This window comes from Ptychodera flava, chromosome 10 (genome assembly GCF_041260155.1).
Source record: "Ptychodera flava strain L36383 chromosome 10, AS_Pfla_20210202, whole genome shotgun sequence".
NCBI lineage: Eukaryota > Metazoa > Hemichordata > Enteropneusta > Ptychoderidae > Ptychodera > Ptychodera flava.
Genome location: NC_091937.1, coordinates 41,592,869 through 42,148,782, shown reverse-complemented (window position 1 = coordinate 42,148,782; position 555,914 = coordinate 41,592,869). Strand labels below are relative to the sequence as shown.

At 37.1% G+C, this 555,914-nt stretch overlaps 22 protein-coding genes and 1 long non-coding RNA gene across 32 annotated transcripts; 11 read left to right on the top strand and 12 right to left on the bottom strand.

Annotated features, from left to right (window-relative positions):
- Positions 1 to 27,173: 27,173 nt before the first annotated feature.
- LOC139141665 (mid1-interacting protein 1A-like) lies at positions 27,174 to 27,605 on the top strand. The gene has a single exon (XM_070711251.1). It carries the CDS (start codon positions 27,174 to 27,176, stop codon positions 27,603 to 27,605), a length of 432 nt encoding a protein of 143 aa, XP_070567352.1.
- A 1,096-nt stretch (positions 27,606 to 28,701) lies between these two features.
- LOC139142839 (uncharacterized) lies at positions 28,702 to 34,170 on the bottom strand. The gene is made up of 4 exons (XR_011554482.1): positions 34,077 to 34,170; positions 30,615 to 30,723; positions 30,062 to 30,140; positions 28,702 to 29,147 (listed from the first exon to the last, which is right to left on the bottom strand). It is a non-coding gene; the product is annotated as an uncharacterized lncRNA (long non-coding RNA).
- Positions 34,171 to 42,222: 8,052 nt separating this feature from the next.
- LOC139142879 (uncharacterized) lies at positions 42,223 to 56,412 on the top strand. 3 transcript variants are annotated; one of them, XM_070713059.1, is made up of 4 exons: positions 42,223 to 42,348; positions 48,009 to 48,154; positions 48,684 to 48,754; positions 49,079 to 56,412. In XM_070713059.1, exons 3-4 carry the CDS (start codon positions 48,700 to 48,702, stop codon positions 50,680 to 50,682), a joined length of 1,659 nt encoding a protein of 552 aa, XP_070569160.1. In that variant the 5' UTR covers positions 42,223 to 42,348; positions 48,009 to 48,154; positions 48,684 to 48,699; the 3' UTR covers positions 50,683 to 56,412. The 3 variants fall into 3 exon arrangements, with proteins under 3 accessions (XP_070569160.1, XP_070569159.1, XP_070569161.1); XM_070713058.1 differs by lacking the exon at positions 42,223 to 42,348 and adding an exon at positions 45,448 to 45,608; XM_070713060.1 differs by lacking the exon at positions 42,223 to 42,348 and adding an exon at positions 47,220 to 47,696.
- Positions 56,413 to 60,341: 3,929 nt separating this feature from the next.
- On the bottom strand, positions 60,342 to 79,664 carry LOC139142837 (charged multivesicular body protein 1b-like). The gene is made up of 5 exons (XM_070713003.1): positions 79,496 to 79,664; positions 78,628 to 78,725; positions 77,388 to 77,603; positions 66,048 to 66,199; positions 60,342 to 63,149 (listed from the first exon to the last, which is right to left on the bottom strand). The coding sequence occupies exons 1-5, from the start codon at positions 79,515 to 79,517 to the stop codon at positions 63,032 to 63,034; spliced, it is 606 nt and encodes a 201-aa protein (XP_070569104.1). The 5' UTR covers positions 79,518 to 79,664; the 3' UTR covers positions 60,342 to 63,031.
- Positions 79,665 to 79,869: 205 nt separating this feature from the next.
- Positions 79,870 to 122,529, top strand: LOC139142838 (TGF-beta-activated kinase 1 and MAP3K7-binding protein 3-like). The gene is given in 8 exon segments (XM_070713005.1): positions 79,870 to 80,007; positions 102,118 to 102,247; positions 109,048 to 109,620; positions 109,622 to 110,495; positions 117,639 to 117,787; positions 118,532 to 118,628; positions 121,396 to 121,485; positions 122,154 to 122,529. Coding segments are annotated over 7 exon segments (2,091 nt in total). The 5' UTR covers positions 79,870 to 80,007; positions 102,118 to 102,151; the 3' UTR covers positions 122,366 to 122,529.
- A 20,916-nt stretch (positions 122,530 to 143,445) lies between these two features.
- On the bottom strand, positions 143,446 to 146,122 carry LOC139142836 (brefeldin A-inhibited guanine nucleotide-exchange protein 3-like). The gene is made up of 4 exons (XM_070713002.1): positions 145,836 to 146,122; positions 144,913 to 145,198; positions 144,168 to 144,396; positions 143,446 to 143,673 (listed from the first exon to the last, which is right to left on the bottom strand). The coding sequence occupies exons 1-4, from the start codon at positions 145,978 to 145,980 to the stop codon at positions 143,461 to 143,463; spliced, it is 873 nt and encodes a 290-aa protein (XP_070569103.1). The 5' UTR covers positions 145,981 to 146,122; the 3' UTR covers positions 143,446 to 143,460.
- Positions 146,123 to 146,934: 812 nt separating this feature from the next.
- LOC139141664 (brefeldin A-inhibited guanine nucleotide-exchange protein 3-like) lies at positions 146,935 to 149,466 on the bottom strand. The gene is made up of 4 exons (XM_070711250.1): positions 149,375 to 149,466; positions 148,519 to 148,816; positions 147,716 to 147,895; positions 146,935 to 147,195 (listed from the first exon to the last, which is right to left on the bottom strand). The coding sequence occupies exons 1-4, from the start codon at positions 149,464 to 149,466 to the stop codon at positions 146,935 to 146,937; spliced, it is 831 nt and encodes a 276-aa protein (XP_070567351.1).
- Positions 148,629 to 182,599, bottom strand: LOC139142833 (brefeldin A-inhibited guanine nucleotide-exchange protein 3-like). 2 transcript variants are annotated; one of them, XM_070712998.1, is made up of 19 exons: positions 182,282 to 182,599; positions 172,940 to 173,073; positions 172,223 to 172,357; positions 170,905 to 170,973; positions 169,234 to 169,353; positions 167,226 to 167,268; positions 166,505 to 166,592; positions 158,944 to 159,060; positions 158,405 to 158,726; positions 157,453 to 157,566; positions 156,614 to 156,807; positions 155,061 to 155,915; positions 153,270 to 153,460; positions 152,627 to 152,792; positions 152,064 to 152,180; positions 151,108 to 151,323; positions 150,573 to 150,810; positions 149,375 to 149,694; positions 148,629 to 148,816 (listed from the first exon to the last, which is right to left on the bottom strand). In XM_070712998.1, the coding sequence occupies exons 9-18, from the start codon at positions 158,428 to 158,430 to the stop codon at positions 149,487 to 149,489; spliced, it is 2,325 nt and encodes a 774-aa protein (XP_070569099.1). In that variant the 5' UTR covers positions 158,431 to 158,726; positions 158,944 to 159,060; positions 166,505 to 166,592; positions 167,226 to 167,268; positions 169,234 to 169,353; positions 170,905 to 170,973; positions 172,223 to 172,357; positions 172,940 to 173,073; positions 182,282 to 182,599; the 3' UTR covers positions 148,629 to 148,816; positions 149,375 to 149,486. The 2 variants fall into 2 exon arrangements, with proteins under 2 accessions (XP_070569099.1, XP_070569100.1); XM_070712999.1 differs by having other exon boundaries at positions 153,270 to 153,457.
- A 236-nt stretch (positions 182,600 to 182,835) lies between these two features.
- Positions 182,836 to 199,520, top strand: LOC139142834 (arginyl-tRNA--protein transferase 1-like). 2 transcript variants are annotated; one of them, XM_070713000.1, is made up of 9 exons: positions 182,836 to 183,308; positions 183,900 to 183,963; positions 185,388 to 185,683; positions 186,566 to 186,765; positions 188,350 to 188,478; positions 189,207 to 189,421; positions 190,009 to 190,108; positions 191,139 to 191,256; positions 195,299 to 199,520. In XM_070713000.1, exons 1-9 carry the CDS (start codon positions 183,218 to 183,220, stop codon positions 195,469 to 195,471), a joined length of 1,386 nt encoding a protein of 461 aa, XP_070569101.1. In that variant the 5' UTR covers positions 182,836 to 183,217; the 3' UTR covers positions 195,472 to 199,520. The 2 variants fall into 2 exon arrangements, with proteins under 2 accessions (XP_070569101.1, XP_070569102.1); XM_070713001.1 differs by lacking the exon at positions 188,350 to 188,478 and adding an exon at positions 188,731 to 188,859 and having other exon boundaries at positions 182,846 to 183,308.
- A 357-nt stretch (positions 199,521 to 199,877) lies between these two features.
- LOC139142872 (runt-related transcription factor 1-like) lies at positions 199,878 to 233,477 on the bottom strand. Its single transcript, XM_070713050.1, has 4 exons — positions 232,255 to 233,477; positions 230,438 to 230,542; positions 211,398 to 211,589; positions 199,878 to 203,942 (listed from the first exon to the last, which is right to left on the bottom strand). The coding sequence occupies exons 1-4, from the start codon at positions 232,640 to 232,642 to the stop codon at positions 203,092 to 203,094; spliced, it is 1,536 nt and encodes a 511-aa protein (XP_070569151.1). The 5' UTR covers positions 232,643 to 233,477; the 3' UTR covers positions 199,878 to 203,091.
- Positions 233,478 to 233,550: 73 nt separating this feature from the next.
- Positions 233,551 to 292,295, top strand: LOC139142873 (transcription initiation protein SPT3 homolog). 2 transcript variants are annotated; one of them, XM_070713051.1, is made up of 9 exons: positions 233,551 to 233,722; positions 234,563 to 234,666; positions 271,603 to 271,687; positions 277,725 to 277,914; positions 279,286 to 279,501; positions 286,181 to 286,296; positions 288,220 to 288,573; positions 289,054 to 289,179; positions 291,350 to 292,295. In XM_070713051.1, the coding sequence occupies exons 1-9, from the start codon at positions 233,642 to 233,644 to the stop codon at positions 291,392 to 291,394; spliced, it is 1,317 nt and encodes a 438-aa protein (XP_070569152.1). In that variant the 5' UTR covers positions 233,551 to 233,641; the 3' UTR covers positions 291,395 to 292,295. The 2 variants fall into 2 exon arrangements, with proteins under 2 accessions (XP_070569152.1, XP_070569153.1); XM_070713052.1 differs by lacking the exon at positions 233,551 to 233,722 and adding an exon at positions 254,828 to 254,898.
- On the bottom strand, positions 292,233 to 298,652 carry LOC139142876 (Fanconi anemia group E protein-like). Of its 2 annotated transcripts, none has more exons than XM_070713054.1 (8): positions 298,366 to 298,652; positions 296,678 to 297,361; positions 296,118 to 296,210; positions 295,326 to 295,469; positions 294,351 to 294,547; positions 293,663 to 293,735; positions 293,069 to 293,194; positions 292,233 to 292,452 (listed from the first exon to the last, which is right to left on the bottom strand). In XM_070713054.1, the coding sequence occupies exons 2-8, from the start codon at positions 296,774 to 296,776 to the stop codon at positions 292,357 to 292,359; spliced, it is 828 nt and encodes a 275-aa protein (XP_070569155.1). In that variant the 5' UTR covers positions 296,777 to 297,361; positions 298,366 to 298,652; the 3' UTR covers positions 292,233 to 292,356. The 2 variants fall into 2 exon arrangements, with proteins under 2 accessions (XP_070569155.1, XP_070569156.1); XM_070713055.1 differs by having other exon boundaries at positions 295,855 to 296,210; positions 298,366 to 298,631.
- Positions 298,653 to 299,471: 819 nt separating this feature from the next.
- Positions 299,472 to 303,568, bottom strand: LOC139142874 (dnaJ homolog subfamily B member 13-like). The gene is made up of 6 exons (XM_070713053.1): positions 303,380 to 303,568; positions 302,612 to 302,715; positions 302,142 to 302,303; positions 301,504 to 301,661; positions 300,855 to 301,159; positions 299,472 to 300,373 (listed from the first exon to the last, which is right to left on the bottom strand). Exons 1-6 carry the CDS (start codon positions 303,445 to 303,447, stop codon positions 300,223 to 300,225), a joined length of 948 nt encoding a protein of 315 aa, XP_070569154.1. The 5' UTR covers positions 303,448 to 303,568; the 3' UTR covers positions 299,472 to 300,222.
- Positions 303,569 to 303,996: 428 nt separating this feature from the next.
- On the top strand, positions 303,997 to 338,254 carry LOC139141663 (cilia- and flagella-associated protein 47-like). Its single transcript, XM_070711249.1, has 48 exons — positions 303,997 to 304,264; positions 304,809 to 304,963; positions 305,361 to 305,568; positions 305,908 to 305,954; positions 306,460 to 306,688; positions 307,162 to 307,453; positions 307,890 to 308,315; positions 308,861 to 309,083; positions 309,558 to 309,710; positions 311,157 to 311,260; positions 311,649 to 311,828; positions 312,359 to 312,462; positions 312,752 to 312,864; positions 313,041 to 313,174; positions 313,521 to 313,631; positions 314,175 to 314,305; positions 314,898 to 315,020; positions 315,481 to 315,690; positions 316,032 to 316,182; positions 316,546 to 317,121; positions 317,471 to 317,669; positions 318,100 to 318,234; positions 318,717 to 318,991; positions 319,488 to 319,731; positions 320,029 to 320,265; positions 320,733 to 320,961; positions 321,502 to 321,694; positions 322,187 to 322,284; positions 322,588 to 322,704; positions 323,419 to 323,817; positions 324,320 to 324,599; positions 325,033 to 325,290; positions 325,700 to 326,146; positions 326,865 to 327,070; positions 327,432 to 327,575; positions 327,938 to 328,056; positions 328,530 to 328,736; positions 328,980 to 329,214; positions 329,584 to 329,759; positions 330,595 to 330,814; positions 331,329 to 331,433; positions 331,855 to 332,011; positions 332,660 to 332,918; positions 333,374 to 333,645; positions 334,373 to 334,544; positions 335,941 to 336,102; positions 336,658 to 336,826; positions 337,241 to 338,254. Exons 1-48 carry the CDS (start codon positions 304,115 to 304,117, stop codon positions 337,460 to 337,462), a joined length of 9,756 nt encoding a protein of 3,251 aa, XP_070567350.1. The 5' UTR covers positions 303,997 to 304,114; the 3' UTR covers positions 337,463 to 338,254.
- Positions 338,255 to 338,595: 341 nt separating this feature from the next.
- Positions 338,596 to 349,188, bottom strand: LOC139142830 (uncharacterized). Its single transcript, XM_070712995.1, has 7 exons — positions 348,519 to 349,188; positions 347,616 to 347,644; positions 346,433 to 346,637; positions 344,897 to 345,171; positions 343,825 to 343,967; positions 342,861 to 342,955; positions 338,596 to 342,580 (listed from the first exon to the last, which is right to left on the bottom strand). The coding sequence occupies exons 1-7, from the start codon at positions 348,769 to 348,771 to the stop codon at positions 342,111 to 342,113; spliced, it is 1,470 nt and encodes a 489-aa protein (XP_070569096.1). The 5' UTR covers positions 348,772 to 349,188; the 3' UTR covers positions 338,596 to 342,110.
- Positions 349,189 to 349,414: 226 nt separating this feature from the next.
- Positions 349,415 to 368,246, top strand: LOC139142831 (spermine synthase-like). Its single transcript, XM_070712996.1, has 10 exons — positions 349,415 to 349,618; positions 351,079 to 351,205; positions 355,920 to 356,066; positions 357,761 to 357,936; positions 361,760 to 361,917; positions 362,754 to 362,840; positions 363,382 to 363,493; positions 364,705 to 364,784; positions 365,722 to 365,837; positions 366,339 to 368,246. Exons 1-10 carry the CDS (start codon positions 349,558 to 349,560, stop codon positions 366,373 to 366,375), a joined length of 1,101 nt encoding a protein of 366 aa, XP_070569097.1. The 5' UTR covers positions 349,415 to 349,557; the 3' UTR covers positions 366,376 to 368,246.
- A 5-nt stretch (positions 368,247 to 368,251) lies between these two features.
- LOC139142832 (dual specificity protein phosphatase 18-like) lies at positions 368,252 to 374,868 on the bottom strand. 2 transcript variants are annotated; one of them, XR_011554481.1, is made up of 3 exons: positions 374,408 to 374,868; positions 372,061 to 372,900; positions 368,252 to 371,808 (listed from the first exon to the last, which is right to left on the bottom strand). XR_011554481.1 is itself a non-coding variant. In XM_070712997.1 (2 exons), exon 2 carries the CDS (start codon positions 372,846 to 372,848, stop codon positions 372,306 to 372,308), a length of 543 nt encoding a protein of 180 aa, XP_070569098.1. In that variant the 5' UTR covers positions 372,849 to 372,900; positions 374,408 to 374,576; the 3' UTR covers positions 372,167 to 372,305. The 2 variants fall into 2 exon arrangements, 1 of the variants encoding a protein (XP_070569098.1); XM_070712997.1 differs by lacking the exon at positions 368,252 to 371,808 and having other exon boundaries at positions 372,167 to 372,900; positions 374,408 to 374,576.
- Positions 374,869 to 375,152: 284 nt separating this feature from the next.
- On the top strand, positions 375,153 to 383,180 carry LOC139142829 (dehydrodolichyl diphosphate synthase complex subunit nus1-like). The gene is made up of 5 exons (XM_070712994.1): positions 375,153 to 375,765; positions 377,985 to 378,113; positions 379,275 to 379,427; positions 379,887 to 379,983; positions 380,633 to 383,180. The coding sequence occupies exons 1-5, from the start codon at positions 375,486 to 375,488 to the stop codon at positions 380,721 to 380,723; spliced, it is 750 nt and encodes a 249-aa protein (XP_070569095.1). The 5' UTR covers positions 375,153 to 375,485; the 3' UTR covers positions 380,724 to 383,180.
- A 2,006-nt stretch (positions 383,181 to 385,186) lies between these two features.
- LOC139142828 (adhesion G-protein coupled receptor D1-like) lies at positions 385,187 to 395,871 on the bottom strand. The gene is made up of 12 exons (XM_070712992.1): positions 395,757 to 395,871; positions 395,271 to 395,374; positions 394,722 to 394,827; positions 393,965 to 394,118; positions 393,718 to 393,784; positions 392,920 to 392,986; positions 392,460 to 392,551; positions 391,827 to 391,956; positions 391,436 to 391,477; positions 390,768 to 390,839; positions 389,619 to 389,726; positions 385,187 to 386,364 (listed from the first exon to the last, which is right to left on the bottom strand). Exons 1-12 carry the CDS (start codon positions 395,841 to 395,843, stop codon positions 386,275 to 386,277), a joined length of 1,119 nt encoding a protein of 372 aa, XP_070569093.1. The 5' UTR covers positions 395,844 to 395,871; the 3' UTR covers positions 385,187 to 386,274.
- A 387-nt stretch (positions 395,872 to 396,258) lies between these two features.
- On the bottom strand, positions 396,259 to 402,956 carry LOC139141662 (uncharacterized). Its single transcript, XM_070711248.1, has 6 exons — positions 402,585 to 402,956; positions 401,644 to 401,679; positions 401,165 to 401,273; positions 397,229 to 397,396; positions 396,593 to 396,738; positions 396,259 to 396,327 (listed from the first exon to the last, which is right to left on the bottom strand). Exons 1-6 carry the CDS (start codon positions 402,669 to 402,671, stop codon positions 396,259 to 396,261), a joined length of 615 nt encoding a protein of 204 aa, XP_070567349.1. The 5' UTR covers positions 402,672 to 402,956.
- A 20,333-nt stretch (positions 402,957 to 423,289) lies between these two features.
- Positions 423,290 to 471,271, top strand: LOC139142825 (proteasomal ATPase-associated factor 1-like). Of its 2 annotated transcripts, none has more exons than XM_070712989.1 (11): positions 423,290 to 423,455; positions 423,604 to 423,644; positions 426,806 to 426,972; positions 428,058 to 428,147; positions 428,764 to 428,862; positions 429,355 to 429,505; positions 430,677 to 430,871; positions 431,868 to 431,959; positions 433,176 to 433,291; positions 434,150 to 434,232; positions 466,720 to 471,271. In XM_070712989.1, exons 1-11 carry the CDS (start codon positions 423,394 to 423,396, stop codon positions 466,875 to 466,877), a joined length of 1,254 nt encoding a protein of 417 aa, XP_070569090.1. In that variant the 5' UTR covers positions 423,290 to 423,393; the 3' UTR covers positions 466,878 to 471,271. The 2 variants fall into 2 exon arrangements, with proteins under 2 accessions (XP_070569090.1, XP_070569091.1); XM_070712990.1 differs by having other exon boundaries at positions 423,298 to 423,455; positions 426,806 to 426,909.
- Positions 471,272 to 474,319: 3,048 nt separating this feature from the next.
- Positions 474,320 to 490,281, top strand: LOC139142827 (nuclear receptor subfamily 0 group B member 2-like). Its single transcript, XM_070712991.1, has 3 exons — positions 474,320 to 474,462; positions 474,644 to 475,295; positions 486,586 to 490,281. The coding sequence occupies exons 2-3, from the start codon at positions 474,653 to 474,655 to the stop codon at positions 486,822 to 486,824; spliced, it is 882 nt and encodes a 293-aa protein (XP_070569092.1). The 5' UTR covers positions 474,320 to 474,462; positions 474,644 to 474,652; the 3' UTR covers positions 486,825 to 490,281.
- A 9,172-nt stretch (positions 490,282 to 499,453) lies between these two features.
- LOC139142824 (probable ATP-dependent RNA helicase DDX10) lies at positions 499,454 to 547,973 on the top strand. 2 transcript variants are annotated; one of them, XM_070712987.1, is made up of 16 exons: positions 499,454 to 499,622; positions 502,599 to 502,790; positions 503,375 to 503,533; positions 524,667 to 524,787; positions 525,704 to 525,818; positions 526,482 to 526,578; positions 527,576 to 527,680; positions 529,446 to 529,608; positions 530,116 to 530,302; positions 540,972 to 541,148; positions 543,697 to 544,096; positions 544,594 to 544,785; positions 545,147 to 545,302; positions 546,076 to 546,135; positions 546,529 to 546,704; positions 547,666 to 547,973. In XM_070712987.1, exons 1-16 carry the CDS (start codon positions 499,479 to 499,481, stop codon positions 547,793 to 547,795), a joined length of 2,574 nt encoding a protein of 857 aa, XP_070569088.1. In that variant the 5' UTR covers positions 499,454 to 499,478; the 3' UTR covers positions 547,796 to 547,973. The 2 variants fall into 2 exon arrangements, with proteins under 2 accessions (XP_070569088.1, XP_070569089.1); XM_070712988.1 differs by lacking the exon at positions 499,454 to 499,622 and adding an exon at positions 499,760 to 499,870.
- The last annotated feature ends 7,941 nt before the right edge of the window (positions 547,974 to 555,914 follow it).

Below are 555,914 nucleotides of genomic sequence, written 5' to 3'. Positions count from 1 at the left end.
CACATTTACGAAATCGAAGTCCAAAGTCAACTACGTCATTGTTAGAATAAGAGAGGTTTTCCATCACAAGGGAGCATACCACAACAAATTTGCACAGATGGCGTTGCACTGGCATTGAAAAGGGTGCATGGGAGCATGGGAACGCGGGCAGTTTCCCTCGCTATGGGTAGGAAATGCATTGAGCAAGACACACTTCCGGGTTCGCAAAAAACGAGGATCCCATTTACGGGGCGCTCAAATATAACTATTTGCTGTGATACATAGCAGAGGCGTATATGTTTGTGATGCTGAGAATAACATCAGTAAATAAATGACGGGTTTTAAAAGTTGACGTTTTTTGCGATGAAACAGACTTCTGAAGGTAGCTCGCTTGGGGAACACGTCATCCCGGCCGCTGTCCGCTTTGACCCCAATAATTCACACTGGTTTTGGTCGGCCCCAGGTACCCAAGTCACTTCGACCCCGTCACACTTTTGCCTACATGTCCACGGAGACGATTCAACATATTCCACAACAAAGCCAAGACAAAAATTGAAAATATCAATAAAATGGCTTCACAAAGGCTGAAATACACGATACTCGATGAAGTATGAAGTTTATGAAATGAAATCAAAATTGACAACACAAGTGTTTGTCTCGGGTAATACCACTTGAGGTTGAACTATTCTACAGACTGTTTTTTCCATACAGTGCAGTATTTGTCAGTGACAAATTAATCTTTGCAATACATTTTTTGCGATGAGCTGGAAATTTGATTAATATCGAGTTAATGTACATAAATATTCCGTTATTTACTGGGACACGTTTATTTTCTCGATCCGCTATCTGCGGACTACGTGCTGAAGTACATTGACTGTTCATGTCAACGATCGTTTTCTCCCTCTGCAGAGTTTCTGTATCCCGTTCAACAATGCTGTACCTCGATCACACAATAGTGACGCTATGTAGCTGTGCAGTATTGAATCATAAAATGGCCACCTCGTCTAACAGTAACACGTATTGTCGGGATTATCGTACGGAAAAAAGACTGCAAAAGTAAGACTTATGAATCTTCATCAGAATTGAACACATCATGATTGTACACGAGTATCAACCGTGAATGCACGTTGAGCTCGGCAGTTACACAAGCATGGTACGCTACATGCGAAGCCCTACGAGTATGGCGACAGTGTCCGGCTTTGGCTACGCCGGGGGCTACGCCGCCTGCCGGAGGTGGGAGGCGGCGTAGCCAAAGCCGGACACTCTCGCCATACTCGTAGGCTAGCTACATGCACTGCCGCGATGCCGATCGTATGCATTCCAAGGCCTATCCCGGATTTGTTTCACAAACAACCTCAAAGGAGAGCAAACATACTTCTATGGACAATGACGAATACGTTTCTTGGCGAAGCAAAATCAAAACAGTGCAGAAGTACATGAAGTAGGTCATGGCCTTGGACTCTGTGCACGAACCTGATTGGACACTTCAATACCTTTGACCCAAAAGTAATATTATTCATCAGCACTTCCATGCCATGAGGCTAGGTAGAGAACGTATTAGCCCTGCGTACGATGCTGTGTGTTCCGCTACAGCTAATAATAGCCCCGCTCACCACAGCCCTGCAAAGACCCGTACGTAGAGTTGGTGACTTCAAATCCATTTTTGGACTTGACGTAAAAGCCAAATTACTGCCGAAATTCAGCGTTCTTGGGCCCAAGTCGTATCCCTGCCTACCTCAGCTACTCGATCGCTTCCAAAATGCCAGTCTTTTATTCTTTTTTCGTAATAACCGTCGATGTCGGCAACTCTCTCGCTAGCCCTGCGTACGTACGCAGTGTACGCTGTGTGTTAGGAACGCACACAGGGAATGCACAGCGTACACTGCGTACGTACGCAGGGCTAGCGAGAGAGTTGCCGACATCGACGGTTATTTACGAAAAAAGAATAAAAGACTGGCATTTTTGGAAGCGATCGAGTAGCTGAGGTAGGCAGGGATATGACTTGGGCCCAAGAACGCTGAATTTCGGCAGTAATTTGGCTTTTTACGTCAAGTCCAAAAATGGATTTGAAGTCACCAACTCTACGTACGGGCCTTTGCAGGGCTGTGGTGAGCGGGGCTATTAGCTGTAGCGGAACACACAGCATCGTACGCAGGGCTAAGAACGTATGTACTCATTTCTGGCGATCGAGCAGCGAGGGAAACAATCAATTACCAAGGATAAAGCTAATTTGCTAAACGATATTTTATCTTGAATAGTGAGTTGAATGAGTAATAAAATATCATATTTTTAATGTTCAATACGAGGTGAAACACGGAGGGACCGTGGTTGAAACCAGAGCTATCCAGCTGCAGCTGTAGCCAACCTGGACAAGCACATTTCACAGCGCCTTCAAACAGTCGATTGTTTTCACTTGTCATACGCGGCGTAACAGAAAAATTAAAACTTTCATAACTTCATTAATATCCAAGCCACGCCCACCAAAACCTTTTCAGTTCTAGCCATTTGAATTCTGAAGATGTCTACCAAATTTGACTGAAATACGTTCAGCCGTTTTTGAGAAAATGGACCAACAGACAGACAGACACACAGACAGACAGACATCGCTGCGACATATGCCCACGTGTTCACACGTGGGCAAAAAAGAACATCAAGAGAGGTTCAAAAATTTAGCTGTTGTTAAAATCTTTCCGACCGCGACTCCTCCATCCGCTAGCACTCGTACACAAATACTCGCTGTGGCACATCAATGTTGTCACAGTCACTTGTGATCGGTCTATATTCCGCCCGGGGTTTATGCCCCTATAGACGTGTGTACATATGCCTGAGAAATCCCAGGCATATTCTCAGGCATATGTACACACGTCAATTGGGGCATAGACGCCGAGCGAAATAGACCGATCACAAATGACTGTGGTGTTGTTCAACAATGAGAATCTGAATATCTGTCCCCGAGGTGCGTTCTACCTTAATCTGTTCCGAAAGGAAATGACAATATTTTAATAAACTCCCCTCATTGATAGCTGATTTTTCGTAAAGAGGTTTAAGCCACATAAATATAAATTTAAAAAATGCCACCCGACCTACCCTTTTTCCTGATGGCATGTTATCGGAGACACAACATTTTTTATGCCTTCGGTTATTGACCTTTTCTCAGAGTTAACTCTGACCATATCGACCACTCCAGGTAATTTACATTAATTACGTTTAGCGAACATTACAATTGAAACCATGTCGACGGCCTGGGACCGCGAATTTTATTTGGTATTCGGGCGGAAGACTTGAAAAATATGGAGTTTTCTATTTCATATTAAACCCTTAGAACAACATGTAGTTTGAGTAACCGTAACTTGTATAAATTATCATTTTGGGTGTAATATATGACAAATGTTAAACTACATTTCAGTCGATTTTCATGGATAGAAACACAGTTGATAATAGTGTTTCTCTGCAAGAACTTGAACTCTACTGGTCACTTTCCCGCTATGGCACGAGCAGTATAAACAGTTGTTTTTTTCCCGTTCTCAGTTTATTACTGGCAGTCAAAATTATCTGCGATCATAGAACGGAAAATCACGTATTTTCAGCAGCCTTCAGCCACATTGTTTTGCAGGTAGTTGCTATGTATGTCGCACGATGATTATGCTGTTAACTGTTCGGTTTGCCGGATTGGGGGAGGGAGTCAGAACGACTCATTTGAAACACCACCATAGACGAAATGACCATTCTTTTGTACACAACACCCTTGTTGCAGCAGTTCCAGAGGAACAGCTTATCACTATCTAATAACAAAATTTATAACTCTTGAAGTTTTCTACTTCAAATGGCCATTTTAACATTATTTTTTTTCGAGAACGACATTGTTGCTTTCTAATATTTTTCCAGGGATGAGACTCTTCAAAGCCTGGCGTGCGATACGTTTCACAAATGATTTACAATGTGCATTGACAATTGCAACATACTGAAATAGGCCAGCATTTACAGTTTACATCTGGTTTGGATGAAAATACTTTGATTGAGATAGTATAGTTTACGTATCTTCTTGACTTGGCTGGCGACCCATTCCTTTCACTCCGTTCAGCGTACGACACGTTTCTCGTTCAATAAAGGTTGTACGAGAGTTGCGCAACATGGCTCTGGTGTCAACGTCCTCGAGCGGTATTTCATAGTTGTTTCTCTCATCAGAACCGTAGACTCAGCTTTTATCATTCGATTATGTGTCATTAAATACGATGCTTACCTCCTATGTAGGTAATTTGGAAGGCGTAAGTTGGAGGTGAGTAATCGAGAAATGTAATTATAGAAATTAAATTCTCTCTGAAAAAAACAACCGATGTGAGAGCTGAAGCTACGGCTCGGAGAAGTTCATTATTTTTCGACTATTATATAAAGCCGACAGGTCATAGCTCATTTCCGTCGGCGTCTCCGTAATCGATACACAAGTATCGCGATTCCGTGTTGTGTCCGACGATTAGAGAGGACCGGCAGATTACATGAAGACTACAACTTGCAACAAACTTGATGTACATGTCTGTCTGTCTGTCAGTCAGTCAGTATGTATGTATGTATGTATGTATGTATGTATGTATGTATGTATGTATGTATGTATGTATGTATGTATGTATGCATAAGTGTATTTATATGTGTGTGTGTATTGGATGTATGGATGTATGGATGGATGGATGTACGTATGTATAAATAGAGCTTGCGGTGTTGTGCCCTTAAGCAATGAACTTTACTACTCGGGAAACAAATTTCCTAAAGTTTACCGATGGTTGATAAAACTATTTTGGCCGCTCGTGAAGGCAGGACAACTTATCCACCAAAAATACATGAGAGTGAGCTACCGAACTGCAAACCAAGGAATTCAATAAGGCTGTCACACGAAAAAAATTATTTATTTCATAAATATATTTGACATTTCCTTGGCGTGTCGCAAATATCTAAAACGTTCGATATCTGGAAGTCCTGCTAAGAGGAAAAGGCCACTTTTGAAAATAATCTTTGTCTCTATATTTTCACGTCTTCTCTGTATATCCTCATTTTCAAGTTCTCTTTCAACATGATCAGAAATATTCGAGCTAACTCCCTGAAACCTCAGGACCCTTTTCTCATTTGTAAACAAGTCCCATACTTTAGGTTGCTTTGCCGAGTGTCTATTACTTCTAAGGTGATTTACACCTCATGCTGACCTATATTTCTTCTTTTCATCTTCAGAATTCAGCACCAGCTTTCAATATTTGAAAAAGGGTTACAGTCAACTCGGCACAAGTTATACTCCGCAAAAACAGTTTTTGGCTGGACATCAACCCGTGTAAAGACTCTCTTTATTGCAACCAACTTGGCGCTATACCAGTTTGGCTCAATATCAACTCGACCCACATTGCAACTCCATTGCAAACAAAAAAACTAGGCTGAATTATAATCTTCGATTCTAGTAATTAAGTAGAACCTACTAATTTTATATAAACCAATTGCTGCGCAAGTTTTTGTTTCCATGTCACGTGATTTTGTCAAGATTGTTGTTAAGGGAGGACAACTGATAGAAATAGTTTGAATTCTACTTACTTGCACACTGACATCATAGGGCAATGGTTAAGATTCCAGAGTCAATGTCCAGATATCGGAGGATGACCTCGAGATAAAGGCATGGTGTTGAGCCCTTGATCAAGACACTTACTTCTCATAGCTCCATAAGGTAATGGGATTACCTGATCCTGCTATTGGACTTTTGTCTGTTTGGTGATAGATTGCATTAAAATGGTGTTATAATAATAATAATATTTTATTGCTTGCTTGTAAATATAGGATTTACATCACATTTGTGGCAATAAAAGTGTGATACAAAAATAAGTTAAAATTTTCTTCAATAAAGATAAAGTATTACAGTATAATAATAGTAGCTAATAATAAATATAACTAGGTATTTCTTTGTTTGTATAAAGTAAAATATAATCTGCAAGTTGTTCATTAAAAGAGAACTCTTGTTTTGTTAGTAGAGAAATAAGCTGATTTTCAGTATTGTCGTTTGGGAAGTTGATTTTACTGAAAAAGTTCTTTCTTTGGACTTTGTATTTCTGACAGACTAATAAAAAGTGTGTTTCATCTTCAATACTGTTGGTGTTACACTGATTGCAGTATCTTTCAGTAATTGGGGTTTTTGGAACAGTGTGTCTTCCTTTTTCAATTGCTAGATCATGATTGCTAATGCGAAGTTTGGTGAGTAATTTTCTTTTCTCACCTTGTAACTGTGTTAAGTAGGGTTCTAATCTAAATTATGCTTTATTTTGGCATACATTCTTAGTTTACTATTTTCATCAGTGATCAATTTTTTCCAAAAGACCTCATAATTGTTTGTTAAATTGTTTTCATTAATCCAGTTATAACTTTGTGGTGTTTAAGTGATGGAGCTTTATCAAGGAGAAAGTCCATTCCATTGTCTTTAATTAAAGCACTTAAACAGTTAAACCAGGATCTATTGTTAGTGTTGTTTACCATTTGCTCCAGAAAAGCTTCTTTAGCGAGATTATAATGTGGCAGTTGTACGATATGAAGCCAGTGTTTAACAATATTAAGTTTGATCTCAAGTAGAAGTGGGAATTGTCCTAGTTCACCCCTCACAGCGGCATTACAAGCTTGTCTATTACACTGTAAAATGTTCTTACAAAATTTTTGAGGTGAGTTTTTTCAATTGCTGATTTATCCCACTTCTTGTAGTCCATGAAATCTTATCCCCAAATCTCTGAGCCATACAGTAAAACAGGTTTAATAAACATTGAATAGATGTAGGGAAAATTTTATCTTTTTGTTGTGCAATAAACCCTTTTTAAACTATACAAAGATTTGTGCTTTGCATCTGCTTTATCAGCCAAATTTGTAATTGTGTCACTAAAACTGCCATTTGATTTAATTGTCAGTCCTAAGTATGTATAGCTCTTAACAGATTTGATGCATGTACTACCATAGTTAAATATGTGTTTATCTATCAAAGGAGATTTACTAAAATTAATTGCTTGGGTTTTCTGTAAATTAACATCAAGTTATATAGAGTTTTGTTTCATTTTTTTCCGTCACAATACGTTATTTATCAATTCGCTGTTTTTGGTCGAGTCAGCGTATAATCGCGCAAATTTGGAACCTAGACTAGGTCAAGTCGGTCCGGTTTTTGATAGTTTTTTGTAGAAACTTCAACAGTCTTTAATTTTGTGCATCTATCTATTAAATTAACAAAGGGTATAATACAATCGGTTCTCGGTGGCTTACAGACCTGTGAAGGGATACACCGTTTTATATTAAGAGAGGAAGTTCAAGTAGACATTTGGTTTCATTTGACTTTGTAGGAGAGCGGACGTCCTAATTTCCAGAGTGTCACACTTTCGTTCCACCTCGTGCAGTTTAGATCTAACAATGCAATGGTTTCGTCGCGTCAGCAACTCTTGACGAGGCAACTCTGTTGGAGGAGATAGTAGCATCGTCGTAAACGACGCACCTCTTTACGGCAACAGCTCAGCGCTACCCTTGGTTTTTGCGTAGGTCAGCGGAGCGGAAATTATTGCTCTGGCTCGCGAGAATGGATAGTAGCAGAGTAATCTATACACTTGAAACTAATTGTTACATATGCAGATATGAACGTACGCCTATTTTCAAAAGGCTACTAATGGATGATTCAGCCCAAAGAAAACAGTTTTCTGATGAAAAGTGATATTTTCTACGAAATCGATATTGATCATTACAACGTAAATATGTACACTGTGGAATGGGCCAATACCACGCGTATCGCCACGTGTTTGGAATGCGTACATAACTCATAAATTGAATAATACTTCTGCAGTTAGGTCCAGGGCTTTTTATAGTTCGAAAGTATCAGTGGCTCATCAAAGGGAATTGAGTGTCGTTGCCTCAAAGATATGAGCGTCTTGACTGCGACTGAATAGCACAACGCAAGAATACCCTGTAGAGCTCATTAAGTTGCGATGACTCTGCGCACTTTGAGTCTTCTCTGAGAAGAATCCATTCAGTAACGACAAAGCGTCCACTTTCGACGACACTTTTACAGTAAGTAGTGCTATGGAATCCTGTACAGCATTGGTCAAACTGACGAGAGTTTGGTTTGGATGACCTATTTGCGGCAGTTCCTTTTACCTGTCAGCCAGGTTCGTTGAATCACGGTCCCTCAAGACGTACGTTCGCTGAGAGTTGACTATCTGTCCCCTGGAACACATCGATGTTTGGGTATGTAGGCTATGTTTTGTTTTCTGTTGAAGGGACAATGGCTGTGATAGTTGATGACGGCTTACTATTTATGAAATTTTTATAATTTCTGGTCTCGAAAACTTGTACGTTCGATATATCAGTCTCCTCAGTAAAGTTAAGATGAAATACATCGCTATGACTTTACCAACACAATATATTATGTCCACTGGGCAATGTCATCGTTGATAGATAAATTCTATAATTCTGGACCAAAAGTCAGCAGTTGTCAACAGTAACAGTTACGGCGTGCAAGGAATCAAGGGCGACGCTGCGATCAATAACGGTGAGGATAGCCCGAAATTATTGATCTGATTAAGAGAGAGGTATTCCTACTTCTTTCGAGTATAGATTTCCAAAACATATCTTTACAAAGGATTTTAACACGTACAAGAAACAGATGGGTTGTTTAGAAAGCAATTGAGATGCATAATGATATATTTTAATGAAAGGCACTGGGAGAGACTGCTAGATCAGCATTTTGTCCGTGCCTTAAGTTGTGAATTTTGTCTTGAAATGTAACAATTGAATGCAACATCTCTTTTTAAAATACATTTTTCAACACAGCTTCTTGTACCGATTAATTATAAAACATTCATATGTATATATATATAATATATATATATATATATATATATATATATATATATATATATATATAGTAGAAACTAAATTGATAAACACACGACTACATCTGAGTGTCTCTGCACAGCAAATTTTTGGGACTTGAAAAAATGACCCCTGTAGGACTTGAACCCACGTCCCCCGAATTCAGTTCGGATGCTCTACCAACTGAGCTAACGGATCAGTTCAGTTGGTTTGACGTGCGCCGTCCTGTTGGCCTTTTTTTTTTTTTTTTTTTTTTTTTTTTTAATCCACTTTATTGTCCTCAAAAAACGAAATTAATTACATTGTAATGAAAAAAATTACATCGGTATTAACATTACACAAGATCTTTCAATATTCCCCAGTATTTGTAATGAGTATCCTTTCCCATCACTTTTGCTTGGTAAGTATCCGATTTTCATACAATACTGAAAAAAGAAGTTAGCCCATCAAGTGAGGGTATTTTTCGTTTTGACCTACAATTGCAAATAAATTTTTTAATTAACAATACGCAGTAATTTAAAGCTTTCCAACAATTTTTTGATAGGTGATGTTTCGTTCTAATACCCATGAGCACGTCAAAAGGTGACAACTCAATGCTAATATTACATTTGCTCTGTAAAGCTGCCTCTATCACTTTCCAGAACTCTATGATATAGTTACATTCAAAAAATAAATGTAAGATGCTCTCCTCATACATTCCACAAAACGAGCATTTATCAGAATCAGTTATCCCTCTAATTTTCAGGTATTTATTTGTTGTAAGTATTCTACTGGTTATCCTATATTGAAGATTACGTAATGCACAATCCTGTGTAATCCGAAACGGTAAAGAGGCATAAAATTGAAAATCAAAAGCACCAAAAAGAAGTTCCCACTTTTGCTTACATTTCAAAGGTTTCAAATGCTTGTTCATGAACAGTTCAAGAATTATTTCATAACTCTTTTTACATGTGGCTTTTGACACGAAATCATTTGTTAACTGCCGTATTGACTGAGTATCGGGTTGACGTGTTATCCTCATCCAAGACTTTGGGATAGCTCGAATCAAACCATAATACTTAAGTCGGTCGGGAGCAAAATTGTATCTATTACACAAAACATCGTATGATAAAAAATCATTGTTCTCGTCTAAGAAATCTGAAAGATACATTATACTCTTCCGATACCACTCAATATAAAAAATGCTCGTGTTATTAACCCTCACAACGGGATTAAACCAAATACATTGACGTGAGGGAGGAACGAGGCTTTTCACGCTGAGGGTTTCAGCCCAACTAATTAAAACAGCATACCAAAAATTATGACAAAAAATTTCTTTCTCGCAAACTCTCTAATTTGCTCGGCGGAAAAACAAACGAGAGTGGTCGGACTAATACCTCCCCATGCTTCAAACATTTTAGACCATGTGGAATCTCTGTTTTGTACTAGTCTCTGAATCCATGACGCATGGAGAGCTTGAACAAAGGACGGAAGATGTGTCATTCTCAAACCACCCATCTTATAATCGCAACACAATCTCAACCTATTTATTTTGTCCTGCTTCGAGTTCCAAATAAAATTATGAAATATTTTCATTAAGGCAGTTAGATTAATATGAGAGACTGGAGGTAGCGATGAAAAAATGTGCACAAATTTAGATAAAGCTATAGTCTTTATAACTGTGATTTTTCCACATAAAGTCATTGGACGCCAGGACCATTTGTCTAACAAAATTGCTACTTCCTTCATTTTAGGGACAAAATTAATCAGCTCTAGACGGTCCACATCAACATTAAAATTAATACCAAGTATATTGAAATCTTTATCAATCCAAAGCAAATTTCTGTCTGGTAATAACACCTCATCGGAGTGACTTTTGGAGCCAAACCAGACCATCTTTGTTTTATCATAGTTTATACGTAGACCTGATAAACGTGCAAAGGCGTCTAATGTGTCAAATAAACATTTTAATGATTTTTGAGAGCCATCTAAAAATGAGAAAGTGTCGTCGGCGTACTGACCGAGCAAAAATTCCTTATTTCTGAGCCGAATACCTTTGATGTTATGGTTTGCTCTGATTTCATGAGCAAGAATTTCTACGCACGTAATAAACAAATAAGGGGACAGTGGGTCCCCTTGTCGGACACCGCGCTCAAGAGAGAAGAAGTGAGAAAAATTTCCGTTATTTATAACACAGCTTGAGATGTTCGCATACAAAACTTTGACCCAGTTTCGAAAAGAAGGTCCAAAATTAAATCTGAGCAAAGCATTATCAATAAATTCCCACGAAAGGGTGTCAAACGCTTTTTCGAAATCCAGAAGTGCCAGCAAACCAGGAACTTTGTCCAACTTTGCGGTTAACAATACATCAAATACTAAGCGAGTATTTTCGCCAATAAACCTCCCTTTAAGGAAGCCTTTTTGGTCTGAGTGAATAATTTTAGGCAAAATGCTTTTCATACGATTTGCTAATGCGCCTGAAGCAATTTTGTAATCTATATTGAGGAGCGTAATCGGACGCCAGTTCTTCAAAAGATACCTATTTTTATTTGGTTTCGGAATACATGTGATAATACCCCTTCTCTGTGAAATTGACATTTGACCTAAACGATAAGCAGAATTAAAGGCGCGTACTACATACTGACCTATATCTGGCCAAAATTTTTTATAAAATTCAACTGTAAAACCGTCTGTACCTGTTGGCCTTTTTTTCTTCCCCGAATGAGACCTCAGATTTACACTGGTTATTCTCTCGAATGCTTTTCTTTTCAAGTTACACACTTGTTTTTATGCATGATTTGTATTGTCGCAATATTCAGCTATAGGACAGCTAACACCTTTGAGAAATTTGAAACATATAAAGATTCAATTATCCAGTATTAGTTCCAATCGTGTTATTTATATGTGTTTGTGTGTGTGTATGTGTGTGTGTGCCCCCCCCCCCCCGACAACTGCATTGAGTCTGGACCTAAATTCACGGCGGACATTTTGTCAAAATGTAAAGTTGGTAGTTTAGTATACAATACTTCGCAAGACGTCACAATGTAAAGCTATGGACTATCACTCACTGAATACTCGGTCTGTACATCTAGTGTATTTTCTTCTATTCTAAGTGCAGTTTCTCTTCCTCAGAGTATCCAATTACTCTCCCTTTTGCCTATTCACGTTTTATATAGCATTGGTGATTGTTCAATGGAAACATTAAATCGACTTAAATGTCACTGCTGACAATAAAAAATGCTATATATACTTTTAAAGACTGTTTACAACGGGCAGGAAGTCAGCGCTTTGTGCCTGTCACTGGGTAGTTGGCAATTCTCTATACTAGTTGTTTTTTAATGAAAGACATCACGAGACGTAAATGATTCCATATTTTGATTAGTTGTGAGCACTTATAGATGAATTAGTAATGAACTTTATAATTAACCTAAAAATATGGTATCATCCATGTCTACTTTATAAAGAAATTCAAATTTCCAGCTTGGTACCGATATATTTCTGTAAATCCAAGGGCCTTACAACTGTCGAGAAGAAGCTGAAAAAGTAAGATCTGATCGCAAAAATAAATCAACATTTCAGGCTTTTGACCTGACAAGAATGTATAGGTCACACTGTGTCGTGTCCATGGTATCGTTCAAGGGTTGAAAACAAATACAAAGTTGATTGTGGCACCGCTGAGATAACATTTACTTCTACAGGTGCTCGGCCATGGGTACTTCTATATTGTGGCGACTCACAACAGCTTTCTCCTCGTTCAGTGTTTCTCGGGGTTATCGATCGCCGCGCCATGCCAATTATGACCGAAGGACTTGGCATGCTGTCTGCATGTTGCGTACATTTCTCGGGGTTATCGATCTTCGCGCATGCCAATTGTGATTGAAGGACATGACATACTCCCTGATATTGACAACGTAGAGGGCAGAGAGACCACATCAGAAAGGTGGTATCTCTCGGAGCGTAGGAGACCGGCGCCATACAGCCAATACAACAGAAAAAGTCGGCGCACGACCCGTGGGCGATAGATTATTGCAGTTTCTCGGAGCACGTTCAATGTTCATTCTCTTTTATTGGTATCAAGTAAGAGTATGCGACACTATTTCATGAAAAAAGATAGGGTTTTGGAAACGGAGTTCATCACTGTATCTTCACATGCTTTTGTCCAGCTTCGCATGCTTCCAAGAGTCACTGATGTGACCAAACGCGCTGTACAGTGACTTGACGTAAAACCGAAACGTTGGGAATAGTCGGCAGTTGGTGTTTGTCAATGCTAGGATTTTTTGAACAGTTTTACTAAAATATAAATACAAAAGTGCGGAAATGTTCATTTGTTCCAAAACATCCATTGATTTGGTTAGCTTTTACGGCCGTCAATGTCTATGATCAAGGGCACGGTTACGTGTGGTTCGATACATAGCTGCCTCCGCGTGGTATGCATGGAAAAATAGGCTATGCATACCACGCGGAGGCCGCTACGTATATCACAGGGGGAAAAATCAGTCCCCTTGGTGGGGAGGGAGGGATGACTGTGATATTTCAAATAAAGAGTTCAACTCCACACCGTCTGACTGCTTTATATATTACCGACAAGTCCTTATCTCTTCTCCAACTTGTGTACACCACTATAATTGCTCCGAAAACATTGCAAACTTGCTAATCCGCTGTCGGTATCAGCGGATTAAGTGATTGAATCAACACCACAGCCGTCACACACGTAGTAAAATACTACGTGTGTGACGTCTGTGGTGTTGACTTAATCAATTAATCCGCTGATACGGACTTGTAGTAATAAAGAAAGCAGTCAGACGGTTTGGAGTTGAACTCTTTATTTGATATATCACAGTCAAACTTAATAAAATCAAATAAGGTAAACCGTTGCACAAAAACCTCCCTCCCCACCCCAGGGGATTGATTTTTTCCCTGTGTAGGTATCGAACCACACGTAACCGTGAGCAAGGGCATAAGCTTAGAGTATCTTTCGGAAACCTCCGAAACTTTCCACGTTTGAATTAAATTTGTGATAGGCCTAATACAATCAAGTTTCGAAACTTGCAAAACACATTAATTTTGCAAAACTTGTCATTACGTCTAACATTCTAGACTATAGCCAGTAGTTGCATGGTCTACATGCCACAGCTAACATTTTCGTGAATTCGCTTGTAAACAAGATTAAGGAAAGGGGGTTTTCTTCTTATGAACAGCACATTTCAACCACCGCATTATTTATTGAATTTTTCAGCATTTTGCCACAGATCGTATAGGCCTATAATGCATGTAGAATATATGGGCAGGTCCATGATCTGCTCACCCTTTCCGTACACTTATCATAATCTCTCAGCTCGACTATCTTTGTAAGTAATGAAGTTTAGAACTTGCTCACATAGTTCCCTTCATGTGCACAAGATTGGAGCATGTTCGAGAAAACGTCACGTGTAAAACCATGTGCAATGTTTCACCGTGTGTGTGCATGACTCGACCCCTTTGGGGACACGCCATTTGAAAACACTTGGAAACACGTGCAACAGTGCTCTTCTCATCAAGGGCTTTTGTTCAAATCACGCTTGTAGCCTTGTGCCTTTTTCTTTCTGGCACTTCCATTGTAATTGGGGACTGCACAGAAATTCCGGGGTGGGGGTGGTGGTTTTGGGAATGGGTCACCAATTTTTCGAGCAAGCATTTTTAAAGGGTTAAATTTTCCCCTACAAAACTTATTTTATCCGTGTATTTCTCTCTCTTCGTATATAGTGTTCAACATTGACTTTTAGACTGTAGTAAGTTTCTTGAAAAACAATAAACTACATGTCAACTAACTTATAAATGAAGGCAAATATTACAGCTATGATTCCTTAAATTTTGAATTGCCAATTGTACTTCAAGTAGTTAAAATTATTTATTGCGAAATTTGATCTTTTTTTCATCGAATTAATTGAAAGTTTGCATATTAGAGATTATTTTTAAAGGTAAAAGGGTCAAAGGTCAAATCAGAATTTATACGTCAATTCAGATGTTATTGATACGGATTATCACAGTTTTTTTGCGCATGAAAATTGAGCAAAGTCGTTATGTTTCGTGCGTGTACACTTAATGGAGTCACTTTTCCGCACACCGTTATTTTTCAAAACACCGGCCCTCCTCCGGTGTAATTTTTGCCCAGTCCCTTACGAACGTTTTTGTTTTGTATAAAACATGCTATTTAAAGGGCAGTGTGGGTTCGTTTGAAATCACTGGGCTTCGAGGTCGGGCTCAGATGCTTTTCTCTCTCTCCTCCATCGTGTCATAATTATGTTCTTCAGCTTCAAATCATCATGTGAGTATCGGAGTTTTTGTTCTTTTAAAGGATTTTGTCAACACTGTAATGTTGTATGTACGATGACAAAGCGCAACGAATGCCAATCACTCTATAACACATTTGCTACTTTTAACAAATCACACACTTTTGAAACATGAAGATGTAAAAATGTGCCACGCGATCAGAGCGACAATAACTCTCATTGTTTAGTCATCGGACACAGTGGAAAGTTACTGTATTCTCGCATTGCATTTTGCCTATCTATATGGCGACAACAGTGCAGTGAATTACAACAGATTCCATGATAGATATCCATGGAAAACTTCGAGAGAGATCTTTTCCTACAGCCATTGATGTGTTGCGCCAATATTTCGTCACGAAGCTCCGTTTCATAGTAGTCGCCCTGGTAGAATGAAAAAAATCAAGACACGTCTGTACGTTTACTAGCAGTCGACCGTTGACGTAAGATAATCTTGGATTTGTTTTATAATTTTGACACAACTATATCCATAAAAAAGAACAGGAAAGAATTTCACGTTGCCTACTACTTTACTGAGTGAGCAGAGCTTAAGTACCCCAAACCAATAATTGCATATTTTCAATCTCCCGTATATGTAATAGCATGTGTCGTTTTACTTACATAGCATGGTTGCAATAATTCTTTCCTTCTGTTAATTTTTTATGATCTCAAAATGTTGAATTATATAACTTTCAAAACGAATACGTATGTTGTCAATCGTTCTTTCGAAGCACGCCTCTCTAACGGGTACCTTTATTTGAAAAGCAAATTTGCCTGGCTCTCTTGTATACACGACGCATATAACGACATACAGGGTGCGAGTGGGGCTTTTTCAACTGATATATACAATACAATGCTGATTTCAACACATTTCATATGGGGAGGAGAACAGCTATTGAACACGTGTAAGGCCTGTCTTTAGGGGTATAGCAAGTGTTAATATTACCCTAGGGATTGACACAAAACATCGTTATTTCCCGGGGGCACAGGCCGAATGGTTTATTTCTGTGTTAGGGATTTGACGGTAATAAAGGGCAGAAGAAGTGGTCCGGTCAGTATGTTTTTACAGCTTGCTACAGGTAGAAGCAGAACTCTATCCACTTCGGCCGTAGAATTGCCAATTTCTTCACAGAAAAAGCAGAAACATCTCCTATACACGGAAAAACACCCTTGATTTTATCTAGTCTTTGTTATATTGAAGGGCTTTTCAAATTTCTGCGCCGACGGAACGCAAAAGCTCTCTTAGGGACGGTTCAGAATTTACTTCCAGGGGGTTGGAGGATTTTCAGGGGGGGGGGCACCCATTTTCCCCAAGAAAATTTAGGGGGGGGGCTAGACAAAAATACCACAATCTTTTAGGGGGCCGAGGGAAAAAAATATCAATTCAATATTTGCCCAGAATTTCTGATCTCTACAAAAGAGAACCATAGACGCTACCTGGGTGACAGATAAACTCAACATGTTTAGTTAAACTCCTTTAGCTGCCAAATTCGGTAATATTCACAGTGGTTTGTTTTATGCATCTACTGCAGTATCTTGCTCTCCTCCCTGAAGCGTCATGAAATGTCCAGTATTTAGCATGTCAACACAAACCATACAGTGAAGAGTCAGGGTTGTTTTTGTTGAAAAGAGATCTCAGATCAAGTCCAGACTAGAATTCATTTATCAACAATAACAATGGTCATTTATGTTCACACTGGTATGTTGCTAAATACAGCATTCTATGTAGTGATAGAATAACAAACAAATGCTGATACACAGTGATGAACATTAAACAAATGCTGAAAATTACAGCAAATGTCTTTTTTAAGGTTGAGTTTACATTGTAGCTTGTAAAGCAGTTGAAAGTTGCATGATAAAGAAGTGTTAATTTATGCAAATGTATGCAAATCACCCGATTTCCTGGCTTCTTTTGCCTCCCAATTTCAAAATTTCCAAAGAATATAACCCCACTCTGGCTGGGTCAAATTTTCTGAAATTTCACATCATGTTTTTTAAATGCTATATAACAAAACGACTATCAATTGGTTTTGTTTGGCAATAAAGCTCTTACATTTTGAATAAAAGGCATTTTGAATAAGAGGCATTTTAATTTTGCTGATCATGCATTCAATTATTAGAGTGTCAGTCTTTAAACCCCTACAATTTTAAAATGAGGATGGATAATGCCAAATAAAATAGTCGTTTTTTTCTTCATATACTCTCCTTTCAAGTGAAATATTACATTTCAGAAAATTCTGTCTAGTTTTTTACTTAAATTAGTTTTTATCATTAATACCAAAATTGAGGTTTTTTACCCCAAATATACACCCACTTCATCCTTTGAGTAAACTACTGCTACCATACTAAACTTTAGAGTCTCTGCTTTTTGAAAATATATGGTATGAGGGGGTTTCCTTGTCATCTTTGATGAGAAATATTGCTTTGAAAAAAACTGTGTTGGCAACATGCAGCTCCACCTCAATTCAAAACAAAAGGACTTGCTACTCTGCCACTTCTTAAAGTAACATGGTCACGTTGGTTCTCTGGGATTTTGTCAGTGTCAGTGTCTGTGTTACTATCATATTCAGAACCAACACCATCATCATCACTCTCAATGACTCCATTGACAGAGATTTCCAATTCAGAATCACTGCTATCTGACTCTGACTCATCTGTTACATAAGTTGTTACAATATCTTTCCCTGACAGTTTTCTTAAATTGAATGAAGGTTGTGCATGTATATGTGCGGTTAGAATTTGAACTTTTTCAGCTTTCAATTTTTTTTGTTTTGGTAATTTATGTTTATCAAGGTATTCACTAATTCTTTTACGTTTAAATTTTGAAGGTTCCCACTCAAGAGCAACTTTAACCAGTCATAGTCCTCGTATTTTTTATCCTCTCTTCTTTTCTGCTCCTTTTTTCTATGTTTCATTCTCATCAATTTTACCCTTTCTAAATTTTTTTAATGTTCTACATAACTTTTTATAGTGCTTACATCTACTATAAACTTTTTTGAAAATAAATTTATGGCCGTCTCATCTTCAAGTTGCTTTTCAGCGAATAGTTTTTTAATGTCGAAAATAAAAATATTATGTATAACTGTCAAAAATATATGCTGAAAAAATTCACAAAAGGGTTGATTTTCCAATAATCCTGTATGTGCATCCAGAAGATCATGTGGCACTGCATCAATGCTATGGTGTCGGATTGTTGAAATATTGTGTACACAAGAAATTTGCTGTAGTCCAAGAAGTGATCTCAATGTGTATGAGGCTAGGAGAAATGTGGATAGGCTTACACATTGTGTATTGATGCTAATACTTTTGTGTCCCATTCATTCTAATATGTATAATCAAAGATTTCTCAGTGGCGGCTGGCAGAAAAGGCAAAAAAACAAATTAACATGCATTGTTCCGTGTCATCTGAAAACATGCGCATCATGACTATTTTAAAATTAAAGTTTGTTAAAAAAATTTGAAATATGAATGCTCTGTCAATTTTGAAAAATACTGCTGACAAAATGTGAACTTTGACTTACACAGGGTTATCTGCATTTTAATATGAACATTGGATTGTGAATGGAATGAGCAGAATAACATGTGAATTCATGTTTTGGATAAGGTGTTTTGTTCAAGAAATGTTCTAAAACATTCTTCAGCATTGTTGCTTTTAGTGGCAGCAACTTGGTTTTATGACAACCAAATTAGAAAAAAAGAGAAAATTAAAAACAAGTTGGCTTTCACCAATTTTAATTCCTAATGTTTAAAACTTTCACTTTCCAGATTTTTCTGGAAAGTGAAAGTTTTAAATCTGGAAAGTGGCAGAACAGATTATCAATGCTTTGTATCAACAACATATTTTTCTTTCTTGGGAAACTATCATCGAAGGTGTATATTCCAATATAGATGCAAATAAGAGAATTAATTTAATTGTTTTGATAGCAAAATGGTCAATTCACAAAAGTCGATGTTTAAGTCTTTGTGATGCAAATATTGAAATGTTATATAGACAAGAACTGAGAATTCGTAGTATTCTTTTCTAACGGCTGATTTTCCTTTTGCTTATGTAAAGTTTTGCTTTTTTTCTTCAAGTGTGAATTTGAATAAAGAATTTTGATTATAAAAAGACAAAAAAATGTTTAAAACTTTCACCGTGAGTCTGCAAATATTCAGCATCATCAAATGAAAATGTATGCTGAACTTGTGCATGTACATGTACATCTCACTTTCCAGAAATATCTGGATATCTGCAAATGATGTACCATTAAACTTCAAGATAGATATCACTTTGCCAATTATCTGCTCCTCTGATTTTCTGTTCACCATTTCTAACTGACATCTTTGCTTGTCTTTGTGTGCATCATATGTATCAGTGAGACATAACGAAAAAAGTATTCATATTTAGTAATTAACTTTTCTTCAGAAATTTACAACCAGATATGTTTATTGCTACCCTTTCCAAAAGTGTGCCACTTGCAGTCCCTGCAAATCATTTTTTTTATAGTCACATAACCCTGAAATGATTTGTTATATCATCGATTAAATGTCCACTACAGTTCCTGCAACTTGTTAGACTGGATATGTCTATAGTGTATAAGCATGCATGTATATATTAGGGGGGGCCATGGAAAAAAAACAGGAAAGATGAGGGGGGGGCCATGGATTTTTTCTATAATTTACTAGGGGGGGGGGGCCGTGGAAAAAAATCACCCAGAAAATAGAAAATCCTCCACCCTCCCCCTGGAAGTAAATTCTGAATCGTCCCTTAGGGCTAGCTGGATGAGCTTTAAAAAGTATCATTTTGGATGTGGTGAAAGGTGTTCGTCGCTGAAGTACCGACGTGATATGACTTTTCCCGCCCTACAGGGAGGTTGTAAATTAAATCAAGTACCAGCAGTAAACAGCAATAACTAGATAGAACGAGCCAATGAGGGACCGGACAGAAATTACAGGGAGAAAGCCGGTGTTTTGGGGGGAGGGTCGCAATTTTTGTCGCACACAGTTTCGAAGGGTCATGAAATTTAACGCATGCCTTTGGGGGTGGGTTACCATTTTTTGCGCAACTATTAAAAACCAAGGTGTTGCCAATATAGTGCTTCGTCCAAAAATATCAAATCAAAATACATGGGAGTCTATTTGGCAAAATATTAACAACAAAGCAAGCTATATCATTGTACTTTATATGTGTTTAATAATTTATGTAAATGTATTTTACCTGAAAGGGGAGGTAAAAAGTGCATATGTGTACAAGAAATTTTATTTGGATTTCATCGAAAATGTTGATTCACTATAGGGCCTACGTGTACAATGGAATTTCACCGAAACTGGGTATCTACTATACATGGGAGCCTATGAGAAAACTGTGAATATATAGTTTGTTTTTTTTTAAATACAAACCTAGCAGTATCTATGCATTTATAGACGTTTGATAGTTGACATAAAAGTAGTTGCTTGAAAAAGGGTGTTTGAAAGAGCAGATGTGAACAACAAATGTGATATTGAAATTTCACCTAAAAGTATCAATCACACCTCATAGTAGTGTAGAGGTAAAATATTAAACATTTCCCTAAAAGAAATTGCTATATCAGTGCATTTACTGGTAAATATTGCCCAATAAGGACTTATAGACTGCAATAAGTTGTTTGACAAACAATAATAGTGCTTTGAACAATTAAAAGAGAAACTATATGAAGGTAAACATTACCGCTATTGTCCCTTTTGATTTTGAATAGTCAATTGTACTCCAAGTAATTAATAGAATTATTTATTGCGAAATGTGATCTTTTCTCATCAAATTTCTTGAAACCGTGCATAAATGTGATTATTTGTAAAGGTTAAAAAGTATTTGCTAAAAGTTCAAAGGTCAAATGAGAGATTTTATGTCAGATATTATTAAGATGTCCGATATTATTGTTCCTCTAGTACCAAAATTTGCACAGTCACTTCCCAATTTTATCCTTGATTTTGAAAGAGACTGGTTGAAAGTTTGCTGAGGAAGTTTAAGCAAAAATTTTAACTCTTTCAATTTCGAGGCGCGAACAAGCCAAGGTATCATTTGCCTGTGTGCGTTGACATGATTTGAAAATATCAAACAAGGATTCCATACTATATAAACTTCAATTTCATCATTTTTTCTTTTCTAGACAACAACTGTGATTTCCTGTAGTGGTTGCACTTGTCGGTCGCTGAACGGTGCGGAGTATGAACCCAACCGCGACAGTTATCTGCAATCGGTAACTTCGTTGGTCTGCTTGTATCCACGTGACCAAAATGCTGGTATCCAAGTGACGATGCCATCGATGTAGTTTGGAAAACATTCCAGTGAAACAGTGGGACGACTTGCATCATAGAATTGTCAACATCTACACCTTATCGCCGTCTAAGAATTGCGAACATGAAGATCAGCTTTTATAACGCGAGCGGACACGCAGCCGATGCCGCGATGAATTTTACGTCCATAGTCGAAGTTCAAGCTTATTTTAACTCTACGTCATCTCCCGAGTTTTCCTCATTATATAACGCTCAAGTACTAACCATCGCTCAGCCGATACTTTTAGCTTTATTTATCGCCGTTTCAACTATCGGAAACGGTATTGTTTTTGTGTGTATTTTGAAATTTCCCGAATTGCGAAGAAGTCCGCCGTTTTTTTTCATTGCCAATCTGGCCCTGGTTGATTTGTTGACTGCCGTTCTTTGTTTACCACTGTCTCTAATAGCATCCATTCATGAGCGGTGGGTCTTTGGAGCGCTGTTCTGCAAACTTAGTTCAACCCTAAACATGGCGCTGTTCATCGAATACCTTATATCTCTCGGTCTCATTGCCGTTGATCGTTTCCTAGCAGCGGTGAAACCCTTCCTCACTCTTGGAGGCAAGGGTCTTACCAGGAAAAGAGCCGTTACAATGATTGCAATATCATGGGTTTTGTCATTGTTCGTTTCTTCTCTTGGGTGGATACCTCAGCTGAGTGTGTCAACACATTTTGATTCTATAAGACTTTCCTGCTATCCAGATTTAATTGAGAATGACATGCTGTGGTTATTGTGCAACATCACTCTGTTTGTCGCTATAACGCTCATCATATGCTGCTACACGTGTCTTGTCCTGCGTGTCTCAAAGACGAAACGTGACTTCGATGTGCAACGAAACGTTAATGTGAAAAATCAAAAGGGCTCTGGTGTCCTTTGCACGGCGGCGCTCATCCTGGTCGCTCACATAGTCACGTGGATCCCGTTCGCGATGTTTTTTGGCTGGGTCAAAGAACCGTCTCACAGAGGAGCCGCCGTAACAACATGGATACTATATGGAAGCGGGTGTGTGAACCCAATCATATATGCCTTGCGAGGTTCCAAATTGCGAAATGTGTTGGCAGGGCGTTTGCGGATTAAAAGATACCCGACAATTAAATGCCAACAATTGTTATAGATGTAGCGTTGCAGGACATCAGCAGCAATATGATCAATATGGTTGGTTTCATTTCATCGGATGCCATTTTCTGTGGAATGCCAGACTGACACGTCGATAACATCGATGCATTTGGTTAAAACACAAAAGTATATTTTATGTATGGACGATACTGTAATAGTCAGTATTGCAAAGTGAAAACTAAAGAGACTCGAGCTAAGATCCAATTTGCTGATAAAACGGTAGAGAAGGTTCTCGGAAACGAAACTGAAATTTCCCGAAATGGTTAGCAAAGAGTAGCTATCTTTATATTTTTGCAAAAACAAAAGTTCAAAAACCCTCTGCATCACCTTGTTTACTCTTTTTGCCAAGATACAACTGTGAATTTGTTAGGTGTTCAGTCCGTCATTACATGTAATTCGAATTCTGTGCTGTGAATTTCCTCATTTAGTAACTTCAATGTACGGTATGCAGTTTGTATCACATCGATCCAATATCTCAAGTTTCAAGTTGAGTTGATTTGGAGAGATAACGATGAGAGAAACTGGTATCAGTGAGGCATCTGCCAACATTACATTACTGTGATCATCTAACGGGGAGCGAGAAATTTCTGTCTCATAATTGTCCTGTAATCATTTTTGCTCTGTTCGTACGAACACGTTGAAAGAGCAGTATGGAGTACGACCGATTCCCATCGTCTCTTCCAGGGCTGTTCCAGTACTCTGGGATAGAGAAAACGGCTGATTGGCATATCGGTATTTTAGCCTTCAAATGACATTCATCGGCCAAGGTCATTGGGTCAATCAGCTCGGTCTGAAACCTAAAATATTGTATGATTTATTGGATAATAAGAGTCATATCGATCAGTTATTTTTGTCTGTATTATAATGAAAAAAAAGCATTTGTCAGGTACAACGTGGATATTGGTCTGGTCCCCGCCCCATTTCTACCGCTGGTTGCGCTTGAGCAGCGCAGCCAGCGGTAGAAATGGGGCAGGGGACCAGGCTACCTGGATATGTGAAATGTTTGTGATAACGTTACAATATCTTGTCACGTGATTTATTGAGTGTCTTCGTTCTTTATTTTGCAAATTTTTAATGACAAATATTTTTTCCATAAAAGGACACAATAGTTTTTAATATTTTTCTTATCGTACAAAACTGGTACATGGAAGTGTTTAAAATTCATCTTGACAATATCGATTTTAAACTTGATCAATGTTTTACGTTTTTATTACATGATCTGTCTACTGACCCTGTCTACTGGAAATACCCCTCTTTCGTTTTGTAATAAAGTTGTAATGGTCTCATATATTGTCCAATAAAATGGTTTTAAAACAGTCAGTATGGTGTGAAAGTTATCATCTGATTGGTCACATTTATCAGCCAATAAAATTACTTTAAAGCTGTCAATTTGGCGTGAAAGTTACCAGTTGGTTATTTTTTGACTGGTTGCGTGATGGGAGTGTTTGAAGGTTGTATGCGCTTTGGAGACAGATATTTCTACTCTCAGATTTTTACAGTACATTTCTGGTCTACCGCTTGCTTGGGGCACATTTTGCAGCTCTATCTCTCGGAGTAAGGAAAGTAGTTACCGTCATAGGTTTATGAAAATCGGCAATTTACTTTTTTCCATAGAATGAACACATGGATGGCAGCCATTTTGAATAAGAAATATTGGTAAATGTCGGGTAATTTGTTTCTTTAGTAGCAAAATTTGAGCGGTGAACCCTGATTTTCATTTTTGAGCAAGTTAGAGAATTGTTGAAGGTTCCTCCCGGAAAGTTTGAAAAAAATTTTAAGTCTTTCACTTTCGAGATGCGTACTACCTTAAAGCATAGACACTCGTTTTTCTCAAGGGTCTATGCTTAAAGCTATTGTATAGCGCTGGTCGCTAACTAAGTACATGTAGCACTGAGCATGTCTATTGTCCAAGGCTTTTGCTGCTGCCGACAAATAGTTTTGTTTTGCGCCCATGTTCAGTGAGGCCATCGTTGCAGCCCTTGACTTGTGATCTTTTAACCACGTTCGTGATTCCAGTATGATACTTTCTCTTAAAATCACTTTTTTCAATCAGATAAGTTTATTTTTGCATATGAATAACATAATTGTAGCGTCACGTGGAATTAGGTACTCTCAACGACAAGAGTACAGAAAGTGAAAAGTTAATTCATCTCTTGTGTTTCAGTCTTATTATTATCTCTTTATCATGTTTTATGGTGAGAGCGGTGACTTTTATTTATCAATTCTAAACATAGACATCGCCTAAAAGAACGATGACTAAAACTGAGATATTGTCATTTTATTTGTGATGTATTTTTTCAAAACATCAGAGGTAGAAAAGACTTTCAAGTCACATGGAAACACAAGGGTGCTGTCCTGTGAGTTATGAGTCAACTTGGACTGGGCCCATCATCAAGAGTTGCTGCTTACACACTACGACCACAGGCGAACAAGACATTAATAGTCTAAAAATATGATATTATTTTCGTAATTATTGAAAATAATAAATCATAGTTATGAAACATTGATATCACTAAAACCGAGTTAGTATTTCATCCGGGTTGAGCTTCCTTTCTGAGGATCAGCACTCGATAAAAGCGCTGTATGTGTATGAGTTGTGTATGACATAGGCGGCCGGCCCAACGGACGGCCAGGGCAGTTCCCTAGTATATTGGACACTCTGGCCGGCCGCCTGTCATATACAGCCCATACACGTACACATACAGCGTTTTATCGAGTGCTGTTCTGCAGAAAAGGAAACTCAACCCGGATGAAATACTATCTCGGTGTTAGTGATATCAATGTTTCATAATCACGATTTATTATTTTTAATAATTACGAAAATAATATCATATTTTAGACTATTAATATCTAGTTCGTCTGTGTGCGACTGAGTGCTCATAGAATTCCAGTCAGCCGTTGGTGTCGCTGTCTGCTGTCATCAAACAAGCAAAACACCTGTTGAAAAGATTTCGGTCGTTCCATCAGATCCTTCTCCCCAGGTATATTTCTAATATGATCGGGTCATATGTATATGTATATGAATCTTAAATCCCAACGAGCTAGAGGGGACTTATATAACTCATATCGGAATAATAATGAGAAAACATGCCATGCATGAGGTGTGGGAGACGAGTAGGAGAAAATAACTGCAAGGCTATGAGAGGTGTATGTAGCTAGGGCGACACGTTTGACTTCCTACAGCACAGGGGTTTCCGACAGAAAGCATCAGCCACCTACATAACACAGTACATTCATTACTTGTAAATACAGGCAGTCACGTGATACCGGAAAGCGCAACTCTAACCACAGGGTATTGCAAATAATATTCATCTGAAGTTATCCGGTAAATAAATTTCATGTATTAAACTTTTTATTCACAAGCCTTACCTGTGTCAAGTGTGTACATAATATTTCAAAGGAAACAGTCCATATCTGTTACTCTCCCTAATCCTCTCCATTAATTTGTTCTACCGATCACCAACGGCAGGGCTCATCGACCTGATCACAGTCCTGCACCGTGCCCTGGCCAAATAAATCGTTAGCTGACATGTATCGCTTGTATAATCAAAAAAAATTTACATGAAATTTATTTATCATAACTTCTGGGTGAATATTGTTTGCAATACCTTGTGCTCTAACCACATCGAACGGTGTTTCACAATTTGTCTTTCGCCACGGCTTTGTTCTAGCAAATTCCAAATTTCGCCAAGCCACTGTTTGCTCTAGCTTCTATAGTGTGCAGCTTGTATACACTCGTTTTGACGTCTGTGTAGAAAATGATATACTTATCTCCTTGCCTTAGTGAAAATCAAAATTTAGTGTTTTCACGTGCACGGCAAACGAATTCCAAATAGAGGGAAAAGTTACAAAATTTGTCGCCTTATGCCATTTTTTGCACGGTGATCCCTGATTTGTATATTTTATTATGAAAGAGAATGGTTTAAAGTATCCTTCAGGAAAATGTGAGCTAAAGTTTTAATTTTTACTTTTTGGAGGCGCATATTACCTTAAATTCTTATAAACACACTGCACATATCCACGCTGCTATTGACAGTGTTTTCATTAGTAAACTTCTCGTTGGCTTTTTTGTCAATGTTCGCTATGGTAAACCATATCTCCATTTTATGGAGAAGGCCATCTCCGTTGACCAAACGAATACCGACTTCTGAACGAACTAACGCCAAAACAATGGCCATGCAATCCGGAAAATGCTTCTCAGCAGAACATCCACTATTCATACACAATTCATACACTATTCATACACAGTCCATGAAAACATCACGTAGCAACGTGACATGCAATCCCGTGGCCGGGTAGGTTTTGCACAAGGTCTCTGCCCTCTCTTTCTACCAGCTGAAATTAAACAAATTCTGTTGACAATGCATAATCATCGGAAAGATATCCGGTCACCTTTGTTTAGAACAACTGTTTCTTTTCACCGACTCTAAATATGAGATTTCATAAATTTCAATACCACTTATGGAAACTGGTACCTGTACATCTAGCATTTTGCCTTTAAATTCTTGTCGGCGCTGTTGATCGACACACTTCGTCGAACACCTTGGTCTTAAGCGCTTGAGGTTTCCAGGGGATTGCCGGATATCACAGAAAAGTCTAGTTCCTGTTTCAACCGGGTTGTGGAACACTGTGAAGTCAGCAACCATGAACGAGACGCGACTGAACGGTTTCCCCGCGCTGAGAACGTCCTTTGTCAATAAGCTGGCCGAATTTCTCCGCGCTATTGACCACATGGACAAAGTCATCATGATGCCAAATCGTCTCTGCGATATGGACACCGACGAAAATGACAATCTTGACACCGGTACCGATGCACCGCTCGGCAGCAAGAATATCCATCACTGTTACTCCATGTTGAAGGAACTCCAGGGCCAATTGTTGCTAGGAAACAACGAAGAGGTTAGCCGCCCCGGTGAAGATGATATCGGTTTATTTGATTCTTACAAGCGACATCAACAAGGTTTCATGGATTCCATTCAACAGCTCACGGAGGCAGCCATCTTCATCACTCACAGGTACAAGAGGGAGTTCGGTGATTTTGACTCGGACATAGCACCAAAGTTGTTTGCAGTGTGAGTGAACTGATACTCCGAAGCAGAGATTGCAAACAGATTCGGAAATTCGAACAATATGAACAGTTGGTGGCAGTGACCGAAAACATGTTTGCCAAAAATATCTTTACACTCACTATTATTGTTTGTAAGTTGCCTAATGATTTAGGCCCATCAGATACAAAACTGTACCATCATTGTCGTTGATCTAGACCATAGGGACCGTGAATTAGTCAGACTGTGTTCACGTTGTACTCTCTGGTAATCTTTGAGTTTTGTTTTGTGTTGTGTTGCTTTTAGTGGGTAAAACAAGGTTACGATATCGCAAGCTAGAGACCATGAACAAAGTCGAGCTTTGCCCACGTTGTATTTTGTAGTAGTTTTTGAGTTTTGTTTTGTGTTGTTTTCTCCTTGTAAAACAAGATAACAAACTAGTCTTCATTTAGAGAACATTCATTTCGTGTAGCTATGACAGTATGCATATGTGTAGACGCGCAAAGCTTACATCTTTGAGTTGGCCTAGTCGATACCGAATCGGATACGGCAGATCTTTAAATCCACAGGTAACGCCATATGATTGAATCCCGATCATTATATCTTGAAAGGATGTCAACACTTTCTGTGGAACAAAGTGCCAAGACGTTGCAGCTTCCGCTTTTACATATTCTTTTAAAAAACTGGAAAGTTGTGAAAGTCTGGGGATACAGTCTCTGTTGATTCCACAAAAGTGTCAAATCTCAGAACTGGACGACAACGTATAAACGCATCCTCAATTTGACCCCTCTCAAAATCAACGAGTCCCTCAGCAATGAACGCTTTATGAGACAGAGAAACGTTGCATCCCCTTGTCCTTGAAGATTAACATCTCGACTATCACGAAGGATCCTCAGTTGCTATTGTGTTTGTCACTTACTTGTAAGAATCGGGTTCTATATACATCGCGTATCCTGGTAGCAACCACACTGAGCTGTAGATGCAGCTTTCTCCTACCATCCATGCTGTCACGGTCTTCCGATATTTGATTTGATTTTGAGATTCAAACACAAGTGCATACAACGATACAAAACAGTGAGTGATACGATAGCTCGTTGCTTCCGGCAAGGACAGACAGACCAAAGAACTTTCTGGTACCTTGTTTTTATTGCCACAAAAAGTATTAGGAATACAGCATCGTACTTTTTACAGTTCGAGTGGTTATTTCCAAAAACAAAAAAAAATGTACATCATGCGAGTAACACTATCGTTCTGAATATGAGTTTTGTTGAACCATAATGACAAGAAATTAATTACTTCTAAAGTATATACAATCTTCAATCTATTAAAACCATTCTTACCGCATAAAAAACCGAATATTTGCGTCGACTATAATGGCAGATCAACTGTAAATCATACAACATTTATCTAAATTACACGATTTGTAATATTGAATCGCACGCTGCATTATTAGGGTGCAGAGATGAAAGCGTTCTTTAACTTTGCCCGGCTCAGCATCAGATGTGAGGATGACTTGACCGCTAGTCTCCGTTACTCTCACTCTCTTCTTCATCATCTTCAGGTTCTTCCGTGGCTGTGATTAAAGTGAAAAAAGAAAGATTTTGAGCAATTATGTCGCTTTCAAAGGGCCGGCACTCTATGTGTTGTATATGTCAGGCAAAACACAAAATAAATCATGTTTTGATTTTCCTTTGCGTTTTTGATCGGTTTAGGAGTGTTAATACAAGAAGTATGTGTGATGAACTGACAGTGAAATCATTTTGGTTTTTATTTTTTTTTTGTTGCATGTGCTTTTTGTGTTTTTCTCTGGTATGTTCAGTATATTAAGAAACATTGACGTAACTATGAAGTGAAAGAGTCCCTTGTGTGTATCGAGCGAGTGATGATGGTTGGGTTGGTATGGAAAAAAAATCGCGAAGTGATTATATGTACCTCTGCTACGTCTGCTTTTTAGTTACAGTGAATGAGTATGTCTGTAGGCTGTTTTCAAGCAGGGATTAAGAGAGAATAGCAGGAAAGAGAAGATACTGTTTTGTGAAAAATTAAGTTATTTCACTTTGCTTTGTTCACTCAAGCTTAATGCATAATGTGCACTATGTACTTTCTGGTAGAGGGTTGTGTTAGAAAAGTAATAAGATCTTCAATATAGGATGGGAAGATTTGTCGAAAGCACAAACATTTTTACCAATTTTGCAAACTTTTACTAATATAATCTTGAATGCTTTGTTTTATATGAGTGCTCTTTAAAATAACTTTTGTCTTCACCAATCCGACCAGCGGAATCCAACCAGCAACACTGTGTCAAACTGCTCATTGCATTGAATGTATTTCCCGCTGACTGCTGAAAGTACCCTGATAGCATTTGGTTTAAGAGGACGCTGCACTACGCTGAAAAAGAGGGGCTCGTTTCAAGTTTTCAGCTATTTTCCCTTCTCAAGGGTAGTCATGACTAAAGTGGGTGCAAGGACTGTGTTATGAGTCACCAACCTTCTTCTCCACTGCGTGTATCCCTCATGTAGTGTAGAGGGCGCTGGTGCTCTCCCATCAAACTGCGCGCCAGACGGCTCTGTTGGTTTGAGTAAAATATAAATAAATTAACTCATGCCCTATTCCCGTTCATTGCCACTTGTTTGGTTTGCGCAATGGCTTTCTATCGCCTGCTTAAAATGTGTTTACTTTCAGTCTATTATTTTATATTAGTAACATTCATAGTGTAACTTCTTCAGGTAATAAAAAACATCACACCCGTGCGAGCCAGTTTTCGTACACTATATGGATGAAGAATGCATGTTGAAATTCTATGAAATTAGATTTCCCATTGGTTTTAAATCAAATTTGAAAAGACGCCATTAGCACGAACTTGTCATCAAACACTTTTCAAAGGAAAAGCTTTAATGTAATATTTTCTGACTCGGAGGGGATCACTTATAGAGGGCGCTTTTATCTTGCGATGAAATAATTATGAGTCTGTATATGACGTGTACTAGGTAACAGCACAGTGCAAAAACTCTCAAACAACAACAGAACAAAAAAGACAAACCTGTGGACGTGCTTCAGATGTCAGACTCTGACTGAGTATACAGAGAACCAATCCAATGAGCAAGAGTTTCTGTGATACCATCTTGGTAGTTTATATTTTCTCAAGTTTCCTGAAATAGAGAAAGAAAAACATTTCTTCGGTTTTGATATTAGCCGACCAAGGGCGCAAGCAGCCGAGGGTATTGCAACTGCAACAGAGAATAACATCGCGTACCGTATTTGAACCACTTTCTAACAACATGTACAGCTCTGATTAACGGCAAACAAGAATCTCATTTGAGTTCACACTTGTCAATCGAAAGTTATGTGAACGCAGGTGAGCTAACTTCAGAGACTGATGATGCGATCCCCTTTACTTAAATGTCGAATTATCTTTGCACCGGAAGTCTCTCAACCCTCTTTCACCCCCACCCTTCCCCTCCCCATCGTGTTATTGGCATACGAATGCGTCGCCTGGTACATGATCAGAAATAAAAGTCCGTTAAACAACATATATTTAGTAAACACGATTGGAACTAATTTGAGAAATTTGGATTTTCATATTTTTAAAATTTCTCAAAAGTGTTAGGTGCTCTTTGGCTGATTGTTGCAATATTACTAATTACTCATAAAAACAAGTTAAGTGCACAACTTAAAAAGAAAAGCAGATGAGCTTACATTTGCAGATCAGACAGACATTACTTCACCATCCCATTATCCCAAATTAATTCCAATCGTGTTAGTATTGTGTAAGGTCTTTAGTGTGCTACAGATTCCCATAGAGCCAGAGTAATTAAATGCTTTGTTTTGCGTCCACCAAAATTAAAAATCACGCCAGGAAAATTTGAAACACGCAAGTTTTATATTACTGCACTTGATTGTTTCCATGTTCACTGAGTAGTCGTTCAAGAATCAAAGAAGAAACTTCTTTTTCGCTTCCATAATTTCCACTATAGTATGACAGGCTGCATGCATGCAGGCATTTTAAGTAAACGAACATTTGTAGGCAGGAAAGTTAAGCGGTAAAGTCCTATTCTAGTACTCCGTTTTCTTTTTGGAGAAAACCTCATAAAACCTACGCGTGTAGGGACGCAAAATAAATCCGACCCAGGCATTTGACGCAGCTCGCGATTTAGGGACTGGTCAGTTTCTTCAGCCTGGGGGGGGCGGTGGATTCATGGGGGGGGGGGTCACCCTGTTTTTGACTTTGGTGATAGGGGGGTCACCATGTTTTTGAAATGCCCAATAGGGGGGGTCAGTGTGTTTTTGAATTTTGACACAGGCTCATCATTGCCTAAAATGCTAGTGTCAGCCACAAATTTCATCATTCAGTTGTATTTTTCGGCGCGCCCTTCGGGCGCGTAACTTTAATAATCAGTCATATTTTTCAGCACGCCCAACTTTAACATATCAAGCATACATACATCAGAGATATCTGTATGTTCAATATTTTCAGCGTGCTCTTCAAGCTCATTACTTTAATATATCAGACATTTTTCAGCATGCCCTTCGGGTGCATGACTTAAATATACAAGGCATATATATCAGAGATATCAGGATGTTCATATTTTTCGGCACGCCCTTCGGGCGCCATACTTTAATAAATCAGATATATCTTGATGTTTGCTACGTGAAAGTGTACCATTATGAAATCTGCATTTCATATGAAAAGGATGACAAATTCCTGATACTTTTCTGTTCTCTCTGTGAGAATTCAGTATGAGAAAGCAACATACACAAATATTTCACAATATATATTTGATACAGTGACTTATTTTAGAGATAGAAAAATGACAAGATATCTTTCCTTCTCATTGATGCAATTATTTTCCTTTGTTTCACAGGTTTTCTGTAGAAAGATGCTTTTTTATGAACAAAATAACAGTTAAAAAAGGCAGTTTTTGTCATTATTAGCTGTGCTTTTATGGGTTCAATGTTACAAGAAAAGGTCCTCTCAGACACTGTACACATCAGATTTGGCTAAAAAAGCTCTCTATGGCTCCTCAGGAGATTTAATTGGATGGTTGACAAGTCTTAACACCCATCAAAGTTTTTGATTCACTGCTTTTTCCTCTTTGATATTAATGATTGACATCCATTTCTGTACAACAGTTCACGACATCTGGTTAAGCAGAGAAAGTGTGAAATACATTCACAGCTTATTCAAAATACAGCTCATTCAAAATGTACAGTATTCAAATTTTAAGATTCACACTTTGAAATTCCTATCTTACAACTGACATGTCAACTATTTCATTAAAACATAGAATGACTATTTAAATTATAAATATATGTAAAATGTAAAATATAATATTTATATATATAATATATATATTATATATATATATATATATATATATATATATATATATATATATATATATATATATATATATATATATATATATATATATATAATTTATGTCCACCTTTTGTTTTACCTATGTCACTCCCCCCGGGGGGGTCACCCTGTTTTCGAAATTTGGAATAGGGGGGTCACCCTGTTTTCAAAATTTGGAATAGGGGGGGTCAGCCACTTTTTGACGTCGGCAAAAAATAATCCACCGCCCCCCCCCCCCCGGCCGAAGAAACTGACCAGTCCCTTAGCCGCAAAGTATAGACAACTCAACCAACGTAATGATTGCAAAATTTTGGCACTTTCCCTTAATTTTAATATCGGTATGATCGCAGTTGTGACTGTAAATGGCCCTTGAAAGTCATTATACGCCAGATGAATGGGATTCTCTTAGGTTGTGTGATGCCATGACAACATACATGCTGCCTCCAAAACAACATGCATCGCTTCACTGGTAACACGGCATCTCTATTTCTGGCTCCAAGCAGCGTAGCACTCATACCTCGGGAAAGGCAACAAGGTGTGCTTTTCCTTCGAAACAACCACGACTTACTCTATGCGAACTACTCTACTCCACGACTTTACTCTAACGGCCGCAGGTTTCACCTACGCTCCCACAATGCTGCCATATGCGATTGTTGAACTTTGTGGGTGGGTTTAACGATTTCTTGGTTGCAGGTACTCGAAAGCTTATTTCGGAACACATATGGACATATGTCAACATGGCCATATGGTTCATCTATTCTTACACGGTCTTCGTACTTTAAAACATGTTCAATGTTTCTCTAATTTCTAACTAAAATTGTTGGACCATAAATTTTTGAGCTCTTTGGCAAGACTTCCTGTCTACATAAATATCCGGCACTATTAGCACACTCTAAGGTTCGGGATTATTGTAAGTGTCATCTTTTAATATCATTGATGATTAAACAAGAAACGAAGACTCATATAAAAAAAATACAAATACGTCCCCATAAAGAATGGAACATGTTAAAAGCGACTATTTTGTGGGAAAAATACGGGCTTTCACTGCAGTATTTCCGATAATAGTACATCTACAGTTCACATTACATAACATTGCATTGCATTACATCGCCATATATTCTATACAATCAATATCATACTTACAGAGAGTCAGTCCAGTCTGCTTGATATCAGTGTACAGATTGAGGTTTCGTCGACAGATCGTCTCCTGTTTTAAAGTTTGCCTCGCCGATCTGTGTAAACACTACAAACAGTCATCCAATAGAAATTCTCATAATGTGTTGATATGCCAAAAGGAGAAAATGTTGGCAAATATGTGATAGTTGCTGGCAGAGAGGTAGAGATGTAAACATTACACAAAAATAGCTGACATGAAAATTATGGACTCGGCGTCGTCGATGACAAATTACGCAAAATTATACAAAATTCCAGCGACATCGGAATCTGAGCTTGACAGAAATGTGCTGGCCTTGTTTCATGGTGGGGAGGGGAGTAATGTCGTCATCTCGGGATTCGTCACATTTTCATTCTTTTGGAACCAACCTCTGTCGGTCAGAACCTTAACGTTTGCAAACTGAACGAACCATGAACATTCCGAAAGAGCGGGAACCAAGATAAACATTCAGCCACGATTACAGACCGTAATTATCTTATGAGCATATATTTTAAAATCCGCACTTGTTGTCCAGAAACTTTCCATATTTTGTGTATTGTAATTCATGCCTTCAAGTTTATATTCATACCTAAACGGAGAAGTTCTAGAAAACCGCTCTCGCTAAACCGCAACGTAGAGTATGGCAATGCAACAGTGACTTGAAGTAGATAAATACACAGTCCCCGTTATGGGGGACTGTGATCCGCATAAATCGAGGGCGCAATGTTTTCAATCAATGGTTTCTGGAAATGGCGTACAAGTTAATACCGCTTTAACATTGCGAAAGTACCGTGTATAAAACACAAAAGTTTGGTGATCTAGTACAGTGCAATCATACCGATATCGAATTAAAAATCACGAAATTTCTAATAGTGCCTGTGCCTGTAATATTATTAAGTCTCAAGCTTCTGAAGCAAAATGTACAATGTTGACGCTTTGAAAGTATTGAAACGCGAAAGGACAGTCTGAGAGTACACCTTATATGTAAGATAATGGAAATGTAGAGCAAAAAGTGATACCAAGTGCGTAATATATGAGAACAGATCGATGAATATCTGTTTTATACGAATTTGTAAGCCCTAACAGGAAGTGGTTCTGTTCTAAAAACAGATTTGATGTCATCGATGCCATCTGAAGTCACGTGCTGAAGAGGTATTTTATAGAATACTAGCCTACTAACACATACTGAAGGCGTTTTAGCATAACGATATAGATTATCCTCAGAAGGAAGAGAACACTTCTTTGCATTTGCGGAATAAAGTCCAAAGCATATTGAGCAGACTATAACATAACACGCTTATGATATATTCGGTGCCCTAAAAATTAAAACACGATGATGAGGTATCTCTTGAAAGTTGAAAATAACACAACCACTTTCCTTGTTTGCATGAGCAGAAGGCGAGAAGGTTACTAAACAAACTTGTTTTCCTTGTGGACGGGGGCTTTTAGACAACATTTTAAACTTGTTTTATTCAATATCTGAGACTGCGGAGCCAATTTGGATGATTCAATAAGTAAACTGTTTTACGAGCCAAAGCAGGTGCATCTTCACAAATAGCTCCAACATTCATCACATACAGTCACACGCCACTCAGCATTACCAGGCTAAGTAAAGTAAGAAGACGACGAGTCTAAATATTTGAAGCGTCGGTGATAACCCTTTGCCATCAGGACCTGTCCTTCTTTGAATTCTCATTTCGTTCGCCCAATTTGATGACTGTATCTGTTCCGTCATTAACTGTTTGCAGACGATGCCAAACTTTTCAGTCGTGTTAAAACTCTTGATGATAGCAAGCACTTACAAAAGTCTGTAGATAAACTTGTTCAGTGGTCAAAAATTTGGCGCTTAGATTTGAATGCCAGCAAATGTAAGGTACTTACCATCACCTTAAAAAAGAAACCTATTAAGTTTAATTACCATATGGATAATTGTTTGCTCGATCATGTTTCTTACATTAAGGATTTGGGTGTCATTTTTGATTCAAAACTCACTTTTGTTCATCACATTGACTCTATTGTAGGTAAAACTAATCGCATAATTGGTCTCATTAAACGCAATTTTAATTTGATCACGCAAGTTGCTGTCCTTCGACATCTGTTCATTATTATGGTGCGTCCAATTTTAGAATATAATACAGTCATTTTCAATTCAATCTCGGACAGTCAGGCAAGCCGTATTGAGTCAATTCAGAAACGTTTTCTTAGATATTTACATCATAAACAGGGATGTCACAGTGACTTTTCATCTTGGTGTAATTTTGACCATAACTTGCTCTGTAATCTTTTTAAAATTCAACCTTTGTTTTTACGTAGGAAATTATTTGATTGTGTGTTTGTGCGTAAATACCTTTTATCTTTATATGACTCTACAGATTGTACAGGTTTTTATGGCCTATGCGTACCTAGATACTCTGCTAGACATAGACCTCTATTACACATCCCTTATTGTAGAGTTTATGTTACAAAAATGGCCTGATTGGATGTACGTCACAACTTTTTAATGATCTGATTGATAAGGTTTGCGATGTCAATGTTTTTGAAGAATCTTATTCAACTTTTAAAAGACATGTTAATTTGTTTTTGTCATTGTTTGATGTTTAGGGTACTTTTTTGTTTCTTTAAATTTTAGTGTATTTTATCCTTTTCTTTATTTTCTTGTCTGTAAGTGGCTGCCTGATGGCGCTGTTGATGAGCAAATAAGATAAAATAAAAATAAAATAAAATAAAATAAAATTTAAAGGTGTTGTCACGTCTCGGTGATTTAAAAAGGTTCAATAATTTCTCGATCAAAGTGACCATACCCGTGAATTAATATGTGACACAGCAAGCGTTAGGCTTATCCTCCATCGAACAGGTGTACATAAAGAAAGGAGAGGGTCTGTTCCGGGGGTTCGTCATGAAGTGTTTGTGCTTATAATTAGGTCGACGCCTCGCCCTGCGTATTTGCCGCGAGCGTTTTGCCATTGATAAGGGCCTTAACAGAATTAACACCCGGGGGTACAATTTGGGGTCGGGTCACTATTTTTCATGCACGTGTTTGGGGAAGGCTTTTACCATTTGTGCAAGCATTTTGGGGAGGGCCATTACTTATCCTATGACGATTCTAGAATGAAATATCACACGAATGTCCAAAACATACCTCTGATCAATAGAAAACAAAACAAAACAAAACAAAACAAACAAAGAAAACCAATATTTTCTCCCAATCTTTGTTCTGACCAGTTAAAATGGTCTATTTACCTCAATTGCCAAAAAAACAACTGTGTTGGGGCATAATCCTCATAGTCAAACCGTTTAATTACATCTTCTCATGTATACACAATGTTCCGATGATACCATACTTTCTCGTTCGGTATACGAATCACTTGAAAACAAAGTGATGTTGAGATGTAACAAATATTTTTTGTATGTCAACAATTCAGCAATTTATACAAACACTTAAAAAAACAACATCACTACATGTATTGTTGTTTGTCGGTAGTATGATATAAATAGAACAATAGAATATTAGTTTAGTATCTTCTATTGTTATCACAGATGACAACATCTCTTCCACAGACATTGTCCATTTATATCAGAGGAGGGTTATCCCCCTTTGGCCTCCAATCCCCACATGACCACTGCACAGTTGCATGACCACTTTTTGTCGCAAACTGTTCCTCTTTTTTTGTCTGTTGCAAAAAGTTAATGTTGTACTTTATATACGTGGCCAGTACGTCTTAAAATTCACAAATACGCCACCAAATTACATTATTAAGTAGCTATATTTTCAAAAGTGTCTACATCAGGAAGGGGACATCCTCTCTTGACCTCCCCAACACGAGCGTCGCATGGTTGCATTGCACCACTTTGTGTCACAAACAATTATCCCTTTTGTCTGTGTTGCGGAAAAGCTTCAATAATGTCATATTGCTGTTTCGCAGTACCGTACAATTTGATACTTAATCAATAATAACAACATGTATAGAAAATAATAATTATCACTTTCATATATGTACATTAAAATGTCTGGCCATGATTTTGGGTGAATTTCAGAATTTCTTAATATGCAAAAGTTGGAGGAAGGGTCACCATTTTCCATGCATACACTCACTTTTTGAATCGCACCGGCCCCCTCCCCCATCTGTCCAAGCCCTTGCGTGTTTAAGCCTCCTCTCTACATCGCAAAGTACGGATGCTGCGTACATACAGTGAGAGTATTCAGTGTCCTACCAGGACACTTGCCTTAAAAATAGGAATATGAAAACAACTCTGGTATCTGCTCCCTCGCTTGCACAGCACCACCTTCCAGTTCTGACAAATCGACGGGTTCTAAGGAATTCTGTTGTCTTGATTCGCCACAGTTAGTGTGAAGACTGCAGTAGCGTGCCCAAGCTGATGACGCATTTGCCAAATATGTAGCCGGGTGGAGCTGAATGATTCACACGAGGGAAACAATTACTTAGTCAGTAGTATCATCTCTGAATCATCAGTTACTTGCAACAAACTGATAAAATTGACCAACACATTTTTTTCAAAATTTGTTCGATATATTGAGGCCGAGCTTTGAAGAGACAAATTGTTCTCCGATGTGAATATTTGAATTCATTGTTTGTCTTTTCACATACCGTGGTGGTTACCATCAACTTCTGAAAAAAAAAACAGGTCAAGCTCTGGAACAATGACCTTGAGCTGTCAATAGAGCCAATCACTTACCTTGCTATGATTTTTGCACTCTGAAATCACGACATAAGAATTCCTTCGAAAAAGCTATCAAATGTTTGGTATTATAAACGCAATCCGAACTAACTTCGGAAATTCCGATCACATTTCGGAATTTCCTTTTAATTTCAAATTTTCTTACCAGATATTAATGTTACTATAATACTGAATATAATTGTACCATAACTTTCCAAATAAGATATTTCACATCCCAAAAATGGCTTTTTAAAATTCATATTCACTAAAAAAATTCAGCTGAGTTTGTAGATGAACACGTTATTCAGTAAAACATTCAGTTGATTTTTTTTGGATGAAAACATTGTTCAGTAAAATTCAGCTGAATTTTCAGAAGCACACATTGTTAAATAAAAAAGATCAGCTAAATGTTTGAAAATCTTCTGAAATTTTCAGCTGAATGGAATTTTCTAACAATTTCTAAAAAATCAGCTAATTTTTTGTCTAAAAACAAGATATGCAGCTGACTTTCCAGATAATATCTAAAAATCCAGCCGATTATTCTGTTACCAAAGAAATATTCACCAGAATTTTTCAGCCGTGGAAAATCAGCTGAAAAAATCAACTGAATTTTTGACAGATTACTGTGATCTCCAGAAAATTCAGCTGAATTTTACGCTGATCACATACTTTTGAAACGGTGTGGCACAAATTCTAGGATTACACATTTAAATCTAGGGTCATATTTGTAAACCTCCTACCAACGTAGACTCATGACATTGTATGGATTCAAGTAAGAGTGGTATTATTTTTCGGACTTCGGAATTCCGAAATTAGTTTGGATTCTGCTATAATATATTAATTCATGTACAATAACTCTGCTCATATTTTCGCTGAGGACTTTTTACAAGTAACAATCCGTGTTGGAAACAAAGAAAAACATATGGAACCAATGTGTTTTTTTAGATTAGGAAACGAACAGTTTATTTGCACCACGGTCACTGCATGAAGTTACCGTGCACCAAGGGCCAAACTTAAAATGGTGTCCATTCACTTTGATATAAGGACAATTTAATCGTCGATGTGCACCAAAAGGAAAAGGTCGAACCCGATTTTCTCTTCATTCTTCGAAACCACAATCAACACAAGCTGCAGCTCAGGAAAGATTATCGATACAAATCTGATTTTTCCAGGGGCGTGTTCGACGCCCATCGTGTACTGTTGGGAGACGTAACTTACCAACCCCACAGGTGCCTGGAATGGTCTGTGTGGTATACACAGAGAGAAGGGTGTACCACAACTGTACCACACTGATAAAGGCACCCACCACCCGTAACTGCCCTCCGACCTAACTACCCTGGCAAAACCTCGAGCTACAGTACAGCAGCTAACCCACCTAGAGCTATCGTAAAACATGGGGAAATACAGGGACCGTGGAAAATAGCAATGTATTTTTGACATGCAACTTAAGACAAATAATTTCATTGGTCGTTGAGCATTTTAAGGAAAGTATGCTAAAGCTATATAAAGGAAAACATACAAAACGAACATCGATGATGTTAGTTATCCTTATTGACTTGCCAGATGTTCCTGTTTTGCAATACCAGCATCTAGTCTCCAACGGAAGTTGTTATCGGGTTTAATTGTTCCATATTGTAATATTTACACATGGAAACATAAATTGGACAGTGGCGATATCGTCATTGGTCGTCGTCATCATTATCATCATCATCATCTCATCATCATCATCATTGCAACAACAGTTGCGACAATAACAGTGGCACAACAGCAGAGGATAACAAGAATGCAGACCACATTCAGTCGACTATTAAACTGAAAGATTCTTTGCCTGAGGGCGCTTTCCGACCAATCGCTCCGTGGATTAATTCTGAGGCGTGCCTTCGGGCGTCCAGTCTTTCTATCCACCTACTATTGACCCCTTGAAATACGCATTAACATTCCAGACACATTTTCAGACTTCCCATTTGTTTACTTCGAACGGAAATGCGATGATTCGGATGTATTCTTTGCCTTTGTAACAACAAAAGAAAAGTAAAAGAGCTGGTTTACTTTGTGCTATGTCTGTGATATTTGTCTTTTTAGATTGCCCACGATGACGACAGCACAAGAGTGATGGTTGTAAAATTACACACATACCAGTAAATCTGTAATGACAGTCTCTTTGCATGGCTCACAATTGGTTATGAGATCCAGGAATTCCGTTCTAGATATGGTCAAGAGAGAGAGAGAGAGAGAGAGAGAGAGAGAGGAGAGAGAGAGAAACGCCTACCCGGCTTGAAAGGGAAACGCATTTACGAAAGCATATGCAATTTTACTTTCCCCGTATCGTATCGAGCAACTTTAGGCTCTAATTCAATATTACTCATTCCCGGGTCCCTGTTACTGTCAATTCCAGGTTGGTCCATCATATCTGTCCCTCAACTTTAAGCTTTGCGTTTGCTGCAAAATTTACCACCACTTTATTATAGCTATGGAGATGTTTTTTCGACATTTAGATGTACCGGAAACACACTTTTCTGTAATTTAGTCTCACGTGAGACATTTTGAATCTCTTTAGCCAATGATTTTAATGCGATCTTAGCTGGCCAATGATAAGTCAATTAATTTACTTCGTTACCAATCACCTTATGAGTTACATGTGTAGTTTGTAACTTCGGACTGCCAACTTTCCTTTGACAAACTCTAAAAAAAAAAAAAAAAAAAAAAATTAAGCCAGGACGCTAGCAGTAATCTTTTATAATATTGCTATTATTTATTTCTAATCTGTAAAAAAGAAAATTTTCCTTCTTTGGAAAATTGTATATTGAAACACGAAGCAGGTCAATTGGCTATTCAAACACAAAGGATTTTGTACAGTGTGCAATGAAAGTCCGCCTTGAAATTCGGTTGGCAAACACTGGACATGTCACATATGTCACCTGTGTTGACAGGTTGGACACTAGGGATTTGAACGTGACTTTGGAAGTAGAACTGTACGCTGTACGTGTCAATTGGAAGTATTAAAATATTATGAAAATTTTATCAATAAGTTAAACTATAAATATTGAAAGATTCCCGAAAGATTCTATGTCAACGGTCATGAATGAAAGGTTGAGTTGTAGGTGTGTTGGCAACTTTTTGCTTTGGTTTTTGTCCATTACATAATCTAATCATTTTAATCCGGGCAACAAAAGAATGAAGTAAAGATAAACCGGAAATATGAACTTATAAAGATAAGTTCTTGTTCTACCTCCATATTTTTTTCAAAACACGAGGCTTGAGTCCATATTTGGAAAGCTTTGCACCACAAATTCACGCGTATTTCAGTGCCACCTCTTTCAACATATCAATACAACTATTTTTTTCTATGATGCAACCTCCAGAATGTGTGGTCGGTTACTGTTTTTCAGCAAAGGGAAAGGAATAGCCAGCCTTGCTTGGCCCGCCAACGACTTCAAGTGATTTACGCCCCCTATCGATCACACACGGCGAATCTATACGAAGGAGTTTGGGTCAGACGTCCGTAGATGTCAAGGAGCTGCTGAACACATCACTTCCGAAATTGGTTAGAAGTGAATTGAAGACACCGAACAAAGATGAGGACATGTGAGTAGACCTGAGATAGATTAGAAACTGTGAAGAATGTAAGCGTGCCGTTTGATAGCGGGGCAAAGGCAGACAGGTTGCGCCTTCTGAATCTTTGCATTCAACGTGCGCGTGATTCAAAATGAATGACCAAAGTTGACATGAGATATAGGTTTGCGTAAGGGATGGACCATTAGACCTTGGGAGGGGGGGTGGTCACAATGAAATTGTGAAAATTTTTTTTTTACTATTGTAAATTTCTGAAATTTTTTTTTTCCAATTGAGATTAGCTGTGCAAATTTTTTTTTCAGAGTAAATTTTCAGATTTATAATTTTTTTTAGTTCGTCGCAAAGATGTCACAAAGATGTGGTGCCAAGCACCACAAGCGGTCACGGGGGGGGGGGGGGGAGGTCAGGAGAGGGGTGTCCCCTTGCTGCTGTTGGAGCTTTTGAAATATAGAGATTAAAATGGTGTTATTTGGTGGCACTTGGGGAGTATTTTTGCGGGGGGAGGTCAGGAGGGGGTTTCCCCCTCCTGCCGTTGGAGCTTTTGAAAAATAGAGATTAAAATGGTGTTATTTGGTGGCACTTGGGGAGTATTTTTGCGGGGGGTGGTCAGGAGGGGGTTCCCCTCCTGCCGTTTGAGCTTTTGAAAAATAGAGATTATAATGGTGTTATTTGGTGGCACTTGGGGAGTATTTTTGCGGGGGGAGGTCAGGAGGGGGGTGTCCCCCTCCTGCTGTTGGAGCTTTTGAAAAATAGAGATAAAAATGGTGTTATTTGGTGGCACTTTGGGAGCATTTTTTTCGGATAACACATCTTCCTCTGAAACATGGTCTTCTTGCTCCTCAGTAGCTTCCTATAAGTTTTGAAAATTGACTATTTTGGTTTCCTGGCTTCCCTTTCTACTGCGTGGTGAAATGCCTACATTCACCCCACCAAACATCATGCATATCTCATGATTTACAATTGATTTTGACAAGCTGAGAAGCTAAAATAAGCTAAATAATATAGTTAAAATTGCATATTGTGTTTTTAGAGCAATTGATGCACTTTTTTGATCAAAACATCTATTTCTCTGTAGCAGCATGTCCAAATTGATTGGATGTGTGTATAGATGTGGTGAAATTTCAATATTTGTCTTTTTAGGGCAATTTATGCCATTCATGGTAAAAAAATCTGTATTCTCTGAAAGGGCTTGTCCAATTTCTTTGAAATTGCTACACAAAAAACGATTATTCATGCAGATTTATTCAGTATTTGCTATCGAGAAACTTTCAAAGTTCAACCCTTTTGTGTGTTTTTGTGTTGGATTTGTTGGATAGATGGCATTCTACGTAGTGTATTGTTTAATGTTAAAACATGTGTTGCTGTTGTTTTTTGAGGCTGTTTTTTGAGAAAAAAGAATTGAAAATGCCTTTTTAAAAGCAAAATAATACATAATGACTTGATATGTTGTTTTATCATTATTGACGTGTTTCTACTTGTTCAGCCATTCTTGCATTCATCATTGCAATAAAATGCTGTGAAAAAAATGAAACTGATGTAGCCTGCATCTGTTTACCTTGATCTTAAAAGGCAATACAACTTTCTGTCTTGACAACCATACCATAGTTTCAATGTTTTACCTAGTGTACCTGCTTGGTTTGTACGCAGGAAACAAGTAGAAAACAGGCTCTATAATTTCATAATTTTCAAGTGATCAGAATACAAAAGTCCTGAAAAGCTAAGATAATCACAACTTCCAGTATAGGGATACAGTCACTCTAAATGTATAAATTACAATGAAAAATGTGCCTGGAGGATGTACTAAAAAATACAGAAAGTTGCTTTCTGTCGGTAAAATCTAAAAAAATTCAAAATTTTAAAGACTTTTGCAGATTTTTTTTTTACGCCTTTGTCTTCTGATTTATTTTTTTTTTATTTTGCAAACTAGTTTGAAGATTTTTTTTTTCCTAACTTTTTGCTCTGAAAATTTTTTTTTTCTGTTTTTGACCACCCCCCCCTCCCAAGATCTAATGGTCCGTCCCTAATGTTACGTACTACCGGAGTGGGTGAACTTCTGACCCGGCACTGGCATGCATGCTATTAGTGTCGCATTGGCGCGTGTACCAACGCAAACGATGAGTAGAACGTTTTTCTAAGATACCAAGTTGAACACCCTCTTATGATACTAGCACCTCATTTTTTCAGTTGTACTTGCCCAACTTTGGTAAATGCGCGGTTTTTCTACCAATGGCGAGGGCGCCCATTTCAAGATTTCGTCATCAAAATGAAGGACTGCCGTGCATGCCGCGGCCAGTGCTACTGAATAACCTATAGTGACCTATTGCCCGGTCATATTAAAATGAGCTGGGGGGGGAGAGGAGGAGAGACAATCTCCTCCTTGGTTCCACTGAAGTTATCACAGAAGGCGAGAAAGATCATGTCCTATCTGACGATGTATCATCATTCCCATGATGATGAATGATGGAAGACAAATAAATCAACCTAGGAAACAAAACTGAAAACTTTGACTCAAGTTGTCTCATTGCAGTGAGCCTATTCGCGCCATCTTGTTGTTGTTCTCATACTAAATCGGGCACGTACTGTGTTAGTCTTACCCTGTTCTTTTGACATGCAAAGAAAGATGTTTTGGATTAACACATCCCCAGATAGGAATAAACTCTTTCCAGCACTGAACTCGGAGTATTGTGTACATTTGCATCAGTATGTTTGATACGTTGACGTTGAAATCACATGCACAGTTGTAGGATCACTGAATTTGCATCAAATTGTTAATTTTGAATAGTATCATGGAAGAGCGTTGCTGACACCAATGACTATGCTGAAGATTCTTGTACCTCCTTGTTGTTGTGTTTTATGCATCAATGATTTTAAGAAACAATGTTTCCCATTGGTCAGCTGCAGTGATTGACAGCATATTGTGAACGGAAGAGATCACTGCAAGTAACCTTTTCTGTGCCAAAGTTCTTTGATGTTGAGACTGAAAACGTAACCCAGTTAATACGCGTCCATCGTCTGTGATGAAAACCTTATGGAACAAGTTTTACAAAACCAAATGGAACAATAGGATTGATATTACCGTCATGTGCAACTTTGAAAATTCTCATTTGTATGAATTGATCAGCTCCCAAAATTGACACGTCGTCGGTGCAGTGCATGCGGAGTGCGGTCCCTTTGAACTCCAATGATACAATGAGATCTGGCGCCATAAGTGCCATTTAATACCCAGCATGCATCTGATATTCATGGTGCACTGTCGAAGAATCACGTAGACGGTGGGTATGCATAAGTTGATACATGTGCATTTGCACCATGCATCAAAACCGTCTGCCTTTTAAGACATCCTGACGCTAAATCCAGGTTCTCTGGTTTTGTTTTGTGACCACTTCCCCAGTAGAACTAGAAGTATGAGCAGTTGCTTTCCTTTCATCCCTAAGTCTCTTTGGGATGTGTTACATACCCTGTATTTTTTGACAGTATTTCAGTGGTTTTAGATCATATACCATAATAGTGCACAATTTAGGCCAGAGAATTTTCTCTTTTGGCGATTAGTCAGTTGATTTGCATTTTATGTAAATGTATAAATTTATTGATAAATAAAACTATATGATTTTTGCATAAAAATATATTTATTGAGGAAATCAAACAGATGCTACATGTTAAGTGACTAAAGAACCACTTTGAGATGATATCGTGAGCAGGTTGATTTATATGTAATCTTTTGAAAAACTTAAATGAATATTTGTGTTTACCATGTCAATATTGTGAAAGAAATTTATTTACTTATTGTAGATTGACTGATAATATATAATGTCAGCTTGGCCATAGTAGTAATTTCTATGGATTATGTTTTCCCATGGGGAGGGACCATGGTTGTCCCTAATGCAAATATATGATGATTAACACCCCCACCCTCCACCCACGTGGTGGTTTGTTAATATCAGTTTCAGGAGATTAGTTGTCAATTTTCTTGAGCAAAGCTATTTAGCTGGAGGATAAAAACTTTTTTAAGCATATTAGTTCATTGAATAATGGTGTAATGTTAATTCACTCCAGTAATCTTTAATCCTACAATGATGATGAGAATGCTTGGTGGTGGCTAATTAAGTGTCAGAAATCTTACAGCATCATGGCGTTGTTACGCAGAAAGCCATGGCATCATGGCGTGGTACCTCACATGAAGAACAAAACCCATACCATTTATATTGGTTTCTTTACAGTAAACAGGAAGTCAACATATTTGAAAATCAGACCTGGTTCACCCAGACCGTGCTTTCAACTGCTTTGTTTTACTGGAATATTCAGGGTTTTTTTCTGAATACTAAGAAGCAGAGTCGTACTTTGATTTTCTCTTCACTGTACATTGTGTAAATTTTGATGCGTTACAACAAAGAAGGAATTTTATCAGAATGAGTGTAGACTATCAACATTTCCTAATGGCTGTTTTTGTTAGTTTATATTGTCACACATAGCTGATTACATTGTGCTTTTAGTCTGTGCTTGGCATGGACGAGTGTTAAACTATGGTTGGTTTGATCTCATGACGTGTACACGTAGCACTTGATTTTCACCGAAGGCAGACGTGAGGGCCTGGTTATTTCTCATCGTTTCCCCTCATCACGACAGTGTGATTCAACCTTGGTATCCATGGCATAGTATTCTACCAGGATCTGTCAAAGCGTAGACTAAGCTAGTGCTGTTGGCTCAATGTCATTTTGTGGTTTAAGGCATGTGAGGGACTGTTATGTCTTGTTGTTTCACAGACACCCATATGCAAAACCCAACGGTACAATTATTGACAGGGAAGTGGCTGGACCAAGGTCACGCCAATACGCTTTATGGGTCATAGTTCATGTTGCCAATCAAAGCCTTGTGTCCCCGGATGTGGTTTTGGAGATGCCAGGCTGTTGACTGTACGCAATTGTCTGCAGCTGTCGTTTTCATGAACATCTAGGGACGGACCATGTGTCTTCCGAGAAAGGGTTGGATCACAATGCCAACGTGCACAATTTTTATGTTCAAAAATTTGATGTTTTTGATTTGAATGTCATGTACACTTTTCTGAATTTCCATATTTTTTTCAGCTGGCCTTCATGTGAATACTTTATTTATTCAAACATGGCTTCATTTTTTTTGCGATTTTTCACTCTACAGATTTTTTGCTTCCGTTGTTGTCTTTTTTGACTGCCCCTCCCTCCCAAGATGTAATGGTCAACCCCTTACAAGTTTAAACCCGTATTTGGTCTGAATAGCCATACCACAGTTACTGACGCCGAGGCCAATGTGCAACAAGTGACCGACAAACAGTTCAGATTTTCGCAAGAATGGAAAGATGACGATGTTGTAATTTGGCAAGCAATACCGTATGTCTGTTTTGAAATGTTTTATCCTCAGACCAACAAGATGTGGGAGAAAGACATTTGGGAAATTTTAGAGAATTCGCCAATCCAAAATGGCCACAGTATAACCTGGATTGTTGTTCGGGGTCACGAAGGAGAAGTTGAAAATTTCCTTTTGTAAATGTGTGAACTAGAGTTTAAAAACTTTCATTGTTTTGGTATGTGTTACATTGTATTGGTATTTGGTGCAGATAGGGATCTTGTACAGTCAAAATATTAATTTTTTCAGCAAACTTTCTATTTCATAACTTTTGCGTTACTGTTTTTTTCATTCAGACATGATCCTGCCAAGTTCATCAAATTGAATGAGGCAAATCCATATATTCACCTGGCTGTATTGACTGAGTGGAAGTCTGATACAAGTAGGGAAAACTTTTGTGTCAAGGAAAAGATTCTTTGTTTCTTCTTGTTGAGATCAGCAGGTGAGAGTAATATTTATTGATATTTACTTTCTTGACAAGAATTTCAAGACTTTCATCTCAGTATTCATCTATTGCTGGATATTTTTCTTTACTTCACATACCATAGCTACGCTTCTTAAAAAAATGTCCAATCGTCAGTACAGTCAGACTTTATTCAAAGGTTAGAGTACTGTACATAGGTATACAAGTGGCAAGCCTATACCATCGTTCCCTGATGTAATTATATTGATATGTCAAAAGGAAAGTGCAGTTACATGAACAGATGCAGAATTTACTGTGTACTGCCCTTGACAACAGTAAAGTTAGAGCAACACTGAGCTCAGCGAATCTCTCAGTAAAACGCTCATTTATCTGTTGCAGATAGTGTTGTCCATTGGAACTTTAATAGATTACATGTACCTAAAATTCTCCACAAGTTACTGAGGTACGCAATAATTTGAGTTTTGCAAGGCATTGTGGGTATTCATCAGTCAAAATAATATTCCAGCCTACCATCTCATGCTGTTATCTTATGTGATTTTGCATGTAGATCTGTGCTTTATCTGATGGAAGCCATGGAAATGCGACAAGGAAAGACAGCCACTGGCACAGATACCAATGGTAGGTATTTTGGAAAATGTTGCAGTCTTCATGATGACATTGTAACTCTGTCAAAATTATGTTAACTTTTGACCAAATATCTGAATGTTTGGCTGTTGGTTAAATCTCCTGACATATATTTTAGAAATCTTTTGGCCATCAGAGACTGAAAACTCATGAAAATTTGCTTCAGAATTGATGGAGTAATATATACATGATATATTTTATGATTTTTGAACACCAATCTTACCTCCATGCACCTAAAGCAGACTTATAATCTATTGTATTTTATTACTTAGTAAACTTTCATGTCAGACAAATTGCAACTAATTCTTGTTGTTACAGAGAGTCAACTTTCTCAGGATAAAACAGGAAGTCACATGACCAATATGAGCACTCACGTCATGATTCCACGGCAACAGACTCAACGTCTACCTTCTTGCACGGAGTTGCACCAGCGTGCCATTGCATACAACCAAGTCCGATATGGGATCAGCCCTCACGACCATGCCGTAAAGTTGTCTGCCGAACCAATGTCTGCAGTGAAATGGGTTCAACCAAGTTACAGCCTACCAGTGGAGTATGTGGTGCAGCAAAAGACGGACTGGACGTTTCAGAATGGGTCAAACTTCTACAGCACTGGTTATCACCGGAATCAAACTGATATGGCCAGATGTAGTGGGATTCACAACTTACAAGAGCAATCTCATAGCAACTCAATAGAACGTTCCACTTTTGTGCCAGTATGTGATCAAAATACTCCAGTGGTCTGTAGCTCTTCAACAGCCATGCAGTCCAAGACTTTCCAATACACTGAGGAGCCAACCACTGAAGAATGCTCTCGAAAGCACCCTATTGGACCACAGACTACCAAGACGCCAGGTGTCGACACAAATAACAACCGAAAATCGTGCAAGACAGACAGACAACCTGCAAATAGACATGAGAAAGATTCTTTTGAACGCACCGCTGTTAAAGCAGACAAACGTAATCTTGATGATGATGATGATGATGGTAGTGCTATGTGGAACGTCAGAAGATCTAATGTAAGTCCATATGACAACATACAAATGTTGGCCAATATGGCTGTGCAGAGGAGTGAGGATTCAAGATATAGCAACCATGGACACAGTACAATCCATGATTCTGAAGGACTTGATACGGTGGTGTACGTGAATGGTTTAAAACAGAAGCCAAACGGTAAGACTGTTGGCTGTCTTGTGGAGAATATCATACAACAGACTGTGCAAAACGGTGGAAACACTGGGAAAAATGTCGCCAGTGAAGCTGAGGATGCTGTAGGCAATTTTCAAAGTTCAAATCCAAAAAGTGAAAAGGAAAATATCGGCAGTGACAGTTCAGTGGTTAATGAACAGGGTGTGATGAGCAATGACAAACGATGTGCATCTTCACTGACGGCAGATAAAATCATCAAGGAAAGTGAAGGCTCTGGACTATCACGCAAGGAAAGTTCAAATACTGCTGTGGTTTATAAATCTAAGTACAGAAAGTGGGACTCAAGGCGTGCAAGGAAGTGTCTCCTGCCAGATGAAAGCTTGGACAAAGCATCGGAAGAATGCAATACAAATTATGGCAACGTGTATCATGGAAAGTTACCAGATTGGAAGGAGCAAAGTGAAGGAGACTCCAGACGCGATTTAATAGAGAGATCAAACTTGGAAAAACATTTGCCTGCAAAGAAGAGAAGGATCTGCAGAACTGTTGACATTTCTAGCAACGACTATTGGATGTGTACACCAAGGGATGCAAGCAGAGACTTTTCAGACAAGTCGGCCACAGGTTCAGAATTAGAGAGCTATGAAAACAATGGTGTGGACCTTCGAAGTGATGTTGCCATCGGTGGTAACATGTCAGAATCTAGCAATACCAATGCAAGCAACTCAACACTGCCATGGAATCACGGATATGTACGTCTTGTCAGAAACTGATATACCACTCAAAGACTCAAACATATTCTGAGGACAGTGTACCAGCATTGTTCCATTCCAATACACGGAAAGATCACAGAACCCTGCAATACATACCTGCATACAAACTAGGTTATAACTCACAACAGACTTTCTTGGTCAACGACCTCAACCTGAACCCAGCATTTTGAGTTTCCCTTACCAGTATCACCCTTATCAACGATGTTGCCACAGCAACAGTCACTAGCCTCAGTGCCATACCAGCCACATTCATGGCTGTCGAGAGGTGTCCCCCACAGCGGTTACCATGGCTACCTGAACAGTTTTGCTGCTGACCATGGTCATTACAAAGATGGCTACCTTCGTGAAAGTGTGACCAATCAGTGTAAATCTGGAGAATGAAATGGACATCTTCACATGCTACAAGATTGCCAAAGTTTCCCTCAGTATACATATTAAAATTCATTCACATCATGAACACCCTTTGTTGGGTCACAGATTTAAAATCAGATATATGTTTAGTGATCACATAACTCCAGAATTTTGATATTAGCATATTTAGGTTAAATCCTTTCGTGAATATATTGACCTGATTTTTCTCATTTACTTGTGTACAGTGAACCAGTTCATATAGGTCAAAGGTCAGGCATTTATGTTTGTGTACAGTTCGTTGACCTGTATATAGGAAATCAGGTCACGTAGGTCAAAGGTCAAGCCCTTAATGTTTGTCTTCCTATAATTGCTGACACCAAACAATCTCAACGTAAGTAAATACATGAGGTTTGCCTATTTTGACATTTTCAAGTAAAACTAGATTTTTGCGCCTGCGATTGAGTACTCCAGGACACGTGTTTTAGCATTTCATACACAGAGTAATGTGTTAAGCTTAGTGAGTTGTTGTCAACAGGTTCTATTTTCAAGTTAGACGAAATCATGAAAAGCAAAATTGGAAGTTGTGATGATGTTGATCATGTTAGTGTTACAGTAAAGGTGATGTATGATGTACATGTAATTACTGATAAGACTACCTCCATAATCATTCATCCAAGATTAATTTTCCTGTAAAACACAGAGAGTACAATAACTATCCAAATTTGAAAATCAAACTCGTGAGGGGATATTTTCTCTTGCTTGGATATTTGCATAAGTCATTGCAAAAACTCATAAAAACTGATGCATGATATCTCCACACTATTTGATTACACCTTATGATTCTTTTTGATTGTGTGAAAGTACATAACTTCACATGATTATCCTAAATCTGTCCAATCACAAACCATTTACTTGAAAAGATCATGTTAAATCTGTCCAATCACAAATTAGTTCTCTTGAAATAGATAATGCTAAATCTGTCCAATCACAAATTAGTTTACTTGAAATAGATCATGCTAAATCTGTCCAATCACAAAATAGTTTACTTGAAATAGATAATGCTAAATCTGTCCAATCACAAATTATTTTACTTGAAATCAATCATGCTAAATTAGTCCAATCACACAAATTAGTTTTCTTGAAACAGATCATGCAAAATTAGTCCAATCACACAATTTTATTTGAAAGAGACCATACTAAATTTGTCCAATCACAAACTGGTTTACTTGAACCATTTTACTTGAAATAGACCAAGCTTAATTTGTCCAATCACAATCATTTTAGTTATAGTAGATCATGCTTAATTAGTCAAATCACAAAAAATCAATGTGACTTTGTTCAAATAGAAACATTTTACTCGCAGTAGATCACGTTAAATTTGTCCAATTGCAAATGGTATCATTTGAGAACAATCATAACTTTGTCCAATCGAAAAGCATTTTATGTGAAATAGATCAAGCTATATTTGTCCAATCACAAACATTGTTACTTAAAGGATTATTATTCTAAGTCTATCAATCTCAAATTTACTTTACTATGAGTATGACCTGATGGCAGTCACAAATATTTAGTGCAGGTTTTTGGCAAAGAAAATACTGTACATGTGACATTGTTGCAAAACTTAGGTCAGTGAGAAGACTGATTGTATGAGAGATTAAAGAAGGGGAGTGATTTTATTTCAGTTGGTCAAACTAACTGTGAGAGTGATGGTTACTTTGCCATGTTGGATCAGTGACTTTGCTTTTCAGTCAATGATCCGTATTCCACAGGGTATAACTTTCATCTCCATGGTAACAAACAGCAGCAGTTTATTGGCAATCATTTGGTGGTGCTGAAAACGTAATCATTTCAATTTCTTGAACTGGAATCAGCGTTTGCATCTTTAAAGGGCTATTTACTTTAACCAAGGACAAGCGATTTCATTCTGTTTGTGTGGTGGTGTTGGTATCTACACAAAGTCTACATCATCCTGCAAGGCAAATCATGCGTAGTGCATCAATCTTTTATCAAACAAGGATGCTGGTGAAATCATGTCACCAGTCTGAGTGAGAGAAATGGGATGTACCATTGGCTTGCTTCGCATGATCATAATCATAATTGGCCAATAACAATCATGATTGATGATCAACCAATCATCCACCAGGCCATGATTGGTGTATGTACAGTATGGTGGTCACTGACTGAATGTCTTCCAGAGAACGATTACAAATTTTTCTTCATTCCGTAAGACTTTTTAGAGAAATTTATTTACAATGAAAATAGTCATGATATCATCTTCAGTTTTCAAATGAGGATCATTATCTTCAGAGTGCAAAGCTTCTCACCTAGGGTTGCTGTCACATTCAAAAACACCCACCTTTGGATCTTGTCGCTGTCAGATCATAGACAGAATAGGGGGATCATAGACAGTAGAGGGGGTCCCCCCTCTACTGTCTATGGTCAGATTAACAAATGTCTGTGTTTTGTGGTTCCTTTTACATTTACATAGATATAAATGAGATTATACTTAAGATAGACTAATTGTTTTGTTTAATCCTATACAGTGCACTCTTTGTTCTTATCTGCATCAGCTAAGACTCTCTCTCCATACTGAAGTTCATTTTGAATTTCAAAAGAGGACGTCAAGAACTCTCTTTATATTTTCAGTGTCAATTTGCAACACTTTGGTTTTTGGTTTTACAATCTCAATGTGCTGACAGGCTTGTTTTTCTGAAAGTTGCAATGACTCCAAAGAGACTAAAAACTTATGAAGAGTGTATGCTACGAAGAATTAAACAGTTCTTTTTTTTGAAGTAGTATTTGAATTACAGTAGTATTTTTGAGTTTTTCAAATGTTGAACTTTTGAACTTTGAAAATTTTATGTTACTGTATTGGATCTTGTATTAACGTTGTATGTTAGGTCTTTAGTTCAAAACAAAACTAAGAGCCCCAGAAGGTTCTTACTCGTCAATCAGTAAATCTTTATAGATGTCTGAACCTGATTCTCATGTCATGTGAGATCATAAAAAATGGTCTGATGAAAATCCCTCAGAGTCTGTTTGTTTTGCTGTGTAATCAAATATGGCTGCTGGTCAGCAATTTGTGTAATATTCTTCAGTTGAAATGAATTGGATATACCAAGATCTGATTGCCTCATCTGCATAAAGCAGGAGGATTGAAGGGATTTGACTGACCAAATTTCACTGACAAACAGGCAACCATTTATCATGATTTTCTCCCAATGTACGTAACTGTAGTCTGGGATCATCGGGACAAATTGCCTTTAAAACCTGAGCATGAGTAAGACATTAGTGGATTCAAAATGCTATCAGCTTGTACCTCATATTACAGAATAATTGTAACTCACTGCCAGTTTTTCAGCTACTCAAATGAACCTTAACTATATATGTTTGGACCAATTTGTTTCAGAGAATAGCCATACACAGTGTATGGTTGGTGCTTGTCATTGCAACTGAAAACACTAGGTCAAGTCTTCATAATGGAAATAGTTTGATTTTCTTAGGGGGTCTCCCCATAGCTTTGTGAGGCTACTAGACCCTCTAGGATTATATTGATTTGTAAAATTTTTCAGTGTACACCCTGTATTCTTCAGTTTTGCTAATGCCACTCATTGATAATACAACACAATGGAGTTTTCTTAGGGGGTCCTCCCACAGCTTTGTAAGCAACTGGACCTTCTAGGATAATATGGATTTGTAAAATTGTTCAGTATAAACCCATTATTCTTCAGTTTTGTGAATACAACTCATAATAGTGTGACACAATTGAGTTTTCTTAGGGGGTTTTCCAATAGCTCTTTGAAGCTACTGGGCCCTCTAGGATTATATTGATTTGTAAAACTATTCAGTATAGATCCAGTCTTTAGTTTTGCTAAGAACACATTGATGGTGTGACACAATTGAGTATTCTTAGAGGGTCCTCCCATAGCTCTGTGAAGCTACTTGACCCCCTAGGATTATATTGATTGGAAATTTGTTCAATGTAGTAGTTTTCAGTCTTGCTGTCATATCTTTTTCTACCTTTATATTAGTTACAGACAGCATAAATTCAGTGTTAAATTGTACTGCACACAGTATTCTTAGTCTTGCAATTTTAAGTGAGAAATGTTTTAACATATTTCAAAGTTATCACAAGAATAGGGCATTATGACATCCTAGGAATTAGGGCATTATAAATTATTACACAATAGCATCGACTTCTTTCATGTTATGTTATAAAGGTCAGTTACTTTCAAAATAGTTTCCAAACCAACAATACCGAGTAAATAGATTGGTACTGTGTTGTATTGCCAAATCTTGATGTACACAAGTTTTCAGCTTTTCTACCGTAGAATTGTCATGCCTAACCAAGATTTAGCATGATAACAAAGTCTTCAGAACTTGTGATGGAAAGGACAACCGTCATCCAAGTATACCATACATTCTTTTAGTTCTCAGTTACTTTAAAGGGGCAATAGCCATAACTTTTCATGATATTTTCAGTGTATTTGTTATTGAAAACAAATAGATAGTGTTTATTCTTTTCCCTTTAGTAAATTGCAATACCAAGCATTAGCCATACTGGCACAACATGTGTAATGCAATATAGTGTGTCATTGTTGACAAACGAATTCTAGTCCAGAATTAAATTTACTTTTTCAACAATAAGATTGGCATAACACACTATTTTGGACATGATTGGCCGGCAGAACAAGAAACTGCATTTTTATAAACAAAGTACAAATACTAGAAAGTAGATCAAAAGTTACAGCGAATGGAGCTTTAACCCTTTCTCCTCCATGGTTTTGCCCAAACCCATTGTTATCAGTGGTGAGTGTGGACCTGTTCACCAGGAAGTAGGGGTGAGTAGGTTAAGACTGAAACATTTGTATCACAGTTTTGTCAGCCTAACTATCTTTGTTCCTCACATAGTAAAGCAAAGCAAACGTTTAGCAATTTCAGAACTGCCAGATACATGATTTTACAAAGCAGTATTTTGAAGAATGCATGTTTTGTAGTTATAGAGGTTTACTGTTACTTAGACAATTCATAAGTTAAAAGTAGATGGTAGTTATTTTTACTTTCATTTTCATGTTTTATATCTTATAGGCCTACTTACTGATTCTAGGAGACTTTTAAATTATTGTGTAGTGTTTATTATTGTTTTTTTTTACGACTTGCATCTGAAAACTTTAGGTTTACCTGCCTGTAAACTGAACAAAAAATGCAAAAAGTTTCGTTTTCATGTTTTGTAAAAGATATTTTATCTCATAGAAGTCTATATTTTAAAGTTTTTTTGGCATTTTGATCGTTTTGTGAAGATTGTTTCAGAAGAAAAGTGTTGTATTTTGCCAGTGCTTGTACTCATGATGACGCTGACAATAAAAGATGTTAGTTTTAGATCATCTTTGAAGTGCAGGCTTTATCAAGGTTAAGTTAACAATACATCAGTTCTCCTGATACACAGTTACCATAGGACACTAGCTATTGTTTTTTATAACAGTTTCATTATTTTGTTCCACAGAACATGCTGATGTTTTCATTTTACTTCCCAAAGTGTGTTGAAACACAAATATCCTTGCAAGCACAGTACATTATGAATATTATTACATGCTTCGTATATCGAACATCACACTCTCCTTAGGATTCAACGATAACTAATTGATAACATCACGGGCCGCATACAATCATAATTTGACTGCAAGTGAACAGGAACTATTTTCAGTTTTACAACTTCGGGATTTAAAAAGTGATCAAATTTTAGGAAATACTGTTTTTACGACATTATGCATAAAGATTTTGATAAACTGCGTAACAGTGATTTCAATATATCAATGCGCCGTTTGATGATGAAAATGGTTCTGGTTTTTCAACAGATTCTTGTCTAACATGGAAGTAAATTAAATGATCGTCATTTGTATGTAAAGTGAAAAATTTGGTGTGAAAACTAAAGTAAGAAAGGCATGTAATAAAAAACCACCCAAAGAAAGGACAATATACCCTTGAGGCAAGAGACCATTTGCCTTCATTATAACGGGCCGGCAAATCATCACCTACCCTCAGGCACATAGTCCCATGTTTGGGCTAATATGTAATACGCAATGCTTGTAATGATATACAAACTGAAGTCTAGGCTACAATTCAGTATGACTGTCATCGATAATAACATCAGACATAGCACAAAGTGCTGTGTTGACCAGCTTAATCATGGACAGTCTATGGTTGAACATGTGGCATGGTCACATGATTTTGGAAGTTGACAAGAAATTTTGTTTTATAAGTGTCCCAGTGATTTGGAAGCTGTTATCCAATTGGTTGACAGAATCTTACCCTTATAATTTAATAATACAAATAGACTCCCTAAGTTGCTGTGAATAGTGGCAAATCGACCAATCATATGTAACCTTTCAAACACGCTGCAAAACTGTTGGACAATACATCAAAGGTAATAGCTGGCGTTAAACTGTCCACACAGGCACCCATCATGAACAGACTTTTCAAGCCCAAAGTGAACAAATTGAATAAAATTTTAGCTTTCTATTGACAATACCTTCTACTATAGACACGTGGCATTTCCAAGGGTGTCTGTAGTACACAGGTTTCACTTTAATTTGAAATGACTGAAATCCCGCGCAGTGAACTGTTGACCAATGTACAGCCTTTCTACAAAGTCGCTAGCCATGCAGGGAGACCACAGCGTGATGTGGCCTAGATTGTGTAATTGTAGAGACCAAGGTGGGATTACAGTGAAGTGCTCACGTCCATTCATACCACAACGAGTGACCGCAGTAGGGTGCAGTCAAAATTGAATGTTGATGCTGAAACTGCTGTGAAGTGTCAACACATGCTCCACTGGGATTATATGGAGCGCTGTGTAAATAGGGAACCAGCCCCTTGAAGTGTAGTACTGCAATTCTGACCTATGAATGGACCCATTAAAGCTGACTGGATTTCCTGCTCTAGTCCTGGTGTTTTTCAATCAAAAACTACCGTCCATGTTTTAATTAAAACCCTTCTGTGTTTTCCAGGGTGCAGGTTGATTCATATACACAGTACAGGAGATGGATCGGCATGTGCAACTCTAAAGGGGTATGCACAGCTAATTTACATTAAACAGCGATCAACAGGTTTTACTGATAACGTACATGTCTTGCATCAAACTTGTCAAAACGTATTACTTCAAAATACATGCAAAATCGTTTTTTTTTTCAATATGTGCATTTCAGATTGTGAGTAACCAAAAATAAGTATTTTAGTTTTACCATGAAAGACCATTCATACAAAGAAATATTACTTCTTGAAAATGGACAAATATGCTGAAAAATTGGATATAAGCATGAACAATTTGAATGTAACAGTTTTTTCTTTTGGTGTTCACAGATTTAATGAAGTGATAGGTTGCATCTGGAGCCTTGTGGCACCAGTTGTGTTTTCACCATCCACTGAAAAAACACTGAGCCTGTAACGTACTATGGTTTAAACGAAAGGTTTAAACTGCTTTTTCACCATACATTCAATCCCTTTTGTTCGTTCAGTGGTCGTTTCTAAAAAGCTATATTACAGAAGAAGTGCTCAGTAATGCGAATAGAAGGAAATCTCTCTAGTAACGGTATATCAGTTCAAATTGTCAACATTTTCTTTTCTGAAAAGTTTTAAGAATTCAGACAGGAAACTTGTTTTTGTAACAATTACAGATGCATGGTATGCATCCCTTGATACTGAAGCCAGTTGGATTGTTGCATTGTTGAAAAGGGTTAATTTGCATATCACATTCCACATTCTGCGGTCAGGAAGTTGCATTCAAATTGTAATTGCAACTTCATTCAGGGAAAGCTATTTCTTGTAAACAAAACATGCCAACAGGAACAGTAAGAGCGTTGCTTAATTTGCCGCTGTAAGGACTTTTCTGGAGTCTACTGGCTGATAATTGTGTTTTAAGGTAGTATGTGCCTCGAAAGTGAAAGACTTGAACTTTCGCTCAAACTTTCCGCATGGAATCTTTCAACCATTCTCTTTCAAATTCAAGAATAAATATTGCACGTCACCGTGCAAGCGTTAGTACTAGAGAAACAAATTACCCAAGATTTACTGATATTTGAAATTCAAAATGGCCGCCATGCATCCCTGTGTTAACTCTATGGAAAAAAAATTTTGATTTTCAAAAAACTACTAGGGTAAAAAGTTTTCTTACACCAAGAGTTTTAAAATGAGCCTGCGCAAGTGATAGATCAGAAAAAAATTTAAAAGTTTGAGTCCAAATATCTGTCCCTGAGGTGTGTTCTACCTTAATAAACACTATAACAATTAAGGTGGTAATAAGTAACTTATAGACAAAGTGAGCGACCGCCAAAGCCAGTACAAATAAAAGATTCATGGCCAAGGAAAGAGAAGCGCTAAATGTACGCAAGAGATGGGGACCAAATGAAATCATGATCTTTACAAACAAGAGCTAGATCAGAGACAACGACAGCGGATGACTAGGCCAGCCTCATAACTGCCAGTTTACATCTTGCAAAGCTGATCACTAGTGTTCGTAAGAGTTTCAGTCGTAAAGCATCCGTGACATCATGGCGTAGGAAAAACTCAACATTATTTGCTATCCAAGTCCTGGCTCTAGAGGGAGCTATTTGTGAAGCAGTTTAGCTTCCAACAACAAAGTGACACAAAAATTATTACATTACATTACTTATCTACATCAAAGAGAAGCTCATTCAGGTAAGAAATAGTTTGGAATTGCTTCTGTTTGGTTATTTCAAATTACTGTATTAAAAGCACATGTAGATAAAAAACCATGAGTTGCTGAATAACGGAGTAATTACTTTTCAGAAGTTAGCGGTTTGCATTTGGAGTCCAGATATCATTATGCTAACTTGGTAATGACCATATACTAGTAGGGCTGGTTGACAAGAACCACAAACAACCAGCCAATAATGGATTAAAAGTATGCAGAAATTGCAGCTAAAGGCTTCTTGCTTTATATTTTTTGCAAGAAAGGTTATTGTTTGTATGAATTTTGATAATAATCATTGCCCAATACCGTTGAGTATGGCCAACAGGTGATAAAAACACTCCCAGAATTATTACATCGTAACAACTGCGGTGCTGTAACCTGGAACACACTCTGTAGTAACCCATGTCACCCATTTCCCTACATATAGAACCATCCTCTCTACAGAAAGCAATGGAACGTTCCAAAGTTGAAGGATAAAAGGATTGAGAAAGAAGTTGGGCATGACTTTTACGAAAGAGTGGAAGAACTTTGCTATTACTGACTGAAATTTTATATCCAGTAACAAAATTTATTTAGTCATTTATGAATGATTTCATAGTAACTTTATTGATTTATTTTGTTGACGTGTTTCGTAAACCTCTAAAACTAATCAACAGACATGGATTATAAAACTGGAGTTGTACATTTTTTTAATGACATTACCAGTCTTCATAAAATGACAGAACTTCTCAAAAAAGCAGATTAATATTACAACATCTAAACATTTACATGGTCCACTATATCTGTGATTTGTCTGCATCAAAACACTGGCATTCAGCAAATTCATTGGCTACACTGTATTTACAAAAAGTGATGAAATGTAGAAATAATATTACAAATCAATATCCCTACAGATATCTAGCACTGACGCAATATTCCATCTCAATTTTCTTGATATCAGTCTGCAAACACACATGCATGTTTCTGTTTCTCAAAATGGTACATTTAAGCTTCGTCAAAATGAGAAAATATACAGAGTGATTTATTCAGAGAAAATTCCTGCAAGAAATTATGTTTCTCACACCTGTTAAATACATATCTTAAATAGCCTGGCTACTATATTACCGGTATATGTGTGGACAGCAAGCAGTGACGTGGCTTGTAACTCCTGACATTTGCTACATCTGTACATAACAATCTTGCTTGTCATGTTCCATGAAGCACTTTTAGCTTTACTTAAGAACTAAGGAATATACAGTATCAAGTTGTCTTGCTCCTAACATAATCAGGTCATAAAAGAAAATTACACATCATTTAGCATCTTGTGGCATCTTTGTACGGTACTGGTTGCGCACACATAGTCCATGAAAAGCCACACTTTCATTGCTTACCAAAAGCATAAAAAATTTATGGAATTCTGCATATATTTTGACCTACCCTGCATTTTTCATAGTTCATATGAAAACTGCACACACTGTTACTGTTGAAAATCAAAAAAAAAATGAAGAGAAAATATTTTTTATTTATACAGAAATAAAACACTACTAAATCTAGGTGCCTTCAATACATTAATCTTAAAAATTCAAACATACGCATATGATTTGACTTTGCAAAAATGCAAGTGAGGTTTTGATGTACATTTTTACTTAACAGATTGCTGACAAAACTGAATATGTTGCAAGAATTTATCAAAATCTAAACAGTCCCTTTTAGTAATTGTGTAGGTACGTGCATGTAAGCACAGTCGTATTTTACATGCAATTTTTCCCAGCAGATAAAAATTGGGAGTCAAAACAAACATTAATTCAGCCTATCAGGAAACAGCATTAAAGGGACATAAGCTGTAACTTGTGGCAAGTTTTTCAGTATTCTGCTTCTGTATATCAACTACAGTGTCTGACCCTAATCCATTTGTCATGCTGAAATTTCGAGGGTTTTTTGTCAACTCAGCTTTTATGTGTGTAGTGATCATTGTTTATTGTTAACAAACGAATTCTAGTCCGGACTTGAATACAATTTTCAACAATAACAATGTAGATTATACTCATATAGGTTGTGTTGATATGCTAAATACTTGGCATTAAATTACTACAGTTTAAGGATTCAATGCAGAAAGTGTAGGGGAACTACAAAACAAAAGTTCTGAAAAAATAGCCAAAAGATACAGCTTATGGAGCTTTAACCCTTTACCTGCAAAGTTCATATTTGACCATCATGTCAAGTTGGTTAAAACTAGTGAAGCACAATATGTCCAATATGGTGCATTTTCACAAAGACTTGAAGACTTGGCAGATGGAGAAGTGATACTGTCTGGCAGGTAAAGGGTTCAACTAAAGATGACATCAAAAAAAAAAATGATTCATATACACATATTCTGTAAAAGATTCATTATGAATGTGCATAAATACAAAAATGATACATTTCAGAATTACTTTGTGATTCAGACTATCAGAAATGGAGGCCAGTTTCTTGCAACTTTGATAAAGCTAGTCTGCGATTTTAAACAGGTGCTGGTTATGGTACTGTATAAGGTTTTTATCAAAGCATCTACAAACAATTGTTAGTATTCCATTTACTACATCAATCAACGTACACATACAGAGAGCAGCACGTGTGACAACACTGTAAATATCATGTCCATTCCCACACCTTTCAATGTTTAACATGGCCCTCGAGAATTTTATCCACATCGAAACTATTGCACCATGGGAATGAATTCAGAGAACTACTGACCTGGTAAACAGTATTGAGGCATAACCTTTCCTATGGATCACTGAGACATGGCTTAGATTCTGTCCACTCACTGAGATCCATCCAGTATTTAGAACAATCGAATGGGAGTTATTATTAACTTTGTATGAAAAATCTTCACCCATTTTCAGGGTGGCCTATCATCAGGTGTACATGCATGATATGTGACTGCCAAGTCACATGACTGACACATTTGCATACAGGCTCAAGCAGTGAGCAGTGCAATGGCATTGTATTGTTGAAGCATCCTCTGTGACACAGAGACAGGATAAATTATATTGCATGAGGGACCAAAAGAAAATATGTCTTGGAAAATCACAAAGCGATTGCTGGGATACGTAAATACGAAAACTATAAGTTGTCAAATGCTATATCTGCCAAGAAAGCGAAACTGATTTTTGTGAACAGAAAATCTATGCATGTATACCTGACAATGGAATCCCCTTAAACTACTTCTTGTCCTATCGCTTTTCTGTTTAAACCTCCCCGGCCCAAGTAACTTAGAAATGTTACATATTCAGTAGAATATGGATGAAAATGATCAATAAATAAATGGGGTTACATCTGTCTAAGTTTGGCAAGACGCTGTGAAAGTTCATCTTGTTCACTTGATACAGAACTTGCTTGACCGATAGTTGCTGTTCCTCCTTGAGGTAGTTCCATGTTCAACTCCAATCTGCAAGGAACACAGAAAATACCGTCAATGACGCTGTACCTTCTCTAATGTGTGGCCAGGTCAGGCAATTGGTTTTTGGCATGGAGTTATTGGTAAATAGTTGATGATGTAGGGGCATGAGGTGAGATATGGACCCAAAGAACCCAAAAGATGATTAAATACATCAATCAAAAAAATTCTAAGCTACAATATAAACTGCCTAAAGATAGTTCATGTGGAAAAAAGTTAAATAATTCAGAAATAAGAATTAACAGTCCAAAATAGTAATGATGCACTTCCCTACTGACCTGAGTGCATGTGAAATACACAACCTGGCATCTGTAAATTAAATGTATACCAAGTGATCATTTTAAGTCACTTTTAATTGTTTTTAAGGGATATTCCAAAGAGTCCTGTGGAAATGATGAAAACGCTTATCTGGTCTTGTGTTTGTAAAACCTCATGGCTGATAATTGTCATAGTATTCAAAAGAAATTGAAAGTGAAGAAATTACTGTTTTTAATAGGCATATTTTCCTTGAAATACATGACCGTGTAAAGAATATATGCTAAAAGTGTTTAAGAGTAAATTTCTTTTCAAAAAATAATTTAATCTGTGACCAAAGGATTATTCTTTGAGTTTACAGATTCAAACATTGCAATTTGTTCAATCATCTTGTGCAGTGCAAAATTTATAAAATGACTGAAAAATAAAAAAAATTGGCAGAATTACAGTCTTTGTGATGTAAAATCATGGGTTGACATCACGATAATTGTTAATCTGTTCGAAGTACTTTCTATAATTTAAAAAAATAAAGTTCATACAGAAACGGTAACATATATTGTCAGCAATGTAGTGTTAATTTTGACTTTACATCAAAATATGCCTTTGCTGGATACCAAATATGTAGGCGAAATATTAAAATCAGCCGTGTTCAGCAAAATCCACACAACAGCATTGATCCTTTTCTAATTTGATTTGATTTGCTTATGTTATCCTTGTATGACAGTCAGTACAATATGGAACTTGAACACAACACAGTGAATAAGTATGCTGTAAATGAAATGGTGTGGCTGCATCCACATGCAGCATAAGAGTGCCTTTGTCTCTCACCCCTCATTTCCAGCCTGTCCCATCCCTGAAAAAATAGTTTGGTCTTATATTTATAATGTTAATAATTCTGTATTTGTTAAAATGTACGCATCTCAAAAACTTTTGATCATAAACATTTTCATTGCTTTTTATAGCTGACCAGTCAGTTAACCTGTTTATTTTGAATATTTGCGCATTTTTTCTCAGTATTTGACATTTTCAGAATAGCTTCTTATTCATTATGTCATTTTCTAAAAGTTAAATGCTCCTTTGTGTGGTCAAGCTTTCCACAAGCATCAAATGTTGTACTTCATATAGGAAGGTCTGCCTCTAGAGGGCGGGCATCATGAATAGTGTTTGTTAGTTATTTCCTCCACATAAACTTCTGATTGTACTGTAAACATTGAACATGGCCGACGTCCGATTTTCCTGTCTAAAACTTTCACTCATTTTCGTTCATATGACTCTGAAACTCAAGGAAACGATTGGGAAGAAAGAGTTATCTTGAAATATTGAGGTACTCGCCGATATTTTGCAAAGTTAAATGAGAAAAAATGCAAGGAAAATGCCGACAGGCTTACACAATGACCGTTTTCAGACTCAGAGGCATATGATCATCTGCAGATTATGCAACAGGCCCATATCACGTGAGGCCATGAGGGGATATCCACGCAACTCAGTACCAAACACTAGCGCACACAGGGTGAGCAAACACAAAGTGAGTACCCCTAACGTCAGCTCAGTAGTCTGTAATAGATCGTAGTCAACTAAGAACCTTGGAGAAAGGCTTACATGTAACACTGTGGCTATGCTGCTAAGTCCCTTTTAATTTTGTCACAGCTCAAAATCGTTCTCTACACCTCAACCTGAACCATGACACCCCCACCAGTTTATGATATGACCCATCACAATGGCATATAACGTCAACGGATCTTGACAGACGGAAGTATTGACAGACGGAAGTAGTTGACACCAGCATACTGGTTTTCAACTCTAATACCTTCTCTGTCTATAAATAGACACGAGAAGGTAAAAAAATCATCACATAACATTGGTGCTATTTACTAGTCAAGTTTCTTTTCACAACTTTACACAGCCTCATAATGGGCAGCATGTAAAACAGAACCATCATGCTTATGTATTTTGGACTGGTCTTCGTATATTGTAATTTTAAGGTATACTGTCACCTGTTCCAATTTTGCCACAGTTACCATTGAAAGAGAAAATCTAACCAATCACAGATTTTAAGCGGGTGGCCGCTTTTTAAAAACAGCGCCCTCACTCGGGCATTTTGAATCCCAAGGAACGCCCCTTTGACCATATATGGGCATATTTAGATACAGGTGACTGTATACCTTTAATCATATCTCATAAAAGAATAATCTGACTGTATCAGATTTTCTCCTGCTCACTTAAAAGTTGAGGTCAAAGGTCATATGGCATCCAATAACATTCACTGTTATTGGACTCTGTGTCCACTGATATTGATACTGAAACTAACTGCACGATGAAACTCCATTGGTCATGGATATAGGTCTATAATGGTACATTCAAATAATGATATTCATAAATTTTATATCATGAACTCTCATTACGGATGGTATGCGATAGAAATGGTAAAACAACCACTTGTACATCAGGTTTTCTCGTGACCCCTTGCATGACCTTACATCCTGGTATTTGGTTGGTATGTACTTCCCCTGTCAAGAAAAAATTGCACTTGTACTGATGCTAACCCTAAGCTGCATGTAAGGTCATGTTGGGATTGTGTGACTATTAAACCTATTGCACTTTGTTTCATCTGTCATGTGATGTGACATCACTCACCCAGCTTCATCTGCGACTTCTTGCATTAGACCATCCACACTTTGCTGTGGTACTGTCAGTGTTGTGGTTGCACTCATTGTGTTTTCCATGTATGCTGATTGTACATCTAAATCTTCAAACTGGCGTTCAAACTTGTCCATCAATGCTGACACCTGAATTGACAAAGCAATGAAAGTGGATTAGGTAACAGAAAAGCCCATTGTCCTCAAATTTATGTACTGAAAAAATGTCCTTTTGTGGTTTGTGTTATATGCATGACACTGCTTATTATTCATAAAATGTCAGAATAGAAATATTTCTCTCTATTAAATTTTTTGCCTTCTGTGAAATGTTTTACAGACTGTCTCCACTGAGCTATGATTGGTTGAGCAAATATTAATATTCATGAGATATGTATACAAGCGACCTAGCTGCCGATATAGCTCCGCTGTGTTTATGTAGAGAATAACTATTTTTGACACATGTTGATGAAGAAGGTGGAAATCTTTGATAGCTCAATGCAGTGGCCAGAAAAAAGTGGCTAAAATAGCTGCAAAAATACACAATTGAAGATTTCATCATACTTTGAATATATCACATCGGATCATCCCTAAGAACATGTCAACCAAAGCTATCTGATGAGTAGTTTTTTGAGAATAAATTTTTCTGACCAAAAATGGCAACAATTGCCCCCCCCCCAAAAAAATGCAGATTTCATCATAATTTCAAAAGATCAAATTTAGTTAAATTATAGAAACCTGTATACCAAATTTCAAAGCTGTTAGACCAGTACTTTTTGAGAAACATATGTTTTGACCAAAAATAGCTAAAATTGCCCAAAAAATTCAAAACTGCAGATTTCATCTTAAATATCATTTAGTTCATCTATAGAAACCTGTATACCAAATTTCAAAGCTATCAGAGGAGTACTTTTGAGAAATACTTTTTTTGACCAAAATGGCTAAAGTTGCCCCAAAAATACAAAATTACAGATTTCATCAGAAATTCAATATATTACTTAGCTCATCTGTAGAAACCTGTATACCAAATTTCAAAGCTTTCAGACCAGTACTTTTTGGAGAACACATTTTTTGACCAAAAATGGCAAAAATTGCCCAAAATTACAAAATTGCAGATTTCATCATAATTTCAATAAATATCATTAAGGTGATCTGTAGGAACGTGTATACAAAATTGCAAAGCTATCAGATGAGTAGTTTTGGAAATACACATTTTTTGACCAAAAATGGCAAAAATTGCCCCAAAAATAAAAAATTACAGATTTCATCAGAAATTCAATATATATTACTGAGTCATCTATAGAAACCTGTATACCGAATTTCAAAACTATCAGACCAGTACTTTTTGAGAAATACATTTTTTGACCAAAAATGACCAAAATTGCCTTAAAAATGCAAATTTGCATATTTCTGCATAATCTGACACAGATCATCCCTAGGGACATATGTAACAAATATCAAAGCTATCTAACTGGTAGTTTTGAAGAAGAAGATTTTTAAAGATTTTTTTACCAAAAACAACAAAAATTGCCTTAAAAATACAAGTATGCAAATTTCACCACGACTTGAACAAATCTGACTGAAGTCACCCTAAGTAAACTGCATATCAAGTTTCAAAGCAATCGGACAAGCGGTTTCAGAGAAGAAGATTTTTTTACCAAAAACACCAAAAAATGCCCCAAAAATACAAATATGCAAATTTCACCACGATTTGAACAAACTGAAGTGAGGTTACCCCAAGTGAAGTGCATGTACAATTTCAAAGCAATTGGACTTGCAGTTTCAGAGGAGAAGGCAATTGTTGACGGACGACGATGGACGACGACGGACGACGACGATGACGACGACGGAAAATCAACCTATTTGATAAGCTCCGCGTCGCTGACAGCGGAGCTAAAAAGGGGTAAACTCAATGACCCAGGTGTCCCATCACACGGCAGATCAAGTGCAGCACCTCTGCCCACCCGGCCCTGCTGGTACATGGTACCATGAGTCGCTCATGCATCATCCTTGCACAGTATATCATATGAGGCCCCATCTAATGGGCCCTTGTGACCACTCCTCAACAATATCAGAAAATAGCGTCAATGACACTGTAGCTCCCATCCTGGACTATTTAGTGTTTCTTCTCTGGTCAGATATTTGAACATGTGTGAAAGGGATAAAGTGCATGAAGTGAAAATACTTAATGAAATGTACTGGAGACAGTGAAATATGTTTAATGTAATTATTCAGAATATAAAATGGAAAAATACAGAATTAGATATATCGAATACTGTGATAATGACATAGTCCCCACTTGTAATAGGAGTATTAGTCTTGATGGGGCAGGAAAATGTGGTCATTAAGAAGTATCACTGGAGTGTATATGTTCAGATCTATGGGCACATAGGTCTATGTCGTTGTTCCCAATTTGAAACACATGAGGCATGTCTAAGTTATGGTTCTAAATCGGGAAAAAAGATCAGACCTCTAGCAGTATTGGCCAGCCAAGAAATACATATGCGCATTATAAATGAGGTACAAGATGTGACATCTTAAGGTCTAATATCCTATCAAAATTGGAGGGTATAGAACTTGTGGTTACTGAAATATGCATATATGTATAATCAAGGTCAAAGGTCATCGAGGTCAAATGACATTTTGAAAAAAAAAATTATATTGCTAATTAATCCCTATATGCCAAAAAATCAGATCTCTGGCTCTATTCGCTTGCCCAGAATTAGATGTGTACATAATTAATGAGGTAAAGCGTTGTGTGTCATAAGATCTCCCATCCTACTGAATTCAAAGGACATAGCACTTGTGGTTACTTATTATTGACATTGTTATGTAGGTCATTTCCCCCACACTCATCATGACCTGAGTTCAATTAGTCTAGAACATTCCCAAGGTCACTGCCCTTGATGACCTCACAACCTTGAATTCAATTAGTCATGTTTGGAATGTTCTGGAAAGTTGATTAGTTGTGTAAGGGAGATAATTTTAGAACAGTAATTAGCATGTCAATAAAAGTTCTAGATTGTTCTTACATGCCTTTATAAAAGGGACGTGCACAGCTTCCAGTCAGACTTTTGGGATCGTGTCTCTTGTGTGTTACTAAACTCCAGCAGTAGTCATTCTCAAGACTTTTCAAGACCTTCACTGTCAACGCTGGATTTATACTGTGGACTTTGTGCAGCTTCAAGCCTGCAAGCCAAAGGACTGTTCATTCATCCACTGACTGTTACAACTCTGAGACTGGAGCTTTGCCGTCCCAGCTGAGATAAGTAGTCTGTACACTTTTAAAGCTTGTACTCTATCCCTGACTTAGCAATTAGTTTTATTTTCGTAATAAATTTTGTTTAAACGTTAACTGCTGAGTTCACCCTTTTGTTCGTTTTCTCTGCACGTAACAAATTGGGGGCTCGTCCGGGATACGAATATTTTGAGCCGTTTGACAACATTTTGCCTGCCTTTTTAAAAACTACAGTATTCTGTGAACTCAGCGAAATTTAATCATGGCGGAATTTAAACCAGAGGAAATGGATGACCTTGATCAGGACACATTTGATTCCCTCAGAAAAGACGACCTCATAGCACTGGCCAATTTCCTTAAAGTAGAAGTCAAAAGATCTATGCGCAAGAGGGAAATACAGTACCGTATTGCCAAACATCTAGTTGATTTAGGCCAATTTGAGGAATCCACCCTGAAAGATTATGAGCCCGAGTCTACCTCTGAACTCAGAAAATTAGAATTAGAATTGCAGACAAATTTGGAGATCAAGAAACTAGAATTACAAATGGAAAAAGAGAGACAGGCATTAGAAAAAGAAAAAAAATACAAATGCAATTAGAAATGGAAGAAAGACAGAGAGAGAAAGATAGGCAGGAAAGATTAGAAATGAAACGTTTGGAGCTTGGACAGTCAGGAAAATTCTTCCCTTCAGACAAGTTTGACATCACTAAGCATTTCAGGTTAGTTCCCCCTTTCCAAGAAAAGGATGTTGATAAATATTTCCTTCATTTTGAGAAAATTGCTCAGAGTCTGAGTGGCCTAAGGAGTCCTGGTCTATGCTTTTGCAGAGTGCTTTGGTGGGTAAAGCCAGAGAAATTTACATTCAGTTGTCAGTAGAGCAGGCTTCAGATTATGATTCTGTGAAGGAATTAATTCTCAAGGGTTATGAGTTGGTGCCTGAAGCTTACCGTCAGAAATTTAGGGATTGTGAGAAGGTAAAAGATCAAACTTACGTTGAATTTGCTCGAACAAAAGAACAACTGTTTGATCGTTGGTGTTCTTCGGAAAAGGTCAGTCAGAATTATGACAAATTACGACAACTTGTTTTGATTGAGGAATTTAAAAGGTGCATCCGGAGTGACATCAAGACGTTTATCAATGAACAAAAGGCAGATACATTAGAGGTTGCTGCACGTTTGGCCGATGATTATTCATTGACCCACAAATCTTCATTTCTCAGCAAACCATCCCAGTCCTTTTCCTACAGAAACAATGCAGGTAAATTTAACTCCTCCTTTTCATCCAAGAATTTTTCAAAGGACAGTAGAAAATCAAATGACAACAGTTCACAGAGTTCAAGTAACACTCCCACATCATCAGATCCCAAGTCTCAATCTCCTTCTGACAAACAGTTTGGTACACTTTCTTGTAATTATTGTAAGAAAGACGGCCATTTAATGTCAGATTGTTTCAAATTGAAAAGAAAACGTGAAGGTCAAAGTGGTCAAAGTGGATCTAAGCCAACCGGCTTTATTTCTTCATCAACTCAATTAGAGTCTAATAATGTGTGCAACACATTTTCTGAGGTTAAACCCCTCTTATCCCCAATTAATGAGGTCAAGGTCAATTCTTCTCAAGATAGCATTATGGGTATTTTCGCCCTGGCAAACACTTATTCACGATGGTTTTGTATAACTTTCTTGTGATCTATCTTCTGCTTCCCAATCAAAATTTTAAGAGATACCGGGGCTTCCCAGTCTCTTTTGTTGGCATATACCCTGCCTTTTCTGAAAAGTCATTTTTAGGTTCTAAAGTTCTTATTAAGGGGGTAGATTGTAATGACTACATTCATGTTCCTCTCCATAACGTCTAGTCTATTTGTATTCGAACTTGGTTTCTGGACCCATGACTTTAGGTATTAAGCCTTTTTTGCCTTTTGAAGGGATTCACCTTCCTCTTGGAAACGACCCTGCTGGGGACAAGGTTATTACAAATCAACTTGTGACTGATAATCCTATTTAGATCAGGATCCAGAGCCAATTGAACAAGAGATACCCGATTTATTTCCTTCATGTGCCATTACTCGAGCCATGTCAAAGAAAACTTCCGAGAATCAAAATACTCTCAAAAATAATGTCACAGATGTTGACTTAAATGACACCTTTCTCAGTCAGGTGTTTGACACGGATCATTCCGTTATCCCTCGTGGATTTGAAACTTCCAGTAAAACTTCTGCTGACCAAAGTCAGACATTTTCTAGATCAAATCTCATTGCAGAACAACACAAAGACCCAGATATTTTGTCTTTGTTTGACAGGGTAGATGATGAAGGTAAAACTTCAGATAGCTCTGTTTCCTATTATACAAAGTCTGGTATTCTCATGCGTAAATGGAGACCTCCAGATGTTTTGGTTGATGACGATTGGGCTATAAAACATCAAATTGTGGTTCCAAAGCCCTACCGTGCTGAAATATTGCGCCTGGCCCATGAAACCCCCTGGGCTGGTCACTTAGGAGTCAGGAAAACTTATCATAAAATTCTCAGTCACTTTTATTGGCCTAATCTCAGGCAGGATGTAGCACATTTCTGTAAAACTTGTCACACATGTCAAATGGTAGGAAAGCCGAATCAGACCATTCCAAAGGCCCCTTTACAGCCAATTCCTGCATTTCAAGAACCATTTAGTAGGATACTAATAGACTGTGTTGGGCCCCTACCAAAAACAAGATCAGGAAATGAGTACATGTTGACAATTATGTGTACATCAACCCGGTTCCCAGAAGCCATACCACTGAGAAACATAAAGACAAAGACTATAGTGAGAGCTTTAGTCAAATTTTTCACTTTATTTGGCCTCCCTAAATGTGTCCAGTCCGATCAAGGCTCCAACTTTATGTCTGGTATTTTTCAACAAGTAATGGATCAGCTAGGCATTAAACAGTATAGGTCATCCGCCTATCATCCAGAAAGTCAGGGTGCTCTTGAGCGATTTCATCAAACTTTGAAAAACATGATTAGGACCTACTGTTTTGACACAGAGAAGCAGTGGGATGAAGGAATTCATTTTCTGCTCTTTGCTGTTAGAGAGTCAATTCAAGAGTCTCTTGGTTTTAGCCATTTGAGCTTGTATTGGACATACAGTCCGTGGCCCACTTAAGCTCGTTAAAGAGAAATTCCTATCTGACGACGATGATTGTCTGAATATTTTGCAATATGTGTCAGATTTTCGTACGAAACTCTCTAAAGCATGTGAATTAGCCAGAGAAAATCTTGAGTCATCTCAGCAGTCAATGAAAACCAGATATGATAAAAGCACCTCAAAACGGAAGTTTGAACCAGGTCAAAAAGTTCTTGTTCTACTTCCAATTCCTGGCAAACCACTCCATGCTCGTTACTTTGGGCCATATCTAATCGATAAGAAATGAGTGATTTAAATTACATCATAATAACACCTGACAGGCGAAAACAAAAACAGCTATGTCACATAAATATGCTTAAGCCATATTTGGATAGGGATAATCCTACTATAACTCAGCCTGTCAGTGCAGTCAGTTCAAACCATTATGAAGATAGTGATACTGAAACTGACTTAAGTGAAAATACTCTAAACTCAAAGCTGGGCTCGGTCAAGCTTCAGAACTCAGAAATCCTGGAGAAGCTGGAGTCTACAAAGTTGGCACACCTCCAGCCAGAACAACAACAACAGGTGAAAGAACTGCTCCACGAATATAAACACCTGTTTCAAGATGTTCCAACGAGGACAAACGTCATCTATCACGACGTTGATGTTGGGGACAGTAAGCCTGTAAAACAACATCCATACAGACTGAATCCAACAAAAGCGAAATATCTCCAGGAAGAAGTCAAATACCTGCTGGACAATGACTTTATTGAACCCAGTAAAAGTAACTGGAGTTCGCCGTGCATACTTGTTCCCAAATCAGATCACAGTTATCGTATGTGCACGGACTTTAGGAAGGTCAACACTTTAACAAAGACAGACACTTTCCCAATCCCGAGGATTGATGACTGCATCGACCGAGTGGGAAAAGCCAAGTATGTGACAAAATTTGACCTACTGAAGGGATTTTGGCAAGTCCCTCTGACGGATCGTGCTCGTGAAATATCCGCCTTTGTTACACCAGACGGATTGTTCCAGTACAAGGTGATGCCATTCGGAATGAAGAACTCTCCGGCAACGTTCCAACGGATGATCAACGACGTCATATCCGGGCTAGACGGGTGTGCAGCTTACGTTGACGATGTAGTCCTGTATAGTGACACCTGGGAGGAACACATCAAGCTCATGCGGAAGTTCTTTGAGAGACTGAGCAAAGCAATGTTGACTGTCAACCTTGCCAAATCTGAGTTTGGTTGGGCTAGGGTAACTTACCTCGGACATACTGTAGGACAGGGTGAGGTAAAACCTGTTGATGCCAAAATCAGTGCCATTTCAAGTTTTCCCATACCAAACTGCAAACGACAACTGATGCGCTTTCTCGGTATGGCTGGTTACTACAGAAAATTCTGTCCAAATTTCTCCACAATTACTGAGCCTTTGACTAACTTACTTAAAAAGAAAGTAAAGTTTGTTTGGTCAGAGCAATGCCAACAGGCATTTGATACACTTAAAGCCATACTGCAAAGTGCTCCAGTGTTGTCTGCACCAGATTTCACTTTGCCATTCAAATTAGCTGTGGATGCTAGTGATACGGCTGCTGGTGCTGTTTTATTGCAAGAGGATAGTCATGGGGTAGATCATCCTGTTTGCTATTTTTCACGCAAATTTAACAAATCCCAGAGAAACTACTCTACAATTGAAAAAGAGTGTTTATCTTGATATTAGCTTTACAGCATTTTGAAGTTTATGTTACTTCTTCAAATCAGCCAATAGTGGTTTATATTGATCACAACCCTCTTGTTTTTCTGCAGAAATTTAAAGGCAAAAATCAGAGATTGCTAAGATGGAGTTTAATGTTACAGGAGTTTAATCTTGACATTAGACATATCAAAGGCAGAGACAATTTAATTGCAGACTGTCTCTCTCGTATTTAGAAATTATTGTTGTTCACTTTCAAGAAATTTTATTGTTGTTCACTTTCAAGAAATTTTACTTTAGAGTAAAACAAAATTTGAGTACTTAAATCCTTTTCAAGATTACATTTGTAAAAGAAAAATTTTTCTTTGAAAAATTTTCTTTTTTTGAAGAGGGGGTGTGTTATGTAGGTCATTCCCCCCCCACACTCATCATGACCTGAGTTCAATTAGTCTAGAACATTCTCAAGGTCACTGCCCTTGATGACCTCACAACCTTGAATTCAATTAGTCATGTTTGGAATGTTCTGGAAAGTTGATTAGTTGTGTAAGGGAGATAATTTTAGAACAGTAATTAGCATGTCAATAAAAGTTCTAGATTGTTCTTACATGCCTTTATAAAGGGACGTGCACAGCTTCCAGTCAGACTTTTGGATCGTGTCTCTTGTGTGTTACTAAACTCCAGCAGTAGTCATTCTCAAGACTTTTCAAGACCTTCACTGCCAACGCTGGATTTATACTGTGGACTTTGTGCAGCTTCAAGCCTGCAAGCCAAAGGACTGTTCATTCATCCAACTGACTGTTACAACTCTGAGACTGGAGCTTGCCGTCCCAGCTGAGATAAGTAGTCTGTACACTTTTAAGCTTGTACTCTATCCCTGACTTAGCAATTAGTTTTATTTTCGTAATAAATTTTGTTTAAACGTTAACTGCTGAGTTCACCCTTTTGTTCGTTTTCTCTGCACGTAACAACATTAAACATATATTTTAGGTAGAAGGTCATCGAGGTCACATGACATTTGGTCAAAAAATTTCTGTCCTATAGTTATCCCTATATACCAAAAATCAGACATCCAGCTCTATTGGCTCGCTCAGAATGAGATATGCGCATAATTATTGAGGTACAGTATGTGGCGTCATAAGGTGTCCCATCATACCAAACATGAAGGGTGTAGCACTTGGTGGTTACCGAGTTATGGAAAAATATGTATATTTACGGTCAAAGGTCACCGAGGTCACTTGACATTTTGTCAAAAAAATTGTTTTGCTAAGTTATCCCTATATACCAAAAATCAGACCTCTAGCTCTATTGGCTCGCTCAAAATTAGATATGCGCATAATTAATGAGGTACAATATGTGGCGTCATAAGGTGTCCCATCATACCATACATGAAGGCTGTACCACTTGTGGTTACTGAGTTATGGACAAATATGTATATTTGAGGTCAAAGGTCACCAAGGTCACGTGACATTTTGTCAAAAAAATTGTTTTGCTAAGTTATCCCTATATACCAAAAATCAGACCTCTAGCTCTATTGGCTCGCTCAAAATTAAATATGCACATAATTAATGAGGTACAATATGTGGCGTCATAAGGTGTCCCATCATACCATACATGAAGGCTGTAGCACATGTGGTTACTGAGTTATGGACAAATATGTATATTTGAGGTCAAAGGTCACCGAGGTCACGTGACATTTTGTCAAAAAAATTGTATTGCTAAGTTATCCCTATATACCAAAAATCAGACCTCTAGCTCTATTGGCTCGCTCAAAATTAGATATGTGCATAATTAATGAGGTACAATATGTGGCGTCATAAGCTGTCCCATCATACCATACATGAAGGCTGTAGCACTTGTGGTTACTGAGTTATGGACAAATATGTATATTTGAGGTCAAAGGTCACCGAGGTCACGTGACATTTTGTCAAAAAAATTGTTTTGCTAAGTTATCCTTATATACCAAAAATCAGACCTCTAGCTCTATTGGCTCGCTCAAAATTAGATATGTGCATAATTAATGAGGTACAATATGTGGCGTCATAAGCTGTCCCATCATACCATATATGAAGGGTGGTAGCACTTGTGGTTACTGAGTTATGTACAAATATGTATATTTGAGATCAAAGGTCATCAAGGTCACATGACATTTTGTCAAAATATCCGAGATATCTGCGTGAACGGATGGACACACGGATGGACGAACAGACGGACATGACCCAATCTATAAGCTCACTGGACTTCATCCGTGGGGACTAAAAATTGTGTCACTGCATCCTTTTTGCAATATGAATATGATGAGAAACTAAATTTTTATTTTTCGTGGCCTTATACATGGCAGTCTATGGAGATCTGCCTTATACATGGGAGTCTATGGACTTGTAAACTAAAAATATGCAAATTTCACCACGATTTGCCCAAATTTGGGAAAGGTCACTCCTATGCACTTCCATACCAAGTTTCAAATCAATCGGACTTGTGGTTTCAGAGCAGGAGATTTTTGACCAAAAATGGGAGAAAATTACAAAAAAAATCATGAAAAATAGCAAGTCCAAGATACTGACCCAAGATGTGCACAATCATTTCATGTCAGCCCAAAGTACTTACATGCTAATTTTTCATGTAATCTGCTCAGTGGTTATTGAGTTTTTCAATTTTGACTGTTTTTACATTTTTTCACTTAATTTGCATATTTTTGGCAATGACAACTTCATTTGAACAAAATCTCATCTACAGCCCATCATCCATGTACACACCAAATATCAAGATGAAATGTACAGCGGTTTTGGAGTTTTTGATGTTGACGGACAGACATACAGACATACAGACATACAGACATACAGACATACAGACACACAGACATACAGACATACAGACATACATACATACAGACATTTCCCTAGCCTATAAGAATAGCTTCCATTGCCATATATACATATGGCTATGTGGAGCTAACAAAACATCACTGCACAGTGGAGATTCGGAATTGGCGATACAAATTTTTTTTGTATTCCATGTATACTATGTTAATGTAAAAACTTGGTATATTCTTATCATTTTGAAGAATATTTTCTCTACCTGGTTAACTTTTGAGAGACAGAAAGTTTCAGATGCAGGATTTCAAGTGTCATGTGATCAAACCCTCATTGGCGAATCAGTAGCGTGGACATGTCAGTGACTCTATCTGGAACTCAGTCTCTCACTCCATTCACTTATTCAACGATCCAACAACCACACAGAAACAGGGAGTAAACTGACCCTGCTGCAAAGAACACAGGCGTTTTATCACATGACAAAACAGCTTTACCTTTTCTAAGTTCATCGACCTCATAGCTGAATCCATTGATTTAACAACACCAGCCATGGATGAGGTGACTTTCTTCATAGTGACTGCTGATTGGACTCTGGAGGCCGTTGCATCCACTCTGGCACTCATTCTCAGAAAGTTCAACGCTTGATTTTTCTGTCTTATGGAGTTCTCTGCATGAATCTTGGCACCTTCCATATTGCCCTTTTGAATAGCCTGGAAACAAGGCAAAGTTTACATGGAAATTTTCAAATCATATGTGTTGTAAGCTGATATATGCAGAGCCTTGTGAAACTAAAATCCCATATGGCACCGTATTTGAAGACCAAGATTTCCATCATTTTGTTTATCAATGTAACGCCAGTTTCATATGTATTCATTTCATATTTTATGTAGCTGCCAAGCAATAAAGAAATCAAAAAGGCTGTAGATCCTGATTATAATAAAGAGAAAATAGAACTGACGATCACATGAACATCACAGTTTATATACCCATTGGATATTGCCTTGGCAGAGGTTTGGACTGTGTAGTTGAAGATGACATGAAGGGGATAGCAGGAATTCTTGGTTGAAGGTAGGTATAAAGGACGCTGGCATGGGAAATTCTATGATAGCACTGTGGAGGGTGTGAGTCATGTGTCATTTTTTGATGCTTCAATGCACTGGAAAACAGTCATATAAGTAAATTTCAAGTTGCAAGTGGTAGCGATTCTCATCAGCGTCAATATACTAAAAGCCACTTAAATTCAAGGACTTTCAAGAGGTTTTTGCGATCAAATAATGCCAAGCATGTTTCAGGTGTCATTTTTGCAAGACATCATTTCATATATCATTTTACACTTCATCTTTATGATATCATAACTGCTTATTGTGTGATTTTCAAAAATCATGAGTGGCTATAAATTTTCAAGGACTTTCAAGGATTAAATATCATTTCCCAAGACTTTTAAATGACCTTCCTGGAGGCTTTAAAATTCAAGCAGTCTACAGACCCACCCTGTCTCATTGTACATTTTAAGAATTGTAATATATTAAGGACTAAAAGGTAGTGATACTATGACATTATGACTTTGTTTAATAATCATGAAATGTAATGGAATTTTTGTAAGAAAATAGGCTGTGAACATCATATGATGGTGAAGCCAAGATGATACACTGTTAATAAGTTTAACTGAAACATATGGAAAGAGCATCAACATCCATGGTTGATTGAACTATGAAAAAATAATTCTGTGCTTACCTTTTTGAGCTTCAATTTTTCAGCCTTTTCTTCTTTTTCACATTTCTTACTTTGCCTCGCTAAATCCTTGGCAGCAAATTTTAAATTAAAGAGGTGTTCTAAGAGATGTGTTAAGGTAATCTCTCATCAGAATATACACTTTTTTATTGTACATTTGACTGTTCGATGATTTGGTATGCAGTTACCTCACCTATTCACTAATCTATATCATATTGTTTTATTCTGCAGTGAATTGAAATTTTTTCCAATATTTTCTGATTCTGAAAGACATGATTAACAAAAACAATCTGTACACCCAACTAAGACAAACACTGCTGATTAACAAGGTTGATAGATGCTGAAATCCATTACTCTACTCCCTGCTGCAGTAAAACCACATTAAAAATTTGGGCAGACAAATTGTCACTGGAGACAACATGTAGTATGTTCTTACAGTAACAGTGAAACTATCGTTAAAACTACTACTTTGAAAAGTTTTCTGATCTAGATTATCTAGTAGACGGGACAATACTTGAATTTATGATAAACTTTCTGATAGGAAAGTTACAGCAGAACTGCATGTATAGGCAATACAACCACAGTGAAAGTGAATGTGTATTGTTCGCCTAGAACTTGGACACAAGTTAACGGCTGAACTGTTAGAAAAGGTACTATATGGAAGAGACGTTGAGTGTTAATATTTCCTGAGCGAGTCAAAATCACTAGATTTTCTAAAAGAACAATTCAAGCACATCTTATTGAGTCTCTAGAGGTGGGATCACTCATATACAAACTGAATATAGGAACCTGCACTTCCTGTACAGTACTGCGTAAGTCTGTCAAGACAACACTGTGAAAAAACAGCTGTATGTAACAAGCAAAAGGATACTTTCCATCGTAGCCGTAGACATTTTCGCGACAGAAAACTGGAGGTACGTACAGAACCCGACAACAACAATACTTGAAGTAACTGGGAGGTGATAAACAGGTGATGATGAATCAGGCCAGCAATGATGGGTGTATGACCCCAATATTTATTTTTACCCTGTGAGGTTTGTGAGCACAGAAATCGATGACGTCACCGGTGTCGGTTTACACAAAATCTTTCATAAATTTTTGTTTCCGCAAAAAAGGATAATGTCACTGTTTTTAAAATTATTTGATCAGTTGCCTGAGAGTTTTAGTCGTTAATTTAAAGGATTCTGAAGCAGGGAGAGACACAAAACGGGAACTGTCACATGATTTTTAAGTGCGCATGCTCACAAGTTGTCGGCCATGTCTCGACTTCCTGCGGTCCAGTTCTAATAAAATTACAGACGGTTATATGCAAAATACTCCAGGTTTTCCAACGAGATAATAATATTACAAGACTTTCGCGATGCCCGCTTTGTAGCTAAGAAGGTAATTATATGTTTTAATCACTTCAGTTGTCATCACATTGTTGCAATGGAGTCTTGTCCCTGGAATCATGACGAAATCTTTACACCGCGTACCGTCCTTGGTCAGGCGGAGTTGAAAAGTTTAAAGTGTTCGTCCAACTGCGGTATTGTTCCCAATACTTACGTAGTTATATGATCACAAAAGCTTAATGACTAGAAAGAAGACGTCGATTCGTAACTGAAGAGATGTTTTACACAGCGCGATTCTTTGTTGGATTATTTGTTAATTTCCAAACGTACTACATACATACCGTCAAGTGATTGGCTAAATAGTGGGTTGGGCCACTATTTACATGTGGCCCAGTGATAGTATGTCACGAGAAGCAAAAATTTTATTGTACCTTTTCTCAAGAGACTCTTGAGAATTTAAAAAAAAAATCTTACACTTTTTTATATCTATATGAAAAACACCGCTGCTGTACCCATCCCGGAAGGCACTGTTCGTAGCATGCACGTTTTCAAAAAAAGTTACCTCATGACTTTAAGCTTGGTGTTATTCAGTGAACACTACGTGTGATCGTCGAAGCGAAGTCTAGACTCTAGTACATGATCAGTGGATTCAATTGTAAGTCCTAGATCTAATGTGCCGTATGATCATGTTTAGAACTCTAAAGGGTGAGTGTCACTTTTGAGATAACAGCTGTCAGAGTCACTTGGAAAAATTCAGAGTGATAATTTTTGTATGTTTGAGTTCCATATTTGGTATGATTGCTGTGATGTAACACATTGTGAGTTCGTCACCCCTTAGGCTGTACATGTCAAAATGTGCCATATCCTTCAGATCAACAATTTTATGTGTATACCTCTTGATGAGAAAATAGGAAGTACAGATACCTTTTCAAGGACCTCTTGTGTAATACAAAGGGTAGCCATTTTCCAAAAGGTTGACTGGGTGTAAAAAAATGATCAATTTGAGCCAGTGACATCCTTTGGTCCTTCATCCCCATAACTTTGTTTATGCATCCAAACATCCTATTGAAAATACAGTTAGGATCATCTGATGGGCCAAACAGGGGTGAAAGGATTAAAATGTGAATCAATCACCAACAAGCATTTCAGAAATAATTTAGGTCATGATATTTCAGAGGTCATTTTTGCCCTCATTTGGTTTTATCTTTGCAGAATATGGCCAGCCATTGATTTACTGTTGTGGTGTAGCAGTTTACTTACAATAGGGAAGGGTGTGCATTTTATGATTGGTTTCTACCACTAAAGTGAAATGGAAACAAGTCACATTTTCCTCTGCTTGGTTTCATTTCAGTCTTCTGATTCCGGACATGCAATTTTTGTGTAGATTTTGATTGCATAATTGCAAAATCACAGGGAGACACTCTGAATTTCCCTGATTTTAATGTGAAGAATGTAAAGCAAGAGTTTGAGGACACAGGAAACCATTAATAGTATGCTGAAAGTCCTGGAGATCAGGATGTGTTGGCAGTGTCAGTGACCCGGGCCCCCAATACAGTCTTTGAGTTTGTCTTTCACTCACAACAAATAAGGACATGCCTATTTCAAGAACAGGTACAACTGAACAATGGTTTTCATAAAACCCAGCAGATTAGTTAATTAATACATTCTAGAAACAGAAGGTGAACGGAAATCTAGGCTTTTTATAGCATACTGACTTTTGTAGGCACTGTCTCTGGCACAATGTGCTCTCTTCCATAAAATATTCTTACACATGTCTCCTCTGAGAAATCTATGAATGTGTTGAAATTCTATACATTAACTCTATACTGTTGCCTATGTTGAAAACAATTGTGTCACATCAAGAGAAAGTTATACGCCAGTGATGTTTCGTACCAGGTTATCAGCAAAAGGTGTGTTATATGTTAACAGATGACCACCATGTTTGACTACTTGTTCAACATTTTCAGAGGTTAAACGGAAGGGGGTGCTGTTTTCCATGTTTGAAACAAAATGGGAATTCCATGATTTGAGCTATGATCTACTGTGTGAACCCTGACCCCTGATAATGCGTGACATGTGGAGATTTACAGCCAAATAGGGTTAATGACTTGTAGATACATCCTTGTGTAGAGCATGTAGAATCAGGGTACAGAGTTTATAAGGAAGCCGTTGTGTTGGAAAGGCAGCAATTGACAAAGTGTTCATGTACAAGGTGGCAGATGACTATGACTATCTTGACCAGTGTAGTTCATGGTTTGATGTCCTTCATTTAACTTCTCATTTTATCACAATGATTTTCAATTCTGCACAGGTAGGATTCATTTATTCTCATATTATGACAATTTTTTAATCACGAAAAAGCTATACAAAAGTGTATTCATACATAATGCTACTACTAGATTGCAGGGGTGAGCATATACGCTGGCCAAACGTCTAACACCATGAATTTGCTGAAATTTGCCATTTTGGTTGTCCTGAAGACCAGTCAATGCTTTTGAAGGTTTATCACTGTACGGTAAAAGGCCAGAGGACCACCTAATGAATCTCAACACTGATTAATTGCCCATCACAAACTATCTTGATTTAGCCACATCTTAGATTAGGTGAATTTGTCAACATGACTTTTGAGTTAGCTTGGCAAATAATAGAAACATCTCTGTATAATTCTTTGGAAAGTTAATTTTTTAAGATAAATTTGTTTTGCTTGTTTGATCAAGATGACAGGGATAACAGAATTAAATGCCTTATTTACACTTCATCCTGATTGTTGTAAGGTCAGGTTGGGTGAAACCAGTAAAGCATAACGTATCCTATATTTCATCTTTATCAGATGGAACAATTAGATAAAGCCTGCAGAAAGCGCACATCAACATAGTTCTTGCTTGCTAGACTAGCTAAAAAATACGTAAGTATCTTGAATTTGAATGATTTGTCCATGAAAGTAGTGTATGTCACAGCCGTGTTTGTCAGACTGATATTCCAGGTACCTTGATTTTTATGTCAATTTTGAATAATGCAACCTGATAAGCAATAATCAACGCACTGAATCAAACAGGATGTAAAGTAGTTTACATGCACGATTCATTTTCAACTTGTTTCTAAGGATATCCAGCAACAACCGTTCAGAAATTCAGGCATAGTCAGTGCATGGTAAATTGTGTGAAAACGGTGTATAGAGAATATAGATAATAATGGAAAGTTTGACTGACAATGAAATATCATACGATACCGCTACTTCAAATATAAATGATTGCCCTATTTAGTTGGATTGCATTGACATAGCTCAGGTGTGGTTCTGGTATCAGTGGTTCAGGTTGCGATTTGATTTCAGGAAATTGCAGAAGATTATACTAAATGTTCTATGTACAATCCCTGACAATTTTGATAAAACAATAATTGGCTTCCAAGGCAAGACTGAAGACTACTTGGCTCCTGAGAAAATTTAATTTTATCATAATGTCAGTGTGTTGTATTGGCAAAGCTGAACAACACAGGGTACATACTGAACAGTTTTACAAATCTGTGTAATGCTAGAGGGTCCATTGCTTCACAAAGCTATAGCAGGCCCCCCTAGGAAAATTCAATTGTGTCACAATGTCAATGTGTTGTATTGGCAAAGCTGAAGAACACTGGGTCCATACTGAACAGTTTTGCAAATCAGCTTAATGCTAGGGGGTACTTTTGCCTCACAAATCTATGGGAAGCTCCCTAAGAAATCGCTACTGTTTTCGTAATAGAGACTTACCCAGTGTTTTTCAGGTGTGCCACATCCATTCATTATTTCATGATGCATGGAACTTGAATGTTCTAGCACATTTTCTTGTGATGAATTCATGGAACTCAAATGTCCTAACATGTTTTGTATTCGGGACAGATGACCTTATTATTCTCATCGGCACCAACTCTGGTTATATAAACAATTGTCACCAAACATTGAATATATTTTGTCTACAGCTTTGCAAATAGTCATGGCTGTGGTGTTTTTCCAAGAACTGAATAAAATTCACTGTTAAGTGGTGACAGAACCATAATATATGAGCTGATTCAATAACAAGCTAGAATGCCTGTCACATTTTATGATTTATTTGGGTCTTCTAAAAGCCTGTTTATTCTTCAGAGAAATTTATTAACATGTAGAAATACCTAATTGCCATGTCCACTTCATATGTACTGACATGAGTCGAAGTGATCTCAGAAAATGTGTTCACTGATTGCAGTGATGTGAAAGATTGTACAGTAATTATCTAAAAGTGTTTACCAACCAATATTTAAAAAGAAGTTTTATTACTCCAGTGTTACCTTTGTCAAAAGGGAACAATTTATTACTTGTATCATGGTTGTTTGAATCTTCATAATCCTCTCAGAAGCATCTTCTTGCTATACTGCATTGTTTGCAATTCCAATTGTACATTTGGAAAGGGCCTCCTTTGAAACTGTGAAGAGTTACGATAGGACTGATGCAGTACATTGTACACATTGATTTGTCCCTGTACAATTTGTTGAGCATATACTGTGCAATTGACTGCATTCATTCCTGGCCCACTTTGTAAAAAAGGATGCCTTAAAACGTTTGCACAAATTGTCCTGTGTTGATTTACTGCAATTGTTATAGAACAGGAACATAGAGAGTAATTCATTGATTTATTAACCCTTTTCCTGCCGAGCGCCCCTGTCCGTTATCCTGCCAAGTCGGTCAAAACCGGCCCCCTTTTCCGTGTCTACAGAAGATAGGCTCTCCTGCACGCTTTCCTGCCAGGCATTTGGCGGGAAAATACCGCATTTTCGGGGTACGATTACCGACCATATACGTGTTAGACTTCAAAAATTTTGCATGCCCGTATAGAGGGGCAACCGCTGATGAGGTTGTGTCCAGAAAATGACGAGGTCACGGGCGTTGTTTGCCCCGGGGGACGTGCACTTTTATGCCCTTTTCTAGCTTACTTTCGCGGAAGTAAAGCTCGTTCGCCGGCACGCACGGCCACACCGGGGAAACGTCACCTCTCTCGTGGGTTAGTAGAAGACCCAGGGGTTAGTGCTATGGGTGCGGCAGCACCCTCAAACCTGTCCTGTTTCCCTGGGTTGTGTCACTTGGCCACGTACTTTGAACGACTTGGAAGAGTCGCACATTGCAGTCTGCTTTGACGTAGTGTCAACGACATAGTTCCGCCATTGAAGGAAGGCGTGTACGTAGTTTGGCCAGTTCAGTGAACACTTAGCTCGTTAGTGTTACCGTTTCCTAACACGTTAGTTGTGCAGTTGTTACTAAGGTGCAGTTTTGTACCACCTTAGCTCTGGACAGTGCAACTGCTCTATGCACTAACCCCAACGACAGATGGTTGGTACAACGTCTACGTCGCACGAGCACAGCCTCCGTTGGGCTGTGCCCCTCCCACGTGATACAACGCACGTTCATCCATTACTATAGCGTCCTTACGGATCTGCCAAAAACGAAAGTGGGGGGTAAAAACAAAACAAACGAAAATATGCGATCCATAGATAGTATTTATTCGGGAATAATTTACATTATGCCGAACAATAAATCTCGGAGTCTGTCTCGACGTCCGAGTGCATGGTCCGTGTTTCAAAAATTACAATCGGGGTGGCAGATCCGTGTTTCAAAAATTATAATAGGGGGAATTGTACAAAATAATCCGTCTAAACAAAAACAAACGAAAATATGCGATCCATAGATAGTATTTTATTCGGGAATAATTTACATTATGCCGAATAATAAATCTCAGAGTCTGTCTCGACGTCCGAGTGCATGGTCCGTGTTACAAAGATTACAATCGGGGGATTGTACAAAATAATCCGTGTTTCAATTTACAATCAGCGGGATCGTAAAGCACAAACAAACGGCACAACCGTGCTCAAAATGTGATCATGGTCCGTGTTAAGAATACAGTCAAGCCACTGTTAGGCGAAGCTGTCCCTGTCCGTTATTTACGTCGGGTTCTCTTGCTGATGGGTGTCGTCGGGGCTGTGTGAGTAGAGGTCTGCACGCCAATGCTCCTCTTACCTCGTAGCATCATGCGATGATGAAAAGCCGCAAAACACTCGCCCTCGTGAAGATGAACCCCGCACAGACTACATCCTTTGGACGTCTCAGACAGTCGTCCGCTCGCAGTGGTCTTACCCTCTCTGCTACATACTTTACAGCATTTCTGCCGCCCCTCCAAACGGCTGACAACGTGCATCGGCTGATTTTGGGATTGATGTACGAGGCAAGAGAAACAGTGGCCTCGACCTCTCTCACACTGGGCTGCGATCTGCCACAATAACCGCCAATGAGTTGTTTCCCGACACGCAGATGAAACATCTTATGGGTCAGCTTACTATCAGGGTGTACATGCTTGAAGCATATATATGCATTTACCAGGGCAACATCAATCAGGTAACATGCCAGATATGTCCACCATCTGTGGTTCTTGCGCCCAGTGTGAAAGTACTTGCGCTTCTGGTTGGCTCGGTCGACGCCTCCCATGTACCGGCGATAATTATACAGCGACAGAGGCACTTGTCGCCGCTCGTCTCCCTCCCCCACTGGCACGCACTCCAAGGGTGGATAGACCGTATTCAAGATCAGCACCTGAGCGTTACTATCCTGATAAGCAGTGATGTTAAGACGAGAGTCCGTTCTGGTCGTGGCTTTCATATCCCCAACAGACAGAGGAAGGCGCTTCCTCTTACCCGGCGGAATTAATTGAGGGGGCATGGTGCGACGATTACGGCGGTTAAAACTCCCGACCATGTAGATCCCGGTCTCCATCAGCTCTCTAGCAGTAACGACCGTGCTAAACAGGCTATCACAGATAGGCTGTGATTATATCCACAGAATGGCTGGACCAGCTCCATCGTAATTCTTTTCACCACACCTCGCTCCTGCCGTCTCCCATCAGTCCGATCCCGATATTTCACACCTAGGTACGGTGCAAAGTTAGCTATGTATGCAGTGGTGGAGTCGCACAGCTGCCATATCTTGAAACCGTCTCGATCAGGCTTATGCGGTAATCTCTGCTTAAATTTAGAACGGCCCTTAAATCGCACCATGCCCTCGTCGATGGAGATCTCTCTACCCATCTTATAATTATTTACGCACCGGTCAACTATGGGCTCCATCCATGGATTGATTTATACAGGGGATCCTCCTGACACCGACGTCGGCGGCGTGCCTCATCAGGATCACGACGTGGATCGTTCTCTGGGTCTGCCAGATGAAAGTATCGCATAAGCTGCTGAAAGCGACTGCGGGTAATCACAGTAGAAATACCCTGGTTTCTCAGAAAGGGATCGCTAGACCAATAATCCTCCACTGATGATTTACGGTCGATACCCATACAGACTAAGACGCCAATGAACGCCTGCACCTCTCGGTAGTCAGCGTTACGCCAGTATTTATCTATTTCCTAGCGATATGTCGCTGGTGGAATTTGGCGTATTTATTAGTCTCGTCCTTGGCCAATCTGATCAGTGTAGCTGGAATAAACTTAAAAAAGTAATCGAGCTCACGGGCGTGGCTGGGCAAGGTGAAAGTCGGTCCTCTCTCATGGTCAAAATGGTCTCCTCAAATATATTAGCATCGGTAGTCTCCGACATACGCCAGACAGGAGGGGTGTCGTCCTCCGCCAACACAGCAGCAACGTCATCATCGTCGTCAGAGCTTGCCTCACCTACGTACTGCCTGTCATAAAAGTCATCGTCCTCTGCCGCATCCTCGTCAACCTCCGAGTCGGACTCAGCGGTGATATCACCGTCGTCTGGGCGTCTGGGCCTGAACTCGCCCGTAGCGGCATCAAGGATCATATCTGGCTCAAAATCAGGTGGGCTATCCTGATAACGAACCCTCCGCACTATCTTTTCGGCGGGGACATCGCAGCACACGAAACTATGGCAGGAGCGGGCTCGGCAGCCTCTGCTGATGACGAGGACTCAAGCTCTTTCGCACTGGGCACAGGAACCTCTCCTGACGCAGGATGAGGGCTCATAGTAGCAACAGGTGGTGTCTCTCCCGGAGCAGCCGGGGGAGAACCAATGGCATCAGCCGTCTCATTACTCACTGTCTCACTAGCAGCAGCAGACGTGTCTGTGCAGGTGAAGTATCTCCCACAAGAGCAGATGTAGTCTCTGCAGGTGAAGTAGTCTCTCCCGGAGCAGCCGGGTGAGAACCACTGGCAACCGGTGACCCGTCATCATCCTCATCGGCAGAACGATCGGTCTTACGTTTACGCTTACCACTGGGTTTTTCAGCCGGAGATGGCTTCGCCTTACGGGAGCGTTTCTTGCCCGACTTCTTAGAACGTTTACTAGGGACATCACAACGATCGCTACCACTACCGCCCGGAGACTCTGCATCTTTGAGCTTCAGTCGTCTGCTCGCCTTCAGAAAACTTTTGCGGTCCGTCAAGCTCATGTCTGGAACAGTGTCGACAGACTAGCAGGTCCCTCCCTTTTAAAGCCACAGGGAAACAAAGCCCTGGACATGATTGGACGCAGGGGTGTTAATATATGCAACCACCTGTTATTATAATGGACCTACGGCAATCAGTCCACCAACCGGCGCTGACATTCCTACCCGTCATGTAAATTGCCTGTCCGCACCATTTGATATGCTAATAATACTCATTTGCGATGCAAATCCCTCGAGCACTTAGCATAACATAGTCAATGTCATTAGCATCTCAACTTGACATTCCGTCCAGCTGGGTACGTGGCATGCGCACCTGCCACCCAAGGACGTTGGCCCAAGCCCATGTTTAGTACGGGTGGGAAACCCGTATCTTTAACCTCATGTCCCTTCTAAGTACGCCTGCGCAGGGCGTATTGTCATCCAAGTCGGTGACAAGCCAACCCGACAGATTGCTCATTAAGCAGTAATGGACTGGCCGTCTCGTTCTTGTACGGCAACGAACAGTGCTTCAGCGGCTTGTTTAGGTCATAACCGTCGCCTGCCGAGCGGCTTACCCAACTAAGGCGGTCAAAGATGAAGGATGCCAAAATTGTCAACGGCTGTCTCGGCCTCGTCCGTTGGGCAAACATGGCTCCTTCAAATAACGTGGCCAGCACGTCTACGTCATCAGCGGTGATGACGACCCGTCATTGACGCCCGAGTGCGTAAAACTCGGAATATACCGACAGGTACCTCTACCTGAGTCGGTCATACTACGGTATAAACCAAACACAGGTCTGCCAACTCCCGTTAGACTCGGCCGTTAGCCGAACTTCACAGGGACAACATAGGCGTAACAAGTCGGTGAACAACGGTTCACGCACCTAACCGCAGCCGCCAAGTCGGTGAACAATGGTATCAAATTTTGAGGCCATGTTCCTGAATGGCAAGGCTGAGGCGGTGTGTTTCGTTGCACGGCTTGAACGTCTAGAGCCAAGTGCAGCCGACAACGTCCGACATCTGAGTGGGTAGTCTTTTCGAGAAGGTAACAAGTCGGTTAAAAGCGGTGGTTACCCTTCACAAATGTCGCTCAAGTCCGTTCGGATCAGTTCCATGTCAGGGACTAATCAAGCCGAGTCCGTCAAATCCGTCCGCACTTCCCGTCAATCAGGACCAAGTCCGTGATTTTCGTCTCGCACCATTGGCAAAAAATTGCACCGCCAGCTGAGGCGGTCTTAGGCGGTTGCCTTCGAGAAAGCCGAGTCCGTCAAATCCGTCCGCACTTCCCGTCAATCAGGACCAAGTCCGTGATTTTCGTCTCGCACCATTGGCAAAAATTGCACCGCCAGCTGAGGCGGTCTTAGGCGGTTGCCTTACAGATTAGCGTTGCCGAGACGGTCAATTTCGGCCGCAATCTATGTAGTGCCTCAGAGCCAAGTTAACCCAAACTCCGCTAGAATACGTCAACGTGCTAACCTGCCAAGTACGCTACTCGTCCCCCAAAAAAAACCAGTCCCCCACCGGGGTGGGGGACTGGCTGAGTAGCTTCCGCACCTTTCCCTGTCGTTGGACTCTCTGTGAACCCATTTCGAGAGCAAACGCCGTTCTTCGCCCAAAACCTGTCCTCGAACGACCCCTAGCGCGAGCAAGGGTTTGCTACACGTAGTTCCGTCGACTAGGCAGGAAAGGGGGTACCAAAAGTAGCCCGATTTCCACCGCCTTGGCAGGATAACGGCCGTGGCTGCTTCAGATTCTAGCTACACCGAATTTCAAGCGGATTTTCACCGACTTGGCAGGAAAAGGGTTAATAATTATTCAATTTTTCGTCATTGAGAATTTCTTCAATACACTTCACCCTTTTTCAGCTGTATTTTCATAACACAAGGTCATATTTGGATGTTAATCATTAACTTTTAATGATCTGTATGCAGTATATTGTAGCAATATACCAGTATACTAATCGTTAGGTGTGTTCTCGAAAGAGTAAGAGCTCTCCAAAATCACTGAGGTTAAGTAATATACATGTACACACTTTGCTGTCTTGGATAACTCTCAAGCACAAAATAAATCATTTCATTCAGTTGTGTAATTCTTGGAATTTCAATACTCATTCGACTATGACACATTGCTCTTCTGATAGACATGACTTGAAGTTTGATATATTGCTGTTCTTCGTTTTGGATTGTAATATTTGGCTCTGCAACTTACCATGTGTTCATTCAATAATTACCGCACAACCCTTTTTTTTCCCACAAAGATCTCAAAATTTGAACTGCTTTCATTTTATGAATTGGTACATGTATGTTGTGTATAGTTATATTTCAGATATCCATACTTCCTTTCGCATGCCAGTATGAGTATGTACCGTACAGGCTTATACAATCAAAATCATACTACTAGTAAATTCAATTTGGCACTTGTATTTTAATAGTCGTATGGTTTGGTTGAAGTCATTCAAATTCAGTGTAAATCAGTGTACAAAATCAAGTTCATGTATGTTTACTGGGTTATTGAAATGTTAAGTGTGCTCACATACGGTTTATGGAACATGCTTTGCTTCACCAGTTTGTGGCTAACTTGACCTGATAGTGACCATTGAATCTAGCAGCAAGTGGGCTGATCCAAGACCTGTTCCCATGTAGATATGTCAGCAGTCAAGCTGCTGTATGTACTACACGTGTGTATGGATCTGTCTGTAACTTTTGATAGTCTTATGATCTTTGTTCAATTTTCTTACTCTCTCATGTAAGCATGTTGAATACAAAGTGATAGCCTGACCAACACAGTGCATCGTTTGCGAATACAGTGTCATTGTTTACAATAATATAAATGAAAACTAGTCCAGATTCACAAGTAAGGTTTGTAAGTTCAGTAATCAACAACAACATAAACACATTACACAAAGACATTGCGCACATACATGTACTGTACAGGCTGTGTTGACATATTTGTGCTTTACACATTCACATACATAACTGGTATTTGGTATATTCGTTGAGTTAATACGGGTGACCAAAAGAAATTTGAATTTTAATCAAGAGTTCAGATATCTGCTAGTTCACCCTTTGAGCGCCAAAGTCAATTTTTATTGCCTTTATAAAATGTACCCCAGTCAATTTTTTCAGATTTTTGCCAAAATTTGGATTAAAATTGTAGCCAATGAAATGTGATATCCAATTTGGTCCAAATTATTTAAAACTTTACAGAAAATTCATGAAAACTGGTAAATGTTGCACTAAAATTTTGGTGAGAAAAATTACAGCACTCAAAGGGTTAAAAGGCCCAGTGGTCAGGATTCACTAGTTTGCTATGGTGGCTATGGTGGCCATGGCTATAGTGTGGAAGCATTTCACCTTCAGCTCCTGTGGATGTCACTGGTCTACAGTGTCTGACTCTCTGGACAGTGTGTAACCTCCTAGGGATCACTATTGCATCGGGCCTATTGCATCAGGAGTACAGCTTTTTCATTGTTCATCACACTATAGCTCCCATAGCCATATGTATATATGGCAATGGAAGCTATTCTTATAGGCTAGGAAAATGTCTGTATGTATGTATGTCTGTATGTCTGTATGTCTGTACGTCTGTATGTCTGTATGTCTGTATGTCTGTATGTCTGTATGTCTGTCCGTCAACATCAAAAACTCCAAAACCGCTGTACATTTCATCTTGATATTTGGTGTGTACATGGATAATGGGCTGTAGATGAGTTTTGTTCAAATGAAGTTGTCATTGCCAAAAATATGCAAATTAAGTGAAAAAATGTAAAAACAGTCAAAATTGAAAAAACTCAATAACCACTGAGCAGATTACATGAAAAATTAGCATGTAAGTACTTTGGGCTGACATGAAATGATTGTGCGCATCTTGGGTCAGTATCTTGGACTTGCTATTTTTCATGAATTTTTTTGTAATTTTCTCCCATTTTTGGTCAAAAAATCTCCTGCTCTGAAACCACAAATCCGATTGATTTGAAACTTGGTATGGAAGTGCATAGGAGTGACCTTTCCCAAATTTGGGCAAATCGTGGTGAAATTTGCATATTTTTAGTTGACACGTCCATAGACTCCCATGTATAAGGCAGATCTCCATAGACTCCCATGTATAAGGCCACAAAAAATAAAAATTTAGTTTCTCATCGTATTCATATTGCAAAAAGGATGCAGTGACACAATTTTTAGTCCCCACGGATGAAGTCCAGTGAGCTTATAGATTGGGTCATGTCCGTCTGTTCGTCCATCCGTGAGTCCATCCGTTCACGCAGATATCTCGGATATTTTGACAAAATGTCATGTGACCTTGATGACCTTTGATCTCAAATATGCATATTTGTCCATAACTCAGTAACCACAAGTGCTACCACCCTTCATATATGGTATGATGGGACAGCTTATGACGCCACAAATTGTACCTCATCAATTATGCACATATCTAATTTTGAGCGAGCCAATAGAGCTAGAGGTCTGATTTTTGGTATATAGGGATAACTTAGCAAAACAATTTTTTTGACAAAATGTCATGTGACCTCGGTGACCTTTGACCTCAAATATACATATTTGTCCATAACTCGGTAACCACAAGTGTACAGCCTTCATGTATGGTATGATGGGACACCTTATGACGCCACATATTGTACCTCATTAATTATGTGCATATCTAATTTTGAGCGAGCCAATAGAGCTAGAGGTCTGATTTTTGGTATATAGGGATAACTTAGCAAAACAATTTTTTTGACAAAATGTCACGTGACCTCAGTGACCTTTGACCTCAAATATACATATTTGTCCATAACTCAGTAACCACAAGTGCTACAGCCTTCATGTATGGTATGATGGGACACCTTATGACGCCACATATTGTACCTCATTACTTATGCGCATATCTAATTTTGAGCGAGCCAATAGAGCTAGAGGTCTGATTTTTGGTATATAGGGATAACTTAGCAATACAATTTTTTTGACAAAATGTCACGTGACCTCGGTGACCTTTGACCTCAAATATACATATTTGTCCATAACTCAGTAACCACAAGTGCTACTCCCTTCATGTTTGGTATGATGGGACAGCTTATGACGCCACATATTGTACCTCATTAATTATGCACATATCTAATTTTGAGCGAGCCAATAGAGCTAGAGGTCTGATTTTTGGTATATAGGGATAACTTAGCAAAACAATTTTTTTGACAAAATGTCACGTGACCTCGGTGACCTTTGACCTCAAATATACATATTTTCCATAACTCGGTAACCACAAGTGCTACACCCTTCATGTTTGGTATGATTGGACACCTTATGACGCCACATACTGTACCTCAATAATTATGTGCATATCTCATTCTGAGCGAGCCAATAGAGCTGGATGTCTGATTTTTGGTATATAGGGATAACTATAGGAGAGAAATTTTTTGACCAAATGTCATGTGATCTCGATGACCTTTTACCTAAAATATATGTTTATGTCAATAAATAAGTAACCACAAGTGCTATGTCCTTTGTATTTAGTAGGATGGGAGACCTTATGACAACACACGCTTTACCTCATTAATTATGTACACATCTAATTCTGGGCAAGCGAATAGAGCTGGAGATCTGATTTTTTGGCATATAGGGATTAATTAGCAATATAATTTTTTTTTTCAAAATGTCATGTGACCTCGATGACCTTTGACCTTGATTATACATATATATGCATATTTCAGTAACCACAAGTTCTATACCCTCCAATTTTGATAGGATATTAGACCTTAAGATGTCACATCTTGTACCTCATTTATAATGCGCATATGTATTTCTTGGCTGGCCAATACTGCTAGAGGTCTGATCTTTTTTCCCGATTTAGAACCATAACTTAGACATGCCTCATGTGTTTCAAATTGGAACAACGACATAGACCTATGTGCCCATAGATCTGAACATATACACTCCAGTGATACTTCTTAATGACCACATTTTCCTGCCCCATCAAGACTAATACTCCTATTACAAGTGGGGACTATGTCATTGTAAATGACTTGTTGAGTTAATGGTTGTATCACAGTATTCGATATATCTAATTCTGTATTTTTTCCATTTTATATTCTGAATAATTACATTAACATATTTCACTGTCTCCAGTACATTTCATATAAGTATTTTCACTTCATGCACTTTATCCCTTTCACACATGTTCAAATATCTGACCAGAGAACAAAAACTAAATAGTCCAGGATGGGAGCTACAGTGTCATTGACGCTATTTTTGTACACATGCCACTTCCTCAAGTGGTTGTATGGAGATATGTTTAATCTAGGTTGAAGCTGTCAGTTTGACCTCAATAGTTCAAAGGTCATTAGATATTATGAGTGTTCCTTTACAATTCTTATAAGAATCTTGTCAGTTTAGTTTTTCAGTACATTTAATAATTACTGTTTTAATGTTTGTCCTAATAAAAAGTCTGATTTCAATAGTAAGTTTTGTGCACAAAGTTTACATGTTACATTTTGTAAAAATTGTCATGAGAATGACAACGAACACGTGAACACGTTTAACCCCTTTAAGTTGTGCAAATGGCCCCTCCACGATTTTACTGCTTGTAGCAGTATGTTACAGTTATTTGTGAATTTTTATGTAATTATTATGATAATTTTGGACCAAATGGACATAACCTTTCATTAGCAATAGTTAATGATAGGAATGTTGGGGAAAATCTGAAAAAAAATTGTCTTTATCTAAAAAAATATTTTGCGTCATATTCTTAAAGGTAGCAAAAGTGGACTTTGGCATTTGAAAGGTTAATAACTGTAGAGCACATATGGATTATTTTTCTGTCTAATACCAACATCATTATCTGATTGTAATATATTGAAAGAGTTACAAATAAATTGTAGATTTACAAATTTCTGGCAAATTAGGGTTTGGTATCAACTTTATTGTAACATGCTTAGAAGTTGTGTAAAGCCTGTACAGACAAACTCAAAAGTTTCGTTACAAATTTACAGTGCTGTTTTGTTCCAATCAAATGGTTTGTGTAGGCACACATCAAGCGGTTTGTTTATTAACATTTTGGTAATCATATTTCCTTGTTGTCACCAGTTTAGGTTGATAAAGATTACATGTTTTTCAAAGCCACTTGAAATATTTGCCGCATCGCAGCCACACAAGCATTGCCATTTTGTACTCTCACTTCTCAGAGCTGTAATCATTAACATGGTACTTGTAAACTACACTGCAATTGTATACGGTTTCCTTGTTACTGTCAACACCATGTAGTCAGTACCATTTCTCTGTGACAGTTGTCCTATTTTGTAAAAGAATTCACACTGTGTAACTGCAGAATTAATGATCTTTCTTTAATTACATGTTACTTCCGAGGCATACGATTAGAAATATCCAGTGTACTGTGTTGTGTACCTTCATTTTATGAAAATGATCATTGCATGGTTATACTACTTCCAGCTCTATGTCACTGTATGTTTTCTTTCTTGGTCACATGCTAAATATTTCGTAGGCATGCAGACTTGCATGTGGCTGGTGTCAATTTTTGTATGCAGTCTGTGTGACCCTGGTATGAAGATCTTATAACCCTTTCACCAGCATGGTTTGTCCCAAACCCATTGTTATCAACAGTGAGTGTGGACTTGTTAGTCCCCACGGACACCGTCCGGGGGGACTTATAGGTTTGGTCATGTCCGTGCGTGCGTCCGTGCGTGCGTGCGTCCGTCCGTCCGTGCGTCCGTCCGTTCACGCAGATATCTCAGAGATGCAAGGAGCGATTTCATTCAAACTTGGTACAAGGATTACTTCATATGTCATACAGATGCACGTCGATTTGTTTTGTGATATGATCCAATATGGCCGCCAGGCGGCCATTTTATTACGATATTTTCATGTACAGAGCCATAACTCAGACATGTTTCAACCGATTTTATTCAAAGTTGGTACAAGGACATTGACCAGTGTCATAGATATGCATGTCGATTTGTTTTGTGATACGATCCAATATGGCCGCCAGGCGGCCATTTTATTACAATTTTTTCATGTACAGAGCCATAACTCAGACATGTTTCAACCAATTTTATTCAAAGTTGGTACAAGGACATTGACCAATGTCATAGATATGCAAGTGTATTTGTTTTGTGATACGATCCAATATGGCCGCCTGGCGGCCATTTTATTACAATTTTTTCATGTACAGAGCCATAACTCAGACATGTTTCAACCAATTTTATTCAAAGTTGGTACAAGGACATTGACCAATGTCATAGATATGCAAGTCTATTTGTTTGTGATACGATCCAATATGGCCGCCTGGCGGCCATTTTATTACAATTTTTTCATGTACAGAGCCATAACTCTGACATGTTTCAACCGATTTTATTCAAAGTTGGTACAAGGACATTGACCAATGTCATAGATATGCAAGTCTATTTGTTTTGTGATACGATCCAATATGGCCGCCTGGCGGCCATTTTATTACGATTTTTTCATGTACAGAGCCATACCTCTGACATGTTTCAACCGATTTTATTCAAAGTTGGTACAAGGACATTGACCAATGTCATAGATATGCATGTCAATTTGTTTTGTGATACGATCCAATATGGCCGCCAGGCGGCCATTTTATTACGATTTTTTCATGTACAGAGCCATAACTCAGACATGTTTCAACCAATTTTATTCAAAGTTGGTACAAGGACATTGACCAATGTCATAGATATGCACGTCGATTTTTTTTGTGATACAATTCAATATGGCCGCCTGGTGGCCATTTTATTACAATTTTTTCATGTATAGAGCCATAACTCAGGCATATCTCAACCGATTTTATTCAAAGTTGGTACAAGGACATTGACCAATGTCATAGATATGCATGTCAATTTGTTTTGTGATACGATCCAATATGGCCGCCAGGCGGCCATTTTATTACAATTTTTTCATGTACAGAGCCATAACTCAGACATGTTTCAACCAATTTTATTCAAAGTTGGTACAAGGACATTGACCAATGTCATAGATATGCAAGTGTATTTGTTTGTGATACGATCCAATATGGCCGCCTGGCGGTCATTTTATTACAATTTTTTCATGTATAGAGCCAAAACTCAGGCATATCTCAACCGATTTTATTCCAAGTTGGTACAAGGACATTGACCTATGTCATACATATGTACGTCTATTTGTTTTGTGATACGATCCAATATGGCCGCTAGGCAGCCATTTTATTACGATGTTTTCATGTACAGAGCCGTAATACTCAGACATGTATCAAGCGAATTTATTCAAAGTTGGTACAAGGAGATTGACTACTGTCATACATATGCATGTCAATTTGTTATGTGATACGATCCAATATGGCTGCCGTGCGGCCATTTTGTTACGATTTTTTCATGTACAGAGCCATAATACTCAGGCATATCTCAAACGATTTTATTCAAGTTGGTACAAGGACATTAACCTATGTCATACATATGTAGGTCTTTTTGTATGTAGGTCATTCTTGGCCATTGAGCGCTATCTGTATCAAAGTATTTTATCACAGACCTAATTAATGAAGAGGACTCTATCCTCTCTGAGGACATGTAATCAAAGTACCCATTAACAAGTGGGGACTGTGTCATCAACGATGACTTGTTAATATGATAAAATTGGTTATTCTTAATAACAATCAATAGATTTGACACCCATCAGAAAGGTCTAGTCATTGAAATATTGTAAATGTACACCTCAATCAAAACTATCAGTGCACTGTATGATAAGTGCATTTTACTCCAAACTTGTACAGAACTTGAAATTCAACACTCCTGTTTACCTGTACTCTACAGAACCATCAACTTTTAAAATGAAATGATCAATTTTCAGTGTATATTGTTTCTGTTAGAATACTACAATGAGGTATTGCCTGAACTTTAATGTTACATAGCTGTTTTATATTGATTTGATATTTCCTTGTTTGTCGAATTGTTGTTTAAAAATGAAGAGAAAATTTCAAACATCTTTCCATAAAATTAACAATATTTTTGTAATACTGACTGATGGCGTATATCAGTTCAAATATCAGTTTAAAGTAAAATTTAATAGCCAGGTACTATACTCCATGCTCTCAATGTTTTTGGTATTTCAGGGAAATCCTGAATATGGAGATTTTGATGCAGATAGTTTTTTGAAACAGAAATCTCTTTTATTATCTAATCAGATTTTTTCAAGGTACAATAGAACAATAAATTAATCATGTTTGTACAATTACTGTATTCTTTGCACTGAGACTGTTCAATAGACATCTGGCCAAGAATGCTATCTTCATTATGGACAAACGTTACAGGGTTGCTGAGCAACATATACAGCAATTGAGTAGGGAACTGTGTAAAGTTCATAAAATCGTGTACAGTCGTATCACACCAGCATTGGCATTGCAAGCTTGATATTGTGAAATTTTAACAAAAGCTTTCAGTGATAGGGTAACCAAACATGGATGCATGGAGTATCGGGAAAATTCTTTCATTGTATTGTATGTGACCAAATAGGCAAACATGCCTGAATTGGTTTCAGCTTGCAACGTCGCATATCATTGATATTCCTCAGCTTCACAAAAAGTACTGAAAACACAATGCTACTACTGACAAAAATTAGTTATGCACATATTTTAAGTAATCTGCATATGAATAGAAACAATAAAGTTCAGAAGGTCAATGGACGCAAAGACAGTGACCAAGAACGTGCATATTGTTTCGGTAAAACAACATGAATTATCACAAATGGGAATTTAGAGATCCAGGGAATATATTCCTACTCTCAGAGGTAAATGAACAATCCAAGGACACTTGATGAAGGCAGAATGCGGGCAGCTTTCACAGAGCCATGATTTATATGAAATACTGTAATAATTCACTTGCTTGTCAGTGGTACAAGGACAGGTCTTTGAAACCATTTGTTCCCTGCTTTACATTTATATTGTGAAACTGAACTGTGGAAGTCATCACTGTGCATTTACTTGATGAGTGTCTTAAAGACTGCTTTTTACGATTTCCCTGTATTTACCATGACTTCCACTGTATATGCATCGGTAAACATTTGGAGTATCGCAGCTTCAAATAATAACATGTTCACTGAAAGTAGCCTTTTTAACAGTAAATTATTGGCAATCGCATCACGTCCTCATTTTATCACCAGTAAAATTGGTGCTGATGCCGGCCAGTTGCACGACAATGCACTTAGCAAAAACAACTGTTACATTATGCTGTGCTCATATAGCTTGGTGGCTTGCATAACTTAAAAAGACTCAATCTAAGCCTGTAGAGACTTTTCAAGAAGTTACATATGCCACCCCGTGGCCGTCAAGCAGGAAAATCATTTCTGTTATCCGATGTGCTTCCATAAACACTCGTTATCATGCCACAGTTGATGAACAAAACTGATCAGCTTCTGCAGTGTAATTCCTCTTCTAGTTGACTTGATTGTCAGTCACACAGTGTTGGATTTGTGGTTACAGTCATGATGTCTGCCACTGATTTCCCCCTCGAGTTTCCATGACAAGATCAAACCCTGTACTGATGTAGAACACATCGCAGTTTCATAGCCCAGTTCACATGCAAGCCCCAGAACGTCGTATTATGCCTGCAAAATCAATAATCATTACTAGCCCTAAACTGTAACCTTGACTCTGTTGTTCAAGGACAAGGAATTCAGTCACAGGGAAAATTTGTTTTTTTTAAAGGTGCCCTTCTCAATCCCTGGTTCTCACATTAGCAAATGTGTCAACAGCCCATTAACAGTTTGTCATTATTTTGTTTTCCATTGAATATTTCATCAAGTAAATAATATTTATACTAGATAAATCTGATAATAGAGTTGAGGCTTTAAGCATACATCTCATATTCATAAGTATTCATAAGTCTGTTAATTGTGAACTGCGACTCTTTGGCAGGAAAAAAATTAAAACATTGATGGTGAGTTTTTTGTGTGAAATACTCAGAATTTGAATAAAATTAGCAGATTTTAACCAGTCTAGATAATTGAAGCTAGGACCCTGTATTTCATATTATTCTGTCTTGATTTAAGGCTACAGCTACAATCAGCACCAAGAAAAGTGAAATTAAAAAGACAGGTTTAATGGCAAAGGCGCAATATTAACTGATATCGGCACAAATATGCACACTGTATACAGAATCCTCTTCTAGTTATCATGGTGCAGAAAGTTTGTTAGTCCCCACGGACACCGTCAGGGGGGACTTATAGGTTTGGTCATGTCCGTGCGTGCGTCCGTGCGTGCGTGTGTCTGTCCGTCCGTTCACGCAGATATCTCAGAGATGCCTGGAGCGATTTCATTCAAACTTGATACAAGGATTACTTCATATGTCATACATATGCACGTTGATTTGATTTGTGATACGATCCAATATGGCCGCCAGGCGGCCATTTTATTACGATTTTTTCATGTACAGAGCCATAACTCAGACATGTTTCAACCGATTTTATTCAAAGTTGGTACAAGTACATTGACCAATGTCATAGATATGCACGCCAATTGGTTTTGTGATGCTATCCAATATGGCTGCCGTGCGGCCATTTTATTACGATTTTTTCATGTACAGAGACCTAGCTCAGACATCTTTCAACCGATTTTATTCAAAGTTGGTAAAATGACATTGACCAATGTCATAGATATGCACGTTGATTTGTTTTGTGATACGATCCAATATGGTCGCCAGGCGGCCATTTTATTACGATTTTTTCATGTACGGAGCCATTAAACTCAGACATGTTTCAAACCATTTTATTCAAAGTTGGTACAAGGACATTGACCAATGTCATAGATATGCACGTCAATTTGTTTTGTGATACTATCCAATATGGCTGCCCTGCGGCCATTTTGTTACGATTTTTTCATGTACAAAGCCATTACTCGGGCATATCTCAACTGATTTTATACAAAGTTGGTACAAGGACATTGACCTATGTCATACATATGCACGTCGATTTGTTTTCTGATACGATCCAATATGGCTGCCAGACGGCCATTTTATTACGATTTTTTCATGTACAGAGACCTAGCTCAGACATGTTTCAACCCATTTTATTCAAAGTTGGTAAAAGGACATTGACCAATGTCATAGATATGCACGTCAATTGGTTTTGTGATACGATCCAATATGGCTGCCGTGCGGCCATTTTGTTACGATTTTTTTATGTACGAAGCCACAACTCAGGCATATCTCAACCGATTTTATTCACAGTTGGTACAAGGACATTGACCTATGTCATACATATGCACGTCGATTTGTTTTGTGATACGATCCAATAAATTAAATTAATTGCCAATTTGAATTTACAAGATGAACTTTTGTTTTTAGGGTGAATGTCCAGAAGCACTGCATCGAACTTTATAAAATATGGTACAAGTGATAATCTATCAGTGTTATGATAGGATGCAAAAATGTTTTGCAACATCCTGTTGATTAATTCCTAGTTGACTCATTTAATGAACTTTAGGATGGTGGCCTACATTGGTTTTATGTTTTCATCACCATGGAACTCATTCTTGGCCATTGAGCGCATCTGTATCAAAGTATTTTTATCACAGACCTAATTATGAAGAGGACTCTATCCTCTATGAGGACTTGTAATCAAAGTACCCATTAACAAGTGGGGACTGTGTCATCAACGATGACTTGTTACTTGGAAACGGGATGAACAGGTTAATGACTCGTTTACAGGGAAATGGATAAACAAGTTAAGGATTTATCAACTCCCAACATTTTCAGTCATTCTTAGTGACCAGTGTCATATTTTCACATTACAGACACTGGTGACTGTAGCAACATATGCAGATTAAGATGGCAACAAGTGACTCGGAAACGAGGATGTTACAGACGTTGAAACATAGGTTTCCAGAAATCCCAGAGGGCATTGTAACACAAACCATTCATCAAGTAAGTTGATACCGTATATTGTATAAAGACATAAATATGATTTTATATGAATTCAGCTCATTTGATTTCATATCCTGCCATGTTGACATGATGGCATGTTAGTCTTTAGTTAATCCCTCCAACCTGTATCAGCCTACAGTTCAAGCTTCCAGCTTATGCTTCAGCCACTTATGCTGAAAATTTTGAGAGAAATTTTTTCAAAAATATTTTCTTTCATAATTTCTGTATGTGAACGCATGGTATCCTGATTACTGTTATTAATAATTTTTTAGCAGAGCTCCTCAGTAACCCAGAAGTAGTCTAGTCTTAAATTTTTAATTTCAGATGAAATCATGAATTCTGTGGTACCAGCATGACCATAAATTAAAAGCTGTGTTATGGCTCATCTATAGTAGAGTAGTAAACACCATGCAGCACTTTTACTAATGTTTCTTGGAAATAAGTCTTTTGGGAGCGTGTTTTGACAATGATAGTTACTTTTAAATTGATATATTCCCGTATTGTGACTTGAATTAATATAATATACGATGCTGACCTAAAAATAATTTGAGAATGCTTGATAAGCTACCCCAGGTACATTATGGTATTATAGTTACTGAAAATCTATATTCTGTTTCTGTGGTTAACTATTTCACCATCAGTATGTACATGTGGTATTGCCCCATTGTTAACAGTAGGAAGGTTGACCTACATAGCAAGAATTGAGGATGAACGAGATTAACTTGATATTTGTATAAACTAGGGCTTTAAGTGGCAGTAGGAGTTGAGGAGGTTAGGTGGGTGCCAGCCACATACCTGACATCAATCATGGCATGTGTGTGTGTGTGTGTGTGTGTGGCAATACTCAAATCCTACCCTGTGTAACAAACACATACCTTCAACCAAATCTTAATTTTTTAAATTCTTTCCTCTTAACATGAGTAATTTTTCAATTATACTGCTTCCTTTTGTAATAATATACTGATAAGAATATGCATTTTCTGGAAAACATATATTTTTACCTTTCTACGTATTGCACTTCAATTTTTTCTGATGATTTGACACAGAATGTCTGGCTGCATGGCTTCCTATTTTATTCCGCTATAAAGTTCAGCTGTACACATGTAATCACAGTGATTTATTGTCATTTCATAAGCATGAACAAGGACAGCTGATTATATTTGCATTCTTCGAGGATTGACTGATAAACCTGGCAAACAGAAAAGGCAGACTGCTATGACTTTAATTAGATGGATAAAATGCTTCAATTAATCAAGTACCCATTTGTCAGGGTATATTTTAAGATGGGATGATGTATTACATATAAATTATTTCATTTTCGCATAACTCAGGTTATTCTGTGCAAAGTTGTGGTTTATTTTAATCTGTTATTTTGTCACCTGATCAATACCATGTGTCTTATCATCTAGTCAAGGGAGTGAACTCTCAAACCTGTGCAACCATATCATATTTTGTACTCATACTCATAGGTTACTCCCTTCATAGGTCAAAGGTTATCTAGAGGTCATGGGTTACTGTCTTGTAGATCATAGGTTACACATCTTGAGGTCATGTGCTACTCCTATAAAAGTCATACATTATTTATCTTATAATGCGTGTGTTTTTCAGGGATTCAGATTGCATTTGATTTTACCTCCCATTTGCCATACATATATGGCAATGGGAGGTTATATGGTTGAAAAAAGTCTGTATGTGAGATGTCTGTCTGTATGTATGTATGTATGTATGTATGTATGGATGTCTGTCCGTCCAACGCAAAAACTCAAAAACCGCTGCACGTATTGAGCTGATTTTTGGTGTAGTGATGCCATATATGATGTAGATGTGCCGTTGTTAAAATGAACTTTTTAGGCCGATAGATATGCTAATGAGGTACAAAAAAAGCGAAAATGGTCAAAAATCAATAACTCAGGAACTACTCATCTGATCATTGTCATATTTGGGTTTTAGGTACCTTGGGCCCAACTCATTTAAACTTTAGATTTGATGTCAATATTTGATGCTTTCTATTTTTAATGATTTTTTTTTCTTTTTTTGGCATTTTAGTAAAAAATCTTTTCCTCTTAAACCAATGGTTGGATCGCTTTAAAATTTGGCGTGCTGGTACCTTGTGAAAACTGAAAATAGAATTCATCAAAATTATGGCACAATTTGCATATTTGTATTTTTGGGCAATTTTTGCCATATTTTGTTAAAAAAATCTTCTTTGAAACTGTGTATGCCATTACTTTCTAATTGGGTGTGCAGGTTCCTAGAAGTGACCTGAAGATGACTCTGTGAACTCAAGCTGAAATTTGCAAATTTTGTGGTACTTTTTGCCATGCTTTCAAATTTGGTACATAGGTGAAATGTATTAGGTCATTCATTCAAAGTCAAGTACTGCCTGTGTGTGAATGAGCAGATTATGATCGTGCTGTTCCAGGCTGAGGTGCTATTTATAGGAATGATGCAATGTTAGACGGTAATTGATATTTAACTGAATTTGACTTACATTGTATATAACTCTTGTACTGTGTAAACCCTATCAATTCACCCAGAAAAAAATAATTAATATGATTTTAAATAATTGAATTAATGAGGATATCAACAAAGCCAAAATAATTTTAGTGTAGAATTATTAGAATGTTCAACTTTTTTGACAGTTTATGGTGAAATGCTGACCATCTTGGAGGATTAAAACATGTAAAGGCAACTTTCCTGAATCCCAACTTTGACATATTCTGAACCGTCATTTATTGTGCTCTGTATGTTATCTAAAAGATATTGCTCAAAATAGTCAATAGAGATAGAGATAGAGAAAGTTCTAATTTCCATTTATGGTTGACTTGGTAAGGATAAAATAAAATTACTTTTTGAGGAAAAAAATAGAGTGGTCAATTAAAAGAGTGGTCAAAGTGATAGGGTTTTTATGGTAAAGCTGGACTGTAAGATTCCTCATGTACTATTTATAGCAATTATGCAATCTGTGTAAACAGTGCAATGAAAGTGTAACATGATTCCTTATCATGCTTTTGATGACCTTGAACTTCTTAAGTTGCAAACATTTGTCTCTTCAGTGTGCTTTCTCTGAGTACTTACAGTCTTAACTTATTCAACAGAACTTACTTGCAATGTTAATTTGAAAGTTAAAATGTGCTTGGTTAATAGGATGAAATACTGATAAAGATAACCAGCTGAAGATTCTTTATAACCTGACAGATATGCTGTTTTTTATGACGTAAATGTTGATAAGCAAGTCTTGTTTACTTTAATTAGAATGTAGTTAACTCTCATTTATATTATTATAAGCAGTAGTATCAAGTTGATCAAGCTAATATTGACAAGTTGGTAGGCTGTTGGAGGTTAAAAGCTGTAAAAATAAATGTATGCATGTCTATCTGTTTGTCTGTCTGTCTGTCTGTCTGTAGACCCGCGTTTTTTGGAGGGTCTATGATCTGTCTGTATGTATGTATGTATGTATGTATGTATGTTAGTTATTATGTATGTCTGTCAACATTAAAAACTCCTAAATCGCAGCACCTACCATCTTAGTATTTGGTGGACAGGTGCATCGAGGGGTGGAGATGTTTGTTGAAATAAACATGTCAAAGTCCAAAATATGCAAATGAAGGGGAAAAAAGGAAAAATCCTGCAAATTGCTAAAACCCTGTAACCACTGGTCAGATTTGGTTGGAACTTGGTATGCAGGCTCTTTATAGTGACTTAAGTTACATTTCTTCAAATTGTGGTGAAATTTTTAAAGTTGTATTTTTTGGGCGATTTTCCCGTTTTTTGTTAAAAAAATCTTTTCTGAAAGCACTCATCCCATTGCCTTGAAAACTTGTATGTATGATCCTAGGGTTGACCTTTGTCAGATTTGTTCAAATTGTGGTGAAATTTTCATATTTGTATTTTTGGGGCAATATTTTCCATTTTTTGTCAAAAATCATTTTCTCCCAAAGTATTTGTTGGATTGCTGTAAAAACATGATAGTCTTGATCCTAGGGTTGTTTTGTCAGACGTGTAAAAGTCATTATGAGATGGAGCATTTCATATTGCTGGGGTATAAGATTAATTTGGACTTGCAATGGAATTTTCTTAGTCAACCTGTTAGAATGCAATGTCATGTGTGTACTAGTAGTTAGTATCGCTGCAAAATGGGAGGACAGTGTCATTGACACTATTTTTAACAAATTTCTATAACATTTGTGACATATCACATGATTTCTTTATGTTGGAAAAATGTGCCCTCTGTATGGTAACAGCCAGTCTAAATTAATTTAGGTCAAAACTGTGTAAAGCTCAATGTCCTAAGAGTCTTCATCCTTTTTAGACCAAATGTCCCTCTCATATTCCACATCAATAGATATCTTTTGACTCACATGATTTTGTACAGAGGTGTTGCAGATGTCAAGTGATAAGGAAGTATAAAAATTACAGTTTATTAAAAAAAATTATTGATATAATATACTGATTTTACTAGCTGTGGCTTTAAAATAGCCAGACAGCCTAAGTCAATTTTCTGGACAATTTGAAGCAAAATTTTCATGCATTTAAGTCCTGTTGCAGCTAGAGAGCAAATATTAACTAAATGAAGTGTTATAGACAACTTTGCTGATGTAATTAAAGTCCTTTGCAAAATGTTTTATGGTAGTGGGTAAATTGAGGTGTTGGCCAACGATAAAATTTGACATTATATACATGTATTGCAAGCTGTATAGGCAAGTTCAACTTGCAAGTTGTATTGACAAGTTCAACGCTGAGCATTTTTACATGATTTATGGAGTACTGGTAGAAAAGGAAACTATATGGTACTTAAAAAGTTGAAACAATGGAAAATAGGTAAAGATTACTGCTAATGGGACTTTGACAAGTCTAAACGATAAAATGGCAAAATCAGTGTTTGAATATCCAACAAAGTCGTTCATCAGAAAAAATAAAATATTCATGGTCTTATTAATGAAGCCTGTCCATATGTATGAGAAGAATTATCAGCAAAGCCATTGAACAGGCCAAACGTTCACCTAGTGTATATTTGAGGCTGTCCTACATAATGTATACCCGCCAGTAGTAAAATATTTCTGAGTAGAATTTCATTGATATTAATCAGCACAGGGCCAAACTCTTATTAACAGATAACCTTGACCTTACCTTTTAATGCAATGCAAATAATTACACTTGCTTTCCTAGTGGGTTCAATGCCCTGTCCTAACACAGGGCAGAGGAAACTTGGCAGGGCAACGGCATTTTGACTCTCTGCCCAAAGGCTAGAATGAACGGGCAGAAAGTGAAAAACTTGTTTCATGAATGGGCCTGATTTTTGACAGTTTTGCCAGCGAAGTTGTCAGACACAGAAGGAAGTTTGCAGCTAAGTAAATACAACACATGCCCCAGTGGGAGCTCCCACTTTGTAGCCTGAAGCATTCACTGTGTGCTTCACTGGAGATCTCATTTCTTATTTCATTTCATTTGTCTTCGGAATCTAAATACCCTTGTATTCATTTCCACGGAATTTGTATCTCGCAATTTTGACTTTCTCTATAGGTCTTTTTATATGTAGGGGTTTGAGCGATTTATATGTATTTGTAGATTTCATAGGTTTTTTCCTTTGGTTGACTCTAAGGTACCAGTGGTAAATGTGTGGGCGGAATTAATGGTTGTTTGGTCCTGACAATAAACCTTTGACATTTTGAAACTGATAGCTCCACTGATATAAGAATGCACAGGACTACAAAACAGCATTGTGCTCAAGCACAATTGTTAGATTCTTTTTTCTTAATTTTGATGAATGGAGTATGTCTGTTATTGTAGTGGACAGAGATAAACAACAGATAAATACAGCCGTGGAACAATAGATGAGATTTTTTTACCATGGGCAGGAAGCTGCGTTCTGGGATCTATCAATTTGACATGTAGGGATATGTTTGCTAGATTGTTAAACAGAGATATCTTAAATCTCAGACCATACAATCTAGGGATTATCCAAGTGTATAGTTGTCAGACTTTTTACTTGCTTTTATACCTTGGTATACTGGATCATTGCAATATTGTGATTCGGATTTATACAAACCAGTTATTATGCAAATGCTATGCAAATGCTATGTAAATGTTATGCAAATTAAATGTCAGAGGTTTTTTGTCAGGATTAACAAAGACATAAAACAGACATGACTGCCTTCAGTCACAATCCCTCCACACATGACTGTGCTTTAATGAAGTTCTAAACTGTGGAGAGCAAAGCCTTACATTTGTAAAACACAATGTAAAATCAATTCTTCTAAGATCTTGGGAATGTTTACTTTACCATTTTAGGCTCTCATGTTTTATCTTTTATGGCATACATTATGGTTTCTGGTGTCGTCGGAGATTTGTGATAAAGAATTCCATGTTCCTGAGAAATGTTACAGAGAAGTTTCAATGATCCTAGCCTTTATATCACATATATATAATAGTATAATAATATATACATAATACATGGAATATGTACATTTATAGTAATTTATAGTATTTATATACATTTATTTGGACATTGAAAGTTTGTTCATCAAATTAAACACATGGAAAAACAGTTGAATCACAGTCATAAATTTTTAAAAAATCTATTTTCATCGAAAATAAATGTTTTAGTATTGTAACATATAATGATAAGTTAAACTAATCACTTAAGTCTTCAGAAATGGTTTCTCAAATTTGTAAAGGGTATTACTTGCAGGTGTATTGCAAAGAGTACTGGATTTTTAATAAAGTAAAACTTGTGATTTGTACGATTGTTTTGTATCAGCACTTCAACTAATTCTTTCATGGTTCTGTGCCATTTTCAGAACCCCTATGATATCGATAGATGCATCGCTGAACTGGAAAAGGAAAGTCCAAAATACATGTATGGAGAGTATCAGAGTGCAGTGACGATACCAATGTCAAACCAGATGCAAAATTTACATTTACAGGACACTCGGCCATCTTCTGCTTCAAGTACATCAAGTCAGCAAGATGAAAGACGTTTGTCAAACTCTAGTGTCAAAAGTGCGCCAGGTGTGTTGATGCATAGCATGAGTGCGCAGGAGTTTAGAGGGAGTACTGAACAGTTGGTAGAACCCCAGTCTGCTCCTGTAGTGCAGAATTACCGCCCCTTTGATCAAAGCTATCAGAACAGTCCACCACAGTACACTTCAACGTACTCGACAAACGTCTCGCAACAACAGCATACGTCGCAGTATACAAAGTCTCCAGTACACACGCCATACAACCGCAGTCCGTCTGGGAGTTTTACATCTCCGAGCAGTTCAACTGCATCTATGTCGTACTACCAACCCCCACAACATTACGTGAGCACCACGCCCACAAGAAATATTCACTATCCAGGCCATGGAACTCCTCAGAAACATTACGTTAGTTCAGGGAATGTCCACCCCTGGCCTACACCCCCCTCAACATTACACAAGTAGTAGCAATAGAACTCCAAGTCAGCCACAGTATGGCAGTCATGCACAACACTATGTGGGAGGACAACAGTACGAACAGCAACAGTATGGTGGTGCTAGCGCTGCAACGCACCAGCAGCAACAGTATGTCAGCAGCGCACACCAGCAGTACACCAGTCCTGGCGTCACGGGACATCAACAGTACGGTGGGCATACACACCAACATCACACCGGCCCTGGCATAGCTGGACCTCAACAGTACGCAAGTCCAAGCAGCGCCGGGCCCCCCCATCACCAGCAGCAGTTTACAAGTCCCGGAGCTCGTCAATATATCAACTATGCTCCAAGCAATCAATCTCAGTATTCCGGCAGCGCTGGCGGAGGAAGCCCTTCTCCACACAAGCCTTCGTACAGCGCCACCTCATTGCATTATTACAAACTCCCGCCTCAGAGTGGACCCACTCATCCGAGCAGCTCATCCAATGCCCACAACGTGACTTTTCAAATTGCATCTCCCTCTCCTACTCAACCAACTCCAGGTGGCACCTCAGACAGTAACAATAGAGTCACAAGCACGTACAGATTTACGCCAAAGCAGCCAATATCGAACTTAAACCAGATTCTAAGTGCCACTCCTACCAGGGGAGAGGAGGATATTTTGAATCGTAGCATAGATGGCACGGCAACTCCACCACCTCCAATACAACCTTTGTCGCCAGCGTCTAGCCATAGTAGCTTACTTGAGAGTCCTTTAGATGAAGCAATTTCTCAGTACCCAGGTCAACCACCACCTTCGGCACAGACAGCAGGGCTTACCAAAGAACAGGAGGACTATGCATATACACAAGGTATCAGAGTGTCTTCTTCTCTGAAATATTCAATTTCAGATAAGTCACAAATGTTGCCATCAGTAGTTGTAGAAAAATTAAGGTAGTGCACGCCTCAAAATTGAAAGACTCAAACTTTTCCCCAAACTTTCCGTAAGGAATCTTTGAACCATTCCTTTTTGAAATCAAGAATACAAATCAGGAGTCACCATGCAAAAGCTGGTGCAAGGGAAACAAATTACCTGATATTTACTGACATTTTGGATATACAATGGCTTAAATCCCGTATGTTGTCTCTGAGGAAAAATGAAATTTTTGATTTTCACAAAGATCAAACTATATTTACTCGATAAACTACAAAATGTAGCCCCCTCAAGTGATAGGCCAAACAAGTATTGTAAAAGTTTGAGAGTCCAAATTTCAGTCCATGAGGCGTATTGTACCTTAAGAAATATTGACCAAGCTCAACTGACAAAACTATTCATTATTACCTTTACTGCACTCATCCAAGTGTAAGCTTGTGCCCTAGTATAACAGCTGTTATGTATTGCCAAATTATCGGTGTATACTTGGGTGAATATAGTACAAATTTCAGCCAGAGGAAGGTGACAAACAGTACTATGAATTAGCAAAAGTAGAATTACCCTGTACTCCTTTTACTGAATTTGGAACATTATTTGAAAATGCCACAGAGATTATCAGACATTCTCCTTCACAGCAATTATTCTAGTGCTTGATCATTAATCAGCGTTTGTATTGTGTATTTCAACTCATTCAAATTTGTAGAAAACATTTGTATTCTATTTCAACAATCTAAAGATATGTACTTGGAGGGACTCTTCATTCGATGTCATAAAATTATTGGGCAAGTTTACTTGTTCCTAAGAATGTGAAAATTTTTGGCCAATGTGCAGCATTTTGGAAACTTAGCTGATTGGTAGCTGAAACTCTTTGTTCTCATTGAATTACTTCCAAACTGCCAATCAGGTACACAATAACTCTACTGTAGTTTCAGACACCATAAGTTGCTATAAATAAAAACAATCTATCCAATTAGACATCATCTTCTGAACTGCTGCACATTGCCAGAAAACAGTGTGTGCTGTCGTTGTTTTGCCAGGAAAATTCAAGAGATAATAATCTTTTTCTTGCCTGATGAATGAATGAATGAATGAATGAATGAATGAATGAATGAATTGGTTTTTGAGATTGACAAAAATCAGAAAATGTGATTAGATGCAATTTCACATAGACCTGAAAGATGCATGTCATTTGTGTTTATGTTGCAGTCTTTTGCAGAAAATTCTTAGAGTGAAAGGAAGTAGCCGTTTTCCACGTAACTGTATGTTAGTTATTCAACTAACATTGTACCGAAACAAAAGCTTTCATATTCTTGTACCTTTATTAGATTGCCAAATGTTTGATGTCTACAAAGTTGAGTGTGAGCTTGATTGGCGTAAAGGTTAATGGTGCAGATAAATGATGATAAAGAACAGTGTTACGTGCAGAGAAAACGAACAAAAGGGTGAACTCAGCAGTTAACGTTTAAACAAAATTTATTACGAAAATAAAACTAATTGCTAAGTCAGGGATAGAGTACAAGCTTTAAAAGTGTACAGACTACTTATCTCAGCTGGGACGGCAAAGCTCCAGTCTCAGAGTTGTAACAGTCAGTCGGATGAATGAACAGTCCTTTGGCTTGCAGGCTTGAAACTGCACAAAGTCCACAGTATAAATCCAGCGTTGGCAGTGAAGGTCTTGAAAGGTCTTGAGAATGACTACTGCTGGAGTTTAGTAACACACAAGAGACACGATCCCAAAAGTCTGACTGGAAGCTGTGCACGTCCCTTTTATAAAGGCATATAAGAACAATCTAGAACTTTTATGACATGCTAATTACTGTTCTAAAATTATCTCTCTTACACAACTAATCAACTTTCCAGAACATTCCAAACATGACTAATTGAATTCAAGGTTGTGAGGTCATTAAGGGCAGTGACCTTGAGAATGTTCTAGACTAATTGAACTCAGGTCATGATGAGTGTGGGGGGAAATGACCTACATAACACACCCCCTCTTCAAAAAAAAAGAAAATTTTTCAAAGAAAAATCTTTCTTTTGCAAATGTAATCTTGAAAAAGATTTAAGTACTCAAAATTTGTTTTTTTTTTTACTCTAAAGTAAAATTTCTTGAAAGTGAACAACAATAAAATTTCTTGAAAGTGAACAGCAATAAACTCTAAATACGAGAGAGACAGTCTGCAATTAAATTGTCTCTGCCTTTGATATGTCTAATGTCAAGATTAAACTCCTGTAACATTAAACTCCATCTTAGCAATCTCTGATTTTTGCCTTTAAATTTCTGCAGAAAAACAAGAGGGTTGTCATCAATATAAACCACTATTGGCTGATTTGAAGAAGTAACATAAACTTCAAAATGCTGTAAAGCTAATATCAAAGATAAACACTCTTTTTCAATTGTAGAGTAGTTTCTCTGGGATTAGTTTCTCTGGGATTTGTTAAATTTGCTAAATTTGTTAAAAATAGCAAACAGGATGATCGGTCCCATGACTATCCTCTTGCAATTTGGTATTGGAAAACTTGAAATGGCACTGAATTTGGCATAAAGTATGCATGGCAAAGTCCGGTTATTTGTATTGAGTTCTATAAAGTCATTGTTCGGCAAATACTTGGCTTCCTCCTGGAGATATTCCGCTTTCGCAGGATTCAGTCTGTCTCGATGTTGTTCCATTGAATTTACTGTCGCAGACATCTTCGTTGTGATAGATGATGTTTGTCCTTGTTGGAATGTCTGGGAACAAATGTTCATGGATTGGTTCTTTCAGCTGTTGTTGTTGTTCTGGCTGGAGGTGTGCCAACTTTGTAGACTCCAGCTTCTCCAGGATTTCTGAGTTCTGAAGCTTGACCGAGCCCAGCTTTGAGTTTAGAGTATTTTCACTCAAGTCAGTTTCAGTATCACTATCTTCATAATGGTTTGAACTGACTGCACTGACAGGCTGAGTTATAGTAGGATTATCCCTATCAAAATATGGCTTAAGCATATTTATGTGACATAGCTGTTTTTGTTTTCGCCTGTCAGGTGTTATTATGATGTAATTTAAATCACTCAATTTCTTATCAATTAGATATGGCCCAAAGTTAACGAGCATGGAGTGGTTTGCCAGGAACCGGAAGTAGAACAAGAACTTTTTGACCTGGTTCAAACTTCCGTTTTGAGGTGTTTTTATCGTATTTGGTTTTCATTGACTGCTGAGATGACTCAAGATTTTCTCTGGCTAATTCACATGCTTTAGAGAGTTTTGTACGAAAATCTGACACATATTGCAAAATATTCAGACAATCATCATCGTCTGATAGGAATTTCTCTTTAACGAGCTTAAGTGGGCCACGGACTGTATGTCCAAATACAAGCTCAAATGGGCTAAAACCAAGAGACTCTTGAATTGACTCTCTAACAGCAAAGAGCAGAAAATGAATTCCTTCATCCCACTGCTTCTCTGTGTCAAAACAGTAGGTCCTAATCATGTTTTTCAAAGTTTGATGAAATCGCTCAAGAGCACCCTGACTTTCTGGATGATAGGCGGATGACCTATACTGTTTAATGCCTAGCTGATCCATTACTTGTTGAAAAATTCCAGACATAAAGTTGGAGCCTTGATCGGACTGGACACATTTAGGGAGGCCGAATAAAGTGAAAAATTTGACTAAAGCTCTCACTATAGTCTTTGTCTTTATATTTCTCAGTGGTATGGCTTCGGGGAACCGAGTTGATGTACACATAATTGTCAACATGTACTCATTTCCTGATCTTGTTTTTGGTAGGGGCCCAACACAGTGTATTAGTATCCCACTAAATGGTTCTTGGAATGCAGGAATTGGCTGTAAAGGGGCCTTTGGAATGGTCTGATTCGGCTTTCCTACCATTTGACATGTGTGACAAGTTTTACAGAAATGTGCTACATCCTGCCTGAGATTAGGCTAATAAAAGTGACTGAGAATTTTATGATAAGTTTTCCTGACTCCTAAGTGACCAGCCCAGGGGTTTCATGGGCCAGGCGCAATATTTCAGCATGGTAGGGCTTTGGAACCACAATTTGATGTTTTATAGCCCAATCGTCATCAACCAAAACGTCTGGAGGTCTCCATTTACGCATGAGAATACCAGATTTTGTATAATAGGAAACAGAGCTATCTGAAGTTTTACCTTCATCATCTACCCTGTCAAACAAAGACAAAATATCTGGGTCTTTGTGTTGTTCTGCAATGAGATTTGATCTAGAAAATGTCTGACTTTGGTCAGCAGAAGTTTTACTGGAAGTTTCAAATCCACGAGGGATAACGGAATGATCCGTGTCAAAACCTGACTGAGAAAGGTGTCATTTAAGTCAACATCTGTGACATTATTTTTGAGAGTATTTTGATTCTCGGAAGTTTTCTTGACATGGCTCGAGTAATGGCACATGAAGGAAATAAATCGGGTATCTCTTGTTCAATTGGCTCTGGATCCTGATCTAGACTAGGATTATCAGTCACAAGTGGATTAGTAATGACCTTGTCCCCAGCAAGGTCGTTTCCGAGAAGAAGGTGAATCCCTTCAAAAGGCAAAAAAGGCCTAATACCTAAAGCCACAGGTCCAGAAACAAAGTCCGAAGACAAATAGACATTATGGAGAGGAACAGGAATGTAGTCATTACAATCTACCCCCTTAATAAGAACTTTAGAACCTGAAAATGACTTTTCAGAAAACGGCAGGGTATCTGCCAACAAAAGAGACTGGGAAGCCCCGGTATCTCTTAAAATTTTGACAGGGGTAGCGGAAGAGAAATCACTAGAAAGTGATATAAAACCATTATGAATAAATGGTTCGAAAATACCCATAATGCTATCTTGAGAAGAATTGACCTTGACCTCATTAATTGGGATAAGAGGGGTTTAACCTCAGAAAATGTGTTGCACACATTATTAGACTCTAATTGAGTTGATGAAGAAATAAAGCCGGTGGGCTTAGATCCACTTTGACCACTTTGACCTTCACGTTTTCTTTTCAATTTGAAACACTCTGACATTAAATGGCCGTCTTTCTTACAATAATTACAAGAAAGTGTACCAAACTGTTTGTCAGAAGGAGATTGAGACTTGGGATCTGATGATGTGGGAGTGTTACTTGAACTGTGTGAACTGCTGTCATTTGATTTCCTACTCTCCTTTGAGAAATTCTTGGATGAAAGGAGGAGTTAAATTTACCTGCATTGTTTCTGTATGAAAAGGACTGGGATGGTTTGCTGAGAAATGAAGATTTGTGGGTCAATGAATAATCATCGGCCAAACGTGCAGCAACCTGCAATGTATCTGCCTTTTGTTCATTGATAAATGTTTTGATGTCACTCCGAATGCACCTTTTAAATTCCTCAATCAAAACAAGTTGTCGTAATTTGTCATAATTCTGACTGACCTTTTCCGAAGAACACCAACGATCAAACAGTTGTTCTTTTGTTCGAGCAAATTCAACATAAGTTTGATCCTTCACCTTCTCACAATCCCTAAATTTCTGACGATAAGCTTCAGGCACCAACTCATAGCCCTTGAGAATTATTCCTTCACAGAATCATAATCTGAAGCCTGCTCTACTGACAACTGAATGTAAATTTCTCTGGCTTTACCCACCAAAGCACTCTGCAAAAGCATAGACCAGGACTCCTTAGGCCAATTCAGACTCTGAGCAATTTTCTCAAAATGGAGGAAATATTTATCAACATCCTTTTCTTGGAAAGGGGAACTAACCTGAAATGCTTAGTGATGTCAAAATTGTCTGAAGGGAAGAATTTTCCTGACTGTCCAAGCTCTAAACGTTTCATTTCTAACTGCAGTCGGTGTTCTGCTAATTCTCTTTCCTTTTCTTTTTCCTCTCTTTCTTTCTCCCTTTGTCTTTCTTCCATTTGTAATTCTTTTTCTTTCATTTCCAATTCCCTCTCTTTCTGTCTTTCTTCCATTTCTAATCTTTCCTGCCTATCTTTCTCTCTCTGTCTTTCTTCCATTTGTAATTGCATTTGTATTTTTTCTTTTTCTAATGCCTGTCTCTCTTTTTCCATTTGTAATTCTAGTTTCTTGATCTCCAAATTTGTCTGCATTTCTAATTCTAATTTTCTGAGTTCAGAGGTAGACTTGGGCTCATAATCTTTCAGGGTGGATTCCTCAAATTGGCCTAAATCAACTAGATGTTTGGCAATACGGTACTGTATTTCCCTCTTGCGCATAGATCTTTTAACTTCTACTTTAAGGAAATTTGCCAGTGCTATGAGGTTGTCTTTTCTGAGGGAATTAAATGTGTCCTGATCAAGGTCATCCATAAATTCGTCTGGTTTAAATTCCGCCATGATTAAATTTCGCTGAGTTCACAGTATACAGTAGTTTTGAAAAGGCAGGCAAAATGTTGTCAAACGGCTCAAAATATTCGGATCCCGGACGAGCCCCCAATTTGTTACGTGCAGAGAAAACGAACAAAAGGGTGAACTCAGCAGTTAACGTTTAAACAAAATTTATTACGAAAATAAAACTAATTGCTAAGTCAGGGATAGAGTACAAGCTTTAAAAGTGTACAGACTACTTATCTCAGCTGGGACGGCAAAGCTCCAGTCTCAGAGTTGTAACAGTCAGTCGGATGAATGAACAGTCCTTTGGCTTGCAGGCTTGAAACTGCACAAAGTCCACAGTATAAATCCAGCGTTGGCAGTGAAGGTCTTGAAAGGTCTTGAGAATGACTACTGCTGGAGTTTAGTAACACACAAGAGACACGATCCCAAAAGTCTGACTGGAAGCTGTGCACGTCCTTTTATAAAGGCATATAAGAACAATCTAGAACTTTTATTGACATGCTAATTACTGTTCTAAAATTATCTCTCTTACACAACTAATCAACTTTCCAGAACATTCCAAACATGACTAATTGAATTCAAGGTTGTGAGGTCATTAAGGGCAGTGACCTTGAGAATGTTCTAGACTAATTGAACTCAGGTTATGATGAGTGTGGGGTAAATGACCTACATAACAACAGAATTAAACTAAAAGTGTGTCATAGAATGGATATCGATCTAAATAGTATCTTTTTGCTGTTACTAATGCTTGGTGATTTCAATTTCTGTGACAGCACTCCTTCTTCATCAGCAGGCAAGATTTGAAAGGCTTCTGAGGGACTTAGATGAAGAAAAAGCTAAACTAGACAAATCAAGGCACCAAGTTGAACAAATGGAAAGAGAGTTAATAGACAGAAGAAATAGAAGCTCACAATTGCCAAATGTAAGCATTTTATTAGCTCATGTGTTCACACATGTGAGCTATTGTCGTACCAGTGCCTGTCTGTATGTCTGTCTGTGTATCTATGTGTCTCTGTCTTTCTCTCTGTCTGTCTGTCTGTCCGTCTGTCGATGCAATATCTCAAGTACGACTTATTGGATTTTAATGAAATCAAGTACATAGAACTGATTTGTTTTTCGTGGGTGTGGCATGAATAATTAATGCAAATTTGCATAAATTAGATGTTTTCAAATTGACAGTGACAGTGTCATATATTATGAAGATTTTGTTCATGCTAATTTTTCAGTGCAGGGTCAATGCAATGCCTCAGTCCAGTACGTAGAATATTGCAAAACTTTGACGAACAAGAGTGACTAACCTTACAAATTCAAGTAAACGTACAAAATAAATTGAAATTTTATGAACAATAATTGCACAACCTTTACCATAACAGTGCAGTGCTTCACCAAATGTAAAATACTCATGTAAGTCCTATTGTCAGTATCAGTGTTCTTTACATTGGCAAAGTAACTAGACATTCAAACCATTGACAGAAAATAATTTATCTAGGACCAGCTTTCTCTTTCATAATTTTGTACAATCGTATAAACTGCCAATCTGTTATTCAATTGATTGACCTGTTCTTCTTTCATAAGTTTCACATAAATGCAGTTGTTGTTTTCTTTGTGACACATTTGAAACAACACTTTACCAAATCATTTAATGATAAATTTCTATTGGTTACAGGCAGAACATATAGGTAGACTTCGAAGTAACAACCGTGGCCTGCAAACTGATATACAGATCATGTCAAGAGAGATGGAGTTCTTGAACAGTGGCCAGGGTAAGTTGCCATGCACTTTTTATCACAACTGGAAGTTGTGATATAGAGGTGGTTTCAACCGGTGTTTGATGTCGTCCATTTCCGTAAACGACAAAAAGTCAAAAACTGCTGAACAGAGTGCGTTGATATTTGATACTGATACATAGACTGGTTCCAAGGTTCCAATTCCGAAAAATGGAGCCAAACGGAGCGCCGGTTAGATAGTTTTGGGAAATTTCTAACCCCCCTTTTATCTAATTGATTTTAGGGGTCTTTCATACATGTAGTTTTGGAATGTACACCAATCCTGCATTGTGGACTGTTTTATGAGTTGTTGAACAGAAATGAGGTTTTGATGAATGTTAGAAATATGCAGGATGGCTGATTCGAAGTATAAGAGATTTCTATGGTCTTTTGGGCATCAAAAGCATTAAAAAAAAACATATTCATAGTTTAGATTCTCACTTTTGAGATGACCCTAGGCATTTGTTAAGTAAACATCCTTGAGTCAATATACAGACTTTGACATTCCAGAGATTAAGTATCCCCACAACCTCACATGTTACAGTCTTTCACTACAATGGTATGGCCCAAACCCATTGTTATCAATGGAGAGTGTGGACCTGTCTACAGGAAATTGGGGTGAACAGGTTAGACAATGACGTTACAAGTTGTAGGTTAATAGTTATCAAGGTAGCACCAGCATAGAGTCCTGAGCATCTGTCCATGTGTTCTCACAAGCAAATTACAGGGAAAAAAATTATTTGAGAAGTTTCTCTCCTTTAAATAGAAGTATATTACAATTTAAACCTGTCATGGATAGATTGCTCTCAAATGATCTGAAACACAGTTATTGCCCATTAGCAACAAATCTGTAGCAAGATTTATGTAAAGTTCATGAACTTACTCAAGGTATTAGACAAAAGATGACCATGACTTTGCAACTTTTCAACATTTATTTCATTCAGATTTCCTTAGCTTAGTGTATAATTTTGTAATCTTAATTACTGTCAACTTATCTTTACTAACTTATTCATACCTCACTATTCTTACACTACTGTTATACCCTATAACCACAAAATGTCAAGAGATGCATATATGATTGTCACTTAAACAATTTACAAATATGTCTTCTGCTTTTTCTCCATATACATATACATGTCTCTTTTCTCATAAAAATGAGCTTAAAATCGCAATGTGAAAAATAGTCTTTCAGCTATATGTTGCTCATTGACTTTGTGGTCTGTCTAATTCACAGTGAGTGTGGTTGTTGATAAATGCCGATAATACTAGGCGGTCATTATGTCCAAGCGCCATTGGCGGTATTTTTTAACATAATGACCATAGGTCATTATCACATCTGGAAGTTGTGATATAGGGTTAGCTTCAACCGGTGGTGGACAGTGTCCATTTTCCGTAAACGACAAAAAGTCAAAAACCGCTGAACAGACTGCATTGATATTTGGTAGAGTTATTCAGACTAATTCCAAGGTTCCGATTCCGAAAAATGGAGCCAAACGGAGCAGCGGTTAGATAGTTTTTGGAAATTTCTAACCCCCTTTAACTAATTGATTTTAGGGGTCTTTCATATATGTAGTTTTGGAATGTACACCAATCCTGCATTGTGGACTATTTAATGAGTTGTGGAACAGAAATGAGTTTTGATGAATGTTACAAATATGCAGGATGGCTGATTCAAAGTATCAGAGATTTTCATGCGCTTTTGGTAATAAAATTGATAAAAAACAACATATTTAATGTTTTAGATTTCTCACATTTGTTATGACCCTTAACATTACAGACTTGATGACATAACTAGCTGCTGGACCTGTTTACTGGCGCATTGATTTAAAGACAAAGATCGTTTTATTTTGTAATAAGGACGTGTGATTTCGTAAAACATAGTCTATTAGCCTGGAAATGTGATTTTTGCGAATATTGCTTACCCCACTGACAAACAGTGTGGTTTGAAAATGGCTGGAATTCGCTACTTCGGGACTTTGTTTTCTGTGTGGATTTACTGACAAACTCCAAACCCGCAGCACCTACCCATTCAGTATTTCATGTACAGGTGTACCCAGAGATAGAGTAGTTTCACAATGTGCCAGTTGTGATCAAGTGCCATTGGCGCTATTTTTGACTCTGACAGGACAAACAGTTTGCTGATCAGTGCTCCAAACCCTTTCACCACCATGGATTGGCCCAAATCTATTGTTATCAATAATGAATGTGGACCTGTTTACAGGGCAGGTTGAAAATACCAGGTTCAGTCTTCAGTATGAATACAATAAGGTTTTCTTAGGGGGCCTTGCTTGTCAGCGTGAAGTAAGTGGACCCCCTGGGATTATGTTGATTTATGAAATTGATGAGTGTGGGCCCAGTTTTCAGCAGTCTTGCTGCTCATACCTTGCATAGAGAGATTTTAACTATTTTCTTTTGTGATCAAGAATTAAAATCAGGTGTCACTTACTTGTACAATTCATCTCAAATAAATTCATTGATAATTGAAAATCAAAATTGCGACCACATTTTAGCCTCCTGTCTTTGTCCTTTCAGTCCCACAATGTATCAATGGTAGTGAGATATGCTTGAAACAAGAAAATTCTTTTTCACTTTCGTAGCAGGGCTAAATTTCAACAGTAATTTTATACCTTTTCAAAAAAATAGAGCATGTCAAACAGATGCTGTTATTTTGTTCTCTGCAGCATAAACAACATGTAGATACTCAACTTATTAGAGAAAAAATCCTAAAGATTGATCAAAATATGAATTGTCTCCTTTCTTGCAGTGCCAACTGTTGATCAAAGCAGTAGTTTCTATGGAAACATCGGCTCAACAGGTGCCCCAGGGCCAGTGCCTCCAAAACCACCAGATTATTGTAAGTAGCTAGATTTTCAAACACCAACCAGGCTAGGATATTACTTCATTCAGTCTCCTGTTTGGAGAACATTATCTGCCAGCTCTCCTGTATGGACTGCAGAAAACTCAGACGTTGTAAAATCAAAAGCCATCACAAATGATTTTCATAGTGCTGTTTGAGTTTTTGTGAAAAGTTGGCCCACTTTCCAAGACTGAAATGAAGAAGTTCCTAGGATTTGTGGTTATTCATATCCATTCCCGTATTTTTCACAAGTGGCAACAGGAAAACAAAAACTAAGAAGTTCTCATAGAATATTTACCATTCTGTTTTAATGAAAATAGTAAACATGAAAATATTGAATTTAAATTCAATATTTTAAAGGTATACAGTCACCTGTAATCTAAATATGCCCATATACGGTCAAAGGGGCGTTCCTTGGTATTCAAAATGCCAATGTGAGGGCGCTGTTTTTAAAAAGCGGCCACCCGCTTAAAATCTGTGATTGGTTAGATTTTCTCTTTCCATGGTAACTGTGACAAAATTGGAACAGGTGACAGTATACCTTTAAATGTAACTTAAGCTAATATTTAATAGCAAATACTTATTTATTATTTAAAGTATTTTACTTGTCGTTAGTATTTAACAAAAGTGTTACAAGAAATATATTTTTTTTATTTGATTTTCAGCACCAATATCGGCACCAAAACCACCACCACCACCACCGCCACCACCACCGCCACGAAGTTCTGCACACAAAGTTATCAGTGCCATAGCCACAGAGCAAGCTGGCATACTGGATTCTGATGAAGGACAGCAGTGGAGTTGTGCACACTGTACGTTTCTCAACCATCCAGCATTAGACAAATGCGAATGCTGCGAAATGCCAAGGATGATCTAGGTGCTAATTGTGACGTGGTCCGTGGACCAATAGCAGTCTTTGATACTTACATGGAATATTTCCATCACTTGCTTCTGAATTGTAAATAAACCAGTTCTTTTCTGAAAGCGCTTTTCTGATTGGTTCAATGCTTGCTGGGCTGTCCTATTTCCCTTGGGCATGCAAAACATGTATATTTTTTATGTGCAAGAAAGCGACTGTCTTGTAAGGAAATGAATTTTAGAAAAAAATGGCATTGTTTATTTGCCACTGAATAATGCCAAAAATCTTTAACTAAAGGAACCTGCATCTTGAAATAAACAAAGTGATAAGGTATTTCTGCTGAGCTTCCATAGAGGGCTATGTTATAGATGATTTATCGTAGGATTGTTTTAGCTGCTACTGTAATAGTGCTGCTTTTTGCTTTGAGCAACCCATCAGATGGACTCTCCAAGGGAAGAAATTAACTTTTTGGAAAAGTTAGTGTACAGGGAGAGGTCACAGGCATGTGAAGTGTATCTCTGACGTGCGAGCTCCGCGGGCTCCTCAAAATTTTCCACTAAAAGTACAGTTTTAGCTGCCAGAAATGTGCTGAAATCCGTCTAAGAACTCGTTTTACTAGATGAGAGTGTCGGCCACCAATATGCCTCCGCCAAAATCAAGAACACAGAAGCCAGAAAAACCACGCGGTCAACAGAAGGCGCCTACCAGTACCATAATGAACTACGTAGGTAATAGTGCAACAGCGCAATCCCCCAATCAGGCCCCTTCGGCTGATGGTAGAGATAACGAAGATCCTACAGTTTCCGATTCACAGTTCAAAGTTTTCGTCAAAGAAAAACTGATGTCTCTCGTACAAACAGGTGAGAAACAGCTAGCAGAAATGAAGGCTATGAACGAAAGGTTGAGAAAAGTCGAACAAAAGCACACTGAATTTGAAGAGGCTCTGAACCACGCAGATGAAGAAAGGGAGGAATTGCGCAATAACGGCATGGCCACAGACAAGCGTGTTACTGATCTGACTGCGCAAATTCAGAAACTTGAAACGCAACTTGTAGTACAAAAAGGAAGAGACTTTGAACTTACAGCGTTATTCACGTGGATTTAATCTGCGAATAGGCGGCATTGAGGTGACCGATAATGAGCGTTGTCTGGACCTAATTTCGGAGATTCTTGCATCGAAATTTGAAATAGACGATCCAACCACGAAGATTGAAAATGCCCATCGGGTGGCCCCCACAAATGGCGCTACTACGAGAGGCCGTCCTCCACCCCATATCATAGTAAAGTTCTTTCGACGCTCGGATCGACTGGATATTCTGCAAAGAGCCAGAAGAACCCTTGGAGACAGTAATGTGTTCATCACTCAGGACTACTGCCAAGCCGACTACAAACGCAAACGTCAGCTACGCCCAGTGATGGAGGAAGCCTTCAAGCAGGGTAAACGACCACGTTTTGTCAACGGTAAACTGTACATTAACGGTCAACTGTATCGAGAATGACGTTCTTGAATATCACGGGTTTGAACTCATCAACGTAGGCCACCACATCGTTCTATTTTACTCGTTCTTCCTGCATTAGCCCTTGTCGCCCCCCGGCTACGGGCACGATGGTTTTTTTGACATTTGAACTGTGCTATTGTTTCAGCTAAAAACTGTTTTCTATGTTCTTGGTTTCTCTCGACGAGTCCGCGGGGTGAGCTTTTGCCTTTTGACGTACATCTGCGTCTTTTCCGCCACGGTTTTCGCGAGGTTACGTGCACCATGGGATCCTTCCGGTCCCTCTTCGATTTTTTATTCTTTTGTTCCTTTTTCTTTGTTTCTTTATTGTTGAAAAACCGAGTCCACATTTCGAACCATGCTGTCAGAATTAAGAGTTTGAGTATACATCCACAATGGTTAATGCTGATATCAGCGTTCTATCTTTGAATGTTAGAGGCATGGGCCAGTTCAAAAAGCGAAAGAAAATTAGCCACTGGATTAAAAATCACGGTGCAACAATCACTATGTTGCAAGAAACTCATAGCTGTCAGAGCAATGTGAAATACTGGAACAGCCAGTTTAGAGGTAAGGTGTTCTATGCACATGGCTCTGCAAATAGCAGAGGAGTAATGACTATAATCAATAATAACAACTTTACCATTCATGACGTCATTTCAGATCCAAACGGGCGGTATCTTTTAGTTGATATAACTCTTGAAGGTAAACATTTTATGATTGTGAATTCCTACGCACCCACCGAAGAAAAACTACATGCTGCCTTTTTAAAAAGCATTTTCTGCAAAGTAAAGGAGGGCGTGTCAGACCCAGACCTCAGCTTTATTTGGGGCGGTGACCATAACTTGACACTAGACCTTGATAAAGATCGTATGGGAGGGAATCCCCGGGAATGGCGATTGTCAAAAGGACTGATGTTGCAAATTTTAGAGGCACTAGATTTGGTTGATGTGTGGCGGATTCGCAATCCAGATGCTCGTCTTTACACATGGAAGCGTCTCAATCCCGCCATCATTCAAAGTAGGATTGACTACTTTTTGATTAGCGACTCCCTTATTGATAATGTAGAGGAAGCCAGTATTCTCCCTTGTGCTCTGTCAGACCATTCAGCCATTACTGTACGCTTGAAATATGAAGATTTAGCTAGGGGTTCATCCTATTGGAAGATGAACACCAGTGTTTTAAGGGACCCAGATTATACAACAGGCCTGGAAGAAAATTTCCACACATGGGTACGAGAAGCTACACATTTTACCGACCCTAGAGGTCTGTGGGACTGGCTGAAATATTGTATCAAGAAATTTACTATTTCTTTTTGCAAAAAGAAACGTAAAGACCAGAAGAAGCGAATTTGTGAATTAGAAAAACTTTAAAGCACTTGGATGAAAAGTTGTCTAATCCATCTGATGAAGTTACTCTTCAATATGAACAAACAAAAGCAGATTTACAGCATGAATATGAACAAATCATGGAAGGTGCAATTATACGGTCCAGGGCCAACTGGCATGAATGGGGGGAGAAAAATACAAAATATTTTTTTCAACTAGAGAAACAGAATGCACAGAAATCACAGATAGACTCCGTATGCCGTGAGGATGGTTCTCTCTGCACCAAAACTAATGATGTCATGTCAGAAATCTACTCCTTCTACCAAAATTTGTACTCCTCCAGATTAGAAGCTAATGATCCGGATCTTGTTGTAACCAGTGATCTTTTTCATAACAATGATGATATCCCAAAACTGACAGAAGAACAAAGAAATTTATGCGAGGGTCCCATCACCGCAGAGGAAGCCATCTTAGCAGTCAAATCTTTCCCCAGTAACAAAACACCCGGGAACGACGGGATCCCTGCTGATTTTTATAAATCATTTTGGCCATTGGTTTCTAATTATGTTCTCAATTCTCTCAACACTGCATTTGAGGAAGGTAATCTCTCTGTCTCTCAGAAACAAGGGGTAATTGTTCTTCTTGAAAAAAAAGGGCGCGATAGAAAATTCTTGAAAAACTGGAGGCCAATCTCCCTATTAAATTCTGATTACAAAATTGGTACTACTAAATGCCTAGCGAAACGTTTAGAAAAAGTTCTCCCTTTTATTATACATGAATCCCAAACAGCTTTTGTTAAAAATAGATTTATTGGGGATGGGGTTAGATTAGCGGAAAACATCCTAGACTACACTAAAGAATTAAACCTACCGGGTGTTTTGCTTGCTATAGACTTCGAGAAGGCTTTTGACTCTGTAGAATGGCAATTCTGCTCAAAACTCTGGCTTCATTTAATTTTGGCCCATCCTTTCAACATTGGATTAAGCTCTTATATACAGACATTTCTAGCTGTGTTATGAATAGGGGTTTTAGTTCGGGTTATTTTTCTTTGGGGCGTGGAGTGAGGCAAGGTGATCCCATCTCTCCCATGTTATTTATCCTAGCGCTTGAAATTTTTCTCTGCTCTCTGCGGTCAGACCAAAATATTAAAGGTATTGAGGTAACTGGGTATGGATCCGTTAAATCCTCTGCATATGCAGATGATTTGACCTGCTTTCTGGCAGATATTACATCATGTAAGAACACTATTGCAAAGCTAAGGGCCTTCAGTACAGTTTCTGGTCTCAGAATGAACACTAGCAAAAGTGAAGCACTGTGGCTTGGGAAAAATAGATTTAGGAAAGATAAACCTCTAAACGTCAAGTGGTCAAACGCCCCTATTAAAATTTTAGGCATTTATATCTCGTATGATACTGCTCTTGCCATGGAGATGAATTTTGCAGCCCCACTTGCCAACCTTCGTGCGTCTCTTAATTTTTGGAAAATGAGGGGTCTTACTCTTTTCGGAAAATCCAAATAATAAGGTCACTGGGAATCTCACGTGTGCTTTATGTTTTAAATTTAACAGAGACCTCTAGAAAATTCCTTAAAGAAATCAACTCCCTTCTTTTCTCCTTTCTCTGGAATGGCCATGACAGAGTTGCTAGAAAGACAGTCATTGGAAGTGTTCAGGACGGAGGTCTGGGCATGCCTGACATATTTGCAATTGTAAAAGCCCAGCATGTTAACTGGTTGCGACGTTATATGGATGATTCTATAGTACAACCATGGAAATGGTTTTTTCAAAGAAAACTGGAATGTATGGGTGGCATGGAATTAATTCTGCGTTCCAATTTTGATATCAAATTTCTACCAGTACAACTTAACCCGTTTCTTACTACTTCTCTGAAAGCATGGAAATCACTGTCATCCTCGCCTGGCATGGAAACTCATTTTTTAGACCAATGCATCTGGAACAATCAGAATATTCTAGTTGCCGGGAAGAGTATTTTCTTTAGAGATTTGTATGAACTCGGCTTTAAATATATTGGCCACCTATTTGACATTAACGGTAATATTTTGAAATGGGAGCATGTAGTTCAGAAGGGTGCAACAAACCAGCATTTCTTCGGTGGTATGCACTAGTCTCTGCACTGCCAACTGCATGGAAACAGAATGTTGACATCTCAACATTTAAAGCAGGTCATGATGAAAGTATGCTGGGTATTGTATTCAAAGAACATCAAAGGAGTATTCACTATCACATTAACCAGTGTACCACAAAGCGTATTGTAGCTGGCATCGTCAAGCAATACTTTATATCTCCTCGGTCAGAAATATTTTTCATAAATACTCTTAACAGTCTTATTCATGAGTGGGAATATATTTATCTGTCTCCTCTTCAGCTAACTTTAGATACTAAACTGCGTGAATTCCAGTGGAAACTGACACATAATATTCTGGTAACAAATGTTATGCTTTATAAAATGACGCCCCCAAGAGTTCCCTCAAGTGCATGCACTTTTTGTTCAGAAAATGAGGAAACGCTTCTTCATCTGTTTTTTCACTGCAATCATGTCAACCGATTTTGGAGGTCTTTTACAGATACATTTGGAAGAGGGCTCGGTCTCCGGACCCCGCTTAATCCAGAGAGAGTTTTGCTTGGAGATTCAGAGATTCCAATGATTGTCAATTTCCTTCTTTTAGTCGCAAAGAGATATATTTACATTGTAAGATGTAATAAGGGGGAACTTAACTTTACCAACTTTATGAACTATGTTCAGCAGATACAGAGGACAGAATACTACATTGCCAACAGAAAAAACAAAGTTGATAACCACATAAAGAAATGGGGAAAGTATTTACAACTGACTGGTCCACATCCATGACTTATTTTCACTGATTCATTGACCATATTGTATTTTTAAAAGCAGCTGACAGTAATATGTAACACATTGGTAATTTTTTCATGTTGTGACTCGAATAAAAAGTTTTATAAATACAAAAAAAAAAAAAAAGTTAGTGTACAAACAGTCATTATATAGACCCACGGCCAAAAGTTGTGTACATACATAATCATATACCCATGGTCCACACAGTGCCTCATCTTCCAGATCATTTAAAATATTGAGTCATTGTAGTAAAACTCGATCAATTATTGTTGTCTTGGAGTTTCCATGTAAAATTTTTTTTTGTAAAATGTATGTTAACAACAGTCCAACTCAGTGTGCAAGGTAGTTCAACAGTGAGTCAGATGGTTTTATATCTTATTTTTAATCAAATTCCAAAAGTTTGACAAGACATAATTTTGCAAGATGAAGTAATAACGAAGCACTATAACAAGTTCCATTGACACCCGAGGAGTTCCTACAGACTTCTTTGCAACTGCTATCTCTAACTCACCTGCCAAATATTTTTAAATTAATCCGCAAATAGCTTTGTCAAAAGTAAGGCTTTAAAAGCTCAGTAACTCACTTTTGACAATTTTTTAAGGTTTTTTTTGCTTCAGTCCCTCAGTCTACTTCTCCTAGTATGTTAAAATACCCAGTACTCAGCTTGTCAACACTGACTGTGTCTGTGTGTCCTGGGTAATGTTGATGATCAAATTCAGGTTCAGACTTGAATTAAATTGTCAACAACAACAATGCACATCTCATATTGACACGCACTGTCAATCCAAGATACACAGTGTTTCAAAATGCTACGGGAAGTAGACCGAGCATCTCAAGTTTATGCATAAACTATAAATATTTCAAAAATTGTCAAAAGTTGCACTTACTGTAGCTCTAAGCAAACAGAACAGCCACCTCGTGCATTATCTACCACTATCTCTCCAGTCAAATAGCCCATACATGTACCGTAGATACAGAAGAGAGATAGCAAAAGAAAACCCAAAACAAGAAAACATTGTATTTACTCACTGAAATATTTTCATGCAGCTGGTATCTCTGCAGTCCTAGTCAATTTTTTTTAATAAAAGGGGAATTTGATGGGAGAAGAATTTTGGCACTTTTTTATTCTGTTAGAGTTGTACTGTCACTTATGTAAATGCTGGCCATCATCAAATCTTCAAGCTCTTATGAATTCAATTTTTGTGTAAGTTGTGATTTCACCCCTGTACTGTATACTTTCTGATTTTTGCTGTGTCATGTCATGTTCACTTGTCCAAATGGCATGTATCTTGTACTTTGTCTTATGATTTTTGTGTACACTTGATGTCTTTTCTGTGCAAACGTCTTTGATAGCCTATTCCTATGTTTGGAATAAAGAATAAAAATCAGGGGTCTCTCAAAATACTCAAAATTTCCTGACACTTGCGATTCAAAAATGGCCGTCGGCCCAGTGTTAACTCTTTGGGGGTAAAAGTAAATTTTAGATTTTCACAAAATAAGCTGAGGAAAACGTTATATATATTCCATAAGCTTCAAAATGAGCCCTTACCAAGTGGTAGACCAAAAGAATTTTGCAAACGTTTGCAGATCTGAATAGCTGTCCCCGACGCGCATTCTACCTTATGCCTTCAGATTTCTCAACTATGACCCTTGCTACATACATGTCCACCACTCGCGTACATTTGACAGTACAATCCTACCAAGCCCTCATATTTAACCATTCTACACTATGTCATTTTGCATGGACACCCTCAATAAAAATTCAAACAATCTGTATTTTGATACAGTTCATAATCATGTGATTTTTTTGTACTCAATTTTTCGAAATTGGAAGGGTTTATCTTCCCCAGCTCATATATTTACTTCTGCAAAACTTATTTATCTGAGCAGACAACAGACAACTATTCACAGAGGTGTCATTATTAAATAATGAATAAAAATTTTGTCAAGAAATTGTGACATTTTACGAAGTGCTTTTCCCTAACACGGTGATATTATTGTAAAGTGTTGCGTAAATTATCTTTTTAATATCACATAAGATCTGATTTATAATGTGTAACAACATATATAAGTACACCATTTCACTCTGTATTGTATCCAATGTTGTACATTCTATTAAAAGAATTGTCAGCTGTGGTGACAAAATTTTCCGTTAATCCTTTAAACATTGGCTGGGGATATCACAGGTCACCAAGAGGTCAGAGTTCAGAGGGTCACACAGGTCAGGGTTCAGAGGGTCACATAAGAGGTCAGGGTTCAAAGGGTCAATGTTCTTCGAAATTCACCTTTCATGTTGATGGGAAATATTTTTCATGGTGGAGTATTGTGCCATGTTTTGTCTGAGGTCTAATGTACTGAAGTATTCCCATAGTCAGTTCTTCCAGTTCCCTCCATCTGTGAAATAACCAACGTACCACATGATTGGTCCAATTGTAGATCATTTAGCCCCATCCATGTATCTATGTGTTAATCATACTGGGAAGTGATTATACTCTGATGTAAAACATCATCCATGACAAGTTAGATTGTTTGTCCAAGAAATAAACCATATTTTTTATGTATCTTTGTGCAGATAATTACTCTTTGGTTTGAAGTTCAAATCTCTTGAAGTTCAACCTCATAACTTTCTCTTACCCCCACTTTTGTAATCTCAGATTGTTTTAACGTAACGTTCTGATGCAAGAAATATTTTTATATCAAAGATTTTTGCCGAGTTTAATTAAAATTTTAAATTGGAAGATGTGATCTACATTTCTCATCTTTTCATAGAAGTCTTCACATTTAAATAATGCAGGCTCATCCTTCATCTAAGCTTTTCTAATCTTCCCAACTGAGTACAGCAATATGATATACAAAGTTGCCCCATTTTCATCATGTCAGCAAGCTCGATCATTCTCCTTTCCGGTGTGGTCTCCCAGTGGTGTCCTTGGTCCATACTGCCGTCATGTCAGTGCTGATTATGTCCATGGAGAGAACCCACTCCTGGTCTTTCATTGTGGAGAGTACAGTGAGAGTCACAGTGTTATTGGCACTCCTTTGTTATACTGTAGTATCATGAGAACGCTCCATGAATTATGAATGTGGTATAACATCCCATGCACTCTTTCTCCTTGGCAGAGTTAATCGTTGAAGACATAGCCCCGGAAGAAATATTTTGTTTTGACAGGCGGTGTAGACAGATTTTTACCTTCGTAGTCTTAAATACTACCATATCATCATGAATGAATAATTAGATGTCCTGATCATAGGATTGGTATTTATGATTAAGATAAAAAAAACATAAATTTATCAATTATGCATAAAATCTTTCAATCCTGTGTACCAGAACATTGATATGATTTCGTAAAGTGAACAAATTATGGTACCGGTAGTTTGATAAGTACACTGTTTCACAGTTGACTGAAATCCCAGCATATCATCGTGTCCTCTACACTGAAGGATCGATGTATCACTGACCAAAGAACGTCGTCTTTGATTCAAGAACATTTTACATATTTCATGTACCTGGTATAAAGCAGCTTCAAATAAATTTCAAGAAATTTTTTTATTGACTCAAAGAATTGAGAAATGTTGGAACTTGAGAGGAGACGTGTACTGCGGCTATTGCACAGAATGCCCACAATATTGAATAAAATTGTCTACAATTTTATTCGACATTGTGGACATATTTTTGTACCAATAAATTACACGTACTAAAGTTATATATAAAGCAAGCACTTCAACTTTCAGTCAAAATTAAAACTTGTTGAAATTTCTCGCAGTCAACCTTCATATACCAATTCAAGTAAATTGTGAATTTTATAAAGTCACAGTGGATATTTGTGAGTTTCTGACACATTGATTAGATTTTTCATCCAGACAAGTGTAAGAAAATCAAATGCTAATATCTCCATTGCATGTAGATCACATTCCAAACTGACTGGCCTTGCAAATAATGACATTTTTTATTCATAATTGATATAATTATCTTCATATTTCGCTCAGACATACCAATCCCGCCAATTATAGTGTTTTGTCACCACAGCTAAGAATTCCAACTTCTGCACAGAGAGGGAATTTAGGTGGAGGGGTCCATGCAGTACTGGGGGTAGCTGGATATTTCCCCTCTCCAAAACAATGTGTTAAATGATGCAAGGAAATCTAACAAAGATGAAGAACAAACCATTCTGTAGCAATGAGAAGATTTTCCTTTTCAAAACTAGGTAATAAACTTTTTGAGAAAATTGAAACCGAGTTGCTTCCTGAATGTCTTCGTATCATGCTGTACAACAAACACTTGAATAAGTCTGGATGGTGAATTAATTAACTCTTTGAGCGCCAAAGTCAATTTTTGTCTCTTTTAAAAATACACCCCAGTCAATGTTTTCTTCATATTTTTGGCAAAATTTGGATAAAAAAATTGTAGCCTATGAAATGTGATGTCCATTTGGTCCAGAAATATCATAAAATATACAGAAAAATTCAAAAAAAGTGGTAAAATGTTGCACTGAAATTTGGTTGGAAAAATTAAAGCTCTCAAAGGGTTAACCAACACATACAAGTTCAGTCTAACAAATGTGTGTTGGAGAGCAGTAAATGTAGAGTTGAACAACAGGTGTGTCTAATATTCCAGATATCTCAAATGTATTTAAATGTGGGCCCTGTGCATTATGCTGATATCAACAATAAAAGTTTGTTTCATCAATTACCATGGTGATGCATGGTCACTCCATCCTGTGATCATAAGGTATCACCATAAGATGTTACATTCTAAAGCAACAGTCCTTAATCCATGGTCATCACATTTGTATAGTTTGGTGGACATTGACTATTTCCATGATTTTGCTACCCAGCCCTTTGTGTTCTCCTTTGAAAGATGTGGGCAGTCAGTCAATTTGTGTAAAGATAGAACTTATAAAAAAATCTGCCTCCCAAATTGGTGCTAAGTTGAAATAAAGGTAAGTCAAAGTCTAAATTGAGGCCGCGTTCAAAAAAAATGGTGAAGGGGGGGGGGGGGCTGGAGGAATTCAGGGGGGGGGACTTGAAAATTTTTGGGGTTGTCGAGGGGGGGACTTGAAATTTTGCTCTGCCTATAGGGGGGGGGGGAACCTGAAAATATTTTGACTCCCAACATTTTGATGTCGTCCAATGGTTCTAATGTTAGTAATAATTAAACAAAATCTAGAACCGTTTTGTCACATTTTATGTCTTTAATCTCGAAAAAATCTAAAAATGTATGAATGCCATTAAATTTTCATAAAACAAGTTGGCCTTGTAATGGGGCAGGAGCTGCAACTGTTGATAATTTTTCAATATTTCTATGCAATGTATCAAACACAGTTTCTTGGTGTCTCTCTACAGCATGCTGAAAAACACAATATTCAGTTTGTCAACAAAGCCCATTTGTCTAAATATTGGTGATAATTGAATGATACAAATGCACGGTACACGTAGGCTGTGTTGGCAAGCTGAATACTGGACAGCTCAACATGCTGTAGGGAGTAGAACAAGAACGCAATTGTATAAACTGAACAAAAATATTGTCAAAATAAAAGTTAATACAACTACTGCCCTGCTACTACATACTGGCAGTGACAGTGATACACGTAGCTCCGACTCTGATGTAGTTTAAGAAGAGTTTCGGTCATAGGACACTCAATTGACAGTGAAACATACATCTACTTGTACACAAGATCCAGCCAGAGAGCAACACATAGAAGACTAGGGGACTAACAGTTACCATGGATTTTTGAATTCTGGCATATGAGAACAATCAAATATTAGAGAAAAAAGATGGGGTCACCATACTTGATCTCATACAAATGTATGATGAAAAGTCAGTTTTTCTAAAATCACTTAAAATCAATATATAAAACCATTCATTTCAAGTTCAAGCAGTGAATGAAATTTTAACATCTCATTGTACAATGACACACAAGTAAAACTTTGAACAGTAAAGACTCTAATTTAAATGGAAAAATGTCTGACTAAATGGAATCATTTATTTTTTATCAAGTTTGCCATCATTACACCCAAAATTTCTGAGATTAAAACATTAATTTCATGGAATATTTTAACCTTCCAGTATTGTCAATTTTGTAAACATAAGTGGCATCTAAGTTGTATATGTCTTGTACTTTTGAAAAAAAATGTGGTAGGTCACTGTGCTCATTTGGTTAAACGTAGCTAGGAATACACAATTTTCATACTCTCTCATGATTGTCATTTTGTGTGCTTTTCAGCTGGCGCCATTGAACTGGCCAGAGTTGGATAAACTCAAATCGGCTTAGACTGAGAAATCCAAAAAGTGCACTGATGCATTTAAAAATGAATCAATTTAAGAACTTGCCCTAGGTATATGGCTCTAGTGTTGAACATCTGTGTGCAGAATGACACATACATGTTTCTTTTTACTCTGCGTGCATTGCTAATAAATATGCGGCTATATGGTAATATGGGGGTGACTTGAAAATTTTGAGGGTATTGAGAGGGGGGGGGAACTTGAACATTTTTGAGGTATTGAGGGGGGATCTGAAAAAAAAAAAGATTTCAATCGCGATTCCTCCAGCCCCCCCTCCCCCCATCATTTTTTTGAACGTGGCCTAACCCTTTGAACCCGGATCTGACAAAAATGTCCGCATGATGTCATAGGTACCAGGGGTCAGCGTTCAAAGGGTTAAATATATATGGCTCATAAATTTTATCAGTAATATACAAACAATTGGCAGAACAGGATTACTGAAATAAAAAGCAATGCAAGGAGGGTCTGCCGTCCACCAGAAAAGGAAGAGCAATTTGAGAGTAGTGCTGGTAAAGTGACATCAGTAAACATCCTGCATTACTGATAATGTGGAGACATGTACATTTGATCTCTGTGACTTCCCCATGGTGTTCAAACAGAATATGCATCACACCATACACCCAATACAGTTACTGCACTGTGTGCTTAGAGATCTCCTATTACCAAAAGAACTACACTGACTGATTATGGTGGTTTAAGATTTCTTGCCTGCAGACTCACTACCTTCACATTACTACTTCTAATTTTTCTAGTTCCATGATGGAATATGGAATTTTATCTGTGTTGTGTATGTTGATGATGATTGAGAGTTGTAACCATGCCAACACTGAACTGCCAATCAAATCCAGCTCTGAATGGACATTTATTTACTTAGGAATTCAAGCTTCTTACGCATCATAAAATAACTTGTGCATCATCATCCAGTAGGTGATGTGTCCTGTTAAGATCCTATTTAAACTCAAAATTATGAAAATCACAGCAGTTGAACACATATTTTCTCTCAGTTGGTGAATTTTACAAACCAATATTAAAGTTCCATTAGCTGTATCTTCTGGCGATTTTTCCATTAGTTTTGATTGAAATGATCACTGGCTCATGTTGAATAGCCTGTCAAATAACAGAGAATCGCATATTATTCGGAAACATTACGTGCCCTACAACTAAATAACATGTGATTTTACAACGAAAATTTCAATTTTTGTCCGGACAGAAATACAAACTCTGTTGACACGCGGATTGCAACGTAGGCATTCTTCTGCACCTGCGCGAGCCATTTACAGCAATTTCAAAATAAATATTCATTACTTATGCCCGTTGTCCATTGTCCGAGCACGTTGCGTAGCCAGATGTCTGGCAATCCACGACGCAATGTTGTTTTGATCCCGCAATAAACGTGAACTTGTACATCTCGCGTGATCGCGGCGTCACCATATCTGCGTTCTCCCCAGCACGCTGAGCATGCCAAACGTCAACAAACGAGCTCGGAAGGGCAACACGTTTGAACAAAAAATAGCAGTTTTATGTGGCTATAACATCACTAATCATGTTTTTTTCTTTCGTAAAACAACATTTTGCAACAAATATGAGCCTCCAACATGGAATTTTTTGAGTAAAAAATGGTCAAAAGTTACAAATAATGGCCCTTTAAGATGAAACTCTCATTTTAGCTGACTAGGAAATTTCACATTTTAGCAACTTACAGAATAATCAAAATTAGATTGTGCTTTATACTCCACAGAAACAAGTAATACTGAACTGTATATAGACAACAAAGAGACACAACCAATGCAGCACATAATCTGGCAGCTTGGTGATATTTGGACCTTCAAACACATTACTAGGAAGTGACAGTAGGTTTTTGAAGGGAATGTGTAGTGTAATATTATATCCCACATGTTAATCTGTCAGGGACATAATATGGTTGATTTTGTATCTGAGTAGTTGCAATTCTGTATCAAATATAAAGTCTTAGAGAACTTTATGAGTGCTCTCCCAATATTGTCAACACCAAGAAAGGTCATGATACATTGGACCTGATGATACTTGCTGTCAGTCATAGATAAAATACCAAAATAAAAATTCTCCGTTTTATGATTTAGGAAACTGGTGTTACTGTTTGCTCTCTATAATTAATACCAGACAAGGTTGACATTCTTAAGTTTTTTCTTTTTATTGAAATGCTTAAGTTAAAGACAGAGAGATAAATACAACATCGAAGTGACGAATTAACCACATGTAGCTGCTTACTGAGAAGGTAAAGCCTGTAATATTGATGTACTGTCTTAGTACATCTGAAAAGAAAGTGTCCACACAGAATTTCACTATGTCATTGATGACCTTGACTATGAAGTTGCCTGTGTTCTTGATATAGGAAAGCAGCAAATAATTCTCTGAAAATGCTAAAGAAAGCAACATTTGTTTTTTGAATAAATAAATGGTTGTAACTATATGGCCAAGCCTCTTGTCAGGTTTTTCACACTTGAGAAGACAGGAAGCCATCTTTACTTTAAAGATATCATTAGGTAAACACATACAAGGTACTTTGTACTCATTTCTTTCTGTTCAGTCTTGTCAAGAAAAGCAATTTCATATATAAGATAATATAAACAACAGTGAAAGAGCATTTTCTTGGAGTATTTGAAACGTAGTCAATTTCAGCAGAAATTTGAAGATGGGATATGTGCTTCTTCAAGTAATCAGTAATCTAGATTGCATACTGGTTTCTAAATTCATATATTTCTGGTAAAGGGATAGTAGCTGTGATCTTTATTTTTTCATTGTTTCTCGTTTTTAATGTCGAACACACTTGGTTCTACTCCCCAAGGCATGTTGAGATACACACAGTAGTCAGCTTGTCAACTCAGCCTGTACATGTGTAGACTGGACTGTTATTGTTGACAAGTGAATTCTGGTCTCTGGACTTACATACAAATGTAGAAAATAACAATGCGTTTTACATGTACATTATATAAATGATATATTGACAAGCTAAAAAGTTGATGTTTTAAGATTCTTTGGAGAGTAGCACAGTAACTTACAACTGACATTCAAAACAAAAAAAGCGAAAAAAATCTTCAAAAGTTACAGCCTAGGCCCTTTAGGTCACTTTAAATATTGTCTGTCAAGAGGCATATTCTCAAACAAACCCATAACAACAATGTACATTGTATCTGCTTGTCTTCATGATTTGAAAAGGAAGATGAGTGACAGCTGATAAGACAAGAATGAAAGTACACAAAAAAGGTAAGTTATTATTTGATGTTGTGTTTCACATGCTTCTTGCTTTGAAACAACTTTTCATACATTTGGAAAGAAGTATACCTGGAGAAGTAAGGTGGACACGTGCTCCATATTGAATCATAGACCCTCGTTTTTCTCGAACGTCTATGATTGAAGTTACTTCAAAATGTGCTGTAACATTTCATAGGACAGCCATGAGTATAATATACTTCACTGTGTGGGGAAATGTTTCTGCAGCATGAACATTGAAATTCAAAAACGAAAAATCTCTAATACTGACATATCTTACATAATCACAACTTTGAAAAAACCCTGATGACAGAACAGTCAATGTGTTTGTGTTAATTCTCAAAGGAAACCACCAAAATATACACACACACTCAAGTTCAGACATAAAATATTCAGCAGTAACTTGGTTCCATGGAAGATGAAACTAAAGAATATAAGCTTATACACACTTCTACATCATTTGAGTCAATAAAATAAAATATCTATTGCACATAAATCTCAAAACCATTCTCACTTTTTTCTATAGAGAGAATATCTAAATGCAATAAATACAATAAAATATCTTAAGAGCCAAAAAAGTTTATACATATTTGTAAAAATAAAGTTCTACATAATGACTCTAGGTTTTTCAAAAGGATGACTTTTGCATGCAGAGACTGAAGAAATTTTTATTTTAGATTTTTATCACACATCTGTCCAATATCTATCTTGACCAATATCTGTCAAATATCTATCTTGACCAATATCTGTCAAATATCTATCTTGACCAATATCTGTCCAATATATATCTTGACCAATTTTCTGTCCAATATCTATCTTGACCAATATCTGTCAAATATCTATCTTGACCAATATCTGTCAAATATACATCTTGACCAATATCTGTCCAATATCTATCATGACCAATATCTGTTAAATATCTATCAAAACTAATATCTGTCCAATTTCTATCAAAACTGATATCTTTCAATGGAAGAATTATCAAGACAAATATGTTTGTTCAATCTCTATCATAACCAATATCTACCTCAAACAATGTCTATTGAGACCACATTCTTTGCCCTTTTACCATACTTAAAACCTGTCAAAACAAATATCTTTCTATTCATCATGGCCAACATAGCTATGAACAATATGTCTCTAATGAATATCTATCATGAGTAATATCTTTCCTGTTCAATATCTGTTTACATGCCAAAGTCGGATCTCGAACTATTTTGACAACTTTTTGTTTCTGTAGCATGCTTGGGTTTAGTTGCCAAGGTTAAACCATCTAAATCTCATATCTGTTAATCATGTTCAATATTTATCATAATCTTTTAGATTTGAAATGAATGAACGGATAAATGAACAAATGAATGAATGAATGAGAAATCTATCCACACTGCAATGGCGGCTGATATATAGTCTTGGATTTTGAACAGAACATACAGTTTTTAAAAATTCAAATTTCAAAATTCTGTCAATGCATTTCCTTCAGATGTTGTCATAATTGTATTTGACAATGTTGCAACACTACACTGTATAGCTTACCCTTGCATTAATCATAATTACATCGCACCATTTCTACATACTAAATACATTGATTGACAATCACAGATCTACAGTTATAAAGGATAGAATGTTTCTAAATTTCATTAATATAGAAACCTATAAATGCAATAACAACCTACAGTAAGTTTGATAATCTATAAAAGTTCATAATAATTTCTCTACAGAGCATGTACTATATTAATTGGCCAAACCAATCCTTACTGTACATGTTATAGTCATCAGCTTTAAACACTGATCTTTGTTCATTCCATTGATTGATATAGATTTGTAACCTGAGTGGATATGTTATACACACAGAAAGCTTATAAATGAATGTTTTGTGTCACTGTTGATAATTAGCCATGTCTTAGCCATAAATGTATTCAAAATTGTTCAATTGAAGTCAATGGTTCCAGACTGGCGTTAAACTCTGAACTCCATGCCAATCATGAAACAAACTTTGTCCCATAGACTGGTAAAAGACTGGGTTATATTCGAACAAACAATGTACCAGAACTGACGTACATCAACGTGGACAAATATCACAGATTCTGATCACGGAACAGTGAGATTTGTTATTTTCCATAACTGACAGCACATCATAGAAAAGCATTACTGGCATGAAATATTTGAATTGATATGGATTTGATTTTGAATATTTCGAATACATTTGAATTTGAATTGTTTTGAATTGAATCAACAATATCACTTGTTGTAGTTTAAGCATAGACCCTCGAGAAAAACTATGGTTTAAGGAATTAAAATCATATTTGTTACTTGAATGCTACCACTTTCTTGGTAGGAAATCATAATATACTTTTGTATAGGGTGTGGTTATTTGGTTATATATGCAAAACAGTTGTGGAATGACTGTGTACTTTTTCTCTTTCAACTTTTCATGGGAATTTTTCAAAATTCCTTAAACAAGAGCGACCTAAAAATTATGACTTTCATTCTCAAAATAACACTACCTTTAAAAGTTGATGGCCATAATTTTGTATCCTATCTTCAAGATAAATTAATAAAATGATTGACAAACAGAATAATAATCACACTCCATGATAATTTTAGAAGCAATGATTCTTAGATTCTGGATCACAGATGATGGAATTTTCAAAATGCAGAATCAAACTTTTGCTGATGATGCTCTCTGAAATGCTCAAGCTACATCTTAAAGAAGGTCATACATGTACTTGAAGAATGCAAGTTTGAAACCCTGTAGAATTCTCCCTGTATATTTTCAGCAAATAGTTTAGAATAAGTGGCAGACGATACTCTGCAAAAAGTGCCTTTACTGCAATTTTACAGAAGGTAAAAGTGAGAGAGTGAATTTATCTAAACATGAAATAGTATATTGGTCTAAAAAAATAATATGTGTTGAACAGGAAAACTTACAATGTCTTTGTGACTGCAGTATATCTAAAGAAAATAATAAAAAAAGTTCCTCTTGCATGGCATAATAAGCACTTTTCTCTCTGGTTTTCCAGTCTTTCATATGACCTTTGACCTTACAGAAACTTCACAAAATACATACATATATCATACATAATGCACACAAATGAAAACTATCTAGCTTTTTAAAGTAAGATCACCTCCTTTGGCAGTTGAATTTAGGCTAATTAAAACCTTTCACAGTACAAGGTTCATTTAAAATTAAATTTCTTTCATGAATTATTTTGATAGACTATTTTTCTCCTCTTCATTGTGAATTACCCAACCCATTCACAAAACTGAACAAAATCTGTGATATTTTTAAGTATCATGCCATTTCAGCAGTTGATATATCATAATCCTTTTAAACAATTCAAATCTACTTCATTTCACAATATACACACACTTTACACATGAATTAAATCAAATAGTTTGTTCATGGGGAGCAAAATATACAAAGTAATTTTCAAGATAATATTAGTATGTAACATCTTTTTCGCTCAAGGTAACACAGGTTTGTCATTTGTACTTTCTGCAGCAAGTTCATACTACATGCTTGACACAATCCAATGCAACATTATATATTCCATTTATTAGAAATAAAATATGTCAATATTGTAGGTCATTAGCCTACGCAGTAGTGGAGAAACTTAACATCCGTTTAGTTCTCCTCTTTTGACCCCTGGATGACCTTTGACTTCAACCTCTGAATGGGGAAACTATGGACTCAGCAAAACATAATGTACAAGAGGGTAAAAATTGATGGAAGACAGTTAGCTTCCCTTCAGATCAAAATGATTGCACTGCCGTTGGAAAAGTTACATGGAAATAAAGCACTGAACACTGTGAGAATGACACCACACACAGACTGTATGAAATACCATGATTGTATGAAAAATAGGTAAATCTTTATTTTATATCCCTTAGACTTTTGTTTCCCTATGCAAGGACCTTGGAACTCCAAGGATACCAAGAAAAATTTCCATTATGAAATAATTCCATGGATTTTAGCAACTCTATCCATATATTCCATGACAGACTGTCTGACCATTGTATCTTGAATGTGACACACTAATTGATTGACAGCTGGGAATGTTGCCGGCAGCAAACACTGGAATTGATTGTCCGGCAGTAATTGAAACAACTGTAGCATTGACAATATCATATCTGTCCATGCCTTCATGTGGGCCTCAGAGTCCTTCATTGTTGCCTTTGCTGTTGTTTGTGAATTTCCTGTTGCCGTTTCTGATCCTCTGGGTTTGTGGATTTTTGTTTTTTCATTTGCTGGAGGGCTACTTTTTGCTCTTTGAAAGTTGGTTTCTTAACAAATGTAGACCTGGAGTGATGTACTTTACGTTTCTTATATTCCTGCATCAAACTTTTGATAGTTTTATTTGTGGCAACAGAGTACAATTTGCCCTCTTCTCGACTGTTCTTTTTTTCAATTTTTCTTTCATTTTTCTTTATGTTGAAAGCTGCCTCTAACCGACTCGTGTCCTCCATTTTGATTTTGGGTGACCACTGAGCCGCTGAACCTTGACCTTTGACACCACTCATTTCCTCAGTGTCCTTGCTGACTGCTTCTCTAGTGGGGGAAAACTAAACAACCTTTGACCTTTATGCACCGAGTCGTCAGGACTCAACGGAGCAACCAACAAGAAGAGAGGTTGCTCGGCGATGCGCTCAGTATCAATAATATCATCAGTCTGTTCCAAATGCAGCTGAACATAGCAACAGCAAACATCAAAACAGATCCCCATCAACCGTTTCACAATCCACATAAACTGATCATCACTGTCGCTAGGATGGAAACTCAACTCCGTTGATAAGAGTGACAAATGATCATAACTTTCTTTCTTTCCTCTACCATGACTATCTGTACTTGTAACACTGCTGATTGAAATACTTCTGATTTTCTCCTTTTCAAGGCTTTCACATTCCTCCTTTCCAAAATCACCTGACTCATCTTTATCTCCCTGACTGTCTTCCAGTCCCTCATCTCTCTCTTTCAGTACGACTCTGTTTTTACTTTGTTCGGCTTTCAAAGTCGTCACTAAAGCCTCTTTCACTTTTCTAAGGCAAGGCTTTCATCCCTGGCGTGATGACACATCTCCAACAAAGTGTGAAGATAAAACGTAAAGCTCAGAGCTGTCTGTCTGTACAGGTTTACAGCTACGTCTAACTTAGCCACTTTCTGAAGCAGAAATTTCAAACCTGGCCTAGTGTCAAAATCACACGCTGTCTTGTAAGACTCAATAAAACAATCTAACAATAGTGAAAGGTTCTTGGCTGACAGATAAGACAGTAACCCTGCAACAGGGACTGGGAGGCGTCGATGGAACTGACGGATTCTTGACGTTGTAAGTTGGATTGCACAGCTGTGTTTGATATGATGTCTCGTTCACTGGTTGTCTTGTGTTCAGCACCATAGAGTAACACTGTACCCAAAGTCTGCATCAGAATTTGATTGGCCATCAAACCAACTACAACACTGCGGAATGGAATCCTGGGAAAAGAAGGTAAATTATGCTGCTTGCTTAGATAAACAAACAGATATTTAATCGAAAATTTCTATGAGCAATGTTTAGTTTGCTTTTACATTATCTTCTGGATGACTGAGTCAATATGGAAATGTTATTGACCTACTTGAAGACTTTACTGAATCGAATGTTTAATGAGGTCAATATACACTATTACAGGACTCCAAAGTGAACATCACAGATTAGCAAAACTGAGTTGTGAAGTCTTCAAACATGAATATTTAGTGCAACTGTTCAGTCCAGGCAATATTAGTGTTGTCTGTATGGTATGATCATTACTCTAGCAATCAGTGTTCTTCTTTTTGTAGTTAGTGAATTCTGTGGCTGAAGCAAATCTTGGAATAAACCAGAGATGAAATCTCCGTGTGTCTCTGTCATAACCACAGACCTTAAGGGTCTATGGCATAGATGGGTTGAGGTTGTAGAAGGATGTACTGTCTGAACAGCAAATGAACTATCTCTATGACTTTCTTACCTGGTTTAATAAGGTCAATATTGACTGTTGTATCAGCATCAGGAGGGTAGATAATAAATATGAATGACCTGTTGTCATCACTGTCGTCTGCTTCAATGGTTGAGAATTGAGAATCCAACAAAAACACCTAGAATATGGAAACAAAATGAAATCAAAATTGTAACTTTGATATGTAAGAAGAGCAAGGAGAGTTGTACTTGGCAGACTGTGTTCAAGCTTTGAAAATCTGATTGAGCATAAGAATATAGAGGTTTGAAATACTCTGTATCTTTGAACAATTTTTAAATGTATTTTGAAACCAAAAACAAAACAACTGTGGTAAAATGAAATTCTACTTGAATTTTAATCTGAGTTTCACAATTTGATAAGTTTACATGCACTATCATCAAATTGTGATTAAATCAATTACTTTTGATATGAAATAACTAAATTTATCATCTTCGGTTCACAAATTTCATCAACACAGTCAATTATTCCACTGAAAAGTTAGTCATGATTTCTGAAACTTTCATCAATACTTGAATAAGACATAAACCATAATATACATGTCCATATGGTCACATCATTCACTGTTCAATCCAATGTTTGGTGAATGCATCACATATAAAGGTCAAAACACACCTGCTGTGCTATTTGCCTGAGTCTTTCAGATTCCATTTCTGAACAATCCCGTCTGGCAGCCACTTTGACTTGTCCCACGTCACCGGTGAAATCATCAGAACCAGGGTGAAAACTTGTCATCAACTGCTGGATAGAAAAGAGACTGACCGATACAGCCTGCTGCATACTCTTACAAGCAATGGTCCACATGTCATCGGTGAATATTGGTCCAGTTTTCAGTAAAACATGCCTACAGAAGAAAATAACTTTGTTAAAAATATGATGTTTGAAAGACAATCTTAAAACAAATTCTTTTTCTAACTATTGCACATGTAACTGTACTTTTGTTCACCTGCACTCATCCAACTCTGCAATTGATTCACTAGTCATGTTTCATTTCTCTGAGGACTGGTTTCATTGGCTAGATAAGTTGGCCAATCAGCTTGTTTTATACAGAAACAAGAACATCCTTTTCTAAAGACTGCCTTTATTTGTTGGCATATTTAGCCAATAAACATATGTGATACATGGATATCAAAGTCCAGAAACATCCATCCCTCTGCAATCTTTTCATTGGCTGGTCAATTTATCCAATTAACTTGAATGCATGAACATGCAAGGCAACAGAACTGCATCTCTAAGCACTGCTTCCATTGGCTGATCAATTTATCCATTCAACTCACCGAATACATGAACATGCAAGGCAACAGAACTGCATCTCTAAGCACTGCTTCCATTGGCTAATCAATTTGTCCAATCAACTCACCTGATACATGAACATCCAAGTCTAGAAATAGACTCCATTGGCTGACCAATGCACTCGATTAAAAGATCAAACATCTGTTTAATCATGCGATGAACTCCAGTGATGATGATGTCATTGGTAACAAAGTAGATCACATGATCAACGACCAGCTCAGCTGATAGTCCACAAGCATGTTTGAAATTAGACAATGAGGTATCCCAGTAACTTGTGCGCGTACTTCTACGAACCCATGACAATAACATTGGTAATAGAAGATTGGTGACTGCAAATACTGCAAATTGTGGACCTGCAATATGGAGAGATAACGCATGATATTTTATTAACAATATAGCTGAAAGAACAAAGTATTGGGTACACGTATAGAATGAATTCTGTCATTGTGTTTTCATGTAAGCATTGTTTTTGTTATAACATTGACTTTCACATTCACACTTTTTAATAGCAAAGCTCTGTAATGATACTTTCATATGAAATACTCAGAAAAAGTTACTATCTTTTTGATTATGTTTTGTTTTCATTTTAGTTCAGTGAACTGTATCAGGCCCAGTCATTAGATGATTGATATTTTTCAATAATCTTTAAAACTACATGTATCAACCATTATATAACTCAAGTTATACGTGTTAGAACCACATACAATGGTCATGATCAAATGTATGATGTCTACGCTGACCACTGGTTGAGGATACTTAGGTTAGAAATAACAAAATTTGCTTCTAACTGGAACTCAGAACAATCAAATGTATGAACATGACAACTTAGCTTGTCTTTTCTGTATTGTGATCACTTTAACAGTTGTAGAAGTTAATCAGAAGCTGAAAAATATTGTACATAATTTCACTAGAAGGGCAAACATAAGTATAAAGTCATGTGACGTAAATTGATTCATGCAGGAAATTGCTTTGCATTGATGCATTTCTCACCTGGAATGGATGCAATGGATCGCAGCAGTTCAAACAAGACTTCCAGAGTTTGTGGTTGATAATTCCTGGGGCATGTAGACACTGCGCCAGTCAAACCTTCAAGAAGTAGAAACCAGACCTTGATGATGCCGGTTTCATCATCCATATCATCGATGGAAACCGTGCCAATAGGTCATCTATTGAATCTTGCGCTTTCAGTAATTTCGTACTTTGCACTCTTGATGTCACACTACTTGAGAACTCTTTGATTGGTGAATCAAGGTCAGCTGACAGCATGGCTGTGTTTAATTGGATAGACTGTGAACCATGGAACATTGGACATGCTGGCATGGTGTAGATAGAAGCTAGGATTTTATGACAGCGGTGGAGGTAGTCCAAAGCTGGAAGACACAGATCCAGGGCTTGTAATGGAAGAGATCTCTCTGATGTGGCAGTTGAGCTACCATCACTGTGTCCATCATCATCATCTTCAGTGACTAATTCACACTCTCCTGTAAAGTAAGCAAGTCAATGTTACCGGGATAGCGGACATAACATTTGATGTTTTGAATATCTACTATAATTTTTATAAATAGTCAAGAGCTAGAGCTTTTACACTATTAATAAAGACATACACAGCAGGAATCAGTGAATTATCAAAACAAATCGAGGAGCAGACATGTTATCAGCTATCACTACTATGCATGTATGAACCGGGCCTTGTTCATCAGATGAATACTGGGCAATTTATCAGTCAGTGAGAAAAGGCAAGCCTATGTCTTGATTTGATCCAACACAAGTGAGCAAAGCCATGCAGGATTTGGTAATGCTCAGATTACAATCAATGTAAGTTATGTAGCCACTCAGAGTATTTTGCTAATCAATCATACATGCATATTGACTCAATTGACAACTAGACCAGATAAATGGCAAATATAAAAGTCTGATTTTAATCCTGGATCTCAGACCACTAGATTTGCTCAACCCTGTATCAAAAGCATAAAGACAACATCAATGGAGCTGATATCCCACTTCATCTTTCCAAACACCCTTGGAATGTGATATTTACAAACACAAATTACCCTTTTTGTATCAGCGTTTCAATCAAAGAAAATAAAGTTTACTGACCTGGACCCCTGACAAACTTCAGAAGACACAGAATACAGTCAATGGCTGCATTAGCAAAGACAAAAACATTGTCTGTGTTCAAGAAGGCTTCAAAGACATCAAAGACCGGTGCAGTGTGGTGTTGAATTCTGTCGTCATCTGTAATTCGCTGTTTGTGAACTCTGACTGCTCTCAGTGCTCCAAACAGTGGCCTCCAGCCAGACTTGATGTTGCTAGCCGAGGCTTCCACCAACTCACAAATGGATGATACAATCTGAAAATCACAATGAGACACCATACACACTTTAATAATATGAAAGGATGGCTTCCAAAAACTCACAAATGGACAACACATTCTGAAAGTCACAATAAGATTTCTTTTTTTCACACTTCTGAAACAATGGCTTTTGAAATAAACAGTGTCACATACTTTTACACTGACAAAGCATTACTCTTTCCTTGAGGATCAAATTATGTCTTGGTTGAAAAGGTTTTATCTTCTCCATTATAATAATATTTCACAAGATTTTCTTTTCAAGTGAGACAAAATAATTTGGATTTGCCAGAACATTGGAACTTTTATTTCAGGAATTTATACGTCACAGGATGTAGTTGCCACTTTAAAAATGTTAGAAAAAGTAATTATTTGGAAATTGTAACTTTTTACTCCTGTATCAGTTTATCAGTAAAGATACATACCTGTGACATCACGTTCAATAAATGTTCATTTATTATTATATGGTTATTAAACCTCTCACCCTCTACAATGCCCACACTATAAATCTTTATTTTACCTGGTCTTGTACATCATCATCACACAGTTCCAGACACAGCATACTTTCAAATGGCTTGAATAACGATTCATGGAAGTTGAAATGCGGCAGTTCAGTCTTTCTGGAAAGCAATTCTGTCAGAACATCATGAATTGCAGCTACGGCTTTCTTGGACACCTGTCGTTCCTTGTGACACGCAGCCTGTCAGTTAGATCATAGAGATATGGTGTTTATTGTTGTTGTATACTAATATCAGTTACATATACTCCATGAGAATACCATACAGAAATTTGGATAATGTCATATTTGTCACAGAGATCTGAGAAGGACAAAACAGCTATGGTAAGAAATGGGATAAGAGATGGGCTCTACACAGTTACTGCACTTTAATACATACTTGCTTTCATGCAGAGTGCTTGTATAGAATTCCATGACACAATGCACTGGCATATACACACAACCACTTTTGTGTATAATTACTGGTACAACATTTTAGAACATAGAATGTGGAGGAAACTCTCTGAAATTTAAGTAATCCTACATGATAGACCAAAATCAGCAGAGATTAAATCTCTGCATGTTCAAAATTTTTTTTCATCCAATAGTTGAAGTAGAACACTAGTAGTTGTGGAAAAATTGAAAACACCAGATATACGGAACAATACAAATTGCAGTACTACATTAAATGAATATGACAATACCTCCACGTGTTGATTTGAGTCATTTAATGTTCATATGTTAGAAATAGAGAAAACAAACTCAAAGTTGTCTATAGATATAATTTTGGCCAAGGCTGATTATTAAATTGTTGTATGTATCTGTACCTCTACTAGATGCGGTGCAACAACTCCCCAGACTTGCATAACATGCAGAAGAGGTCTACCATCATCACGAACACATTTTAACATGACATCAGCAACTCTGTACAGATGAAGCGATGTCACATTGCTCAGTTTGCCCGCCGTGGAGATAGATTTGCTAGGCATTGTGGGATTGGTCATGGTAATGCTGGGAGAAGACTGGCTATTTTCAAACAGCTGTGCTTGCGATGCTCTGCATAACTGTTGTAGAAAACTGACCAGTGCTTGCAGGTTGAGATTGTTTGCTGCTTCCTCAAACAATCTGGTGGAAAGAAATGTGTAATAGTTATTACACAATGCCTTTATCGGAACACAAGGTGATCATGTGTGATTCATAATTTGGTTTTTACCTCACTAGTTTCAGTGCCATTATTACAGGTGAACTAAACAATTCAAAAACAACATCTCTTGCACATGGAAAAGAGAAATTGGCAATTTAAAAAATATTAGGACTGAATATGGATTTATTACAATAATTATGGGAACTATTTTGTGAATATTTGATTTAAATACATGCGTGTAGAGAAAATGGTATTTATCCTCCAACAGACTTCAAGACACAATCATGAACCCTTCAGTCTAACTAGTTTTTGCATGAAATTGAGGGTACAGATAGACCTTTTACATAGGATAACTGGTAAAATGGTTCAAATAAACCTTGTAATTTTAAACATATAATCAACTGATAGCTTTTGCATAGTCCAGAACTTACAGGAACATACATGGCACCTCTTAATGCCAGAGAAAATTCCCCCCATAGTTCAATCAATGGATGTATTGAGATATACCCTGACACATGCCAGAACAAACAGTAACGTACCTGTCTACATCAGAGGACAATCCATAGACAGTCTTAGCAGCGTTGGCTACACTAAGCACTCCACCCCTGGTCAGAGTCACATCAAAACCCATCTCTTCACTATTCTGTTTAATTATCTCATGGATATCCACTGCCTGCTGTATGGGTGTGGACACTGCTGTGTGTAAGGACTCATCATGTCAAGGTCATTGTTAAGGCCATCGTACACACCATGGCTGTCTGACTGTTGGTGTTCTTGAACCCTGGTGATGCTGACACTGGTCTGTGTGTTGCCACTACTGAAGTGAGAATGCTCCAGCTGTGACACATACGCACAACATCTGAAACACAATATGACATAAGATCTTTTATTTATACATCTGCCATCAAGAACAATATAACTTTGCGCATAGTAAAAAAGCTGTACGGAATGCCTGTTCTGTAATATTGATCATATCCAGGTCTCCAACACCAGACCCCACATGCAGTGCATTCTGCAGCTGCATCTGCGGGTACACTGTTGAATATTTCAACGAACCTATTGGACGATTGCCAGACTACGTCTTGTACTCTGTATAGAGTTGTTAACAGGCTATCCAGAAACTCCTACAAGATAGCGTTCCATAGTAACTGTGCCATACATTTGAAGAAAAACTGTTGCACTTGCATTAAAACGGTCAATACCTAGCCCATTTGAGGCCACAATCATGAATGTGAGATGTATAATAAGGAGGTTATTGTGAAAATATAGCAAAGGATGCACTCAGACATTAATGCCGTGCATCTTCTGAGGTATTTTTTCAAAATAACCACACATAATGAACATTTCTCACTATTGTATTATATAGATATTACATGTTTGTGTTATACAGTGTTTTTCTTTACTTAAAGATGAACCTTTGACTAAAGTGGTTACTCAAATATAAAAACCAGCTTTATATGAACAAAGACACATCTGAAAAGAAAAGAAGAATATAAACTGAAACCAACATATTCAAATGACGTACTTCATAGAGCTGTATTTTTTCATTTTCCAAAAGAGGAACCTTACCATATTTCATGATTTTGACATCATATCACTTGTGTGTTACATGTCAATGACATCATACGTCTTCATATTACATGTCCTTATATTAAATCAACTTATATGCTATGTGTACTTGACATCATACGGCTTACATTTCCCATCTCAGATATGTAGCTTGTATGTCCACCATACCTGAAGACATGTCTCCAGCTTTCAGGGGAATGACTGCCAATCTCCAGTCCCATGTTTAACAAGGCGTCCATGCTGAGCACATGTGAAGTATGTAACCTAACACCAGTCTTGTTAGCTGTGGCTATACGGCTTCTCAGTGATTGCTTCTTGGGATCAGTGGGTTGTACGGTTGGGTCGGCATACACACATGATGCATTGGCAAGCTGGGCCAACACTGTAGCACAACGATCTTGAACACCTGTTCAGTCAATGCATGCATGGAAAATATGACAAAATTTTGTTAATTTATTCATCAATGTGTTTCAAGCTACATTAGGGTGATGGTCACGAATTTACACCGATCAGACTTTCATTCAGAAAATCTTAATTCAGGCAATCGTTAAATACTGTGATGCAGAAACTAAAATATTGATTGAGAGCCATAAACAAATAAGTTTTATGATGACCTTCAATGATATGAAGGTAATGTGAGTAAACAAAATAAATGTGATGTTTACAATTTAGGTACAGTGATATACAGCAATGGATTACTCACCTAGGGTACAACTTAACCTGGCAGCTTTTCGTAGTCCATCCAAACTCATCATTATAGCATCCCTATCTCTGCTGTTTTGCTCTTTGGCACCCTCAGTTCCAAGGAGAAATGCAATGCTGCCAACTACTGTGATGTTTTTGGTTGCCAAGGGAACTGATAGAACCTCTAGAACTTGATCCCATATTGTGACCAAAGTCATCTTAGCAAACTTGATACCTGTCAAATATACACAAACATACACTCTTGGAACACTGCAGATTTGATAAATTATATTATAAATTTCTTCTTGTTCTTGAAATATTCAAATGACCAGTCAGGGCAACCATATTTGTTTCAAATTGTGATAATAAATGGAGTACAAGACAAGGCAAGCAATCAAACGCAGTATTCCAATTAAGGTAGTATACACCTTGAGAGTGAAAGACTTAAACTTTGCTGAAACTCTCCTTAATGAAACTTTCAACCATTCTCTTTCAAAATCAAGAATAAAAATCAGGGGTCGCCATGCAAATTTTGGTACTAGAGAAACACATAACCCAAGATTTACTGATATTTTAAATTCAAATTGCCGCTATCTCTGTGTTAACTCTATGGTGAAAAAATAAATTTTTGATTTTTGAAAAACTAAGCCAGTGAAAAGTTTTTTTACACCAAAAGCTTTAAAATGAACCCCCACTACTACTAGTAGTATTTCAGAAAAGATTGTAAAAGTTTGAGAGTCCGAATATCTGTCCTTGAGGCTCGTTCTCCCTTATACAATTAGCTACTAACAGACAACTGAGTACATCACATTCAAACTCAAGTGAAGTTTTATTCTTGACAATAACATTAATGATCACATACACAATCAATATACAACTTGGGCAAATTGAAGTTGTTTGGCGACCACATGAAAAATCAAAGTTCAGAATCCCCCTTTTCTAGAAAGTTAAAAATTTCATAAATATTTGTCTTACCGGCCTCCACTGCTTCTTCCTGACTTTCAATGTTTCTGGTCACTCCAAGTGCATTGTGGGAGGTGGTGCCTTGCAGCATCTGACCCCCAATATTTCTGTTGCCAAGACCATCAATATCTGCAACAGGTCATGTGAAATGATTGGAGTTGTTTTGCATCAAGATAACAACTTTTACTCACTTCTTATTTTATTACACAACAGACTGAAATTATGAGGTATATGCAATGTCAAAATGTTAGTTGTGTACAATTTTTGATATACTAAATAGCTACTGGTAACTGAATGTTACAGTTCTTGGCTATCATTCCTTGACAATATTTTTACATATATTCATTTGTACCACCTTTTCAATTTTCTCAAATGTCTGAAGCAGTTTTATGTCTCTACATATGATGGAGTTGAATTTAAAATGCAGCCACTTTGTCTATGATATTGATACATTTTACTACATAGTAGTTACATATTATATTCATTGTAGCTACACTGTATCCAATACCTGATAGCCTCTACACCAGGTATCTCATTAATATTTTGTCTGATGTGTTATAACTGCTGAATCTTACCTGTAAGTAAGGTAATCAATGCATTGTTACAATCTACTGATTTATGGCAGTATCCAGCTTCACCAAGCAGATCTCTGTCAACAACTTGATTGTATAATTCAGTCAGCCAAGTTGAAGATAAGTACACAAGAAACACACCATCATGTACTCTACGTATAAATTCATTCTGTGGACAGAAAGGCATTTTTATGATATGATGTCCTCTCTTCACAGATATCATGTTATCCTTCATGATATTCGATTCATTGCAACAGTTAACTTTTTCCATCAAAGACTAATACATTTCATTATTTAGCAAGCTAAATCAGTGACACTGATCAATGTCTTAATAAACTACCAAAAAAGTCTATGGGGTGGCTCGCAGTGGTACTATGGTGATGACCCTTGACCTGAATGTGATCAATAGGTGGTCGCCACAGCACTGCTGCGATAGCGCAGCTAAATATGCCTTTTTTCCAACCAAAACCTTGATAAATGAATATTACAGTTCTCTTCATTGGATATTTCTGTTTGTATTTTGTTCAAATCTCTGAAAGTTTCATGCATATGATTTTATAACAAGACATATTGTGATCCTGAGGTGTTTCTCAGTGTTCAAAAGATTACTTCCCATTTCAAAGTCTTGAATGAAACATGATCTCACCTCTGATATTGGTATTGTAGTAGCTTGATTGTAATGCCCTGTTTTTACAAGTTTTAAATTGAGTAGCAGAGCGGCGTAAGTAGCAACGTAAATGCCATCTGCGTTCAATATTGGCATACTCGGTTGTTTTACAGGAGAGTTTGAACTTCCATCATTCTCCATGGCAGTCTTTCTCCTCCTAGCTTCCACTGCTGTGAGTCCAAATCATAGCATACATATTAGAACACAGCAAAAAAATCAGTATGTCACGGATCTCTGAGTTAGTGTGACTGATTTATATCATTTAAACATTCTTGAACAAAATATTAAAAGTCTAAGAGATTTCCAAAAATGACAGTCTAAATGGTACCAGAAGTTAAATAGAATGTAGTAACAGATTAAGTTTATGCAAGAAATATTTAATCCATTCTACTTGATTCTCTATTTTCCAAGAGAAATGGAAGCCGTTGATGTGCCAAAGAACACCCTGATAATCTAAATAATATCTCACAAATATATCCCACCAATTATGGTATTTACGGTACACTGAAGCCAGATTACTTAACCATATGAGTTTATGGAAGGCTGAAATGAGCCACAACAGATAAATGCTAATACTGTGGAACATTATGTCAAATATTGTAATGTTATAAACTTCACCAGACTTTACATAAATATTGTCCTATTCAATGTGGTCACCTGACATCTAATGATCACCAAACCATGTGATATAGTCATCTACCATACTATACTAAATAACACCCTATGATACATTATACCAAATAACACCTTATCACTTGATACATTATACCAAATAACACCCTGATGACCATGCAGATACCTATTCCCTACACATCCTATATGAAAGTCAGTGCTGATCAAAATTATGTACTCACTCGGTGTAATGAAGAAGGAAAATAAAAAAAATAAAATGTATTGGTGTTAGAGAAATTCAGGATTTTTGAAACAATGGTATGGCTCGATACATACTTGTAAAATTATACAGCACTTTGTATGCCACTATCTACATCCAAGTCTCATGTTCATGACCTAAAATTATGTGAATTGACATACAGGCATGATTGTTGTTGGTATGTATTCACAAGTTTGGTTGAAAGCTCTCCAACAGCAAACAGTGAACAATATTCACTGAATCCTGCACTGAAATGCTACTGTCACATTTTCAAGCAAACATTTGCATTTTTCTCTCAACAAAAAGTTGAGTTTTGAATACCAACAAGCACTGATGTATCAATATATGCTGTCCTCAGCAATAATGATGTCAAGCAATTGACAAATGAAGGATACAAGAAAGACACTATGACTTACTCTGGGATGATAGGTTTGTAATGTCTGTTAATGTTGCATTTTCATAAAAACTTGAAACAGTGAGAAAGAAGACAATTTAAATGTCCATCTTCAATTATTATTCTGACCTACAGCTGTAAAATTATTCTGAACAGCCGACAAAGGATTTACTTTTTTGGCAGTTTCTTCCATTGAGAAGTCATTTGGAAGTTGATGTAAAATTCTCTATATTATGACAAGTGATGACATTGCACCAACCACAACTCATTTGCTGATAAAGTGGCATTATAAATATAGGTAAGAATAGTTTTAGAATTAAACAGCTACATATAAGTTGTCATATAAATCAACCGCAAGCTGTCTGGAATTTTTATACAATGTTAACTTTTTGAACTTGTTTCTTACATCTGAGATTACAATTTGGAAATAACAGGACTGCAAATATCCAGCACATTCAAACATCAAGAAATATGATGCCAGCTATAAAGATGACGTAATTCTTACCTGCGCAAAACCTTGCAGCAAATTTAAGAATTGATTGATCCACTTCCATGGTGTCTATCAGTGGAATTAAAGATGGTAATAAAGCTATCAGTTGATTGACAAAGTCCCTGGCTCCTTCCCTCTCAGCTTCTGCGTTCATTTTAGCAATCTTTTCCAATTCTTCCCGTCTCTGTGCTCTCTGCTTTTCCATCTCTAGTTCAGCCGTTATCTGTTTTTTCCTCATTTCTTCATCGACACTTTCTTTCTGCTCGTCCTCAACTTCACCATTTTGTTGTTTGTCCTCAGAAGATGTTTTATCTGTCTCAGATGTTTGATCTCCTTGGTTCAATTGATGACTTTCAATATCATGTCTGTCACTCAAATGAATTTCTTGTGTTCTAGAATCTTCACTTGCTTGAGTCTCATCAAAACTCTCAATAACTTTGTCCTCTAGGGGTTTGATATCACACAACTCTTTGCCAGTCACGTCCACCTGATAAGTTGCAATATTTTCACTACTTCCAGCATCTACGTTTGTTTTCCCACTTCCCTCTCCATTGACACTGGCTACTTCAACTGGTTTCACTGATTCCGCTGTGACCTCATTATCTCCTGAGGAAATTTTTCCGGCAGCATCTGTGACTGATTTTTCCATATTCTCATCATCAGAGGAATGAACAACATCCCTATCATCCGCATTGTCAACTTCATTACCAGCACCATCTTCCTCACTCTTATTGTCTTTCAATGTCACTACTTTCCCATCATCCATTGTAACATTGTCCTCTTCCTGTTCTGCTGTTTCAACAATTATTCCATTATTTACAACTTTTGTTGAGTCTTCAAGTTTTTCTGTAGGCTCAGGCTGATTTACAGCTGTAAAAACAAACATCAACAAAAAATGAGAACAATATGATTTTGGCATTTCCAGAAGTTCATAAGACAGCATTTTGGCGATACCGCTTGCTTAATATTCAGATTCACACATTTGACATGCACGAGAGTTTTGTAAACAACGACCGAACTAAATGACACAAAGATGCTTGCAAAACTGAAAATCAAAGAGCTGAAATCTATAAAAGTTGTAACTGGGCACATGTTTTAATCACATCACAATTTCTTTCATTCAGAAAGTTGAGAAGTAAGATTTTGGCAGACATGTATGCAATTTGCATTTACAGGCTTTTAATATATGTGACTTTATGCTAAAATTGGTAGGTGCAGAGTATTCAAAATTCTTTCAAACAGGCAGTAATTGTTAATAATACATGTACTAGTCTGAGATGGGAGGATTTAAGGGAGTTCACAGGGGGTATAGCCACTTCATTGATGAGGAAATTCATGCAGTTTTGCTGTATCTAATTGTTCTCTGTCATAATCAAAAGAAGACACTTCAAAAGAAATCCTCTAAACAGCCTGTATGTGACACTCTGAGTACAAAATGCTAAATTTGTAAATTAAACAGCAAAACACAACCTTTGCCATGATTTGCAGGGCAAAATATCTGGCCTAAATGAATATAGTGTAAATGCTACATGGTAAACGGACTCTTGAAAACAAAAAAAAGTAATTACCTAGAACTGGTTGTTCATCTTGTAAATTAATAGATTCAAGATGCTTGTTTATTTCCATGATATGTAAATCACTAAGCGCTTTGCCTTGACTGATGTCTTCCAATGAATCTAACAGTGCAGCAATACAGGCAACACTCGTATGACACACTGTGCTTTCATTGCTGTGTGAAGATTCCACAATGCCATCCAATAGTCTGAAGAAACAATTGATAAACCAAATCTACATCAAATTTGATAGGATCAGTCTTGAGCATTCAGAGTTGCTCATATCACATGAAAGCAAATGCACAAATGATCCTGATAAGATCCTATTCAAGACATGTGGAACAAAATGAAATTGAGGATTGCAGTATGTTCAAATTGGCTGCATGCATGTTGGAGATCATATCATGTTTATTACATCTTGATTGCTATGGCAACCATAATGTGTTATGCCAAATGCAAACAGATAAGCAGTAGTATCATTAATGATCACATCAAGTCTGGAACCATCCGATAATCTGTGACAGTGATCAATAAATGTAGCAATTGGTGACTGTGCATCAAATGATAAGTGTACCAACCATGATGGCAATAAGTGGTTCATCTCTAGATGTTTTCTAGAGAAAACGAAATAAATGCTGCCAAGGTATTGACTTTTGGCAGAAAATAGTTGTAAAGCATAACAATGATTTCAAATGTACAAATTCACCTAGTACTGTGATATCACTGTATAAAATTTTGTTATTCTTGGAACCATTTTTTATAAGTGACACACAGCATTGTCCCAAACAATGTTATTCATTTACAGAACCAATCAATATCACCACAGTATAGCAACCATTATGTGCTGTACTTACAATTTGAGAAGATCCAGGTGGGAATTTCTGCTTCCCTTCTTACTTTTCACAGATTTTGTATCGTACAGTGGTGGGCCTGCCATGTCTAACACTCTTTTGCGGATTACAAAGAACCTAAAACAAGAAACATCATTGTTATTGATGATATTTTGGTAAAGCAAATACCTATTCAAATATAAACATCAATTTGTGCCAAATTCATGATATTGACAGACCTAGGAAACGTATTTACATAGATTTACTGCCTTTTTGGCTAGCAGTCTGGTATGTATAAAGGCACAACTTGAATGAAATTCAAATAAATTCTGTTACCCTAAGGTTTCTTGAATCTGTACACAGATCTTGCTATCACTGATTCTTGAGAAATGACTGCCTGGTAGCCAGATTGGATTGTCATGCAAAACAAAGGCAAATCATAAGTTTGCCATTGGTGAATCAAACTTGCTCTTGGTATTAACAATTAGAGGCTTTATTGGGCTTATATACAGACTTTATAAATGCTACTAGATCAACCTTAAAAACCAAAAAGGTACGACAGTACTTCATCACAAATAAAATTACAAATATATTCCAAGTTGGTTGTGGCTATTTCCCTTCTTCAATAAAATAGCATGTTCTCATTTTCAAATGACAGGCCATTACACTCTTTTGTTATTTGTATAATTATTTACAGGAGCATTAGTGTATTAGCATTTTTGTTTTTGCTAAATTGACAATAGTTTTTTAATGCAATAGAGGGTTACCACCGAATAAGATTACTATTGGTAATGTAAATCTGAACACAACCATATGACAGTGACCAACACATTGAAAATAAAATTTACTACAATAGAATTTTCATAGCTGGAAATACATGAACTTATAAAATGAAATGTAATCTTCAATATGTTTGCTTTGATTTGTTTACTTCAGAGATGCTATCCTGAATATTTGATATATTTTGATAGATTACCTCTTTGACAGCCTTGAGGGCTTCATATCGGTGTTGTGGGGGAGGATAGAGCAAGAATCGATGAAACAAGGAAGCTAACACCGGCCGTAGGGATCCCACACTACCAACTAATCGTAACAACTGCACACCAATTGCGTAAATGCTCTTAGCTGCTGAATGGACAACAGTAGGTGCTGTTGCCGAGCAACCAGATCCACGTCCATGGTCTGATACACTTCTGTATGACTCGTTGTCAAGGTTACCGACATTGTGTGAAGAGGAGATGGACTTTTCACCCTTGGGGTTTCCCAAAGTAGAAATCAGGGTAGGGCACAGCTGTTGCCTATGAAAAGCAAATAATCGCAATTCAGAAATTTCAGATAAAGGAATATCTAAGTCAAATACATATTTAAAGTTTATTTTACTACTCATGCATGTTGAATGTTGTGCGTATGTTAGTAAAATCTGGTTGCAGTTTTCAAACCAGCCATGCATATCATTGTTGTTGACTTTTGAACACTGTCAAAGATGCTAATGTTACCAATTCTGACAATACTTACCAAATTACTTTGATAAAATTGTCATTGTTGCGCAGGTCTGTGGATGAACTGCTAAGGATTGACAAAATGCATTCTAAGTACAGCACCATTAACTGTTGGCTCTGCGGGCCTGTCCATCTGTACAGACAGAAATGTAAAACAGTCAAACAACCACAATCAAACCACCACAGTGACATATGCTTGTCGATAGGATCAGCAGACGATAGCTCTGAGAGTAAGTGTACAGATTAAAATAAGAAGGGCAAAGTCAATATAATCACAGCCATCAATTCAAATCACTCTACAGATGTGTCATTGCAAAGACTGACTTCATTTGAATTACAACTGTTGTTGATTTATCTCGTTGTCATACTATTTTTTTTAACTTCTAGCTGATGGTTTGTGTTTTATGAATATACTCAGAAATCAACATGCGATATTGGCAAAACCATGGTTCTTCCATGTGACCTAATTTGGTAAACTTGAAATTCAAATGGATGTGCATACAGAAATGCATATATTCACAATGCACATTTTGCTTTCATCACCTAACCATGCTTTTCTGTTTTGCCCTGTGTCTGTAGAACACAGCAGTAGTGTGTGTATATCATTTTATTCTCTACAGAAAGAATATTCCCTCGGAAGATTCTATACCTCTAGCTGTTGATGATTCAAACAGGCATCCTGATCCTAATGCAGTATTCCATTCAAAATTAACACTACTTTTTTTAGGTTTAGCTGATGGGAGTGATTACATTGATGAGACTGGTGTAATTATATATTTCTATTCAACGTAACGGAATTTATCCCATCATGCAATGTTAAAGATAGGTACAAACCGTACAACATAGTATAGCTTATAACAGAATGTATCCCATAATACTATCTGCAAGAGACATATCAATGAGTGAAAGCTGAAAAAAATATACAACCAGAAGGAAGGAATGATAACCTGCATGATGTGTTTTGCCCTGAAAGGATGAGAGCAAAAAATGAGTGTTACCATGGAAACTGTTGCCATAGATACACTAAAGAATTGTAAGAGATCCTGCAGGCAAAGTCTACAGCAGAAACTTACAGTATAGTACTCATTGTGGAAAAGAGAATTCATTCTAACTCATGCTAGATGAATGTACCATTATTGTATGAGAATTAATTGATAAAAAATCCATTTATGTCAACAGAAAATGAGTAAAATTTCCTGATCTACACTAGAGATGTACTAGGTAAAGAAGATGATGTAACAAATACAATGGGATATTTGAATAGGTCTGTCAGATAAGTGAAATTATGGGAGGGAGGGAGGGGGGAGAGAGAGAGAGAGAGAGAGAGAGAGAGAGAGAGAGAGAGAGAGAGAGAGAGAGAGAGAGAGAGAGAGAGAGAGAGGAGAGAGGGGGGGGGAGGGGGAGGGAGGGATCGAGGTGTATCTTCTGACATATTCACTATAGTCCCAGTTTCTTGCGTGTCCCAGGTGTAATTTTGTAAAATTGTACAAGTTAATAAACAGATTAAATATGTTAGACTGTCAGAAACAAAACAGCATTTTTCTTGAAATTTATCCTGAATTATTTTAGTGGGTTTTTTTTTAACACAATTTAAAATTGGCTTATTTAGACAGCTTTGGCTTACAATTGACTCCAAGAGGTGACTGATGTAAACGCTGTCACACACAATGTATAAGACAGATGCACATCTTTTCTATCATATCACAGATTGCAGAGCAGTAACCAGTTACATCATCAATATCCATATTGATCATATAGTAATCATGAAGACTCCTCATTTTGTAGTTTTTGTAAATGACAAGGACTACAAGGAGAGCTAAGGGTCGGTTGATTGGAGAAAATTCAAAACTAGAAAAAATCTTCAACAGATTGTTGTCTTAAATTAACACACATGGTTTTCTGTTTTTACTAGACAGAAATTAAAATATTTTATATTTGAACTTGACTTTATAGGCTTGTTTTGCTAAAGTTGATATTCTACAATTTCTTACACGCAGTACTGGCATCATCGCCATGTTGAAAATGCTTCCGGTAGTTTGGAAGAACAGACTTGTACTCTATCTCACCATTGAGGGCGCAGTGCTTAATTGTTCAATCTTTACTCATCAGAGCCTTAAAATAGGGTCAGTTAGATCACTAGAGACAAATGAGAGAAAGCACTGATCTACAAAAACATAAATATGGGGCATTCTACATCAAATGTATATATACTATGTAATACTACAGACTGTGAATGGAAATCAAAATATAAATGTGCAACATTTGGCAAATTCACTTCATAGGTAATGTTGTTGTTTGTAAAATATTTGAAAAAATTGGGAGAAAGAAAAACTTTGCATGAACTTTCACCAATAGCAGACCTGCAGATAATGTGTCACATGTGTGTGACAGACAATACACCGTAATGTGTATTTGTATTGTTGTATAATCATATTGTATTTGGGTTAACATAAATATGCCCCTTTTTGTAAATTAGTGAATAATATCTCTTTGCAACCAACAGCTGTTACAAGAGAGACATCTTGAAATGTATGAAATGATACTCAGTTCATATGCATAACAGCAGCTGTGTACTGTGATCAGTACACGTCTTTTGCTGTCAGGTTGAGGTGCATAACACAAGCTGTTGATTTGGGTGTTTAGTCCTGTGTGTGTCATGAATAGCCAATTTAATAAATGAGAAATCAGAGACAGATGCAGAAATAGTCTTGGATGAAAGTTATGCAGAAATAGACTTGAATGAGAGTTATAGTGTTATGTAGTAGTACACCTCAGGGACAGATGGTTGGACTCTCAATTTTTTTTAATACTGTTCTCTCTACCACTTGTTGGGGCTCATTTTAAAGCTCTTTGAGGAAGAGAACTTTTTACTATTTTAGTCGTTTTTTCCCTATAGAGTTAACACCAGGGATATGGCGGCCATTTTGAATTTCAAATGTGAGTAAATATTAGGTAATTGTTTCTCTGGTACCAAAAAAATTTGCAAGGTGACCCATGATTTTTATTCTTGATTTGTTAAGGAAATGGTAGGAGGTTTTGTTGAGGAAAGTTTGAGCAAAAGTTTAGTCTTTCACTTTCGAGGCACGCTCTATCTTAAATAGTTGTTATACAAAATGTGTTCTTTTCACGAGAGTATACTGCATCAACAACTCTTTTTCCCAAACAAAGTACACACTACAAATCTAATAGGCCATACTTTTCATCATAAATCAGATATCAATCGAATAACTAAATATTCAAAAATATTTCTGTAAAAGCTTCTTTTACCATGACAAAATGTTTAGATGTACTGTTAATGTTGACTATAAATCTAAAATGCTTGAATGCTAGAATTTTTGCAAAATTTCTTACCGAACAGACACAGTTTGGTCCTTAAAGGGAAACCTAAGTCCAGCGACATTGACCGTTTATCCCTTCCAAAATCACCCTTGAATAAAATGCAGCTCAAATTTGCAACATAATTGCACGCGCCGACGACTACGGAGCGACGAAAAGAGAAGTTGAAGTAGACGACATTTATGGAAATGAGCTCGGAATCCCATGGGCGCGAAAGGGCTCATGGGAGAAGCGTGCGTGACGTCATCGGTGATACACGAACGTGTGTGACCGCTTACCAAAGCATTGGAGTCTATGACTGCAGGAGTGCAGTTCTGCACGTTACGACTCTTTAATTCTCATCAGTAGCATAAAAAATTATTAACTGTTGTTCAGTTGAGTGCAAAAATCACTCAAGGAAGAACAAACGGAGTCAGCTTTTATCGTCGTCCCACAGAACAGCTTTTTCGAAGACAGTGGCTAAAGAAAGTCGGGCCAGTTCTAAAATCTCAAAAGATACAAAGTTATGTTCTACTTCTTTCAGGATGATTTTATAAGGGATTTCGGGACTCTGATACCGATACAAGACGGTACTACACAATGCGGTTCGTATCTTGACATGCTGAGTCAGCCTACTATCGCCGGTTTTAACCAGATAAATGTTAATATTGGCGATTTCGGGACTCTAAAATCCGAAGACGAAACTACACAAAGCGTCTCTCATCTCGACAGCCCGGATCTGCGAAATCGCTCTTATATACACGATAAATATAGGCAATTTCGTGACTATATCTGGTAATATTGATATTACAAGATACTGGAATGACTTCTTGCCTATTCTCGACCGCGGAGTGACGTCAGTAGGTGAAACGCATACGAGCGAGGTGAATGAGAGATCAGACGATACAGAAGAGAGAATGATACAGAAATTGTGTGGAAAAAAGCAGAACTAAAAGTTATGTCATTTATGTATATTGAAACTTTGAATATTTCTTTGGTGGTTGAAAAATTCAAACTTCCAACGGCGCTGACGCAAAAATGACGTAAGAATCCACAAGTACCCGGATGGCCCGCGGTCGAGAATGATGTGTCTCGATCGGCACGCCGGGTCTGAGAAATCGCCGATATTATATTTACCCAATAAATATCAATTGCACCGGACTCCTAGGCTAATATCGATATCGATACCAGACGATACTAGATTTACGTGCACTGTGTGGTGTCGGCACGCCGGGTCTGCGAAATCACGGATATTTATCCGATAAATATCGGCGACTTTGGACATTAACTCTGATACTAGACGCTACTTTGTCAAAATGTGAGTAAATATCCGATGTATATCGGAGATTTCACCACGTGCCTAACAGTTCTGACCACCTCTGTCCGACTCTTGGTTCATAGCATCCGTGGCCGATAGTCAAGAATAATGTATGTTTTACATTATTAGAATTATTCACGCACGAAATACATTTTTTACATGTAAGGATTTTTTCATTAAATTTCCACACTAACTTTCATACACTACAATCGGAACTTCGTCGAGAGGGCCGATCAGATATCACCGTGAGTTGGGGATTGCCTTGCACGAATAACATTCTTTACATGTAATACATTTTTACTTGGCGATCGAGACCTGAACAGAGGACATATCGGACATCGTCGAGAGTTTTGGCTGGTCTTGTATGAAATGCATTCTTTACAACAATATAGACGATACTTTTGTTTTAAATAGCGGGCAAATATCCATTATATCGGAGATTTCATCACTTTGTAAATCTGAGTAAGCCCGACTTCCTAAGTTCGACACCAACTTCGAAAAAAAGACGACGCTATACATTTGTCAAATTGCGAATAAATATTTTCCGATATATATTGAAGATTTCGCAACCTCAAAGATCTGGCTAAGCTCGACTTACGTATCATTCACGAACCAAAAATTAATTTTAAGCGACTGATAAAGAAAACTCTGTTTTAGAAACGTAACGCTGAAGCATCGCAGAGTCACTCAGTGTCAGGTCTCCAATCCAGTTCGGGGTCTGTACAAGCACAGTGACTCCATCCGCGAACGATGTGTGGAGATACTTTCCCATTATTACATATCTTGGTTCAAATTAGTATGGTTTGATTTCAGTGTGGGAAAAGTAATACTCGATGTCAGAAATATCGCTGTCCGAACTCTCCAGAGTCGTCTTACGAACGCGCTAAACTGTTCACTGTACTCCTCCAGCTGCAAGCTACAATCGTCTGTATCGCCGATGACGTCACGCACGCTTCTCCCATGAGCCCTTTCGCGCCCATGGGATTCAGAGCTCATTTCCATAAATGTCGTCTACTTCAACTTCTCTTTTCGTCGCGCCGTAGTCGTCAGCGCGTGCAATTATGTTGCAAATTTGAGCTGCATTTTATTCAAGGGTGATTTTGGAAGGGATAAACGGTCAATGTCGCTGGACTTAGGTTTCCCTTTAAATGAGGGAGAAATATTTATTTAAAAGAGATTTTGCATTTGAGGAGGAATGACAGGTTCAGGAAGAGAGAAGAGCTGTCAAGGATATGACATGTTTATAATTCTGTAGCAAAGTAATGTACAGCTTACTGGAAGCAAACATATCTCAATTCATTTTACACATATCGTTTACTCAATATTTTATGAAAAAGAAGTGTTGGAGATCTACTGTACTTATGTATGCATATGGATTGAACTTCACTTTGTAAAGTAAAATTTCACTGTAGTTTTCAAAATAATCATAGAGTCAAGGCAAAGTGCTAGATTAACTTATTCTGGAATTCTGAAATGTCGAATGGCCGTCACCATAGTGATGATGATGTCATACTAGATGATAACTGCATAGATACCTTTCTGATACAGTTCTAATGAAAGAATCGGATGGTAAGCGACAGAATATCTCTTCTAACTTGTCATTGTCACTGCGAAACAGAAATAACATTTGTACAAAGAGGATATCTTGTCAAGTCACAAATCTTCTAGTAAAATGTGATTTTTTCTGTTTATACTTTGGGATTTTTCTCTGAAATGCATAATCTATCATTTTTAAAACAATGTGTTTATGAATAGGTGTTGTCAAACACTAACTCCAAAACCATGTGATTTATACCAGCACATGTTGCCGCATGCAATCTCAGATCAAATTTTGGTGTTCAACCTCAAACATGCTGTACTTCAAACCAACAATGGCACCAGAATAGATTGCTATAGAGAGAATCAGTTAGTGAGTGTTAGACATGAATTGAAAGAAATGTGAAGAGATTATATGTTAGTAGAAATACCCAAAGAAAAAATGACAAATCCAGTATCGATAAAAATAGTCACCAAAGAATATAAATTTGTTGTGTTTACATAATGTTGTTATTCATATTTACACATGATTGAATGATTGATATTTTTACTCAGTAAAGCTGACATTCAACTTGAAGATATTAAATCAAATTCAGGATTTTTTCCAAAATGATCCACTTGTCATAGAGTTAAGCATGGTCTGTCTATCACAGGGACCGTGTTTTAAGTTAGCAATTCCCTAATTTGAGATGTTCACCCCTTTACCAGTAAACAGATCCACACTCACCATTGAAAACAATACGTTTGGGTGCAACCATTGCAGGTTGAAGGGTTAACAATAAACATTGCCAAAAATATTAACTGATTCAATCCTTCAATCACAGGTATTCATAAAATGCTGGCATATTTAGCATTGAAGGGATAAAATAGGTATGGTTAGACATATGCTTTGTCTCAGAAATATGGTAGTCGTATGTTTGATACTAAGCTCTGACATTTTAAAAATTTCTCTGATCATGTTTGAAAGATAGAAACCTTATCAAAAGATCACAAGGCATATGGTAAGCGATCATGACATATGGCGATTGTGTCACTTTAGTAGATTAGTACGGTAGTAAATATTGGATTCACTGCACAGGGTTTGAGAGTTTGTATCCCTATCACATTCACACACACAAGATGTGGTGAAAATTTTTTGTGTGAATATCTTTACAGCAAATTTTGCTTTGATTTTCCCTAGGGTGCCACTGAAACTTTACTTGTCTCGTTAATTACATACCAGTAAAAGTAAGAATGAAAAACTAACAGGTTGCATGCAGTGGAAACAAATTATTGGAATAAATGGTGCGTAAAAATCATTATCATTCACATGCAACTACATCTGTGAAATATGATAATTAACATAATAGCATACACATTAGCAAAATGAAATGATAATTACAATGCTGTTGATAAAAGGCTACATTACCTGTGTGAGTTTTCCAATTTCTTGCAGAAATATTCCAATATTTTGACAATATCCTCACAGAGTGTGTCAGTTGGGCTTGAACTTTGACCTAGAAAGTGACGAAATTTTCAAGTCTTATAAATAATGCTGGTTATTATGATTATGATATTGCCATTCCAAACAAGTGTCTGAAAACATGCATGTGAAAATGTTGCGTGACTGATATAATGCAAAATCAAAGGCACACTTGAAAGACACTGGGGTCAAATTTTCATGATGAAAACCATCATGTTTCTAAAGCGCCATTTGATAGCTTTATAAAGCATCTGCACCTACAAGGTTAATGTTGATTCTAAAACTTGTTCGGTGCGAGCCAAGTGCTAATGAATTTTGCTAGTCTTTAACTTTTAGGATTCAGTAATGGAATTAATTTTCCTACATAAAAACGTTCTACATTCACCAAAATCTTGAGAACATAGAAACTCAAAAGGCCATAAACTGGTGTAAAATGCAGTGTAGGACAATGTACCATTCTAAAAATCTGACTTTTCAATAATTACTGTTCTATACATACAGGGTACATTCACCAAAATCTTGTGAGTATAGAATTCCACAGGACTGGTCTTAAACTTGTGTAAAATGTGGCATAGAACACATACCAGTTGAAAAATCTGAATTTTTAATAATTACTGCCGTATTTATATGTTATAGACTGTGATTTAAGATAATCAGAACCGCTCACCATTGGTACTGAACTCGGCAACCATATCATCAGCAGCTTCATTCTGTAAATTCAATGACAATTGTTGTCACCTATTCAAAATTGTTTTATGTTGTGTAAATTTGTGTAGAGATTAAAAGCAAAACGAACAAGTAATATAGTCATTAAAACCAAAACACTTTTGTCAAATCAAGTGAACAGCTACAATTTATCCACGCAAGTATAAAATTAAAATGAGTCAATTTTGTTCTGATAAAAAAATTCAGAGAAATTTCTCTCTCATTTTACACATATTTTTATTCACAGCTATGAGTGATAAGTTTCAATTTGTAGGCATGGCATGGTGAACAGTATTTATATTCATGATGTGACGAGAGTTACAGTTTGAAGTACCATCTGGTGATATTTGCCAGTCACCAGAATAAATACACGACAAAAATAGACAATTCAAAGCTGGGCATATGAACAAAGTGTAGTGAACACTACAATTGTGATGGTTTCACAACAAAAACCTTTGGGAATCATAATCTTTGAACAATGCAGAGGAGTAAAAATCTCCTGATATATTACAAACGTAGGAAGTAGAAATATAAAACGGATATGATACTGCATTACCTTTTGGGAAACATTGAAAGAAAAGTCAAACATTTAAAGGTTGAGTGATGCAAATATTGTAGTCACAAACATCAACAAGGAAAACATAATACCAAACACAGTATACCTGTACAAGCCAATCCTGAATTAATTCCATCCACTGTTTAGTCTTCATAATTCAATTTGATATCCTAATTATTATTCACAAATGATAACACAGCTGTTCTACCAATATATTTGGAGCAGTATATTGCACTCAATACATTTTTCAATCTGGCCGAAAATTTGAGACTTATGTATGAAAATCAATAGTGCTGGATCCTTTTTTCTATAGCGTACACCTTTTATCTGGAACTGTTTTCCTGTTCACATTTAGGCAGTTTCAAAGTCTTCAAATCTATGCTCCACTTTGATCCCTGAGCTTTACTCTACATATATCTCTAATGGATGCACATGTTGCCTCTATAAATTTTAATTTATTGTAAATATACCATAATTGCTGATAAAAAACATCTCAATATTTATGCTTGAATGACACACCAGTTACAACTCCAAAAGCATATCAAATAGATGACCTATATCACGTCACAACTCAATGAATCTGTCTTTTGAGTGAATTTTCTGGACAACTCAAATTATCATCCACATAATTTAGCTTCTAAATGACTAAATCACAGTCACGCCATCATGTACAGGTATGGTAATTTATATCTAGATTTCACAAGTTTCAACACAAAGCAGTTTTGAAACATTTTCAAGGTGCAACGTCTCGTGTCATTGGTTCAATAACAGAACGGCATAATATGCCATTACCTTAAACACATCAGTTAATATGTCCCACGTGGGTACAAAGTACAGATATCATCTTTATCTATGCAGTAAGCCCTTCAGTGTCATATTACAGAGATTATTACTGGCATACCATTTTTGTGAGTCAGACCTTTATTTCGCTCTACGGACTTCAGCAAAAAAGTCAAGCAGAAGCACAAGTAGCTAATGCCGCAAAGAGGCATGAGGTATGTAGCAAGAAAGTTCTACTACAGAATAGTGTCAGTGGCACTGCAGCTCCCGAATCATGTACACATGCGTTGAAACTTAGCAAACACAGGACGGGTGAAACTTGTTTTTATGATGACAAACTGGAACAATGTAACTGTGTCAAGAAACTGACATCATTTCAAACTTAAAAACAGTCCATGGCATGTCATATAAATCAACAAGATACAATATCATATTTCATATGTAAGTTCACTATTAGCATATCACTACTTGCAGACATTTAACATCTAAAAGGCATGCATCCCATAGCTATGATCAAACTGACATTGTGGGGCAAACATTAAACACATTGAACCACCACTAGACACTACTGATCACATGACAACCACATGACACTGCAACTTGACACCACATGATGATCACCTGATGACCTTACCCTGTATTTTTGTCTGTCTCTAAGGTGAAGACTGACGGAACTCAGCATTTGAGTTAGAGTGGCTTTTACGGCGGTGTGTGTGCTAACTTGATGACTGGCTTTGAATGTACTTATGCAGATCTGTGGAAATTAAACTTTGCATATCAGAAACTAAGTACATGCATTAGTAGATAACATGCTCATCCCAGCACCAAGTCTACCAAGTAGGAGAAACCATTTTATCATATTATTCTCTCAACATTGGAGAAGATGAATGTCTCCGAGTTGAAAATTTGACAAATCTTTTCTTTTGTGATGGGACTCCATCTTACCATATTACAAAATGATTTTTCCTTCTCATAACTGACACTGCTGAGCTATTATCATATTTATATATATATATCACCACCATTTCCACATTCAAATCTTCAAAGCCAAACCTAAAATATTTGCACAAAAGTACATATCCTGGCTGGTTCTGCATTAAATTTCCCTTTCTAGCTAGTTCTAATCTAGTTTTCTCACAGTGGCTTAAATCACAGTCCCTCTATCCAGGGACTGTGCTTAAATCAATTTGAATGTGGAAAGTAGCTGTTCAGTTACCCCTTCCCCAGCAGCCCTATTACCTTGCTGGACTCAACTGAGGCATGATGGGAATTGAGCTCAGTTAGGTCCGAGGTATGTGCTTTACAGAATGTTGTAAGTGTTCCAATCAGTGTGGTCTTGACCTTATTCTTCACATGTACCTTACAGTTGCTAAATACATCCACACAAAACTGTAAATAATTATATACAAAATCATTTCTGGTAACGGTGGAATGTATACAAACATCAAAATCATAATCGTTACCAGGTAAGTTTCTAAGCTTCAAAAGCCTATACCTGAGAAAAGAATGAAGAACGTATCCCCTACACCAAAATATTGTCATGCCTTTGACAATATCTGGAATAAAAACTGATACTTACCATTCATTGTAGAGAATGATTTTTAAGTTTTCTGCCTAAATTTGTTCACACATCACATCATGAAACTGGCATTTGATATTTTTGCCGTCAATAAATTGAACGACTCTTGCAAACTTGAACGCAACACAGAAGTCCACACATTGCATCATGAAAGTTACATTTGATTTTTTTGCCGTCAATAAATTGAATGACTCTTGCAAACTTGACCACAACACAGAAGTTCACAATTTGTATCATGAAAGTTGCATTTGACTTTTTTGCAATCAATAAAATTAACAAAGCTAACTTGTAAACTTTACCAAAACAAAGCTTTAAATGACTTCATACATGACATCTTGTTTGTCGAATATCTGAAAGTTTTAGAATTCTGCACGCTAAAATAATTTCCTTGTTATCATATACACATAACACATAACTTCTTTCAAAGTTGTCTATTTGACCTTGTGAACAGGAAACAAATGTGATGACTTCATCTCAAGCCAATAAATAAAATTGATCATTAGTTGGAGAGTTTAAATGCGGAATAAAATTCTCAACGAGAAAGTACTAAAATCACTGCTAATTTTTTGAATACATGTCTGTTCGCATTTTTCTTCATAATTTCCACTTATGAGTCATTTTTCACGATGTTAGTTTTTAATAAAATACATTAAAATCTCATGATTAAAATTTTTTTATGTACTGTATACGATTTGCAGTGTCTGTTTGTTCTTTTGTGTATCTTACCTCAGAAACTCGGAGGACAGCGTTTGCATTGACCATGTATGTTTCTGAACAAGTCAGGGTCAGTAAAAACTAGTGGGAAAAATGAAAAAAAAAATGTCATTTAACACAGAATTTCTGTAAAAGATGTGACATTGCCTATTAACATCCTTTTGTTGATGAAACAACCTTGAGGCTGATTTTGAACCAGTTGCATCATCATCATCACGCTTTAATTGTAACAGCTGATTTCCTTCCACATGATGGACATAAAAATTACTATCAAACTATCAAATTGGATTGTGACAGAAATAAAAAGAATTCTTCAAACAAAAGTTTGCAATTAGTCAGGTATGGCATTGGTAACAGCTGAATAAATATGTATATTTTTGAAAATAATACACTGTTGGTTGGCCTGACATTGTAAATGCTTGTAAAGTTATATCAGTAATTAATTACTTACATTGTATGTACACAGATATGTCCTTGTAAATCCTATGTAAACACTTATGGTATATATTCTGTGTTTCCTAATTGCTATTAGCGAAAAATACTAAGATCACAGATATTCTTAGTTACATTGGCATTTCTACCTGTTTGTAGAATATTTATAGTTTACCAAAACCAAATATAATCAAAGACTCCACTTTATGTTGTAAATTAAATGAAGGAATGGAGACGTGAGAGGTCTCCTGTATGTAAAATACAAATATGACTATGATTTTACCAATAAGTAAAAAGGCAAAACATTTGTAAAATTTATTTAGGTAGGACATCTGATTATAAATGCCTTGTGGAATAAATTAAGAGTTCTGTCATCACTTCGTCAATATCTGGTGATAGTGGCTTGGTTCACATGGGGAATCTGATTGATAGTCTGAAGTCATTGCTTTCAAACAGACATATTCCATTGAATTTACTTATAAAATGGACAGATATGTGTTTGTATTGTTCTCTCATCATTTGTTGAAAATCATTCTGAACCAAATATAAACAACAAATAGAGTGAAAAAAGAAAAGGAAATTTTATTGCAAACTCGTTTCACACTTGAAGCTAGATGTCTTTCTCTACGTAAACAAAAGTTTCTTTGTACATTGAAAAATTTTATCAAACTTACACTTTAATATCAAGACAATTAATTGGTTGTATTTAACTTTCTATGAATGCCTGTACAAGACACAATATGATATTTTTTATTGTAAAATTAGAATATGGGCAATTCGTTTATATATATATACATAAATCTATAGATATGGCCTACTGGTGATAGCATCATTCCATGATAATTGTCTTCATCAATCCCTCTAATACTCTATTTTCAAATTTTTCAAAAAACATTACCTTCATAATTTCTACTTGTTGTTCATCAGGTAATGTTGGAGTCATGGAGAGAAGTTTCAAAATCTGCATCAGCATCTGGTTCTCTTCTTTTTCCTCATTGGCATCGGATTTGAATCTCTCATCAACGATCAGTTTCTGCAAGGCAGACACATCTCATGAATAACAATACATATTTTACCTATTGCGACACAATGGCAATTAATTCCAGATATGTAAAATTAGACAGAAAAAAAAAAATTAGACAGAAACGGGAGATGCTCCAGTACACACATTTGTGACCATAGCAATCTAAACTTGAGAATTAATAATTGACATGAAATTATAGCCAGAAAAAATAACATCGTGAAGTTCAAACTCATGAAAGATGCAAAATTTTGAATTTGGGATCAGGCCACACGAGTATACAAAACATTCGTAGCTAAAGCCTGTGGATATCAAATCAAGTTATTTGATATGTTTACGAGAGATGACGGTCCAAGGGGAATCATTGTCATGTACTATTGAGAAGATAATTACTGCAAATTCCAAATAACTGCCTGAGAAATTATTAGATGGCACATTTAACAGATGAGATGGATGACTGTAGGGAAAAGAAAAGATGGAAAATTGTGGATGATCATAAAACATAATCTGAAAGCCTCAATTATGGATCATTTCATCACCATAGTGCCCGGTGCGACGTGCGTCTTTTACTGAAAAACCATAAAGAGAAGTTACCTGTAATCCACCGAGGGCAAAAGTTGCTAATTTGTTGTGTTTTGACTCCAAGGCAAGTTTCAGAGGCTCCAGGCATACCTCACGCAACTGAAATGTTGGAGCCGTCTTAGCAAGGCCCTGCGCATCAAGGATGTCTGCAAAGTAAAACAATGAAAATATGAAAATAAAGTACATAGTTCCCTTTCAAGTATAGCTGATCTGCTGCTTGAAATAATTTCTTTGCAATATTCAGCAGATTGTGGCATATTCTTGAGTCTTTAATCCTTTGAGCGTCACAGTCAATTTTTGTTGCCTTTGTAATTTTTGTCAGAGTTTTGCCAAAAGTTTGGTGACAAACTGTAGACAATGAAATGTGATGTCCCTTTGATCCAAAATTATTAAAAGAATTACAGAAAAATTCTTAAAATTTAGTGAAATGTTGCACTATAATTTTGGTGGGAAGAATTACAGCATTCAAAGGGTTAATATTTTCCCACAGGATTACAGTGAACATATAATGGTAGAATGTGCCTTGGGGACAGATATTCGGACTCTCAAATTTTTACAATTCTTTTCTGATCAACTACTTGTAGGAGCTCATTTGAAAGCTCTTGGGGAAAGAAAAATTATCACCACCTTAATTTTTCAAAAACTGAAAATTTTGTTTTTCCCCATAGAGCTATAATATGGATGGCAGTCATTTTGACTTTCATATATCAGTATAAAATGTCAAGTAATTTTGTTTCTCTAGCATCAAACTTCATGATGACCCCTGATTTTCTTTCTTGATTTGGTAAGAGTATGGTTGAAAGTTTCATTCATGAAAGTTTGAGCAAAAGTTTAAGTCTTCTACTTTTGAGGCGTATACCACCTAACAAACTGGATATAGTCACTATGCATGTACGTCAGGCAAAATTTTCATGAACTTGCAAAACAAATTATCTTCCATGACTTCCATATAATTGGATAAATCATCTGTTCAAGTTATTTGCAACTGTTTTTGAACTTTGATGGCTGATCATAATTTTTTAAAGTTGTGGGATCAAATGAGGTTATCTCTACAATTTTGCTTGGTAGAGAAGCATTCAACGCATCAACAACTGTATTTTAAATTTTTCTCTCGACAACCATTCATTGTGAATCAATTTTCTGTTATCAATAGTGAGCAAACTTTTCAGCTTTCTTTTGAAAATCTAATATTTTTCTTTTTTCATTCTGTATCTAGTTCCTTAGATATCATTGACCATTTCACTGTACTGAACACTATAATCATTTTCTCAATTACTTTCTTATCTATTGTACTGATGTTGCCCACATGAATTCAAACTTGAGTATATTGAATGATACCGGTATTTCTCAGCCATAGTGCAATACTGTCAGTAATTTTGGCTATTGAATCAAATTTCCCTCACAAATTGCAAGGGTAGTTTTTATGTATTTGACCAATAAATGGCATTATTCTCTAAAATGGCAGCCATTTACGTCACAAATAGTTTCAATACTATCAGATTTATAAATATCTTGCCAGGCGCATGCAAACTGCCCTCCTACTGAGCTCATTTCCAGTTTTTAATCAGCAGTATGTCAAATTCCCTTTGGAATTCATTTCCTTTAAGGTAGCGACTCGGGTTCATTGTCACTTATTTTCAATCCTCATTTTCACAAAGAAGACGTGGTCACACACCCGACATGTGGTACTTTTTTTATCTGCTCGGTCACCGAAGAGTTCAGAAAATTTGTTAGTTTTTTAAAAACAGTGCGCATACGGCTGTTTTACTCAAAAACACGTGTTTTTTAGTTTTTTTACTCAAAAAAGTGTAAGTACAAATCTCCAATCGGCCTTGGTGATCTGTTTACGGCTATCGACGGCTGGGTATACTGGGCAAAAAACCGTGTCCCGGATTTTTGAAATTCGCTTTTGTTTTCGCACAATGCACCTTCAAAGTGTCAACTTGACGTTTTTTGCATAAATTATCGGCCTTTGTTCACGTTTGTCAGGATATCTTCACTTCCAGGCCCTTTATCGGAAATCTGAGACACGGTCTTTCAGATATATTCATTCACTGTCCACAGGTGAAAAATCAGGCTGGTCTGTCCAGGCGCCGCCGACTTATACTTATTTGAATAATGCACGCACTGCCAAAAACGGAACTGAGAAAATCGACGATTTGTGTAAACGACCTATGCGTCACACATTGTGACCAAGAAGTCCAACTCGCGCACTATTTTCTGCGAATTTTCTTACATCAGGACTAAGTTGAAATATTAAGAGTCAGTTTTGGGAATTTTGAATATGTTTAGGATTGCAGATCGTGTGAAAATAGAGAGAAATTATACACTGAACTGGCAAATGCTTAGTGCCAGCAGTGGGTGGTATGTACACAACAAACACAGAGGGGTACTTAGCGATTTAATCCATTTTTGGAACGTTTAACTAGTAGATTAACTGTATACTGTTGTCTCAACGGTTACAATCTGGTTACCAGAGTTCACAGTCAAGACGAAGACGTCGAAACTTGCGTAAAAAAGTCTATCCGATCGAGACTTATGTGCTGTCGTCGCGCGATCGCGTCGGGCATTCACTTGTTCTTGACTCAAGTTGTCTACTTCCTGTCTCGCGATCGGCAATTTATGCATGTTCTTTGTGAAAAGTGATTGTCAAGTTCATGTTAGCGCCGACACTGTGCGAACGGGACGTCACTTGCTAGTTTTCCTACCTCAAGATGAGACGAACACATGTAACTCTTGACAACATAAAATGTCTGTCGTATTTTCTTAGCTTTTGCACCGCACTGCAAACTTGTCGCCCTTCGTACGACGGGAGAGATTGACTCGTGTTATTTTTTCAAACTTTATTTTATATGTGTTCTTGTACCGATTTTATCAAACTAATAATAATCACGCCGTAGCGTAGAACAGTGCAGGCTGTCATCGACAGCGTGTTCCGAGAGACAGAGTATCGACTAGTCTACAGTGGAGTCGCTCGACTTGCGCAATACCACGCACACATAATTATTTCGGAGATTTTTACTTTTAGTCAAACTTTCGATGACTGACCTCATATAGCAAAAATTGCTAGTTTCAGCACTTCTAGAAGTTGAGCCGGGTTTGTTTTACGTTCAGTGTTGAGGTCCAGCTAGCAGCTGTGGAGTCTGCGGGTAATTGATAAGTTTAGACAACACGCACACAAGAATCATTTGAGACCCTCGCAATTCACGTTTGACGTAATTTAAGTTTTGGGTTATATTTCAAGAAAGAAAAGGCATGAAATAAAAAAAATATTTGCATTTCGTTTCGAAAAATTAGCAGATCGGTGAACTTGCTCTTGTGAATCTACATTATTAGTGTATGAACTCCTGTACTGGCTTGGGAAACTCCTTGACATAAATGTCGCGTGATGTCGGGTACGGTGTTGTTCAAGGTTTCTTAGCAGACACGAAAAGACTGCACGATAGAAAACTAGAGTTTAAAAATATAAAAGAAAACGATACTAACACCAAGCATGTACAGCAAGAGTGATAAAATTATCGCAACTAACAGAAGTTTCATCTCGCTCAGGCTAAATTTTGGACTCGGGTATGTTATCAGCATGGCCTAATATGTTCGAAAAGCAGCGTGTCAAATACTTTCATAGTTGTTGAACTGAGCACGTCTCCGTTATCGTCTGCGTCCTCGGCCAAATCTGACTCTTCACTGCATTCTTGATCGTTATTGCAGGGAGTATGAGCCAAAGTCGGACTGTTTTACATTTATATCGACCTTTGCGCACGTTGCCGTCTTTTTCAGGTCCGCTTTTGTGGACCTCGCTTGCTTTTTCGACGGTAAGGAGCGCAAGCGCCGGCTTTGGTCTGCTCGACGTGTTTGCCGTACCGATACATGCGGAGTTCAAAACGCTGAGCCTAACGTGGACTCTCCACAGTCGCTGTGCCTTGTTTTATGCGCGCCCACGATGGGCCTGCATTCGAAGGCTACGCTGTGCAGCTGTGAGCACGCGCTGCCAGACACAGCGACTGTCCGTTTTTGCAAGGGTATGAATATTCATAAGGGTAGTGACCTCAAAAGAAACACCTATCTAACTGGGCGGAAAGAATATTACACTATTAGCTAGTAGACCTATATATGCGGTATGTTTTTGTTTTTCATTTTTGATTTTATTTGGCTATGGTACTTGTCATTTTTTGTTTGATTAACGGATGTGTGGAGTTCTATAAAGTACCCGGATCAGGCAGAAATCCGACCGGTCGCTTGCAAGAACGTCCAGACCCTGGGATTCGCGTCGCGTCTCTGAAGGGCGCGCGCGTGTTCCAACAGGGAAGACAGACTGAGAACGCGAATCGCAGGGTCTCTGCCAGACTAAGCCTAACGTTGAAGCTAGCGCATGCGCACTATACCACAAAGCCTATACATAATCTCTGCGTGTTTATCAAAGATATCGTGGTCGGTAATCCGCGACCGTTAAGGCAAAAGGGAAATAATGGCACGCGGTGTAGCTGATAGTTGCCATTTTAGTAATATTTCAGGAATTTCCCGGTACGATGTGACCCAACACCTTTCCCCAAAAGAAAGACCACGTGTCAGTGGTTCGAAATTTGAAATAAAAAAAAAATTGCTAAAATTGACCTTTGAACCTGAGTCGCATCGTTAAAAGAGCACATCTTAACAGTTGGGTTTAGTGAATTCTTTTTCTAGTCTTTTACAAATTGCCTTATTTACAGCGTATGAAACACTGAATTTACACTTGGTCTGGCAAGTTTACTTCATATTTTCTTCCATATCACTTAGCTCAGTTGATACTAGTGTATATCATATTTGCAATTGGCAGGGTCTCGTAGCAAAGTGTGACATTACTGCAGAATTGTAATGTCTCTACCTATATTGATCCTGACCCCTTATTAAGAGTATACGATACCCTTTCCACAACCCAGAACATTATGGACTAGCGCTGCGTCTTTAGCTTATCACTGTCTTAACTGAATAAAGTAATAGAACAACCTTCAATAAAACTTTGTCAAGTTGATGTTGGTGTGATCGCATCAAAATGGTGTGATCACAAAACCTGCAACCTTGCAACTGTGGCAAGCAATCAACTTTTGGTTTCACCCGAATAAAATAAACTTGAGAGCTTACATTGCGAAGTAAAGTGGATCACAAGAGGTTTGAACATGTAGTACAACTGATTCAGTTCCTGATCTTTATTGGAATACATTAAAACACATACTGGTTGGAATAAGTAGACTAGTCAAAGTCTAGGGGCATCATATTTCTGCTTGTATTTGTGTTGGCATACAGAAATATGTTCAATCATCAAAAAATAGTGATTTTCATGTTCTGCCTGGTTGAGCAGGATTTTGTTGCTCGGCAATTGCACAGCAAGCCATGAAATTTGCATGTCACTTTTGTCCACAGTGACGTCTGTCTACTGTGACGTCTGCCTAGTGTGACATCACATCACGTATTAACGTCACAGTGTTGCCATCTTCCCCAGAGCAAACCGTGTGGGGTATGCACACCAAGTACATCTGAAGGTGTTGATGACTTCCTGCACCAAGCTGCTGTTACTTTGACAGGGCAAAAGGTGTTGACTCTTTTAATTCCAAGGACATGCCCACTTTCCACATTGGTTCAGAGATTTAATATTGATTTATTGCAGGCTACGACTGGAAACTGTAATGAACACACTTGTTGCAATGCAATGGACATTATTTTTAAAGTTTAGTAATAGGGCAGGGTTTCCAATAGACCCACCTATGTATCAATTAATTACCCACTTCCATTTAAACATAATCTTGGCCCATGGAATTATATTAATCATTGATATCAAAAAATAATAATTAATAATATTTTCTTATCTTTTTATTAATCTAGTTTGTGAGGTAATTTAATCTGAACATCCATATTGCAAATGGCATTGTTTGAGCGTGGGCTTTATTAAATCACTCCACATATTATTGTCAATCTATCTTTGGATAGTTGCTATATTATGCCTCAACAGATGGTCTAACCAGATGGAACTGTTATTGTTATTGAATGTCCCTGACTGAAGTTAACTAGGTAATTTTGATTATCACGGAAGAGCTTTTGGATTTATTTGATATATCACAGTAATGTATAGTTCTGTAAAAAGCCACTACTAGCATTGAAATGATCTGAAGAACCATTTATGATCATTTAATGCTTTCACCGAACTATTAGTGATCAAATTTATCAGATGAGTGTCATCACTATTTGAATAAAAATAAATTAATTACTGGAATCTCAGAACATTTATCTGCAAAGAAGAAAGTCATTATAAAAGGTTTCCATATTACTGATTTATAAAAATTACAAAGGCCTGGTACAGGTCAACACAATACATAAGGCCACTGATTCAAAAGTAGAATTGAGATCTGCAAGAAGTGAATGATAGTGGGACCTCATTGTTATATCAAGTGTTCTATGGTGTAGGTGTGAGTACATCTTTGAATTCAACACAAAAAGTTTCATGAAACCTTTCAAAAAATTGAGTATCTTTGGGTGTCATTCAATGATAACACCATTCAATATTCCTGAACCAAATTCTCTTTCTATCCTTCTGTTCAATAAAGAACTTCAAAACCATTTTGAGAGGGGGTCCTTAAATTAAAGTTGAACAATGTAACAAGATAAAATACTGAAGATAGACCCTGATACAGGTGAATACTATCTGTATAGACTTAAGAAAATGTACTGGTAGAATATCCTGTGCTAGTTTGTCAGTGCTTGCTGTTTGTACACAAATTGTTTTCCCTACAAACCAAACAAGTAAAATAGGGCATTGGAAATTGGAAAGGTTTCAACACTTTTATGCATTAATCCGTCCAAAATTTATAACAAAAGTCTTCAGTTTTGTTTTTTTTGTTTCTGGAGAGAAAACCAGCTGAGCTTTCTGTCTGTTATGGAATTTGAAACATGGTGGTCAGTTAGCACTACAATTTCAGTTGATCATTCAAGGCCCAGCTGCTGAACATTATCAAAAGTCTGGTTTCCATTGTAATTTATCCTTGTGAACTGGCCATTATGGATTTTTGAAAAAAAAACAATATATAGTATACTTTGGCTCAATCTTAATATGCAAATCAATGTCTCTTCTATATGATGATTAAATCATTTGAAAAAAAATTTATCATTATCGCCATGACAACAGATATTGATGACTGATAATGACAGTATATTTCAAAATCTCTCTGGAGGAATTATTTGATGAAAGTTTGATTAAAATTGATAATTGCTCCTGCACTGGTTATTATTCAACATGAGTTGCTTGTCAGACTTCTCTCTAAATGTATGTATGTTGTTCCTGAGTATGAATCTTCTCTGATGTCAGTATTGTAAATATCTATAGCTAGAAGTCTGAACAAATAATTAGTGCCATTTTAATTTGGTGTGAAAATGTCTAGCAGCAAAAAATAATTTGGACTTGTCATATTTATTTGGATTGTTGACAACATTGTTATCTGCTTCATAAAACATGTAATGATGATATAATGACCATAATAATGTTTAGATTAATTATTCATTCATTCATTTATTTGCTCATTTACACATCTATTGCTCTGTCATATACTGATTCTTATCACTTGGAAGTACATGATATACTATTCATGAAGACATTCTTTATGCTTTATAATCATTGGAAAATGTTCTAGTAAGTGATAGATACTGTATTACGGTATCTGAGTTTGTTTTTGTAAATAATGGTAAAAATCTCTTATTTGAACCTCAATGTTTTACTACTTTATAACAGATCTGTAATTTACGATGTTGGGTAAACTGCAGCTAGTGATTGCAATTTTTTCTCCGACTGCTCTTTAAGCTTTGAAAGAAATTATCAATGCTTAAAATTATTGAAATTATTTTACGTTATATTAAACTGCAGCTACTAGTTGCATTGCTCAGTCAGACCACTCTATCAATTTTGAAAGAAAGGTTTCCAAGTACTCTGACAACATATACTGCTGCTACATATGTACATGTAATTTTGAGTGGCTTACAGTTTGATTCCATTTGGATGCTGATCATTGGAAATCTTGTCTTTAATAATGCTGTACATGGATTTACTGATGCAAATTTGGTTCATTCAATGGACGAATTCCTGACCATAATGAAACATTTCTACTTTCTGAATGAGGTTTTCTTTCTAAAAGAATTATCACGGAAAGGATGTGGAAAATCTAGCGTAACAATGAGACTATTCCTACCACTGTGGTATTCAGTCACTCTGTTAATCAACTAAACCCCTATCAATCCAAGCTGGCACATGTTAGGAAAGAGCCTACAAGCAATTAATATGCAGCATACTATCCAGAAAGTTTTCTTGGGGGTTTATTAATTACAGTGAGGATACCTAATTTACAAAAATGATTTGAAAAATTTCCCTGTAAGCTGGGAAATTGTGAAGTATAGGCATTATCAATCGTTCAGTTTCTGTGCCAAGGTGATGGACAATAATGAACAAATGAACAGTCAGTGGAGAATTCAAATAATTAAAATGCTGATGGGTGTAGGAGTTTCTTTTGCCCAATGATTTTTTTCTTCTATTCTCATGCTTTGTACTTTTCAAACCATCCCTTAGGGTTCCCACAGTCTCCATTGATTTTTATTATTGTTGATTCATTGTCAAGAAAGCAGATCTCAGTTCTCAAACTATTACTTTGTCATGTACTGACAGAAGAAATGTATATTGCGACTGAATGATATTTTCTTTTTCAATATCCACCTCACAGTGGGGCAGGTAAGATTCTTTATAATCGTTCTTCACGTTGCCACAGAATAAAAGTTATTTTTGCAGCCCTTAATTGCACCACAAAGGGGCAAATAATATTTTTCTTGTTTCTCCTTCTACATAGGCGACTATACTAGCATACTGTTCAAGACTGAAATGCGACAGAATTGAAGTATTATAATTACGATAAGATATCTTAGCACAAGTTGGCTGATAAAATGGCACGACTGAGTTAAATTTGAACAAACTAACACTATCAGTTTTCCATACAAAAGCTATCATAATTCAAGTTGGTTGGACCTCTTCGATCGGAATTGGTATCTCACTTGTCGGCCAGAATAAAGACTTATAACCTTTGTATGTCCGACGCGTCCGTAATTATCAACACAATAGGCTTATTCCAGCAGACAATAGTGGAATAGATTTTATGTTACTGTATGTAAATCTACCAAGTATACCTGTGAAAGCGTGAATGTTGCAGATAATAATATCACACGACGTCGCTTCCCCAGAAACCCGTCAAATATTAAATGCATAGTCAGACTTGGTTATATAATTTCGCTTGTTCGACAGAAAGTGTGTACCGCTACTACCGGTATATATGCTATTATATTATGGCTTACCACATCCTCTGGTACATGCTTCCCGCAGGGCTTTATATCGGCTGCCAGTGGCGTCCTTCGCCAGCTGGGTGAAAACATCTTCCATATTTTACACCTGAAAATATATCTTCTTCACCTGTACATCATATCTGTTGAGGAGATACTGTCGAAGTCTCGTGCAGCAATTAGCTGTCGCACAACCACACTGCATACGTGGACTGGGAAATTATTATTGGTTACACTCAAATTGCACACAGGTAATGTCACCGCTGATGTCACCATGTAGCCAAACCGGATGTTACGTAGGGATGATTTACCTGGTATGCTGTACATGTGTGTTGCATTCAGGTGGCAAACTGTCTCACTAAATGTTTGGAAAAATAACTAGACTTACAAAGTGTTCCATCTTTTGTAGTTTCCCTAGGATGTCACTGGAATGATGAGGTAGAATAGAAATATGGTGAGATATGGTGAAATATGGTGATGAATTCGTTTGCCTTCGTAAAACTGTAGAGAGCGCTATCGAACGAATACCATACTTGGTTCAAAGGTCACCAAACATTGGACGTCACTGGAGTGATGGTGAACGCAGCGCAGGTACCAGGTTGAACGCAAACGAAGTGCAACGCGTCCGTGACGTACGGTATTTGGACGTGTACTAAGGTTTCTGGTACACAAGAAAAGCATCAGTACAAAATTTAAGTTGGCAACTGTCAAACAACCTTGTAATCCAATCGCACAGCAAGTGTGTACACTAGCAAGTCGATCAAAACACCAGCCGCAGGGGCCTGTCACTTTCTACTTGTTTCAGATTCATATTTGGCAGCAGTATAATAACACCTTCCATGGACAAGGGACGGCATCCAAAATAGTGCGTGTTTGAATCTACATCGGAAAAATCAGATTGCGATTCGGCTGTGTTGCTAAAGTACCGACTACTCTTCCGGGATTCCAGCAATGTCGTCGTACTCAGTTGTCGAGTATTTTGCTGAACACGAAGGCTACAGATGTGGATATTGTGGCTCCAAGGATTCCAATTATTCCCACGGTGAGCGTGTACAGTACAGCTTTAAGATGTTATCCTTCAAACTAAATAAATTTAATTTGATCAAAACTAAAAAGTGCATGTTCACAAGTATTTGTATAGTTCGCACATCTTCACAAATGCTCTGGCAGGTAAGTACAGGTATTCTATGCTATGGTTCAGTACTCCTGCCACTCCCTGGCTGCTTGTATGGGCCAGGGAGCGGCAGGGCTACCGAACCGCAGCAAAGGCATGTAAGGCATTTGGTAGAACTTTAAAGGAGCAAAAAAGTCTTGCCACAGTCCCTCTGGATAGAGGGACTGTGGTCTTGCTAACTTCATGGTGCAGGTTACGGTACTTTGTGAGTTGCATCTCTCTTTATGTATTCAAAGAGATATTCTAATGAAAGCAATATCAGGAAGTATATCAAGGAAGTATTGCTGTTTTGAACAGCATTAATTGAATGCCAATTAAATCTCATATTACATGAATGTTTATTTTATTCTTGTTTACTTTATCGCATTGTGTTGATGCAGGTTTTATGGACGGAAGGCTTTTGGTCTCCCAAATTTGTTTTGAAAATTTTGTTACTGATTTCCTTGTATTCTTATAAAGGAATGTGGGCCCATCAGCTGACGTGTCAAGATTATCAAGATTTGATCGATAGAGGCTGGAGAAGGTAACCCAGTTTATGTTATCTTGATTACCTATCAATAGTAGTAGTGATAAATTTACCCTCCAAGTATACATATAATATTTTGACATGCTTATTTTCAGGGTACCATATTATTATTATATTTAAGGATAATAGTTTTTTTCAGTTTGTTATAATATTCTAACAAAATGAAAAAATCTACTGGTGCAAAGCATTTTCAATTTCTGTGCATGAGGTACTTTTAAACAAAATGTCAGCATTTATTGAAGTCACGGATAGAAAAATTAAGACTTAAAAAGCTGAGCGATGAAAATGCCCACCAAATACAAACTCAGATTGTTTTGTTGTAATTCAAAATTACAAAGCTAATCCTTGCAGTGTATCATGTTGTATTTGCTAAAACTTTGGCTGAAATTTCAATAGTTCCTAAGTAGTGTAACATTCAAAGATTCATTGCCAAACTTTTAATAGTGCTCAAACAGCTTAGGGCTGACAATGCATGGAGAAATTGTAACAGATTTAATGGACTTGACATTCAGCAGCTGATTTGACAGGTATTTGCATAGAGTTTGTTGGCCGGTGTTAATGTTTACCCTATGCAAGGTGCAGGTACAATTGTCCTGTCATTTCAACCATGGCAACATGACTTTCTGACATTACAAAATAGGGTACCTCATATTGCCACATACCTAGATGATAAATATTTTCAGACAGGATTGTAACAGCAAATTTCACTGAAAACATTTTTTCTTGAAAAAAGTCAGAAAAAAGTCACTTGAGTGAGAGAATCCTGTTGCTTGAAAATTGCAAAATACAAAATTTCCAAAGTTGTATTCCTCAAAGCATGTTGAAATACCCACTATTAAATAACCATCGCACTGTATGTGTAAAGTGCACCGTTATTATTGCATTTTAATTCTAGTCCAGGCCAGAATTCACACGTCAGCAATAAAACTGCAGCCTAAAAATGCACAGGTTTGAGTTGACAAGCTGAATACTGTGTATCTCAACATGCTTTGATTAGAACAAGAAATTGCAGTGACATTAAAAACAAAAATACTGAAAAAATCATCAAAAATTACAACTACTAGCCTTTACCAGAAGTTTGATTGCCAAATAACTTTGTTTTCCTTGAGTAGGCTGTTAAACTTGCAAGACATCTAAACACTAGAGAAATTTTTGGAAATTCTTTGGTTCAGTCTAATAACAACATAAAATTGTTCTTGAGCCAGAGAGATCAATTAGTACCAGTAACAGACAGTAACAATTCAGTGTTCATTTGTGCTCATGATAAGCAAAGTCTTTCACTGGTTTATCTCTTTTTACTCAACTGATAATAGGATGAAAATAATTCTTTGGGTGGTGAACTCTAAAAATTTTGTCTTCAGATGGCTAGATTTCTCTGCAAAGTTTTAAAATACTGTATAAACAAATTCGTTCTTTTACAGAAGTGGCAAGTATGTATACAAACCAACAATGGACAAAATGTGTTGTCCATCGTATACAATAAAATGTGAAGCTTTGAACTTCAAGCTTTCCAAATCACAGAAGAAACTGCTTAAAAAGGTCACCAAGTACTTGACAGTTAAAGACTCTGAAATTGAGAAAACATCTCAGGCTGATGATGAGGTCGAAGGTCACACACGCCCTGCAAGAGATGAAGCTGGAGCAAGTCACGGGAGACAGGAGGGTGAGAAACAGAAGGAGGGAAAAAATGCAACATCTGGAAAAACAACAACGCCAGGTAACACTTTCCTTAACTGATAGGTTTACATGAATTTACTATGTGGTTTAAAGAAGTAGTAGTGTTCCTCCTGAACAAAGTTACAATCGCTTGACTTTCATTTTGATATTCCTGTTTCCTGTTTGAGTCAATTACTTGTAATTCTGGTGACTGAACCGTATACATATAAGTTGTTACATCTTTGTTATCACCAACTTGTCAGTTTCAGACATGTATACATTGTAATGACAGTAAATGGTAATGATGATTATTTTAGTGAAAAATTTCTGGTGTATACCAACAGATTTGTAAATACATTTTAATATCTGGTGTATACCAACAGATTTGTAAATACATTTTAATATCTGGTGTATACCAACAGATTTGTAAATACATTTTAATATCTGGTGTATACCAATAGATTATTAAATTCATTTTATTTTCTGGTGTATACCAACAGATTTGTAAATTCATTTTAATTTCTGGTGTATATCAACAAATTCGTAAATACATTTTATTTTCTTGTTTACACCAACAGATTAGTAATTATTGAAGTGTTTGACAATCAATCATATATTCCATCACTAGAATATAGCCAAACAAAATGTCCCAAAGACAGTGATGTTTTTCCCTTTAAAGTAAAGCTCTTTTGTAAATGCACTTTCTTTGACTTGGCTCTTTGCATTTATCTGATGTTTATAGCATGCACAAATACAAGAATCTTTAAAAAATGAATTTCTTCTGGTCACAGTTATATTCTGTTATTGTGAAGGGTGTCCTCACAAATGGTATGTATCTCACAAGTGTTATGTAATCAGATTAAAGCAATGAAATTGTAACAGAGAAATAAGTATGGTTCTATCGCATTTCAGAAACTAACTTTATTTTATATTTATTTTGCAGGAGCTGGTGCTGATCCTAGCAAACCCAAGTGTAAGAAAGCAAAGCTGGTGAGAATGGAAAAGAAAATGAAAAAATTAGAAACACAGTCTGAGGCACAAGCAGTTGATGGTTCCAAATCAAAACAACAGAATGCTGAAAAATCACTTGAAGATCTACTGCAACATGTTGAGCCTGGCAGCAACCCTGTACATAATTTAGAGGTAGGTTTGGTCATTGGACGTAACCTGTTCATCACTTAAGTATTGCAGTCTAGTGTAGTTACATGTACCGAGTTCTGCGGTCTAGTTAGCTAGTTCTGAAGTCAAGTTAGCCAGTCCTGCATTTTAGTCTGGTAGTCCTGAGTCTAGTTATCTGGTTCTAAAGTCTGATTTGCTTGTCCTGCAGTCTAGAATGCTACTCCTACAGTCTAGTTTGCTTGTCCTGTCGTCTAGAATGCTACTCCTACAGTCTAGTTTGCTTGTCCTGTAGTCTAGAATGCTACTCCACAGTCTAGTTTGCTTGTCCTGTAGTCTAGAATGCTACTCCTACAGTCTAGTTTGCTTGTCCTGTAGTCTAGAATGCTACTCCTACAGTCTAGTTTGCTTGTCCTGTAGTCTAGAGTGCAAGTCCTGCAGTCTAGGGTGCATGTCCTGCAGTCTAGTTTGCTTGTCCTACTGTCTAGAATGCTACTCCTACAGTCTAGTTTGCCTGTCCTACAGTCTAGAATGCTACTCCTACAGTCTAGTTTGCCTGTCCCACAGTCTAGTTTGCTTGTCCTGTAGTCTAGAGTGCAAGTCCTGCAGTCTAGTTTGCTACTCCTGCAGTCTAGTTTGCCTGTCCTACAGTCTAGAATGCTACTCCTACAGTCTAGTTTGCTTGTCCTGCAGTCTAGAGTGCAAGTCCTGCAGTCTAGTTTGCTTGTCCTACAGTCTAGTTTGCTTGTCCTGCAGTCTAGAGTGCAAGTCCTGCAGTCTAGTTTGCTTGTCCTACAGTCTAGTTTGCTTGTCCTGCAGTCTAGAGTGCAAGTCCTGTAGTCTAGAGTGCATGTCCTGCAGTCTAGTTTGCTTGTCCTACAGTCTAGTTTGCTTGTCCTACAGTCTAGTTTGCTTGTCCTGCAGTCTAGTTTGCTAGTCCTGCAGTCTAGTTTGCTTGTCCTGCAGTCTAGTTTGCTAGTCCTGCAGTCCAGTTTGCTTTTCCTGTAGTCTAGAGTGCAAGTCATGCAGTCTAGGGTGCATGTCCTGCAGTCTAGTTTGCTTGTCCTGCAGTCTAGAATGCTACTCCTGCAGTCTAGTTTGCTTGTCCTGCAGTCTAGAGTGCAAGTCCTGCAGTCTAGTTTGCTTGTCCTGCAGTCTAGTTTGCTTGTCCTGCAGTCTAGTTTGCTTGTCCTGCAGTCTAGTTTGCTTGTCCTGCAGTCTAGTTTGCTTGTCCTGCAGTCTAGTTTGCTTGTCCTGCAGTCTAGTTTGCTTGTCCTGCAGTCTAGAGTGCAAGTCCTGCAGTCTAGTTTGCTTGTCCTGCAGTCTAGAGTGCAAGTCCTGCAGTCTAGTTACCTAATTAGTGCTGCAGTCAGACCACTGGTACTGGATTTGCACATCTGTGATTGACTTCAAGTTAAACTCCTACAGACTCGAAAACATTTCCTTCAAATGGTATGCTTTGCCATACTGATATACACTTGATAAAAAATAAATATTTTTTGTCAATTTCTACTGACATATGTATAGAACAGTAATGAACTGACTTATCATGCTGTTACTGCTGATTTAATGCTTTCTCACAAACACTTAAAAGATTCTGTGTCATCTTAGGTTAAGCTTGTACGATCTTCTCCTCGAAGTGCAGAATTCCAAAGAACGTTTCAACAAGCCTATGAAGTCTATGCTAAGTACCAAACAACAATACATAAAGACCCACCCACAAAGTGTACTCAAAAACAGGTAGATCACTTCATCAAAATGCTGTGACAGAGCAGACAGAAAGCAACAGAGATCATATCAGCTTATAATTTGCATAAACTATGCATACATCTGCATAAAATTAGCATGGTTATTAATTTGCATAAACTCATCCATATGCAAGCAAGCATGGCCATTTATTTTGCTCAGTCTGCACAGTGTCTTGAATTTTGCAGTATTCATGATAATGATCTCTGTTCTTTCTCTCTTCTCCTTATATGTGAACTTTTCAAGATAAAACTAGTAAGATCCACTCCAAAAAGCCAACAATTTAAAGAGACTTTTAAAGAGTCGGCAAAACTGTTCGCCAAGTATCAAATGGCAATTCACAAGGATCCCCCAGAAGAATGTACAGTAGATCAGGTTAGTTTTCAATACAGCGAGAGAAATTTATAAAATATTCTTTGAAATATCTTGTAGTGTCCACAAAATTGTTGATATCACAGAACAAACTGCACTGCCATCCTGAGTTGGCTTATGGTAAAAGAGTCATATGTAAAATCCGTATGAAAAATATCTCTAATTCAGCTACTTTGACAGAACCATGATCTTTCCTATTGTTTGGCAGTGTCTATTCAAATTGAGGATCAACCCATACAGGGTTTATGCCTTTGGAAGTTGAGGACTGCTATCTCCCTAGAAGTTGTTGTTGTATTTCAATGACTCCTATATGTATCATGGCACATAGTAATCGTGTACATGTTTTTCAGTACACACGGTTTTTGGTGGATTCTCCCCTGGAAGAGGAAAATTCGGATGATGGCCCGGATTGTGGGTACGGATCATTCCACCAACAGTACTGGTTAGATGGTAAACTCATAGCTGTGGGGGTCGTTGACATCCTTCCCAACTGTCTGTCATCAGTGTACTTATTCTATGATCCAGATTACAATTTTCTATCACCAGGGACATATTCTGCTTTGCAGTAAGTAGTCATTGTGTTGGCTTAGATTTGTCAAATTTTCAGCCAAACAAAGATTTGCCATGTGGGAATGAGATTCCAAAGGTTTGCCCTCTGACACACAAAATCTTAGAACTTTTCAAATGACTAGATAATTATCATGACCCGTATATTGCTATCATTTTGGTGATTTGGTGGTATGCTGTGCCTAAAATTCAACACATATAGTGAAAAAAACACTGAATTATTGATTATTATAGAATTATTGATTTACAGTGAGTTACATAGCAAGAAGTACAGGATTCAGTTAATATGCTTGGACTTGACAGTGTTTACAGACATAGCGCCATAAGTACCAGGATGTAAGGTCATTCAGGGGTCGAAGGAAAATGCCAAATTTTGAAATTTTTAGATTTGTGCATCATCGTATCACATTTTATGTGAAAATTGTGCTTCTGTCAATGCAGTAGCACATACATTAGTAGAATATCATTCTACTGTGAAAGGCACACTGATGAATGTACAAGATATGGTAACTGTCAAAATTATCAACTGTAATATTTGAAGTCTCAACGATGTCATGTAACATCCAGCCACCTTTAATCTTACAGAGAGATTGGATTCACAAGAGAACTTCACCAATCAGCACCAGCTTTGCAATATTACTACATGGGTTTCTACATACACAGCTGTCCTAAAATGAAGTACAAGGTCAGTGAAGTACAGCAGTATTTCTATTTCTGTACACTTTTAATTTACTTTCCTGCCAATTTGAATACCAAACCTATAGACTTGCCAGATACCTACCACCTTATTTGACATACCTACCTTGCAATCGCTTACTTTCTACCTATTACCTGTGTATTTACATGCCACCCTATTCGACCATTTATATTATTCATATTTGACTTCCCATTTTACTTTAATACCAACAAAGTTACAAGTCCTTCATACATGTTTACTTGCAATCATCCATACTCCCCCCTAGCACAGCTCCTTTATCTTGAAACTGCTGATCTGACTGGTTGATGGTCATCATTTACAACAACTTAAGGAGTCTGAAACTAGAAAACTTGTGTAGTAGCTGATTGACTGTTTGAAAATTATTCAATGAAAAAAATGAGTGTTAGTCAACCAATTGGCTGCAAACTTGCGAGATGCTGCACATTGGCAATCACAGAGGGAACCATAACCAAATGAACCACAAGTCCATAAAGCCAACCAACCATATCAAGTCAAATAACTAGTCACACATGACCAAACAACATGGTCATATTCTATTCTCAGATAAGCAGGTCACATGTTTGTGGCTAGCCTGGCATGAAACAATCTATTTACCTACACACACTATACTGAAGTTATCACAAACACAGGGAGTTACACAACACAACTTTCCTCATACACCAAGCCTACAAAGCACATAGTTTGCCATCATTGACGTGTTTCCCTCCAGACATCTTTAGCATTTTCAGTAATGCTGGTATTGCTGTTCTTGTTGATGGGAACTCATTGTTCTTGCCTGTGAAAAAACAGAACAACAGAACAACAGAACAAGATCTGCTCATTTTTATTCCACCATTATTCAAATAATAATCTACGTTTCCATAGATAAATTGACATTTTAATGAGTTTTGTCGACATATAACTTTTGCAGTTGCCATGAATTATACATTAATAAAGATACAGTGTTTTTAGCTAATTTTTCCCCACTTTGTAATATTAATTTGTTTGTCTTTTACAGGGTAACTACCATCCGTCGTATTTACTCTGTCCAGAGGCTTACACTTGGGTACCAATCGACAAATGTCAACCAAAACTTGATGCCAGCAACTATGCAAGACTTGAAGAGACTGACAAAGGTAAATACAGTAATTTAATTTGTGCACATTGTAGAAAGAGCGATTTTAATATTCTGTAGTGCTGGAGTGTCAAATTAAAAAAAAAAGCAGACATCTTTAGCGGTAACTTTAATCTCATGCACATTCCATTAGCTGGAACTTGTGATGTATAATTACATTAAGGTAGTATGCGCCTCGAAAGTGAAAAGCTTAAACTTTTGATCAAACTTTCCTAAATGAAGCATTCAACCATTCTCTTACCAAATCAAAAATAAAAATCAGGGATCACCGTGTAAATTTGTTACGAGAAATTACCCAAGATTTCCTGATATTTGAAATTCAAAATGAACTGTATGGTGAAAAATAAAATTTTCGGTTTTCAAAAAACTAAGACAGTGAAAAGTTTCCTTACGCCAAGGGCTTTAAAATGAGCCCCCACAAGTGGTAAATCAGAACAGAATTGATAGAACTTGACCGTCTAAATATCTGTTCCCGAGGCACGTTTTGCCTTAATTTGGTTCTGTTAATGTTCTGAATGAAAATATTATGAAATATTGCGTCCATTGTCCCTTTAGAGACAGAGCAGGTAAAAGTTGTGAAACAATATTTGGCATCAGTCAGAAATATGTACGAATTAGCAAATGCTTGCTCTCACAAACAGTAGACACAAGTGTATAGTACAGTAATGTTTTATTCCCACTTATTATTCAAGTTCATTGTTCAGTCTTAAGAAGGTCTTCCAAGGCAAAAACACCAAAATTATGGACTGTAAAGAGTAGATGAGATACCAGTCTGCACGATAACCCGGCTTTTGAAGTGTGGCCGGTACCAGCGATTTGATTGGGTGTTTGTAGGGTGATTGGCATGTGTGACATTATGTTAGAAACCATTTTCTTTAATGGGTGGGTTCAATCGCTAGGGTAAAAATAAAAATTAATTTTTTTCATCATATGAAGATATTTTACAATAATTTGATATTGTTCGTAATTTATTCAATTAAAATAATTATTTTCTTGATGATTTGAAGACGTTGACAACCTCAGTATGCACGAGTTCTATGACACTTAAATTTCCCACCCTCCGCATAAATGGTTGACACTTCGACGAGAGTTGATCGCTGTCGATGCTACAACATCAAAACATTTATATAATAGAACAAGAAACTCACATGATTCTTAAAGTTACTGATCAAATTTAAAGCTAATGATGTTTCTAGAGTAGAAATAAAGATAGGTACAAACCGTACAAAAATGGCTTTGTTTGAACGAACCTACATTGAAAGGTCTAAATGTAGCGATCACATGAACATCCCGACCGGTCCAACTACCCGTCGACTGCCGTACTGTCAAGATTCGATGTTTAAAACACCAAAGAGCTGCTGTTTAGCCCCTGCTGATGTGTAGCAGCCCCGAAAGAGTACTACCACATTTATAGAAAGCTACAAAATATGCGTCTGTTTTTACTCACAATTACTGAATCCTGTCTCAAAACTGTCATCCATATAATTTCCTGACGGGCAGTGTCACTGAGTGTGTGGATACGGATACGATCATCGTTGCATGGACATACCACAGATGATCGTTGACACTCGCTGGAAAAACGACGGCTGGGACTATTATTTTGTTTGGTTTTACAGAGTGTAATGGGCACAGGTACAGAGATATCGACTGATTACAGATATTGGAAGGTAAATTGCCTGTAGGGCAGTGACGGGCAGCAGTATGACCCTTTGATCGAACGTACACTTGCAACACTGCCTGCGATCGCAGACCAGCTGTGAGATCGACAGAAATTTTAGTTGTTGGGATTTTTTCAACAAATACGGGCTACCACAAGTTTACCTCTGAATGCAGTTGTAATTAGCAACCTCTATTACATTACATTAATACAGAAAATGTGCTCATACGCCGACGAGTTATTCCGTATTGTGCAAGTTTTGTGCATTTCGAGTGGCTCGCCGGTGAAGCTATGAATGAGCACGCACGAGTGAGTAATACACGACAGCTCATTATGCATGACCTCATTATGTCTAGCCTCTAAACCAATAGGCGCAGCTTTGAGATGTCATGTGATACTATTCATGAGCATTTGTTTACAACATATGCGATTTTCCCGCCACATCATTAGCCTGTGTTTTCTTGATTATCTACGCCTATTTTACCTTATTAAGGCATAGCTGATGAGTCATACTTTGAGGGCAATAATAATCAGCTAAGCTGCATTCAAGAAAGTGGAAAGGGATTGGCTAGTACCGCGCTTCGCGCCCTTACGACTGGGATTTGACATGTGTCAATCAATGGTTTTCACTGCAAGTTCCTCGAAATCGTGTCAATCAGAGCAATTACCGACGAGGGGCAAGCCCCGATGAGTAACATGAAGTTGTATGTTGCCAGGAGCAAACCATTGCCGATTGGAGAGGTTTGCATTAGTCTGACGGTACTTAAGGTGGAACATAATCGGCTTGAAAATTTTAGGGTTTTTCATTGTTTCGCTCAAAAGTTAACTGTGCTGAGGACACATTTTAATGAACCAGAGAAACGATTAATCATTTTTAAACAATTAGTAATACCTAAAGGCCTTATTTTTCATACTAAATTGTCTACATGATTTTTAGACCAAAAATTACAAAGTTTCAAAGAGAGGTCCTGTCAACCCCATAGAAAATGTACCCTCCATTTCTTCGTGCAGTGAGGTCACCAGCCGAGCGGGCGGGACTTTAGCACCCGTTTACCGTACTGTGGAAGCTATGCAAAAAGTGACACTTGCAGCCTTTTTCAAGCAGCGTCGTGCTCAACAGCAGGATTATGCCACAAAATTGACAAAATTTTCGTATTTTGCCCTATATTCACACACGTGAATTCGCTCCATTTCTGCCAACGATCGCGTGTCTAGTGACCCAGATGACTTTATTTTACGTTTACATTGACAATGGGGTACGTTTAATCGGCATAGTTTGGCGATTGTCTCTTTAGACCAAAAATTACAAGTTTTGAAAGTTGAGTTCGTTCAAAATCAAGTAATTTTAGCTACCCAATTGAAAATTGATAAAATTATATTTTAAAATATGTATATTGCCAAAAATTTGTCGACAATATTCTTCAGACCTATAGCCGACACTTACCATCTCAAAAACAGTGAAAATATACCTTAGTTTATGAGAAAACCGCGTCTTTATTTTGGCGATATTGCTGGCTTTTGTTTACTTTCAATGACGCCACTGAAAGACGCCATTCTTGCCTATATTACCCGTCATGCAATGGTACCGAAAAGCCCGGTCGTCGTGCAGACTGTACCTTTTATAATCTCAAAATTATCACCTTTCCCTTGTGAAGATATCCAATACCATCAGTTTGTAATTACTGGTATCTCACCTTGTATGTACCTACCAGCCATATTTTCCCCAAGACAAATATTGTGACAGCTTCCCAAAGCAAACACTTTCACAATAATTCCAGAAATAGAGTTATCACAGTTTACAATAAAAAATGATACAATGTAGCAGGAAAACAATTGTCATTGCTGTTATCACAGTTGACAATAAAAGTTGATACAATGTAGCGAGATATAGATTGTCACAGTGTATCATTGAACACAATCCTATTGAAGATGAATATAGCAAAGACAGACAAAGACTACTGTGTGGTTCAGATCATCGAACAGTTTGAATGTAGGGCTTGAGTTAGTTGTAGGATGACTCAAAAGAATCAATGCAGACTGGCTGTGTTAGACCAGAGTTGAGTACAGTAACTTTAGTCAGGGCACAGGGGTGGGGGAGGGGTTTTGAGGAGGGGGAAATGTCTAGCATATTTTTGTCAAGTGATGATCCAGTATGCAGACATGTTTGTGCCAGCTTTGGTCTGAGTTGATGCCCTCACAGTTGACTTTGGGACAAATCCTCACTTTTGTCGCACTATGCAAATCATGCCAGTCAAGGCACTGATTTCAAATGATTGAGTGTGAATAGGGACCAAGTGTGTTCCCAAAAGCCAGTCCTGGTCAGGTCCTAGTTAAATTGTATGCATGTGAGCAATGTCTCAATATGGTTCTTCTGTCCCCTTCGCAGCGGATGAACCTGTTGACATCAACGAAATCATGGTGTTACATCAGCGCCAAGCTATGCCGTACATGATATACAAGGTGTTGTCAAAAAGCCGCAGTGATACAGAGGAAGTGAAAGAATATGCACAGTTTGTCGGCAAGAAGTGCGGAAGAAGTTTACTTTTGTACAGAGCATAAGTCTTATTGATTGTAAAATATTCCTGTACAGAATATTAAACTCATCATTTCCAGTAATATTTACTGAAAAGTTTCTTGGAGTGCACTTTTCTGCATAAATTACAGCACTGTAATCGTAAGGGAGTATGCACCTCAGAACTACAACTTACTCACATTTTCCCTTGGGAAATTTAAACCATTCCCTTTAGCTATCAGGGCTCGAAATTGACAACAGTGACACTAAGAAAGTTTGGTGACCTATCATTGTATGACAACCAGTTTCTTTCTCAGAGTTGCATTCCAATTTTGATAGTCGTCATGGCAATGACCACAATTTTCTCAGCAGGGCTAAAAACAGACCATGGGCTTTCTGTAGTAGGGAGGAGTTTGTGATTGATACATTTTGATCAAAATGCAATGAGAATACTTTTTCATTGGCCATCATTTTCTGTGCCTGTCATCCAAGTACATCAGTTGAGATATTGAAACTTTGTTGCAAAGTTCCATCACAAGGTCGTCTTTGTAATTTGCAAAACAAAGTCATAGTCTGGCCTTACTGTGTCCAGCTGGGTTTGACTGCATTTAGCTCGTCCAAAAGTGAAAGACCGGACATGGCACGCCAAGTACTGACTGAATTTCATGTCCCAGGCTTTGGTAGTCCATGTGGGCTACCATTTCATGGACTTTGGTAGCCCCAGGGAAAAGTTGGTAGTGGATGTGGGGTTACCGCTAATTTCGAGCCCAGACTATTAAGGATAAAAATCAAAGGGCTCTTAGCAAATTTTGGAAGAATAGAAACAAATTACCGAAAAATTTAGAAATATTTAAAATAGAATAATAAGTGACATTGCCACTGTTAATTCTATAGGGCAAAGTTCTGTATTCATTTCGTTCTATTCTAATTTTCAATATTCACATAAACAAGGTGATGAAATTTTCATTTTTTCTGTGAACTTCAAACTGTGAGTAAACACAAGTTGCAGAACAGGAACAGATTATTAAAAAAAATCGAGAGTCCAAATCTCCGTCTCTGAGGTGCATTCTACCAAAATCAACCAGCCAGGTTGTTCCACAGTCTTTTGTTATCATACATTTCTTTTTTACATGCCATGAACCAGTGGGAGTGATATTTGTAACAGACTAGACACGGTAACTGAACAAATATTCAGGACGATGTGCAAACTTGAGAAGTAGTCTTCTTGCTAGCAGAACAAAGTCCTCCAGAAAAAAGAAATTTTTCATTCATTCAATCAAGTTGTACCAAGCATTTTTCAATGTTAGAATCAGCGAAAAGATACCTGAAAGGCATAACCTTGTAACAATGTTTTTTTATGTGTGGAACACTATATTTTGTACTGTTTGTTCATACATATCATTTCTGAACATAACATATACAGATTGTGTAAGTTTTTTAAATATGTTGATTGAGACCATTAATCGGGAGTTGACCACCAATTCTTTTGTCGGGACTGGTAACTTTGCAAACCGAACAATCCGGTGAATAGAGTAGCAATGATGTAATGAGGCATTAACAGAAGATCACATGACTAGATCACATGACTAGATCACATGACTAGATGTACACATAGAGATGCAACATGAATTGTAAAGTCTTGTTTCTTCTCTGAATACCTTCAGGTGATATTGGATGGATGTCTCTTTTAATGTATGTACTTTTCAAATATTTCACATAGTTATGAATATTGGTACTAGTAGCGATCATTACTGCAAGAAAGTTGCTTGTGGCTGGTGAAGCCTCGCTCACAATCCCCCCATGGAATACCACATAAAGACTACCGGTACTGGGTCAAGAAGCTAGTATCGTCAAACCCACATACTGTGTGGAATCAAGAGGACTAGGCCATCAAACCATTTGATTTGTGTGAAAATTACTTCAAAACTGGTTGTTTGCAATGCCCACACTCCCTCCATTACATAGAGCAGGTAGTTTGGACTTCCAGATGTTTCTGTTTGGGTCTGGCTCCACTTTGCACCCTGTCCAAATGTAATTTTCATGGTATCTGGGGTCACCAAGGATCAGGGTTCAGAAGGTTAATATTGGCAGTATCAATGCAATTCTCATTTGCCTTTGTCAAATAGAGGTATTATATCTTTCACACATTTTTTCAATAATTACAAGAGCAAAGGAAAATATGAAGTTTACGTTTAAGTAAATATCAATGTGTAGATGTTAAGTGAGACGATGTAGTGATACAGTGAAATTTTTAAATAACTTTCAAATTATTGCTGTAAAAATTTTTGTTTCATGTACTTGTATATTTTCGACAAAGATGATGGGTTGTACCTGTGTTACCTATGATAATTACTGAAATGCATGTTTGATTTGTATCCATTCTCTAAAACATGGATTCACCCCTGTTGTGTTATGTAGCCAACCATTTGTAGCACTTTTGTTCCTGTTTGTGTGATACTATTGCCTCTATGCTGGACCTTAGACAACAAAGTTGTCCAAGGCTAGACTGTGAGGGCGCTTTGTCCCCTGGGATTACTGGTATCCTACAAGCATTGGTCATAGATCTACAGAAGGGAATTCAGTGATGAAGTAGTATACTTCAGTGATTAGTTCATGGAAAATTAAAAATTCGTCTTCACATAAAAATGGTTTCTTTTTCAAAAAGGAAAACAAGTATGAAATATTTTGTCTATGCAATCTGAGGCATTGTGTTACATTTGTGGCAATTCTGCAGTTCATATTGTTTGTTGTAATATTTTTGACTATGAATGTTCGATCTATACGTCATGTGATGTACCTTTCTTTGCTGTTTTGATGCAAATGTATTTTAATATGCTAATCATAGTACAATGTATTGTCAAATGGAGAGCCGTTAGCTTGAGCTTAGGATTGGATTTGTACACTTGCAGAAAATCTCCGGTTTAGTCTTTTTACTTTCTAATTTCTAAGCTTAGACTTAATTTTATTGAACTTTGCATCTGACATAATGAGTTCTACCATGATATAAGCAATATCAACAACTGTGTTTAAGATAGATTGCGCCTGGGGCACAGATACTTGAACTCTGTAACTTACACAATGCAGTTTTGGTCTATCTCTTGTGGGGGCTCATTATGTAGCTTGAAGAGCAAACAAGTTTTTGCCAGCTTATTTTTCGAAAAGCGAAAAATTATTTTGCCCTAGAAAGTTAAAGACCGGGATGGTAGCCATTTCTAATTTCAAGTGTTGATAAATATTTGGTAATTTGTTTGTATAGTACCCAAGTTTGCATGGTAAACCCTGGTTTCAATTTTTGATTTCAAAAGGGAATGATTTAAGTTTCCTTGAGGAAAAGTTTGGCAAAAGTTTAAGTCTTTTAATTTTGAGGCATGACAACCTTAAAGTGGGTGTTTCAGATCATTTGGAAATGAGTGTATATTCTGTTGTATAGTTCAAGCAGAAAACAAGTCACCAACTTCTGTGTAATGTGGCCCATCACCAAAGAAAAAACTTAATCCAATCCTCACTAAACATCGAAGTTTTCATGTTTAGGTGAGAAACAAGTACCATTAACATTCAAAGTTCTGACTCGAACAAACTTAGCATGTTGTAAACAGTGTTAAATCAGAAGATAGTTTTCCTACATTGAGATTGCCAGTACTCTAGCATGTCGTGAGATCTCTTGGTCTGTTGGAAAATTTCTGATAATGTTAGTACTGTTTGCATGACAAAAGTATGTGGTTTGCCATACTGAATTTTTTGGCAATACTCAGAATGCTGGTATGATCTTCATCATCGGTAGTGTAACTTACAAGCTGCAGGGAGTACACTTGCTGTATATCAGTTTACTGTAACATCCATATCTGTGCTCATGGAGGATAAAAGTTCTAAGCTAACGAATGTGTTTCAGTTTGTATGGCCATGCAAAACTATTGATGCATTTCATACATTCTCTGGAAAAAAGTCACCGTACTTTGGTGGATTTATTGCCATGGAAACACTTCAAGATCTGCGTTGTTTTAGTATTCTGTGAAACCATTTTGGTGTATTTATGGTGTTTGTAACTTCTAAGAGATGTAAATTATCTGGCAACACAATTAAATCATTAACTCAAGAAGTGCCTCCCAGCTTCAACTGAATTGATTGATTCCTCACGTTCTTTGACAAGCAGGCATCCATCACGTTTGGTGTTCTGCCATCCTTGTTTGCATGCCGAGATGATTTCTGCAAGATCAGTTTACAGTTTACAGAGATGCTTTGCTGCATCTCGAAAAAAATAACACTTTCTCCAAAGCTTTTCCCTTTCCTGACTTCATTGATATCAATCACAGCATCAATTTTACTTTGCCAGATTTGGTGACTAGTAACTCACAGCGCCCTCTAGTGTCGAAATTACACAACCTGATGTCAGACATTGCCAATTTTACAATTGACCGTCGAATCCATCTGAAATACAGACACTACACACAGGGTGTCACATTTACAAATATATTTTATTGCAAAAAAGACAAGACTTGACAAAGCTCTGATGAAAATCATTACGGACTTTCTTTTAACAAGTAAATCACACTACCCACGGTATATGATATATATTACAACCTTTGAGGATAAAAAGTGGATTTTTTAGCCATTTGTTGAAATGGGTAGTATAATTGACTTCTTAAAAACAATAAAAGTATAAATAGAAAACTGAATCAAAATGCTAAAAAAAAATTACGATATAGCTACTTCTACCAACTCTTGCATTGGTCCGTGCTGGGAAAAATATTGCCTCAAAAAAAGTTGGGAAATACTGAAATGTCAAAATATAGCGAGAAAGAAGGAAAAAAATGACAGAAAATAAAATTGTTGACTACAAAGATGCATGATGGGTAAGTACTTGCTTTGTACTGATAGCACAACCATCGAAATTTTTTTTCTAAAAACAGAGTCCGTTGAATTGAACCGTCAAAAGATTTCAAAGACTACGTCTACTTGAATAAAACGAGAAATGTGTGCTTTTTAAGCACAGGTAACCATGACAACAACAATGCTACAATGATCACAATCCATTGTATTGCTTTGAGCCAGTAACACACAGCTTGCAACATTCTAATATCTGGTGTACTTTTTTTTCTGATAAAAATTGTCACTCCAGTTTTTTCTTTATAAATACATAAACACACTCACTGGAACACCAAATGACCACACTTACACAATTGTTTCACCAAACTTATATAAAAATATGTTGAGAAAATAGCCATTTGTTCTGAAGCGATCAGGTATCAAACTGTCCAACAATACACATCCCATGGCTTTGTGTCTTCAGATTATCAAAAGATTTTTTTTTCCTGTTTTTGGCAACACTTCTGTCCTTTTGGCAAAAAAATAAAGTTCACAGGTTTCAAAAGTTTTGTTGAAGAATATATTTGTCATGCTTAAAAAGGACCCACAATCTAGACCCAGATGTTTGGTTTTAAAATTGTCCGTAGTTTTATCTCATTTATTTAACTAATGACATCAGTCAGAATGTCTACACCCTACTTTAATCATAAAACTTGGACAATGCTCGGCATCAGTTGATCAAATGCCACTAGACTATAAATTTTGATGTCCCAACAAGTGAATGAATGAATAAATGAATGTTACATACATTCTTTCTGTGTTTCACTTCAATAACATCAAATGTGCCACTCACTTTGAAAATCAGTTCAGAAATCCAGTACTCTGTTTAATTAGCATTTGCTAAAATTTTTGGGCGACAGGCGGGCTCTATAACTACACTTGTATGAAAGAAAATCTGGGGAAAAAAACGTCACTCTTAGAATTGACTTGACGATGGGGAAGAAAGTGTGGCGCCTTATTTACAAAGCCAAGTACCCAGGCTGGAACAATATTTGTCCCTGCTTTAAAAAAAAATACAACTAACATTGAAATTCGTTGATGAAAAAACAGTGTGATGACATTTTGCAATACTTGACGACTAAGTACTTTGTCATGGCAACTACAATTACTGTGGCAATAAGACAAGTTTACATGACGTCTACTTGACAGTGTTCTAATTACTCGCTGTATAAGTCTACTCCAACACAACAAAGTGTGCAAAAACTCTTCACTGTGTATCTCAGCTCTCTTCACAAGAAAACCAGAAAATGTTTAAAAGTCAAAATTTACGGATGGCTCGAATAAGTACTCAAATTGTCCCTAAGATGAAGTCACAGGTTGAACCTCTGATAATGTCTATGAACCTTTCCATGAAAAGAAAGAATTCGAGTTTTTAAATGTTCACCAGGTGTTTCAAAAGTAACATTTCACAGATTCTTACTATAAAAAGATAAAATTTGGCTTGTTATTGTTTGTGAAGCTCTTATTTGAAACAAAGTTTCACAGCAGAATGAAAAACACGTCTTTATCACAGAAACTGGAAAATTTGAAGGCTTCTGAATTTATCACCACTATAAATGTCATGTACAAGAGTCAAAGTGGTGGAATGTCAAAAATGAGAAGGAAAATTAACAGATGTTCAGTGAGTCATAAATTAAAAACAGTATCTTTTTAAAGACTTTATGACAATGCCATCACTAGCTGTACAGTGAAACAACATTTTTCAAAATATGCAAAATATCCTGACAAACGTTTTGGTGAGCTATTTTAATCCGGACTATCGTAACATATTTCACTGTGGAGAAAGTACGTCAAACAACACATCACATAATATTCAGCTTCCTATGACAATTTACAGACTATTGTCTAAGAATATAAAAATATTTGGTGCTTTATAGCTCAAATGAAGCTGATTATCAAACTTTAATGAACTATAACTTTCGTCTAAAGTTTTTCTATGGGATAATGCGCCCAAAAACAAGACAGCTACTGAAGTACTTATCACAGAATGTGACGAAGCAGCATTAGCTTACTAGTACAAGGTTCATAAATTCTTCATGCAATGGAGTGGCTGAACAGTAAAAAATAATCTGTGAGTTTTAATTATGAGTACTCTGTCTTGATCACATGATCTTGCCTTGACCTCTGACCCCTGTTTCAGTTACGTTCACTTAAACTTTTCAACTTCCAAACTAACAGAGGTTTTTTTAAATGAACACAATTTAGTGACTCCATTACAATTTAATTGACTGCTTTCACAAAATGCTTTCTCAAAAATTTGCTTTTTTATGAAAACCCTGATTTGGATAAATATTCCAGAGGAAAAAGAATTCTTCACAACATAATTGTCTGTGTATATGTATGTGAGCATGTGTGTGTGTGTCTGTGTGTACACACTGGCTTCCCTATCACACTCATACTTAAATTATTCAGACTGATTTTAACACCATATATAAAATATTGATAATTGCACTAAGTCAAAAATGAATACGTTCAAAAAACAGCATAAAAATTCCTCTGAAGATGAAAATATTAAAAATTCCTTCTGGGTGGAAAAACTTTCGATAAAGTTTCATTGACGAATGAAAATCAGACCAGATAAATATTTGTGAACACTCCTGTTGGTATGAATCTTGTTTTGATATTTTGTCTGAGAGTGTATTGTGTACTATGTCTACAAATTGTCATTTACGCTGAAACGGTGTAACCATAGTGCTATACTGACTTCATATACTGACAAATTTATCCACTGCAGTTGTGTTATTTTTGGACAATACATGCAGGCGTAAACGCTGAACATCTGTGCAGTTTTGTTCTTTTTTCTTTCAATATGGCCTCCATACATCACCTTTTCTTTCGTCATCTTCACCATGATATAATGCAGCGGGGTTTTGTCTGGCCACCGCCACATGACTCCCGTTGGATCTATCTGCTGTTCCATGACTGCCGTTTCTATGGTTATTGTTACTGCCGTTTGCCGACCTGACCATTGTACTAGAGGCAGTTAGAGCAGCTCTGCTGCTGGTAGTCGAGGGCAACATGGGTAAATGTGGCGTGCCTTCGTAGAATGGTGGATGTGTAGATGGAGTAGTAGAAGTACTATAAAGGTGCGCATATAACTGATATGGTGGTGAGCCCGATATATAGGGTGTTGTGGGTAATGTGACCGGGGTAGAAGGGGATGTTGGGTACACATCATGGGGAGAAGGTAATGGGATATACCGACTGCTATCAACTCCAGGTGACAGGATGGGTATAGTGGCTGTGGCGGGGAACGAAAACCGATGAGAAGTTGGTGGGTACACAAAACGAGTTTCACTGATTCGCGGGTCTGATAAGTGGGGACTTGTTAACCTCGCGTCAAGCGTCAAATGCGGTTCGGGAAACCGTGGATCCGATCTCGGATACAACGGTGTCAGCATGGTGACTTCATTGCTACTTGGGGTGTGTGCAACCATGGCAGGTCTGTCCATTGACAGTGACACCACTGTTTCTGTCACACTGGGCTGAGCTGGCACTGGTACTGGTGGCGGTGGTGGCGGCGGTGGTGGTGGCGGAGGCGGTGGTGGCGGCGGCGCTGTACTGGGCTGCTGTACGCTGTGTTGCATTGCAGGAGCAAAGAATCGTGGGTACTCATACGGCCACCCTGATAAAGACCTACTTCCTGCTGGTCCTTCTGTCAACAAAAAAAAACAGACAAAGGAAGATTATAGGGACATCTATCTGGAGAGAGAGAGTGAGCGGGAATGCAGGTTATAAATTATCCAAGGGCTGTAAAATACATCAGAGATTGCTCTCTCCTTTATTTCCTACGCTCTCTGTGATGAATGAGTTTGTGGTAAAGACAGTACTGGCATCTTAAAAAGAACACAGTGGAAACAAAGTGAATATCATCTACAGTTGTTCCTCTGTTCAGACGTATTCTAAGACAGAATACAGAGTGATATCATTGTCATAATGCATTGGTACATACATTGCAGACAAAATTTTGCAAAATAGCATCCAAAACTTGAACAGCCAGTATGTAAAATTACTCGACTTTAAATCTTCTATTTCATCTTGCCTGTGAAAGTTGATTTGCTAGACTTTAATGCAGTACATGAACAAAAGAAAGGAAACTTTAAAGCGGTGTATGCATAAGTCACGGGTCAAAGGCACGGCTTTGTGCACTGTACACAAAAGATTCCTCGTAATAATGGTATTCTCAGTGTCCACACTATAAAAAATAAAGCGGCTTTGAGTTATTTATCACAGTGTATTTTGCCTGCATTAGTTCCTTTTTCCCAAAGTTTTTTTTTGTATTCCATTTCACTTTCTAGTGGCACTGATAACAACGCATAGGCCAATCCTCATCAATGTTTTTTTTGGTAATCAGACCAAACATCTGTGGCCGGCGTTCAACATCACCAGTATCATCCTCAGCGGTCTAAATTTAACATATTAACCCTGATATTTGGTGCTTGGAACCCACACAGTCTAAACACACTCATTGACAAGTCAACTTGTGGCTCGGTTCTGTGGCAATAGCGGTTATTAATAAACACCAGCTAATTAGTTTCTATGAAAAAGCCCCCAGGCCGAGCTTAGAAAAGCGTGCCAAGATCGATTAGCATAACAATGGTTATTGTGTTTGGAAGAGTGCATCTGGTGCAGATGGGAGCGACCACACTCCCACTCTAAAGCCGGTAGAAATCTCCATAATAGGTGGAGTAAGACAGGTGTTGGGCTTTCTTCTTGCTGTTCACCCCACTGTTACACAAAAATCTCTATGGCGACCAAGAAAAATCATTATGGTCAGGACAATGGGTGACAGAGTGTTGGGAAACAAATTGGCTTCTTTCAAAATTTTTTTGTAAATGTTTTAGATCAAAGAATATGACATTTTCTGTCACTTTTGTTCCTGTACACAATTCTTACAAAAAAATTGTTGTAGCCAATGTTTGATTTGGCTGTTCGCTAAATTCTGCAGTGCTTGAGTACAATGAATACTGCGTTAGGACAGGTTCACAAACCATGCCTTTGTCGACTGTCTTTCAGCTAGTCTAACACTTGTACAGGTTGCTGTCTAATATGTTTGCTAGATTATTCAGGCTAAATTCTACACACTTATGTGCATTTATTATTGCCTTGATCATAGCTGCTCAATATGCATCCTCACATAGCCTTTGTTGGTCACTGTTAAACACTCTGAGCAAACTTTTAATATTGTTCTTCTCAAGTTTCATTGAATCACTGTTTTCCATCTAAAGTACTCCGTCTTCCCTCTCTTTGATCAGGGAATTTTGCAAATTCGCATCGACAAAACCGTTCTTCATCCCCGAAAAGCACTCCAAAGTCTCCTCTCAAATTTACTCCCATCTCATGATGCACATCACACGTCCACAAGGGATGCAATTTCCATGGCAACCACCATTACCATGGAAACCTCATCATTGATGAATGAGTTGATCTGTCTGCCTGACAGATTTAATCTTTTCTCTGTGTTGAGATGGAAAGTGCATGTGTACGCCAGTATCCCTTTGGTGTCGGGTACTGCACCAAAATGTGCAAGGGACTTCTACTTACACCTGTAAATCTGCCTGTTTTGACCACAACAATTCCAGACTGCCTCGCTATTAGTTTTTCAATCTCGGCAGATGTATGATATAACAACCATGGTTGTGTAATTCTCAATTTTTATGAGCTATGAGATGAAACCATAACACTTAAAGGATCTGCACAGTAACATCAGCCGTTGCACAGTGTTCCCTCAACATCTGCTATTCTCTGAATTCAATACAACGCAACCACCTCAACTTTTCCTTTCATCAAATCAAAACACAGTCAAAGCATTTTTGACATCCACACGACACTACGTAGTTTTCTGTACACTGGCTCACTAAGTAAAAACTTGTAGAACAAAAAATTTATGAAAATTACTACTTCTCAAGCTGAACATGGAAGACTTTTAATGAAGACTTGTAGTATTCTAACTGGAAGTATTCACATTTGTTTAGTAAATCTTTTTGTAATGTATTTCAAGAGTAACAATTTGTTTTTGAAGCTTACTGGCCTTTTTCTGATATTCACTTTTATTTATTTTAAGGCCGTACATCTTTATATCATCTGAAATGAGTAAATGTGGCATTTTACATCAGGAAAATATTACAATTAATTTTGCCAAAAAGCCCAAAAGAATAATATAAATTTCACAGAACAAGACTTTTCCACCAATTTCACGATACCTACAGAACACTATAAAAATTTTCGCACTAAATCCTAAGATATCTGATGAGGTCATTTTAGTACACAATGGAAAAATACCTGTTAATACAATGAATTTACGTGACATCACAAAACTTGTGATTTATCATGGCTACAGTTCTATTATCACGCACAGGATACACGTAAAAAAAAGGCACAATAACCTCCAAAGACTCCAGAAGAGTTGATGTTGACCGACCGTTACTTGCAAACGGGCGCTGACAGGTGTCGACAATTACCGACCAAGAGTGGAATATATATGATTTTCAATATATCTTTAATGACAATTCCACTCTGAGCAAGAAATTCATTATTTTTTCCCATGCCGGGCAAGTGAAGGAGATAAAAAAAAATGAAGTTGAGATCTGATGTGAGAGAGGAAACGTACAATTGGATCAGGTATGAAGAGCGCACCATACGAACAAGAAAATGAAGCTAATTTCAAAATTCTGAAATGTAATTGGGCTTCAACCGACTTAATTTGTATGCACATCCAGTTCTGCCAGATTTTACCACCTCTAGAAAACTGTGACACCCCTCAAAACAATAAACAATGCAGAGAATGTGGCAGCCTGTTAATCTGTGAGGGGAGATTTTTTTGGGGAAAAAAAAGAAAGTTTGCTCTGAGGTGAAATATGCAAATTACTGTCTGGTACTGCGATTATCCTTTAAGCTACTTAAGGGTGAAATCACATGAGAAAAGATAACACAAACACATGAACTTAACAAATGTTTGGCATCGTGCCAACCGTAAATCTGCATGAGCTGATAAATTGTTTTATTAGAAACAAAGGATCAAGAAACGTTGGGCTGCACAACATGAAGTGAAAAGACCTACAGCACATCAAAAAAAATAATTTGGTTTGAGAAAGAGGCGACGAGGTGACAGTATGTGGAATCGACCACACAGAGTTATTTGGCCAATGAATGCAAATGGTTAGACCACATGGCTGCAGAAACAAAGCCCACATCAACAAAATGACAAATTAATGACAATGAGATATATCACTTAAAAGGAAGCAAACGCATGGAGGTCAGCTGGAAGAAATGGCAATCGACAGAAATTGACACCAGTGGATGAGACGTGTCAGAGAACAATACCTCTTGTCATTTGAACACAGAAAAGTTACCGCCAGCCAGCGAGGAGAGGTGGAAATATTACAAAACCTAATAGAGTAGTTCTAGACAAACCTAACAATGTCATTAAAAATAGGTAGTTAGGTTTTGATTGACAGGATTACTGTTGAGCGTACAGTATGGCCTAATATCATGGTAATGTGAACACTGATTTCTATTATATTGCTGAGAATCTGTCCATCCGAACAAAACGTTGGAATTATTAGTCTTGCAAAATACACTCCTTATGCTTTTATTGAACGAAATTTAGTGATACAGTGCTGTTGCATCCTGACAGATTTTGTTTAAGTGAAGTTGGTGAGAGTGAAACGTACCATGCATATGATGGTCTGGTTGAAAACTTCTGAAACATCAAGGACACATTCTCATCAACGGTTAAGGACAAAATGTCAAATTTAATGTTGAGCAAAGAGACAATGTGGCATTTTAATTACTCTGCATGATCAAGTGCGTTTTGGTAATAACTTTCATCTTACTATAAAAAAATATCAAGCACTGCTTTGAATGAAGCCAAAAGAACAAAGTTCAAATCAACACTCCAACTTCTTTAAATTCAAACAGAATCACTCCCACAATAATGATCTATTCTCTGCCAGGAAGAATGTCCACTCCATGAATCTTTTCATTACATTTATGACTGATAATATTTTGATCATAACTTACAATCAATATTCCAGTCTACCCTTAGATTCACACAAAAATAACTCACACCTGCTATAATTCAACTTTACGAGACCAACAGAAAGTTTCCCTTTGGTTTGAATTTCAATTCTAATGAAATTTTATTGTTGACGAATATTTTGGCTTTTTCCTCAACTGTTTTATTTCTGGAACTTTGATGTTTTTAAAAGTCTGATCACTTCGGAAGATAGTGCGGCCAGTGAAAAAGATGTGTGGTAATAATAGAAGCTGGATTCAGTCTGGTTTTAATACTTATCATATTCACATTCGACTTTATATCACTTTTGTGCATATCTTGAAGTTCTACCATATTGCCATAAAAAAGTCTCTATTTTAGAACTTAGCGACAGAAATAAAGGGTAACTAATAATTTGCATGCTGGGAAGGAAATCGCAACAATTCAGTGAATTGACCAGATGTTACAGACACTCAAACTACAACAAACAACTGATGCAACTGTATGTTGCCTTTTCTCCAAACAAAAGTTATGATTTGAGTCACTCCGTAATCCAAAGAGAATAGCCAAAGAAAACAAAGGAATTGTTTGAAACATTGGTTATCGCACAATAAAACTGACAAAATGTCCAAAAATGTGGAACAAAGTGTGCAATCTGGTCAAAGTTCTTTGCATTGTTTGAAATATGCAATGATGTATTGAAAGTGATATAAAAGAATAAAAAACAGAAATTGAAAACTTTAAATGTGAACATCTGAAAAGGATAATAGTGTTAACTTTTGATAATATTCTCAATAAATTTATTCTCAGAGAAATATATTTTCTCGCTCTTCTCCCTTAAGCTGGCTGAAATGTAAAATATCAGCCTTACTGAATGATAACACATTGTGTAAAAAATGCAATATTTTGTAGACAAATGAAGTCTAGTCGGGACTAAAACCTCAACTCCTATCGATAACATTGGACACTGGACACATACAGGCTGTGCTGTGTTAAAAAGTTAACTCCGATCAGTAGACATGATTTCGGCGGTAGAACAAGAAACTGCATTTCACAAAACAGAACAAAAAATTATTGGAAATACATCAACGCTTCTGCTAATGGAGCTTTAATAGAACTTTTTTACCTGTGGATGGCTATTGTCCAGTAATTATAAAACTCGAATAGTTGGTTTGAAGTGATACCCTGATCAAACAGCATGGAGGATGCACATTGTAAAAAGTCAATCAGACAACACAAATCTGCTAAAAATACTCCAAGAGAAGGCAATATCAGCGTGTAGACATGAGCTGAATATTAAACGGCTATAACCACCGCGATAATTGCTGTAAGTTCCAATAATCTGGAAATTTTTTACTCATATGATTAATTTGAAGCTGAAACCTTGGAGACCTGGATCCAAATCTTCTTAAAAGTTCTGCATTAACACGCAGCAACGTGTGGAGAATAAACGGACCTAACAAAAGGTTGCGTCTTTCGTATCTATGAATACCTCACATGAGCAGTTTTTTTTGAGATTTGGAAACTTTCGACTCCCAGCATATCAAAAGCGACTACTATCACTCTGATACATGACTTGTATTCTCAGATTGTTCATTTCTAGATTAAATTTTGCAGCTTGTTATTGGATTATTCAAACTGATTACTGTCATTTCACAACCAGTAAAAGATCACCTTTGTAAAATATCTTGTCAGCGTTCATCAATGTTTAAACTGGTCAGTTTCGACCCACGGGACGTACTTCACCTTGCCTACTCTATACAGTGTTCATATGTGCCTGTATAGTAGTTAATACTATCGGAACTGAATGACTAAAAATGGAGATAAAACTCCAATGGTAGCACATGTGTACAGAGACTGAACGACTAAAAATGTAGACATACTTCAATGGTAGCTTACACTATAAAGGATTGAATGACTAAAAATATAGATAAACTTCAATAAAATAGGAACTGAGTGACTAAAAATGTACAATTATCTGTATTTTCATTTAAATTCTATTCATTGCACCGCTTTCTAAGTGATAGATAGATATTTTTACTCAAGAAGGTTCTCAAAAACTGTTCAAAAGTTGCCCTTCAATGTATGTCGAACTACCGGTACATGTAAATCTCATGAGATTCACTGTGAAATAGTCTACACAGGAAGATTGTGAGATTATCCCAAATGCAAGCTCCCTACAAAGAATAGTGTAGTGAAAAATGCCGACAGAATGCAGCTACACTGTAAATGCACATTCTGTTGGAATCATGAGCTACTTTTGGCAAATTTATAGTCTTTTTGAAATTTCTGTCATGGACAGCTTATAATTTCATTAAATAGATAATAACATCTGCAATGAAGATTTCATGGCATTCAAATTAATTTCTGTTTGTTTGAGATGAGTAATTCTTCACAGTTTTCAATCAAACGAACTTTGGCAAGTGAGTTCCTGTCACAAAATACTGAGTAAAACTGCTTTTTTCTCATTGCAGAGTGTAGTGGACCATGTACGATCTCGGCATATATAGATGCTGGTACACTGATTTCATACAAACTGAAATTGTGGCCGATTTCCTTTATACGCGGTAACATGACATGATTCTATGATTTTTTCATGAGTCTTAGAGTTTGCCTGTAAGCTAGAAAAGCTGTTTTGGGTCTACCTAGACATTTTTTTTATTTCATTCCAATCACACAGCGGGGAATTTTCCATATCTTAACCATAATTTACATCAGAAGGATAATTAACATTACCAATTTTCAGCGTGGGTGTATATACCTATGGGTCTGTCAAAGTATATACCCAATGTGTGTATGTACATATCTATCTATCTATGCTGGTATACGGTATATAACGCACATATGAATTTGTACATTAGTAAAACATATAGCATGGCCAATAACCTCTAAATATGACCAATAAGCTCTAAAACTGGTATGATAACAGTTTATTAGACAATTTGAGAAAATAATGTTTGATTTCATGGGGTGATCAGAGAAAATATTTTACGGATGGGATGTTGCCATGACACTTCAAAACCCAGTTCCCTTGGAAACAGGAAGACCCTTCCATCCCAAAGTTGAGCGCAGAGGCTTTACGATATTTGAATTGTAAACAGAAGGGTGACTTACCAGCCAAGTATGTTGTATGAGATAGGTAACTGCTGTGCGATGAATCGGACGCCCTGCCACAGCTGGAACTTTCTATACTCTGGCTGGCACATCTCAAATGTTCTAATTCATTCAATCTTTCCGACAGTTGTAAAGTATGATCTGCCGATGTCGCTGTGTGTATCCTACTGTCTTCGATTTTATTCTTGTGCCCTGAAAAGTACAAAAGAGCAAACGATGCTGATTATTATTGTCGCCATGATATTATTCCTCATAATCTATTGTTGAAAATTTTCAGAACACCAGTTTTTCAGAATGGAAATCTTTCTACAATTGATTTGATAATGGCTGTAAATTGATGCATCTTTGAGACAAAACCATAGCAACACTTTAAAGAAACATACAAGCTGAACAGACACTTTTCTCTTGACATATCTGCATCTACCTAAAAATTTACAAAAATGAACACAACAATAGTTGTCAACAAAAAATTTTTAAAATCTGAAAGCGGTAAAGACAGTTATGTCTAAACAACTCTACATAAGTTTTTTTTACATACTAATTATTAATTTGGCCGGCAGAAGCTGAGAATACCATTTTGACCAAAATGGCTTATACCATCTGACAATTGAAAATTTTCGTATAAATGTGTGTGTAAAAAGTGTATAAGGTAGCATCTCTTCTGATGCCATCCTCCAAAAAATGTGCCTCAAAGTTTTCAATAACCTGTAGTACTTGTATATCTGTTCTGTGAGTTTGAGAAAGGTACATAAGAGGAAAATCATTTTTCAAAAAAACTATGTTTTAGATTTTTCATAAACCACATACCAGTGATATGTGGAATTTAGGATGCTACCAAATGAATTTCTAATATTTTGGTCATGTGTACAGCTTCTCTGCATGAACTTTTCAGTTGTGCCACGAGCAGAATAGTTTGCAGTGCATATCAGATATGAGAGGCTGAGCTTGTCACATCTAGCTATGCAGCAAAGATATTGATGGCTCAATTTATTTACAAATCGAAGACATCACTGGCAAAATGTTTGTTCTGCACGGTGCACCATATCTGCTACCAAAGGTAACATTAGTGAGTGAGATTGAGAAGCTAGATAAGAAAGTTTACATTTACTCTGTATCAGAAATGATTTCACCGAATAATCGTACAATCGCAGTATTCAATATTTGGAATTCTTTCAAATCTGTACTCAAGGTTGTTGTTTGTCTGATAAATGTACACAGTGCTAAAATCCATTAAATACAACTTTTCCATATCTTGATAATGATACTTAAACTTTTTCTCTCATTTTGACATTTTTTTACCTCTTATTTTTTCGCAACATTAATATTGGTACTTTCAGCTTTCACCGTATGCTGCTTTGCAATTGTTCACTTTTGTGAAATGCGACTGTTTTTCCTCCTTGGCGTTGACGAAATCGATACTGTCACTGAAAGCTCACAGCCAAGTCAAAGATGTAAGTTATGCTACAATAGACACCAATCTCAGCTACGATTTTTGACAAGATGAATTGCCGATCATTTTCGCCCGGTGATACACATCCAAATTTCTTTGTCTACAAACTTCAACAATCAGCCTTTGTCAAACTTGTTCTTGTAAACTACAGCCTTTTTTTCCTGTGACTGTTATCTTGTGGGGTAATTGTAGTTGGTGTTAGTTGGTACGCTGTCCCGGTGAAATTACAAATAATGTATTCTAAACTGACAAGAGAATGCACATATTGATACAAAGACAACTCTGCTGTATGCTACCAACCAGTCTACTGGAAAATCACTGCACTCCCTAAGTTGGCAGTCTTGTGGAAAATCACACAGCTCCCTAGGCTGGCTGATTTTGCATTCAATCCCCAGATCTCTACTTGTGAAGAGGCAAATTCTAATCAACAACCAGACAGTATTAAAATTCAATTGAATTAAGACACAAGGTGAAACGAAGGTGAAATAAAATTGGACTTTGGGTTAAAAAGGCTAATTATCCTAATTTCTGAGAATCTGCCACTGTTTATGAATTCTCATTAACCTTTTTTATCGTCAGGGGAAACATAAAATGACACAATTTGTACATCACCTTCTTGTTATGAATTTGGCCATTATACTGTAAAAAAACTTGAGTATTTTGACTTCAAAATACATGTATAGTGCAAGGTCATGAGACTGAGCCTCATGCGATGTGTTACTTTAGAAACTGCATTTTCATGATGGGAAAGTCAACCGAATACATTGTATTATTCATTTAAGCATAAAAGCATTGCCATGAATATTTGGTCATTTCCAATTTAGGCAAACAGCTCCACGTTTCATTTAATGACAGTGGCACGGAACAATGACTATCTGAAAACAAACCCATTAATTCCAAACGTCGAACTTTCAGAGTGACTCAGAAAGAGAGAAAGTAAAATTAATGACACCCAGAGATGCCAGTCTAAACAGCAGAAGCATCAAATTTATTTTTTCCGAAGGAAAATGCATGCATACAATCAGACTTTCATGACTGCTGCCTAATATCATGGTGTTAAGTATATACCCAGTGCACGGTATGGCATAAACCTTTCTATTTTATTCAGATACTCAGTGTGTAACCTCCAGGTTTTCGCATTACCCATCTACCACATAGAGGTGATTTAACCCATTGGAAGCTCAGGATGGCTTTCATTGCGACGTAGCAATTTGTAAGACGTGCCCTTTTTTTCCATGATACTTAGCATTGCCATGATTCATGTAGGACATAAGGTTTCTTACAATTAGCGTTATAAAGACTAGCCTCATCCATTTGCTGAATTTCAAAATGGGAAAAATGCAATTTGTTTTATGAATGTTTTAAGGGGGTATTAGATATAGGCAGACAAGAGCTGTTCATCATGGGCGAGATTTGCCTCCCAGCAGTGGCTAAGCCATCACTCAAATTTCAACATAAACTTGCTATTGTCTTCCATTTTCGGGACTATTTTTTATCTGCGTGGTAGATGGAGAAAGAGAGAGAGTGTGTGTGCGTGTGTGTGCCAAGTCGGTTCTCTGGGTTTATCATCTTCTCATAGCCAGAGGACAATTACCTGGTTTCGTGATATGTCACATCTTCATCTCATGTGAGTCTCCAACTAGGAACGAGGCAATCTGCAGTTTAAAGTCGACACTATACATCTACCAGTACATTTTGTGCATGAATTGCTGGCTGTATATAATACACACACACACACACACACACACACACACACACACTCTCACACCAGCCTCTACCTTCTTTATTGATTAATACTTTTAATAAATTTAGACTTACTTTCCTCGCAGGCAAACTGTCACTTAACACTACTTTAGTCGACACATTTTTGTGCATGTCTGAGTTTTATGAGTAAAGAGTTCATATCTCTTTCCAAGGTAAGTCTTGTAATTAACCTCCATCGTATCAGTTGCCACACAGAATAGGTATTGTTTGCCATATCCTGTGACTAAGTCACCTACTCTCACCGAGGCTCTCTTCAACTATTCCTCTCACAGATTCTACCTTTCACTACTATTAATAATCATAGCGCTCTGCGTCTAGACACTACAATGCATTTTCATTTATCTGCTATTTGCATCTGTAAGCCCGTCCATTTCTCCGTACTATCTCCCTACTTCACCATTCTTCAGGGACGACATCACCAATTGTACTCTCATTGTCTTTTGCCGTTTCTTTGTTACACTGCTTCAAGTTGAATTATTCAGTCTCCTTTTCACACGGCGACTCTACCCAGAATTTCCTGCGCTTTTTTTGATTCAGCCAACCAAGTCGGTAAAGTGTTCCACGCATAATATCTCCTGACTAACTTTTCCTGAATGAATTTATTACTCAAACATTTGATCACAAAGGCGAACCATCCTAAGTGACAGATCAGGTTCTGTCCTCTTTGTGTGCAGAGTTGCCGGTAGAACTTTCAACAATTATGTGTTATTACGCTTTTCCATTTAAACTGATTTTCTACAAATCAAAAAGCCCTATGCTGCCATGCACAATGATTTCATTTGGCATGACACTGTAATATGAGCTCAACTTGACTTTCATCTTACGTCGCACTGGAGATTCTCCGCAAATTTGCTTTGGACTTTGAAATTTTATCCAAATATTTGAGCAGTAATGTCTTTGCTTAAGATGGGCAACACTGACTTGATGGCTTAGATGAATCTGAGCACATATTTGCCGTTTGTTTTGCTATAAAGAAAAACTCACATAACTTTGCACTGCACACATTACTTTACATTTCAAACAAAAAAACAGACATAAAAGAGAGTGGGAGCCATGTCAACTTTGAATGATTTGTTGAGAAATGGAAACGTTTTAGTAAAATAAATGAATGTGAATTCAGGAAAAGCTTAGAATCTGCCAACACCTGCTCTGAAACAAATAGAACAAGATATAAGTCCTGCCATTGAAATGTCTATTTCATCATTTTTCATGATCACAGTACTTTTTCAACTTCACTTTTGAAACAAGGTGTCAAAATGTTTGTTTTTATCTCGGCAAACAGACTAATATTCAATCTTTCATTCAGTAATGGCAAAAAATGCCATAAAATTATCATGTCTATTTTATGAATATTTAATATAATATCTATAGTGATTTATTAGCTATGCTGGGATGGACTCAAAGCCCCGGCTTTCTCTGATATTGTCTTCAGATTCAATAAATTGTAATTTATTTGTGTCAGTGTTATAAGTCTTGATGGCTTGCCTACAGGCTGATGAGCAACCATCAATACGAACAATAAACTATCCATTTTTTCATACTTTTTCATCGTAAAAACGAGCTCCAAAAAATTCTAAAGTGAGTAAGCAGGTGTAAAAGCATATAGTGATTGATCAAAGTGAGAATTGAACTCAAAGACCAAAACAGATTTACTTTTCTCATCTACAACTCGGCAATTTCTCTTTCAGACATTATGCCATGCCTTTCTCATTTGGTATCTGATCACAACTCCACTTCTTCGATTCACAACTCCTCAACACCACAATTTTCTCCCTCAGAAATCACTCAGGATTGCATTTGCAGACAGTTTCCAATAAAAAAACTTCGATTCAATTTCAACATCAAATATCTGTAGGCAGTTCCTTTCACGGCAAAATGGTAACATGATTAAATTCCAGAGTTCTTCCAAAGTTGTGACTGTCAATTCACATACGAGGGACAGTATTGATACGCAGTTCTGCTAGCGAGGGATCAGTGGTTACACAATGCAGAACTAATTTCCATTTTTAATGGCCGTTTGTTGAGATATCTGTTATGCTAGTGTTACTATGGTGAGTTTCTGAGGTTCTTGTGTCACACTAGGGGTCCAGTGCTGCTATAGATTCTCACAGACTGTCTTTAGGATTGGCTGCACCACAAACTGGGTCGCATTATCACGACAATTCAACCACAATAACTCGTGCAACACGCTGCAGTCTGCACCACGCTCACTTTCAAAAAGATACTTGTGCAACACACAGCACTTTGCGCTACGTTTACTTCAGAATGATTCTCTGCTTGAGAGGGTTCATTTTTATGAAAAGTTATATGGGTCTATTAAATTTGTAAAGAGCTATTGACCTGGTCAGTTCACATCATTATAAACCAGTTTCCAGTTGAAAGGGAAGATACAGAGAAGTTTTAACTGACTTTCTGAAAAATATGACAGAGCCTCAAGCTTTGGCTACAGAATTTATATCAAGCAGAACTTAAATACAAAATTGTGAAACACACGAGATTAATCTGTACAGAATACATGACGAAAAATAGACATTTTCCAAATTGGAATATACAGATGTAAAATATCATGGGACATTTGAATAATATCTAAAAATTCCAATTGCGTTTATCATAGTAATTATGCACAGCTAGAAATATTGAAAGTAGTGTCCAGTAGTGACATGCCGGTGAAATTCTTACATTCTATGCTGTATATGGTATGGCTTGAATATTTCTGTCAAACTGAAACTACGACAAAACCAAGGACCTGTAACGACCTCCTATGGAGTAGATAAGCATTCATCTACCATAGTTGATTAAAAAATACACATAGCATGATTGTCATTCCGTAGTTTACTTCGAAAAATACATCGCAAATTGTGAAGCTGAATCCAGGGCTTACATTTTGTACATAACTCTGAAACTTATTTTCACTACATTAAGTCCGTTTTTCAAATACACCCATTCCCAGCATGGAAATGTTTTATTGAAATGTACGAATCACATAATAGCATTAGCTACAAAGCCATATTAGCTTCAGTATAAACCTCCTAATTGCATATTAGCTTTGGTAATAAACCCATTGCTTACACATAAAGCTAAATTATCACCCATTTCAATGCACGCCAGCTTCATTAAACATCAGCTTAGCTTGTGAACCAATTCATTGCATAATTCCTGCCATTCTAATCCCCTTTATTGCACATAAGCTTGAGTGAAAAAATAGCCCTTTCTTGCATAATAGCCAGAGTTATAATCTCATTGTTTTTTATATTAGCATAAGATATATCCCCATTAACTGATGAGAAAATTTAGCATTTATACTAAACTCTGCAGATCGTACACACATCATGGAAACTTTCAGTTTTACAACTTTAAAACATTACCAAAATATATTTTTTGAAATAATACCATATATGATCGATGACTTTTCACTAGCTTGTACTGACATAAAAGCAGCATATATTTTATGACTGAAATACTCTAGCGCATACCACACACTATCTTTATAAGTTTACACATCTCCTGAAAATGAATCACGTCTTGGACAGTATTGAACAGCGTCTACACAAAGAGTGCAACAAGCCTAAATATTGTATGCCATTCATACAATAAATTTTCTGCAAAATCAAACGAAGAGGAATATATGGTATATAAAATACAGCCAGGACATCTCCCAGGGGAGGTTCATTCACAGCAAAATGTGTTAGATGATAGTGTATGTATTCCCATGGGAATTTTTCATATTCTTTTCCCTGCCACCTTTCTATTCCAGAGGGTTTGTTAGAAGCCAATAATTTCTTGTGGAGGTTATCGGACGGTGATGATTCCCTCTGGGGTTTACTTGAGAAAGTCAACTCACGGGGTGATTTATTTAAGGATATTCTTTTTGCAGGGGTTGTTTATCTAACGATGCATGCTATTACCAAAACAGTTCATTTTGAAAATGATTACGGACAGAGAAGATGATCAGGGCCTCATTTTGCTACTTTAAAAGAGCACTTCACCTGATGAAAATATTCTCTACTGGGATTCACTTTCGGTGTTTTGTTCATCAGATGGGTTTTATCAAAACATTATGAGTCTTGCTTGGTGTTTGTCTTCAGATGATTCTGACTGACAAAGTTGGGAAAAAAGGTGTGAATTTCATACTTTGTTTCAGTAACATTAAATATATTGTTATCCAGGATTTCATGTGGGGTTTTCTCATTGGTCTGTATTTTGGTTAAATGTCAGCGTTCTTTATTTAGACATCACTGTCTGTAGAGGTATTAATCCCTGTACACTGTTGTCAAGGAATTAATGAGAAGAATTTATTTTACAGAAGTTTTATTATTTGATGATCTTTTACCGAAGGAATTACTTGGATTGAATTTTCCGTGGCTGACTATAGATTTTACTTGAAGACATTTATTACCAAAAGATGTTCATCAAAAAAGTTTGAATTTTACAAAACCTCGCCTGCAGACGGTAATTTCAAAAACATATAATCAGTAGTTATTTCTGAGTGCATCTTCTGAAGAGCCGAAGTATTCCGCTAAATTATATTTGTAAGGATCTGCCCAGCTTTATATCTAGACTATAATTTCCACCTGATCTGGTTGGGGTCTATCCCTATACAAAAATCTGAAAATATGGAGGTGACAATTTTTTGGAACTGGAGCCGGAAAACTGCTTGTTGCTGAATGGGCTAACCATATGTCCTCATTTGCCTGGCAGTAGTTACAGAAAACTATTAGATAATATACAGATTTGAAAACAATGTGGGCAGAAAGAGGGAATGTATCAGACTGAAAGGAGAGATGTGGTATGTCTGATTGGTGGAACGCATGGCAGATTAGTAAAACTGGAGATAAAAGGGAGGTTGTGTGGATTACCGTGGTGCTTTTAGTAGCATTGTGTTGCGACCTATGTTAATCTCAGCTAGATTACAGTGTTCTAAGCTCCAATGCCAAAATGTCATCGACACATGATTCGCTAACATTCATGTTGAGCTACTTGTTCAATAGATTTGCATAAAATTGTTTCTTTTCAGTGCCCCAACATTTGTTTAAACTGGTAAAACATACAGAAAATTTTTTACGAAAAAATATAACTCATAATATTATTGAGACTAAAGTAATCTGATATTCAACTTTTGTAAAATAATTTATCATTAGAAAGTTTTGTGCAAGGAAGATTTGATAAAACCAGTAAAAGTGCTGTATTTTCGGTGAAAAACAGTTGATACCGCATTTCTACTACTTTTGAAATGTATCCCTCGGCGAAACCATTGCGTTTGACTCAATTATTCAGGCAGCATTGACAGGATCCAACAGTCTCATCTGACAACACAAAATTTGCCATCAAAAATGCAATCAATTATGTAAATCACAGACTGTAAAAACAGAGAGGCAGGCACGAGCGGAGGAAACATTAGAAGACCCCATGGATCACTAAAGTAGAAATTGATAGAAATCTTGATGTGCATTGAACGGCATCACTTCCTATGTGGAGTTAATATTACCACGGCCTGGAAATATGGTTATTTATCTCACATTATTGCTGCACAGAGCTGTTTGATTGGCTCACGGCAAACAAAGGACTGATGTCTCCGCTGTCTTTTTGATAAATTGCAATTTTTTTTATATTGATTGCAGTCTGTGATAAGTTGCCGCTGTCCTACTGACCACTGGTTAATACAACTCTGTGTATGCATCACCATTCTCTAGCCGTTTGTCAGCTCATACGATACACATCAATCACTTTGTTGCCATTTTTAACATCTTCTGCGAAAACAGACTGAAAAATAAAAATAGACTGAAAACAAACACATTTATCTGACTGATGGTGTTTTTTGTCACATGAGGACACTCGATTGGTCCAGATTTTGCATTCTACCATGGGAAGGCCTGTGTTTAAGTTACCCTGCCTGGTAAAAGTAGCATGGTTTTGCTGCATGAATGCATCAGTCACCGTTATCAATATGCTCAAGTGATCTGAACTTGAACCCTGTGCTCTGCAAGTTCAATGCAATACACTCATTGACAATAATCTCTTAAACAGTGGTTCACCATCAAAGCAGTTCTATTTTGTTTCATTTTCCTTAAAGTGACTCTACACTAAAGGAAAAATCATGCATCAGTTTTTGCAAAGGTTTTTTTTTCAAGAAATCAGCATCAAAGAGAGGCCGGCATGCATGGCTGACTTCACAAAGAATACATCTTTAATCTTTTCACCTTTACCGTCATCATTTTCTGTCTCTACTCACAGCTATGCCACTTTCCTAATTGTTTGTCCTTTGTTTGGAGATACAGGCAAAGCCGCTGTGGCCCACAATCCCCTGAAGAAATGCATAATATCAATGCTTTCATTTATTCAGTTTCTATGGTTTCTGACCGATTTTTACCAAAGGTTGAGTGAGAACCATTACCCAAAAAAATTTCCAAACATTTCTTTGTTTTCTTTCATTTCCTTTCAAGGCATGTGTATTTCTATCTGGCATTCAATGCAAAGAGTTCGACTTCCAATAAATAAAAGTCTGGTTTCTGACGTGTTGTCAAATTGCAGCCCAGGCTGAGTAATTAAAATCCTAAACTGACGTGCTGTCACAAATTTCATTGACATCATCAATTTAAAGATGTTTTCTTGATGCTCACACTCAGAGCCTAATTCACCGGCCAACTTTTACCGCACACCGACACACAATAGTGGTAATTCAAATTTTTTGCACGCATTTCTATTCAAACAAAATGCTTTATTTGTGGCATTTCTGATCATAGTTAAATCAAGGCACGGTTTCATCTTTGCTTTTGAAAATAAAGTCGAAAAGAAAAAAATGCACTTTTGAAAATCACAAGACAAAAAAGTATAAGATTGAATTCAATTTGATTCTGAACTAAAAAACAAGATTACAAGGGTTTAAAGTTTGGCAAAAGGGTTGCATCTTTGATCATAGAACTGTAAAATATATTTTTTGAATCTTCAATATTCCAGATTGTAAAGATCAAAATTATTAAAAACTAGCAATCTTGCAATTACCATAATTAAAGTAGTGATAACTAGAGCATTTGGGCAATGTGTTAATTACTATTAAAACTGGAGTAAAACAATGATTGCTACATGAGTTGTAGGAACAAAAAACTTTGAATGTGAGGGGAGCGGGTGGTAAAGCCACTACATTGATGTAAAGTGAGGTGGTTTCTCAGACCTGACATTTCCACTCAAGTCAAGAAATACCCCTGATCATATCAGGGTTCTGGCTTTTCATTAAATAGTTTAGCAGACAATAGTGTCGGTGTATCAGCACTTTTCACCTGAATACCACTCTGATACGAAAAACGGCCGGGCCAAAAAGGTCGCGATAATTCACTGTTATAACATGCTTTTAACGGCAAAGTGACTCTGATACAGTGATATACTACGCACACCATTGCTAGCATTCTGAGTGAGCATGCCCTGTTCTCGAACCACGCGCTGATTTCAAAGTGTGAATCCACGTCTGGCAATGGCCGGCGTAAGAATTAATCTTGACTGCAGCACGTGTCCAAATTTGTTGCAATTAGTACGCAATATGGATAGAAAAGTGAGCCAACATTCCCCATATTGAGTCTGATAACAGCTCACCACTCTGACACTATTCATCATCCTAGGTCTGAGTGACAACAGAGTTTGCGAGAAACCTCCATGCCACGGAGGTTTAAACAAATCAGAATGGACAGCTTCTGTGCAGCAGACAGAACTGATGGCTTGATGTCTCACGAACTAATCATTATTTTGACTTTGAAAGATAAATTCTGATAGACACTGCCATAATGATTGATTTATCATCAGACCCACTAGGGCGTTACAGTTTGACATAAAAACAATATCACTCCATTCCAAATTTAAATTATCATCTGCCTGTGGTCTTTCAGTAGGAAAGCTTACTTCTCACCCCATGAAACTCTTGGCAGTGTTTATGGTGGTTTTAATGAAACATTAGCTAGTGTTATGGATTCAATTTGCAGAGATTATCAAGTGCTAAACAGCCTGTCTGATCACATTTTACGGCTAAGCTGAAGAGTTTTTTGGGACAATTTTCTGCTACAATGTAACCTTATATTAGTCATACAGACTTTGATCACTGACGGTGCATTAAAGTAACTAGATTCAATTACTCTACAAATTTAGCCATCCATTCAAGTTCAAATCCAGACATATCAATATTTCGTGCCACACCAAACTGTTACACAAATTTAATGGTCTAACTGTTTTGATCCTTGGCTCATCAAACTTGACACTGAAACTTCACTGCATCCACTTCTGCCTTGGCCGTTGCCATGGAAATAGCAAAAGAAAAATGCTAGAGCATTGAAGCTAAAAAGGATGTTGCAATCAATTAGATCACAGCATTGCTACAGTAGATATCACAATAGGTGACGGGGCTTTGTCAGCAGTCTATTTTGTTCTCCACTTAAAGCCTGTGTCATTGCACATATAAGTGATAGCAGAAAAGCTTTGACGACGGAGCATGCAGGGGATGGCTCTTCTCTCATAGCATCCACATGGAACAAAATTACGCTTGACATGCTGTATTGAGGTTGTCGCATATTATCGAAGTAAGAGCTCGGAATTAGTCAAATACAGTAAAAGAAGTGAGCTAAATTCGTAGATGGCATACGGGGTGAGTGAGGTGAACTACTAGGTTTGATTATCATGGATTAGAGCTGTAATCTGGGCTGCGTCTCCTTTTATCGTATTACTACAGTATTAAAGCGCGGATTATAACTGGAATCTTCGCAGAGGAAAAAAAGAGGAAACATCCCACATGATGACTTCTTGGCCTTCTGTTTTGTCATAAAATGTCAGTTCTAAATAATTGAGTTGAATCCGGAGACCGGTATGCTCACACAAAGTCTCAGGCTTGTAGGATTTCCAGAACTATTGTTAAGCTGAGCCGGGATGGACTTGGGTCGCTCTGGATCATTAGTAACCTTTTCCTTCCGTTTGACAGTTCATTCCCTACTCTAACAGAGAAAGCAGTTCCCGCTTTTTAAGGAAATGAGTGTGAGTCTGTATCAGGTATCATGGAAGTTCACTGCCCATTTCTCTGGGTCAGTTCTCAAGCTTCTGCAATCTTAGAGATGCACCATAAAAGGACAAAGGCTGTAAATTTGGATAATATTACCATAATTTTTTTCAACAAATACATTTTATAGATAATATTTTAATTGTTTTGTTCTGCAAACAATTACATTTTATGGACAATACTTTCATCATTTTGTTTACAAACAAATACATTTTATTGTTTTTCTCCTTAAATTATGAGCAACAAAGTGTAAGCTTACTAAACATAATTGGTATGACAGAAATTCAGGCGATATTGGTAAGTCAAATACTCAGTATTTCAGCACGACTTTGTGATCAAAACTAAAAAATACATTTTATAGACAGAACAAAAAGATACTGGAAAATTCATCAAATGTTACACCTAATGAAGGTTTAAGTGTAAATTCTGGCAAAACTTGGAGTTGTTTTCCTGATCACAATCTTATATTTCAACAAAATTCAAATAAAATTGGTAGATACTGTCCACAGTGAAGCCCTAAGCTAGGAATATGACGACAACGTCAGACATCAAGTATGTTACCATGACAATGTAGATCAAGCGCAATTTTGCAGACACAACACACATCAAATCATTGATTGCGTCCATCTGCAACAATGTCCACTTTTTTATGTAAACTAATTGTATATAATATGTTTACAAATCGTAAACAAAAAACAAACAAGAGGTTACAATTAAGTGGGTAACTACCATCACAGTATCGCTTGCGTAATTCTAATTATAGATGCCAAAAGTTGATAAGAACTGGTAGGCAATAAAAACTACCATTCTCTTGTCTTGCAACATGCATGATTTATTGTGCGTCAGAGATGCATTTGCATATTTACTTTTGAAAAATCTTTAGGCTTTCCAAACTCTCAAACTACGTTCCATCCCTGAAAACGTGCATTGTCTTTGTTAAATTTGGTGACAATTTAAGAAAACTGATGCAAGCTGTCTGCCTTTGTCTATATTTATCGAAATTGCAAAAATATCCCTCAACTCAGATGTACTGGCTATGGGTACATGCGTCTGCACGTGGGTATCGCTAACAATGCAACTTTTTTGACTGATGTGTTCCACGGGTCCGACAAAGGCTGATCTACAACCTATTTTGTTAAAAGTGTTTTCGGCAATATGCTGTTACAAAAGAAACAAAACGACAAAAAAAACGAAACTACCATGTTTTGAGACAGCGCTTTGATCTGCACATATGCCAACAACTTCTATTACTATATCCAGCAATGTTGTACGGTTCTGTGACAGACATATACATACATATCTGGGTGTCGATCACAGGATCTCATTATCTCTAAATCTAGCATCACCGTATCACTGTCCTATCAATACATCTACCATACTGTCTCTTCCTAATCTGTAAATTTCTGTACTGAAAGATATTTTTTTTCCACAGAGCATTGGGCTTCAAAAGAAAATTACTTGTGATGGTAGAAAAATTCATCAGATCCGGATATGCTTGTAACACTTGATGAAAGATTCAACTTCTTTCATGTTTTTCCCCGATTGGCATTGCTGCATCTGTCATTCATTTTCACAAAAGCATTATCAAACTGCCAATCAGGTAAATTTTAAAGAACTATACTTAATAATTAACAAACTTATTATTTTCTATTCAACTATAATTTATAAATGTTTAATGGAGTATAATCCGTAACTCCCCATCTCTGATGACTAGTTTAATTTCAATACAAGTGTTACATACATTGCAATTGTAGATTTTTTATTCAATTTCAAATTAACTTACATACATATCTTGAATATGACATTCATGTCCCTTGAAATCGGATTTAAACATTGAATTTTACTTCCATTAACGTCAATCAAACTCTTAAACACCTATCAATCAAAGCATTTTGTCATCAACCATCATCAACCATCTATCTATCAAAACATGTTATCCGAACGTCACAACATTGATCAAAGTATTGTACAGTATTCTGGTACACTGTTACAAATCTTACACTCAAGCATGCAACCATCTTACTACTTTGATACTTTGATGTTATAACCTTTTCACCCTATTTCGCTGTACACCAGGTCCAATTTTACCATTGAAAACTCTGGGGTCGGGTTAACCCATTGGGACGAAAGGGATAATTGTTATGTTGCCCATGAAATAAGACACTAAGATGAAGGTGGATGGGGGTTTAAAATAGCCAGTTTTCTCGCTTTTTGTGGAGTGTAGGAGAGCTTGCAAAAGTATAAAACATGGTATCTGATGTACTTGAATGAAACTGGCAAGAAATAAGGTTGTGAGTACTTACAAATGGCGAAATAGCATTGGGACAATATCCGGTACTTTGGGATGAAATGGGGTGCTTGTACAAGCGGAATAGGGATGGAGTTGGACGGAATATTTGCATCAAAAGAATGGAGGATTGAGGAGGATGGAATAGAAGAGAAATAGGGTATTTTTATTGTAGAGTAAATAAAGCTTGACTAGGGGGTACTTTTGGAAGGAGTGATGGACTGACAGAGTGATGAAAGAGTTTTCACACTTTAAATTTCACTTTCAAATAAGTACCCAAAAGTACCTTTACAAGTTTTAAGAGTTCTTCATTTCATACGCTAAATAATAATTCTCTATAGAAACCTTTGCTTTACAATTGTTACCAACTAGTTTTGCACAGCTAGGGGTATTGTGTGTTGCACTCTGGGACAGTATGACATGTTGAGCAGGGAATTCTGGGATGTCGCAAGTTGACAATTAGGACAAGTACATGTAGCATAACGTTTCTTCTGTCTAATGAAAACAAAAACTTGGTGCAGCAAATATCAACTTTTGTTTGAATACTAATAACATGTTACTGCAGTACCTTGAGCCTGTATTGAGTATCTTTGTCATAATCTTGACACAAAATGCGGGCATTCAACGCTCAGTTTTGTACTTCCACATTGACTAAACCAGGCTAATCATTGGCATACAGGTGACTTAATTGACAGAAAGGAAAAAAATCAGCGTAGGAAATCAGCAGAACATACACTAATAATCTTTTTCACCGTTTCCAAACAAAACATTGCATTTCCATTCAACCACATGTTAACAACTCTCTGCAGGACGACAAAGAGCAAGAGCCATGGTGCTCTGCTCAAAGAAAAATTTGCTCTCGCCACAAATTTCCGCAACTTCCACGGCAGAGGCAGCATTGTGCTAACAAATCAAGTATACTTTGAGTCACAACATTGAAGGTTTAGACCATTTATGGAACAATAATCAATTGCATAGCGTTTTGAATTGTGCTGTATCTAGGTGCACTCTAGTCCCTGTCTTTAGAGTCCTTTTGTAGCGAGTATAACACTTCCGAACACAATGCAATATGCTTGGCTAAGAGAGAAAAACAGAAGCCAGAAACAAATTAAATATTGATAAAATGTCCAACTTTTAGAACTCTTTAATTTTGTACAGTAGCGGGCAACAATAGAGTTGCTCTACCCTACGGGCACATATTGAGTAGAGCCTGGTAGAGGTGAATGGGGTTATGCCGTAGTGTGGTGTGTGCGATGGCTGATCTTACTAGCTCACAATAACCACTAAACTTGTCACCGTGTGTACTGATGAACTTGTTTTAATGAGTTGAGTTGACATGGTGGAGAGATTTCACGAGAAGGTAGAAATGTCAGCTCCCACTTGAGAACGGTCTACCCTCACTGCCCATCTGTTAAGGTGGAAATTGTGAGGCTGCCTCCAAGCCCCTCGTAGATTGCCCCCATTGTCTGGTCTTGTCTCCCGACCAAACCACAAACCCCCAAACTAATTGACAGTGCTCACACAAAAATTCATCATTTTTAACTGTTGGCCATCTGCTTAGGTTTACAATATTAAAAACCTATTTTCTTACTTCACTGCCAAAATATAATTCACTGTTTTTTGGTGTGATGTGAAAGTTGTCTCAAGTTTTTGTCAGATTTTTGATATCTGCTGTACAGAAGCTACAGTAAAAAATCAAAACACCCTTTAAAACACACATCACACCAAAAATTTTTCAAAGATCTTCATCCAAACCCTGCATTTACTCTTTCTTTGTATTTTAGACAATTAGGATAGAAAGTTCCATATTTCACTGCAAAATTACCCTAGACGTTACCACAGTGATAAGTTAACTGAATGAAAAGACATTTACAAATGCAAAATGGAGCTGGATCCCAAAAAACCTAGGAGTATTCAAATTTGCATTTCAAATTTCAGTTGTGTGCTCAGGAGTGGGAAGCTAGACAATGCCAGTTATCATTCTGCAAAGAAAGTGAGTAAAAATGATCACCCGGGGTAGTCCTAATGGCTGTGTCTCCCTAGCTTGGCGGTTTAAAAACGCACCCGGTGATCAGGCCGGGTTGAGAGGGTTGAGAGTATGGGAGTCCAGTTTGGGTTTTGACACAGGAAAAGGGACAGCTAAGACAACACTCAGTCACACTTAGGCACATTTACAGTTCACTTAAGCATTGATTGCTGAGCTGAAGAACTCAATACCTCACATCCTCCATTGATTCACACAGCACTATTACCTACGTAACTTCCTTCCCGCTTTGAATAGCCCCTGTCTTCCTCTGTGACATCAATGTCTATACATATGTACATTGTACATGGTTGTAGGCATTGAAGCAGCCGAGCCTGGGCGTGCTAAGGGTCATGGCATACAGGTCAAATCACCAAAATGTCATCCGGATAGAGCCGTGCCGCGGCCAGCATTGACGCTTTTCAATGATTTGTAACTGCTTATCAATATCTCGCTGCACTTTCTCAAATCTATTTCGTCAGGGTATTTCCTTTCCATCAAGAAAGCTGACTCCGATTCAAAAGACCAGCCTGGATCTACTCGCGTAATTTCAAGCGAATATCACCCCCAGAATATCCAAATTTCTGGCAGCCATTATCCACATCACAAAATGTAATTTCACATGACAAATTTTCATCATGATCCCCTAAAAAGTTCTCTCAGCCAGCGAGTTTTAACGCTGATGATGATGGTTATACTAACAATTGCTTTCAGTATCTGATCCTATATCTGGATTTTAAAATGAGAAAAGAAAATGTGATTGGTATCTCCGATCAGATTAACTATTGTCAGCTTTAATCTTCAAATATTTTTATGATGAATGAGATTTCTGTTATTTCCTGTCCTGACTCCCTTAAATGAGTCACTTTTATACTTCAAGGCTGCGAAGCGAAACCTTCTGTGTTCGACTGATGTAGGAACTCCCTTCAACTCTTGGCTTGAAATCTAACCTGGCCATTGTGACCTTGTTTGACCTTTGACGCCACCATGTTAGTGTTTTTTCACACCAATTAACCACACCATGAAGTGACAAAAGTTGCCATAATTACAATAAAGAGTCTGACACCGTTACCCCTTTTGGCAATAAAAGCAACACAACAGAAATGAGATCAACCCATGAAACACTTCATTAATTGCTAATTAATTAGATGACATGTTTTTAAAACAACAATGATTAACGGTTCACGGCTCTATTGTGTGACATAATTGCAACTGGAATGTGTTTTAAAATGAGGGTTTGCTCCTTGCTAATGACATAGAGTTTTTAGTTAGTTGGTTGCGATGTCAGAGTAGGCGCTCCATGTTCTATTGAAAAAGTTCACCCTAAGGTTAACACAGTGTAGCTGAACAATGACAAAAAGGAACACAGTTTCTGCCTGGCTACCTAGATCATTTTCCCCCCAAAAAATCAGAGACACATTTTCAGAGAAAGTCACGTTATTGCAGCAAAATCTAGTCCCGTTTGATTGTTATGCTTATGCACGCCTTTGAAGGACTCAGAGCCATTAACAAAGGGGAGCCTGCACCTCATTCAGGGTTTTGGAGAGAACTGGGGGCGAGGCAAGGCAGAGGGGGATGTGTGATACATGGCAGAGTAACAATTGTGACTAAGTGATGTGAATTTGTAACATTGACTGATGAATCATCGGCTCAGGTAGCCTGTGACTACGGTAACGCTGCTTTATTTGCATCCTCATCATCCAGCCAACCATGTTTGGAATTGCATTCAAACCTCAAAAGCCAAATGCACACCAAACTGCGACCACAATCTAACTTAAACATCATACCTTTTGTTCTATACATCAGATTGCTGGCTGCAATTTTGCAGCGCACAAATAATTGTACAATATTAATGAAAGCGATGTGTTCTGAAATTGAGCTTTCATAGGAACCCACCGAAACGTCTGTTCATCTGCAATGCTTTCAAAGTGTGCAAAAACAACAAACTTTCACAGAAAATTCACAGACTGAAATTTTTTTTTGCATGTGAAATATTTTGCAGTAGATATAAATGGATCAAAAAGCTATATCAGTACTGTTCAAACCATCATTTGTAGTATGGATAAAAAGAAAAAAATATGAAAATATTGTATATTTGGCTTTGTTATATTTTTACTTTGAATGTGGAAGGCGATCCAAGTTGCCTATTGTTCAAGCCATGGGCCCTGAACTGTTTTGTGAAATTCTCGCCAGAAAGAAATCTATAAATTGAAAAAAAAAACACACACACACACACACAAAAAGGAACAAAAACTAGGTACAACTTTCCACATCCAAAGAAGTAAAAGGAGTGGAAAGATTTTTCACTAATTGTTCACACAAAAAAGATGTGAGAAAGCTGAAGAACAAAGGAGAGGAAGCAAGTGTTAGATGAATGGAAGGCTACCACAGTCTGCATACAAAGAGTGGCTGTGGTTTGCCATAACAATGATAGCATGATACAAAGACTGGCATGAGGGTTTGAGAAGAAAAAAAAGATCAAGCTTACTTCTAGGTTCTCTTGGTCCATCGACTGTTACTTTAATTGCACGGTTATACGTCGCCACTTGAGGGGGACTTGTACTCACAGTAATTGTTAGCGTTAAACTTTTACCTGCAACGTAATTAGAACAGAGACAAGGCTGGTAAATCTTGTCCTTAGCCAAGTGTGCCATTCAGTTTCGCATCGTGCCTTTTGTTGTCGGGTCGGGTAGATTAAATCCCAAAGTTCATATTGGATTTCATTTTGATTTACACAGTCAAAATATTGATTTGAACTTGGCGTGAATGTGAGTAAAGCGTTCTAATTGAATGGAGGAACACATAGGTATTGTCAGCACCGCTATCACTTGGCTGTTTGCTCTCACTGAACACTTGAGAGTATGTTATAGAACTCTGCCACACTTTGGATATTAAAACTACATACAAGTTTCAAATAGTTGATTTTCTATTAATGTGTTTCAAATGACAAATTTCACAAATCGCGAGAGAAATTCCACAAATATCATACACTGATGATGGTGTAATACTGGGTCACTGCATGCATACTTGGCATAGTTCTGTTCAGGGTGAGGAAATGGGTTGTTCAGTGGTACAGAGTTCACCAACTGTGCATTGGACCCATTTAACACCCCCAACTAGCCACCGAATCAATGGAATATTTAACATTGTTTGCAAAAGTGGTTCTGAGGTGAGAAATCTGATGCTTACTATGGGATTGAAATGCGATACGGCATATCCGTGGAAATGAATAACAGCGAACCCCTAGCACAACAACACAACATATGTGACTCAGGGGCTCGGATTTGACCAAAAAAAGAAAAAATGCACAAAATCTGGTTCTACTTCACCATTGTCCAAGATCTCAGAAAAAAAACTCTGACAGATTCGTGTTTTCTTCAAATCCGCACGTGGCTATTGTACAGATACATGGACTTGGCCACCCACACGAGATCTGAAGGTTTCAGCTCTAATTATCTGCATGGACTGCTACTGTACATTGTTACATTGTGTTTATAGGGACTCCTTGAGAATGCGTTAATTGATGGGAAGTCAATATGGTAATCACTCCACTTGTTTGGAAATACTGATACTAATGAATAAAAAAATTAACAGTTTACATTTGAGGAAGGGGAAACTATAAAGAATGACGACAGTAATGTTTTTGACCAACTTTAAAATTTTGTAACTCTGTTACAAAACTTTGAATAATTTAAACAATAGAATAAAAGTTGCTCCAATTTTGTTCTATTTCGATGGAAAAATTTGAACTGGTAAAAAGTTTAATAGAATTCCAAAAAGAGCCAGGGTGTAAATGAACGGCCACTGCAACGGAGCCCCCTTCCGATACAGCTTTGTACGCATATAGAGAATGTCTTCCCTTGTGATGTGTGTGCGGCTTGGCTTGTCAGACTTCTCACAGACGCGTCTATCTATGGTTAACCTACATCCACATCAACGCACCATAAACTAGTAGCGCGCCAGCACCACTTTGCGTAGTTCTCAATAGCCAGGCCTCGGCGGCTAAATGGAACAGCGGAGAGCGGCACGTGGCCGCAGTATTCTCAACACGTCAAAGGCAAACCTACACATCACACTAGAAATCGTAGTTGTAATTAAGCAACTGATTTGGGGCAGAAGGTTGTAGAGCCAATCGGCAACTCCGCTGAAGCCATAGGGAGGTCACCCAGACTCCAACTTCCTGCAGCTGATTGTCGATGCATTTTATCATCACTTCAAAAAAGTTCAAAATCCTGCTCATTGAGTCTGTCGAGTCATTGATTTCCTGTAATAAACACCAGAGCAAAAACTTCGTACGTTACGTACCTCTGCCTGATCGACCGACGAACCTCAAGTCGTTGAATCTCGCAACTTGATTTTTCATCACCGCTGTCGAATTTCGAAGTTCGGCACAAAAATTTTCATCGTTACCCGCTGCTATGGAGACGACAGTACCATCGTTAACTTCTCCAAGAGAAACGACTTTGAATGCGATAGGTAACGACTTATTGCACCGCCAGTGTGATGGTAACACCGAACACACAAAATTTGGGCTCTCTGTCCTTACTAGTTCACCAGGATATTCGGAAAGTGCTTCAATAAGAGTCCGTTCCCCTCGATACACAATCTTTCGATTGTGCGTATCTCCCATTTTCAATGTCAGATGAGGCTGGGATAGGGGGGAATAGCGTCGGTCCTCGGCTTTGATATGCATCTGGAATTGTGGGTTACTTCTCGTACCGCCTTGGCGTAATGACAACAAACTTAGAAACGTGCTCTAGTCGGCCAACGGTAATTTTACTGCGCAATATGTGCTGTGGAAATCTTAAGCCAACCACTCCCGTGCTTTGTCCTAACCACATGAAACAGAACCGCAGTTGGTCGGTCGCCTTGGCGGAAACCGGACTATTTTCCAAGCTTGGTCTTCCCACCAGAGACACTTCGGGTGGATGCTGAAGCTCAACGCGAAGGGGATTTGTACGACACAAGTTACTGTACCCACACTCTAAGTATCGCAATCAGACTAGTCGACTCAGTGTGTGGGGAGAGACATGGGGGTTATGAATGAAAACTATAAAGTCTTTTGGCACGGAGAAAATGACGACGAATGGGCGGGGCGACACACAAAGCAAAAGACCAATGACAACCAGTAACGCTTGTCCATCTCGACCGTCAAGAACACGTGGTTCTTGCGGTTTCCAGCTATCTTTGAAGTTCCGATAAGTAACAGCGGTAAAATAATCGATTCAGCCAGGTGAATCAGAACTAACGCAGTAGGCCAGCTATATACTCGATACGGTCACTATGATTTCTCCGGAAAATCGAATCATCGAACGGGGAAGTCTGATTTCCTCCAAAGAAAGACGATGAGTGGTTCCTGAGAGTTCGTTCACACTAGCCGTTTCTGCTAGTGACACGGAAGTTCATTGGGCTATCACAAAGACCTCTCGGCGCACCTTAAACAATAGACAATAAACAACACAAGAAACCGCACAGAATATGTATAGACGTCGTCTTCTAAGTCCCGCCTATTTGATTACTATAACAACAAATGTCAACAGGGTAATCTCCGCCTACACAAAAGTAAATCTAATTTAATATGCAGACGTCATAAGTGACTAACGTACGCGTGCGCAATGGTAAGAAAATGGCGACTACCACTGAGTGAGATAGTTTGTATTTTTGCAGTAATTTTCATTAAAGAACCCTCAAAATGACGAAACCTAAAGCAAAATCGAAGAAAGCCGAGAAGCCAAAGGAGCAGAGCGGAGGTAGTACCCCTCTTGAATCAAAGGTAATCAAAATTACGCAAGACCTTCAAAAGTCTCGACCTCGTCAGATACACAGTTCAGATACGGATTTGCACAGATGCACGATGTACTGTAGCTGGCACAGTACAATACATGCAAGTTATATATTGCAAGTAAAGCGCACGTTGATCGAATGTACGTCGTTCATACTGACACAGGGCGTAGGTGGTTACCAAATTCACTTTGTCCCACCGGAGATGTCCCTCAATTTAGCAACTCTAATTTGAAATTCGACAACTTTGTGTCCAAAACCACAATCCTTCTATCTGTCAGTAGCGATGACATTTTCGGCACTTCCGGTGAAAGCTTTGAAATACGGCGGCATGGAAACCAGCATTCATTGTGTGTATTATACAAAAGCTGCATGTTCGGGGCAAGTTGGACCGGAAATTCAAGTTTACGAAGAGTTCAATGATTTATCATTAATGAAGTCGGCTCCTTTGTTTCGGCAAAAGTTACATAATTTCCTCATTGCATACATCGCGGTTTTTTACAAATAAATAACAAGAAATGATCAATATTTCATTTTTTTTGTCTTCATCTCTCTATTCTTCATTTTGCAAGGTTATTTACTCACTTACATAAGTTAGAGAGTCAAATAAAAATTGTTTTTGTTATGAATGTACACTTTTGTATTTTGCTGCTGCTAACAGTAACTTCATCTTGGCTAATGCCCAAGGGGATGACGTAGATTAGCTACTTAATGTATGTAGATGTACGTTTTATAAAAGATTATAAGTGAGCATGGTCAAGACAGGTTAACATAGTGGATTATACTGTAATTTATGCTGTCAAAATCTCATGTTATAAATTTCCTCCGGCAGACTTCGAGTACAAATGCTGTAAGCCCTGCCAGCAGCACGCTTTCCACCTGTGCTAGCAAACCACCGTCGAAAGCCTGGTTTACCACAGATATACAACATATGATGTGAGTATAACATTAATAACCCACTCTAAAGTGATCAATTACTTTGATGGACAGCCTAGGATGACCAAAACACCCGGATGTGATGTCAATATTTGTAATTCTTTTGAATAATGGTATCCTCTGGAAATGTGCCAACTTTACTTCGGGGTGATTGAATTATTTTTGGTTGTAACTCACAAATAATGCTGTTTTTAGGCCAACTGGTGTCTGAAAAATCAAAACAGCTGACACAATTGGGATTTACATCTGCAACGTAATACTTTTGAACTAACACAGAAGTAGAATGGTAACTATAAATAGCATTGAGTCATAGTCACCCATACAATTGGTATCATTACTTAAACTCTGTTCTGACCTAGAAGTCATTCACTGCAAATTGTCAAATATGACCCAATCTTTCAAACAGACTGGTGTGACAAACTTATTTATTCCATCCCAATTTAGCTGTACTGTACACTTGCCGATTGGTTGGGTGAGGTCTTGTCCAGTGCAGAGGATTAGAGTGTAGGGTGAATGACCTGAAGTTTGACATAACTACCCAATGAATGTGGGTCTGATTCATTCATAGCTTTCATGCCACTCATAATAGAATTAAAGAGGTCTCCAAGAGTGGAAAACTTTCTAGGGTTACAAAATTTAAAATTTATGAATGTGGCTATTGATCCGCTGCTCATTGATTGCGCATCTGAAACTGGACGTAATTGAGGTTTTTGGTCGTCCTCATGAATGAACTTGGAAACAATGTTGGCACCATGCCAATTGTTGGTTTTGTAATGGAATGAAAGTATGCAGTTTAGAGTCTTTCAGTACACAATGGGTCTCTTCAGTTCCTGGACTGACTTGGTCACAAAAGTTATAAGAAATGGCTGTTTCATCTCTTGCAAGTATCATTTGGAGGTAACTTGCACCTGCTTTCCATGGCAACTCAAACTTTGCCAAAGCAAAGCAAAACAAAATCAAAGAAGTTCTATGGCTGGTCATGTCATTGTCTGAAATGGATAGAGTGTCTTTTAGAGATGGATGACTCATTTCCCTGTAAACTTGAACATGATAGCTATCTCTGTCTATTTCTACTGAACAGCAGGAACTTCACAACTGAATATTTAAGAGATACAGATAAAATGTGATCACATGCTGCTTGTACAACCATTGCAAACTTTTCTAGTAGTGTTTAACACTTGCAGTTTCAGTATCCAATGAATGTATTGCCTTTGCACCATATTTTGAAAGTTTTTAGTTTGTTGAAAGATAACATGTGAACTGACTCTTTCTAATGTCACAGCATTCTCATATTAATATAGCAAACTTTTATGACACTTTTTTTATAAAACATGTTTTTTTTTCACAAAATTGATGTAACTGTATATAATTGGCAAACATAATTATGTATATTAATCTTGTGACTTCATTTTCTTTAAAGTGAAGTCTTCATAGTGTATGAGCTTGTCATTCATAATTCACACATTGACAAAACGAAATTAATATAAACGATGCCAGGCGTGTGGTTCCCACGAAGAATTTATTCTGCATAAAGGTTTCGGTTGTACACCTGCTAATAACAGCTATTATGGAATAAGTTTATAATGAATGTTTTTTGGTGGTTTTTGTATGGGTTGATTATCTAGGTAGTATGGAGGTTGAAATGTATCAGGGGGATAATAAAAGTCTTATGGCGTCATGCATAAATTATATATCAATTTCTCTGAGTTAATATGTGGTTGCACATTAGGGACTTGCAGTAAGAATACAGCAATGCCTGCAGCTATACAACATCTGGCCTGGCCTACACCGTAGTGTCAATATGGTCATTAACTTATGAACCGTAATCTATGACAGCTTACAAAACCTCTAACGCTTTCTCCTTTTTATTTCAACAATCGCAAATGACCGAAATATAAATGAATTCCTCTCAGGTTATTGCAGTTGATGTTTTATAAGTGTGATGTCCATGTTTCTGCAGTTATTGACAATTCAAGTTGAAGTGACAATATGACTCATATTAACACCAAGGGGCACATCAGCAATGACTTGATGTATCTGCTATGCATTATATTCCTTTATTTCATTGCTCTTTATGTCTGTAAACTTGAGTTCTGCAACAGCTGCCCAGAACCTACTAAAAGAAATATATTTTGCAATTAAAGTATCACATGCTTGTTAGGCTATTTGCTCATATACTTTGATGTTAGCCAGCATGTTTATGAAATAACAGATCCCAGATAGATATAATTTATGCATGCAGAAATTGAACTTGCAGTTCAGAGGGTCAAGACTCTTCAGAAGGACAGCGATTGTATTACATAATATTTTTATTTTTTCATAAAATAATTTTTTTAATTCTTTCTAGCGTAGTTTATTGAAAAACAAGATACTAGCTTTGCCAACTTTACCAAGTATGCACAACATGGAATGTATTATTTCTAGCGATGAGGACTAAAATTCAGTTGCAAGAAATAATTTTAGAAATTACACACAAAGTTGCCAAGTTGAGAAATTGAACACTGCACACTTGGACATGAATAACAAATAGAAAAAGCAACTTTTTACATACAGAACAAACACACAGGAAAATACAACAAAAGTTACCGGTATAGAGATAGTACCATGGCTTAGGGCACCTTTTACATGAAATGGACAGGAAAATACCCCTTAAGTTAATGTTGGATTGACACAAGGCATATCTGGGTCCGTTATTCTTCGGTTGTGCCTTTTCTAACTGATGGTAAAGTTAAGGTAATATGCACCTCGAAAGTGAAAGACTTAAACTTTTGCTCAAACTTTCCTTAGTGAAACTTTCAACCATTCTCTTACCAAAGCAAGAATAAAAATCAGGGGTCACCGTGCAAACTTTGGTTCTAGACAGACAAATAACTTGTGATTTCTTGATATTTGAAATTCAAAATGGCCGCCATACCTTTATTAACTCTATAAAAAAAATAAACTTTCGATTTTCGAAAAACTAAGACAGTTAAAACTTTTCTTTCGCCAAGAGCTTCAAAACGAGCCCCCACAAGTGGTAGGTCAGAAGAAAATTGATAAAATTTGAAGGCCTGAATTTTTGTACCCGAGGTGCGTTCTACCTTAAGGGGTTTTCCAATCGAGTGTGGTCAGTCTTGCACACTTTGTAAATGATGATTCGTGGCTTCTCTCCTCCTCTACTGTGTTCAGTAGAATTTGGTCACTGTTCTGTAAGCTGAACATCTTCAACCAACGTACATTAACCCTTTTCCTGCCAGACAGCATCACTTCCCTATCTGGAAAGTCAGTAAGAAGTTGTATTGAGCCAAATCTGTATGTATTTTCACCCACTTTGTATCGTACCAGTATGTTGTACAGGTTTAGACAGTAGAAAGTCATGTTTACATTATCTGTGTTTTCAGGGGCTTTCAAATGTTCAAATGAATGTTTACCCTTTGAGTGCTGTAATTTTTCCCACCAAAAATTTTAGTGTAACATTTTTCCAATTTTTAGTAATTTTCTGTCATATATGTGATAATTTTGGACCAAGTAGACATCACATTTCATTGACTACAGTTTTTTATCAAAATTTTGGCAAAAATCTGCAAAAAATTTGACTGTTGTATATTTTATAAAGGCAACAAAAATTGACTTTGGTGCTCAAAGGGTTAAAATGCACCCATATGGACATTTTATGCCTCACTGGTTTTAGCCAACTTGACCTGATGGTGACATATGAACTTGACAGCATAAAGGGTAATCATTCCATGCTTGAAGACAAGAGAAAACAAAAAGCGTGTGTGTGTAGATAAGCAGCTGATGAAGCAGTAAAATGATTAAAAACTTCATTTGTGGCAATCAGTTCTTGTAAAGGTAAATGTTTCATGTGCCTCCCATCAAATTATCGTCTAGCCCTGATGAGAAGACAAAGCACAGGACATCATTAGTGAAGCACTGAATCATGTCTGGAAGGTGGATTAGATCAAAATTAGGACTTTTATTGCACTCATTGACAACTAATTACAACTCTGAGGTGTATAAATATTGACCACATCACCGTGCAGAGTAGCTGAGAAAAGTCCTGCCCCAGGAAAAGTGGCCAGTCTTAATTACAATGGAAACACCATTCTCTGCTTTCACATGAGTGACTGAGATATCAGATTGACTCTGTCTCTTACACAATCACTGAGCTTTGTTTCTTAATATTGATCAATCTTTGTCTATTTACATTCAGTGTTCTTTTCGTTACATTCAAAACACTTCATTTTGGCTGATTTCAGTCCAAAACCAGAATATTGTCTATCTTTTTTCCTGCCGTGTCCTCCCACTAATTAGCATTTCTACAGTTTTGATTATGTTAGAGGTAGAAAGAAAACCATTGAAAATTATAAACTAATCCACATCACGTTTTATATTCTGATTTATACAGTTATTCCTGTATTTCAGTTGCTGTTTTGCTACAGATGCTGGTTCACATTATCAAAATAATACCTGCATAAGGCTCCTAATGATATCCTGATGCATGGTCTCTGAAGATAACCATTGTTTAAAGAAGTCAAGCATAAAATAAGTCTGCCAGATGATCAGCTTTTGTCAGTGAATAATCCATGGCTTGCAGCCAAAATACGAGCGTCACACACCATAGCAATATTGGCATTATAATATTGCAATATGAAATTTTAATGTTTTTGATTCATATCTCCATACTTCGTAATTTTGTCAGGCTGATATTCATTAACCTGAACAAATATGTGTAAAAATTATATCAACATTAGAAACAGTAACATTGCATTTTTCCTAAGTATGGGAGAGTTACATAATTTATGCTGTTTGTGCACAAGAGTATTGGTACTCGTTTTTACAAAACAATCTGCTATGTTCATGTTAAACTGGGCCAAGCCTCTTTACAGTTTTAATCTGCTTGCTAATGCTACCTTCCATAATAGGTAAATAGGACGATTCCCGAGAATTATGTCGAGTTGTAATATGGTTTAACGTAGATTTAGTCTGTTTCACCACTCCATTCTACCACCAACTCTTGAGGTCTTCAAAAACGAATAGAGTTTGAGCTGCATAGTCTGTGGTTGTTATTGGACAATGCAGAAAGCAGGCTGGGTGGTCAACAAAATTTTCGTGGAAGCTAAGTCAGTATATCACTAAATTTACAAGTCCGAAATTGCAGAGTGAAAATATTTGTACAAAGTATGATCTGGTTAGTCATGTTTTTTCTTTATTCTTCCAGACTTTGCATATCTACTACTTTGCCATCAGGCAATGTGTTCTCACTTGACTACCATTATGGTCAACCCTGTGACCCAATGGTGACCTATACCAGACTTGTTCAGTACAGCAGATCGAGCCAGTATTAGATTTTCCCAGTAAAACCAGTCCATAAAGCTTAAACCCAGTAATCATCAATTTTACCCATTCAGGTGCATTTGAACATACCCCCTAAGATAGCGTTGAATTATTGTATGGCAAAGTGTGAGACTGACCCTGTTTACTTCAGTCTTGCCTTTATCAGTGAAAAACTTTTCCATCGACAAATTAATCCTGCATCTCTCATAGTGATAGTATTAGCTGAAAGTAAGTTTAATACAGTATAAAACTTACTTTTCAAGCTACTACCCTCACTTTCTGTTTGATTTCACCTGTTTCCATTCCACATTTACAAGTAACAACAACATTAGTGGCAATTTATAGCATACCAAAATTACCATTCACAGGATAGACTTCTTTTGAAGTTGAATTCATAATATTGAATAAATGAAGCCAGATGCGCAGTGCATTTCAACTTGGTAAAAATGAGGCTGAAAGTAGCTCTACTGATTTGCTGCCACTATGAAATAGGCAGATAGAAACCATAAGGTAATAACTTGAGGTATTAGGCCTATATAATTTTGATGAGATTTTCAAAATGAAGATACAGTCAGTGATGGAATATAAAATTTTTAAATTGTTGCATCGTTACTCAGTGAAAATGAGGTGTAGATTGATATGATAAGCATTATCTGTTATGACAGCATTTTTAATGTTTTGTATTAAAATTGTGGTTGCATGCTATGATATGAAATTTTGTATTGTATTAGGTCCTTGAAATTTTAAGATGTCTATTGCTGACTTTATTGGTTGTTTGATTACTTTGTTTTATATGTATCATCTCATTGAACTTGTGTATTTTATGAAGTTAACATTGCCAACTGACAAGCATACTGTTGTTACGATAAACATGATAAACTTGTTGTTTGTTATGGTCACAACATACTTGATATGTAACAACAATTGACTCAAAAACTTCATAAAGTAACTTTCATGGTTAGCTTTTCTTGTCTTCTTATGATTCAGACTTTTGTGCCCATGGTTCAAATCTCAGTCAATATTCCTAAACATTTGCTTTTAAAGGTATGGAAATCGATCCCAGGGCCTAGGAGTAGCACATGTAAAACAGTGTGTATCTTTGCGTCAGAGGCGGAATAAACTATGAGTGTATCTATTTATCCAGGAAATCTTAATCCGACTGCTATGTTTGTACGCGCATAGAGCAGTCGACGTTAGGGACACAAAAAACAATGAGGGGCCGCCAATGGAGAATCAAAAGACTTCAAATCAAAAGTCAAAAAGTATAGAAAACATATCAATATCCAAGCATTGTAAAACAGAGTTATTTTGATAAGGTCAATTTATTGTATATTATAAAAAATCTCCAGGGCACTCGGAACAGCGTAAGATTATGATTTCACTCGTTCGAATACTACACTCACACGGTAGGGTAAAAATGGGAACTCAGATCGTTATATACTGCTTCCGCCAAGCGAGTCCGCTTAGCTAAAGACGGTGAAATGACCATAATTATTATTGCTAGTCTCTGTAAATTTTGCCGACTATTCGTTAGTAGTTGTCGAATTTCTTGAGTTTGTCCGAAAACTATTCAGTGAATGACGTAAGTTTCGAGACACCTGAGTGCGAACGCCGATATCGCGATAGCAAAATCAGTTACAGACAATCGAGGAAGAACATAAGAGTCTATAAATCTGCGAATTAAATGAATCCTAAGTTACTATGAAAGTAAAAAAGGTAATGTTGTTATGTTGTTCCCTGGTTGGGAAAGAAAAGTGATTAAGATTTCAAAAGAAAACAACAAAAAAACTTCAGATAGTAAAAAAACAAGCTCAGAAAAACGTATAGAGAAGAACGACATCACGGCATCTTCAGACCTTTCATCATGAGTCTGAACGGTCAACATTTGGTGCTATAATCTATGTCAAGTGTTTCTTTTTGGTCAAATGTGACAGAGATGAATCAATCGCGATTTAGTTTTATCGCCCCTACCCGACGGGAAATAATGCAGCTCATGGGCACCTGTATAATCGTGGCGTGAACGTATCCGATGACTGTCCACTGCATGGGCCATTGACCGTGCATCGCCAGCAAACAACGGTTTTGGACAGCACGAGAGCATTTTCTTCGCAGTCTGTGAGCGGTTGAGTGATTTGGGTATGCATAGATCGGAATTGAGTTGATTTCGGCCGAAACAGTTAGTGGTTTTTCGTGCTCCGTCCAAATTGGATCCGCATGTTGCCGGTTTTGTCCATGGCAATCAACAGAGCTGTGGTGGGAGGCCGTATAACGCCGGGACGCCACGGCATCGTACACAGGGCTAGGCCACAACATACTTCCAAAAGAGATCTATCGTAAAATATCGTACTGCAGGTCAACATACACATCACCCATTCATAGGCCTACAGGTACACAGATCAACAAACAAACAGGGAGAGGCAATCTGCTTGAAACCATGAAATAGTCCATTTGTGTCTGAACTCATCTGAGACTCATGTTCAGTAACCGTTGATCAAGTATTTTGCTCAGTTGTAAGAATCGTTTATTCATTGTTGACATCGTAATCGATCCGATGTACACAACAAATGTTTGATCGTTTTGCACCTTTGCGCGTCCCCTCGTGATTGGCAGCTGTTGAATGCTTTCATCTATTGTTTGTTGGACGCTTCGAACACAGCATCGAAGCAGTTTTGGCATCAAAAATCAACTTAAAATGGAAAAAATGAGAGCATTTCGCCAACAAGGTGATGCCACAAGTATTCACAAAACGTAATATGTTGGAACAGTGCTTTAATTTACACCATGGTTGTTGAAAGCTCCAGATTTTCGGGAGCATTCGTTGACGCTGTTACCATGTGCCACTCATGTTGGATTATGAATGCCCAGGGAGATAGGGGGTATTTATAGGCTCCCCCTGCCTTTAAGGTAGAATGCGCCTCAGGGAGAGATATTCAGACTCCTAAACTTTTCCAATTCTTTTCTGATCTACCACTTGTGGGGGCTCATTTCAAGCCCTTTGTTTGAAAAGGAAAAACTTTCACCGTCTTAGTTTTTTGAAAATCAAAAATTTTATTTTTCCCCATAGAGTTAACACAGAGATGGCAGCCATTTTGAATTTCAAATATCAGTAAATCATGGGTAATTTGTTTCTCTAGTACAAAATTTTGCAGGGTGACCCCTGATTTTTATTCTTGATTTTGAAAGAGTATGGTTGAAAGTTCAAGCAAAAGTTCAAGTCTTTCACTTTCAAGGTGTATACTACCTTAAAATCAAAATGACATAAAAAATTCAGACCTGCTTCAAGGCAAATATTTTGCTTCAAAAACAAACCTTTTAAATGTATTTTGAACTATATAGTCATACACACATCCTCCAACAATTCTGAATATCCAGTGTATGGAGATGAGTTTCAGAGAGCAGCTATGGTGTGCTCTTACCAAGGATTAATATGTCATCACCAGCAGTTGCTGTTTCCTCGTCTGCCTTTCATGTTATGCAAACAAGTCCTGTTTAAGAATCCCCTTCTTGTCTCATCAGAATATTTTTCCATACAAAAAGAAATTCAGTCATGCAGACAACTTTCTACATGATATCCTACACCCAATTCTTCTCTTTTATGACTGTGCTATTGACTCTCGATTCACAATTTTATCTCTGGTGCACATTGCACATTTGCCCGCTTGATGGAGATGCAGTCATCCAATAAAAAGTTACCCTTTTTCAAAAAATACTGGGGTCGTACTGTGTTGGAAAATCCTTTCTTTGTATGAAGGGGCTCTTTCTTTATTTGAACTGTAAGTTTTATCTGGTAGTGGCTATTCTGTGCATCAGTTTAAATTTCATGTTCTGTTCAGTATTTTGTAAAAAGCATGTATGAACTCCAAATTCTCAGCCAGACAACACTAACTACGCACACTCAATGTCAGAATAACTGGAAATATCATGAAACTGAAATTTTTTTGTCAGCTTTAACGATGTGTACTGATGTGTAATTTACACAAAATGAGGATCCAGTTGAGTTAGGTCGACAACCACCAATTTTTGGACCGGTGACTTTGCCGAAGGGAGCAACGAATGCTTTGGACTTACGCCATAAATAATTTATACAAAACTACAAAGCTAGCCTGGAGGACCACTGGATTTTACTGAATACTTGCCCAGGGGACCATCAAATACAAAATTAATATGTTACTCTCTAATATCTTATGAAGCTCAGCTGAATATTGAGCAAGTCAATATATTAAAGGAATTACAACAAGAAACCGTAGATGTATACAAATCAAACTCCGGACAAAATTTCAGAAAAACTCCTGCTGTGCTCTATTCAGTATCTCATAAATTACATGACAAAAGACAAAAATGAAATTGCGAAACCACATCAAAGTAGTGCGACAGTCTTAGTAAAAACTAATCATGTGAGATTTGTAATGATCACAGGAAACCATTAATACATGATCAAAGTGAATAATAAGTTTTGAGTTATTTGCCTTGCCTTTGTGCAGCATAAGCAAGGGCATCTTTTGTATTTCTGGATCTACCAATGGATTAACATTGTAATATGCCATGATATTCTATTAGTACAAGCGTGTATTTTTGAGAAGGGATTTTTTCTGAACCCTCCGCAACAAATGTATTTCTTTGTCTAGACTCTCTCTTGAGTTTGGTATGATAACTCAAAACTTATGTAAGTTTTGAGTTCTCATACCAAAGCTATGGAGAGATTCTGGACTATGTGCCTCTTTAGCGAGATAACAGAGTTCCCATCACCATAGAGGTCAAAGGTCATTTCATGCAGTCCTCTTCAAGGAATACTCAGTGGCATGTTAAATTTGTAAGGGAAATTTCTTTGCTAATTTAAAAATTTGCATCTTCACCCCAAATGTTATCTAGAAAGTTGTTTAAAGTTTCCTTGCAGAAAATATGTGTGATCTCGGAGTATATGCTACCTTTAGACTTCAAACACTTGTCTTTGGTCCTCTTAGTACACAGTGGTAACTTTGATGTGTACTAAAAAAATCCTGTTGAAAGTGTGACACTCTCTACCCGATATCTGTGAGGTGCCTTAGTTACTTTCATTCAGTGTTAGGGTCTTTTCAGTGGACCTCTTGACTTAATCACAGCAAACAATCAGATTTTTTATGCAAGTTTGCTAAAACTTACTCTTTGATATTTTTATGTGGGCTTGCTCTTTTTAATTTTTAGCTCCGCTGTCAGAGACGCGGAGCTTATCCGATAGGCTGATTGTCCGTCGTCGTCCGTCCGTCCGTCCGTCCGTCCGTCCGTCCGTCCGTCCGTCAACAATGGTCTTCTTCTCTGAAACCGCAAGTCAGATTTCTTTGAAATTTGGGATGGAGGTTTATAGGAGTGACCTCACTCAAGTTTGTTCAAATCGTGGTGAAATTTGCATATTTGAATTTTTGGGGCATTTTTTGGTGTTTTTGGTAAAAAAATCTTCTTCATCTCTGAAACCGCTTATCCAATTGCTTTGAAATTTGATATGCAGTTTACTTTTGGTGACTTCAGTCGGATTTGTTCAAATTGTGGTGATATTTGCATATTTGTATTTTTAAGGCAATTTTTGCCATTTTTGGTAAAAAAATCTTTAAAAATCTTCTTCTTCAAAACTACCAGTCAGATAGCTTTGATATTTGGTACATATGTCCCTAGGGATGATCTATTTGAGATTTGTTCAAATTGTGCAGATATATGCAAATTTGCATTTTTAAGGCAATTTTTGCCATTTTTGGTCAAAAAATGTATTTCTCAGAAAGTACTGGTCTGATAGTTTTGAAATTTGGTATACAGGTTTCTATAGATGAACTAAGTAATATATATTGAATTTGTCTGATAGTTTTGAAATTTGATATACAGGTTTCTATAGATGAACTAAGTAATATATTGTGAATTTCTGATGAAATCTGTAATTTTGTATTTTTGGGGCAATTTTTTCCATTTTGGGGAAAAAATATGGTTTTCTCAAAATTACTCATCTGAAAGCTTTGAAATTTGGTATACAGGTTCCTACAGATGAACTTTATAATATTTATGGAAATTATGATAAAATCTGCAATTTTGTATTTTTTGGGCAATTTTTGCCATTTTTGGTCAAAAAATGTGTATTTCCAAAACTACTTATCTGATAGCTTTGAAATTTAGTATGCTGGTTCCTACAGATCACCTTAATGATATTTATTGAAATTATGATGAAATCTGCAGTTTTGTATTTTTGGGGCAATTTTTGCCATTTTTGGTCAAAAAATGTGTTTCTCAAAAAGTACTGGTCTAACAGCTTTGAAATTTGGTATACAGGTTTCTATTGATGAACTAAATTCGATCTTTTGAAATTATGATGAAATCTGCAATTTTTGTTTTGGGGGGCAATTGTTGCCATTTTTGGTCAGGAAATTTTATTCTCAAAAAACTACTCATCAGATAGCTTTGGTTGACATGGTCATAGGGATGATCCGATGTGATATATGCAAAGTATGATGACATCTTCATTTGTGTATTTTTGCAGCTATTTTAGTCACTTTTTTCTGGCCACTGCATTGAGCTTTCAAAAATTTCCACCTTCTTCATCAACATGTGTCAAAAATAGTTATTCTCTACATAAACACAGCGGAGCTATATCGGCCTCTAGGTCGTTTTAACTTTTAGTACTTTCAATTAGGGTCACAATCACTTCTGATTAAGTACACACCTGACAGCCCCTATGAAATGCTCTTTTTATATGTCATTCGGGCTATCAGATGGATTCGTAATCACAGGCAACTATGATTTGTATCGGTTTACATTTCAGAGTACTAACCTATCTTGGAGTGGCACAACTTAGTCTTTCAGCATTCTATCCATAGTGTTCAGATGAAATCATCTTTCCATGTAATGTACGAGGAATTCGATCCCCTACTTGTCTGATTGATTGATTGAATACAGTTGTCATAATCATTGACAGGTTTTATTGGTTTAATTTAATTGACGTGTATGTTCAGCGCTGTCAGCAAGGTCAAAGGTCATCAGCATGGAGAGTGAACAGACTTCTGGGCTTTATGGTTTTTCAATAGTTATTCAAAAAAGTCCAGGATTTTGCTAGAGTCAGCAGTTTGGAAATTCCTGGTGTCCTGAAAGATGACTCAATCATAAATGACTTCAGTTAATAGAGCTGTTTGCAAATGATGTCATTGTTTTCATTACTCTGCCAAAAAATAAATGATTTCCGCAAAATTGGATGACATTTTTGGAAATCACGCACACAAGAATGATGAATATAAAAATAGACAACTGTTAATGTTATGATGAACACAAGAAAAGTGGTACTTATGACTCTGACGACAAGCTGCAACAACGGCCATGTACGCAAGACTGCAAAAATTTGTTTGAATTTCTACCTGCAGTGTCAGAGCACCTATATATTAGCAACAAACCAGAAACTGCAAACGGCTCTATTTTTTGTGCTTAAAAGCAGACCTGAAGCACCGGAGGAACCAAGAAATAAAAGCAAATTAAAAAGTAATAAAATCCGTCTCTGAAAGTCACTGCTGACAACTGAAAACAGGTTCATGGAAGCCTGATTCTACAATGTATAAAACCACTCTCTGAGTTCAATGCTTTCCAAATATTGAGACTTCTCATTGTAACTCTACACAACTGTAACACCCCTTAAGCCATCAGACTCACCAGAACCTAAAGCACTCACTAGCATTCCACAAAATAACAAAATAAACATAGTAGTTTGTTCATAAGACTTTAAAAGCTGGTAAATTGTAATTACCGTTCACTTCATTTGATTGTTGTTCTCCTTGGTCCATCTAAACAATTATGCAAAGGGCAGCAAAATGTTTCATGAGTTCCCAAGTCATTATCAGTTTTCAAACCTTATCAAAAATTCATGGTTGTAACCTCAATACCATAGACAACACCAGCATTCATTCATGATTCACTCACAGAAGCCGTACAACAGAGCATTTATTAAAAGCCACACTACATAACCTCAACCCTGAGTATAACCCTATCACATTGCCATGCACTCACCAAAGCCACACTACATTACAACAGACAACAAACTTATACTATTACATGTGATGCTGAAACACAAAATAAAACCGCCATGCACCACAGAAAGCCGTACACACATTGAAGCCATACAAAACAACATTTACACACAACGTGGACAGCCACACCACAAAGTTGGTAGATACTTGCCAAAGCCACACCGCCTACCTGTCAGACCTGTGACACCACCAGCCCACTGAAGCCATGTCCACAACATTCACTGAAGCCACGTTACCAAATATGTTAACCACTCTCTAAACCACACAACATAAACACAGTTAACATAGTTTTATGCCACAGCACACAAAACACAACACATCTTCATGAAAACCACACTTTGTAATTGTCTGAGACATGCCGAAGCCACATTTTATAAAAACATGAACTGAAGCCAAGCTACTCAAGTTTGTTCTCACCACATATTATCTACTCACTTCAAATTAGCATCCATTCATGACAAATGTCAACACTTGGCCCATTTTCATTTAATAAGAAAACTGGAGTTTTCTTAGGGGGCCCTCCCATAGCCTTTTAAACACCTAGACCCATAGGACAGTAAAATTATTCAGTCCTGACACAAATTCTATTGGGACAAATATCGTTTTTGTGACTTTTGCCTGTAAGTGTTGTAGAATAAGTAAATGTATTCTGTTATAACAAGTGACAGGGTTCATCAGAAAGTCTAAGCAATAAGGGACTATTCATATTTTATAGTGGGGGTGAGGATCAAATATTTGCTGTTGGATAGTTTAAAAAAATAGGCTTCCCTGCATTCACCACTAAAATAATGACCCCAAATTCAATGATTGACTGATTTTACCAGCAGTAGGGCCATTTAACTTTAGTACTGTAATTCATGAGAAACCATTTCTTCCCAGATGAAATGAACATTCAACAACAGCTGTAACTTCCAATAATAGTTTCAGAATATTTTTCTCCAAAACAAATCTGTATTCTTGTTCTTCTTTATGTTCTTTTTGTAGCCAAATTAATTATTGTCTGAACTAAGATGAGTGTGTTGGTAGAAAATTAGACATTATACAGACAAGGCTGTGTGGTCTGTAGGAACACTTGAAATTGCAACATAGTTTTAAGAGTAGAAACTGTATTTTACAAACATAACAAAACTAGTGATAAATACATACAAAGTTACAGCTAATGGCGCTTTATAAGAAATGTCAATATGTAATGACATCACACTGTATACAGTATCCATAGATACAGATTACTGTCTCCTGTACCAAGAGATAAGATTGGTTATCAGTAATTCCCTTTTGAGTATTCTTTTGGCAAATATTGACACCTATTTGTCTCCTCCAGTGCGTAATATCCTGTTCTTGGGCTGAAGAAGGTGTAAGATATCTTTGATGAGATGATTGTATTGTTTGTTGTCCTTGTCTAGCATTTTTTCCAAAGTGAAGTTCAAATACGCCAGTAGACTGTGTTTTTTGTGTATAAAGGTTAGGTAACATTGTTAATAATTTTAACTAATGATAAAATTTCTGGTTTACCAGGTAAAACAAGTAAAAAGTGACTTATGAACCCTGGGGGCTAATGAAGAATTATTGTATAGAATTCTCTTTTTTGTTTTCTTGACTTCTCCAGTCTGTTCCAGAACTTTTTGGTTGCTTTATAGACAACTACCTGGCAATCCTTATCTAATGTTAAAAGTGATGGAATGTTTTTGTAACACTTTTTAAACATGTTATTTCAATGCTATGTGTCATTATTTGACCCTGCAATTTGGGAGGAAATAGGAAAGTCAAGTGGATGCCTCTGAATATTGTTATCCTTCTGATTAACCCTTTGAGTGCCAAAGTCAATTTTTGTCACCCTTATAAAATATACCTAAATCAATTTTTGTCAGATTTTTGCCAAAATTTTGATAAAAAACAGTGGCCAATGAAATGTTGTGTTCATTTGGTTCAAAATTATAAGAAAAATTACAGAAAAATTAATAAAAATTGGTAAAATGTTGCACTGACATTTTGGATGGGAAAAAAATACAGCACTCAGAGGGTTAAAACTTTGAATGCTGTAATTTTTTACATCTAAATTTTGGTGCAACATTTTACCAATTTATATGAATTCTTCTTTAATTGTTTGGATAATTTTGGACCAATTTAGACATTAGTTTTCATTAGCTACAGTTTTTATCAAAATTTTGGAAAAATCTGAAAAAAAAATTGTCTGGATCTCAAAAAATTGACTGCGTCACGTTCTATGAAGGGGAGAAAAATTGACTTTGGCACTGAAAGGGTTAAAACTTTTGTAGGGAGTTAACAAAAAGCCAGACATGCCACAATACTGAGCCATTTTATATCTTCTCCAGTTTTGGAATGAGTCTGAACTCTTCATCTCACTTTGTAAGATTGTTGGTGATAAACATCCTATCCTCAAAATTGAAAATTCAGTGGGGTATCAAAAATCAAACTTTTCTGAAAATGCTGTAGTATTTTAGTCAAGTTTATGTGATCTACTCATGATTGGGATATCAATGTTTACTCTTAATATTATAATAACAAGATCAAATAATGAAACAAAAATCAATGCCACTTCAAAATTTATACTGTAAGTTGCAAAATATCAGCAGTTATGCTGCAATAAATTCTGTTTCTTACATGCATAAATTTGATCAACCACAAAGAAAATTTATTTTGATCATAACTTATGGTTATTCAAGACCAGGCTGTGGAACATACTGTAGACTAGACAGTTACCGGCTATGCAGTGGCTGACCTCTTTTGTTTGTTATGATAAATTGTTGGCCTACTAAATACAGCATATTGTAGACGCAAATCGTAACATATGACAGATGGGTTTTACAGATTTATATATACCCCAGCAAAAAGCTTATGTGTAATCTTACGTAGAGTAGTTTTGTATTATCCTTTAAAAAGTGGCTTTTGTTATCATAAATTATGTCTTGTATACTTGATATGTGCGTATGACATGCTCCAAAGATACAGATATGTAGTTAGTGGCTGTGTATGTTTACTGATGGCCTTGCACCAGTCCATCTGCCCACTAAATTAGATCTTCCATTCCAAAATATTGACAAAATATTACATCTATGATATTATACTTCTTCAACATTAAAGATTTTGACTTCTTGTGACATTTCACACCCTAAATTATCTCTTTTCCACCAATTATTGGTACAACCACATAGTTTTCTTGTGCAAAGTTGGATTATTTAGAGGAAAATAAGAATGAGACAGTTATGTCAGTGATGTGCTGACCATGGTTGCATTGATACTGTTTCAAAGTCTTTGTTACAACAGCATTGCTGCAGGTCTGCCCTTGTTACATTCATGTCAGTGCCTTTTGAAACCGATCTCTTGGCATTTCCTGAATGAGTCACATGACAGTCACATGTGTACGTCAACACTGCTAGCAGGGTTAGCCGTGGATGTCTGTGGGACAATTGGATTTTCATGTGTTTTTCCTGAATTTAAGAGCTCTCAGGAAGTGTTTTGAAAGTAAAATAATCCTATCAAGAGTGTGCAATTTGTCAAAATGCTGCAAACCATGGCCTGGTTTGTTCTTACCTACTTGAGCCCGATGTAACGTGATAGCCGTAACATGTTATTAAGTATCTTGTGTTACCACAACAGCTTTGGAAATTTGAAAAGGGTAAATTGTTTTGCTCCTGTTATCATTTTTCCTTACAATTTGTCGTTTGTAATGCTTACTTCAGTTCATTACTTTTGTTTTATTAAAACTTTCTTGGTGCAGTAAAAAAGATTTTTGAATACCAGTGGAAACATTGGTTATCGGTATACTAAATGTGAGATACGTACTAATGTTGTAAAAATAAAATGATCAGTAATTACCTGCATAAATGGTACTTTTCCATCAAGGTTGATCCAGCGTAGATCAAACTCATCTCACATTTATATCATGTTATCATATATCAAATCTACTCATGAAATTACTTTTCAGTCGTCAGCCATGGAAGTTATCGAAGATAGCAGTGTTGGTTTTTTTTTCCCATTAAGGAAAAGATACAAAAATAATTGATGTTTCAACAGAGAGATTGGTTTGCTGCTTTCAGAGATGCAATATTCTCCTTCAAGAAATTACAAACGGTTAGCAGATAAGAAGATCTACAATAGCGCCAATCACAAATGATGTCATTTTTTCTCATTAATATGCATAAATAAATATTTGTCAGCATTTTCCGATAAAAATAAAACCTGCTAGTGCTACAATATACACTAAAAGTCACGCTAATTCATATGAATTTATGGCTGAGACTACAAGCTGCAAAAACAGGCATGCATGCAACAAGAAAATTTGTCTGAATTTTAGGCGTTGTCCGATGTCGCGCGCATGCAGCTTTATTTAGTAACAAACCTGAAATCGCGATCAACGCCATTGAGTTCCATGCATGTAGAGCAAGAAACACACCAGTTGTCCAGCAAGTCTAAATTTTCCAAAATGGAATTGAAACCTTTTATACCGTAATCATCTGTTCCTATACCGTAATCTTCTTTTTTAATACTCTAATCTTCTGTTCACTGACAGGTAACATTTCATGTTCCACAAAATAGCCCTGATCACATGAGATTTGCCAGGTAGGTTGTCTTCAAACCCTGTACTCAGGGTGCCGCCTGGGTAGAAAACAACTTAAAAAGAGATGATTAGGGGTCTGGTCTCTTTCCTTCCAAAGTGGATTCTTTTCCTGGCTGTTGTCTGCCGGTATTGTTACAGGAAGACCATATAGGAAAAGAAGTCAATTCCGATTCGAACTCAATTGTCAACAGCCATGCACCGTGTATTTTCACAAGTGCTTTAGAAAGACAATACACATTCACGGAGTGTCAATATTTCTCTCTTCTTTCGGGGCTGAAGTTCTATTCTCATTTGTCGATTCAATCTATCATTCATACAGTACCCCTGGATTGTTCACAATGGTCGTTTAGAGATTTATTGTAGTTATCAAGGCTCTCCTTGTATACATTACATTGTAAATACTTCCTGCCTTACCCTTACTTGGCTTCATACTTGTACTCATTCCCCCTATTCCACATACCAGCATATCCTGTCTGTCCATCAATTCTCACGTCTACCAGTGCCAATCTGAAGGACTTCCATTTACAGCACTAATCCACAGTTTGTCTCTGAACTCAAAACCCTGCATTGTTAGCATTACAACTTTTTGTCAAAATTCTTCTCAAGTTTGTTGCCCTACTGCTCAAAGTGAAAGGTTAGGTAATTCATTTTTACCTGAGATATTATCTCATCCTGAAAGTGACAGTAACATTCTTTTTACAAAAAATGCATAACAATTGCTACACCATATGCTTGATATTGTGCTGAAAGACTGATACAATAATTTTGTCCTACATGTTGTACTAAAACACAGATACAAACACTGCAGGTTCTACATTACAGCCCTTTGTCCCAGTTCATAATCAGTGGCTTAAGAAGCCCCACCAAGGACTCAGCAGGGAACCCTTTGGTGTCCTTAAGTTGAACTCTCAAGGCCACTCAGCCCAGTGACTGCGGTTTGACTGATAATCTAAGCAAGTAGCATGTGGAATTTACCATCAAACTTTATGACTTGGTAGGTCAATGAACTGACTCCAATCCCAGCATGCAGTGTGGTATGTCCTCCTTTCTTGTAATGCGATATATCTTGAATCATTTGCAACGTGATATTGGTGTACATATATACTCTACATGTGTGGTGTCGGTTTCTATCGCTACGAATTTGATATATATTCATACAGGCAGATGGACAGGGTTCATTGTCTCCCATTTTGGTATCCTGTGTTGTCTTTGATTTTTAATCAGAAAGAGCAAAATATTCAAATTTGAATCTGTGATTACTGTTTACAATGGAGTTGTGGCATCCTAAATTGTCCCTCTATTAAGTTCAAAACATTAGTTTTTGCCACCATGTGAGTTATTGATTTTGAAACTTTTAAAGTGGCGTGAAATCTGGTAGTTACTGACATCATTGTTTTCGTGCCCTTTGACATACTCACTGTTAACAGATCTATAGATGCCCCACATAGTGATATAAATTTGTTGTGAAGTCTGTTTTATAAATGAACTCCTGGTCCGAGCATACTCTGTACCTAATGCGGAGTGGAATCTCCCAGGCACATCGCCAAGATTCAACCACAACCGCCACATGGTGAACTAATTCAAAGTTGTAACACCCGTAGTGTGTAACAGATTACAATTATGGTTGTATAATTAGTTGGTTCCAACTTAAATATTCTGTTTATGTTTTTTTATAACATCAAAAGTTAATTCTTGTTTTGTTACTACCTGACCGTGTGCACAGATCAGCCTTGCTGTGAAATATCATTTTGCATTTGACGTCGAGCAAAGCAAGTACATCATGTACAGTTATATTTCTTTGTATGAAGAAATTGAAAAAATGAGGCGGTGTAAACGTCCATTATTGTTTGCATATGCTGCAGCCAAGCAGATAGATGGTTTACATAACTTTCGTGTGTTGCTGGCAATTTTAATCTAATCGGGGAAGAGAGTGATACCGGTATGTGGTATCAAGGCGTGGGGCAGCTTGTCTACTTTTTCCCTCTGATTGACCCACATTGAGATTTTACAGCACTAAACATAGTGCGTGGGCTTACAACTGACCTAACACCGGAAGAAAAGATAGTACATTTCAGTTATGCTGGTATTATTTTGTGTATTGAATGTCAATCGATAAAGATATCACACCAAAAATGGAATTATTTTAGTCAAAGCAGATTCACTTCCAGACCAAATATGTCCATGTGCCAATCCCAGGTCATTAAGTGCTCATGTTCCAACTTTCTTTTTTATGTTTCAGCCCAGTTTTATGTCCAGAAACCCAAATCTACCTGTACAACTTTATATTGCAGCCCTAAAAGACCTTTTGTTGTAAGATGCAGCTAAGTATACGACTGGTAATTTAAATCAATTTTCCACCTGGTGTCACTTTTAAAAAGCCTTTTTTGTACATATTCATTGCTTGATCATGTTTGGACATGAAAAGGCTAAATTACTAGTACACCAGTCTCCACACCCTGGATATCAGACTTCAGCTCACCAGAACATTGGGTCAGTCATGCATTCAAGCTGCAAACCAAGATATCACTAATAACTATAACTCCTATCGACAAACCTATTGAAACCCTGTTCATAATGAATGTGTCATACCAGGACAATTCATAGCCCAGTCCATGTGGTCAAGACACATACACTCTGACCAATGCGTTTGCTGTCCGATCCTAACCCACATCATAGGCACACCTTGAGAACACCAGACTCATCTTTCTTATGGCATTAAGTAGTGCTTGTCTGAGGGTGCCATTCATGATAAATACATACAAATGCACCCCTAGGGTCATGTTGAATTGTACCATACTGCAGCATGGGCCCATACATGACGTACTTGTACCTTGATCACAACTCAAGCCTGAAACCTACTATACTAGACCCCAAATCATTTTTTCCTCACAAGGAGGTAAGCACATGTACAGTGATAAGTAACTACTTTTCTTTGGTATAAATGTACTGCATTTACCAATCATCAAAGCTGCATAAATTTGCATACCTTGACCACAACCCAAATATCTAGGCCACAAAACCTCATTATCGTAACCCACATGTTCCAGATCAGAGCCCATGCAGTACCCCAGTTATTACTTACAGAAGCATCCAGCAGGGTCAGCCAATGAGCTCATTTTGAGAAATCATTACCAAGGGTGTTTTTCATACAAATATAATACTCTGACATAATCTAAAGAACTTTTAAATTTTTAGGGGAAAATAAGAGCTGTTTATAACTGTTGTCCCACTACAGTTTGAAAAATTTCCCCTGGGATCCATTAGTTTCCCACTTCTCCCTTCCCTATTTCCCCTTCACTACTACAGAAGTCCCCACTGCCATCTCTTTGCGGCATCTTGAGAATTGTCCCCTCCCATGGGCAAACTCCCCCAAAACAACCTAATCATCAACCCTGCATGCTTTTTGGATCTTTCTCAAGTTGTACACAGAGCAAGAGGATGAAACTTCCCCCTAAATGAGTAAACCTTGAAAACCTGCCTGTTACCCACCTGCTAAAACAGAAAAAATATTGTCCTCCCACCTGCCAAGAAATTGCTTAGTTTTTTGCACAAACAGCTTTGTTGGCTGCCCGTTTCTGATCAAGCCCACTGAGAATATATTATTGTTATATCTAGCTGTAAAACCAAAGCACCACAAATACCAATACCAGACTTTGTATGTCTCTAATTTGACAGATAGAGACACACAAAGTCTGGTATTGGTATTTGTGGTGCTTTGGTTTTACAGATCTAGATTAATTGTAAAGACACTAAGACTCACTGTAATTACCATTGATAATCACTCAATCTTCAAGCCACAAAACCCCATTCCAAGATCATTGCCCAAGTTCTCCAGACCAAGGCCCTGAGGGCTTTAGGTCAAACCTACCTATAATATCAGAAACATGTACATTGTGATCTTTATAACCCAATCTTCCAGGCCACAAACCCACATCCATTGATATCATCCCACACACTCTGATCAAAGCAAATCTCCCAACTCATAAAACCACAAGCAAAGATCATAAGCAATCTTCAATAGGCCTCATGCCTAGGTCATAACCAAAAACCATAGGGTCCCTCAAAGGGAACTCAGACTTAAAACCTTCAAAGCCTCTTCTCTGTATGCAGATTCTAAAACAATCATTATCCTTACAACGCAAACACTTGCTCATCACCAAACTGTTCAAGACCACAGGTGCATTGTTTGTACCATGAAGCTCCAAAAGATGACTCTTCACCCAGGCATCTTGGACTGTACCCAAAATATCCAGGTCACTCTATGTGGTCCACACATAACTCATGAATAGCCTATACATAGAAACTCTGTGGTTGACTTGTTAAAATAAGTCCAGAATTCTGACAACACAAACAGCTTGATGTTTTTAGCACCAAAGGCAGATACACAAAGTGATGGGAGAATTATCAAACCCTCGGAGCGAATCAAATTTATCAACATTTATTTATCCACTCCCAAATACATCATACAGTATGTACAGTGTTGGTCTCACAGCGATTGTAAAATGGTCACAATCTATTCACTAAATCCCGAGCCAAAATACACAATTTGTCGATGATGGAGACAGTGAAGCTTAGGGCCAAACCAAAACACTGAATTTATTCACTCACTGAAAGATGTTTGAAAAACAACTTGATGCCTGACCATATCTGATGAAACAGTTCTGCTTTGCAACAATTCAATAAAATCTGTTTTTGTCTGAGTAGCATCATATCAAAGAAATTATGACACATTCACTTTGATTGCTCACAATAAAATGAAAATCACTTTCAGAATAATCATCGGTATTTACTCTGTATCACCACGGCTCCATTTTATGATCACCTGTACCATCAAATTTCCCACGCAGGTCTGCTTAATGCACTAATAAAAATCACACAATGTGATGGTCGCAGATTTACCACAGAAATTTAAGTATATAAACTTTTCAATCAAACGTTGATGTATTTTTTTCAGCCGCTGCAATTTTAATTAAAATCATCATCATAGTAATTAAGTTGGTTTTCAATGCAGACAACCAACCATGTTTTGAAACTTGGAAATTACAGAGTAATGGGCATCGTTGCTCATAATTTTAATAAACCTCTGTAGCAACTTATACAGGTAGGAAAGAATTTCCAGTCCAGGCTTCTGACACTGCCGTGTAATTGGCTTTGCTGTTTTTTGAATGGTTGAAGATTAGTTCTTGCGCTAGAAGCAATTCTAAATATCAGATGTAAAGCAAGTTTGCATAGCAGCAGACATCACAGAAAGCAATTTCCGAATAATTGATGAGACTCTTAGGGTGTGTTTTTGCTCCTCATTCAAATGGAGATGATTTTACCGCTTCAGGTCAGCCTCTGCCTGCAGTGTTGTTCATGGCCCAGAGTTCTTTGTTTCAAATCGTGCATCTGGCGAAGTAGAATCAGTCATTTGTTGATAAAGAAACCACAGTCTCACCAATGTGAAGCTGTAATTACTGACAAATTATTTGTTTAATAGATGATTAGCAGTCAAACTGCTGCGGGTGATGTAGTGTAGAACTCAAATTGTATGTGATCGCTTCTCTGTGGTCAGACTTCACCTGTCATTCACCCTATTATAGGCACCGTGAGAACACTTTATATAATCACTGGCGAAAAAAAACCTGCTAGGTGGTTTTCCATCACGTGATAGGTGTGATAAGTGACCACTTGCCACTCTGTGGATTTCGGGCAGCGTGGTCATATCATTTGCATACCACAGACGCCAATTACCGCAGTGAAGCGTAAGTAAGATTGACCACCAGTGACCCAGCAGACTACATACTGGGATTGTCTTGCTGTATGAAATCAACAAATACTGTCCCTGTAACCATGACAAACACAAAAAGCCTGCTTAAGAATACGCATTGTTGATTGGACGGTATAAACTACCACACACCAAGTATAAAATGTGACAACATGGTCTGTGGTCAGCGCTGTCATTCAGCCAACACATTCTTGTGGTTGGACTTCCTTCCTGTTAAGGCGTCACACAATCTAAGCCTACAAAATGGCTTTATTCAAATCATACTAGTGTGTTGCTCCCAGATATATATCTGAATACAGCTCTAGTTGAAACACAAAGGATGGACTTCTAGGTTTTTTTGTCGTTTGTTTTCCTTGACGTTTGAGTTATCGATTGGACAGAGAACAGGGACTGTGGTCGTAGTTAACAAACATAGTACAGACACTTTGATTAGCAGCCAGAAGGTCTGAATTCCAGCACTACCACAGATTACCGATGACCGTGGCGCTCAAGACGTCCAATGTTTACCGTGGAAAAAGGGTGTGAGCGTGTCGAGTGAAAAGTCATCGTTCACCCAATATCAATGAGAAGCTGCAATCTCAACAATGACAACCAAAGAAATATAAACACATTTGACCAAAAGTATTTTAAATCTGAAAACCAGAGACATAGGAGCTGAAGATATTCAGCTCCTCTTTCTTTGTTAAAATGTTGAACATAAACACCAAGAGGCACCCCTTGTGAGTTTTACCCACAATGCATTGCTGCCAGTGGTGCTGGGAGTCCAATCGTCAGGTTGATTGAATGTGTATATGGAAGTCTAGTAGTTTGCAGCTGTTATATTTGGCTTGGATGAAATCATCTACAAAACATGTAGGTCACTGTGTTTTCTTGAATTGTTTCTGAGTGAAATAAGGCTTTCCAGATGCCAAAACTGCTGGACTGTTGCATAAACCATGAGAGGGAAAAAGACCCAGGGACTTCAAAAATATATTCAAAGGAAGGAATGTAAAAAATGTGTTTAAGTATAGAGTGCGCTCATCAACGGAAGCCTTCCCAGGATGCACGGCAGCATTCCGTTTCTTGTCCAAGTATCCTGATGAAATTGTAATGTAGCTATAGAAACTGACAAAGTGGTTTTGCCAAATCCAATTAGTCGTTAGGAATCAAGATATCAGGAAGAGAACACAATACCAAAAGCAAATAAAGGTTAACAGGATGACATACTGACACATTTCGTTGAAGCTAACATCGTGAGATCAGCGTTGTACCTCTAATACTGAATCAGCCTTTAATCAGGTCTGGATGGTTTTGTTTAGCAAACAATGCTCGTAACATGTTATGAACGCGATTAAATTCTCCAATTCTTTGTCAGGTGCTAAGCTTTTAAGTCCACAACGGATTCGAGACCCACATTCAAATTTTGTCAGGAATTGTCAATGCAATCCAGGTTATTGATGTAATATCAAACAGTTCACCAATTAACCATGCAATCTCATGAAGCATGTAGCCGGAGTTTAATTCAATAATGATATCGTTTCTGTGATAAAGTCAGTCTACATGGTCTGTATTAGTATTCCATTGTTCGTTCCTTCACAGGGAAAACGGAGTTTCAACACAATTGTCATGTTGTATATATTGCACCGTGAGTCACGATGATTAACTCCAATTCCATACCACAATCTCCATAAATCAAATGATGTGTTCCTGTACTGTCACTTTGTCCAGACAAAATCTACAATTGCGATCGTAAAAACAGTCACTTAGTCTTCCTGTAGATATGCTATTCTCACACCCTACGTTCGGCCACAAGTAATGAATTTTGCCACCTCAACCAGTTCATGCACATTATATTTGGGAGCCGTTATTTCTAAAGCGTGCAAAAGTACAGTGAATCAATGTATATTCTAAGGTCAGGGCATTAAAGTTCAAGTTGTACATAATTTGAAGTGAGCAGAAACATTTCTGCTACTGTCAAACATGATTTGAGAACAGGAGATGGTACAAGTTATTTGTTGGAGGTACAGAACACTGCGTCTTGGGTAAAATGACTGGTAACCCAGGTGTAATTCACAAACCTAGCACCCTGGCGGAAAGTAGTTTTGATGCTTTTATATTAATGACAAGTTCTTTGCAACTGACTGCCCAAATGTTTCCACATCTTTTTCAACTGCGATGAAAGTCTGAATTTAAAGGAAAGTTGGTAGCCCTCTGATTCTCAACTTCTGAAAGTTCATCGACATTTGAATTGACACAAAACACATACATATGGAAGATTCATTCGATGTTCCGTTCCGGGTAAATCCTACACGGCACAATGTTTCCATTGTCTTCTCCCACCCAACAGTTCATACCATAGGAAATGGAGGGGTGGAAAGGTCAAACAGGCTATACCACGTAATAAATAGGGGTGAACAGGTCAAGCAGGGTGGAGCATGAAGTAATTGAGGAGTGCATTGACAAAGTGACACATCAGTGTCTTGTGTCACTATTAGTCATGTTTGATACGTATCAAGTAAATGATGAATTGTGAGGTGTAAGATTATCAAAGCAGATATCTGAAAAAATTAAATAGCAAGGACTTTCTCAAAGGTTAAAGTGACAGGTTCTGTAATCTTTCATAATTTTTAAGTATTATTTCATATACATCATATTAAAATTCAATTAAGTATGATATCTATCACTTTAAACGATTGACTGGAGACAGATGAAATGCCTAGAAGTTAACTTTGTGTACGATTCACAGGCACTTAACATGAGTGAAAATCTATCTCATTCCCAGGGATTCGGATTCAACCTTGCAAGTCACATTCACTGAATATCAGCCCAATTTACAATTCAAAACCTGAAATGCAAATCAACATCAATGCAGCATTTTGAATAAGTACAACTTTTTACAAGTTCTCTTTGATGTGATGTGTATCCAGACTAAATACAATGTAAATACTAGTAGTGTGCTGAAATAAAAATGTCTATTTCATAAATATGAAAACTACACGTAAAATAATTTATGTTTGAACGAATTTGAATGTTTAGTATTTTTATGAAATGTCTTTGATGTATATAGTAGTCTTGAACAAGATACAGCTTGGCCAGAAGAGGATGCCAGGACAATACTTGCAACTTTTCTTGATATTTTCAATAATTTTATTTTGTTCTAGAAGACATGTATACCTACCTATTTTTTCCTATAAGTACGTTGAAATACAAAGTTGTAGGCTTGTTGACATTTACCACTGTGTATATCACTAACAAATGAATTGTAGTCTTGACTGAAATTCAGCCGTAAATAACAACACTAAATGGAAAGGACTGACGTTAAAGTCAAACATGACACATTTCAAGACATGAGCTGCATCAAATGAGAAACTGTCATAGTGATCATTTCATTAGCCTAGACTCTAAACGGAGTGTTTTGGCCGCGGAGTTCTTTTTGCCTTCGCCACATAGCCAAGACTCTATGCAGAGTATTTTAGCCTAGGATTTCTTCTTGCGAAAAGGCAAAAACTCTGAGGCCAAAACAGTCCATTTAGAGTCAGTTAAAAAAACAACATATCTCTAACTTATGATCATATTTTCATGATTTATGTCCCAGACATCAAATATGTCGCCTTCTTCCTCCTGCTAAAATATTTTTAAAAATACAGTGTATTAGCCTCGCCAACACAACGATTTATGTACAGTATGCAACATTATTGTGGTGAAATGAATTCTATACACATACAGGCCGTGTTCACAAATTGACCACAAGGTATTTCAGCAAGTTTTGAGTAGAACAAAAAAAAACTGTACAAGACATGAAAAATTATATCTCATGAACTTTATGAGGTCGAAATTTACAATATTCCAGCTACTATCCAGATTCCATAACACCATGGAATATGATACAACAGCATTATTTCCTTCATATTGTCATCCACATAGCAAATTTTAGACCGTACAGGTATAAAATTTGATGACATTGAAAAGAAAATTTCTCAACAGGTACAAGCAACGTTAAGATATCTACATTCACAGATTTTTCCATCAATTATTCATAACAGGGGTGACAATTTCTCGTCTTTCAAGGATTTTCCCCCAGCCTTAGAAACTCAACAAAATATGACAACTGATACAGAATACACCCACTGACTGCTGAAAGAAATATTGTGTTGAACAAGATGTGGGTGTATTTTTTTACTGCTGTGCACTTGAGGTGATGCTTGAGGTTATATTGTCATATATGAGGAGACTAGTATTTGCCAATGCAAGTAAATCCGTGATTTCCGCTGTCTGTTTTATTCACATCACTGTCGATTTTCAGCGCATATTGCAAATCATTGCTATAAAATATTTGTGATGTATCAAGCAAGTCTTCTCCCCTGTGAAAAGTGTTGCTTTGTGCAGGTTCCAGCTTTTAAAAATGTCCTTCGATCTCAGTCTGTTTTCTTGTTGTTGAAGAAATGTGTTCTTTGTTGCCCACCACCATGCACATGCTTACGATAGCAATAGATGTAATAACAGATATTGTAGGCGTAGTCTAGATTCTTTTCCTTTGATTCCACTACTATGCGGGTCTGGCACTTTAATCCTTTATGTGTTAAAGGCCAAAAAGTTTCTTTGACCACTTATACTTGTAGTTGCTGAGTTTACCAGGTGGTCCCAAGACTTCAAGCTTCCCTGCGAACTATCATGTCAGCCTACTTGAGATGTGATGGTCTATTGTCTTTATTTCATTCTTGTTGCTCTAATTCCGGTCAACTATTAGATAAGCCATTGTTGTCATTGTGAAGGGAGCGATCACATGACTTTGCAGAGGTGAACGACACTATCAAGGTCAGCGGAGATTGGGCAGAGTTGAAACTTGGTGCGTTGTGGAGATCAGGGGTGCTTGAAGTGGTCGGTACACAAATCAGGTCCGGTGATTTGATAAGGAAAGGAAGTTGTACACTCACTTGGCAATTCAAGTGCCCCTCGGCAGGATATACCATGCTTAAAATATGTTTTATCAAAAGTCTGTTTGTGTAATACTGACAAAGAGGAGGTTTTGTATAATTACATGCTCTCATGTAAAGTTTTCAGATGAGTTGCAGAGAAAAAGTTCCCTGTATGAGGTATTTTGCTTTGTAAATGTCAGTCCTACGAAGTGGTTTGGAGAACTCTTGGGGGTTAGACTTCCAGGGTGGGCTTGCAAATGTGGAGTCAGTGAGCTTCTATAACGGGTAGTCTTTGAAATTATGTAATCAATTGGCATGAGAGTCATCGGTGGTGAAAAACTATCTGTGTAGTGGTTTTATCGATGACCATAATAGATGTAGATGGACAGTCCCAACTGAATTGTGTACGCATTCATGTACAACGTATAAGGTCCGTTGGAAGACCTCGGTACATATATAGGTCAGTGTTACAATGTCATGGGCAAAAAGCAAGTTGTGCTTTGAAATGTCCAATGTTTTCCCCAATTACTTTATTTTGTATGAATATTAAATGAAATACCAGCGATGGTGTTTCATCTGAGGAAATTTTCTTATAAGCAACGTTGCGGAATTTTCATTATACCATTATGATATGAAACTGTTTTGTGATGTTTACTAAGTGCTACTGTGGCAAACGTAAAAGAAAATTTATTAGTTTCATTAATCCAATGTTGATTTTCAGTGTATTGTTAAATATAACAGAGGGGCATTAAAAGTGGTAATCTCATTTGATGTGATTCTTGACTATTTATTTCTTCTACAATGAATTCAGATTTAAATGTTTTAATCTCACACAGCCAAGATAATTTTGAAAACATCGGCATGTATTGAACAATAACAAAGTCGTAACTGTCAGCTTTGAGATGTATTAACCATGAAACGAGGGTCATTTATGACTCCGAGGCAGAGATGTGGTCTTGCGTTGAAATTGTTATGAAAGCTTTGTGGGAAACTAAGATAGAGCTTTTGATTTATACATAGTTAATGGTTAAAATGTGACCTTAGCCAGAAAGGTTTTGACTTAGTTGTCCTTGATAGCCGAGCTAAGGTTAGTGTCATTTATCACCCGAGGGAAAGGACCCTGATCTTGAAATATGCCGGCAAGCTAGACAGCTGAATCTGACTACGTGAATCTCGCTCAACTGAGTCAATAATAGTACCATGACAAGTCTTCAAAACAAACCTTGATATATATGCTACATGAAAACTACCCTCTGAACAGCAAGCCTATCTAGAAAATGAATATAACACATTTCATTGAGTCTGTAAGCAGTGTGAAGACTCAATCTGGGATGTTTCAATTGAGTTGCTTTACTATCAGAAGATTTATTGATGTTTGAGAGTTAGCAGAGTTAGAGTTCACAAGTGGTATACAACCTACAGTCATAGATATTAGTATAAACTTCCTGAAATGCTTCCTATTAACAAAAACTCGACCGCAAATCTAAATTGCAGTAAACTATATGTTCTCATGAAAGTTTATGGGCCAAAAAGTTAAATTTGTCGCCAGGGTAACAAGTGGTCATCCACCCAGAAGACCAGCACTTCCTGTCGGTGCACTGATAGTTTTACAATTGTGTGGTGTTCTCTTGAAGTGCCGCAGATCCTGTAGTCAAAGGCAGTCAACAAGTTTATTATATTTCAGTTGGTTAACCATGTAGAACAGGTATAGAGTACCTGCTGGCATTGTGCCTTAGCAGCCTGAGCCAGGTGTAATAGGGTTGAGTGTCGGTCAGTTGTAGGAGAAGCCGCACAAACAAAACCTAGGCCTTTGAATCTTTTTCAAAAATATGTTAGTTTGAAATGGTGAAGAAATACCTGATTCTCATTTCACTGATAAACAACTTGGTATTTTGTCTTCATTTGAATTTGTTGGAATAGAACCAGGTTCTAGAAAGTGATGGGGTTTCATAAATTTAGCTTACAACTTATGCTAATTCATTATCATCACTATTTCACTAACGTCAAATTCTTCTCCACTTCAAAATATATGTTTAATTTCTCTACATTCTTATCAGGTTTACAGAGCTCAAAGTAAACCGTACAGATATTCTAGAGCAGAAATGTATCTCCCTCTTTCCGAATTGTTTATCCTCTTCCCTGCTAATTGCTAGTCTCCATGCCTCCCACTGGTCTACCCTCAGCTAGTTTTCTTTCAATCCTTTCACACCACCCACTGTTTTGCCCACTCTTGTCCCACTCTGATCCCACTTCTAAGTTCACTGATATTGTTTTCTTGAAACAAAAGACATCGCAATTTGCAGCAGCCGGCATTTGACACTTGAACAGATCAAGAAAAGATCTCATCATTGTACTTTTTTTCACCTGATGTATCATATACATCACATTTTATGTTTATATCGGCAATATCTTCCTCTGAGTGTTTGTGACTAGGGATAATCTCCTGACAGAAAAACAAGCTCACCATTGCTCCCACGCAGCAGATTTGGATTAACAATCTCAATACTGTGCATGTTATTGCCAGTTTGGGAAATCGACTGGAAGGGGCGACATCACAAAGCTATGGAAAAAATGCCACACTTCATCAAGTTTAAAGACCACTGCAAAGTTTAAGCATCCATTTTCTATGCAGCGCAATCAATAGTACTTAAAAATACATGTGTTCACCTGAACACTGTTTTTATTCTGTAGCAAAACAATACTTGATCGTTTCGATATTTTGCAATAGTTGCATCATCTTTCAATATTACCAGTAAGTCCAAATCTATAATCTTGCCTTAAGACATAGGCTTGTAAAATGGCAGAGATACTGAGGTATTGTAGGTGTTGCCTCCTGGTTAGCCATTGTCAAGTTCTTTTCCACCATTGAGAAGGATGTCCCTATAAACAATGACAATAGTTAGCATACCAAAGTGCGAGGAATGCTTCATTTTTGCTCTATTGTCATTGCTTGACTGACACAGGTCATCGGAATTTCCAACAGCTGTAGGTATTGTCTTCCTAAGGGTAGCTATCTGTTTGTCTGCCGCAGTTTTGAAGACAAAAAACTTATGTATTGTCATCCCTCAGGCTTTCGACAATTTTGAAACCAAAGAGAAACTTGTCATATTTTTATAACCAACAGGTGTTCAGAAAAGTTTGTTCAATTTTAGCATCGGAAAGGAATTGGATAATCCCCATAGGCTGTTTTACTTCCGTTGGAATGGTAGTTCAGATCAAAGAGTCTCTGGTCAAACAGATTTAATCTTCCCCCTTTTGACCACCACTTATGGCTTTTAAACAATGTGTTGGTATTTTATTTAATTACCTTTTCCATTGTTGTGTGGTGTGGGTTTTTGCTGTGGTATTTTTAGTGTTTTTTATGCTGCAATAACTAAAACCAACTAGCTGTAGATATAAAGTAGGTATAGAACAGAAGCTCAAGTTGGTACTTAGATTTCTGTTTTGTTTTGTAGTTTACATCATCAAGTTGTCAACATCCTTTCACCTAAATCTGTCTTTCACATGATCAGTGAACTAGATAATTATTGTGGAATGCTCAACTCTATTACCGGTACACAGAAGAATTTTGTTTTCAATTTTGTGTACTACAAGGGACTTTGATAAACCAGTTCAGCAATATTTGACAAAGTTTCAATCACATACCAAAGTTCAAATCAAAAGAAATTTGCAAGATATTAACGTTTAAGACAACTTATAATTTGGTTTTTCGATGTATGTACATTTACGGAAATCACTAAAAGTGTCAATTGTAGAGAATGTTTCCACTATTTGCAAGTTTTGCAGAGTAAATGACGGTTAGATTGCAGACAATTGTGCCAGGCACTACCATCGAGATGAAGAGTTTTAATATTTCAAACTGTGTCAGGTACTTTGACGTTTTATCATTTTACCCTACTAGCCTTCAATTTACCTTTAACCTGCGACCCAGTCTCCAAAGCAAGCTAAACTTAGACTGGATATGAGCCCAGTGTGGTTTTTTGATGGATTTGTTTAGGTTTACAACTCTCCACCCATTAAATACACATGCACATTGCCGCAATCATCGTTTAAAGGCCATCACAGATTAGTGCCGGATAGAAGTGTTTGCGTACGTGAACACTCTCCGTCTCTGTTGTCATCGGGTCCCACATTTCAATCGCAAGGGTCTTGGCCACACTCTGTTTCGGTCTTTAAATTTACCGCCTCACCAGTATAAATCATTCCCGAGCTTTGTTTTCTGATGCTTGGTTATTCAATGCGGTTGGTCTTGAACTCTGACCCCAATACTAAATAACCGGGTCTTTCCACCACGGCAGTCTTTGACAAAAGATCTAACAGTGAAGATTTAGGTAGCTTTGTTCAACCAACCTTGTCATCTACAATTGTCACCCACTTCTTTCAACAAAAACCGTGCCTCTCCTCAGCTTCCGTCAATACTCACTGTGTCTTTGCGAATTGCGGCACATACCAATATTAGCATATAGGCTGTCCAGTGGTTTACAGGCAGCCAGCAATGTTTTTGTCATTTCATCCGGGCTTTTCTCTTCTTTTGTTTTGCTATTTATCTGAGGTATGTTCTTTGAGGTTGGCCAGTGAACCGCCTGGTAACCATAACAGTATAATTAACCAGCTTAACATTTAAATCACCCCAGTTTCAGCTGACTAGCTCTGAATCTGTCAAACACTCATATTTCATCCAGCCACAACTTTTGAAGTCAGTAGCAATTCTCTTTTATTTCCTCTATGAAATAAAGGTTTTACTGTTTCCACATTGTCAATCACCGTAGCAACAGGGAGTGTAATAGTTTCGTGCGATAGAAGACATCGCAGTTTCAGATGAATTTGCGAAGAAAAATGAGAACAATAGTTACCTGGCAACAAATTACTGAAAGTCTGTAAGATTTGAAGATTAAAAGTTACAAAAAGGTCAGATTATACAGGTATTTTACAGGATATAAATCAGAATATATTTGAATATTTAGGGGCAGTACCATACTTTTCTATCTTATCTATTAGTCTACATGGTAACCTTATCAATTTTCTTATTTGGTTTTCCAAAGTGTTAAATTTTCAAAGTTTGTTCACCTTTCTATCAAACCTGAAACTCACACAGTATTATAAGTGCATTACAGATAAAGCAATTATCAAATAAGTCCAAAGTGTACCTTGCATAGCTACTCCGGTTGAATCAAGTTGGATAATGTTCCGTTTATTTCCAATCAGAGCGAAATCAAAGACGAAAGGTGTACAAGTCTAGTCCATGTAGGTAATGGTTCTGTTCACAAGGAAAAGCACATTTTTTTGATTTGATGAATGGTTTTACGACGGCAATAAATTTAAGAGGATGATTATCAATCAATGTTGCATAAAAAGTAAACGTTTTTGCACATTTCAACTGTAAATACACACTTTGCACTGTTGTAATGCAACTTATTTTACAACGGTTTGACAAGTGCTTGACAAGCCATCACTCTACAGAGCATATGGAAGCTGTATGGAACGTTGCTGTTGGTTGAAGGGTAATAAATATGTGATGTGGAATTTCAACAACCTACAGTTAGAAAAAAAACATGCCATCTGCCGATAGGTGTTACTAAGAATGAAACCTGGGATTATGGTTTTAGTTTGAGGAAGGAAAAAAGAATGACATGAGAAAGGAGAGCGAGGAATGATGGATAGCAGGTGTCTTTTATGCCGGTGAAGTGCGATGAGTGATTGCAGTATAAACCGTTCAAAAAAGAAATAGTGCAAGGTACTCCCAGCCTTGAAGTGAATGGCCACTTAACAATATAAATGCAGGATAATATCACTTGTGTTATCCAAAGACATTATCTCACTTTTTTGATTTCTTACCGATACCAAAGGAATTCCTGAGATACCATTGGGCGGTTCAGGTCATATGGCCTTCATTAATATTAACCCCTGACTTATATAGACGTAAGTGTTAGTAGTACTCTCAGTGGAGGTGTGGAATTCCGCTGCTCATGGATCAATTGAAAAGTAACGACACTGCTTTCTATAGGCGTTGACGTAGAGACAGTTTGGTCCATATTTAAAATTCCAACCGTGGCTAAATGTATTCTCACTGCCTTACTGTAGGGTTAAATAGATACCGGTACGTTGCTGAAATATCAGTAGTCTGAGTGTCACACACATTCTCCTTGATTTGCCTTATTACACTTACAGACGTTTCATATAATCTAATACAGTGGCTCACTTATGCCAACTTACCATGTTGGAACTTGTATTGAATAACTGAAAATGAAAAATATCACTTTTGGTAGATTTCAGCATAACCTCAGTGACAGAGATATTTAACCATTACAAGATATGTGAAACCAAAGACCTAACAGCGCAAAAATTTTTAATCCTATAAATACCTTTGCAATGGGAGACTGAAATGTTTATCATTTGAATATTTATGGGCTGAGCAGTTTGTTTCCCAGTTGTGATATAATTCAAAATTTGGCAGGGTGAAGAGCCTGTCACAAGTCGAATTTATACAAAGGGAGGGGTAATGTCCATAGCCAAATTCCAAGTGAGGGGCTTCAAGAATGGCCAAATCTTGCCACAAGAGGGCACTCACTGTATCGGGACATCTTGTCCTGTGCAATAGTCACTCATAAAAAGAGTGCTACAAGTTGGGGGTCAGAGATTATTCATTGTTACAAATTGCTGAGGTTTTTTTCTCTGACATCATGGTAGTGTGTCATGCATAGAAATACAGTCTCAATAATTCCACTGTGATTAATTCCATCACCTTTTGTAGAGCTGTGACTCCACAGGGGTGATCCATTTCATATTGTCAGGAAGGGCCCTTGAGGAAATGCCTGGTGTAACAATTTTTTTTCCCATTTTTCCTTCCACTTCCATGTCAGCATTTTATGTAAAAAATATGAGCTAGTCAGCTTGCAGCATTTTTCAACATCATTGGATTGGGACCGATCAAAGCTGTAGCATTGGATAATGCTCAATAGCCAGTAATTCACATCGCTATTCGCATTCCACTGATATTGCAGCCAAAGAGCAACTCTCTGAATTCTTTAAAATCCATTAATAGTTCAGCTATTCAGCTATGATATTTGAAAAATTTTCCTCCATTTAAGAGTAGTATTGTGTGTCAACAGCATATCATAATGGGTAAGGGTGACTTGCTATAAAAATAGTTTAATGTGCATAACTATATCTAATATTTTCACATTATTTTAGTCCACTCATAGTATATCGAAATAGCATATGTAGTGTGTGATCTGCTGCTTCAATATTCACCATCAACAATTAGTCTTAATCAATTTGCCTTGGCAAATAATAAGAATTAATATACCCCACATATTAGAATGAGTATAATTTTACTCTTGGAGCAGCAGATGAAGTACGGTGCATTAATATACTAAAGAATCAGATGAATACTTAAATGTACCGGTAGATGAAAACGTACATACGTAACAGATATGATATGACTTGTGTGGTTGATATTTAGTCTTTACAAAGAATTGAAGCTTTTTGGAAAGCATAGGCAGACCGCTTTCGTCAAATTGATAAGATGATGTAGCTGCCTGCTGTATCATTGCATCGTATTATCAACACTAGAGAATATACATTATCATTAGAAATTCAAAGCACATGAGTTCTGATATTTTCTCAAACATACAGCTACGAGAAACACTCTCCCACAATTGTCAAATCTGTTACCTGTCGATAATGAAAAGAAATATTAAATATGAACAAACATTATTTCTGGAAATCAAATTTCAATAATTGTGACTCTTCCTCTCTTATGTGGAAATAATCCTGTTACCCCCATGAAGAGTTCAAACTTTGAAGCAGATAACAATAAAATTGGCAACTCAGAGATTTTCATATAAATTCTGTAATATCATTGAAGCTCATACTGTAAGAGCACCACTGATCATTGAAATTTAAAATTCAGTTTGCCATCAAAATTTAAACTTCTCCAAAAAACATTATTTGTGTAGATTTGGCGACATCTGTGTATTAGTTAAAGGTGAAATACAGACCATTGATATTAAAATACAATGTGTTCTAAAAGACACTGCCACATTCATACTAGTTTTCTTATTTTCCCTTAAATTAATCTTCAACTGAGGATGCAATATCCTCTCCAATCAAACATGTTTTCCAAATCATTAAAAATGTAAGTTGAGAAGAACATGGTGTACTTGAAAATACGTTTTCAAAATCATGAAACTAAAGTCTATAAATATTGTCTAAATATGGGAAACATAGAGGAATATCCAATGGTACAAATCAGAGTGGATCATGGGATATACCGGTATACAGTACTATGTGCTAGTTACCAGTACCTTTGGCTTTATTTCTAATGTACCGGTACACCTTTCTATTTCATAGGTTTGCGATGGGAGACTGTCGACGACCATTGATTGAATCAGCAACCTTGATTGAAGACATTGCCAGTCAGCAAATGACAGCACTGGTAGGTAGTTTCCATTCATTTTACTTGAAATCTGAAAATATTGATATCATAGATACTGCAGTGTGCTTAATACACTGTTGATATATGCAATGAGAAGAGATACCTCAGACGTGGCTGTTATTTTCAAGGATGAAAGTTATTGTCTTGTATTCTTCAGTAAAGTTAGCCAGATTTCACATGAACTGTTGTTATGACAGGAAAATTTACGATGGCTTTGATAGAGATTACACAGATCTGTAGAAGACTATAATCTTGACTACCAGTGACAGATCATTCTCTGAAATGCAGTTTTAGACCCAATCTGCCTTCTTCTGTAGAATTTATGTTAAATCTTCTTAGGGTTTTACATATTTTAGTAAACTAAACCAATCGTGGCAAACCTATTATATATATATATATATATATATATATATATATATATATTATATATATATATATATATATATATATATATATATATATATATATATATATATATATATATTATATATGGAGATTTGGTAATGTATATTGATATGTTAAAACAGGCATGCAGGTGTACAGGTATTAATTCTAAAGAAAAGGTGTGGCTGTGCATCTACTGTCTTGCTACCTGTATTTTGATAGTCAGCGTAAAATGTGACTATGACTGCATGAAAATGTGACTATGACTGCATGCCTCTCACATTTCAGGTTGAAGGTTCCTGGAGGACACATATTCAGTCTCACATACTTTTATGACACTGTTTTGGTCTACTACTTGTGGTAGCCATTTTAACACTTATTTAGTAAATTTTTAAATTTAAAATTTAAAAAAATGTATTTTTCCACATAGAGTTAACACAAGGATGGCAACTGCTTTGAGTAATTTATTATAGGACCAAATTTTGCACGGGAAAGGGAATGGTCCAAAGTTTCCTTCGTACAAAAAGTCTGAACAAAAGTGTAAGGTTTTCATTTTCAAGGCACATATGACCATAATCCCAGAGCTATCGGCAGTGACCATTAGTGCTGTGTGAAGTGGGTGAGTGAAAAGCAAAATCAAAGCTTTGACTGTAATTTTGACAATTTCAATTTGAAGTTTCCTCATTGACACCAATACTTTTATGTACCCTATGTATAGATGATATCTGATAGGCATATGTACTGTACACTTCTACTTTTGCTTGTCAACACATATACAATACCAGTTTGACTGCGCATACTGCCCAGTGATATTGCTGAAAAACCATCTGGACAAAGTGAATCTGTCGAGATGAGTCCAAAAATACTCTATATCTCATAACCATTTCAATATAAAATATTCTACTGATTGATTTTGACTTAAAATACCTTTTCATATTGTTTTTCAAAGCAATGCATGAAGTTTTAATGAAAATTATCAGACAAATATATGAGTTTTAGTGATCAGTACTGGAAAGATAGCATTATGGGTACTGTCCAACATCAGTGGTTTAGTGGAAACAGCTGTATTGATCAGGTAACCTTCATGAGTAAAGATAACTATCATTTAGAGGCATTATGGCTTTTTACATAAAATAATATCAATATTGAGATAGGGATGATGCATTGAAAACACCGTCATGAAATGGATATCTCTACTTGTGAGTGATATCAGTGCTGTAACACAATACCATCCATTGTAATCTCTGCTGTAGGTTTCCCTTTTGTCATTGGTCACGTTGGGTTAACCTGTAATACATCGGAGAGTGAGAATTGGCCAAGCATGATGGTTGCAGACAGAGGGGGACCATCGAAGCGTGATAGAAACAGACAGAGACAAATGCCGAATTTCTCTCGGAGCATTTAATTTGTGGTCAGGGCAGATTTATTCATCCCTCATGTATCGCATCACTTGATTGTGTAAAATTTGTCAATTCTATGGAGAGATCTTACGAAGGAAACTTAACAAGATACTATGCATATTTATCGTGTATTTGTTCTGAAGTTTGAAGACAAAAGCAGCAGTACAGCTGAGTCCACCCAGTCACATCTTTTTACTGTTCTCTGATGAATATAAAACTGGATGTGGAATGAGAACGGGGCCGTCAGGCAGGGCTTATCGGTACACAAAGGTGTGAGGTCACTAAAAGTTTAAAGAAGCACATGTTTCAAATAAAAATTTCAGTGTTTAATTTGAAGTGAAAACAAACAATGCATAATGCGAAAATCGGCGTTAAACAGCGAAAATGAAACGTAAAATATTTTTAGTTAATCCTTTCTGTTAGTGTGGCAGTGAAATTGTAATGGAAGAAGGACTTGATTTATAGGTCCCCATGGAGGAATGAATCTATGTAAGTACTTGAGATAGCCCTGGCTATCAAATCACTGTCAGGCCGTAATACTGCATCCAAGATTTTATCCCAGAATTTATGAATCCCCCATGACCCGGACGGGTTATCTGCTGATTATCATTTAAATCTGCTTTTTGGAAATTCATCACTTCTTCTAATGTGAGGTGATGCAAATGTCGTATATCAAAGAGTATTGTGTCTGCCCTAATCATACCATTGTGATTTTGGAAGTGATGTGCAGATAAAAGGTCGCAGGAATTCACTGAAATGTGCTAACATCCCGCGCTGTGAATAGACAATGCATTGTCTCTGCGTCCTGCACAGTGAATCGTCAGTGCCTTCCTCTGAATTTAGATTCTAACATCTCTCCTAATGCGATTGTATCTGCAGATCCTCAGCTGTAGAATGCGATATTCTGATGATATTGATAAGTTTGATCGCATAAAATCCTATATGATTTACTAGTCTAATCATTGTAGTATCGATAATTGTAGTTGTGATACAAAAGTCAGGAAATCTCCCAATTTTTTGTTTGATCGTACAAGATCATGCATTACAATGTTCATTTATTAAACTTTAATACCACTATTGCATACATGTATCAAGTAATTCTGCGTTGCCCAATTTTGATGTTTTATCTGAAACTCAGTATTATAAATCTAAGCGCTGGTTAACAATCAGTGACACTGTGTGATCCTGCGCTGTGCAGTTGGTTGATGATCTTGCACAGTAAAAATACACAGACAATGCAAAAACAAATGAATTTAGGCATTTTGAAATTGGATCGCTTTTTACAGGTAACGCAACTGTCTAGTCATTACAAACTTTCTATAATATTTATGTTGTTTGAGTTACGTCATGTAATTTGAAATATTTGCATGTTGATGTACTTGTCTATACAATTTGCAATCCTTTTATTCTAACCTGACCGAGAATTTGTGCTGTAGATCCAGGGTTTTATATCTAACGATACCAACACTACTACCCTTCTATTGTCATTCACGTAGCACTAGCTTTGCTTTGTCTTCCTATAGTCCCACAGAATTGACCCTGATTGGTCAGTGTCTTCATAGTACCCGTCGCGTCTGAAACCAGGTGTACACTAGATAAAGAAATGATACAACTTTTGGAGTAAGGCAGTCAAAATTGTGTTGTATTCACTTCCATTTTGTTGGTTCAGATGATAAAATCCCATACTAATATGCAAATATGGAAGTATTAAACTACCATATTAAAATCCTATACTAGTGTGCAAATATATAAAGTTCTGCCAAAATTCTGAGGTTTTGGTTGGGCAAACTATTATATCGTATAGTATGCAGTTAGTTCAGTATTTGTCAAGATAATTAAAATCCTGTAGCATCTTAATAATTGGGTCTTTGTCTAGACTATTAAATTCTACAGTATGCAGATACTTTGGTATTGGTACAGACAATTAAAATCCTGTAGTATCGTAATAATGAGGTATTGTCTAGACTATTAAATCCTATAGTATGCAAATAAATTTGGTATCGGTCTAGACAATTAAAATCCTGTAGTATCGTAATAATTAAGTATTGTGTAGACTATTAAAGCGACATAAGCTGTAACTTGTGGCAAGTTCTTCAGTATTCTGCTTCTGTATATCAGCTACTGTGTCTGACCCTAATCTGTTTGTCATGTTGAAATTTCGAGTATTCTTTTTGTCAACACAGCTTGTAGTGTAGTGATCATTGTTTATTGTTTACAAATGAATTCTAGTCCGGACTTGAATACAATTTTCAACAATAACAATGGAGATTATACTCATATAGGTTGTGTTGATATGCTAAATAACTTGGCATTAAATTACAGTTTAGGAATTCAATGCAGAAAGTGTAGGGAAACCACAAAACAAAAGTTCTGAGAAAATAGCCAAAAGATACAGCTTATGGAGCTTTAAATCCTATAGTATGCAAATAATTTGGTATTGGTCTAGACAATTAAAGTCCTGTGGTATACAGATAGTGGCAGTTTTGGTTTAGGCAGTATATACCTGGTATCTTTACCAAAGTATTAGTATTCATAATATGACAGACTGATCCAGGCACTTTTAAATCCTGGTGTATTCTGATCACACTTTATCGGTCTAGACAATCTGAAATCTTTGTATTCAGGTGTTGGTATATACTGGTCTGGGCAATTTCAGTCATTGCTACGCTGTTCACAGAGTCCAAGTGATGGGTTTGGTCTTTGCAGTGTTTGAGTCCTGTAGTATTCATAGTTGGGAAGCTCAGTCAGAGCAATCATACGATAGATCGCAGGGTTGGATTCTTTCACCCCTATTTTCCTATTCAGAGGTCCAACTCGCTATAGAAAAATATAGGACCGTTTCAAATTTGTGAGGGAAAAGGGTTGAATTTCTCTATAGAAAACAATAAGGTCTGAACTTATGAAATTTGTTTGTAAAAGGTTAAAATCATGGTGACTGATTTGCGGTTTTAGTTTAAAATTCAAAAACAAAATTCATAGTTTGATAAATATCGATTGTAGCTTACAAAATCCTGTAGTCTGCAGATATTGGTATTCGTCATTGCAATATAGTCTTCAGTGTATTATTCAGTTGACTTGGTAATTTAAAATGAAGTTGGTCAGAGTTTGGGAAACACATATATCTCATTCTAACCTGCTATTGTATTCAGATTGTGTTGGACTAGAATAGGTAATGCCAATGAAATGCTGTATTAGTCAGTCTGAGATCGTAAAGACTGTATTGTGTGAGATGAGAGCAAATTTTGTCCGCCCAGCTCCAGTAGTCGTTGCATAGATGGATGGTGAGTCTCTCAGGCAAATTTAAAATCTGCAGATGTTGAGATCTGTCATGATATCAGTTGCTATCTTACAGTTTAAAAGTGAAGACTTTGACAGCTGTGGTTTTATGTCAGTTAGGAAGCCAATTCAGAATGCTATGAACCTCTTTGTATGCAAATGTTACACTGCATGGCTGATTTGTTCTGAAATTAACCCTTTGAGTGCTCTAATTTTTCAGCGCAACATTTTACCAATTTTTACGATTTTTTCTGTAATTTTTTTAACAATTTTGGATCAAATGGACATCACATTTCATTGGCTACAGTTTTTCACCAAAATTTTGGCAAAAATCTGAAAAAATTTGACTGGGGCACATTTTATAAAGGTGACAAAAATTGACTTTGGCGCTCAAAGGGTTAAAACCCATTCACACACAAAATTCAAAGTGGTTTCTTCACTGCTTTTCATCCATACTTCTGTAGTGCACATGCATATTACAGGTGAAAATTTACTCAAAAAACTTTGATGTGTTTATGGACATAGAGCATACATATACACATGCTGTTGTCTTGTCCTGAGAATGACCCTATGATAAGGACATACCGTTACATTGTGCTGCTAGTGGACAGTAACGCAACAAAAACCTGTTGTGTAAAATCATATCATCTTTTCAATTTTTGAACAGCCTGAGGCGATACTGGCTCAATTTTTCATGTCAGTGCAGGTGCCGTTAAACACGCTATATTCCATATTCAGAGATATAATCATATCAACTTTATCTGTGCAGAAATGTGTAGTTGCTTGAGCGTGATGGCACAGTGTGATAGAGCTCCTATACAAATCTACTGAGGCTCTGAACTTCATGAAAATCAGTATTTATAGGCAAAGTGACTGTATAAAGTCTAATAAAAAATTTACAAAATGACACATAAAGCTAGCTTCAGTACTTTTTGTTATCAACACAGGTGGAGTTATCATGAATTTTTGATTTACAGTTACTGAAAGCTGCAGAAGTGACCGCAATGAGAGGAGCAAGATTCATCAGTTTGGAAGATTTTTTGTTTCTCATGAGAAGAGACAGAGACAAGTTGAAACGACTGCTGAGGTTTCTCAGTATGAAAGATCTCAAAAGTAAATTGAACAAAGCCACTGCTGCAGATGATGAAGACATGTATGCTGAAGCAGGTCAGTGAGGTCATATTTTCAGCCAGTGAGAGTAAATAGTTGACAGGGAGTGCTGTCACATGACCTGTGATCAGCCAACAGGATTGCAAAACTGTTTGTTGTGGCAGATCATGTGACACTTAAACAGTGTAATTACCCTATCAGGTTCCAGATTATCATCATCATCATCATACCAACCTATCAGAACAAAGATTTGTATCATTACTGAATTTTTAAATGGCCATCTCATTCATAATATTATCTGTTAAACCCAATCACCCCTTTCTCCCCAAAATGAAATCCAACTCTCCCCTGGTAAACAATAGGGCTGTTCCAAAATTTGGCCTTGAGAGGTTTGGATCCTCCCATCCCATTTTACTTTTAAGAAATCCAACTTTGCCAAGAAAACAATAGGCATGTACCATTGCATGGTGTTAAAAGGATATTACATATTCTACTTCAATTGCTACTTTGGAAAAAGGATGTAGACAGAGAAGAAAAGAAAAGTTTTGGAAAAAAGATGTATGGTGGATTGTAAGTGACAGTAATTTACACAGCCCTATTTCTTGGATGACATCAAACATGCAATGTACATGTAATATTGTCTTTTATCATATACCCATGCCCATATTGCTACATCCTAGTGACGTTCAACGTAAAATATCAGCCGTGATATTTCACGGTAAACGTCGAGATATGCACGATGAACGTCATCAGTTTTAGAGTTTTCCCGAACTACATTAGCAGTTTGTTGGTAAACAACATAAACAACAAAATGGCTGCCGCTCCCCGCCTGCGAAGCGATGTCGCCGACGTAAAAACTTGAAGGGCTTCGAGGAACACGGGTATTTCTGGTTGCAAAATACGGAAATATCACGTTGAGTCTTGAAATGTTTTCCCATGGTATTTTTTTGGTCAAGTTCTAGCAAACATTCTGCCGTTCGCACGGCGCCGGCACTGTGCACGGTCTCCACCGAACAGGTAGTGAGCGCGTGGCGTGACAGCGATGTCGCGCGCGCGACGACTGTTGACATGGCAACTCTAAAGGTAAACTAACAAAATGGCGTCCCCTCTCCGCGCGAGTTCCGTGCCGTACGACGACCGAAATCAGGATAGATTTAAAGCTGCAGCAGTTTTTGATCGGTTACAGTTGTAATAGCATATTGCACCTTAAAATGTTCCTTCTGTATGACGATTTTTGTATCCCGGTGTCTTTCTTCTTGGGTTTCATTGAGATATGGACGACTTGCAGCGATGTCGCGCGTAATGTTGACATCTTCGTCGTATACTTTATGAATGAAGCCTGTTCACATAAACATTCTGATATTTATGCGCAAGGCGTAATAAAGTAAAGCCTCAAAATTTAAGGTTAACTCTAATTATCAAATGCAGCTGGTGATATCAAGCCCTCGGTTTCCAAGAGAAGGAAGATTTCCTATGAATTTCTCAACACCATTGACCAAACCGGTGAACTAGTCGCACTGTTTGAGGAAGAGGACCAACTTGATGAAATTAAACAAGAGAGATTGGAAAGAGCAGAAAAACAATCCCGCAATCTGGACACCACAAGTTACCAAGAATACACAGAATCTAGACAAGTTAATTTTCGTAAGTATTCTGTATTCCATGAGCAATTAGTTCAACTGACTAAAAACTGTGGTATTCATATGAAGAATAAAGTCTCAGTATTTTCATACTGGGTTTTTTGTCAACAAAAATTGGTTGAAGAGTTCAACTGGGTGATTCTGTCATTTTTCCTACTGTACCATTCAGTGACATTCTCATCAGAATTCTATCATTAATTATGTTAAAAATAAACATTGAATCAAACTCTTTTACAAGGGTCTTGGCACTGTGCAGAAGAGAATGACAAAAATATTCCATTGCGGCCACAAATGGTATGATTTAAAACCAACATGAATCGTATGTCAAGGGCTCTGACCACAAGCTGCCTTGACAAACACAAGATCAGACAGATTTTGTCTGAATTTCTGACCACAGCAGCCAGAGTTGCACGTGAGATGCTATAAATAGTCTAAAAATGTTCAACTAATCAAACAACCACTGCTATTTATAATCTGCAACTAAAGGACATACATACACTCTTTTGGAAGACACGTCTTGTCTGGTTGTCCAAGGTATTTGACCCTTGCCCAATATTCACATATCTTTTTGCCAGTAACCGGTTATCGACCTATTACACAGTTTATATGCACCTGTGATTATGGTTTGAGTGCTTTTTTCAGTGCGTATTAAAACCATAAGAATTCATTTTAAAATTATGACACATTTTGCACATGATACGATTGAGTTTTGTAGATTTTGATTTAATGTGAAATTATTGATGATGATGAACAAATACAGCAAGGGACAGGACAGTCACTATGATAAATTTTCTATGTACATGTAGTTATTTTTGCTCAGATTGAAATGTCTGGTATTTGATTTGTGAAAGCCCATGTCCAATACATCGACTGCATGATTGCCAGTATTGTTTTTGGTGAAACATGTCCAAAAATATATGAATACAATGTAGGTCTTCATACTTCACTATTTTTCCTTCAAGATAGTATGCTCATAGAAACAGAAAGACTTCTAAACTTATGCTCAAACTTTCGACCACACTCTTACCAAATCAAGAATAAAACTGAGGGGTCACTCTGTAAATTGTGGTTCAAGGCCCCCACAAAGAGTCCTAGACCTCTTCTCAGTTTTACAGTGTGCTATGCTGCCCCCAGGGCAATGTAGGTACACTGAAACCCAGGAGAGGTCCTTGACTACCCCGCAGGCGGTATAGACCAGAAAAGCATTGTGAAAATTTGAGAGTCCACACATCTGTCCCAGAGGTACACTCTGCCTTAATCAGTGAGTGACACAGTGTGCCTGTACGATAAGTAACTCAAGAAAGGAAAAACGCAATACAACAAGAGAGCTGTTCTTGACACTTTACGGGTAGATTATTACATGCTACTGGGACATGCGTTGGTATACGGCTGATTCTAAGATTTTCTGAAATTTCCATATTGACTCAAAGAGTTCAGAAATTTTATAAGTAAGACGGTATTCCAGAGTGACACATCTGTCAAATATACTAATAGAGCCATTGCTTTCTTCAGATAGTATCCTGCTTGTTTCGGGGTCACATTCTTTTTTCCGAACAAATGGAAAAACAATGTGTTGCACAATGGGTGATATGGCCTGGTATTATCCAAGTCTTGCTTACATCTGTGTAAATTGTCACATCTGCGGAATTCTCAAAAACATTTCTGAATTCAGTCACTCCTCTGAATGAGCATTCCAATAATGTAGTGAGTGTTTTTGTGAGAATTCTTGCCAGGGGTGTGTGCCGTTGATGTGTCAGAGAGACAGTATGTTGCATTAAATTGAACCAGACTTGAATCAAAGATCCTCATGTGTACGAAGTAATGTTTTTGCTTTATCTGTAAATATAATTTGGGCAAAAACCTTCATGAGCCATAATTTGGAAACTTTTAGGTTTATCCAGACTCATATCGGTATGTTTGTAAGATTTGGCAATATCAGCTTTTTGCTTCAAATTATTCCTATAATTTCAGTCATGTGTGGTATGCATAGTTATGATTTTTTTGTTTGAGACATTTGACAATTGCTTTCATTTTACTGGGAAAATTAGTGATACACAATCCATTATGTACGTTCGACACTCCCATTAAGAGGGCAGAAAGATACCACACAATACATCAGCTTACACTGAGAATGAGACACACTGCATCTTTCAAATCCATTAGAACTGTAACCTAATTTGTTATTGGTTAAGTGATAGCTACTGTCGTGTAACCTGATCCCCTATTGGCTCATTGTTGACATCCATCATCCATTCAGGTGTCACTTCTCAGAATGTTGTCTCTAATTACCCGTGCCAGTATTGTGTATAGTTGAAAGTACAGCAAGTTGCCTTCTATAGTTACCCCATTGCATGCTATATCATATGTACTGTGCAACTCTGACTGGTATGGCTGTCAACTGATATTGTTGTTATCTCTGCAGTTGATTCAGTCCAAGAAACAGTTGTTTTCCTCTTTCATTTTCTGCCAAACAATCTTCTCAGCAATAACATCCTGGTTAGGCTCTCCATAGGATCCTTTCTAAAATTTAAGTTGATGGTCAAGACTATATATTACAATAATTGTATGTTTTGATTCCTACTCTTGCAATCTCAATATCAGAGGGCGAATTTTGCAAACGCCTGGATGCCACCTTTTTTCCCCTCTACAATTGGTAGAAACTGGGGGAAATCTAATTTTAATTTTGTAAGATTTTTAGCTCCCATATATGCATATGTATATATGCAAATGGGAGGTATTCTTATAAGGTGGAAAAATGTCGTCTGTATGTATGTATGTATGTATGTATGTATGTATGTATGTCCGTCCACGTCAAAAACTCTTAAACCGTAGCACCTGCTGTCTTAGTATTTGGTGTACAGGTGCACCTAGGGGTGAAGATGTGAATTTGTTCAAATGAACATGTCAGTGCCAAAAATATGCAAATGAGGGGAAAAAAGGAATAATCCTGCAAATGGCTAAAACTCAGTAAGGGAGCGTTCAGTTTTTACGGCCTGGGGGGGCCTGGCAAAATCTTGTCGCCGGTGTTCAAAAAATATAGACCCCCTGCATTTTTGTGTGAAAAAAGATGACCCCCCCCCTTTGTCAGACGAAAAAAATTGATGACCCCCCCCCCGGCTGAAAAATAACCAAAACCGATATGTCAAATTTACCCGCATGGTTTGGATTTGAACTCCGGTACGCGGTGCACTTTATTCGTGTAGCAGAGATGCCAGTGCACAAACTTCTCAGCCACATCCATGCAAACGTCTGTTAATTAGGACGACTGTAAGGCAATTTTTAACTTCATTTCCATAGACAACTTATGTCCATGGACATTGTATAAAGTAAACTTTATTGGAGTGGTTCGCCAAAGGCAGCCCTCCGGTTAAGAGGGTCATGGGCCATTACGTAAAGTCAACTTTATTCTAGTGGGCCACCAAAGGTGGCCAGCCAGTAAAGAGGGTCGATCATGGCTATTGCATAAAGTAGACTTAACTGGACCGGGTCGCTGAAGGCCGGCGGCCATTACCATTATTCAGTGCGTGATCCCAGGGGTCCCTCAAAAATGTTTCTAATACAAGCCGCGGCTTGAATGGGAATTTACGGTAAGATTGCCGTGGGGTATTACATAAAGTCAATTTATTGTAGTGGGCCGCCGCAGGCGGCCCGCCGGTAAAGAGGGTCGGATCATGGCCATTGCATGAAGTAAACCTAATTGGAGTGGGCCGCCAAAGGCGTCTGCCCATTAAGAGGGTCATGGGTAATACATAATGTATATTTATTGTAGTGGGCCACCGAAGGCGGCCCGCTGGTAAAGAGGGTCGATCATGGCCATGGCATAAAGTGAACTTTATTGTTGGTATTATGTTTTTGAAAATGTGGTGACCCCCCCTTTCCTACCAGTGAAAAAGCGATGACCCCCCTTTGCAGATTCCAAAATTACGATGACCCCCCCCCCCCCGATTTTGCCGGCCCCCCGGCCGTAAAAACTGAATGGTCCCTAAGCGTTGATCAGATTTGGTTGAAACTTGGTATGCAGATTTCTTTAGGTATTCTAAATTATGTGTGCAAAAATTGGGATGAAATTTGCATGTTTGTATTTTTAGGGTATTTTTTCCGTTTTTAAGTCAAAAACTCCTGTTCTCTGAAATCACTTGTCTGATTGCTATGAAACTTGATATTCATGTTCCTCAGCATGAACTCAGTCATGCTTGTACAAATTGTATTGATATTGTCATATTGTAATTTTAGGGCAATTTTTCCAATTTTTGATGTCATATTTTTTATCCAAAAACTACTGATTTGATAGCTTTGATATTTGGTATACAGGTATTTAAGATTAATCTCAATATAATGTATTGAAGGTATGTTGAAACTGGCATTTTTTTTATTTTGGGGGCAATTTTTGCCTTTTTTGGTCAAAATTTTTTTCTCCTAAAACTTCTGATCTGGTAGCTTTGATATCTAGTGTACAGGTTCCTAGGGTTTATGTTAATTAGATATATTTAAAATTAGGATGAAATCTGCAATTTTGTAATTTGGGGGCAATTTTTCTCATTTTTGGTCAAAAATTTGTTTCTCAAAATTTACCAGTCTGATTGCTTTGATATTTAGTAAACTGGTTCTTAGGGTTTTTGTTAATAAGATATATTGAAATTAAGTTGAAATCCGGAATTTTGAATTTTTGGGGCAACTTTGTGAAACTCTCAGTTTTACTGGGATATCTTTCATTCTGTATTTTTAAGATTTTTTTGGTAATTTTTTACCCACTGGAACTAAGAGAATATAATGTGGTGATTTAGTAAGCATTTGATGTGTTAAACTGTGTCTGGTGTTGAAATGCGGTAAAAAAATCCTGGCAGATTTTGAAAAAATTCCAAACAATTGCCAATAAAAAATTCAGCCAGAGGTTTGACAAAAAGAAAAGGTGGGAAAGTGGGGAAAAAAGAATGTACAATGGATCGGATAAAAAAGATAATGTACCTCATCGATCTTCCAGACACCATCCCTTATCAAATGGTCCACCCCGATGTATTTTTGCACACAATTAACCATGCAGTGTATTTTAGTTTAAGATGTCAAGTTCGGTAAGGATTTGAAAGGAATAGTCAAGTTCACCACAGTTAAACTTCTCTCTTGTGTCATCATCCTTGTGTAATTGGTTAAGTTTGTAAGTTGTTCCAGATGTGGATGCACCAGCTGTTCTGGAAGAAAACAATGTTTACTTTTCCGTGTAGGGTTTCTGAGTTGATGATTGTATGTTGAAATTTCTCCATGTATCTGGTGTATGGGCAAAGTGTAAACATTGGTTACATGTTATGTATTTCAGTCTATGTCAAATTTTGTAAATGAAAAATCAAGAACAGTTTGCTGTGTGCTTGTAAAAGATAACATATTTGTCAATACATAAACTGCCTTGCAGATTGATTGTCTTAAAGATTATCACAGAAGTAGATAAGGAAAAGAAACTAATGAAATTGCTGTAACGTATTCACTCTCAGTGCCTGTATAGGCCTATACTTAACTATTTTATCATTACATTCAGCTGTTTGTTATATCTTTATCACTCTCCATGGGCCAAGGCACACTTTGGGTCAATGTCATAACTCTGTGCCAGTCTGTGTATGTCAGTCTGTCTGTATGTATGTCCATGTTTCATACAATTGTTGACTTATTTTGATAACTATATGGGAGCGAACAGTGATGTTGTCACTGTTTTTATCTTTTCTGTTTGTCAGTGTTGTTGTTTTTACAGATTATTTTCATTTGATTTTTTTTTTTAATTATCTTTATAGAGTTCTTATTTACTATTTTTGTATGTATGTGGATGGTCAATGTGTCATCAGTGCTTGTCACCTGTGCATCCCATCCGGAGTTATGGTCAAAGGCTATGAAAATTTAAAAAAATAAAATAGAATTTATTTTCACTTTCAAATTTACTTTGTCCCCCTTACCCATAACCTTAATTCTTCCTTATTGTCAGCCAGTATGTTTCATGACAAATTTTAAGTTTTAAGATGTAAGATTTTATTCTGCAAGGATTAAACCTGCTGTGCCTGACAAAACATAGACACCTGACTTCAAGTTACGGCACATTGTTCATATTGGCATATGTTCTGCCCAAAGTTTTCCTTCAGTCATTGATATACATATATTTGACTAACATCTTAATCCAACAGTGCACTTAACTCTTTGAGTGCTGTAATTTTCCCACCAAAATTTTAGTGCAACATTTTACCAATTTTTATTAACCTTTCTGTAATTTTTTGATAATTTTGGACTAAACAGACATCACATTTTGTTGGCCACAGTTTTTTATCAAAATTTTAGCAAAAATCTAAAAAAAAATTGACATGGCTATATTTTATAAAGGCAACAAAAATTGACTGTGGCACTCAAAGGGTTATTATCACCAAAAGCTATCAAGTATGATATTTGGTTTCAGTTTAAAGATCTTTTATGGTATCTGTATTCAGAGAGAACTGTTGATTTGATTGCATGGACCTTTCATGGATAAACTAACTTCCTGAAGACGGGCAATCATTGCAAATCATTAACTCCCACCCAACACCCATTCTCCCATTGAAATTAGAGATGACAACTCCTGCTATAAGTGCCCAAATCAACAGATAATCTGCTGGTTCAATTGACAAAAACTCCCACCAACGTAATTATGTGTTTGTCTCTCAACTTCATTTCAGATAAGAAAGCCAGCAAGTTTAAAGAATGGCTGGATTGTTCACATCTAGTTGAAACCAAACCCAACCCACTGGCAATGGAAGTTCTCAGTTACTTAGCATACGAAACTGTTGCCCAGGTAATGTCTGATCGAATTGTACTCTGTGGATAATCCACTTCCCTTTACAAAAATTATAAATGTTTGTGTGGTATGCAGGTCTTTAAATTCAATTTAGCAGCAACTGTATTTCCTGTAATTTTGCTGTGCTTGTATAAAATAGTTTCCTAATCTATTCCCAAAATCATGTCACAATGTCCAGTATTTAATAAAATATAAAACAACAAGCAGGGAATAAAACCACTTTTTATGTCTTTTAAGATGGTTTGGACCCAGTGTTCAACATGTCAATTCATAACAGCCTTATGTATGTATGTGATGCCCTATGTTATTATTGACAGCTGAATTCTGGTCTAGGCTGGAACTCAGTTGTCAACCATTACATGGTACATGTATATAACATTCTCACTGAGCTGTGCTATCAAAAGCTAATGCTTTCTCTTTTAACGTACTTAAGGGATAGAGTCCATACATAAACTTACCTTTTAGAACAAAAATAATAAATTATCACAAGTTACATCTTTTGTCCCTTTAATTTCAGTACAAATGAATAACATTGATATTTTAGAAAGGAACTTTTATGTACTTTGAAGTACATGAATGAAATACCAGAAAGATTAAGGCCCAGATGTGGCACTGATGTCACTGTGGTATCATGAAAATGAGTATCTTTGATATTTAATTTGAGAAAACTTTGAAATATAGAATCTCATGTTTTCCATATGCATGTTTGAAAGATCACAGGGCAAGAGACAGGTCACTCACAATCAAGTACAAGAACTTTAAATTGTTGGTGTGTGGAGTGTTCATTGGTGATTTGTGTGTATCTTGTCAGGGTATTGACATTTTGTTCAACTACTTCAGTGACATGATCACGACATATTGGAAAATGTCAGCAAGTTGAAATGTAAAATCTGCATAATCAAGTACAATATCAATATCGTCATCTAGATGGTTGTAACACTTATGAACAGCTCTTGAGGGAGGATCAATATCTAGATAATTCTCAAGTTGCAAATCAAAGACGTATATCATTGTGAGGAAGGAGTGGTCCGATAACTGTACAGCAAGTGCTGTATTAGCTATCTGTGCCGATAATTATTATTATTAGCAGCCTATGCCATGAACCTTTCAAATCAAATCTGTGTTTCTCAGTTTCCGTCATCGCTGCAGATCTTCATGTAAACAGTCAGGTGTTTTCCAATCAAGCATGCAACTATAGAAGTGACAAGAGGAACCAGGATTAAACCTAAGCACTAATACCCACCCACCCACGCTGCTCTTTATCAGTAATGATGTGAACACAAACCCATATCAGCTGTGCCGTGTGGACATTGAGCGTGATACATACATTGTATCCTCCTCATCATTCTCACGATTTATAATGAAAGTAGAGACTTCCTCTCCCTCATACCTCCTCATGGACAAAACAGCAATGCATTCCCTACTTATTCCTGTCAATTTTTTCTTCCACATTTGAACATCGTGACAAAATCATCATTCAGCCAATTTTTCAGAGGCACTGATGCAAACACATATCCCTGCTATAAACAGTGTTACTTAATTGGCAAAGGAACAGAAAAGCCACCTTGTGCTTATACCATTCTTAGAAATCTGAAATCTTCTCAAATCTTCCTTATTTCCCCTACATCCTTGATACCAATAAAACTTTTATTGTCACTCATAGTACCTACTACAATGGCAATTTATCAGAAACACAATACTTTGATAATGCTGTACAGTGCTAGCACTTGTCATATTTTTGTAGTTAACACAGGTCAGTAATTTGTGCAATATTGCATTACTGGAGAGAGAAATGAAATCGTCAGCCACCACTCCATTGTACATTGATTTAATTGTTCCTAATCCTATTATCACAATGTACATTTTTCAAGTTTGCCAGAGTTTGAAAACAAGGAATTCTCCCATTTCTTTCCATCTTAGGTCGTTGATCTGTCACTGCTTGTACAGAGAGACATGGAAGCACAGGCCCATGATCCATTTATTCAAGCAACTCCACCAAGCTGTGTCAGCGACACAAGTCTTTACTCCCCATCCACACAAGTGAACATCAAAAGCAAACCACCCCCTGCCTTAGACTCACCAAACCATTCCCCACCGTCAACGCCGACAACACCTACAAGCAGTGTCGTCTCACCGTTCTTGTCATCCTCATCAAACCTGAACATGTCCTTCAACAGCAACTCTTCCAACGGATCACTACAGCAGTCAAACAACAGCCAGTCAAGTGTTCAACAGAATCCGGTCACCAAAGCAAAGCCAAAGAAAAGGAAAAAGGTAAGTTTTTCCAAGGACAAGGTAGGCGAGCGTGAAAACATCGGTAAATTACAAGTAAATTCCAGGCTCTGCCAGAGTAACTATTCCAGCTCAAGTACGAGGAACAGCAACCTATACTTGCCCAAGGAAACTACTCATATCCATCATTACATGCATGTTTCCGATAGCAACTACAACTCTCCCTGTTCCCTTAGTGACAGCTACCCAATTCCTACCTGAACATACATTTCCAATTCTCTCAGTGGCCATTATGCCATTCCTTGTCAATAAAATAATTTCTTAATTGTATCACTGGTACTCAATACCTACCAGGTAGTTCAAATGGCACCAATGTGGCTCCAACTATGTAGTATGAAAGTTTTATATGGATAATTTCTGATTTGTATAGGTGGTACTCAATACCTGGTTCAAATAGAACCAATGCGACTCCAACCATGTAGTATGAAAGATGGTTGTAAAGTTTGATATGATCTCTTTCAGAGTGGAGCTACATCCACATTAGAAGAGAATGCTGGTGCTGCCAGTGGGAATGCCATACAGCCATTACACATCAGAGAAGCCATGAGGAGATATTACCAGAACATTGGACCAATGGCAGCATTCAGTGTAAGTATCACTTCCCAGGGATACTGAATAATATCAACACACTCATCACCAACTAAACCCATTTAGTTAGACCTCAAACCCCATTTCAAAATGACAGTTTTGAGTGCAAAAATCCAATGGCAAATTTACAATTTGAACTTCCTCAAAAGATAGTAAGTTACTGATATAGGTTGTTTGAAGCAGGTTTGTGAATGAGAAACATCTCAAAAGAAAATCTGGACGCTGATTTAGTTTTCTGTAGATACAACTTTCCATAACCCTAGCATAAATTTCCAGAAATTTGTGCCAGATGATTGAAAAAGAGCAGACTATAAACCTGTGGATGCAATGTGTTTGTTTGTCATGCATATGCCTGTATTTGCTATCTTTGTGTCAGTGTTTGTGGTCTCTGGTTGCAATGAATGGTTCCAGTGACAACAATGGTGCCTACATGATGCTATAGCTGCAGTTTTGAGTATCAAATCTATGGTTGCGTTGAGTTTGTGAGAAAAACCCCTTGCTACATCTGGAGTTACTGACATCTTGTTACAGAATAACTAATAGTATACATTTTGCCAAGGAGTTTTGGTATTACATATGTTGCATTGATGAACGTTGGGATGTCGTATGTGGCTCTGTTGAAAGCATATGCATATACACTACTGTGGGAATTGGCTGCATGGGGAATAAACATATGAGTGCATTGTCACAGGGTATACAGTGATTTTACTCAAAGATTTGTGTACAAGTACTTGTATCTATGCAGAGATGTTCCAGAATGGAGACTAACTTAACTACAGCTGACGACAGATTACTTGGAAAATCCCTCTGCATAGAATAGTCTTGTTGATTATTAGTTCCAGAGACCAGCTCTGGAACTGTTAGTTTTTGCTCACTTTCCTTCTTTCTTTCTTTCTTTCTTTCTTTCTTTCTTTCTATCTTTCTTTCTTTCTTTCTTTCTTTCTCTATTTCCGGTTTTACTACCATAGAACATGCTATACACAAATTTTACCTCAATTACCCAGAATGCATTGCGACACGCTTATGACGTCATCGCTCAGCTCGGACGGGTTTTACGGGCATTTCTTGTTTGTTTATTTATTTATTTTTTATTTGGCATTGCTCAACTATCATATTGCGTTCAGTTATTAATAATTCTAGCTTTCTTTCGCTTTGTTTTTTGTTGCTTTTTGATTTTATTTTTCTCTAAATACTCGCCGTACGTGGCGCTATACTGTTTCGCCCGAATGCTCATGGGTTGAATGACATTAACAATGGCCGCGTATCGATCGCTTCGCTCGCACACAGAGAGAAAATTAGCCTTTCCCTAAGTTTACAAGCGCGGCTGAGCACATCGTGTACCAAGGCGAGGTGGGTGTGCTCGAAAACGATGATCAATGCAAAATTTGGACTCAAAATCAGCTGTTTTGGCGGAGAAACTGCCCGACAGCCCTGCCATGCAGAGCTAGGCATTCATAGTGAACGTACTGTCTGTCACGCACCGGCATGCGTTGGCTGCACGTAAAAGCAACTCAACTTTCCAAGATCAAACGGTCAGTATCTTGTGAAAACAGCGACATAGCAATGAAAATTTTTTAGTCTGTGCTTTTAATCAAATGAAAATGCATGTGGCTCAATTTCAACGGCCTAGGTCCGATGTTTCCTCTCGTCTGATCATCGTCGTAATTCACACGCCTCTTTACGGCAACAACTCAGCGCTACCCGTCAAGCGATTGATTTTTGCGTAGGTCAGCTGAGCGAAAATTATTGCTCTGGCTCGCGAGAATGTCGTCTGATAAACTTTCCGTGCGTTGTCGCCCCCGTATGTATCTGTTGCGTTTTTACCGTACATGTAGGCATTTGTAATCTGTGTACTGTAATTCCCCGGACTGCCTTGCTTTTAGTTGTATTATGGTGTTTACTTAGCCCTGCGCTGTGTGTTCCGCTACAGCTAATCACCCCGCTCTGTGGTGAGCGGGGCGATTAGCTGTAGCGGAACACACAGCATCGTACGCAGGGCTAGGTGTTTACTGCTATCAGCCCTGAATATTAAAATCCAAAGCACTCTTTCATTCTGCACCTATCTTTGTCACACATTGTCTTGTTTCTTCCGCTGCTCTGGTCTCTGGAACTTCGCTTTTGCTTGCAAATGCTTTCTAGTTTATATTTTATTTCTGATTTTTCTCTGTAGAAACATTCATCGGTACCATTCATCATGAGGTTTCTGGGATGCTGAGGAAGTTCTCTCTGATGTGTGAAACCATTTTCTGTGGATGATCTTTGTCTGTACATAAAACACAATTTAAAGACTGAGCTTTGCCAATTAATCTTTTTCCCTATGTGAACTACACTGGGTATGTTCTAGTTTAACCCGTTCCAATTTTACCATGAACAGGTCCAGAGTCACCGTTGGAATCAATGGGTTTGGGCCAAACTGTGGTTGTGAAAGAGTTAAACTTATAAGCTTGAGACAATCTTTGTATCTACTCTGAAACTATGGCATATTTAAGACACATTTTGAAGTACAATGTAGAGAAAAGAGTATAGAAAACAGAATGTAGTATGATGCCCATCGGAGCTTTGAAATTCTGGAACTTTTTTGTATCTTGCTTGAAAAAATGACAAAGGAGCTTTGACCAAACCAAGCCAGTGTCAGGATTAGAACCAACAGCTTTCAACAGATGAGACAGTTGTTAGCCTTCTTCCATGGATGTTATGTGAGATGATCCATAACAAATCCTTATTGTCTTTCCCTCAATGGATACTTGAAGCAACCTTGATAATTTTTGTTTTTAAGCCTTCACACCGCATCCTTCTGTGTGCATCTTGGTCTAGCCAAACATAATCTGTCCACCCCATTGTCCCACACATTCACCATTGAAATTGATGGGTTGTTTTGGGCTCAACCACAGTGATGAATGGGGTAAAACTCTAGCTTTCAAAAAACCTGGTCATGAAAGGGTTCAGACAGGATTTACACCTACGTAGATGTTTTGCCATGGTTTTAGAACAAACTTGTGAGAAAACGCCAGTTTTTATATCAATACAGATTAACACAGCAGAAAAAACCATCACTTGTATTTATGTCATTTTTATTGTAAATATAAGTAATAAAGCAGAAAATAGTCATTGTGTAAGTTTTTTGGTGTCAGTTCATTAATTTACATTTTTACGGCTTCAGAAATTTCTTCTGAAGAATCAGAGCTTCTTCAAAGCAGCGGCAGATGTTTTCTTCAAATATGTCCTGTTGACGTCCAGAATGTGTGACATTACAGTCACAAGACTTGGTGAAAACTGTCAATCAAAGAGGAAACAAAAATGACACAGAAATCCCTAGAGCCAAAGTTTCTATAGAAAATTTCACTGAAATTATCATGTTGTAAATATTATTTTATGAAATAGAAGAGGCGCAATATTACTGGCTATTTACTTCTTGCCACAAACTGAATTCTGAAATTTGACTCTTTCATCAATTTCTTGCCAGCATCTCAATGAAATGTATGTGGGTGGGTTTCACATTTCTCCAATTTTCAGCAGTGTGCGTCTTTTGCTTGTTGACATCATATGGTGCAACATTAGTGATCACGATTTTCTGACAGCCAAGGGTTAGTGAAGTACCCCGCTTTATTCAGGGACATTTTTTTTTTTCTCCTTAAAGTAGAAATGACGACGAAATGGGAGAATAAGTTGAAGGAGATGGACATTCGATACACATAGTTAATAGGACACCATAAATTTTCATGACAGTTAATAATCAAAACAGTTTCTACTCAATAAAATAAATTCACAAGCTCAAGTGCATATTTTTGTGATTGCCTGGACTATCAACAAAAATGTCTGAATTGAGAAAGTACCACCCAAAGATATGATATCTGTGTATATTCACCGAAACCACCTGAACGGAACCTACCTGTTTTCCGTATTTGTTGATTGTCGTCAGCAAGACTTTGCCAAATTTCAAACACTTCTGTTGTGATACCCCGTGATGCTCCAACAGGGACAGAAACTTTGTCAAAGTGCCTTCATCTAGATCCAGCTGTCAGTCAAAAAAAGATGAGGGATTTTTGGTAGAGGTCAAAGGTCAGTTCTGCCTTATAACAGATTGCATACTGCATACAATTATTGTCCCAACAGTGTGAAATGTGTGTATTAATTTGATTCAGGATTCTACATACACCTGTTTTCTAATCCTATTCTTATTCACTGGTGAGCCCTGTTTTCCTGTTTTGCTATGAACACCTGTTTGCAACTTTAGTCCACAACCTCCGCAAAATTTAGAAAATGAAACAAAAAATTTTCTGTTGCCCTCCTCTGAGTAGAAATGTGAAGTATGTGTGTTATTTGTCATGATAGAAAAACAGTATCTCCCGACATTCTAGTTTTAATGTTTTGACCCTGTTTCCTCCTGAATACACCCACACAACGAAATCATTTTCTCAGTGTGATGTTGAGAGGTCACACAGAAATGCTGTGGTGAAAAGCGCCCTCAGTCATCAACACCTACCTTGGTGTTCAGCAAGGTCTGGAAAAGTAGACTGGTTGACGGATTCCACTCCATGTCTATGTTGCATAGTGACCTGTAATTTGTGATGAAAATCCAATGAAATCAAGAGGCACATGCTTTTTTGAAACACAATCTACATAACAACAACAGAATATTAATCTCACAGTGATACGTGTTACGATCAAAACTAGCAAAGTGATACATGTTACAATCAAAACTAGCAATAATACCTCATTTAACTTTAACAGCTATTTGTTGGTCAATTCTTTCTTGCAAAGAGTATTTTAATAAATTGCAGAAAGTTAAAAGTGTTCAAAACGAAGTTGTTGATACAGAGCATGTGGTCTGCATAAGATATTAATTCATGACAGAAAGATAAAAACTCTTTCAGAAAAGGTATGAAATGTGAAAATGATCCACCACATGTACAGATGGTAACATCAATATTTCAGAGAAAGCTGTATGGAGACAGCTGCAATATTTGCAAGAAAATACAAACATCATTTCACTTCTGTCAAGTCATGAATATCATATTCTGCCACTTTATGATACCCTCAATATTTGATGCACTATGAAATAGACCCACATGAATGTTTAATCTGTGGCTTTTGTTTTGGTGGCTATGTAGAAGATGAATGCGTCACTACAAAGTACATGTGTGAACAATCTCTGCCTCTGAAGAAAATACCTGTATAAGTGTAGTCTCATCTCTCCACTCAAAGTCTCCCTAGTCAATCTGGAAATTACATCCACCTGAGGACTTCCCAGGTCACCGCACGCAATGGGCACAAGTACACCCTCTATGGCAGGTTTGGGAAATGATTCGCAGAATTTGATAATGGACATCAGCAGAGATCTAGATGCATTCTGTTGTAGTTGCTGCAGCTAGTAAAACAAACAGATTGCTGTAAGAAATCATTTCAATCCAATAAAATTCAAATATTCAAGGAATTCTGCAGATCTGATCTTTTCACAGAAAGATATAACTCTCAATATGTGCAGCAGAATTACAATAATTTTCTTTGATGGTTTTGTCGTAATTTTAGCCAATGGGTGAACTGTACATAGCTGACTGAGAATTGTAACAATCAACTATCAGACTGGTTAATATGAGTTTGGACAATTTTTTCACAAAACACAGTAACAGAAGATTTGGAGATGCTCTCAAACATTGAATATAATATGGGTTGTCCATGTACTGGATATGAATTGCATCTGATTGACCAAACACGGAATTAGTTCCACTACAGTCATTCAACTATCTTCAGTCACAGTGGAGCTAACCAGCTGATAAGTTCATTTTAATGACAATATAAAAGTTAATATTGAGAAAAATTTCATTGATAACTTTCAACAAATAGCACATTGTCGTAAACCACCCACCGCTTTATGGCAACAGCTTGGTGCTACTCTCAAAGAAGTTTTGTGTAGGTCTGCAGAGCGGAAATTATGCTCTGGCTTGCGAGAATGCCAAAAACATTGCTGAACAAAAGAATACTCCACAAATTTCTGCTATCTGTCGTTGACTAATTAACATGTTATAAATAGCAGGGTGCTTCCTGTGGTGTAGTGCGGATTTCAACAGGATGTGGAAATAGAGGTTATAAAAATTCCATTCAGAAGCAACTCTAACACCTTCATACTTTGACCACACACTCAGTACCTTGTCAAGGAAGCAGTGTTTAGCAATAACACAGCAGTTACTGAAACTGGGCTCTGGATTCAGATTGCAGATCACATGACAAAAATTATGAAGGAAGGTTTCTGATGAACTTGACAATTCCATTTGAGTGCATATGGACTCCACCTGTTGAGATAATGGTAAAGTCTGATTCAGAATTTGAACTTGAATGAAACACCATTGACGTAGTTTTCTTATGACTGGATGGAAGTTGTTAATTAAACATGCGACAAATGCAAATAGAAAGTTGAAAATAGTTACTGTCATTCAAGATTTTTTTCTGGTCCTCTCTGTATATTCAGAACAAGTTTTACAACCTTATTACATACATATATTTATTTCTATATTATGTATGAAACCAAACTCATCATACAATACAATGCTGACTTCAATTAGCAACAACCTTTTTGAATATTACATTCTTGTCTAATTGACTTTTTCACTGAAGTGTCCTTCATTTTCTCCTAATTGTATTCACATTCATAATAAACATAGGAAGTGATCACTTTACCTTGGACCCAAAACATGCATCAGTGACTGTTATACCAGTAGACATACATTTCAGTCAAGAAATTCCCCATGTTTATCAAAATCACATGGCTCGTATCCCACAATACCTCAGGACAAAAACAGTGACATAATGACTAAAAAAGCAAAAAACTGATGCACAATATTTGACAAGCAGTATCATCTGTAAAAAGTGCTGATTAAAGTGGGTTTTCTGGATTCAAAGATGAAATCTTCACACCTTCACCTTATTATAATTCATTTTACCTGCTGAGCTGTAGAAATAGTGAAAATTTCCATCTCTGTCAGCGTCTGTGCTTCATTTCCATCAATTGCTTCTATCAATCTGTTTAAAGCAACCTAATAAGAAATTAAATCCATCAAACCTTTAAAAAGTTTTTCTATGACAATATCATGCTTTTACTGCATAATCTGAGGTACATGAATATGCAATTATGATAATGAGTCATTAGCATGAAATTTACATATTTTAGGATAACTTTTTAATACATTATGCATAAATGAATATTAATATGCATATATAAGATTCTAGGACTGTAGAATCTTTAGAAGTAGCATCAGAATAAAGTAAACTTATTTCAGTTTTTTACCATTTCAAAACCTGCATCAGTGGGTTTGCGAAGGGCGGTAAGCAGGTAAATGTTACCAGGGTTCCCAGTCATTTTACTGGGGTTCCCCTGGGTATATCAATAGAATCAAATCGGGGACAGCAGCAATGTTACCGGGGTTCCCAAATCATTTACTGTTATTCCCCAACCTTAGCAAAAACACTGTGCATTATCAAATATTTGATGATGACATCCTACCTTAGTCTCATCATCAAGTTGATTTGTCACTATCTCAGTCTCCATGGCAACATCATCATTCACAACTGATTCATTCCTCTGGTTGGCATCTATCTCCATCTCATCTCGTATGTCAACTTCTTCATCCTCATCAGAGCTTGAACCAATGACTATGACATCATCAGTTGACGGAGGTTTGCTAACCAAACAGGGTGAAATTTTTTTGTTTTTTCAATCTCATCTTGCTTGGATACAATGTCATCTATCTGCATATCCATAGCATCTTGCTCTTCAATTTCTGTTTTCACAATCTGACTTGTAGTGGTGTTCACATTTACTTCAGTGAAAGTAGCAGTAACTTCATCCTTTTGTTTAAATTGTGACAGGTATCCTGGCAACCATTCAAATTGCTGATTTTCATTACCATGGTTACAATTGTTAATTTCTTTACATAAATTTGAAACCTTTGATGAAAATGGATATTCCTGCAGAAAATCAATGTTTGACTTTCCACTACTTCTTTTCTGAAGAACAAGTTGAAGTTGTTTGACCAGAAATTGCATCCATCCATCATGAAATGCTTGTCTTTGCAAGGCTTCTACCAAGTCTGTTAGATCTCTGCTTAGAATATTTTCTTGTTGTTGGAGAAGAAATGCCATCAAATTTCTCTGAATGTCAACAGGATAAAGGAGTAGTTCTGGTTTGCTGTAAAGTAAAAATCGCACGAATAAATCAAACCAAATCAAATCAAATCAAATCAAATCAAATCAAATCAAATCAAATCATCATCATCATCTAATCACCATTGTAATTTTCACATTCATCCTCATTGTTATTGTCATCATCATCATTCATTCAATCCCATGTCAAAGGACCTCAGTTCTAGCCATGGTTCTAGCAAAGTAACAGGTACACAACAAGTGTAGCTGCAAAATTGTAGCTCTACGGTGAGGCGGTCGGTGAGTTTTGGTTTTTGCGACCTCGCTCACCAGTAGAGCTACAATGCCGAAGGCCCTGTAGCATACAAAATAAGCGCGTCACACATGGCGCGGCATTTTCATGTAAAATCCCACATATTTACTGCATTTGGTCGTACCGATTTATCACTACTGAAGACTAAACACTATACTACACTAACCTTGTCGTTTATGGGGTTTGGTATTAGCACAGACACGTCGATCGCGTTCCATAAACATTGAGCGTGTTTCTGGGAGCCGCCATTACCGGAAGTTGGTAATGGCGGCTCAAGAAATGTTTTTGGAACGCGATCGACGTATTTGAACAAATAGCAAACCCTATACACGACAAGGTTAGTGTAGTATAGTGTTTAATCTTCAGTAGTGATAAATCAGTATGACCAAATGCAGTAAATATATGGGATTTTACATCAAAATGCCATGCCATGTGCAGCGTGCTTATTTTGTATGCTTCAGGGCCTTCGGCATTGTAGCTCTACTGGTGAGCGAGGTCGCAAAAACCAAAACTCACCGACCGCCTCACCGTAGAGCTACAATTTTGCAGCTACAGGTACACGTGTGTACTGCATGTGTTCTGGTGATTTCCTTAAATTTGCCATAAAACTGTACAAACGTGAAAATTTCTGCATATACTTTCTCTCTCGCTCTGGGTTTATGACGTCACTCTGTGTGAAAGTTAAGTGAATGATCTTTAGTGGTTTCCTGTAATTCATGGATGTGAAACACACTTACAACAGAAGCTGTTTTTCTTGACCTAAAACTGGTACTTCTTTGCAAAGTGAGATCAGAAAGTTTGTCCACGACAGATTCGATTGTTCAAGCAACCAGTACTGAGCCGATAAAATCGGTTTATCTGGTCTGCTTAGTGCTCCGATTACACCCTGCCACTCTCTCGGTAACTTTAGTATAAGATCTTCCATCTTCGATCACTCGGCTCAGATAGGTTATAGCATGGAATCCGGAGGATACTCCGACATTGTATAACCCGCCAGGTGATTACCATGCCTCGTTTTCGGTCTGAAGGGGTATCCCATACCCCCTAGCTGGAAAGTAAACTACACGATCCGGCCACAAGTACAAGCATGAGCAGGGGTAAAGTTGGTGTATTCTACACGAGTCTCCACTCATTTAGCATTTTGTCATGTATCTTGATGTAAGATAACACCATAGAAATGAGGAAAGATCGATGAAACTGAAACCCGGGGCAAAACGGGATTCCGTAAAAGTTGAGGAGCTAGGGAGTTAGAGAAAGAAGTCGCTAGAGGTCGCTGCTAGAGGAGAAGGTAGGCTTGGCTATTCATACATGTTGGCTTGTTTACTAGTTTTCGTAGCTGTAGTCACTGGCTGCAATAAGCCCCTGTGCGACAGTTGTTGCCTGAGGGTCGTCGTATTCTTGGGCAACATTATTTATTGCAGCTAACTGAAGACCTACCACTTTGTCTGAATTTGTCAGCTTGTAGAACATTGCACTATCACCTTTACCAACAGTGAAATGATAATTGCTGTATTGGGGTTATAGAGTCAAACTCAACCTTTATCTGTCATAGACCACGGTCCTTCAACAAACTGAGGGCAAAAATTTGAAGTACTTTCGATGGCAATACAGGGCATAAGCTACTTAAATTTGTGCTAATTGGACAATGAAACTCAGGCTGTTTTACTGTATAACTCTTTGAAATGGATGTTGAAAGTCTATAAAATCTATCTTAAATTTGATCTATATAACTCCATGAAAATACTGTTGCAATCTGCAGTCAAGATTTTTTCCCTGTCATATTCCATATATGTTATTAGCAAGGTGATATTACAACCACATTGAATACTCAGATAAAACCACGTTTCAACAAAAACAGACTTTATTCACAGAAAAAAATGTCACAGGTTCCCTTTTATATATAAAAAGGTTCAGTTCCTTTGCATTTAAAAATGGTATTTACACACTGGTTAATAAGAGTTATGTTTGTGCTTTTACAGTACAATTTATGTACAGTTTAATATTCTTAGAAACACAATGCAACAACATATACTTAAGATGCAGTTGTTCACCGGTATAGCTTCTATCACAAGGGTAATAGTAGAGTAGGGTCTTAAAAATGTCCAATGCAGTTTTTGAGCTATGCTGATCGATGTTGGATTAATTGCTCAGAGTGGCGCATGTCAACATGATAACCGACTTAATGGGAACGCTAGAAGCCGGAGAAGTCTACGCAATAAATAAATTCCTAGAGATCAATTTCAGGGGTCATAGAAGTTGATAATGATTTGCATAACTTGAGTAAGATCATAATGTCTTTGTGTATGTGTGACGTATCACATAAAATTGGACTTCTCGTCGTAGGGAACAATGTAAAATAATAATAGATATGGCCTTCGAGAAATATGAGATGTGAGACTCAATGATAGAGCTCTATTTCATGTATTTCTCTGTTTGTAATGTACAAATTTTTATTTCACTGGTACACTTTAGAATTACATCCATAATTTCATAAATATGACAAAAATTATGTTGCAGGTGTGTCCTTTTTTCAATTTTTTTCTTGAGATAAAATGATAAATGTTTACAAGTCCATACATGATCAGATTGCAGTTCTACAGTAGTGCTTGTTTGATCAGCTGTTTTTTCTCAGGCGTCAACTGTTTGGGGAATTCAATGTCAAACTGGATGTGTAGGTCTCCCCTCTCTGCTGGGTCCTTAGAAATTGGCATTCCTTCACCCGGCACCACTTTCCTGTATCCTGGCCTGGAAATCAAAGCAAAATCATTTCCTTATTAATGAACAGAACAAAATTGTGTGACAGGCTACTTTGTCAAGTCCAAGTTAGATTACCTGTGATAAACACTGACCCTAAATTTAACCTAAATCATTCGCTCAAATCAACCAATTATTCAGGATTGGATTCGTAATTCATACACATTATTTGATAGATTATAATTAGGTTGAATGACACAGAATACATTTAATGATTTCATGTGTTTGACTTCATTTTAGGGACTCTTGCTTGTTGAAAATACGCTTACTTACAATATTCAACTGCACTTGATTTGTTACACGAAAGTAAATACATTTAATCACATTGCCTGTATCATCAAAAGAGGGCCCATGATCAAAGAGACGTTGAAAACTCCAATAGTTCCCTATTTCATGCAGGATGAAATCAAAATGACATAAGCAGCCCTATATAGAAGAATCATCAACAATCTTAACAGAGCTGGTTACTTACATGATAATGTCATTGATGGGAATATTGAGTAATCTTCCATCTAATGTCGGTATTTCCACATTGCAACCAGTCAGTGCTTTGCCCAGTAAAACTTTGGCTGTAAATACAAGGTTATTGCCTTCTCTCTTGAACCTTGGGTGTGGCTTGTCCCTGACAATAAATACAATGTCTGCTGGGATGTTATTGGGTCCCTGATCTCCCTCCTCTGGGAATGTTATCCTTGTGCCTTCCCTCCAGCCCTTCTTGACGTGAATGGTCAAAATTTTATCACGGATACTCGATGTGTGACCATCTTCATTCATTACCTAGGTAACAGAGATGAAAGAATAAAAATTACAATTTCAAAATAAAATTCCATTTTACATACAAGGGCAAATTTCTCAGGATATTCACTACTTGTATTCGTCATTAATGCATTAGAAATAGGGGTGGTCAAATCAACAGAGAAGAAAAACTTGTAGAGACTACAGTAAGTCATCTCATAGCCAGATGACTTCCATTTGGTACATGTAGCAACCGCCCTAACTATCATTGGTTGATTCCAATTGAGTTGTACTCTCTTCATGATATCATGATATCAATTTCTATTTCCTCATTGGCTAGCCAGCTATATATCTCCAAGTGATCAACAACAGTTCTATAGACTCACTCTTCTTGAGATTTTCATCTTCTTGATGCATCCGTGGAACACCTCTTCAAGTGAGAGCACCAGGTCTCTTTCAATTGGTGGGTCCTTCTTCTTCCTGCCCCGTCCCTGAAGTCCACCAAATCCCATACTCAGATCACCGTCAATACCATCAAAGAATTCTGAACAACGATATGACATCAACAAATTGAATTACTGTCATTGTGAATCATGGTGTGGAGCTTGAATTAATGAGCTGTATTTTTGAATGTGTTTGTAGGACATATTTACATCTTTATGTAGATAGGTATGAAGACCTTTATGTTGAATGTACTTTCAGAAAGTATAAATGAGTAGCTACTATTGGCACTATAGAACTGACAGTATTAATTGTTTATTAATACTCAGTAATAGGAGGTGAGGTCGCATACAAAAAATACATATCTTAATACAAAAATTATAAGCCACCATGACAAATGAGTACATAAAAAAAGCAGGTAAAACAATAGGTCACAGTATAAATCAACGAAAATTTCCATATCTGTGAGAGTAACACTGCATTTAGTTTAGTAGATTGTTATCATTATCTACCTGATGGCGATACATACAGTGAAAGTCAGAATACCAAGTTTGGTTGAGAGTAAGAGAGCTGAATGACCTACCAGCAAATGGGTTGTCACCACCAAAGAAATCACGGAAGACTTTGTGCGAATCGCCATGGAATGTGTAACCTTCTGTCCAGGCACCAGCCTCACCACTGCCTGATGGCACACCATTCTTCAAACCCTCTTCACCAAACTGATCATAAACCGCCCTCTTCCGTGCTATAAAAAACATAAAAAAATACTCTTTTGAAAAGAAACAGATTTGATGTGCATTTTTTTCAGTTTCTGAGTCTCAACATTTTTGCAAAAGTAATGCTTGATTACCACAGGCCACCAACTTGACCAGATACTTTACCTAAACATCGCCTTGGTTTAAACAATGTTGCTACTCTGTTTGATGTACCTGTAGCATTTAGCACTATTGTGTCGGTGGAGGTTTCATACAAATTATCAGGAAGTCGGATAAAGGAAAACAAAAAATGTTCAGATAATAAGACAACCATAACAAGAACAGAAATATCACTTACGATCACTGAGGACATCATAAGCTTCAGCAATTTGTCTGAACTTCTCAGGTGCAAATGGCTCTTGATTTTTGTCCGGATGGAACTTCAATGAAAGCTTTCTGTATCTGATTAGGAAGTGAAGAGATTAGAATTTAAAAAGTTACCATTCAACGTTATCATTTGATCTTCTTGACAGTAGTGTATGAAGCTGTGTATTATGGCCTGTATATTGTCAGCATTAACACCGCTTGCCATCAAAAAGTGGTAGGATTAGCCGATCATGGTCTCCATGCAGAGTTGTTGCACACATGGATTGTTGAAGCTGGGTTTTGTGTGAGAACATGATTTGATCCATCACTAACAGCCAACCTTTGAGTATTATTTTTTTCTATGTTTGAAATCTGTAGTAGATTCTGTGTGTACTGCTGAGCACATCTGCATAACGTGTAATAGATGAATGGATGTATCAGGAATCTGAGTAGGCATAATGTTTTGGACACTACTCAGTCAAAAGATTGACTACACAAGCACCACAGCTGAGTGAAAAACCAGTTGTCGGTTGAGAACAATATTACAATATTTGCCAAATTGTCTGTTTTCAAACAAGTCATCTAAATGTGAGAGTTTTCAGTATTTTAACTAAAAGTTAAATTGTTGCTGAACTGCTTACTGATAGTATCGTCATCAGGTGTAAAGCAGGACTCAGGAGTCACTGTCTTTGGCCCCCCGTCTTTCAGTCGGAAACAAATGATTATATTTTGACTACAAGAAACAATCTCCAATACTTACTGTTTCTTTACGTCGGCGTCGGTTGCACTTCTCGTCAAACAAAGTATGGCGTAATAATCTTGCCCCATTTTGCTTTCCTACTGAAAGTAATAACGAATCCCTGCAGAATGATGTGTTCCTCTTCACGGTATCCTCACAAAATGGTTCCACTGTTTGTGTGCTTTGTTGCTAGGATTCTCCAGATCACCGCTGGGGGCGCATGCGGCAGGGTGCAATATTTTCATTTAATAGGAATGAATTTTACGATTCAATAGATAAATACCAACTATGAATATTTTTAAAGCGTTACCGTGAGAAGGTGCATGACAAAAATTTAGAAATAAAGTCGTAATCGTGGACAGGAACGTATATTTTCAGATTCGAAGGTTTCTATGTGAAATCTTTCACCTTTGACCTTTCAAGGAAAAAATAAGTTGTGTATTTTCAGTTAAAGCTAAACAAACTTTTATTGCACTTGACGTCAAATAATAGAGCTATAGATGTAGAAAATCAATAATTTCCAACTCTTAATATATTTTAAATTTGGATATAATTTTTTTACCATATAATAGATCAGAATAATAATTATGAATCTGTCAATCGGAGCTCTTAGTTACGCGATGCTTTCAGCTACTGAAAGCTTGGCAACAGACTGGCAAAACAACATGGCAGCCAGCGTACGATCGTCAACCTGATCAGAAACCACTTTGATATCGTGAACTTTTGTGAGGATTTTGTGACACTGCTAGGTTCGCCATGGAGAACGATATAGCAGGTGTCCGAATAGATCCACCAGTCGTAGAATTTGTCGATGCCGGGGCAAATGTACTCCATAGCATTGTGATTACCGTTCAAAATATTAGCAAGAGCAGCAAAGTGTTGAAGTTTCATAGGCCAACAACGAATGTAAGTATATTGTGAGTCAATCGTTCTGGCCCAGATCACTCCTCGGATCTCAGATCTTCTCACATCAAACCGCAAATATCAGCTCCTTATAATTTTTGAATTAACAATTTTGCAGCATGTTTCCAGTAACAAAATAACCGCCCTCCACTGTGCACAGTAATACAATATGACTCTATGAGGCCAGGCCGTGGGGACAGGCTGTACGTCCCTCATCATAGCGAGCTAGAAGATGGTGGAGCTAGTACGCGGTCCTCAGTGTGTCCGCAAATTGCCAAACAATTGACAATTATCCTTGCGATAGATGGGTTCAAAGAATATCGCCATCGAAGATGTTAATGTCAAAACAGGTTATTGGCACCTCAAATGCATTCACTGCACAGGGTGACAAAAAGCCTATTTACTAATGCCTTGCAAGGTGATAATACCTTCTTGGATCAAAAGCATCCAATATTAACTGATTTATCACGTTAAAACCCTTCATACCTCAATCTGCAGGATTATAGGTTTATAACGTTGTTGTGACAAATTGTTTTTTCTGTTGCAGAATTTCCGTCTAAAAGTGAGGAATCCAGACAAACCAATTGCACCAGGCTTGGAATTGAAAGCGACTATAGAATATTTCACAGATGTACCAAAAGATTGTCACGACAGAGTGATATTATTAGTTGATGATGACGTGATTGAAATTCCCCTATTTGCGTAAGTTATAAGTAACAGTGATACAAATTATTGCTAATATTTAAAATGGTTTGACTGCCAATAGTTTAGTACTGTGCATTTCAGTATACACTATACTACGTCAGAAAGTAGAAAACAGGAATCCGAAAGTTCAATTTTTGGATAGTACTTACTATAGTACTATTCCTATTAAACTATGCATCAAAGTTACTAGCATAGGAAGGAATATTCATGCATAGATTTTAATTTAATAATACAACTTTATTTATTTATTAATTAACCTTTTCAGGCCTGACTTTCTGGTAACTTACTGAAGCTATCCCTATATATATAGAGTTTAAGCCTGAAAGGGTTAATTCATTCATTCATTCATCATTTACTGATTCATTGATATATTTACTGTCATATTTATATATAGTTACTGTCCACAACCACTGTTGGAACTTGAAGGGCCAGTCGACTTCGGTGCTGTCACTGCAAACCATCGAGTATTATCCAAGGAAATATCTCTCTACAACCATGGCTCTGTGTCAGGTGACTTCAAAATCAAATATGATGGTCCACAGCCAATTGTTATTCTTCCTAACAGTGGAACTGTGCGACCAAAGACGGCACAGATTATTAAAGTAAGCTATGTTTTTACAGCAGCTATTCGGTCCCGACAATGATTTGTTGTTTTATTGTTTGGGCAATTTGCAAAGCACTGCACATCAGTGCTTGTAATTTGCAAGCTAAATTTGCTACATTCATAATATATACAAATGTATATACCAGTTGTTATTCTTAGTGCATAAACTTCCCAGCAAAATTTCTGTTGCAAATATAGTGCTTTCTATGAGTGGGAATAATCTCAGTGTTGATTTGTTGGAAACATTACTAATATCTATATGAGGTGTAGAACATTATTAGAACATGTTTATTCATTTTTGTCTGTAAATAAGAAAGAATATTCATATCATTTACAGATTGAGTTTGTCACCAAAACTCCTGGAACTTTGGCAGAAGAAGCCAAGTAAGTATACTACAATCAGAATATCACTTTTAGTTGATATTGTAATTGTCATGTGAGATGTACTGTACTTTTCTAATAAAGCATTATTCTTATGATTGTAAGAAATATTGGGAGTGCCTTGTATCAGTGGAATATCATCAGAAAGTACCGTAGTTCCTGAGTTTATTAGTCAGTAAATCCAAACATGTTTAAGTTTGAAAAAGTTAAATGTTAAGTTTGTAAGTGCAATGTTCAATGTAATACAAGTGCTCCAAGAATTAAGTTTCACTTTTGTTTAGGAAAAGATACTTAACCCATTCTTGTTACAGGATAATTTTAAATGACTTGAAAACTAAAGTGAAGTTTAGTTTTACACTTCAAGGTAGATCACAAGTGATTGGTAAAAATATTCACATGCTTTTTAACTCTTGCAGCAAACAGCTCATTTATTATTGAGAAACATAGGTAATACTCGTGCATATTTCAGGAAGAGATATTAAATAATTTGTTGCATATCTTTATGCAGGGTGAAATTAGAAGGCCAAGAACCATGCACTCTGTGCATCAAGGCAGAGGTGGTACAGAGATCCCTGGAGTTATTTTCTATAGAAACACAGCAACATTTGCACTGTGTAAAATTTGGAGAAACTTACTATGGCACAGATCGGACAGAGGGTGCAATATTGTACAACAATGGTCCTGATCCAGTTAGTTTTGTCACTATCATGCAAGTGGGAGCCATTGGAGAAGAACTGGTAAGTTCAGGTTATTCGATGATAATTTACAAGATAACAAACATTCTCCTTTTCAAATGAGTACTTTGTCTTTTATCGTATCTATCTCATTTAGTTTAGTTCTGTTAAATTCCTCAACTTACATTTGGGAAACATTTCGCCCCATCCTTTCTTCTGCTTCTAGGTTCACTAAAATCTTTCCAACCAGAGTTGGAAACAGTTGGGTTACATAAAATTGTAACAGGATGTCACCATGTGGGTGTATTGCAGCACAGTAGACGTGTGTGAATTCACAGTCTTGGATTTATTCATTATGAATCCAGGAAAATTTGTTTTTAAAACAAAATATACCATTTTACAGAGGGTTGGTAGTTTATAGTAAAAGTGGCACAATTTTAAATGGTCCTTGCTAAACCAAACAGCATCTGTGATCACCAGCTTTCCAATAGATTTTCTCCTTTGACTAAATACTGTCAAATTTCTTTGTATGACAGGGTACAGATTTATCCAAATCTACAGCAGCTATGCTGTCAACAGTTGACAAAAGCAGCACAGACACCAAGGACATGACATCGCTGTTTACTGCAATACCAAACCAAGGAGTGCTGGGACCATACCAGCAACTTCCAGTGTTTTTCCGATTCAGTCCGAGATTCAACTCCTCAAAGCAAGGCTGGAAGGGCAATGTGAACATTGCACCGAGGCAGGACTATGCTATCTTTGTCAACATTGAAATGGTTGGCAGCAACGATGGATTTGCTGATACAGAAGACAAGACTGAAAATGGTAGGTTGAAATCTCAAAGCAAAGGACTTTATCATAGCCATATCACCCCTATTTCCCTGCCAGGTACATTAGTCCATATATTCTCCATTGAAAACTATAGGCTTTGGCCAAACCATCTCATTAAAAGGGCTAAAATATTGAATTGCTAATTACTTTCTTTGTGTGTGTGTGTGTGTGTGTGTGTGTGTGTGTGTGTGTGTATTTATAACGACACTCTTGTGTATGCATGTGTGTAATTAATTTAGCTCTTGACATACAAAACTAACGATGTTTGCCACTAGAAATGTCAATAGTCTTCATTACCAACAATGTACTTCTGGGGTATGAATAGCGTACGGACACAAAGAATTGATTCAGTGCTTAGTGTAAATAATCATTCTGTATAAATATATTCTAATGATATATTCTCCAAATATGGGTATTTTCACATTTGCAGGTAATCGATGTAAAGTGGAGTTAGCTTTGACCGGCACAGCATTACCAGTCTTGATCAATGTGTCTCCTCAAAGTCAGTACGACTTTGGTGAATGTCAAATTGGAGAGCACGTCGACACACTATGCACCCTGAAAAATGAATCCACCGTGTTGCCAGTATCATTTGTGCTGCGTCCCATCGCACAGTTTGCTTCAAGTCCTCCGGTTGGCAAACTACTGCCAGGACAAACTCGAGACGTCATCTTCTCATTCAAACCCAACCAGTATGGTGGATTCAAGAAGATTCAATACCTGGACATCTTGGGACCTGTGGCAGATGATCACATTGTGACAGGAACACACCTGGCACCCATACACACCATTCACATAGCACTGAGTGGAGTAAGCAACCCACAAACAACCAAAAGACAACCCAAATTCAATCCAGGTAATTCACTCTCTTGCAAACACAAATTCTCTGTTTGTCAATGGAAGAAATCCGACCAATAAATCAATTAACGGAAAAGGGTTTATGTCGTGCCAAAATCCAAACAGTGTACCAAAGGTTTGCTCTGTGACATTTAATGGATTAAAATCACAGATAATTTTCAGTTTTTTTTCAATCAATTGTAGAATAGGCAATATTTTTATGGAAAAACTCATCAAAGAGAAGCAGCCATAAAAGTTAAACTCCTGCTATAAAAATCAGGTTTTAGTAGCAAGTTCCATCGATTACAGTCTGAAGAAGCCAGCCCAAACTATAAACCATTTAAGTCCATTTAGAAGGGTTTGTCCACCACAGAGGTTATGTAACAACAATGGCAAAGAAAAATCTTTTCGAGTGCATGTTTTAATCATTTAGTCTGTCAGTCCAAATTTTAAATTATTTGATGTTAAACAACTGTAAACACATTGATATGACAACCCATCCTGCTGGTGTAATATTTGCATTAACTCACATCCAACGTGACAATTTCTTTGATTCCATTGCAGGTATCACACCTCTAGTTGTTGGTGAGGTAGGTCAGTTTGTGGATGTGACCTTTGACCGGGCCAAGCCCTATGACCCCAGGGCTGCCACACTGAACGCTGTGGGAAGCAAAGGTATTCACGTCAGTAAATCAGCAACACAGACAAGAGATGATATGACTTTGGTGTCCTATCCAAATGATATGGCCAGAAGTGTAAGACCAAGTTATCGAAGAGAAAACTATGCGTAAGTATTCAGTCAATGGTGTAGGAGAATCTAGATATCATTAAATATGATCTGCTGTGCTTAACTATTAAAGATATAAAGTAGAAAGTTGGCCGTACACTCAGCAAAGTGCCGCACATACCATATTATGTATGTCCCATGCTAAACATCTAATACCAAACAAGTCTATCTTTCCTCAATTATACTGAAAAATCTCAGTTCTGCCCATTTATGTGTGCTTTGTTCCATTTCTCACCCATGAACCTTTTGCCCATGGAATAACCAACAACTACCCTTTGACCAACCTCTGTTCATATAGTTACACAAATGTACCTTCAATGTAACCGAGTGTCATATCAATATCTTGTACATAACCATCCTCCTGCCCTCAATTGCCACACCTATATCGCCAATGTCATCACAGTTCACTATCTTGCACAGTTCATTGCTTCAGTATTAAGACAAGTTTACGGGTCTCTTCCTTTTCTTTCGCAGTACCATCTTCACCAAGAATGAAAGGTACACCTACGTAGACCCAGACTATGCCTTCACTGATGAAGAGCTTGCAGCAAGGAAAGACCACCGTGATTATTACGTCAATTACATCAAAGATCTCAGAGAACAGAGACAAGCAAAGGAGAAGTCACTGTAAGTATTGAAAGAACAGCATATGTCATTTCCATTTTGATATTTTCACTGTGTTGATGTTTGCGGGATGCTGAGAGTTTCAACATGGTTCATAATGAAAGTATAAAATTGGGTGAAAATTAATAAACGCAGAACAAAATATTAGTGGAGTAAATACCAAAGTCACATTATCAGCACTGTCGTTCTTTAAATATGAGTCACTTCACCTGATCTCTGTTGTTGATGTTTATGTGAATAGTTGACATAATAAACATACAGGCATGATTTTGAATTTTTCAGCATTCACCAAAATAGCTATCAGAAATGCTTGATGAAAAATTTGAGTAATGTCTGAAAATTTAAGATTTGTTACAAGTGAAGCTGCTTGAGATTTGAATGATCCTGACTATTAAAGGGGAAATTTACCCTGAAAATTAATTTTGCATATTAAACTGATATGGTCATTGAAAGGCTTTCGAGTCGATTTTATTCACTTTCACTCACTGGCTAACAAACAGCGGTGTACTAAAATACCGGAAGTGACGTCGTAAACTTGGTCATTGAAGCAGTCGACGTGTGCAACTGTAAGCTTTTCCACTTACAGTGTACAGAATGGCTACAGAATAGGGGCCAAGCACTCGGTGTCGATGTTAAAGTCGAGCAGAAATAAAGTTTTCTGCGAATACCACTTTGAGAAGGACTGCTTTTACCGAAAGTTGCAAGTCCAACTACTGAACTACTAGCCTAAAAGAAAACTGCCCGGGCATATCCAGCCCCAAGTGCTTTGCCTGTACATATGGGACTGTGCGTACGCTCAGGCACTAGAAACGGAACGCTGTAGACAGGACCGCTGGTTCTAGACTTATCATGGCTACATCGAGGAGTTCTGTAACACATTAAAAATGCTCGCACTTTTAGAATTAATGTCGATCTCTTTAGAGCATTGGCATTACTTCGGTGTCGGCATGATTTCACAGCGATTGGGTTGACAATGACAGGCATGATTGATAACTTCGTCATCGGAGCTACAATGGTCACTTTCCGAACTTGAGTTGCTGTAACTTTCTGACTATGTCAGTCTTGGATCATCGATTGCTCGTTCAGGTTTGAAGTTATTACCGATTATCTTCGCCATTATGCTTTTTAGTCGAGCGCTGAGGTTTGCGTACCGCGTACGCGTACTCTACTTGGCGTAGAAGAGCTTGTTCATAAGTGACCTCGCTTTGAACCCGCTGTGACTAGCAAGTTTGATACGTCACTTCCGGTTTCCGTGCGTTCATGTTTTGGCCACTGCGCTAATACACGCAAGTGAAAGTGAATGAAACCAACGCTATTTTGTTTATTTTTCACTAAATAACGACCTGATTACCTAAGAAAGTTTGGGTAAATTTCCCTGACTTTAAATTAAGTACATGCATGTTCTTTGAATCTGTTGATGTGAAAGTTTATGTTCGTTCAATTTGACAGGGAATTCAACGAATTGAACAATGAGACAGACATTGGCCTGAAACCTGCGTCTGGATTGAAATCACCGCAACCCAAAGTGGATCAAATAAAAGAGAGAAAGAAAGGTAAGAATTTTCACAACATTTCTTCATTGAAGGTCTTTTGATAGATGCCATATGCATTCCCTCAATAATTTGAAGAAATTTTGAAAAAAATAAGATGCGAAAATATTGATATGATTATAAAGTGCAGTAACAACTGACATTGTAGCAGAGTTTTCAAAAATAATTTATATTGACGGCAAATTTGTACACAACCAAAGACGGAGAGAAATGTACAAAAGATGCCTCTCCCTGCATGGATGATAGAATGTTGATGATGTCAAATTTCTAGAATAGTTGGTTAATTTGTCCGGGTTAATTTGTCCAGCTGGAAACGGAAGACATGGATCAGTGTTTTTCATGTTAGTGCAGGTTTTTGACAAAAATCCATTCCTCTGCTCACATGAAACAGCTCCAGTGTCTGCAAATGGTCACTTCAAGATGTTGAGTACAAAGAGACTTGCTGAAGCTGAGAATGCCGCCACCAGCCGTCCTGTCAGTGACGGACTGAATGCTGTACCAATGTCCAAACAGGAAAAACATGACTGTAAAATCAGGCTGACTCCACAAGAACTTCATCAGATAACCATTGGTAAAGTTTTGTTGCATTGTTAAAATGGTTGAGATTTTAAAATTGCACCACTTGTCCATAAGGGTTTGCAAGTTAGAAACTGTACAAGATATACCAGGACTCAGTTTCAAATAGCAGATTCAAAAAACAGTGCACAAATACTTGTACAACAGAAAATTGTAACATTCATAGAACAGCTTTAACAATTGCATATGGCTGTTATTAGAGATTAATATTTATTATACTCCTTTTGTTGGTTTATACCTTATCAGTTTTCAGCTGTATCAATGTTAAATGTCATTAACAGCATCAAATGTGAATATATCTACAATCACAGTTCTTTGTAGTGCTTCATTGTTTCGATAACATAAAAACAACATGAAGAGAGAGCTTTGTAATTTTGCATTTTCCAACTATACTTCACATCTTGATGTTGAGGGCGCTGTTCAATTCGAATGTACATCAAAAAACGCTGATGCCACTCCACCTGGTATGATTTATATCTGTATATTGTATGTTTGATACTTACTTTCAATTTGTTTGATTTGTAGGTCCTCCAACCATCAACTTTGGTGAGGTGTGTTTGAAGTCAACCAGCATCAAATACATGGATATTGTCAATAACTTACGTCAGTACATCCATGTGGTAGTTGATGTAAGTTTATCCCTTATGTTATACCCACACTGTTGCATACACGTATAACATTTTTCACACACACTATTTCTGGATTCAATATTTTTTAACCTTTTAGAAAAGACAATTCTCTTCAGGATGGTATTTCCAACCTGAAATCTGTTTTGGTTGTACTGCTAGTAAATAGCAAAAGCAATAATAATTTTTTTGATGATATTAATTTTCCCAGAGACAAAAAGTCAAAGTTACTTAATTTCTATTGATGTTACTGATAACCAAGCTGTATTGTACTCTGATTTTCTTTATATAGATTGATTGCCGGGAGTTGAGACAGACAAGTCCATTGTCACAGGTCATACCACCCAATTCAAAGGCCCAGCTACCACTCATATTTGAATCCAACACAAAAGGCCGATTCCAAAGGTAAGTCATATATCATATCTCAGCTTTCTCCAGTCACAGAGTTACAGAGAATCAACTTTGTGTGTGTAAATACTGTGCTACATTTCTAGTTATTCATTTCTGATTTATCAATATAGTCATCTTCAATCTCACAGGAGTATTAAAAGCAAATGACTCCATATTTTTTTTCTATCTAGGAATGTTACATACACAGTGAATGCCTGTCACCAGGACCATGTCATTGTATTTGCTGAGGTTGTACCTGTTGCGTTGCAACTTTCATCAAATTTACTGACTCTGAAACCAACACCAGGCATGCCAGCTGAAGCAGGTATTGTATTCATTTCATTGAAACCTTCCTCCCTGCTTCCCAATAATGGTTTGTTCCAAACCCCATGATAAAAAGTAAGTTCTTATTAGACTGAATTACTGACATGGTAAAAAGTCACAATAGTTTGGTCCTATCAGTACCAATGATCTGATAAAGTCATACTGATGTACAGTTCATCTGGTTTACAAGTCTGCTGTAAAGCATGCATCTCATAAAAAAACCAGTTTATAAATGTTGATTTCGTATTGTTAAGTTACAGACAAATTTTTAAGTTTTAACATTACTGTTAGTAAGTCTGCAGTCCACATTTTGCTAACAGCATAATCCTTTTTACTTGGAATTCTAGGTTTGAGAGACGTGATAACTCTGCAAAACAAGCGTAATTATCCTGCAGACTTCACATGGCAACCAATCCTTGGTGAGAGAGGTACAGCATTCTCTATTAGACCAGCAACAGGTGAGTTTCACAGCCATGTTATGTCATCATTGCCCCGTACAGTGTGACTATTATTTTAAATTTCACAACTATCTTCAGTTTTAGAGGAGAATGACAAAATGAATTATTATTTTGTAAACATGTTTTCAAGAAACACCAATAATTGTTCCCGTATTTCAAAATGAAATATCTCAAATTGTTTTTAGCTATGGTAACTTTGACTCAGATTCTGCACAAACAAACTTTTTAGTGTTTTTTTTCATAAAATAAGAAATTAAGGACCATAATTCAAATCTTTGGATTAGAAGAGCAAATTATCTCAAATTACGAACATTTGGAATTGAAAATGGCTGTGTTATTTAACGGAAGAAAATTGTATTTTACATTTAAAAAACAAGAAGATGGAAAGTGAATTTCTCTACTGGTCTCAGAATAAAGTCGACTTACACACAAGATGTGCACTAGAAATGAATTATAAGGTTTTCTAAAGTCCAAATGTATGTATCCATTTTGACGTAATCAAAGTGTTGGAAATATTAAAAGTTTATTGTACTGAAATTGCAGGGACTGTGGATGCTTTCAAGGACTTGGAATGTGAAGTTGTCTTTCATCCATCGTACCATGCACCTGAAGATGGACAGTTTGCTCTTCAAGTACACGGTGGAAGTACTCTCAAATTAAACTGCACTGCTAATGTAAGTGATGCAGGTTTTTCTTTCATATGTATATAAGAACACAAAGCTGACCTTGAGAATGTCATTGTTTAAGAATTTGATATTGTAGTGCTTATAATAACTGTTCGTAATAGCAGTCTAATTATCAATGTCTTTATAATGCAGCAGTCAAAATAACATCCCACCCCTCCCCAACCCACCTCAAGCTTATGTAGGGGATTTGGAAATTACCAGTGTGAAATTTACCCAATGCCCCACTCACTGGGGCAAGACAATCTTGCAGTTGCCCCACATTTCCCCCATCCCACAGCCATAGGTGAAACAGACTAAGGACACTAAATGAGGTAATTGCCCAACCCCCTCTGGCTCAGTTTTATGCCATATTTCATCCAGTCCCACACATTTGCATCCCCTCAGATACTACATTGACTGCTGCATAAACTCTATTTCATCTTTTAGAAGTTCTTGCTATGATATTATCACCATACATTATAATGGTGGTGATGATGATGATGATGATAATAATAATGATAATAATAGTAATAGTAAAAATAATAATTAGACAAGAGACACATGGCACATTTAATTGGTTTTGTTTTGTATGACAACACAGCTTGGACCAACTCAAGTACAGTTTATTGAGAGAAGAATTCTATTTGGATCAGTACCACTGCATCTGACAACAACCAGGACAGCACAGCTTTACAACACAAGTCAAAACCATGCTTATTTCCAGGTCAGTCGAATAGAATATATAACAGTAACTCATATAGAGTGAGAAAGATTTCTCAATTTCTGTTGTGCTCTCTGAATAATATGGAGTGCACAAAAGAGAGTGAGTTGATGTCGTCACCATTTGATTTTCATATCTAAACAATACTCATTAACATACTCATGTAAAGTGAATTCTATTTTGTAGCACTTCATGCGTTATATACTGAACAGACACAAAAAAGTTCCGTGTTACAAACAATGATATATACAGTTGCTGATGCCGACAAATTTCTACATTAATTCATACAAAAAACACAGAATCTTGTTCAACACAATACTAGATTACAGTTATGTTAATATTCATGGGAAATATTGAAATAAATTTAATGGAAATCTATTTGTGTTACACACTACTTTTGCCACTTCATGTAACATATCATCCAACATGACAAATTCAGCTACTCGTTTTGTCTGCCATTTAGGTGATAGATTCAACTCCATTTCCTGGTCTGAGTGTCACACCTACACACGGTGTAGTTCCTGTTGGTGGTATAGCAGAGATTAAAGTACAGCTGACACCCACCGCTGTCTTGAAGTTTGATACCAGAGTGCAGATAGCCATACGTGGTTGGAAGACAATTGATCTCAGAATGGGTGGTACTGTGGAACCACCTGTTGTTGATATTGATATGGTATGTTTATTGCAAGCTTATCCAGTCTAATATACTGTCAAATTTGATGCACCTACATGAGGTATATCAAATAACCACACCATGAGATATTTCTGACGGGGAAGCTACCAGTATGTCTTGCATTTATTCCCCTACATGCATGAGTTACAACTACAAGAAAACAAAGAAGAATGGTATCATTACATCACCGTATAATACAACTTTCACATTTCTGTGCCAATGGATTCATGCAGGATATCTTTTTTACATTGCCAACTTTCCTCCACTTAACTCATGTTTGTAACAGTTTCCTGTGCTTTGCTCCACTCAGTGAAACCTATCTCTGTCTTCTATGATTACAGCCATCATTTCATCTTGGTGGTGTGTACTGTGGTTCCAAGATGATAGTGCCATTCCAACTGATCAACAAAGCCCAGACCAGAGCCAAAGTGGAGTTTGATCTCTCAAGATACACTGACTTTTCACTGAAATTTCACGGTGATGTCATGGAAGGTGAGTACATTATTTCTAAGGCATACATCCGTCTCTACTTTTCCTTGTGTTGTCTGTTACAGAAAAGTGTAGAAAATCTTGTATACCGTCAGCGGGATTGCATTTGACACATGAGGTAACTAGATCGATCCCTGCTCCATCAAACTTTTGAAACGTCCCATTTTTTCCCGTATTAAACTGAACTTGTCCGTCAGAAATTTTATTCCAGCATTGTTTACCAGACTCTTTGGTACATCATCACTGTACAACATATCATAACACCAAACAAGTGTATTGTTAAGTGACATGTGTGGTGAAGAGAAGAGAAAATGTGATTTATTGAAAATGACTGAATTTTGTACTTCATGGTTTTCTTGCTTGCAGAGAGTGAAGATTCTCAGAACCCAGGAGTTTACAAAGTCACAGTGGGTGGAGAAGACGTCATCAAATGTGAGTTGACCTTTCAACCCAGTGAGGTAGCAGCTTATGATTTCATAATTCCAGTGAGCATCAACCAGACTGACGCGCCAACGCCGAATCCCACGCCATTCCCGCCAACTCCAGCACCGTCAAGTAAAAGCATCAACCACATTATAACTCCCAGACCTGTTGCTGTTACCATAGCAACACCCAGGCGCCGCATCATCGCTACCGGTTTACGCCAGCCACTGCAGTTGTCGCATACAAAACTTGACTTCTCGCTGCCATCTGGTTTCTTTGAGATGGGAGTGCAGCAAGGGCTCTACGGGCAAAGTAAAGGTACGATGATGGTCAACAACAGTGACAAGGAACTCAAATGGAACATAGACTTCCGAGGATCAAACAAGGCACTCGAAGAAGGAGTGTTTAGATTTCTACAGTCAAATGGCAAACCATTTGCAGAAACTGAAGATGAGCTCATCGTAGGTGGATATCTGAAACCCGGTGAAACGTATGCACTTGGAATACTCTTCTGTCCAGGTAAGTACGACATGAAAAATATCAATGCAACATTTTCAGAAGAGGCATAGGTGGTTATAGTGACTGTCTGTGGTTACTGCCACAGAAACTAGCTGTAAACAATTTCTAATCAAAATGTTATCTGACATTATGCATTATTTTATCAAGAAAAAATATTGATTCTGGAAGAACTACAGATGAGTTTAGAAGATTTAATACTAATTAACAATAATTACTGATATGCATATAGATTATTGAACAAAAATTTACATATGAGATCAGATTAATGTAATACACAGACTGCAATTTTGGATTTGATGGAATACTTAAATGGTCAGTGAATAAGATTAAGTTTGTATTACATTTACAGGTGCACCAGGTTGCTATGAGACCAAAGCCACATTAATAATTAATGATGATTATAATAAACCATATCGTCATTTGCATCTCATCGGTGAACTGAAAGCACCCAACTTGAAATTTGACCCACTGGCTATCGTCTTGACACCCGTACCATTGTGTACTGAGATCTCCGAGGAATTCAGTATACATGCATCAGGATTTAGAAAGTAAGTAATCTAGCATTTATCTACCTTCAGACAAATAGTGTGCTCTAGAAGGTCAAATCTCATTGGTTGGCTGACACTGACGCAGCTGTGATCTAGCAATATGATTGACTGATAATATCTAGTGATGCAAATGGGGTCAGTCATTGAACTCACAAAAATTATATATCAAAATGTATGAATATATATTTATAAGTTTTTGATGCTTCTGAGGACTGAGATTGTTTTGAAAGAAAACGTTGATTTCAAGAAGACAATAGAACTACCAAGTGGATTGAAAAATTATGTAGTATTTCAATATCTCTTGTTATGCTGTTAAGAAGTAACTATGCCTGTGACAGCTTATTGTCAGTCAGTATCTACGTACATCTCTTCCCTTACACACTATTTGTCATATTGACCTATGTGCATTTCTCCCTGATATAATTTCCAGAGAGACAGTGATAGATGTTGACCTTCCTGACATTGAAATGGACGATGGTAGCACACTCTCTGTATTGAGTGTTACGTTCCAGAAGGACAGACCATTCAACCATGCTGTGCTGATGATGGCGATGAGGAACCATTTGTATTGAAGTGTCATGTTACATTCTCGTCACCAAAACCAGTGTCCTTCACTCATCCCATCACATTCCTGGACTCAAGTGGACACAGGTGAGTTAATCTGAATGTTACTCACTCCAAAAATTATATTGTCTTCATTTTAGGTCAAGATGTTCAGAATATACCTACACACGAATATAAATGTTGAATCAGTAAGGAAAGACCACAACTATCCTGGTGTTAAATTTTTACTTCAGTGTATAAAGAGAAAATAGGGAAGATTTAAAATTAAACAAAGGGTCAAGGGTCAAAATATAGCAAGAAATAATTGACCTCTAACCTCCCTCACTTGTCAAGTCAGTTTCCATCAGACATTTGATGTTGACCTTTGACATGAAAAAGTTTTTTTCATCATCATTAAATGTAGAGCTAAAATAGTCATGTCAGGTGATGTTGTAACTATCAGAGATGAAAACATCAACATTCTATTCTGTTCTCTGCTTTCAGTTTCTCTATTCCAGTGACAGCCACAGCAGATAACTGTCTACTGACAGCATATCCATTCATTGCAAAACACCGTGCTGATCACCAGATTGTCACAGAGCAGGGCAAAAGTGTCAAAGGTCGACGTAGTCAGTCTAAAGAAAGTCTCAACGTCGGTGAAGCAGTGATCATGCCGGTGGATTCCCCAACACGGCCGTCAACCAGGGCTAGTACCAGCTCTACAAGTAGATTTGTGTCTACCACATCAACTTATGAAGATTCATCCGCAAGTGTTACTGGTGAGTTACGTTACATGTATATTTCTCATATCAATGAAAACTCTCTAAAGTATCCATCAATCAATGGGATATAATTCTTACAAAATACTGACGCTGCTAATATTTTTAAAACACTGACACCCAAGTCATAGATTTGACATCGCTGCTGTTGTATCACATCAAAATAGAACTTGTCAATAAAGAAAGAACTTTCCTTATGTAGAGGATTTCTTGACATATCGTGTTCCCAGTTTGGTGTTTTCAGAGCTCAGCTCATGAAACACGGCATGTGTATCCGTGAGGCCCAATTAAATGTGGTGGGTACATGTATGGGTTTTTCACAAGTGCTCACCCAATGTTTGCAAATGTACAGGTCCAAGCCCTTCATTTACATATGTCCATCCACATTTCTGAACTCAAGTTCAATGCTGACAAGGAGATAAAGATATTTAAAAAAAAATCTTTTAAAATTCTTTTGTGCAATGCTTTGACATACATCTCCCCTCCCTTGTTGTAGAATCCACATATCCAAGCACACCTCGTGATGGCGCTGCCAATCACCTGGCAATGGATGCCGAAATGGAAGGTAACAGCCGGCAAGACTTGGCGTCTAGATCACTGGGCTCAGCAGCATTTCCAAATGAAGATACAGAGGAAGGATTATTCCATCAAGAAGTGCTCATGGCCGTACAGAGATGGATAACATTACAAGGCTGGCCTGGTGGTCCTAACCCAGTCACTATACCTGATGGACTCAGATCGTAAGTATATTTGTAAACATCAATGATACAGAATGAACCAGTATAAGTCAACAAAAGATTGGCCACTCCCATCACGTAACATGGGTTGAACATTTGTGGGTCATTCAAATTGGTCTGAATTCATACTGCATATTGTCAACCATACAGCAGTGTATTTGTACACACTGGCCTACAGACCCAGATATGGCAAATTCACACTATGTGAACAAAACTGTTAAATTTGCAATTTTAGCTTTACGTGAAGATCAAGTCCATTTTACTAAGACACGATGACTTCCTTGATATAATTTCCCACAGTGGAGTGACTCGGAATTCCCTGGGAGAAGCAGCGGCTGACAAACCACCACGTGGAGTTGATGCTGGCAGTGGTAGTAGTCACAAGAAAGGACTCAGCCGTACAGTCTATGATCTGGTAGCACATTTAACCGGCAAAGCTGTACCAGGAATACCTATTAACCAGCCGTTACCAGCTGATGCCACAGAGAGAGTCCTACAGTTGCATTGGCAGCACTCTACATTGCTCACGTTTTTGAGGTGAGATTTTGAAATGATCTGGAATATTCAATTTGGTGGTGATAAATTATAGTTCTTACCCTTTTCCCATGAGATTTTGGTACATGCCAATTGTTTTGAGTAGGATGTTTGGACATGCGTACAAGGAAATGGGTGAACAGGATGAAAGATCACAGAAAATCTAATCAAAAGGAGTATTCCACTGCTTAATTGTTTCATCGTAACATGATGTAAATGTTTGCTCTGTGACATTTGGACATTTTCAGGTTCAAGGTCACGATATGAAATAGCTCAGTGAAACTGAATAGCAACAGTGTAAGCACTGGTAGACAGTTGCTTTGGACTGGCATTCCCAAGTTCCTTGTGAATAGAACCAACCATATAATAGAAAACATTAGGATTCAACTAAAGTTAGGGCTATGGGGTTGTTGCTCTGTGTTTAACACTGACTCATGATATCTTTCTGTGGCTGTGTTTGTTTTTCACAGGGGTCAAGGTGCATCCGTAGCATTCATCAAACCAGAATACTTACTGGGACCCAAAGACTACAGAAGATGGGTCAAGCTACAGGAACACATCAAGTCTCAGAAGAGAGAACGGGAAAGTAGACAGAAAGCTAAAATTGAAATTGAAGTCACAGAAAGTGTGCTGGATGAAGCCTTGTTTGAATCTGTCTCCAAGAGAGCATGGACTGATTTGATTCTACAAATACTCAAGGTAGGAAAATAAAAAAGAAATTTTAGTTATTATGAAATATTTGATATTTTTCAGGCATGGAAATGTCACTGAGAAATATGGTTGTAGGACAGTTGGCCACTAAATGTTTATCCCTTGGACACTTCATATTTTATGTTATCCTTAACGTAACCCTAGACCCAACTATGTCTGGGTTGTAAATATCCATTGAGTAACAACCCTCCTAATACAGTATTGGGATTAATTTATGACATTCTGTGACAGTTAGACTCTCAGACACTCAACATTTAGCCTAACCCCAACTGGTTGGTGGGAAATAACCAGAGGGTACATCTTGATACCCAGAAACTATGTGTTCCTGACATTAAACTAACCCAACATTACTTTACAATTGTCGGAGAACATACAAGCTATAATGTGTTCTCATATCAGATGCAACCAAATTTTAGGGAGTGCAAGATACTTCCTTTGTGAGTTCCTCTGATTTGCATCTTAAAATCGATTGACATCTTTGAAAAGATTATTTTAGATGATCTAATATCTCTTTGTTTGTGTATATAGGTATTATTATTGGCCCGTATAACACCTCGACAGTTCCGCACAATGCCCAGCCCTGGTAGTGTAGCATTGCCAACTATCAACCCAAACCCAACATGTAGCAATGTATATTCAGTCGGAGAGAGAATTCTTCTGTCATGGCTGAACCATCATTATGAACAACAACGCCATGTGATCTGGAAAGACTGTGGTAAAGGTAAGAATTTCATAATCACTGCAGTGCTTGATGGGAAAAATAGTCACTCATTCTCACAAATCATTGCTTCAATATGAAAATCATGATGCGTTATCATAAAGTAATTGATCATTATTTAGAGCAGATGGTATCGACATGCCAATGATGACAATGATGATGATGATGATGATGATGATGATGATGATGATGATGATGATGATGGCGATGATGATGATGATGATGATGATGATGATGGTGACGATGATGATGATGGTGGCGATGATGATGATGATGATGATGATGATGATGATGATGATGATGATGATGATGATGATGATGATGATGATGATGATGATGATGATGATGACGATGACGATGACAGCAACGATGATTGCAAGGATGAGGATTTATTTCTGCTGTGCAAGTCATGTTAATCAGTCTTGTTTTAAAACTGAGTTGTTGCATCCTAATACAAATCCACTCAACACTTCATTGATTGTTTTCACATTACAGGAGGTGTACCACCATCTCGATGGATTGTCAACTTTGACTTTGATCTTCTAGATGGCTTAGTCCTAGCTGCTGTCCTGGCTGCCCATATACCATTCCTAGTGAGTAGCATCTATGAAGCCTATATGAAACTGTGATAAAAGCAGTTCTGTCAATATTTCTTCCCACTTCAAAGTATTTTGAATTCAAAGACCGTTCACCAATATTTTACCACCATGGTATGGCCAAATCCCAATCTTTTCTATGTAACTGTAAAATTATTATGTCATTTAATATACATAGATTTACATAGACAAGCCCCATCTTATTAAGGAGGTATTACATGTGTTTTTCAAGAACTACTACTCTCTGTTGACCATGATGTATGCTAATTCCAATCCAATACTGTTTCATATCCTCACCAGGCTAAGAGTCACCTTGATGAGATGTACACTTTTCCCAACACAGCAGAGCAGTGCTTGCACAACACTTTGAAAGTTGTCAGTGCATTCAAATGTATAGGCCTGGACTATGATATACAGGTAGGTGGTATTTACAAGTCTTGAATATGCTGGAGTCTTTCTCAAAATTCTTCACAACCTCTGAAAAGTTGCCTCATTGTATCATATCAAAACACAGAGCAAGTCACACTGGAAGGTCACAACATGATATTTCTGTCAGAGGAAAATGAGCAGCAACTTTGTTAAATTACAAATTGTACATGTACTTTAAAAATAAAGGTTATGTAAACACATTCCAAGTGAAAATTGAGTAGCTGATTACTCATTTTGTTTCAGTTTACATCAGGTAGTTAGCTTCAAACAGAAGAGAAATCTGTTTAAAAACTTTAGGTAGACTTGTCTTCAGAGTGAAAGACTAAAACTTTTGCTCCAACTTTCAGCTATACTCTTTTAAAATCAAAAACGAAAATCAGGTGTCACTGTGCAAATGTTGGTACTGGAGAAACAAATTTAACCGCAGTTGAAATTCAAAATGGCAGTCACCCCTGTGTTAACTATTTGGGGAAAATTGAATTTTCAATTTTCAAAAAAAATAAGATGGTGAAAACTTAATTATTCCTTTAGCCTCCACAAGTAATAGACCAGAAGAGTGTTGTAATATTAAAACTGAACATCCAAATGTCTGTCCCCAAGGCACATGCTACTTTAATGAAACTCAGTATAAACCATACATGATCTACCTGAGTAAATCAATGGGTAACAAAGTAACATTATTTGTTTCATTTTCATCTGCAGGCAATAGATATCACAGATCCCAACCCTGTGGCTCTTCTCTTCCTGTGTGCCCATCTTTACCAAAGACTGCCTCACTACATCCCCAAGGCATCGGTAGAATTCATCGGCACATTACATTCCTCTGTGTTGAGGCAAGTCCGGCTGACCAACCCCAGCAACAAATCACTGATCTACCACGCATCCATCTCTGGCAGAGATGCCAGGGATTTCAACCTGCCCCGCGGTGATCAGGTGACCATTTCACCAAGAGGGAAGAGTGACTTGCCCGTGGAATTCACAAGTCGTTATTTACGACCTGCCGAGGCTTACCTGGTGTTGGTCGGCAGACGTGCAGGATCTGCCACAGCGGCTACAATGGTGTTTACATTGAGAACAGCAATTGACAACATTGAACCACTGGTATGTATTTATAATTACCGTTACTGGTATGGCAGTAACTCTCCTTTCACTGCACTACTTCTGTCATTCTATTAGTTATGTAGAGGTTGGAGACTGTAAAAGCATTAGTTATTCACTTTGATTTAATTTCACCATTTTCACTGACAGTGACAGATGAGATCAGCTAAATTAAATCCAAGAGAAAATGCGTGATAAATTAGTTTCTATTATTTTACTGGCACATAAGTGAATAAATAGCCCAGTGAAAAGATTTAAAATATCAAAAATGTGAAACTAAATTGAAATGAAAGTTACTGATTTTACTTGTATACTCATATTATCGACAAATGTTAATATTTAGAAGATTTTGCTTACAATAGGAATAGACAAGTTGCCAAAACATCTATGTTATCATAGTGTACTACTATTCATTATCATGTATTATCATTCATTATCATGTATTATCATTCATTATCATGTATTATCATTCATTATAATGTATTATCACTCATTATCATTGCAGCATGTGTACAAGATAGAGAACCCATGCTATGAGTTGTACAAGGTGATGATCAATGTTAACAATCCGTTCGATGAAGCCGGAGAATTCCGGGTGGTCATGGTAGAATCCAGTTCTAACTTCCCAATGTCTGACAACAACGCTAAATCTGGATTCCTGAAATCTAAACCCACTGAAGCCAAGAAAGTCAAGTCCAAGATTGACCATGGTCAGAGGAAAGAGAGAGCACCGTCACCACCAAAGGCGGATGATGTCGCTGTCAAAATGAACACTACATTGGAAGGTAGACTACTTTGAATAAACGATAGAAGGTTATGATTGGAATGTTCCTTGGAAAGTGTGAGATGTTGGCAGTTTTGGAAGTTATCTGTTTGCATATGATAGTGCTTTTGTTTCAAACTTTCGTTGAATGATGTTGGATTTAATATTAAAATTGCCATTTATAGCAGTATTGAAAAATAAAAAAAATTGAGAGCTAGAAGTCAATTGTGCTGGGAGGTTATCGTGTTTGAAAAGAAATTTAGTGCTTCACACTCTTCACATCCGTGTTCAGTGAAATGATATTGATATCAAGTGAATAGTCAATTAAGTTTTGCTATCAATGTGATATCATTATTGTTCACATTCCCAAATTAATGATGTATTCAATTCCAAAGTCAGGGTCATTCATTAACCGTACTAATTTGAATATTCTACTTTTTGTTGTTTCACACTAGGTGACAAAGGTAACCAACTAAGTTACTTTTTCTGTTCACAATCATTGGTTCATCTGAGTCTGAATGAGTCGGCCACAGTGGAGGTTGAGTTCTTACCGTTCAATCCCGGACACAGACAGTGTTCTATCCTGCTGATCAATGAGAAGATTGGAGAGTTCCTCTACTCTATTGAAGCCATAGCTACGTTGCCCAGTCCATCCATGGTGCCATACAGACCTAGTCCCAGTAGTGTCCGCATCAGTAGTGCTGCCGCCGCAGGTATGGAACTCTTCATGAAATTTACTTTACTCTTTTGTTACATCTTTTAAAGATGTTATATTTAAGACAATGATCAATATTTGACCCCACAATTATGCACAGATTTCACAAAATTTATGAAAACGTAAAGCATTTTCTGAGAAGTTTACTGTTTTGATATACAGACTCAGTTATACAAATACCATATATGCCCATATACTCTAAGGAAGATTTTATGAAGAAAAGCACATAGGGTACTTCTTTTCTGTAGTTTTGTAGCGTTTTGACATTTCTGTGACTAAAATTAAAATCGAACTCTATTAACATTTCAACTATAGCACAATGTAGGTACATGTAGACCGTAAAGTGATTAACCTTGAACAGACAGAATTTCAATTTAATTCCATGATTGTTCTGTCACATTTTATAGGAAGTGGTCGTGGTATTTATGGAGGTGATGAGAGAATTATTTACTGGAGATGTGAAACAAACAACACTTTACAAGAGGAAATTCACATTCCAATCGCCAACAAGGCCAGAGAAAATGCCCTGGTGATCGCAGCCCAGCAAAGAATGTCCAGCAAGGAAATCGAACGCAGAAAAATAACGGGGACTCTGTCGAGCAGCTCTGTGACTGCAGCCATTGCGAAACTAGAACTTGCATCCAGCAGCAGGGAAGACATTCTGACAAAGTTCAAGTCACCAGCAACTTTGGCAAACAAAGATACCAAAAGTAAAGTGTTTGAGGTGGAATTGAGTTCCAAATTCTTCTCAGCTCCAGCCACAGTTACATTGACACTACCCAGTAAGACAAGAGTTCAGACAGTGAGAGAGGGTGGAGGTGAAATGTCAAGTCCAACTCAGAAATCATCGGCAGGTAAATAGGAAAATTGAATGTTATTGTCTTGATATAACTCCTAAATGTACTACCCTATTCTAAGTCAACTTTTGTCGCCTGTATAAAATGTAACCCACACAAATATTTTTCAGATTTTTTCCAAAATTTTGATCAAAAACTGTAGCCAATGAAAAGTGATTTCCTTTATGAAAAGTGATTTCCATCAAGTCCAAAGTTGTCAAAACGATTACAGAGAAATTCATAAAAAATTGTAAATTTACAGCACTCAAAGGATTTATCCTTGGATTCTGTTTGAAAATTCAACAATACATTCAGTAATTATGCATAGAAGATGTTAAAAATGATGTTTCATTACCCAAAATGTCACTGTGGAAACCACAGTGATCAGATGTCGTGTGATCCACATCCACCCAAGACCTGCAGGAGTGAATACTGGTTCAGAACTGATGAAATTTGTGCTGAATTTATGTTGACTGCAGATAATGTCATGCATGTAATATTGTATTTATTATCATACACACAATTACAGCCATTGAGATGAAATCATTCATATATGAAAGTTAGCATGACTGGCTAATACTGTTTGTTTCAAATCTGTCAACATAACACTTCATCCATAGATCAAAATTTATCAAGCCAGACTTCACACTGCGTGAATTTTGTCTCACAAAGATTCGTAAACTCACAGCAGCTGACTCTAACACTATCAATGTCTATATTTGTATCTCCATTCCAGGTCTTGTCTTGGAAGAAGGCGCGGTTCCATTGGCTATCAAGTTTGTACCAAAAGGATCCGGACATTACCCGTGCCGTGTGACCCTTCGAGCTCCCAATGACATCCGTGTCTATCAGATTGAGTGTACAGTCAATCCAGAGGGAACGGCTGCTGAGATTGAATTCACAGCTCCAGTACATCAATCTATTACACAGGAAATACCAATAGTAAGTGAAACACATCCGATTCCCGAATTGTAGTTGGTGAAAATTATGTAACACATGTACTAGCATGTAATGTCAATATGTGCGTTTATTTCAGAGTGCCCTTTGAATGTGACATTTCTGAAATCCATGTACTTTTCCTATACCAATACACATGATGTGTTTTTGTTGCTTTGGTATCATTTGCCAAAACTTCTCCACACTTTATTCGAATGATGTCAACTTGAACAAATCATGTTTCCTTGCAAGTCTGACAATGTTGAGCATATATATGGAATACAAGACTTACTACCAGCTTTTGTAATATCGTATTGCTTTCTATGCTGTAAACATAACCAACTTTCAACTCCTCTCTGATGTACAGGTGAACCAGACACCACATGACTGGCCGTTACAAGCAAGCATAGAAGGTTTTGGATTCCATGGACCTCCATACATACTGGCAAAAGCCATGCAGACATCATACTATCCTCTCATGTTCAGACCTTCACTGGAATCCTATTCATCAGTAAGTACAACTTCTTGCCACTTTCAGCCTGTCACCCCCACTTTAAAGTATAAAGGTCCACCCATTCATCGAGAAAGAATTGGATTGTACCTCAGACTGGTGGTGAAAGGTGTAAAATATTAGTGAAATTCACTCTAACATTTCTCTTGACATGAATTCAACAAATTTCAAAAACACATGCACATTTTACATTGTCATGTTCAATAAGGTTGGTTGTGTAATGAGCCAAACTTGGTCCTGATCTCCATTTAGTTGCTCATATCAAATTATTTATATTGAATGTTGTAAGTTTAAGCCTGAATGATTGATTATTTTTTCACAACCATATAAATTAATGTGAACTACCTGTATTTGTATTTTAGGGTAAACTGGTTCTGCATAATGTTGACAACAACACAGATCATATATTCCATCTTCAAGGCTTGGGACAGAAGCCATTGGCCCTGGATCACATCACTCTGCAATGTCAAGCCAGACAAGTGTAAGTAGGCCAGAGATAAAAATGTTGACTGATAAAATACATGTAATGTCAGGTGTGTAGGTATTCAGAATTTCAATTTGTGTCATCAGCCAAAATTATTTCATCTAGTGAATCAAACAGTTTTTTCTCCAATGATTACAGCATATAATATAGTACACTGTATTTTGTTTCATGGTAATACCTTATTGAATCCTGTATGACAAAACATCCTGTGAGATATATCTGTGTATTCTATGTCATGTCAAATCCTATATAACTTACCAGTATATGTCATCGGGTATACTTGGATCCAATCGTGTGTAAAGTTACCTGAGTTCCTGTTTCATGTTGGGCTATCTTATGCCATATTAAATCCCATATAAGTCCACCCGTTGACAAATTGACTACACAAGAAGCTGTCATGTTCTGGTCAACAAATTACCCTCCATTCTTAATGATATGCTAATCTTAAATTCAATTTTCTCTATCTACAGTGTCACTCAGACCATCAAGGTACCCAATGTAACATCCAATAAGATGGTGTACAGAGCGGTATCTGATTTGAATATTATTACTGGACCACCTGTCATGACTGTGTTGCCTGGACAAGAAGAAGACTACACCCTGATGGCATCGCCATGGAAACGAGGAACTTTCAAGGGTATTCTGTCCTTCATTGCAGGAGGCACAGCAAATTTGAAGTAAGTGGTGATGTCATCTTTATCACATGTCAACGGCTTCCCTCAACAACTGTAATTATGATCACAGGTACAAGGCATTGCATACGAATGGTATCTGTAGAAACAAAATCTACTGTAGTGATCATTATTATTGGATGAAACAATGTCATTTCCATGAAGTAGATGACAGGGTTTGACAAGTTACATAAATAATTTTTTTTGTTTCGAGGATATAATCACTTCACTGTACTATTTCTATTGCAGTGACGCTGACAGCGATGGTGAAGATGCCAGTCGACCGGAAAGCGGTCGTTCCGGCCAGTCTAACCAATCAGCTCAGTCCAATGCCAGCAAAGCCAGCACCTCATCCAAAACAAAGAAGAAATCATCCAAAGATAAAGTTGCACGCAGACAAGGGTACAGAGTTTGGTATTCTGTGGAGGTTGTCAGTCAACCACCCCCTCCTGAAAATACCCTGGAAATTACATGTGCTGCACAGGTCAGTCACTTCTAAAGTTTGATAATTTGATTACTTTCTGCATGCTGTACTTGTGTCAGTTTTGCTAACAATCAGATTCATATGTTAAAGTCACCGCAACCCTGATATTTTCATCCCATTATCCTGTATTGAGATCACACTTCATTGTATAAAATAATATGGCTGACCAAAATTTTAGCAGTGAAATTCGTAAACTTTTTGTACAGAGATCAACATGTTTTGGAACAGCCATGCTTCTTGTCACTAGTGTAACTATCCCTTTAGTTATTGTTACTTATCAGTCTGCGTACTTTTTTCCTTTCATTTTTAGAGTAATTTTAGAACATTTATAAAACTTGTGCTAAAAGTTCTTTTTTTTCTTCTATACAGTCAGCAGCAGTGATGGAAGTGAGCATATCCAACCCAACAGTCAATGATTTGACATTTGATGTCATCGTTGAAGGAGAAGGATTGAGTGGTAGTGAGAGCATGTCACTGACTCCAGCACAGAGAACCATGTATCAACTCACATATGCACCAGCTGTTGTTGGAGAATTTACTGGCAGGTATGTATGGAGTTGTCAGCTGTCGTGGAATGAGTGACATATACCGTACTGTACTAGCATAGAGAGGATACAGTTTGCTACTGACTGTGGCATACTTTATTATTGCAGGGGATTTTCAGCACTAGGAAGTCACATTGCCTTATTGTGAAAGTTGCATTTCCAGTTTTTAAAGGCAACTTCATTTTCGGAAGGAATGCTGTTCTATCTGTTTGGGTAAAACCATGTGTCATTGAAGAAGAAATAGTTTTTCATTGACAGAGAAAATTTGGTATTGAAGGGTTAAGCACATTGTCAGAGAAAAGGGAACATTTTGTCATTCAAGGCAAACACTGTCATTGATGGAGATATACAGTTCATTAAAGGCATACTGTCACCTATTCCAATTTTGCCACAGTTACCATTGAAAGAGAAAATCTAACCAATCACAGATTTTAAGCGGGTGGCCGCTTTTTAAAAACAGCGCCCTCACATGGGTATTTAGAATACCAAGGAACGCCCCTTTGACCATATATGGGCATATTTAGATTACAGGTGACTGTATACCTTTAAATGAGAAACACTTGTCAGTACAGGAAAACACTGTCATTGACAAAGAAAACTTGTGCAATGCAACAGATTTTAGTACAGGCTGAAGAAGAATAAAAGCATTCAAATGGAAACTATTCTGAAGGCTGTGATCCAGTGATATTGAAATCTGATAGCTTTTATCAGTACATGTATTATCGTAGCATTCTGTATTCAGTACCCACGGTAATATGCCAAATTTTAAATCATTTGATTTTGAAAACAGTTACTTTAGACTCACCATTTTATCACATGTCCCTTGTTTTTACAGCTTGATATTCCAGAATGAGCAAGTTGGTGAGTTTTGGTATAATCTGAAGCTGATAGCGGAGACCCCAGCCCCAGTAGTGTTACCACACATGGAGTGTGAGCTAGGCAAATGGACCAGACAGTATATAGAATTATCAAACCCTACAGAAGAAACACTGCAATTGACACCAAGCAATACCAACCCCAATAACTTCACTCTGGAAATTGACATGGACAGAAAGGTAAATCTACCAGTGTATTTCAAAACATTGTACTGTATATGTTAGATGTTGCCGTATCCCTTTCACTCAGTTGGCATGCCGTCAATGAATGTTCAATTAGATCTAAGAGCAGTGTTTTTACCACTATTTGGAAAACCTGTATAATTCCTGCACCCTTGCAAATGATTAACCCTACCACCACTATGGTTTAACCCAAACGCATTGTTATCAATGGTGAGTGTGGACCTGTTACAGGAAGTTGAGGGTGAAAAGAAAAACCCTTTGAGTGCCAAAGTCTATTTTTGTCACCTTTATAAAATATCCCACAGTCAAATTTTGTCTGGTTTTTGCCAAAATTTTGGTAAAAAAGTGTAGTTGATGAAATGTGATATCCATTTGTCCACAAAACTTACAGAAAAGTTCACAAAAATTGGTGAAATATTAAAATTTTGGTGGGTAAAATTACAGCAGTCAAAGGGTTAAGGCTTTTAGTCTTTTTTCAGCATTTAGTGAGACATTTTGTGTTCTGTTTCAGATTGTGTTGGCACCACACTCCAGCATCAACATCCCACTACAGTTTATGCCATCTTGTCTTGGACAAGGAGACCACGCTGCCAAGATTGCATTCACTTGTCCTCAGGTAAAAATGTTATTTTTCTGGACCAAATTTACAGATTTGACTAGTTATTTGATACGCTTATATGAACAGCAAAAGAATTGTCAAAGTTTATCCTGAAATTCAGAGTTGATTGTTATGGATTTTCAGATTGGCAGATACAATTTACATTGGAAAGTATAATGATACCTGATATTTGATGATACAATACACAGCATAGAGTTGTGTACAGCTGCAATATGTAAATAGCATTCTGTATATGTCAGTAATATTTGTTGCCTCACAAAGTATTAGATTAGTGTTCTGCGAAGTGCCAGCTTTGTTCACAAAGTTGTCTGTCGGTCATTTCTTGCTATGAAAAAACTTAATGGTGTACAACTCTATACTTATCATCTTCTTGTAAAGTTATCATACAAAAATTGTAAATATTTTTTCTTTGATTCAGCTTGGTGATTTGGTGTATATGTCATCTGGCAATGGTTTAACACCGCGGCCAGTGGACCCAGTCAGCATCAGTGCATCATTGGGAGCTAACACATCATTGATAATACCATTCCGTAATCCAATGGATCAGACTGTACTGGTGGATGTCATTCTCTCTGGTAAGAACTCTCTCTGCTTTGAATGTTGAGAAGCAATGTCTTTCAGTTTACTGTTTGCAGTTGCTGGCTGTATTCCCAGTGTCCTATAGCATTGCTATTGAACAGTGACTTATAGTGACAATTGCATCATATAAGATTGCTGAGTGCCAAGAACTTGAAATGGCAATGACATCCCACAGGAATCCTGTGTGGCAGAGTCTTACAATGATAATGGTGTCCTATGGGATTCTAACTGGTCGAGAACTCGTAGTAATGGAAATTGGACATTTGGACAATTAATGATGGTCATTTTGGATAAGATAACAGGGATAATTTTGAAAAAAATCCCTTGTCCATCCTATCATATTTCAGAAGTCCCATTCTAATCCTATGGATCAGATTTAAGTGCCATGATGATCTCATAGGATTCTTATGGGGATGTTTTTAAAGGCAATCTTGATAGATTCAGAGATAGGAAAACTGCTATACAATGTTTTACAATGAATCAGTTGGAACCTGTATTATTGTATCTTTTATCCAAATAATTGTCAGCTTTTGTTAAGTTTACACTGGTATAAGCCCCCAAGGCGGCTTTGCCATTGCCATGGTAATCATATGGCTCTGTTCATTGCCGTGGTAACAAGTGGAAAATCATTATTCTCATTTCAGATAACAAAGATGTCATCACTGGTGTTAATGCTGGGTTAGACAAAAACATCGTCCAATCGGATTCTGCCTTCTGTCTTCTCCTGAAGAACCCAAGCAATATTCCAGTCCCTGCCAAAACTAACATAGACATCCCCCTGACCTTTGCCCCCGACAACATGAATCTCCATGAAGCTCTGCTGATCATTTCAGTGAGGAAAGAAGATGGGAGCAGCTGGGAGTACTTGCCATCATCACAACCTGACCACCCCTGTGCTAGAAGGTGAGTCATTCCATGCAGTTTGTTGTTTGCCTCACCTAACTCTGGTAGTGACAGGTTACACCTTTGACCCCCATTTACTTTTGTAGTGGTCAAACTTTGCCATAAAGAACAATAAGACTCTACCAAAATATGGTGGTGAGAAGGTAAAAGAGGTGCAAGATAATTTACAAAAGTTAGAAGTGTATCTGCAGGAATTTCGCTATTTCTACAGATCAACTTTTAGTGGTACAATCAAGTTTAACCTGTACACCACCAATTCCCTGTAGACAGGTCCGCAATCACCATTGATAACAATCAGTTTAGACCAAACCATTTTGATGAAAGGGTAAACTCCAAATATTAACCTTTTCACCCCAATAGCCTGTATAGAGACCCATGGTTGCTATACACAATGATAAGTTTTGATCAAATTTGGTGTTGACAGAGTTAAACCACTTATGTATTTACTTTAACAGAGATACTGACAGACGAGATGCCACTGGTGGACTTAAGGATATCCGTTGGTTATATCCCATCCATGGAATTCCAGAATCCCATCCAGTATCTGATAGCAATGTTGCCGTGATAGAATGTCAAACTCGTAGTCGCATTGAGGAGAGATTGGAAGCTATATTGATGGGAGCAGTGCCTAGCTCAGCTAGTGGCTACCAGGCCATGAAGACTAGGGCATTGACTCCAAAGGACTCATCCAGGCCGAGTAGCAGTGATGGAGTTGTGGTTGGAGAAGGTGAGGACAGCAGTGTTTCCAGGAAACATCTTTCTCATTTTGAAATAATAAAAAGCTTGCTATTCTAAATTAACTTTGAAATTTACTTGTCACAATAGTCATGACAAAATGGAATTAAACATAGAGCCTTGTTAACTTTAATAATACAATTCACCAGTTCAATCTTTGAACCTTTCCGCCCATTTCCATATACAGACGTCCAAGTTTTTCAATTTAGATGACAGAGTTGTACCATAATGTTGTTCTGACAAGGTTCATTCATTAAAAAGAAAGGTTTTGAATCAGTAATTTATAGATGCCCAGTTCTTCATTCCAACAAACAATTTATCGTTAAGTATTCAATGCCCCAGCCGATTGTAAATTATCAATTCTGTTTTAACCCTTTGAGTGTCGTAATTTTTCTCACAAAATTTTAGTGCAACATTTTACCTATTTTTATGAATTTTTCTGTGATTCTTTTGAAAATTTTGGACCAAACGGACAGCAGCTTTCATAGACTCCACTTTTTGGTCAAAATTTTGAAAAATCTGAAAAAAAATGTTGACCTGCAGAAAATTGTTTGGTTTATATTTTATAAAAGCGACAAAAAATTTCTTTGGCACTCAAAGAGTTAAGTGCTGTCTTCAATGTGATTTGAAACACTTATGCTATAAATCCTGTTGGTACATTTGTACACGAGTTAGATAGCCTATTCCTTTGACTTATCATTTGCTTTCTGTCATTTCAGGCAACACCCTAGCTGAGGAATTCTCCTATGAAATTCTGTATGATGATGATGAAAGCAAAGCCACTCTAGGAAATTCCATTGCGTTGAGTTTGCTCCGTAAACAGAGAGACAAAAGTAACGGTATCATGACGTTGATCTTCAACATCGTCTTTGCTCCGTTCAAAGTTATGCAGTAAGTATCAAGTAGATGTGTACAATAGTGATAAGAGTTTCAGTTCAATTAGTTCTAAATGGGAAAAACCGTGTTGAATTTTGGTTCTTCTATGTCAAGAATCCCTATACCAGTATTTCAGTGTGCATCTTAGATGATAGATAGAATTTTTAATGTGTGTAGTTTTGTCTTCTATGGGATGTGAGTCATAGTAATGCATAATGTGATATATGATTTTCAGTTTGTACATATTTAATAGAACAACTGGTCTGGATTTCCGTTAAGGTAGTATGCGCTACAAAAGTGAAAGACTAAAACTATTGCTCAAACTTTCCTCAATGAACCTTTTAATCATATTCTTACCAAATCAAAAGTAAAAATCAGGGGTCACTGTGCAAATTTTGGTACTAGAGAAACAAATTACCTAACATTTACCAATATCTGAAATTCAAAATGGCCGCCACCCCTGTGTTAACTCTATGGTGAAAAATAAAATTTTTCGATTTTTTATACAAACAGACAGCGAAATTTTTCTTACACTGGTATGCAGGTAAGAATGGACAGTGAAATTGATCTAAATGTTGCCACACTTGTGTAATTGGTTTGTAAAGTTGTTCCAAAACTTGCCTCAGAAGTTGCACTGACTTGTTATAACTGCGGTGAAAATAAAAGAGCTTTTATGGACCCATAATAAACACACACCAGGGAGTAAGCTTACACTTTGCAGTGCACTTCACATACACACACTCATATTACATTCCTTATATACTGCTGCCTTGAGTTACATTGTATCACAGCCAAGTCAGAGTCTAGTTGTCATTAGACTCTTGTTGCCTTTGTTTGGCAAAGAAATCATGATCTACAGGAAAAGAGGTGTACATACGCCAGAAGTAGTAAGTGAGAAAGTTGTCGAAATGTACGGGGATAGAAAGTCAGGAAATCTTTACCCTACACACACAGACACTAATCAGTGTCTACTTTATTGCTTTATATCAACAATTACAGCAGAAGCCTACTGTGAAACAACACTATCATCCGTCTTTAGTTTGCCGCAACTCAACTAAAATTACTGATCATTTAGTAAATTTTGAAACAACTTTACAAACCAATTACACAAGTGTGATAACATTTAGATCAATTTCACTGTCCATTCTTATCTGCATACGATAGTAACTCCAAGAGCCTTAAAATGAGCCCCAACAAGCAGTAGATCAGAACAGTATTGAAAAAAATTGAGAGTTTTGAATATCAATTCCTGAGGCACCACCACCTTAACAATCAAGTATCTCTAAATAACAAGTGAAGAGGAGGCTGAAATAACAAGTTTTCAGTATTTTTACTAAATAAATGTCCAAACGAACATTCAGTCCATTAACTTATTCCAGCCACTGATAATTTTCACTTTTGAAATCCACAGCTATGACGTAAACCTGCGTATCACAGCAGCCACTGGTGGAGTATGGACATTCCCTGTCAGATTTGTATCCACTGAACCAATCGCCGATGATGTCATCACTATCGAGGCAGCTGGGTTGAATAAAACATCAGCTGTTGGTTTCAGATTGACAAGCCAAGCAAGGTAATGTAACACCTCATAGCTCACTCTGAACATGAAATGATAACATACAACAGCTCGTATATACTCTAACCATAGATGGTAGGAGACAGCAACAAATACCAGCAGTCTTCTTATTATCATAAACTATGCTCTTTTACCAAACTGCACTCACTGCTGCTAATAAGGCATGGTTTATCCATACTATTGCAACTAATATGACAATAACTTACCCTGTCAGCCAGTTTGAATCACAACTAAATCAAGGGTGTTCTCTTTGGCTTAGGAAAATCATACATGCATCAGCTTAAGACTGTGAAATTTCAAGTAAATCCCAAAATTACTCCAAGAATTTAGAAAATCACAAAAGATAGCAGGCATTCTATATGACATGTATTGTATGGAGGTTTTACCATATGTTAATGTACTGTGAGAGCGTAACTAGAGCTAATGTGGCACACGCTGACTTCACAAGTGAGCATTGTTTCATACTTGGCCTATCTCCCTTGTACCTGTACAGTTAGAGCAACCAGACATCCTCATGAATGCTAACTTTAACATCGTCAATTACACTTCCAGACATCCAGTGGCATTCAACGCATACTTTGTGGCAGGCAGTGATGCAGAGTTTTCAGTAAGTCCCCAGAGTGGGGAATTACTTCCCCTGGGTACAAATGGCTCATTGTTGTCAGTGTCCTTCACACCGAGAATCTACGGCAAGACATACATTGGGAAGTTGGTGGTACAGGTATGTTGACAATATGCAGCTTTTTCAATTAAAAAAGTTAACACTCACACTGTGAAGATGCACACCAGTGAACCCTTTGAAAATTTTTCCCTAGGTGTCCAATGTGTTTTCCCTGGATTCAGTTTGAGAATACGTACATATGTGGAACTTTGAAGTGAACAAGGGATAGTTATCAATTTGCTTTTCACATTCCTTTAGAATATAATGTAAAGACGAGAACACTTTGTCCCGAAAAACATTTTAGAAAACCAAACCGCACAATTGGCAAATAAAATACTTCGGTCTTATTTGAGAAAGGTAAACTTGACTTTTAAGTGTGATGTAAAGCTTGACAGATCTAAGTTACTATCACAATGACAGGCTGTGCATGTTTAATTAATATTGACCTTTGATTTCTGTATTTGTATTCACCAGACTGCCGATATGCAATGGACCTATGATGTCCAAGGCATTACGCCATCCTATACACCTCCAACCGGCCAATCAGAGAGACCCATAGCGGGTCCACATCCATTCCCCAAATACCGAAGGCGACCGGTCAATTATGTGCGAGAAAATCTCAAGTTGACAACGACGGCCATCTCATCACCGGTAAAAGGAGCACAAGTCTTAAGATCTAGACAAGTATTTACATAGATGATTGTATTTAACTCATTTGATAATATTTGACTTGTAAATAAACCTGAATCCATGGTATACTGTGATATCATGATCGAGAATTTCTATACAAAAATTGTGGGAATTGATCATACATATTTAAAAAATTGTGGATTTTATTTGAACCTTACCATACATTATTTCTTTCACTGATATTAAATTTATATTTGTGACTGCTGTATATACTACACAACAAAACTCTGAATATTGAAGATGTTCAAGTGTTCAAGGTGATTTTATATCATGATCAACGTCACCATTTTCCCAAGTTCCGTTCCATTAACATGGCCTGGCAGATTTTTTCCGAGTGCATGTGGAAGTGTACCTCAGTGATATCCTTGTAGCCAGCCAGTATAAATACTTACGTCAATTCCGTCCTGCAGTAAATTTTTATTCTTTTCCGAGTAATTTTACATGATGTAAATCAAGTTTGCCGTATATGTAAATATATTTGATTCACAATACATATATTATTTGGCACTAGGAAATCTTATATCAACAAAGATATTTGCAGACTTGTATTCTGACAAAACCAAGGACTGTGTGTTACCAGTGCAGTCATTCATATCCGCTGAGAGCTGTCTTTGTTTATTTGTAAAAAGTGTGTTGCTACTTTTTGAAGATACATTTGAGAAAAACAAATAAAACCTGTGTTCAGTCATACACACACATTTGTAATTTTTCAGCAAATGTTGGATGTTAAGTCACTGATTTGATGTTCTTAATAAAACCTTAAAACATAAATAAATTGTTTTGTCATTTCAATTATTACTTCCATTGTTTGAGAGCAATTTTCTGAAAAGTTTGAATGCTGTATGAAAACAGACCATATCTTGACGTGTGGGTACTCATCTGTGAGTGCAGCAACCCAGAATATTTCTCAGAGTATAAGGGATCGGGGAGACAGTTTTGTATGGTCACAGCTCAATGTTATGTTCAGCTGAATTCATTATTTTCATATCACATGTGTGGTTGGACTTCAATGCAAACTTTGTGACCGTTTTCAATGCTTACAACATTCCACACACAATCAGATATCCCTTGCATGCAGCCAAACATTTGCCGCCTTTACTGCATAACAATCATTCAAGATCAGTTCTCAACAAAAATACTTCCATCTTGATAGACATTTTATTTTTCAATCAAAAAAGTCTTTTTTGAACCAAATGACAATACACTATCAAGTGGCATGAAAATACCATTTTTCAAAAATAATCATTTTGCATCTGATAGCAACAGTACATGTAATCTTTCAGTGATATGGACAAGCACTTAAAAACCGATAATTTTCAAATCTTCAAAACAAAAATATACATAATATAACACAGCTATATAAAATATTCCACAGAAAATATCCTGATTTCCAATATTAATTCAAGAGTGGTGTCAGAACAGTTACTGCCCTGAACATTTGTTTCCACAGAGTTTTCACCCACCAGTTGGAACTTGAGTGTTAGGGAAAGGGTTTGGGTAAGTGTCAGGGATCAAGTATCAGAGCAGAACCATCCTAAAATCTCCATAAAACCATTACAATCCTTTTCACTCCTAAATGTGTGAAAATGTGTATGTGAATGTTATCATGCAACATCTTACAAATGCTTGTGTGAATGTTACAATTGGTTTTCCAAGTTGTTTCAAATCAGAAATTGAGGATGTTCTTTCTCAGTCACTGCATTGACACGAAAGTTGCAACTTGTACGTATAGTCACCCTATCTGCGGGTGTATCTAGTATTGTATCATTACATCCCTGCGTGTCTTCAAAGCAAGCCAGACACGCCACAAACACAAAAACATTATTTTCCAACTGACAAAATGTTACATTCTTTATGAATTGGTGTAGGGTGAACTTGAGGAAATTTCATCAAATTCATAGACTGACTCACAATATTCAGAAATCATGAAAGTTGCAGGCACACTAGCCATTCTTTTTCACTGCAATTCAATTGTAAAAACCTGAATAGAGCTTGTCTGATAATATTTCACATTTTTGTTCATTCAGACACGAAAACAACTGTAATCAAACATCGAATTTCATAATTCTCATTAACCTCATAACTTGGATTAAAAATAAGGGAATTCAACAATCACGGTATATACATTTTTTTTAAAATATTCACCTAAAATTCACTTCATTTATACATAAAAACAAAACCAATTTCACAAACTTTGTCACAGAAACTGTTGACTTGTTAAAAGTACGATATAAATATATTGGTTAAGTATTCTTTATATACATACATAAAATATATTACGATTATTTGAGCTTAATATTTCCCCAAAGAGATATGTATAAATTGCATGCACGGTAAAAAACAACATGCTCTTTTAGGTTGACAAAGAACTATGTTAAATCTCACTCCAGACTTGGTCGATGCTGGTGGAATTTCAAAGAATATGAAGTCATTTACGATAGTGTCTCAGGTATATTTTATATGTGAAAATGCTTGTCTTCCGAGCAATGATTTTAGCTTTGGCTAAATTTTCCACAGAATGGTTTGTCCAGTACACTGAAGACAAAACTGCTAGTTTTACCAAATTTCAAGTATCTCTGCTGTATTGCGTCCACCCAAGGAGGAAGGAAGGAATTTCCTACCTCCTTGTTCAACCAAACCGTACAGAAACCAACATGTGCATAGGTGGTTTTGTAAATGACTTCATCAACGACATCAACCAAGTCTAAATTTTGGTCCAAAATTGGGAGCAAATAACATGATTAACAGCCATGTATTGAAACCAAATATCGGACATCAATCATACTCTTAAATTTTCACAGAACACAATCGATGTTTTGGAAACAAAAAAAATCAAGGTCTCGCTGTAAATAACTTGTGTAATTGGCCATTAATATACTGTCTTCTATTGGACTTAAAACTGACAAATCTGAAACTACTAAAATATGCAAAGACAAAAAATTAAACATCAGAAGTTGTCCCGGGACATCACCTGAGATCTGTGGAATGTTTTATTCAGTTATATATCCACATCTTTACTAATCTGAAACATATTTCAGAAATTAATACTTGGACAGATCTTTTTTTATCACTATTTTCCTTTCTGAACAACTACACAAGTAGTCATGACAACAGCTGTGTGTCAGAAAACTCCACAGCTAAACTGGAAAGCAACCAGTGAGGTGTCGGTGGAACATTGAAGTTTCTCATGTAACCTTTCAGAAACCAAATTTGGATTCAACCCCATTGTTTTCTATGACATAGCAGGACCTCTATACATGGTTATGGGGGTGAAAGGATTAAGTGGGATCACACAGGCACTGAAGACATTTACACTTAGTCCAAAACTGACTCACAGAGCCAAAACTTGTTTGTTCAAAACATCATGTCTTGTACATTCCGTAAAGAATGTATGAAATGAACCAAAGTAAGACATGAACTGGTTTTTAAATACATGATTAGACTGCTAAAAATCCCTCATGCACATTTTGTCTGCAAAAGTTGTATTCAATGATGTGGTATTTAATAAGTGCTGCACTCGGTGGATTTTTGAATGCATGGCTGACTAACTGTGATAACAAGGTCTGAATGCAAAAAGTTGTGCCAGCACTCACGCCAAATGTTGCACCATGATTCTGAGCAAGCCACAAATCGCGCCAAAAATCAAAAGACCAATTACAGTAAAACGCGACTATTGACAGTCAAGCACGTGACAAGCAGTGATTCCAGGTTTAGGAAAAGGAATACAACCAAATTTGACCAACATACAATGTACGGTACTTTACACACCGTGGTTGAAGACTGAACTGTATTCATTATGCATATCATAATATTTCATCATTTTGAAAAACGGGAAAATACAGCTGGTTTGTGCAATGGCTAACATTGTTAAATAAACATTTCAGTACAACAGACGAACAATCAGCCTATGCTGCAGGACAATTAAACGCTGTCTTAAGGAATATCTTGGTATTCATTCATCAAGAATGACGGGCCCATATATGGATATATGCAAATTAGTGGTGACCATTAATTATGACCCATGCCTCAAATATTAGCAAAAAAATGCCAAATACGCTTTATCACAAGGTGGTTTGTCATGGGAAGATTACATTGCTTGCATGCTGAACTCAAATTTCATGCACAAATAGGAAAATACTGATTTTAATAACTTGTAGTTTTGAAATGTACATCACCAATAATAGTTAAATCCTTGCAATACAACAACACCGCAGCACAGATGTCAATTTTCACATTGATTGATTGAAAAGAAAAGTTTGTCTTTGAACAAAAGATATCTGAAATGATTTTTCCTTGTAAGTACTGACTATCACAACAACATGATAGAAAAGTAAAAGCGTTGACTTCAGTGGGATTGTATTGAAATAGAGTAGTGGGCTTTTCATGAAAAGATAATATTGTAATACCAATGTAAAAAATCTCATGATTTATCAATGCTTTGTTGGCAAAGGTTGCTACGACAGACACTGGCCTTGGAGCTGGGGAATTACTTTGAGACATGTTATGGAGGACCACTTGGCTAACTTTCAATCTACAGATCATTTTTATTGCTGGACAGAAATCTTTATGTCTGTGACAGGACCATCACAAGTAGGAATGTGTTTGAACGGTGATTCTGTTTGGAAAATCTCTCGGAATTATTTCTGTGTTTACTTCACCAATATTCCCCATCAGATTCCCCTTCACTGTCGCTAAGGGAACCAATGCTTCTTTCATCAAACCAATCGATCTGATAAAATTTACTGAGCAGTCTCTGCCGTAGCAACTCAATTTCAAAATTCAATACCGCATCTTTTGGAAGGTGCAACAAATCGACTAAATACTCAAAAGCATCTCTTTTCAGAAAAGCAACCAAGTATCTCTCGTAATAATCTCCATAATGATCATAGGATTCCTGACAAATGTACTCCTCAAGAGGAAACAAATGACAATTCAACGAATCCGTACTCCTCATGTAACACATCTGGAAGATCCTTCTGGTGCATAATTGGAGTAGAGATGTTGTAGTACCACCAAACATCAGATGAATCAACCTGGGACCTATTTTGCATAAATGGCTGCATCCTGGGAGTTCTTGCATGTAGTCTAACAACTCATTGAAGATCTTAGCTGTGCTGAAGTAACCTGAAAAATGAAAAATTGGCAACTTTGTTTACTGTACAGCAAGGGAAATGTGAGAAGGTATTGGAAGTATGAACAGGCCCTTACTGAAACTGCAGGACCAAATTTAGCTGCAGTACAGTAGCTCGAGGTTTTGCCTGGGTATTTGGGTCGGAGGGCAAATTTGCCGTCCGACCCAAATACCCAGGCAAAACCTGGAGCTACTGTACTGCAGCTAGACCAAATTATGAACAACCAAAAGACTTTATGTTAGTTTTGTAATTCTCATATCTGAACTACTTACCACGATCTACAAGGTGAGCGATGAAATGATAGTTTGGTGTCGCTGGAGACACAACTCTTGAAGACATCAGAGATACAAACAGAGGAGACACATGCCTGTTCACGAAAAAAATCAAATTCATTACAATTATCAGAACCACTGCACAAAGTTCAATGCATCATTGTCTTCACCACAGCTGCCACTGAATTAAGTGTTTAACTGCTGTCATTCAGAGTTAAAAACAAATTATTTTAGACATTTCAACTTGTATCCTGAGTCTAGCAAACCAAATGAATTATCTGAGTATCAACAATTCAATGAACGGATCTGGGCCATGCAATCATAACTAGTGAAGCCTCAATGATTTAAGTCAGGAAGCAGATAAAGTTACTACCGATACAGTTTTTGTGAATATGAATACATGAACTTTGACCTTTGTATCTGGCTACGTGATGTCGATTTCTTTTCCTTTTTCTTCTACATGTTGTAGTCAACTCACAGTAAAACCGATGTCTTCATTATTTATTGCATATTGTGGTAGAGTGCACCTCGGGGATAGATATTCGGACTCTCAAACTTTTACAATTCTTTTCTGATACACCACTTGTGGGGGCTCATTTTGAAGCTCTTGGTGTATGCAAAAACTTTAAGCTTCTTAGCTTTTCGAGATCCAAAAATTTTATTTTTCCCCGTAGAGTTCACACAGGGATGGGGGCCAAATATCAGTAAATGTTATCTAATTTGTTTTTCTCCTCGAAAGTTCCAATGAGGAATGTTACAGCAAAAATTTAGGTCTTTCACTTTTGAGGTGCATGCCACCTAAACTTTTATGAGATGGCCAACACACACATACAGTCATTCATTAACGTATTCTCTCTCTCTCTCTCTCTCTCTTCTCTCGCTCTCTCTCTCTCTCATATACAAAAACATTTATCAATACTTTTACCAACTTCATTCCTCACTTTTCTGATAATTTACAACTTACCTGCCATTCTCTGTCAGATCATTAATCCATCCAAAGATATCTGGATCAGCTCTGTGTTCAAGCAATCTCAATGCATTCTTTGTGTCCCCACGAGACATGCATTCAAAAAGAGCTGTTCTGTCCTGTTTGTTCTGGATATCTATCTATAAAAATTCAATTATAGGGACATTGGTTGAGACTTGGGAAAAACATTTTATTTTTTGTTCTGAAAAAAGATTTTTTCTTATTCATCTACTTATTAAAAGTATGTTGAAGTACAATGTATCATCTTCACAGACACAACACGTTGCGTGCAATATGAAATGTCATCAGTGATGAGTGAATTCTAATCCCGACTAGAATTCAGCTGTCAACAACAATATTGGGGGTGCACATATACAGGCTGTATTGGAAAGTTGAAGTCAGGGTGTGTGACATGACTGTGTAATAAGAATGTAGAATGTATTTTCTGGGCAGAGCAGAACAAAAATTTCAGAATTAATGCACAACAAATGTTACAGCCAATGGCGTTTTAAACTTGTTATAATATTGCAGTACATATTACAGTACATAAATCATGATTGTAGATTTGTTCCTATATATGGCATCACCTGTGACATTTGAACAAAGTATGTCAGTTCTGCTCAGGCTTGTTGACTGTTTGGCTGATGGTTAACTCGATTTTTATAGTTTTCATGAAAGCATCAGTAGTAACACTACCACTTCTATCATTCTGAAAGTCTTGTATTTTTTAACAGATTTTGCATTGTTTGTATAAGAAATAGAGCAACTGTTTCTTGAATCATCATTGGAAAGGTGTTTGGTGTGAACCCCACAGCAAAATACGAAAGACATTAGCAGACTAATATACATAGAGAACTGACAAACAAACACCAAAAGATAGCAGAGACATGAACATATATTATCACAAGAAGACTACAAACAGACATACATACAACATCAATTTATTTACGGTGAGTAAAATTCATCCTGCATTTCAATCATGAAAATTTACACTCAAAATATCTTGCAAAGTCATGGTTTATGAAGCAACGACAGATTTTGTTCCAGATAATTGAAATTGATAAAATACCTTTATTCCTGGTCTTGAGAGAAGAAAGGGAATGTGTTGATCTTTGTTTTCAAGATTATGTCCCTGCTGGTACGGATTGTCAACCATCGTCATGCCACATGGAAATGAACAACATGTCGATATCAAAGGCGTATTACCATAGCAATCCTTCGCATTGATATCGACGCTGTTATCGCATAAAATTTCAGCAATGGTCAAGTTGCAACTTTGAATCAACGTATCATGTAATGGAGTCTTGTTGTTTTCATCACGGACATTTGGGTCAGCGCCACGTCCTGTATTGAAATATACAACATGAGAGCCATTAGTGTTATGCCCCGAAGACATTTAAAGGTATGGGTGCGATACTCGTAAATTTTGTGAGTGAAAGGAAAACTCATTTACCTGACTATTGTCATGCAAATTAGTTGAGACTCCATAAGAATTTCTTAGGGAGTATAGAAGTGTAAAATTTGCATGGCGTTTTGATTTTGAGGTTAAGATGCTTGGGGAAAGCCATGTTTAGTACAGAATAAGAACTTGTCATCATATAATACCCACTGCAACACACTGGGAACACATATAGCACAGAAAGAGTTACTTTTAATTTCTCAATCACACATATAAAGGAAAATACTTTTGCTAAATACAAACAAGAAAATACAAATGGTAGTGCGAGTTCTCTGTATTTATGTATGTCTCGGTGAGACAAGTCTTAAACATGTTTGTGTAAATTTTTGAGGGTTCGCTAAATAATCCCAGTCTTGTAACCTTTTTACCCCAATGTTTTGGCCCAAATAAATTGTTATCAATGGTGAGAGGACCTGTTTATGAGGAATTGGGGAGAGGAACATTGAACAGGGTAGAGTAGATGATATGGCTCATAGTTTGCTTTGCTAGTCTTCCAAATGACTTGATCCAGTTGTGAAGGATCAACCTGCTATGGCGGGAAGAAGGTTAAATGTACCATATATGAGAGTGGATCTCCAGGGAACCACATTGTCAACTTGAATGCTATAAATGTCTATTGGCATTATGTGGATCCCTACAGACAAACAATGACCAAGTTCTTTATGAAAGGGATGTTAAAGCCAATAAAATGGTTGAACTTTGCATGATAATAACAAATTTTATGCTTGTAGCATACAGTCTATTCCATGACCCATCTGAATAATCACATATCTCCTGCTTGAGGTAACTGTCATATTTTAGTGATTCAATCACTGTTTTGTAAAATGACCTGATGTTTCCTTATCATTTAAGAGAAATTGCCAAAATTATTGCTATCAAACACGACTTAAAATTAATTATCAAGACCCATACCAGAAACTAAAACAAATACATGTATATCATAAGGTTTGTTTTCAAGGAAAAGAGACACAAAAACTTTTCTACTTAGAAGAAAGTGTCCCAAATGAAAACACAGTTTTAATATCAATATTCCAAAAACACTTGTAAGGAATATTGTCAAAACGTCAACACAAGGTCTTGTGAAATTTAAGCTTTTGAATGAGTCAAAGATTTGAATTATACATGGCTTGACCATGCACCACTTACCAAGCAACAACCAAGTCAAGTCAGCCAATTGGTCGATGACTTCCTTGATAGTTAGGACGGATTTGGGACCGTAGCCAATCACGTCGTTTGAATCAAGCACTGTGTGTCTTCCTTCTGTCTTACATCTGTCTGTGATTTCAGAGAAGAAATCTACCACCAGTTGTAAAGGTGAACGACCTGGGTTCAAAAATTCTGACCCAAATGTCTGCAAAGCAATGAAGTTCACGTCAGTATTTCATAGTAAGATCAAATGACTCATTACACCAATGTCAACAGATCAGCAAGACACTAGATTGAGATGAGGATTTATGGATGTTATTGGAAAATGAGAGTACATATAGTATTCATCTGTAATAGTATGTGTTCTGATGCAATTGATCAGCAGTGCAGGATGGGAATGCCATTGGCACAAAAATACCTTGTGTTCAAGTTATCAACACCACTTAGTGCAAGATGCTAGGTGGATTAGTATTCATTTATGCAAATTATATTAATAAGCATTGTTTTGGTATTAAAATTTTATGCTAATGATTCTTTATCATTATGAAATATTCATGTATCCTTCATTCAGCATTGTATAATCAACACAGCCTTTTTAATGCCAAATGTAAATGTTGACAAAGAGGTATCAGGGATGTAGGAAATAGCCGGCAGCCACATGTACTTCTATTTTTGCCACCAGTAACCAAAATTTCTACATCTCTGGGAATGCATGTGTTATGGTACATTAAAGGCAAATATAATAGAGTGTGTTTTGTAGCTCTTGTGCATTGTATCTTGTGGATAGAACATGCAATGCTGTTTGTTGTGGTATATGACTAGTGAGTTATAGAATGATGGTATTGTTTTGTTGGATGAAATACTGCTGCTTTCTGTTTTATATGTAAGGCATGTGTAATCAATATTGGTATATGCAACAGTGGAACACTAACTGCTGTGCTCTGCATTCTCATGTGCCAGAACTTTATTTCAATCCCATGATGCTGTGCAAAAATCTTGGGTTAATGCCTCCAGCTGCTGCAGCAAAGATGCTGATGGTATACAGCAACAATAGTATTTTGTGGCATGTGGATTGCATCCTTAGTGTCATCTGTATTGCAACATACATACAGCTTAGATAGTATTGGTGATAGTGTGTAGTGGTATATGAACATATAGCAATAATGCACTGCTGTATACTTACTTCTGGTACTCTGTGCCCTGGATCAGCACCTTCGTTGTGGAGGAAAAGACAAAAAGAGATGTTACAGCTATTTCTTCAATAATGCTATGAATACATCATCAGTCAAAATACTATGCATGAGGTGAATATAGTTCTGAAGTCATATATAAAATAAAACCAGCAGAAATAGAATTCCTTTATACTTGAGTTTAAAATATGAAGAACAAGAAGAAGCCAGTGTCATGATAATGGTCACTGCAGTGTTAATTCCCAGTGACAATATTTCCCTGACTTCATTCAAGCAGTCCCCCAGATACTGCACACCTAGCTTATTATTATTGGAGCGACTGTGACTTAATTTTCCATAAATTCCTCTAAACTTTCAAAATCTTTTGACATAATAGCAGCTGAATTGGATGTCTCTCCTCATGATAATAAGTGTTTTCAAAAAGTTGCACCTTGCTCACCAAATCTTGAAATTTTTACAATATTGTACAGTGTCACATTAAAAATAATCTCATCTAGTATTACATGTAAAATACAACATAGTTTTCAATGAGCATTGTTGTCTGATTGAAAGAAGTGATTATCCATTGAAATCTGATTTGAACTGTTAATTTATCAGTTACTGTGTGTGATTGTGAACTGTTTTATCTGTCAAAGTGATTTAATCAGAACACGGTATAATTGAAATCAGTAACTAAGGAAACGCGTTAGATGTCAAAATCTGGCATGTCGATGCCAAAAACTATTAAGATTTCCTGCCATATGGACAGTTTTCTACTCAACTGTCTCAGCATGATTGATATGAAGGATAAATCGTCCTGTTTACATTACAATTTAATTCAAGTGCATGACCTGATGGCTCATATCACTTCTCAGCTCAGGAAGGAGGTATTAAGGTTAAAACAATAAACAAATTACCTCGCTCAACAAGTAGTTTGGCGATATGCAGATTTCGAGGACAAGGCTGACCAATTTCATCAAAGCCGCACAGCACAATGTAGAGAGGCGTTCTTTGGTAGAAGCCCTCGTCAAGATGAGAGGGGACGTGCGTTTCGAGGATTGTACTCTCCGCTTCGCCAAATCTCTTGTCCTCTAAAGCTCTTGTTAGGCGAGTTTGGTTGATTCCAAAGACGACGTGGAAACCGCCATGACCACCGCCTGCTGCAGCCATTAAATGTACTTACGGGAGCAAAGATATGACGCTGGATTGTTATGAGACGATGGGCTTCCCTGCTTACCCTTCGCGAACTATGTAAACAACCTGTGGGATTCGAGAGTACGCCTGAACTAAAAATTTGCTGTTTGGAAAAAAAAACGAGGGTCAAAAGATGTATACAAGATCACGATAAGTTTAAAGCATCGTTGAGTAATGGCCTACAGTACCCACAAGAACGTGGGGTGTAAACATGGGGACGTACGGAAAGACAACTGCAGGCGGTGGGATGACAACTACGACAGGCGATATCACAGGCCGCAGGAAGTAGCCATCTTTTGTGTTGAGACAGGGTTTCCCATAGTTCCACACTATGCAAGGGTTATGTCATGCTTCACAAATAAACACAGAGGGGTGGGTAACTTTGACCAGAGTGAGTAGGGGTCAGAAGAAGAATTGGAGAAAGTGAAAATGTTTCTGCCAATAACAAGTATTTTATTTGTTTTTATTAAAGACCGTAAATTCAAATACATTAGATAAGTCGTCATATTCACAGTATCGTCACGTCAGTTACATCATTTATCTCCACGCTGTCCAGCCAATCGACAGACGGTTGCATGCCCAGAATTTTACATACACTAAGAATGGTTTGGTCCAAGTTGGCGTCATCAGCAAGAGGCAACACCGGACACCGCGCCGGCTGATGTGTGATACTAAACTGTGGTAGCACATGTAGTGGGAACGGCAACTCGTCAACAAGCATATCTACAGGCGCTTTCTGTCCCTCGCAGGAGAAACCATACAATGTCTGTATCAACATATCTGATGAATTTTCATTGCAGTGCGGAAATTTTTCACGATCCAGGTAAGTATTACCATGAGACCAGTTTGGGCTGTCATTATGACCCAGGGCACGTTGCAGATCGCTTCATCATACAATACAACGATTGCATTGCATGCAGCAGGGACATGGCACAGTGTGTAAACCCAAGTCAGAGTCCAGAGTTCTAGCATGTTTAAGTTCATAACCATAGTTTGCGTTACTAGTTACATATTTACACTACCACACTCATAAGTTTTATGTGTACCTACAGACGTTTATTCATTTTGAATGCGTCGATAGAACGTTTTGACTGCAAACGCTGCGATTATTGGATGCAGTCGCTCGTCGGTATGTGAAATCACCGAAGCGTTCTCGCGCGTATACACTGACACCGTCATAAATGTGGAAAGATGCAGTTCCGTAACCAACAGCTTTCCCCGCGATTTTGTCGGGAAACGCTGGTCGCCGCGCCGGGGAAAGTTGTGGGCAACGGAACTGACTCAAATATGTGGCAGCAGTGGAACACAGTAAAAGGAATATCAGAAGCATAACCGGGATATGACAATATTCATAAATATGTACTATTTACAGGATGATTGAGCTGGGAAGGGACTGTGATGTGAGGTGGCTACAGACTACAGCATTATATTGTACATTTTAGCTCCATTTTAATGTCTCTTATTCATTTTAATGAGATGACCGTCAAATATTTAATTTTTAGGGTTGAACTGATGTGATGGCCGGGAAAAGATATCGGGCACCCAGTTTCTCCAGATTAATGAATTAATTAATTGATTGATTCATCTTTTTCCCAATCAAGTATCATCAAGTAAATTTGTAGTACGCTCAGGATGTGTAAAATAAATGAATAAAGTGATAAATGACTTTCATCACACCAAAGATTGATTTATCAGTCAAAATATTCTAATACATCGGAAATACTATAAGCCTATGGTTTATAGAGTTACGCAGGTCAGACACAGCAATTGATGCGCAAAGCCTTAAAATGAAACCGGTTTCTTCCTCGTCCCGCTAGACTTGCCTGTTTTTCTTTTCATTCATTTGAAAAATGGAATATAAAGAAAATTTAGCAATGCAGTTCACTTGACAAAATATAATAATGTGTTGGATCTGAAAATGACCTTTTCTTTGTCATCTTTCCAAGTGCAAGAATTACCTCTACTTTCAAATATTCTCTTTAAGTTATATTGTTTCAGTGTCTAAGTTGGGTCTTGTAAACTTAAAAAGAGGTGAAATAAGTTTGCCGCAGCATCATTTTGAAAGAGAACTAGTATGAGAAACAAGTGTGTAATGCTTTGTGGCCTAGGTGCAGATATTGCTTACTGTATCAGGACTCATTCATAATATTACCATGACTGTCCTTTCTAGAGTTCTAATACCGTTTTCATATACCGGTAGTATTATTGAATTTCATCATTAATTTATTTTTCCCGTAAAAGAAGTGAACAGTTACACATTGCCTTTTTTATCTCTTCCAATAGTGAATAAAAAGACCGCAGAGCAAGATATCAACAACGCACTTCAAGAAGCTGGATTCGATGGTGAAACATTTTCTTCTGACCTCGGCGATTATGGAATGTTATTGGTGCACACAGCCAAGGACGGCAGGTAGCAAATGTTTTCATATGAAACTGTCTTCTCTTTTCAACCATGCATGCATGTCACAATTCTTAATTTCCATCTATACCAGCCCATTCTTTCTATTGATCACTGTATAGAGTGGACTTTAACAAAATGCCATGCGGGTATAGGCTGTATAATCTTTTGCACATTGGAAGACAGAATTTTAGCATAATAAAAACGTGGCAAAATGACCTTATGTTGTGAATACATTAAAGACAGTTCTGTTCATTTTGATTTATGATTCAGACCAAATGATGAATGGAAGTACTATAGTTTTAGTAATCCTCTTTGCCAAACATCAGCTGTTTAGGACAGCCGTTTGGAAGGTATAAATTAATGACCTCTGACCCTCTAAAGCTGTCACAGATTTGTGACATGTTTTGTAGACACCGAAGGAAAGGTGCAATACTTTAAAGCCCCAGTAATGCTAACTTTTGATGATAATTTCACCATTTTTTTTAATGTGAATCATAATTCCTTGTTCTTCTCCCCAAGAATGTTGATACACACAGTATCCAGCTTGTCAACTCAGCCCCTATGGTTGTAAACTGCATTGTTATTGTTGAAAACTGACTTCTGGTCCGGACTAGAATTCAAATGTAAACAATAATCATGCATTTTACAAATATAGACGCTAAGATGACAAGCTAAATAGTGGGTGTTTCAACATTCTTTGGGGAGTAGAATAAGAAGTTGCAATTGATTTATAAAATAAAAATAATGAAAAATCATTGAAAGTTAGCATTACTGGGGCTTTTATATAAATTATTTGAAAGTTTGTTTCATCATCATAGAATTTATGCATTCTTGAACTATGGAACTTTCAGTTTACCCATAAATGTATAATGGTGTGAAATGTTTGTGTTTGAATATCTCAATTAATATTGCTATATAATCATTAAGAAACTTGCTCACATGTTTCCTGATCCTGTATCTAAGTTATCTTGTTATTATTACGCCAAAAATCATAAAACAACAACGATAGATCATAATAATAACAATTTGTTTGTTTGTTTATTTATGTGCCTGTTTGCTTTGTTTGGTTTCTTATATCCATACCCTGGAAAAGTTTGTTAAAGGTTGTGTATACAAATAAATTACAGTAAAGCTTAAAAGAGGCCAGTGTAAACAAGCTTGAGAAAAACTATCAATCAAAATATGAAAAGAGATCAAAGCCAATCAGAAGAATGAATATTTTTATCAAATTAGCCAAGAATAAATTATCATAAAGAGCAAATAAAAATGAAGTAAAGAAAGTCTATTAAAAGCTAATATAAAGTTACATTAAATGTGCTGGTTTGGGAAACAAGAACTGGATGGATAGATTGTTCTACATTAAAGGGCAGGAAAGCAGGATGTGTTCCTTTTGCTTGTGAAAAATTTAAATATATGTAATACTACCCGTTAAAATGTTTTACAGGTTTATATACTTGTAGTTTTCATTTGAAACTATGGCATCCATATAGATAATACATATACACAAACACCAACACGTATTCTCAGAATCTGAATGAATTGTGTCGTTTTAGTAAAAGAGGCATATTGTCATATTCTTGAGTAGATTAACTGAAAGGGTACTGTTTTAATGGTTGAAAATCAGTTTAAAAGAAAGGTTTAAAAACAGATAATAAAATAAAATATTTATTAATGTACCATGCGTGCCAACAGTTTTAAATTGTCTCCATCAAAGTTTGATTTGATTCCATCAGCTAATGGCTTATAGATGATCTTTGTTTCATTTATGCAAGCTATATACCCTTTTGTTGCACAGGTGTTCTAACTTGCAGTATAGTTATCTCTGCTTTCAGTGTAAATATATAATAATTAATAATTAGTTCAACTCCTTAGACTGAAAGTGATCTCAGTAGTGCAGCAGATGTTGCAGTAGATTAACATAATTACTGACAATTGAACTTTCAGTTTTTGTTTGACAAAAATGTGTTTTTTTTTAAAGTGCTTGATCCAGTGTCTATTGACGTGGATCATATATTTGTTTTTCAAGTGCATTCACAGAAGTTCTGTTGTTAACCAAAGTAATCTTTGATATTTTATTATTTGGACCATTTTGCCACATGGTGTCTGCATATGCAATTACAGTTGAATAGGGAAGCAACATCTATGGTTATAAAATTTGATTCTGTGGGAAACGAGCCATTGAAAGTAATTGACAACATCCAACTCACGTCATGCAAGCCACATCAACATTCCAGATTGACTTCTCATGAAAAATAAAACAACCTGTCAGGAGACTATAAATTCTGAAAGGCGTCGTTGCATTTCCTTCCACTTTGTACTATGTGAGAGAAGTAAATTTTTATTGGAAATTGAGGAAAAAACAAGGGAATGTGTTTTGCAGATAATCGTACTTTTAACCATCACTGATTGTATGATGTTACTGTACTGTGGCACATACTGAAAAATATGACAACCATGCACTGTCCATGGAATGTGCTCTCGAAACAAATCTGTATAGGTTTATGCCTCTTGTTTCGGAAGCATCCAAGCTACTGCATACTTAGTTCAGTCCTTTGAGTACCTACAATTTATTAGATTTCAGCAGGTCATATAGGCCATAAGTCAACATTCTGATGACGTAAGTAAATGATACTGAAACATCCCTTGTTGGTAACATATTTGGAATCACAAGTTGGTCATCAGTTTGTTTGCATGCAACTCTGGGACTCACTTCTTTCTCCCATTTTCCACTACACAGGTCTAACATCAACATAGAAAACATCACTTCAGGGTTCTCCACAAGGGTGTTTTTAGGGATTGGACACCATTCTCTCTTTGGAGCAATCTATTCATTGTACAAAATAATTCATTTTAACAACAAAAATATGCAAATTGTGTATTGTTATGTAAATTGGTCACCACTCTGGTTTATTCCCAAGCTGTGGAGATCAGGATTGTACCATCATATGCCAAAAGGGTTCCAATAGAACAGGCAGCACAGCTCATCAAATGATCAAACATATAGAGGGGAATTGTATGATTTTCGTCTGTGTAACTGATTCATTTTAAATATTTCAGTTATACAGACAATAAAAGCACAATTTCCAAATGGAATGGTTTTTGCATGCTATCGTTTTTGTCAGAATCTCAGCAAGGTGTTCAGCATAATCCTGAAAACAGATCTCTGTATTACAAACTATCAATTTAAAGCTGGAAATTGCTCAATAAACAGCAACAAAAATATGTCACAACAACAGCTCTCAGTACCCCAGATTTCATTATGCCCTTTTGACATAGCTAATTTAGGCCCGCAGAGTAAGAATCTGTAGGCTGAACAGTCATATATTACTGTATAATTAAAACATCAGATCCTAGTCATTACAGTACACTCTACCATTGGAAACCTGAGATATCATTTTCTGCTTGCCAATTTGAAATTTTTTGCCTGCCACCTACAATTATGAAGAATCATTTATCACCCACCAGTTAGAAATTGAACTGTTTTCTGATGGGTCTCCAGTGAAATATGAATTTATGATTTAATATCAGTAAGTCACCTCCATTAGAAAAAAGGTTTTTAGTTCCCATGGACACCGTCCGGGGAATTTATAGGTTTGGTCATGTCCGTGCGTCTCTCCGTGCGTCCGTCGGTCCGTTCACGCAGATATCTCAGAGATGTCTGGAGTGATTTCATTCAAACTTGGTACAAGGATTACTTCATAAGTAATATGCATGTCGATATGTTTTGTCATACGATCCAATATGGCCACCATGTGGCCATTTTGTTACAATTTTTTTCTTGTACGGAGCCATAAATCAGGCACATCTTAACCGATTTTATTCAAAGTTGGTACAAGGACATTGACCTATGTCATGCATATGCGCATCGATTTGTTTTGTGATAAGATTAAGTATGGATGCATGGCGACCATTTTGTTACGATTTTTTCATGTACAGAGCCATAACTCCGGCATATTTCCATCAGTATCAATCAAAGTTGGTACAAGGACATTGACCTATATCATACATATGCACGTCAATTTGTTTCACGGCATGTAGCAGTATCATGTCAATTACTGAATTTTCGTAATTAGGCTGATATGTCAAGAAATACTGCATCAAATTTCATGAAACTTGGTACAAATGTTAAGCTCACATTGCTTTAACAGTGAAAAAGACATTTATCAGTGTCATGTTAATTAATTTGTAATTGCATAAGTAATGAACTTTCCTAATTAGGCTGATATGTCCACAAATACTGCATCAAATTTCATGAAACTTGGTACAGATGTTGATCTCATAGTGTTGTAAATACAGTTCAATGACACTTAGCGGTATCATTTAAATTAATTGCTAGTTTGCATGTACATAATGAATATTTGTTTTTAGGGTGAATGTCCAGAAGCACTGCATCAAACTTTATGAAATATGGTAATGTTTGGCAGCATACTGTCGATTAATCACTAATTGACTCATTTAATGACCTTTTGTAATTAGCATGGCGGCCTACATTGGTTTTATTTTTTCACCACCATAGAACTCATTCTTGGCAATTGAGTGCCATCTATATCGCAGTATTTTTAGCACGGACCTAATTACTGAAGAGGACTCTATCCTATCTGAGGACTTGTTATTGAAGTACCCATTAACAAGTGGGGACTGTGTCATCAACGATGACTTGTTCATGTAAGTCCAAATAATGTTCAATGTAGAATACAAATGTTATTTGTATTTTCTCTGATAGCAATGCCACGGTACGAGGCTATCCGCATGGACTCCTTACCATTGATATTCAACTGCTCAACAAGAATGCTACTGAAAAGGCAGCAGTGAATACACAAGACATTGAAACTAGAATTAAAAAATTGCTAGACTGCAAAAAAACAAAGAGGTAAGTTTGTATGAATTATTACTACAACATGGCCGTTTATTTTCTTTTAATTTAAATCTCAATTTTATGCAAACACTAACTGCCAATGGCTACTTTAATTGACTTGATAAGACTGACAAATACTGGGTTCATGATGGCCAATTTTACCATTCAACATTAGCTTAGGTGGTATGTCCCCATTGATTTCACATGAAAGGAACCCCTAGATTGGTAGATTACTACCACTGAGAAAGCTGAAACCACTGCCTTTCGGATGTGCCAAAAAATTATAAAATGGCCAAAAAATTGAATGTTTTACTTGAATTATTAGCAAGGATATCACGTATAATGAAAATAAATTTATTTTAGTACTGGTTAAAATTAACCTGTCAACTATAGCCATTTCCATTCTCTGTAGCTTTTCACACCAAATAATGATCGGTTACTGTAGGCTGTCGTGGTACTACGTAGAAGGAGAAATTGTAATTACCTGCACAGTACAAAATTTCCAAAACCAGAATCGAATAATTCCCATTAATAGTAATTGCTGTTCATGGGAAATGTTTTGTCGCTAAATTAATTATCGTATACTTTATTTTATTATTGAAGATACGGGATCAGATTCTAACCCTTTGAACTGAACCTCAATAATGATCACACACACCAGTGTTTCCATTAAAGGTGGGGGAATCGATCCCGGGGATCGAGTTTGTTCTAGTCTGTAAGAGGATTATGAAGGTGTCATAGCCGTTTGTTTTCAGTTGAAATTGTAATCTGATAAGTAAATTTCCTGGCAAGACAATCTGACGCAAGATCCATGCCTTTAAGCATTTTGCTGTACGGTGTAGTTGTTAATTACTGAGCACTTCTTACGGGTTTTTTAAATCTAATTTCCAGACTCTATTATTAGGTCATTAAGTATTCTGTAAACATTAATTTTGTAAAAAAGTCGTGGACATAATTCAGATATTAATACAAAAAATGTAAATGAATATAAATTTCATGTAAATTGTGGCATAGAATTTTAATTTCACATAAAAAATGTTAAAAATAAAAATTTCTCATTACTCTAAATTTTTTATGTTTAATATGTCATTTGATAAGGCTTGGGAAATAGACATATCATATTCTGATAAATGCGACTCACTATGCCACCCATTGTTACCTCATTCATCAAATTCACCCATACCACTTTAAAATACAATGAGGTATGTCTAGACATCTTCACCTTACAACCTCTGACAATTCAGTTTCCTGATAAAAAGGGATAGTAAATCACCATGCCGTAAAGTGAAAGGTACTAAGGTAAGTCAGTTCCTCAAGTAAAAAGGCTTAAAAACTTGAACTTGAACGGTCCTCTTGCTTTCACCATTCTCTACTAATATCATAAATAAAACTTGAAAGGGTCACCGTGCAAATTTTGTTACTAAAAAAAAAACTAATTCCCGGAATTTACAAACACTCGAAATTCAACATTGCCATCATCCCTGTGTTAACTCTATGGGTGAAAATTTAATTTAGCTTTTCAAAAAATCTAAGACGGAAATAATTTTAGTCACTCCAAGAGCTTCAAAATGAACCCTCACAAGTGGTAGACCAGAAAAGTATTATAAAAATATGAGAGTCCGAATATCTGTCCCTGAGGCACTTAAAGATTGAACACATAAAGATCTACATAATGTTAGAGTATGTGCAATTTTTATCTGCATTTTCAGGTTCCCTGCGATAGAACGGGGCAGCAGTATTGATAGATACATACCAACAACTGACAATCGCTTCATTGAATATGATTTTGATGAAACAGTCTACGAAGCAGACTCGCCTTACCAGAATATCAAGATAATGCACTCTCCACAATTTGGCAATGTCCTTATCCTTGACAATGACCCAAGTAAGTATTACTGTGCAAGATGCTAAAAGCCTTGAAAAGGGCAGTTAGGTATTCTCAGGTCAAAATTAGCCTGTTGAAAGCTATTGTCCTTATCCTTGACAATGACCCAAGTAAGTATTACTATGCAAGATGCTAAAAGCCTTGAAAAGGGCAGTTAGGTATTCTCAGGTCAAAATTAGCCTGTTGAAAGCTATTTTAATTCTGTCAGACTTGTAAAGTTTACTAAAGTGTTTGTGGCCACATTTGGATCTCATTCTATAAACTGGTACTCTGATATTACTGTAATGACTCCCTAGCTTGCTCATGATTAATGCCAAAGATGCTCTGATCTACTGAGCTTTATTCTCTTTGGTAACACCACAGGATATTGCAAGCAATGTTTGTCTAGAAGTTATGATCAATAGATGTCATGTATTTAAAAATTTTCTATTATACAAGCCTTACCTGTGTCGTTTGTTGCCAATAATTTTACCCTCGCTATCTCTGTATAGTATTTCAAAGAAAACAGTCCATATCTGTTAATTACTCTCCCTATATTCCCCTTCATAAGGCTTATCGCCCTAACTAAACAACTCTATGGCAACTTATAAGATTTTACATTAATGAAGGGGATTAGGGAGGGCAATTAACAGATATAGACTGTTTTCTTTGAAATACTATACAGAGATAGCTAGCTAAAGTAATAGGCACACACTAGACACAGGTAAGGCTTGTTCAGTTGGAAAATGTTTGATACATGAAATTTGTTGATCATAACTTCTAGATGAATATTGTTTGCAATACCTTGTGGTAATACTAATGGTGAGTATGTTGCCTTACAAATTATTCATGGATCACATGACATCAAGGAAAAACAATGTTAACTTGGAGAGGCGATCTGGCAATCTTTCAAGAACAGCTGGAATCACTCACGTCCAGGCGTGTTCCAAAAACTAGTGAGCACACGTGCCCTGCTTTGTTTGTACTCTGGAATTGCATCAGTCAGCATCAGCAACAGAATGACAAGAGTTTCAGAATGCATTAGTTCTAAATCAGAAATGGTTGAGAAACATATGATTCTAAGAGTTACGCCCAGATTACCATTGGTGTTTACTGTTTCCAAATGTGGGGATTCAGATAAGATATCTAAAATATGTTACAAACACGTGATACCACTTGAGGAATCTCCACTATACATAAAAGTACATTGCCAATTCACAGCTCAAATACATGTATCCTTGAAACTATTTTGCATTATCTTTGCTTTAATGCCATATGTTTATCAATTAAGGTAGAGTGTGCCTCGGGAACAGATATTGGGACTCTCAAACTTTTACAATTCATTTCTGATCTACCACTTGTTGGGGCTCATTTTAAAGCTCTTGGTGTAAGAAAAATTTTCACCATCTTAGTTTTACGAAAATCGAAACTTTATATTTCTTCATAGAGTTAACACAGGGATGCAGCCATTTTGAATATCAAGTATCGGTAAAACTTTGGTTATTTGTTTCTCTAGTAGAAAAATTTGCACAGTGACCCCAAATTTTTATTCTTGATTTTAAAAGAGAATGGTTGAAAGATTCCTCCAGGAAAGTTTAAACAAAATTTTAAGTCTTTCATTTTCAAGGCGCATATCACCTTAAGTCAAACCTGAGAAGCGTGTGATAAGACAAATTGTTGTAATTTCAATGCAGCCATATTATTGCATGTAGAGATAATCAACAAACTTAAATTGTGAAAGTGAGTATCAAGGGACAGTATAGGTCAAGCTTCAACTAACCTGATATAAAACAAACTCCATTGGGTAAAAAAGTCATTTATTTGATACCTGTAGACATTCAGGTTGGATGTTATCTCTTCAAATGTCGTGCTTTTACAATTCCTCTGAAAGTTGATGAAATATGAAGCCATCTGTCTCTTGAAATCAATAGATTACTCTCATTATCCTGTCATTTCCATCTAAAATTGACCGAGAAAAGGCTAATCCATATCAAATACCGCAATCCCCAAAGTAATTATTGTCTTGACTAGAAAAGTTATTTTACTTTGCCAAATCAATATTCAACTTTTAATATTGACTGTTTCAGCAACCTAACTCAGAGCAATCTATTTTTGTCATTCCATCACCAACTACGTCAGACACAGACAAATTTTCCCACAAAATTTTTTTCTGCCCTTGGTAACATATTTTATGACAGATTAACTTGTGTGAAAACACAGACTGCCAGCTCAATCCTTGGAGACAAGTACAGATCAGGCTCATTACAATGTTCCATGTTGCCGTAAGGTTAAAGTACATTGTAATAACATTTTGTGACACAGATGGTCAACGGGATTAATGAGACAAATATGAAACCAATATTATAGAATTTTGAATATTTAACTAGAACGTTGTTATCCATATTTGGCAATGTTGCAGCTTTTAAGATTAATTGGTAATGATAAACTCTTTTAATCTTTGTTAATTTTTAACAAAATACAAGCTTTCTTTGGACAGGCTGAAAATTTCATTATAGTGTCAGGTACTTGAAAGTCAAAGTTGTTCAGATAGTGTTTATAATATTATTTATTGAAAATGATGCAGTGATGTTACTCCCCAAAACAAATAAACTTTATGATTACTTTTATCATATTAAATTGATGTCAATGATTGAGGATGGATGAGGAGTTTTATGACTATTGAAGGTGATTGGAAATTTCTAGCAATTAAATTGTAATTTTCAAAAAACTTTACAATTTCAAATTACAATAATTAAGTATCAAATAATTTTCATGTGGCTTTGAATAGAAATTTTATATCATCATCTTTCTGCATAAGATGTGATTGAGCATATGTTTATTTAAAAAGTCAGTGTAACCTTACAAACGCCAGATTTCTAAACTGTATTGTAAAAATGTCAAGAATTTCCGGACATGCATGGTGTCAGTTCTATACAAATGTACTGAAAGCCTTTTCTTGTGTCAAAAGAACACTGTTCATTTTGCGTGGGTGGTATGCATGTTTGTCCTTAACGACACCCTCAGGTAAATCTTAAAACTTTGAGCTATGAGGTAATTTTGCCAACCTGAGACCTACAGAAAAAATACTGACAGTTTACACTTTTTTCAGGCAGTCTTTTTTTCCTGTGTGATTTATCTTCACTTCCTGTTTCAGTAATTCACCATTTATCAGACAACAGTGGTTTCAAAGGTACCCTGTACAATGGAAAACCATTCATCTGTCTTGTTTTTCCTACATCGTGGCAAGTTATTTGACGCTAGAAAATGTCTTTCTACTTTCAGGACACACAATCAGTTTCAAGACAAGAAATTCACTCCCTGATATAAATGAATTATCTTTGTTATCAGTGCAAGATATTCTCGTCGATGAAATATTTCACCATCTTTGTGTCTTTCTGCAGGCTATAATATGTTAAAGAGTTGCCATGACAATCTCAAAATAAAGAGCAAATAACTTTGCAATGATTATGACAGTTACCATGGAAACATGAAAATCTTTTCATCATCCTTGTAAATCTTTGACAGTCATTTCAATTTCAGTCCGTTTTGACTATTTTTTAATGCCCAGTTCTCTCTCTGTCAAATCTTGTCAGTTAAAACTTGTAAAAAACATGATTTGCCCCATATAAGGCATTTTAACCATATGATTTAAGACCCCTGAAAATCATACTTAGAGACAGGATTATCAGTGATCTATATTGTTAAGACATTCATACCCGTAAACTCTGACATTTTAACTGACTTTATCTTACAGTATATGTCACTGGGATTTTTAAGCCTTGATGTTTGTGCTGATTGTTACTGACTTGAATTGAAAAGGTTTAATTTTGTCTGTAACTTTCAGATCTGGCAGAAAGCGACCTGCCATACACCAGAGCAATTACTGGAAGCGGCAGTGAAGAATTTAAAGACAAGGAAATTCTCATCCTTGGCGGAGGTGACGGTGGAATTCTTCATGAAATTCTGAAAGAATCACCAAAGTTTGTCACCATGATTGAGATATCCTTTTGAGCAATCAGAATTGCAAGCACTTTGAAGTCTTCAATAAATGTAGTTTCCTGGGCATCTGGCTTGCATCCAGTCTGATTAAAATAGGACTATTCATATGAATTCTTGCCTTCAACTCATGCTATTGATCGAATTTCTCTCATATCAGATTCATGACAGCTTCATAGATCTATCTCTTGCCCTCTGATAAGTCACCTGCTTAATGGATAGTGAACAAGTTTGAAAAGCCAAGCACTAAGAACTTGGGACTCAGTACGAAAAGCCAGTGAATTGCATGGTTGTTCCAGGGAGTCACAAAGTCCAACCTGACCTCCTAAGTAACTGATATTTGACAATGGTCTCCTTCTGAGTCCAAATTGTTACTATGCTTTCTGCAGAAAGTTCAATCAATTGAACCCTATACAAAACAGATATTAACCCTCAGTTACACATGCCAGATTTCCCTACAGAAGAATATAATGATCCACTGTGTGTGTAATTTTTATGACATGTCCTGTCATAAGTTTGTTTGCACTGTTTGATTATGGGCATTTCATAGTAATCAGAGCAACTCAGAAAATGGTCAGCAAAGTCAGAATTACAATGACCAATACATCTGGAAAATGTAACCTGCACTTCATTTATCTGACTGTCATCAAGTCTCCAGAGTTACTGGTAACTGGGAGGACTTTTCTTTGAAAAACTGAAACTTAACCTGTCACACCAGGATCTGTAATGGTTTCCAAGATAACACACGTACGGCATTCAGTATGTAGACATCTGTTTTTTCTCATCGAAAGTCGATCCTGCTCGGAAAGATAATTTTTCCTTGACTGATGTCAGTTTACATAGACCAGCTTGTTATTGATGGTGCGGTAAAACATTTAAGAGGAATATGCTACGATTCTATGGACCAACTAGCAGGTGATAACTATTTGGTAAGTCTGCTGGTGACAGAATTTCTTCTGAGTTCTGTTAATTTTCCGCCAAAATTTTAGTGCAACATTTTACTAATTTTTATGAATTTTTCTGTTATTTTTTCAATAATTTTTGACCAAATGGACATCATATTTCATTGGTTAAACCTTTTCATCGAAATTTTGGCAAAAAACTTAAAAAAAAAATTGTCCTGGGTATACAATAAAGACAAGAAAAATTGACTTTGGCACTCAAAGGGTTAAACTTATGAAGAGTGAAATTCTTTCAATTGAATGCCTGTCTGGGCTAAATTTTAAAACTTTATGTCATCTTTTCTTCATTCATTGTGTCAGATGAAATGCAAAATCGTTGACATCTGTCAACAGCTGAACTGCAGTCCTTAATTACCTGCTGTGCATTCAAAAATCTTTATGGGATGAACTACATGCTGGTCAAAGGTCAATGAGGATACCGGCTGGTCAAGTGATGGCTGAAGGTGAAAGGTTATGGGTATTAAATGACTTCAACAAAAGTACTCATGAGAGTTTTCTTGTCTGTCAGGTGAGAGTGGAGGACTGTATACCGGCAATGGAACAGTACATCAAAGAAGGCAAACAGTTTGATTATGTTATCAATGATCTGACGGCAATCCCAATAACAACGGAACCAAGAGGTAAGCAAGGGTCATGTTAGATCTGTGATGTATCAACGGAGGGTCAAGTGCCTATACAAAGTCCTACTGTCTCTTTGTTTCAATTGCTATATATGGCTTAAAGATGAGATATTTTACGTGAAATTTCCACTATTATTGGCAACATGTACTTGATCCATAATGCAGAGTATAGGATGTGAGAATACACTCCACCAAGCTATATCACAGATAACTATTTTCAGACTTCCAAAGGTTGTCCAAGTTTCATCTCTGCACAGTGGGTGTCCTTCTCCACGGTGATATCGAAGCTAAGTGGTCGCTTCGTTCAAAGTCTTATGCAAATTTAGAAAAGAGTAAAGTCACAGTTCACTGAATTCTAATATGCAAATGTCTTTGATCAATGCTGAGCTGCAGAATATACAGCCACGCTACATGTAGGTAGCATATGATAGTGGCAATACAATGAAGTAGACTTCTATGTGCTGATATGAAACCTTTGTGATCTAAATGTAATGATATGTAATGATATTTATGCATGATATAGGAAGATTTTCATAGGCACTTTTATCTCACCCATGAAATAGTATAATTTTGAAGAAATCCTATAAAAATCTGTTAGATTAACCCTTTGAGTGCAACAGTCAATTTTTGTTGCCTTAACAAAATATAAATGAGACAATTTTTACAAGATTTCCAGGGTTCAGAGTTTCAAAAAATTTGATCAAAACCTGTAGCCTATGAAAAGTGCTACCCATTTGATCGAAAGTCATCAAAGGAATTACAGAAAAAAAAAAATAAAAAGTGGATAAATGTTGTACGAAAATTTTTATTGGAAAAATTATAGCACTCAAAGGGTTAAAATAATGGTTGTGCACTGGAAATTTAAATATTTTTGTCCTGCCTAGTTGTTACTCTTAGACTAATTTTCAACAAACTTTGTTACACTACAGTAAAGAGATTAGATTGCAGTGTTTGATTTATTTTCCAGTTGTATTGGTCCTTATCAACCCTGTCTAGACCTTTGAGTCCTTGTCAACATGTTGCATAACATAATTAGGAAAATACAGAATGATGTTACAGCAGTGTCAATAACAAAGTGTGACTATTAAGATGTGCATGGACCTGTTCACAGGGAAATTCTATGAAGTAGGTCATCTCAAAGAAGTTTATACTGTTGATCAAAGAGAAGCCAAGTCATGCGTTCACTTTCTGTTTTCATTTCTGTCATTCAGGATCAGCGTGGGATTTCCTCAGACTGATTCTAGACTTGTCCATGAAAGTCATGAAATCAACGGGCAAATACTACACACAGGTTAGTTTTTAGTCAGATTGTTTAGAGTCCTCCTCTGCAAAGACAGAATAACCCCCTCCCACTGAACCCTGTCACCCCTTCATTTGGTACAACCCTGTCATTGGTTTTCTATGGTTAGGAAGACTCTGGCAGCAGACGTGCCTTCACAGAGATAGACAAAATTTTTGTTTTCCATACAGATAAGGAAAGAGAGAAGGAAGTACATGTATCTTTATTCAGAAATGTCTGCTGAAACAGGAAGCATGTACAAGTACAGTGTTACAAATTCTCCTGTCATTAAGCAGTAAAAGAGTTCCTTGTTCCTCTAAATGTACAATTTATTTTATTGTAATTTATGAGAAAATGTGCTAGAATCTGCTCAATAGACGATGTTCCGCTGATTGCGAGATCTCGCGAGACTTTAATACATGCCCATAGAAACAGGTTTCCAGCTTAGTAATACAAGTCAAACTTTGTATGGAACTAGGAAAAGTGCAGAACTGAGCAAAGATTGCAACTTCATATATTTTATGCAGTGTTTAACGTAATTAGCGACTTGTCCTGTTTCACGCAGTTTGTCCTGTGTTGCGAGAACACGTCCACTGCGAACCACATATTCTCGCGATATCTCAGAATGTCTCGCGCGGTTCGGAACATGGTCTATTACATTGAAGATGGATAAATCCTTTCTTAAGAACCAGTACACATGAATCAAATTTTCCTCTTGACTGGTATCCATGGATAACTCAAGCAAAAAAAAAACATTCTCACGCACCAATCATCCCATGTACTGTTTGTCTCACAGGGTTTTTAGCATTTTCATCAACTTCAGTTTGTTTCAGAAAGTGGAGACAAGTAATATCAAATTTCAGGATTGCAGATCAGAGCTATGTGAATGTGATGGTGTATCTTCTTTCTTTCTTTCTTTCTTTCTTTCTTTCTTTCTTTATTTGTTCAGGGTAACGGCGCCAATTCAACACAGGCTCTAGCTATGTATGAAAATCAGCTATCCAAGCTGTCTTGTCCAGTGGACTTCTCCAAAGAAACTGTGTGTGTTCCTTCTTACCACGAATTGTATCCTTTCTGTCACAAGAGGGCGCTGTTTATTTTATTTTTTTTTGCATAGCTCATCAAAGTTTACCCCACACTATAACAATCATTCTCTCTTGAAGATATAGACACTGTTGATTGGCTTCATCTAAAAGAAAAACTAATTTATGTAAACACTTCAAATAAATTAAGTATGGTCAAAATCTGTGATTCAATGACCATGTTCTTTGTGAGTAGCTAATTGGCTTTATTCAAGCAATATATTCAGTGATACACAAACTTCACAATTGACAAATCTTGTTTATATAAACTCTGAACTCTAGATTGAAAATTCCCAGGCCCCTGGCCTTTGACTTGTTAAGTGTTAACTTTTGCAGCAAATGCGTTTTTTGCAGACATTGACAAGAATTCTGTTTCTCATACTTGTCACGGATTTTGAAACAATATATGAGACGACCTGATCTGCTTCATTTTTGCATTTTCAAATCACATATACTGCATGTTTTCCTTAATGCATATCACCAGATGGGTATTCTATAAAATCTGGAAGAAAGAAACATAGTGGAAGATGATGAAGAACGGTGGATTTTTTTTACTCTGACATGAAAGGACCTATTGAATTAACTTATTACTGTATCATTATACAGAAAACTACAAATTAATAGACAGTTTGGTGTTTTATCGCAAATTTACTCAGTGTGCAAACTGAAATTGAAGAGAATACTTTTAGGATTTTACAATTTAAACCTAAGACATGAGAGAGCATCATTCAGACAACACTGAATGCATTTTTAAACTTGACATTTAGTTAGGGGACGGAAATATAGGACACAGCTAAGATGATGTGTTGAGGGAATTACAACATATGCAAAATAGATATTGCAGTATCTTTAACCTGTTCACCCCCAATTCCCTGTAAAAAGGTCCACAATTACCATTGCTAACAATGGGTTTGGGCCAAACCATGGTAGTGAAAGGGTTAAAATGTGTGAAGCAATGAATATTCCATGTGTAAAGGTAAGAATCAACATGATATCCTCACTGACGTCCTCTTTGAATTAAACGTATTTAGATTTTTACAGACCATGTTGGTTAAGTATTGCCTTATAATTCTGCTTGAACAAGTACCTAACTAGAAAGCCAAGTGTTTCTAGCCAAATTTCAGTACACAATGTCAATGCTTGTCCTGTCAGGTTCACAGAGCTCAACCAGTGACAAAAGTTATAAAGGGTTTTTTGTTCTTCACGATGTGTAAAATAGTTGTTGGTTGTAGACTAGTATGAAATTAGATGTTTGGGTGTATCAGTAGACAGCTTCATGTCTAGTTGCAATAAGCGCTTTACCGAATAGAAATTTAAAGTGGCCTTCTCAAATCTGGTACAGGTTGATTGAAGCTAAACCACAAATTCTATTTAGACTCACACATGTTGTGTACGCACAAGTGTAACACATACTGTTGTATGTACGTAATTCGAAATATCCTGTACTATGTAGATATTTGTGATTTTACGGATAAACTTATTATAGAAGTCTGAAATAACTCATTTTGTTACACGTCCTTGTTTTCATAAATAGCTGTTGAAGATTTGTAATTTTTGTTGCCTACATGTGTGAAGTAATGGTATGTAGGTTTCTCTGGAACATATTGGATTGATCCAAAAAATTATTCGCACAAGACAAAGTACATTTCTTTTACTAAAAGCAGGGTATAGTAACACTTTTATTTGTTGTCATGGTTACATAAAATTTAACAATGCTCTTGTATCATGACAAAGTGAGCAGGATCAGGACTACATTTGCTTTTCTCATAGGATCTGTCATATCATCAGGCTGTGTTGAGGACTCACATTGCAAGTCCCCTCAAATAAAGTAGGGCGGCTTCATTGATGTTCTGCATGTTTTTGATGTATTTATTTTGCTTTTGCAGTCAGTCATATCAGTCTCTGGCTAAATTTTAAAACTGACTTTAAATAACAGAATTGAAAGAATGGAATTGATAAACTTGCTACATTAGAGAGCAGTTAGCTTTATCTTTGATTCCAACATCGAGTCCAAATGTAAATTGGGATCCTGCAGTTAGAAAACTGCAATTGTTCATCATACTGGTCATTTCAGCTTTGCATATTACAATTTCATGCAGGCAAAGGTTTCCATATGTGTTATCACAGCGATTTAAAATCAGTGTTCTCACTTCAAAATAAAACAAAAGGTAGATTTTACAATGAAGATTTTATTCAGGTTACATACTTGATGTTGTGTGTACTTCAATTACATAGCAAATTCCTATTATTGTTCATGTGATGTGTGAAACTAAAATTCCACACAATTCTAAGATGTTGAATACTTGACTCTTTATCTTTGTATTTGCTCTTTCCTAAAGTTTCTGTATATTTTGTTCAGTGTGTGTAACAAAATAAAAACTTTTTAACACCAGACACTGACTTCTCAATCCCATCTCTTTTTATTGAGTGCAATATTACTACTGTTTACAATATACTATCATGTTCATGAATTACAGTGGTGTATTCAGATGTTGAAGTACACATAAACTGGCCCGTCGCTTGGCTTTCCTCGGCAACAGCAGTTACTGGCAGTGGGCCATCGCGTTTCTCCCACAATCTGCACAACAGCCTACAACTAAAGTGACTGTCTGTTGGTGTATTCCTTCAATATACTCTGGTTTGATATTTATACGCCCTTAGGACTTGGAGCAAGTCCAAAGTACACTGTAAATGCAATGCTAACAGGAAATCACAGAAATCACCAAGTGTGCCCTCTATCGTGTAGTGGGACTGAAAACCACAAACATGACGTAATGCACATGATGTAATGCACCTCAAAAGTGAAATACTTGCGCTTTTGCTCAAACTTTCCTACATGAAACTTTCAACCATTCTTTCACCAAATCCAGAATAAATTCATGGGTCACCGTGCGAAATTTGGTGCTAGAGAAACAAATTACATGACATTTACTGATATTTGAAATTCAAAATATCCTCCATCTGTGTTATATCATTATAACTATGGGTTTGGGCAAAAATAAAATTATCAATTTACAAAATACTAAGCCAGTGAAAATTTTTTTGTGTGTTCCTGGAGCTTTAAATGAACCCACACAAGTGGTAGATCAGAAAAGAATGGTAAAAATCAGTGAGTTTAAATATCTGTCCCCAAAGCGGACACTACCTTCAAGAAATTCAATTTTTCATATTGTTTTCAGGACATCTGCATGGTTATTGAGCTAATAAGTAATTATGAAATGACTATCAATCAATAAATGATCATGTTTGAAAAACTCAGATATTTAGGGATGTAGCATAGGCAGAATGGTAAGATAAAGGAAAAATTTGGGTCTGCGGGTTATTAAAAACACACCAACTGAAAAAATATTTGAATGACTGGCAAGAAAAGACTGGAAACTGTACATTTTATGCTCCTCAAAATATTGTAATTTGTAAAGCAAAATAAATTCTTCATCTGACCATACTGTCCTATACTGTATCTAATGAATCATCCTTTTTGACAATAAACAGATACAAAAATGTCATAATAACATTATTATAAAATTATTTTTCTTTTCAACCTCTAAAATTTGGTTCAGTGTTACTGAGGGAGTTTTAAATCAAAGTCAACCTTTTCAAGCAGGTTTTGTTGTAGTCACCACATAACAAACTTTATTTTACTCTTTGGCAAACATTCCATAAATGGGCAGTAATGTTACAGTACTGGTGTTCCATAATACAAGCGGCATTTACTACAAATCACTATCTGTACTTTTTTCAAAAATTCTAAAATCTGCAGCTGCTGCATACCATCAGCTTGTTCAAATGTCCAACCATGGCTAGTTTCCATGGCGACACATGAACAGATCCTTTTCTTCATTCAACAACTTTTTATGCCCCCTGTTGCCTATGCTGTACATACAGTAGTTGTTTTGGCACTAAATGCAGATCTACCTTCATACAAACCGATACATATCAAACAAAATATGTGCTAATTACATATAATTGTTATACATTTTATAAGACTTATTGTTCTCTCATAGACAATGGCTGTAACTTTTGATAGCATTTTCATAATTTTCGTTCTAGAAAACATATGTTTTCAGACTTTTTGTTCTCGAAAATGTTTTTTCTCTCTTTTCCTAAAGTATGTTTAATACAAAGTATTGCAACCATGATGCAGTGTTTACAATATGCAATGTAACTGTTGACAAAGGGATTCCATCCAGTCTGGACTAGAATTCATATTTCAACATAAAAACTGGACTTTAAACACATACAGGCTATGGTGACATGTTCACAGGCTATGGTGACATATTCAACAATAGGCATTTCAATATAGTGTTGAGGTTAGAACAAAAAAATGCTTTACAAACATTCAAACTACTGGTAATAGAAATACATGTACAGCTAGTACAGGCGTAAATGTAAATGGGTACTTCTCTTACATTGCAGATTCACTTCTATAGCAGTAACCGTGGGACCTGATGTTGATGTGCTTTGTCTTCAAACCAAGCTACTAATTTATAGTAAATATTCATACAGTACTTTGGCCTACTGAATATTTCACATGTGGATGCTAATCAAACACTTACAAACTCCATGAACATGACACTTGTGTTTGTGTTTCTTGCTTTAAAATCTAAAATTAAATTCTTATGTTATGACCCACATTATCATTCTTAAAGTTGGCAATGTACATTTTTAACATAATTGTTGAGAAATGTTTCAGCAAGACTGAGGGATGTTACAAACCATGGTAAAATATACAATCCATGGGAAAGTATACAATCCTTTTCAAAGTCCTGGTATCTATGTGGGGGGCTCAACGCCATCACATGAAACACTTGCATTCAAGCACATTGTTTTGGCAATGATAAAAGCAACACTGCAAAGTCTAGTTTCTTGCCAATTGATGTTATTTGTCTTGGCTACATTTTTACTCCCAAGCAATGTTGGGGAAAAAAATTAGTGATATTGTAACCGGTCAAACATGGCTTGTTTAAAAATCTCATGGTTATGTAGGTTAATCAAAAGCAAATACCCTGACATTTGGGTCGTGTTAAATAGCTCCAACTCGGCTATTCCTGACCTCTGAGGATTAATTTATGGATAGAATGACCATGGAAACCAGATGCACTGAAGTAATAGGAGAGAAAACAGCTGCCATATCTAGGACATCATATGTGTGCAAGAGAAATTCTGATGGCCAGGCATTCAGTATCAATGTACAATTGGAATGCAAAATGTCTAGGCAATATTGCCTTGGTAGAAAACCATACCGGTATATGGTATAGACTTGTTTCTGAAAACCAAAGACTTTTCAGTTTAGCTATTTCTTGACTACGTTTTGAGGAAATATTATATAAAATGGATAGGAAGTTACAAGAAAATATGTATCTACAGTAACAAAATGTTATTTGACATAGACAAATATGGCACAAGAGAAATTATATCAACAGAATGCAGACATGAAAGCTAAAATTTAACTTAATATGGACGGACTGTTGACCATTGAAGAAAATATAAATGATCGTTACAAAATAACAATGTTCAACAATAAATACTTTTACATAGAAATTAAAGTCTACCTCACTTTGACATAAAAATAAATACAAAATAATTTGTGCATAAATTTAGTTTCTTTTTGAAACTTTGGGAAGACTATTACAATACGTTAAGAACACTTATAGCAGATTCTATTTGTAAATTGTAGCACCCTGTACATTGTACTACATCAAAATGAACTAAAATGACAAGGATTATTTGTTATGACCAGATATCTTAATCTGTGAGATCAACAACACAGGGTTCAGCTTGAACAGTCCACCTTGAACAGACTCATTGAGCATCAAACAGATTTACTGTGGTAAAATCATATTCTTGTGAAAATCATGTCAACAGTCCAAAACTTTTTCACAAATATTGTACAGTTTAAGTGGTATGTAATGAGGTTTTGTTGCTTGAGAATTCAGTGGGCTACAGATTTAACCCTTGTGTTGGGCAGATCGTCCATGTAGCCGACACGAACACAAAGTGACTGTTACCGGCTACCGAAAACAATGAAAATAGTAAAGAATGAGCTACAAAATCACTATCAGTTTTAAGCTGCAGGTAGAATATATCTGTCCTTTGTATAAAATACTATAAAAATAGTAGAAAGTGAACAACCAGCTGAAAGTTAGTTGAGGAGACCTTAACTGCATATCATTTGTATCTCATTGTCGGCTACATGGACTGTGTGCCTTGTGTTGGTTTGGCCAGATCCCGCTGTTTTCTATTGCAATGTTTGTTCATTTCACAGGAAAATGGGGGTCAAAGGGTTAATCCTGCCACAAAATCAGAAGAGTTCATATTTATGATCAGAGAACTCGATAACAGACAGATCACATATTTTAGTAAATTCTTAAGTGACCAGTATGATATCTTGGAGAAATTATATGAAAGAAAAAAGTTTATGACATTCCTGAAATACATCTAAAATAAAATATTACCAAACCATATTTTTGACTTGTTTCTCATACACATCAGGTATCCAGCCAACAGGTGATGGTACCATGTGAACTGTATTTCTACCGAACAGTCTGAATTCGTAGCTAATCAGTTGTTTCCAAAAACCCCAATTAGGTCGGATGACAGCCCGCCTTCCTTTCACGTACTCGTATGCTTCCCTCAAAGTCAAGCTCTCATGCTTCATGAGGTAAGCAATACACAGAGAGGCTGATCTGCTGACACCGGCAACACAGTGCACCACCGTTCTCCCACCACGGAGTTTCTCTTCCCTGATTTTATCGGCAACTCTTTCAAAATAGGGAGACAGCAACGCGTGGGGTACATCATCCACTGGTACTTGCATGGAGCGTATGTTTAACCCCGTGGGGATCTTGGTTGGCGACAGTGTGGCATTGACGACAAAGGTTATCCCCTTGATTCGTAAGTTGGTAGCACTACTGGCCGCTGCACCGCTACTGAGGTAGAGACTCTCTGTGATTGGCGATAGAGTGTGGAACACAGAGTAGGAAAACATGGCCATCGCTTGAGTTGTCAGTGTACGTGCTTGTCAACCAGTCAAACGTCAAATGTACCTGTAATAGAATAAGATCAATATGAAGTATGCCAAGAGAATCACAAAATTACCACAAATTGTGGGCAACTTGTGTCATGACTAATCCAAAACACAATACTGATAATCCAGTGATTTTTCATTTCTGACCTATCATAACAGCAACAAAATCCAATCATGAATTGAATTCAAAGGTTAGCAAGAAGAATGGGATGCCATTTGTGCAATTCTGTTTCCTTGGCTGATATTCTGATACTTTGCTAAAAGTAACTGTAGAATGTCCCTCAGGGACAGATATTCTCGCTTTCATCTTGTACAATACTTGTTTGGTCTACTACTTGTGGGGCTCATCTTGAAGCTTATCGAGTACATAGACTTCACTGCCTTGTTTTTGTGAAAATTAAAAATGTAATTTTTCTGATAGAGATATTAGCAGTCACTGTGAAGTTCAAGTGTCAGTATATATTTTCGATAATTTTTCTCCAGTGCAAATTTTGCACTATGACCCCCGATTTTCACTCTTGATTTCAAAAGGGAATGGTTTAAAATTTCTTCATGGAGGGTTTGAGAGAAAGTTTAAGTCTTTCAATGTCAAGTTCCATACCTTAAGTTATAACCTGGAATTTCTAAGACACTAGAGGTACAAGTGTATGTCCATCAACACACTTAAAAACTTTCATCAGGACAAAATACAATGGCGAATATTGTAAACAATTAGATATTCCCTTTTGGAATATGACATTCCAACCTTTCAGAAATGTGATTCAAGTTCCATACCTTAAGTTATAACCTGGAATTTCTAAGACACTAGAGGTACAAGTGTATGTCCATCAACACACTTAAAAACTTTCATCAGGACAAAATACAATGGCGAATATTGTAAACAATTAGATATTCCCTTTTGGAATATGACATTCCAACCTTTCAGAAATGTGATTCAAAATTCAAAAGTAAATGTAAAAGTGGACTGCAAAGCCTGTTTATTCTGAAACAACGACTAAAATTCTAATGTCTGTACATATAACACACGTTGATGATACTAAACTGCGGTAATCTATATAAACTTTGTAGATCAGACGATTCGACCGGGATGGACTTGGACATAGTCAACATTTTTGCAATGATACAACAAGGCGGAGTGACTCAAGTGCAAAATATTGGAGCAATATACACGGAAGATTGGTATTTAACCAGACACATTGCTAGACTGAAAGTCAGTGGGGACAATGAATTGACTGATCAATGAATTTCTTCACGCCTATTCTTTATCGTAGAACAATAGCAAAGGCAGTAACCCTGAATTTATAACATCATAACTGTCTAGGCTTACAAAAGAAATAACCCGTTATCATGACAACTGTACACAAAGTCATCTCGCTCTTCCACCATTGATAAATGCTGACAAAAAGGATATGTTTCGTTGTTCATGTTTATGAATTTAAAGAAACAGCACAAAAGTGAAACTTGGCAGCGAAATGTCAACATTCAAAAACAACATAAACAGTGAGAGGGACTGTGAAAGAACCTACCTGCTCCACGATCGACCAAGTTCAGGATATGAAATAAATTTTACCAATATAATTGAACTGTACACCACTGTCTGGCCTCTGTAGACTACAGTTACGATCAGTCGCACACTATCTGCCTTGGCACGAAATGGTACACCCTGTGCTGCGAGCGCAGTGTGTACTCCCGATGTCACTTGTCAGTGGGTAGGTGTTCGTTCCGTCTGCGCGAAATCAGTAAAGAACAGTATCGCACACAATATTCAGCTGACAATAGTTGACTGGTTTTGCGCATAAATCTGCAGTTTCTCGGAGACCTGACGGTGCAAAACAACCACAAGCAGCTGCTATAGCAACCTAACGCCTACTGATCAGCTTGCACCACGATCGTTTGTATGAACCCGTCTGAACTTTTCAGTTTTGACATGACAGGATCGCAGAGGGGAAATGCACAAAGCGCAGTCTCGATGAGGAAAAGTTAAACTAATACTTAATGATAGTATGTAATGTCATCTAAACTCTTTTTCGCAGCTAAATTCTAATACTTCATGTAAAAATGGGAACTTGATATTTTTTATAGAAATTGATTACAGAAAAGCAGCTAAATTGGCATAAAAAGCGGAGCACTTTTATATTTCTTAATCAACTGTGTCGATAGTAAAAACTCAGCCTAATTTCAACGCAGTGCCCAATGAAATGCCACCATCTGTCAGGCATGCGTATTGTACGCAAATTAGGGATGAAGAAGAAGTTTTGTGATTGGTAATTTATGTCGAAGTTTCAGCTCGCGTTTTAACCATTTAATTTCCAAATACATCTGTAACCGGCATATTGTGCATTCTCGGGATTAATTTAGGTAAAGTAGCGTTTGGTATCTCTAAATGTTGGGCTTTTATACACCCTCTTGTCTGAAGGATGGATTTGTAATTGTCCCCCATACAAGAAGTTGAAACTTGATTGACCAATCAGATAACATCTTGCATAGGTAGTCGGTACAAGAACTAGTGTCTGTTCGTCTACTGCATGAGCAAAGCGTGAACAAGCCGTTTGACGTACGAGTATGGAGTATGCAACTCAGCGAACTACTTGGCAGTGATTGGCAATGGCGTTTTATCACGGAATATTACTGTATATAGTGCACATCATTATCGCTGTTAAAGCAAGTGTCCAAGCATGGCTTTCTTCGTTCAAGACACCTTTGCAATTTCGGAGGAAAAGGACACGGACGAGATTGAAAACTGATGCTAAATCACTAAAAAAACTGCCCTTGCACGTCGGGCTTGTGATGTTGGAAGACGAACTTTCATACCAAGATGTCGCAAATATAATTGTATGGTGTATGGCAATGGGGATATCTTATATAAGTCTGTATGATACCGAAGGTAGGTAGATGGTGGCGGAAGACCTGACTTTGAGCTCCACAAAATACTCGTGCTTCGTGCTTTTGTGTGGCTTCGCTAAGCATTATCACGCTTACGATCTTGTGATTATTTGACCATTTTAGAACGGCTGCAGGTTATCATGAATAACCTTTGATCAGGTCTCATAATAATATAATGGAGACTTTGTGGACAATAGTTTTGAACCATACCCTAGCATGTCAAGGACATGGTGTACATTGAGGACAATTTACATTCTATATCGAACGTTCGGTCACTGCGTGAGATCACTTCCGCTCATTCAATCTCAGAGTACGAGTACGCCCCCTTTCACTGCTTCAGGGTACGTGATACAAACACAGGCCTTTCATGGTGAAAATACGGTGATGCAACATTGCAAAAGATAACTTCACAAGTCACCCTCTTCGGTGGATTCTTTACGTACACATTTTCACATTTAAATTTTATCAAACTTGCCTGGTGTTGGATGGTTCAATACATCCGATTTGAGGAGTATGATATCGCTCCCTCTTTTTATTCAGTTTTCAGAGGGCATTCCTCAACAGAGCACAATTTTAGTAGGTGCATTGATGTGCATCATGGCTTTACAATGTACTTTTGTGGAGGGAATAGGCGGACCATCTGTCCCATCTATGCTGGGGAAGGCAATGATGATAGGTTCCCACCTTTGCATTCTCTTCATGAGTAGGGAATTCCTGAGCAGAGTGCAATCTAGCTGCATGAATGTACATCAATGCCTTCCCCAATGTATCTTTCCCATCCATGATGGGGAAGGCTGCAGGCTATATCACTGCAGCTAAGTATAATTTAGTGAGTGGTAAAGCTGTGGAATTTTCAGAGCTTAAGAGGCTTTCAAGGTGCCATGCTGTACTCAAATTCAATAGATTCATCATTCTAGTAATTTTCATGTCCATGAACCACTAGGGAAAATCTTTCATACAATTAATTCCTTTGTAATGGTATTGATATGTGAACTAATGGGTATTATTAATTCTAAAAATGTCATGGAAACTTTACGTAATTGCACAGACAGCCTTTTTATACCCTCTGCATTTTTACTAAAAGCATTGGGAATAAGAAGAACAGCTGTAACATAATATTTGGAGGGTTTAATAACTCATAGGATGGATTTATCATGTATGTTGACAGTTCTTTCTACAAATTCACAGAGAAAATGCATATGAAGCCATAGAAGACCACTCTGTGCAAAGAATACAACTTTAACAAAACTTTCATATTCTATTATTTCAAGTTTGAACTGAGAGAAGTTTGGCTATAAGGTCATAAGGTACTGGTAATTGTAGAGTTTGGCAAAAAGGACTGAACACATGCACTTCAAGTTGAAAGATCACAGAGAAGGTTCTACTTGAGAGGTTTTTCTGTAAAAGGGGAAACTCGAAAGAGACCAATCTGTGCTGGCTGAAGTCGGTCCATATTTGAATAAAATAGCGAGATTACATGTTTTATACTGTAACATTGACTTGCAGTCCTTTACCCTAATAATTTGAATTTACATATAATGCCATACGCGAAGGTAACATTTGAGTTACCGGGGTATATTATTTAAGATAGCATCATTTTGTCAAAATTACTCTGGCATCAATCTAGTTTTGTCGAAATTGTAGACCATCCAGCTACAACGTGGATGTTTTACATGAACAGCTGTGCAAATTTTTATTAGAAATTGTCTACTGTGTGAATTAAGTCTCCAATCAACAGTGTCACTTCATTGAATTGAAAGGATACAATGCAAACCCAGCAGTAACTGTATTGAGCAATGGTCACTTTGCCTATACAGACTATCATTCCATAATGTTTTCTGAAGGTTATACTTATTTTGAGAATTTGTCATCATTTTGATGGCTGTAAATCTGCTTCAGTGTTTTGATTTTGATTCAACATTTCAAATGTAAACACCAGAGCTGACACTAATTTCCTACCTTATATGACAGTAAGGTACGCGTGAATAGCACAAGTAAATATAAATTATTTCAAATACTGCAACATTATACATTTCTGTATATATTTATCATAGAAAGATTTTCAAATCATTTTAATGAAAACTGATTTGCTTTCAAAATATCCTGTCAAAGAAATGACACAAACTTGTTCTAAGTGACATGGATGTATATTTTGCGTAGAACTACATGTTAACTTTAACCGTCAGCGAAGAGAAATAACACATGTTACTCTTATTTCAGGTATTTTTAAAAGAAATTATGTAGCATTAAATGAAGAAATTTCAAAACAGCAAGAAGAAATTCTTGGTGAAGAAGCAACAAAATATAGTTATCAAATTTATAAAAGTGGTAAAGTGTTGGGAAATAAAGGTAAGAAAGATATTTACAAAATGTTAAGATTGTGTTATCACATGCAAAACTCATGATAACTAGATGTTTATACCCCAGTATTGTACTTTGTTCAGTGAAGGAAAACGCAAGTGACGTAATGACCATGTTCCACTCGTGGTGACATGGTCATTACGTCGCAATTATTTTCCTAGGTGAAGATTAAAAATATTTTGAGAATAATATACTTATCACATGCACGAGCCAAGAATTCATTTTTTTTTTTGCTAAATAAAGTTTTCCTTGACAATTCTGCATTTAAACTTTTAAATTTTAAATTTACATAGCTGAAGTGAAAGTCTAAAGATTCGTTTGATTGAAATCTGAGCAGTTACACACACACACACACACACACACACAAACACTAAAGTTGTTAATATTGTATACAAAGTAATTTATGTTATTGTTTATAAAGCTCTGCTTTGACATCCAGCACTGTAATTCTCTGACAAGACGTGTATATTTGGGTGTGTGTTCATATATATAATCCAAATTTCACAATTTGTGACCTGTCAACCATGGCCTTTGCCCTGTCAACCGGCTTTCTTATGAATCTGTGTTTGGTACTCATAAGATATTTTGTATCTCCAAGATGAGTATGCAGACTTAATAAGGGCAAGCATGAGCTTCTAAATACATTTGTAAAGATTGGAGGAGTTTTACGATTGGTGAATTGCAACCCACACAACCACATACCGGTATGATAAGGGAGAACAGCACTTTTAGGAAATTCTTCCTGACAATAAATATTTTGATTGAATGTCTGAATAAACAACTTGATTGAGTTTATCTCAATTATTACCTTACTTGGTAGCCTAGTTTATTGTATGGGTTACAAGCACTTAAACACTAACATGGTACTGTACTTGGGCTTCTAAATTCTGATAAACACCTCAATTCTTTTAACCATATTAAAAGTATCAGGCAATTTTTGGGTATTTTGAAGTAGAACCTTGCTCTTGCAATTACAAAAAGCAAAAATACTTCATTTGAAGTGCAACAGTTGATCAGTCTTGTTTGATCATTCTTGCAAATTTAACCATAACATATATTTGATCTTTATTTCTGGTGTAACTCTATTCCATTACTGCTTATGTTTCTGCCATAGGTAATCAACAGAAAATGTTTCTGTCTCTCCACTAGCATTAAGCAGTAGAGTCCATGTGAATTTGGTATCACCACAAGATGGCAGGCATGATATTGTGACTGCAGCAAAACAATTCTGTCTAGACATTGCATCTAAAAGAAGGAATGTCAAAGATATTGAAATTTCAACTTTGGCTCACCAGCTTCAAGGTATGTTTATGTATTTGTTTATTTTCCCTTATTTAAAAAAGTACTGAACTCATGCTGTTCATTACTAAGAAGTGTTAATTCTCTTATAAATAACGGTTACTATCTTTTGAAATCATTAATAGTTACTGTCCGAACATGATACCTGTTCAGTGCATGCAGCTAGGTGATATCACTTCAAAAGTAAAAGTGTGTGTTAACAGCTTGTCAGCAATAATTATTGTTATTGCCATTTGTATAGAACGTTGTACATGTGTAAAACCACATATTTAAATGAAGTTTAGTGAAACCTATTTCAATACAGACATTTTATAGGTGCTGTACTTTGTCCCATTATAACATAAAATGTCGTATCACATTAGTCGGATACAGTACAGATAGAGTCAGTACATGTTAATCTAGTATTAGCTTTACAATGTAGAATTGATAACCAATATGAATAATCTGTTATTTCCATTACAGGGAGTCATTTTCCAGACCCAGATGTTGTATTCAAATTTGGTCAAGTAGAGAGTGTGCTAGGATTTCTGCCTTTTCAAATTAGATTATCAGAAATATTGTAAGTAACATTCTAGAATATTTTTCCAAGCAATAACATACTTTTTACCTCTCACGGTATACTGTGAATCAGGATATTTGCACATGGTCATGTTTTTGGCACTTTAGGAGACGCTCACATAGATTAATTTAAGTACAGGGATAGTAAATGTACATTATGTGCTTTTTCTCTCAGCTTTTTGTGTGACATCACCCATCAGACTGAGGGGTCAAAGGTCACTCTACACCATATAAAAATTCCGTCTAATCAAGTTACCGTTCCTTTTATCAAATTAGTTTTCATGTATTGAAGTTTGTCATCATGGTTTTACATTCTAATACATGCACCTATGTTCCCATCTCATTTAACTACATCAAACAATGTATAGCTGCTGAAAGAATGTGCTGTCAAGATACGGCAGCTCTCCTTTCAGAAAATCAAGTGCCTTTATTTCATAGCTGCTTAATGCTCCCATTGAGACAGAGTACAGTGCATATGTAAAATTATTAACATGTTTTATAATTTTGCAATTGCCACCGAGTTCAAATTGCACAATAATAAAACAACGCTGATAATTTCCCAATTCTCTGTAATTTTCACAGATCAGCAATTAATGACCTATTTCCCAACATCAGAAATTTCACAACCAACATTATCTTTTGGTTTGCAGGTCAATAGCCAGTCATCGGAACATAGATTACAACACCTTCCTTGCAAAAATGATTGCATATGCTGGAACACAGCAGCGTTATGGAAAATAATATTACCCTGTACCATTGCAATAGTCAAGGATACCCAGAGGGCGTCAATGTGTGTACCAGGCATATATGTGCAAATTATGTGTATAAAACAGAGTTGCAGTGTTTGTTTGGTCAATCAGTGTATATTCCCAGTGGAGGACTATGTCTTGGAAAATTCTGAGCATATGTGGCAGTATCTGCCCCGCCACAGCACATGTCAGGTGATAGTTCCAAAATTCATAGCATACATCAAATGATATTCACGGTTACATCATCCATACATTGCATGTATAAGGTTGTATTTACAATGAACGGGCATCCAGCAGGTGATAGGCTGTCAGACATAACATGTTATGTATTTGCATCTTCACGAAAATCTTCCCAGATTACAATTTATTTATTCCTTGATATCTCCCAAGGTACAGCAAGGTGTTCTATTATCCTGATTAACATGTATCATGTGATATCCACATCATTGAGGCAGTACAGCTATCTATCTGTTGACAACTTCAAACCAGAATAGAGGCTCATTAGTAGGAAACGTAGTTAAAAGCCATGACATTGGTATTCTTTACACAATCTCAAGGTGCTAGCTTTTCAATTAAACAGCTGAGGTGTGATGAGCTGCTGAAACACATAAGAACTTTATGCCATAAAGTATGTTTCTTGGCACCATTTTACAAGTGCTATAGCCACAAACTGATGACGTCAAATCGCCGTACACAAAACACAGACGCCTTGTAATTATGACACTATGTATTGTGTACGGCGATTTGACGTCATCAGTTTGTGGCTATACTACTTGTAAAATGGTGCCTGTTTCTTTGCTGTGTTTATATTTATTTTATAAGTCAAAGAATCAATGAGCTATCTATGGTAGCACAGGTGGAATTAAGTCTTCTGTAGATGTCATTTACTGTCTTGTGCCAAACAACAGTGTCACAAACTTTTATAATACATATATTTAGAATCAAAAGGTGGTAGGTTTCAATGAAACTGACACATGATGTATTTTGGATGTTTTCCTAAGGGTCAAGGGTCAAGGATAGAGTTGAACAGATTTCACAGGTGATCCTAGCAAGTGACTGAGCATTCTCAGATATGTAGGTTAACAGAAAGAAGTAACCATTTTTTGACAGTATTGGACTTTTTGGTTATTTTTGTTTCATGTAAAGAAAAGAAATGAAATGTCTTTTCTACAGACTGAAATGCAAGGTCATAGTTGCCAAATGTCAACTTAACCCAGCTGAGTTAGAAGATATGTCAGTATCTTAGCGCTTGCCTGTACCAGAAATCATTTCAATGAAGTGTTTTTCAATACCCTGGGTGAATGTAACCTTGGACCTCTATTTCCATGCATAAAATCTCTATAGTAAACCCCCATCTTGGGTCAATATGGCAGTAAAGAAATCCAAACATTTTTTTGACAGCAGAGTAAGATTAAATCACTTAACATATGAAACAAAAGTTACCAAAATTAAGTAGAATAACGTAGCTGTATCCTTGTAAAATATCCATTATTATGCTACCATCAACTTTCACAACATTTATTTTAGCTTGATTCAGAAATAGTTCCTTTCTTGGCCATGCTGGTCAAAGTTCAGTCGTTCACTCAAGCAACTGACTACAACCATTTCATATGTATGTCATGACCGTTGTCATACCACTGGAACATTCAAGTATTTGCCATCATTCCCAATACACATCAGTCAACTCATTCTCAGTGCTGCAGTATTGAAAGATACAAGTGTTTTTCACAGCGCCATACAACCTCAAGTAAGTTCACACTATTTGTATGTGTTATGAAAGGGCAGATCATCATCACAATGTGCAAACTTATTTTGAAAGAAAAGGCTTTCATCACAGATGCTCTTTGTTTTTGAAAGTGGACCAAATATGACAGTTCATACCATACAGCATTGACTTTTAATCTGATCATGATCTGTGAAGGTTTCCTGACCGTTCTGTGTCAGTTGTTCCTGACTTATACAGTTAAAATTTATATTTCATTGCTTTATCAGTTGTTTTCATGTACTTTGGTATCGACACAATTCTACGGATATTGTATAATTTTAGTGTGGAATAACTCTAACATGTTGTTCATTCTAATTTTATTTCTTTTGAGCTTGTTTTGTATGGCATTATCCTCACTGGACCTTAGCAGTTTATTTTATTTTTTTATTTTCAAAGTTTCTGCAAAGATTGCCTTTGTTTTGACACCTGCATACATTTCAAATGCCCATACTTTGCTTACAAGGCTCAGTATGCTTTGGCTGAAAAAACCCTCATTAATATGAATGAAAACAGATCTGTTGGTGAATAAATTCTGCCATTTTATAGAAATGATGTAGCTTGAACTTCCCTTTCTGGTTGGTCAGCCTGTTTACTTAAAAGCAATGTCAATTAGAATTGTCTGCAAAATGCAACATAAACAATAAATGTTGTGAGCATAAACAATAAACAATGCAATGAAATCCACTTCTGCCTCGACGACTCTGTCATGTTTTACAGTTTTCAACAAACGCCCTTCCAAAGTTGATGAATTTTGGTCACCACATACGGTCACACGTACGTGAGAGAAAGCAACTAGCAATTGACAGTTGTACTGACTATACAGAATGGTGCTTCAACTCTTTTTATCATAATGTGGTTCCTTTGATATTCAGTTCAACTGTGCAAAAAAAGGTAAATCTACAATGAAAAAAAAACCTGATGTCCTGTAGATCAACCTCTGGTGCCCTCTGTCTAATTTGTAAATCCCTTCCTTATCAATGGCAAATTTTATAAAAACAAAAAATGGAAATTACTCTTATTTTTAGATGTGAATGTTGAATGCTTTACATGTAAGAGTTGTGGTTCTGGTATCTGCCTGCATTATTGAAATATGTCATGAAACGTTTTGCATACACAAGGGAAGTAATGGTGATGGGTATGTACAGCTGTTGTACCAAACAATATTGTATTGACCTCAAAAACCTGTGTATGATTTCAACATACCCTATTAAAAAGGCTTATGAAAAAGCACTCTTTCAACATGTTTAGTTTTTATGTTGTAAATCTTTATTTACATAATAAGGAAATTCATCACAAGCTATAACACGTAATTGTCTGAACTTTCTGTTTGTGTGATTCAGATATTGTGTCATTGCCTGTGCTGTTGATGAAAGTATTTTCATAGTAAATGAATATCTATAATGTATGTACAAGAAAGACCGTCAGGGTTTAGAATTCAGCCAACAGTTGAAATCACAATGCAAAGCATGTAACAGTCCTGGATTAGCCTTATATAGAATATCTATTAAATATTCATGATTCTGTCACAGTGTTGTATCAGTGAGAATAGGACAGGCTCATAACAAATTTGAAAATGATAGTAAGACTGTTAAACACACAACAGAAATGTGATATCGATCAAAATAAATTTACCAAATTTGTAAAACTCTTCAATCATGGATTCATCCCTGGTGTTTCTTTTGTGACATATGCCTCTCACTACAGGACTTGAACAGCTTCTGATGCCACAAAAATTGTGATCAGGGGAATACTAAACACACATGCTGTCTACAAAACCATATTAATTGTGCCCTGACCACAGCCAAATGGCTACCTAAGTTTTAGAAACATCATGACATCTGACATTTCAGATATCTATACACGGTATGTGTCCGCAATGGTCTCTTTAAAAAAACATGGAGACAAGCTAGCTTGTATTGCTATAAAAATAACATTCTCTACTTGGTATCATACACCAAGATTACCCTACTTTCCATCCATTTCCATAATTCCAACATGGCTGACGGATGCAACCCATCTTGTATTCATCATAATTATTGTGTTTTAAACTACCACGTTACACAAAAAAGTATCATCATTAAAAATATTTTAAATAGCACATCACATATCAACCTAAATCAGTTGTCCAATGTCAAAGTTATGTACCATTGTAACCTTATTAGTAATCAGGGTGTTCATTACTTTATGATATGCAAGTTATTTTGTTAATAATTCCGTGATCCCCAACTGGTCTTTCCGATGGTATGTCAACCTAAACTCTTATCATGAACTTTCAATGCTTACATTCCTCCAAGAATATTACATGTAAAGCATCAGTGATTCCCTTCGCATTCCATCATAGATTACAATGATCATTTCCTGAAAGTGTTCCCTCTTTTGACTGTGAACTTGACACCTCTGTAAAAAGCTCTTTATTTAAACATGTAAAGAGCATTTCAATGAATGCATGCGATCTGAACACATCATGTGTTCAGATCGCATGCATGCAGGACTAGTAAACTACTGTACATAATTTATTTGACATAAAAGCTTTCAAATCAGGTCATACCATATGGATTCTATTTTTAGTGTGTACCAAAGACTGATGTTGGACCCCTGGAGGGACACACTGTAAATATTCAATTTCTGTCTCGTCTGATTATATTTTTAGTCCATTAATTTTAATTCCCTTAATTTTTTCGAAAATTGGAAATTTGAACAGATGAGATAAATACCCGTAACAGGTGATATTTGTGTAACCAGAGCTAACAGATCATCACCTCGTGTGCTGTTGGGAGTTGTAAATAAAAAGAGCTATTGGAATATAAACTACATCCTTAAATGGACCTATTTCTATTCTTAAAAATATTTTAAGGATGGATGCAAAAAACGAAGTTGAACACACTGGCAGTGTCTCCTATTTATAAATGGCCCAATGACAATTCAACGGTCCCGGTCTGGGAACACAAAATTATTTTTGCTATGACTGCACACTCTGTAGTCTATTGTGTATGCTAATGTTTTATATATATATATATATATATATATATATATATATATATATATATATATATATATATATATATATATATATATATATATATATATGTTGTGTTGACTAGCAAGCTTAGACCTCAGGACTAGCAAAGAAGACTGAGAGACTAGCAAACTTGGCAATGAAGGACTAGAAAACTACCGGTACACCAAAGGACTAGAAAAATAGACTGTAAGATGAGACTGCAGGACTAGCAAAGTAGACCACTTGATTGCTAGACTTACACAGATACTGGTCCAGGGACTACTGAATACTGTATGGATTTTTTAACTTTGATGTGTTTTATATGCTAATTTGCATTAAATATGGTTTATTTGATCTTTAATATTAAATTGATGAAGCCTCTGATGCGTTGTCAGTTTATTTGTCTGAAGATTAATTTCTAGCCTGGCATTCTCTGGTGTGAAATAAGTCTGAACAGGCAATGTACAACTGGCATCAGGTTTGTTGTCAAAGTTTGTTCTGGTAAGAGAATTTCTGTCATGTCTTGCCACCTTGCACTTTTCAATCTTTTGCCATCTGATAAACACATTTCTTCAAGTCTTTATTCTGTAAGTTTGTACTTTGTCAAGTTCTGTTCCATCGTGTCACTGAAACCGACACTCTTCCAAATTGCTGCAACTCAGCACTTCGTTCACTCTAGGCTGGGTTCCCAGAATGTCAACACTTCATCATCATGCATATGCAATGTACATGAAAATTCAAGTTTGAAATTCTCCAGTCAAAATATTGCTTGCTTGCTTGCTATTTGCCATCGACATTGTCAGGACAATTCAAGGATGTTACAAAGTTGCCGTCAACCTGGTCTTTAATGCTTGCAAAGCTTGTCAAAACCTGGAGAAAGAAGAAACAACGAAATTGGTAACTGCATGCTCACTCTGATACAATAAGTGAACATATACACAGACAAACTAAGATTAAATAATCAAAGTAACATGATAATTTTTTCGTAATTATTAAAAATATAATTATGAAATATATAAATAACTATGTTAATATTTCATCGGTGTTGAGTTTACTTTTTGTTTAGTAGTACTTGATAAAATCTATGAATGTGTATGAATTAAGTGTAACATATCGGCCAATATAAAGTAAAAGTACACATTTTATATACTTCTACTTTAAATATATTGGACATCCCAGCCTATGTTACATATTTCATACACGTTTAGTTTTATGGAGTGCTGCTACGCAGAAAGGAAGCTCAACCCTGATAAAATACTGACATGGTTTTACTGATATCAATACTTCGTAATTATAATATTAGTTTTTAATAATTATGGAAACAATATCATATTGCTCAGACTATTTACTCCTAGTTCCCCTGTACATATTATATGCGGATGTAACATTATTAGTGGTAGATATGCCATCAAATCGTCATAGTCAGCGTCAGACGTAGTACATAGTCAAGCAATACAGATTAGACTGAAAGAGGAGTTGTGTAGAGAGCGCCCTCGAGCGACAGCTTTTCCAGTCTACAATAAGGGATGGACCATTAGACCTTGGGAGGGGGGTGGTCACAATGAAATTGTGAAAATTTTTTTTACTATTGTAAATTTCTGAATTTTTTTTTTTCCAGTTGAGATTAGCTGTGCAATTTTTTTTTTCAGAGTAAATTTTCAAATTTATAATTTTTTTTCGTTCGTCGCTGTCTGAAGATAAAGAGGGCAAACGTGGTGCCAAGCACCACAAGCGGCCACGCAAGCGGTCACTGGGAAGAGGTCAGGAGAGGGGTGTCCCCCTGCTGCTGTTGGAGCTTTTGAAAATTGAGATTAAAATGGTGTTATTTGGTGGCACTTGGGGAGTATTTTTGCTGGGGGAGGTCAGGAGGGGGTGTCCCCCTCCTGCTGTTGGAGCTTTTGAAAAATTGAGATTAAAATGGTGTTATTTGGTGGCACTTGGGGAGTATTTTTGTGGGGGTGGTCAGGAGGGGGTGTCCCCTCGTGCCGTTGGAGCTTTTGAAAATAGAGATTAAAATGGTGTTATTTGGTGGCACTTGGGGAGTATTTTTGTGGGGGTGGTCAGGAGGGGGTGTCCCCCTCCTGCCGTTGGAGCTTTTGAAAAATAGAGATAAAAATGGTGTTATTTGGTGGCACTTTGGGAGCATTTTTTTCGGATTACACATCTTCCTCTGAAACATGGTCTTCTTACTCCTCAGTAGCTTCGTATAGTTTTGAAAATTGACTATTTTGGTTTCCTGGCTTCCCTTTCTACTGCGTGGTGAAATGCCTACATTCACCCACCAAACATCATGCATATCTCATGATTAACAATTGATTTTGACAAGCTGAGAAGCTAAAATAAGCTAAATAATATAGTGAAATTTGCATATTTGTGTTTTTAGAGCAATTGTTGCCCTTTTTGATCAAAACATCTATTTCTCTGTAGCAGCATGTCCAAATTGATTGGATGTGTATAGATGTGTTGAAATTTCAATATTTGTCTTTTGGGGCAATTTATGCCATTCATGGTCAAAAAATCTGTATTCTCTGAAAGGGCTTGTCCAATTTCTTTGAAATTTGCTACACAAAAACGATTAACATGCAGATTTATTCAGTATTTGCTATCGAGAAACTTTCAAAGTTCAACCCTTTATGTGTTTTTGTGTTGGGATTTGTTGGATAGATGGCATTCTATGTAGTGTATTGTTGAATGTTAAAACATGTGTTGCTGTTGTTATTTGAGGCTGTTTTTTGAGAAACAAGAATTGAAAATGCCTTTTTAAAAGCAAAATAATACATAATGACTTGATATGTTGTTTTATCATTATTGACGTGTTTCTACTTGTTCACCCATTCTTGCATTCATCATTGTAATAAAATGCTGTGAAAAAAATGAAACTGATGTGGCCTGCATCTGTTTACCTTGATCTTAAAAGGCAAATACAACTTTCTGTCTTGACAACCATACCATAGTTTCAATGTTTTACCTAGTGTACCTGCTTGGTTTGTACACAGGAAACAAGTAGAAAACAGGCTCATAATTTCATAATTTTCAAGTGATCAGAATACAAAAGTCCTGAAAAGATAAGATAATCACAACTTCCAGTATAAGGGATAAAGTCACTCTAAATGTATAAATTAAAATTAAAATGTGCCGGGAGGATGTATTAAAAATACAGAAAGTTGCTTACTGTCGGTAAAATCTAAAAAAAATTCAAAATTTAAGACTTTGCAGATTTTTTTTTACGCCTTTGTCTCTATTTATTTTTTTTTTATTTTGCAAACTTGTTTGAAGATATTTTTTTTTCTTAACTTTCTGCTCTGAAAATTTTTTTTTCTGTTTTGACCATCCCCCCTCCCAAGATCTAATGGTCCGTCCCTAAATATACTAGTATATGTGTGCGGTCTGTACAGCCAAAGCATTTGATCGATGTCTCTATAACTTAAACTGAGCCACTTCAGTCGTCGTTGCATTACGGTTATTGAAGTGTCAATCAGAGCTTTGCTCCTTGTTTGATGACGTCATCTCAATTACTCTGATGATGTCATAGAACAGAGCAACACCTTGTCATTTCAGGCAAGGCATGTGCGAACTTCGATAATATGCATTGTCATGTTGAAATTTTGCATGTAATATCAAAGGGAGCGAAGTCTCCAACGTTTTCTTGTTATTTGTTCGTTTGCCCATTTCTTTACAATACATGGAGTAAATAAATAGATGGAATAGTTGATAACAATGGCTTGTTTTCTTTGTTAGATTTTTTCAACTACATGTATCTCTTCTGTATGTTTTTATTTGCATTTTTTTGGGTGTCATTTGCTGCTCCTGTTGTCTTCAGTGACCCCTGCTTTAAAAGGGTTGTAACGAATAAATAAATAAATAAATAAATAAATAAAAATACGGCTGAAAAATTACGATGAATATGTTTGATCAAAGTAAAAGCGATTAATATCATAAATTGTAAAATAAAAGTCAGAACTGCACGCACACTCTGCCCGAACTATCTCTCCGCCAGGACAAATACATTCACCTGTACTTGTATACTGGTATACGTATGAACACATTTCATGTTTAATAATAACAAAGTGTCGTGTTCATATCATAACACTGTCATGTTATCTTAATACATAGTAAATACGTACTGGATCATCAATAATAATCCTAGGTGGTGTTGCAATGACATAATCTTCACCATCATGAGTGTAGCATGCATTTGAACTTGTGTTATGTCGATGACTCGTTGACATCCCCTGTCGAAATGAAACAAAATAAGCCCAGTGTGTTCACAAGTATTGAACAATATTAATGTTTTATGATATATATTACTTCGATCATTAGCTCTAAGACTCGTTAAACACAACACTGGTTACTATGCCAACCCTCTCATTAAGGTAACATGTGCCCCGAAATTTAAAGGCATAAACTTTCGCTCACTTTCCATATACCATGCCTTTCCAAAATTTGGAATAAAAATCAGAATGTGTCCTCGCAAAATATCGCACTGAAGAAACAAGTATTAACCGACACTTGGAATTCAAAATGACCAGCATTCCAGTCATAACTTTACGGGGGAGGCGAGGGAATTAAATTTCCGATTTTCACAAAAATATAGGCGAAAGATTTAGTTCCTCCATGAGCTTCTAAATGACTCCCCACCAGTGGTAGACCAGAGTCAGAATATCTGTCCCCGAGGCGCATTCTACCCTACAATGCAATCCTCTGCTCCATTCAACTATGGATGATTTTCAGGACTACACGTATCTTTTTTATGTGTACAATATTTCTTTAATCTCTGTCACTTTAATTTGCTTGCCGATGAAATTGATGGATTGATTATGGTAAACAATGTCTTGTTTACAGAGACTTTCCAAACATAAACATCATAAGATTAATTAAGCAATAAAGCACACCCAGCGATGGTATGTATACCACGAGATTTTGACAAGTTCACGACATAGCGAGTGCATATATAAATCGAGTGGTATACTGTCGCTGGGTGTGATTTATTGCTATTATATCATAACAGTATATTGAAATTCTCGCATAGAACGCCAAAAAAAGGATTTTGGCTCTTGCCGAGAGGTCGCGTGTGTGGCAGCCGTGGCATATCGCCAATATTACCACAGTTCTTTTCGCGTCTCGACCAATCAGATCCCTGCATTTTCGCGTTCAATATACTGGTATGATATAATGTCCCATAAAAACGTGTCTTATGATTCTTACTGTATAGCAAGTCTGATATAACCTGATCACAATCAAATCTAAGAGTAACTTTTATGATGATTTCTCACCGCTGTACTTGAAATAAATTCCATTCTTGTCATTTCACGTATGTGTTTCTTCCTTTTGATGGCATTTCGCATCTACGGAAAAGAAAACAATATCTATTTTAAACTCATTAATTCTCGATTATCAGCACATCGCTGAATATTCAAAACTCATTATTATTGAATTTTTGACTTGCGAATAATAAAGTAGCGTCAAAAGAATTTCTGATTATCGCATATTGGATGGACCGAGCTGAAATGCACTGATATGTTCCGGATTACAAATTGTATTTGCGGGTAAGAATCTCCCGCCGGCGGAATTGAAGATGCCATGTCCTCATATATAAAGTAGCCATTGTGGGGCTAAAAAAGCGAAGGATTGTTTTCTCATTCTGCAGCGTATTTTGTGTTCACCTGAAAACAATAAAATACAAAGAAATGACAATGTGCTACAAAATGGATAAGAAAAAAATTAATATTATTAACCTTAACTAATCATACTACGAAGTAAAGTGACATCATAGTTTTTCAGTGGAAGAGAAACACTTTGGAAAAGTCCTGCTCAGATTTATGGACAGAGAAGTTTTGATGGTGTTGTATTTTCATCATGAACAAATAAGATGATTCTACACATATTTCATATTTTCACCTTGGTGTTTGTGAAAGGTTTTAGTGAATATGATATACTGTACCTCTGTGTTGAGTAAAATATGAAATATGAAAATAAACAGCCCCTGCAAAGTCAAAGTGAAAAGAAATAACGATAATCATTAATGAACGTAACTTTTTAAGTCTGAAGCAACAACAAATGTTCACATCAAAGATAGTGGTTAACAAAATTAAGAAGACTCAAATGACTTAAGACGATTGAAAGACGAAATTTTCAACATATTATTTTGGTGAAACTTAAATGAATTTCTTTATTATATCTAATGACAGTAGGCTGATGAAAATAATCATTATAGTTCATTATAATTCATTATTAATCATTATAATTCAGCAGTGAAAGAAAGCAAGCGATATTTCCCATGCGTTACGGTTACATTTTGACCTTTGACCTGACGTCGAAAACACAAATTTTACCTGCAGTGAGTTGAGAATAGTGAAGAGATAGAGAAAGACGATGGTGTCATTGTTTACAGCCAAGAATCCGAGCAACCAGGTTAGTCCTAGCAGAGGCAGTAACATCAGAGTACTTCGAATGGAAGCTCGGCTGTCAATATAGAACACAAACCCATTACATATCATCAATGAGAAGTTCCATGAGAACACAACATGAACGTTATACAATGGCAAGAAACATTCACTTGGTATATGGGTTCTGCAAGAGAACTTAAATTCAATTTAATGTGGTTGTAATGTTAACTTACAAGATCTATAGCAGACTAAAGTTATTTCATTCATGCTTGTTCCCTAGTTGAGGTACTTACCGATATGACATAAACCTTTGCGTAAAGAATCGGATTTTTGGATATTCGAATTTCATAATAAATGTATTTATATTGAATATCATCTCTGTAAGTAAACATGTTATTATAAGGATGTCATATTACTTAAAACAACATCTTTGAAAATAAGATAAATGTCTATAGCCCATATCTTACTTAATCTATGATAATCACTTGTAAAGTTCCATTCTACAGTATAGTACAACACAGATTTTTTCCAAAAGAATCCGAGAGTGACTAGTGGTAAGATTTTCATCCGGTTTCTTACCTTGCACTGTCTTTGTTGTATTGATTGCCATCTCTGCCTTCAGAAGCCGTATAGACAACTTTGACGACACAAATTAAGATAAACGTATTGATCTATGAGGAGTAATCATACACAGAAAGGTCACTTTTACATTTAATTCTGTGAAATTAAATATTCTTAGTTTTTTCTAGTTTGCTTACAGAATTTACATTCATATTCGATGTGGTTGCCACAGTGTCACAAAATCCCGTCAACGGAGTCGGATTTCTACGATGGAACGTTTACTTTAAAATCAATGAATAGTGACAGACCGAATATAATATACCTTGTACTAAACAAGTATCCAATTACTGGCATTATCGGCATTTATGAGTTTTTAATCGAAAGCAATCACACACAACATTGATAAATAAGATTTCCCAAAAATTGTTCGGGAAGTTCAGAGTGCATGAAGTTTCCTCTTATTCAACAATATACCTACCAGAATAATCGTCAGAACCGGCCCAGCAAAAAACCAGATGAGACCGTTTTCGTTTGACAACCAGCAACTGCAATGGTACACCGTCAAAAGAATATATCAGAGAGATTTGTTTTGAGCTTATTAAAAAGAACTTTGCAAATATTCTCTAAGAAAGAAAGCGATAAAATTATCGCAACCATAACCAGATACAGTAGTTATTGTGGGTAAATTCATCAATGTAACATTCACGCAATGTTTTAATAATAGATTCACCATATGGTAAGAATCTCGTTTTTAAGTGCTCATGAAGCATTTATTGCTAATGTGTTAAGACCACTCTTTATCACGTGACGACCACATACTTTGATATCCGTTTATATCACAAATAGCCATAGGGCAATGAATACGCTATAAGGGAAAGTTGTAGAAGGTGGATCTATCATTGTAGCCGACCCTTTTCGCCTTCCAATTCCTGTCGAAATCGTGTTTCCTCCACACAAGAATTATTTCGTGTCTGCAAAATACCTTCCAAAAGTTGTACCTAGGGTGCAAAGATAGGTTTGCCCAATCATGGTCCCAGATAATACTACTTTGTCATATGAATGAGTACTTTTGACGTCACAGTGTACCCAAATCCACCTAGCGTACTTATGCGTCCCGCAGCTGAGCGACAAACGAGCAAAACTGGGGAATGTGTAAGTAACATAACATACCGTACTTTCCTCTATATTTACGAGTATCAAAACATAAATCTCAATTATCAGGATCAGGGTAATCGTATGTGCTTAAATATATAAATATGCATACATACACACTAACCTTTGACCTCCGCCGTAGTCTTTCCACCCGACGGCAATTGTTACACTCACAATAAGTGCTGGTAAGCCTGTTGAATAATGAAAACGATGCTTAATCATCTTTTTTGGTTAACATCGAGATTTATTTTTTCTTCATTCATCACAAAGTTGATGCTTTTCAGCGTATAACAGGCCATCATTCAAATAGCTATCAATAAATCTTTGAACCTTGTTAAATAAATAAATATGATTATGAATATGTTAATTACCCCAGCTAATAAGGTAGTAATATATCATCCAGCTAATTTCACTTCCATAAACACGGACAACTTGTCGATACAACTGTAAACCTTCTACAAGCATCCATAGGAACATGGCCGTGGCGAAATAGTGGATCACTGCAGCTGATACTTTGCACAAAATCTAATACATGTAGTAAATGGTGTATGGTGATTAATGTGTTAAATAACAGTGTTTGCGCAATAACGAAATTCGGAATTTATGATAAACCTTAAAGAAGTGCATCAGAAATTAATACAACGGATTTACAAACAAACTTCACTGACTTTGTACAGAATGTACAGATATTTAATTTTCTATCGCAAACAGAAAAATGAATTTGATACACATGAAGAAAGAAATAGGTGAATTAGTTTGCCTTTCCTTTAGAAAAAAGATTATTTTGTTCTCATATAATTATCTGTTTTGTATTACTCTTCATGCTAGGCACTTTTCAGGCAACACTGTGATAAATATAATTTGTCTCGGAAATTTTTTGAGCGTTCAGTGAGGTAGATTGGATGATCCGTCGCTCGAGGGCGCTCTCTACGTTCCCCCTCGAGCGACGGATCTTCCAGTCTATCAGTGAGGTGAACTTGTCATTTGAAAACTTTTAACTTTGTTGAACCGCAGTCCTATGAGCTGCTTATATCAATGCTATTGTCCTATTTATTTATTTTACACTATATTGAAAGTACCGTCAGCAAGTATACCTCCACGTAACGACCTTCTTCTAAAAAAACTTACTTTCTGATTTGTCATTGCGCTGCTGACTATAATGGTCAGTTGTAGAATGAACATGGCAACCAGTAAATTCTTATGAATCAGCATACGTTCAGAAACCATGGTGGACCTAAAGAAAGTGACATAATGTAAATGAGAAACTTCAGTAAAGCTTTGTTATTGTTCTTGGAAAACAAAAACGTAACAAACGCTCTTGTTAAAACATTTAAAACTCTGTATAAGGTTTCGTTCGTCAAAATAAATTACCCTTCCAGCGATAACCTTTTAACAGCCTGTAGGGCAACACAGACAAGGAATTTCTCCTTGTCTGTGATGGCAAGTAAGTCTGTAGAGGTCACCTGGTTTTAAGTTCTGAGGACCTCAAGTTTTGTCATTGTTCTACTTGTTATCAATAAAACTTGAATTCATGAAACGTTCTAACATCGATGGACAAGTATCAGCTGTGGCGACCACATATAAAAGGATTTTTTGTCTTTTTGACGACTTGACAAGCGTGTAGACAAGGGTCACACATTTGTACAGAAGTTTGAAGTGTTATTCGTTGTAAGTTACCGTAGGCAGCAATACAGGAGGAAGGCCACCATCAAAGCCACCAGAGAAATAGCGCCACCAATCTGACTTATGTAGCAGAGGATTTGACCGTGGTGCGGATCAAGCTGTCAGAAAACAATATTGTTTGAATAGTTCACTTCTGATAGGATTTAAAGTCAGAATCAAAATTAAAATCAATATTGTATGTCTCGTGAGACACTCTGTTTAAGAACTTTTAAATTTCGAAGCACTTGCTCGTTTTAAAACTCGCCCACTTTTCCGCTAAGGTGATTTCTTGTTCTTCTGTTGTCACAGATGCAATGTTTCCACCATACATACAGTGTATTTTCTTGAAACAATTCCTAATCAACTGTTGCAGCCTATATTCAGCTTTTCATAACATCGCAGTATTTATTTCAGTCATCTGCCATGTTAAATTACCGAGTATCCTTCATATTTCTGGAATTTTCCTCTTAGATGGAGGGATTTTCCACCACCTTTACCTACCTTAAAGGGTACAATCTGTAGAAGTATGGCAAAGTTGGTAGTGTGATCGCAATGACACGTGACCTGTCTGCCACTTCGACTTTCCATCCTACAACCAGTTGTTTTCCATCTCTCGTTTCTGCATACCGGGATTCAAAACCAAAATATATTTAAATAAGATTATATTTTTATCTAATTTACAAAACTTATTTATATTTATAATTTATATGATTTGTCGTCAATAATTCTTTTTTTCCCCTGGATTAATTAATGACGTTTAATCTATTCAGAAAACTTTGATATAGTAACCAGACTCGTCGAGATTTCCAGAAGTTCTCGTTATATGTAACAACAGCCTGCTGCTGAGGGTGTTGCTGTCGGCGTGTTAACATGTCCGGCAATCAGAAGATTGGTTATCACTCGTAAAATAGAAAAAATAAAATAAAAAGTATAGACTTCCGTATCTGTAAATTTATGGATGTCTACATAAACAACAGAGTTGTCCCTAGAGGAATAGCATTGCTTACATGTTATCGAAATCTAAGTATGAGCAGGCTGCTATGCGTTTCCTAGTGTCTTCTGCATCGTCGTTCTAGATGAAAGGAAAGAAAAATAAATAATGTTTTTTATTGTTGTAAGCTATAAGGCTTATTGGTTTCGTGAAAATGACATAAATCTGTGAAATTGCTGACGCGTTATCTATTTCAACGACCAATTCACGATGAATATATCTATGCGTTGCTGAAACTGGTTTGCCAACAGATATCTGCGACAACATGGTTTGCCTGGAGGGGCAGAGACGCGATGTCTGCTTACGTCATCCGGGCAGGTAGTGGTCTTTTTCGAGTGAAACTAACCTTCACAGTCAGCGAAAATGTAGCAGGGACGCTGATGACGTCATCACAGAAAGAGAGGGTCGTTGATAATACGTTGCTGCCGAGTATCTGTTTGTTTTGCCGATCACTCACCCCTCGGTACATTAATCCTATGGTTGCCATAGAAACTGAAACAAAGGGTAAGAAGCAGCATAAAGCAGTCAATATGCGCACACTCCTTCAAATTATACTTCAGTTTATTCAAATGTTTTAATGATATCTGGCAGAGGGTTATTGGAACGTCAGATTTATACGTTTTACTCTGTAGAGCCATTTTATATTAAATATATACCTCGAGATTGCTATATTTTCACGGTTTGCAGTGTCGACGCCAGGCATATTAAACAACAGTCTAACTAGGAAGACGATTTGTAACTTTGTGTAGGCGTAGCTTGCTCGAGTCTTATCGACGTCTTCTCCAGGCATACATCGATATATGTGAAACGAAATCTTGAAATCGATGTCATTAATCTCTTCCATGTATTACAGTCACAACACGGACAATTAATACTTTAGTTTGACGTAGTTTCATATTATTTTTTGCAGGCGTTTATCTAAAATGACGTTTTGATTTGTTTTCTCAATCATAACATGGATTACGTCACAAATCGTCCGTACCGTTATAGGTACAGTGATTATGATTGGTCGGTGGCATGATGAGTTCGATTGTGTCGTTTTCTGTATGAATATCATCTTCATCTTCAGCAACAGCGCCGTCAGCGGTCCTGCTTGGAAATCTCCATTTCCTGGACCAAGTATCTGGATCATGTGCTTCTATTTCAAGATCTGAAACCATTTAAATAACATCGCTATTTAAAATAGGTATGAATTTAATTGAAAAAATATGCCACAGCCAATAAAACTACACGTATCTCATTGTGAAATACCCCCTGTACGTATGATAAGGAGTAAAATTATATGGAATACCTTTTAAAGGTATGGAAATCGATCCCAGGGCCTAGGAGTGGCACATGTAAAACAGTGTGTATCTTTGCGTCAGAGGCGGAATAAATCTATTTATCCAGGAAATCTTAATCCCGACTGCTATGTTTGTACGCACATAGAGCCAGTCGACGTTAGGAACACAAAAACAACACGAGGAACAAACAGGCAGTGGTTTTGAACAAAATCAATGTACCCGGTACTTCATCGATGTCTGTAACTCAGTACATGAAAATATTCGTAGCTTGACGCACTTTGAACATAGCTCGTAACAATGGACAGTGGAAAGCCCATAGAACTACGTGTACAACTATAACAGCCACTCATGTAGTTGGCGCTCAGTGAAGATTTTTCCGATCAACAACTTTGACGGATGATGGACTGACCTTTTCTACCGCAATTGTTATCTCCCTCGATTCAGCACAAAATTTTCGTATGGACTGTTGATGCGGTGTTTACAGTGGTTACGTGGTGGTAAATCCTAGTCGTATTTACGACTGCTGCGTAAACAGTCACTGAATAAATTTTGCACGCATTTACGAGCACTGGATATAACTACCGTTTTTAATCGAAAACCGTCCGTATACGCGTATGACGGTTGTGACAAAAACAACACAAAGAATCTGGCGTACATTGTTACTGCATTACTTTGACCAAAAAATCACCCAAATGCCGAACGGTGATCATACATAACTCTGCTGCAGGCTTCTGGACTAAACGACCCCAAACCGACCGGGTCCCAGTCAACTGTGCCGGGCTCGACGTCTACTCTATCAGCGTCAACTCAAACTTTCACTCCAGAAAACTTTACCCCACAAACTGGGAATATACTAAATTTACCTTGAAAATATTTCAAACTGTGTATCGTATTGAAAAAATCTTACCTCGGCCACGGAGCAAATTAAAAAACCAACAAACCCCAACAGAAACAGTGGAATGATCATTAGTGTGCAAGGTCGCTGTATTATATGTCAGGGTGAAAAAATCCAGCTTTGAAATTTCTGGACGGTACAAACGGCGGGGCAGAATTAGACAAGATTACGACCAATGTGTTACCGCCAATGATACATAACGTACTGTTGATAGCAGGTAGTTCGGTGTCCAGTGAGAACACGATTCCGAATATTCTTATACACAACGAGTAAAAACTTATTATTCCTGCTGAGAAATACGACAGCAAATATTGCAATGTGAATTTCTTACTATCTTCCTCGCAATGGTTTTGCATCTGTGTCTATTTTATCACGGTCACCGGACCATTTCTGATGATTTTTACTAACAAAGAATCAGTTCACACTCATCGTGGAAAAACATTGCCAATACGTTCACAACTACATGAAAGATTACCGTAATCCCCGTTTCAAAGACATAGGAAATGTATAATGGGTTCATTTTGAAAAATCCCGAACTGCAGCCTCTGATTTTTCTTCTGAACAACTTCCCGACAACTTTACAATCACACTTCGGTCATCACATGACGGTTGTAACCGTGCATGTGCTGCCGCCAATGGAGAATCAAAAAGTCAAAAGTCAAAAGTATCGAAAAAATATCAATATCCAAGCAATGTAAAACAGAGTATAATTTTGATAAGGTCAATTTATTGTATATTATAAAAAATCTCCAGACCACTCGTAACAGCGTAAGATTATGATCTAACTCATTCGAATACTACACTCGCACGGGTAGGGTAAAAATATGGGAACTCAGATCGTTATATACTGTTTCCGTCAAGCGAGTCCGCTTATCTAAAGACGGCAAAAATGGTAAAAAAGACGGTAAAATGACCATAATTATTATTGCTTGTCTCTGTAAATTTTGCCGACTATTCGTTAGTAGTTGTCGAATTTCTTGAGTTTGTCGGAAAACTATTTCAGTGAATGACGTAAGTTTCAAGACACCCGAGTGCGAACGCAATATCGATATTGGGATAGCAAAATCAGTCACAGACAATCGAGGAAGAACATAAGAGTCTATTAATCTGCGATTTAATTCATCCTAGGTTACCATGAAAGTAAAAAAGGTAATGTTGTGCCCTGGTTGGGAAAGAAAAGTTGATTAAGTTTTCAAAAAAAACCGTCAGCTAATACTCGAACAATTTAGTAAAAAACTAGCTCAGAAAAACGTATAGAGAACAACGACATCACCGATCACGGCGATCTAGAGACCTTTTATCATGTTTCAGTCTGAACGGTCAACATTTGATGCTGTAATCTATGTCAAACAGTCAAGTGTCTCTTTTTGGTCAAATCCGACAGAGATGAATCAATCACGATTTAGTTTCATCGCCCCGACCCGACAGGAAATAATGTAGCTCATGGGCACCTGTATAATCGTGGCATGAACGTATCCAATGCCCGTCCACTGCATGAGCCATTGACCGTGCATCGCGAGCAAAGCAAACAACGGTTTTGGACGTCACGAGAGCATTTTTTTCGCAGTCTGTGAACGGTTGAGTGGTTTGGGTAGGCTGCATACATGTAGATCGGAATCGAGTTGATTTCGGCCGAAAACAGTTAGAAAGTAGTTTTTCGTGCTCCGTCCAAATTGGATCCGCATGTTGCCAGTTTTGTCCATGGTAATCAGCAGAGCTGTGATGGGAGGCCGTATAGGCCTAACGCCGGGAATACACGTCATCGTACGCAGGGCTAGGCCACAACATACTTCCAAAAGCTATCTATCGTAAAATATCGTACTGCAGGTCAACACACACATCACCCATTCATAGGCCTACAGGTACACATATCAACGAACAAAAAGGGAGAGGCAATCTTCTTGAAACCATGAAGTAGTCCGTTTGTGTCTGAATTCATTGAGGCACGTGTTCAGTAACCGTTGGTCAAGTTTTTTCGTTCAGTAGTAAGAATCGTTTATTCATTGTTGACATCGTAATCGATCCGATGTACACAACAAATGTTTGATCGTTTGCACCTTTGCGCGTCCCCTCGTGATTGGCAGCTGTTTGAATGCTTTCATCTATTGTTTGTTGGACGCTTCGAACACAGCATCGAAGCAGTTTTGGCATAAAAAATCAACTTAAAATGGAAAAAATGAGAGAATTTCGCCAACAGGGAGATGCCACAAGTATTCACAAAACGTAATATGTTGGAACAGTGCTTTAATTTACACCATGGTTGTTGAAAGATCCAGATTTTCGGGAGCATTCGTTGACGTTGTTACCATGTGCCACTCATGTTGGATTATGAATCCCCAGGGAGATAGGGGGTATTTATAGGCTCCCCCTGCCTTTATGTAAATATGCCTACTTTCAAGAAATGACTTTGAAAAAATGATCAAGAATATAGTTTTATTTTTGGATCTAATAAGATTTACAATAACTCAACCGATAAATAGACGATCTTTTTGGAAGAAAATGTTAACTGATACTGATACTAAATTGTGTATTTTGTTCATTAATATATCCAGCATTAGAAAATAGCGGTAAACTTTACAGGAAGGGCCTTTTTAACTTTTGCATTTTTTAAATGAATATTTGTTGTTTTGTGACGTCCGATATAGGCCAAAATTTACACCAAAGAATAATTTTCGTCAAATATACTAGTTTATCGGAAACCATAAACGGTAGTGGGAAGGCGTTCTACGTGTTAACTTACGTATGACATCTGTCGAGAGTTGAATATATTCACCGATTTTTAGCATGGATGAAATTTTCAACATGACTTGATCGATGGCATTGGGTATGTATGGAAACGATTGTGGGCGCTGTGAACAGAAGATAGAATGTTATCACATGCCAGATAGAGAAACCATTTGTAAATGTTAAATCAAGTATTCACGTCATCGTTGACAGATTTATGACAACTATCCTCACTGCCTTTTTCACCCTTGCGTCTGTCTAGATCTGTCTTTGCCTCCACATGTCTCTGTCCGTCTGTCCATCTGTCTCTGTCTCTCTCTGTCTTTGTCTTTGTCTGTCCTTCTCTCTCTCTCTCTCTCTCTCTCTCTCTCTCTGTCTGTCTGTCTGTCTCTCTCTCTCCCCTCTCTCTCTCTCTCTCTCTCTCTCTCTCTCTCTCTCTCTCTCTCTCTCTCTCTCTCTCTCTCTCTCTCTCTCTCTCTCCCATTTATTTATTACCTGTCGTAGGATGTCGGTTGATTGTTGTAGGACACTCTGTAAAGTGAAGAGAAAACATGATCGAGTTAACTTTCTTATCAGTGCATCGAATTGACTTCCTTATCAGTGCGTTTTTTCTCATTGCAATTTCATTATCATTGTATTTTTATGATCTTTGTATTTCTATTTTAAGCGGTACGGTGACATTTTATCGATGGAAATCGTTTTAGATGGATACATCATTATTGTTATTAGAAAATATATTCGTCAATTTTACCAAAATATCAGACGAATGCGTTGTAAAAGGAATTTAAGGCTCTTTATCGACACTGCTTACTTATCTTCATCACTAAAATGTTGGAAAAAGATAATAAACCAGTTCATTAAAATTTACTGACAGGTATTTCAAGACCGTCAGTGTTTGTAATTTTGTTGCTATGCATTTGCAATTCATCGTAACTAATCGCGTTATCATAATAACATCATACAAATTGATGCGCCAATAAAAGCAATACAGTAGAGCAGGAATTTTACAATTCTGAAAGAGGCCTATGTCGGTATAACAATTTCCTCCGAGTCTGATAGTGAAACTGGTTTCCACCGAACAAACAAACAAGCAAGGAAATAAATAAACAAATACATAAATGAAAAAATAAAAGCAATGCTACTATCTTCGGGCCACACAGGTTAAATTTATGGTATCTGGACAAAAACCAGGACGGCACTGAGTCAATTAACTGATTATGAGGGACTAAAATCTGATTAAAATCCGCTATCGTGTTACGGGCTTTTTTTTCTGGGTCCTCCCCTCGCTGAAAAAAGAGCGTAACACGACAGCGTGAAAGACAGATCCATCTGTACATCGGATTTTAATCAGGTTAATAAAAAATTCAACTATTAAAAAATCTAACAAAATAGTAATGAATTTAATTCAGTACAATGTATGGTTGGAAAGCACTCACGTCCGCTATTTCAAGAAGCACCTCAAAGTTACTGGATTCGTTAATAAATTGCAAATTTTCTAGCAAATACATGAACGATATTTCCATTCCAGTGCCGTTTGATGTCGTTGCTTGGAATCTCTCCCCGTTTTCAGGCGTCGCTCGAGGGTGGAGTGTGAGTAAGGCGATGAGCTGGCAGGGACCGACCGAGAGGAGCTGGTGTCGTTGTTTGATGTGGTGGAATCTGGACGGCCGGTGGTTGACGAAGTCAGAAGATATGGTGAAGCCAATTCAGAAATAGCATAAGTAGAACTGACGCTGGTTGATACGTCTGTTGTTGCAGAAGTTGTTGTGGAGTCCGTTGACCAATTTGAGTATGGCCAGACAGTCGAGCTGGTCACTGAAGCTTGAATAAAAGATATGAATAAACAGTGGAATGAGTGAGCGAGTGAGTGAATAGTGAATGAACGAATAAAATTACAAATACAGGTTTCAAAGCAGTTGATTCAATTTAAATCCTACTTTAAGATGCATTAGACTGCTTTCTCCTTATTGTAAGCATCACTTATACGTACTGTACGCAAAAAACATTGTTTCAGATTCAATCGGGTATAGAAGTTTTTCATCACTTTCATTTCCACATCGAATCACAAGCATTACAAACACTTCTAAATGTGATCCTATCGACCCAATTTGCATATGTAGGGGACTGGGAATTTCTTGACAGTAACCCCTTGACCTGACACTTGACTTGCTGAAATCTCAAACTTTACCCTAGCCCCAATTATGTCTTAGCTGCAAATAGTGCGTTTTATTTATCTCTATGAGCTTCCATCCTAAATAATAAGCACTACAAACATAACATTGACAGTCTGTAATTCTGCGTCCGCCATGTTCTAACCATCAGCACCCTCTTCGGATCAGGCCCCTATAGTCCCAGCCTGTTGGAGGGGTACGAATACGTGCCGCCCGAACGGGTCACTTTCTCACGAAAGAATCTAAACGTTGGTCGACGTCGACTTTTCATTAGAAAAATATCCTCAATATGGGTCGGTAACATCCGAAATGTCCCCAAGCTTTTATAGGAAAACCTTCACGTGCGATAGACTAACTGTAAATATTTCGGAAATTTGACGAGAATATCGCTACTGACGGGCAAATTTTGGAGACATATAATATTGGCAGATATACAGATGCTTTCAAATTGGGCGGCACTCTCAATATTGGGAGTATTCCAGGCACTACCCAGGTGTCTCAGGTACCAGAGGTATGCCTACATACGCAATGGATGTCAAGTGTGGCACAAGCAACAGATCTCTGATAAAAAATGTCCTGGGACAGTTATCGTCGAAAATTAATCCTTCGGTACCCTACCCTCACCGTACATACCTGATTCCATTTCTGTCATCTCACAAACATAAGATAACGTTTTGGTACATGATCCGCCGCGCCATTGGAAATCTTCGGATCTCTTTAGATAGGCACAGTATTCCGAGTCTGGGTAACCGTCATCCCAGTTAGTCCATATCACCGTGACGTTGTGATTATTCGGATAGTACCAACACCAAATTTCATCATGGTCAAGGTCGGCTAAACCGATCCAATAATCGTCTGGGCCAACTGCATCTATTATTCGTTCTATATAAGCTTGCTCCGACAAGTTGACAATATCCGCTAAATGGCCGCCATTTTGGAATACCTGTTGCTCACATGCTTCTTTGGCCGCGTTGAATGTGACTTTATGGCTTGTCGAAAAAAAGTAACATGCACCGTTATCGCCGTTGGAGTACATGTTTGATCCATTGCAACCTGTAATAGTGAAGTTATGATGATATGTAACGTGCGTAATATTGATGTTATGTTTTTTGAAATAGAAGATCGTTATCTCCAAATAGTATGTGTCTACAAGAGCCACAAAACCACATCCATTTTAATATTCATCCATCCATCCATCCATTACATACACATATATGTCTATACGGTCTATACGTACATACATGCATGCATGCATACATAACTTACAAACTTACATACAATAACGTACGTACATAGATAGATAGATAGATAGATAGATAGATAGATAGATAGATAGATAGATAGATAGATAGATAGATAGATAGATACTAGACAGACAGATACTATACCTACCTACCTACCTACCTACCTACCTACCTACCTACCTACCTACCTACTACCTACCTACCTACCTACCTACCTACCTACCTACATACATACATACATACATACATACATACATACATACATACATACATACATACATACATACATACATACATACATACATACATATAGCAATCTCGTCACGTGACTTGGGCACATATGGACCACTGTTTTATTTCTTAAAATTTTTTTTTCAAAGATTGATGTTCTCATACAAACTGAACATTCATACATTTACTGAATCACTATAAAGTTGCAGCCAATGTCCCTCTAAGTTTGTAGACAGTCAGTGAAGTTTACCCTCCATACAAACCACAAGAGCGTAAAGTGGAAATGCACCTGTAACTTGTGTTTGCCAGAAGATCATAAACGTTATCTTCCATGAGATCTTCTACGTCTATTAATGGTACATGTTGTGAGAGAACGGAAAGGTATCAGTTCCAAAACGTGTGCCATGAATACGAAACCTCAGAAAAAGTGGACTGTTTTAACTTATGATAATATTTCCAGTAATTTTGCAACAGAAAAGTGACTGAATACTTGAGACTGATCAATCAGGAGGACTGACTATTTTGTAAAGTCTGTTCTGGAACATCTCGTCGTCAAATGCCATAACAAACCACAGAAACGAACTGGTCATATAGTATTTATTCAACAGCGTGCCAATGAATTGTGGTCATGTAAACTTTGAAAAACAGCATTACGGCGCAGGCAAAAAATTGTTTGGTATTCATTTTATAAATCACAAACGATGCTTCCACATTCTGATTTTTATAAGATATTTATGAGGTGATATTCTCCTCTTTGTATGAACCACATTAGATCTTTTCAAAGTCTTTGAAGATATCCTGACAAAGATTGGTCGGGGATTGCGCCGGCGGGCCCTTGTATGTTCAGTGGCTCCTGATCAGAGCCCTTAGATTTAAATATATCCAATAACAGTACGCGTTTGCCAGTCTATAAATATTCTTAACCTCCGTATAGAAGATGAAAGTGAATTAAAGGTAGATCGCGCCTCAGGGACAGATATTCGGACTCTCAAATTTCTACAATTCCTTTCTGATATACCACTTGTGGGGCTCATTTTAAAGCTCTTGGAGAAAGAAAAACTTTCACCGCCGTCTTCGTTTTTCGAAAATCCAACATTTAATTTTTTCCACAGAGTTTACACAGGGCAGTTTGAATTTCAAGTATCGCAAAATGTCGGGCAATTTGTTTCGCTTGTTCCAAAGTTTGCACGCTGAACCCAATTTTTATTGTTGATTTGGTAAGAGAATGGTTGAAAGTTTCATTTAGAAAAGTTTGAGCAAAAGTTTAAGTCTTTCACTTTCGAGGCGCATACTTCCGGTATACCTTAAAGGTACATAACGTTGAGGTAAAATTTTATGACAGATATTTAAAGGTGGATTAAGATTATTTAACAAAAATTTTCAGTCTGAAGTTGAACTTTTGCAATCGACACCACCACTAACAAATCCAATAGCATGGATTGAAAATCCCTATTTCATAATGATCGCAATAAGAAGAAGTAGACAGTGAAGCAGAAGTAGACAGGGGCACTACAGTTGTTCCGAAGACAGTCGCAGTTGCTTTTTGAAATTTTATTTCGTTAATCTAGCTTCGAAAATTCTGAAGTGAGGAACTAGCCCCAGAGATGGTACCTTGGGTATTTGCCCGTTGGTTATGGTACTGGGTCCGTGTATACGATGATCGCCAGTGCAATATGATCATGATGATATGTACCAGGCACACACTGGCTACAGTTTGACAGTCGAAGCGATCAAAAATATAGTGTTGATAGTGAACTTAATTTTCTTCATGGAAGTCAGTACGCTTTTATTCGCAAACAACAACAGTTGTAAACAGTTTTGATATTATATTAACCACTCGATGAAGATGAGTGTAACGTTAGGTTCAAGTGTCGTCAAAGTACAACCCCACCACAATGATAAAATTGATGATAAATTTAAGTCTAAAAAGGGTTTTAAATAAAAAGAGCATCGATTACCAAAGTCATTAACATCACCGCCGTCATCTGAATAGTGGTGTCATCTTCCCCGATAACACCTCGGATCAGATGGAAAATGCAGACTATCATTTTAACAGACTGAAGAATAGATGCAGTTAATAAGTATCTGAATACGCATTCGAAAGTGAACCTGGATTTTATTTGGCATTGTTCGAATCTTTCTATGTCTATTCTACATCCATCTCATGTCTACCCTAGGGACGTAGTCAACTTCAGTTGGATTCGGATTGCATATGCTCTCATGTTCACGTCGGATGAGTAAGTCATGAATACGGTATTGGTGGATACAAAAACGCAAAGATTGAATTCTTTTAATAAGGCTCTATTCGACACAGCGTGGAAGCGAGTAACCATCCGTAAACTTGACCTGTAATATGGTCCTAATTACTCAACCATTTTGTTCAGATTCAGACAGAGAATCCCTACGTTCGTCTTTAGTTAAAAGCTGAAGTGAATGCTGGTGCTCTCACACGGTGTTCTCTATAATCTTGAGAAGTGCTCCTGAGGCAATTATGCAGCAACGATAACTAGCAACGACGTGATACAGCAATCACTGTGGCCAGGGAGGAATCATTCAATAGAAAAACGCTACAACATTTTCAACCTCGATTATTCAGTCTGTGGGTCGAGACACCGTCTACCCATGATGGTTGCACTGTCCCGTCGTTATCATAGTGTCGGTCCCTTGAAAAATGCCGATTAATGGTAAATTGTAAGGAACCCATTAGAGACAAGAAGCCAGGTAATAATCGTAGGACATTTTAAAAGTCCGTGCTAACACATGTATAGTTCAGTTTGAACAGATCCCTTGCTGTGATCATAAATACATACACATTTTCTTCATGCAGAGTTCATACTTGTAGGCCTAACCAACGAGAGGATAATATACAAATTTAAGACACAAGGTGAATAATCCCATGGTAACTTGATATTTGAGTCTCAAGTTCCGTGTGATGTTATCTATCTGTATGGCAAAGACCGCACGAATGACGCTTTTTGTCCTCAACTTTGTTGCGCAGGTCAAGTAGAGGTTGACCAATACTTGGATGTTTAGATCACATGCAAACGTTTGGAGATGCCAATGCGGTATGCTCAGAAAGAATGGCTTTTAATACTCGACACTGAACACTCCACGCGCCCGTTGTATGGATCTTTATTTGGCTGCTCTTCATACAGTGTAAAATAGGGACAATTGAATCTTATTTGATGAAAAAGTCGATTATGGCATACTCTTAAATCCATTTCCTACGGTTTACACCATCGATATGTCTAGTCTATGTTTCGGGGCTACAAAGTCACCCAGTTGAACCGTTATGAAATGTACAATGCACCGGCAGTGATTCCCTTTTATGTCTTAGATTCTCCACTGTTATGCGGTTTAGCGATTTTTTTCCGCATAATTTGTAAAAACAATTAGAGACACAAGGTGAATAGTCCCATGGTAACCTGGTATCGGAGTCTCAAGTTCCGTGTGATGAATTTTATGATTTTTAAATCCCCAAGTTGTCAAGGTGAAAATAGTTGTAAGTAAAATGATCCCAATGCGGCCCGTGACGTCATCAACGCGTTACCATTGAATCCTATGGAGCGCGCGCGAGGTTCGATATGTGAGGGATGTAATAAATAAAATTGTACAGACAGATAATATTTCTGGCGACTATAAAATGCAATTCTCAGGTGTAAACAGTTGCAGTAAACATGTTATGTATCTCTTACTGGTTTGACAGAACTGCAAGATGAAATTAATGCAGACTTTGTGAAAAATCATGGTAGGAAATGGTTGACACACCAGCCACAAAACACCTTCATCATCATCATCATCATCATCATCATCATCATCATCATCATCATCATCAACAACAACATCACCATCAGTGACTATTACACATAAAACATCTGTCTGATAAAAGCGTCGATGCTAATCAACAAAACGAACTATAAATCGAGACATCATATAGGTGTAGGCGGAAGTGATGAAAGAAATCATACATATATTAAAAAGATATTAAAGTGAAAGCGATAGCGATGAAATGAGGATGTACGGATCAGATCGTAGCTCATAGGAAAAGGTAAGCTGTTTGCGATTTTGTTTACTTTGTAAGTGAGCAAGATCTTGAAATTATCAAAAGAAAGTGAAAGGTATCGGAGGAGTACAGAAGGATAACACCTGTAATTTGGGAAATTATTGGACAAAATACATATCATGAAAATGTAGGAAAACACTCGTAATGAAGTTACGTCACCAAACAAATCAGTGTGTTACTGACATGTACCAATTTCAAAGTGAAACGCTGAATTGATATAACAGTTGTAGACATAGAGAAGTCCAGTAGAACAAAAAATATAATACGTTTTTACATCGCGCGATGAAAGCCTGGGACAGGTTGAATCGTTCACGCATCGACATTTCATCTCAAATGGTAAAAATTTTACTTACCTTGATCTTGGGAAAGACAATTTTGTAGAATTGTGGTTAAAAATACGACACAGAACATAGATTCTCGACGAACTCTCCAGACCATCGCGTCGGCAACAGATGTTAAATCAACGCGATGTCTTTTTGTTTAGTATTTCACCATTCTACCGGTGGCACTGTGTTGGTTTATCTGACTTACGAACAAAACTCTCTCTCTATCTCTCTGACAATACTTTTAAAACAACATCTTGAGTTTGCAGAGACGAGAACCGTTACCAAGGCGACAGTGCTTTGCTGGGGTTAAATCGTTGACGTATTTTGAGGAATGTTCCATTCTCAAAGCGGGCATTTCTCGATCAGCGAATCACTAGTCTAAAAGCATTGGGCAACCTTCTGGTTACTGTCGACAAAGCATGGCGACTTTCTGTTATCGTTTATAGCTAGACCGGTACTTGCACTTGACAGTGTTAGCAGTGTTCACCTCCTTCGTTACAAAATGTCATTCACAGATCAATGTAAACTATGAATTTCACCAGTTCTTTCAACCTTCAATGCGTTATTAATCACATACCTCTCTCTCAACACGTCCGCTCTCATAAAAAGCCATTGCAGCATAGATGTAAATGTTCAAATTTACAACTCGCATTTTGCCAATATCATTCAGTAAGGTATTGTGATCAGGATAAAACAGTAATGCATTTAATAATACCTTAGTGCAACGGTAATAGTATGAGATTAAGATACCAGTCCCGCATTGATCTGCGTATATGGCTATTGACTTTTAAATTTATAATCTATATCATCATCATGTAAAACGTCGTAGTCTATAGACAATGATGTCATAGTGCGTTGTCGTAAACGGTCACAATTCTCCAAACACGTAGGTAAGGTAGATCAGAGGCGATATTTTCTCTGTTTTACTGGATTTTTGAGTGTTTCATAGGGCATTACCATGTTGATGACGTAAAGTCGTTTTCTAACAACAATAAATATGCAAGGTGAAACGGGTGCATTATTTGCACCGATCATATACCGACAAGTCGTAGAATACAATACAAGTTTTTTCGGAAAAGAACACTATGACTGAAAACAATTTGGTAATTTTTTTAAATTTATATAGTATGCAAATATCCCTTTTTCTTGATTAAAAGCCAGTAATAAATGTTGTAACTCATTTTATTCTCAAATTCCAGTTTTATTAGATTTAAAATAGACTTCCTTCAAATGTAAGAGTAAGCTTATTTGTCACGGAATATTATCATCAAGGTCACTCCATTCATGGGCAAAGTGGAAACATTCCCTCGATTTCTGAGCTTCACCCACAATGCCACCACGCCGTCATGTATTCATGTGTTCGGCTGTGCAGCAATTCCTTGTTGGAATTGACCTTAACACTGCATGCAGCGGCCAGGTGGGCCGTTTTAGTTTCCCCCGGATTTTTGCTTTACAGCATCCGGATTTTTGCTTTACTGTATTAAACGTATAAATACATACAACTGTCAACTCAATGTAAGGTGTGACGATGATGCGACCTAACTAACAACTTCCTAGATCTATGGAACAATGCATCGGCAGATGCATTATTCGCAGTTCGAAAAAGAAATGAAAAACATCACGTGAGAACTCACACTTTCCTAATGAGTTTACTGGTGAAATTTCGTGTTAGAAAAGCTGTTCACATTCCTGTGAAATTCTTCAAGTTATCCTGATCTCGCTAGGTCTAAGAGATATCGACACAAGCTAAAAAAAGTGCAGAGACCCCAACGAAAGTCGGAAGCTATCTTTTCGAGTTGGAATTCAAAGCGTATCAGTTCCAACGTCGAAAAAGCTAAAGGGGATTGCAGCGAATGAAAGTGATGAGGTATTATAATCTTTATTTCCCATTTAATTAGCCGGCTGAAAACGATGAACTGGGTTTTTCGAAAGTTTCTGGGTTTTTTATTAATGATACGTCAACATGACGTCTGTTTCACTATGGTAACGGATCTGAAGGTTTTCAAAGACGTGGCTGGGATATTGATAAGCAATGGTGATCACTTTAATCATGACGGTAGCTCCTTCCACGAATATTGACAGAATCACGTAACAATTCAATCCGGCAAATATCCTCCGCGGTATAACCACTTTCCTGAAGCACAGTAGTCAGCGTAAGATCAACAGTAATTCACACATCTTCTTCAAAGTTTAGTTCTTTTCAAAGCAAATCGATTTTATGCAGTTAAAAATACCATTTAGTATTCATTCGGAGCTTCAGAGACGAGAATCACTTTATTGTGTGCATGAATCATCCTTCTTTATTGTTTGGAAATTGTCATTCAAATTTGATTAAATTGAACCCAGTTCACTCCTTAAAATAATGATAAAATTTGGAGTATTGGCGGTGATTTTGGTCACGTTGGACTCTTACTAGGTAATTGACGATACAGAAAACATTTGTCGAATGAGGGAAACGAATTCACCGAAATGTATGGAAAAAACGGTCGCGTCTACTTTTAAGTATTCGTCTTCGGGATTGACACGTCACCGTAAAAGCATGATTGAACGCACCGTGTGCGAAGTAAAACCTGATACTTCGAACCGACATCGAAATGACATGATGAGAACAGCTCCGTAATCAGATACTCTGTGAAAATTCAAAATAGGCGTATTGAAAAGACGGAGAGCCTTGGTATTAGGTGAATAAGCTGGATCGCTTTTCACTGTAAAGACTGTGAAACACATAAATCGTAAACAGAATCATTTTCTGGCAAAGTACTAAAGTACTCTTTCTTATAATTTGAGTAGAACCAGTTCATTTAGTAAGCGAGATGTCTACACACTGTAACCGCCATTCAGTCTGCAGTTGTACTTCCTATGCACTTGTTTTCTGAAACAAAAACTACGAAATTATTGTCAAAAGAAACTTACAGCGCTTTGTCCTAAAACCATCTCACAAACCTACCTGCTGCATGTACTGCGCAGGTCAACAGAATGACTTTCTCATCATACGGAGACCACATGTCAATAATGATTCGTCCATGTGCATCTCTGACTATTTTGCATTCAAGACATGTACATCTTTGTCTTCCTTGTTGACAATTAAACGAATACTCTTCATCATTGCTTCAATCACAAGTTCTTCCCTCGATGGCACATCCAGTGTGGAAATATCAAAAACTCATTTTCTTTATCAGTGGTTGGAGTATACTTGCTATTTCCTGATTAAATCGGAAGTGCGACGGAAGTATCAAAATGTCCAATTTCCTCCATAGATGTGGGGGAATACTCAGCCTTTCTAACATCACAAACGTCGACTGTATTCAGGTTATTGGTCTAGTTAAAGGCAAACGAAGCGGAAAACACGCACTTTCTTGAGATTTCATTTTCGGACAGCACAGAAACGATTCAAGTGCGGCATGTTTTTCACAGTATAGTTGATAAGTTTCGTCCATTAACTATTTGTAAATATTTTTATCACGCGCGAACTCCACAATACCGAGAATCTCCGGCAAACTTTATCTAGATTACTTACAAGGAAATTGATTCCAATATGGAAAGCTTTCTATGTATACGAGCACATTGTACATCGGACTGTTTTTTTTTAACAATTCAAGATATTAGCCATATAGAGATTCCCAACTTATTGTGTGTAATAGAACACTTAATAAAATATAACCATTTTGTCGACGATAAAATAAGAACACATATAGATATGGGAGGCAGACCGATAGACGGACAGACAGACGGACAGACAGACAGACAGACAGACAGAGAGTGAAGAGCGAGCGTAAAATATACACTCCTCTTTCAAGTTTTTGTAGACCTCGTTTTTCGTTTGGTGAATTCTGTTTCATTTCTTCCGGTCTTTATGGCAAATTGTTCGAAGTCTATTTCTATCGATTCCTTCTACAATTCTCTCTCAGGTTAGAGCCACTCAAGGACGCATATATTTGCTGTTCGTCAACCGATTGTATAACGGAAGACTACAGTTCTGTGAAGTAACAATGGCTTATTTGATCGTCATCTTCAGAAGAAAATCCATTACTTTTGGTTGATTGAAACCTAACAGTACGTCATGTCAAAGAGATTTCTATTTATTAACTGGAAGTCGACGATAGAGTTGCATGGATTAAAATTGTTAAAAACATGGCGATCAAACAAAATGTAAAAACCCATCACTACAATATTCTTGTAGGTCATCTATTATTTGAATGGCTGGGGAAAACTGCAATTTTCGTAGAAAATATACTTGACAGGAAATTCTGCGCCAAAGCAAGTAATCACTATAGACGAGAGGATTTTGGAGTAAAATCTGTTGCCAAAAGACGATTTCGATTGTATCCAGATAAACTTTTAATTTTCAAAAGAAAATCCAATTACGGTGTTGGCATAGATTTCTTGCCGGGCAGCAAAACAAACAAGCCGTGCTTGACGTCAGCATGTTTTCGTCTTGCGATTCTCATTTCGGATTCGACGGCCTTCATACACACGTCTGATCCGTTGGGGCAACAGCAATAAACTTTTACATTTTGCTCTACACAAGAAGTAACTGTCTTTACCTTAACACCAGAATAGGTTGAATTACAAAATATTAATTTACAAATGCAGTGCTTTACGTGCAATCTCTGATATCGCTGGCGACAAATGAATCCTATTCCGAACTGTTGTAAACAATATATAGAATTGAACATTGAACACATTGAAGCTGCATTAACGAGTTAAATGCTAGGTATTGCAGTATGATTTTGCTTTATTATCATGATGAAGGGAATCAGAAAAAAATACTTTCACGAGATGATTGGCAGTCATTTTAACTATAACCGAATACAATGCCCTATTTTGATGCCGACATATTATCTCATTGCATTGCATGTAATTTATAGCTTTAGTAAAATCTGTAAAACTCACGACATTTACTCTGAAATTTGATTATCTTAATCAAGTAAACGGTTACTGTGGTTTATCGATTTTATCACATGCTGTAAACATTTTTGATTATTTACTACCAATACTCTCTTTGGAGAGCCATATTCACGGCATATATATCCATCTATATCAGAGTTAATTGTCAGATATAATATTAGTTGTGTTGCATACATCATTTCATAAAGTACTACCCCCCTGGCATGAACTTTCTTCTTAGTTTTCTATATCATGTTGTATGAATACAGTGATGTTAACAACTAGTAAACATATGTGCATCTTGGATGTCAAAACACTCTTCAATGCGAGTAATGACGTCATCAGCTACGATGATGAAAGGCGGCCCTGCATCAAAATCGACTGAATGACAGATGAAAATATTTGACAAGGACGAATGCCCGATAGCATCGGTCATGTTGGTAGGAAGGAGACAGCAGTATCGATGACCGCATACGGGTACTGCCTCTGTCGATATTTTGCGCTCAGTTTTTTCATTAAAAAAAGACTGACAGAGAAAACAATTTTAAATAGAATGAAAGCTCAGCCCACAATGTCGTCTGAGATGCATGGAATATTGGCACACTAACTAGCACAGATGACGTGCTTTAATCGACTTTACGGCTACACAAGGGCTACACAAAAGCTACACAACAGCTACACAACGGCTACACAACGACAGGTGTTGGGCTAGATTAGCTGCTTGACAACTATTTTTTTCAATCTTCTTCCCCTTTTACAGTCGATATATATGTATTTGTCCACGTGTCTATCTGGCTTAGTTTACATTCATACATTCATTCATTCATTCATTCATTCATTCATTCATTCATTCATTCATTCATTCATTCATTCATTACTATGCTACATTAGCTTTGAAAAGGAGCTGTGAACACGATTGGAACTAATTTGGGAGAATAGGATCTTTTAATTCTTCAAATTTATCAAAAGTGTTAGGTGCCCTATAGCTGAAAGATGCAATATTACAGCTTACTAATAAAAATAAGCGAATTGCAAAAAAGTGGATGAGCTTAAATTTGCTGATTAAACCAACATTACAAAAATATCTTATTCTCCGAAATTTGTTCCAGTCGTATTCATGATGTTTTCCGTTAGTAATGGCAAAAAACCTGCAAAACTTTTTGTGTTGCGAAATACCTTTCGGAATGATGTGACGTCACAGAAGCACGCCAATTTGGATTTTAAAAATCCAGTTGTGTTTCATCCAGTCAGCATCAATGGCTGACAGTAGTATGCCTTACCTGTCTAGCATCATTGCTAGCTACAGACACTTGACTCATCGCTTCACAAAAGCCCCTGTCATGCAACAAGGAAAAATGTGTGCAAATGATGAAGCCATGAACACTCCGATACGGTGCCGCTACAAAGAGGGCTATTTAAAGGTATACAATCACCTGTAATCTAAATATGCCCATATATGGTCAAAGGGTAATTGGTCCAAGGGTAATCAAAATTGATAATAGAAATGCCCGTGTGGGGGCGCTGTTTTTAAAAAGCGGCCACCCGCTTAAAATCTGTGATTGCTTAGATTTTCTCTTTCCATGGTAACTGTGGCAAAATTGGAACAGGTGACAGTATACCTTTAAAATAGGATCCACTCTCAGCCTATAATATGTCGTCTGAGATGCATGGAAAATTGGGACACTAACTATAGCACAGATGACGTGCTTAAATCGACTTTGCAGCTACACAGGTGTTGGACTAGATTAGCTGCTAAATAACTAATTTTTAATCTTCTTCCCCTTTTATTACAGTCGACATATACTGTATTTGTCCATGTGTCTGGCTTAGTTTGTATTGGAATACAGACATTCATTCAGGCATCCATCTTCAATACAATGCTACATTAGCTTTGAAAAGGAGCCACGAACACTATTGGAACTAGAATTGGATCTTTATTTAATTGTTCAAATTTATCAAAATTAGGTGCCCTATAGCTTAAAGTTGCAATATTACAAATTAACCATAAAACCAAGTGAACTGCAGAAAAGAAAAGGAGATGAGCTTAAATTTGCTGATTAAACCAACACTACTACAATATTCTCCCACATTAGTTCCAATCGTGTTGATATATTTTCTGTCAGTATCTATGTCCCACCCTAGAAAATAATGAAACAATTTTGTCTATCGTGTTTTTTTCTTCTTCAATTTTTAAAGTTTTAAAGTAATTGCAAAGGACCTGCATAACTTTTTTGTGTTGCGAAATACCTTTCGGAATGATGTGACGTCACAGAAACACGCCAATTTGGATTTGAAAGATCTAGTTGTGTTTCATCAAGTCAGCATCAATGGCCGACAGTAGTATGCCTCACCTGTCTAGCATCATTGCTAGCTACAGACACTTGACTCGTCGCTTCACAAAAGCCCCTGTGATGCAACAAGGGATAAGGTGTGCAAGTGATGAAGAAGTGGATGCTCGGCAAGAAATTTCAACCGAAAGTTTCACACTCATAACTCCGCATCACAGCTCGCTAAGCAAGGTCGATCACTGATCAAATATGTAATTGTACTACATGATTATAGGCCTAATTGATTAGGGCCTACACGGTGACCAAAATCTCGCCCTTAAGTACAAGATAAAGCTAAGGCTGCGTTCACAAATAACGATTGGGGGGAAGGGGGCTGGAGGAATCGCGATTGAAATCGTATTTTTTTTCAAATCCCCCCTCAATACCCTAAAAAAATTTCAAATGACCCCCTCTATATGATCAAAAATTTTCAAGTCCCCCCCCCGTCAACTATCACAAGCCAACATATTTGTAAAGGATGTGCGCGCAGAAAAAAATAAACTCGTATTGCGCCGTTCCGCTCACAGGTGTTCAAGACTACCTGTTATTAGCACTTTGTAAAGTCATATTCCTAAGGCAAGTTCTTAAATTGATTAATTTTTAAATGCATAAGTGACCTTTTGGATTTATCAGTCTAAGCCAACTTGAGTTAATCCAACTCTGGCCAGGCCAATTGCTCCTGCCGAAGAGCACACAAAATGACGATCATGAGAGAGTAGGCAAATCGCCATATTGTAAAAGCTCTGCACAGTGACCCACCAAAAATTTATTTCAAAAGTACAAGACATATATGAATTAGATGCTATTCAAAATTGCCGATACTGGAAAGTTACAATATTCCATCAAATAAATGTTTCAATCTCAGAAATGTTGGGTGTAATAATGGCAAATTTTATTAAAAAATAAATAATTCCATTAAGTCACATATTCTTTCATTTAGTCTTTACTGTTCAAAGTTTTACTTTTGTATTATTTTATGACGAGAATTTGAAAATTTAGAAAACAAGCATGGTGACCCTATCTTTTTTCTTTAATATTTGATTATTCTCATATGCCAGAATTCAAAATTCCCTGGTCTTCCAACGTGTTGCTCCCTGGCCTAATATTGGGTATAAGTATTCAGTCTGTATTTTCACTGTCATGAGTGTCATTTGACCCAAACTCTTCTTCAATGACCATGTACATCAGAGTCAGAGCTATCTCTATCACTGCTCAGGTATGCAGTGACAGTGACATTGTAGTAGCAGGGCAGTATGTAAGAGTGACACTGTCCGTAGGGAGCACAGGGTACACAGGCTTGTTGTTTATTTGTGTTTGTTTGTTTGTTTGTTGTTTGTTTGTGTGTATGTTTGTGTTTGTTATTGTTATTTTTAATAAAATAACAGCGAAAAGCTGTTTTGTTAATATTTGTCAATAAAGAGCAGTTTATTTGTTTATTTGTTTGTTTATTTATTTATTTGTTTGTTTGTTTGTTGATAAGTATTTCCGATGGTTAGGGTTAGGGTTAGGCTTAAGTTAGGGATAGGGTTAGGGTTAGGGTTAGGGTTAGGCTTAAGTTAGGGTTAGGGTTAGGGTTAGGCTTATTCACTCCCACTATATATGGAGACTTGTCTCCATATATAGAGGGAGTGAATAAGCCTAACCCTAACCCTAACCCTAACTTAACCCTAACCCTAACCCTAACCCAAACCCTAACCCTAACTTAAGCCTAACCCTAACCATCAGAAATACGTATCAACAAACAAGCAAACAAATAAATAAATAAATAAACAAACAAATAAACAAATAAACTGCTCTTTATTGACAAATATTAACAAAATAGCTTTTCGCTGTTATTTTATTAAAAATAACAAATAAACAAACACAAACATACACACAAACAAACAAACACAAACAAACAACAAGCCCGTGTACCCTGTGTAGGGAGTAGCTGTATTAACTTTGATAATTTTGACAATAGTTTTGTTCAGTTTATACAACTGCGTTCTTGTTCTATTCCCTACAGCATGTTGAACTGTCTTCAGTATTCAGTGGGTACTCCAGCCAATCACGCCACTGGATCTAATTTCTCGCCCTTTGTTATGAAAATTAGGACCTTTTCTTTTCAAATGTAGATTTCGGGGTCAAAATCTCTGTTTGGGGATACCCAGCCAGCCATATGAAAACATAAAGCTTACTTCCTCGATGTGTTTTTTGAAATGTTAAATTTCGATTTTCGAGCCTGCATTTCATCTTGACGATATACGTATGGCAAGTCGCGAATGACACAAAGATATACGATTATGACTAGACTTGTAGAGTTTACTCGACATCGACAGTGCAAAGTGGTAGCCTATAAGTTATACAAAAACATGTCACCTGTCACGGGTGAATGAAAGACAGATCGCAATGCCGGTGTCCTTATCATGGTGAATGGACAGTTTGACAGCCCCGTTCTTCCAGTATGCGAAATTGCCGGCCTATGCAAAAAAATCTTGTGGCCGGATTCGGAATGCGGAGATCTGGTCAGTGAAACTACGACCTCAAACAAAATGTAACCCTCTCTCCTTCGTGATTGGTAATTTTTGTACGTAAAGTCGTAAACATTGTATTTCGCAACATGACCTCGTATGTTTTGAATGCTGTTCATTTACCCTGTATGACAGTGCCTGATAATTATAGTTCGCTATGGGTCATGTACAACTTTGTTTCTAATTGGGTCTCAAGTTTTTATGAGAATCGTGTTTATCGATAGTAGACGATACTAGAATGACTTGCCTTGTGTCGCGGCACGTCGGGTCTGCAAAATTACCGATATTTTACCTCAAGCTGATACGTATCGGCAATTATTTTGGACTCCAATAATCGATACCAGAATGAATTGCCTCGCGTCTCATCACGCAGATATTTATCGGCGATTTTTGGACAGTAATATCGATACTAGAATGACTACAAAGATGTTTATCTCTCATATACACATCTTGTAATTAATTAGTCAACACAACTAATTATGCTAATCCATGACTTATCAGGGATTTTATGGATTGGTCAACATTGCAAAACATAGCATGAAGATAGGATGTAAGCCCAGTAACTTTCGCCGTAGACTGAACATGAGTAATGGTGTCACTTGTATATTGTTGCATAGATTGTGAACTGAATAAGGGTTTCCAGAGGATTGGATTGTTTACATAAGCAGATTACAATGTTTAAAATATGATTTTATTAATCATAATCATAATTTATTTATAATCATAATTATAACAACAATGGTGTTTCCAGAAGGTATTTACACAAAATAGACGACATCGTTTGTAAAAAAGGCAAGATTTATTAATCTGTAACAGTCATACTTATAATTTGTCAAGATTCATAATTAATTTGTGATCATTGGAAAAATCAACACAAATAATGTCTAATTAGCCTGTGGAAACTGCGTAGTTCTGTAATGGAGAGAGAGGGCAGTTGGAACTTTACAAGTGGGGAGAGGATCTCAAGTTTACAATTTCTTCGAAATACCTAGGGATGTAATTCCATGTGGTAACATCTCTGACAAATTGTTTTTTTTTCTCGGGAGGGGGGGGGAGGGGGAGGGGATAGGCTGCTTGGCTGCACTTGAACTGCATGGTTGAAATATTGTTGGAAGCGTGACAACGCGTATCTCTTGTTTCAAATTATTTTAGCAAAATGACCCGTAGGATGTTTTGAATGATCGACAGGTATGCCTACACCTTACTACAGTGGGTGACTCCAGTTGGTCCACAGATTTGATCTGCTGCCCGCTCTCGTGGATAAACCGCAAGATCAGTGTTGCCATGGCAACCAATCAATATCATGCGCATTATGTCAGGCAATGTCAGGTAATCGCGTGTCGGTCAGTTGGACGCCATTGAAGTTTCTAAATTACACGTCGGAAAGTAATCATTCTGTCGAGACATTGTTAAAATTAAACTGCCGAAGGTTGTCGGTGAAACGTCAATAATTAAAAAATCCCTATGTGTCGCCTTACCGGATACGCGTAAGAAGAAAAAGACGATAACACACCAAATTTCTGTTTGAAAAAGGAATTCGAGATAATATATCTTTCCTGTATTGTTCGTTTGTGACCTTCTCTAATAAGCAGAGCACAAGGTACATTGTAAGCGACAGTTTAATTTTCATGCGGTGAGAATAGTTTGCGGAATCACGAATTACACAGATTTGCTCCCCAGGTGTTCCTTAAATAATTGTGTGGTTGGTCTTTTATATAACGAAGGAACAACAGTAACACTGAAGCTTGATAATCCGTGGCAAAACGCGTCCAACGCTTTTCATTTGGCCTCGCATTTAAATGTAAAAAGGGATAAAGACACCTTTTCTGTTTTACTTAAAACGTGATAAAACGCTAACTTGTCTTTAAGCCCGTTTTCGTAACGTTACTACGCATTCCGAAAAATTTGTAACAAAGTAAGGGTACCCCTCTCGCCAAACGGGGGGTCTAATTGCATCCATTCGTTTCATCGTGACTGCCAATAAAAGTACTAGACACTCGAAGCAAAGATTTTCAAGTGGCTATTTCTAGAGAAAAACAAAAAAGCGACACTTTTTTATTTTTCCTTTCAAAGCTTTTCAAATGAAAACTTCCTCTGGCAGTGTATATAGGACATTCTGCCCACTGTTCATGTACTGTATGAGATTCAGTCTCTCTCTGTTGTACGCCCAAGGTTCAATGTATCAAGCATAAAACCATTCAGTTTGCAACAATGTAGCAAACTAATTAACAAGTACAGAGTAAAGTTGCCAGACTAAACATGCTATTAAAGGTGTCTATCGTTCACTGCAGATTGCGACATTTTGCAAACAGCTTAGATCAGATCAGTTATTATGTTGGGCGGTTTTTCCCTAAAAACACAAACGCATGTGCGCCGTTTTTGCAGGCATTGTAATTTAAAAAGAAAAAAACAAGAGATTGCAGCCCGCAAAATAGCGCATCCGATATGTGAATGGAGAATCCATTGCGGCAAGCCTGCGTCTTGAGTTGAAATGTGCTGAAGTGCGGATTTCAGAATTGTCACGACCGACACGTGTGTGTGTGTGTGTGTGTGTGTGTGTGTGTGTGTGTGTGTGTGTGTGTGTGCGTGTGTGTAATATGACATGTTGAATAGTTCGGGTATAAGTGAAAAACCTGAAGAATGTGTTTACTAGTAAAACATTTGTTTTGCGTCCGCTCTTCAAAGGTACGTGTACGTTGTAAGTGGTAAACACATCCAACACATTTACAGGTTCAACAGCAATTTTCTACTGTCTAGTATGTTTTAAAGGCACTGTCCCAGTAGTGTAACTTTTGAAAATATTTCCAGTATTTTTGTTCTGTGTGTTACCTACAGTGTCTCCTACTCCCCACATGATGTTATTATGCCAAGGATTCAGCTTGTCACCACAGTCAATTATGCATTACAAGCAATATTATTGTTGACAACTAACTTTTAGTCCGGACTAAAAGTCAAATATCAACAATAACATGGCACTGTACAAGCATACATACTTTGTTGAGAACCTCTATACTTGGCACTTGGTCATGTTTTAGTGAATAGAACAAGAAATAGAAGTTGTTGAACAGGACAAAAAATAGTGAAATAATCATCAAAAGTTCAGCTACTGTGCCTTAAACCTTGTAAAAGCTAAGCAATAATGTCTTGTTTAAATAAAAACTTCACACCTTCCTCGAAAACCTTAAACAATCCTTGCAAATGGATGCGTAATAAATAATTATTCCTGGTGCCTTTCAAGTTCACCTGACTTAAAGGTAATGACCTTGGAGGCCCCCCATAATTTTAGCTCGCGCCAACTGACACTGTTGAGGTATCTTTTAAAAATGTTCTCGAACTAATCTGGAGTGCAAACGTAGAGTGTTCCTTAAGTGGTAACTTCCAGGGGTATTTTTAGACATTTCGGCAAACAACTAATTTGCTCAACGCGGCAAAAAAATACGGTACGGTTGGATAGGAAGTGGCTGGCTGTCTGACGCTGGTGGCTCGGTGTGTTATGTCTGCGTAAACAAAAGTGGCGCGATTTATACCTATTAGTGCAAGATGCGAGGTATAATGATATTCAAATATGCAGATTACATTAATGAGCATTGTTTCGGTATTAAAATTCTATGCTAATGACCCTTAATCAATGTGGAATATTCATGTACCTCGGATCTTGCATTGTATAATTTATACGGACAAATATAACAAGTTCGGCAATTAATTGTTACATTGTAGCAAACCTAAGTAATTAAATGTGCGTACAGTTCATGTACTTTGGATAGAACACGCATACTTTAACACTGAAAGAGAAAAAGATTATTTGAAAATGAAAACACAAAAACACCACATTTTCATGTTTTCTTTTCCCTAGGCATAGACACTCGAACATTTTTGTTTGGAGTGTCTAGTGCTTTAAGTACTTAACAGGCAGTCACGATGAAACGAATGGACGCAATTAGACCCCCATTTGGTGAGAGGGGTTCCCTAAATTATATTATAAATTTTTCGGAATGAGTAACAACCTAATGAAAACGGGCTTAAGACCAATTATCTTTTGATGACCTTTTAATGAAAAACATAAAAAAGTGTCTTTATTCCTTTTTACATTTGAAAACGAGATCAAAGGAAAACCGTTGGACGCGTTTTGCCACGGATTCTTGATCTTTCACGTGATAAAAAATTGGGTTATTGGTGACGACATTGAAGAACAAACATACATAGACCTAAAAGTAGGCCTATGCGAAGTTTTTCCTACTTTCCTAGGCCGATACCTGTCTCAAATCTGATCATTTTTTATTATCCTCATTCTCGTCGTCAACAAAATTACCGACCCATGTAGGTATCAGCTGACTGTGGTATTAAAATATATAATCTTCCATTAATTTCAAAATTACCCCTCAGAAAATACATCACCTTAATATCACAGACAACAACATGCAGAATGACGTATCGCTGTCGGCACGAAAATTTACAGTGTCATCATCAGAGCGCCCTCATAGTTTGAATGCCCATAAACAAGATGGCGGCGCGCATGATAGTGCAATGTGACTGGGATGAGGCGCTAAGGTTTGTATACAACTGGGCAACAAAGTTTCAGGTCATGATTCTTGAAGATGTAGAGCTTTACGCACACTACTGATTTTAATTCATGTCGTTCTGTGACCGGAAGTATTTCGAATCAACCCCAATCCACGCCTTTGTCGTCATGTTTCAGGGAATCAGAAGGCCACGCTTGGATATCATTCAACAAGATAGGTGAGTTTAATTTAATATTTTGAATTCGGTTTGATCGCCACTGTGAGTTTTATGCGGGCCGGTGATGAATTCCAGGAGAGCGATCAAACTTACATTTACAGTTACAGCAGTCTGGGTTGTCAAAGCTCTGGCTGTACATTAGCTGCAGTGCATGTGCTGTGAAGTTACATCGCTGAAAAGTCATTCATATTTCTCTGTGCGAATGTGAATATGACAATATGTAAACTTTACTAGCAAATACAAACACTGATTACTGGCATTTTTACAAAAATTGAATAAAACTTTGAATTCACGATGCATGAAGATATCAAAGAATAGAGATATCCTCGTGAGAAATTACAGTGCTTGATGCTAAAAACAGTGTTATAAATAATAGTCCATTGCACATACACACACACACACTCATATATATATATATATATATATATATATATATATATATATATATATATATATATATATATATATATATATATATACACACACACACTCATATATATATATATACACACACACTCATATATTATATATATATATACATATATATATATATATATATATATATATATATATATATATATATATATATATATATATATATATATATATATATATATATATATAATACTTGTTACTTAAGTTTCATGCATCCGGCGATCATCAGACAGACGGAATAACTGTATTTTAGGAGCAGATAATTTTACAATAATTTCTTTTCAACTGCCAAAACAATCCATAATCCATGGAAAGCAGAATGGAGAAGGCATGATAAAAGGAAAACTAGATTGTACTTGTTCACAGCAATATAAAGAGACTGAAGCTTCTGATACTTGATTTATATTTTTGAAATAATTGACTTTAGTCTTCACTGAAACCGAGACTGAGTTCATTATTGGGAACATGTTGAACAGTTCAGATTTGTCAGTATCTTGAAGTGGTTGAGAGAGGCAGGCAACAATGACAAAGGGACTAATATGGTCACAGGTGTGATTTATGACACAGCCTTTTGCAGATGGAGTCACTTATAAAATTCCCAGTTCGTGTCCGAAGTTATCAAGACAAGGATGAAAGTGTAGAATACTTTGGCGGCTTTGCCGTTGAAACATACTGAATTTGAAAATTTAAGTGATGTGCTGTAATTATTTAACTCTTGACGATGTATTATGCTACTATAGAGTGTGATTTTTTAAATTTGAACCTGATGCTTGCCATTTGATCAGCAAGACGTTGTCAGAAGGAAGTTAAAGCTCCATAAGCTATATCTTTTGGCTATTTTTTCAGAACTTATATTTTGTGGTTTCCCAACACTTTCTGTATTGAATCCCTAAACTGTAATTTAATGCCAAGTATTTAGCATATCAACACAACCTATATGAGTATAATCTACATTGTTATTGTTGAAAATTGCGTTCAAGTCCGGACTAGAATTCATTTGTAAACAATAAACAATGATCACTACACACATTCAAGCTGTGTTGACAAAAAGAATACTCAAAATTTCAGCATGACAAACCGATTAGAGTTAGACATGGTAGTTGATATACAGAAGCAGAATACTGAAAAACTTGCCACAAGTTACAGTTTATGTCCCTTTAATAATAACAGATGAAGTCCTGGAAGATTATGAAATTTTAGATGAGAAATTCAACCTGTATAAACTTGCTTTACGACTCTTATTAAACTACAAGTATTCATTCAATAAGGAAGAAAATGTCCTGATGTATACAAGTAAAATGTTGAAGATGAATCCTTTTCTTTGTATGAATATTCTTACAAATACTGACATTGTATGTTATTACCACTTTGAAAGTGAGAGATAAAAGGTATACTGTCACTTGTTCCAATTTTGCCACAGTTACCATGGAAAGAGAAAATCTAACCAATCACAGATTTTAAACGGGTGGCCACTTTTTAAAATCAGCGCCGTCACATGGTCATTTTGAATACCAAGGAACACCCTGGCCCTTTGACCATATATGGACATATTTAGATTACAGGTGACTGTATACCTTTAAGCACTGTACAATCAACTGGTCTTCTCCTCCCATCAGCCCTGGCTGATGAACAGTAGCCAGTGACCAGATAGATTTGTTGCCATTAATGATGAGAATTTACATGTGAAGGTAAACTTTGGATGCTTGATGTGGCAGTGATATTAAGATTTCAGAGGTTTGCTTGGTACTGATGAATTAATTAATTAACAAATGAAGCTGTCAGTAATGTCACCAAATCATTACTTCTGAAAACACAAACATTTAAAAAATAAAAAATAAAAAAAGAAGTAAAAATGTTGTGTTTTATGGAGTTTCTTAGACAGCCGGTGATTTTGAAGGTTGATGTAATTACGCAAACTACAAACCATCCACAAGACTAAATGACTTTCATCTGCAAGCCTCTCGGCTGAAAATGGAGTGCTCATGTTCAAAACTGTTCAGCGTACATACACCATTTGAAATATTAACCCTTTGAGCGCCAAAGTCTATTTTTGTCCCCTTTGTAAAATAAACCCCCGTCAATTTTTCTAAGATTTTTGCCAAAATTTTGAGAAAGATCTGTAGCAAGTGAAATGTGATGTCTATTTGGTCCAAAATTATCAAAAAATTACAGAAAAATTCATAAAAATTGATAAAATTTTGCACTAAAATTTTGGCGGGAGAAAATTACAGTGCTCAAAGGGTTAAAGTCAATTATACTATTTTGAAATATAGTCATATTGAAAGTACTTCTATTTTATGATTTTTTCAAAAAAACTTTATGCATCAGATTTTTGACATGCAGTGTCAAAGCTGACAAAAGTTGATTTTAATTCTGCTTTCCTGAAAAAAATGTTGCACAGGGCATCTCTACCTTTTTCAAGCACACTGTGGATAAATCTTTCTAATTTTCAGTGCTGAGCTTGGACTTCTGTACTCAGATAAAAGGGGTAGAAGGGTCTAATTTTCTCAGTGAGATAGCTTTCTATATCCAGTTTGTTTACAGATTTAAAATCAAAATGACCACCTTCAACTCCTTCATGCATGAGTCATGGTTATGTGTGTTTGGAGGACAAATGTACCATCACATATACTCTGTCCTCCTGTGTAAAATTTTGATTGTAAACATTATCTTTTCCATCGGGTGTTCTTGAACCTGATTCAGAAAGGTTATTGACCTCTTGCCAGGCCAACCCAGTGTTCAAGGAGAGCTGAAATCTCAAGGTGTCAATGCCAACAACATTCCCGTTGTGGTTGCTTCTGAGGGGTTCCGAGTGGATGCAGTGTCAGAGGTAGGTCAAAGGTCACAGCCTCAGTATGGGACTTGGACATGCAGTGAGGATGATTGCTTGAAGGTAACTCATTATTTTCTATTGTAATAGTTTTCCTTGGTTGAGAATCTATGACGGGTAAGTTTGATTCAGTCATAAAATTTAAAAAGAATGATAAAAAACAATTAGGTCTACATTTCTTAACAAAATGATGGTATTATTCGGTCAGTTTGCTGTTTGTTTACTATATTTGCTGTGTCTGTATCAATGCTAGACTGTCAGAAAAGACCAGATTTTCATGTCTGAAAATTTGTTAATGACTGCTATAGAGATGATGTCGTAGGAAATGGTGCAAAAAAACAAGACTTGTTGAAAAGCTTTCAATATTTGTGTGAGTTCTCAGAATGTCCTTGAAGTATACTGTATTCCAATGCTATACAATATCTTCAATGTCATGTACTGCTATTTACAACTGAGATTTCGTAACACTAACAATGGCAGTTCTGTAGAAATAGTGTCATACAAGTTGCCATGGTAACTGCCATGAGAAGTAACACTATGTGACGTTAGCATTAGCATTGGCTTTGAGGTTCAGGAGAATTTAAATGTGGACAGATTTGAAAGTGTAAAGTAAATTGTCATTGACAAAGCTTGGTTTTATCAGTTGTTCAGTTAAAGACCTCTCCAGCTTTTGTCGTCAGTTTCCTTGCCGTGAATGTTACAAGGTCTCTTTATAGCTGGAGCACAATACTGAAACTACTTGTAAAGGATGGCATAAAGTCTGTACTAGCTTGTGGTTGCATAGCAACTTGTGTTGTGACTAAATTCAGCCAATAACATCCATTGGAAAAATTGAAAACGTTGAAATACTGACAGTATAGTCTCTGTTATGTGTTATGAAAAATTGGATCTCTTTAGGAATATTGACAGGGCACCCTAAAAACATTCCATAATTTGCCAAGGCAGTCCTGAAGGACAAAAAATCAAATACACAGAAATTAATGTGCTTCTATCATTAAAATGTTTTGATGCATTTATTGGTACAGTTTGCTCTCTGTGTTTATTCAGTAGACATACCCATAAACAATCTATGTCATAACATCACGTTCTCTTGAAGTATCTGATATTTACTGAAATAGTTCATTGTTTGTGTTTTTATATTATCATAGAAGTCCTTGGTGGTGACTTATACAGATGAACCAATCACAGCCAAGTTTATTTCACCAGCAAAGGATTACCAAGGATTACATAACAAAAGTGTAAGACACAAAATTCTCTGATGTTTTTACCTATTTTATACCAGTAAGTGGAGATATGCATTGTAATTTTACTGAATTTCTACTCATATTTTTACTCTGACAACTCTGTGTTTATTTTTCATACTATCTTTAATTTCAAAATATCTTTCATAGTGTTTTTATTATGTTTATTTTATGTTGTCCTTGTCAAGATGGCCTAAAGGTAGCCCAATTCAGACAAACTTACTGGTACAAGAAGTTGATAAATTCAACCAACCAGAAAAAATTTGAGTGAGAAATACACAAATATGCACAAACGACAGCAAGAAAGTCACAAGGGCAAGAAACTCTTTGAAATACTGTAGTGTGCAGAATCCTTAGATGTGTCACTACAGTTTAAATTACAGAGATTGGAAGTGTTTTCAATAAAACTATGAGTAACTTCAACACTGTCGTTAGTAAATGAATTAATTCTCATCTTTCTGTTCTCAACAAACGTATTTTGAGATTATGAAAGCAACAAAGCCTATGTATAGTTAAAATGTGATGAAAGACAATAGTGCAAAATTATACATCCAAATCAGATAGAATCATGGGATGTAACATAATAATTTTGTTCCTTGAATTTGATTGGCAGATTGTCAGCGTTGATGTTTCGTCAGGCGGTGCTTTGGGAGTGTCTGCAGCTGATGATGGCAAGTTGCTGGTATGGCAAACCAGTGATGGCGCTGTTCGGGTGAGTTTTAACGTCAGCAGAGTTATCATGGCTGTGTTGAGAGATAGAGTAATGTACTGAAGGCAACGGCATTTATCCCAATACAAAGAAACTTAAACAGCCATCTCCATGGCAACTGATCATTTCGCTCTCATGTAGAGCTAACCAAGTCTTACAAACACACCCTCTACGGTACAATTTTCATTTTCAGTATTTCATATCCTTTTAACCATTGCATCTAGGTATTTGTAGCTGAGAGCCACACAAGATCATAGAATGTTTTTTGGAAAAGTGTTGCAAGATTTGCTCTGTGACAGAAATTTTCCCACATCAAAAGACGATACCATTTTGCTTTGAGCAATCCAATATTGTGATATTTGAGATGTTTGTGAAGGTTTTCCAGGTAGTATCAATATCTTTGAAATTACAAATCTATATAGTACTCATCAGGTTCAAGGAAATTGACTGAAATATCCCGTTCCTGTCTTTTTTTCCTTTCCTTTGTTTTCCCAGAGAGAGTTTAAGGGTCATGTGGGAGATGTGAACTGTTGTCAGTTTTTCCCGTCTGGAGTTGTGGTGCTAAGTGGTGGATCAGATATGCAGCTGAAGATATGGTCAGTTGAAGACGGTAGTTGTCCTGTGACACTGAGAGGTCATACGGCAGGTATGTTGCTGTGCATTAGGGGAAGGCTGCATTAACTTGCATGGTACCTGAAACCCGAGTCCTTGCCTGACCAACTCGGGTGACAAACAGAAGACTTTTAATCCTCAAGGTGTGAATGTTCCATTGTTATGTTTATCTAATCCAGCTGGTGCTATTGTAGTGCCATTGTAGGAAAGGCAGGTCTGTGAAATTGATCCTCTAGGGAAGTCGGGTATTCCCAAGTTAATGGAGCTTTCCCGTAATGGTATATATCTCTGTTGGTAGGTCATATGTGTGGGTCAAATGTCAGTAGCGTGATGTCTGGGGTCACTCTGCAAAGGTCACATCAAGGTCACACTTGTCATACTGTTGGTATGTTACCTTGTAGATTGCATTATGGGTAGGTCAATGTGGGTAGATCACACTTTTAGGGTCGGCTCTGTAGGAAGGTCACATCAAGGTCACACCTGTCAGGTCATGTTTTGAGGTCATTTTTCCACTCAAATCACATTCCATGATTGATAGGTTCACACTACTGGTAAGGTAATATGCCATAGACTTTCAACTCGCAAATCATTTGTAAACGATTGAGATTACAAAAATGACATTTGCTCAATAAAGTCCAAAATATTGTATGATTGTTTCTCATCCTTGGACTCTTACAAAACTGTTCCAACTGCTGAGGTGAAAAGAACAAGACAGGAATGCTAGCATGCAGCAAGTTGATGATGATACCGTGACAGTATACACAGATAGTGATATCTTCTGTTGTGTACAATACACTGTCAGTTTTATGTTGTTTAATTTTTTCAAGCAAGTGCAAAAAAGTCTGACGTAGCAAGTCTAGATAGATGCGCACAAGTATGAGAAACAAAGTCTTTCCTTTCTTTTGGCAGATTTTCTTTTACTGAGGTCTATTGATCACCTTTTCCCACATATATATTCATGGAAGTACTGAGTGTTTTATATCAATGCAGTTCATATCACATTCTTCATAAGAATCAAACTAAGTCATATAAAAGATGTAATCATAGCTGGGGTATCATAGTCTGTGTGCATTTAGTAACCCATTTGCATCAATGGTTTGGCCCAAAGGCATTGTTGTTAATGATGTATGTAGACCTCTTTTACAGGGAATTAGGGGTGAACAGGTTACACTATGTTTTCTATAACTTCCATTGCATTGCACTAGGTATTACAGATACAGCAATTGTAGACAAAGGTAGAAATATTGTATCATGTGCACGTGACGGCATGGCAAAACTATGGGATTGTGGACGCTCAGCATGTCTGGATACTGTAGCAAAGTGTGGCTGTCCTATCAATGGATGTAACATTGGCGTTGCCAATAATGCTGTTAACTTGGGAACACCACAGAATTCACAAAGTAAGTAATTTCTGCCTCATTGATATCAACCCCTGTCACTTGGGGGCGCCGTGGTCAAATTAAAATTTTTTGTAAGAAAACTTTACAGGAATCTAGTAGCTTCAAAAAGCTATGGGAGGGACCCCCTAAGAAAACTTCTTTATTTCACAAAATCAATATGTTGTAGTAGCAAGTCTTAACAGTGCTGGACCATCAGATCCCAGGGATCCACGTTCTTCAAAAAGCCACGGGAGGGTTGACTACCACATTGTTTTACTTTATGGCATGATAGCACTTCTTGACCAATCAATTTCAAACAATTTTTCAAAATAATTCATTGTTTTTTCAGATGAGAAAAATAATATGGTCAGGATATTTTTTCTTTATAATAGCAAGAGGTAGCAAATTAACTGAGTTTTTATGCAAGCATTTGTGTAATTTTCATGGGTTTTTAAGATCATTCATTCTCCAATGTGTCCAAAATTATAATAATAATAATAATAATAATAATATTGGGTTCTTATATAGCGCACATATCCACAAGTACATGTGATCAAGGCGCTTTTTTACAATTATTATTACCCCTGGTCACTGGACCTAATATGATACCACTCAACTCCCTGGGGAGCAAGCAACAGCTCACATGTGCAGCCAATAAGCGCAGCAGAGCTAAACACACACATTACAACCTCTGTCCTACCAGGTACCCATCACTCCTGGGTGGGGAGAAGCAATGAGGAATAAAGTGCCTTGCCCAAGGACACAACACCACAGCCATGCCGGGGCTCGAACTCGCCATCCTTTGATCGTGAGTCCACTGCTCTAGCCACTGGCCCATGATGCCTCCTGATGAAATTGGTGGAAATCCAACATTTCAGCAAAATTTTAAGACAATGACTCACTAGTTCAGTTAGGAGCAAAATATAGCCAGACATATCAATAATTTTCACTGCAAAGTGTTTAATTATTTTGTTTGTGTGGCTCCTTCAGAGACTGTAAATAAACTGTTACTTGCAGGTGAACGGGAAATTGGTACAGAAGGAAAACTGTTGTTACTTGCCAGAGAAGATGGTGTCCTTCAGGGCATAGGCTTACACAGTAGACAGTCGGTAAGATGGAGTTTTGTCAGCCCTCATATTTGTCCATGAAGATCAGTCGCTAGAGGGCGCTCCTCTTCTAGCTCCCTCTGTAGGATTTGGTGTCAGACCCCATGGAGTGGATCTTCCAGTTTGCTTTTATTGTTAACATGCCAAAGAAATGACTGGTAATTAAAGCCCCATTAGTTATATCGTTTTGCATTTTTTGGGCAATGGTTTGAAATCAAATGGAATTTTATGTAAAAATGCTGACTGAAATGTAACAATGGATTGTTTTTCAAACATTGGTGTTAAAGCCCCATTGGCTATATCTTTTTGCAATTTTTGGACAATGGTTTGAAATCAAATGGAATTTATGTAAAAGTGCCGACTGAAATGTAACAATGGATTGCTTTTCAAACTTTGGTGACAAGTGCACAACTTTGATTTTGATAACTCGGTAACTTTTGAGTTGCAACTCAAACATTGCATTGTAAATGTATGCATAAGTGCCTGAATTTAACTCACCGAATTCATCACTGAGGATTGAAAGAGTGACATTTTCAAAGACAATGTGGCTTAATAACAGGAATTTAAAACATCTTTGTAAAGATTTGATAGGATTGGTTTGGTAAGTAAAATGCAAAACGATATAGCCAACAGGACTTTAACTAACACAATGGGCAATATAAGATAAGGAGCTTCTGTGATAAGGCTGAGTAACATTGTTGGAGAATATCAGAGTGACTTATGCTGTTACCTTAGTGAATATGCTACATTGACATATATGTAAACAACAACAAAATATACAAGGTTTTGCATTTATGATATTAGCCGCATCTTTGCTTGATTGAATGAGAATGTTATCTGAGATAAGTGATCAGCTGACACCCCAATTTGGTCATTGTTGGTGTGTGTCTATTTTTACAGGACAGTGCCTTTGTGCAAAAAATAATCCCTGTCTGAGATTCTTGCAAATTTTAACAATCTATGGTTGACATTCTCAGGGGCTTTTTTATTAACAATATTGTGTCATAATTTGACTATTCAAAGTCAACAAAGTCAAAGAATTCGATGCCAATGTGCAGTGCCCCAGGAAATGAAATCTTGTAGAATATACTGTTCATGCAACTGGGGCTAACCTGCTTGTGTACAGTTTTTGCAAGCTAATTGACCAATCAGAAACAACTGTCGTGATCATTTGATGTCAGTATTGCCATTTTTATGTACCAAAGAATCCTATTGGCAGGTGTTTGAATTTAACGGTTCAGCAGCGTTCAATTGCTGTGCTTCATTGTCCTCTACTCATGTGATTGGTGGAACTCAAGATGGACATATTTACATTCTAGATATAAGGAATACAAGGTAAGGGAAAACCAATATGCTGTGTTCATGACCTCAACGTGACCTTAGATTTTATTAGTTTGGTGAAGCTTATAAACAGCTCACAAAATTCCAAATTTTGTACCAGGTTACATGCCAAAAATGCAAATTTTGTGGTTGCCAATTTTAAATAGTCAAGAATTCAGTGACAACGGTTGGAAGTGACAACGGTTGACAGTCATTTGGTATACTATCAAGTGTTAGAGTCATACCAATAAAAATACTACATTCCAGAAATCTTTTTCTTCAAATGTTTTCTTGTCGTGTGCATTTTGAAAACTTCAATGTACTGTTGAACCATTTTGTAAGTCATCAGATGGTCTTGATTAAATAATTATAATTGAAAACTTGTGGTTGCCACTTTCGTGGGTTGTATTAAAATATTTCTCAAAAAATCTGCCTACTTAGTGTTTGTGCCAAGTTAGTATTGTTAGTCTCTAAATGAAGGTAGAAAAAAACACATCAAATCTCAAAGAATGAAAACTTCAGCAGGACTAGCCAGTAAAGAATGGAAGTGAATCACATAATTCCAGAACAATGGCATATTTGATACAGTAACTGTATCCCTGTGTGTAACTTCAGCCAGGCATAGTACGGCATTGTAACACAAAGTTCAATGTCACCCAGCTGTTGATTCATTGTCAAAAATTAGAACAAGGGTCACTTTCATGAACCCTGCAAATTTTTAAATGATTCATTCCGTCCCATCCTAAATCAAAGCCAGTCAGCAAATAGCATGACCTTTTACAGACATTCTTGTGATAAAAACAAAATCACAGAAAAACAAAAGTATTTGTTCTTGAAGTAACAGAGGTCTCTGCCATGTTTTCTTTTCTTTAGCGCACCATACAGAGAGATTCAGAAGTCAAGGTCACCGGTTCTTTGTTTGTTGAGCCATAACAATAGATTTATTGCAAGTACAGGTAAGATTAGTGGGTGCAGATAACTCCCACTCCTATCTCTGAGAACCACCGTACAACAGAATCTTCTCTAACTCCTCCCACAAGTCAACTCTCTTTTCCCATTCTGACCTGTGACCTTAACATCTCTCTCATAGTTAACTTCATTTGTGGGCGGCAATCTCATGGATTACCACATTTTCAGTGTTTTTGGAAAGTTTTTAAGTCTTTACGCCTACTCTAGAACTAAATGCAAAATTTGAATAATTTATTGAAGAATACACCTTGAGAACAGTTTTTCAGACATTCAAATATTTAAAATTTTTCACTGTCTTGTTGTCAAAATCTATAATTTAATTTTTCTCCAAACACAAAGATGGTGGCCATTTTGAATATGAAATATTGGTAAATTTCACATAATTTGTTTCTCTAATACCAATATTTGCTTGGTTTGCTTACTTTGTTTTTAATTGTGAAAAATGAATGGTTTAGAACTTCCTTCGGAAAAAGTTTGAGAAAAAATTCAAAATTTTATATTTCAAAGTGCGTACGACCTTTAAGTCGAGCCAATTCAACTCTTTTCTATCGATACTGTTGGATGTGAACCAAGCACGAGTAACCAAATTATGAGTTGTTCACACATTACAACGTGTCAACACAGAACTCTAAATATTTCATCGTGGATTAACATTTTTGAATAATTAATTTGGATCCTTTATTTATATTGACTCATTGCTTTTCTGTGAAATGACATTGACTTGGCAATTAATAACAATATTTGATAACTTTCTTGCCACAACATGATTTTAGGCGACTGAATTATTGATAATTTTGACTAATAATAGCATAGGCAGTGGGAGTCTGGTATTAATTATGCATTTCAAGTAAAAATGAAGCCCACGCACTGTCCTTATTGCAAGATTGATGCATTCTCAGAACCTATCTTTAGTAATGGAATAATGAAATTTTAGCTGCCTAGCTTTTACAGAATAATATTTTTGTAAGGCCAAGTAAACAAAAAGATCATTTCTGGTCACTGTGTACGTCATTTCAGAATCTGCGCCTCATGTCTTTTTTGGGAGGATTACATACTCATCAGTACAGCTATCTTTGATATCCCTGTTTGCATGTCTAAAAATGCTAAAAAGAAAACGGAAGTATTATGCAGCCAGTGATAAAAGACAATAACTGTTGCATCAATAGTGCCAAACCAGCATTGTTAGGAATAAAAAAAAAGAAAGAAGAAGAAAAAAAAAAGAAAACCACTTTGCCGCATCACTTTTGCTGAATTTCAAGGACCAGAAACAATTTTTTTAGCCTAATATTCAATTTTCAAATGTCATTCCTTAAAGAAGTAAATTTTCATGATATTTCATTGGGATTTTCCATTTTTATCTCTGCAAACAATAAAATCATATCTTTTGTCGTACAACAATATTGTCCCACAGCTTGATGATAGAACAGCAACAGGTGTTGTGCATTTCATTCACTCAAGGAATGAATTGTTAATTCCATATTTGTAGTAGTCTGAATTCTGTTTTATATTATATTATATTAAAGCTCTATCAATACCAGTGAATTTTGCGACGTCATCCTCCAGATTATTGCGGATAATGTATCTGATTATCCAGTATTGTGGCCAAAGATGTTTCCTACATCTACAAATTCACTGGCATCGCCAAAACTATAAAATAATTGCATAATATTGGACTCAAGCAAACTTTGTACTCCATAATATACTTGGCTTTGCCTCGTACATGATGTTGTGCAGAGTTTGCTGTCGTCCATTATGGGACGGAGAGGGTATCTTTTTGCTTAAATATTTGTGAGACATTATTCTCAGACAAGAAAAGATGGCATTACAGAGAAATTGCACATTCAGTGAATTTTGACTTTCAAGGGATTCAGAAATGATGTTGTGCGGAAGCGGGACATTGATGAAGATGCTGACATTATCCAAAACCGTCATTTCCTGTACCAGATCCGTTCAGCCACACCCATTGGTGTTGCTGTATTTCTGTAGCTATCACTGGCCATACCAGACCTACCCATCCCTTCCTGTCTGCAATGTACAACACCCATTTGTAACCTGTCACTCGCAGTGCATGTTATCAGGAATCATACACTACCACTCTTTGGCTCTATCATACCCATCCATACACTTCTTTATCCATACCAGACCCATCCAGCACTACCTTATGGGTGATGTACAGCACCTCTCTATACACATGAATGCCCACTTCAAGAGTCATACATCAACCATTGGCTCTATCACACCCATTTATACACATTGGTACCCATACCAGACTCACCCATCACTACCTATTGGTGATGTACAGCACCTCTCTGTACCCAATAATGCCTACTTCAAGAGCCATACACCAGCACCCACTGGCTTTGCCATACCCATCCATACCTAGTACTAGTACCCACCAACCCATCTGTATCCTATCAATACCTGTTTAGGATCATCAATCTGTACTCACTATTTTTCAGTTCCGGAACTATCCATTTTTCACATCCAATTTTGGCACATTCCACCACACCCATCCATTGCGTACTACTCTCCCTTGCCAAGTCTAGTCTCCACACCTACATGTAAAACCACATCTGTCTTACTGTCTGGTGAATAGTGTCCCTTGTAACACCCACTCTGGTCTTTTGTTTGCGACTGTAGAGAAGTATCTATCCAAGCTACACTCATGGCAAACTGACCTACACATTCCACTACCCTGGAGTTGACACATACCCAAGAAATTTCAAGTGTTGTCTTCAAGGCACACCAACTGTAAGATTTTGTAACATGTTGACAGTATTTCTGTTTCTTGCAGTGTCTTAGTTCTAAACCATTTTGTAGGTTCAGCAATACAGATTGGATGCAGTGTGTCTCATTTGCCAGTTTGCTATCAAGAAGTTGGTTTTACTGACGTGTTCAGTGATCTAGGTACAAAGCCAGTTTTTAGTAATACCACTGCTTGTAGTTCTGCAGGCTATTTTGATAAACCAGTGTTTCAATACACATTTTGGAACAGATCAAGAAATAGAAGTTGGCTCACAGAACAAAATAAAAACAGAAATAAGTGAACAAAAGTTTTGGTCACTGTTCTTTTAGACTGTTCCATTCTTGTAATATTTGCAGCTGTGTCACCTGATGTCGGGTCCATATGGATACATAAAATCACAAAGCAATATCCATTACAATTTCTAATAATACTGGTATCCCTTCAATTGTATTTATATTGCTGTACTGTCCTGCCATGTACAGGGTTGAAATTCATACTTACTCCCAGGCTACAATGCTCCAAATGTATCAATTTTATGATTTCTATTTTTAAATGATAACTACCTGTAGTTCAGTTTGAATCTGCAATCTGTGGAAGCAAGTAATGATCCTGTAAATATCTGACACTTTTCAAGTCCATACACAAGCTTATTATTAGAATGTGTTTCTGATACATTTCATGCTCCATACAAGCGTCTTTCAGTCATAATCATACAGCTTTACTTCGGCTCTCCCTGGGACAGACATGTACATTTTAATGCAAGAGATGGCTAAAATCAAATCATACCGTTTGTAAAAACCAGCTGCTACCTAAAACTGTCATAAAGAAATCAATGACTTTTTAGCCCTGCTTCCAACAGTTGTGTCCCCCCTCTCAATTTTAGATGAAAATCTTGGTTCTGTTTTTGTGAAAGGCTGTTGATCAAAAAACTTTCAAATGTTTCGAAAAAGGATGAAATTTTTAATCGAATATCGATTAAGAGACCGTCTGTACTTTTGTAGTATGCAGGTCAATTGTGACACCGGTCAAACTGTAGATAAATCAAGACAAAGCAAGTCACGTTTTCTTTTTATCATTCATGAAGTATGGGATTCTTGACTATGTGGATATCACATGCTTATCTGTTGGCTCAGTGTTTGCATTTATCCTGCAGTCTTCTCGATGCTCACCTGAACGTGATCCACCAACTGTCCTTTTGTTAAAATTATTGAGGAAATGGCCTTCACACGAGGACACGTGACTCGCTGAGTAATAAATATCTGGCAGTCGTGCGATGTAGAGCTTGAATCTCATTGGTTCGTTCATTGTTGTTGGTTCAAAAAGTGAAAACATAGTACGTGTTGTCGTTGTATGCAGTTTTTTTTGCAAATTTTGAGATACTCTTTGTGACTTTGTTTTTGTTCATACATATTTGTCTTCGTGTGTATACTGTGTGTGTGTGTGTGTGTGTGTGTGTGTGTGTGTGTGTAGAAACTCTTGGTGACTTTTGTTTTTGTTCATACATATTTGTGTTTTCGTGCATATATTTTGTCTCTGTGTATGCTCTCTGTGTGTGTATGTATGTGTGTGTGTGTGTGCCATTTGTGATTGTATTTGTGTATTAGGTATAAACCATGATCTGTACAGGCATATTTTAGTTGTCTGTCCCTGTGGGTGTGTTATCACCTGTTCTTTGTATCTTTCTGCTATCAATCTCTGTACGTTTGTCATGATGGCATGTGTGAGCATCATTTCTGTGAATTATTATGAAACTAAATGCCTCTTTCTTTCCTTTCCAAATTGTTAAGTTTAAAAAAAGACAACTTCCTTAAAAAGGAGTATTCACCAAAAACTTGTTCATGATGTTCTAGGTAAAAGTAATGTACTTAGTGCCATTTTAACCACTGTTACTCAAAGACGTCACCTTTCAATAATCTTGTAACACAGTTCTATGAACTTTGACATTAAAAAGTTTGTCAATCGTGAGGCAAAATTTTGTTCTGTCCAAATTCAAATTTTTATAGTGACATCATAGACTTAACAAAATAAGCACTACTTTTTGAAAAAAATTATGATCATTTGTGACAAAAGGTCATTTTTTTTCTTCTAGATTTTAAGATCTATGTTTAATGGGACCGCAGAGTTAACACCTATGAGACTTTGGTTCGAAACAAGACTTTCAAATTCTTGATCTGGAAATATAGTGAGCTTCCATGAGAGGTTTTCAGTGTAAACAAAAATGCTCAAGCTGGGATAGTCATGAAATTTTATGGAAATTTTATGAGAGATGAAGAAAAAATTTGTCATGGATGACATGATCTTTGTCAACAGAAAGTGGCGTTGATATTTACAGTGCGTTAAAAAAATAGTCAAAGTTCATGTGTTGTAGCAGATAACAGCTTTTCATAGTGTAACAACTGGATGTGCCTTGCAATGTAACGACACCAAGAAAATTGAACGCTATGGGAATATAAGTGGATAACTTTATTGCTCAAGGCATAGCTTAGTGTCTTGAACAACATGAGAAGAATGTCATTTTCTCTCCAATGTGTATATCATAGTAGGATTATAATGATGATGTACACTGTAAAAAGTTAGATCATAACTTTTAGAACACAAATTATGTATCTCCTTCATTTTCCTTGCGTACCCCATAGTCTGGCATATTTTGAAAGTGACTGTATCGATCTTTCTTACATGTTTGACCCCTGAACATTCATTTTCTTAGTCAGTCTTTACTTTTTACAGTATTACTTTTGGCTTCTGTCCTGCCATGTATAAAACTACCTTTTGCAGTCCAATTAGATTCTTGATATTACTGATATCTGATATTTCTTATCAATCTGTGATAATCAAACTTGGATCGGTCAAAAATTTGATTTCAATGACAGCCACCCCATATCAATCTTTGATGTATTTCAGGTCTTCATTTCGTATGTATCCCGGTTAGGGGTTATCAATCAATGTGGACCCGGCAGCAAGTCCATTCTTCCGACAGTGTTTACGTACGTATTTTCCTTGGATAGGCAGTGACATCACTCAGAAAATTGTGGCTTTACCAAGTTGGGGGCTGAGTTTCATGTGCGTCTGCACGTATGCCCGGTTCATTTCAGGTGAATTCTTTAATCAGATGCATTTGTGTCAATGACAACATTATCGTCATTGGAGACGTGCCCCACTGCATTGTGGGATGTGGTTACAGGGTCACAGAAGGTCAAGGCATTTGTCTTATAGGTTACAGTGACATCACTGGCTGAATGTACATAGATTCATTGTAAATCAGCTGTGTGCTCTTCCGTTTTCAAGGTTGTTGGTTGATACCATTGTCATATAGGGGTGGCTGTTGTAGGCCAGACCCCTCTCACCAAAGTACTGTGGTAGAGTTTTAAGAAGACACTTGTAGGAAAACATACAACAAACTAACAGACGTTAAATCTAGGACAAGGCATGCATGGAGAGCAATGTGTTGAAGAAAACATGTTTGTCTGCAAAAAAGTTCTTTACCGCTCATTTATTTTGAACTTATTACTGGAAATTTTTAGAGTTATAAAAGGGTTTTAATCCATGTGTGTGTACTCATTAAACATTGCATTATTGTCACAGCCCTACATTTATAAAACCACTGTGATTGTCAACATCTGTCACCAACAATAAACTTTTACACAAGTTGCAATTTCAGATTTGTGTTTGGGCTTGGAATACAGGATTTATGAATGTTTTATTGACCACAGTTCATTGTCAGTTGCAATGCTGTCCTTTACAACAGTGTCAGTTGTGCTGAAGGTGATCAATCGTCATCGGTTTGTGGTGTAATTCACCAATTATATTTTATGCATAGCGTTGCAGTTACAATTATTCATGTCCTGTATTGGAGTTCATTGTCAAGTGTCTGTTGTAACACAATTCAAAGTTCAATGTGACTGATTGCATTGCACTACATCATCCATTGCATGGCATTGCTCCCAGCATGCATTGCAGTACATTATTCATTGCATGGCAGTGCTCCCAGCATGCATTGCAGTACATCCATTGCATGGTATTGCCCCCAGCATGCATTGCAGTACATCCATTGCATGGCATTTCCCCCAGCATGCATTGCAGTACATCCGTTGCATGGCATTGCCCCCAGCATGCATTGCAGTACATCCATTGCATGGCAGTGCCACCAGCCTGCATTGCAGTACATCATCCCTCGCATGGCAGTGCTCCCAGCATGCATTGCAGTACATCATCCATTGCATGACAGTGCCCCCAGCATGCATTGCACTGTTCACCAATTGTGGTACATTTCAGTTCTCTGTCTATTACACATCAATTTCAAGTGTCACTTTACACTTCCAATTTCTTTGACATCACAAATCAAAATCACTTTTTGTCGGTCTATTTTAAAACAGTGCAGTGTCCAGTATTAATTGCATTACAATTGTATATTGATAATTGATTTGCTTTGTCATCAAAATGACAAGACACTGTACTTAGTGTGTTCTGTATTGCCGTTTATCACAGTCATGTGGCTTCCAGTAGACAGTTCTCTGTTCATTGCATTGACATGGAAGATTAATTCAAAGTGACAATTAATTAGTGTCTGTTTTGTATATCACTCCTATCTGTTGTCCATGTCGTATATACTGTAGATATCGCAGTGGACTGGTTGTGATATAGCAGTTCTCTTGCTGGTAAATTTGCTTGGCAAATCACTTACCTCTGTGTTCTGTGCTGCAGTTCACTAACCAGTGCGTTCTGTGCTGCAGTTCACTTACCAGTGCGTTCTGTGCTGCAGTTCACTAACCAGTGTGTTCTGCATTGCAGTTCATTTAACAGTGTGTTCTGTGCTGCAGTTCATTTAACAGTGTGTTCTGCATTGCAATTCATCTACCCATTTGCTCTGCACTGCAATTTACCAACCATTGCGTTCAGTACTGCAGCACAGTTTACTTACCACTGTGTTGTGTGTTGTGCATTTCAGTTCACTGCCCTTTAAGCTGTTGTAGTCGTACCATCAGACCAGTAAAGGTCTCGGCTTTGCATTTTCATTTTCTGCATTCACCATCAGATTTCAATCAGAGGAGCCAACGACATTACTGTTCACATTCCAGAGTTTGCGTGTACTTTAAACACACCACAAGGTGTCAAATTCATTTAATTCCAGCTTGATTTATACTCAGAAACAAGATGTTAAGTGGTTTGCGGTTAACCACAAAAGCTGTCATTATTGTGTAGTATTTACACAGTTGATAGTCAATTGCGCTTTTTCTCAGACATTTCCACAGACCTCAATGGCAAAATGGCAACGTGTAAAGTTTTACTGTGGCTGTTATTGCCGGATATTGTATTCTATAAAACTGTCTTTTGAGCCAGGATGAGTGTATAGTTCATAACTTCTGTCGTGTACACAACAGGTACACAGACACAAGCACACACGCACACACACACAGAGCTAAAGATGCCAGTGGTACTCTTTAAAACAAAAGAATTTGTGTCCAGCAGTGTTTTATTGAGGTGTCCTCAATTCAGTGCAGATTACTCACGGCAGTCAGTATGTCTGGTCATATGCCAACTGTACTGTGTACATTACATGTACGTGTTCACCCAGTTTAAGTAAACAGATTACCCGGCCACTAGGCTGGACTGTCTGCAGTAAAGCTTTACACATCTGCTCCTGGTTGTTCCTCAATCTTTCCTAGTTCTCATCAAAATTCTCGAATTTCTCCTTTCCTCACACATTCGTATAATCATTCCAGATTGCACTACGTACCATCTAAATATCCATAAAGATCAATCTAGTATGTGTTTGTTGCCAAACTTTTTTGAAAACAAGCATTTTGGCCAATTCCATGACTGGTATGAAATTATTATCTAGCAATGAACACTTAGTGTCATAATTTATGATTTTCAAATGAGTGTGTCAGTTCATAGACAGTAGAGAAAAGCCGTACTGTCTATGGTCCATTGCACTCTCGTGGAAGTTTCTCAGTGTCATTCACCAGATGTTGATGAGCCGTGATGTTTGTTAGGTGTTATTGAGTGTGACCGTCTTGAAGGGATGGAATGAAAAAAATCTGTTGAGGATTCCGTTGTCGCCATAGCAGCCATGAAATATTAAGGAAATCAAGTGTTTGGATGTATGAATTTTTATATGGTTAATGGGATGCTGTAATGAACAAGAAATAGCATAATTTAACACAGTATTCTTTTGACTGTATGACCGCATTATTCTTATTTTTCACATTTATCATTTGTTGATTACAATTCATTTTATCATCAAGTTTTGATCAATTTTCATTTCAGAGTTCACAGTAAATTCACAATAGTATGATGCACAGCTCTAAGCCTTATGAAGATATTAATAGAATAGTAATTAATTAGTGTATCAAACGCGTGTGGATAATAATGACTTGTGCATCAATTATTAATTTATCATGAACATTTATCTCATGGTTACCCTTAGACCCACAGACTTTCTTCTGTCGATTCCCGACAGAATTTTGCCAGTCTTTCATAGAGTAATAGATTCGAGACAGAATGAATGTGCATATATTCTGATTTAGATTAAATATTACTCTAATGATGGCGATTTGCCATAGATTTGTATCTGACAGACTGGCTAATCTGGTCATGTTTTTTTTTGAGCTGTTTGTGTGATCCAGGTCACAGATTTGTCTTTTTTGCAGTTCCCTGGTCACAGCTTGGAGTTGTTGCAATGCTTGTACCGCTTTAAGGTAGTATGCACCTTGAAAGTGAAAGACTTAAACTTTTGCTCAAACTTTCCTTATGGAATCTTTCAACCATTCTCTTTCAAAATCAAGAATTAAAATCGGGGTCACCGTGCAAATTTTGGTACTAAAGAAATAAATAACCCAAGATTTACCAATATTTAAAATTCAAAATGGCCACCATCCCTGTGTTAACTTTATGGAGAAAAAAAAAATTTCGAATTTTGACAGAACTAAGCTGGTGAAAAATTTTCTTACACCAAGAGCTTTAAAATGAACCCCCAACAAGTGGTATATCAGAAAAGAATTGTAAAAGTTTCAGAGTCCAAATATCTGTCTACCTTTTTTCATCAAGGCATTTTTAAAATAGTTTTTGAGATTTAATCAGTGTATTTAAATCAATTTAGGGATATACACACACTACAAGATTATCAAATTTGTCATTCCAAGAGCACTGCATGTACGGTACATTAACATTTTCTCAAAAAATCTGTTCATACTGATGCAATATTCCAAAAAAACTTTTCATGTTGCTCAGAAAAGAATAGAGATAAAGTCAATGACCTGGCAACATGTTATCACTGACCTTGATTTTGAGATCACATTCATGAAATGTGTTCAACCGGAGGAACCCAACAGCAGAAAACCCGACTTAACAATTTTTTATCTATCATTGAAATTCACTGCCAGATATTTCATTAACCAGCAAGATGGCCTGTTTGAGTATTGATTTGATGAGAAATGCAAAGGAAAAATTTTAAAATTAACAATCTAGAAGAAACAAAACACATTTAATATTATTGTCAGTACATCCTTAAATGTCAACCGTGATATTATCCAGCCACAATTGAAATATGAACCGACTCTATCATTGGTGTCTCATATTTCAGACAGTATTACAAACATACACAAAACAATATCAATTTTCTCAAAGTCCACTACAAGTAATGAAAAACCATAATGAGAGTAGTACACATGCTAATTAGGACACAGCCATAAATGTCAAGGTCAAAACCAATGAATATTGACATTATGTACCAGCATATTATATAGGATAAGTATATTACATAATTCTTGTTATTATTGTATCTGATTCACAGTATGTGTTGTTATAAATAATCTGGATATCTGACATGATGAAATTGAATTTCATCCTTGTGTTGGTAGCAGTAAATAGCAAAGAATTATTGCTTTTAATTTTGCTGACTTTGAATTTTTTTCAAAGTATTCTGCAAAATCATCCACAAATTTTCTGCACAGTGACGTTATAGTTTGTCTCAGTAGTTGATCAATTTCTGTGCTCTCATTGTTTCATTACGCAATGAATGAATCAGTGTTTAATGTGTCTTGTCATCTGTGGTGAAAACTGAGCATTCAGTGACATAAAATTACAATAAAATTTATCAGTCCACAAAAAAGAAATTCAAAATAAATTTTGCTCCATGTCACCGATATTATTCAGGAAATTTGAGGAAAAAATATTATTTTGTCAGTAGCCTTTCTAACATATTGACTGTAGAGCTCAGGTTCTGTGGTTTTTTTTTGCGGTGGGACCAATGTTGAGAGACAGGTCAAAGGTTAAAGGTAACAGGTGAGTGAGCATTCTGCCAGTAAAAAAACTAGTACATTTTGTCCTGATTACAGAAAAAAGAGTTAGGTCATTTGGAAATATCCTATTACTATGGAGGCAGTATATGTGGATGACTCGTGAAATATTTTTAGCAATGCATCCAAATTTGTCAGAAAATTATGTAAAATTCCAGCCAAATATTTAAGTCTACCAACGTCAATTTGAATCTCTGCATTATCTTACTATGTGTTTTTTGCATGAAGGGTATATATTCAATTTAATGACTTATTAATGCAGCGTATTGACAATGAAAATGATGATGATATTGATAACAACAAGAGTAATTAAAAAATAACATATATATTAACTTTATTGTCATCCTCATTTAGGCAATAAATTTACTTAACAAAAACCCTGTTTACTGTAAAAATAATATAAGAAGTTGGTATATATCAGTCTAGTGAGAGGATTTGTATATCCATACATTGTCATCCTCATTTAGAAGATCAAAGGCAATAAATCTACTTAAACAAAAACCCTGTTTACTGTAAAAATAATATAAGAAGTTGGTATATATCAGTCTAGTGAGAGAATTTGTATATCCATACACAGATGGAGTAAAATTCATAGTAATGATGGATGATATATTTGTATTCAGTCTTTTTGTAGTGTATGGAACCCTAAGTTCTATAAGGGTTCCCCTGTTTTTTAGTGGGGTTTTCCTAGCTATATCAAAGCAAAAACCTTTATATATAACAACAATCATGTGTGCAGATAATAGATATTTTGTTGTTGTTCCCCACCTTTTACACATTTTCCCCAACTTGTGTGAAAACACTGGTTTTCCTCGTAATGTGAGGAAATTTTGTATCTTCAGTTATAAGGTGATGTTTTGCTCTTTTTGGAAGATATTGAAATCATTTGTTCTTCAACTGCCTCCCATCAGGTGGTGTTTGACAGAAACAATGTTATCATGTGGTTGTTTTCACCCCGAGGCTTTTTACTTCAATATATTTTACGCATTGAGATTATGTGTTTTCCAGTTACTCCAGAGACACTCTCAATACATTATTTATGTGTGAAAGCTTATTTGTGAGACACAGTGCAGTCTTACACAAGCTGGTTAGTCTTGTTTTTTATCACCTTTTTTGTGTGAATTATGACAGCATAAAGTGAAATGAACCCAAAATTCTAGAATTATTGCCAAAACTCTTGGCAGGCAATCGATAGCAATATCCATTATTTCATAGATTTAATTTTCCTGTATAATTCATCAAATGGTAAGAGACTTGTAGGCCATGTGCATCATTATCACCAGAATTTCTCAGCTTTGTTAGGTAGAGTCAAGATCCTAGAATGCACAGCATGCTGGGTATGTGCATGGAAAGGCATACTTGGGTACATGGTAAACTGGACAGAAGCAAATCCATCATTATTATGCAAGGCTGTCCCATCAGGCTTTGCTCTGACCAATCACTGCACAATATGTCTGATCAAAAGAAACAAGTTATACCTCTGTCTAGATGCCCACCTTCAAGGAACAAGGACTGTGGTACAATATCATGCTGGGTATACTAGTGCATGCTGGGTAACAATTTGATTTGCAATGCATGCTGGTACACTAGTTGCACTTTAATGCATCCTCGGTTGGAACACAAAACCTGTAATACTTAGAAGTTAAAAAAAAAACACAGTGTCAAATGGTTCACATATGTACTAATAATTCAGTATTTCTCTCGGGATTTTGCAAATGCCACACAAAGTCTTGTCATTTCTCAGGAAAAATGCTTTTTCTTTCCCTGGGAACAGTGTTGTGGCATGTGTTATAAATAATGATTTATGACGGCTGAGAATAGATAATCTTTCATGGCTAAGTCATTGCAAAAGAAAATAAACCATAGTAAGATAGAGGCTGTTATGTCTTAATAATGTTTACAGTCGGAACACACTGGGTTCAAGGAATCTTTGGCCTATAATTTGCCTCAAGGCACTTTCCTTAGTTTTCACCTCGTGGTGGTCCCAGTAAGCGTTACAATATGATACTTCAAAATTTGATTTGTTGCCAAGGAGCCATGGAGTCTGTTCCCCATACCTTTGAATCTTTCCACTATGATAATTTCTCTGAGATATGATGAATCGTATGATGATATGATGAATCGTATGATGATATGATGAATCGTATGATGATATGATGAATCGTATGATGATATGATGAATCGTATGATGATATGATGAATCGTATGATGATATGATGAATCGTATGATGATATGATGAATCGTATGATGATATGATGAATCGTATGATGATATGATGACGTTGAAATTTCCATGAAATTAAGAAACTTCATCAGCTCAATCATTAGGTTTTGAAATTTACAATGTAGTGATCTGGAAGATTTGAGGTAATTAAAATATATTTGAAATTTATGACATTGAAGTGACTTGTGGACAATTTTTCACAAAACTGATTCCTCAAAAAGCCCTCTCACAGTTTGTCACTTTCATTACATAATTATATTTGGATTTTAGTACCAGTCAGAAATGAGGATGCCAAAATTCGAAACTTTGACATTTTAGAGCAATGCTGGTCTTAGTTTTTCAGAAACACAGGAACTATTGAAAAGTTGTATATCTTTCATTGCATTTAGACATCAGATGGCAGTTGGATTCCATATGTATATACACATGTTGAAATTTGACTAGCAGAAGCTAACACAGTTTTCAATTAGAGGGACTAACTTTTTAGATCTGAGGGAAAGGAATGCATTTCAATATTTAGCCATTAATTGAAAATTAAAGTAGAAATGTACTACACACAAGAAAAACCAGACAAACATACAAAATTAAACGACACTGAAGCAAGACTTTCTTGAATGATTTTATTGACTTTCAAAAAAAGATAAGGAAAAATACAAAAACAAACAAAAGCAAGGAGAGATAAAGAAAGCAAAGCAGACTGAAGAAAAAAATATCAAGATAAAAATATCAATGCAAGACTGAGCAAAAAAGAGGGGAGCTGTAAAAAATTTGTAAGCCAATTTGATTATGACGTAATAGTGTGTTTGGAGTATCAGGGATAGTCTCCTACCACTGCTGTGATTGTTTTGAATGTTAACTTGAATTTAGAAACCACAAAATTTCAAACAAAGTTGAGATTCTGACATGTTAAATTTTCAAACCAGTTTTATCAGGATGTATCGTAGGTGTACAAAACAGTGTCAGTCATGAAAAACGATTCCTGACAAATTTGTGAATGTCAAGTTTTGTATTTTTGATGTAATCTTTTCTACAACATCAATATGAATAAAAACGGACAAACAAACAAACAACTATCTTTGAAAACATTACATATGTGGGTATTTGAAATGATTTGATTATTTACTGTGTGAATAGCATACAGAAAAAACAGGATTCAGTGTTTCAATGAATTGGGTCTAACCTTTAGCCTTTGCCGTGTGCTGTGTAAGCTTGGTCTGTATTCCTTCTAGGGAAAGAATATGAAATGATATTGCTTTGACAGAGAGCTGTAATCTGGAGCAATGTGGCATCAGTGAGGCAAGCTTGTCTTTTATATACTCGCTGATTATGAAATAGACCATCTTGAATTTCAGAAATTTTATATTTCTAACAATATTGTTTGCTGGAGGTGCAATGGCTACTGGTAATTAGATGAAATGTACAGATTTGGGAATATCTGATATACCAAGGATAACAAAGATGGGAATAACTACAACATTGACAATAACAATAACAATAATAACTTAGATTATTATATTCATAAATCCATTGATTTGGTCTTTATAACTACTATTGCTGGTGTCATCTCTATTTACAATGGTTTGTTTCTATTGTGTCTTGTTTTTGTGTCTGTCTTTTGTGATTTTAAGAGCAAAGTGTGAATTAAATACAGTACAACCTATGTGAATGAATCATCATCTCCCAGAGTGACATACATTCTTACAATCTGTTACGACCTTGAAGTTAGTCTCATGTCTAAATTGAGACACATTTGTCATCATGTCCACTATAAATAATCTGTTCAGTCACGAAATGTCTTGCGTTTCCGGTCTTCCAAAAACCACTGCATACATGTTCTGTTGTTAACATTCCATTGCATGGGATGGTTTCTTGACAAGTGTCTTTGAAACTACAAGCATGCCCCCTTTCCTGTTTTCAACGAAATGAAGAAAATTGACAATACAGCTGTATATGACTTCACTGACATTGGGCAATAAATATTCCTTCTGGTTCTGACAGGAATGTATAATCAAAATAAACCATACCAAAGAGAAGTAAATGAAAGTTTCATGGTGTTGATTGTAAACAATGCTTCTAGGAAAACAAACTGTATTTTTATTACTTCTGCAGAGTACATTTTTGTGTTGACAACTTTCAATTTTTTCATGCTTGTTCCGCTATCTGGCCCGCTTAATCATATAACTATTTCAGTCTGTAATTTCCAAGAAAAATCATACAGAAGTCAACAACCCTTTTCAGAAGTTTTAGTTTCATAAGACTGTGATGACAAATGCCAGTTTTTAAGCCTACATAGATGTGTGTTAAAAAGAGTTCAAATATAAGAAAGCATTGCAAAAGCACAGCGTCATATATATAGGGTTCAACAACAAATATTTCATATTTTATAAGCACAAAAATTGGCATACCAAATCCCCAGACTTTTGCAGGGTACTTCATTGTGTTTATTAATATAAAAAAAACTAAACAAGACGTTATCATTACTGTTATTGATTTAATAAATAAGTGATATATTCTATACACCATTTGAATATTGTATTTATGCTAAGGTTTTGTTTGTCAATAAGTTTTGGTATGGTTTGATATTAAATCTTTATTAAAAATTCATAACAATAAGATTCCAACAATTTAACTTGTTATAGAAATGCACAAAAATTTATTACAAAAAATTTTTCTGTGTAGGAAGCCTTAAGATCCACAAGAATTATTTTATTTTTCTGAAATGCTGAATCATTTAGTCTGGCCAAATTCTGTTTGTTGATTTGAGTCTGAAAGTACAAGGTCATTTCCTGATAGATATGACACGAGTGCGGCGTGTGCGTGCGTGTACCCTGTTGGGACAGGAAGCAGTGATATTACAGAAAAAATATGCCTGAAGTAGGACAGTTCATGCGGGTGAACGGTCTAGTGGTGTTGCGATGTGGGCCAAGGCCGTAACACCCAGGAACTCCTTCCCTGTGATTCTGTGAAATTCTAGTCAATATATGTGGCAAAACACCCCCATTAGGTAGGGCTTTTGCAATATAATGCCAAGTTTTTGACATGATTAATTGCTATTTTTTAAGACTAGCCGAGTTTGAAAATAGGCTTAAGTGGATGTGAGACTTAGGTGTGTGCTAAGCTCAGCCAGCCTGTCAAGGCCATTTCAACTGACTAAGTTGCCAGTATTATGAGGACACTGTCTGTCCTTGTTTACTCTCTACATACTAATGAAACTGCTTAACTCTGCAAAGTTCTATAGCTTGGTTTAGCATTTTATGAGTGTCTCCAATACAGTGTGAAGTTCTCCTAGCAGAACAGCTATCCAAAAAATCTTCTGAAGCCTTCTCGTGATATTTATGCAGGATGCAAACAATCCAGACTATATTTTATTCCAGGATATCTAAATTACATCCTTGAAATATTTTTGTTTTTATCTGTCCTCAAAGAAAGCAGACTGGGAAATGTCAGTTGATATGTTAGTGCAATATTTTTGAAATATGGAGGAAAAATCAAAGACTGTTATTGTGCAGAAATGAAATATAATGCTTTTGTCCTGGATACTGGATACCTTATAAAAGGCCTGTGAATTGCTTTTGTCATTGATGGTTAATATTAACTTATAACCTGTGTGTGCAAAACAATATCTGATTTGAAAGCCTTGTGTAAGGCACAACGCAGGCAATCAGACATTGCTTTCTGGCAATATTTATAAGTACAAATTATCTGGTGACTAGATTTACTGGTGTGGGTATCGTCTAATGTGCCAGAGTTCCAAGGTCATTGTCAGAGTTCCAAGGTCATTGTCATTCACCATATTTGCAGGGATGTAGAAAATTTTGGTTACAGGTGGCACAAATAAAAGTACAGGCGGTTACAAGTAGTGTATGTGCACATAAAGTTTGTGCAAAATGTCCTGATTTCTACTAAAATTATATTTTCACAGCCGGCAAATTTTAGCTGACAGCCGGTGGTTTTTGCTGGCTGCCGGCTATTTTCTACAACCCTGATTAACTTTTGGTGTGTTTCCTATTACGATATTTTCTGTTTGTTTGTGGTTCTACTTCCAAAATCTTGTTGAAAATAATGCAGTCTTGTACTTGTCAACACACCCTGTATATATGTAATCTCCAATATTGTTACAGTCTTGGCTAGAATTCATTTGTCAACAATAACAGTTGCATACCATTGTGTTGAGTTTGCAAGTCTAATACTTGTATTTCAACATATAAAGAAGAATAAGCTGAACATGTGTGTATCTTTTAGAAATAAAATTCAGGAAATGTTATCAAAAATACTGCTCTTTTCCCTTGGTACCTGCATTAAGCTGACTGTTGCTGGCTTATTGTCCAGGTGCACCCACATGTCATTCTTTAATACCAATATTACGGCCTACTAACTAAATACTAGACAGTTGCTAAGACTCTCATCAATACCCCCATGGTGTAGACTTCTAACCAGGTAGTACTCAACTTCTTATTACATCAACTGCTTTTCTTTGCTCTGAGTACAGTGTCCTGCAAAATCCAAGGTCTGTACCTTACTTATTCAATTTTACTTCCAGACACTACAGCTCATTGTCTTGAATGCTTTACTGCAAGTTGAAGCACAAGTAGCCCGCCATTTGATAGAAAACTCAAGGCCTAAGTTGACTTACTTGTAAATTTGAGTGGACATTTCACAGTATCCCTGTCTTACAGACTCTTTACTACTCTACCACTACATACTTACTACTAGAGTAACTACTATCCAAGCACCACTGTGACACGTACAGCATGTCCAGACTCTCTGTTGTGATTGGCTGATTTATGGTCACATGGTATGCATCATTTTGGTGTTGATACATGCAAAGAGCAAGTTACCAGTCAACAGTTTCTGTGACTGTTAACCAGTTAACAGTTCAGAAAACTGTTGCCTGGGTAAGTTTGAAAATGCAGTCTACCCAGATGCACTTTCAAAAACGCGTATAAGATGAAGTTGTCTGTAACCGAGACCAGTGATAGTAGCTGAGGATATTATGTATACAGTCTTCTACTCTTTGGTATGTACTGCTACTTCTGTAGAGCCAACATTATTTCAGAAGTCATTCTGGGATACTGACATGTTCAGATTATCAACTACCATGGCAGAGAAGTGTATACCTGTGACTCACTGTCTTCTAACTGATATTGCTTCTGTAATCCAATGTCATCCTACCATGGGGCATATGGCGTTATTTCTATATTTTGATTCAAGAAGTCTCCATGAAATGGACTCCTAACTACTCTTACAAGTATCATAACCCATGGCTTATTAACTTCTCATTGGTATTTAATAACTGTATTACCATGTCATTATCCTTCCAAAGACATTCTATCATACCTCCCCACAGTAGACAACTTAATACTGTAGAACTTCCACAATACTCTGTCAAATCATAGATCCTTGAGGGTCCATGGTCAAATATTGACTACTTAGCAGAACTTGGTCCTGAACTTGAGTCTTGTAACAACTTTTAACTACTCCCAGAAGCCAAAGTGCTCATTCTGTTGACCTCTAACTACTACCGGTATACCTTATTTGGCTATTTACTTCTTTCTTGTATATCCATGAATGATACTCTAATGCTACTTATCAGTACATATATTTCTAGATACAACAGATTCTTTTTCTACCTTCAAGAATTTCAGTGTCACAATAGCCGGAATGTATGTCTTATTATAGTCTCCCTATGAGATCTTGGACAACTTAAACCAATTTTCCTCACCTATTGCCTTCCAAACAGCACAGTGACTTTCACTACTGGTAGTCTCCATGACTATGACACATCTGCGATTATAAATTACTTTCCAATGCTTGAAGACAGTATGTTCTCTACCATTAATAACTACCAACTAATATTTGACACTCCTAGGTCTGTCTCCGAATCAGAATTTCAGAATGTCACAAAATCTAAACTGTCAAGATAGCCATGGTATTAATCATGTAGCAATTTACTTTATATGGCTGTGACTGTTAGCTGCAACTAGTTGCCAGGTCACATGACCACCTGTCATATCTTACCTTACTACTATTGCCAGCTACTTCTGAACTGGTACTTTCACATGTATACTGAACAGAACCAGGTACAGTGTCTTCTCATAGGAACTACCTGTACCACTGTTTAGTGACTACTGATCAATATTTGAGAATTCTCTGAACATAGTTCCAGAGGTTTAACAATTTCTACTCTTTCAATTACCTGTCCTCTCATGTTTTGGACTACTAGCCAGTACTACTAGTACTGTAGCTGCCTGTCCCATTTTACACATTTGCATACATGTAGCACTGCCATGTACTGTACCTATAGCTAGTACTTTCAGGGTAAGAGATTACCTACCAATGCTGTTACAGTAGTACTTTGAGGTATGTACTGTGCTATAGACTACATTAAAACATGATTTCAAAAAGAATAGTTTGTTGCCTATGAACCACTTGTATACACATGTATTTCAGCATATTGTAAACACTGTGCTACTGACATTACATACTACTTATAGGTATCCAAGCCATACTCAAAAAGTGACCTACCAGAAGCAATAGGTAAACTCTACCCCTTACCGGAAATAATTTGGTGATGTTGAGCTTATATCTGATGTGATTCCAGAACTGTGATAGTTCCATGATTCATGTGGAGAAATCCGTGGATTTGCATTCTCCAGGTTGCAGACAGTGTTGTCTGGTGTCGTGATGCGACCTGCATTCTCTGTCTTTCATGTCATGGTCGATGGAGCTTGAGTGGAGTGTTAGACTGATCTTGTGTAATGGTAGAGTAACTTCATTCATGCCAGCATGTACACCATCAATATGTCTGATTTGCATCATAGAGACAGGCGTCCTTTCTACTCAGCCATCCTTTCTACTCGCTGAGCTGTCTAGAAACTCCACAAAAGTTAATACTTGGGTACCCTCTGGTACATTGAACCCTAGATAACAGTTATGACATGGGAATGAAAATTTAACTTCATTGAGCATCAAGGAAAAGGTACTGACATTAATGTTTTTTTTTTCACTGATGATGTTGCCTCTATCATCAAATATCTTTTAATATTTTATTGTGCTGTGATTTCTTATTTCATCTTGAATTGCCTTCTGTATCATAGCAACTCGAGAAAATAGTGCTTGTTCAAATATTCTTCCGATAAATGTGACTGACATTGATGAAAAATCTTTGCAATGCAAAATTAAGGTTTTTCATTTTTGGCAGCATTTATTAATCCTAAAATCTTTTTTCTGCTTTTTTTTCATGTTTTGGACAGGCAGTATATGTGATTGTGAAAGGATAATCTTTAAAAAAGTCACCTTGTGAACAGTCAAACCTGGTCGTTTGTTGAATGTGAATATGAAGTTTTTGTCTAGTGTCCTCGGAGGTTGGGATGGGGTCATATTTCAGTGAAGCAGCTGGGCTTGACCGATGTTGACTCTGTGCTAATGAAGTATGCCATGCATGAATTGTCTACAATATTATATTATTTTGATGTGTGTGATATTTTGCACACTGGTGAAGTCCTTTACAATTCTATTGATGTCTGTTTTGTGAAATTATATTGTTCATGAGAGATACACTTGACTGAGCTCAAAACATTAAAGAAATTAAAAAAATTAACAAAAAATTGTGTCTGAAGTTACTTAGTGAGTAAAAATCAATCTTCAAAGTTGAGTAATGGCTTTATATATTCTGAAGCCGTGTTTTTTGTCAGGTGATTTGAGTACATATAGTGAAGTTCCAACATCAGACAGCTGCACGGTCTGCTCCAGTTGCCGCCATTTTGTTCTGCATAATGTTCCTGTACATCTGGCTCCCACTCACACTCTACCATGGAGTGCGCCATGCTCTCAGATTCTACACTGCACTGGCAGCCATCTTGTCTTTATATGTTACTGTTTCAGTACATTTCATCCTTGCATATTAAAAGAAATTCGGGAAGAGATAATTTTCTAAGCTAATAGCATATAAGAACAGCACATGTAGTTATTAGATGAATTTGTATCACACTTCAAGCACAATGAATAAGTTATGAAATGTAATCATGAAACTGACAAAAAATTTATTCATAATCAGACATTCAATTTCTTGTCATCCAAATGAAAAATGAGACTATTTCATGCAGTTTTGGTATTGCATATACTTTTTTTTACGCAAGTAGATTGTGATTTATTTTAAATAAACCTTTTCACCACAGTGGCGTGGCCCAAGCCCATCATTGTAAATGGTGATTTTTGACCTGTAAACATGTTGACCAATACAGAATTAGTATTCAATTCAATGACCCTAGTGAGCAAATTCATCAAGCTCGGAACATTTTTCAAATCTTTCTTCATCGTTTCCATTTATGTTTCTTAAGGAACAAAGTACTCTCAGGTCCGCTACATAGTTTCAGACATTGGCGTTTGTAAAATCAGGTTCGAATTGAACCAGGGCCATCAATTTCATGTGACTCCACTACATCATACATGACCAGTCACATTGTGTACTTTATATCATATATCATACTTCTTCCCATCATATTTGACCTTCAGTTGACCATATTGACCCCATTATGCCGTATTTGACCCTATCACATCATATTTTACTCCCACCAAATTGTACATGCACCATAACTTCATAAAGACATACGACCTGTGCTCATCAGCTTTTCCTCCATTTCTTTATATTCCATGCCATCATAATTTTGGCCCATCACATCATATGTAAATCCCTTCCATTTCACTCTACCACACCATGTTAAACTCTGTCAAATGTTACCCCCACTGTATGATATTTGACCTCAGAAAGTCTTACCTAATTTAGTATACCATCATATCATACTCGATCTTATCTTATCGTATTGGACTCTATCACATCATGTTTTGACCCCACTGCATCGTATTCCACCTCAAAAAGTCTTAACTAATTTAGTCATACTTGATCTCATCTTATCATATCAGACTCCATCACATCATGTTTGACCCCTCTATAGTATATTTGACCCCATCATCAAGTTCCATCATATCATATGCGACTGCATTACATCATATCGGACCCCATGGTGTTATGTTTGACCCAATCAAGCTTCACCATATCATATATTTGACTCCAGCATGATATATGTAACTCTATCACTTTACATTTCATTCTACAAGATGATATTTGATTGTATTTGAAGGTCTTTCTTATCTAAGACTGATACAAATAATGTCCATTGAATGCTGACAGTGTTTCATGGCTGCTCCAAGTATTTCTAGGCAAAGTTGCGATAAAAGTATTTATGACTTTTTGTCCATGTTCAATGCTTGTTATAAAGGGACAATACCTGTTCAATACTTATCACAATGGCTGTGACATTTGATAAAGCTTTCACTATATTTGTTCTAGAAAGCTGCTTCATGTTCTTTGTCTCCATCCTTGTCTCCTCAAAGTATCTTTAAATACACAACATTGGCTTCACAATCACAATGCATTGTTTCTTCCAATATACCATGTTATTGTTAACAATTGAAATCCAGTCTAGACTAAACTTCAGTTTTCAACACTTTAACTTTTTGACATCGCTCATACTCTGTCTGTGTTGACAAGTCAAACACTAGGCATTTCAAAAACCATTTTGTGGGCAGAAGCAGAAACAATATCGTGAAAACCAGAGCAAATGTAAAGAAAAACACGTCAAAAGTTGCAGATGATGCTGCTTTTAAATGTTAAAAAAACAAAAGCAGTCTAAAAAGCATTTTTGTTACGGGTACAGAGGATGACAAAAGTTCTGCAAGTACAGTGTGCAGCAAACACAGCCAAACATCAGCAGTCAGATCAGTGATGCAAAGAGCAATTACACGCAATGCCAGGCGTCTATCAAAACCTTGTCCTCCCCATTTTGATGCATATCTAATGATCATAAAAGTTCAAGGCACAATCGTGTCGAAGCAAGCATTATTAGATGTCTATGGCACTTTGCGGTGTTTCAGTGAGCTCAGCGTCATAAAGATTTGTGAATTTTACCTTGAAGAAAAGTACATTCCAAGCATTTCATAAAATATTCCAAGCATTTCATAAAATGGAGAACTTGTTTAAAAATGTGTTGTTGGGTGAACCTCTGCTAGCTGAATTCAAACATCATGGCCTAGCAAATTACCTTTTATATATACCAGCAATGTATACATGTATGACATAAGCTCTGAGCAGTGATGATAACAAAGGGACTAAATATCATTCATTCTGAAGAGCTGTATCTTAAAATTCCGCTGGGTTTCTTGATTCCACCTCAGGACAAAAGAGTGAAGAAATAATGTCTAGTTTTGAATAATGTACTTTTAAAGAAAGGCTCTTGCAGCAACTCCAAATGTGCCCAGGTTTGTGTGATTATTCTTCAACATAAAACTGAGCAAACGTGACACACTTACTGGTGTCAGAGTCAAGATTTTCATTTCTCCTGTCAAAACAGTCGTGATATTTTTTTCACCGACAAGGTGTATTTGTGATGATATTCACTGTTATTAGTGAAAGACATGGTTACAGAGTGCACCCAAGGCTACACGGTGTTGTCAACAATGTTACTCAGCATCCAGCCTGCCGGTGGAGTTGTGTCCTCATTGAAAAACACTGATCATCAATTACGTTTTGGATCTCATTTAGATGGTTCACACTGCAAAATATGTTCATATATTTTCAAACTGCAGTCCTTCACTGTTTTATTGCCATCCGATTTGTGCTCAACGGAGCAAAACAACATTTGAAACAGAACAGCTGGAAACACAGTAGAGTTTCTTTGTTGTGATTCAGTGTCCTTGGCTTGCCATCGCCCCATTATCACCAAGACAGTCTTGTAATCTACACTTGCAAATTAAAGAAAAAATTTGATCAAAACACATGGCAAAGCATCATGGGATACCATATCCTTTCACATCAGCTGCTTGAGTGACATAGAAGATTACAAAGAAGCCATTACAAGAAGTTGAAACCATGGAAACGAATGAATAACCTGTTACGATAAAAGTTGGATTTTTTGTGGTCTCGTATTCTATACATTAGGCTGAGAACTTTGATATTTTTTCAGAAATTAGTTTCAATAAAACCATGTACCGCACTGTAAGTTTTCCAACATGCATGCCTGTCTTCAAATGCTGTCCTTCATTGGTACATTTTTTCATTCAAGCAGAGCTAGACTAGCTCAGTGTCTGTGGTGTCGTGCGGCAGCATTACAAGGCTTATTTCTATACCACTACCCTTCCTTCAAATGCTCAGCGGTCAAGGCCTTCAGTTGTAACCTCGGCACGGTGACGTGCCCTTAAACAGGACCCGGTTTCTGGTCAATGAGTTTAAAGTCTGTCTCTTTGGAAATCTTGTTTACTTCCACAAGTAACTTGTCAAATATGAAGAGAAAAATGTTACATTAATGAAAAAATTTTGAAGAGCTTTTTCATGCTTGATTGGCTTCTTTAATAAAGTTAGAAATTTATACCATTATTTACTCTGAATCAGCAGTACAAACCTTGGTTTTTTCAATGTCAGCAGGGATGACGCATACAGTTATTGTGAATTTTTGTCATCAAAAAAAATAACCATTCAAGGCAGGATGTGCTACTGTCCAGAAACAGATTTTACAGAGTCTTAAAACCTTACTATTCACCGCTGGACGACAGCTTGTGGTAGACTTTATCTTTAAACCCACAAAGAAAAAGGTTTTGAGAAACGATGTTTACATGAAAATTGAAGTTATTTTTTCTCGTTTATGTAGGGAACAGTTGTCGTTTTTAACACCAAATGTGACAGAGTCAGAGTTTTCAACAACTTGGTTCTGAAAATTATTAAAAGAAATGCATGGTGACCACAATAATTCTCTTGTAATTGTACAAAGAATTGATTCATCCACTGTGAACTAAAGTTTATCACTTGCTGAAACTGCACTTTTAAGGTATCTTTGATATTAAACCTCAAGTACAGCAGTGATTAGTTAGCTATTTTGACAGCCATGAGATATTCATTGAGTTCTATGTGATATTCAACTTTATATTACACTGAATATTAAATAAATTAACTGAGCATAGTTTACGTAGAACCAGTTGTAGAATGGAAAAGACACATTTTGTTCTCAATCAAGCTGTGCAACGTTGTGCCTCAGTTTTGAAGGTAGAAAATGAAGTCCAAAACTGGTCTCATGTCCCAATTCCTCGTACCTGTATGCAAATGAGTGTGTACAGGCCAAAGGTCGTATTGCAATTGTCAAAGTGGTAATGAGCAATATCACCATAGCAAGGGGACAATATTACAACGTGAGAGAGGGCAATATCACCATAAAAGAGGGCAATATAGTGATACAGCAGGCAATATTACTGTATGTTGGATAGAAATGCTATTACTTGTGGTGATAGGCTGGTATTAACTCAATAGAGGGCATTATTACACCTCACTCATTCAGCGTGCACTGCCATTGGTTAAACACGACTCACGTGACATGTAAAAGAACGTGATGATGCCCTCTGCGAACGTGATGATGCCCTCTGCGAAATTGATAATGCCCTCTGCATTTGATATTACATGGATGACGTCATTTTACTTACTGCGCCTCCTTTCTGCGCACAACAAATTGTCGTTCGCTTGTACTTGCAGTTGCATTCGGCAACTATGGCTGCGAAACGTCATGCAGAGCTGTCACCGGCACAGTTAGACGATATTTTGATGCAAGTAAACAGCAAACGAACGAAAATGGCAACAAGGAATGCAATTTCTGTGTTCAGCGACTATGCAAGCAACAAATTTGGATACGCCACCGAGGAGATTGGCAAACTTTCAGCGGCAACCCTAGACTCGGCACTGACAACATTTTACGCTGAGGTCCGGACTCAGAAAGGCGAACTGTACTCGAAGAAGTCTTTAGAATCTCTTCGCTATGGCATCCAGCGGTATTTCAACGAGCCACCGAGGCGCTGTGAATATGATCTTGTTACCGGCGAAGAATTTGCTAGTAGTCGTAACATGTTCGCTGCCGTATGCAAAAATCTGAAAAACAACGGAAAAGGAAACGTCGTTCACAAGCCAGCGATTCTACCTGGGGACCTCGATAAGTTGTCGACGTACTTCCAGGGAGCGTACAACAATCCTACAGTACTGTTGCACCGAGTTTGGTTTGCAGTGATGCTTTACTTTTGTCGCCGTGGAAGAGAAGGGCAACGAGAGCTGCAAGTTGACAATTTCCAAGTAAAGACAGATGATCGTGGCGTGAAATACGTAGTCCAAGTCGGTAGCGAGGTGACAAAGAATCACCAAGTTGACGACGACGGCGTAACAGGTGGGATAATGTACGCGAATGACTCTAACCCACTTGAGTGTCCCGTGCGGGCTTTTGAGCTTTACGCATCTAAAACCAACAAAGGGTGTAACGCATTATTCCAAAGGCCTCGTAATAATTGTGTTAACAGTGACGATTGCTGGTATGAGAAAAAGCCCCTGGGAAAAAACACCTTATCTGAAATGATGTCGACAATTTCCAAAGCCGCAGAACTAAGTCAACGGTATACAAACCACAGCATTCGCGCAACATCAATCACTATCTTGAGTGAAGCGGGCTTCAACAATCGACATATTATGAGTGTCAGTCGCCACAAAAATGAAGGTAGTTTGAGTAGCTATGTCAGAGACACTTCAATAACGCAGAAAAAGGAAATGGCAGAGACCCTGGCTTCTGCAACCGCGATCACAACTTCAAATACACGCACTCCGCTGTCACCCGTAGTATCTCATCGGCAGTTGAATGATGTTGTCAGTACCAGTGCTAGTTCGGCCTGTCGCCCACAAAATGTCAATGTTGAAATGGCTAAAACAGCTGCAGCTTCACTGTTCTCGAATGCCACTATCTCAGGAGGAACTTTTAACATTATTTTCGGACAGAAACAGTAGAACTACACTGTATTATGATGCATTTTTAGCTTTGACTTCTGTGAAGATCTAGACCTGTTTCAATTTCAAGTTGCAAGTTACACATTAAATGTACATACCAGGAACAAAATGTGATTTTGTGTCTTTGCATGTTTGCTTGTTCGGTGTAATAAAAATAATAACACATGAGAGCTTGGGCAATATCACGATTTTTGCCTGCCCTCGGGCTGGTGGTCATGATCGAAATATTGATGATGCCCTCGCCTACGGCTCGGGCATCATCAATATTTCGATCATGACCACCATCCCTTGGGCAGGCAATAAATCGTGATATTGCCCTCGCTCTCATGTGTTATTATTTAAATATTACCACAAGCAAGAGGGCAATATCGCTACACATGAGAGGGCAATATCAAAATAAGTAAAGAGAGAATATCAAAGTCATAGTACCATGTCGCATCCTATGAATGTCACATAATGTTTTGTATGAGATATACAGCTGTGACTTATTGCCATCCAATTGTGTCAAATGTCATACACACTCTTGATTGCTTCAAACAGATACTAGTAGGATTTGTTGTCGAACATCATTTAGCAAAACCAACCTGGAACTACTTGTCAGTGGTCTAGCCCTGCTAATTTTTGCAACTGAGATCCTGGTAAACTACTAGATGTTGGCTTTGTTATGTTTCTTTGTGGTATAATTACACACATTTATGTCATATGTTTTTAAATGTTCATAAATAACTGAGATTAGGAGTTTTTGTTTTTCATATTTCACTTCAAATGTACCCATGTTCATCCGTTGCTTACGCTGTGACGGATCATTTTACAAATTACTATTTTCATTCACCTACAAAATCAACAAAATCAAAATATTAAATTTTTATAAAAAACTGATCTTTCTACTTTTACAGCCTTAAAATGGGATTTTGGGAATTTGGGGATTTATGTATTCTTGTAGCAAGAGACAGCTTGCCCTAAAGAAACCAGACAAGTGGTGAGTTCCCCTGCGACACATAAATTTTCCTATTTTACTCTCAATATATCATGTCACCTGACTTGTAGGGGGCCATGGAAATGTTTTGCTCATACTTGATGATGTTGTAAATTTACCTTGAATTTCCGAGCCATGATACTTATTGAAATGTTGAGTTTACAATCTTTGTATTGACCCTGAGATTCTTAGATTTGAGAAAATTTACAGATATTTGTGACTCCTTGAAAACAAGGAAGAAAATGAAATTATTGGGAAAGGGAAGGCAGAAATACCAAAAGCTGTCACTGCAGCTGGTTCAGTCTATCCTGTGGTTCACTGTGTCCTGATTGCTGAATGACTCCGTGGCCAACTGTCAAGGATTTTACTCAGAGAAGAAACAGTATTCACAAATAAAAAAAGTAAAGCTCAGTCGCAGATTTTAAAATAATAAACCAATCAGAGGTGAATGAAATTTGTTAAAAAATGCTGAAATAGAAAAACGCAAACCAGCAAATCAAATCTTGAAGCTGCTGCTCATGTCTGAACAAGATGTTTATACTTTCTCTGAAAGAATCCATTCTTGGTACATCATCAATTTTGAAACTGCTTCCAGTGAATTTGTTTAATTAAACACAACCAATCAATCAATACATTTCCAGCTTAAGTATATCACCAGGTGGACTCTCACATTTGGACCAATTAATTTCCTAGTCTTTATGCATGTAATATAGCAGCTGTTAGAATTGATCCAATTTATTATTCCAATAAATACCACACAGAGTCAGCAAACACAAAAAAGACAAATGAACATGTTGACTACACTGCCTCTTCTTGTATTAATGAATGTGATTGTGTAACAAGTATGGTCTCACTGTGGTGCCTTTTCTCAATAACTTCAGATTACTTTCTGTATATTTTTTTGGTGATTGATACATTACCAAGCCATACATCAGGTCGACCAGAATGAGATGTTGTAGAGGTGTACTATGCTATCATGGATGTTATCCAACGACAGATGGAGATGATGTGGCCGATTGTTGTCGTTCACAGAAGTAAACAAAGTTTTTTTCCCGTTCAAGGTCTTTCAAAATCCAATATAAAACAATAATCAATAAAATTTTCACTGCTATTTTGTTTGTCAAAGAATAGATACCTATACTGTCTGAGTTCTGGACAGAAGTTGTCACCAAACTCCCCGCATCATATTATTTTTATCCATAAACAGCATCTTTGCCCGAGCAAAACCGGTACAAGGCCATCCATTATATTTTCTATATTGATTCACGGCCCTGACCTAAATTGTACATTTTGCCTGTGAGCTGACTTGTCAGTAAAGCTGTCCTGGCCTTCACTATCAACACTCTGTAGATCTCTTTCAGCTTTGGCAAGTTCAAGGTGATTACCACGGTTTTCACAAGGGTTTACTGTCCTGATAACCTGCGGAATACTATACTCATACCAATGTTTTGAAAGCTTTCGGTATTTTGGAGGTATTAACCAGTTTCAAATTTCACACAGGAATTTTTAAGGTTGTGTTTTGAAAAAAATATTTTTGTTGAGAAAAACTAGAATCATTGCCCTATTTTTAGGTACAGGTAGAAAAAAGCTCAATATATGATTTTTGTTCTGAAGATTTCAGAGCAATGCTCTGGTTTCAGAGCAATGCCCTGGTTTCTGTCAATTCTTTATTGATTTTACTTTCTTGGACACTGATACTCCGTGTTTTATAGTCCACAGTATCAACAAAGACACCAATGTCCCACTTCTTTACAATCTCAAACTTCTTGTTTGTGTCTTGTATCTCTGTAATTTATGTACTCTCTTAACAGTTGTAAGACAAAACAAAGCTTGACCTGGCGAGTTCTGTCTGCCAAAGACCACATAAAAATACAGGGCAAAAGAACCTTCAGATGTGCTCAGAGCATGTGTACTCTATCTGCTTAATCATGGTAGCACAGACAAAAGAAAACTAGATTCACATTAAATTAGATGAACTCACGATCAATATCTTATTACATTTTCAAAGTCACCGTGATTTTTGTAAATATATGTGTACTGTTCATCAAAAGTGCCTTGTAATGTCTGTTGAATATGCAAAGCATTATGGGTATGTAGCATTTCTGATTACTGAGATAATTGGCAATAATTATGATGGTTTTTTCTTTGAACTACAGCATTGCCATTGCACTGGCAAATATCGGTCAATTATCAAAGTTGTTTATTTGATAGATTGATATCACATGTTTCAGTACATTAGTCAAGTCAGCATATTTCACAAAGTGGTGCTAAGCCAAAGTAATGAAGGATACAGTTAGGTTAGAATTTACCTTTAGGATGTATATCACGACACTCAAATTCTTGGAATCTCCTTCTTGCCTGCTGCTAGTGCAGACTTGTTTGTTGAATGTGCAGAATAGAAACAGCTTTCACTGTCTTGTTTTTATGAAAATTTAAATTTTTTTTTTACCTGTGAATTTAACATAGGTATAGCAGCCATATTTAATTTCAAATATTTGTAAATTTCAGGCCATTCAGGTCATCCCACACGTTACACATTAATACCTGGATCTAGATTGTGAAAGAGAATAGGGTTTACTTGATGAAAATTTGAACAAATATTTTAAAAATTGCTGGTTCAACACCTGCATTACCTTGATGGGAATGCAAAACAATTATGTACCTAAACAAAATTATAACACGATGCTGAAGGATCTGTCTCAGCACATCATTTAAGAAAATCAGCAATCTTTGATTAGCAAGCAGTCACACAGAAAAAGACTTCACAATTCATCTTGAGAGAGTGTGTTATCCGGTATAGGTAATATATGGTCCAGAAGTCAATAGTTCACACTTTGCAGCCTGTGATTTACTTGTATCCACTGGCTCCTTGAGACTTCTAATGGTTCTTTGGAGAAGCTCTGATTTGACTCGACTGCTGCTATGCTGTCTGTCTCTCCCACTTGAGAAAAATTACTGTCAGAGGATAATGTATGCTCTTCTGTTCACATTTGTCATGATAGACTGTCAAAGTAATCTCATCAGTGATATACTTGGAATCTACAGAGAACATTTTCAAAAGTGATTTCTGGAACCATTTCTTTATTATTATTATTTTATTATTTTTACTTTTTTATTGTCATTCTTATTTTTATTGTTGTTGTTATAGTCCAGGCAATTAGCATGAATATGCATAAACATTGTCTTTGTTTGCTGTTTCTTGCCTCAACTCGATTCAAGTTAACAACTAAATGACGAAACTAAACAAATACTTGAAGGAGGTAAACCACATATATCAAAATTTGTAACCCAGTACATAGAATGCGCAGCCCCTAGCCTCCGACATAGTAAAAAGTTATTGACTGCATCTATTGATAACCTGGTGTCTCAACACTCCATGGACTCAAACATTTTATGATCATTTTGGTTTTAGTGGCTTCTAGCGTAGTTCAAATGTTCAATTGCATTTAAAATGTTTTCACACACACTGAATTTATCGATATGTTCACCCTATAGTCTATACATGTTTGATGGGACTCACGCTCAAAGAGTTTAATACCTCGTTGACAAAATCACCATGGAAATAGCAGACCCACCTACAACAATACAGACGTTCAAAAAACCGGTTATTCACATTTTCTAGCCTTTTTAATGACAGTTTAAATCAGTTTGTTATTTCCTTTATTCTCACTTGCTTTGATAATGCAAGAAAGCATCACAATTAATTTCCACTTCGTAAGTATGTGTCATGTCATAAGGAAGCATTCATTTTCACAAGTAGGGTGCACACAATGCATTGTGTGCACCCTACTTGTGAAAATGAAGTTTGTATGAGCTGTAGAAAGTTGATTTAAATTTCTGCAAAGTGATTTAAACGGGAAAGTAGTGCTCAGAATAATGGTTGAAATGCAATCTGAATTTTACAGTGCATGATACAAGAAAATGTATTCAATTCATGAAAACGTGAAATGTGTGTCTGTTTGTTATTCCTCTCCTCAAACAGACAAGTAAGTGTACCGAATGGTTGTCACTCAGAAAGACAGGGAGTATATTTTTTACATCAGAAATCTACCCTGAATGATGCTGACAAGTACATGTAATTGCACACATTTATGAATTCATTTTAACTTTTCTGTACTTTTATAGCGCACCATGGCCCTGCACAGCAAAATTGTGTAACATTCCATCACAGATTAATTTTCAGGCAGTATAGTTAAGTGAGACTGGGATGACAAAAACAATTTGTACTACTTTTTGAAAATGTTTTAAAGTGGAATCCATTGTGAGACTTTAATGTTAAAGAATACAGCTGATATTGGTGTTTTCTAATGTGTTATATATTGTTTTGTTTATTTATTTTGTTTCTATTTATTTATTTATATTTTTGCTAGGTGATGGCACTTGTTACTCAGTGAACCCAGAAAATATGAACCAGACAGAAGAGTTTACTGGGCCAGATTGTGATCCGGTCTACGGACTTGCTGTACATAACGAGACACTCTACACAGCCTGTCGAGACATGCATATCAGAAAATACGCCATGAGTTGAAAGGAAGACTGGTTTGGAAAGAAGCTTGAGAAGTTGACAAATGTCATATTAAACGAGTGAACATTGAGAAGCTGTCCTTTTTGTGCTGTTGTGGTCATCATTTCATGGCGCTCTCGTGCCAAGGAGGAGTAAAGTAGACTAAGTAAAGATTAGTCTCTTAGGTGGTCCAGATAAAATCAATAACTAACTTAGGGAGGCCTACCTAGTGACTGCTTTGAGTTAGGTGGTTTTGACCAGTCATTTTGTAATAAAGTTTTCAGCTATTTAGGTGGGCTCAATGTAATACTTAGCAGGAAGTTAAGGAGTCCTTACAACAACCCTGGATGATCTTATCTGTTCCACTTGGCATCAGTTTTAATACTGTGTCCTCAGCGGACAGAGGTCAGCGTGTCAAGAGTGTAAACCGGCCATCCAAAAACTAAATATTTAAAAACCAACTGAGCAAGTGTGAAGTTTGTTGATTGTAATGGAACATATTTGCAAACGGGACAATAAAGTAACGTTGACCTTTGAATTGTTTTAGAGTTTATTTACCAAGTAGAGAATAAAGTAATATTTACTTTTGAATGACAATTTGTCGATAACTTCGCCTTTTCCATAAATTATGTTTGATATTTCAGAACAGATCAGATAAGGTAGAGTTGCAGTTGAACTGTAAATGTTATCCCCTATACCATAATTTCAAGTCTTGTGTCAAAAAGTATTCTCTTACAAAAACATGGAATAAATGTTTTAAACAGTTTCACAAGATGATCAACGGCATTTGTTTGTTGAAGTGATTGCAACTAAGTGAAAAGTGAAAGCAATGAATTTTGAATCAAATTTGTCAAAATAAACCTGAAGTTTTGTTAATTTTTGAATGGCAGTTTGAGCAAGAATATAATGACAGATTTTGTTTGATATATTTTTTTTTGCCGTAAAGTGAGCAATGTCTAAAGACTGTTGAACTCAAAACTGGCAGTCTTCCCTCTCACCACTGTACTTTGAGCATATCCTACTGTTTTGTGTGGCAAAACTAGAGTACAATGGCAGGAAACAAGGAAAGGTGAAATCCCCAGTAACTGTACATAGAATTTTTGCAGAGATTTCATTCTGTAAGCAAACTATTTCTCTAGTGTACAACCAAAGCATGGTAAAATACCCAGTATTGGGCAAAGTCCATACAGAGGATATGTAAGACCAAGGAACTCTGATTGATACTCAGAAATGAATCAAGAATTGCAAGCACTATGGCTTTCATCAAACTGAATTTATGTAGATTGTGTTAAATGACAGCTCAGTCCTGCTTTACCCATTAATCACTACATTTTAGAACAACCCTATTGTTTCCTATGGCAAAGTGGGCTTCTGTACTTTCAAACAGGGGTGAAAGGAGTAAAAGGAGACTGTACTGTAAATAACCAAACCTGTATGTATATTTCAAAAATATTAAAAAGCGACATTAATATGATATTACAACAATAAACCAGACATTTATAGTTTAGAACCTGTCAAAACTTATCCATCACTTAATCCATCCTTTAGACAGCCCTTTAGGAATTCTGGCATTTATGAAATGTATTATTTCAGGAATACTGAAAAGTGTTTCTGTACTGTGTTGTCTGGCTCAGAGGCTTTGTATCAGATGGTAATTTTTGAATCAAAGAAATATTTCAATTGTCATATCAATAACTCTCTTGATTGCAAACATTAATGTTTCAGAGAACATTTGGTATCAGTTTTTGAAAATGCTATACTGATTTTTTGATTTGAGTCATGATCTGAAATTTAAATCTACTTTTCCCGAACTGACCATCACTTTCTGTGTTACAACCAACAAGATCAATTGCAATAATGCGGTACATTTATGTATCTCAGATCAGCCATGTTGAAAGACGCATGCACATGTTGTACAGTGGTGCACCTTATAACACTCTCTACTCGAAAACAACTTAAATAATTGTTGTGAGCACATCCAGACTGATGTTTAATTTTATGAAATTATGAACAGATGCTTTAACACAGAGGATTTTCAGTTTTCCTTTTTGGTGTCAAGGGTAGACTCAAAAATTTCTCAAGATGTAATCATAGATTTGTGTTTCGAAAGTACAAAGATAGCTACCAGGGTTCAGAAATGTATTATTGATGAAATTATTCCAGATAATTCGTTCCAGGAAGTCCAAACCAACTGCTTATAATATCAAGCACCAAGTGAATTCTTTGCATAAGATGTAATAATATGCAGTAAAAAAACCCTCATGGTAAGTGTATTTAGGTCTCAGCGATGCAACGCATCTTGTTTGAAAGGCATAAGTATTCAGTACAAGTAAGCATATGAGAAAATCACTTCTTTGTCAGGTTTACAGCAAATTTTTTTTCAGGTTCTCAAAATATTTCCATTGACTTTTTCATTGTTTATCAATATGCAATAATCTGATGCAGTATAGATGATATAGAGTCCTGACAATGTCAGATCGTAACCTTGGCAACGATAACCCTGACTGTATTAGACAGTTACCCTGACCTAGAAATCACTGACAGTATAACCTTGACCTTGGTCTGTGCACCAAAAATGGTGTCACCTTGTACTTTTTAAGACCGTCAAGCTGTTGCAGGGGATGAAATAACAAGACGATATAATTCTTGAAGCAATATTTGGTAATAAGGGGCAGGAAGGACACCCATTGATATGTCTGTTGATTGAAGAAAATCTCTATCAAGCATGCAATGATTATAAAAAGTGCTACAGTACTATGAAAATGCTGCATTGACTGTTATTTATTTTATTTTTTAAATCTTCATAATTGAGTCATTTTTGAAAACGAAGTTGTAAAGTTTCGTTCAATATGTATGTATTGATAAATCTTATGTATAGATAGAATTTGATTGACATCGCTTTTGGAATAAAATAACTTCATTCAACCGACACAATGCCATATCAGACCTGAAAAATCCATCCATCTAAGAACTTTGGAGTGAAAACAAACATAATTTTCTATGATTCTCAGCTTTCTATATCCATACTAATAGTATCTGTTAAAAAGTGGACTTTACATCATATAGATATATGAGATATGGATTGGCTGACGTCCAGAGTTGCAACAGGTTACTCTTTTGTGTTCATTGGCAGTTGTCCTGATATCCTTGTGAATTTGTCAATGATTGTATAAGCAGTAAAGATATTTATTCGTGAATACATTCTGTTTTTCATCTACAGTTTTCATTTGGATGTTATCTGACGAGGTTCTTTAACGGTACATTGAACATGCAAAACTTTGTGTTAACTATTCATACCATGGATCTCAAGCTGACTATATCACAAATCTAGACAAAAGCCTATTTCTGGGTTTCTTGTGTAACAATGGTATTTCCTTGATTCCCTATTCCCAATCCCTAAATAAAGTTACTCTGCATAACTTTCAATAGCAGTTTTCTGGGGATTTTCTGCTCAATTGACATTGATCTTCAGTTACCAGTGTGTGTAGCTTAGAGCTTACGAAATGGAGTAGGGAAACTTTTGAACTCTTTCTGTGCTTAATTACCTTGGACAATCAGTTAAAGCAACTCACATTTAGGTATGAAAACTATAAACTTTCAGGCTCTGCCTGAGAGATTCCAAACTGGTTTGAGTATTTCACTTTCTGCTGTTCAGTCTCATTTATTTTACAGTTTCCTTTGGATAGTCTTATTAGGATTTGTTCAACTTATGACATCTGGGTCATTGTATTTGCCAGGATGTTTCATCTAGTTCAAAGTCTTCTACGAAGGCACTTGTCCTGTTGATGTTTGTGTACTGATTGGTAAAGGTGTTCTTATAAAGGAGAGTTCGGTGTTGTGGTCAGATGGACCAGTAGAGAAAGAGAAGAAACAAACAAACAAACGTGATAACAGGATAATAAGAAGATAAACACTAGTGGAAAGAGTTTTTCAAATTTGATGAGTCAATAATAATTCACCTTCGACCTTTTGTGAAAATGTCTCTCAGCCTGTGAAATTGAGCGTCCATGATTCAGAATGTAAATGATTTGTATCAGCTTGCAAATCTGCAGAAATTCTGATACTGCAAAATCCTAAAGTTTCATTTTAGCCAATGTTATGATTTACCTTAGTGATGGTAAAGGTAGTATTTTTGCCCCGCTTCTAGACCACAATTAGTTTATTGACCCATGCCATTCATGAACTCACCTGGTTACTGTATAACTGTTAGTTGTCAAGTTTTTTCAACCACTTCAATTCTTGACTAAAATTCCAGTTTTTTTTCAGTCACACTATTACTGATCCTCTCTGCTGATGTCAAATATTTCTTCAATACAAATTCTTCTATGTACTGTTTATACTCTGACATAAATGTCTGATTTGTGTGTTTAAGGCATTTCCGTTCTGAAATATGGAAATAAAAACTTTTGAAACCATAAGGGCACATGTTTTGTTTATCAAAGTCAGTTCCTCATAGCAGTGATCATGTCATCGTTTGTGTGTATCGAGTGTCTGCTGTATATCGAATAGGCAAAGCTTTGCTGAAGCCTGTGAAAATATACTTACCCTGTGGAGCTGCCCTGTGGCTTATAAGGTGAATATGTTACAAATATTGATAAGTCAGTGTTTTCAAAATTTTTATTCCATCCAGGTAGGAAAATAGGTGGCTTGAAAAGGCAGGAACCCTAAAGAGGGTGTTCTTTATGGATAAGAAGTTTGGTTTTGGAAAATAGCTTGCCAGAATCTCTAAATACCTCATGAAATTATTCCTTGTTTTGCTAATGAACATTTCAGACAAACTATAGTAGTATGTAGCCATATCTGTAGTTTGGTTCACACTCAAAACTTTACCAGTAGAAATTATGTTAGGCAGAGATCTTATGGCAAGTTGATATTAACTGTTACTGTGACTTAAATTCCTTGTTTTCCTTTGAAAGTTGTGTTGAGTTTAATCAGTTTGTTGGGAGATCAAGCTAATAAAAGCGCTGCTCCTTTTCACTGCAATTTCAAGCAGCTTTCTTACCCTAAAAGTGGCATATTTAAAAAATCTTCCATTCAGTTTGTATGTGGCTATCATTCATCAACTTTCAGAAAATAGGGATAGCTTTTTTATAGCGGCAAGTATAACTGAGTGAATGTGCAATTGAAGAGATGCCTAAAGGAATCTTTAACCCTTTGAGCGCCAAAGTCAATTTTGGTCACCTTTATAAAATATATCCCTGACAATTTTTTTGTGATTTTTGCTAAAATTTTGATAAAAAAGGGTAGCCAATGAAATGTAATATACATTTGGTCAAAAATTATCAAAAAAATTTCAGAAAAATTCAGAAAAGTTAGTAAAATGTTGCGCTAAAATTTTGGTGGGAAAAATTACAGCACTCAAAGGGTCAATATAGTTGCACAATATTTCGTAGGATTATCAACATACACTTTGATTTTGTTGCGTTTTTATAGAATCCTCTCACCACCCTAGGTTTCTTGAGATGTGAAAAGTAGTCCTTTTTGAAACTAGGTTTCACCTTTCTATGCTTTTACTGTTCAGAGAGTTTGAAAAGGCGATGAAATGGCGGTGACACATCTCATTCATATGTCCTCTGTCAAGAAAGACTGTACTAGAAATCAAATAAGAATGACTGTGCAGTTTGGTGGCATTGAACTTTGTAACGAAAGTCCATAGACCCAAATTGACATTCAAAACTCTAAAAAGCATAACTTTACCTATTCAGGACTGTTTTTTTAAAGAAGAGACTGATTTCGAAATATTTAGTTTCAAATTTTCACAACTGTCTGTTCGTGCCATCTTCGAGTGAATGATAATCGTCACTGATGTTTTGGAGTCATTGCACCACAGTTCAATCTTTGTTCAACCAGTGCGCATGTCATTGTCTTCACTTGACATCGCGCCTGGTGTCGGCAATCACCGGGAAAATATGGAAAGCTCACAGTATAAGCGAACACCTCCGCAATTCTCAAAAGTTTAAGCCGTGCCAGATCTCAACGAAAAAGTTACCAGCCACTGTTTACCTTGACCAGTACTCTCAAAACGATTAGATTTTCGCTCCTTTACAGATTTTGATTGTTTTTGGCTTTACAGTCACACGTCTCAATGTTTTAATTGTTTTCACGGGCCATTGTTACGATTCGTTGCACTTCTGAAGATTAGGCGAGTTTTCCGCCATGAAACCTTTTTTGTTGTTGATTTTTGCAACAGTTTTCAAATCGGTCAACGTATTCAGAAGTATCACATACCGCCCTACAAAAGGAACCATAAAAAGTTTCCGTTCCTCTATAAATTGCATACCCTAGACACTACATTGGTAATCACGGTCATGTTTTGACATGCTCATTATGTGGAACATTTTCTTCGCATTTCTTAAAAATTGCGAAAATTAACAATAAACAGAATAAAACAAACACCGAAGTTCTGCGAATCTTAATTATATTATTTGATACTGACAGTATGTCGCGGTTGGGGTAAGGGTTTTATGTCACTTCTATATATTGCATGAACAAATATTTGAGTTTCGAATTCCTGGTCGATTTCTAGTCCCTAAATTTATTTTCATCCTGTATTTATGTTTAACCTCATATGTGAAAAACACAGGCTATTTCCGTCACCCTCAACTTTTGATGACGCTATTACATGCAAATTAGTTTCGAGTCAATGTGGGCATGCGCCGAGACTCAAGGACCTTCATTCACTAATATTATCTCACTACTCGTGCAATTCACTTTCCCGGGCACTGCACGGCTCTTTGAATTTTTATGTCTTCTAGCCAATCAGCATTTCTGTAGGATTATTAGCATAAAATATCGACCAATGGAAATAACAGCTAATTTTAGAATGCACTGACTGAACTTTTCACCTGTGAGGAAGTATGTCGCTGTCATCATCATAGCCGGGTAACGTCCATGTGATCGTCCTGAACAGGCTGCGATACGTATTGCACAGCCTGCGGTTATCGGTAACAGAGCACTGAAGCCGGCCGGAGTAGTTTTGCAGTTCCAGAGAGCTTACAGGTGAAATACCATCCATTTCTTGCGTACAAATCGATCCAGATTTTGCCGTGCAGGGGAAGGGCAGACACGAGGTAAATTTTAACTTCTCTGTTCGATTGACTGTCGGATCACGTTTAGTATTTTTTCCGTCGAGTCTGAATTTCTGTACGTGGTTCACGCTGACCAGCGTTTTGGGGGTACAGCAGTAACATTGCAATTTCGAGAGGAAAAAAAGCGTTTGTAAACCGGCGACGGCAGTGAAGGAACGAAATTTATTGCAAATACTACAGTTAAAGCGGCAAAGGGCTGTTTTCCTAAGTTTTCCTGTGAATTTGCCAGTTGTTAAAAAATTTGAGACCCAGTGCTTGTGCGTTCTTGCCACAATGACGTCCATGTAAACAAATAACGGAATGGTCTCTGTGTTTGTGGCGTGAGTCAGCAGCCGACGCTCGACTCAAGGCCACATACTACCGCACTATGTTGTTGGTTTCGATCCACGCCACGGCCAACAACTAGAGGAAGTCTGGCTAGCGGGGCGTTCGCGTTCGTATCAGAGTGGTGCTTCATTTGGCGGACACACAACGCCGTAGCAGTAGCACGCGTGCTCACGGTCCATCGGCTCAGGACACAAGTACGTCCGTTTATCAATGGTTTAACCATCAGCATTCTTCAGAAACCGCAAATTGAATGGGATACCACATAGGTCCGCACAGCGGTTTTGATACATTCTTCAGTAGGATTGTATTACTTGACCAAAGCTAATTTCAGGCGTGCGTGTTTAACTTGAGCAATTTGTCTCTTTTCTTGAATAGAATTGTGTGATGGATGAACAAGGAGACCAGTGCTGTTGCCCCAACAACGAGAAAAAACCTGAACACAGTATACTCTACAGCCTGCTTGCAAATCCGACATCCTCGGTAACCATGGAAACAAATAGCATCATCCCAGCAGCTGAAAATCCATCCTCTCGAAGTGGATTGCAATACAGTTATTTCTCTCATAACCATAATCACCACCACCACCATCATCATCATCACCATCACCACCACCATCGCCACTGTCATCGTCATCATCACCAACCAGCTGCCCAGGTGTCGGTGAAACCACCGGACATCCTCCAGCAACAAGAGGCCGCCCAACTTCTCCTAAAGTCAATGGACTTCATCAAAAATCTTCCCGCTTTCTGGGACTTGAAAAGAGAGGATCGCCTGCCACTGTTCCTCAACAGTTGGTCTGAATTGCTCATCATTAAGATGGCACAACACAAATTTCAATTTGATACAGAAGAACAAACTCTAGAACCCTCTCAGGATTCTGTGACTGGAAAGTTTCACGTTTCCCAACAAGGTATTCCAATGTTGTCAGATGTAAAGAAGATAAAGAACTTTATACGAAGATGTCAGTTGTTGCAGCTTGATGATAAAGAATACGCTTACGTTCAAGCAATCATATATCTAAACCCAGGTGAGTAATCTTTCAATTAATTTGTTGGGTGTATATTGCATATCATACACCCAGCTGTGTGTTCATGTGAGTGACTAATTATCATAAAAATAGATCATTTGCATATTTTTATTGTTTTGCCAAACAATCTGTTTGTTTTTGTCATTAGCATATAAATAGATTGTCACAAATACAAAGAGGGTACTGACCCTTTAGCTTCCACTGTTGAAGCCAAGTTACTTATGTAATAGTACCAGTATTGTTAATTTTATTTGCCTTTTGTTTTACTTTTGCTGTGTGGGTTACTCGTGGACGTAAAGTTACCTCCATGGGTGAACCAAATGAGCACCATGGCAGTATTAGTTTGTGATTTTTGTGATATAGGTACCCACAATTATCAAACTAATTTCCTGGTAATAGAACATGTTGTATCAAAGCTGTTGGTTGGACCTCTTTAGTAGAGGACTCTGTATGTCAACATTAAAATATAACTTTCCTGGTACACTTCTGCTGTTCACAAGGTATTTCTTTGTCGTTTGGAACTGCTTCCATATTTTATTAAATGTCAAACAGTTGTCATGGTATCCTTTGTTGCCGATGACGTCAGGTTAACTTTGTACTACCATATAAGGAATGTTTGACCTCCTTGTAGGGGTCAATCAAAAAAAAAAGCCAATAGTGCAGGCTCATGTACTATTGGCACCTAAAAGATTAAACTCTGGAAAAACTGTATGTTTTTAACCGTTTGCTTCCTGAAACCCATCCACAAACTCTTGATATTATTTGTCCATTTCACACTTCCCGCCTAAAAATCCCCAAAGGAAAAGTATCTGTGAAATCAGACCCTTGCAATAATTAAAATCTATCGCTAATAATTTTGAAAATTGATTTTTCAAATTTGCTGGTATCAACTAGATATTTTTGTGTTCTGGAAAAGTTATTGAAGCGTTTAGGTCTTTGACCAAAATGTCTCTCACAAGAAATAAGGAATTGATATATCTTGGAGGCTTTGATAACAATTAAGATACAAAGAAATGTTGAAAAGTTGAGCTTCTCAGTGTAGAAGTCATTATATTTAAGTTATGATATAAAGATTTTTGCATGTATTTTCATTAATTTGTCACAAAATTATCACTTTTTGAAAATTGGAATGTTTAAAAATACAACATCAAGATTTAATAATTAATTTTCAAGGTAAGCAAATTTTTATGAATTCATACAACTTCTCATTTCAATGCAACCGCTTTGCAGTGAGGAATTTAGTAGGAAAATATCCAACAGAGGTAGCCCATGTCAGTGTGACTGGCCACCCCTTTGCTAAAATGATGAGCTCCATGTCTGCTGCATAAATACCTGGCTGCCTTCCACAAAGTATAAAAGACGGATTCAAGGCCGTTTGGTAGTGTTCAGAAAATGAGGACAGTTCGCACCACTTCCCTGCGTAACCCTAACGTCACCGCCACTCCTTTACTCTGTGGCCATGATTCTTCTGTATTTGTATGCATAAAACGGATGTTGTATAGACATTACACCACTATTTGCTGTTTCCTGGTCGCATCTGTGTTCGCCATAGCCAAAAGAAGTTCTGGTCTCACCAGGTCATTGTGACCTTGACATTGACCTTGTGTTGAAAACCCGGTGTGTGAAGTTCAAGTTCTTACACTGAACAGGAAAGTGACAGAGGGAAAATGATAGGGAAACGAGCAATTGTTGAGGGCGAGGATTTTTCCATTCTGTTTAAGGACGTTGCGGATTTATGTGAGGCCAAGGTCATTAAAGTGCAGCGCTCACCGTAAAAAAAAGTCAAACCATAGAAACGTAATATGTCATCCAGAGCTATCCAATCATAACCTTCCACTTATCAGTCGCTCTCAAATGTGTCAGACATCATTTATTTATTTTGTTCATGATGACCGATTTCTGTAGGGGAACCTAGTTTTACATCTGAATAATATTTGGGTGTGCGAAAACACATTTTTTTTTGGTAAAAATAGCTCTGTTGTAAAATGGCTAGCTATTGGAATGATGATTGATTACCAAGACGACGGCCCAGCCACCACTCACATATAGAGTTGAGTTTAGAGGTTCAAGGAAAAGAACATTAGCATAGTCTACCCCATTGACTGGTACGGTCACCGTGACGTCGGTCACCATGACGTCATCACAATTATTCAGATTTCGGGCCCGTCCGGTCTTCATGCCCTATGTAAAATATAGGTTTGTCCTTCTGAAAAAAATTTACACGATATAAATTAATGTGATAAAGCATCATCAAAAAGTACAGGTATAGGAGTTGTTGAAATTTTCTATTGGTGTTGTTCGAGCATTTTCGGAAAATCTTTAAAATGAGCAGAGCGCAAAGGAATAATGTAAAATTGGCTTGGACTGATGAGGATCGGTTGGAACAAAAGAGATAACATTCTTGTTGAACAGAAAATAGATAAAAATTCATACTCCTTCCATAGTTCAGAGAAGATTCCCAGGGACCTAGCCATCAACAAATCTCAAGTGGCAAATTTCCACCAGATTTTCCTCTCCATCAAAAGCAATACTTTGGTGTTTGATCGCCTGCATCAGTTGAAAGCCTTTATACTTCCCCAGACTGATTAATGTGGTCGTTGAGATTATCATACTCGGAATGTGAATGTCTGCAAAGAGCAAGGGCTTGTAACAGTGTGAAGGGCATGTAGAACTTGAAGGTTTCTACAAGGGCATACAGTCGCTCTGATTTATTCTGATAATGAACTTAGTGATAATGTCTTACCAGCATTTAACCAGTAAAAAGGGTCTGTCTCTATGTTATTGAAGTATTTTATTGTGCTGCTCTTTATTAAATGTAAAAGTTTAATTTTCTGACGTATCTGTGATCTTGCCCTTGACATAACTGTTCACGGCAGTTCATTGAACAGCAATGAGTGTCACTGTGCAAGGTGACCCTAACCTGGCATGGCCTTTCCGACGGTGAATGAGTGTGCGGTATGATAAACCTGGATGATAGATCGCAGTATTGCTGGTAATCAAAACAACATAGATATCATAGTTGGACCGTGTACTCACACATCCTGCTTTGAAGGATAAGAAGGAACGTTTCTTGTCGAAAAGTGATGTACCGTTATTCTTTCTAGTTTCGACATGTTATAAATAGCTTTAGCTTTCCCTGTCAATTCACATATGTACAATCAATTATCCAGTTGTTATTATTATTAAGCATATTGACTTGGTGTTTAATATTCGAAATTTGATTGAACTTCTAATTTAATTTGGCTGCATAAAGTTAATAATGACATGTCAAAAAAAACAAAATCAACTTACCAATTAACTATGAATAGCTTGGTGTCTGAAGAATTTAATGTCTGATAAAATTTGAAGTACCAGCAAATATTATTTACTTTTTGGCCACTTAACAAGACCAGTATTGCAGTTCATTATGTTTTGTGGAACCGCAGTCCAGGCGGTGGATGGACTTTGGTTAAACTGACCACTGAAAAACTGTTGATTGATGAAACTGACCACTGGACTTTAACTTGTCAGTTAAATTTGGCCAAATAATTTTGGTCTTTCAATTAATTGTGATACCTCCTTTGGATAATTTGAATCCATTAATGAATCTGACAGTCACTGATGCCTTTTAGTTGGTAGATGGAACAACCAAATGCTTGTTGACCATCGGTGTGAAATTTATTTATGAAAGTGACCACTTATCTATTACTGGTTCCTGTAACTGACCACTTAACAAGTAATGCAGTTTGGCCAATGTAAATGACCAGTGGATAATGGTCAGTCTGTTGTCAATAAAATGACCATAGATGTGCTTCTTGTGGTCAGAGTGTAACCATTTAAATGCTGCTGGTCAGTGAAAGTGACCAGCGGTCAATGGAATTTGGCCAAATGACAGAAAAATGGCTGTGTTGATCATCTGTTGGTCAGCAAATTTCACTGGTCTTTAGGAATTACAATTTGTTCATGAATAAGTAATGAGCAATCCTAGATTAAGGGAGTGCCATTGGAGGAATCTTGTGGGTTGACTCCAAACCGCTTTCTTGCGATCATAAATTTGCATCTCAGGATGTGAAAACATGAAGAGCGTTTCCTACTTCAGATCTAAGAGTGACTTGACAGAGGTAAAGTGGTATGTTGTGTGAAGATATTAACAGCAACACCAACCATCCAATGTGCTAACAGCCAAAACCAATCCAGAATGGTTGGGTTGATGGCACCAACTGACTAGTGGACCAAAGCTTACCAGATGGATTGATGGCTGACAGGTTGATACCTTGGCCAAAAGATTGAGTCAGTGCTGTGATTAACCAATGGGTTGATAGAGCCACAAGGTACACCAGATGGATTAACATCCACCGACAGCCAATGGTGTGATGAGAAATACAAAAAGACTGAGTACTGTCCAAAAGCAGAGATACTGAAATACTGCAAAATTTTGATGGTTATCCAACCTGACAAGACATAGTGAACAAGTGAATCTAAAAACCACTTCAATCAATATAGATAAATAAGGCAAGATGGTACTTGTCAGCAGAATATATGGCAGGTCAAACTTTGGGTGTGTCGTTGCTGTAGATTTACGAAATGAAATGTATCCGAGATTTTTAACATGGTTGATACAACAGATTTATTGGACCACATTTCCCATAGAGGGACAAGGTTTACATATATCCTGTGTGAAGTTCATTTCTTGCCAGTAACAATTCTCGTTATCCCCAATGGTACAGTAATTGTTTTTTCCTAGATATATAAAACCAAAAACAAGAAATTATCTGGTAACATGCAGTCCATTGCAGAGTAATTATGGGAAGAGGAATGAGAAAAATAATTTTGCAATTAATCAGTTTGACTTCCCTACAGCGTCATTACATCAGCAAATCAATTACTCCTCTTTCGATATATTATATCACTGAAATATTTCATCGGCAGGTCTTAGTAATATTACTTACATTGAAGATATCCATATGAAGATATCATATATATATATATATATATATATATATATATATATATATATATATATATATATATATATATATATATATATATATATATTGTATTTATACATATATTGTGTGTATATATATATATATTATATATATATATATATATATATATATATATATATATATATATGTGCACAATATTATTCAAGTATTTGAGGGAAAATGATAAGGTTTTGCAATAATTTGATGAAAAACTATGGCACAGAAATTTATGATGAACACTTTCTTTTGTTCACATATATTGTACTAGTCTTGCCGTCACCACAAGATGGATTCAAAATGCCGATAAAGCAGTCAGTGTACATAAAATAGTAGTAGCCGTCCGGTGAACCAGGTTTGTACGACCCAGTTACTATGGCGATGTCTGTGCATAATTGTAGACAGTCATGGTACAGCCGTCTATAGTCTCAGAGGTATCGCCATACCAACCAGCTACTCAGTCTGCCTTCTTAATTAGCGCAGACATTTTCGGACTATGGTCAGGTTTGATGTGGTGTATCACTTTGACTGTCTGTCGCCTGACATGGCAAGCAAACGGGGACACCACCTGCACATGGACTATTTGTAGAGTGGCCCTTTTAAATAGTACAGGCAATATCTTGTATGCATTTGATTGACAGCTTCACTGGGCCAAGTTGTCAAGGCCAGTCCTAGAGACAAAAGCTATATTACAAGAATGCACCTTTGTACTCTTTTTGAAAACTAATATTGCCACGGTAACTATTCTGAAATGCATTCGGTAGATACAACACCACATTTTTACTTTCCCAAATTCTTATCAAGAAGGGGACGTGATTGATCATCATTTTTGTTTTGTACTTTATTGTTCTGTTTTGGTTGACTTGCCCCTGCAAAACATACCTTGATATACCTGTCTGTAAAATGGTCTTGGCCATTTTTTCAAGGTCACCGCAGTTCAGATTCAGGTCACACGACTGGCCTTTCCTCTCAAACTAAAATATGTGCATGATTCACAGTTGGATTTTTTTTAAAAGTTGAGATTTGAGTGTTAGGTTTTTAGAATGGCCACAAACTTGATTTCTAACACGTTGCTCTTAACCTTACCCTGAATTTTTTTCAGTCAGGCCTGATACAGTGGCAAACAAAAGCTGAGAAACAAAAGAAATGAACAAAGGAAGAAAAAGAAATGTAGTTTTTGATTATTTCATCATTGTACATATCAAACGCAGTTTTTAAATGCCAGGTTTGATGATCATTTTCCGCAATACCTTGGTGGTATTCAATCATGATTTTTTTCTGTGACGTTAAAAACGACAGCATGCCCATAATTCCTTTAGTGTATTTAGCTTGCACGGGATTTGTGATAGGATTTAATTTCTAATTTTAACAATATTAATCAATGTAGTCAATCCTTGTGAAATATGCTGAAACTTATTCAATTTAATGCCGCTCAGCTGTTGTGTGTCCATGGACTCGTCATTATGAGCTAGAGAGACGGAGAAAAAAAAAATTGGGATATTGTGTCAGGGTGACGCATGCGTTGTCGGTCGCCCAGTAGGTCGTTGGGTTCAAGGAAACATTGGAGCTGCTTTGGATAAACACCAAAGTGGGGCAAGTGGGCTGGACTAGTTAACACCGTGTACCTCTCAAGGACAAAATTCAGAATCCTTCCTTCCCAGATGTGCTGTTGTGTGCCAGGCAAAGTTCTAAACATTGAGTAGCTGGATATAAAAATTTAAAACCAATCAGTCTGGATGCTCAGTTATTCTTCCCAGCATGGGACTGTAGACTGTGTTTCTAAATATGTGTTAAGTGTCTGTCAACTAGAAAGGCATTTACATTCCATGAAATGAATATAGAGTCCCAGTGTAGTAACTGGATACCTCGGTGTAATATCTCACTGTCATAAACAGAAATAGTCTCCCAAGAAATGAATGAACTGTAGGTAATTTTACAGTCTATCAGTCATGATAAATCTAAACGTTCATAAAAAAATGTGGTATGTCTTATTATCGTAAACCTTGATGACCAAAACTTTGCCGTGAGTATACGAATCAAAAGTCAAGGAACATATTTTATTTCACCTTTTCCTCTGTTTTCAAATCTGAAATTTTGGTTGAGTGCATTCTGAGAGTTTTCAAATCAGAGCAAGTATATAATCTGATGTTTCAATGGAAATTAAAAAAATTAATGTTTTAAAAATTTTATATCAGTAGTCATGAAAATTTACTTATTGCTCCACCTTATGCTGTATTCTAAAATGAAAATGACTGAATACAAAAATTTATTGAAATGGTTGTTTATTCACAAAAGTTTTTAATGTTTTTGTTCCCTCACAGGTACCAATTTCTAAACATTATCAAAATAGTCAACATTGCTTTACTTTTCAATCCTAAAGGGGGAATTTTTTTCAGATTCATCCTGGAGCCAAAATGTCCCATTTTCAGGCGAAAAGTAAAGATGTGTCCACCTTTATTAACAAAGGTACATAAGCAGACAATAGTCTACAAGAGTGGGATGGCCCAATACCTGAGATCAAAAGTTTTCCCTTGAAAGCAAATTATTTAGTCTGAATGAGACTATTTGCATCTTGGTTGTTGGTATTTTATTGCAATTTCCACTGTATGGGGCAATGCCGGATAATATTGGAGAGATGCTGTATTTTGATAACTCAACCAAAAAGTTGATTATTTTCCATGAGTTGTTCACAGGTGTCAATGCGAAAACATGAAATTCATTGTGATGTTGGCTCACAAAGGCAAGTTGTGAATCAGTGAGATGGGCGCCCTCATGTGGCAACATTTTCAGTTGCACCTTTCTGTTTATCAAATGAAGGATTCATAATATGGCATGGCCATGTAACTTCTAAACTTGCACATTACCCAGATATACCCTCTACATGTAGGGGATGCAATGTTTTTCAAGACAAAAATGTACTTTATATCTCTACTAGCACATTAAACTTGAATATTTATGCATCTTGCCGTAAAACAAGTCCAAATATCATTTGGCACTTTTGTGTGGAAAATAACTCTTGGCTTAATTTGTAACAAGCAGAACCAGCAGACACTGTAAATCACATAAAAACAAAGAACCGAAATGACTCAGTTGTTATTTTGTTAGCTGTTGGTACCACAATGTGTCTGGAACTGCCTGATGGTTCAAGGACGGGCCTGTCTTCACAGGCAGTATATCACCAGGGTCTGGGCCCAGGATATCGTGAACCTCTGGGACCACTGAACAGATAGTACATCAAGAGATAAAACTATAATTTATTCAGAATGTGTCAAATGTGACTTTTGATCTAAAAGTTCTGATTAACAGTCATTATATTGCCGATAGGGCCTAGAATTTGAAAACAGCACCTAGTCCAGTACCTTAACAGGCTATGATGACTTAACTATTACAAAACTGTGATTACACATTATTCAGGCAATGAGAGCACTGACAAATCTGTTATTTTCCCGACCAAAAATTTATTTAGAGGCGTTTTTCCTTTTTCTGGCATTCATGGTCAAATGTGCTGTGAGAGAAATTTGAGCATTCCGTATATGTCCTTGATTACATTTTTTTAATAAACAAGTGCAAGGGCACATCACTGGGTACCAGGATTGTGGCCCTCTGGAGTTAAAGATAAGCCCTCAATGAATTCAAACCAAGAATTATTTTATTGAGAACGGAAGGAGATTTGACACTGGGATTAGTGTTTGACCCAGGAATGGCTCGTTGAGGAAGGAGTGTTGCTAGGTGACAAACAGAAAGGATGTTTATCCATGGATGGTAAAGCTTATGTGGTAACCTTGACAACAATGGATTAAAAGCGACCTACATTTCTTGGTTTACAGTGTTATATACACAACAGTAATACAGGAAGTACAGATACATTTCAATAACTTACTGTGTCAGGGAGAGAAGTCAGAATAATATACCATTCTTGATATACCCTGGCTGACATTCTTACAGAAGGAATAAGGGGTTAGCGTTCAATCACCCCAGTGTCATTAGCATAATTCTTCAGTGACACCTCCCTGTTTATCATAAATTATGCACAAGGCCAACAGTACAAAAACCTTAATATAGAATATATAGTGAGGCAGGCTCCGCCCATTGGCTGATTGTTAAGTGGGCTTCACAAGGCCAGACCGGGGGATGGCTAATGTTCCGCCTACGTCAGCTCACAACTAGACAGTAAAGGTGTCACTCTCTAATTGACTGCACATCAGTTGATATCATAAAAGTCAACAACCCACTACCTTCATCAGAAAAGTAAACTTCTCCGCTACAAACCAGAGACGTCTGTTACTTCCCAGTGGACAGGAGATTCCCTGTTACATTTTCTTGGCCAACGGTTTTCCAAGGAGAGAGAGACAGGACGTCTTCACTTTTTTAAAGTGGCTTTCTACCACTGGCAGTAAGTTTACCTTGTGAGAGATTGTCGGCAAAATACGAAGCACGCAATCGCTCCGTGTAGGGCATCGGAGAAAGAGAGAAACTGATGTCGGGTTCACAGCCAGATCACTGTACAAGTGTCTCCTCACAGTACTGCAACACACCAAGGGACTATTCTGTCAGCAATAAGAAGACAAGTATGGCCAGCCCAGTTTGTTCACAAGTGTCGCCAGGTGTTGACTGTAACTGCCCACCACTGGATTCAAAAAACACAATCTTGTACAAACTCCTCACAGACAGTGTATGTGGGCCGCCTTGCTGTCTGAAAGATCATTTTATAGCACGGGAGAGTACTCACCATCACATGGAATCTAGCAAACTGAAAGTGCTTTTACAAGAAGTTAGAAGTGAACAACCAGTACCTTAAAAACTTACCCAACACTGTATGCAACGTACTAGCAGTGTTTAAAGGTTTGATTTTCTATTATTTTACAATAACTTCAGTAAATCTACCGCCAATTTGTTGGAGAATTTGAAGAAAATACAAAAAACTGCCAATATTACAAAACATCATTTGCCAGACAAGTGTTTTAGATTTCATTACCCAGACAAGAATAAGAATCAGGAGATAACTTTTATTTCTTGGTGTTTATTACTATGACAAGCAGAAAACATGAATCTAACATTGGCACAATGCCAAGAAGGAAACATACTAGCCGTGGTATAGACAGCTCAAGGCCAGCTCATCAAAAGTCCACTTTCAGTGGCAAAATCAAGGCAACTGTACACAGAAAAATCAATCACTGACTTACTCCAGCCATTTAGAATGGCAGAGGGCATTCATATTATTTTAATTACGGATTTTGATGATGATTTATTTTAATTTGATCGCTGGGTAATCAGGCTGATAACCATGACGACATGCTGACATGAAGTCGTCTTATGGCAGGTGATCACAAAGTGTTTTTCTGTCGACCATGTTGTGGCTGGGGGGCTCAATCGGCAATAATATGTAATGTTTGTGTATGATGCTACAAGTGTGCTGATTTGTAAAGGCATCAACAGAAAAGCGCTGTAATCGATTTCACAGTTTACTCTCAGTGTTTTTTCAAACACTGATCATTGCAAGGTCCCAAGGCTGGTTCATTTGTTTTTCCACTGTATCATCTACTCTTTCCATGGTGGTCTTACTACCTGAAAACATTTGAAAATTTCTTCTTTGAGTTTTCAATTCAGTTGGTTATTATAAGTAGCCGAACTTCATTGCCACAATTCACCATATATTTGCACAGCACACGTGAAAGTGTGTAACACTTACAATGCATTACATCATCCAACGTGAGTTTGGTAAAAAAGTTTGCCGGTCAACAAGAGAAAAAATTCACAATTTAACTTAGGGATATGTTTTGATGTATAAGGTTGGTTTCAAATCTGGTACAAAGTAAATTTAATATTTTAGGAAACTAGAAATTGGACAATTTTACTTTTGTTTTTGAGTTGTTTAAAATGAGTTGAATTTGAAATCATGCTAGTGTGGTAGATGTACTTTGCGACAACATTGGTCCCTGAAGCTTGTTCATTGATATCTCTCAACACCATGGCCGAGTTCATTTGCTTTGAAAACTTTGTTTATACACAATTGAAAATGCTATTGTTGGTTGCATGTGTTTGTTAGCACGCCGTCAGCATTTCTGTTTGTTGATATTTGTGAAACAGTGCAAACGGAACTAAAGAAACAAAACTGATCCTGCATTGTCGAGATAGAGACTTATCAAGAAATAACAGCATTGCTTTTCTTACAGCGTCCTTTGTTACAATTTGTGTATTAAATTTTCAGTTCACTTTGCTTCAGAATATTTCAATAGCCCGAGTCAAGAATTCCAGCTTGCTCTGTCACAGTCTTTATTTGATGTATTTCTGAAAATAACAATGATATTTTCTTTTTTCATCAACAGAGACTCCATCATTGGTGAATTCAGCTGCAGTGGAAGAATTTCAAAGTGACGCACAATTGTGCTTGAGTGAATATGTGACGGCAATGCATCCGACTGACCCTCTACGGTTCGCCCGCATACTGCTCGGCCTACCCTCGCTGCGCAACATCAAGCGGCAAGCCCTCATCGAGTTGTTCTTTCGCCCGCTGATCGGCGACGTGTGCATGGAGGAAGTTCTGGCGACAATGTTACAACAGTGAAAAAAAGACAGCCTTCGAGATAATATCAGCCTTTTGTACTCTAAATGCGATTTGACTTGGAAGAACAGAAAGACGGAGAAGGGAAACGAGAAGGGATTTTATTTATTTATCTTTCTTAAATATATAAAGTGTCATAGTAGAAAGGAGATATTCAAATGAAACAGTCTGGATTTATATGAAAGATGCTTTGTAAAATATTCAAGTTTGCTTTGTTTTATTTCTCCCTTGGCATGATATATTTATTGTACTAGACATGAGTAGTATCGAGGGCTGATACTAAGGAAAGTTTCAACAGATCAGGCAGCTATTTTCAGACATATGGAGAGTACACATTACTTGATCGTAGACTAGCTTAGCCAGCTTCGTGAAATAATCATTAATTTATATGATGTACAATTGTGCTTTATTTTTGACATTCTCCCAAAGCAGCTGTTTTCAACTTTTCTGTTTGTTTTTTGTGCATGTTTAGAACGAAAGTGCAACACAAAAGTTATAACCATACGTTTTCTTTGTTTGTAAACAGTATGTTTATATGCCATTCGACTCCATTTATATAATCATTGGAAAATTTGTTTGAAAAAAAAATTAGATATCTGGTTTCAATGCCATGCCATTAAATTCGTGTTCAGATTCGTGTTCAGATTTGCTATGCCATTCCCAGATTTAGATATGCATATGTATTGCCAGATTGTAGCATTGCACTTCATTGCAAGGTTGAAAATATCAAAGTCTTCTACAAGCAGCCACCGCACTGCTATTCTCTGGTTTTCATGAGATTATTTTCTAAAAAAATTACAACTGCCGCTGATTTTTTTGCTGAAAAATTCATCGATATAATTTATTTGCACAAGATGGACTCTCTTTAACCACTGCAGTTGTTCTGTAAATGTACATGTTTTATTTTGTGATCTCAAAAGTTTATACATTTTATGATTTGTGATAAGAAAAGTCGACATGGAAGAGCTCGAGTAGAAAGGATGTCAGTCTGTTTGCATCAAGGAGGTAGCAATAGTGTATATTATATGCTAAAAGAGAAGATATCTATTTTATTGGCTATTTAAATGAAAAAGTTCACCAAGTGAACATTGAACATATGTGAGAGCAAGGGTCATCCACAGTCGGGATGTACTGTTCGGTAGAATTTGTTCTTATACTGTTCTTACTAGCAAAGAATTCTTCTCCTTCACCAAATTTTCTTTGTAGATTATCATTCCTCAGTTCGTTGGAAACTTTTTCTCTTTGTATTTGGTCGGCAAGTTTAGTGAAAGCAAACTTTAGAATGCATGTTAATGTACGGGCATGGAACTGAACTTCACTGATAAAAGTACACATTACAAGTAAGTTTTTTTTCTGTTACATTGTTGGGTAGTGTAGTTTTATTATTGCTAAAGAGTGATATAACGGTGTGTTCAGATGGCGTGACCGAGATGTGAGATGACGAAATCTTACAGAAAGGTGTTGGATCCTTTTCATAATTTTCATTAGTTGTCGATGGTTTTTCAGCTTCTGTGCACAAAGATGTATGCCTGGGCTTGCGTGACCTAAAGCAAAATGTTTATGCCAGAAGACTGAAATCCATCACGCTGACAAGGTCAAGGACAAATCAAGCAGAGTGTGTTCTTACATTGTGTTGCCACGGATACTGCTCATGACTTTTGCTTTGTCTTTTAAACACAGAGGATGTAAAAGGTTTTAAAATCATGATCATGTATTTGGTTATTACAGAACAAAAAACAGGTTGCACTTTTAAGTTGCAAGGGTCTATGCTAGACAGTGCAAAGAACGCAGGATACAAACAATTGTGAAATGAAAGAAACAGTGGGGCATTTTATTGATTCAAAAGTTGTTGTTCATCTGTGGGCTTGTAAACTCATCCCAACTGAAAGAATATATGAACAAAAAATCTTTAAATTGACATGATGTGCAGTTGTTTGGAGAGATGAGCCTTACAGCCATTATCTGTGGTCCCTGGTGAACCTGTGTCAACAGTGTTAATCCAAAGTCAATGCCCTCACCTAATTTCTCATTTTTCATATATCAAATGAACGTTTTGGGAGTTCACGTCGTGAACTTGAATGGCATAGACCGTGGTCTCTGTGTAAAAGCCAGATCTTGTCATTTCAAGGTAATTAAGGCACCAAGGAACACCCTTAGCGATGTGTAATTTAAACCCAAAGGGTGCGGAAATACAAGACAAGCCTGTTATTTCTATGATTTCTTCGGAAGTTACAATGTGAGATCGCTTACTCTGCTTGAGTGACATTTGAACTTGACCTTTGATTCAATTTTACATTTTTGGGAAAAGGAAACTTAGAGCCAAGAGAGATTCTTATATTTCAAATGGATGGCAGAGTTGTCAGACATTCAAACAGTACTGTATAAACGGAAGCATCTTTAATAGACCTGTTGTCTCTTTATTAAAACCCTTGTCTGTGAAGTTGTTTCCTTTTTCTCACTATTTTCCTGTGATATTATTTGAATTTTCCTTTTTGATGGTGGGATTTTGGACATGTACTGGCAAATGTACAAGACCAGGATATTGTTTTTTTGTTTGGACTATTCTGGAAAAAATCTCAAAGCTGACATGGGATCTTTTGTGTCCATGTGAATGAATAGATGGCACTTCAGAGTTTTAGCGTGGGAAAATATCAAAATGGAGAGAGATTCCACACATTGGTGCATCCACATTCTGTGAGGCCTAGGAAATAGCAAAGTACACCTTTGTATTTAACACTTGATTGTGAACTCTAACGAAACGAATTTGCCAAGTTAATCCAGTACGAGCTGAAACCAGACCTACAGCAATCCAAAAACTAACACTTCTTTTCACCAGTTTTGGCAGAAGTTCCAAAATTAAGAATCTGCCCCAAGCTCAAACAATTTTCAGTAGTTGTCTTCCAAGGTAACGCGACCTTGACCACAAGTTACCATGACAACAAAATTGCCCTTACCAAGGTCATTTGCGTATTATGGTAGGTCAACCTGCCACGTGTTTCGCAGTTTGATGGAGCTGACAGACGACCAGCCTATCCCCTGTAACGTCCTTGGTAGTAACCAAATATATCTCTGTTTTTAGTGCATCCTTGACCCAGATGCGTCTTGTTGTCTAACTATCTCTCACATTTGAAAAGTAATAAAACCGAATCGTTGCCAAAACGAAATATCTTGATTTTCCGGGTTTTTTCCCGTGTAACCTGTCCAAGGACGCTTAATGTCTCGTGTCTGCTTTGAGAATTACATTTGCCAGGAATGCCATAGATCTGTAACATGGGAGAGTGTCCTCAACCTGAAAACGTTGGCCCAATTGGCTGTTTGCAAACACTTTGTCAGACTGTTAGGTGACAGGGACCTCAATATTTCTTTTGTTTCTCTGAAAGTGTTTATTGTAAGTGTCTATAAATTGTATGGTTTGTTTTGTTTTGTTCACAATAAAGTTCCTTTTGAAAAAAGACAAAAAGTTGTAGTTTTGCTTGTACATTTGACCATAGGAATTTTTCCTTTTCTTCGATGTAAAAGTTGAATAGGAATTTTCCACTGCGGTGGTGTGATACCGTTTTTTGTCGTGATGGGATGTTTTGCTGGCCAAGACAGCAACTCATGTGATTGATGAACTAAGGGTTCAAGCGATGAAGCTCAGACGCCGTGCCGGTGCACAAAGGCCGGTCGCTAAGCATGTTGGGTAAAAAGTGTAGACTCTGTTATTGTTTGTTAGTCGACGAGCTTTAACTGTTCACCAATTGTTCCGTTTTCTTACAACAGTTAGAATAGCAGGTGATTGGGAAAAAAACATGGCACCTTATTTTGTTTCAAGATGTAATTTTGGACCTCTAGTAATATTTTTCGCCCCGAATTTTCGGATTCAATGGCAGTTTTACGCCCCTCGATCCTGCAAAGGATTGTGACTCAAGAGAGACTTTGTAGACAAACGGAAAAAAGCAGGAGACGCGAAACTGTCAACTGTATTAGTTGTATGTCAAAGGCTTATCAGGAATTCCTTGCAGTTCCTTGGAGTGTCACATCTCGTTATAGATAGCCTTGATAACGACTTCTAAGAAAATTCCGACTTTTTTGACACTATTTTCACAAAAGCTGATTTTTTTCCAGACGACCGCAACGTCAATACTGTATTTTCTTCGAATTGTTGACGTGCATATATTTGACGTACATATCATGTCAATGAATCAACACGAAGTTATATTTTTGTCCCGTTCGTGAAAATCATTGCATAAGTAGTTTGCTTTTACACCTCTTTGCCGTCTTTTCGTTATCACTCAAAATAAATATTAAGTAAACAAATTCGAAATAAGATACCTGTTTGAATTTTGTGAATTCTACATTTTCGTTGAAACAAATATCGTAAATTTTGTTTGTATTTGTGCCAGATTCATTGAGCAATGGCCTTCATATGCGGCGAAAATATGATTTCCCTGCAGTGCTGTTCAATGCCTGACAATTGCACTTTGCATTGATCGAGCACCAGACAGCCATAATGTTCAATGTCTCGTACATTGTCGACGGGGAAATTGTCATCGGAGGATTTTTTTGATGATAAAAATTGTTGATTCGTTTGGCATTGAGGAAGGACCAGCGTCAGAGAAATGGAATATCAAGTACAATATCAAAAATAGAAATGGCCTTGTGAACGTTCAATGGGATCGTGAGAAAACCAAGCCAGGGTACCTCTGGAAAACAGGGGTCAACACCCGACCTTCCCTGCAAGGCCTCTCTATTGAGCCGTAGTTACCAGGCAGCTGACGCTAATTTCATTTTGCAAGTGGGCGTAAATCGCAATGATTGTCGAATTTTGGTCTGATTTTTATGATTCAGCGAAAGGGAAAAATAAACATATCGGGAGACAACGGGATGCGTTATTGAACAGGTGAAAGTCACAAACAGCTAATTGCCGTCTCTGGTTAAAAAATATATTTTGCAGGTAAAATTTTTGTCAAGATTCACTATGAGTGGGATTGAGGAAGATGCCAAATCTGCCAGTTTGCTTTCATATCGTTTTAAACCTAAAAAATACTGATGTTTGAATTTATTTTATGCGTTCAACAAAAAAAAATGTTAATTCAGTAACATGGTAAACGAATAATATAAAATTTGACTATTGACAAATTCAGCAAATCGCATGGTTCAAAAGCACAGAGGTAATTATTGAGCGCTTTTTTTGTGCGTTTTTTATGTTTTATTCCTAAAAACTATATCATATCTCTTGACATTCTGATTTTTGGACAAGCTTCGAGCTTGGATACCTGTAACCTTGACACATCTGACAAAAACACCGCATTTCCCCAGGTATCATTACAAAACATCTTTTCTAGTTCTTTGTGACCGAACTCGGAAGAGAGGAAGAGATTGCGCGATTCTACAGCCATAAGTGTCTGTTTATCACAAATCTAGAACAGTTTCATCCTGGAGGACACACTTTGAACTGCTTATGACTGATTGTATCGTCCTGTCCACAGCAAACATCAGTAACGCCACCTCACGAGCACGCATCGTATCACAGCAGACATAACCGTGCTGCACTAACCGTGATGTCCCACGCTACGACACTCTTTCAACGTGATGATCCTGCCAGTAAATGCAAATATTGCACTCGAACATATTTGTCTGAAAAAAAAAATTGAAATGGAAAAAACCCTCTCTGACATAAACCACATTTCAAATTTACAGATATTCGAAAACGAGGCAACGGCATCTTCTGGGCAGCAGTGCTGGTGAAGTGACTGTATACATACTTCACTGAATCACACAAGTTATCGACCTCCATGGTTTTGTCTTCAATATCACAAGCGTCAAAGGACCAGCCTTCAGTTCAAAGGAAACCATTGCTTTAAAACCGCAATAGTCGCAAATGTCTCAAAATATCCTTAGTTTTAAAGCGTTTTCTTTGAATAAAACTCATTAAAGACTGAAAAAGTGTATGTCGAAAGTGGTATATGTATTCAAAAACTTTAACATCATTCCCGCCATTTTCAAAAACTAATCAAGTGACAGAAAAAATAAAGATTACGACAACAAAATGTCGGCAAAATGTGTACGAAATACTGCATTTTTGTACTTCAGTACACTAGAGGCGTCATTTTACGAGTGCGACACCCTTATATTATTCAACATGCTAACGTGTCGGCATAGTCCAAATCAGCGAGCATTGATACTTCTACACACGGCCTTCAGTTTGCACATTTAAACGAATCAACTTTGGTTTGAAAATAAAATCATGAAAATAATGCATAAAATTCGCAGTTATTGTTGCTTCAAAGTACGCGCCTCGATAGTGAAAGACTTAAACTTTTACTCAAACTTCCCTAAATAAATATTTCAACCATTCTCTTTCAAAATCAAGAGTAAAAATCAGGGGTCTCCATGCAAATTTTGGTACTAGAGAAACAAATTACCAAAGATTAGCCAATATTTTAAATTCAAAATGGCCACCATCCCCGTGCTAATTTTATGAGGGGAAATAAAACGTTCAATTTTCGAAAACTAGGTCGGTGACAATTTTTTTACACCAAGAGCTTTAAAATGAGCCCCCACAAGTGGTATATCAGAAAGGAATTGTACAAGTTTGAGAGTCCGAATATCTGTCCCCGAGGCGCATTCTACCTTCCAGTGTAATTATGAAAGCTGAAAACGCATCTACGAACTGTCAATATATCCGATACATCCCAACAAGAGTAAAACAACATATCTTCAATGACAAATTAATCTTTTCGCTGCACTGTTGATAATAATAAAGGTTTGCATTTTTATTTGGTTTTAGCGTCAATACATATAAAATACAAAAAAGTACTTTGTATATCACTTACATTTGCAAATTTTAAGCCACTGAAAATTGGTAAGAGGATTGAAACTTCCGATACAAATAATTGTAACAGCCAACCAGTCATCTTTCCTGTACAAAACTCAGAAACAACTCTCGTTTTCTAGGCGAGGGACTCTCGTTTTCTAGGTGTATTCTCGCGATACTTTGCGTCATCAGAAGCCTACCATAAAAAGCCATGCGTCGAACAATTACTTCACCTCGACGACAGAGAAACATATTGTTATGGGGAAGTCTTCCGCGACACGATTAGGCTTTCTCAGAAACAGACCTTAAGTCTTGTCTGAACAATGGATGATGCGTTGCCATCTGGTATAGTTGTTTTTCTGAATAACTCTGACGGGCGTGGAACTTTTATGTGTAATTTAACAGCAATGACCACCATATATGGTATTTACAACTGTTGTTTTATCATACCATCCTGATGAGAATTCAAATAAAAGACAAACGAACTCGAACGACTTCAGAAAACCCAGTGGAAATAAATAACAAACAAACAAGTTAACAAAAGTGAAATGTTATTGTTGTATCTATATGCGACGTTGTTGCATGAAAACTCAACAATTTTAATAACCAATTTTTGGACTGCCTGCTTTCAAATAGATGCACGAATAAGTTATCTTTTGTTTTTTCCTAATTCTTTGCTCATTTCATCAAAAGAAATCTGACCTTAGACTTCATGAAATTGCTCTTCAATGGCGGGCAGTCATTGTCCGATCTCTACTGAACACGTACCTGCACGTACATGCACTGCAGTTGGAAGTTTTTAGACTTTGTTAATTTTCGGAAAATGTCGGACTTTATCACTTCGGCGGACTATATCGACAAGCACACAGCGAAATTCTGCAGCCAGTCATCGATGATCACGCCACCCTTTGCCAACACCATAACTCTATTGTTGGCGTCACCTTCCAGAACGACGAAACCTGTTTTAATCGAGGACAAAGTTTTCACTTGTTCTGTAAAATTTTGTTTGGATGGCTACATCATTCTACTAGCGCCTTCTTCTTGTTCATCATCATCATCATCATCATCATCATCATCATCACCACCACCACCACCACCACCACCATCATCATCATCATCATCATTACCGTACCTCCACTACCATAATCATCGGACAATCAGATCTATTGATTTGCCAATCACAGATTGTGTATTTTCTGTTTTCAGTTGGTATTGCCTCCATGATCTAACCTTCGCAACATTTGTTTACCAAATACCGATGTATCTTGCCGTAATATTTAAGCCCTGGAACTGTCCAGATCACCATATATCATTTAATATCAGCTGTTGTCGTTCAGTATCAACGTCACCAACAAATTACGGTATACCTCTGATTAAAAAGAACGCTCTCAGTTAACTGTAATATCCTGCAGGCGTAAGAATACGATCCACTTTATATAATAATATAGTCACTGATAAAGCAAACTCATTTAATCGAAGATTGGACAGGCCTCTAATATTCAATTTTGTCTCTATTTATTTAATATGTGTAAATAATCATTTAGGTTGCAAGTTTCATTAATATTGCAAATTTAATTTGCAGTTGTGTGCGATGTTTTGTTCGAAACGATGTTCCTCGTGGGCCAGTAGAGGAATTAGCAAGTGTTTTGTCTAAATTTGACCTTTAACTCTTATGAGACTTTTTTCTAGCGAGCAAGTACGATAGTGGCACTGAACTAGTTGTTCCAAATCCCATGGATTTAAGTGTTCACGATCTGTACACTCGTGCATGATATGTGCGCCAAGACAACCTGGGAAAAGCCTGTTTGTTTCATCAGTGACGTCACCCTCCGCCATGCACCGTCAGCAACGCATTCGTCGCCAGTTTTCGTTTATTCTAATATCAGCCGACTAACCTTACATGGTCAGAAGTATGTGTTTTCATGTTTCTTGGAAATTGTGTGTGAGATCAATTAATTTATCCTACAATTCTTACAAAAAATTAATTGTTCATTACACGTGGCTCGGATGTTCGCATTCTCCGATTTTATTGGGGGGGGGGGGGCTGATGTTGACAATTTTAAATTTGTAACAGAGTACATTTTCAAACCACTGCTTCACGGAAAAAATGGTTTTCATTGCTTTTTCGATTCAATTCAACGATAATGCAGAATTCTTTAATGTTTCTCATATTCTATAGTTTTAATTCCATATTTTCGGACTGGGGCGGAGAAAATATTTGTTAACAAAGTAAGAAAATCCAACATTCGCCAGTAGCAGATAAAGTGTGGTAAACTTTGCTGGAAACTTTGTCCAGACAAGCAAGGTCATTTTGATCAGGTTATTTTCACAAAATTCCTGACCTTAACAATAATTACATTTGGAACATGATAACGAAATCCGATTGAAAATAAGTACTACAACACCCACGTTATTTTGAATTACACCGGATTTCAGATAAAATATATATTATGCCGCGCATGTGTCGGTGTTTTTACTGAAAAGAAACAGAACGGCCGGAGACAGGACTGGGTTTTATAGCCCATGACGCACCTCAAAGTTGTCCTTCAGTTTCCATGCCAGACAAGACGCAACGTTGTTGTTTCAAGCTGTGAGACACCATCTGACCTCGTGCGGTTTCACTGCGCTTGCGCGCTCACTTGGCTCAGTCGCATAATCCTTCATTAAAATCCCACTTCCCGGTTAAGCATCAGTGTATTTCCATGACCATGGGACGTAAAGGTTTCTTTTTATGTCAAGCGAATGAGATATAAATCGGAAAATGGAAATGGTCGTCATTTTTGATAAAGAAAAATTAATTTAGAGCTTGACGGAAAATTAAACACCTTTGCAAACTCTCTCCTGACGCCAAGACAGTTCGGAACAGTTTTGCTGTCAGTTTCTTTCCTTAGAAATTTCATTCTTTTTTGCGAAAACGTTTTATTTCTAATGTTAATGTTTCCTATAACGGATTGTACTTTCAAGGACAAATGTCATCCTTGAATGTCATAGAATACAGTATACAACGTTGCAGGGTTCATGATATGCTGAGCTGTTTCCATGGTGTCCAGGGATGTCCCTGTTTGGTTCGGGATTCTTCACAATTTGTAGCAATGGTAAAACAATAAAAAAGACTAGAAGAAAGGTAGAAAATCTCAGCAGTAACCTGTGTAACAACACTACTGCAAAAAGAAAAACAACAATAAAAACACTGCGACATTACAAATATAATATTAGTTCTGTAAATTGTCAAAAGATGTTATGATCATAATTGAAGTAGTAGAACAGTCCAGAAACTTTCATTGAGCACATTTGTCTCATTGACATCTTTATTCTTATACTGCAGTCATAAATATTTAGCTAGATAGTTTTATAAATACTTGGGTTAAGAAGTTATGAAACAGTACAAACATTACTACAGTAATTGTTGTGTGTTGCACTGGCTCCTTTCCTGCCACCTTTAACCAACCGACATTTTCCGAAATGTAGTTTGGATTGGTGTAGCTTTTTAGGAGGGTGTGAACTAATGGTCCGAAAAGTTCATGCTTTAGTAACGAATCCATTGTAATGAATCAAGTTTGGTCTTTTCAGCCTGAGGGCAGTGCCTGTCGGTATTAACTGTTTGTACGGCACAAGGGCCATGGAGGTTGGAAGAGACGCCATGCTAGAATATACGGTACCGTTGTCTTCTCGAGGCGGTGCACCCATCGTCTCTTTGTCCTCAAAATTCGTCCGGGAATCCACGAGAGAGAGAGAGAGAGAGAGAGAGAGAGAGAGAGAGAGAGAGAGTAAATTAACGAATATTGTATTGAATTTTGTTTGTCAACGACAATAACTTTATGATACAACGCTGATCATATTCTGCTAAATATTTGCTGTAAATCCGCTGCATTTATTTAGACGTGACGTTTGTCCGATTTTAAAATCATTCAACTCTGTCAATTTCAATATAGTTGAGATTCGCATCCTTATCAGTCACCTGAAATTGATTTCCAAAGTAATACATTTCAACAGTAGTCAAAATTTTCTGTTGGTGACCATGGCTTTCGCATTTTGTCTTTGACTTCGAGTGTTGTTATCCTCTCCAGTTGGGCATAATTCCAAGATCTATAATTTGAAGTAAATGTATTTCCATCTCCTGAAATTGTACTGATCTGTGCTATGATTGGCTATATTTTCCTCAGTGAACGCCCTCGACCCATCATAGGCCGTACAACAAAGAATTTTGAAAATACGAGATAGAAGTGCACGTTTACAGTATTTCATATTTTGCAAAGGTTTCTGTCTGCAATTGTACACTGAGGGAAAAAAACGATTAACATTACCTTCACGAGAACAGTTTGTTAAGGTTTTTCATACAAACAAAATTTTGCTCAGCTTTTGTTGACGCATTAATTTCTGAAGGTAAATTTCATATGATGTGGTTTACCGGTTTCACAAGAAGGACGATATACAACAAGACAAGGTCGATTAGGGCTCCTCAGCCGAGGGTTCATTGCTCTCACTGTTGAACTGTTGCCCTCGCAAGACGACAGACCCTTTGTACAGTTCATTTTGTTCCTTTGATTGCAATGTCAAATTGCTATTAAACTTGATGGGACTTCGAAAAACAATTTGGAAAAATATCAAAATTGCACATTCATCGGCCCTTCGTGTACATTTTAGTGAAAATTGCCGAAGGTCGGGTCATGTGAACAAAGCAGGGTTTCATAGTAGCCTACACCTTGAATGGAAACCTTGGTTCGGTTTTCTGTATGAGTATAAATAACATTGGAATTTCATACTATAGAATGGACATAATTTTAGCATATCCGTTGGTATTTTAGTTCAATTCGTAAACAAACAGTTATCAGGTTTGTCAAACTGAAGTAAATTTTGTTTCTCAAAAATAGGTGGATATCACGGAAACTCATTGAAATATGTTCGAGGTTATTTAAAGTCAGGGCCTTCTATTGTGAAACATGCGTACATCAATCTGAATATGTACTGATAGGGTCACTCGCCACTTATGTTATAAAACTCGCTAACGTCTGACTTTTGGTTTAGTAAAATTACTAGTGCATCCAGGACATGCAAAATTACACTTGACTCTCAGACCCCGGCGAAAAGTTTTCACAAACTCAGTCATGCTCACATCCATTAATGCATTTCGAGGCGCCACATGATGAATGAACGAAATAAAAAAATAAATACTTATTATCAGATTCAAGGGTGAATGTTTTTCATTTTCCACTTTTATTTAGTATTATTGCCATTATTTTTCGTTCCAAATTCATAAAGTTGTAATTATGAAATGAAGCCAAATACATAAAGGGCCATTGAAGGGAAGATATTAAGGTCAATCGACTGTAGTTTCCTTTGTCTAGCAGTAGGCCTATATCGACTGCATCGTGTCTACGAATTAACTTATACCCAGTTTAGCAGTCATTGCTTTCAATATGACCCGAGAAGACCGTTTCACTTTCGTCGGACTGATCCCCTGTCAGTTTGTGGAAATAAATTGTAACGATATGCCAATGCATATTCAACTATCATAAGCATGTGTGCGTATGTTACTCGGCTGTGCATTTTTTGGTATTATTTGATGATTGTCCCAGACGCTTGCCGCGCCTTGTCCTCACTGTGTACGTATTAAAACACTTGAAAGAACGCTCGTTTATGACCATAGCAAGTTGTTCTCGCTTTTGGATAGACGAAAATTAAGTGCGAGGTGCACGTTGCTCATTGTTTTGATAAGAATTACTGAAAGATATCGATAAATGATTGATGAAATATGTCGGAATAAAACAGTCGACGGTGACCTCCAGCTAGACAAAAGAGCATCTGCAAGCGACTTTCGGGCCTTCGTAAGTATTCGGGCTCCATTCGGTAATTTAAAGATGGCGGCGCGCATGGGGTATCGTGATCATCAGCGGAAGTATCAACGATGGAACAAACATGGCAAGAATAAGAAGTTTAAGAGGAAAACAGTAGCAGAAATTGAACAGCAAGAGATTGAGTTCATCCAGAAAAGATACGAGACTGTAAGTACATGACAGCCAAAGGAACATATCATCAGTGTTCACCCATCCAGATCTCCGTAGTGTACTGTGTAGTACGCTACACGTGTGATTGCATAATTCTTAATTGCACGTTTCCGAAACAACTGTTGAGATTGCTGTAGTACAGTAGTTCGAAGTTTTGCCTACGGCTGTGGGTTGGATGGCAAAATCAAACCCCACCACTGGCACAAGACAAAGCCTTGGGCTTCTATACTGCAGCATCCATTGAGGTAGCTACCTCCATGGAAACAACTGAAACTAGCACCCACTGACCTAGCTGCAAAATTGTAGCTCTATGGTGAGGCGGTCGGTGAGTTTTTGTTTTTGCGACTTCGCTCACCAGATCGCGTTCCGAAACATTTCTGGGAGCCGTCATTACCAACTTCCGGTAATGGCGGCACCCACAAACACCGACGCCCCATGGTCAATGTTTTCAGAACGCGATCGTCGTGTTTGAACAAATTCCAAACCCCATAAACGACAAAGTTAGTGCAGTGTACTGTTTAGTCTTCAGTAGTGATAAATCGGTATGACCAAATGCAGTAAATATGTTGCATTCCACATCAACACGCCTGGTCGAGTGGGGTGCGCTTATATGATACTCCCCAGGGCCATCGACCTCGTAGCGCTTCTGGTGAGCGAAGTCGCAAAAACCAAAACTCACCGACCGCCTCACCGTAGAGCTACAATTTTTTGCAGCTACCACTGACCCAGCTGCTTGTGTTGTGGCTAAATTACGTAATCACTAGGTGCACATGCGCTAAATTCGTACCCCAGGAGAGTTTACTGAAGTTTAGAACTCTATAGCACATCCATTTCAAATCTCTGTGTACGTCTACCTCGTTAACTACACCTACATCTCATTCTCAAAGTTGTGACTGGCACCATTTCAGAGGGGGGCCGCTGGTCCCCCCTTGACAAATTAGAGCCTCCTAAGAAAATCCCTTTGAGTTCGCTGCCAAAGATGTGTCCACTAATCTTCAGGCGTCCTGTTACATTTCTTTATAGAGCATGGAGTAACGTAGCAGCGTAAGGGCCCTGTCACACCCTGACGATTTAGCCAGTGTATGCCGACGTATCAAAATTTCTCTAAAATGCTGGTTAACAATGTATTTTTCAATTTGGGGCATATACATAGTGTATTCATAATGTACTCATAGGTTAAAAATACGTTTTGGTACGCTAAACAATTATCTCGACTTATTTCGACTTATGAGAAACTTTCTAGTAAAGTGTGTGAATGTGTGTCAACAAGTGCATAACCTACCTACAACTTATGGCCTGTGTGTGTTGGGACGTATGAACCATATGCTGGCATACGTCGAAAAGTTTTGTCCATGCACATAACTTTTCGACGCGCATGGACAAAACTTTTCGATGACCTCACAATACTATGACATATTCCAGTGTGCTTCAGCGTGCTCTTAACTTATAAAAAGCTAATACCCATAACGTATTTGATGTGTATGCCGGTGTATTCACCAAATTTTTCATATAATGGCATACGCTGGCTAAATCACCAAGGTGTGACAGGGCCATTAAGTTGCAGTACAGTGAGGTAGTTTGAGGTTTTGCCTACGGTTGTGGATTGAACAGCAAAATCAGAACTACTGGTTTGACAGCAAACTCCAAAACCCTGGGCTAGCGCGAGCTAGTGTAGCCTAGCTGAACACTCTAAGTTAGGAATCAAAAACGTACTCACTTTCACCTTCATGCAACAATCTATGAAAACCCCAGATCGTGATAACACAGACCAACAATGGGGCATGTGATACAGATGAACTCTTGAGTTCTTCAACTTCACAGCACCAATATGTGTAATTACTAGCTAAGTTAAAGTTGAAGAGAGACCCCGTTGTTTTACCAGAGATCGAGTATTTTGAAACATTTTAGTTTCTTTTTCCTTCAGAAAACATGGTCCTATTATATCAGAGCATTGCGTTTGGCTTTGCTGTTTGTTTTCCCTTGCGATAGATTTGTGATAGGGGTCATATGTAAAGAGGCAAAGCTACAAGTTGACTGAAAATCAGACATGTAATCTATGCATCTCATGTTGCTGGAACTTGAGATTCATGATCAGTGTCAGCATTCGTGAAAAATCACTTACATTGATTAGATCTTGTCAATCAATGAGTAGTCTTCAATATGTTTCGATCTTCATGAAATTGCCGCTGATATGTAAGAATCAGTGATCATGGAGGTAGCACAGTACTACCTCCATTGAATGATCAATAAATAGGTCAAAATGCATGTGGAAATTTGGACGCAAATCTTAATCTGCATCAATATAAATACACAAAACTAGTATATGCAATCATACAGACATGTGGATATTTTTGATCTCTAACTAATACTGTAGAGGGTTTGGCTAGGCTTGACTAGGCCTGGGTTTTGGAGTTTACTCCAGTGTTGCTGTCCAAACCACAACCTCAGGCAAAATGTAGAGCTACTGTACTGCAGCTGGAGCAACTTGAAAGGACCTTGTACAGAACCTCTCCTGTCATTTAGGTAAGGTGTTGCTTTCCCAATCTTACCGAAAACTATGGAGAGGTTCTGGAAAAAATGAGATCACTGTGGATTAATTGAACACCGATCAACTTTGTGTGTAATGAGAGACTGGCCATAACTGTTTAATACTGGAGAACAAAGGGAGCACAAGCTATATGTTTGTAACTAATAGAATCTGTAATTTTGAAGGGTTGGTCACCCCTCTTTATTTGAGCAGTCATATGCTACTAACTATACAAAAGAATACATTTTCATAGAAAAAGAATATGCAAATTTGGTATTGTTATGTAAATTAGCCCTGTTTTTCAAACTGTGGAGATCAAAGTGTGTGGATTTTCATGGCAAGACAAACTGCTTCTAAGCTTTAAAATTCCATACAGCGCAATCCTCATATTTACAATTTGTCATTTTCATTCAAATATAATGTGGTCCTCTGTTGTTTCTTCAAAGATCGATTCAAACCAAATAGAAAAATTTGATGACTTTCCATTATGTAAGAAGACAAAAGAAGCATTGATGGAGGCGGAATACGAGGTTCCAACAGAAATACAACGTGAGACGATAGGACTAGCTCTTCAAGGAAAGGATGTTCTTGGTGCAGCAAAGACTGGTTCTGGTAAAACATTGGCGTTCCTCATACCAGTAAGTACAGTAATGAAAAGAAATACTAATCTGTATGAACAGCTGGACTTTTTTCAAGACATCATAGCACTGATAATTGTTCTTGGATGAAGAAACTCTGACCAGACTTTATAACAAATGAAATCATTTGATTCTTGACCACTGAAGGTCATAAGCCATCATACTTATAAGTAAATCAGTAAGATCTTTTATGTTGAAAGTTTTGTATTATTCCTGAAAAAAGATGTTTTTTGTATTGCATAAAGTGCAAACTTTAAATCTCAACACAAACAGATTTACTTTCAAAATGTCAACTTAAAACCTTCGTCAGCAGAACAACCAGATGTCAAATTCATGGCCTTTTGACATATGATATCAAAGTAAGATTTTAGACCTTTATAAATTTAACAAAATGGTGTTTTGATGAATTTCTTTAACAAAAAAATATTGGACGATAAATCAACCTCAACTTTCTTTCCATAAAATCAGGGAAGTGTTGACTAATTACTTCCCACTAATGAGCCATACGTTACCAGTACTACAACTTTTTATATCCATCTTGTAGTCACAACTTTTGATAACAAGGATTTCTTTGTTTGTGAAAGGTTTTAGAATGTTTGTACAGGAACCGATACAGCAGTATTGATGGACTCGGAGCGTTGGTCATCTCCCCGACCAGAGAACTCGCGTATCAGACGTTTGAAGTGCTGTGTAAGATTGGCAAGAAACATGATTTCTCAGCTGGATTGGTAATCGGTGGCAAGGTAAGTGAAAACAATGGAAATGTGTATTTGTCTGTGAAACCGGTGACATGAAGGATCTGTCCTTGCACAGTGGGTAGGGTACTTGACTCATTATTTGAAGATGGAGAGTCTTAGGCCTGGGTAAGTCCAGAATAGCTGACTGGCTATCAGAGAATGGTGACGTTTGAGACTGATACATGGTGTTCATCAAACAAAGCAAAGATATGTAAATTTGATATTTAAATTAGATATGTAAATTAGTGCAAATTTGTCATGGCTATTTGAAAATATCCTACTATTTGAAAATACCCTGCAGAGAACCCTGCTGTCAGTCCTTGAGAAAGGCAATCTACTCAGCACTGTAATTGGCAGTTGATACCTCATCTATTAAGTAGGTATTTGCCTTTTGAATCATGGATTAAATAAATGACAAAAAAAAAATTGAAATAACCCATATGTATTTGATTTTTGTTCTCCATTACGTACTACTTTTAATTGTTTGGAATTGTAAAACAAGCCATGTTACTTCTGTTCACTCTGATTTGTTTGATTTAAAAGCACTGACTGTTTTATAAAATTTGTCTGGCCCTTTTTCCTGCCAGGCTCATCTTCTCAGTGCCAAGACAAGATTGTTAAAACCTGTGCCATGTGACATATTTTGACTAATAAATGTGAAATGGATGTATTGAGCAGGGGGACTGGGTTTACCATTTGAAGTAAAACAAAGAAAAATTAGAATTTTTTCTGACTTTTGTTGCTTTGACCTAGATAAAAATGGTGAATTTTACAGACTTTGTCTGACAGCACGTTTCACCGAAAATCTTTTTAGTACCATGATTTTTTAAGCCAATTTCTTTTTTCATGACATGAAGTAGTTCACCAACTTAGCTCTGAAAACAATGATCGCTTCTGTTTAATCAGGCAACGTTTTGATGAAGGCAATAATAATCAACTAAGGCAATAATAATCAACTGATAGGAAGGCTACGTCTCTCGGAGCAAACTTTCCACTCAGCGGGTCAGCTTGACCTGGTAAAGATAGAGGTGACCGGGTTGTTGTTTTCAGCTTTAAATCATGATTTATCAGAGAGTTTGTACATTATTATACTTGTTACTGACATGTTTTGTCTATCCTGTCTGACTTTATTTAGCTAACATGACCCATACAGAGTTATAGGACCAACAAGGGGAAATGTTGTTCCCAGGCACCTAGAATGGTATTTCTGTATGTGCAACAAGGATAAGCAAATACTATGATTTGAGATCAAGGACGTCCCGTTTTGTTTCTTAAACCAGTAAATTTTCTATCAGAAATAATCAGTGTATTGCGTGTGTGTCTCTCAGTAGTGCAAGTATTGTGAATTGGGCAACATGGTCTTCTTTGCAGAGCTAAACTTGGTGAGAAAATGTCGTTCTCACTGTACACGGAATTATAAGGACTGGATTGAAAACTTCTGGTAAATATAAACTTGATGATCAAACCATAAGCATAGACCCTAAAAAAGTCTATGATCAAACTTGGCGATTATCTGGGACCAGGGCTGGCGTAACACGTTCACACACGGAAATCTTGGCTGAATTGGATTTTCAGTGGGCCCCAGACCTCAATCAGGACAAAAAAATTGGTCCAATACTAGGCCACCGCCGAGCATTCAGACAGCCTTTATAACACCGACGTACAAGTTAGGTCAATGTAGTGGTGGTGTGACTTTGTCTCTGTGAACGGGTATATGAGACTGTAGATGTGAAAAAGGTTGAGAGGTAAATAAGTGATTGCAGTTGGCAGTCACATCGCTTTGGTTTAGGTTTGCTGAGTGTAATTGTCTAGTTTCACTTTCATATGACACACCTGTTCCTCTATTACTTCTCATACATTGGGTGAGATTTCCATATGCTGTCATAAAGTGAAAGTCAAATCCTTTAAAACAGACAAAAATTACTCATGGTGCTGGCAAAATGCTTTTAGATAATTTTATGATAGAATCAATCTTCAAACTTACAATGTGTTATATTCTCAAACTTAATTGTATTGTTTATTTGATTGAAATAAACTGTAGACCAAAAATGATTTGTGCAGTTAATAATACACAACATTCTTTCAAATCTTGTGGTATGAAATTTTTCTCCAACATCTGCACAGATAAAATTCTCTGTTTGTACTAGTATTGTATTCGTACAGTTGACATAGAGATTTGAATTTTATTTTTCAGTTACTCACAGAACTGAACATGAAAGGACTTTGAGACAATGTTGGGTGTACCTGTAGAATAATGGGCCCAATCTTCCCTTGGTGATTATTATGCTAGTGTTAGGGTGTCCTATGTAATGAATAAATCAAAATGTAACTCCTTAGGATAATGCTGACTAAATACAACGTGGTGTATTTGTCTCAGTCTTTGAATGAATCGGTATTCCCTGTGTTTGTAGGTAAAACCGTGAACTGTATGATATTTAGGTGATGTTGCCCTTGTCCATGTGCTATTACTAGAAATGGTTGTGAAACCTTTAAGGAAGCTCCCTCCAGGAATTGTTTATCCTGTGTTATTGCGCCATGGTCATCGCAAACATGATGACCTCGATGTTGTCACTGATTTCATTTTCAAAACTGGAATACTGTGTGCTGTAGTGTTTTTCATCCCCACCTTCTAATGTAGTAGTCCCAGTGTCACTATAGAAAACAATGGGGTTCTACCATTTTAGTCTCACAGTAAAAGGGTATAATGTTTGCTTGTGATGCTTACATTTGTAAAGTCAAGTTTGTGATCATACAGGTGTTATAAATCAGACACTTTGTGTATAATAATTATGTGTTCTTTTGTAAATGATATGAATCAATAATTATTTCTTCATGCATTTCATTCATTTGTCTCCACTTTTGTTTACATTTTCTCTCATTATATCGTTGTTACATTTCTCTTCAATGCCATTTTGTGTGTAGGTGTTTTGAGCACGGCCAATTTGCATGCATGCTAAAAAACATTAATTTCTCTGTCACCTTGTTCTATACCTCCAATTACGCATAGCTATCTCAAATAGGATTTGACAATTATTTGGTACAATTTTCGTTTGTGCAACAAAGTCTAAAATCACCGGCAGTGTATACTGATTTTTGACCCTGTTATTGCAATATTAACAGGCCTCTTGAGAGCACGCTAAGACACCAACAAAGTAATCTTAATGATGCCAGCAATATCAGAAACCAAACCATGATTTGCAGTTTTCAATGGCTCCACTTACAGGCATGAGATCAGAGGACGGTCACTGCATAAAGTGTGCATGTCGTGAGAAATTAACCTTACCGTCATTGTTTACTACAAAACTCACCTTCAAAAATTGTTTTGATTGAAACCTTTTAAACAAACGAAAAGGAAACAAATCATGGAGTCCGAGGCCTTATTGTAATTTCATTTGTACAGGGTTACACATTGGTGAAGTTTTAGTAGTCAGATTCTGTCTGTCTGTCTGTCTATCAATCTGTCTATTGATCTGTCTGATTATCTATGTACGTATGTATGTATGTATCTATGCATCATCTTTCCATCCATTCAGCCATCCACCCTTCCATCAATCTATCTACCTACATACATACCTACTACCTTTATATCTATCTATCTATCTATCTATCTATCTATCTATCTATCTATATATCTATCTAATACACACCATTATTCAAACATATTCACACTCATTGCACACTAGCATTACATAAGAGAGAGAGAGAGAGAGAGAGAGAGAGAGAGAGAGAGAGAGAGAAAGAGAGAGAGAGAGAGAGAGAGAGAGAGAGAGAGAGAGAGAGAGAGAGAGAGAGATTAGGAAGTTTTGATGTCTCTGTCTGTATGAAAGCTGACCGTGTCCACCTTTGATGTGTAGGTGCATCATCTTTTGAAGATATGACATCATGCAAATGAACACACTCTCTCAAATATGCAAATGAATTAGAATGTGATACACTGTGTATACTCTTAAAGTACTTATCAAATTTGATGATGTGGTTAATATATTGTGTATTGAATTTTGTTGGCTTTGAGGTGCACCAGTAGGTTTACTACAGTTAGCACAAATTTTGCATATCATATGTTTTAAGATATTTTTTTTTGGTCAAAACTTTGCAAAAACTACTCACATAATTCCTTAAATATATTATTTGCAAGTCTTTCAGGATGCTGTGATTTCTTCAACCTATGATAAAATTAGCTACTTATTAGATATGTTTGGTAATGCTCGCTAGAAGAGTTTTTCAAAGTGCTGATTAGATTGCCTTTTGCATTGGTTCGTAAATTTATTCTTATTCAGGTCCACTCGATCAAAAGACAAGTACATATATTATTCTGTCTCTTTTACATTTGATGCAAAGTTCCTTGATGGAGATAAAGCGTCAGAGGAAACTAACCATGATTGGAGCAAATAATGTACTTGACATACTGCACAGACATTCATGGTTTAACGGGTAAACAAAGAGCAGCAAAATGTCATTGATGTCAGTATGTGTGTTTTGTGCGGGTGTGAAAGACAGCGTATCCCTTTGTAATTTGGTACAAGTGGTTCATGTTTCAAAACAGTCCCTTGATTCAAAAGTACCAGAATTACAGATATAGTAAGTTATGGATTTCCTTTCAGAGGATTATCTTAACAGACATCAAAAATTCCAACAAAAATTGTCATTTTATTTGGTATTACTAAAAAAGAAGTTTGATAGTGGAAATATTAATACTATTTCTCAGAATTTGTGCAATTGTAGATAGATCATAATGTAGTCTGTTACCATAGCAACAAGACATCTCTTAATTCTTGTTTTGGTATGGTAACATTGTACAAAAGTGACGACTCAGTTTTTAACCGAAGATAGCCTTTTGCAATCAGTTTGTCAGAAGTATCCAAAAATATACATTTTGGTTTCATTCAAGTCCTTGTTTGGTTGTTCTCTGCTTTACTCTACTACAATGTTTGAACAATCAAGTTTGATCAGCTTGTCGATACATGCACAATTTTGAAATTTTGTGTGTGCTTATAGAAAGATGTTGAAGTATTCCACTAGTAAAATTGACATTGCCCTTTATGAATTAATTATGTCTATCTGAGTATTTACAAGGACATGCACATTTCCTGCAAGAGTCCAAATTATCTTCAACTAATCTCCGTAAGGTGGTCTTTTAAAGATGCTCAGCTGCAGTTTCAGCCATAGTAGAGCCTCTCAGCTTGTTCTTTCAAGGTAATCCTCATCCACAGCTTGTCCCCCTAGGCATGTGTTGATCGGTTGCCACTTTCCATTTCATTTTGCTCAGCTAGTCTCCCCAAGCTTACACTCAATCCTGACTCCTCGCCCAGATTTTCCAAACTATTCCAAACTTCCTCTCGTTCACTCATTTCACATTGTATTGCTGGATGTTCTTTGTCAGACTTATCCTCATAATGCCTTCCAAGTTTGTCTTAATTCTTACAGAGTATCATAAAGTTTATCCCAACTTTCTACTTGTCTTCCCATATTAATTTTCCATCTCAGATGTTTCTTTGGCTGTCCATACTGAAGCTAATGGTTGCTTGGGAATGTGTAATTTTCTTTATACAAAATGGACATTTTTTATTTATTTATATGTGAATACAGTTTATAGCAATAGAGTGTGACATCATAGAAATGCAAACAAGATCAGCAAAGTTTTAAAATACTTCAGTAACTTTGATTTTGATAAAAAAATCCTTACAGTCCTGGTATTTTTTTGGCAGACGGAAGTTGTATGGTTGAAGGGCTAGAGTTCAAGAGGAACTGTTTGTCACTATATGACCGCGAAACCAATATCAGGGATGAAAAGGTTTTATCATATACCCTAGGGAAAGATTAATAATTATGTTTTTAGAATAATATTCAATTACAGCTTTGGACATAACAATGCGGTATTGAAAGTTTGTTTGCTGTTTGCTGTGATTGTTCAGAAAAGCAATAGCTGCAGCCTGTCACAGACTAAGATACATAATGACATCATTTAACTGTAAATAGAACTCAAGCATATGTGTATTAACAAAGAATGATGCTCATAATATATTCTTTCTGTCCACTTTCACATCTTTCAAAATCAGCAGGGATCAACAGTAACACACTTTTATACTTGATGCCTGTTGGAATGTCGACCAACTTCTCTGTTGCTGCTGTGATGAGAATGGAGGAATGTTGTTTGAATTCTGTGCTGGTTTGTGTAAGAATGGAACTTTCATAGCAGCAATGTGCATAGCAACCAGAATGAAAGTAGTTCAGAAATGCATGCAGGTGTCCATACTTTGACAAAGAGCAGCAGAATGTGATACAGCAAATTATTGCACGAATGTGAGGGGACTTTTTCCCATAGCACTACATATTAATTTGGCTCGAGATATATGACAAGGAATTTCAGGACATGTGATTCCTGTTCATATTCCAAAGAACAGTGCTTGGTGGTTGTCTCAGTAAAAGCAAACAGCCACATAATTTTATTACAACTTGGACACTCTTTTTGCCACATCTCAAACCAGGCACTGAGTATCTTAAAAAACCATGCATACTCTTGTATTTCAAAGTAGTGTCTGAAATTGTAAGAAGACGCACATCATCAAGTACCTGTGAAATGGTAGGTTTTATTACATATGAGTAGCAATCATATTTCAAAGCCCAAAAGTTTGAAGAAAGCTGTAGACTTCAAAGTTTCACGTACAAAAGTGTGTGTGTACAACAATTATCCGTACTAGCAACCATGTACAGTTACAAAATATATGTACACGAAAATTGTCACACAATAGAAGGCAAACAACTGTATGTATAAAACTTCAATAATGTGACAAATTTCCACCTGCATTAGCGCATGCAATACAACATTGTCTTGGTATTGGCAAATTAAGCTAGTGTATGTTGTAGGATGTTTGACTGGCATTTTGTAATACGTGTTGCGAAGTGTGTCCCAGACTGTTGAGGAGATCCTTATCTGTGTTTAAAGTTTGCAAAAAATGCACAAAAAGTTCTTCAAATCTTTGACAGTGCTTTTAAGACATGGAAAACTGAGTCACTGCAAACACATTTTGTGAATTCCTGGAAAATAAGTACACAGGATTTTGAAACAGCGATTTGATGGTGTTGAAAATTCTGGAAATGGTACCTGTAATGATAAAAGTCTTGGAAGAATCTCAAGGTTTGTTATGCATGCCACAGAAGTGATTTGACTTGATTTGATGATACAGAGAGATTAATGGTTACAGCACAAATTAGAATGGACTGAGATACAAACAAAAGTACGTGCAGCAGTGTAGAAAGAATTAGATGTATTTCTGGTCGCATGTTTGTGTGTGTTTCAGTTTTTGCACCGCTATAACACCACAGCATTGGCATCTGTTTTCCACTGACACCATAGCAATCAGGAGGTGTGATATTTTTAATAACAAAATAAATGTAGCAATGGCTTTGTGAGTTGAACAGTGGCAATGTAACAAAGTAAATGTAGCAATGACTTTGTGAGTTGAACAGTGGCAATGTAACAAAGTAAATGTAGCAATGACTTTGTGAGTTGAACAGTGGCAATTTAACAAAGTAAAATATGTAGCAATAATGACTTTGTAAGGTGAACAGTGGCAATTTAATAGAGTACAAGTAGCAATGTAAACAGTGGCAAGTTAAAGTACATTAATGTAGCAATGACTTTGTGAGTAGCACAGAGGCAATTCAACAATGTAGCAATGGCTTTGTGATACACATTGTGATAGTCTATGATTTACAGTTATAACAGATGTCATGGTCAATGCAACATGGGTCAATAACCCATACCCAATCATTTTGCTATGGTTCTCATCAGTATATCAAAGCAATCAAACTGTACAGACGTCAATGTGAATGTAACATAAAAATAGGAATAGCAGAAATTTTCAAGAAGTTAAATAGAGAAAACTCTGAAATGAAATAGCAAAAATGTTATTGAGGTGATTTTAAAATACCGTATAGGTGAAAGAAATTTCAAAAAGATAAATCTAAAATGTTAACAAAAGTGAAACAGAATGTTACAAAAGTGAGACAGAGATAGAAATGTTAACAAAAGTGAGACAGCAATATTATCACGTTGAAAATGAAAAGTCACCAATTTGTAACCTAAGTGAAATACAAATGTTACCGCAGTGAAACACAAATGTTACCAAAGTGAAACACAAATGTCACCAAAGTGTAAGGGCAATGTTACCACATTGAAAAAAACATGTCACTAATTTGAAGTCAAATGTAAATATTATCAAAGTGAAAAAGAAATGTTCTAAAAAGTATGGTTACATTTATATAATACAGCACACACATGAAGGCTATCAACTTTACAAGAGATGATTAAAAGTAAAATTTGCAACCAAATGGTTTTCATGAAAACTTTCTCAAACATACAAATTGATTCATGTCGACGAATGCATTTAAAAATAATGATATCACTTGGTCAAAACAATTTATATTCTGCACATGCTCAGTATGCATTGTCAAATGACAGGATAGGTAGAGATGAAATTTTTACAGAGCAGCCATTTTCCTGGTAAAATATCACCATATCGATCATTGAAACTGTACAAGGATAGCGTGCTCTTTGATTTGAAATTGTCATTGAACCGGCAAAAATTGCAAGAAACACTTAACAAAAACATCACCTACTTCTGCGGCATCAGAGGCCTTCTACAGTGGGTGGGTATCTTGAAAAGAAAAACGCGGAGGTCTTTCCCAAGGACGCTAGTTTGATACCTTGCTGCAGCTATTGCCGGACAACAATACAATGAGGTGAATGGCCGAGAGGTCAACAAACCATGTCACCATGACAACAACATTGATGAGCCATCAGCCAGGAAAAAAAACAAACAGATGCTTACAAGGTCTTCCTCTGAGTGACAGTGTTTGCATCATTATTATCAATCAGTGTTTCGTAACTTGCTTCAAAAATCCTTGAAGCACAGAATTTGCAATCAAAAGTGTATTTAATGTACATACATCTTTCATCTTCAAAACTTGACATCCAACCATCAACTCTTGTCACACATATCCGGTACTCTGCTCTTATTTCTATAGTAAATAATTAAGAATTGTTTTCAAAAAAGGTGTACTTGTTAACCTGTACATTCTTTATTTTTATGTCATTATAAATAATCAAGGCCATTAAAAACTAAAAAGATTTGAACATTTCCTTGTGATTAAAACAACGCATTGTTGGTTACTCAGAACACTAGATATTAATGAGAGTTATTTTTCAGCGTATTTGTTGACAGCTATATAAGGACATTTCATACTTGAAATCGCAAAGTGATTGTTCCAAACATTTAAAATTCTGTTTTTGAATCACCAGAACAGGAAATGAAATCAAGACATCTTTCATGCTTACAGCTGAGATTTGTAATAAAAGACTAGAGTTAACATCTTGTGCAAAATTAATGTCCATATCAGCCCTATAAATTTTTTTTTACCTTAAAAAGAACAGTATTTTTGTCAATTGTTAATGTTGCAGATTCTCAGTTTTATTGTTTTATTGGTACAATCACACAATGGATCTATTCAGGAACATTTGCCACTGTTCAACTCACAAAGTCATTGCTACATTGACTTTGTTAAATTGCCACTGTGTAGCCAGTGCAAAGTCATCATTTCTTTGAAGGAAACAGTATCCTTCCCTTGACTTTACCCGCACTTAAATTTCCACGTCTCATCAAAGTCACTTTCAGTGATGTGGTTGATAGAGGGCGGTTGGAAGGGGGATTGTCCATTACCTATGTAATTTCATGCAAATATAGTATCAAGTTGTTTTTCATCTTTTATTATCAAAGGTTTGTTACAATTGCACTGGGAATGTTGGACCTGTATGTGAGGATAATAGAAGAAGGGATGGGTGGATTGCCCCCCCCCCCCCCCATCATGTGATCTTGATGAAGTCTTACTGTTCCTGCAGTAGTAATCCATGTTGTTGATAATTAAGGTTTGACAGATGGAAAACTCTTCACCAGATTCATTTCTGGAGAAATTAAACATAGTACCCATTGTTCTACTAAATTGCTGTGATATTTGGCAATGGCCTTGAAATTCAGATGTACAAGTATAGAATAATGAAGGCAGTGAATTGATTGACAGTAAACACTGAGGTATGCAACTAACATCCAAGACAGGCAATTGGAAATCAGCCCTTTCTAGATGGCATAGTCACATTCAGAGGGTATTTTTCATACGACAAAAAAAAAAGGGTTGAGTGTCTCTAGGTGTGAGACCACATACACTCTATTGCAACTGTGTTTTTCTACAAGACTACATGGCCCCTCTATTCCAGATGCTTGTAACCTTGTTGTTTTAGGTTACTTCTATTATAAACTGCGAACTGAAATATACTCTTGAAGATTACATTAAATTGTAATATGTCATAGGTATGAACTAGCGGTTCTTCAGTTTAACTTTGTGTCAAAAAAACTGATATCCGACAAAAAAACCATGATATTTTTTCTTGTTGTAGGTGATATATATATTTTCCCTTTGTTAGGCAGTTTATTAAATTGGTGAAAACTTTCTTTTTCAACACTCACTTTATCACCAGAGTATTTGGTGTATCTCACATTGAGCTCCCTCATTGTTAATATGTCCTTGTTTTGCTGGAGAGCGTCAAATCCTTAAAGTTTTAGACTATGGAAAAATCAGGGGTTGTGGAAAAAACAATCTGTCAGTATCATACTCATAGTTTAGTGTGTTTTGCAGCTTTGCTGAAAGAGCTGTCATTTGTTTGTTTATCTTTGAATGATATCGTGGATGACACAAATTATTAAGTAGGATGACCTGCAATCATGCTATTAATTTTAAGTTACATTAACCCCTTGACTACCTATGGCGCCGGATATATCCGGCGCCATATTGAATTACCATATACCTTGAGTGCCGGAAATATCCGGCACAGTTAAATAGGCGTATTTGCTTCGTTTTTGTCGCTAAAACTCCCGTAATTTCGGCGTCGGCACGCAGCGTGACTAAGATTGATGTATTCCGATTTGGCCTGAATGTGATTGCGCCCCCGTACGTCCGAGTATGGCCAAAATCCGGAAGCAAATGTCGTGACCCATGACCTCGACCCTGAAAGGTCAGGCTGATCACAGAAGCGTCGCGCTGATTGTTTACAGTTTTCAGAAGTACGGACGATCGCAAAGATGTTTATTGTTTTGTTTTTTAATGAAATGAAATGTTTATTTATTGAAAACAAATGATTTATATGTAAATATGTTTCTATTAACAGCTATTTCGTGAATGAAACTAGAGGAAATACAATTTTTTACTATAAGCCAGTGAAATTTTATAGCAGCCATATTATCAATATGACTGGTCACATGACTGGTCATGTGTTTGGTCATGTGATATGTTGTTCCCTGAAATGTATTTTTAGTCCCCACGGACACCGTCCGGGGGGACTTATAGGTTTGGTCATGTCCGTGCGTGCGTGTGTGCGTGCGTGCGTCCGTGCGTGCGTGCGTGCGTGCGTCCGTCCGTTCACGCAGATATCTCAGAGATGCCTGGAGCGATTTCATTCAAACTTGGTACAAGGATTACTTCATATGTCATACAGATGCATGTCGATTTGTTTTGTGGTACGATCCAATATGGCTGCCAGGCGGCCATTTTATTATGATTTTTTCATGTACAGAGCCATAACTAAGGCATGTTTCAACTGATTTTATTCAAAGTTGGTACAAGGACATTGACCAATGTCATAGATATGCATGTCAATTTTTTTGGTGATATGATCCAATATGGCCGCCAGGCGGCCATTTTGTTACGATTTTTTCATGTACAGAGCCATAACTCAGGCATATCTCAACCGATTTTATTCAAACTTGGTACAAGGACATTGACCTATGTCATACATATGCACGTCAATTTGTTTTGTGATACAATCCAATATGGCCACCAGGCGGCCATTTTATTATGATTTTTTCATGTACAGAATCATTACTCAGGCATGTTTCAACAGATTTTATTCAAAGTTGGTACAAGGACATAAACCAATGTCATAGCTATGCACATTGATTTTTTTTTTGTGATATGATCCAATATGGCCGCTGTGTGGCCATTTTATCACGTTTTTTCATGTCCAGAACCATAACTCAGACATGTATCAAGCGAATTTATTCAAAGTTGGTACAAGGACATTGACCAATGTCATATATATGCACCTTAATTTGTTTTGTGATACAATCCAATATGGCTGCTGTGCGGCCATTTTGTTATGATTTTTTTCATGTACAAAGCCATAACTCAGGCATATCTCAACCGATTTTAATCAAGTTGGTACAAGGACATTGACCTATGTCATACATATGCAAATTCATTTGTTTTGTGATACGATCCAATATGGCCACCGTGTGGCAATTTTATTATGATTTTTTCATGTTTTGAACTACGACTCAGACATGTATCAAGCGAATTTATTCAAAAGTATTTTTATCACAGACCTAATGAAGAGACTCTATCCTCTCTGAGGACCTGTAATCAAAGTACCCATTAACAAGTGGGGACTGTGTCATCAACGATGACTTGTTAAATATTGTGAATTATTTTTTGATAAATCATAACCATTTTAGATGCATGTTTCTGCAAGGAAGACATAAAGCAGGTGTTTACAAATATAAAATGTTTTGATTTTCAAATATAGAATCATGTCAGATGCCAATGTTTGTGGTTCATTTTCTTTGCCTTTTGTGAGAAAAATCTTAAATAAGTACATCTATAAATAAAGTAAAGGGTAGTTATTATTACATATATGTAAAGACAATGCCATGAAAATTGCAACTGTATTCAAATTTACGTCATTTTATGGATTCAAAACATGTCCTGATGCTTCAAATATTCATATTCTTTGCCAACTCTGGTCACATGATGTGTCATGTGATCAGTCACGTGACCTGAAAATACAAAACTTATGTATGAAAAAGTGGGAAATTTCATACTGATTCAGAAAATGTATGGTTTATTGGTACTTCCTTAATTTTTACTCTAAGCAGTGTTCATGCAATGACCACACCCTAGATTTTATCAATATTTACATAAGGGGCCTGGTATATAGGAATACATTGGCCTTGGTAGTCAAGGGTTAATGTAACTTACAATAATGTTACATTATTGTAAGTTAGAAATGCTGCTGGGAACAGATATTTGGGCTCTCAAACTTTTACAATAAGTTTTTGGTCTACCACTTGTAGGGATTTGTTTTAAAGCTCACAGAGTGAATAAAAATTTCACTGGCTTATTTCGGTGAAAATTTGTGAAAATCCAAATTTTTTTGTTTTTCCCCATAGAGTTTAAACGGGGATGGTAGCAATTTTGAATTTCAAATGTTGGGGCATTATGGGTAATTTTATACTTGTGTACCAAACTTTGCATGGTGACCCCTGATTTTTATTCTGCAAAAGGGAAAAGCTTAAAGTTCTCTTACAGAAAGTTTGAGCAAAAGTGTAAGTCTTTCGATTTTGAGGCACGAGCCACCTCAATTAAAAGAATGGGCTTCCATGAACAGTGAAAGAGAAAAAGGAATGTGAATTGAATGTAAGTGTTTAGCAGTTGTCATGTCAGCAATACATCATTATCTGACTGGATAGTTGACACTGGTGTGAACATGCCTTGTTCATTGGATAACTTCCGCAAGTTTCCTTTGACGAATCAAGCAATATCAAACAAACGTTTTGCATTTACTGGCCTTGATGACTGTCACTGTTTTGCATCGATAGATTCACCCGTGTATTGGGTGAGATATTTTCATGGTTTTGTCACAGTCCTGTGTTTTTTGATACCAAATGACAAGGAAATGCATGGATGTCTAAATGCCAAGACTGGAAAATATTCACAATATAATATTTGTACATTTTCAACACAGTCCTTGGAATCACATGGTCCACAATGCTGACAAGTCAAGCATATCTATAAGTACGTCACCGTATGGTTTATTTCCTGTACACACAATTCTAATTCATTAGGCATTGCATGTTGTGACGTAAAACCAAGCTGATCAGCTCATGTCCATCATGCAACAAGTCCTCCAAAGTGTGATTCATATGTTACATCAGAAAGTTGAACGTCATCAACATGTTGTATCGGTAACCTTGATGGAGTAAGTGGATGAGTCGTAAGGCTGGTGGTCTCCAATGGCAACTGGCATCCACTGAGCTTATCTAAATAAGGCCCTCTATCTCTGTGAAAAAGAGGTACTAGACTCCCCAGTGTTACCATTATGTTTGCAAAGGCCTTGATGTTTTCCAACTTTGTTAAAAAATTATCTTTTTTATTGTTTTCAACTGGCCGGTTTCACTTGAGGTTACAAATATGTAAAGAAATGGTTCATAACAAAAGTTTCCGTACTAAAATTTGTGATGGCATTCTACCAGTAACACTGTGAAGCCAATCAGTGATCAGCTCATTTGCATATCTAATCCTAAGTGTCCATCCCCAACAACCCAAACTGTGATATTGATCCGGTGCAGATGTAGGGCATTACTATCAAAACAATGGTTTTGTAAAGGGCATTCAACTTTTAGATTTTACAGCATTCCCAGTTTTATTAGGGTATCTGCAATATAACAAGTCATAGTCGGGTTTAGAAGAAATATTACATACGTTCGGAGAAAACTTTTGATAACTGTCATCCAACTGCAGCAAACACACCATATAAGGCCTTTTGTAAGAGCTGGGTGTTTTGTAAGGTATTTTTTTCAAGGCCAAAGAGATTGTCAATATTTTCAGTACTCCTCAGGGGAGGTTACAAAGATGTAAAGAAATGGTTCATCCATCTATATACATAGATTGGTGAATTTTTGGTACATTCTTGCTGTGAATTATGTTGCTTTTGTCCATTGTGTGGATTTCATTGCAGAAACAGTGAAGGCGGGAGATAACTGTTGAGGGCGCCGTTGTTTTAAAGAGCCCAGAGGCCCATTAGTGTACAAAAGAAGGCAGTAAAGCTGTTGTGTTGAATACAATTGCGTAAAAAGGGACACCTGTCTTTGTCCTATTTGACAAGCTTACCGGTGTTTATTAAAGTAGACGTGAATAGATCTCAATAGGAAACATGGCGGGTGGTTCAAGACGCCGTCTGCCTTGAAGGACATGTTTAAGCATCAGATGCGTTATGCTAAACTCAAAGAGACCTGTTCAATGCAAATAGTCCCAGTGTGGTCAATCATACTGAGACAGTAAACCGTAACATGCAAACCCACGCAACGTTTTGGTTAAAATTTACCATAAACCTTTGTGACAAAGTTACAAAGAAACACCTTCTAAACCTATCATGAGGATATTCTGTGTGAGCTCATAATTTACACTTTGTCAAGAATCTTTCGAGCACATTCATTGTTTTGAGGTTTGCCAAACTCTGATCTATTTGATGTTGAATAATTTGAACAGTGTTCAAACTCTATTACTAAGATAATTTGTATAATTTCAAAGTTATATCAATTTGGTAGTATCGTCATGATGAAATTTTACTTTTTTCATAACTTTTTCCTTCATCATGCTTCAGCTGTAGTGCTGTGTGTCATTTTGTGTTGTTTTTATCAAAGCTTTGACAACATTTAGTTTTTAATGATGTTACTCAGTTTTGCTAATTTGTAACCAGTAAAAATACATTGCACATTTCAGGGATTGAGCACAGCATTCAGTGTGAGATGGTGCATGGACCTGTACCAACATAAATCCAGCAATACAGCAGTCTAGCTTTCTATTGATGTCTATATTCTTTATGTACAAGTGCATTGCTTTCACCTGGTCTGTGAAACCAACAATTCGAAATTCACCATTCCGAATTAAAGGAAAAAAATCAATAGCATCAGACAGACTATACTGACCATGTTCACCCCCAATATTTTGACAAATGGTATCATCCAAGTGGAAAGTTTGATCCTTTTAGACTGTCATTATCTTTTAAATCTTATCACTGGGGATTTTTTGGTGATGTAAGGTAATTTTTATCCTTGGAAATCAGCGTGATCAGGAAAGACATAATGAAGATCACTTAGGGTGATTCTTAACGTTGGCCACATCCTGTAAAACCCTGGATGATGATCTACTGCAGCCTACACTGACCAGGATGTCATCAAAGTGACTTCTTTTTCTACTGAGGGATAATTATTGAAAGTATGTCACTGTGGACATCTACAGTAATATAGCTGAGACAAACTTAGTCATACACAAAGGCTAAGCTTGGAATAATTTCCTTACTCAAGTTTCATTGTGGTTGATTTCCATTTGTGAAATTACTCAGACTACATCATCAGTGAAATGAGAAAAAAACTGGACTTTTTTTAATACGTAAAAACAAATCAGTATTTTCTAAGTTACACATGATAAGCCTCGTGCCTTTGATGAATAGACTTTCACCAGTTTTTTTCACAAAACTGCTGTTTAATTGAAAGAAGTTGCTTCCAGGAAATATCTGACATTTTATAAATCAGCAAAAATGAATTTTCAGACTTGACAGTCTCCAAGACATTCAGCCAGCAAAATGAAAAAAACAGTATCTCACATCGGACTGCACAAAGACCGGTTACAAAGATGATGGAGTTTAAGGACTCCACCCCAAAAAACCACGAATTGCTGCTGCGAACCGATTTTCTCTAATATCAGGGTTAGATCTGTAAAGTGAAATATGGTGAAAATGGTTGAAGTGTTAGTGTCATTGTACAAAACAGAAAGTTAGTGTTAAAGAAATTTTGTCATCTTAAAGATAATTTCACCTTTAGTAAACTGTTATCTGGTGATAACTTCTTCATTTTTGTCCTTGATAACCATTTCCAAGACTCAAATCTTTTTCAAATTAATGAGTTTCCCTCCAAATACTTCTATCACAGCATTTTTTCAATTTCATTACTACCATGTACAGTAAAACTTCAGATTTTTTTCAAAGTTTTGACCAAATGATGACTAAGCTGTCCAAATTAAATGCCCTTTTTGAAGCCTGACCTGTTTGACCTTCAAAATATTTATAGACCTGAAGCCAACAACCTAAAGACCGATGACCCTTCTTAATTGTATGTAAATCTCATGAATATTCATATTAGAGGTTGATTGATTTTGGCTAATTGCCCAAGGCCACCGGCCTTTTGTTCAAAGAGAGCCTGTTTGCTAATTAGCAGAAATTTCCAACCATTACATTCTGTACAAAGGTTAGTTGGCTTTTTCATGGTGAAAGGGTGATCTGGCCCTTTTTGCATGGATGACAGTGTAATCTAGGTCACTAGTTCAAAACAGTTAATGATGACAACGGATTTTTAATCAGTTTTGGATCTGTCAGCTTATTTCATCTTGGTGCTAAAGAGCTGAGGGGTGTAAATTGTAACAATTTGATCGGGAAAACTCTGATGTGTCTGAAACATTCCAGCAATTGTTAGATCATGATCCCTCCCAAACCATAAACCTGCAGAAGTCAGTGTTTGTGATTAATAGCGCACCCAACGCTATCATGACAACTGGTGACTGAGTGTAGATGAATGCAATATAATTATAATTGGCGCACTGTAATTAGTTTGGCTGACAGTGTGGAATGAAAATTAATACACATGCAGAAGCTGATCGATCAACTGTTACAATGTAATCTTGTAGATTGGGTATGGCCATGTTATATTGCCTCAGATTTACCTGTGAGAAACAGTTGCCATCTTCTAGATCTATTCCGTGAAACCTTTTCATCAAGAAATTGAATTCCTCAAGTCTTTTGTTTCCAAGTGTCACCCCTTTTGTGGTTCATCTGTCCTTTGTTCCGTTGGTCACTCCGTACGATCCCAGGGGCTTGTCCTAGTGCAATCTGGTTTTTTTTCACCGGGGTCTTTGTGAACAGTTTGTACATGTAAAGGATATGGAGTCCAATAATGTTGTAATGGTTTGCAAGGGGGATTCTATCGATGTACCAATTGTACAAAAATGAACCTGCCTTAAAATTTTAGATGTATATTTCATCATCAACTTTTTCTGATTGCCTTTTTATAATAATCACTTATGTACAGTTAATGCATAAAAACATGTATATTTTTTTTTGTAAACAGGAAAATATTCAATTGCAAAAAGAACTTATTTTCCTAGCTGTTTTTAGCAATTGAATACTACACATAGAAAAGTCAAAATTAATCGCAAAAGTGGTCAGGTTTAGAAATGGCAAGTATTGATTTCGAGAGAAATTAAAACAAAAAATTTGGTTGGAAATGTGGAATGACTTTGATGTTTTTTATTTTGTGTGTGGGCGGAGTCATCGTTACTATGTGCAATATGTCATAGAAGGGTATAAACAAGAGAGGGGCATTTTCTGACGTGGGAGTTATGTATGTTTACATAACTCACTAAGTAATGCGCCATCAGTATACAGTTATCTCTTCAATGGACATTTTTGACGTAGGTCAGTTGTCCATGTTACGTAACCTATTCCTGGTATGTCCTTGAAGTTCATTAATCAATACAGAACTGAAAGGATCATCACCGGATAATTCAGGTTCCGGGGCCTAGTGTATTTTGTCTTATAACAAATTTGCATGTTTAATGAGTGTGACATAGAGAGAAGCCCCTCTGCTGTCCAGGGCGTGATAAAGATCAGGGTTCACGTGCCAGGGTTGTGCCAACTGTCACTCCCATCAAAACTTTCACTTGACCTACTTCTTGTAATACAGTTTGAACTTTTTACTAACAGTGCAGACTGTTTTCTGGTTTCTTTATTGGTTCTCTGGCAATGTGCATTCAAAATAAACACAGAAATATAAGAGGATGGGAAACAATATATTTTATGTTGCTGATTTTGCCAATTATTTCTTTTTTGAGCAAGGAATTTTACATTGAATTCTGTTTGCTGTAAATGTTGATGCATCTTGCATTCTCTGTGTTCTGCTTGCAAAATAGAGTTATTGTGCTACTTCAAAAACCATGTTGAAATGCCTAGTGTTTAATTTGTCAACACAGCATGTATTTACCTGTGTGTGTATACTGGTATATATCCAATGCCATCATTGCCAGCTGAATGACATTGCATACTGTTACCTGTATGACCTGTTTACAAGATTGATATTTGTACTTTGGTATAATTTAGCAAGAAGAAGATGAAAATGCGCTTTTATTAAAGAGTCACAGCAGTGCAGGTCCCTATAAAACTATGTTTCATTGTCCAATAATGATATTTGGTACAGATATGAAAGTATTAATATAAATATGAGCATGTATAGTTCAATCTGCGTCGGCTCCTGTGCATATGCCATGGATTATGTGCATATGCCACGGATCCTGTGCATATGCCATGGATTCTATGCATATGAATTGAGGAAATTGTAGCCCCTGAACTGTCAAAGTTTTCACATTGCAATACACAAACTCTGTGTTACACAACTGTAGAACTGCATGGATGTCTGTTTTTGGTTGTGTTGCCCATCATTTTGAAAGTTGATTCACATGTAAATCATGCATTTTGACATTTGCATGCAGCAGCTTGTATACTTGTTTTGCACAAAAAAATTTCTGTGACTGAGTCTCCTCTGCGTTTGCCCCTGTCATTATACCTACATCATTGCACCTGTAGTTCACAGCGTGCACATGTGGTGGATGGACTCGGCTCTGTCTACCGTTGTGATCTATAAGCCAATTTGATGCACCACTGATTATACGGCATTCTCTTTTGGCCTGTTCAGATTGACGACTTTGCGTCGGCCTAGGGCCGGACCTGGGCCGGGGCCGACGTAAAAAACCAATGTGGACACGCTGCGTCGGCCCTGGGCCGACACAGTTTGGTCCCGGTGAGAAGGGGGGGCTCAGGGCCGACGCAGGGCCGATGCAAAATTTAGTCCGACGCAAATCGCCTGTGTGGACATGTTGCGTCGGCCCTGGTCCCAGTTGACCAGGCCTCCGCCATGGATCGAAGTTGAACTAGTCACCCTATTCGCACAAAACAAACGACGTTTGAAACTAAAGTTTACACCTATTGAAAGTTTTCAATCCAGTCTTTACATTTTAATATCATCCCATGTACGCAGAACTTCCCACCAACCTTTGTTCCGCAAACGAGACCATGTCATTCGATTCCACAGTGCACGTAATAGACTAGAGAGGCATGTCAAAAATGCCGCGCACTGGTTATTTCTCCACCGCGGTCTTATATATACCATATGCTCATCCAATAAATAGTGAAGATCTCTCCGATGATTAAAAGGGTGAGTGGTAGTCATATTTGCCCTTCTTGTGCGTAAAAACGCAGGAAAATCATGAACAGTAGAAACAGCGTGCCATTATTCAAATGCGCCATTTTGAACTTTGACAGGTCAGAGGTCACAAAGGAAGGTAAAGTTACGTCGGCCCTAATTTACCGGTAAGTGTGGACACGGACCAATTTAATCCCAAAAGGACAATTATTTTGTGTCGGCCCAAATTTCAGTTGGGTTGCCAATGTGAACAAGATATTTGACTCATGAAGATTATTACAGAGTATTTGTGTCAGTGTAAGACTCTCTCAAGGAAATATCTAGAAATTTCCCAATTGACTGAAAAGCTCAGCACTTTTAATTAAAGTTAGAGGGTATGTGGGTATGTCCATGCAAGGTTTTTGTCTTCTAGTCAGTGCTTGTTCTAATATTCTGCAATGAAGGTGATATGCTGGTATGGCCAGTCATATCCAAACTGCTGGTATCCCCCCAGTGTACATATATGGTATGGTATCTCCCCAGGGTACGGTATCTTCCCAGGGTGTGGTATCCCCAGGGTGTGCTATGGTATCTCCCCGAGATATGGTAAGGTATCTTCCCAGGGTGTGGTATGGTATCTCCCCAGGCCCCACAAAATATTAGTGCTTCATAAGTGGCCCTGTAATGGAGGCACTGCAGTTTCTTGCTGTTGAAGTTTGAGACTACCCATTATGACAAGATTTGACTATGATAAGGCATAATGGGATGAAATGATTAACTGCCACCCTAATATCATAGTACGTCAAAGTCTGACTACCGGTACTCCCTTGAAGACAAAAGGTCTGTACCAAAGTCAGTCAATGAAAGGGTTTAACCCTTTTAAACCCTTTTCCCTTGAAAAGGATCCACACTAACCGTTAAAAATAGTGGTACCAAACCATGATACAGGGTCTATGGTGTTTTTTGATGTAATTGTAGACATGATAACATACAACTATAATAACCTGGAGTTCACTTTTACCTTACAGAACCTAAGAGAAGAGACTGACAAAATCCGCAATACCAATATTATTGTCTGTACCCCTGGAAGACTGCTGCAACATATGGATGAAACCAGCTACTTTGAATGCAATAATTTATTAATGCTAGGTGAGCTATGAATAATTGTTTTCATCTGTGTTGAGTATCTCTCACCATAGTTATATCTCACTGAAGAAATCCAACAGGTGCTTTATCACCGGTGAATTATAGTTAAACCTTCAGTGATTCAAAATGCAGTTAGATATGCTTTGCTGACTGCCAGTCAGAGGTTAGCTTGTTGGTATCATGGACGTGATAAGTTGAGAAATGATTTATCCACCATTGTACTGATGGATGATTTCATTTCAAATTGGAATCACTCATTCATGTTGTCTCTCGTACTCTTGTTATTACTTTTGTCCTCTCTTGTTTAGATATTTCAATAGTCTTCTTTCTGGCTGCCTAAAACACCTCATTGACAAACCGCAACTGTTCAAAATGCATCTGCTTGACTTGTCTTTAAAGCCAAAAACCACACGATGTTCAAGCTCTCTTGAAATCACTTATTATGTACAGTAAAAACTTTCGACAATTTGTTTCAACCTAGTGTCAGGGACTGGACCACAATACCTCTCTAATTTTTTGCAAACGTATACTCCCTAAGAAACTTTTGTCTGAAAAACGTCTTTTTAGAATACCACATGTGCCACAAAATCCTTTAGTGAAAGATTTTTTCTCATTCACGGCCGAAAACTTGGAACAACCTACCAGTTGACCCAAGCCATATGAATTAACATATTTCATTCCATTTTCAAAGCTTTAAAGTAAATATCATCCTTTTCAGTGTTCTCCACAGCTCAGAAAAAGCAGAAGGGTGGCTTATTCACAAACTGATGCCCAATTTGCATATTTCTATGTTATGTAAATGATTCTGTTGTTAGGCATTAGCATATGAATAGATTTGTCAAACAACACAAGACTAGCCATCCCATCAACATCCCCTCATTGAAAACCCTGTCTTATCAACTTTGTTGTTCTTTCACAGTTCTGGATGAAGCTGACAGAATATTAGATCTTGGTTTTGAGAAAACCATGAATGCAATCATTGAAAATCTACCGAGTGAAAGACAGACACTGTTATTTTCTGCAACACAAACAAAGTAAGTCTGTTGAACCTACCGGTATCTGACACTTCAAATTATTTAGTGCTCGACACTCTGTGTTACATCATTTCAAGTTTCTGTGATAAAGTCACCAACTTGAAAGAGAAAAAAATGCAGAACTTGTAAAATGTCACTAAACACAAATCCTGATTTTTCATGAAACCTGAATGTTGTCTGACAGAAATGATTCTCATCATGAGTGGCAATTGTATACCCAGTAGGCTATATTGAGGTTTTTCTGAGTCAGTTCTGTTACACAAAGAAATTTGTTTAAAGTCTTGAAACCAGGATATGGTGTGACCCATGGTGAAATTTTAGTGATGGTGATCATAAAGCAAAGTCAGGGATAGGTTCATTTTGATATGTTGTAATTTGGCAGAGATTTTGCTGGTGGTTGTTACAGGAGGGTACCTGTGATGAGTAAATGTAGGAAATTTAAACTTGCATGTGTATAGGAAGTAAGACCCCTCCATGGAGTAATAGATAATTTAGAAAGTGAAGAGAACAGAAAGAAACGTGAAGTTGATTTGATTTTATTAGTTTGAGATTTTAGAAAACCAATAATATAAACAGCATAAACCCCTCAACAAAGCCATGACTCAGTGTGGTGTTACTGTTAGAGAATGCTTATAGACTGATTTTTCTGCTTTACTTTGACAGATCAGTACGTGACTTAGCACGGTTAAGTTTAAAAGATCCGAAATACGTAGCCGTGCATCAACATCATGAACACAGCACACCAGTGCAACTAGAACAGGTGAGGGCGCTCTAACATCTACAGAGTTTTCTGATGAATCAAAGTAGAGCGAAAGTATTCAGGGAGTGAATGGAAAAGGAAGAAAAACTTAATATCAATCCAGCAATGATCGAGGGAAATATTTTGATTGTCTATATCTGACTGATCAGTTTTCTCTCCAGGTTGCAAACATAGGGGCAGTAGATTTACATGACAATGCACAAGTTGCATGTTCTTTTGTTATGAAAATCATCCTTTTGTACGGTTAACCCTTTTCCTGCCCAAGTCCATATTTCACCACCAGGTCAAGATGGTTAAAATTAATGAAACACGACGTATTCCATATGACGTATTTTAACATAATACTGTACATTTGAAGGCTGTTGAAAACATAATACTGTAAAGTTGACTTTTTTTGGACAAAAGATGCTATAACACACCAAGCCAAGTGAGTGAAAATACGTCATGTTTTGGCTCAATACCGCTTTTTACTGACTTGGCTGATGGGGAAGTGATACAGTTATTACTGTCTGGCAAGAAAAGGGTTAATAACATATGAATGGGTCACTCCAAAAACTCTTGTTGAGAAGCCTGGTAATTTCGTCTCAATGGATTAGAAGTATCAATGTCAAAAAATCTCTGCAGTACACTCAGTGCACAGATAAACATTGTAACAAATTAATGATGTCATTCTGTCAATCAAGATTGTAGCTAATTACTGTAGCTGTATTTTTCTCACAGAAGAGACAGGCACGTTCTATCGACAGGAATATGTAGATTGTGTTTATTGTAGTGTGTATACATGTGGGTACACTTGTGGCAGACAAAAATCACAGTATGTAACTTGAACTTCACTCAGACAAATACTAATGAGTGCTGTAGATAATCACAGCATTCTATAGTTTTCTGTTATGGGCTATGCTGTATGTCTTGCATGAAATCAAAATGTGTTATTTTTGTGTATTATGGCTCTAAAATCACAACATTTCAACTACGAGTGTTCTCATGTCTTTGACAGAGCTATGTGGTGTGTGAACTTGACCATAAATTGAACATGCTGTACTCGTTCATAAGGAACCACCTTAAAAAGAAGATACTAGTGTTCATGGCAAGTTGTAAACAGGTACAGTGTGAATAACAAATTTACCTTATATGACGTATACTCCCCTGCCTGCTATCACATGGGACTGAACATGTCATCAAAGTGGACCAGTACAGCGCCACCAATGGTGAAAAAGTGGAAAGATATTTTCATGAATGAACTGTTTTTTCACAAATTATAAAGCTTTATTTAAGGAAGTTGAATGACAATTTTGAAGTTAAAAATTGCATTATATAATATCTGATTTCATTTTTCTGAATTTTGCCACAAACCCCTTCGAAGGCTGGCCATGTGTGTTAATGTTGAAGGGATGAAGTCAACACAATAATAGCTATTCCTATTTAATTAGAAAAGTTATTTTTGTTCTGCTGTTGACTGCAACAAAGGGAATCATTATCAATCAGTGCAAGATGTTGAATGTAGAAGTCAGTTACTTCCGTGTTTTGTTGAAGTGACATAAAGACACAAACTAGATTTTCCAATACTTTGCACACACCAAACAGTGCTGTTGGATGCAAGCCAAAAATATGATGTGATTTTATGATCATCAGTTTAGAAATATATTAATTAGAAGACAGACCAAGAGACTACACTGTTATTGCAAATACAAAAGACCATTAGAGTTTTGAACTGTGCCAATACTACAGTGTGAATTACACGGATAACACACTAGAGATAAATTTTTAGAGGGTGGTTTTCCTCAGAAATGTTTTGGTCGCATTCTGTTGGATAAGAGTGAAAGTAAATTTCTGGAGACTTTTATTGTTTCTACATTATTCTAATGACATTGCCATGTAAAGAAGTAATGATATAATTTTTTTCACTGAATTTGCATATTTTCAATTCACTGATACTTTGTGATGGTTTCAAATCTTGGCAGCAAGAGAGAACATTCACGTCAAAATATTTTTTATAAGTTATAAGTCAACATGAAACTTGAAGGGAAATGTCCGCAGGATATCCTGACATTCAGGGTTTCACATGAAGTTATGAAAAGAGATGTGTCTTCATGAAATCATGTGTTTTCCCACTTCCTATTGTCAACCTTTTGCCCCACTTCTAGATCAAGCAAAACTAATGAAAGCAATTGTTGACAGAAAATACTGGTCAAGAGGTCAAGGGTTGCATTGTTGCCATGGTGTACCTATCCTTATTCTCATCCACGCTTTTGACATTTATTTCTATCCAGAAAATCATGTTTCTGTTTGACCCGTGTTGTAACTGAATCAGTTCTCTATTTCCTGCTTTGATGATAGAGGGCACTATGCAATGTTGCAATCATCACACAGCCCACTGCATTATCAGAGCCAGCCTTATCTACATAGCACACTGACTAACAGTTCGATTGTTGAATATTGATTTCTGTTTCCCAAACTTGATTCATTTCTTTGTAGATTTCTAGTTCAATGTGACATGGTTTGAGTTTAGACCCACAGTCATAGAAATCACATTTGAAATAAAGTGGTTAAGATTTGAAGAACCATTTGCTGTGTAACAATCAGTCTTAGGGATAAATTCGTTGATCGACTAAAGCATTGGTTAATGGAATAAAATTATTTCTGTTCTCCAACACTGAGGGCGCTATTTTGTGCAAGTAGTTGAAGTGAATAACAATTTTTAGTTTATTTTAACTAAAGGTCACCAGCCATTGTGCAGTCATTGAGGACTTCAGATTTGAACTTTAATGTCTTGTAAAAGTAAAACTTTATCGCCACTTATTCAGTTTTAACTCATGGACGTGCTTCTCCTGATATTCTTGTAATCACATTCTTTTGCATCTCCGCAGGTGAAGTACGTCTATGAAACATTTTGCCGGCTAAGACCTGGTACGACTGTGATGGCTTTGTACGGAAAACTGCATCAGCTCAGACGAGTTGCCATTTACAAAGAGTTTTGTCAAAAGGAGAACGCGGTTTTGATAGCCACAGACTTAGCAGCCAGGGGCCTCGGTAAGTCCAGGTTATGTTATGATAGATGATGGCATCACAGTACCGTTTTGACAATCACAAATGTACCATCTTGAAGAACTTAGGCAAGATGTTCAATTCCATGGACAATTTCTCATCAATTTGACAAGATCCAAGTGGTACTTTAAGACAAAAGATCTGTGAATTTGTTTTACTTCTGCAGAAGAAATGTTTCCGTCAAATAGACGCTTGAAGACATTGCTATCATAGCAGTCAAGGCTTTTTTCTTAGAGGCATCTCTTCCAGCTCTGTTAGATTTCAGAGGATGCGTCCCTGACCTACCGTCTTTCCTCCAGCAATACCGCCTTGTTTTTCATATTTATCATTAACTTGCTATGTACATTGTGTGACAACCTTTTCTTGAGTCCATAGTGATGGATTGTCTGTTTGCTGTGAAAATGTGTAAATCTTTGCTTTCTTTGTTTGATATTGTCATTTTTATGAAAATATTGTTACCCTTATGGAATGTCCATTGTTTTAATTGTACAGATTTTCCAGCTGTAAATTGGGTCATCCAGTTAGACTGTCCGGAAGACGTGAACACGTATATCCATAGAGCTGGGAGAACTGCCAGGTATAAGGAAGACGGAGAATCCTTGTTAGTTTTACTGCCATCGGAAGAGAAGAAGATGTTGACAGAGTTACTGGAAAGGAAGATACCGATTGAACAGATAAGGTTGGTGCTTGTCTTTTTTGTACTTGACATTTTATTGGTAATGAAAGGTTACAATGCTTGTCAGAAAGTTTAACAGTCCAGTCCTCAGATATTATTGGTAGTACATGTATTTAATCCATTAACAATAGTGTGTGTCTAGTTTATCTTTCTCCATAGCAATGTCATACTTTATGTGGTGTTTTACTTGTAGCTAATACATCGCAAATAATGGTTACCTGTATTCTGATGTTATTCATTGTATAGATAACCATTTTGCTAAAATTATGAGATGATCATGTTTATGAACAACTTGAGCTCTATAGTCTCCTGAAAATACATCATGAACACTGGGTTTCACAGAACCTTCATGATATTCATCCAGATAAAAAATTTTTTATCATTTCAGCAGATTATATCTCTGTTTAAAGGCAGACAGCAAACAAACAGCAAACTAGATTAGAGATAGATAGATATACTTTATTGTCCATAAAAACATGGAAAGTTGTCTTTAAACATCAGGACCGCTATAAAAACACCAAATACGGACAACACCATACAAAACAATACAATAGTTACAGACAAACACAACACTACCGGTATATTAAAAGTTCCTACTTAAAATGGTGTTTGCTCTGGTTCTCGGATGGAATCAGACATATTCATATTTAAAACAGCAACTGCTGACGGTATAAATGACTTCTTAAAAAGATTCTTCCTAGCCCTGGGCACAAGTAGACGGCGTCCCGAAGGCAGATATTGAAACTTGTCATTCAATGGGTGAGATTTATCACCAAGAATGGATAAACCTTTCCTACGAAGAGCATAAGTATACAGTTCTCCAAGATCTTTTAACTTTGTCCCGACAAGTCGACTACATATGTTTACAATTTTCGTTAGTCGCATTCTCTCTTTAACAGAAATATGCGACAACGTTATAAGTTAGAATGCTTTCAATACAACAACGATACACAGAAACAAGGATGTGACTGCTAACATTGAAACTCTTTAGCTTCCTCAGAATAAATATTCGTTGGTGAGCTTTCTTATAAATTTTGTCTGTATTCTCTTTGAAACTTAACTTCTGGTCTACTATGGACCCTAGATATGGAAATGATGATACTATTTCAACCTGTTGGTTGTCAATGGTAACAGATTCTACTTTTTCTAGCTTTCTGCCATTATTAAGAACCAACTCTTTCGTTTTTTTGATATTTAAGGTAAGAAAACTGTCTTTGAACCATGAACACAGGCGATTAATTTCAGGAAAGTAGCGTGACAAGTATGCCGTTCATACACAGGCCATTAAACGCCTCTGAAACGGTTCTGGGCCAATAGTGGCACAGAAAGTTATGTGTGGACACTCCGAAGTGGTTCTGAAGCATTTCAGATTTGAGACGGTTTAGTCGGCCCGACCTGAGCCGTTGTAGGGATTAACTCTATCTGCAAATCGCTGTGTGGACAGACCGAGCCGCTTCAGAGGCGTTTTAAACGCCCTCACGCGACAGGTATTTGTTACATAAACAAACAACAACCAACATACAATTTTTACTTTGGTCTGTGGCTGCCGAACACAGCTCAAATCTCGTGGAAATAACTGGTCAGACGACGAAATAGGCTTGCTAATCTGAGTCTGGGCAAACGAAAGCATTCAAAGACTGCTAAAGAGACATTTTCGCGAGCCAGAAAATAATTTCCGCTCCGCTGACCTACGCAACAATCAAGGTAGCGCTGAGCTGTTGCCGTAAAGAGGCACGTAGTTTACGACGATGTAAAGAGAACGTGTCGCGACAGCCTAAGTGTACAAAAAATTGCAGAAAAAGCTCTACAGGACAGCAGATCAGTGCCACCGCAAGCTCAGGGCACTGAAGCTAAAATCTACAAACTACAAATGCAGAGAAGTCGACAGCAACAGACCATGAAGGCGCGACTTTGCACAATTTTTAAATATCGGATATTTACAATCTAGTATCGCAGTTTGACATATCGACGATTTCGGGACTAATATCGATACTAGACGATACTAGAATGAACTGCGGTTGAAACATGGGAAGCCACATCTATGAAATCGCCGATACTTACCGGCAATTTGGGGACTCTAATATCGATACGATGACAGAACCCCATGGACGATACTAGATTCATTCAAATCGCGCGTAAATATCCGATATATATCGGAGATTTCACCACCTTACAGTTCTGGCCAAACCCGACTTCCAAGGACTGACTCTAGCTTCGATACTAGACGATACTAGATTCATTCAAATCGCGCGTAAATATCCGATATATATCGGAGATTTCACCACCTTACAGTTCTTGTCAAACCCGACTACCAAGGACTGACTCTAGCTGCGATACTGGACGATACTGGATTCATTCAAATCGCGCGTAAATATGCGATATATCGGAGATTTCACCACCTTGCAGTTCTGGTCAAACCCGACTTCCAAGGACTGACTCTAGCTTCAATACTATAGACTATACTAGATTCATTCAAATCATGCGTAAATATCAGATATATATATATATATCGGAGATTTCACCACCTTAAAGTTCTGGTCAAACCCGACTTCTAAGAACTGGCTCTTGCTTTAATTATACTAGATGATACTAGATTCTGTCAAATCGTGCTAAATATCCGATATATATCGGAGATTTCACCACCTTAAAAGTTCTGGTCAAACCCGACTTCCAAGGACTGACTCTTGCTCTTATACTAGACGATACTAGATTCTATCAAATCGCGCTAAATATCCGATATATATCGGAGATTTCAGCCCTTTATAGATCTAGCTAAGCCAATCTAACTTCGATATTGTATAGTCTAGTAGCCGTAAATATCGGATATCATATAAAAGTGCAATGTCGCCGTGTTCTCCAACAGACGGAGCGGCAGAGGCAGAATGTCGATGCCTTTCTTCGAATAACTGTCTCAGATCCTCGGTAATCGGCCGTCTGTCAATCAACATGAAGGCGGAAACAAGAGCAAACAACACCCTCCATACAAACAAGATAACAAAAACGTAACGGTTAGTATACACCAACGGTAATCCCAGTCTCCCTCCCTCAACGAATAGAACATATGACTACACGAAGACGAACAGTAAAAGACCTGCACTGGAGATGGAAGACGTCCTGAACATAGGTGAGTGCACGGTCACCGGTGGTCTGTTCCGCTCTGCCATGGACGTGTGTACATGTGCCTGAGAAGAAGACGGACAAAGGTGCACGCGTCCATTGGACGCATAGACGCGGAGCGGAGTAGACCTCATGTGACTGTAGTGAGCGAAGATCAGCAAGACAAGATCCTAGGCCGTACAATGAATCGACAAGAAACCACACAACATTCCAGCAACAGTAAACGTTGTGAACAACGTACATAACTGGATACAGCATGGGCCAAACAAGGATCGCAATACCAAACGGCCTTTTTAAAGGCCAACACAAACTCAAAAGGGAGAGTTACCGTATCAACACTGTGCCATGCCTCAACACCAAAAATGTACACTAAAATTACACATAAAATTACAAAATAAAGACGGGCGGTAACAGTATAAGCCGGCACAGAAACAGAGAACAAAATAGTGCACATAACATCAACAAATATGTCGCATTACACGGGCACAAACCAAAATGAACATCGATACACATAGCAGCCTCGAATTCATCTCAATATCCCTTCCAAAAACAGAATAGAACACATCTCATGTCGAAGGCATGTCATGAGAACACTATCAGAAAACGGTGAGATACCAATCAAACCGTTAGATAGAGGAAGCGGATTGACATTGTATACACTAATGATTACATAATAAGGAAGCGTCAAAAATAACTCGTCAACCAATGATTTCAAACAAAGTTTACAACTGACAACGTATAACACAGAAAAAATACAACATTTTGACAGCACAAAATTAAACATGTTGACGACCACATATATCTATCTATTTCTCAATCTGGTAAACACGATACGAACACGACCTTGAACACAACTGAACAAAATGAGATATCCTAGCTTCCAGAATAAAAAGAACATACTTCCAGTGGGACAATATAGAAATACATACAATCTTCCAATATACCACACATTTTATCCACTGAAGATGAACTTGAGGCGGCTGATGAAGAAAGTCTGGCAAACTTTCGAAACATAGCGTTAAAGGATCGCAGTGTCGTACGCAGTCTCTCCACTCTGGAGTACATTCTGCACTGACACGCAGATACAGCTGTGTTTCGCCGTGCCTAATCGGTTCTGTACACAAGACAGTGAAACAAAAAAATACACACTACTATACATTAAACGCAAATCACTAATGTATGAACGATGTGTGGAGTTGCTTTCCCTTTACTGACTAAAAAAGAAACACCAACAGAATACCTGTTAGCTATGCTAAACATTATTTTGAAAAACAACACATTCGAATTTAACAACGAATTTACAAACAAACATTTAGGTGCGCCATCGTCACCCGAGATTGCCGATCGACATCACGTTTCACGAATTAGAACTGGAAATCATATGTGAACACACAACAAAAATATCACTATGGTGCGCCATCGTCACCCGAGATTGCCGATCGACATCACGTTTCACGAATTAGAATTGAAAATCATTATGTGAACACACAACAAAAATAGCACTATGGTGTAGATTCAGAGACGATATTTTCCTAATCTTAATTGGAACGGAGCACAAACTCCACGAATTTACATCAGTAATTAAAAAAATGCATTCTACTTTCAAATTTTCATATGAAAGTTCTTCACACGAGATAACATATCTTGACCTAGTCATTTACAAAGGTCAACGATACAACATCAAAAACATACTAGACACTAGACACATACTATAACTGTAATTAAAAAATGCATCCTACTTTCAAATTTTCATATGAAAGTTCTTCACACGAAATAACATATCTTGACCTAGTCATTTACAAAGGTCAACGATACAACAACGAAAACATACTAGACACTAGAGCGCACACAAACCAGCAGATACATTACAGTTCTTAAACAGAAAATCATGTCATCCAAAATCAACCTTCAAGGGCCTGATCAAAGGCGAAACATTAAGGTACATGAGGAAATGTAACAACAAAGAGGACTTTACCAATAAAGTCAAAACATTTAATGAAAAATTGCTACAACGCGGATATACAAGAAATATCGAACATCAATGCGGAAACAAATTACGCAACACGAAGAAACACATACACAAACAAACACACAACAACAACACTAATAAAGTGATATTTTCTACCACACATCACGCATTGTGCAACACTATTTGTAGTCCACATAATCCAAATATCAAAACAAAAGACATCAAATAAGCACTCCTGAAGAACTAGGAAGAAATAGAAAAAGATCAAACACTAAATAGTTTATTCACGATGAAACTGATCATCGCATACAAAAGAAATCCAAACATTCGCGACACGCTCATAATTGCACAAGTACACAATCTTTCAGAAAAGACCGAACAAAATGAAACACAATCAACTGACTCGAATATAAATATTCTAGCCTCCTTACTGGACATCAAAACACTGACAATGATTAAGCCACAAACAGTGAAACAAAAATCCACGGGGAAAAAATATCAAAAAAGCGACTAAGGAAGAACCGCACTGGTTTTGAAACATAGCGTCAAAGGATCACACTGTCATTCAACAGCCAGATTATGGCTACGCCTCGCCATGGCTTATATCTACACCAATAGCCAAACGCACAAAATAAAACATGAACACAAAAAAAACCGAAAAAATAGTGTAGGTGATGCGTGGAGCCGCTTTCCCTTTATTACAGTTCTGAACGTATCAAACTCAAGGGCTAAATCGGTTAACGATTGCATTTGGTCTGCATTCAGATCATTAAGGCGACGACGACTCGGTCTGGACCGCATATGCAGCAGGTAAAAAAACAGAAGACAAGCCAGTACGACGTCGTTCATTTCAGCCATCTTGTTACAATGCCGTATGCTTGGTCATACACACCTTTTGAACTCGAGAGGGCGCATTAAGACGTCTTAAACACCAAAACAATGGCTTAATTTTGTGAGTGTGGACACAAGCTGACTCAAACTATTAATCCCCTGTGTTTACAAATCACAAATAGTGTTGCAGAAGCGTTTCAATTTTTACCTGTCTGAACGTAGCATAGGATACTTCGCCTTTTAATCTGGCAACTAGTGCCATGTCATCAGCAAACTTCAGCAAAGTCAACAAATTATCCGATAACATGATTTCGTTCGTGTAAATTGAAAAGAGTACAGGCGAGAGGACGCAACCTTGTGGCGCACCAGTATTCAACGTTAGTTCATTGGACATTGCACCATTTAAACTTACACATTGAGGTCGATCGCTTAAAAATTGCCTTATCCAGAGAATGATAGAATGATTAACGCCTAAATCCAATGGTCTTTATTAGTCCCCACGGACACCGTCCGGGGGGACTTATAGGTTTGGTCATGTCCGTGCGTCCGTCCGTGTGTGCGTGCGTGCGTGCGTGCGTCCGTCCGTTCACCCAGATATCTCAGAGACGCCTGGAGTTATTTTTTTTAAACTTGGTTCAAGGATAGTACCCTACCTCATACAGATGCACTTCGATTTGTTTTACAATGCGATCAAATTTGGCCGTGTTAGAGAACTTTTTAGTTTTCACCTCCATAGACCCCCATGTATAAGGCAGTCCATAGACTCCCATGTATAAGCACAGGCAACCCATAAAGTATTACTGAGATTTTCACACTGGCACAGGCAACCCATAAAGTATTACTGAGATTTTCACACTGTTTTCTCTATCATTTTTAGTCCCCACGGACACCGTCCGGGGGGACTTATAGGTTTGGTCATGTCCGTGCGTCCGTGCGTCCGTGCGTCCGTCCGTTCACGCAGATATCTCAGAGACGCCTGGAGCGATTTCGTTCAAACTTGGTACAAGGATAGTACCATACCTCATACAGATGCACGTCGGTTTGTTTCACAATGCGATCAAATTTGGCCGTGGTAGAGGACTTTTTAGTTTTCACCTCCATAGACTCCCATGTATAAGGCAGACCATAGACTCCCATGTATAAGGAAGTCCATAGACTCCCATGTATAAGGCAGTCCATAGACTCCCATGTATAAGGCAGTACATAGGCTCCCAAGATAAATAAAAATTTAGTTTCTCATCGTATTCATATTGCAAAAAGGATGCAGTGACACAGTTTTTAGTCCCCACAGATAAAGTCCAGGGGGCTCATAGATTGGGTCATGTCAGTCCGTGAGTCCATCCGTTCACGCAGATATCTCAGACACTTTGACAAAATGTCATGTGACCTTGGTGACCTTTGACCTCGAATATACATATTTGTCCATAACTCAGTAACCACAAGTGGTAAACCTTTCATATATGGTATGATGGGACACCCTATGACGCCACATATTGTACCTCATTAATTATGTGCATATCTAATTTTGAGCGAGCCAATAGAGCTAGAGGTCTGATTTTTGGTATATATGGATAACTTAGCAATACAATTTTTTTGACAAAATGTCACGTGACCTTGGTGACCTTTAACCTCAAATATACATATTTGTCCATAACTCAGTAATCACTAATGCTACACCCTTCATATTTGGTATGATGGGACACCTTATGACACCACATATTGTACCTCATAATTATGTGCATATCTAATTTTGAGCGAGCCAATAGAGCTAGAGGTCTGATTTTTGGTATATAGGGATAACTTAGCAATACAATTTTTTTGACAAAATGTCAAGTGATGTCAATGACCTTTGACCTCAAATACACATATTTGTGCATAACTCAGGAACGACAAGTGCTACACCCTTCATATTCGGTATGATGGGACACCTTATGACGCCACATATTGTACCTCATTAATTATGCACATATCTAATTTTGAGTGAGCGAATAGAGCTAGAGGTCTGATTTTTGGTATATAGGGATACCTTAGCAATACAATTTTTTGACAAAATGTCACGTGACCTTGGCTCGTTAATTATGCCCATATATAATTGTGGGCAAGCCAATAGAGCTAGAGGTCTGAATTTTGGCATATATGGATTAATTAGCAATACAATGTTTTTTTTTTAAAATGTCACGTGACCTTGGTGACCTTTGACCTTGAATATGCATATATATGCATAACTCAGTAATCACAAGTTCTTTACGCTTCAATTTTGATAGGATAATAGACCTTAAGATGTCACATCTTGTACCTCATTATTATGCACATATGTATTTCTTGGCTGGCCAATACAGCTAGAGGTTTGATCTTTTTTCCCGATTTAGAACCATAACTTAGACATGCCTCTTGTTTCAAATTGGGAACAATGACATAGACCTATGTGTCCATAGATCTGAACATATACACTTTAGTGATACTTCTTAATGACCTCATTTCCCTGCCCCTCAAGACTAATACTCCTATTACAAGTGGGGACTATGTCATTGTCAATGACTTGTTTTAAAAAGATGTGGTTGTATTGTATTAAACGCGGACGAAAAATCCATGAAAAGAATGCGTACATAATTGGCTGGATGCTCAAGATGGTCAGCGATTAGATTTACTAACATTAGACTAGCGTCCTCTACCCCTCTTCTGGGCTTGTAGGCAAATTGTAATGGATCCAAGCGATCAGCCACAGATGCCGTCAACTTGTTACTAACCAACCTTTCCATACACTTAGCAAGTATCGAGGTCAAGGCCACCGGTCGATAATCATTTAGTTGTTTTGGGTGTGGTTTCTTTGGGACAGGGATCACAGTGGATAATTTCCATGATCGGGGTACAAAGTGGGTGTTCAAAAACAGTTGAAATAAACGAGTAAATACGTGACTTAACTGATAGGCACATGTTTTGAGGACTCTACCCTTCAGGCCATCTGGACCAGAGGCTTTAGAAGGGTTGAGTTTCAGAAAAGAATTGACGACCTCTTCCTCTTTAACGTTAATTGGCGAAGGAATGAGAAGTTGACATGTCATTTCGCATTCTTTCTTAAAATCATGTACATCAAATCTTGCATAAAACTGATTTAATTTGTTTGCAAAACCTGTCGGATCCTCAGTACATATTCTGTTTTTCTTACGGTGTTTACCCATCATCATATTAAGACCTTTCCATGCATCTTTCGCCTTTCCAATTCGTAGATTTTTCTCAACTTTATCTTTATAATTAATTTTAGCTTGTCGAACCTCACTCCTAAACTCTTTCATTACCTCTTTAACCTTAATTAAGTTTCCATCTTTAAACGCTTTTTTCTTCTCGATCAATTGGCTCCGTAGGTCCTTACTGACCCACGTTTATTATTAGGAAACATTCTCACACGTTTTGTTTCAATCAAAGAGTCTTCACAAAATTGAATGTACGAAGCAATAGTATCCGTTAGTTCCTCTTTGTCTGCACAACTTTCGAAAACACACACCAGTCAGTGCTTTCAAAACATGCTTGTAGTTCTCTATACTTTCAGTCGTCCACATCTTGATATCTCTTGTTTCCGGTTTCGTGGTCTTTAACTTTTGTCTGTATTTCGGTAGAAGGTGGATGACGTCATGATCAGAACGACCCAGTGGATATGCGCTGCTTACCGAAAATGCATTCGCGATGTTGCCATAGCATTTATCTAGGGTACGGTTCAGGCGTGTCGGGCATGTTACATATTGCTCCAAATTAGGCAGGAGGCGGCTTATGTCACACGTATTGAAATCACCAAGAATGAAAACTGGTTGATCGACCGATCGATTAACAGCTGTGTTGTAACTTTGCGCAATGCGCTCAGCTGCGGCTACATTGTCAGGGCCTGGCACGTAAACGAGAATAATTGTCACCTGTCCGAATTCCCGGGGCAAGTAAAAAGGTCGAAAAGAGACGGTCAAGATTTCAAAATCTTTCGTACTCACTGTTTCACGAATTGTGAAGTCTTTCGCCCAATTATTATTGACATAAATACACAACCCTCCTCCAACACTTTTCCGAGTTTTTTCTTCGTCCCTATCATAACGAATACAAGTAAAACCATCCAAGTCGATATCGCTAGAATCTTCTTTCAGCCATGTTTCTGTGAAGCACAACAAACTACTTCTACGATAATCACCGTCGTATTTAGCCAAGGCAGAGAGTTCTTCCATCTTGTTCTGTATTGACCGAACATTAGAGAAAGTGATCGCTGGAAGAGGAAGTCGGCTTCCTCTTCTCCTCATTCTGTTTTTTATACCACCTCTGGAGCCTCGCTTTTTCTTACCACGAGAACCTGTCCTTTTAATGTAGGTGTAACAATCCGTATTTTCAAGGTCAATGGGGATGGTCGTTGTGGTATGTCGTAGACTGAGCAGCATCTCACGAGTGTAGACAATAGGACCGCCATGATGGAAGTTGCTGTCACCCAACTTGTTCCCATAACTCGATGATATCACGTCAACAGCCAACCATATAATCACTAAAATCACAAGTTCTCTTCTAGACATGATTAACAACACTGTCAACTAACAATTGACTAAACACGGCGAAAAACAACTGATAAAAACAAGATATAGCGGGAGCCCGTGTTAGGGGTCAGCGTACAGTATCGCGCCCCCTATTTATTTATTAGATAGAACACTGCTGGTCTTAGTGAACTCTAACCCCTTGGAGAAAAGATGTTAATTTTCTAATAAGAGTGTCATTTTGTTTTTGTTTCAGAGTCAACCCTGAGAAGTTAATCCAAATCCAGGCCAAATTAGAATCCATGTGTGCCAAGAATTTGGAATTAAAGCAGTCAGCACAGAGGTGTTTTATTTCATATCTGAGATCAGTTTATCTGATGAGTAATAAGGATGTCTTTGATATTCAGAAATTACCAACTGATAAATTTGCTCAGTAAGTAACTATCATACCGTGCTTACCATATCAGTGTTACATGGCGATGTAGCAGGTGTAATATGCTACTCTTTGTTGAATGTAAACAGCTTGAGGGGTGTTTCTCAAACTTTTGCCCAAACTTTCCTCAAGGACGATAGAAACCACCCCTTTGACAATCAAGTATAAAAAATCAGGGGTCACAGTGCAAGATTTGGTACATGTATTAGAGCAACAAATTACCTGAGATTTATAGATACTTGAAATTCAAAATGGCTATAATCCCTAAGTTAAAGGGACAAAGTCGGCCATTTTTCATGAATTTTGTTTGATACAAGATACTACTCATATTACTCGACGTGTTGAAAGATGCTGAATAAATGGGTGACCATGCATATATTCGACCCTGGTTTTAGACACGATACATGAAACCATCACGAAAATGAATTAAAAATGCATGGTCACCCATTCATTATCTTTCAACATATCAAACAATATATAAGTAGTATCGTGTATCAAACAAAATTTTTGAAAAATGGCCGACTTTGTCCCTTTAACTCTATGGAAAAAAAAAAATTTTTGATTTTGACAAAAATAAGCCAGGGAAAACTTTATTTACGTCTTGAGCTTTAAATAAGCCACCAAAGATGAAAGACAAAAATATATAATTGTAAAAGTGTTAGAGTCCGAACATCTTCCCCGAGGCACATTCTACTTAAAATTTGTTTTCTTATTAGTCCCCACGGACACCGTCCGGGGGGACTTATAGGTTTGGTCGTGTCCGTGCGTGTGTGCGTGCGTGCGTGCGTCCGTGCGTGCGTGCGTCCGTCCGTTCACGCAGATATCTCAGAGATGCCCTAAGCGATTTCATTCAAACTTGGTACAAGGATTACTTCATATGTCATACAGATGCACGTCGATTTGTTTTGTGATACGATCCAATATGGCTGCCAGGCGGCCATTTTATTACGATTTTTTCATGTACAGAGCCATAATTCAGGCATGTTTCAATTGATTTTATTCAAAGTTGGTACAAGGACATTGACCAATGTCATAGATATGCACGTCAATTCTTTTTGTGATACGATCCAATATGGCCGCCATGCGGCCATTTTGTTACGATTTTTTCATGTACAGAGCCATAACTCAGGCATATCTCAACCGATTATATTCAAACTTGGTACAAGGACATTGACCTATGTCATACATATGCACATTAATTTGTTTTGTGATACGATCCAATATGGCCGCCAGGCGGCCATTTTATTACGATTTTTTCATGTACAGAGCCATAACTCAGGCACGTTTCTACAGATTTTATTCAAAGTTGGTACAAGGACATTGACCAATGTCATAGCTATGCACATCAATTTTTTTTGTGATACGATCCAATATGGCCGCCGTGCGGCCATTTTGTTACGATTTTTTCATGTACAGAGCCATAACTCAGGCATATCTCAACCAATTTTATTCAAAGTTGGTACAAGGACATCAACCTATGTCATACACAGCACATTGAGTTGTTTTGTGATACGATCCAATATGGCCGCCGTGTGGCCATTTTATTACGTTTTTCATGTCCAGAACCATAACTCAGACATGTATCAAGCAAATTTATTCAAAGTTGGTACAAGGAGATTGACCAATATCATACATATGCATGTAAATTTGTTTTGTGATACGATCCAATATGGCTGCTGTGCGGCCATTTTGTTATGATTTTTTCATGTACAAAGCCATAACTCAGGCATATTTCAACCAAATTTAATCAAAGTTGGTACAAGGACATTGACCTCCCGTATGTCATACATATGCACATTGATTTGTTTTGTGATTCGATCCATTATGGCCACCATGTGGCATTTTATTACGATTTTTCATGTCCTGAACTACAACTCAGACATGTATCAAGCGAATTTATTCAAAAGTATTTTTATCACAGACCTAATGAAGAGGACTCTATCCTCTCTGAGGACCTGTAATCAAAGCACCCATTAACAAGTGGGGACTGTGTCATCAACGATGACTTGTTTACTGTCAAGTTGGCGATTTCAAATGAACTGTGTTTATAATTCCCTTGTCCATATTCTGTCTGAAGTGCCAGTCATCAACCCTGTCTTTACCTAATTTTGGCAGTGTCCTATTGTTTTCTATGGTGAAGCTAGACCTTGTCACAGTGATGTAGGGGTGACAGGGTAGAGATTATGAATTGCTTTTGTTGCATAGATTTAATTTTGTCTTTTTTCACCCAAGTGCATTTGAAGTGCAGAAATTGATACAAACATTAGCAGAAAGAGCACATCCTTTCTGGAAAATATTACATTATTTTGATAGCAGAATAATTGATTATTTCTATGATAACTTTAATAGTATCTGCTCTTATATGTATTTCTTTTGTATATGAAAAAGACATGCTGTTTTTTCGTTGAAATAAAATTTACAAACAAACTTTCATCGTAACCTGTAGCAGTACATGCAGGTGGCACAAATTGCTGACTGTGAAATTCTATATTCACATAAACCTTGCTGATGACACTATGTATAAAAACGCTGTTTCTTCATATTGCAGTTCACTTGGCCTAGCGATAGCACCGAGGATACGTTTTCTCAAGAAAGCTGAAAAAATCAAAGAAAAACAGAAATCTGGAAAAGGGGGTGATGAAGCAGAACAGACTGTAGAGGGCGCTGTTGAGTCTGATGATGAAGATGATCAAGATAAACAAGACGAAAGCTCTAATCTTGATGAAGATAAGATGGCTGTGTCAGAACCTCTCACATCAGAGGCTGCTTGGGGTAAAGACTCTTGGCATAACCAGGCAGATGATGATGATGATGATGATGATGATGATGATGAGAATGATTTTCTTACAGTCAAGACAAGAGATGTCTTCGGGATGAAAAGTCAGAATAATGATGAAGATGATGAAAGTAGTGATGAGGAAGAGGAAGATGAAATAGCGGATGACAAGGTACTTAGTGATTTTCAAATGAATCATAATTTTGAACTTTTCATTGTGGTAATTTTACTCTCAGTGTTTTGGCGAAGTCTAAATTTAATATTATATCAAATATTTTAGCCAGTAGATTGTAAAACTGATCTGTTATTTGAACTATCTTATTAAAGCGGGCAAACCGCAAAAAATACTGTGAAATGAGGTACTGTAATGTTAGATAGATAAGGCAATAATTAAAAAAAATTACAACCAAAATTGATTTGCTCAAAAATACTGCAGTTTAATTCTGTCAATCTCCTGTATTTCCCTGTATATTGATCAACCCTTGACGGTTGGTAAAGGGGATCAGTTGATCTTTGAACCAATATTTATGTTGACATCAGAGTTTGAATGTTGTTATGTACAGTTCTGCAATGTCTTTGCCACTAAGCTGCCATCAAAGACTAATATACCAGTATGTCTTGTAAAAAAATCCTCATCAAAATTTCTTCTAAACTTTACTGTTACTGCAGGTCCAAGAGAAGACAGAAGATGTTGGAATGACAAAACCAGAAGTGAAAACGACAGAACAGACAAATACACCTGTGTCCTCAGACAAGACAAACAAGAAAGGCAAAGCTTTAACAAGAGCTGCCATGGCAAAGAAACTTGCAAGGAAGAAATACAAAGTGAATAAAAAAGTGGTTTTTGGAGAAGAAGGAGAGGTTTGTAGTCAAATTATTTTACGACTTTTAAATCAGAGTTCGTATACAATGTTTCTTTAGTGATTTTTATCAACATTATTTATATCAATGAACTGTAAAGATAGTGCCATGTGTGAATGGAGTGGTTGCCATAGTGATTTCTATAGCAACACAGGACTATTTTGTCCTGGAGATTTAATTTTCAGTCGGGAAGGATAATAAAGTAATGGTTTGAAATCGTTTTGATCAGCCATCTGACATCGTAAGGAATTTGCAGATAATTTTCTAAATGTTCTGAAATCTCATAATAAGTCAAATTAGTGCCTATTTGTTCATTATGCTCCAAAATAACAGTGTACTGTCTGTTTGTTTCTCTTTCTAGATTGTTGAACAATTTCCTCCAGTGCAGCGGACCATTGTTGAAGATCAGGACGATGATGAAGGTGGCATTGACATTGAGAAAACTAAAAATCTGATGGAGGCTGAGGACCAGTATGACAAACAGGTTTTCAAACAACGTGTCAAAGAAAAACGCAGGGTAAGACAGATATTAATGGATTTTGAAGATGATGAAATATTGACAAGACATGTTCAAGCTCCACTACCTGCAATTATGGACACATTTTCCAATTTTTTGGTCGGAAAATACAGCTTTCTTGTTCTACTTCTAAAATCATGTTGAAAATGCCCCGTGTTCAACATGTCAAACAACTTGTGAGAGGTTAATGTCCAATCATAGTGTTGACAACAGAATGTTACTCTGGATGAGGAGAAATTTGTAAACAGTAATATTGGATAGTGTACACAATGCATCATTTCTTTGCAATGTTAGTACTTGGTGGACACAGAGATGGAAAACAGGAATGGCTTTCCATCAAAATTAGGCATGACTTCCCTTGCTCATCCATGCAACCATTTCCAGATGAGACTATGAAATTTGAGAGACAAACTTTCTTTCAAGGAAATGTTCATATTTGCAGGAGTTACAGAGGAATTTAGATACAGTTATCAACATTGATACATATACGTTATGGTCAAATTTTGCATGAAGACTCTCAATATTATTTAGGGTTTAAGAAAAAAAATGAAGAAAACTAGTTTTTGAGAACAAATTTAGAAAGAGCTTAGAATAGTCATGGATGTGAGGAAATAATTGTATGAATATGTAGGGTACTCCGCAGAAATATAGCCCATATCTGTCAGTTTGTAAGTTGTATCAAGAGAATCAAGTTGTTTTATTTTGATGTATGGAGAGAAACTGGAAACATTATGAAGAGAAACTTGAAATATTATGGAATAAATTTTTTTCAGCTTGAAAAAGAGAAGAGAAGAAAAGAAAGAGGGCATCAGAGACGAAGAGGACTTGATTCGGTAAGACAGAGTTAGTTGACTTGAAAATCAATTGAATTCATTTGTTCCCTGAATACATTGAAATAGGAATCGATTGTTGGACACATACTTCCTGAGATCAACTACTTTGATATAAATGTGAGTCAAAATATTTGAAATTGTAAGACTTTTTCAGCTTCAGTAATGCAACTAAAGATTGATGAATGCAATATGTGAGCAAAGTAGAAATAAAAAGCTGTTAAAACAGTTCAGTTAACTCTTTGGCTTCATATATGCAGATATTTGACCTTATTCTACTTGTGCCTTTGAATATTTGACCCATTCTGTATTCATATTTGTCATTATACGTGCGTATCAGCCCTCACTATGTACATGTATGCATATTTGACTGCAATCTGTGTAACTTCCTTACAGGATGAAGATGGAGGTGTCAGACTTGCTGTGGATGAATCTGAATCGTCTGATGTTGATATGTCAAATGATCCAGATAGATTTGAGAGTTCAAGTGATGATGAGATCAGGGAAAGAGGCGATGATAGTGATGATGATAATGATGATACTAGTGATGATGATAGTGAGGAGTGCATCAGGTACTACATTAACAAATATTTGTTAGTGGTTCTAATTTTGTCAAATTGTCATTTCGCAGTCACTGTCGTCATTTGGCATACTCTGTTTTGATATGATTAGTGTGAAACAGGAATATTCTTAATGAGATGAAACAGAAAGAAATTTTTTCAACTGATTTAAATTCAACGGAAAACAAAGATTTTTCAAGGGGTGTGTTTAAATAAGTGCGCACATAGAACAACAGGCATACTGAGAAAAATGCCTTTTTAGAGAACTTGTTAGAGCGCCACCAGTGTTTGGATGTGCAGTTCATTTGTTTTTGTTTTCAGCTTGAACAGCCAGTTAGGAATCATGGAGTTGCTGCTTTTCCTCCCATGATAGTCAGACTTTTGTTACAAATTAACTAATTTCCGTGCATAGTGAAGCAAGTGCACAAAAACCAAAGCAAAAGGGATGTGGAGATATTATGTCATTTACGGACACTTTTGTTTCAAGGTTTCAGTTTGGCAGTCATTTTGAAATGAGAATTTACTTTAAATGTGAATTTTAATTCATTGTGCAACGTAATGAATGACATATATGATAAACAACAAACCCTATTAACATACCAAAATCATTCATTTCATTCTCTTTTACAACTGGTTTCAAATTTTACAATAGTATCAACAATTACAGCAAATGTCCTTGTAACAATCATGTAAAGTTGTCTCTGATTGGTCTGTTTCTTTATGTTACAAGTCTAAAAGTAGGTCTGCACCACATAGCTAGATGATGTTTGTTGCAAAATGTCTGACATAAAACCATCAAAGTGTCAAAAACTGTCCTGTACATGATGTGTAAGGATAATTCAGTCTGCCCAGTCAAGAGAGAATTGCATTTATTTGTAAGGAATTCTGGGAAGGAAAATTAATAACATTATGACATAATCTTGAAATGACAGAAATCTGAACAATTGTTTTCTCTGCTTTTTTTGCATTTCAGACCAGCAAAGAAACAAAAAACAGAGAGAAGACACAAATCAACAAAATCAAGAGATTTACTCAAGAAAAGTGACCTTAGTCTTCAAGATGAAGAGGAATTAGCATTACAGTTGCTTAGCAACAGGAGATGATGAAGAGAGAAACCAAGATTTTAGCAAGATTTTATCAGAGATGAGAGACTAAGTGAATCTGTCCAAGTAACCCATCACCCCCATTTCCCTGTATATGGTTCCACCCATGCTATTGTGACAATGAAAATTTACCAATTTGTGGTGGTGAAAGGATGAACCTGTCCACCCCCAGTTCCAAGTAAACAGATCCACAATCACCATTTGATAACAATTGGTTTTGACCAAACCATGGTGGTGAAAGGGTAGAGTACCAATATACAACCCATGTTAATATATGAGTAAAATATCTCCCAGGGACATTATTGTTTTGTTTGAGATCGTATCCATGTTTATAAAATCAAGGAGAATACTTTAAACATGAAATGTTCATTTACTGGTTGGGCTAACTCTGCAGCTGAGTTTCAAATCTTGTAAAATTATGATGTTGATGTGTACTAATTTGCTTTGTATAGAAGAATGTTTTTGCGGAATGTAAACAAGGGCTTACCGTCTGTGTCGGAGATTACAATTAGAAGCAGTGATACCAGCATATGAAAGATATTTTTCATGGAGATGTGACTCTACAAAATTGTAGTAATGTGAAACAAATTGGTTGTTTTTGCTCAACAACATGTTTAAGCTTCCTGTTTACCCTATTAGAAGTTTTCAGTCACATTACCGATGGAAATTGACTTCAAAATATCTTATCATCAAGCAATCTAGGAAGATTTTAATTTTTGGAATAAAGTCATTGAACTGACATTGCCAAGACACGATATACATGGTCTGTGATTGATAAATCAGTAAGATATTGTATCATTTTGTCTTGGACAGTGATCTGGTAGATGTTTCAAATACTCCCTAGCATGACAACTGAATTACAGTATTGTACACCGGTAATCACATTGGAGATAGCAGATATAATATATAAAATAATTGTCCTGTTCAGTGTACCTGCTTTCAAAAAGCACATGGACGTAATATGTGTAGAGTCATAGTAACTATCGTACAAGTCATGAACTAAATGTACAAACAGAAAACAGTATAGAGAAAGTACTACATACAGATACTTTGCTAAAGCATTCTGTATATTTGGTTGACAGACTAGACTGTAAGATATTGAAATGATTCATGATAGGTTACTGGGAGTCCCTAACACAAGACACAGTCCATTCATTATAGTTACCATCAAATATCATCTTTCATCAGGCTATCTGACAGGAGTCTCCATTTCCATGTATTTGACAATAAGACCAATCCGTGTGACTTTCTTTTAACAAATGCATAAATCCAATATTTTTGTATCTTTTGATAAGCATTGGATCTGCCCTTTTCCCCATGAAGTAAAAGCACAAGTGAGTTGTGCAGCTGACATGTTAAATCGTGATGTCAAAAGTCAAAGTTCAAATGGATCTTTGTTTAAATACCCAGAAATTTCAATCCCATATCTCCTAGCAAGAAATGTGAATGTAATGAAATGATATATTGAATGTTCTTTAGTTAATAAAATACTGAAGAAAGAGAGATATTGATTGCTGTGTGTTCATAAACCTGTCTACCTAAATTTAGTGTTAAGGAATTGACCATTAGATCTTGGGAGGTGGGGATGGTCACAATCAGAGTGTGAATATTTTTTTTTTACAATTGTAAATTTTTGAAATTTTTTTCCAAGTGAATCGTAATGTGCTAATTTTTTTGCTGAGGAAACTGTCAGATTTATCATTTTTGGGGTTTTGATTTTATATTTTTTTTATTTTGCAAACTAGTCTGAAGATTTTTTTCCTAACTTTTTGCTTTGAAACATCTTTTATCTGTTTTTGACCACCCCCTCCCAATATCTAGTGGTTGATCCCTAACTGGTCCATGATCACCACTTATAACAATAAGTTTTGGCTAAGCCATTGTAGTGAAAAGATGAAAGTAAAAAAGAAAGAAAGAAGGAAAAAACCAAGCAAACATATGAAATAAATTCAAAGGTTTAAATACTGCTCTGTTTCATCAATTGATATATTCTACATGGACTATCCACATGTGTAGGACTGACTACTCACATATAGGACAATGTATATGTGTGCATACAAGTGTATGTGCACATGCGTTTGTGTGCATGTGTGGGAGCAGTTTCATCTATCTGATCTATTTTCCAGAGTATATGTCACTCTGTCCATCTCTCAATCCTCCCATGCCTCTACTTGACCGTTTGCCAAATTTATTTAAGCTGAATTCAAAACTACCCTACTGAGAACCCTATGTGACCTGTTTAAAACTCTTTTACTCCTAAGTACTTTTAAGGTCAATGGCTCTGAATGACCCTCCATATTAATCCAAACTGCAGAAAACTGCTTGTTTTGTTGCTCTGTTTTTGTGCCTTGCCTGAACTTTTCCCAATATCGGTGGATCCTTCGTCGAGTGTGTCCAGTGTCATGGGGAGTGCTCAGCCATGAAAATATATATAGTCAGTACAAAAAGTAATATCTGAGTTTGAGTTTTCTAACCTGAGCAGTGCTTGCCTAACCACAGTTTGAGATTTAAAATGTTCGTGAGAAATCAGTTTTAGCTGCCAATATGTTATTCCATGGCATGCCAGTGGAAACTTTGTGAAGATTAGTTAGTTCACTGTCATGTGGAGAACTTTGGTTATCGATAGTCCGCACCGAAAGTCGTAGCTGAATTTGAATTTTCCGACATGTAGAAATTCTTGTTTGACTTATAACTACCTGTGAAAGATACGTGATAAATACCGTTTTATACTTCTACGCATGTGTAAAGTGAGATGAGGAATTAGTATCAGAAAATGTTGTCCTTCTCAAGGAAAGAGAAGTGAGTATTCGGCCGTGTGAGGGCGTTTTCGGGCCCACCAGGAGAAGAAATATTTCCGCCTGAGCGGACAAAACGCTCGGAAATCGCAGAGTTTCCCCGTTTTTTTTCTCAGGAACTTAAAAAAACAACAACCTTGCTTTGCAGACTTAGCTTATATTCGAGCATGTAATTGACCTTTTTATCGACATACAGCCACCTACCAGATCAATTTCTAGATGAAAAGCCTCCATAGTTAGGTAAGCTTTAATCCAGTCAAAATACTATTCTTCTTTCTAAAAGACATTGAGCTACGAAACAATCGGGCATCATCCCAAAATTATTCGGGACCAAAAACAGCTAAGCCTTGCATGCCTAAACCTTTTTTATTCCAGTGTACTTGTAAGGTCAATAACCCTTAGTGACCCATGTCAATAAAAAGTGTAGAAAATTGCTTGTTTTTGTTGCTTTGTTTTTGTGCCCTAGCTTTCCTGTCTGAATATTGGTTGATCCTTAGTGGAAATGAGTTACTTCACTGTCATGCGGGGTGCTTTGGTTAGCCGCAAAGGTAGTTCGTAAGTAGTACCTGAGTTTAAGTTTTCTAAGCCGAGCGATGCTTGCCTAACTTGAGTTTCAGATTGGAAAGGTTGGTTAGAAATTAATTGAAATTTGAAAGTTGCAAATAAAATCGCGCACGGACGCGTGACCTTGGCAGCTTCATTGGATTTTTGAAAAATATCAATTCAAGCTTTAAAAGTCTTCTTCTCCAGAACCAACACACTGATTGAACTGAAATTTTACTCATATGCCAATATGTTATTCAATGTCAGTAAAACTTGTTAGTTCACTGTCAATGATGTGAAAACCTTTGTTTATCCATAGTCTGCGATGAAAGTCGTGGCTGATTTGAGTTTTCCGACACGCAGAAATTATAGTTGAACTTGAGATTAACGTGTGAAAGAAACGCGATTACAACTGTTTTACACTCCTACGCCTGTGTAAAGTGAGTTGAGGAATTAACATCTGAAAATGTCCCTGTCAAGGAAAGAAAGGCGAGTACTCGGCTGTGTGAGGGCGTTTTGGGGCACACCATGAATAGAAAACTCCGCCCATGGAGGTAGTAGACTTCCATGCTCCGCCATAGACTTGCATTGGTTCAAGTCGGTGAATTTCTAAAAGTAAACTCATTTGCAGTAGTTTCTCATGTGTCTGTCCTTTTTCATACAAACCTATTTGGAATTTGGCAGCCCAGGCCAGGTTTTCCTAGTGATTCAACGCGTTACCTTGAGTCTACGCAGTCGTAAGTTAGTTTCCAGGAGAAACTCCCCTCAGTGTAGGCCTATAGCATGCATTCACCCCAATCATCACGTTTACCCCACTCACGCGTTTCACATGAAAACAGAACACGAATCGTCACATTTACCCAGTGTTGCAGCCAGGACGCGCCCTTGCGCCAATGTCCCCAAAATGAAACCGGTTGTCCTGCATTCTTGCGTACTGCGGGTCACCTCGGGCGCACTCTTGAGTCCCACTGTGATGGGTGTAGTCTGCAAGTAATATCTATTACTGACGCTGACCTTAGTTTTGCATATTATTTTGAGGCTTAGACTTGCGTACTTTTGAGCTGGCTACGATTAAAAGTATTTAAAACACTGCACTTGATATCATAATTTGCTTGACTGTAGTCCGTCTGAGCTGTGATTGGCGGCAGATACGTATACTGCTACAATTGCCTGGAATTCAAGCATAACGACGCGGTAAAAAAATACAAAATTTGATTGACAACTGACTCATGTTGTCCCCAAAATGTGCAAAATGTCCCCCAAAATAAACGGTAGTGGGACATACCGGTAGTTATCTTGTTCAAGTGTCCCCTGGTTTAAAATTCCTGGCTGCAACACTGGTTTACCCCACTCAAACACTCACAAATCACAGACTTGAACCTTGCTGCGAAAACGAGCCCTGCCACTCCTTGACGTGTTCTACCACAGTCGTTTGGAGAGCTATTCAGCGCTGGGTCTATTCGCCCCATAGACGAGTGTGCAGAAGCGAGAAATACCCCAAGTCTGGAAATGAAATGGCTATTTCGTATAGGGATTGTGCCACCATGTCATCTTCGACGTTCGATTTTACCGTGAAAAGTAGCAAGTTCATCTATCATGTAACCGTCGACCGTTCCCTAGCATTCTCAAAATTCATACCTGGTACTTGATTTGCTTCACAAACGCTCGTTTCGTGTGATTTTCGGCCGAATTCGACGGACACGTCGCTAAAACATAAGCGTGAGCAACATTCGGTCACCTCACAGTGGACGTTGGGCACCTCCACTTTACTGACGTTAGCGCCGCGTACCCATGAGGGGTGACTGGAAGGTTGTTCATGCCTTATGTTTTGGCGATGTGTCTTCTGAACTCGGCCGAAAATCACACGAAAATTCATACCTGATACTTCATCTGCTTACAAAATGCTCATTTCCTGTGATTTTCGGCTGAGTTCGAGATAAACCTGGCCAAAACATAAGCGTTAGCAACATTCCAGTCATCCCTCATGGGTAGGCGGCGGCCAACGTCAGTAAATTGGAGGGACCCAAGAGGTGACCGGAATGTTGCTCACCCCCAGGTTTTGGCGAGGTGTCCGTCGAATTCGGCCGAAAATTACACGAAACGAGCGTTTTTGAATCAGATAAAGTATCAGGTATGAAATTTTAGAATGATAGGGAGCTATCGACGGTTGCATGATAGATGAACGTGTTAATTTTCACAGTGAAATCGGACACGGAATGTGACATGGCGTGGTTTTTATAGCCATTCTGTTTCCAGACTTGGGGTATTTCTCGCTTCTGCACACTCGTCTATGGGGCGAATAGACCCAGCGCTGAATAGCTCTCCAAACGACTGTGGTTCTACCACTCCAATTACCAAGCTACCCGAGTGGCAGAGGCTACGGATTCGCAGCAAACTTGAACCAAGTCTTAGCTCCGCCAGAGTAGAGCTTCAGATTGGAAATGTTGGTGAGAAACGAGTTTTAGCTCCCAATATCATATTCAATGTCGGTGTCAACCAGTGTGCGAAATTAAGAGAAAATAGCTTCAGGTCATAAGGACCTGCACCAAGCCAAAGCTTCAGGTCCTTACAGAAAACTGCCGGTCCTCAATAATGGGAGTTATTAACGACCATTAAAGTCAACTTCTCCACCAATATTATGCTTTTGAATGTTGTAATATTTAATTTTTCATGTCCTTTTATGAATAGAGTCAGTAAGTATTCACTCCAAAGGACTATTGTTCACATAGATTGCAGAATAGTGTAAGTGAATGATTAATTCATCTACATGATCTGGAATCTGAAAAAGATCACAGCCCTTATCATCCTCACTGTCATGCGCACACATTTATCAATGTTTTCCACCAACGGGGGGGACGACTACGGGACTAACAGGAGAATTTGACATATTTTCTAGCCATGTCAAATCCCCCACTCTCGGACTATAAAATGATGTCAAACACCCAGGGGCCGGGGAATACAGGCTCATGCACTGGCTACATGCGGCTGATGAAAGCGAGAAATTTTGTCTATCGTAACTTTCTATGGGGAATGGTGTTCTCTACATTGCTGTGTACAAAAGCGCTGTTCACGGTTACACGTTTGTTACTAAATATAGCTGTACGCGCGCGACATCGGACACGCAGCTTGAAATGCGGACAAATTTTATCAATGTTGCATACATGGCCGTTTTTGCAGCTTGTACTCTGAGTCGTGACTATGCCTTTTAGTATTCATTGTTACACTAGCAGTCGCCTTCTAAGATTTGTTTTCGTCGATTTTGCATGCGCAATTTCAATTTCTAAAAATGCAGACAAATATTAATATTTATTTTAGCAGATTAATGAGAACAGTGACGTAAACTGTGAACAGTCCTATTGTACACTACACCAGGGCATGTGATATTGTTTTTTGAAAATGATTGGCGAGCTGAAAAGCATTTCTGAAATAAGCCAACGCAAGTGGTAGAAGAGTGAGTGAACAACTTAGTACCCTGAAAACAGTCATGAGTAAGGGTAGTGTATGAATATTTTTTTTATGCAAACATTGATCAGTACGACTTTTTTTATTGTAATGTAAAACAGGAGGGAAAAATAATTGGTGTGTATTTTGATATGACGTATGGATTACTTTCAAAATTTTTCAAAAAATAAATATGCTTAAATATGGCCTCTGTTGCATTCATGAAGAAACAGATGAAGTTATACTTTCAATTAAAAGGATAAGTATCGTAACTTTTTCTCGATTATAGAAATTGCAGACAACATGAATGGCACACGTCGCCACTCGCGGAAATGAATGCATATTTTCAGATCAAAAAGTTTGCTGGGTCTCATCGCCCTTTGAAAGATTAAAGTTACTAAAATGACTCTGAAAAGTTTGACAGACCTCGATACTGCTGAAAACCATCGACACAATCAGTTAATAATACCGTAAAATCTTAAAAGACGTAATTTTTTGCGACATTTAGGCCTACAGTCCATGATGACGCTAGTTTTGCCTGCCTGTCGTAAAACGGTATACATTGAAACAGTTTGAAGCCCTACTCTCGGCCCCTGAGAGTATACACGACGGATCGTGCGACTCGACAAAACTGTTAATGATAAGGTCGCTCTGTTTTATAAAATGTACACTTGTTATCACGATATATCGTGGTAAGAGTCGGCCTTGTGAACTTTGGTTAAAGACCAACGAGCAAGCAAGATGTTCTAGCGGTCCGCAAACAAACGCAGCGAAACTTGAACTTGACTGTCGACTGCAGGTAGTGCAATTGGGCTGTCGTGTAACATCTAGTCCTTGTTCAAAACTTGAGGTAAAAAAATACCTCCAGGTTCAAAACCAAATATGTTTAGTCAACAGCACTGTTCTCGCAGAAGGTTTTTGTCTTAATCTCTTTGTGAACCGTTTATGTTTTGAACGCTTCAATGGAAAATCAAAGCAAAGAAAACGGAGTCAGTTTGATAAAATGAAGGGCTGTATTATGTTCATTTGTGTAATTGTAAATTCTGAACACTTAAAGTGTGGAACTAGTGAAGTAGTACTGGGTGTTGTTATCATATGACACAGATATACTAACATTACCAGGGGTACACTCACTAGATGAGTATTATTATAATATTGTGTCACATTGTTGCACTAAAATAAATCCATTCCATCATTGCTAGAATCTGCATGCACGGACGTAATTCATACTGATCTGAATGTAATCAGTTGCACCGTGCTATGCGCGTCGATCGGAGGGGTTAGACTTTTCGTAAATGTAAAAAGTCAGAAGACAAAAAACTACTACGTTGCGACATTGT

Excerpts from the sequence above, each read along its gene's own strand:
- LOC139141665 (XM_070711251.1), top strand. The coding sequence starts at position 27,174 with ATGAACGAGACGCGACTGAACGGTTTCCCCGCGCTGAGAACGTCCTTT.
- LOC139142879 (XM_070713059.1), top strand. The coding sequence starts at position 48,700 with ATGGAAGCCATGGAAATGCGACAAGGAAAGACAGCCACTGGCACAGAT. Across the intron at positions 48,755-49,078 it reads CACTGGCACAGATACCAATG|AGAGTCAACTTTCTCAGGAT; the intron begins GTAGGTATTTTG and ends TTGTTGTTACAG.
- LOC139142837 (XM_070713003.1), bottom strand. The coding sequence starts at position 79,517 with ATGTCTACGGCTACGATGGAAA. Across the intron at positions 78,726-79,495 it reads GTCTACGGCTACGATGGAAA|AACACCTCTTTAATTTAAAA; the intron begins GTATCCTTTTGC and ends CACATCTCTTAG. Across the intron at positions 63,150-66,047 it reads GAAGTCGCAGATGAAGCTGG|ATTGGAGTTGAACATGGAAC; the intron begins GTGAGTGATGTC and ends TGTTCCTTGCAG.
- LOC139142836 (XM_070713002.1), bottom strand. The coding sequence starts at position 145,980 with ATGGATGATGAAACCGGCATCATCAAGGTCTGGTTTCTACTTCTTGAA. Across the intron at positions 145,199-145,835 it reads ATCCATTGCATCCATTCCAG|GTCCACAATTTGCAGTATTT; the intron begins GTGAGAAATGCA and ends TCCATATTGCAG. Across the intron at positions 143,674-144,167 it reads TCAGGCAAATAGCACAGCAG|GTGTTTTTGTTGGATTCTCA; the intron begins GTGTGTTTTGAC and ends TCCATATTCTAG.
- LOC139141664 (XM_070711250.1), bottom strand. The coding sequence starts at position 149,466 with ATGGGTTTTGATGTGACTCTGACCAGGGGTGGAGTGCTTAGTGTAGCC. Across the intron at positions 148,817-149,374 it reads TTGTCCTCTGATGTAGACAG|ATTGTTTGAGGAAGCAGCAA; the intron begins GTACGTTACTGT and ends TCTTTCCACCAG. Across the intron at positions 147,896-148,518 it reads TTGCACCGCATCTAGTAGAG|GCTGCGTGTCACAAGGAACG; the intron begins GTACAGATACAT and ends TCTAACTGACAG.
- LOC139142833 (XM_070712998.1), bottom strand. The coding sequence starts at position 158,430 with ATGAAGCCCTCAAGGCTGTCAAAGAG. Across the intron at positions 155,916-156,613 it reads AGATGAACAACCAGTTCTAG|CTGTAAATCAGCCTGAGCCT; the intron begins GTAATTACTTTT and ends TTGTTTTTACAG. Across the intron at positions 153,461-155,060 it reads TGCTGCAAGGTTTTGCGCAG|CAGTGGAAGCTAGGAGGAGA; the intron begins GTAAGAATTACG and ends TTGGACTCACAG.
- LOC139142834 (XM_070713000.1), top strand. The coding sequence starts at position 183,218 with ATGTCGTCGTACTCAGTTGTCGAGTATTTTGCTGAACACGAAGGCTAC. Across the intron at positions 186,766-188,349 it reads ACCCTGTACATAATTTAGAG|GTTAAGCTTGTACGATCTTC; the intron begins GTAGGTTTGGTC and ends GTGTCATCTTAG. Across the intron at positions 191,257-195,298 it reads ACTTGAAGAGACTGACAAAG|CGGATGAACCTGTTGACATC; the intron begins GTAAATACAGTA and ends TCCCCTTCGCAG.
- LOC139142872 (XM_070713050.1), bottom strand. The coding sequence starts at position 232,642 with ATGCATATCAAAGCCGAGGACCGACGCTATTCCCCCCTATCCCAGCCT. Across the intron at positions 230,543-232,254 it reads CGTCGGTCGATCAGGCAGAG|GTAAAAGTTTAACGCTAACA; the intron begins GTACGTAACGTA and ends ATTACGTTGCAG. Across the intron at positions 203,943-211,397 it reads TCATACAACATACTTGGCTG|AAGGACCAGCAGGAAGTAGG; the intron begins GTAAGTCACCCT and ends TTTTGTTGACAG.
- LOC139142873 (XM_070713051.1), top strand. The coding sequence starts at position 233,642 with ATGACGAAACCTAAAGCAAAATCGAAGAAAGCCGAGAAGCCAAAGGAG. Across the intron at positions 234,667-271,602 it reads ACAGATATACAACATATGAT|GTTTGCGATGGGAGACTGTC; the intron begins GTGAGTATAACA and ends TCTATTTCATAG. Across the intron at positions 288,574-289,053 it reads AGCCAAAGAAAAGGAAAAAG|AGTGGAGCTACATCCACATT; the intron begins GTAAGTTTTTCC and ends GATCTCTTTCAG.
- LOC139142876 (XM_070713054.1), bottom strand. The coding sequence starts at position 296,776 with ATGGAGATAGATGCCAACCAGAGGAATGAATCAGTTGTGAATGATGAT. Across the intron at positions 295,470-296,117 it reads CTATTTCTACAGCTCAGCAG|GTGGAGTCCATATGCACTCA; the intron begins GTAAAATGAATT and ends TTATCTCAACAG. Across the intron at positions 293,195-293,662 it reads AGACCTTGCTGAACACCAAG|CTGGATCTAGATGAAGGCAC; the intron begins GTAGGTGTTGAT and ends TTTGACTGACAG.
- LOC139142874 (XM_070713053.1), bottom strand. The coding sequence starts at position 303,447 with ATGGGGCAAGATTATTACGCCATACTTTGTTTGACGAGAAGTGCAACC. Across the intron at positions 302,304-302,611 it reads TTATGATGTCCTCAGTGATC|CACGGAAGAGGGCGGTTTAT; the intron begins GTAAGTGATATT and ends TGTTTTTTATAG. Across the intron at positions 301,160-301,503 it reads AGATGAAAATCTCAAGAAGA|GTAATGAATGAAGATGGTCA; the intron begins GTGAGTCTATAG and ends TCTGTTACCTAG.
- LOC139141663 (XM_070711249.1), top strand. The coding sequence starts at position 304,115 with ATGGAGAACGATATAGCAGGTGTCCGAATAGATCCACCAGTCGTAGAA. Across the intron at positions 305,569-305,907 it reads AGACGGCACAGATTATTAAA|ATTGAGTTTGTCACCAAAAC; the intron begins GTAAGCTATGTT and ends TATCATTTACAG. Across the intron at positions 305,955-306,459 it reads ACTTTGGCAGAAGAAGCCAA|GGTGAAATTAGAAGGCCAAG; the intron begins GTAAGTATACTA and ends ATCTTTATGCAG.
- LOC139142830 (XM_070712995.1), bottom strand. The coding sequence starts at position 348,771 with ATGGCTGCAGCAGGCGGTGGTCATGGCGGTTTCCACGTCGTCTTTGGA. Across the intron at positions 345,172-346,432 it reads CTTGACTTGGTTGTTGCTTG|GACGTGGCGCTGACCCAAAT; the intron begins GTAAGTGGTGCA and ends ATTTCAATACAG. Across the intron at positions 342,581-342,860 it reads CGCTCACCTTGTAGATCGTG|GTTACTTCAGCACAGCTAAG; the intron begins GTAAGTAGTTCA and ends TTCATTTTTCAG.
- LOC139142831 (XM_070712996.1), top strand. The coding sequence starts at position 349,558 with ATGTCTGTATCAACATATCTGATGAATTTTCATTGCAGTGCGGAAATT. Across the intron at positions 356,067-357,760 it reads GACTGCAAAAAAACAAAGAG|GTTCCCTGCGATAGAACGGG; the intron begins GTAAGTTTGTAT and ends CTGCATTTTCAG. Across the intron at positions 362,841-363,381 it reads TAGCAGGTGATAACTATTTG|GTGAGAGTGGAGGACTGTAT; the intron begins GTAAGTCTGCTG and ends CTTGTCTGTCAG.
- LOC139142832 (XM_070712997.1), bottom strand. The coding sequence starts at position 372,848 with ATGGCCATGTTTTCCTACTCTGTGTTCCACACTCTATCGCCAATCACA.
- LOC139142829 (XM_070712994.1), top strand. The coding sequence starts at position 375,486 with ATGGCGTTTTATCACGGAATATTACTGTATATAGTGCACATCATTATC. Across the intron at positions 378,114-379,274 it reads TAAAGTGTTGGGAAATAAAG|CATTAAGCAGTAGAGTCCAT; the intron begins GTAAGAAAGATA and ends TCTCTCCACTAG. Across the intron at positions 379,984-380,632 it reads ATTAGATTATCAGAAATATT|GTCAATAGCCAGTCATCGGA; the intron begins GTAAGTAACATT and ends TTTGGTTTGCAG.
- LOC139142828 (XM_070712992.1), bottom strand. The coding sequence starts at position 395,843 with ATGGAAAGTCGAAGTGGCAGACAGGTCACGTGTCATTGCGATCACACT. Across the intron at positions 395,375-395,756 it reads TACAGATTGTACCCTTTAAG|CTTGATCCGCACCACGGTCA; the intron begins GTAGGTAAAGGT and ends GTTTTCTGACAG. Across the intron at positions 392,987-393,717 it reads GACTACGGCGGAGGTCAAAG|TTGCTGGTTGTCAAACGAAA; the intron begins GTTAGTGTGTAT and ends GTACCATTGCAG.
- LOC139141662 (XM_070711248.1), bottom strand. The coding sequence starts at position 402,671 with ATGGAAATATCGTTCATGTATTTGCTAGAAAATTTGCAATTTATTAAC. Across the intron at positions 397,397-401,164 it reads ACTCTCGACAGATGTCATAC|ATCTTGAAATAGAAGCACAT; the intron begins GTAAGTTAACAC and ends AAATGGTTTCAG. Across the intron at positions 396,739-397,228 it reads TAATCACTGTACCTATAACG|TTTCTATGGCAACCATAGGA; the intron begins GTACGGACGATT and ends CCTTTGTTTCAG.
- LOC139142825 (XM_070712989.1), top strand. The coding sequence starts at position 423,394 with ATGCCCATAAACAAGATGGCGGCGCGCATGATAGTGCAATGTGACTGG. Across the intron at positions 423,456-423,603 it reads GACTGGGATGAGGCGCTAAG|GGAATCAGAAGGCCACGCTT; the intron begins GTTTGTATACAA and ends GTCATGTTTCAG. Across the intron at positions 434,233-466,719 it reads TAGATTTATTGCAAGTACAG|GTGATGGCACTTGTTACTCA; the intron begins GTAAGATTAGTG and ends TATTTTTGCTAG.
- LOC139142827 (XM_070712991.1), top strand. The coding sequence starts at position 474,653 with ATGGATGAACAAGGAGACCAGTGCTGTTGCCCCAACAACGAGAAAAAA. Across the intron at positions 475,296-486,585 it reads AATCATATATCTAAACCCAG|AGACTCCATCATTGGTGAAT; the intron begins GTGAGTAATCTT and ends TTTCATCAACAG.
- LOC139142824 (XM_070712987.1), top strand. The coding sequence starts at position 499,479 with ATGGCGGCGCGCATGGGGTATCGTGATCATCAGCGGAAGTATCAACGA. Across the intron at positions 525,819-526,481 it reads TTTTCTGCAACACAAACAAA|ATCAGTACGTGACTTAGCAC; the intron begins GTAAGTCTGTTG and ends TTACTTTGACAG. Across the intron at positions 526,579-527,575 it reads CACCAGTGCAACTAGAACAG|AGCTATGTGGTGTGTGAACT; the intron begins GTGAGGGCGCTC and ends TGTCTTTGACAG.